The 521,119-nt window shown below is 36.8% G+C and overlaps 3 protein-coding genes and 1 pseudogene across 6 annotated transcripts; 2 read left to right on the top strand and 2 right to left on the bottom strand.

The window, feature by feature from the left end:
• The first annotated feature begins 176,458 nt into the window (after positions 1 to 176,458).
• On the top strand, positions 176,459 to 176,630 carry LOC111760098 (small nucleolar RNA U3; annotated as a pseudogene).
• A 21,605-nt stretch (positions 176,631 to 198,235) lies between these two features.
• ITGA4 (integrin subunit alpha 4) lies at positions 198,236 to 287,686 on the top strand. The gene is made up of 28 exons (XM_058300551.1): positions 198,236 to 198,854; positions 199,224 to 199,345; positions 214,878 to 214,984; positions 215,078 to 215,207; positions 216,869 to 216,936; positions 218,076 to 218,205; positions 219,578 to 219,663; positions 220,936 to 220,998; positions 221,707 to 221,844; positions 225,110 to 225,221; positions 231,955 to 232,049; positions 233,253 to 233,343; positions 233,931 to 233,976; positions 234,293 to 234,447; positions 238,717 to 238,871; positions 255,311 to 255,460; positions 257,438 to 257,514; positions 274,569 to 274,719; positions 276,070 to 276,165; positions 276,824 to 276,903; positions 277,272 to 277,361; positions 279,090 to 279,180; positions 281,690 to 281,797; positions 282,621 to 282,746; positions 283,390 to 283,509; positions 285,301 to 285,399; positions 285,761 to 285,880; positions 286,355 to 287,686. The coding sequence occupies exons 1-28, from the start codon at positions 198,658 to 198,660 to the stop codon at positions 286,448 to 286,450; spliced, it is 3,099 nt and encodes a 1,032-aa protein (XP_058156534.1). The 5' UTR covers positions 198,236 to 198,657; the 3' UTR covers positions 286,451 to 287,686.
• On the bottom strand, positions 287,111 to 485,558 carry CERKL (CERK like autophagy regulator). Of its 4 annotated transcripts, none has more exons than XM_004476869.5 (13): positions 485,248 to 485,558; positions 421,070 to 421,312; positions 358,675 to 358,806; positions 351,169 to 351,232; positions 346,444 to 346,586; positions 329,302 to 329,376; positions 328,371 to 328,548; positions 328,232 to 328,291; positions 327,442 to 327,467; positions 327,239 to 327,347; positions 324,477 to 324,573; positions 304,932 to 305,110; positions 287,111 to 288,905 (listed from the first exon to the last, which is right to left on the bottom strand). In XM_004476869.5, exons 1-13 carry the CDS (start codon positions 485,471 to 485,473, stop codon positions 288,824 to 288,826), a joined length of 1,614 nt encoding a protein of 537 aa, XP_004476926.2. In that variant the 5' UTR covers positions 485,474 to 485,558; the 3' UTR covers positions 287,111 to 288,823. The 4 variants fall into 4 exon arrangements, with proteins under 4 accessions (XP_004476926.2, XP_004476927.2, XP_004476930.2 ...); XM_004476870.5 differs by having other exon boundaries at positions 346,444 to 346,526; XM_004476873.5 differs by lacking the exon at positions 421,070 to 421,312.
• Positions 485,559 to 512,104: 26,546 nt separating this feature from the next.
• On the bottom strand, positions 512,105 to 516,412 carry NEUROD1 (neuronal differentiation 1). Its single transcript, XM_004476876.5, has 2 exons — positions 516,204 to 516,412; positions 512,105 to 514,616 (listed from the first exon to the last, which is right to left on the bottom strand). The coding sequence occupies exon 2, from the start codon at positions 514,603 to 514,605 to the stop codon at positions 513,535 to 513,537; it is 1,071 nt and encodes a 356-aa protein (XP_004476933.1). The 5' UTR covers positions 514,606 to 514,616; positions 516,204 to 516,412; the 3' UTR covers positions 512,105 to 513,534.
• Between the last annotated feature and the right edge of the window lie 4,707 nt (positions 516,413 to 521,119).

Below are 521,119 nucleotides of genomic sequence, written 5' to 3'. Positions count from 1 at the left end.
TTAGAGACATTCTGGATGCCTTTCCATTGGTCAAGTCTCCTGGCTCATTTGTAAACTTAAATTTTATCCAGGGAAAGCCTTTCATGTCTATTTATATCACATTCTGCTTTCATTTGGTTTATTTAATGATTTATTAAATGCATTAAGCACAGTGCAATTTCCTGTGAGAGCTGGAACATATGAATAAAATTATTTTAAAATTATGTTTATGTTGTGATTTATAGAATTGCAAATTGTCAAAGACATGAGGGATCACGGCAAAGTAGCACAGAGTTGCTTGGGGCCCACACATTACTCCAAGATCTCACTTGAAAGCTGGTAATTTACCTGAAATAGCCCATAGGGAAAGCTTATACAAGACAACTCACAGCACATGGTTTGAATAGATGTGCCTGTACAGTGAAATTCCAAATCTGTGAAAGGTATCAATAGAGAATTTGAATACAGGAGCAACTTCTTAACTCAATTCAGAGCCTGTCCCTATTTTACCCAGTTTTATAATCTAGCTTATTGAAGGGAGGAAGAAATTTTACTCAGGACCAAATTCTTGCCTTTTTAAAGTGTGAGTTAATGGATGAATTATGTCATGAGCAATGTAATTTGCATGACTCTCATTAGTTAATGAATTTAGAAAGTAGTGAAAATTTTTTAGTAACAAAAACAACTTGTATTGATAGTGAAGAAGTCACTTAGCTTTTCTGGGTGTCAGCATCTTAAAACAATTCAATCATTAATTCAACAAATAGTGATTGTCTAGTAAGTACTAAGCATTGTGCTATCCCTTGGGTGGAGGAGTGGAAGCGAGTGATGGGAGAAGAGTCTGAAAAGATATGGAGATGCCAGACTTAAAAGGTTTTTGTGACATACTAAGCAATTAGGTTTTATTGTTTTTTGGCTGTTAGGAATCATGAATGGATTCTAGACAAGGGAGGGGCTTAATTAGGCCTGCCTTTTAGAAATAACACTCTGGTAATAACTTGGAGGATGAATCGAAAGATAGGCCTGGACCGGGTCAGGAAACAATAGTATTTACCCAGACCAGTGATGATGAGAGCCTGAACCAAGGCTGTGTCACTGGTGATGGAGACAAAAGGATGAGATTGAGAAATTGCCAGAAAGTACAATCAATTGCATTTGTAATTGATTAGATGTGGAGGCTGAAAAAGCAGCATGACTTGACAGGGATTGATAGAATGATCAACAGTGATTTCTAGCTTGTACAAATTTTGTATATGTGGAACGTGCATAAACTAGGTTTATTTTATAACAAAAGTAATTGTTAAAGAAGATCATTAAGGTAGTATATCAAGTTATACATGTGAAAAATAAGTAGATTTTCAGGTTAAATATGTAATGCAAGCAAAGTTTAAAAACTAGTTTCTAGACTTTTGATTTTGTTAATAAATCTTGAGAAGACTGATCTAAATTGACAGTCTTTCTAGGTTATATTTACAAGAATGGCCTTCACTTCCCTTTAGAAATGAGGAAATGGCTTTACCGAAAATCCCATGTAAAGCTTTGAGGTCTAACATGCCATGACTTGATAGACTAGGGCATCTGAAAATCTAATTCCTAACTCCAGAGAACAAATGTTAGAGATACGATTGATGAATACTTGACTTAAACTAATTCCTTGAATTTCTAGCCATGCACTTTATGTAATCTATCATTGTGGTTTCTCAGCACTTAGAAATATGACCCTTGAATAAAAATGTGGAGAACCACCTGTCTGCATGGCAGTATTCCAAGAATCCATGGCCTAATTTATGCTTACTACTAGCAGGAAATGAAGGCAACTACTTTCTACTTGACATTATCAGATGCAATCATTTTGATAAACAAGGTATTGCAAAGAAACTAACTTTATCATAAGGATGAAATAATGAAGTAGACTTCTTATAGGTGGCAGTTTAGAATTAGATATTGGGATTTCAGAAGGTACTTGGGGAATTAGATAGTTTAGACTCACAATATGTAACTTCTAATATGTTTTTCAGACATTTGATTTTGGAGTCTAATGCATTTGGAGTCTAATGAGTTTCTTGGTAAGTCTAATGACTTTCTTGGTGATGAGGTAACCCAATAGTAGAGGGGCCAAGAGTATTAAGTTTCAATCTTGAATAATTAAGTAATATGAGAATAATTTTTTGTGTGTATTCTTTTTTCATATAATAAACTTTAAAGAAGTTTTAGATCATAGAAAAGTTACATCAAAACTATAGGGGATTCCCATATACCCCACCCCACCCCCTCTCACATTGTCCTCTTTAATAACATCTTGCATTAGTGTGGTACATTTGTTACAATTAATGAACAACTATTGAAGTATTGCCTTTTTCTAAATGCACTGCTGGCTGGTGCTTGGTATTAATCCCTTGGTGCCAGGCAGGCTCATCCCCAGGAGTCAGTCACCGGGATGAAGGTTGTGAGCTTATTTGCTGAGTTTGGTTTAGAGAGAGGTACATTTGAGTAACAAGGAGGTTTTGAGGAAGTAACTCAAACAATAGATATTATGAGGCTAATAATTTTATAAGAAAAACATTCATAAATACAAGCATTAATATTGAGGGTTCGGTGTATTGGTCTGTTTGCTTTTGTTAGGCACTGCCTATGAACTCTAGAGATTCTGGCCACTCTATTTAAGAATGCAGCAAGACTCCCCAAGATGAGAATTTAATATTTGTTCATTATTGTGTGGGTCACCACCCACGGAAATAACACCCTACGGCCACATATACACATGCATATTCCATAGAGACATGCCCTAGGTGTACACTTCCCCACACATTCCCCCAGTAATTTCTTTTTGCTTAATGGGTATTTTTTTTTAAGTTGACGATTTTTGGAAATTTCCTCAACTGTGAACTGAGCCCTTGAATTGTTATTTTAAGAAGTAAAAAGATAGAAGGCACAACCTCTAAATTAATGGAGTGATTAATAAGTTGTGGTTGTAAGGCAGAAATATCACTGACCAAGAATGGAAAATAAATACTGATATATAACAATTGTTTGTAATTTTAAATAGCTATCCTGTTAAAATTGATAGAATTTGCCATTTTCTTTAATATTACAATGTTCAATATTTACTACATACTGTAGTGGTTAAGTGTACGGGCTTAAATTAGGACCTAAAACCTGGCTTCAACACCTTCATTTGATACTTATACTAGTGATGGCATCATGGATTAGTTACTTATTCCTTCTAAACTTCAATTTCCTCACATGTAATATAGGAATAATCATAACTATCTCAAGGTGTTGAGCTCAAAGTAAATGCTCAGCAAATAGTTGCTAGCGAGTAGGAGAAGTAACAATAGTAGAAGTAGAAAATCCTTCTTTGTCCCACAAGAGATTCAAGATGTATTTTTTAAGTGTTTTGCTTCTCTTTTATTATTATTTTTTATATTTATTTCTATTTATCTCTCTCCTCTTCCCCCACATTGTCTGCTCTGTGTCCATTTGCTGTGTGTTCTTCTGCATCTGCTTGCATTGTCAGGTGACACTGGGAAACTGCGTCTCTTTTTGTTGCAGCATCTTGCTGTGTCAGCTCTCTGTGTGTACAGCACCACTCCTAGGCACTCTGTGCTTTTTTTTCATGCAGGGTGACTCTCCTTGCAGGGCGCACTCCTTACATGTGGGGTACCCCTATGTGTGGGTACCCCTGTGTGGCACAGCACTCCTTGCGCATGGCAGCACTGCATGTGGGTCAGCTCACCACTGTTCAGGAGGCCCTGGGTATCAAACCCTGGGCCTTCCATATAGTAGGTGGACACTCTATCAGTTGAGCCACATCCGCTTCCCAAGATGTATTGTTTTTAAAACTTTAAAATAGATGTAATAGAAGAAAACAATCAGGATTATTTTCAGTATATGAGTCTGAAAGAGAAAGAGCAGGGTAAATATGGATGTGTTTTTGTGTGTATATGGGATTATGACTTTGTATACATTAAGACTAAATCAATTATTGCATTTGAGTGTCAAGTTGGAGCTTCAAGTTTGGCTTTGAAATTTATGACAGCAATTATAAAGAGGAATATGTTCAATTATATAATTTTTCATTATATGAAAAAACATACCAATCACTCCTACAAAGCAAAGTTTTCCTTAATAATAGTTTCTTAAAGAAATTTCTTTCAAAAGGCTTTATATAGAGGGCATTTCATGTTAAAGATATGTCATGTTTCAATAATATATTCCTGAAGCAAAATAGTACTTTCTTGTTTCTTGTTTGATCCTTCGACAAAAAACCAAAGTCTTATCATTAATGGACAACTAAATGAAGCCAACTTCTTGAAGGATGATGTTCATGTGGTTCAATTATAAGCCTTTTGGTGACTGTAGTGGGTTGAATTATATACCCCAAATTATACATGATCTTTATCTTAACCCACATCTCTGTGAGAGTGAGCCCATTGTAAATAGGATCTCTTGAAGATGTTATCTTTAGTTAAGGTGTAGCCCAAAGAATTAGAAGTGGAAATTATAAAGAGAAAGAAATCTTGAAGTCAGTGTCAGAGAAAGCCTTGGGGAGGATCTGGAAGCCAGAAATAAATGGAACCTGGGAGAAAAAGGAGAGGACATCCCATATGATATAAGTCAGGGATAAAAACCAAGGAACCCGAAGGATCACTGGCCAATCAGAATGACTGACACCAGGAGGAAGCAAACTTTCTAGCCATTGAAATTATGAAACAAAATATATTTTGCTAACAACTCCTGTGATCTAGACTTCACGTTGAAGAGCCCTAGACTTACCTTTAAGGAAATATAGAAGGTTAAAATCTGGCTAATTCTGGGATATATCCCTATTTTCTTCCCCTTAAGTAAAGGGATGTAGGATATAAGATAATCAAATAATGCCCAAACTATCTTCTTTACTTTACCGTGTCAGGTACAACTGGATGCCAATCAAGTATTTCTTGGTTTCTCGCTCATATTTGAACTATATATCCATTGTTGCACATTCTAACTTTTTAAAAGTTATGATGATGTTTTAATATAACATTTTTAGCATTTACTATGAGACCTTTCCTTTAGACCTACTGTCTGCTCAACTATGACCTTTCGTAGTTTGCAGGAAGTGCTGTGGAAATGATAAACTCATCATAAGGAGACTTACATGAACTAAAGTATTTTCTTCTTCCCAATACTTTTCTTGTTAATGATCTACCTTTAACTAATCTTAACTAATGTTTGGCTATGCAAAGATCAAGAGTTTAATTTTTATAAAATGCTTATACAGTGTCTTGCAAACTAGTGTCAGGAAAATAAGATCTATCTGACATTTCTATCTCATAACATTGTTTAATGTAGATATGCTAGGTTCTTGTTTTTTTCCTGCTGCCTATTCATAATGAAGATTGTTTCAGTTCACCAAAGGGCTGCTGATGCAAAGTACCAGAAATCTGTTGGCTTTTATAATGAGGATTTATTTGGGGTAAAGCTTACAATTCCAATTTCAGCTGCAAGCTGGCATTGGGCATTGTCTCCTTCCCGTCAACCAGTAACAGTCCCGGCTCTACCATTCTCGTCCAAAGTTCACCTGTAAGCTATCAGGCATATAGCAGGGCTGGCCTCTTCTTGAGCTGCTCTGTGGGCGCAGCCTCTTGGGGACTTTGTACTTATACTCTCTCTCACATTGCAAACTCAAATATACTGGCTCCCTTTTCCTCCTCTGTCTGTGTGAGTCCATTATATCAGACCATACAAGGGTGGGGACTGAACCTGAGTCAAGCCTCACTGACATAGCTCAATCAAAAGCCCTACAGCAATCTTAACGGGTAACCAAATCAATGGCCCCACAGCTGAATTTGATGCAATCAAAGGATGTCACACCCAGAGGAAGAGATTAGGTTATAAACATGATCATTTTCTTTTTGGGATTCATAAAATAATCTCAAACTGCCACAAGGATCAAACTCATTCTCTTTTGTTTAACATTGTATTAAGAGGGAAAGTAGTTCAATAGTCATTTAGTGACTCAACATCTTACCTGGGAATAAGCAGTTTTCTTGATGAAGGATCATGTTTTATGTAATTTTTCCAATTAACCAAATACATGAATTGGGAATCAAGATGGCAGATTTTAAGGACTCATTGAGAAGTCAAGATATGACTTGCAGCATATAAGTAAAATATGCTTTTGTAAAAGATAGCCCTGCTTTGAGCCAGACTCCACATACACTTACATACTCATTCAAAAAAAAATTTAGTAGCATATTCCTTGAGGAATTTCCAAAGAAAATGTTACTATTTACTGGGTAACACAAATTTACACAGAAAAGGCATGATTTTCAAGAGGGTGAATTGGTGTAAAATATTGAACCTTTCCAGCTGCTATACTTAAGATTTTCAAGTCCATGTATGTTACCGTAGTGCAATAACATTTGACTTTTGGTACTTCTTTTTTTCTCTTTTTCTATACATGGCTTTCAAAAATTATTTGTAAAGAAGCTTTAGAGTATATAAATGTTACATCAAAAATATAGGGGACTCCCATATACCCTACCTCCTCCCCCTCACACACTTTTCCCCATTAACAACATCTTTCATTAGTGTGGTATACTTGTTAAAATTGATGAACACATATTGAAGCATTGCTACTAACCATGGTCTATAGTTCACATTATAGTTTACACTTTACACTGTATAATTTTATATGTTTTGGTAAAATGTATAATGACCTGTATCCTTCATTGCAATGTCATGCAGGGCAATTCCAGTGTCTCCAAAATGCCCCATGTTACAGCTATACTTCCCTCTCCCTCCCCTCAGAACCTCTGGTGGCCACTGCCTTTATAACAATGATACAAGTTCTTCCACTGCTAGAATAATAATACGTATACTTTAGTCCACAGTTGCATTTTCTCCCCTTATGTTCATTCCTCAATCTTGAGGATTTGGGGATGATGATGTCCACTCTGCTTCTGATTGAGAGGGAGCTCAGATACCATGGAGCAGATGGGTGGAACTGTCTTGCTTGCAGTTGTAGATACTCTTTGCTTTTTGGAATGGGCATTGTCCATCATCATCCTTTTGTTAGTTGTCCTGGGTGAATCCAGTGAACTGGAGAATAGGTGTTGCAACTCTGCTGAGATTCAGGGCTCAACCAGAATATGAACAGACCAAAGATTTAAGTCTCTGGAACATATATTTAATGACTATAGTACTAATCATAAGTTCATATAAAAGAGGCTGAAGAGCCATGTGTAGGGAAATTATAATGAGTCTAACTCTGTTACATTAGGGAGCATATATTCAAAAGTAAAGCCCTTTGACAGGGTGCCCAATTCCCGTGATTATCTGCTCTGCCTATAGTATCTAGATGTCTCTAGAGCCCTCAGAAGCCCCACTATTTGAGGTGCTATTTACTGTGAAAGTCAATGAGATCCTGCTGAGATATGCATAAGTGTAACCTCTGGAATGACACCCTGTCTCACTTTGAAATCTATTAGACATAACAACTTATTCATATATAATACTTCCCCCTTTGGATCAAGGTCTTTTTCCAAATGCATCGCTAGTTGGCTCTTCATAATAATCCCTTGGTGCCAGGGAGGTTCATCCCCAGGAGTCATGTCCCATGCCAGGGAGTAGGTACTGTATTTATATGCTGAGTTTGACTTAGAGAGGCTACTTTTGAGCAACAAGGCTTTCAGGAGGTAACTCTTAGGCAATATAAAATACTAGGCTAAGATTCAATTTCATAAGAACAAGGTGCATAAGTACAACCATCAATATCAAGGGCCTGGCATAATGTTCTGTCTTCCTTTGATCAACACTGTCTACATACTCAGGGGATTCTTGCTGCTCCATTAGAAAATATAGCAGGACTTCCCAGGAGGGGGATTCAATATTCCTTCAGGTAGTTCATGGATATGCACCCACCAAGAAAATAGCTCTAATCACTTGGACATATTCATATGCCATAGATGCATGCCCTGGTTGCACCCTTCCCTACACAACCCCCCATCACCAACTCCCCACACCATTGATCCTCTCCTGCCACATTTGGGACCCTTCTGTGATCCAAAACCTCCCCCAAAACAGAGACAAAAAATAAATAAAAATCTTTTTAAAAAGGCACTAAGGACCTTAATAAGAGGATTCTTGAAACGTGGCCACCTGACAGAGGACAACTCTCCATCTCAGGAGGTAAGAAATTTTCATGCTATTTGATTTTGGTTGATTGAATGGGATGATCTTCCCTTTAGTGTTGATGTGGTCATATTTCATAACGTAACTGGCAGAAAAACATGAAACATAGCAATATAGAAAAGCAGAAAGTCAAGCATTTGGTTTATACATGTTACTTCTGGCAGTAAAATAATTTTAAAATTGACTTTAAGCCCCTTTCCTGTTAATCTCCTTATTTCAATCTCAGGGAAAATAGGTCTGCCCCTAATGTCAAGGTGTTTTATTATCTGACAAAGCATTTTAAACTATGTGCTTTGTGAGCCCAAGTGTATCCTAACAGAATGGTAGGAGCAATGGCTTAGATACCACTTGCTGAAAGCATTCTTGTAAAACAAGTGATTTTTTAAATATGATTTTAGAACACATCCATTTCACAATATGTGTTAAAGATAGTCAAAATATATGTATGCATACATGTTTGTGTATAATATGTAGTTTATAAATTTAGTGACCTTTTCTCTACCAAAGGTAACAGGCTAAAACTTATGTTTATGTTTAAAAATATAAAATGCCAAAAGAGGTACATTATTCACTTTAAAAATTAAAACTGTCCTGTGGTTTATTATTGAAAATAAATATTTTATGGAGACATACTTTTCCTATTGCACACTCTTATAACCTTAATTTCTTAATGTGTTTTGAACTATATCTAACTTACAAAGTATCCTCAGCCTTAAGAGTTTCCAATTAAAGTAACTGATTATTCAGTTGAGCATTCATTTATTAAGTATTGCTTATGTGAAGAAACTATATGGAATGCAAAGATGAACAGTTTACCATCTTTGGGGGGAGAATAGCACAGTTATAGTTAAATTTGTGAAAATGAATATTTTCCAAAAATAGATGAAATATATATCTGTCTCAGAATGCAAATGTTTTACAGATTTTCTTCAATAGAGAAGTGTTCATGATTTAAAAATCAAGCAATATTGCTGTATATAGTAGTAGATAAACCTCTTCTCTTCTTGAACCACACTATCTACTCTCTCTCTCCACCTCACTCTTTGCTCCAGTATTCCTACTTCACAATGGCAAAAGGTTGGTGACTGTGTACAAATGTATGTGTGAGTATGTGATTTCACATGCAGGCACTTGGCATGTCATTCAGTGCCTTTCATGTGTTAAGTGCCCAGTAGATGTGAGTTAAATTATAAATGGTATGTGACTCAACTGCATATTTGTTCTTATAACTTTTTTTTGTAATTTATATGCTTTTATCAATAATATGGCAAGGAGTCCATTTCACATAAGATCTCCCATATGCATTTTAATAGAGAGTTATCATTCACTTTGTTGTTATATCCTAATTTGTTAACCTAGTCCCTCTTGATGGACATTTCAATGGTTTAACAATATATTTGTTATAATAAGTTTCCATATGAATTGAATTATTATATTTTATATAGCATTCTGATTATATTTCTATTGAAAATGTATATAAGGAATTCCGATCAAAATGCATATTTCAAATTTTTATTGATCTGACCCTCCAAAAATATTGATGTAATTTACACTACCACCAATATGTGAGAATGCTTATTTCTGTATACTCATCAGTACTAGGTATTTCCACTACTTTTTTTTTAATCTTTGCTGCTCTGATAGATGAAAGATGATATCAGATGGTTGAATTAATTAACATTTTTGATGATCATCTTTTATGTGATTATTAGTCTTTGGTTTTCTTCAGGGATTGCTTTTCAATGTCATAATTTCTTCCTAATTAATTGTATGCTTTTGGAATGTGGTATTTCTTTACATATTATAAATATTAAATCCGTGTCTCTCAGTTAGGTTGCAAATATTTTTTCCTCAGTGTATCCTTTGTCTTTTGACTTTTATATGGTATATTTTTCCATACAGATATGTAGTCAGCTCACTTTATTTTTCTTTATAGTTTATGGCATAAAGAAACCTGAGAAGTTTCCCCACCTTAAGATTTAAATAAGATTTCCTCTTATATCTTAATACTTTTATAGCTTTATTTTATACACTTAGATCTGATCTGTTTCAGTTGTATTATTCTGATGCATTTATTCTTTTTTTTAAGATTTATTTCGCCCCGCCCCACCCCGGTTGTCTGTTCTCTGTGTCTATTCGCTGCGTCGTCTTCTTTGTCTGCTTCTGTTGTTGTCAGCAGCACGGGAATCTGTGTTTCTTTTTGTCAGCTCTCTGTGTGTGCAGCACCATTCCTGGGCAGGCTGCACTTTCCTTCGCGCTGGGAGGCTTTCCTTACGGGGCGCACTCTTCACGTGTGGGGCTCCCCTATGCAGGGAGCACCCCTATGTGGCACAGCACTCCTTGCACGCATCAGCACTGCGCATGGGCCAGCTCCACATGGGTAAAGGAGGCCCGGGATTTTAACCACGGACCTCCCATGTGGTAGACGGCCGCCCTAACCACTGGGCCAAGTCCACTTCCCTGATGCATTTATTCTTTCAGACAAACTAAACGTTATGGCTATTTTGAGGGGACAGAAGTCAAAATGAGTGTTACTGTGGATATAGTTGGGATAAAGTCCTAAAAGAAGAGAGGCTAGGTAAACAAAGTCAAGTTCTCAAAAGCCAAAGAATAACTATTACATTTTTATTTATAAATTCATTCAGACATTGAATTATTAACTCAAGCTCTCTAGCTTTGTAGATAGTCTCATCATAGATAACAGGCCTAGAGAGGCCTATAGACTTTTTTCGTGTTTTCTGCTTCTTTAAGACCATACTGAAATACATATATGGATGCTATGGGACCAAAAAGTAAGAGCAGAATTTGATTTCTACCAAATTTTTCTTTCTTTCCTTAAACAATGATTAATCTAAAACACTAGGTCTTCCACACCTATGCATTTGAAAACAAGCTGCCCTCCATCCTCTCTCTATTTTGGTCATCACTTCTGCCTCCAGGGTCTCATCAAAAGTTAGTAAATTGGAATGAAGAAACCTAAGTTGTCACAACAGATCAACATCCTCACAAGTTTGACACCAAGCTGATATTATTTTAGAGAATGCTTCTTTCTCTGTATTTTACCACTATTTTATTTAATATTAATTTTTGCTTTATGTTTTTTTTACTTTACTTGGCTTGAGGAAACACAATAGAAAGAAAAAATCTTAGGGAAATTTCTTGGGGCTACATTTTACTTATAGAATTTAATTCCAGCATCATTTGGAGTTGTGAATATGTCCACAGACTTAGGATAAAAGGTAAAAATTAAATCAATATTTTCATTTCCATTTTGGATCAGATATCATATTGAAGAGAACAAATGATCTAATGGCTATGATTCCAAACCAGATTACTATTAATGGTTAATAACTTCTCCAAGGGAATAATAATGATGAGTACTAAACTAAAAATTGATTTCTACAGACCTGCAATGATATCTTGATTCTTCTGAATCATTTCTGAGATATTTTGCTTGTGCTTAACAATAAAATAGGAACTTAAGGCAAGTAGCAGTTTAGAGGAAAACCATTAAGTAATATAGGTTGATTTATAAGGCTGTTTGTATACTTTGGGGGACTACAGACTGATGAAAATTTCATCTCTAGAACATTTTATATAATCTATAAAATAATATAACAGCCATTTATGTTTAGAGGTATGCTATCTCAAAGCACAAAAGAGAATCCAAACATGTTCTACCCTAAGAGAAAAGGGGATGTTGTGAAACATTTAGAAATCAGTGAAGATACTTTCTCAGAAACCAATTTATTATAAGATATTATATTTGGAAGTACTGCCCTTTATATAAGTATATGAGAAAAGATTGACTCTTTAACAATGTTAAAATAGCAAATAATAGTGTATATGGATAAACTAGGACTTTTGTGTTCAGTTTTTCAAGTAAATAACATAGTTGAAGTTATAGGCCTTATATACTTTAATTGAATACAAGAAAATACTGGTTTATTCTTGGAAAACTATTAAATGATCAGTTGTTGATAAGTATCTTCTATTTTAAGGATGTTGAAAGTGCTTTGTAAAAGACCACTAAATGTGTAGCAGTCAGAGATTTCCAGATTTCAGAATTTCTTTGCCATGCTCAGAACATTTTTTATAATTAAAAAAATATGTTTTTAAAAGTATAAAAAGTAAGGAGTTCCTTATTTAGTATAGCCAAATACCTCCTAGCGGATCGCCCCTCTCCCACACCGATAATAGATATAAACCCTTGACAAAATATAAAAACAATTATTTGAAGATGCTGAAGGGTGAATACAAGTAGGCTGACATTAGAGGTGAGTAGACACTTAGCAGAAAGAAGAGGACTGGGTGAGGTCAGATCCCATCTGTACTATGTGTGGTTGCTGCTAACACTCTAGTGGAAAAACTTGGGCATGAAGAATCAGATAATAGGGTTTGGGGATAACCCTAACAACTGAAGGTGAGGAGGAAAATTCCAGAAAAGAGAAAGCCAAAGAGAGGGAAAATTCCTAAATTCTGTATATGAACTCAGGGGTCTCTGGCTGACCTCTGAATCATGAATTCATGGGAAAATCTTCAAAAGGCCAGGCAAGTCTAAAATACCTCAACCGAAATATAAGCCTGGCCTCGATAGGGGAAACAGAATTTTGTAGTTTGTACCTGCTTAAAAATAAATAAATTATTTTAGGAGAAACATACAGTATCCAGAGACTCTACAGCATATCAATTACCAAGTCCAGGATAGAATTAAAGCAAAATTATTTCAAGAAAAAGTTAATTAATGGAGAGCAACCTCAAGGACACCTAAGTGAATTTGCAAACAAGACTTTGAAGCAGCTATTTTAAGGATGCACATTGAGGTAAAGTAAAGTATTCCTGTAATGAATTAAAAGATAGGAAACCTCAGCAGATAAATAGAGAATATGGAAAAGAACCTAATAGAAAGTCTAAAACTGCAAAAAGCAGTAAATGTAAAGTAATTGTCTCACTTCTCACAATCCCACCCCATCTCAAATCACATTTCCATTCCAGTCCCATTTTTATCAAAATAACTACTTTTAAACATTTCAGATTTTTTCCCCTGATACTTATTACAATAATTATACTCTAATATAACCAAACCTCTGTTTCTTAATTATCAACTTTAAAAAATGTGTCTTCTTTGTGTTATTAATTTTAATTATTCTTGTAATCTTAACGAACCACAAATTTATTCTTAACCACATCCATTCTGTTACTTAGCTCTTTTATGATTTTTTCTTAATTTTAGAAGTCCTATTTCAGATTTTGAGATACAAAACCTATTGAATAGATTTGCATCTCAAATATAATTATGTATAGTTATGTTTCAAATTATCTTCTGCTTTTTATATAGTCTCTGACACCTCAAGGTCACTTATTTTGTTTGTTGATCTTAATCTTTCCTATTGTTGGGTTTTTCTCAACTATTTAGTGAGATGTTTTATCACTATTAATGATGGATAAAAGTTACAATGATCAATTTATATAATCTGCGTGAATTTTCTTTGCATTTGGATAGTTCTTTGTACTCAAAAAGCTTCTTCCCCTGAAATATGGGCTGGATGCAGGTGCTTATCAGAGGAGAGGTCTTGTCTCTAATCAGGTTTGCTTCCTTTTGGGGTATGTGGCCCAGCAACTAGCCAGAAGATGTGAAACTCACCACTTGCTAAAGTAGGAAGATTTTATTTAGAAAATGGAGGGCTTTAGTGTTTTTCAGTAATTGGTAGAGCTGATGTTTTCTTTTCCCCTAACAGTTAAATCAAGAACAAGGAGCTTACTCAGTGTGAACTTGAATTATGAGTTTTCAGGCTGGATTGCGATCTCCTTCTTTCTTCATCTTTACTGTCATAGCCGTGCTATGATGAATTCTTTGAAAATGGAGCCAGAATGATTTCTGGATCAAAAGGGAGTCCCTGTCCATACTTATTAAGAGATACTTTTACCAAAGGTGGTTGTTTAGACCAAAATGGCAATTATTTATAAACCATATAAGTGTGATATATTTTTCTGTGCTAGATGGAAAAGCTTGACTCTGTGTTCCTGAATCACCTCAGAGATTCCCAGGGACACTGCCTTTTCCATGCCTTACTGGCAATAAAGTATGTTGTTCCACAGCTTAAAAAAAAAAAAAAAAGGCAAATCCAGGATCTGCCTTCTTTCTTCTCAGCCACAGCAATAACATAATGGTTTACCCAGGGAAAATTTCTACTGTTTAGAGGGCAGTTGTCTGACTCTTAACAACTGGGGAGAAATGTTGCAGCAATAGGAAGAAAAGAGAAGTGATGCCCTGCCTATTTGTTTCAAGGACAATCCTCTACTAGTCACCCTGATCATTACACTTGTCAACTCCATCCCTGGAGTCCCTGGAGCTCCAAGGGTCAGCATTACTCACAACTTCATGGTAGCCAGCTCATGTACATGTTCCAGGCTGAAGTTTCTATGTGGCTCATACATCAGTATGAAGCCATTTGCTTTCTTCCTGATAGATGATTGGAGGTTTAGTCTGTTGATGTCACGCTCATACTTGTTTTCAGTCCCGTCACAGATTTATTCATTTTGGTATTTATTTACTGTCCATGGAGTGGTGAGATAAACATGAGTGTTCAAGCTACTATTTTGAACCAAAAGTCCAGTTCCTTTTCAACTACAAGGACTAAGAATGAGCCATATCCCTTTTGGAAATATTTGTTTGGATAAGTTCATTTTGGTTTTGCTGTCATTTATTGAGAGCTCTTCTCTGAGCCACACTCAGAGATAAATGCTTTATATACATACTCTTATTTAATCTTCATGTCATCAAAGGTAGTCATCACTAGACTGAGAAGGAAACTGAAATTCAGTCTAGTTAAATAATTTAGCCAATCATACAGATAGTAAATGATGCAGTACAGAGGTAAACCTATAGTTAATTGTTGCCAGAAGCTATAGTCTAATCACTCTATATACTGTTTCTCTCTTCTCTTTCTAATGTAATATCATCATTATCTACTTTATCTGGATAGCTAGTACATTTATCTGCAAACTCTTATTATTGCCCGTCACAGACTAGGTACTTTTTCAGATGTTGATCTTATAAAAAATAAATAAGATGTGGCTCCTGCATAATACATATTCTTCTGATTCAAAGGAAGGTATATATGTAAAATTTAAATTATAGAACAAAAAATGCAATACAAATGATTCTCTGGGAACCCAGAGATTGGATATTTATGAAGAATAGACTATCAATATTCAAGATTAAAGTAAATAGGAAATAAAATATTTAAATATTAATATTAGAATTATTTTATTATCTTATGTATAAGATAGAGAAGATATTGCCTTTAATTTGGACTGAATAAAATGTAAGGAAATACTGAACCACCAGTTCAGTTTGAGAATCCTAGACTAGCAGACCCAGTCCCAGTCATCATCATTGTTCATCCAACCATATATAATGCCACTGCAGAAAAGTGAGGTAAAGGAAAGACCCTTAGGGCATACGGGGGATAGTTAATTTTTCTCTTGTTTTTTTTTTTCTAGAAAAAATAGTTCTCTTGATCATGAAGAACTGACTCTTTTTAGGATCAGAGAAAAAAATTAGTTTCCTTACCATTTTTCTGTGTTTGAATATTATTATTATTTTTTAAAATGACAACTCCCAAAACTTTCTCCCTGGCTTCACGTTTTATTAGAAATACTGCCAGGAAAACACTTCAAAAATACCAAACCTTACATGGTTTCTTAACTCTACAGTAGCCTAAGTCATTCAGAGGCAGTTCCTATCTTAAATGTCCTGAGAGTACATGTCATTTTGGTTTCTTTTTAGACCATGGAAAGGCAAATCTTAAAACAAAGAAGAGCACAGACATCTGTGAATCTTAGTCCCACTTTATATGGTCTTCCTTTAGAAAAATCAGTCTGTGTTTATAATAGGCACATATTAAATCACCAAACTTATTGATATTGTAGCTGATATGTAAGACCCAATGGTTTTCCATCAGAGAACTTTAAAACATAGGAAAATATTTATAAATAAAGATTAATTCTATTTGTGTGAAGCTGAAAGGAGGTTAGGTATTTTTGAAAGTCCACCAGTGTTGAGAGGTAACCCGTAATTTTTTTAAGTTAGAATACTGGCTTCAATGACCAGGGAAAAGATTAGATGATAAACTAGGTATTGTGAGACAAATAGGATTTTTTTTTTTAGGTGCCAGGGAATCAACCTGGGACCTTGTATGTGGGAAGCCAGTGCTCAATCACTGAGTCACATCGGCTTCCCTGAGTTGTTGGTTTTTTTCCCTCGTTAATTTTGCTTGTCGTTTGCTTTTAAAGGAGGCACCAGGAACTCAACTGGAACCTCCCCTATAGGAGGTAGGCATTCAATCATTTGAGCCACATCTGTTCCTGTTGAACTTTCTTTTTATTTTTCTAAAAGAAAACAGACCAGTCTCTTAATACTATATGGCAAATATTGCAATGCCAATGGTCTCAGGAAATAGTTTAAGAATTGTGTGTAATAACATGTGTGACCAGAGGTTATTTCATTTGCGGCATCTAGGGTTTAACTTTGTCTTTAATTTACAAGACATGCAAGAAATCCTGCTTCTTTGGTAAAGTTCAACTTAGACTTTAAAGGTAGCAGGATGTCCTTTGTCACTGAAAGGAACCAGAAAAAGAACAGAGAAAATAAGTGAGGTCTTAAACCCTCTTAGAGATCTTGATCACCAAAGGTTTAGAAATGAGCAAAAACTCAAGTAAGCTATTTCTTTTCTTATTGGCTGGTATGGAAAAATATATATTTGAAAAGGAAGCTAGAAAATGGACAATAGTAAAAATGTATATAATATTAATCATTTCCATGGGTCATTTTTATTTGAGAAACAAGATTTTCATAATTCCACTTGAATGACTTAATTATAATAGCTATGTTGTCTAAAACATGAGTGAGTAAATAATGGGATGTGTGGTTAGGAGGATTTAACCTCATGCCACATGTTTGTTTGTGTGGTATGAAGTGAAACCAACTAGCCTCAACCACCCAAAGAGTTACCCAAAGGTAACAAAGGGATTTGGGAAGGGATTAGAAAGCAAAATATATTTACAGTCTTGCCCCCTTAACACTGTTGTTAAAAAAACATACTATCATTGTACTTAATACTATCATAGCAGATATCCTCTAATTGTAGGACTGTGACTATAGTTTTTTCATGATAAAAATACATTTATTTTATTGAGTGAAAGAAGTCACTTAGAGGTGAACTGGTAACAAACAAAGGGAAGGACCATGTTAGAAGTCAGGTCTGAAAAACAACAACAACAAAGTCAGGTCTGTTAGTAGGAGAGAGAGATTCTATAACTACTGAAGACACCACCCAACAAGTATTCAGATTCCAGGGTCCCCATATTATTCCATGGTTCAAAAATCAGTCATGCTTTCTAGTCAAAGGATCATGGAAACCTAGTAGGATTCTTTCAGCTAGCAACCAAGATTCTTTAGGCCTTCTCTCAGCCAAAGCAGTCAGTGAAAATATAATTTATTTTTCAGATTCTTCTAGAGGATTAAAAGGAATCTTTTGCATTGCCATGCTCCCTACTCTTGGCTCTTTTTGCCACAGACTCATTCTTTTTTGTTTGTTTGTTTTATTTTTGTTGTTTGTGCTTTGCTTAATATGCTTTTTAATTTTTTAAAGATATTTAGATTTCATAAATGTGACATAAAAAATGTAGGAATTCCCATATGCCCCATTCCTTACCCCTCCCACACTCTCCCACTTAAACAGCATCATTCATTAGCATAGCACATTTGTTACAATTGATGAACACACATTGGAGCACTGCCACTAAATGTGGAATATAGTTTACATTACAGTTTATATTCTGTCCCACAATTTTGTAAGTTATGGCAAGATATATAATGGCCTATATCTGTCATTGCAACGTCATTCAGGGAAAGTCCAATGTCCCAAAAATGCCCCATATTATACTTATTTTTCCCTCTCCCATCCATCAGAACCTCTGGTGGTCACTGCCTCTACATCAGTTCTTTAAGCCTTTTGTCATCTCCTGACCAAGATCGTTGCAATAACCAAAACACTTCAGAATGCTGTGCCCATGACCCAGTCATTTGATTACCAAGAGAAATGAAAAATTGTCCATACAAAGTCTTGCGCATGAATGTTCATAACAGCTATATTCAAAATTGCAAACATTTTTGTTATGTTCCTTTAGCAAGTTAATCAAGATGTTTCATTCTACAGTGTAAAAGTGTGGCAATAAGCCAGGATGCATCTTTAGAAGAAGGTGATGAATAACAGTAGAACGACCCAACCTCCAGCCACACTGGACAGGTTGAAGCACTACACACTCACGAAGACTTCCAATCCCAACGCCAGCTGACTGGAGAACCCAGAACTGGGCCTTCTAAGGCAGCTCCTCTAGTGACCAGTTTAGTGACATAGAGAGCATTTTCCTACACTTTCCCTCTTTTTACTCTGTCTACCTGAGTGATCTTATACACACCACAGACTTAAGTGATTACCCTGTGCTATAATACTTCCAAATCTATATTCTCAGTCTGACTCCTTATCATATCAATGATACCTTGCTTACTAGATCTCCTCATTTGGATGTCCCAAGCACACCTCAAACACATCCCCTATTGCACTCATTGTCACAATCATCTTTTTCCTTCTAAGTTTCAAATCTGCTGTTCCAGTGCTCCTTATCCCAGTAAATAACATCTCTATTTACTGGTGCTGTCAAACTTGAAACCCAATCACCATCCTTGATTCATGTTCTTTCCCACAATTGATGGACCACCAAGTCCTATCAGTGCCATCTCCTGTGTTTTAAATATCTCTACTTTTTGCCAATTTTAATACCATTACAATAGTTTAGGCCCTTATCCAATTTCTCCTGGATTACTGCAACCATTTTCTAAATGTTGAAAATACCCTTTATATAATTTTTGAAAGAGGTCCTAAAAATGAGGCAGTTATTTTTATGTTTATATCTTGAAATTGATCACACTTCAAAGGAAAACCCTATATATTAGCATGTTAAATAAAATAGATAATAAATAGTATATAGTGTTTATGATTTATATATTAACATATTTTATTTAAATATTATTATGTATGTGTTTAGATATTTAATACTTTCATTAAAATAAGTAAAATAATATTTTAATCATTAAAAAACTTGATTATCTGATTTATTGCCCTGTTGAAGACCAGGATTTTGGCATATATCTGAGATAATTGTTCTGAATATCGTGGTGCTAAAAGTGTGGGGTGTACCATTTTTACTGCAGAAAGTATGAAAGTTCCTCCGATGGACCAGGCAGTATTCTAAGTACTTTACAGCTATTAACTCTATTAACCATTGTGACAACACTGTAAGGTGGATACTAGTATACTGCCCACTTTATAAATTAGGAAGTTAAGCAGTTTACCCAAGGTCAGGCAGCTAAGTGGCAGAACCGCAATTCAAAATAAGTCCATGTGCCAGTTTGGAAAGGACTGACCACCTATGGGAGCAGGTTTTATTTTTTAATTGGAAGTCAAGGGAATGGAAGAAATTACCCAATCAATTGTTGCTTGGTTGTAGGACACTCAGGGTCTTGGAATCTCAGCTTCCACTTGTCACACTCTATGAGTTATGCAAGAACTGGAGATCCATCTTAGCTGACCTCCTCTTGGGGCCATGTCTGCAGAGCACCAAAACAGCAGGCAGTAAAGGGAAAGTTAGAACCAAGGAGCAGCTCTTCTCATACGTGACACAGAAATGACCCTTTTGTTATTTTCAACCGACTCCACAACTGCTGTAGAATTGGGCGAGCCATGGTTACAGACTGGTTTTTGTGGTAAGCATGTACTTTTGCAATTCGTGGAAACCTCCGATAGGCCTAGAGAATTGAATCTTGTATTCATTTGTCCCCATTAACAATTAATTTAGGAGTATATCCTTCTGCAGAGCCTCACAGAGTCTAAGCTTGCTTCCATGGCAAGCGACTGGAAACAGCTCTGCATTACTTCAAGATACTTTCCACTATCTTCTAAAACCGAAGTAAAAAAAAAAAAAATCTAGTTTCTGTTTGGGTAGTAATGATGAATTTTAGTTATGTCTTCACAAGTTTGGAGAAAACACATTCAGAGTTTTCTGACTATAAATGAAGGCTCATCATGTTACAAGGGAAACAGAGTTTTAAAGCACAATAACTATACTTAACATGTAACTTCATTTTTTCATTTTGCCACTGAGCCTTAAATAGTAGAATTTAAGCAGTTTGGATTTCAATTATTCTTGTTCCTGACTCTTGGATTACTGTTTAAACACCTTGAGATTACCACCTGTGTTATTTCAGAAAATAAAGAGACTTAAAATTTACCATTAAAAATTTTGTTTCCTTATATTGTAATTTAAATTTGATAATATCCTCCATAATAATAGACAAGTTATTCAAAAATAAAGTTTTTTTTCTACAATAGGTGCAGGAACTAACATTTATTGAGTGTCCACAGACACAGACTGCCAGACATTTTACTTCACCTAAAGCCCATATCCAAGATGAGATATACATTATTCCCCACATTTTATTGATGAAGAAATTGAAAGTCAGAGAGATTAGGCAAATTGTTCAAGATCACACAGGTCCCAAGTGGGATCCAAACCCAGGGTTATACTGACTTCAAAAATTGTGCTCTGTTCATCACAATACTGTGGGGTTCTTATATCTTGGTCAATTCAGGCTTTAAATTAATCGTTGGCATCAGCAATACACTTTAAAAGGGGAAGCATTTTAGAGAGCATATATAAATCATGCTGATTGTTAAGTTTGATTTTCTGTTGGCAAGTGCCATGGTTTAAACTGAAACATACTAATGTGCTTAGTGAAATACCTCTTTTGAATCAAGTAGAACGCAGATTAAAGTTCAAGTGTGAAATGTGCGCCTTTGTATCCTGAACCCAGGAAGGTCATCCAGTGTAGCCAGTGCACAAAACGTAGTTGCATGTATCATGGGGCCTTCTTATGGAGGCTGGGAGAGAGTTCATAGGAATCAGCAGGTGAGAGGCGTCAAGGCTACAGCTCACAGTGCCCTTGACCTGAAGTCTGAGGCAGAGAGCTGTCAACAGAAAAGAAACTATTGTAAAAGAGAATTGCTTAAAACACTTCAGTTGCTTTCCCTGTATAGTAGAGGTGCCGTTTGCGGTTTGGGGAGCTACAGTGACAGTTTGAAGCTGTTGTGCCAATTTTGAATATATATACACATACACACACACATATATCTTCATAATTTGGTGTGCTTTCTTATCTTCAAAAGCATGCGTTAAGACAGTTGAAGTATGTTGACAAAATGAGACCTGTAAGGAAAGCATAGTCTTTGACATTTCCTCATTTCATTGTTTGTGCTCGGTTGACAATATTAGTGTTGATAAACGATAATGTTAATGTCTGTTTGTGATGTGAAACTACCAATTAAATGATAATCAATTATGACTTATTTCTAGTTTTCTCCATCTCTTGAGAGCTGAGCAATGCTGTTCTAAATTAGATTATATTAATAGAAAATAGAACATTTATTACTTCCCTGGACAAATAAAATATAATACATCCTGTGGATCCCAGGGTCCACAGGATGGAGGAATAAAATATGAATTAGAGTGGACTTACTGATATTCTACTATGGAACTACTGTGACTAATAATGGAAGAAATTGTAGCATTGATGTGGAGAAAGTGGCCAGGTGGTTGCTGAGGGCAAGGAGAGGGAAGAAGAGATGTGATGTGGGGGCATTTTTGGAACTTTGAGTTGTCCTAAATGATATTGCAGGGACAGATGCTGGACATTGTATGTCCTGCCATAACCCACTGAATGTACTGGGGGAGAGTGTAAATTACAATGTAAACTATTATCCATGTGGTGCAGCAGTGCTCCAAAATGTGTCCACCAAATGCAATGAGTGTGCCTCAATGATGAAAGAGGTTGTTGATGTGGGCGGAGTGGGGTGGGGGTGGGTGGGGGGTATATGGGAACCTCTTATATTTTTTGAATGTAACATTTAAAATAAATAAATAATGAGATCGTAGAACCAAAACAAACAAAAAATACAAATACAACTTTACCCTGCAAAGATATTATTAAGATCTTGTTGCAAAAGAATTATTAATTCTTAGTATAGTTATTTTTAGTACTTAAAAGGGAATCTCAAGACAACTTGATTTTTTAGAATCAAAGAGTGTCTTACAAATCACAAGTAAATGTCCAGTAAATATTTGTTAAAGAAATATACAAGAATATCGTTTTAGTTGAGAGTTCTCATTTCTCAGTTGTGCTTCTATTTTTGTGTGTGAGATGGAAATATTTACTTTTGACAGTTTCAGGCTTATCTTTCAAAGATCCTTGAGTACTTTAGACAAAAATAACAATACTATTCAGAACACTGATGACATACACACACATGAACACAGCAGCGGCACTGACCATGAACTCCTTGCATATTTGGGGAGGTGTGAATACTTGCTTTGCCTATGGCTTAGTAATCAACAATTTCTGTTTTTAACCACAACTGCCCTACTTATTACTTGCCGTGGACCTTTCCTTTTTTTAGGTCTGGTGTCCAAAAGTGTTGGTAGGGTTTTTGGATAGGACAAGTTTCTACAAGAGAGCCACATTTAGGTAGGGTTATCGTAAACAGACAGGTCACAGGGTTAGAGAAGACTCCACCTTAATTTATCTTTTGCTGATATTAATCATTTTGGTATTTTGTGGTCAGGAATGATTAGACCTGGAAGGGCCCTGGTGATTACTTAATCCCTTAACCAGACAATTTAATTAAAATGTTCACACCCGTTGGACACACGAGTTGGTAGACACAGCTGAGGATTTTCACATTTATTGTCTTCTTCCCTGTCTCTGTTGATTCAGTTCTCAATTCTGCTAAAGATCAGACTTCAAAAGCTACCTTTTTAATTTGTGCCTTAAATCTGCCTTGTAAGAAGTTTGATAAACACTTTTAAGTAAATGCTGGACTTTAAACAGTATTAGCATCTCACCAAGGAAGAAGTAGCAAAGGACACACCTAAAAGAGAATTGCTTTTTATTACAAGTAGATGCCTTATAATTTCATATATGTGAAGACTGAGAGACAGAGGCTTTTTACTTTAAGAGAATTTTCTTCACTGAAAAGAGATTAAAAAATGAGACGGATAAGAAAGAAAAACAGAAAAGATAATGAGTTACAGAAAAGAGGAAAAAAATAGAAGGGTTTTGGTTACATATTCTCTGCTTCTTTAGACAGGATGTACATTTATAGACTGTTTACTTAGTAACTGAAAGCTTTGTTCTTTTTCCCTTCTAACAAATCATGAAACGTGAAGTTACAAGGGAGAAGTTTCTTCCCCACTGTTAAAAATGCAAACCTTGTCTGAGCACAGTTGTAGAGACTCACAATATTTTTTAAAATAACCTAAAATGACAGAACTTTAGAGCAGTTTGGCTATTTCTATTGGCTATTAAAATTTCTTAGAACTCAGTCTGCAAAATATTTTAGTGATCTCTGTGACATTTGAGTGACAACCACTTTTAGTTCTAGTAACTGCTATTTTTGGCTTTAGAATTACTTTAGAATTCTTCCAATGTCAGTGAGCACATATAACTCAATAGACTCAAAGAAAACAGGAATATGTTTCCTGAGTCGGAGAAACATTCTCTCTACAGAAAACTTTCTCTGTAGCAGCAGCGTGGCACGTAGGAAGAGGGGTGGCTCTGAGGCCGGGCTCTTTGGCCAAGGTCCCAGTTTTGCTCTTCACTGTATAGGTAACCTTAGGCAAGGTCATTTCTCCTCTCAGAAGGTACTCTGTGTGGAGGTGCTTTCTCATTGGGTTGGGCTACTGAATGAGTTTACAAATGCAAGGAACTCAGAAGAATGTCTGACATATAAGAAGTGTTTAGTAAATACACGTTATTACATTTTCCAATATAGAAAAGAGTAAAAAGTCCCCCCAAAACTTAAAAACAGAAAGCCATAAAAGAAGCAAATAAGTATATTTGTAGTCAAAGGTGATGATTATTATTAAAGCAAATCAAATTAAATATTAAACTTACCAAGGTATCTTTCACAAAATAACAATTCAATAAATATTTTCTGAAAATCTAAAGGCTTAGAAGAATAAAATATAAAACTAGAGCTATTCGTCAAAAAGTTTTTATTGAGATTTAGTATGAGGTTATGACAGTATTGATTGTGTTTTGCTTAAAGAAGAATTATCATATCTAACCCATGTCCTTGAGGTTGTTTCAGTTAGTTGAAGAGAGGAGACCACACATATCACAGACATGCTATTCAGGTTTTGCACGTAATAGGTACTCAGTAAGTACACACATACTTTTTAAATGAATGAATGAAAAAACCTGAAATAATTATAAATGATACTATTAATATAAGGCACTATTAGGTAGGCATTCAGGGGATAAGAGCCAAATGAGTTGATCAAGTTCAGAAACTGGGACTCAGACTGATATTTAAAGAATGTGTAGATAAAATTGGTGAAAAGAAGAGCTGAGTTAATGATGACTGGGAAAACGGAGAGGTCACGACAGAGGCGAAAAAATGGACAGACCCAAAAGGGAACAAAGCAAGTCACACGCTGCATGAGTTTGTAAGACTGTATTCCTAGGAAATAGATCAATCATTCAAAAATCCCTAAATAAAATAGATTGTGGATCAATAAATTGCTATTTTATGAAGACACAAATCCCTTCCCCCTACCTAACTGTAATTTCCTACTCAGAACAGAATCTACCATCTCAAAGATGAAACTAGATATGTGTAAACCAATTTGGGAAAAAAATAAGAAATGACCCTTTTGAAAGTTTGCTTAGTGTTTGCAAATGTTAATATTAGAAGCAGAAGTGTGTTTGTCCCGTGAGAACAAGCTAAATGAAAATAGGAAGTACTGAAAATGAAAGCCACATGCATTTTGTAAGAATTTGTACTGCCAAATTATCATACTAGCCATTTAATTTAAATAGACCTGATGAGGATTATCTACATGACTAGAAGTGCTATTTTTAAATCAAATACTGTTACTGAGAGAACTATTAAATGGACATTTACACACCTTTTTTGATTTGGTGTAAAATAAGAACAAAAAATGAGGAAGATTAATCTAGAGAGGAAATGACTTATGATTAAACTGTCTTTTTTATCTGAAGCTCTCTATTAATTTGCTAGGTCAGCTATTGAAAGAGTCTTTAGATATAATTGACCTACCTATTTCTATTTTCACCATGCATTATTATGCACTTTCCTTCATTTTATTGCCTCAAGAAGTCTGAGAGAAGAATAGAGTAGATACAGTAGTCCATTTCACAGCAGGAGAAAGTGAGCTAGAGAGAGAGATTGACTGCCCCAAGGGAATATGGCTGGTTAGGCAATAACAATGTCCAGGCTGGAACCCAACTCTCTTGAATTTCAGTCTGATATTATTTTATTTTAGACTTATAATGTTCATTCCAGTTGTTACTGGCCCTTTTTAACCACATTCAACAAACATAATTCCTGTATATTTCCATTGCCTATTCTGACAATAGTGAAACCAAATGCATTCACTTTATGGAATCATGTATGACGTGATAAATAAATATTACATTTTTAAGTAAGCAGTATTTCATATTTTCAATATGCGTGGCTTTGATTTTAGATAGACCCAGTTTAAATCTCCTCGGTAAATTGTATAATGTCTTTATGCCTCAGAATTCTCATCTATAAAATAGATAGTAATTTTTATTTTATATTTTGTGAAGATTTTGAGGGCATGTAACATTCTTAACACATAATAGTCTCAGTAAAAGCTATTTACCTAGCTACAGTGTTGAAAATAACTATTTCATAATAGCATAGGAGTTGGGTTTATTACAAAAGTATTTTTCAAAGAAAATAAGATAATGTAATTGTATTATGACTGAAGATGCATAGAAAGCATTCAGGTTAAAATATGACATAATATTTTAAAATGAAAGTACATAAAAATATGAAAGCAATAATAAAATATCAATAAAAATTTTTATGAAAGTAGAAAAGTTGATATGTAAATTTACATAGAAAAATAAATAAGAAAGTGAGGCAGTTTGAGAGTATTTTATGACAAAAATTATGTTTATAAAATAATCTATTCCTCTGGGTGTGAAACCCTTTTTTAAAAGATTTATTTATTTACTTTATTTTTCTTTTATTTATCCCCCACCTCCCCATCCTCCCAATGGTTCTCTTGTCTGTCTGCTTATTTTTTGCTTGCCTTCTCCAGAAGACACCAGGAACTGAACCTGAGACTGCACACATGAGAGGCAAGTGCCCAGCTGTCTGAGCCACATCCGCTCCCTGCAAGCTGCAGCATCTGCATGTTGCAGCAGGGGCAGCATCTAGCTTATTTGTGGTGGAGCGGCGTATGCTTGTCTTCTTTTAGGAGGCACTGGGATTCAAACCCAGGATCTCCCATGTGTCAGGCAGGCACCCAACTGGTTGAGCCACATGTGCTTCTCAATTTAGAGCTTTTGATTTGACTATGTCAGTAAGGCGTGACTCAGGTTGAGTCCCTGCCCCTTGCTGGGTCTCATATAAATGGACACTCACTCAGACAGACACAGGAAGGACATTTTTGATCCTGCCATGTGAAAGAAAGGAAAAGGCTCAAACAGCTAAGGGAAGAGAGCAGAACAGCCAATATAGAAGGTCTGGAAAGAAACAAGCTCTATACCAGAGGAGAAAGGACTACAGGATTGCTTAAGCGTGAAGCCTCAAGAGGATGGGCTCATGGAACTCAAGAGGAAGAGGAAGAGGAAGCCCAGAGGGGAAGGAGAGACCAGGCAAAGATTGCCCACCATCTTGCTTCAACACATGGCAGCTGACTTTGGTGAGAAAGCACCTCTTATGGTGCCTTGAGTTGAACTGTCCACAGCCTTCAGACTGTAAGCTTTGACCCCAAACAGTATAAAATACTATTTATAAAAGCCAACAGATTTCTGGTATTTTGCATCAGTACCCCTTTGGCAAGCTAATAAAGCGGGATAGTCATGAAAACACTAAAAAAGAAAAGCTATAAAATGAATTATCTCTAAGATTTAAAAACATACTATAGTCTTCTGTAATTGAAACAGTGTGACTCTGCACATGATAAAAAGAGTGGACAGTGAAAGTGAACAGAAATTCTAGAAATAGACCCATATACAAATAGAACTTTAATTGATATATGCACAGCTATCCAAGCCTCCTGCCATTTCTCTGACTCTTCTCCCACACTGACTTGGTATTACTGGCCTGGCAGTTGGATCTTGACTTCATTCCTAGCATCTTGATATTGATTTCACTCTATACCAGCTCTATTCAGTACAACTTACTGAGATAATGGAAATGTTCTAAAATCTGGGTTGTCCAATAAGGTAACCACTAGCAACATGTAGCTAATGAGCTCTTGAAAGGTAGCTGGTGGGAATGAGGAACTGATTTTGCAATTTCATCTAATTTTTTTTTTTTTTTTTTTTTGAGGTACCGGACTAGGGATTGAACCTGGGACCTCATGTACAGGAAGCCAGCACTCAATCACTGAGCCACATCAGCTCCCCTGAGCTGTTTTTTTCATTTGTTTGTTTGTTGTTTTTGTTTCTAAGAGGCACCAGGGACCAAACCCAGGACCTCCCATGTGGGAAGCAGGCACTCAATTGCTTGAGCTACATCCGCTCCTGTTTTTCATGAAATTTTAATCCCTTTACTTTTCAATTTAAGTAGGCTCATTAGGCTAATAGAGACAGTACAGTTCTATACTCTAAGCTCTCTGAGGACAGGGCCAAATCTGTTTAGTTCACACCAGCATCTAGCATAGTGTCTGATGTACAATAAATTTCTGTCTGACTGGTTTTTACTTTTCAAATCCATATTGATTCTACTACAGAAGTGTGGTGACAGAAAGGCTGTTTGCTCCGGATGTTCGGCCCCCAATTAGAAGACAGGGCCCTAGTTCTGCACATGAGTGCGTAGAAGTGGCAAAAACCCCCGCTCTGTGGGTGCACAGCCAGGGAGAAGAACTGCTTTCCCTACAATAGGCATAAGCTAGCTTGGCCCAGGTAATCCAGGCTTCCAAAAATTCACTCTAACTTGCAAGAGCCTCAGAATGTTGTTTTTATATAATAATGAATATAAAACAAAAACAGGCATAAACATATTTATTGACCATTTTAAGGAAGCTACAGCTGTCCTAAAGTATTACTTTCAGCTTTTCTCACAGAAAACTATGTTTTTGAGAAAATATATGCAATAAATGGTTTAAATAAACACCAGTTTCAGAACATCAGATGGAGAGCTCAATAGCAATAAAGAGAGAAAATTAGAGTTTTAAAAAGGGTTTCTGGTACTATGAAGATTGTTCAGATCAGATTTTCACAGATAATTGGGGCAAATTCAAATAATCCATGGGGCCATGAATTGCCAGTTTGACTTCTAGCTCTCCATTTCTCCTCTATTGTGAGAGGAAGCTACTCAATTTCTCTGAGCAGCATCATCTTTATCTGCCAAAAAAAAAAAAAAAGCATGTGTAAGTGTGGTGTGGGATCATTTGCTAATATATGTAAGTAAATGATCAACAAAATTGGATTTTCCTCTATCCCTAACCCATCCCACGCCATCACTGCCCCAAAGAGGGTTTTGTAGTTTCAGAAAAACTAGAGAAGCTAGAAAAGATTCTAGAAACCATCTAATCAAATACCCTTCCTTTATAAATGAGGAAATAGGGTATGGAAGGTACAAAGACAAAAGTGATACCAGCAGTAGAACTCTAAAAAAGGGAACAGCAAATGTTAATGGCATTGCACCTTCTCCATGGCTATGTCATTACCTTTGAAATCAGTACTCACTGATGGAAATTCGGAGATGCAACAACCAACTGCATGTTTTGGTTCACTTTTCTCATGCTGTAATTTCCAATATTTCTTTTCATTAGTTTATTAAAAGAATTATTAGAGTGCTCAAGTTTCTCTGAGCCCAAGCCAATGATTACAATGATTTTCAATTAAAGAAAAAACCTACCCTAACATTTCTTTTATCCAGTAGGAGCACAAATTCTTTGCTATCAGTGTTCAGAATCTTCTATACTTTTCTCCCCTCTAATGTGATGCTTGACTTGTCCTGAACTTTAATGCACATAAACAGCTTGCTTTCTCTCTCTCCCTCTCCCCTCTCTCCCTCCCTCTGTCCCCTTTCTCCCTCCCCTCAATCCCTCCCTCCCCAACCCCCCCCCCCCCCCCCCCCCCGTCTCTCTTTCTTTCTTTCTGTAAAGAGGTTACCCAACATCACTCCCTTTTTCTTTGGGATCATGAGGTACAGCATGAAGGTGTCTAATTGTGATAAAGGACCTATGAAATCATATGTGCACTTTTAGATACAAAGAACACTTGAGCTGAGCCATGTCAGCTATGAGAAGTAGTATTTTATATAACAATGCCTTATTGATACATAAACCTTTGCTTATTAGAAAATTCCCATAAGTGGTTCAGTTTGGGGATTTTATTGTTCATGTGTAAGTATACTTTCAATTTATTGCAGCTTTAAAACTCATTTCCTTTTCCCTCCCTATTTCCTGATTCAGGTGCTTCATTTTCTATAGCTAAACACATACAAAACTTTTTGTGTCAGGTTAATTTTCTCAAACAAAATTTTTGCAGCTTAGCTACAACTTTCCTTAATAGAAAATCATATATAAGCAGAATTAGGATATAATAGAACCTAAGAGAAAGACTAATTAAAAAATCAGAATTCTTCTCTTTGTTACAATGGCCAATAAATTCTAACTCATGTATATATACTATGATAAAGAAAATAGTAAATAAGAGTTTACCAAATTTTGGAGTATAGCAAAAGTATTTATTTTCCCCATTTTTTACTCCTTACAGGAACTAATATAGAATAAGAGAATACGGATACAATTGAAACTAAAATGTAAAATATAAAAATATCTGATATAATATATTTAAGTTCTATTAAATGAGGATTGCTATCATAAATATTCTCAGTCATATGTACCTCTTTTGCAATTAATTGGTTTGACTAAGATTTCCCCAATTTATTTCAAGGTAAATTATGAGAAACTTTTTTTAAAAGTTGTAAAATTGCTCAGTGTTGTCACTCTGGAGATTAACACACAGGCTTTCCCTTGGAGGTATATGGAGGTATATAAGTAGTCTTGGTCTTACTCATTATCAGAAACTCTAGACCTATATATATATGTGTGTGTGTGTATATAACTAGCATACTTTTTTTTTCCCTTCAGTGAGTCATCTAGTCTCCCTAACTGTTCCCTTCAGCTGTTATTTCCTCAGTAGTTCCTTTTACTTTTTTTTTTTTTTCAACTTTTAGGCCCTCTTTCCCTTTTGTATCAGTTCTTACATGTCATATATATTTTATTTATTTATTTTTCCTATTCAGGAAAAATTCATTAGATGATAAGACTAATATTAATTATAAAAGAAGGGAGATTCCCAAAGAAGACTTTCATTCCCAGTGCTGAATTTTTGCCTTTTTATTTTTCCTTTAAAGGAGATATTTGGAAGAATTCCAGGATGAAAACTCCCCTGAATAATAACTCCTTAAGTGAAGCTATTTTATAGTTGATTTTCTCCCTTTACAATTTCATGCCTTGGTGCAATATTTCTGGACACGTAACCTCTCACTCCTCAATAGGAATCTTTTTCTTTATTGAGAGTAACAATGTAGGAGAGGAAGCAGGTGTTCAAAGCTTCAGTGGCCACAACTGGAAAAAAATAAAGAAAAAAAGAAATCTGTCTAGAGAAAATAATATTTTAACATATGTCTTCCTAGGTATTATATTAGCGGGTTTATTCTATTTGTTTAACTATGAGTTCATGCTATGGCCTTGTCATTTAATTTCTAGAACATCCTATTTTTCCTTTTTCTTGTTAATGAGGGGGACACTCTAGATAGCACTCACCTTTGGCACAGCTTATGCCCTGACCCAGGAGCAATGGTCTAACTAAAATAAGGGCAAGTGGCCTCATCATTAGTCCTTTATAATCAAAGCATGTAGAAATTCATGGATCAGTAATAAAATATTCCAAATTTGAGACAAGTTATTTTAATAACATGAGCTATTTATGAACCATAAATGTTGTAGAAATTAAATTAATACCATATGTTCACTACTTTTATTTACTAATTGAGTATAAAGTGATCCAAAATGATCTATAGAAATAATTAAATGTTTTAAAGTGATAAATTAATGAATTTAACCTGTTAATCATTGTGAGACATTGAAATATTAGTAATCTCCATTCAGGTAGAAAAAACATTGAGGAAATTAAGTTTCAACATCTAGTCTTATTTTTCACCTCTCTTAAATCTCTAACAGATCTAATAACTACATTTTAAAAATCTAAACTAAAGTATTTGATGATTTGCTTTCATTCAAAATTCAATATGCTCTCTCCACATAAACACAGAAATGTTTCTCAATTCAGGTTTCATTTCAGATGTCATTTTAAAAAAAATTTAAATTGTTAAAACCTATGAAAGGAGAAATAGATGTTCTTATATATTTTTGGTGATGGTGGTGATGGGGTTAAAATTGGCACAGTTTGTGAAGAGCAATTTGGCAACACACATTAAAATTTTAAAAGGATATAGCAGTTGACCCAATAGTTTCACTTCTAGATAATTATCCTCTACATATACAGGTTCATGTATAAAATGATGCATGTGTGATGATATTCATTGGAACATTTTTACAATACCAAAGATTAAAAACAATTCAAATGTCAATAATAGAAACCTGGTAGAATGTTTTGTTATATCTATAGATTAAGATAAATTAAAAAATATTAATGTATTAGTCAGGCAAAGGGAAGCTGATATAAAGTACCAAAAGTTTGTTGGCTTTTATACAGGGTATTTATTTGGGATAAAAGCTTACAGTTATAAGGCCTTAAAGAGTTGAACTCAAGGTACCATAAGAGGTACATTCTCTCCCAAGTTAGTTGCCATGTGTTGAAGCAAGATAGCAGGTGGTCTCTGTGAGGGTTCAGCCTTCTTTCCCCTCAGCTACAGGCTGGCATAGGGCTTATTTCTTTCCGGGCTCAGCTGCAAACTGTCAAGTGAATGGCTCATCTCTCTTCCCGGGGCCACAGGATCAAAGTTCTCTCCTCTGCCATGTCTATGGCATGCTCACTCTCTTTCTGTGTATATTCTGTATCTTCATGAGTGAGTGCCCTTTTATATCAGCCCACCAAGGACGGTGAGGGGACTTAGCCTGAATTACAACCTACTGATGTGGTTGAATCAAAGCCCTAACATTAACATAATTAATCAAAGACATTTCAGCTGAATCTAATATAATCAAAGGGTATCATACCCAGAGAAACAGACCAGTTACAAATATAATCCTTGTCTTTCTTGGGGTTCATAAATAATCTCAAACTGCCACAATGAATAAAATGATGCAACTGTTAAAATGATGATAATATTAATACCTAATATTATTAAGTACTTTACTTGTATTCATTTAATCATCATAATATTATGATGAATATACTATTATTAATTCACTTTTACAGATAAGAAAACTGAAGTCTAGAAGGTTAAGTGACTTTCCCATAGTCACCAAGATAGATGTGATGAAGACATAATACAAATCCAGCTAGTCTTTTATTATGTTATGTGTATAAATAATTATAGATATATATAGGCAGTGTATCCACTCACAAGAAAAAATAAATATATATTTGTGTTTGATTAGCAGCATAGGCACATGTCCCTATTGAGAACTTGAAATGCAGTTAATCCAAATTTAGATGTAGTGTAAGTGTAAAATACCAGATTTAAAAGATTTTGTCCTTCAAAATGCAAAATAACTTATCAACAATTTTACTTTGATTACAGGTTGAAATAATATTTTGATTATATTGAGTTAAAGATGTATTAAAATAAATTTCACCTATTATTATTTTTTTAATGTGGCTACTAGGAAGTTTTAGATTATATGCATGGCTCACATATTATATTTCTATTGGACAGAAATGCTCTAATACAATCAAGTTTTCATGGTATTTCACTTCATTCCTCCAGCATTATTTCTCTAGCCTGGTGTTTTAGTTTGCCAAAGGGCTGCCGATACAAAGTCTGAAATTGGTTGGCTTTTATAAAAGTAAAAGTTTACAGTTCTAAAGCCATGAAAAGTCTAAATTGGGTAACATAAGATGTGCTTTCTCACCAAAGTCAGCTACTGTTGATCCTGTTGTCCAGGCAAGTGGCAAAGCAAGATGGCCACCAATCACTGCTAAGGTCTTGGCCCTTCTGCAGCTGTAGGCAAACCTGGCATAGGACTTGTCTCCTACCAGGACTCCTCTCTCTCTCTGGGCCTCAGCTCTTTAAGCCTCTCTGGGGCTTCTCTCTTTGCAACTCAGATGTGGGTGAAAACTCTCTCACATGCCTGGATCAAATATGGTGGTTTCCTTTTTCATGTGTGTCTCTATGTCTCCATGTACCTACTTATATTAGACCCAGCAAGGGGGTGGAGACTCAATCTGAGTCATGTCTCACTGATGTAGTCCAATCAAAATCCTAAAGTGATCTCATCGAATAATCAAAGGACCCTCAACTGAATTTAGTGCGATTAAAGGATATCACACCCACAGGCATAGATCAGAGAACAATGCCAAGTAATTTGAAAAGTATGGGAAGTTATCAATTAAAATATTTTAAGTTATTTTGAGTTTTGGGTAAAATTTGTTTATTCACTCTTAAAGGAAAAAAAATGTTATCCTTATTGCCATTTGTTCTCCAAACGTGGCCCAAAAAGAAGCATTCAAAGCACTTCAAATAGAGCAAATAAAAGTTGCAAATATATTTATATTGTGACTAATAGCTTTAGATGTGACCAACAGTACTGGTTCAAAGCATATGTCTTCACAAGCCACACAAATAGATATTTCTGGGCCCCCAATATTCCTAGTGTCATATAAATGAATTACAGTAAATATACAAATCAATTTTGTTCCTTTCAGCAAAAGCCTTAGTTTTATAAACTGCCACAAAAATGATTATTTCCAATCATATTTTTCCATGGGGCCAAAATCCAGCCATCAATTTTTCTACCATTTTTCATAATTTATTCCTTCATCTGTCATAATGATATGCTTTATATTTTGATTCCCACTGCTGCTTGGATTGAGGTGATAAAATACTACTGATTTAGGAAAGAAACTAGGGGAAAGTAAAATTGTGATTAAAAAAAAGTAACTACCCATTTTCAGGGAAGAAAAATATATTAATAAAATCTGGGATTTTTTTTTTACCTCAGGTATTTGCTATCACAGTATCAGATGAAAATATGATTTTTGATCAAATTATCAGCATGCGAAGATTTAAAGTTTTACTAGGAAACTTTGTGATTTTTTTGCAAAGGAAACTTCTACCAGAGTACAAAATGCTCAGCAAAATAATCCTAATGATTTCTGGGGATTATTCAAGTCTCTCTGTTATCTATAATTAATATATTTTCAAACATATATGTAGTAGTCTGCCAAAAGGGTGTCAATGCAAAGTACCAGAAATCTATTCACTTTATAAAAGGTATTTATTTGGGGTAAAAGCTAACAGTCCCAAGGCCATGGAAAATCCAACTCAAGATACTATAAGAGGTACTTTCTCACTAAAGAGAGCTGCAAACATTTTGAAGCAAGATGGTAGGTGATACCTGCCAGGTTTCAGTCTTCCCTCCTGAGCTTCTTCCCTCTCAGAGCTCTAAGGCTTCTTGGGCCCAGCTTCTTACAGATCTCAGCTGCAAGCTGGCATAGGGCTTGTCTCTCAGTTTCCCTCTCCCCTGCTATAGGGCTTATTTCTTTCCAGGCCTTCTATATCAGTCTCAACTGTTCTGTTCTCTTCCCAAGTTAGGCTGCAAACTATCAGGTGAATGTCTCATTTCTCCCTGGGCCTCAGGACCCAAAACGACAGAGCTCTCTCTCTTTCTCTCTTCCTGTGTGTCTTCTTGAGTGAATGTCTGCTTTATATCAGACCCTGTAAGGGGCGTGGACTCAACCTGAGTCAACACCCTCTGATGTAGTCAAGCCTAAAAGCCTGATCTTACAGGAAATCTAATTAAAGACATTGCAGCGAATTTATAATACAATCAAAGGGTATCACACCAGAGAAATAAATTACTTTACAAACATTATCTTTTTGGGATTCATAAAATAATCACAAACTGTCACAATATACTTAAAACTAATAAAACTTCCAGCAAAGAGAAATCCATGCATACCTTACCTTTAAAACATGTAATCTAAAATTAGTATTTAGTGATAATGAAATAAAAATATTTGTAAACCCCAATATTTTAGATGTGATTCTCCTAAATAAATGTTATACAATTTCCTAGAATAAATGTTCTTCTCCTAAATAAATGTTATACAATTTCCTAGAAAATGTTATACAATTGAATTCCAAACTTCTTTTATAAATATAATAGCTACAAACTCATTTCCTCAAAGTGAAAATGCACTAGGTTTAAATCCTGGTTCTGTCACGAATTCTTTGGCTATAGAAGGTACATAAATTCTCTACACCTTACATTAATCGTCTTTAAAATAGGAAAAGTAATAATGTACACTCAATGTCATAGAGATGTCGTCAAAATTAATTTAGGTAATAGCTGTAAAGCAGCAAATAAAGCCTCTGTTCAATAAATGTGAACTATCAATATTTTTGGTTGCATGACTGTCAAAAATTATATAACCATTTATATAAATGATACTATGCAAAACCTTGAGAGTAAAAAAATCAGCTTTAGCTGTTAACTCCTCTGGCTAGAAGCTGCTTTAATGCAGCTAGAATAGTTTGTCTTTTGTTCTCCTCTGACCTGCTATGCTGCCTAATTGCCTGGTAGAATTGACACAGACTGATATGCAAATTCAAAACAATATCCTTAACAAAAACAATATCTACACAAATCCAGTGCTTATTTCATTCTACAGTCAAGATTTCTTAAGGTATTATCTTCTAGTATTATATATGGATAATTTCATTTATTCTTCACTATAATCCTATGATAGAAGTACTATTATTATATCTTTTGTGAGTAAATTGAAAATTTGAGAAGTTATGTAACTTGCTTTTCCTGCAGTTAATAAATATTCAAGATGAAAATTAGTCGCAGAAAATTTGTTTCTAGCACCTACTCTTCGAAACATAATACAGTGTTTCCAAATGTATGATAGAATTTTGTGTGTGTGTATGTATGGGTAATATTTAATTTTTGTAAATAGCAAATCCTATACTTGAATATCATATATTTATTCTTTCCTTTAAAGATGTATAAGTCACACAAAATGTTACAATAAAAAATATAATATGTTCCCATATACCCCACTCCCCACACCCCCCACTCCTCCCACATCGACAACTTCTTTCATTAGTGTGGTACATTCATTGCATTTGATGAGTACATTTTGGAGCATTGCTGCATAGCATGGATCACAGTTTATGCTGTAGTTTACACTCTCTCCCAGTCCAATCAGTGGCTTATGGCAGGATATATTATGTCCTGCATCTGTCCCTGCAATATCATTCAGGACAACACCAAGTCCCAAAAATGCCCCAACATCACACCTTTTTCCCCTTTCCCTGCCTTCAGCAATGCTCATGGCCACCATCTCCACATCAATGACATAATTTCTTCCTTTGCTAGAGTCACAGTAGTTCTATATTAGAATACCATTAGGTCTACTTTAATCCATATCTTATTCCTCCATCCTGAGGACCCTGGGATGGCGATGTCCACTCTACCTCTAAATAGAGAAGGGGCTTAGATTCCACATGGCTGATGGATGGAATTCTCCTGCTTATAGCTGTTGACTCTCTCAGTTCCCTGGTGTGGTGGCTGACCATCACCACCTCCCTGTTAGCTGACCTGGGCAAGTCCAAGGAACCGGAGAGTGTATGATAGAATTTCAGATAATTTATGTGGTAGATAACCTTTTTCTGTAGTTAGTTATTTATTCAAATGCATATTTTTAAAACTTTAACTTGTAATCAAATCCATGATTTCAAAATATTTTTACTTGGGATAAGGCGAAAGTTGTTAGTACAGGAAGCAATCAACCCTATATGGGCCACATGAATTTCACAAAGGGGCTCAGAGTATGTTACAGTTTCAAGCCTTTAGCAGTCGAACTCTTAGGATATAAGTATAATATGAACTGCTTGGTCCATTTATGATTTCTCACATATCTGAATTTGTGAGTCATTACAGTGTTATTTTCAGTGACACATTAACATATCACTTTAATACGTGAAGGAACAATGGAACTTCATGTGACTATACATATTTTTATTTCCTTTTATCTTGAGCCTATCACAGATCAGTGCTTTATTAAATAAGTATTTTATAGCATAATTCTGATGCAGGTAATATGGTAATGTGATATCAGTCATGTGCCTTCAAAATAGTATGAAGACCAAATTAATGAATCTCCTGAAACCATCTGTTACTGTTTTAAAAGGACCAGCTGCCAAGATAACGAAAATATCAAGCAAATATGGTGAAAATTATTTTAGACGTGGATTTTAGTGAAGTGGACTGGCAATGAGTGTGCCCTTCTTCCATTATGTGTAGCATGTTTGGGAATGCTCAAAGTTCTGGTAACACAGCACTCTATCTCAAACATCAGTTTTGAAATATACGATGACTACTTTGGGAAGTATCAAATTTTTTAAAGCAAAGCAGGAAGATATCCAAGTATCTGAGAAACACCAGCACAGCAAGGCAGTAGATAAAATTGCAAAAGTTGCAGAAGCCTTATTTATAGTGTCAGATTTAATTGCCAAAGTTAGAGCTGCTGAAATAATTGGTGAGATACTTACCAAGCCAGCTGCCAAAGTACAAGTGTTCTTTTAGAATAAAACAAGGGGACCAAATCTGATGGATGACTCTGTCAAATACAACAATTTATCAGTTAATTACAGGTATGGCCCAAATGTAGAGTACAATAAAGACCATAATATCCACTGGAATCCCTGAAGTTAAAAGCTTAACTGATCTTTTGGTGTTTGTCCAAAGTAACCTGAATAAAGGAGCCCAAGATGAAAGAGTTTGGCCAATCTTTAATAACTCCTACAACTAGAGAAGAGATTTTAAGTTTATTGATAACTTCACAATAAACAAGAACATGCAAGGATGCATTGGTTTTTATGCACCAAAGGTATGCAATAAAAATGATGTATTCCATTTATTCAAGCTGGTGTACTGGAAACACAGTCTACGCACTATTTCATACATGGGGAAACTTTCACCACCAGACATGTTTTCCAAGACTGACTTAGTTATTTACATCTTTGTCGCTGCAAAGATAGTCACTCATGTTAAAGATAAATACATTTAATTCCCTATTTTTTTCTCAGCTGGGAAAATGCATCACAATGTTTACAAACAATTACTGTTTAAGACCTTCAAGTCTAGGAATATAAAACCTTCAGTGTGCAAGAATATATGCATTTTTTGTATTGGCTTTGCAAATCGGCATATATTGAAGATATATTTTCTTCTCGGACAACATGTGCTTATCCTCTGATAGGAACCTAGTTTCCATTATTCTACATGAACTAGAAAATGAAGGTAATGATCGCAGCTCTGATATTGTAGGGCATATACCCTCATTGAGATGAGCTAGCTTATTTTGTTTGAATGAGCTTGTAAAAAATTCATTGAAAGAAATAATGGAAAATATTTGGACATTTATGAATATTCCCTTGATAAACACCTCCATAAACACTTGGCCAAGGAAAATTATTGGTGAGGGGGTAGACCCCACATTTCCTATGACTTGGCTGACATTTCAAACATCCTTGATATATTTTTCTTAAAATAGATACTGCAAATGGGTTCTTCTAAACTGTGTGAAGCTACAGTTACTTATGACATTTAATTGCACCATGATTGATAAAAATGGTTGTTTTGCAGTTATTACAAATGATCGATTTTTTGTAAATTTTCCATAGATGCTTTAAAAATGGTGAATCTTCTCTTTTATAGTATGGAGTTCATGATAAAGTTATTAAGTAATCTCATTAATTATATTATCCCTGTCCTTTGTAAACTTACTCATTTTTATTGGCAAAAAAACACACCTCCTTTTGTCTTTAACAATTTTACTTTGTGAACACTTTGAGGTTAAATTATTCATCCTATTAAGATTATAACAATTACGCTTTCATCATAGCCTATAACAGCTTTTAAAACGAGCGAAATATTTGGGATATGTTTGTCCAACATTCTCTTTTCATTCACTCTGAGTTGATTTTGTTTATTTTGTATGTCTCTTATAGATCATAGCATATAGGAGATTTTCCTTTTTTTACCAAATTTGGTTATATCTTCATTTCAGTAATGAATTTATCCTATTTTCTTTAATGTTTTACTAGAGCAATTGTAGGTTCACAGCAGAATCATGCAGAAAATAGTTTTCACATACCACCCTTTCACACACACAATTATCCCTATTATTAACATTTTTCATTATTGTAGTACTTTTTTTTACAATTGGAACCATTATTTTAATTATCCTATTAACTTTAGCCCAGTGTCTACATTTGGGTTCACTATGTGTAAAATTATACGGGTGTGGGTGTGTGTGTGGTAACTTATATACAACCTAATATTTCTGTTATCATTTTTCAAATACATAGTTCATTGGTGTTAATTATATTCACCAAGTTGTGCCTCCATCACCATCCATTGCCAAAATTTTCCAACACCCCAAACAGAAACTCCATACCAACTAAACATTAACTCCCCATTCTCCCTCCCCAGCCAGATCCTGGTAACCTGAATTCTAGTTTCTGGTTATATGAATTTGTATATTATGCTTATTTCATAAAAGTGAGATCATACCGTATTTGTCTTTCTGTGTTTGGCTTATTTCATTCAGTCTGACTTCAAGGTTCATCCACATTGCAGCAAGCTTCAGATATTAATTGATTGGAAAATAATATTCCAATTGTATGTATATTCACGATTTGTTTATACTTTGATGGACACTTAGGTTGTTTTCACCATTTGACTATTGTAAATAATGCTTCTAAGGACATTGGTGTACAAGTATCCATTATGGGAGTATGAGTTGTAGGTGTTATTTATATATTTTGGATACTAAACCCTTATTAGATATATTTTCAAATATCTTCCTTTGATATGCAAAAGTTTTAAATTTGGATTAAGTTACATTTATCTATTTTTTTTTCTCCTGATGATCGTGCTTTTGATGTAAAGTCTAAGAAACCACTGCTAACACAAGGTCTTGAAGATATTTCCCAATGTTTTCTTCTAGGGCTTTTATAGTTTTAGTTCTTATATTTCACTTTTTGATCCATTTTGAGTTAATTTTTATACAGGGTGTGAGGTAGGTGCACACTTTCATTCTTTTGCATATGGATGCCCAGTTTTCCAAGCATAAATTATTTAAGAGACTATTCTTTCCCCACTGAGCGAACATGGTACCCTAGTCAAAGATAAATTGGCCAAAGGTATGAGAACTCTTTATTTCAAACTCTTAATTCAATTCCATTGGTCTATATGCTCATCTTGACACCACTACCACATTGTTATGATTACTGTCACTTTATAATAAGTTTTAAAATCAGGATGTATGAGTCCTTCAACACTGTTCTTTCGCAAAATTATTCTGACTATTTTGGGCCACTTGCCCTTTCATATGAATTTGGTGATTGGATTTTCCATTTCTGTAAAACAATCTGTTGGAATTTTGATTGGTATTGTGTTGAATCTGTAAATCACTTTCAGTAGACTTGGCATTCCAACAACATTTCATCTTCCATTCCAAATAATTTCAAATTATTTTAATTTCTTTCAGCAATGTATGATTTTCCATGTGCAAGACCCTGTATATCTTTGGTTAAGTTTGTTCCTAGATATTTGGTTGTTTTAATTGTTTTAGTATATGGAATTTTCCTCTTGATTTCCTCTTCAGATTATTCATTACTAGTATATAAGCATACCACTGATTTTTGCATGTTGATTTTGTACCCCACCACTTTGCAGATTTTGTTTATTAGTTCTAGTAGCTTTGTTAAGGATTTTTCAGGATTCTTTATGTATACAATCACGTCCTCTGCAAACAGGGAGAATTTTACTTCTTCCTTTCCTATTAAGATGTCTTTTATTTCTTTTTCTTGCCCAATTGCTCTGACTAAAATTTCCAGTATAATGTTGAGGTTGGTGATAGGAGGCATCCTTGTCTTATTCCTGAGCTTAGAGGAAAGTTTTTAGTCTTTCACCATTCAGTGTGATGTTTTTCTTATATACCTTTTTTCATATTAAGGATGTTTCTTTCTACTCCTAGTTTTCTGAGCATTTTTATCAGGAAGGGATGCTGAATATTGCCAAATGCCTTCTCTATATACGTTAATATGATCATGTGGGGTTTCCTTCCTTCTACTAATGTGATGTCGCATCTTAATTGATTTTCTTATGTTAGGCCACCTTTGTATAATGGGATAAATTCCACTTGGTCACACTGTACCATTTTTTTTTAATATCCTTTTGGATTTGGTTTGCTGGTAATTTGTTGAGAGTTTTTGTATCTATATTCATAAGGCCTGCGATTCTCTTTTCTTGTGATACCTTTATCTGGTTTTGGTATTTGGGTGATGCTAGAAAGTATTCCCTCCTTTTTATTTTTGGAAGAGTTTGAGTAGCAGTGGTGTTAAGTCTTCTTTGAATGTTTGGTAGAATTTTCCAGTGAAATCTTCTAGTCCTGGCTTTTCTTTTTTGGGAGTTTTTTTGATTACTGATTCAATGTATCTACTTGTTATTTGATCTGCTGTTTCTTCCTGTGTCAGTGTAGGTAGATTGTGTGCTTCTAGGAATTCATCCCTTTCATCTAGGTTATCTAATTTCTTGGCATACTGTTGTAAACAACTGTATCCTCTTAAAGTTCTTTTTATTTATCTGGGATCAGTAGTAATACCCCCTCCCGCCCCCCCCAATTAATACTGATTTTAGTTATTTGTATCTTCTCTCCCTTTTTTCTTTGACAGTCTAGATAAAGTTTTGTTGGTTTGATTGATCTTTTCAAAGAACCAACTTTTGGTTTTGTTGATTCTTTCTACTGCGTTTTTACTCTGTTTTGTTTATCTCTGCTCTAATCTTTAGTATGTCCTTCCTTCTTTGGGTTTAATTTGTTCTTTTTTGAGTTCCTTCAGGTGTGTGTGGGTAGGTCTGTGACTTGAGTGCTTTCTCCTTTTTTAATGTAAATATTTATTTACATATAATTTCCCCCTGAGCACTGCTTTTATTAGGTTCATAAGTTTTGATATGTTGTATTTTCATTTACATTTATCTCAAGATATTTCCTGATTTCCCTTGTTATTTTTCCTTTGATTCATTGATGTTTAGGAGTATATCATCTATATATTTGTGGATTTTCCCCGTTCTCTGTTATTGATTTCTAGCTACATTCCATTGTGGTCAGAAAAGATGCTTTGTACAATTTCAATCTTTTAAAATTTATTAGGACTTGTTTTATGACATAACATGTGGTCTATTCCAGAGTAGAGTCCTTGTGCTCTTTGGAAGACTGTATATTCTGCTGTTCTGGAGTTGTTTTGCTAAGGAAGGTTAACAATAATGGAAGCTTAATATCTAATGAATCCTGCCAACTATGCCAAAATGTTCTGCTAAGGAAGAGGCAGCAACTCTAACTGCTATGCAAAGGCAGCTTTATTCAATCAAGTGAGTTGCAGGTTATATCAAATGGCTATAACCGTTGAGCAATCACAAAAGAAAGTATTCAATTAAAGACATAGGAAAGAATGAAAGTATATACAATTACTCACCAAATCAGGGGAAAACTCAACATCTGACCTCTCACATGGCTGGGGAATCCCTGTGCAGCCAATCAGAGTCCTGATTGGAAAAATAGTCCCAGGCAGAGCATCCCTTCCTGGTGAGGCTTCAACTGGCAGCTTGGGAGCCATACCTTCTAAGGGGTTGTGAACTTCAGAAGTCCAGTGAGTCTTGCAACTTGTGAGAAGTAACTGAATCCATCCAGTGGGGGGGGGGGGAAGGGTTGGCCAGCCCTCCACAGGAGAAACACAGTGTCTCAAGGTGTCTTTGTTCTATTCTATTCTTGGTACACTAAACAGGAACATGAAGGTTTTCAGCTTTTAGCTTTACAGGGTGTGCAAATGCCATGTCTGGTAACTTGTTCCTTTTAAACTTTTTTTTTGGGGGGGGTGTTACTAGGGGAGGGGTTGCCTGCATAGGAGCGTTACAAGATTCCAAAGGACAATGGACAAGTTAATCATTCACAATTCTAGGCCAAAACAGCAGACACTATTGATTAGAAAGCTTATGAATTCACAATTCTTAATAATTTTCTTATAGTACATCAGAGGTGCAGTGTTCTGTTTATATCTGTTATAGACTTTTCAAGGTTTTTATTTCCTTATTGATCTTCTGTCAAAATGTTCTATCCATTGATCAAAGTGTTGTTTTGAATTCTACAACTGTTATTGTAGAGGTGTCTATTTCTCCCATTCATTTTAGCAATGTTTGCCTTGTATATTTTGGAGCACTGTGTTTAGGTACATGAATATTTATGATTATTATTTCTTCTTGGTGGATTGATACTCTTATTAATATTTAGTGTTCTTTATATTTTGTAACAGTTTTTGACTTAAAGTCTGTTTTATTCATTATTAGCATAGTTACCCAAGCTCTAATTTGGGTATGATTTGCATGGAATATTTCTTTCCATCATTTGGCTTACACTCTATTTATATCTTTGGGTCTAAGGTGAGTCCTTTCTAAAAACATAATTTTGGGTCATACTCTTTTATCCTTTCTGTTTTAGTTTTGGAGTTTAATCCATCTATATTTACTAATTATTGATTAGGCAGTACTTACGTCAGCCATTTTGTCCTTTGTTTATAATGTGTCATGCCTTTTTTATCCCTTTTTTCCTTTCTTGCATCCTCTGTTGTGTATTGTTGATCTTTTGTGATGTAACTGATTGATCCCTTTCTCATTTCCATTTCTGAATATATTTTAAATACTTTTTGTGATAACCCTGGGTTTTGTACCTACAATCTACTAGTTTGAAAAAATATGAACTTCAATGGCAATAGTGTTCTATATGTGTCTGTTAGGTCTAGTTAGTTTAGATCAGGAGTTCTTAATAAGGGATCAATGAGTTGAATTGAAATTTTAAAAAACATTATTCTTGTAGGGACATGTTGATGTGGGTGTGGTATATTTATTAAAAAATACACAGTATAGTGTAGACTTAGTAAGGGGTCTGTGGGTTTCACCTGACTGGCAAAGGGGTCTGTGGAACAAGAAAAGGTTAAGAACCCCTTCTTTATAGAGTATCATTCAAGTCAGATCTTCTAACTAGATGTTCTATCCATTACTGAGAATGGTATATTAAATCTCTACTATTAATATAGAACCATCAATTACTTCATTCAAATCTGTCAGTATTTGCTTCATATATTTTAGGACTCCACTGTTAGGTGCGTATATATATTTACAAATATTATAGCTTCTTGATAAAATGACCTCTTTATCAGTAATTAATGATTGTCTTTGTCCCTCATAAGTATTTGTGACTTAAAGTCTATTTTTGTCTGAACTTAGTATAGCTACACCAGCTATTTTTTGTTACTATTTGCATGGTACATTTTTTTTTTCCATCCTTTCACTTTCAACCTAATGGTCTTTGAATTTAAGGTAGGTCTAGCACATACTATATATCATTTGGCCATGCTTTTTTATCCATTCTGCCAATCTCTCCCTGTTGACTAGAGAGTTCAGTCCTTTTAATTTCAAATCATTATTGATAATGCAGGACTACTGCCATTTTGCTATTCAATCTTTGTAAGTCTTATATGATTTTTGTCCCTCAGTAATTCTGTTAATGCCTACTTTCATATTTATTTGATTTTTTATGTATGTACTATATGAAGTCCCTTCTCATTTCTATCTGCTTATGATTTTTCATATATTTTTTATGTGGTTACCATGGGGTTAAAATTTCACATCCTAAATATGTAATGATTATATCTAGTTTGATACCAACTTGACTTCAATAATGTACACACACAATTTTCCTATACCTCTCAAACCCCCCACCTTCTTTTACTTGTCACAAATTACATCTTTGTTCATTGAATGTCCAAAACCACAGAATTATCATTACTTTTTATGCATTTTCATTTTAACATCTATAGGGAATAGAATTGGAATTACATACCAAAAAATACAATACAATAGTACTGGCATCCATAATTACCCAAACGTTTACTTTTACCAGAGATCTTTATTTCTTTACGTTGCTTTGAACCACTGTTTAGTGTCCTTTCCTTTCAGTGAGAAGAATCCCCTTTAGGATTGCTTGTAAGATCAGGTCTAGTGGTGATGAACTCCTTCAGCTTTTGTTTATCTGAGACTGTCTTAACCTCGCCATCATTTTTGGAACAAAGTCTTGCCAGATATAGAATTCTTGGTTGGTAATTGCTTTCTTTCAGCACTTCAAGTATTTCAATCCATGACCTCCTCATCTCCATGGTTTCTTATGCAAAACGAGCACTTAATCTAATCAGGACTCCATCATACTTAATGCATGACTTTCCTCTTGCAGCTTTGACAAATTGCTCCTTATCCTTTGCATTTGACAGTTTGATAAGTATGTGATGGGACGTATTTTTCTTCATGTTTATCCTGTTTTGGTTCTCTCTGTATCTTGGATGTGCATATTCATATCTTTTGCTAAGTTTGGGAAGTTCTCTGTCATTATTTCTTTGACTACTCCTTCTGCCCCTTTTTCTCTTTCTGGGACTCCCATAATGCATATATTGGCACATTTGATGGTGTCTCCCAGAGGCTTTGTAGGCCAACTTCACTCTTTCTAAATCTTTATTTTTTCTGCTCCTTGCCTTGACTCATCTCAGTGTCTTGTCTTTGAGATCACTGATTCTTCTTTCAACTTCAACTGCTTTTGAAACCCTCCTGGGAATTTTTCATTTCAGTTATTGTGGTCTTCTAAAATTTCTATTCTTCATTGAGATTCTCATAATGTTTTCCTGATATCCTTTAGTACTTTCTCTGTATTTTCCTTCATCTCTTGGAGCATATTGAAGATTATTTTTTAAAAGTCTTTATGTGGTATGTCCATAGTTGGTATTCTTCATTGATATTTTCTGGATTTTTAACCTCTTTCTTTCAATAGACCACCATTTCCTGTTTCTTTGTTTTGTAATCTTTTGTTGCACACCGTAAATTTTAATATTTCAAAATTTTTAACTCTGGAATTTTTTTCCTAGGATTTCTGCTTCTTGAGTTTGTAACCAGCTGGTGATATGATGCAGATTTCTTGAGTGTCAGGAGCTAACAAAACCAGGCAAACCAATCCAAAAAATTCCTTTAACCATCTTTGCAAATTGGCTTTGCATTGGCTGGTGCTCTCCATCAGAGAGTTTAGCCCTCCTATCAAGAAGATCAGTCCAAGGTGAATGCAAAGTGCAGGGTTTTCTGGGCCTGTGCCCTATAGGGGGCTTGTTCTTGCAATTGGCCTTAGAAGTTCCCCTATTTACAGGAGTTTCAATGCCCCCTCTTCTTCTAGAGTACAGACCTTCTCCCTCTCCCTCTCCCACCATACCATGCTGGCTTAAAGCAAGTAAACCTTTGCCCCAGACCTTCTGCCCCAGTTGTTTCTTACAAGGATTTTGTTGTCTCAAGCCTATTTTGCCTGGAGGGCTAATTCTGGGAGGGGGGAAACATGCCAAAGAGGAGTTTCCCAAGTCAGTCTTTCCCAGCTGGAATAAGCCCAAGGACCCACAATGGGATACCTGCCAGCTTAAAATTGCCTTGGGAAACAGATGAGAGAGGGACCAGGAAGGGTACCAGGAGCTTCTTCCATGGCTCCCAAAGGTACATTTTCTTGACTCAGTCCCAGTCCAGCCGATGCAGCCTTTCAACTGTCCTCTGTAGCTCTGAGGAGGTATACCATCTTTAAGTCTCCTCTACCACCTTTGTCAGAGGTAGGTTGAAACAAAATGGTCACCCTCAGAAATGAGTTCTCAGCATTCTTAAGCACATGATCATATGCTGTGATCAGTGATCAGCCCATGACCACCCCAGATCATGGGGGTGTGAACTTTTATATCCCTCTCTAGCACCAGCAAGGACCACATTGCTGCCTGCTGCAAGAGTGGGGAATGAATACCAGTAACCATCACAGAGAGAGAGCAATTTACAGGTATTTATTGTAATTTACCAGCTTCTTCCTCCTGCTCTTCCCTGGATGCTATACAGTGTTCTGTTGAACTCTAGAGTTTTGAATTGTTGATTTCGACAGATTCTGCCAGTTTAGTACTTGTTCTGGTGGAGCGATTAGCTCCTGTAGCTCTCTATTCTGCCATCTTGCTACAATTCCTTCCCAGTTAAAGAATTTGAGGATGGCTATTTTTCACTTTTAATATCTCAAATAAGTTTTACCACTGCCTTTTTGTTTCCATGGTTTCTGATGAGTAATCAGCACTTAGTCATATTGAAGATCCCTTATATTTGATGGATCTCTTTTCTCTTGCTGATTTCAGAGTTCTGTCTTTATTCTTGGCATTCAAAAGTTTGATTAGTATGTGTCTTGGAAGAGGTCTTTTAGGGCTTATCCTATTTGGAGTTCCTTTTACTTCTAGGACTTGTATATTTATATCTTTCATAAGACTTTGGAAAATTTCAGCCATTATTTCCTCAAATATTCTTTCTGATCTTATTCCTTGTCCTCTCCTTCTGGGACTCCCATGAGTATGTTGATATACTTTGTTGTCCTACAGATTTTTTCAGCTCCACTCCCTTTTTTGTTGGCATACAGGTGGATCTTTTTTCTTCAATTCAGAATTTATAGAGTCTTTCTCCAGTCTCTATCATTCTCCAGAGTTCCAAGTGAGTTGAATCTGCCCTTTTATTTAACTGTTTCTAAGGGGAAATATTCCTGGGGATGTCTTATACTACCATCTTGATGATGCCACTCTATCCTACTTACTTTCACTGTCATTTTTAATAGAATGTTTCTCTTTATATATATGTGTATGTGTATACACACACACTCACAATTTTGACTTTTTATTTTATTGGATACTCACTGTTCCTTAATTTTATTTTCCTTTAACTATATTATCTGATATTTCTTTTATTTATTTCCTTTTTTAATAATTTTAAGTTATAAAGTTTGTATTAGGCATGCCAACTCTTAAATCTACATTTTTAAACCCATAAATGTTTATTTTCTAAGTTTTTTTTAACTTCAAAATTAATTGCTGAGCTTGTGATCTTACCCATCTCAGGATAGTGATGCTATTTATTCCTTCACTCCTCTTTTTTCTGCTTATTGTCAATCTCCCTTCAAATGTGTAATTCTTATCAGTTTTTAAATACGTTCAAATCTCACCCATAAAAATAACCTTCTTCTCTTGACCATGCATCTCCCTCCTACAACTGCTTTTCTCCTCCTCACTGCCAAACTTCTCAAAAGATTTGTCAATACCAGCTGTCCCCATTTCTCATCTCCTAGGGCTTCTGCCAAAATTCTCTTCTGATTTTACTCCTACCTCTTGGGGGTTGATTCTCAGTCTCTTTTAAAGTGTTATTTTCCTCCACAAGGCCTTTATATGTATGGTTCCTAAAGGCATGATCCTAGGTCCCTTGACATCCACACCAAGAGTTGCAAATGGCACTTGTAAATATATATCCTTAACCTAGATCTCCCACCTGAGTCTCTAGCTCCATATTTGTAACTTTCTTCTTGATATTTCGAGGCTATGTCAAAAGTATCTTAAAATGAATTTGTATATAACTGAACTCTACATTGTCCTCTCTAAGCTACCTTATTCTTATCATCCCCTGAACAAAGAGAGAAAGAGAGTCTATGCATGCCAAGAGTATGAAAGAGTAGTGGGGAATTAGAATGAAGAGATGGCTGGGGTCTGATCATATATAGCATTGCATGTCTTGGCAAGGGCTTTGGATTTTACTTTAATTGAGATGCAAAGCCATGTAAGATTTTTAATAGGGAAGAAATAAGATTATTACTTTAAATTATAATTTAAAGGAGTCCTCTGGCAATAGAGAGGAGGGTAATTGTGGAACATGACCACTTAGGAGCAATTGGAGAGCTCTCCATGAAAGATAACAGAAGCTTATAGTAAGGTAACAGCAGTGGAGGAGAGGTTAGGTGTGGTCAGATTATAATACTTTTTCAAGGTAATGTAAACGGTATTTGTTGATGGAGTAGATGTAAATTATAAGATAATAAGAAGAGTCCAGGATAACTCCTAGGTTTTTGGTCCAAGGTTTTCTGCCTAAGTAGAGGTATTCCCTGATGAGAGGAATGTAAGGGGAAGGGCAGATATTGGGAGGAACTGGAATCAAGAGTTGCATTTAAAACATGATGATATTAAACATCCATATTAATGTGCTAAGCAGACAGTGCATTTCAAAAGTCAAGTTCAGAGTAGAGATCAGAGCAGAAGATATAAATTAGGGCATCATCAGTATATAGATGGACTTTAAAACCACTTAGAGGGACAATATCCACTGGAAAAGAGAAAAGGTTCAATTACTGAACAAAAGCAATTTATTTTAAAAATTGGGCTTCCTCTTTTTTTGGGCAGCTACTTTGATTAATATTGATTTGTGACAGAGAAAACATACCATCAAATAGGGGGTTGGTTAATATTTCTTTCATAGATTATCTTTCTCTTTAATCCTTAGTTCTCCAGAGTGGAGACTTACCTTCTGATTCAGTAAGACATTCCTAATATTATTGACTGGGCCTCTCAGAGTACTGAGAATCCAACTCAAGGAAAGCCATGATATCCCAGGTTCTGAGTTTGTTGAGGTAAGGTATTTCCTTTCTTTGAGCTCCAGAAGGGAAATTAAGAATTCTGTTGATCCATTTCAGAAAGAAAAGTCCTTCCAGGTCATTGATTTCTATCTTTCTCATGGCCACTCTTTCCTATCTCCATGCCTTTGTTCTTATTTTCCTCTCTTCTTGAAATGCCTTTTGCCCCTTTGTTACCCATGCAACAAACTCTACTCATCTTTCAAGGCTTAGTTCAAGCATCATCTGTTTATTGAGTGTCTCCAGCTACAATTGCTCCCATGCAGAAAGAATTAACACTTCCCCTTGTACCCTATAAATGTCTCAATTGAAATAATCATCACATATTATTGCACTCATTTTTTTTATCTTTCTCCTCCACTAGACTTTGAGCTAGTTGAGGGCTAGGATACTATATCTGATAAATATTGGTGCTCCTACACAGTTTTTGGTACATAAAAGATGCTTAATAATATTTTTGTATTCAGGGGTGATATTGATATTAAAATGTTTAACAGCCATGTTGAATAAGCAATGATGAAACTAAACATCTGTGTAGATGTTCAACTGATCACAATAGACACCATTCTGGTACATATCAACCTTACTTAAAGTTTGGTTTATTTCCGTTCCATGCCTTCCTTCTTTATTATTTTGATCTTTGTAGATCCCATGAAATCACATATAACCAAATGATTCTACTGCTAAATATATAGTTTTTTCAAAATCCATTTCTTAAAACATCTCTCCTTTACACTCTTACCTCTGCTTTGTACATGCCAAGGTCCATTACAAGATCCTACCAGATCTTCATATCAACACATCTTCTAAATTATTTAAAAGAGAATTACTTTTAACCTTCTACAGTGATGGTTTTGAGTCTCTTTATGTAGTTCTCGATCACATGAAGTATTTTATTCTTCCCTCTGACATACTAGCTGCATCACTGAGAACAGCAAAATTATAAACCTTCCATTGATGGATCATTTACACAGCAGCCAGGACTACCTTAACTTTTGGTAAATGGTAAATAAAAATCCACTGACAATTTATGTCCCAGATTCTGCAAGGTGAGAAACCAACCTTATGAGACCAAAGCAAGCAGGAATGCTGATAGGAAAATGCTCAAAATGAGGTGCTTCTCTTTGCTTCCTGGATTTAGTGATGCTCTTCTTCTGAAGATGCTTAACTAAACAAGCGTTATATTGGCACTAAGTGGGGAAATGTATGATATTTTCTGTAATCTGCAAAGAAAGGTATATAGACATACATTTTAGCCATCATGTTATGAGATAGTGCCTTTTAGAATTTTAGCACTCAGGACTACAAACCATCTCCAGTGCTGTTAATCTTTAGAAAGTATTTACAACAAGCCAATGCCCTGTAGAATAAAGGAGAGCATTTAGTGTGGCAGACCATGATGGAGGGGAGGCAATAAAGGAGAAAGCACAGCTTGAAGTGCAGTGTAACTGGGTGACTTACACCTCCCTGCTGAAGGCAGCAGACTTGCAGTTACAGAACTGCTAATCTGTTCTACTGTTTTTTAATCAGATGTTGGCATTATCTGCCACTAATTGCTTTTTCATTTCCACTTGTAATTATTCCATTGCATGTTTGTAGTGAGAAGCTGAAAATGAGGCAGATCACTGAGAAAGAATTAATTGTTAATGAATAATCATCAGTAGGAAGCCAATTTCATTATCTTCAAAGAGGTAGCCAGAGATTAACCACTAGCTGTTGTTCTTCTACTTTCTGTGCATGACTGTAAAGTAATCACAAATAATCACGCCCTCCAACTTCATCAATTATTTTCTATTATGTGGATTGATACCCATTTTTGTCTTTGTTGTTTAATGATAATGGCAGTATTCATGCTGGGGAGTGCTAATTGGAAGGTGTTACATTCAGTGGGCTCTAGGCCTAATTATTAGAGCATCTTCTTCATTAGCACACGATCCTATAAGGGTTGCATGGTGGGAGTTACTAATTTTCTAGGCTACAAGAATACCATATTAGAAACTTTTGCACATCCTTATGCCAAGTAACATACAGAAAATAATATGTCTGATTAAAGTTGTGTAGTTACCAGCAGATATTTTCTGTGTAAATAAACAAAATAAAATGTTTTAATCTAATATGAGTCTTTAAACACAAAGCCTGTGTCTGCCCTAGAAGCTGGATCTGCCTAGGACTGCTGATGAGCTTTCATTTCTGCTTTGTTTCTGCCACTTACCAATGCTTGTTCTTCAGAATGGCTCTCATAGCCCCCTGGGATTATTACACTTCTCAGTGGAATTTTACCGGCTATCAATGAAAATGCAGTGAGATGAGTTTGAAAGTCAGGATGGATGGGACCCAGTCTTTGTTGCTTCAGTGGTCAGATGATGACACTCCATACAGACCTAGGGAGAAAATAAATCTATAGTCCTACTTCATATGTACATAAGGCCATATAAGTGTCTCAAAGCACCTTCATGTATCTTATTGGCTCACTGGGTCCTTTCACAGATCAGTAAGTTTCATTGTTGATAGACCTCCTATGGCACCAAAAGCTACCATTGTCTCAAACATTGTGTTCAGCAGAATACAGGTATGTTAACCTACCTTCCCTTTCCATATTGCTCCATAGTTCATTAATAAGCATGGCTAAATAGGCTTTCCCTGTAATTTGAAAGAGCTTTCTCTGTGCTTATCATCACTTCCCAGGCTTCCAAAGCACTGTTTCTACAGTAAAGGAAAGCATAGCATACAGTGTTATCAACATTATTGGGACACAGAGCATTTTGGGAAGCATATCCAGGAAGGCTAGCATGCAGAAGAGATTTTAAAAGATTCAGGTATAGTTGAGAGATCATGAGTTTTGGTGTTAGTCCTAGCCGTTTGTTGACTTGTGTGAGTGAAAATTGTTTAACCTCTCTGAGTCTCCATTTCATTAGCTAAAATGGATTTAATGGTAATTTCTCATTAGGTTGTTATAAAGATGAATGACATAGTATATGTAAAGTGCAAAATGTAGAGCCTGGCTCCTAAGCAGTGATTGTCTTGGTTGAGAGAAGATCACCAGGAAGCTGAATGGCTGATTGTTTTCTGGAAATGAATTGCAAGTTTCTGAGACTATTAAGGTAAATAACTTAAATTACTGCAATGGACAGACACTGAAATAGCATTGACTTTGTATAAGAGTTTATTTCTCGCTCACAAAATCTGCGATGGGGCGTTGCTCAGGTCTTTTTTCTCTCCAGTGAGTTGGAGATCTAGGCTCCCTCCACCTGATGAGCCACTATTTCAATACCTCACTTCAAAGTCATCAAGGAAGGGAGAGAGAGAGGCATACTGACTCTTATGTGCCTTGGACCAGAAGTGATACATTATGTCACCTCATATTCCCATATGTCAGATCACAGTCACATGACTCCAACCTAGTAACTGGGAAATGTGGTCTTTCTGTGTAACCAGAAAGAGAACATGGTATGGTCAACACAGCATTGTGCCTATTATAGTGTGGAAAGAGTGAAATGATCCAGAGATTCATTTTAGATGGATTATACTGAGTGTATAGAGATGGTTGGGAGAATAGAAAAGACTAGAATCTGGGGTGCCCTTTAGAAGAACATTATGATAACAGAAGGAAAGAGATAATGAAAGTCAATATTAGTTTAGACACTGTGATTAGAATGTCAAAAAAGAAAAAAAAGAGTCAAAAAATAAAATTTCAAGCCTAAGTGGTGGTTCTATGGAGATGTATTAGCAATGTATGAGGAAGATTAGATTTGGAGGATAAGAATGGGGAAAGTACATCAAATGGTATACAAAATAGACTATGTATGGCTGGTACCTGCTGTTATAATCAGGAAAGTAACAATTATAGAGAGGAGACTACTCCTTTGAAAGACCCCAATATTTGAATGTACAGAAGAGAGAACCACTAAGATTTATTGGTAGAGTCATTGATGAGAGGTCCAAAGCCACCAGAAAGATAAAGAGGGTCTCTTAATTGTTGCTTGGTGAAAATCCTACTAGAACTTTTCTCTTGGATACAGTAATAAACTTATTTTGTTACATGATGACCTTTACCTGGGCACAAAATTACTTTACCTATCAAGGACAATAACACAGAAGTTCTTGGTTCATCTATTGTTAAATGAGTAGTTAGGGAAGGAGATGGTAAGAAGTAGGGTACACATATATGTGCTACATTTTCACAGTATTCAGAATTTTACAAGTGAAGAAAATGATTACTATGGGATAAACCTACTAGATCCTCTAATTTATTAATAGGTAACATTGCCTTAGCACTTGGGCATTGGATTTTTCCTAGATGGCCACCTGAAAACTGATACTATGGTATGAGATGCTTTCTTTGTATAAGTCACAGTATCACAACTCCTTGAATATGTGCCTTGTTTGTCTGACTTGTCACTTGAATAATGAGACATTTCACAGGACACTAAATGTGCTCTTAAGATCTCAACTATACTGTTATTAGGTGTTAGGGCTGGTTTACTGATACTTTCTCTGCAGTTCCCAAAAGTTTTGTTTCTACTTCTCACACCCTTCTCAACTACTTAGCTAAAGCTTTTTTTTTTTTTCAGGAGGTCTGCAAGTAGAGACTCCTCAGACAACTTTATTGTTTACAAGGGGCTCTCTATATACCCCAGTCTACATGACAACAAGCAGCAACACATAGCCTACATGACAACAAACAGCAACATATAGCCTACGTGACAACAAGCAGCAACATATAGCCTACGTGACAACAAGCAGCAACATGCAGTTAACTATCAGCATTACTCATAGTCTAAGGAATTTTAAAAAATCTTATCTCAAGGTACAAAGTCTAAGTGTTCTATTTACTACAAAAGGTATGTGCTCATCTTTTCTTTCAGTCTTCAACAGGTTCATCCTGTTTGCTGGGAACTCTTAATTACCACATTCCTTAGGGTGCAAGCATAGCCATGGAAACAGCATATCTCTCCTTGTGAGACCATTGTGCCTCAGTTTTCAACATTTCCCCCTTTTTGTTTTAGTCGAGGGGACCGTGCCTGTCTTAGGTTGCCCTCTTTTTGAGAGTCTTACCTGTCATTGAGTACCGGCCAAGCTCTTCGACTAGGGGAAGTTATTGAAGTGCTTTTGCTAGCAACAGATAATTCTCCTCTCCTGATAATTTTAATAGTAACTCTGGGTCATACAGGTGAAAATCATACTTATTGGGCATATATTCCTAACCCACCTCTAGTACATGCTCTAACATGGAGAGACCCATCATTTCCTATATTTTTGAATAAAACACATGTGTTTCCTGGGCCTATAGATGACAGACTACCCTTAAAACCTGATGAAGAAAGGAAGGAAATATATAATCTTATTCTTCCTTTTGATCATAGACCATTATGTATGAGAAAAAATCCCCCTTGCATGCAAACAAAAAATCAGACTATGGTTATCATGATAAGTAATGGTACAAAATTATTAATAACTTTGTTTCCCTCAGGTAACTAAAAAGCAAAATTATAATTGTCCACCCAGAGAACCTGAAGAGAAAGGGGGATGGCAGGAATGCCATATAGGAAGAGGATCTGATGTTTTTAATGATTCCTATGGAATAGTGTGGGAAAATGCTCCTATGGGAACCCCCAAAGAATGTAACAGCAGATTTATATGGTATGGACTTAACAACAAGGGTCAACAAGTTAGTAATATGCAATATCCTTTTTCAGAATCTCTATTCTTGGGTGAACAAGTGGTATATACTAACAATTTTACTATTTGGAAATGTAAAAGAAAATGGTTACCAACCCCTTGGATTAATGACACCTATAATCTTAATATACATAAAAACTTGTGGAAAGTATTTCTTGGAATTGCCCCTACTTAGCTAAAGCTTTTTATGAGAGAAGCACTCTTCCTTCTGTTCTCCAATCCCAGCCCCATCAATGCTGTCAGAATTGCAAAGTTAGAAGCTACAGATTTTATTTTTATCTATTATTTCTTTTGTATGGAACAAAGTGATCTTGGAGCTGGAGCTGGTACACCAGAGACAGTTACCAGCCTATGGTAGTAACCCTATTTTTCAGACAAGAGAAGTCCTTGAGGGTGACACATTGTCCCTTAGGGTAAAAAGGCATCCTGGAATTAGGGCATGGGTAACTTACCAGCCCTAAATGGCCTTCTCTTCACAACCTAGAAGTAGGAATCAAATCCAATGTTTTTTTTTTATTAATTGGCATTAATATTTATAAATAGTAATAACTAATAAAAATAATAATGACTATACATTTTAACACTTGTGAAACTTTATTAACTAATTCATGCCACTCATGTTCTGCTATAGTTATAAAAATGAAGATACAATCCTTGTCCTCCAAAGCTTAAATTCATATAAAGTATTTCTTAGTAGCTGCTCTATTTCATTGTGCTTCATGGGTGAGGAAGAGAAATCCAAAATAGAGGTTTTAGAGTTTCTGGATATTTTCAGAGATGAAAGAAGATAGCTCAAAGGTAAATGATATGGTCTTAAATAATATGAAATTTTCTGAGATTATAGTCTCAACTTTGGAGTGAAAATCACTGTATTGCTTTTTAAAATATATTGGTGATAGAAGTAGTTGGGACTATAATATGTGAAAATAAATCTTGATATAATTAGAGAAACTATTAAACCTTTTTTGGAAGCATTCATTCTGCCAATTTATCTCAGCCATGATGCATTCTTATAAACAAGATCTGTCCAACACTTAATAAACTTAAAGTACTATATGGAACATATCAGAGCTATTTCATAACACCAGACTCACATCTGTACATTTTCAAGAGGAAAAAAAACAGCTTATGAAGCAGACAAAAAGTTTAGCACAGTCTCAGGAATGAAGCCATAACAGAGACTGTCCACGACAAGAGAGAGACAATGCCCCTACAATGTTATTCTCCCATTTTGTCATCTCATATCAATTTTAATACCTTATGTCTCATCAGAGAGCAGTCATAGTCTGACATGTTCCCTCCTGGTGCAAGATGGCAGCTACTAAAATATAAATCACTGCAGAGAATTGCTGGATTTAGAGCCAATTCTTCTAATCGAAAGCAACAGCAATGTTCATTTCAGCTTGAGAATGATGGCTTTTGTATGGTGATATAATGGTACAGACTATAATGGTGTCAACTACCGCAATAAAATATGCTTCAAATGGGCTACCTTTTTTACATTTAGACTAGGATGACTTCTGTCACATTTCTTTTTTTGGCATGGAAACTGACAATCTATTAAATAAATATTAATCCCTAGCAGCCTTCAAAGCAGGCTCAACCATATCAGGATTTTAAATAACTTCATTAATTGCTTAACTACCTTTCCTCTAAATTCCTAAGGGATCCTTTGATGCTAGTCACTCTAATGAGTTACCAAGTGATTCATGACTTCAACCTGTTATCATGCAAAATGCATTTCCAGTTGGAAATCTTTGCAGATGTTTTTGCCAGAAAGTAAGTAACCTTTCTAGACTTAAAGAGGGCAAATTCCATTTATGCAGTATAAGAAGAAAAATGACTTGGCTTCCTTTTTTACATTAGTACTTTAAAATGGAGTAATGTGTCCAAAAATTCTATTTAGTCAATGCATGGTCAAATGAAGATTCTATTTGAATAGTAAAAGACAATTCTGGATTATGTATGGGTGAATTATCCATGACAAATTTTTTATTACACATTGGCTAGTCCATGCTTTCCTGCAAGCTTTTATAACATGTTTCTCCTACAAAACAAAGTATTCATGAAAAATGCAGTATGGTTTTTATATTAAGCTAGACAGGTCATAATGGAGAAGCTAAATAATTTTTTAAAGGACAAGAAAAAATTATTTTTTAGAAATATACTTTTCTTCAAAAGCCATGTTTCTGTTCCTCTCTATCTGCATGGCAATCAAGCATTGAATATACATTATTTTAATGAATGTTACTTTTATCATGCTAACAAATATACATAATTTTTTTAACATGCTATACAACCAATAACAATAAGGAGCTCTCCTGAAGGAGTCCTTCTAGAAGCCCTCATTCTCTACTGCAATCTGGACTGGCTACTTGCTAGCTATAACAATAATATGACTGTGCCTTTTTTTTTTTAGAATTTATTTTTATTTATTTCTCTCCCCTCCCCCTCACACTCCACCCCAGTTGTCCGATCTGTGTCCATTTACTGTGTGTTCTGTGTCCGCTTCTATTCTTGTCAGCAGCACCAGGAATCCATGTCTCTTTTTGTTGCATCATCTTGTTGTGTCATTTCTCCGTGTGTGCGGCACCACTCCTGGGCAGGCTGCACTTTCTTTCGTGCTGGATGGCTCTCCTTATGGGGCGCACTCCTTGCACATGGTACTCTGCTACATGGGGGACGCTCCCGCATGGCACATCACTCCTTGCACACATCAGCACTGCGCATGGGCCAGCTCCACATGGGTCAGGAAGGCCCTGGGTTTGAACTGTGGACCTCCCATGTAGTAGGCAGATGCTCTAACCACTGAGCCAAGTCCGCTTCCCTGACTATGCATTTTTAACTCTTGTGAAACTTTATTAACTAATTCATGCCTCTAGTATTTTGCCTGTTATAAAAATGCAGAATCCCCATTTTAGGATTTCCTTCTGCCTCTGTCCTGTGTAAAGTCTCTCATTTCCAATATTCTGGAAGCTAAATAGAGAAAAGGGGCTAGAAGAAAGTATATGGACCTTCTTTTAATTTTCTTTTTTAAGAAGACATCTTTAAGTCTGAGACCTCTTTAAAATTTGTCTTCTCTCTCCTGAAAGGATATGGGAGGGGTGGTGGCTTAACTCAAACAATCCTCTTGTTTTTAGTTCCACTCTTTTCTCCTACCTTTAATGACTGGTGCCTCCAATTCCTGAATTTTTCTGGGCTCTGATATTATTCAGTTCACTTCCTGGTACCTACCGATTTCAAATTTCCATCTTCCTAATATTTGTGGACATTGTTCATTTGCTATCAGTTACTCTTATTCTTCTACTTGTCCTTGTGGATGATGAGAGTGATGACATCGATGAGGCTGATGAAGATTTTACTATCATCTTAGTAGTGGTAAGGAATTGAACATGATAAACAGATGTGTTCAGTCTGCCATGTTTAATTAGATGTTAACTATTTTCAAGATTTGTCTTTTTGTCAGGGATTTGGAGAGTCAAAAAGAGTAGGTCTACTATGAATGGAAAATAATTCTAATCTATATAATGTAGACTCCTAAATTGTTAATGCTTCAGTCATTTTGAGCTCCTGCTCCAAGGGATTCCACAGAACTTCCCTGGGGAGTAGCCACATAGGGAAGGAAGAAAAACAGTAGCTAATGGGTGGCATTTGGGACCCCCAATCCCCCTATTCATAACTAAAACTCCTTTTTTACCTGTTTCAGATATATGTTTGTATAAGATTTCACCTTAACAAAGAATTTCAAAGACACAAAATTCTCAAACCATGTTTAAGTCAAAATACATTGAAATGTAGGCTATTCAGATCTTGTGAGAATGAGTAGCTGCGTTTTTATGAGAGCTGATGCTTTATGACCATTTCTATGCTGAAAGAGTCATTTTAACTGTGTTTTCTTTGCTACCACTTACACATAGGCCTAGGGTAGTCTCCTGTGTGAGCACATATATTCACATTCACAGTAGATGCTTTTTATATCCTCAAGGGATTTTGAGTTGGGACACAAAGTGGTGGCAAAGTTCCTCAGATGACTGCACTGCTCTTCTTTTGTAAGTTTTGGGTTTTTAAAAAATTCTGGTCTGATACACAAAACATAAAAATCATTTTAACCATTAAGTGTACAATCCTGTGACATTAAGTATCTTGAGAATGTTGTGTAAGTTTCAACACTATATGCTTCCAGAACATTTTCATCATCCCAATCAGAATTTTATACCCATTAAACAATAAATTCCCAGTTCCTTCTTTCCCTCCAGGCTCTGGTAATCACTATTCTCCTGTCACAACGAATTTGTTTATTCTAGGTATTTCATATAAAAGAAATCATACAATATTTTTTCTTTTGCATTTGGCTTATTTTACTCAACATGATGTCTTCAAGGTCCATCCATATTGCAGCATATAATTAGAAATTCATTCCTTTATATAACTGAATAATATTCCATTGTAAGTATTTCCATATTTTCTTTATCCATTCATCCGTTGATGGACACTTGAGTTTCTCCCACCTTTAGGCTAGTATGAAAAATGCTGCTATGAAATATCTGTTCAAGTCCCTGTTTTCAGTTCTTTGGGATATATACCTAGAATTGGAATTGACCTTTCTGAGGAGCCATCAAAATGTTTTTCACAGTAGTTGTAGCATTTAGCAATGCATGTACCAACAACCATCAACAATATCTGAGGGTCCCTAGTTCTCTGAATTCTTGTTAATACTCGTTATTTTCAGTTTTTTAAATAATAGCCATCCTAGTGGGTATGACGTGCTATCTCACTTTACTTTTTTTTTCTCTCTCCCTTCCCACCCCCCCAGTTGTCTGCTCTCTGTGTCCATTTGCTGTGTGTTCTTCTGTGACTGCTTCTATCCTTATCAGCGGCACTAGAAATCTGTGTTTCTTTTTGTTGCATCATCTTGTTGTGCCAGCTCTCTGTGTGTGCAGCACCATTCTTGGGCAGGCTGCCCTTTCTTTCGTGCCAGGTGGCTCTCCTTGTGGGGTGCACTCCTTGCATGTGGGCTCCCCTACACGGGGCACACCCCTGCATAGCAGGGCACTCCTTGCGCGCATCAGCACAGCACATGGGCCAACTCCACACGGGTCAAGGAGGCCCGGGGTTTGAACTGCGGACTTCCCATATGGTAGGCAGATGCCTTATCCATTGGGCCAAGTCTGCTTCCCTCGTACTTTTGATACACTTTTCTCTAACGGTTAATGATGTTGGGGTCTTTATTAGTCATTTGTACATTTTCTTTAAAGCAATATCTGTGAGAGTCTTTTGCCAGTTTTTTAGATTGGGTTGTTTGCCTTTTTGTTGTCAAGTTGTAGGAGTTCTTTATGTATATATATTAGATATTATAACTTTTTCAAACATATGAATTCCAAAAATTTTCTCCCATACTGTAGGTTCTCTTTTTGCTTTCTTGATAAAGTCTTTTGATGCACAAAATTTTTTAAAGTTTTCGTGATGTTCAATTTATCTATCTTTTCTTTCATTGTTTATGCTTTTGTTGTAAAATCTAAGAATCCATTGCTTAACGCAAGGTCCTAAAGATATTTTCTTATGTTTTCTTTCAATAATTTTGTAGTATTAGCTCTTATATTAAGTCATTGATCCAATTCGAATTAATATTTGTATATGGTGAGAAATAAAAGTCCAAATTCATTCTTTTGCATGTGGATATCCAATTTTCTCAGAACTATTTGTTGAAGAAACTATTCTTTCCCCAATAAAAGAACTGGATGCCCTACTGAAAATCAACTGACTGTAGATGTGTGGACTTATTTCTGGACTCTCAGTACTATTCCACTGGTCCATATGTCTATCTTTATGCCCATAGTACACTGTTTTATTTAATATAGCTTTGCAGTAAGTTTTGAAATCAGGAAGTGTGAGTCCTCCAACTCTCTTCTTTTTCATGGTTGTTTTGACTATTGGTGATCCAGTGGCAGTTTGAGATTATTTTATGAATCCCAAAAAGAAAACTATTATGTTTGTAAACTAATCTAAGGGTGTCATACCCTTTGATTCTATTAAATTCAGTCCAGGGCCTTTATTAGACTACTTGATAAGATGGCCTTAGAACTTTGGATTGGACTACATCAGTGAGGCATGGCTCAGATTGAGTCCCCATCCCCTTGCTGGGTCTGACATAAATGGACTCAAATGAACAGACAGAAGAAAAAGGGAACCGATGTATTTGATTTTGCAATGTGAGAGAGAGGAATGCTTAAGCACAAAGCGCCAAGAGGCTAGGCAACAGAGCAGCTCAGAAGAAGGCCAGCCCTGCTATATGCCTGAAAGCTTACAGCTGAACTTGGGAAAAGAGTAGAACAGCTCAGACTGAGAGAGAAAGCCTGGAGAGGAAGGAGAGACCAGGTAGAGATCACCCACCATCTCATTTCAACATGTCCAGCTGACTTTGGTGAGAAAGCACCTCTTATAGGAGTTGGGCTTTTCATGGGCTTGGAGCTGTAAGCTTTTACCCCCCAAAATTCCCTATTATAAAAAGCAACAGTCTTCTCTACTTTGCATTGGCAGCCCTATGGCAAACTAAAACAGGGTCCCTTGCAATTCCTTATGAATTTGAGGATTGTATTTTCCATTTCTGCAAAAAGACTGCTGGAATTTTGATAAGGATTGCATTGAATTTTTAGATTGCTTTAGGTAAAACTGACATGTTAATAACATTAAATCTTCCAATCCATGAACACAGAGTGTTTTCCACTTAATTAAGTCTTCAGCAATATTTTGTAGTTTTTAGTGTATATGTCTTCCACTATCTTGGCTAAATTTATTCCTAGGTGTTTTGTTCTTTTCTATGCTATTTTATTTTATTTTTTAAAAGATTTATTTATTTCTTTATTTCTCTCCCCTCCCCCCACCCCCCGTTGTCTGTTCTCTGTGTCTATTTGCTGCATCTTCTTTGTCCACTTCTGTTGTTGTCAGTGGCATGGGAATCTGTGTTTCTTTTTGTTGTGTCATCTTGCTGTGTCAGCTCTCCGTGTGGGCAGTGCCATTCTTAGGCAGGCTGCACTTCCTTCGCGCTGGGCAGCTCTCCTTACGAGGTGCACTCCTTGCGCATGGGGCTCCCCTATGCAGGGGACACCCCTGTGTGGCAGGGTACTCCTTGTGCGCATCAGCACTGTGCATGGGCCAGCTCCACATGGGTCAAGGAGGCCCAGGGTTTGAACTGCGGACCTCCCATGTGGTAGATGGACACCCTAACCACTGGGCCAAGTCCACTTCCCTCTATGCTATTTTAAATGGAGTTGTTTTCTTAATATCATTTTTAGATTGTTCATTACTGGTATATAGACATTACTGATTTTTGTGTGTTGGCTGATCTATTTTGTGGCTTTCATTTTTTTTCTTCTTTTGTCTTTCCATTCTGTTTTCTTCACTTTTATAACTTATCCAAAACTTCATTATTTTTGCATTTAACTGTCCATAATAAGCAGGTATCATAATAAAAAATATTTTATTCCATATGGTGAACTGTCAGTTCGCACATATCTCCCAGAATAATCAGGTAATTCTTTTTCTATATTTTCTGTGCTTACTTAAATACTGAACAACTTAGTTTTCCTGGACATAGAGACATTTAGAAACTATACTTTCAAAGACTTGGATTTTTATTTTATCAGAGAATAATTCATGTATGGAAAATAATGTTTTATATTTCAGATACAAAGTTAGGTAAAAAACTAATTCATTTCATAGAAAGAGCAAATCCTCCATGTCTTTCTTATTCTTGTTCGTGGTGTTGCCGATGAGGAAAACATAAGTAGTTTCTACTCATAGGCCAGCTCTTTATCCCTTTCAGGCTGGCAAACCTTCAGGGTCCTACTGCATCTGTGAAATCTAGAAGGAAAGGAAATTATTTCTGACTTAATTGTTGGTCGGTTTTTAAAAATCACATGTTCATATTATATAATCACTCAAATATAGAAAATATATTAGTGTATTAGTGGACACATGGTGATACTTTTATAAAAATCCCAGAAATATGAAATGTTTGGAGGCCACTTAAATTTCACAAAAGAAAATCTGTAAACCTTGGAATACAACCAAATTTTAAATTATTAGAGATCCAGAGCATGGATCCAGAGCTTTCCCCCAGGTTCTCTTTCTCTGTGCATGTATGTGCTCTGTTACTCTAGGGTCCTCTTTCTAGGGGAGTAATTGACTATGTACATCTATTGATGTCTGATATTTTCCTATTCATGGGCATGCAAATGATAGGATAATAGGAGAAAATTGTCTGATATCAAAATGAGATTATTCCAAGTAAACAGGATGTTCATTGACATTTTGCAACCAGATCTGCTCCTTGGTTCTTATTTCTAGACCACCTTATCCTTCTAAACAAGTACTCATAGAGGTTCTAGAAAGTATTTTCCATTTTTTCCCCAATACCATAATGAATTCCTTCATAAGTCAAGAACTAAGATTTGCTCAGAAAACAATATTCTTGCCACTACTGCAAATATTCCCAGTGCTGTATCAGATTTAGTAGTACCTCAAAGTGAACACTTGGTTTCAGTGCCCTCTTTTTGGTTTTTTATATGTTCCATTTGAGACAGAGGTATAGGTGTTTTTTTCAGACAACGTGTATATTAATAGACTACGTCTTTTATTAGAACACAAATCACAAAACACGGTTTTCTTAATTAGTTGGAATAATAAGTAATGAGGACCATTCAGGTACCATGCAGGCATTGAAGTGGAGTGAATCTGAAATGTATTAGATTGAACTAAATACAATCCACATTGATAGCTGATGTCAAAACACAATTCAGACTGGTTGCAACATTCTATTCCAGTTCTGGTAACATCACACTATGGTTTCACTTTAGCACATTAACTGTTTACAACTGATGTGTGACGGTTGGTTTTCATGATTTATGTGTTTCGTTGGTGTCTTTTGCAATAGGGAAAATACATTGTGGTCTCACCACTCAAAAGGGACACCCATTCATTCACATACTAGCCAACTATAACTTAAGTTTTCTAACATATAGGTGACTAAGCATTCTGAAGGATAAATTGTCTTTTCTCATTAACTGTATTTCTTTTAAAAGACAAAGTTTAAATGGGTAGAGAGAGAAAGAAGGGAGTAAAAGGAGGCAGATGATATAAAGATTGATTTTCAGAATAGGATTTCATCATCTGTTTCCATAATGTGGCTTAGGCATTAAAAGATTTGATGAAGAGTATAAAGAAAGTGGAATGTATTTTGAAGCCAAATTCTTAGATAAGCCAGTCCAACATAAGAACTATTTAGTCATTTAACAACTATTGATTAAGTACACAAATAATTCATAGGATATTTGTAAGGTATTTGGGTACTTTGAAATAACTAAGCATTATCCCTGACCTCAAGATACAAGGACACAGTACTAGATTACAGAAAACAATTAATCTGATATAAGCAGATAATTATAATATTTGCAAATCTAGGTAGAAAGGAACCAAAGTCATAGGTATTGCTGTATAGAGAAGAGAGGGGGCAATTTATGAGAAGAGAAAGTTTGGTTCTACTATATGGCTCTTTATTTCATGAGCACAAAGAGCAAGATTTAAAAATAAACCACCATTTTTTGAGAAGCAGTTTTTACTTCTAATTTCTTTTGTATCCATTGTTGAGAATAAAAATGTACCAGTAGAATGAGAAAGGAAATAATGGGTAAAATAAAAGTTTAAAAGTTATAAAAATTACATTTCAGGGTATCAAAAATGTTTCCTTAAAAGTGAAAAAGGGTTAGATAGAAATATATTGTAGGTCTGGATTTGTACAGTATGACCATAAAATATAGTCATCATTTTCCCTTCCAACCTGCTCTTTCTTATATTTCCTAGATGTAATGGGCATAGATCTTCCAGGTTGCCCAAATCAGAAATGTAGGCATCATCCTTTTATTCCCTTTATTAGAGAGGTTGTGGGTTTACAGAACAATCATGCATAAAATACATAGCTATCAGTCTTGATTCTTAATACTCTTTAAGCTTTGATACCCAGTCGGTCCCTGGATGATGCACTTTTACAATAGTTACATCCTTGCACTCTTCTTCATTCCTTCTGCACTGCCCGTATTGTTCCTTCCATCAATTTGGTGCCCACCTTCTCCAATCATCCATACTGAAGCCAAAGTACTTTTCTTGAAGTACAAATCAAAATGGATCATCCCTTGCTTAAAACCGTTAAGTGGCTCCCCATCATTCTAAGGATGAAGTCTGAAGCCCTTTGGGTGGTTTACCAGCCCACCTGGACCTGGACCCTGCTTGCCTCTCCAACTTTACTTCTTATACAACATTCTCCAGGTGTCTTCCATCCTCAATCATATTAATACTGGAAATGCACCATGGCCCCCTTTGTTTCTGGGCTTTCACACAAACTCTGCCCTCTGCATAGAATATTCCTCCCTCCCTTTTTCTAACACCTACCACCTCATATTTCCCATTTACCCATCAGTTCCTCCAGGTCCCTCAATTTGTTTGGAACTTCTGTAGTGAAACCTTTCTTGACTCCTGTCCTCAAGTCTCGGGGAGGGGGAGTTCAGTTACTTGGGTGGTATCCCTTCTATTGTCATTCCATGTTGACCTGTAAGTCTCACCTACTATGTTACAAGCTTATTGAGACTAGAGATGGCATCTTGTTTACCATTAAAGCACATCCCCAACATCAAGCGTGATAACTGGTACTCAATGAATATCTTTTGGATAAATGGATTAATTGAATAGACATTTTATATGTTCTTTTTCAAAATTTTATAATAAAGGAAGTAGAATTGTACTTATCAAACTAATTTTAAGATGCACACCAGCCATGCCAAACCTTCCTAATATGGGGCTCACTTTACTAAACATACCTCAACCCAGGCTAATAAAAATAATGATGATAGTTAACATTTATTGAATACATGTGGTCTGTAAGGCACTGTTAAATTCTTTCCAATTTCTTATTTAATCTGTTTCTTATTCTAAAAACAAAGTAATCACCCTTGATTCTTTTCTTCCCTCAACACACTCTAGCATGCCCTGTCATCTCTCCTCCAAAACATATGATCCATCCACTCCTTGACACGTTTCCATTTTCTCACCTGTAACCCAGTATTGGCCATCATTGTTTGTTGGTTTGTTGTTCTCTCCCAGCCTCCCTCCCTGCCTCCCTGACTGCCTCCCTCCCTCCCTCCCTTCCTTCCTTGGTTAGGTTTGTTGAGGGATAATGTAAATATAGAAAATTTCCAATTTTAAGTATAGTTTGATGAGTTTTGATAAATGTAAACAGTTGTGTAACTACCACCACAATTGAAATACAGAACATTTCCATCACCCCAAAATTTCTTTCATGCTCCTTTGTAGTTTCTCCACGCACCTCATCCTAACCAGTGGCAACCTCTGATATGTTCTTTGTCCCTATAATTTTACCTTTTCCAGAATCTCACATAAATGGAATCATATAGTGCATTGTCTTTTGGGACTGGCTTCTGTCACTGAGAACAGTGATTGTGAAATTAATCTATGCTGGTGCATTTATCAGTAGTTTTTCCTGATATAGCTGAATAATGATATTATTTTATGGCTATACCACAATTTATCTATTAACCAATTGATGGTTATTTGGGTTATTTCCAGGCCTACCATGAAAAAAAACTACTATAAGCATTTGCATACAGTTATTTGGGTGGATATATGCTTTCTTTGCTCTTTGGCAAATATATAGAAGTGGGATTGCTAAATCATAAAGTAAGTGTGTATGTAACTTTATAAGAAGTGATAAGCCATTTTCCAAAGTTGCTGTACCATTTGTGTTCCTACCAATAGTGTATGAATGTTTTAGTTGCTCTGCCTCCTTGCTGACACTTGCCATTTTAACTTTTTAAAATGTTAACGACTAGAGTAGATGTGTACAGCTATCTCTAGTTTTAACTTGCCGAAATTTTTCATATGCTTATTTGACCCTGTATCTCTCTTTTAGTGAAGAGTCTGTTCAAATCTTTTGTCATTTTTAAAAATTATGTTGTTGCTGTTCTTTTGATTGAGTTGTAAGAGTTATATTTTCTGGATCAATTCCTTTATCAGGTATGTATTTTGCTAACAATCAATGGCCCTTCCCTTTTCCTAAGAGTATCTTCTGAGGGCAGTTTTGAATTTTGATGAAGCCTTTTTAAACACTTTTGGTTTTTCTCCTAGATAAGAAGTATTTTATTTATTTATTTACTTTTAATGTTACATTCAAAAAATATGAGGCCCCCATGTAGCCCCCATCCCCCTCACCCAACTCCTCCCAAATCAACAACCTCTTTCATCATTGTGGCACATTCATTGCATTTGGTGAATATGTTTTGGAGTACTGCTGCTCCCCATGGATAGTGGTTTGCATTGTAGTTTTCCCTCTTACCCATCCACCCAGTGGGCCATGGCAGGACCTACAATGTCCAGCAACTGTCCCTGCAGTACCACCCAGGACAACTCCAAGTCCTGAAAATGCCCCCACATCATATCTCTTCTTCCCTCTCCCTACCTTCAGCAGCTACCATGGTCACTTTCTCCACATTAATGCTACATTTTCTTCCATTACTAATCACAATAGTTCCAGAATAGAATATCAATAAGTCCACTGTAATCCATACACTATTCCTCCATCCTGTGGACCCTAGGATGGTTATGTCCACTCCGCCTTTATATCAAGAGGGGGCTTAGATTCCACATGGATGATGGATGCAATTCTCCTGCCTGCAGTTGTAGGCACTCTTGGCTCCCTGGTGTGGTGGTTGACCTTCTTCACCTCCCTGTTAGCTGGCTGGAGTAAGTTCATTAAACCAGAGGGTAGGAGTTGCAGATCTGTTGAGGCTCAGGGCCTGGCTATCACATGGATAGTCCAGAGATTCAGGATATTTTTGATTAGCTAAGGTCACAAACACTTTCTCTTATATTTCCTCCTAGCGGTTTTATAGTTTTACGTATTTTACATATGGCATGAGGTAATGCTAGAGATTTCCTTCCTCCCGCCCTCTCTCCTTCCCTCTCTCTTTCTCTGTCTCTCTCTCTCTCTTTCTCTCTTCCTCTCTTTCTTTTGTATATGAATGTGGTTCCAGGCCAGTTCTTCCCACTACACCAGAATCTTCTCTGTTGTGTAGAAGCTGATATGTTTTTATACTCATATTTATCTATATTATCTTATACCCATATTTATCTATATTATCCTGAGTCCATGATTATTTGTTTCTATGGGTAGCCAGGGCTGCCATGTTCAATTCCTCCTAGTCACTATAGCTAACTGATTTTGGATGTCTTCAGAATAGTCCTCACAATAGATGCAATGTGGCTGTGTGTGGCTGATGCCAAGTCACTGTTATATGATCAACAGACACTGAGGTAAGATGACACTGTTAGTATGGTATTTTCGTTTTCTAGGCTGCTCAAGAAAATACCATGAAATAAGCTGGTTTTTAAAAAATGAGAGTTTATTACCTTAGGGTTTTGAGGCTAAAAGAAAAGTCAAAATCAAGGCATTGTCAAAGCGGTGCTTTCTCCCTGAAGACTGTGGCATTCTGGGCTGGCTGCTGGCAATCCTTGGTCCTTGGTTTGTCACATGGCAAGGCACACCACGGTGTCTCCTGGCTTCTCCATTCTCTTCCGGGTTTTGTTGATTTCAGCTTCTTTCTTCCAAGGCCTTTTCTCTCTCTCTTTCTCGAATTTCATTCCAATTACAAAGGATACCAGTAATAAGGTTAAGACCCATCCTGACTGATGTAGGCGACACCTTCTCACCGGGAGTAACCTCACCAAAAGCCCTACTTACAATGGGTTCACACCCATAGGAAAGGATTAAATTTAAGAACATGTTTTTCTGGAGTACATACAGCTACAAACCACCACAAGTAGCAAAAAATTATACCCTGGAAACTTGATATATTAGGTCCAGGGGATGTGACCTAGCCCTTCTCTTGAATACTCTGGAAATGCTTTCACAGACTTCGCTATTGAAGGCAGCACCCATAGTCCTAGCAATATAAGGGTATATGAAGAAGCTACTCTTTCCATTTTTTAGCATCCACCCTTACCAGAGCTAATAAGCTAGAAAAAATAAATAATGGTTTATTTTGCATATATTTGCTCTTTTACTTTTTAAGATGCCAATGCAAATTTCATGATGCTATACAGAATTTAGATTGACTTTTAAAGTTTTCATAAAACTAGAAGTGAACTGCCCTTCTATCAGGAAGTCTGTTTGGGTTTTCTCCTCCCAACTCCCTTCTCATTTGTTTAGCCTCTTTTTCCACATGGATTCTATAGATTTTATTTAAATTGGGCAAACTTGCATAGGCACATCTACACTAGAGAAGTTCGACTCTTTTAACATTCTGCTCACCACTAATGTTCCTTTTTCATTTGGGCTTTTAATTTGGATGAATTCCAAGTTACCATTTATTCTGATTGAAACACTATTAATTACACTAAGTTTCTTTTTACTCTCTATTTTTTTTAAATGTTCAAAAAATTCATTCAAATTCATTCAAAAAATGTAAGAGGTCCCTATATACCCCCCACACAAAGCTTCTTAATAAAGAATGGAAGCAACATCCAGAGCATACTCCTTGTGGTATTCTAATACCTTGTAGCTTTAAAATAGCACTAAGGCCCTTTTCTTCCATAGCTCTTACCTAGTTAAACTTTTAGCTATGGCAACTTTTGCGCTTTGCTGATTTTCCAATGCTGTATAAACTTGGAGGTTAGATTCAGGAACTTTATGGATAGTTCTTCATTCTTCAGATAGAGCTAAAATTTGACCAAGTAGGAAAGTTTAAGCAATCATAGTGATTTCCCACTGAAGCTTAAAATAAGTCACTAGAGTTGAGCTAAAGATAGAAGATGAAAATAAATGAGCTTGATTTTCTTGATTTTGATGCCCCTCAGGGTTTATTGAGTTGGATCATCTTTTATTTCCTTGTTTATATTACTATAACAGATTGTACTGATGCCCCTAATTCTTTTCTCCTCCTCTTATCCACAGCCTTTACTATGTGATTTTTCAGTTTTCCTGTCAAGATATAAAGTATTTTCCTTGCCTCTTAAGTCTGAAGTCAGACATTTGACTTGCTTTGGCCAATGGGATATCAGTTGACATGACACAAACAGAGATGTTAAAAAACAGTTCTGTGGTTGGGCTTATTCTCTGGCACTTCAGCCATTATCATGAAAATGACAGCTATCCTGCTGCCCCTGGATGAGGATGAGAGTCACGTGAAGCAGAGCCAAGTCAATCCATCCAAGGCCAGTCTTGATTAACTTACCTTCAGATGACCTTCAGACACACGAGTGTGTAGACATTCAGAGACATATGAGAAATAAATGTTTATAGTGGTATGCCACTGAGGTTTGTGGTTGGTTGTTATGCAGGTTTTTTTAGAGTAAACCTAACTGATACCATCACCAAACAGATTAAAAGTTTTTTGTGGGGAAAGCGCCTTTGTTTTATTCTTTTTTTTTTTTTAATCCTTGGTGCCTAGCACTCAGTACATGTTTATTTAATGCTTATTTACTTTATGGGTAAAGGAGTTACTTAAAGTATTTTTTCTCAATTCATTTTTGCTATCCTGAAAGCTCATGATAATACCCAAAATCGAGTGTCTCAACATATAATGGCAAAGCCCTATTCAGTGAACTAACCTGTAATTAAGTATCTTAGTAAAGCTGGCTCTGTTTTTTTTCCCCAAGCCCTCCAGGGATAATTTCATGAACTACCTCCTGATTTGGTTGGTGTTTAATTACTAGTAACAGTAAGAACTTCAGCTAAGGATAAATAACATCAGTGAATGACCTATAGATGGATAAATGAGCACTGAATGGCAAGTTTTTTTTATATCCCAGCTAAACATAGGCAGTAGTGTTTTATCTCAGGCCAGTTCTAGAGTAAATTGAGGAATGAGCAGTTTGTGTTGCCTGTTGATCTCACCTCCTACTTTTTGTCTCCCAAAACAAATGTCCTCCTCCTATAAAACCGTATATTAAAAAATGGGTCTAAGAGTCACCTAAACAAGGAATTATATGCAGTATTGTCCCTCATGAGGAGATTTGCCTATTAGCATTCTTTCATTTATTCACTCATTTAATAATCCTGTGTGGTTCCTCTGTCCAGCACTGTGAGAAGTATAGGGGATTAAGTGGTGACTAAAGTTAACATGGTTTCTTCAGCATGGAGCTTATGACTTGGAAATGGTATGTGTGTGAGGGGTGAGGGGGCGATGGGATGATAGAGACACTGTGTAAAAGTTGTACCTGTTTGAAAAGGAGAAGTAAAGGGTACAATCGGGTATATGGGAAGAGTTGCTAATGTAGTCTACAGAGTCAAGAATTTCCCCTGGGTAAATGACGTTTAAACTTGAAGAAGTCTGTGTTGATCCAAAAAGTTGGGGAAAATCATTCCTGGAAGAGGAGCTGTGTATGTAAATGTCCTAAGGAGAGGAAGACCATAATTTGCTGTGGGAACCAAAGGGAAGTCCAGGTTGGCTGGAATGAAAAGAAAGTGGGTGGGGGTGATCCTTGATGATGATACTTTGAGTGGTGCTTAAAGTTTTAGTGTTTGTCAAGTTAATGCTTGGAGGGGTGTTTGGATCACAGAGATGCTTGTTAAAGAAGCAGATTCCTCCTCCCCACCTCTAGTACTACACAATCAGAATCTCCAAACAGTACCTCTGATCTGAATTTTTAACAGATTTAGCAGGCAATTCATATGTACCCTAAATTTGAGCACCACTGTCTAAATAAATAAGCTCCCAAGGTAGAAGAACAGTATGTGTTAATAGCAGGTAAGGAATATATGTGGGTGGAATGCACAGTAATCTTGAAGCTCTTACAAGAATGCTGGGGTTTGTGGGTGTATATCCAGGAGACTTGACTCTCTGGGCTGTCCATATGCCAGTTGGGCCCTGAGCTTCTGTGCAGTTGCAACAACTACTCTCCAGTTCGTTGGACTTACCCAATATACAGCTAACAAGGTGAGGATGAACAACCACCACACCAAGGAACCAAGAGAGTCTACAGCTGCAAGCAGGAGAGTCCCATCTGGCAGCCATGTAGGATTGAAGCCCCCCTCTCAATTAAGAGATGGAATGGGCATCACCACCCCAGAGTCCTCAGGATTGGGGAATAAAATATGGACTAGAGTGGACTTAATGGTATTCTACTATAGAATTATTGTGATTCCAGCAATGGAAGAAATTATATCATTGATGTGGAGACAGTGGCCACTGGAGTTGCTGAAGGCAGGAAGAGGGAAAATGAGGTGTAATAGGGTGCATTTTCTGGACTTGGAGTTGTCCTGAATGGTGTTGCAGGGACAGAAGCAGGACATTATATATCCTGCCATAACCTATCAAATGGACTGGGAAAAGGTGTAAACTACAATGCAAACTATAATCCATGCTGTGTAGCAGTGCTCTAAAATGCAATTGCAATGAATGAATGTACCACACTAATGAAAGAAGTTGCTGATGTGGGAAAAGTGTGGGATGTGGGGAGTGGGGCATATGGGAATCCCCAATATTTTTTAATGTAACATTTTGTGTGATCTATATATCTTTTAAAGATAAATAAAAAATATATTTTAAAAAATAATAATCCACATAGGCCAGAGTCCATTTCCTTGTAGTCAGAGGAGTTGCTGATTCTCTTTGAATGAATGAAAGCACTAGATAATGCTGAATAGGTCTACTATCCCTGAGAAGTTCTATTTTGAAAATAATATACTCAATGTGGAAATATAAAATAATTTTAAAACAAAATTTAGCACAAATAAACAAACAAATTCAGCTTTAATTTATATGCTGCAGTAACTCTTGGGAAGATTTCTGAAATATAACTACCATGAATATTCTCTTAATAGACCTTCTCTTGACCACCTTGCTAGATTTGCAGACTCTCTCTAGGCTCTTTCCTTATGTATCCAGATGCTTGTGTGACCATGATATTCTTCAGGAGAAGCATGTATCTGTGCTGCTACATACTGAGTTTTATTCTTATATGAATCAATTGTGTTTATTCTCAAACCTGTACATGCTACTTGCACATTTTGTGATTATAAAAGTTAATTGAATTTAAACAAACAAAACATGATTGTAAAAGAATTATTGTTTCTATTAAAACTAAGTAATGATTTAGAGTTTTGAAAATTGCTTTTAAATTTGTTTTTCTTTCAAGGTGAAGAAACAAAAGGGACTAGAAAAATCAGAAAAATATAGATAGATTTTGTTTTGAATGGCTTTGCCCATGTCTTTAACTTCTTATTGTATATATACAAAACAAAATTAAATAACTGGAGGATATATAATGGGTTTGTGCAAAAGGTCAATTCAGATGTCCAGTCAGTGACTCTGTACCAAAGAAATGACTTTGGCCTTACATCTGAAGTTTGGTAAAAGAATGCATGAATTTGTTAAGTAAATTAAAATTTTAAGATATGTGGGTGTCCATTTTTAAAATTAAATAAGTTGTTATGAGTCCAGATATCATCAGATAATAAGGCTTTTACTCTACAAAAAAATATGGAGATTAGTGTTCTAATATCATGCAAGGTCACAAATGTAGGATCATTATATGACCACCTCTAGCTCTCTCAGAATAGAAGTGAGATAATACATGGTAATAATCCTTAAATTTTTGGAGACAATAGAAAGAATGTTATAAAACCAAAAACTTTCTCTTTTTCTGATGATGTATTATTTGTCCCTTTGTTTTATTTACACTACAAAACAAAGAGAGCAGTACACTTATTTCCATCTGGAGAAACCCAGGGATTATGGATGTTTTTGAGAAAGGGTTTTCTTGTCTTGTTTTTGTTGTTGTTGTTGTTGTTGTTGTTATTTCTGGTAGTAACAGTAGGTATAACAAGAACAGGAGACTTCAAAAACTTCTGTGACCTCTATATTCATCATCCTGGAGTTTCTGGTCCATGGCTGGAGGCTAACACATCAGATGCTGACATCATCCTGCAAAAAATAATAGATCTAGATTTCCCTTTTTCAGAGAATGCAACTGAATAACCTTGACTAAGATAGTTGTGAAATTAGCCTTTGCTCCCAAGAAGTAACTGAGAGGGGTTCCCAGAACCTGGGTTTTATTTTCTAGGATTAAGTTACTTCCAATGGTGTACATTTACTAACTCCCCCCTTTATCATTCATTTGGAAGGAACTTATACAATAAAAATTACCTCCAGAATCCTTGGAAATGGAACATATGAACAAATAATCAAGGGTTGCTGTAGCCATTTTATATTTTGTGGTTGGTCTGGTAGTCATCTTTGGGTGGTTCTGTGATAATTTATATGATTATTTTAGTTTGCTAGGCTGTTGGAAGGGAATTCACTAGCTTACAAGCTTGTGGTTTGAGGCTGACAAAAATGTACAAATCAAGACATCGTTGGTCAATGTTGGCCAGCTGCCAGCGATTCTGGACTCCTCTGTCACATGGCAAGGCATGTGCGGTGTCTGCTGATTTCTCCCTTTTCTTCCAGTTTGCCTTGCTTTCAGCTTCTTGCTTCCACAGCTTTCTCGCTCTCTTTTTTTTTAGATTTATTTTATTTATTTCTCTCCCCTTCCCTCCCCCCCGACCCCCATTTTCTGTTCTCTGTGTCCATTCGCTGCGTGTTCTTTATGTCCACTTCTGTTGTTGTTAGCAGCACAGGAATCTGTGTTTCTTTTTGTTGTGTCATCTTTTTGTGTCAGCTCTCCCTGTGTGCAGCGCCATTCCTGGGCAGGCTGAACTTCTTTCACACTGGGCGGCTCCCCTTATGGGGTGCACTCTCTGTGCATGGGGTTTCCCTATGCAGGGACACCCCTGCATGGCAGGGCACTCCTTGCGCACATCAGCACTGCATGTGGGCCAGCTCCACACGAGTCAAAGAGGCCTGGGGTTTGAACCGCAGACCTCCCATGTCGTAGATGGATGCCCTAACCACTGGGCCAAGTCCGCTTCCCAGCTTTCTCTGTCTGCATTTCATTCTTTTATAAGGGATTCCAGTAAGAGGATTAAGACCTACCCTGGGCCATGCCTTAACTCAGGGAACCTAATCAAAAGGTTTATATCCACAGATGTAAGTATTAACTTTAAAAACATGATTTTCTGGGGTTACATACAGTTTCAAACCACCACAATGGTGTACTCCAGATTCTCTTATTATCAGAGTTTCTATTCTTAACCACTACTATTTATTGGCAATTCTAGATGATGGATGGATATGTGCTAAGATGATGTATGTGTGTGTCTGTGTATGCATCTGATTTTTCTAAATGCCCACAATAAGCAAATCAATGGACATTAAGTGAATATCTACAGTGCTACCTTTAAGATTGCTGTGCACATTTTGTTTGGCATTACAAAGTGACTGACAAAATTAGGTAGAGAAAATATTTATCAGATACATGATGCCTTGTAAATAATTGACTAGCCAGGCAGGTGCATAAGATTTCAGTTGATATTTCCTACATTTTAGGAGATGTGAGTTATTGGAAGATTATGGGAGAAAAATCTCAGGGATTCATTGTCAAACTTAAAAGAAATTTTTGTGCATAACTTATCATGTAGCAAAAAGGTTCTTTAATTCCATGCTGTTTTTGTAATATATTTACCACTGTTGTCCTGCGATGTCAGATGTCCTGCCACTATGGACATAGACAGATGGGGGCATACTTATTCTGAGACTGGCAAAGGTTAGCACAAGGACAAAAACAAACAAACAATAATGACAAAACCACTTCCTCATACCACTATTCATGCACTACACCCAGAACCCTTAGGAGAGAAAATATATTGTGGCAAACTATTTTTTTGCAAGTGCTTTCTTAACCTTTTGAAGTTGATCTCAGAGAGAAGAATTGGGTACTCTCCAATAATTGTCTGTAGTGCCACTGCCAGAGACAGAGCATGGGTTGGCTGGAATGCAATTCTAACAGAATTTTATGTTTAAGCATTGTGTTATTCTGATTATATTAACAAATAATTCACTATACCTAGTACACCTACAAAATAAATCATTATATTAGTATCATTATACTAAGCCTTATGTTTGGGGGAAGTAGAGTGGGGTGTTGGGGATGTAAGACAATAGAGACTTCAGCAAAGAAGTTGAAAATAGATAAAAATAAGCATGACCACTATCTAAGGAAATTTATGTAAAAAGTCATCATCATCATCATTATAAGTAATAATAATAAACATGAGTGAACACAATTAAATCTGATGATAGAATGTGAACTCGAAAGTTCGGATGATTCAAAAAAGCAAAGCAAGAAAACGCCAAGTAGGATGTAAGCACTAAATTTTAAAATATTAAAAAACTTCCATGCTGTATTATGATTTGGTGACTCAAACATTATAACAAAATAAAGAATAGTAGATATAGAAGAACAAGAAAATAGGTGTGGTCAATTCTAATTTTAATATCTGGGTCCGTATGGTCTCCTATTAGACTATTGCAATAAACTCTTGAAGTGACTTTCCCACTTTTTGTTTCTCCTACTAGTCCTTCAGGCTCCTTTCCTGCTCTGCCTCTAAGTTACTCTCTCCTTTTCACAAATTCCTATCTTGGAAGGTTCAGCTTGAAGGCCAACTGTCTTCTGCGAGGTGTTGTCTGATAACTTAACTATAAGAAATGCCTCTCTCCTCTAAACTGCCATAGAACTTTATCAGCACCTCTCTTTTGATGCTTAGAACTTTCTACCTTTTACTTTAGTAACAAATGAACCTCTTTAAGATGCCCCTACTAGTCCATAAGAATAAAATTTCTTTTTGACTTTGCTCTGTTCACACCATAGAGCTTATTAAAATTTCCAGGCGGTAGACTTGGCCCAGTGGTTAGGGTGTCCGTCTACCACATGGGAGGTCCGCGGTTCAAACCCCGGGCCTCCTTGACCTGTGTGGAGCTGGCCCATGCACAGTGCTGATGCGCGCAAGGAGTGCCCTGCCACACAGGGGTGTGCCCCGCGTAGGGGAGCCCCACGCGCATGGAGTGCACCCCGTAAGGAGAGCTGCCCAGCATGAAAGAAAGTGCAGCCTGCCCAGGAATGGTGCCGCACACATGGAGAGCTGACGCAGCAAGATGACGCAACAAAAAGAAACACAGATTCCCGTGTTGCTGACAACAACAGAAGCGGACAAAAAAAAAAGACGACACAGCAAATAGACATAGAGAACAGACAACAGGGGCAGGAAGGAGAGAGAAATAAATAAATAAATAAATCTTTAAAAAAATAAAATAAAATATCCAGCACATAGCAGGTGCTCAACTGATAATTACAATTTTCAAGGAAAGTTTTGTGTATGAGATTCCAGAAACAATCTTTTTTTTTCTTTCTATTTCCTCCCTCCCTTTCTTCCTTCCTTTCTTCCTTCCATCCCTTTTCCCCATATTAGTATCTATTGAACCTCCCATCCCCCACACATACTTGCAAGACATGGTATTAGTTGCTGAAGACACACGGGGAACAAGTCAGAAATGCTTCCTGTCCTAATGGAAATTATATTTTTAGAGGAGATTCAGACATTAAGCAACTGATTTTCACTATTTTAATTATAAGTATTGTAAAAACACAGCAAAGAAGAAGTACAGAATACTATCAGAGCTTGAATAAAATAATCTCTCCTCGTTTGGTGAGGAAGGACAATGGGGTTTGATAGTCCAGAAAGGATTATCTGAGAAATGGTGTTAAATCTGAGTTGTGAGGAACTAGTAGTACTAGTAGGGAGCAGGGAATTAGGGGAGGAGAAGAGAATAAGGAGAGTATTCCAGGCAGGAAAAAAAAAAGTATATGGCCTTGAGTATTCAATTTTCTTCTCCCTCACTTATATGTCCTCCAGTTAATGGAAAGAAAAATTCTTTTTTACCAAATTATTAGGTTCACTTAAAGAGACATTTTAAATATCTTTTAATTCCTCCATAAAAAAGTGTATTAATTTTAAAAATGTATACATTTTTAGAGAAGCTTGCATTTTCTTCTGTGAATTAAAATAAAGTACTGTATGTTGAACCCTGGCCATGTGAATAAATTGGAAATGTTGTTTTCATTACTCACACACTAATGGGGGTAGGGTGGAGAGGTATCTGATTGTTTGTGGTTTTTTGTTTTATTTATATATAACTGCAAATATTCCAAGTGAAAAATATCCTTTAGACAAAGGGAATGAGAAATTTACTTAACTGTTATACATGTATTCTTTTTGCCCACGAAACTAAGTAAATCTAATAGATTACTTTTTTCCCCCTCCCCCCTCGTGGGTTGCTTGTTTTCTGCTCTGTCTATTCACTGCTCACTCTTCTGTGTTTTTTTGCTTGTCTCCCTTTTTTGTTGTGTCACCTTGCTGAGTCAGCTCTCCATGGTGCTTGTGGACCCAGTGGCTCTCTGTGGCATGCGGGCGAAACTGTCTTCACAAGGAGGCCCCAGAACACAAACCCAGGACCTCCCATATGGTAGACGGGAGCCCAACTGATTGAGCCACAGCTGCTTCCCCTAATAGATTAGTTTTGATAAGATTACAAAGGATATCTTTTATCTCTTAATTTAGCAGTCTGATTAAAGCTCCCTAATATGAGGCTGCATTGCTCTCTAATCCTGTCACTTTTAGTAGCATTTTTTACATGAATTTAAAAAGTTTTTTTTTTCTATTAAACTTTGTTTTCCTTTATCAGCATAGTTTGGGTATAGAGAAAAATTTTGCATAAAATATAGGATTCCCATTTACTGCCCTACCACTAACACTTTACTTTGGTGTGGAACATTTGTTACAATTGATGATAGCACATTTTTATAATTTACCATTAATTAAAGTCCATGGTTTAACTTAGGGTTCCCTGTTTATATAGTGTATTTCCATGGATTTTTTTTAGGTTTTATTCTGTTACCATCCATAACATATAGTATACAGCAAAAGAATTTTAATTGATTTGGAGAAGTCACTTTAACTTGAAGAGCAGAAAAGGAATTTCTTAACATTTATTTTTAAATTCATTCTCTGTACAAGAAGGAACATAGGTTATGTGACTTTGTAGGTACAGGAGGTCAATGAGAAAGCTTGGGTCTTCCTTCATTCATAAGAGAGAACTATCAGACTTAACCCCATAATTTCCCATTTAGGTATTGTTAAGGATAAACTGAGTCCTCCAAAAAGAAATGTTGAAATTATAACCCCCAGAATGTGAATTTATTTGCACACAGGGCCAATACTGGAGTAGACTGGGTCCTTAATCCAATATGACTGGTGTCCTAATAAAAAAAGGAAATTTGGACACAGAGAGACAAAGGGGAGATTCCATGTCAGGCAGCATACACCAATGTATTCATTCTGTTTGTAGGATTAAGACCCATCCTGATTGACTCTCAGCAGAGAAGCCATGGAAAATTCTTAAAATTCCAAGAATTAGACCTCTCTCAGAAGGGAACTTGAAATGGCCTGATAGGGATCCAATCACCATTTAACTTCTTTAAGTGCTTTCAATTTTCTTCACTAAAAACACAGCACAAAGTGGTATCCCTAACAGGCAGCAGAGGTCTGTAATCCAAATGGAAGTCCCAAGCTCAACTCCTCAATTTTCAAGCCCTGGAGAAAATAACCCTTTATCCATTTTTTGTTGGTAACAGGAGCCAAACCATTAAGGCCTTTCAATCCTTTCCCTGTCAGTTGTAGTCATTGTGAATTCCCTCCAATAGATCACAAAGGGGGTTATTAGAGACAGACCTTTTCTGTCCTTCAAGTTAAAATGACTTCTCCAAATTAATTAAAATTCTGTTGCTGTATACCTCTCCCAGTTCCCTCCTCTTCCAAATACATTATACACACAAACTCAAATAGATTAATATTTTATTTCTAATTAAAAATAACTGCAAAAGAGTGTCATATCATGTCACAGTGGACATACATCAACAATGTGTTTCAACTTGAACTCTAGGGAAGAAAGACCTCAAATTATATGCATGAATATTCAATATGTCTACAAATCTTTCAATCACAAGCTAAGGTTCAGAAAGGAAGACAAGTACTCACACATTTCAGAAAATAAACACCTAAAATGGAATTCCAGGCACAGAATGCCTATTATACTTTCTGGCTCTGTGTCTATACAACTGAACCATCTAACTGAGTGAAAAATACAACTCAATTATTTTAACCACAGAATATTGAGCAATTTTTAAATTTCCCTCCTTCAAAGAGAGAGAAATATCTAGTCACTTAAATATATTCAATATTTTTTAATTGTCCAGCAGGGAAGAATTATTTCTATTTTTAGAAATAAGATACTTTTCAAAAGTATTTCTGAAGAACGTCATCTATTTATGCTCAATGACAATACAAAAACATGGTTTTTAGCACTTATTTGTGGAGAAATGGAAGCTCTTCCAACTTTAGCTTGAAATATATATTCAACATTTACATTTGGAACAGCATAAATTTAATGCCTAGAAACACCACCAGAAAAGGGATAAGAAAGAAAGAAATTTTAGATACATAGAACAGAAATCAATGGAAACTAACATTTCAAAGAATGTAGCTTCAAGGATAGATGAGCTTACAAAGTACTATTGGATCTCTTTCTCCTGGGTTAGTTCTTGGGAAAAAATAGTAGGTGGATTTGAGTTTACTGACCTTAGATCCAGGTAACAAAGCTGCTTGATGAAGGCTCCAGAAAAAACAAGAGTCCCTTTATGAAAGACCTAAAAAGGCCTCCAAAAGAATTTCAAAGGAAAACCCCACTTTCGTCTTTAAATCCAATACATACAGCATCCTGTGTAAATTGACATCAAAACTGAGGTAGGAAGCCATGACTTTAATACAGAAAATTTAGATTATAATCTATTTCATAAAATGTCTATCCTATCTATAGTTTCTGGACTTTTTATTATGAAATATGGAAACGAATGCAGTCTGAAATGAAAGCAGCTGCAAAGATTGAATCAATAGTAGAAGAGCAACTCTTAGGAGATTTCATAAATGGTTGACATTTAATGGACAAGAATTGTGGCTTTGATCACTTTTTTTCACTTCAATGTGAAATTTTTCCAGACCAAAATGTCTGCAATTGTTTTACAATCTGTAGTTCACTGAAGAATACAAACTGTGGATCAAATTCTCTCATGCAAATCACTTCTGTTTTAATTCAGAGTAAGGGATATTCATAATGAGAGATCAAAATTAATACAAATTAATTTATGCTTTCAGTAGTGAGGTTATTGGTCAACTGAAACTTTAGTCATAAGACAGTTTTTCTATTTTGGATGTTTATTACTCTGTACTTATAAGCTTAATAATATCTAATTCCATAGAATGATGTTGAGCTGAAGCATCCTGTAGCAGTTTGATATGGTTATGAATTCCAAAATAGATATTGGATTATGTTTGTAATCTGATCTGTACCTGGGCATGATTAAATTAGGATTAGGACTGTGATTGGGCCATGTCATTAGGGAACAGATAAAAGGCATGGCAAAGGACAGAGTTGAGGCTTTTTGATGATGGAGTTTTGATGTTGTAGTTTGATGCTGAGCCTTAAGCTGGAGCCCTGGGAAGTAAGCTCACAGAGGAAACAGAAGCAAGCCCCAGGAAGAGAGGAACTCTGAGCACAGGAAGAAGCAAGACCCTGGAAGGGAAGAACCCAGGAAGCCGGAACCCTTGTAGAAATCAGCAGCCATCTTCCTCTAACACATAAAAATAGACTTTGGTGAGGGAAGTAAATTATGTTTTATGGCCTGGTATCTATAAGGTCCTATCCCAAATAAATACCCTTTATAAAAGCCAGCAGATTTCTGGTATTTTACATTACCCCTTTGGCTAATACACATCCCAAGGTATTTAAACAAAGGAACATGTGCGGGGTAGATCATAGCTTAGACAATAGGAGCTATATTTTATTTTATTACCAAAAAAATCTGTGCCAGAAGTGAAATAGGAAATGGCAAAAGGTCAAACCTATGTATCTGCATGAGCATCTTGGGTTCTTATTTTACTCACCAGGTATGTAGTGGAAGAAATATTATCACTTCAAAAAGGGCTTCCATGTTCATCAATTTATAAAAAGAGCAACATGGAATAGCTCAAAGGGTTAGGAAGGCAGCTGTATACGAATATAAAACAGAAGTCAAATGGTTTATCAGTTACTTAAGAATTGTTTTTCCATTTTGGATGATGGGTCTCAATTTGCATAGTTGCAATCATGTTAAACAAAGGCCATCCCCCCACAGATTTACATTCCATGGTCAAAATTTTAAAAATGGAATATAAATCGCAGGTATTTGTTTAGGTTTGTAGATTCGGCAGGGGAAGAAAAGAGCAAAGAGGGGATACAATTGTTAAAAATAAATGGAACTTCTATTTTTAAGTGTATTGCCTTCTCACTGTTAGATATTCTCATACTACTAGGCCGAAGTTGTTATTTTTTAGTGTTTTGCAAACATTTTGGGTGGGCAGCCTTAAATTCCTGAAAATTCCTTAACCGATCTATTATTTAAAAGTCATTTTGGCCAAATCATTTTGTTAGGTATGGTAATGTTTCTCACCTGCTTTCTGGTTGAATGGGTTCTCTGTAGACTGGGAAGTGCAGGACTAGAGAGAAGCTATGACTTTTGTGAAAGGATAGAGAATTTCCATAGAGTGAAAAAGTAGTTTGCTGTGCCAAAGAAAGGAAATATACTGCTATATTAGTCAAAGTAGGCAAAAAGACATTCAAGCTAAATGCATTTACCCATTTTAACAGACAGCAGTGAAAACTTCAATAAAATAAACCTTAAGAATACTGTTTATACAACAAATGTAAGTGACCTTGAATGTTTTTTAAACACCAATTTATTATGAACAAACTCATACTGGGTTCATATGTAATACATTAATCATCAACCGTATGAACTAAGCTACATAATAAAATTAAATTAAATCTCAATTTACCAAAACATTAACATGCTAACAACTACCAACTTTGTGAAGTCACAGTGTAAAAACAAGATGAATAAAACACAATCATTATACCAAACAATGTAATTGAAGCTAAAATGCTATTTTCTGTGGTTCTTTTTTAGAGAAAATAACAAGTTGTTTACTTTAATGCAGTGACATTTTATTTTGTGATTAATTTTAAAATAACATTGTAAAAACTACAAACTCATTTTAATTTGACAAGCATTTGGTAATTAATTTTCAAACAATGCTGTGGGAACCCAGAAAGCACTCTTCCTTTGACATGTATTTTATAATTTATTTTAAAACAATGCTGCACAAATCTGCAAAGACATAATTCATTTGGGAGTTCATTAATTATGCAAATGACTTACAATTAACAAATCTGTTCCAAGGATGGCATTTGCATAATAATGAACTTCATGTTTGTGACATTATTTAATAAGATACCTTTGTGCATTTTTAAACAAAATGCTCCTGTGAATACTATGCCATGAGATGGGATTGAAAATGGACATTTAGTCAATGAGATTCAGAATGACACCTCAAAAAATGCTGTTGAAATAAACAGAAGTCCATGTAATTCAAATAATAAATATGGAAATTCTTCTTAAAACACAGGACTTTAGATTAATCTCACTTTCCCTATAGCAAAAGATTTTAATTTATGTTTAGAATCACCAATATACATGTTAGTCTAAAGTCAGATGAACAAGCAAAAATATAAAACGGAAGTCAGGTCATACACTATGCCCATTAATCTCAAAACAGCAATAAAACTTTCAATAGAACGGGAGATAAAACATTGAGTCCAAAGGCCTCTCCTTTCTTGGAGATTATGACAATATGGCCAGAAAACTAGGTTGACATTCAATTATTCAGTCAACAATATTCCATTGAATATATAAAACAGGTCAGAACTATACTCAAGGTAGGGCAAATAAAAAGAAGATGATGATTTCTACTTTCAAGTGGCATGAAGTCTAATAAGGACAGAAACATATAAACACTAATTAAAATTCCATGAATTTTAAGAGAGAGAAATGCAATATGTTTTGGGAGTGGGAGTGGATGTGGCTCAAGTGGTTGAGCACCTGCTTCCCATATGGGAGGTCCTGGTTCAATTCAGGTACCTCATAACTAAAACAAGCAAAACAAACAAAAAAACAATTCAGGAGAGCTGATGTGGCTCAGGGGTTGAATGCTGGGCTTCCCACACATGAGGTCCTGAGTTCAGACCCCAGTACCTAAAAAAAAAAAAAAAGTGATGGGAGTACAGAGGGCAAGAATAACAAACTTGCTATGGTGGAAATCAAGAATATATCAAAGAAAGGAACTAAATATTTTGAAGGATGGAAAGAAAGAAGTTCATTAGTGGGTAAGAAATTGAGAATTTGAGAAAAAAGGAAACTACATATACAAAGTCATGAATAAGTAAATGATTGAGATGTATTTGAGGAAATGGTAAAGTCACTATGACTTGAAGCAGAAGGTATGAGTTTGGGGATAAATATGTTTGGAGCAAGAATGTCAGGAGTATTACAGACTCAGTTTGAGATTTTAGAAAGATATTGAGAACAGTGTTAAGGCCAATGGCTTGGAAAGGACAGGGCAGTGGATTATTTTCTTTACAGTTCATCAGTAGCAAAGAATGACTTGATTGGTCCATGATATATGCTTGATATAGGATGAGAACAGGTGAGCTGATGAGCCAATTATTTGCCATCCAAAAAAATGATTTAACTTTGTGATGATCATTAGATCTTATGATTTTCTTATATAATTTTCCTATGTTCTCTTTAGTTGTGCTTCTAGCCTCTCTAGTGCCACTGAGTTTGAAACCAAGAATCTCTTAGAAATTACTCCATGCCCCAACTGTACCCCCTTTCTGTAGCTGGGGGTGGGGATCCATACCCAGGCTTTTCCCCTGCCAGCTTTGCTACCCTCTGCTTGTCTATTCTCCTCTGCTACCCTCCTTTATTTGAAGAGCATAGCCTTCAAAGCTATATCCTTGTGATTGGAAAATAGAAGTACCCCCTCTCAATCAGAAACAGTGGCCATCCCCATCCTCAAATCCTTGAGATTGAGGAATGCGCAAACAAAAGGTGGGAATGCAACCATGGACTAATGTGGACAAAATTTTTCTAGCAATGTAAGAATTTGTAGCACTGGTACAAAAACAGTGGTCACCAGAAGTTCTGAAAGGAGGGAGAGGGAAGAATAGGTGTAACATGGGGCATTTTGGGGACATTGGAATTGTTCTGAATGACATTGCAATGACTGATACAGGTCATTATACATTTTGTCAAAACCTATAAAATGCAGTGCAAAGTGTAAACTATGATGTAAGCTATTGCCCATGGTTAGTAGCAATGTTTCAATATTTCTCATCAGTGGTAACAAATGTACCATACTAATGAAAGATATAATAAATGTGGAAAATTGTGGGGGGGTGCAGGAGGAGTATATGGGAATCCCCATATATTTTCACAGTATCATTTATACAATTTAAACCTTCTTTTAAAAAAATACTAAAGTGCAGCTGTGGAGAAAAAGACATATAGTATATATAGCCTCAAAAAAAAAAAAAAGAGAGAAAGAAAATAGTAAATAAGTAATAGTGAATGATACTGCAAAGAATATTAGCCCAACTGGCCAAGCAAACTGGTAATACCTTCAGAGTCATTCCTTATCAAGTCCTGTTTTAGAATTTCATAGAAGAATGGTTGAAAGAAACAAAAGAAAATGTTTGTTAAAGTAAAATTTTGCAGCCCTACTCCAACTCAAGGGAAGGTTTGTTTCTTCATTGTTTTCTTTGGTTTTGTTAGCATAAAGATACTCACTTCCTTCAGCTTCAATGATTTTTCCTTTTTAATATGCTCAGTTTTTCATCAGTGGTATGCTCCTGCTGAACTCAAGTCTTGTAATCTATCCCACAAAAGCACAAATATGAAGGTGGACATTTATTACTCCTTGCACTTCCAGCATCTGTTCTCCATTCTTAGCTACACCCTATAGCTTTCGGGGAATTATCTTTTCCTCACTTGTGCAGTCTTTGTGGGATGATATAGCCAGGTACTCTACCCTCCCCTTCTTTTCACTAGGTTCCATTTAGCCCAGGACTAAATACAATCAATTAAACAGTCTCTCCTGGGCTTTGAATCTTGGTCAGAGTGTTGCAAAGGCAGAAGAAGTGGTGAAGTTTCATTTTTTTTTGTGGCTGCCCAACAAGTGACCTGTTTGTTCCAAACCTTTTTCACAAACTACCCCTCGAATCCTGTGAGTTCCTGTGTGGGTTGAATGGTGGCCCCTCCAAAACATATGCACCTGTCCTAGTCCCCAGCAGAAACTGTGAATGTGACCTGACTTGGAAAAAGGGCTTTGCAAATATAATTAAGTTAAGGATGTCAAGATAAGATTATACTGAATTATCTAGGTGAGCTCCAACTCCAACAAGTGTCTTTATAAGAGACAGAAGAGGAGAGACAAGCATGGAGGAGATGATCGCAAGAGGAGGAGGCTGTGCAGTGACACAGCCACAAGCCAGGGAAGTCCTGGAGCACCAGGAGCTGTAAAAGGCAAGGGCCGGTCTTCCCTAAAGCCTTTGGAGAGAGAGCAGCCCTGACAACACCACACATTCAATCTCCTCACATCCAAAGCTATAAGAAATTTCTGTTGTTTTAAGCCACCAAATTTGTGGTAGTTTGTTACAGCAGCCACAGGAAAGAAATAAGCTCATCCATATCCTTGCAAAATTCCCTTTTTCAGTCATTACTAAAGAACTCTGAGGCAATACAGAACCACAAAATGCTCATGTTAAACACTAAAAAACAAATTTTCTTTTGGGACAGAAAAGACCAAAATTTCTAAAATGATGTAATGAAACAATCTAAGGAAAATGTTACTTTGAATAAATGATGGACAAAGGACTACAGGAAAGTCTGTATGCCATCAATAGTAATTTTTAATAATGGTGTTGATCCCTGTTTACTGGAAGCAAAGATTGATATCTCTTTAGATATTTACAGAGATAAAGAGAATTTAACTCTGTGCCCTCCACATTCATGCCATTTTCCTAGCTTTGCCCTACACCCTGCCTTCAAGAGAACTAGACAAAGAAGGCTATATTGTGGCATATTAAGGAGCAGAATGGGAAACTTGGACAGAGAGTAAAGATCCTAATGCTGAAGGTAGATGTGCCTCCATATCAGCTACAAGACCTTGAACCACAGAATCATTATATCTGCCCAGGACAACTAGTGGGCTGAATATGGCTTGCAGGTTTCTCTGAAATGCACCAAAGTTAAAAGTGCAAAGAGAAAAAAAAATTGTTTTTTAATTGTAACTGTATAGCAATTCCATTAGCTATAGCCATTAAAGTAGCTATTTATTTATATTTGATCCTGGCTGGAATTACATGACATTATATTGAAAAGGCTGCGAAATTAAAACTTTGGTCAAGCACTTGGATGTTTTGAAATAATTGGATACTTTGCATTGTGATAAAATATCATACAGAGAATTGTTGAGAGAGTAAAACAGAAAATAATATTCAGCAAAGAAGATATTTATCAGGGAAAATATTGCTCCAATGGAGTTTATAATAAATAGTGTGCATGGAAGTGGAAAAGAAACACCTTACATCCTATATGTTTGTCAGAGGATGCCATTTCAACCTTTAGTCAAAGCTTTGAAATTCTTTCCTCACTATTTCTGCTTCCCAAATCCTCATAAATACGCAGGATGTTGTCAAAGCTGTTCTCTCTACATGACCACAGACAATGAGGCGGTGACCTTCCCCTTCCGGGGCTAGGATATCAGCCATAATCTATTCTGAGGGCTTCCTCCTCATGGTCCTTCTCTCTTATTAATTCCAGTTGCCAGAAATGGATAGTCTCTTGGAGTTAAACCAGACTCATGTCAGCAGAGAGCTTTAAGTTGGTATTTGAGAGATTCAAGGAACATAAGCATCTTCTCTGGTTTGACTTTGTTTGCCTATGGGACTGAATGAGGTTTAAACCTGTTCCGAGAGTTCCTTAGGAGGAAAACAAAAAGGACTAATATGCAGTATCTGACTGTTTACATCAGCAAGTCTTAACCATAGCTAAATATTTTTTAAAAATTTTAAATTACCATTACCCCAGCCCCATCCCAGGGAAGAGTTTTGGCATTCATGTTTTTTAAAAGCTTACCAGATGATTTTGATGTGGAATTAGGGCACAGAAACCCTGATTTAAGCTAAAGAGTTCCAAAAATGCTGCTGATAGCACAGACTCTCGTATCACATCAAGACTTTTTTTTCTAGCTATCTCTTTAGAAGTTGAGAAGCATTCTGCCTGGAATGATCTCAGGATTTTTATCTTCCTTCCTTTTTACCCTTTGTCAGATAGGACTAAGTCAACTGAAGTCTCAACTGGTTTGAACATCCAAGATGGCTCACTTAAAGAGTTTTAGCAGTCTTTACTTTTCTACATATTTCCTTACTAAATAACAGCAATTGACTACAGGAAGCTGCCTCAATAGTGTAAATTTTGTTAAATTGGCAACCTGCTATGTGACAGAATTTATGTTAAATGACCTGGATATACTCTTTGCCTTCAACCAATCTACCTTTTAGTGGGGAAGCATTTTTTGTAGAGCAGTAAGAGCTTGGTGAGACTGGGAATTATGAAAATCTTCAGGAAGGGCATAGGTTTAGAGGAGTCAAGCAATGCTTCCAAGATGAAGTAACATCTAGTCTGATGCACGGAAGTTGAGCAAGGACTAGTTTTCTGAAGAGGCAGAGCAGAAGAGCTTCTAGGCAGAGGAAACAGCATGTATTAAACTCAAAAAGTGAAAGAGCACTTGGTCAACAGGAGAAACTAAGTATACCTCAGTACAGTTGAAGTAATCTAGCTCTTTTACTTTCTAAAACTGTGGTAAATGATTATATTTGTTATAAAATATTCCTTGCCCTTGCTTTGCAGTGAGCCTCCGATGGAAGCACGTTTCCCCACCCTATTGACGTTCATTATGGCCATGTGACTTGCTTTGGCTAATAAGAGGTAAGCCAAAGTAGCATGTATCCGTTCGGAGCAGAAATGTTAAAAGTCCTAGGTATTTCAACATTATTTCCTTTCCTCTGCCGTGAGGATAGCAGTGTTTCAGAGAGGATGCCCTTCATCAAGCAGGGCTCTAAAGTGAAGATGACATGTTTTTGAGCCCCCAGTTGACCCATGGTGGACGTGAACAAGAGTGAAAAATCAACCTTTGATTTTGTGTCTCTGAAATTTAGAGATCTTTTTTCCTGCACATTGCACATCCTGACTGATAGAAAGTCCTTATCCAATTTCAGTGGTTGACTAGTCTGGGTATATTTGGCAGTGTACTAATGTAAAATAAACAGCTGCAAAAAAACAAAAATTAAAAACAGCAATGAGGGATAAACCGTTGCTTTCCATAGCATTATTCATTCTGTTCTCTTAAGCAAAATGATGAGAATGCCCTCCTCAGGCTTTATGACTGGAAGACAAAATATTTCTGAAGAGATTTTAATTTTCAGTTATAGTCATACAGCCCACCAGCATTGCTTTAGTGTCAGTACATATTGTTGCTACCTTATTTGAATAGACCCTGAACAGAATTCTGGGAGATAAATGCAGATTTTCCATAGTGATATGCCCTTTTATTAGTTACTGAGAACCGCCCATTTAGGCTATAATGTTCCCTGTACAGCTTGCCATTAAGGTGGTGAGCAGTATTGAGTATGAGGAGCCATTAATGCTAATGTGATTAAATCTGCTAGGTATAGGACTAAGAGTCAATACCTACCATTCTAGTCTGTGGAGTTTCTATCTGATACCAAAGGGGTCTCAGTGGGACAGGAATAAATGATGAAAATATACTATTGTCAGGAGAGAAAATGCTCAAGAGATGAGGAGCTCCTTCCCTGGGGGCAGTATTGCATAGGGTTAAGTTCATGGCTTCAGCCAGGGTTCCATTCTGCTCCTATCTCTGTCACTTAAAAATGGCTTCCTGGCCTCCGTTTCCTTACTCATAAAAAGGGGATAATATACCAACTTACCAGAGTTGTTTAGTGTAGTATAGGTAGTCTAATTAAATAAAATAAACCCTATATAAAGAATTTTTAACAGTACCTGGCACAAAGTTTTTATTAAATGGCAATAAAATTGTTATCATTATGTCCTGTCATGTAATGAAGAATCACCAAGGTCCACGACTCATACAGTTTATAAAGAGAAGCACTGAAGGTCATACAGCTCTCCAAGTAACTACAGAACTGGAAAAAAGAAAAAAAAATCCTCCTATCACCTTGGATTTAATTTATGCAGTAGAAAACCCATAGTAGCAGTGGCTTTAAAAAGATAGAAGTTCCTTTCTCATAAAAGAAATCTGGAGTTAGGCAGTTCCGGCTCTATGGCAGCAGCACAGTCACTGGGGATCCAGGATCCTTTTCTCTTTTTTGTCCCCATTCAATCCTCAAGGTGACTTCATAATTCTAGACGACATTCATCACATCTGGTATCCAAGCCATGAGAAGAAAGAATAAGTTGAATATGCCCACTGAATCGGCTCCCTTTAAGCAGCGCATTCAGGAGTCTGTTTCATCTCATATGACTTAGTCATATGGTTTCACCTTACTGCAAGGGAGGAGGAAAAATAGAATCTTTAGGCTGGGTACATTTCTATACCAAATAGAATTCTATTCCTACAGAAAAAGGGGGAAATGGATATTGAATGGTGTCTAGTAGGCTTTGACCTTGCCTCACTTCTGGTGGGGAGGGAAAGAGTTAAATCTGAGCATAGGCACATAACTTGAGCTGCCAAAGTACTGATCCTGGGCCCACATGCCAACCATTTTTACTGGTTAAATCAAACCAGAAATAAAAGGGTTATAGAGGAAGAGCTATAACATAAGGCAGGAAAACAGAACATTGTACACTTTATAAATCAATGTCCGCTTTGTAACCTCCAGTCATTTCATGATGGTCCTTTCTCTACATTGCTTGGAGCATTTGCCCTTGTTGACCCTTGACAAATTATAAATTAGCCCATTCATACTAAAGACAAAAATGATACCCATTCTAATGTAATGCATTTTATATACTTTTTATTTGATATTTAATATTTTTAAAGAAATATATATATATGCACACAATTATTTAGTCAGTGTACTGAAAGTATCCATAGGCTTAAGAATACATATTAACAGATTCATTTTCAAAATAATGATTTTTTCCCCTAAATATCCTTGAGTACTAAAAACTGAGTCAAATTCTTCTTGACCAAATAAACAGAACTAAAATGTTGCTTCATTTAGTTTCAAACACATGATCTAAAACACATGATCTAAAAGCTACAATTCAATTCTAGCTTTTCCCTAATAGATATTTAATATCAGAAAGAATTTAGTATTTTCCCTTAAAACTGTCAAGGAAGACTTTTAACTTTTTGTTATTTTTATTGGGCTTGCTTTTTGTTATTTTTATTGGGCTTTTATAAATATCTACAAACTGTATTTTGAGAAAGAATCAATTCCATTTCTTAAATTTTGTTACTTCTGATTATCTCAAATTAATAGTTATTCAAGGATTAAGAGTTGAAAAAGGAGGTATGTTGTGAAAGTAGTTTGTAAAATGCAGTAAAATCTAAACATTCTTAGTCAATTCTTGCTACAATATTATTGGAAAATACTGCATCTATTTTATATCAAAAACAATTAGAACTGAAACTGTAAAATGAAAAAAACACAGCAGCTTATCAGGTTATTTCCACAAAGAACTGGGGGAATCATCATGACTATTTTGATCTGAAGCTCCAAAGACAGGAGGAAAGAAAAAAATATCATCCTACAATGGAAATCAGGTTAGCAGGCAAACATGAACAAAGGAGCAATTGACACTGAACAAAACCTCATGAGGAATGAAGAGATTATCAGTCCGAAAGTCAAAGGTCTTCACTGAAGACAGGGCCCCTTTGCTTCTACCGGCCTCCCCCTGCCCTACATTTATCTAATAAAGGGCTGTTCTTACACTTGCTCACTACTTTGGCTTCTCTTGCCCCACTTCCTTCCCCTGAACCTTAGTCTGACCACCCTTTTAAAGGGGAAAACATTTAGCTCCCCAGAATTGCTCTCAACCTGTAAACTGTAAACTAGAAATTCTCTGGGAACTTCTCCTTTGGCTTAGACATTTCACATATTCTGGAAAATCTCACTGTATGCTGAGAAAACCATTTGAAGTCTCAAAATTCAACAAATGGTGATATTACCAGAAACTTGGAGATAGGTGGAATATTTTCTGGATTCTTTAACACCAAACATTCTACCCTTTATAAATCCCATGTAGGCAATAAAATTCAATTGAAACTGAAAAAAGTGGAATTTAATATGTTGAATAATGCTAACCCAGGACCCTTTAGATGCTGACTGTGCCAAAATGAAACTATTTCCTGATGAGAAAAGTCCTATCTTTCCAGTAACAAAAACTGTTATCTAAAGCTAGAGGACAAGCACTATGAAACCGACCATCGAGGACAGCTGTACAATTTAACAGTGAAATAATTAGATATTCCACACAGCTGCCATTTGATATGAGGTGCCCAGACAAGATCTCAGAGGCAGTAGAACAAGGGTTGATAACAGAAGACACAATGAGAGAGAAAAAAAGTGTGAATAGAATGAGTAATGCTGAATGGAATTAAGATTCTACATTTGCTTCACGAAAGATTTATACCCCTCCGAAAAAAACCAAACCTAAATAAAGTAAGGCCTGGAATGCTGAAAAGCTTTCAGAGATGGGAACATGTGTGAGGCTGCCAAATGGGTCATTGTTTCTATAAATGATGTGTCGCAAGATGACAGCAAACTTTTTTTCAGACAACTGGCATTCATTTATATGATTGCTCCAACACTTCCCTATTTCTTGACTTGTCCAGAATATGTTCTGTTCTGACAAGGCTGGAGAGGAATCGACGTGTATTGCCAAATTGAAGACTCTTTCTGTTTGGGGGGTTTCCTATTTTATGAGTATCATTTTCATTTGGTAAATATTACTATAAATATGTAGGGACGGAAGAAGAAATAGGTCAGGTCAAGATTTCCTTTAGTGTTCAGTTCAGAAACCTCAGCACTCAGGTTGTAAATAGCTGCCTAGTAATGAACTGCTTCAATTTAAACTTGCATGACTAATTTACTATTTGTATATTTTAGTTATTGTTCCTCATGATTATTCCTAAAAGGAAGGTTCTCCAATTGCCTTTGCCTTTGATAAACATTTGTCAGATTTTGTTTTGTTCTGGTTTGATTTCTGTTTGCCTTATCAGTGATTGTTGGAAATGCTTTAGTGTAGAGTTACTCATGATTTTCCAAAGACTGAGCTCTGGAAAATGTACACGTTGTCTTCTCCTCTGTCCTCGCAGGCCCCTCCCACTCATCCCAGCCAGCTGCCTTTCTCTGTCCCTGTCTTAAATAAAGGCTTCACCACTGACACAGAGCTAGGAGTCACAACCTATCCTCTCTATTTTACCCCCACATGCAGTCACCAAATCTTGACAGCACTTTGAGATGTCTTCAAAGTCCAGTGCTTCTTCTTCTCACTGTGTCTTCTAGGCTATTGAAATACTTTCTCACTGGTCTTCCTACCATGATTCTGCCCTGCCTTGTCCTCTCCACCACCATGCCCCTCCCCCTTTATGTTCCATCCTAGGCAATACCAGCGGAGATATGCCTTTCTCGCTTAGAAGCTTCCACGGGTCCCCAGTTGCCAGCAGGATAAACTCCAGACTTGCTAGACTAGCCCCAAGGTCAGTTCTTATCTGTTTCCAGCCTCGTCTCCTGCCACATCCTCCCATGCCCTCTGCTTCTATCCACTAATCATCTCACTATTCTCTATAACTCTATGCCTTTTATTACTCTACATCTCTCCGCACACAGACCCTGAGCCTTAAAAGCCTTTCCTCTCTTTCTCTGCCAGTCTGCTTTTAACCATGACTCATTCAAAATGTCTTTTTACCATCTCACCTTTCCCTGCAATACCAGGTAGAGTGTGTTGCTCCCCTAAGGTCTGTTGAAACTTATTGCATAGTCATGTTGTATTAGAATCCAGTTCTACATGGCTGTTTCACTTAGAATTCTTTGAGCTCTGTGACAGCAAAAAGTTTGTTTTATTCATCTTCTAACCTCACATCTAGGAAGAACTGGCCCAAGCAGGTGCTCAGAAAGAATCTGTACCAAATTATTTTGCAAGGCCAGCATTTGATCCCTGGCCTCTTACAGCCTTCCCTAAGAAAACCCTACACACAGCCAATGATTTTTAACAGCAAGGAAGTTCTGCATAAAGTCAACAAATGGACCAAGACCATAAATAGGAGTATGCTCTGCTAAAATCCATATATTCATCCATCCATCTATTCATTAAACAAATATATATTGAATATCCACTCGGTGCCAGGCACTCTGCTAGGTGCATGTGCTACGAAAGCTATGGATAAAGATTGACTAGCCTTTTTATACATACCCCTAAACTCTGATAATTCAACCTGCAATATTCTCTAGGGAAAGGAGCATATACATATATTCAAAGAGGTATTCAAAATGTTTTGCAGTCATCAGGCACAGGCACTGACTAATCAGATGGATAAATTTCTTTCACCCTGATATCCTTCTTCACAACAAAAAAAGTATACTGTGCTGATGTGGAAAAAGATAATCTAACCGGAAAGTCTGGAACCTAGATTGCGACTTTAAAGAGAAATTTTAAGTCTCTACATCTTTATTTCTTCAAAACCTCAGAGAGAGAAAAATCAGAAAAAAACTAGAGACTGAAGCATCTTACTTTTTATTGTTTGAGTATCCAACACAATTGGTACCCATTTTCTAGAGACTGTCAATCTCCATGCCCAGAAACATGGCACTACTTCAGAAAAAGTTGCTTTTTGTGAAAAGCGGGGCAATGGTCAACCAAGGAGATGATAAACCCAACCCTCAGTAGAAGAGCTGATAATGATCAGTCAGTTGCATGCCATTTCACAGCTGATACCTCTTCCAACAAAAAAAAAAAAAAGGAAAAAATGATATTAATTGCAAAAGTTTCACAGATGTCTGCAGCAGTTGACCAGAGCTCCTGGGTTATTGCTTGTCAGATTATTAATGGGTTTGGCTAACCATGACAGTCATTACTTTCCCCCTCCTGTGAGCTACTTTCTGTGTAATTTATGCATAGGTTTTGCCAAGATTTGACAACTTTCAGGATATTAACATAAAATTAGACTGCAGAGCTGAACAATGGGTGGTTTTAAAATTAGCCCTGGTGAAAACCAATCAAACAGAATGGCTTTTCCTTTGCATAGCTCCTAAATTTGTTATTGTAATCTTTCTTTCTGAATATAAGAGTTCATGTGGTCAATTCTGCACAGATTAGAAGAAGGAAGATTTGGGAGAGGCATGATATCTTATGACCTTGGAGAAAGGGCTCTTTGTAACCCAGGCAAACTCTAGTCAGATAAAATGCTATGGTTTAAAAAACCTGTGCAGCAACCGTTACTGAAATTTACCAAAGCACACCCACATTTTGAAACTCATCTGAGAGAACTTTTCCTCTGCCATCTTCCCGTTCCACAAGGCTTGCTCAGTGAATGCCATTACAGAATGCGATGTGTGTGTTAATCAGCCAGGACATCTGGTAACCAGCTTTTTTCTGATTCATTAAACTGACTCTGCTTCTGTGGCCAGAGGGGATGAGATAAGAAACTGGAAGGTTTTGCTCTTAGCAATTGGACCCAACCTATGCCTTGCTTTTTTGGTCTTGCATCAACTTTTAAACTTTACTCCAAGGTTAGTGTTTAAATGCAAGTAGCCCTAGTTAAGCAGGGTCTTGTCCTGTATAGTCTGAGAATGCAGAAAAAGAGCAGATTCTTAGAAGCCCTATAACCTAGACTCTATTTTAAAGAGATACAAAGGACTTGCCTAGGATCACAGAGGTGTATGAAGGAGCAAAGCAGGGGCCAGAGTCCAGGTGCCTTGACTCTCTGTCCAGTCCTCTTTCCACTTTGGCACATTGCTTTAACTATTTTCCTTATCCTACTATTATTAGGTCACCAAATATTGCCTGCTTGATTTTCTCTTCTACCTCCTGTTCATATGCCTTTTGAACATTTGTGCTGACATTAGTCCTCCTTTCTCCCCTAATAAGTAGGATTAGGCACCCACTCAGCCATTTATATAAGGTATGTAGGGATGGTTCATTTAAACTATTCAAGAATGGACAATTTCAATCCAGGTTATAAACCAACCTAGGGAATAGAGTCAGCTAACTAGAATACAATGGTAAAAATCAAATGGAAAATAGAGAAGGTTACGAAACCCTACCAACAATTCTGACATTTGAATTTTTTAAAAAATACTATTATCCTATGTAAAAATGTGTATTCTTTTTAACCTTCTTATTGAAGTAAATCAGGTCCAAATGCTCAAGAGAGTGATTGAGTAAAAGAAGTCTGACTTGATGGTACATGTTGAGGGATGAAATGGACAATGAAGTTTCCATATGTTGTTTTTATGCAGTAATTAGAAACTGTCACACACCGTTTCATTTTTTCATTTCCTTGGGCTTATTTGCATGTTGGAACTTCTTTTGGTGCAGAATAGAGAGTGTCAAACTGGATCCAGTTGAAATCTGGAGCAATGACTCGTGGGCAGGAAGGAAGCCAGAGGCAGGTACTGTCAAGGCACAGAGTGCAGAGCTGAGCGGCCGAGCTGTGCAGCTGCCCTGGACCCGATTCCACTGACCAAGCCCTCAAATTGGTCATAATGGAGCACTTTGGCTATGCTAAGCTGATCTCTCTAAAAGCTCTTTCATTCTATTCCAAGTATCTTTCTTTTTCAGTTTTCGTGACTGGGGACTTGAAATCAAGTAGCCTGAATCCTTATTGCCCAGGTAACACTGTCATTTTGTGAAACCTAAATGTGAAACCTAAATGACCGTTTGATGTTTAGACCCTTATGTAAGATTTTTCTCTCTATTTCTAGAAAGCACTGCATTGTAAAATATTAATTATAGTAACAATACTACTACTACTAATAGACCAAGCAGTTTTCATTTACTATTGTGACAAGGAGATGAAAACTCCAAAAGTCTTTTTAAAGTTACTTGTGTTCTAAAAATCAACTACTTTCTCTACTGAGCTGTTTACTAATGAACTGAGAAATTTCAGAAAGCTGTAAGTTGAAAGAAACTTCATTTGTCTAAGATGGATTATCTATCTTGATAGTCATTCAACTGAATACTTAAATGACCTGGAACCAAAAGAAGAAATGAATTACCAGGGCATGATATGACTTACAATACAGTAATAGAATTTCCAAAAGCCATATTTTTTTGCCAGAAGTAAGTTTCTTGAGAAGTTTTAAATGTCATCTTAATAAAATTTTTTAAATAACTTATTCTTTTAAAATATAGATGAGCAGAAAGAAAAAATAAAATAATTCTAATCAATTCCACTCTCAACAGAAGGCATTATTACTATTTTGAGTTTTGCCCTTTGACCTTTTAAATACGATGATATAAAAATATGTTTTGTATATAAATCTTTCATAAAAATTGAATCATGAATTAGTATAATCTTGTTTCCATTTAGATCACAAACACTTTTTTATTGATAAACATTTGTACTGTATCATTTTAATAGCTGTACAGTGTTCTAGCAAAACAGTACTCACTAATGTATTTGGTCAATCTCTTGTTTTTGGACATCTAAATGGTTTTGAAATTTTTCCTGTTACAATCAATGTGATGAGCATGGTTGAATGTTCATCTTTGGCATGTCTTTTTTTCCTTGGGATGTATTTTCAGAAGTGCTTGCTTAATAAAAGGCTTTGCCCAGTTTCAAGGCTTTTGATATACATTGCCAATTGCCTTCCAGAAAAGTCATATTAATTTAGAATCCCACCAGCAGCTCATGAGGCGCTTGTTTCGCCTGTACCCCTGCCAACACCCAGCATTATGGTTCTTTTTAACCTTTGCTAATCTAAGGAGTGAAAAATGGTGTCTCTTTGTTGTTCTAATTAATTCATTCTTAAAATCAACATTTCTGAAGATAGAATAGCACCCACTTGCTCCTTAGAACGATTGCCTATATCAGTAGTTTCACCTAGAATTCACCATTGCTTATATTTTATAGCACTGTCTTGGTTTTACAGCAGATAAAATTAATCTGTTTAGACTATAAGGCTGGTTGCTCTCTGAGGAAAATACAGAATTATGTAACTGAAGAGTAGAGACTGTCTTGTTCCTTGTATCCGAGAAAATGTGAAAAACAAATGAAATTTTAAAACCACATTTTGGTAGGCATTGAGGGAGACTCAGGTGAAATGACTGGAAGAAAACAAAGCCCTGGGTCAGCTCAGTGGAAAGCACTGGCTGTGGCATAACTGCTGGAGGTGACAGTATTGGTATCTGTAACATGTTGATGTGTGAAGTGAAAAAATGAATCCTATTCCTCAGGAGAGTCCTGCATATGTCAAGTATATTGTCTCATTAAGCCAATCCATTTATCAACCCACTGAATGCCAATTAAATTGCACAGGATGGTGCAGGTATATGGTGGGCTGTCGGTGCCAAACTTTATTACAGCTGAGCTTTTCTGGCGCAGTGTATTCCACCCAGCAAAATGGCAGGCATATCAAAGCCAAATTAAATGTTCTTGAAATAATGCCTTTAAAGAGGAGGAAATGCCACAGCCTGGCAGAAGAGAATGTGAAACGTAATGTCAGTTCTTAGTGTACTTTTAATTTCAATGAAGATGTCAAGGCTCGGATCCAGCCAGTGCCAAATGTCTTCACAGCGTGCAAATTAGATCAGTGTAATTTCATCAGGAGGATGATCAGACTCTGCTGTAGTTATGGCTGAATTCACTGCTTCTGCCTAGGGCTGGGCTGAGGACTGTGGGGCCCAGCTGAGCTCTTGATGCCATCCTCGGAAAGAGAGAATCTGATTTAATGTATTGCTCTCTTAATGCCACTGTCGAAAGTGAGTCCCACCTCTCAGAGATACTGCTAAATGAGCATCTAACTTAGATTACGGTGCATTTGTTCAGAATTTTAAAAATCTGGCTAGTGAAAATTAACCCCCAAGTTAGTAAATGAGATTCTAACCCAGGTGCCTAGGGGAATAACACAAGCAGAGGAGCTTTATATTTGTGACTAAACGTGAAATTTGTATGCAAACATAGATATGGATATCAAATACTTAAAGTATTCAACTTCCAGATATGTGTGAAAATAGCTATAACCTAATAGATTAACATAATGATGAATATTAAGAGACAATGAAGGAAATAAACCGCTAATACAAGATAAAGAATCCTGGAAATTTCTAAGTAAACAACATAAGCCCAATAAGAATGTTGTGATTTTTAGTGTTACAAATAGAAAGTAAAAATTAGACTCAATGGCAAAAGGAAAAGCATGAAGAAATAGGACAAGATAAACATTTTGGGAAGGAAACAATATGTGATCTAACTTTTGGGCAAACATTTGGAATAAATTAGAATAAACCAATTTTATATGAGAGGTTGTTGCCCGTTTTGAAATTATTCCTTAATGCAGCATTGATATAGACACTCCTTAAACATTATTTTCATTTAAAAACCAATTATCTTTTCCTTTTCCCACATAGTTTTCTACCAGACCAATAGTATCAGGATTCCTCTTTAAATTTGCTGCTGGATTTGTTAAAGACAAAGCAGAATTCCCAAGACTTAGGTAAATTCCCAAGACAAGCTAGAGAATTCTCAAAGTATTTCATATTTGAAGAAGTTGTGGTTTAATTCCAACCTTTTCAAACCATATGCATTCTGCTAATGCTGTAAGGGTTCGGTTTTAAATCTTATTTGCATAATTTTAAAAATGTTTATTATATCACCTTTATAAAATATATTTAAAATTCTAATATCTGTAGCAAAAAATAAAAATTTCTAATATTTTCTCACATTTTTCTAGTATTGAGTGGGTATAAATGTGGTTTTCTTTTTTCAAACTGGGATTCTATTGTTTATATAGTTTTGTCTCCAGCCTTTGATATATCATAAGCATTTTTCTAAATCATTAAACAGTTTTAAAAATGATCTCTATGCTAGAGAATACTCTACTGTGTGTAATTTCCCTGGTTACTAGATATTTGTGTATTTAGCTATTTAATTACTTTCACAATGAATATCGTTACAAATAAACCCTTTGTCCATATTTGATTAATTTCTTTGGACAGATTCCTAAGAAATGAAATTACTGAATCAAATATATACATTTTCAAGGTTCTCATTACCATAATGCTACTTTTCCAAAACTACCTATAAATTTATAACATTAGCCCCAGGAAAAAAGCAATACAAAATCAATTTACAAAACCAGATACAAAAAAACGCTTCATCTTTATATTCTCAGAACCATATTATGATTTCTATATTTCAAATCTTAAATTTCATAGAAATAGGATGAAGAATAATTCAAAATACTCTAAAACTATGTGAAATCTGAGAGGAATACTACAGCTGCTTTCCTTCTATTATTATTCACTACTAAAGAATGTACACTCTCAGTTACCGGAAAATAATTCAATAGATTGATACAGTTAGCTTAGAGAATGCTTATAGTCAATGAAAAATTGTTACCCCAAGCCTTGAAATGATTTGACATTCTCCCAGGGTATTTAATTGGTGTAGACAAACCAATAATTTACTAAAAGCTAGTTTTTCCTTGAATTACTATTCACCCCTGTATATATCTTAGAACCATTTCAACCTTCTGCTATGGAACTTTCTCCTATTTCCTATTTTAGCAAAAGGTACAGGACACAAGGCTATCTCTGGGTCTTGCCAGGACCCAGATGCCAAGCCTTGGAACATCCTATTTGCAACATCTGGCCTTTCGGTGAGCTCCACAGGCAGTTGTTCATTTAGTTTGGAATTGCCTCTGGGGAAGTCACATGGTCAAATGATCTACTGATATTTAGGCTGGCACCCTCTGAGGAAATATTTGTCTTTCTGTTTACTCTGAATTTGTAGCAGATAAAATTAGAGCTATTAATTATGTGGAAAAATAATGTCTCTCACGCAAAATAATTTGTTTTAAAATCTAAAACTAATTGATAGAGTTTGTTTCAGCCTAGTCTCCAGCTGTTTCTTCCAAAACTCAGGAGAGACACTGACTAGTTCACTTCTGGATACATTTTGTACAATTGTACCAATTTCATAAAAAGTGGCCTGGTTTGCACTCAGTAGTGGCTTAAATTACAGGTCATAGTTGAAAAAAATCTATTAAGACTTTCGAGATACTTCCTCGAAAATAATTTTCCGAGTTCATTGTGTTAAGAACATTTCCAAAGCATATGCAATGCTAATCCCAATAAAAGGTTTTCTAAGTCATTCAATTGCTAAAGGTCTGTTTTAAAGTACCTTTTAATTGAACGATTACAATCCATGTTCAAATAATGTCAGTGGTTTATTTAAGGTTATTATTGAGTTAACATAAAAAGTAATCCCAAATGTTTTCCATATTTAGTATGCAAGATTAATTAAACACAAGGAAAAACAATGAAATTAATATATTGCCTCCAATAAGATTTTTCTACTTTTCAAGGGAAAGGAAAAAATGCACTTCTGATTATTTTGCCTAGTATATGGAAAATAGGATCCAATGACATGTCAGAATAGATGAACATTTTTTAGATAAATGTTTTCACTGTCATGTTTACAAATTGCTGACTTTTGGCTCTTCTATAAACTCTATATCATGACATTACTAGTATTCTTTTTCATTAATAATGACGTATTCAAATCTTCCTACTTCTTTAAAAGTACATGTTACCATTAAAGTAGAAATGTGTTTCCATTTATTTTTAGTGTTTAACTCTTCTTAGTATTTGTTTTTTAAAGAAAACATTTTTATATATTCTTTGAGCTAAAGTACTGGAATCATTGGGTAGTTAATATTTTCTGTGTATAATTAAATTGTGTACATTTAAAAAATTTATTTCCCTAATGAAATCAGAGGAACTTTTTATTACATATTAACTGAATCCCTGCTACCGGTACCATTTAGTACAACATGGTTACCCTACACTATGTAAATGATTAAGACTGAGGATCAGTATGATCAGTGCAGTCAACTGGTTCCCAAATAAAACCAATGCAAGAAAAACATTGATTGCATAATGAAATTATAGCAAATGATCAGTTAAAGACATTCAGATTTTGGTCTACTTTGTTACAAAGGAGGGGGGTGTGTATGTATATGTGTGAGTGTGTTTATTTATATATACATATATAAACACAGGAATTTGAAAACAACCAAATTAGCCAAAATGATATGGATTAATATATCCTGTTTTGCAAAACAGTCAACTGGAACAAAACCATACTAATTGTTGCATGAATGAGACAACTGAAAAAAAAGGAGGTTTTCTGGTTTGCACTTAGTATCAGGCTCAGATTTATCATTAGTATAGAAATCGCTGAACCACACTTAACTTTGCCCCCTTTCTCCTCAAATCTGTCCTTTCAATTCTTAATATGCACTTTCTCATTGGCCTCTCATCCTAACAGACAGGGTCTTAAAACTTCCAGCCAAGACACTCTCCCCTTAATTAGAGGACCCAAGGCACAGTGACATCACTGGATACATGTCTTCTCACAGGCCTCACTGATCAGTGTGGTATCAGAGCTAGTTTAACCTTCCAATGCTTGTCCTTTCTGACTTTTGTTTCTAATGGCCCCCCTGTTCTCTATGAACAAACTGGGAAAAACTTTTTATCCTTTCCTTATAAGAAAAGCAAAACAAAACAAAATCTCTTGGCAGGAAATCACCAACCCAAATGGGTATAGAACAATAATCTATCTCTGCTCTGTCTTTTCACAGATGATCCCTCAGGCCATCCCCTCCTCCTACTCGACAGTGGTGGTGGTACCAGCTAGCAGACTCCGTCCAGTGCCTTAGACTGAGGTGAAAGGCTGTAGTTTGAGTATAGAATGGGAAGCAGTGGCAGAGAGGTAGAGGCATGGGTGGAAGACTTACCTAAATAAATGGGTGACTATACTCCAAGAAAATGAGAACAGTAAAACTGCAGACTTAAGATAGGATCGTGTTATTCAGGCCTTTACATTCTGGGCTTAAGAAGCTACTGTAGCTTTTTGTGCAGAGAACTGACATTCATACAGCTACAAGCTGCCTTGAGGTCCCAGTTTTCTCTTCCTTTTATTTTTTCTTCCCATACCCTTTTTATCCCTTATCCCTTTTTGCTCTTCTCTTAAAAGTCTCTCTTTAGGTGACATCAGAAAATATGGTGGAATGAGAAATCTGAAAATTCTTTCCTCTATAAAAGCAACGAGACAGCTGGCACAAAAAAAAAAATAATTGTTAGAATCAAAACTGATTCTGATTGGTCAAAACTCTAAGAATCAACCAAGGTGCCCAAGAATGAGGGGAGTATTTATTCAAGGAAATCAGCTGAAGCCTGATAACAACAGCAAGCTTTGTGTCATGTTAACTTGACCCATTTCCCTTCCCACTCCCCAGCTCCATAGTAGTCCTGAAAACCGATAGCCTATAATCACAGTGAATACTGGTAGCCACTGAAGGCTGCATAAAAGGGTCGGATTATCTTCAAAGTCCTGTTCCCATAAAAGTGCCATTCTTTAACCTGTCCGAGGGTCTCTGGAAGATCTCCTTTGAAAGATTGTCTCTATTTGCTCTGACTCAGAGATTGGCCAGTGAATAGCATTTTCTCTGGGGGTATTTGTTGAAATCAATTAGAGGTGATTGTTTAAAGTTGTGGCTGCCTGAAACAGTAGATAACAGTTAGGGTAAACAACAGGCTAACCAAAATGCCTAAAAGGAAAAATTGGGAAATTACATGTTCCTAGGGGTTTTGATAAACTGCAACATATCCTTAGCAAACTGGAAATCTCTGCAATTGTCCAGTGCTGTGTGAATTCTCAGGAAAAAACCTGACTGACCCTGGGATTCTGTACAAGCAGGAAGTGAAAGCTAAGGAAGAATTGTAAACTGAATGACTGAGAGTTGAAAAGGGTCTGAAGCATGCAAACAGAGCCCTGTTGATAAAGAATAGGAGACTTACTGGTTCTAGGCATTGAAGAAAATCATTAGGTGATCACTAAGCTAACCAAGCAGACATTTCAGTGGCCACACATGAAAAGAACACAGACTTCACAGAGTAAGATCAGAAAATTCACTAAACTAACAAACAGTAACAAATGGCAACATCAACAAACCCTGGTGAGAGGAGAGATTTGGGTTTCCAGAGTTGCTTCATATATTATTTTATATGTCACATTTTCAACAACAACAATAAAAATTGCAACATATGCATAGAAATAAAGCATGAACCCTACATATGAAAAAAAGCAAACAATAGAAAATATCCCTTAAGGAGCCCAAATAATTGGGATATGCCTCCCAGCATGGGCCTACCTGGCAATGAAGTGTTATTACCAGGTAACAACTGGTGATGCTTTTGGAGGAAGACCTTGACCAAAAGGGGGAAATACTTATTGGTGAGTTTTTGTAGCTAAGAGATTTAGGGGTGAGTCAGGAGATCACTCCAGAGGTTGCATTTATGCACATCTCAGGAAGCTCTTGCTGACTGCCACCGTGGATAGTGTCCAGGGCAGGGGTGCTCTTGAGAGTTTTGGAGACATCTGGACACTGTCTGGACACTATGGACAGGGCAGACAACCCTGGGAGTTCAGCACCCCTTTGGTGGACCTTGCCTTGGAATGTGTGTTGACCTGTCTCCCCAATGTAGCAAAGTTGAACTCATTTGTAGTTTTCCTACACGTGAGCCTTCTACACATTTTATTTGAACCTATGATTAGCACTGTACCCATTGAATATGTATTCCAGAGTCTTCAGTCTCTTCATATGTCGGTTGAACCCTGTACCCACTGAATATGAATCCTTGAGTCTTCCGTCTGTTCATATGTCAGTTGAGCCTTGAGTCTCAGTGGAGTTGCAGCCAGTGCCTACTCTCCAATTTGTCAGACCCACCCAGGACAACCAAGAAAATGATGATGATGGACAGCATCCATCCCAGAAAACAGAGTGTCTGTGACTGCAGGTGGGATGGTTACGTTCATTTGCCTTATGGAATCTGGGCCCTCTCTTGGTTGAGAGCAAAGTGGGCATCATCATCCCAGGGTCCTCAGGATTGGGAAGTGAACAGACATGGGGGGAGTGCAACTGTGGATCAGGGTAGACTCATTGTCATTCTAATAATGGAGGAACTTGTAACATTGACATAGAGACAGTGGTCCTAGGAGATTCTGGGGTGGGGGGAGGAGTGGGTGTGGCATGGGGCATTTTTGGGACATTGGAATTGTTCTGCATGATGTTGCAGTAACAGATGCAGGCCACTCTGCATTTTGTCAGGGTCCTGGGGTTATGTGTTGCAGAGTGTGAACCATAGTGTGGATTGTAGACTATGGTTAGTGGCAGTATTGGTTCACCAGTTGTGGCAGGTGTGCCATACTAATGAAAGGTGTTGTTAGTGTGGGGGGGTGTGAGGGGAGAGGGTGGAGTGTGTGAGAGTCTTTTATATTTTCAATATAGCTTTCATATAGTCTAAAATTTCTTTAAAAATAAAAGAAAGAAAAAGAATCCCACATTTTGGATCAACTAAACAAAGACTTTAAATTAGCAGTTTTAATTATGTTCAGAGAAATAAAGTAAATCATATCTCATGAATTGAAGGAAAATAGGAAAACAATGCTCATTTTGAAAGATGGTTTTACTGAATATGGAGAGTCTTTTTCTTTCAGCACTTTGAATATGTTATCCCATATTCTGGCCTCCATGATTTCTGATGAGCTTTTTTCCCCCCACCCTGCTGTTTTTGCTGTTTGTGTCCATTCACTGTATGATCTTCTGTATCTTTTTCTCTTTTTGTCTTCTCTTCTCATTTTTCTCCTCTAGGATTCACCAGATTTGATCCTGGGGACCTCTGATGTGGAGACAGGTTCCTTGTCACCCATGCCACCTCAATTCTTGGTTTCTGCTGAGCTTCACCTTGACTCTCCCCTTCATTTCTCTTTTGTTGTATCATCATCTTGTTGCAGGACTTACTTGCAAAGGCACTGGCTCACCATGCGGGCACTCAGCTCACCACACAGGTTCTCATGAGGGCACTCAGCTCACCACATGGGCACTTGGCTCACCACATGGGCACTCAGCTCACTATGTGGGCACTCACATGAGCATTAGACTTGTCACACAGACCCTCAGCTTATTGCACAGGCACTCACATGGGCACTCAGCTTGTCTCACAGGCACTCAGCTCATCACACAGGCACTGACTTGCTGCACAGGCACACTTTCTCTTTTTCTTTTACCAGGAGGCACCAGGGATCGAACCCAAGTCCTCCCATGTGGTCGATGGAAGCCCTATCACTGGAGCCACATCCACTTCCCATCTGATGAGCTTTTAATCTTATCAATGATTGCTTGTATAAGATGTGTCACTTCTCTCTTGCTGATTAGAAGAATCCTTTATGTTTGACTTTCAGTAGTTTTAATTCTGTTGTGTTTAGGTGTAAATCTCTTTGAGTTTATCCTAGTTGGCCATTTGTTGAGTTTCTTGAATATATAGATTAATCTTTTTTGTCAAAGATGGGAGTGCCCCAGTCACTGTTTCTTCAAATCTTCTTTCCTTCCCTTTCTTTCCCTACTCTACTTCTGGACCTCCTGTTAACTGAATGTTGGTATGCTTGATGATATCCTGCAGGTCTCAGAATTTATGTTCAATTTTCTTCATTCTTTTTGTATAATCCCAATTGACCTAATTAAACTTTGCTGATTATTTCTTCTATCTGATCACCTCTGCTGTTGAGATCCTCTAGTGAATTTTTCATTTCATCTATTGTGCTTTTCATCTCCAGAATTTCTATTTTATTATTTTTATAATTTTATGTCTATCTCTTTATCAATAGTATCTATTATGTGGGAAGAAATAGACCTATAACAAGTAAAGAGATTGAATTAGTAGTCAAAAAACTTACCATAAAGAAAGCACAGGACCATATCATTTCATGGGTGAAATCTACCAAACCATTAAAAAGTATTAAACACTAATCCTTTGAAAAATCTTCCAAAAAATAAAGAGGCGGAAACACATCTGTTTTAGTTCACTAAAAGCTGCTGGAACCAGAAATGAGTTGGCTTTAACAATGGAAATTTATTAGGTTAAAATTTACAGTTCTGATGCCAAGAAAGTGTCCAAATCAAGGAATCATCGGGAGATCCTTTCCCTATGAGCTACAGCTGTGAGTGGTAAGACACATGATGGCATTTGTTTGTCTCTCTCTTTACCTCCAGGCCTCATTGCTTTCAACTTCTGGCTAAAGTGGCTTCCTCTCAGCTTGTTTGTTCCATTGATTGCAGCTTCTGGTGCCTGGGGCCTTCTCCCTCAGTTTCTAGGTTCCCCTGTGTCTCTGCAGATTTTTTCTACATCTGCAGCTTTTTATTTCTTCATGTTTAAAGGATACCAATAAGAAGATTAAGACCCACCCTGGATTGTGCAATCTCATCAAAAGTCCTTAACTCCAGTCATTTAATAAAAAAAATAAATCCCACTCACAATAGACAAACACACAGAAATGGATTTGCTTTAAGAATAGGATTTTCTAGGCTTCATATTGGCACACTCTACCCTCTGAATCCCCAAAATGCCTGTTCTTTCCATGTACAAAATACATTCATTCCATTACAATATTTAAAAAACATTTCAGTAACAGTATTAAGTACAAAATCTCATCAAAATCAGTTATAGGCATGTAGTCTGTCCTGGGGTAAAAACCAATTCCTTTGACTGTCGACATGTGAAACTTAGAAAATGAATTATCTGCTTCCAATATGCCAAGGAAGGAAAGTCAGAATTAGCATTCCCATTGTCATAGGGAGAAAACAGGGCTCAGAGGTCTCAAACAGATCCAAAACCTGCAAGGCATACTCAGACAGGGGCCCTAGAGTACAAGGCCATTATTGCCTTGATATCAAAACCAGATAAGGACATTACAAAAAATAAAACTACAATTCAATATTCATTATGAATAGAGCTGAAAAATATTTGATAAAATACTACCAAACCAAACCCAGCATCATATAAAAAGAATTATACACCATAACCAAGTGGGATTTATCCTGGAAATGAAAGGTTGTTTCAACATCTGAAAATCAATTAATATAATAAACCAAACTAATAGAATAATGGACCAAAACCACATGATCATTTTAATAGATGCAAAAAAGTTTTTGGCAAAATCCAAGATCCTTTTCTGATAAAAACACCCAACAAATTAGATACAGAAAATAACTTTTTCAAACTGATAAAGCACATCCACACACACAAAAACCCCACATATCTAGCATCTTACTTAATCGAGAAAGTATGTGTTCTCCCTAACATCAGAAACAAGACAAGAGTATCTGTTCATACCACTTTTGACATTGCCTTGGAGATTCTAGCCAAGGAAATTAGGCAAACAAAAAATAAAAGATATTCAGAGTGGAATGGAAAAAGCAAAACTATCTTATTTGCTAAGAAATCAAATAAAATCCACTTTAAAAAACTTTTGGAGCTAATAAATGAGTTCAGCAAGATTGCAGGATACAAGATCAGTATATAATCACCAATTCTATTTCTACACACTAGTAGTAAACAGTTCAAAAATAAAATTCTATAAACAATTCTACTTAAAGTAGCATAAAAGTTCTTAAGAATAAATTTAACAAAAGAAGTGCAAGACTCAGACACTGAGAACAAAACATCTTTGAAAGAAATGAAAGGAGACTTAAAGAAACAGAAAGATACCCATGTTCATGGTTTGGAAAACTGGTGGTGATAGTACTTCCCAAAATGACCTACAGCTATAGTGTAATTCCTACTGAAGTTATGGCTACTTTTTTTTTTTTTTCAGAAATGGACAAGCTAATACTAAAATTCATATGAAAATGCAAGGAACTCAGAATAGCCAAAACAAAATGAAAAAGAACAAAGTTGAAGGGCTCACTTATCTGATTTCAAATCTTATTACAAAACTACATTAATCAAAATTGCATGGATTTCCAGGAAGTTAGCATCAAAGAAAGTAGGCAGTGCTCAACTCTCTCACAAAAACAGTGGAGGAAGGGCACAAAGCTATCTAAGGGAGCTGCTTTGAGGATCTGCAGATCAGGAGAATGCTGTGCATCGTCCAGGAGGGAGAGGGATAGAGAGACAAAGAAGTCAAATGAAAACCATGAGTTACTCACCCCTGTGATTGGGAACTAAACATATATCCTACCCCCAAGTTAAATAGCCTCAGTAAAACCCCCGGCTAACTGCAGTTGACTGAGTGGGAAAGAACTTTCCCTGGGAGGAAGAGGGGTCTGGCGGAGGGTGGAGAGCAGTTTCTTTTCAGTGAGTTTGGCCAGCTTAGCCCCCTTTGAACCTAAAAAAAGACTCTAGTCAGCATTGAATCAGTCCTAGGGAGAGGGGAGGGGGGATCTGATCAGGCAGGTTGTCACACCCAGGGGCCCTGGGAGAAAGAACTAGATTAGTGAGGTGGTAGGCAGAGACAGGCACATAACCAGCCTGGGAGAAAAGGAAGCCAGGAGAGATAGCCAGCAAACAGAAGCCCAAATCACCTTAAGGAAAAGGGGCAGGGAGAGCCAGATAAGTTTTAGGAAGACCACTTAACCTGTATAGTGGGTGTAGCTCAGTGTAAGAATGTCTGCCTTGCATATATGAAGTCCCTGGTAAAATTCCTGGTACCTCCTGAGAGAAGGAATCCAGAGACTGATCCAGAGAGTGTCAGCCACCCAGCTGGCACTTTATGACAGAAATGCATAGAATGAGATTTTGTTGTTGTTGTTTTAGATTCTTTAATCTGTTATTTTTATCTTTTTTTAATTCTTTATTTTATTAACTAAATCTGGGTACCTCACTTGTGGATGGCAAGCTGCAAAGTGATTGATTGATGAGTACCAGCAGACTGAAATGAGTCCTAGGGTTTTAAGAGGGAAGCCTGTTTTTCCTGGGTTGTTTTGTTTGTTTGTTTTTTTGCTTGTTTTATGTTTCTTGTGTTTTGTTTCCTTTTTTCTTTTCCTTATATTTTCTACTTAGTTTCTTTATTTCTTTCATTATTCCCTCTTCCATTGCTTTTCTTTCATTCTACCCTTTCTTGTTTGGTCTTTATGTTTTCTTTCTTTTATTTTCTTCTTTTTTCATCTTTCTAGCCTTTTTTATTTCTATTTTTTCTATTTTTTTCTTGTTTCATTTTTTATTCTTATACCTTTGTACTTCTTATAATTTTTAGCTCAATATTTATTTTCTTGGCCCTTGTATGGTTCCTTTTCTATTTTATTATTTGCTATTATTATTATTATACATTTTCTCTTCTTATCTCTTTCTTTTTCTATGGTATTAATAGTTTTTCAAGGGAACACAGACAAGTACAAGGATACAGAATAAGAGAAATCAAGTGTCAAAAAGGGACCTTAGCACATACACGCACACACACACACATGCGCATGCCCTAGAGAAGAAACAGAAGCTAACCATCTGGATAAGCCCATCAGAATAAACACATGACTAGACACCAACAAAAATTACAAGCCATACTAAGAAACAGAAAGACATGGCATGGTTTAATGAACAAACTAAAAAATAGGAAAAATGCAGAATGTAGAACAACTAATCAAGGATGTCCAAACAAATATCGTGAATCAATTTACTGACATGAAGGAATAGATAAAGGATGTTAAACACTGGGTGAACATACTGAAGAAATTGTAAACATATATAAAATATAACAAATCTGATGGTGATGAATGGCACAATGCAAGAAATTTTTTAAAATATGCTGGAAGTACATAACAGCAAATTTGAATAGGCAGAGGAAAGAATTAGTGATGTTGATGATAGCATATCTGAAATCAGACAGATATGAAGAGATAGATAAAAATATAGAAAAAAATCCAGCCGGGAACCAGGGAATTGAATGACAATGTGAAATGCACAACCTATGCATTATAGGCATCCCAGAGGGAGAAGAGAAGGGAAAGGGAGCAGAAGGAGTGTTGGAGGAAATAATAGCTGAAAATTTCCCAACTCTTTTGAGGGACATGGATGTAGATATCCTGGAAGAACAGCACACCCCAAACAGTATAAATCCTCACAGTCCTACCCCAAGACATATACTTACAAAATTTTCCAATGCTTAAGACAAAAAGAGAGAATACTGAATGCAGCAAGAGAAGAGATCCATCATATGCGAGGGAAGCTCAAGATTAAGCACTGATTTCTCATCTGAATCCATGGAGGCAAGAGGCAGTGATAAGACATAGTTAAGGTGCTAAAAGAAAAAAAAAGCTGTCAGCCAAGAATTCTGTATCAGCAAGCTGGCATTCAGAAATGAGGGAGAGTTCAAAATATTCTCAGATAAACAGAAATTGAAAGAGTTTTTCAATAAGAAATCTGCCCTTCAAGAAATACTAAAGGGAGTGCTGCAGGTTGAAAGAAAAAAACAGAAGAGAGAGGTTTGGAGGAGAGTGTAAAAAGGAAGATTATTAGTAAGAATAACCAAAAAGATAAAAGAGAAATAAAAACAAAATATATATAAACCTAAAGAAAATATGTCTAATGTTAGTAATGTCTTGATAGTAAAAACATTGAATATTAGTGGATTAAAATATCCAATCCAGAGACAAAGATTGGCAGAATGGATAAGGAAATATGAGCCAACTATATGCTGTCTACAAGAAACTCACCTTAGACCCAGGGATACAAGGAGGTTGCAAGTGAATGGTTGGAAAACAATTTTACAGGCAAACAATAACCTAAAAAGGGTGAGAGAAGCTATACTAATATCAGACAAAATAGGCTTTAAATATGAAACTATTATAAGAAACAAAGAAGGGCATTATATATTAATAAAAGAGAAAATCTATCAAGAAGAAAGAACAATCATAAGTATTTATGCACCCAACCAAGATGCCCCAAAATACATGAGACAAACATTGAAAAAAACTAAATGGAGAATTAGATGCCTCTACAATTATAGTGGGCAACTTTAATACACCGTTTATCACCATAGAACATTTAGACAGAGGGTCAATAAAGAAACAGAGCCCTTGAGTAATATGTTAGAGGATCTAGACCTAATAGATATATACAGAACATTAAACCCAAATAGAATGGGATATACATACTTCTCAAGCACACATAGATCATTCTCCAGACAGACCACATGCTAGGTCACAGAACAATTCTGAATGGATTCAGAATGATTGAAATTATACAAAAGTAATTTCTCTGACCACAGTGGAATGAAGTTGGGAATCAATAAGGGGCAGAGAAACAGATTAGGCACAAAGATATGGAAGTTAACAGCACACTCTTAGACAATCAGTCAAGAGGAAATTGCAAAAGAAATCAGTAACTACCTTGAAACAAATAAAAATGAGAACAGAACATATCAAAACCTGTGGGAGGAAGAGAAAGCAGTGCCAAGAGGGAAATTTATAGCCATAAATGCTTGTGTTAAAAAAGAAGGGGAGCAGATGTGGCTTAAGCAGATGAGTGCTCAACTCCCACATGGGTGGTCCCAGATTTGGTTCCTGGTGCCTCCTACTGAAGAAAAACAAACAATGAGCAGACAATAAGCAGATATTGAGCAAAAGCAGCAAGCAGACAATGAGCAAAAATGAACAGACAATGGGCATAAAACAAGCTAAAACCTCCCACATGGGAGGTCCCAGGATCAGTTCCCAGTGCCTCCTAAAGAAAAAACAAACAGACAATCAGCAAAAACAACAAACAAAAAAAAAAAATAGCAAACAGATGAGGGAACCATCTGGAGGGAACTGAGAAGAAGATAAAATCAAAAACCCACCTGCACACCTGGAAGAATTAGAAAAAGAGCAACAAACTAATCCCAAAGCTAGCAGAAGAAGGTGTTAGAAGTACTCACTCAAGCACTTAGGCAAGAAAAGGATATAAAGGCATCCAAACTGCAAAGGAAGAAATAAAAATTTCACTATATGCAAATGACATGATCCTATTCATAGAGAGACCTGAGAAATCTAAAGCAAAGCTTCTAGAGCTGATAAACAAGTTCAATAAAGTGGCAGGATATAAGATCCACATGCAAAAACAGTAAATGAGCAATCTGTAAAACAGTAATGAGCAATCTGAGGAAATCAAGAAAAAATTCCATTTACAATAGCAATGAAAAAAATCAAATACCTAGGAGTAAACTTATCTAAAGATGTAAAAGACTTCTACACAGAAAACTACACAACACTGTTAAGGGAAATCAAAGAACACCCAAGTAGATAGAAAAATATTCCATGTTCATGGATTTGAAGACTAAACATCATTAAGATGTCTGTCCTACTCAAAATGACTTAAAGATTTAATATAATACCAATAAAAATTACAAAAGTTTTTTTACTGAATTGAAGAAACTAATCATGAAATTTATTTGGAAGGGTAAGGGACCCCTAATAGCCAAAAACATATTGAAAAAGAAAAACAAAATTGGAGGACTCACACTACCTGACTTTAAAGCATACTACAAAGCTAGAGTGGTCAAAACAGCATGGTATTGGCACAAGGATAGACATTGGAACAGACTTGAGAGTTCTGATTCAGATTTTCGCATAAACACTCAACTGATGTTCTACTAGACCACCAAGCCCACTCAGCTGGGGACAAGATGGCCTCTTCAACAAATGATGCTTGGAGAACTGGATATCCATATCCAAAAGAATGAGAGCAAATCATCATCTTACGACCTTTACAAAAATTAACTCAAGATGGATAAAGATCTAAATATAAGAGCCAAGACTGCGAAGCTCCTGGAAGATAATGTAGGGAAACATCTATGAGATCTTGTAGTTGGAAATGGTTTCATAAGCTTTATACCCAAAACACAAGCAATGAAATAAAAAATAGATAAATGGGACCTGCTCAAAATTTAACACTTTTGCACTTCAAAGGAGTTTGTCAGAAAGCAAAAAGACAACTTATTCAATGAGAAAATATTTGGTAACCACATATCCAATAAGGGCCTAATATCCAGCATATGCAAAGAAATCCTACATCTCAAAAATAAAAAGACGAACAGCCCATTTTTTAAATGGGCAAGAGATTTGAATAGACGCTTCTCCAAAGAAGAAATACAAATGGCTAAAAAGCATATGAAAAGATGCTCACCATCATCATTAGCTATTAGGAAAATGCAAATCAAAATGAAATGATATATCATCTACACCTTTTAGACTGGTGACTATTAAAAAAAAAAAAAAAACGAGAACTACAAATGTTGGAGAGGATGTGGAAGAAGGGGAAAACTTATCCACTGCTGGTGGGAATATAGACTGGTATAGCCATTGTGGAGGACAGTTTGGGATCCAACAAGCCCAGTGCTGGGTATGTACCCAGAACAGTTGAAAGCAGGAACATGAACAGATACTTGCACACTAATATTCATAGCATCATTTTTCACTGTTACCAAAAGTTGGAAGTAAACCAAGTGTCCATCAACAGATTAATGGATAAGCAAATTGTGGTATATTCAAACAATGAAATATTACCCGGCTGTAAGAAGCAATTCAGTATTAACACACAGGACATGGATGAATCTTGAAGACCTTCTATTGAGTGAAGTAAGCTAGTAACTGAAGAACAAATATTACATGATCTCACTGATATGACTTAAGCAAATTGAGCAGACCCAGAGAGCTAGAATCTGGAAGATAAATTAACAAGTGACAGAAAGGGAGTAGAGTGTGGTGAACCAATGCTCAATATGGGCAAAATATATGATAAGGTGGAACACTGTGGCTGGGCAGTGGATAGGGGTGATAGCAGTGCAGTGATATGATTGGGTTCTGTGGTGCAGAAATGTGAGGGGAATCAAGGTGGAGGGTTTGGGTTGTACTGTCCATGGAACTGGGGAAAGGGTTGGAAGAAAGAGTGAACTCTGGGGATTTTCAGGTCTGTGCTTAAAACTATAATGTTAGGAATGTTCTTTTGGCAAATATGGCAGAAGAGGGTTGCTGGTGCAGGGCTTTGAGAGTGGGGGGATATGCAGGATAGAGTGCACCTGGTGCATACCTCTTTGGAATATAAAAGTGTTTCATCTTAGTGTGTTATCTCATAGTGTGTTATCTCAGTGGATGGAGAGCCACACAATAAACAAGAAGATATTAAACTCTCATTCTGGGGAGTCCTGCTATATTCTCAATTAGAAGGGCAAGAATCTCGAGAACATAGGCAGTGCCTAATAAAAGAAAACAGACCAATATGTTAATCCTTCAATATTTTGCATGTAACTATGAATCTTATTTTTCAAAAATTGAAACTTAGTGGTTACCATAGGTTCCGAAGGGAAGGGGATGGAAGAATACAAGAGATGGAACATATGGCATTTTTAGGGCATGGGAATTGTTCTACATGATCTAGATGATCAGTGACACAGGCTATTTTAAATTTTGTCAAAACCTGTAAAAGCGTGCAGTGTAAAATGTAAACTATAATGTAAATCATTGACAGTGATTAGTAGCAATGCTTCAATATTTGTATATCGTCAGTTGTAACAAATGTACCATCCACATGTAAAATGTTATTAATAGGGGAGAATGGGAGAGTGGGAGGGCATTGGTATATGGGAACCCCCTATATTTTCTGTATGAATATTTTGTAACCTAGAGCTTCTTTTAAGATAAAGCAAAAAAAAATTAAACATTGAGGGAACATATGGAAGAAATTGTCACTGTACCTGAGATAACAGATCTTACAGTGAAGACACAATGAATAATTTTAAAAAAATTTTTATTTGTTATTTTTGAATTTTATTTTGTATTTTATTTGTTATTTTTATTATTTTATTTTATTAATTTTATTTAGTTTTTTTTTTACTTTGTTTTGGGGAGGTTTTGAATTGCAGAAGGCACACAACTGTAGTTGGGGAGGATCTCTGGTACAAAGTATCAGTGATGGGGGATATGTATAGAGGCGTGTGCACCTGGGACCTGCCTCTAAGGCATATGAATATGTTCAAGTGGTCATGGGGTGTTGTCTCAGTGGGTGGAGACCCACACAGTAATGGAAAGTATATTGAATTCCCATCCTGGGAAGTCCTGCTACATTCTCTAAAAGAGTGGCAAGAATCACCCAAGTACATGGGCAGTGCCTAGTGAAGGAAGACAGACCATTATACCAGGTCCTTGATATTGATGATTGTACTCATGAATCTTTTCTTGTGAAATTGAAATGTAGCCTGGTATTATATATTGCATTAGAGTTGCCTCCTGAAAGCCTCCTTGTTGCTCAAATGTGGCCTCTCTCTAAGCCAAACTCAGCATATAAATGCACTACCTTCCCCCCTGTCCCAGTGTGGGACATGACCTCTGGGGATGAGCCTCCCTGGCACTGAGGGATTATTACCAAGCTGCAACTAGCAATGCATTTGGTAAAAGACCTTGACCAAAAGGGGGAAATATTAAATACAAATTAGATTTTTTGGCTAAGAGATTTCAAAGTGAGTTGGGAGGTCATTCCAGAGGCTACAGGTTACATTTATACACATCTCAGCAGTATCTCACTGACTGCCACGGTAAACAGTGTATCAAACAGCAGGGCTCCTTAGGGCTCTAGAGACATCTAACACTATAAGCAGGGCAATCTCAGGAATTCAGCACCCTATCAGTGGGCCTTACTTTGGAATATATGCTCCCCAATGTAACAGATATAGATTAATTTATAATTTCTCTACACATGACTCTTCTGCTCCTTTTATTTGAGACTAAAATTAGCACTATACTCCTTAATTTTATGTTCCAGAGACTTAAATCTTTGGTCTGTTCATATACAGATTGAGTTTTGAATCTCAGCAAAGTTGCAATACCTACTCTTCAGTTCATTGGATTTGCCCGGGACAACTAACAGAAGGATAATGATGGACAATGCCCACTCCAAAAACATCCACAACTGCAAGCAAGACAGTTCTATCCATCTGCCTCATGGGCCTAAGCCCCCTCTCAATCAGAAACAGAGTGGACATCACCATCCCCAAATCATCAGTATCAGGGAATGAACAGTGGATTAAAGTAGAGTTATTATTATTAAACTATAGATTTATTATTATTCTAGCAATGGGAGAACTTGAATCACTGATATAAAGGTAGTGGCCATCAGAGGTTCGGAGGAAAGGGAGAAGGAAGAATAGTTGTAACATGGGGACATTAGAATGGTCTTGCATGACATTGCAATGATAGATACAGGCCATTATATATTTTGTCAAAACCTATAAAATTGTGTGTGGCAAAGTGTAAACTATAATGTAAACTATAGTCCAGGGTTAGCAATGTTTCAATGTGTTCAATTGTAACAAATGTATCACATTAATGAAAGATGTTAATGTGGGAAATTGTGGCAGCATGAGGGGGCTGGATTATATGGGAAGCCCCTATATTTTTTTATGTAACATTTCTTTAATCTAAAATGTCTTTAAAAATAAAAATATAATAAAAAATGACATGGAAAAAATTGCACAGTACTGGCACATATATTTATGGTCAATTGATTTTGGTAAAGATGGCAGGACTATTCACAGGGGTAAATAGTCATTCAACAAATGCTCCTGGATTAAAGGTGGACCTCCTTCTTCACTCCATATACAAAAATTAACTCAAAATGCATCCTAAACCTATACATAAGCTTAAAAATATAAATCTATTAGAAGAAAACATATGTATATAAGGCAATATTTTCTTAGCTATGACACCAAAAGCATAAGCAATAAAATAATGAATTGATATATTAGACTTCATCTATATTGAAAACTTTTTGTACTTTAAATGACACTATCAAAAAGGGAAAAGACAGCACACGGAATTGAAGAAAATATTTGCAAATCATACAGCTACTAAAGGTCAAATATCCAGAATATATATAGGCCTCTTAAAATTCAATAATTTTTGAAATAATGCAGTTAATAAAAGGTAAAAGGATTTGAACAGAAATTTATTCAAAGACAATATACAAGTGGTTGCCAAGCACATGAAAAGATGCTAATCAATAGCCATCAGAGAAATTCAAATCAAAACTACAATGAGATACCACATCATACCCACTAGAACGGCTAGAATAAAAAAGATGTGCAATAACAAGTTTTGACAAGGATACTGAGAAATTGGAACCCTCATACACTGTTGCTGGGAAAGTAAAATGGTGCAGCTACTTTAGAAAACAGTTGGAAGTCAAGTTGAACATAGAGTTACCATTTGACCCACCTGATCCACTTCTAGATGTATATTCAAGAGAACTAAAAACATTGTCCACCCAAAAACTTGTACAGAAATAATCATGGCAGCTTTATTCATAACAGCCTAAAATTGGAAACAATTCTAATGTCATTTAGCTGATGAGTGGATAAAGAAAATGTGATATATCCAGACCATGGAATATTATTCAGCCATAAAAATAAATTAAGTACTGATACATGCTACAACATCGATGGACCTTTAAAACATTACATTAAGTGAAAGAGGCCACATATTGTGTAATTCCATGTATGACAAATGTTCAGAACAGGCAAATCTATAGATACAAATAACATTTGTATATATAAATATAATCTATATGTATAGATATATATAATCAATAGATATGTAAATATAGATACATGTACAGGTATTTATATATAGGTATATAAGTATGGAAATATACTTAATCTCTATGCGTAGATACAAATAGATATGTATAGATACATAAAATCAATTAGTGGTTGTGAGGACCTGGAGGCAGGGAGAAATGGAGAGTGACTGCTAATTGGTTCAGGATTTCTTTTAGGACCATGGCAATATCTTGGAATTAGTGGTGATGAGTGCAAAACTTCGTGAACATACTAAAACCCACTGAATTATACACTTTAAAGGGGTAAATTTTATCAAATGTGAATTCCATCTCAAATTAAAAAAAGCCTCTTCCCCTCTCCACTACCACCCCATGCTAACGGTCATGGTCATGGCTACAGGTGAGAAATGATGTTCACATTGATAGGGAAAGACAATTTTTAACTTCCTTTTCACACATATCAAGCCTTTAGTTAGCCCATGTGCAGAGACAAATCCTATCACATAATGCCCTGCATCCTCTCCCAGTTCCCAACACCTCAAGATTTTATACACCTAAACACTAAAATCAGGTTATTAAACATCATAGAGAGAGGAAGTGAAGAGAAAATAAATTTTAAAAGGGCAGGAAAATGTGTTATGTATTATTAAAAGAACTTAACAAAATCTTTCTGAAAACTGGACTGATGATGTCATATCTGCTTGGAAAACCTCCATTGGCTCTCTATTAACTTCAGGAAAGAGTCCACTTTCCTTATTATGACCTGCAAGGTCTCTACAATGCTAGCTTAATTTCCTAGAATCATATATGCACTCTTTATACTCTAGTCACAAATCTCTCAGTTTTCTGAACACACATCTTTCATAAACCTTTTATCTCAAGTTGGTAACTGGGATATCTCCACTTGATTTGCCTTAATTTTTTTATATCTTTCTCTTCTTCAAAAGCTCAAATTGCTCAGTGTTACTGTAAATGTAACCCAACTTATGAAAAGTAAGCCTGTTTCCCTTTGTATAATCTTTACAGACCTTGCCAGACAATGAATGTCACCATTCTATACAGTAATTTGTGTTAAGAATAATTATCCAAAGCTTAGGTAAAGGGCAAAAGAAGGACTGTTTTCAAAGTCACACTGAAGCATTTTCTACAGTATCACTTAAGGATTGCTTCATTACCTAAGGAAAATGGACTTTTGTTTGTTTGACTTCATTACCGATGAAGACCCAGATTCTTTAAAGTGTCATATTAAGACAGATTTTTATTTGGTAAAGATGCAAATGAATTCTTGTTAGAAAAGTTAATCAAAATTGCTATGGTTCTATTGACTATAGAATATTAAGCTGTTTTATATAATCCAGTAACCTTTATACAACTTTCTCTCTTCATTACTTATAAACTCTCAGGTTCTCAAATAATCTTTGAACCAATTTTATCATCTCATTGGTTCCCTCATTAGTGAGTTCAACAAATCTTTGACATGTTCTTTCTGTTTGTATGAGAGATATTATTCCAGTTTTCAGTTTAACATTAAGTATTAAACTAAATTGTCCAGTTTTCAGAAATCGTTTCAAGACTTGCCTCACAATTTTTCTCAACTCCAAAAGATTTTTTTCAGGGAGAAAAAACCACCAATCTACATTTGAAGAAAATAATGAGACTTTTATATTTGAAAACAACCTACTTTCTCCTGGCCTAACGCATTGAGTGATAAGCAGAGAGCCTTCTAGGCGTGTGCCCCTCTCTGCATCTGTTTCTTCAGAGTAATATAAATGCGATATCCTATTTTCACCCACGGGCAGATCCGTGAAGAGATATTATTTATTAAGGACTGAAATAAAGGACTCCAATTCAATTGAGGTAATAGCAAATCGGATTAATGGAATCCATGTGAAAATCTTGACTTATTCATTTGCCTTAATTGAATGCCTAATCACGACACACAGATGTTAGATGTTAAGATTGTTTTCGTAAATGTGGACATGCAGTATGTAAACTTCTTATCTATTTCTTCTTTCTTTGGAGATTTAAATCATTAGCAGCCATTTTGGAATCCACTTAACTTGTGCTGTAATCTAAAACCACTTCTTATCCATCAAATGTTAACAAAAATGCTTTTTGAATAAAATTTACCCACGAATACAGAAAAATGCTGAAATGGTAGAATAACCAAAAATAAAATCCAGCTTAAAGTTTTAGTATATCCATTAATAATGATTATCCAGGAAAAAGTATTTTTAAAAAATCAATTTAATATTTGGCAAAAAAGAAAAAAATGCTTCAAATAATGACTCTGTGCACAAAATAAAAGATGATAGACACAATGTACATGGGTTTTAAGCAAAATAAAAGAAAGGAAGGGAAGCAGTCATCGGATTTACTAAAGCCATGAAGCATGTAGGGTTACTATAGAGCCAGGTAGACTTAAATTCAAGATATTCTAGTCCTTGGCTTATTTCCTTTGGTGCAGTAACAATGTACTTATTCCTGCTCTCCTGTTTAGTTTTAAAATTCTTCTGTTTTTTTGAATTACTTGTATTTTCACCTTTTGTATTATATGTCTCTAAAACACAACTAATAACCTACCTCCTAAATTTCTCTGAATTTTAGGGATTTATTTTTGTACTTTATGCATAAAAGTCTGAATTAAATAAATACGTATCAAGTGGAAACTTTAAATTCTTCATGGAAAGTGATTACTATTTTTATTCCACAGTGTAGATAATAGGTCAAAAAATAATTCTCTTTTAAGTTAATTTGCTTGTTCTGATAACTTTTTGTGAAATGAATCTTTGATTTTTTTCATTCAGATAAAAAGCAAAAGATTATGCGTGTGTAACATTTTTCACTATGGTTATTTGTTGCAATTGGAGTTTCTTGTGTTTCCCTAATGAATTACTTCCCTATTATGAAGAAATGTACTCTCTCAAAGGACAATCATTTGTTACACCTGAGCCTTCCTGGTCCCAATTGTACCACTTGCTGCTTAATAATTTGCAATGATTTAGGAAGATTGCCATAACCACTCAATTACTTAAACAGCTTTGGGTGCAACCTATATCATGAAGCACATCCTTAGTACACATTTAGAACTGTCTTGTTAATTAAATAGAATTCCAGCAACTTCTGTGTTCTGAGCATCCAGCAAACAACAGCACAATCTAATGTGGAGAACTAAAAGTAGTCACTCATTTTCCTTGGCCAACGAACCAAGTGCACTATAGCCTCACAGTGAAAACAGAGAAGTAGGGAGAAAGAAACAGACTAGTATTTAGGAAATCCAGTTTCTAATTCTGGCTCTGTCACTCTAATATTTTATCCACGGGAAATGGTATTCTCTGATCTTCAGGTTCCTCCTGTAAAGAATGTGATCTATAGCTAATAATTTTTTAAGTTATTTTCTTATTCAGAGACACAACTCTCTGTAATCTATTTTAAAGGTAGGACTATTTTTATAAAATGTTATTTGATCATGTTTGAAAATTCTCAGTAGTTTATTTCCAAACAGCATTCTAAAGAAACAAGATGAAAAATCATTCAAATGCTATCATACAAGATGACTAATTTAAAATTGTAATTGTCAAAAAATTTAATTACTTCTGGGCCAATGATATAGAATTGCCAGGCAATGTACTTTAACTAACAGCAGCTCTTTTTGCCAGAATCAACCTTCCTGAGGGGAAAATAGACACATGGCCATATGTCTAGGTAATGAAATTTGAAGGACAAAGCGAATGTGGGTGAGTTCTGAAAACAAATTTTACTGAATTCACAATTATGCCTTGAACCAGCCCTATATTATTAAGGTTTTACATGAGCATATTCTGGTTAAATTTTTAAACTGTTAAAAATAAGTAGGAAAAAAAAAAGCTAAACACACACACATAAAAGTAAGTAGAGTGTATTAAACAGCATTAATATATAGTCATTCTAAATAAATTGCTTCTCTTGGTACATAACTAAATATCCCAATTTAAAGTGACCATTTTAACTTTTATCCTTATTTCTTTAGTCTCATGTCAATATAATCTACTTGTAAATGTAGTGTGCTATATTCATTGTTCTTTCAGCCCTACATAGGTCTATAAAAATGAAGTAAATGAATATTAACTTACTTAGATTATAAAGTCCAGATGGATATGACTATATAATTATCTTTGCATAGTACCTAGTACAGTCTAATAGAAATTTGAAATGCTTTATGACACTCCTTCTAGAGTGTAAATCTTAAGTTTTGGAGTTGGTCTATCAAGGTTTGTTCTCTGATACTGGCCAAGCAAATTGGAGTGTCTGAGACATTATTCCGCATCTGTAAAAAATAGTCATATAACCATATCCAGAGACTTTTTTATATATAATACTATAAAGATAAATTTTTAGGGTAATAACTATGCACATTCATTAAAATAAATTATTATTCCCACCTTTATAGACATTCCTTAAGAATAGGCAGAGCACTTGTTAGTTTGATCAGGAATAGAAAAGGGGATGCAGGGAGAATAGAAGGACAAGAGCAGAAATTTGCAGTTTTTCAAAATACGACAAGGCACCTCATCTCTTTAAAAACAAATGCAGTGGGAGTGAATGTGGCTCAAGCGGTTGAATGCCTGCTTCTCACATGGGAGTCCCAGGTTCAGTCCCCAGTGCCTCCTAAAAACAAACAAGCAAAACAAACAGAAATCCAACACAGGGGAGTTGATGTGACTCAGTGGTTGAGTGCCGGCTTCCCACATAAAAGGTGCTGGGTTCAATCCCAAACCCCAGTACTTTAAAAGTCAGCACTAATAATATACTATACCTCATAGCGTGTGTGAGTCTTAAATGAGAATGCCATAGTGCTTTGAGATTTTTCCTTATAATTTCAAAAATAAAGATTAGCGTTCTATATGTAAAATATATTTAAGTATGAGTTTTTAACCTAACAATATAAATGGAAGAAATCCCCATTTCCAGTGCAGATATACTTCAAATTTTGAGTGATTGAATAGTATTTCCATTGTATAGATGTACTACCATTTATTTAAGCAGTTCCAGTTGTTTGACATTATCTTGTTTATAAGAGTGAAACATTAGTTGTCAAGAACTTCCCCATACATAAATACTGTGTACTTGTCTGATTGCTTTTTAAAAATAAGTTAGTCAACAAACATGCCTGGTATTAAGGTTTTTGATAGATGGGGCTGAAAGCCAGTGTATTAGTTACCTTTGAGGTGTAAATAACAACAATCATTTATTATCTCCAATGGTTTCTGTAAGAAATTCAGACACATCAGGGATGGCATGTCTCGGCTCCACAATGTCTGGATCTCAGCTGAAAGGCTGGAAATCAAAGGCTCAGTCCCTTGCTCATATGTCTGGTGCTGATGGTGGCTACCAGCTGAGGGCCTACATCCTCACAAGATGGGGCTGAGTTTCTAGAATAAGCATCCCAAAAGACAGTGTGATAGGTGAAACCATATTGCATTTTATGACCTAGACTTGGAAGTTGCACAGCATCACTATTGGTTGTAGCAGTTACGAAGACTACCCAAGTTTAAGGGGAGTGCATATAGATCTACCGCTTATGGAGGAATATCAGTGTCACCTTGCAGAATGGATTATGTATTGGTGCGTCCATCTTTGGGAAACATAGTTTGCCATAGCCAGTATTGGGGATTCTGATATCTACCACCAAAGAGACCTCAAGAAAGGACAATTTACTCTGTATCATTTGTATAAGATTTGTTATATTTTTGCCTGATAATATGAAAAATGGTATTTCACTATTTTTACTTGGTTTTTATAATTAAATATACCAAACATTGTTACGCAAGTTATTTGCCATTTACATCTTTTTCATGATTTTTCATTTAACTTAGCCTTTATATTTCCATGGATATATTCATCTGTTTAATAGTAATTTATAAAACATCTTTCTATATTATATTAAGAATATAACCTTTTGTCAGGTTTGGTGAAACTATTTTTCCCAATGTATCATTTTTACTCTGTTTTATTGTGCTATTCGTTTTTTATAAACTTTTAAATATAGTTTCTAATTTATATGCCATGCTTAGAAATTCCTTCCTTACTCCCAGATTACCAAAAAAAAATTTTTTTTGACCTCTATTCTAATTTATTTCTTTACAACTTACATCAAAATCAATTCCATATAGATTACAGACAGGATCTAACATTTTTTGCTGTGGTTTTATCTATTGAACATTATTTGTTGAAATAGTCAAAATTGCAAGAAGTTGCATAATTAGTAATGTGTACAGAAAACAGTGAAGGAATCCAGTGCTGATTATGCTTTGTTGAATAACCTACATTTGCTCTGTAGATTAGAAATGCTACATTTATCACATGAATTCCCACATATACTTAGGTATTTTTCTGAACTCATCAATTTCTATTGTAATTCAATATTATATTACATTAATTTTTACAGTTTAAAAATACATTTTAATATGTGGAGCACTCTCTTTTCGTGAATGTGCTTTGTAGTTTGTAAAGAGCTTTTCAATATTCAGTCCCTAATGTTACTTCCTCTGTAATGAGGTTGTTCAGGCTCAAGGGATTAAATACCTTCCTTTGGGATAGTGCCTCTATATCTCTATAATGTAATTTATTCACCAAAATTTAAACAGGCCTCTTTGTTTCAAAAGGTCAGAATTGAACCCTTGATTTTTTTTTCCCTATAAAACTGCTTCTCCTTCAGTCTTCCCCATCCCAATCAATGACATTTTACCAGCTACTCAGGTAGTATAATAGAAGGCTATTTTTACATCATGTGAGCCAATCGTTGATTCATTGTAGAAAGAATTGGACTCTTCTAACTTAACAACTATGGTGGGAAATGTGACTTATTTTGAGCAAATAAGGTGTCAAAATGCATTCATGGTTACACATGTGAAAAAGCAGTGCTAAAAAAGATGAGTCAAGGAACCTTGGTGCTGAGAAGCATTTCAAAAGAGTTTGTTTTTCTATTTTATATCAAGAAGGTTATCCTTTAGCCTCTTTTGCAAGATTATTGTATTTTCCTGCTGGTCTCTGGGAGCTTAACAGTGTTAATAATTTTTCCCATGAGCAATGAGTACACTATCAAGGTTGCGCATTACACATAAAGAGTTTTTTTCTTGAAAGCATTTGATGCATCTTTCTATATGTTTAAATAATTTAAGTAGATATGTAATTTTGGTTTGAAAAAATGAAGATCAAAATAGTCTTGAAGAAGAACAAGGCAACGGGTTGAAGCAAAAGTTAATAATAATACATTAAAATAAGAGTAAGTTTTATTTTTCATTTTTGTTAGATTAATCATTTTAAACATAACAACTCTATTAAATTGTAAAATCAGTGGAACAATATTAGATGATTTTGAGAAAGACTCAAAAAAGGTGACATGTAAAACAAATTATATCATTGCATACATTTTTATTTTTGATAGATAATAAAAAAATTATTTTTTATCTGGTGATCATCCTTATATTTTTTGGCAACACATTTTACAAATAGCAATAGCCAAAGAATATAAGAAGGAGTTTTGTGCTTACTGTTTTCCATTTGTCCTTACAGAACCATTTTCTGCTATTCTCCATGATGTTTTATGTTGAGACCAGTTCTACATAAGGAATGCTCAAATAAAAGGCATTACAGAACTTAAGAATGAGACACAAGAAAGTAGGAAAAGATGGGAACAGGGGACTAAAAGTCTCAAGGACTCAGAACCTTGACCCAAGATTCCACATCGTATGTATTGAATATCTCAAGGACGGGAATATGTGGGTTTTTTTTTCATTCTTTAGTTTACATTTTGCCAGAGTAATCATGTCCACATTTTTTTCATGTATACCATGCAAGGTTTAAATGTTTCCTTCTGGAATCAGTCACAGGTTGTCCAGGACAGTGTTTCGTCTTGATAGGACCTGATGTTCTCAGGTCTGTACCCTCATTTGCATCATGGAATATTTTAACCTCCAGTCATTTCTCCACATTTCCCCCTTTTTGTTTTTGCAAAGTAACGAATGCAACTCAGGCAGTTTTATCTGTATTAATCCCCAGAGTGTCTGTTGCATGCATCTGAGGACTAAACACTTACAAAACAGACAGGAGCAAATAATTAATATACCTCCTAGAAAACCCCCTCCCCAACTCTTAATCCATATCATAGGGGTCAGGGATCTTAATCCATCCACAATTCCTGTCATAGTTTGTGAGGCAGGAAGCAATTGCAGATGAGATTGGTGAATGTTTGTCACTTGAGCTTGTAATTGAGAAATATCTAAGCTTAAATTGTCTCTATGGCCACGCAAATGATGTTTCACTGATTCCCATGGAATATCACTGCTATTATATACATAGGGGGTCACACAAAAACTAGATATATTCCAATCACATTTTAGGAGTAAGCACATATTTACAGTTTGCAATATTTCTCCCAAGCTCAAAACCACATTTTCTAAGTCTACTGGATGAGTATTTATCTTCTTGTCAATTTGAGATTGACTTCCTCAAGCCAAACTGGCATTCTATGCCATTCTTGAATAAATTCGGTAGTCTTAATACCTTGATGTAATGCCACTCCTGAAACAACTGCCACAGTAATGAGGGCTATTACGCCCATTAGAGCATCTATCAACAGTCCTGTCATTCTTTTTGTACATTTGAGCACTTGTTGTTAAGACCACTAATACGTCCTGCATATCAGGGGAGGATTCCCATGGTCAGTTTTGGGATACTGGAATTCAAATGTCCAACCGCCTTTGTAGAATCATGTAACTATAATTGATAGAAAACAATGTTTCATTAATACAAATATAGAGTTTGCAGAAATCATTCAAGCACTGAATTTCTCAAGAAGTTTCATTCAAATAAAATTCTCCTACCAAGAATACATATCGATTGTTAAACAAGCTTGAATGTGAAAAGAAAAATTTTTTGAAGTATTGAATGATAATGAATAATTACTAGAATGCTGATAACTTCCATCCCAAATCTGCATTGGTTTCAAACTAAAAGGTATTTTCCACAAAGTTGTTTGTTCTGGACCACCCTTTAATGAGGAAAAAGGGAACCATTCCTATACCATGCCAAATAATGAGATGGTCTGTATGTGTTGTGATTGTGGTATGATTATATTTAAACACACTCTATCTTAAAGCATCATGAGAAGAACAGGTCTCATTTGTATTACTACAGTTCTGAACTGCATACCCCTTAGGGGCCCAGGCAGTTACAATTCCATAGGAACCATTAAGTAGCAACACACTACTATACCCTTGACAGTTTTCCCAATGAATATGATCACTCTCAGGAGTCATTAAGGAATGGTATACACATATTGGTTTATCTGGGGGATTTAAATCAGTGCTATTATATGGTATATATTTAAAACTCACTCTGGAGATGAGATGTAATTGAGCTTTTGAACTATTGTCATGTTTAGGAGTGACAGACAGCCAAGCCTGCTGCGTCATATTTAAGCATCCTTCCACAGGCCCCACACATAGTGGAATTCAGTAAATCCTAGAGTTAAATTGAGATTAGAACCCTCTTCATAAAGATGTAATGGTAGCCAGGGATCTCCCAGTCCTGGTACCCAAGAGGAATCATTAACATAAATCAGAGGAGGAGTCTCCATCCAAGAGACAGTGCGCAGCAGGGGAGGATTAGGAACGTATGCCCAAGAAGTGTAATTATTCTTGGCTGCTACCTTGGGGAGTATACTTATGGATGCTGCTATAATGGTTAACATGGAGACCAACAGATTTGAGGCAGTTACTTGTGACTCATTCCTTTCTAACTGTTGTTCAGCTTCTTGACCCAGATGTTTAATCTGTCCCCACGTGGGGGATGGGGCAGCTTGAGTCTTCGGAGTGGGACCTAGCCCGGTTATCTTCAGTATTAGACCTTCCATTCGCATGACTGGGGGTTCCAGATCCCTCAGCAACTTCCATCATCATTTGCATTCAAGATATGGCTTTATTTTACAAACAGGTATCCACACAGGACGTTCACCGTCTCCTGGGGAAACACAAGCAAACCCTCATCCCCAGGTTAACAGCTTTCCTGTTGACCGTTCATTGGCCAACAGATCATTCCACCAGATTAATGGTAATTCAGAAAAGGAACTGTTTTGTTTCCTTTTATGATGTTGAAACTGTCCTTCAGCTGCTGTTTCCTGTTAAGTCGTCTCATAATTAAGAAAATTGAGAGTAAATAGTTCTTTATGTAGCTGGGTATGTGGTGTCTCCTTATCTCTCCCTTTTTGTTTTTTGTAACATTCTTTTAAGAGTGATTAGTATGTTCCACAATAGCTTGTCCTTGTGAGTTATAGGGGAGATCTGTAACATGTGAAATACCCCAAAGGTAAAAAAAGTGTTTTAGGGTGTTACTAACATAAGTGGGAGCATTGTCTGCTTTGATGGACTTAGGAAGCCCTATTGTTGCGAAACGGGCTTGGATGTGTTGTTGAACATGACAAGCAGTTTCACCAGTTTGAGTTGTGGCCCAAATATATCCAGAGTACGTACCTACAGAAACATGAACATAACACATCTTGACAAATGATGCTACATGGGTGACATCCATTTGCGACAACTGGTTGGCCTGAAGCCCACAGGATTCACACCAGGCTCCGACTGTCTAGGATTATTAAGAATTTGGGAAGAAGGACAAGTTCAAATAATTTCCTTAGCTTGAGTACAGGTTAAAGGATACTGAGCTCATAAACATGGTGCATTCACATGGGTTAATTCATGTTTCCTTTAAAACAGGAGTGACCAATTTATCAGCGGCAGCGTTACCTTGGACTAATAGTCCAGGGAGATTAGACTATGACCAAATATGGGCAATATAGAATGGATTAGTTCTATGTTGAATAGCCTGCTGAAGTTTATCAATCAATGCATAATGAAAATATTCCAAAGTAGGTTTCATTAGAGCTCTCAATAGAATGAGTAACTTGAACAACATAAACTGAGTTGGATAAAATATTTATAGATTCCGGCATATCTTGCAAAGCAGTAAGTAACCACTATCAGTTCAGATTGTTGCACAGAAAAACCAGGAGTTAGAATTTGCTTTGTCTTATATCCCATGTATCCAGCCAGCCCTTGTCTGGACCCATCAGTAAAAATGGTAGGGGCATCAGGAGTTGGTTGAAACTTTGTCGTTGTAGGCAAAATCCATAGAGTGTGTTTAATAAATTGTAACTTGGGACATTTAGGATAATGATTGTCTATTTTTCCTATGTAGTCAGCGAAAGCTATTTACTAAAGCAAATGATTTTGAAAGCAAAAATCAACTTCCCTGCACAAGAGAGGAAAAATAACATGTGAGGGGTCTTGTCCATGCATTGCATGAGTACATTCCCTTCCTTTAAGCACAAGTTATGCTAAAAAGTCAACATAAGGAGACAAAGATTTCACTATGCTGTTAAGTAAAAATAGCCATTCTACAATACTTTCCTGTTGCATAATAATCCTGGAAGGAGAATGTAATGATGGAATAATCAATTGCAGAGATTTTTCAGGGTCAACCCGTTCTATCTGAGCATCCTGAATTTTTTCAATTAATCCTTAATTCTTGTGCAACCTTTTTGTTAAGTGTTGGTGACTATTCAATTGAGGATTACCCCAAAGCATTGAAAGTAAATTAGATAACTCATACGTCAAATCACTCACCTTGGGCCTTACCCAGTTTATATCTCCTAACAGTTTTTGTAAGTCATTTAAGTTCTGGATAGAATCTTTATGAATTTGAACCTTTTGGGGTTTGATTTTAATTTTATCAACTATGAATTCTAAATAAGTAGCAGGAGTAGTTTTTTGTATTTTTTCCGGGGTTATTTTTAAACCTGCTGCAGTCAAGTTCTCTTCTAAAGTGTGATACATTTTAACTAATTCCTCTGGGGAAGGAGCAGAGCACAGTATATCATCCACGTAATGAATAATGTAACAAGAATACCTTGATCTAACTGGCTCTATGGCCTTAGCTACAAAATTTTGGCGTATTGTGGGACTCCCCATTCCATGTGGGAGGTATTTCCATTGGAACCTTTTCAGAGGCTCTTTATTATTAAATGAGGGCACTGAAAATACATATTTTTTCTGATCTTTCAGGGCCAAAGGTATGGGAAATAAGCAATCTTTTAAATCAATTACTATAAGCGGCCAATTCTTAGGGATCGTATATAGTGTGGGCAAACCAGGCTGCAAGGCACCTATAGGTTGAATTACTGCATTAACAGCTCACAGATCAGTCAACAATCTCCACTTCCTAGATTTTTTCTTAATTGGAAATACTGGCGAATTCCAAGGACTAAAAGATTCCACAATATGACCTTTATATAACTGTTCCCTGACTAATTCATGAAGTGTCTCCAACTTCTCTTTGGGTAGACACCACTGCTCAACCCATACTGGGGTGGAAGTAATCCATTTAAGTGGGGTGGGTTTAGGTGGTCCAAGGAGATTAGACTGAGCAGTGGCCACTATCAAAAAGGTGGCCTTTTTGACTTTCACTGGCTACAGGTGAAGTGGGGTCAATTATTCCCCGATGGTATTTATCCAGTAGTCCCAATCAGGGAAAAGGTCTTTGCCTCTTCATTAGTCACTGACCCTGTTTACTATATTGTCCAAATTTGGGCATGTAGATTTTAGCCTGCCATTGTTCTAACAAATCTCGACCCCATAGATGGATTAATGGGTAGGTCAGCAACATAAGGCTATAAAGTAGCAGGCTGACCATCAGGTCCTTGACAGGAAAAAATTTGAACATTTTGCATTAATCCTCTGGGAGCACCAAGTTGCACACAGAAATGGAAGCTTTTTGTAAGGGCCACAAAGGCCAATGACTAGTACTAATAAAAGAAATATCAGCCCAAGTTTCAATAAGTCCCTTAAAGGATTTATTTTGGATAATTACTTCACATATGGGGTGGGACTCGAGAATCTTTTCACTGAGAAAAACTCCAGCAGTGCCTGTACCTCCAAAATCTCTGTCACCATGAGTTCTTAGGCTAGTGACTATGGAACACAGGGAAGCAAAAGCAATTGAGCTACACGATCTCCTGAATTAGCCATCCATGGGATAGATGTGGACATAACAACTTGAATTTCCCCTTGATAATCACAATCAATCACTCCAGTAGGCACTCTTGACTCCTTGTGAAGGCTCCTTCCTAGGAGGCCAGCAGTGCCAGCAGGCAGTGGTCCTATAAGTGCAATTCTTACCTAGACTGGCCGATCCCCAGGAAGTAGAATAACAGATTCTGCAGCAGGGATATCTACAGCTGCACTTCCTGTTGTTGCAGGGGATAATTCCAAGACACTGCGGAGTACTGTTGATTGTTGGGATTGTTCTGCTGAACAAGGAATGCCCCCTTTTGGTAAGGGGCTGGGAGCTGGCCCCACTGGAAGGTTCCTGACAAAGGGGTCCCATCTTTATGATATACAGAATGGCATTGATTAGACAAATGTTTTCCTTTACCACAACTGGGACATAGACCTGGCTGTTTTTGAGGTGCCTCATTCTGTTTTAAATTTGACATTGGTTTCTCTTTAAATCTTTTCCAACATTCTCCTTGTATGGCCAGGTTTTCCACAGTTAAAACATTTGCCAGAGAATCTATTGTTAATTTTTAAATCTGCCATAGCATGAGCCATCATTTGGGCCTGATAATTTTCTTTTCCTACTCCTTGACACATTTTAATATATCCTATCAGATCCACCTTCCTCTTCATTGGTCCAATAGCTTTTTGACAATCCTGATTGGCATTCTCATAAGCCATTAACTGTAAAAGAGTATCAGCTGCCTCCAAATTACTGACCTGTTTTTAATAGCTTCTTGAAAGCTGGCAATAATTCTGGGTAAGGTTCTTGAGGTCCCTATTCTATTTTTTGAAAAGATACCGGAGGCTGTCCTTTTGTTTCAATTTTCTCCCAGGTCCCCAGGCAAAAACGTTGCATTTGAGCAAAAGCCTGGTCAGTCATAACTAATTGATCTTCAACTCCGGCCCAATTCCCATTCCCAGCCATTTGATTTAATGAAATTAGAATGTTATGGGCTCTATTATGAGCAGCTTGAGTTTCAGCATGATCTACCTACCAGGTTTTAAATTGTAAAAATTCTCCAGACCCAAGCGCGGTATGGGCCATAGTAGACCAATCCATGGAATTAGTCTGGAGCCTTCAGCAAGTCCTTGTACTATGCCGTAAGTAAAACGAGAATTAGGACCATATTGCTGTACAGGTACCTTCAATTCTTTTAAAATTTTAAAGGGAAAAGATTCATGAGAAAACTTATCAACTCTATTTGGATTTTAGCATCTATGCCTAGAGCCACCTGTTCAAGTACTGTAACAGGAAATGCCATTAGAAGAGCATCAATGTCTCCCTCCCTTCTGGCCTGCAAGATTCCCTTCTGTAAAGAGGATAATTTGGGCTGGATAGTTTCAGGCACAGGTGTAGGGGTGGAGGAAGAGGAGATATATCCTCAAAATTAATTAATGGAGGGGCCGTAGGCAAAGAAAGTTTAGAATCAAAACCTTCAGAAATTTTTATAGTGGGAAGGGTCATCATGGACCTTTTCTTCATCTTCTTCTTCATCCTCTGCTTGTAAAGGTTCTAGAACGGACTTAATAATAGTCCACATAGGCCAGATAGTAACAGGGATAGAAGGCCCTTGAACATGTAATTTTTTAAATTCCTTACTGACTCGTTCCCAGTCTGCTATTTCTAAACTGCCCAATGTCGGAAACCATGTTCAGTGTGTTTCAACAACTTGCAAAAATAATATGGGACTCATTAGCTGTAGCTCCCTCTGCTTTGAGGAGCTGTTTCAAGAGACAGACATAAGGATGATACTTGGTTGTACTATCTCCATTTCCCATTGTAAGCCTGTTAAAAATACCCGAGTGTCCTTACCAACTGAAGTTCTTCAAGGCAGTTACAGCCACTTGAGGCTCTACCACGATACACCAATTTCAGTTTCACTCCGGCGATCCTTCTCCTATTCGAGCCCCACATTGGTTGCCAAATGTTGAGACCAGCTCTACATAAGGAATGCTCAAATAAAAGGCATTGCAGAACTTAGGAATGAGACACAAGGAAGTAGGGAAAGATGGGAATGGGGGACTCAAAGTCTCAAGGACTCAGAGCCTCGACCCAAGTTTCCATATCATATTTATTGAATATCTCAAGGACAGAGAATGCTTTTTTTTCATTCTTTAGTTAACATTCTGCCAGAGTAATCATATCCATGTCTTTCCCATGTATGCCTTGCAAAGTTTAAATGTTTCCTTCTGCAATAAGTCATGGGTTGTCCAGGACAGTGTTCTGTCTTGACAGGACCTGATGTTCTAAGGTCTGTACCCTCATTTGTGTCATGGAAACATCTTTTTTTGTCTTTATTTTTTAACGTTACATTAAAAAAAAATATGAGGTCCCTATATACCCCCATGCCCCTCATCCCACTCCTCCCCCCATAACAACAAACTCCTCCATCATCATGAGACATTCATCGCATTTGGTGAATACATCTCTGAGCACCGCTGCACCTCATGGTCAATGGTCCACATAATAGCCCACACTCTCCCACAGTCCACACAGTGGGCCATGGGAGGACATACAATGTCCTGTAACTGTCCCTGCAGCACCACCCAGGACAACTCCAAGTCCCAAAAATGCCCGCACATCACATCTCTTCCTCCCACTCCCTACCCCCAGCAGCCACCATGGCCACTTTCTCCACACCAATGCCACATTTTCTTCAATTACTAATCACAATAGTTCATGAATAGAATATCAGTAAGTCCACTCTAATCCATATTCTATTCCTCCATCCTGTGGACCTTAGAATGGTTGTGTCCACTCCACATCTCTATCAAGAGGGGGCTTAGATTCCACATAGATGCTGGATGCAATTCTCCTGCTTTCAGTTGTAGGCACTCTTGGCTCCCTGGTGTGATGGTTGACCTTCTTCACCTCCATGTTAGCTGAATGGGGTAAGTCCAATAAACCAGAGTATAGGAGTTGCAAGTCTCTTGAGGCTCAGGGCCTGGCTATCACATGGTCATTCCAGAGATTCAGGTCCCCTGGGTATACATTAAACCCCAGCACCAACTACAGATCTAGTAAAAGTAACAGGAGAGACTTGTGGACAAAGATCACATCTGAGTCCAGCTCCATTACAGAGAAACACAAACTCCAAAGTAGGGCCAACTGACATGGCACTGAACTCAATCTGCCATGACCATAGAATGTGTGGGTCTCTGCAGCCCTCAGAAGAACCAATACCTGGGGTTGTATTTACTTTATCTGTCTCTGGGACTCTGCTCAGATGTGCATAAGGGCAACCCCTTTGATAACCTACCAGCTCTTTTTGGAGACTCATAGCCATATAAACTCATTTGTCCTTTCCATTTCCCCCTTGATTCAGGTCAAAAAGCATTTTTAACTCCTGGTATTATATATAGACTGAGATATTCTGCTGGTCCAAGTTGGCTCTTTCATTCAAGGTCGTTTTCTAGTTACATCATCAGCTGGTACTTGGTGTAATCCCTTGGTGCCAAGGAGGCTCATCCCTAGGAGTCATGTCCCATGCTGGGGGGAAGGCAACACATTTACATGCTGAGTTTGGCTTCGAGACTGGTCACATTTGAGCAACATGAAGGCTCTCAGGAGGTAACTCTTAGGCACCCTGCAGCTCTAGGCCTTGTTCTTATTTCAGGTGCACAGGCTCACAAGCATAGTTATTAGTATGAAGGGCTTATTGTTGGACATTCCTTCTTTTTTGGTCTTTGCCGTTGCACTTGGGGGATTGTTGCTATTCCTTTAGGGACTGTGATAGAGCTTCCCTGACTAGAACTCAGCACTCCCTCAGTTGTTGTTTTTAATTGCAACCACTATGAAAATATCCAAACATTTTTTATGTACCCTGGATATATGCCCTGTAGAACTCCCTGCCAACCATGTGTCCCCTGTCAATAACATCCCACACCAGTATTGCTCCCCTGCCATTGTTGAACCTCTCTGTGATCCAAAACTTCTTCAAAAGTAAATCCCAATATATTGCCAGGTTCCATTAATAGTAAAATGGAATATAGTGATGAGTTTAAAAGTTAGGTATAGAATACATATTAATTTAGAAAAATTAAGGTAAAAATAAATTGGGGGATCAAAAAATTTAAAAATGCAAAGGCTTTGTTTTTGATGTTTTGCCTCCCATCACTGCAATAAGTGTTGCCCTGTATATAAATTGGCAAGGCAACTACTTCTGCCTTTTTCTCAGTGTCTACGTCCTTTCTTTTTCTTTTTTTTTTCCTAATTATTAAGCTTATCTTCACAAAAGTTTTATTTTTAAGATTTATTTATTTATTTATTTCTCACCCCTTCCCCCACCCGGCCCCGGTTGTCTGTTCTCTGTGTCTATTTGCTGCGTGTTCTTTATCCGCTTCTTGTTGTCAGCAGCACGGGAATCTGTGTTTCTTTTTGTTGTGTCATCTTGTTGTGTCAGCTCTCTGTGTGGGCAGCGCCAATCTTAGGCAGGCTGTGCTTTCTTTCGTGCTGGGCGGCTCTCCTTACCGGTGCATTCCTTGCGCATGGGGCTCCCCTATGCAGGGGGCACCCCTGCGTGGCAGGGCACTCCTTGCACACATCAGCACTGTGCATGGGCCAGCTCCACACGGATCAAGGAGGCCTGGGGTTTGAACCGCGGACCTCCCACGTAGTAGACGGATGCCCTAACCACTGGGCCAAGTCCACCGCCCTACAAAAGTTTTAGATCACAGTAATTCATATATACAATATACAGTACTCCCACATATCCAACATAAAACCCTTTTCAATTCCACAGCAATAATCTTTTTACATATTCATACTATATTTACTGAAACTGATGTACAGATATTGAGACAATAGCTTTCAAACAAGGTAACATTTGGGTTTACATTGTGGTTAATATTTTAGACTATACAATTTTCTAAATTTTTAGTCATCTTATGTTTTACATTATGATTTACATTTTAGCCTATCAGCCCCTATACATTTTTGGTGTAATTTAACATGTCCTATATCCATCCTTGCATAATCTTGTGCAACACTTCTATTGCCCACACAGTTACATTGGTTCCATCTATTCAATACCTCTTTCTCCCTCCCCTTAGGGCCCACAGTGACAGTCAATCTTCATTGCTTAAAGGGCCATGTTCAGAGATACTTGCAACAGTGTTGAGGGCTTGACATGCTCAACTGCCCTAACGCATTGGGAGCCACCATTTCTCTCGAGAGATACAATTCCCTCTATTTGAGAACATCAGTCCTCCCCAGGATGTGGGTATACCTTCACTCTCATTATATGGGTCTCTATTCAATGATATAACCCACTATGGCAAAATGAGCACTCACATACTCCCTAGGAGCCTGTCCTGTGTCAGATTATCCCCTTTAAGCATCTTAAACAGGTAACTTTCCTTCTTATATTTTTCAAAAAGTTCTCAGCATTATAGTCTCAACCAAATACCTGACAATCTCCTATGTTCATATGTTGCCCCACTCTTCCCCCAATTTCTTGGGCACTATTACCCATCCTCCCATCCCTAACCCCCCTCAAGCCCACAAAGCCCCACCCAAAGGTAACCCTATTCCCCCATTTTATCCCTTCCTTGTACAAATACTTACCTCCAGCTTATCATAGATTTCACCCATGTAGGTGTCAGCTTACATCCTTCCTCTACCCTTTAAGCCTATTATGCAGTCTCTAGCTCTCTGAGGCAGCTTGGTTTACTTATTTCATATCATTGAGGTCATGTAGTATTTGTCCTTCAATGCCTGGGTTGCTTCACTCAACATAAGGTTCTCAATATTCATCCATGTTATCACATGTGTTTGTAGTGTATTCGTTCTTAAAGCTGAGTAGTATTCCACTGTATGTATATACCACATTTTATTTATCCATTCATCTGTTGATGGGCATTTGGGTTGATTCCAAGTTTTGGCAATAGTGAACAATGCTGCTATGAACATTGTTGTGCATATATCGGTTTGTGTCCTTGTTTTCAGTTCTACTGGGTATATACCCAGCAGTGGAATTGCTGGATCATATGGCATATCTATAGCTAGCTTTTTGAGAAATCACCAAACTGTCCTCCAGAATGACTGGATCCTTCTGCATTCCCACCAGCTGTGGATGAGTGATCACATTCCTCCACATCCTCTCCAGCATTTGTAGTCTTCTGTTTTTTTTTCATAGTTGCCAATGTTATGGGAGTAAGATGGTATCTCATTGTAGTTTTGATTGGCATTTCCCTAATAGCTAGAGATGTGGAGCATTTTTTCATGTGCTTTTTAGTCATTTGTATTTCTTCTTTGGAGAAGTGTCTGTTTAAATCTTTTTCCCATTTTTTAAATGGGTTGTCTTTTTATTTTAGAGATATAGGAGTTCTTTATATATGCAGGTTATAAGTTTCCTATCAGATACATGGTTACCAAATATTTTCTCCCATTGTGTAGGCTCTCTTTACACTTTCTTGACAAACTCCTTTGAGGTGCAGAAGGCTTTAATTTTGAGGAAGTCCCATTTATCTATTTGTTCTTTTGCTGCTTGTGCTTTGGGTGTGAAGTTCATGAAGCCATTTCCTATTACAAGGTCCTGTAGATGCTTCCCTACACTGCTTTCCAAAGTCTTTATGGTCTTGGCTCTTATATTTAGGTCTTTGATCCACCTTGATTTGATTTTGGTATAAGGTGTGAGATGGTGATCCTCTTTCATTCTTTTACATATGGATAGCCAGTTCTCCAGGCACCATTTGTTGCATAGGCCATTCTCTCCCAGTTGAGAGGGTTTAGTGGCTTTATCGAATATTCTATGACTATATATATGAGGATCTATATCAGAACTCTCAATTTGGTTCTCATGGAAACAGTTTAACCTCCGGTCATTTCTCGACAGTTCTATGGTCTAACAGGCTAACTTTTATGGAATGCATCACGTGAGCTCCCTTGACCTCTTACTTATGGTTGGGTTCATCCAATGGAAGGGACAGGTAGATATCAGAAAGCAGGTGGGGAAAGTGAAAAGATAAATAGAGATTGACAGAGAGAGAAAGAGAGAATAGGATGTTTATCTCTAACATCCTCGACCCCAGAGTTTTGGTAATGAATGCATTCCTCTACCCTACAACTACAGTTCCATTAGTTGGTCTTTTCCTACTGCTTAACTCTCATCAGAATCAGTAACAGTGTCATGCTTTGGCCCCTTTGGGCCTCATGGTTATAATGCCTTTCCACATTTCTTACCCTTGGGGCACCTCACCATTCCTTGTTGGTTTTCTTAGCATTGCCACATCTCTGTAATAGTCCTCTTGTTTTCGTTTCCTAGGCTGCCCAGAACAAATACCATGAAATGGTTTGGGTTAAACAATAGGAACTTATTTGCTCACTGTTTTGAAGCCAGCAATATGTCCAAATCAAAGAATCATTAAGGTAGTTTTCTTCCTGAAGACTGCTGCTGGTGATCCTTGGCTCCTCTGTCACATAGCAAGGTACATTGCAGCTTCTGCTAGTCTTTCCCTTCTCTTCCTTGATTTCAGCTTTTTGCTTCCATCATTTTCTCTTTCTGTGCCTGAATTTCATTCTCTTATAAAGGAGTCCACTAATCAGGTAAAGACCATCCTGATCAAGGTGGGCCATAACTTAACTGTAGTAACCTTATCAAAAGGTCTTCCTTACAATGGACTCACACCTACAGGAATGGATAAGAACATGTTTCTCTGAAGTACATAGAGTTTCAAACCCCCACACTACTCTTCATTATTATCTCTCCAGTCATTCCTCTGAGACAGCCTTCTCTTTCCTGCCAGGACTTTGATTGATCAAAGGTTCAACTTTGGCTCTTCAATTGCATTCATAAAAGTAAAATGTGTAACTTGAGATCATCCTTATAATGCTACTTGTGATGATTTACTACTCTTATTCTATCACTTCAGGTTAATTTAAACTTCTGTAATCCAAGCATCAAGCAAATAGTAGGAAAATTTAAAAAAAGAAAAACAAAATAGAGTACCCATCCCTCAAGAAGTCTGGCTTACTTAGCAGGAAATTCATAAACATTTGAAAATATTAAACAAAATAATGTATGATAGAACGTATAAGAGAGACACTAACCAACAGCAAGTATAATTTGAAAACACAGAAGAAAAAATGATGATGTGGACCAGCATCCTCAATGAGGATGAAAGACTTTAACTAGATCTTTTTTTTTTAAAGATTTATTTATTTATTTATTTCTCTCCTCTTCCCGCCCCCCACCCCAGTTGTCTGTTCTCTGTGTCTATTTGCTGCGTCTTCTTTGTCCACTTCTGTTGTTGTCAGTGGCTCAGGAATCTGTGTTTCTTTTTGTTGCATCATCTTGTTGTGTCAGCTCTCCGTGTGTGCGGCACCATTTCTAGGCAGGCTGCACTTTCTTTCGCACTGGGCGGCTCTCCTTACAGGGCGCACTCCTTGCACATGGGGCTCCCCTATGCAGGGGACACCCCTGCGTGGCAGGGCACTCCTTGTGCACATCAGCACTGAGCATGGGCCAGCTCCACATGGGTCAAGGAAGCCCCGGGTTTGAACCACGGACCTCCCATATGGTAGACGGACGCCCTAACCACTGGGCCAAGTCTGCTGCCTTTAACTAGATCTTGGAGTATATAAATACTGTCCTCTATGACTCCCCCACCAAATGTTTCCTATCGCTTTAGTCACAGTTATTTTTTTCCTCTTTGATTCTTCTTTCAATGTCCTAGTATCTTTTATGGGATATCTGAAATAGTATGTACATATGACCACAAATTGATTTTCTTGACTGGCCTATATTGTTCAGGGGCTTAGAGTGGCACAAAGATTCCTTTGCTTCTATTTGATACATATTTTGCTAATTCTGTGTCAAGCACTCAGGGAAGACAGCAAAATTATATTTACAGATGTATACACTCTAATCAAAGTCTTAAAAAATATATTGCCCACATACCCATCACAGAAAAACTGCTAGAAGATATATTTCAGCCAAGCTAGAGATTGCTCAAAATTAATACCTCAAGAATTGAGAGCTTCTGGTACATTAGCACTTGCAAGTCTTTCTATACAGTTTCTACTCCAAAGTCTGGGGTGAGTCAGGGTGGAGTTGAGTGTTATAAGGGGGAGTCATAATATTTTCAACCTTTTAGCCCATGCTGCCTTTCCTTTCCCAGTAAAAGAAAATGCATTTCAGAGTCATGCTCTTTATCCCATAGTGCAAATAGAACATCTTGACATCCATAATGGTTATAAATGATTTTTCTATTCCAGCACTAGCTAATAATGCCTAAAGTATGCATACAATAAGAACAAAGTAAAATTAATTTTAGTGAAAATTTTCCTCTCCACAAAAAGTTTCAAATATCAGCAATTAATATAATAGTTATTTAATCTTGGAATAGACAATGTGTAGATATGGCTCAAAACTAAATTAAAAGTCTAAGTAAAAAAATCTTTCTCCCACTTTGTTCATTAGGACCTACTGTCCTCTCACCCAGCATCTTCATGAGTAACCCCCTTTTTTAAAATTTCTTGTTCGTCTTTCCTGAATTTGTTATGCAAGCATAAGCAAAATTTTTATTCAGATTGTTGTTTTTACCTTTTAACAGAAATGGCTGCATTCTAAACACATTGCTCTACAATTTGTTTTTATTTACTTAAAATTTATCCTGAGAAATTTTTCTTCACTGTACACAGTTTGTAATAGTTATACAGTATTCCATTTTACATATGCATCTTGAGTTATTAAACCAGTCTGCAACTGTTGGATCGATCTTTTGATATTTCAGAGAAGACTGAAGAGAATCTTGGACATACATTTCTTTCTTACATATGCCAGTATATCCACAGGATAAAACCTAGAAGTGAGATTAATGGGAAAATGGATATAAGTTTTGTAATTTTGATATGCATTATCAAATTGTATTCTTAGGAGGTTTCTTTTTTTCTTTTTTTTTTGCTCCTACTAGCAATACATGAGATTGCCTATTTCTCCACAGCTTTAGTATATTTGGATTTTTAAAAATTTTTTGTGACTCTTCTAGGTGAAAAGTAACTCAGTGCTGTCTTATTTTAAGTGAATTTAAGAATCATTTCAGTTACAAGAACCATTTCTATTAACTCGTCTGAGGACTGACTGTTCTCATCTTAAGAACTCTTACATTTCTTATTAATTTCTAGCAACTGCATATATTAGAGACATTGGACCGTTGTCTATGATGTGAGTTTCAAATATTGTTCCTGGTTTGCCATTTTTCTTAAGTTTTCAGGTGTTTAAGTGACTGTTTATTTTGTCATGCTGATGCTTATATTTTTTCTAGTCAAATTTATCAATTTTTTAAAAGTTTATATATCCTGGATTTTGAGTCATAATAAAGACAGTCTTCCCTTTCCCAAGTTTGTAAAGGAATTCTCCCATGTTTCCTCCTAGTACATTTCTTTTATTTTAATCTTTGATTCAATTGACATTTATGTTGGTGTACATAGTGAGGTATGCACAGCACTTATTTTTTCTGGTTTATTAAATCGTCCTTTTCTCTACTGATTGCATTACCACTTTTATCAGTGATTAAATGCCAATATGATGTATTTGGGTCTAACATGTATTCTCTGGTTAATGAGAGTCTGAATAATTTTATTTTCTCCTTTTCTTTCTTTTAATGCTTCAAATTTACAACAACATCTGACTTTTATAATTAGAAAAATTAAATGATACTTTTCCCTCAAATCCAGTATATGAAAGTACATATATACTATAGGATCTTAACTATGTTAAAAGTTACATAGTAACAAGACAAATAAAATACTCTAAAATATTAGCAGTGATTATCTCTGCATGATTTTACTATGGGTAACTTTTTTCTTCCTTTTACTTTTCTGCATTTTTAGAATTTTATAAAAGTATAAATAATTTTCTTTTAAAAAACTAAGTTTTATGGTAAACAATCTTTGTCTTGTATCATATAGGGTTATTTTCTGGATTTATGTACTATATGGAATTTAAATTTGTTACTATGTCTGTCACTGGCTTTGATTAACATTACTTAGCTTTTCAGACCACATTTATTCAATACCAGATTTCCTTTACTTTCACCATAAACTCATGTTGACTTATCTATTACATTCAAATAAATTCCTATGTAACCTTTCAATAATTTTTTGAAAAAGACATTACACAGTATTTCTAAACTTCTGCTTGCAATGACTGCAAAAACAAACTTTATAGAAAGAAACATTAACCCAAATTAATTTAATTAAAATATAGTGTCACTGTACTAATACTAATGTCAGGGGCAGGTGTGGCTCAAGTAGTTGAGTGCCTGCCTCCCACATGGGAAGGCCCAGGTCTGGTGCCCAGTGCCGCCTGAAAGAAAAAAAATACAACAACAAGCAAAATAAATGATAAAACCAATTCAGGGAAGCTGATGTGACTCACTGCTTGAGTGCTGCTTCCCACATATGAGGTCCCAGGTTTAATCCCTGGCCCCTAGTACCTCAAAAAAGTATATATATGCATATAGTAATGTCATAATTTGTGACATATTTGCAGATCATCAACTAGAAAGCCTCAAAACAACTTCACTTTGAGTGCTGATTTTCTAAATTAAGTACTTTAAGAAAACTTTATTTTTTAAAATAGGATACCAAAACTTTGTTGAAATGCAATCTTTCAATGAGAAATACCCTTAAATTTTCAGATTATGTATAAGGAGTACAAATAATTCTTTTGCATAATGGCCTGAAAGGACTTTTTATTTAATAAATAAGCAATGTAACTTCAAAACACCTAGTTGAATAAAGAGATATAATTCATCACTGAAGTTAAAAAGAGTCTATTCTTTCCTTTAAACCAAATTGCAAAGTAGAACTAGCACTTAAATCAGGTATTTTTTAAAACTTCATTCCTATCTACTCCCTTTCATTTGCTATTTTCTTTCAGAAACAGTGCCTACTTAATATAGAAAATCAGTGTGTTAGATATGTAAAGCCTATATTTGTAGAACTCAAATTGTTAAGGAATTTCTATAACCTAGGATGGCATGGTCATTAATAATAAGCCCCTAAAATTTTAGCTTGTGTCTGTCCACAATGTTAAGTACAGTTATAGCCAGAAGAATGCTCCAACTCGAATGTGCTTGTTAAAATTTTGTTTATCCAGTTGTACCACATGCCACACACAGCTGTAGACTATTTAGAGAAAGTGTACTAGACACTCCTGTCTAGGAATTTTTTCTTTCTTTCTGATTTTCTGCCTCATGTCACACTGGAGACAATTTAACATGACTACCTTAAGAATATTCTGAACTGTCACTATTTCTAAATAATTTCACAGACTTTGGGGCATTATTTCCTCAAAAGCCAGATTTCCTTCAAAGAGACTTTTGTTGAATTAGTTAATTTAGCATGTGGAACACATAAATTGATACAAACTAGAGTTCAATTATAACTGTCCAACAAATATTTATTGGATTCCTACTATGCATCAGGCAAAGAAGCTGCAACAGGGAACAAAGTGTACAAGGTGCCTGCTTCCATGGAGGGTACATTTCGATGAGGGGGAACCAAAATTAATTATTAACCAAGTAATTAAACAAGAACATTCCAAAAAGTAATAAAAAATATGCAAATGGAGTGATTGGGTGACTACTTTTCTGGAAGACTTCTTTCAGGTCTTTTTCTAGCAAAGCTAGAAGAGCATAATTTACATCAATAGGTAGCAAACCTCTATCTTGCCTCTTTTCCTTTATAGAGATTTTAGAAGGAGAAAGAAAGAGAAAGGAGCAGAGGTCCCTGCTTGAAATAGGAGAGACAAAAGTAAAGGAACCATGACTGGTGACAATAAAAAAAAAATAGCTAGTAAACAGGAAAGCAGAACTGAAATAGTCTGGAAGAAGATGCACCCATAGTAACATGTTTGTGTCTTGAGATGCCATGGCTGTTAGAGATTCTAGATCTATAGCACTGGGAATGACCTTTGGTCATTTACTCCAATACTCCTGCTTTACCAATACCTGGAGAGTAATGAAACTCAGCCAAGTGGTGTTTAGAGACTTAGAACCAGAGCTATAAGTTAGATTGTACCAAGAATTGTCTTCTGGGTTACTTGTGGTTTGGCCACTAATAAATGTGATCCCCAAGCTAGAATCAAGAAGTGTCAGTGTGGGGGTTGAATATCTGCTAAATTAGGTATCCACTGAATTTACGATGTGGCAAATACCGGAGAGTCCAAACATTGGCGAATTATTGGAGAGACTGGCTCACGGAGACTCTTTGGAGGTTATGGAGATAACAATGGAATACTACTCGGCTGTAAGAACAAATACACTACAAACACATGTGATAACATGGATGAATCTTGAGAACCTTATGTTGAGTGAAGCAACCCAGGCATTGAAGGAAAAACACTACATGACCTCAATGATATGAAATAAGAAAGATGCCTCAGAGAGCTAGACACTGAACGATAGGCTTACAGGAAACTGGGGGGTGGAGGAAGGATGTGAGCCGACGTCTGCAGGGGTGGAATTTATGATGAGCTGACGGTAAGTATGAGCACAAAGGAGAGATAAAATGGGGGCAAGGGGTTGTCTTTGGGTGGGGGGCTTTGTGGGTTTGAGGGGGGCTGGGGACAGGTGGATGGGTAATCTTGCCCAAAAAGTGGGGGGAGGGAGGGGTAGCATACGAACATAGGAGAGTGTCAGGTGTTGGTTGAGAGTAAAATGCTGAGATAATAGTATCAAAATATAATTAGGAGGGTTACCTGTTTAGGATGCTCGGAGGGGATGGTCTGATGCGGGACGGGCTCCTGGGGAATGTCTGAATGCTTATTTTGCCAGAGTGGGTGGTACCATTGGATAGAGACCCAAGTAGTGAGAGTGGGGGTGGACCCACATCCTGGGGAGGACTAATGCCATCAAATAGAGGGAACTATATCTCTCGAGAGAAAGGGTGGCTCCCAGGGCATTGGGGCAGTTGAGCAAGTTAGGCCCTGAACACTGTTGCAAGTATCTCTGGACGTGGCTCCTCAGGAAACGGAGGTTGGCTGTCACTGTGGGCACCAAGGGGATGGGAAAATGGATGTTAAATGTGTGGAACCAAAGTGAATGTAGGATAAGAGAGGACTTTCACGAGAGTACACAAGGATGGATATAAAACATGTACTATTACACCATAAACATATAGGGGACAACAGACTAATAATGTAAACCATAATGTAAAACATAGGATAACTAAAAATTTAGAAAACTGTGTATCCTAAAGTATGGTCCACAATGTAAGCACAGATGTCACCTTGTTTGAAAGCTATTGTCACAGAGTCTCTACATCACTGTAAGTAAATATGATATGAATAAGGTATAAGAATATCGCTGTGGAAGGGAAAAGGTTTTACGGTGGATGTGTGGGAGTACTGCATATTGTATATATGAATTACTGTGGTCTATGGCTCTTGTGAAGAGAAATTCAATAATTAGGGGAAAAAAAAGAAAAAGATAGGATGTAGAATTTTCCCAAGTCAACACGTATTCTATATCTAACCTTTAAACCCATCGCTATATGCCATCTTACTAGTAAGGGAACCTGACAATATATTGGGCTTCAATTTTCAGGAAGTTTTGGATCACAGAGTGGTTCAACAATGGCAGCGGAGGAATACTGGTATAGGATACTATTGACAGGTGATATATGGCTGACAGGGAGCTATACAGGGCATATGTCCAGGGTGCATGGTAATGTTTTGATATACTCATAGTGGCAACAATTAAAAACTACAGCTGGGGGGGTACTGGGTTCCTGGCCGGGGGTGCTCTGTCGTGGTCACTAGGGGAGCAGCGGCAGTCCCCCAGGTGCAACGGTAAGGACCAGGAAGGAATGAGGGTCTAACAGTGAGAGCATGACACTAATGACTATGCTTGTGAGCCTATATGCCTGAAATAAGAACAAGGCCTAGAGCAGCACTGTGCCTGGGAATTTCCTCCTGACAGCCTTTATGTTACTCAAATGTGGCCAATCTCGAAGCCAAACTCAGCATGTAAATGCAATGCCTTCCCCCCAGCGTGGGACATGACACCCAGGGATGAGCCTCCCTGGCACCGAGGGATCACTATCAAGTACCAACTGATGATGCAACTGGAAAATTACCTTGAATTGAAGGTTCAATGCAGATCTAGCAGAATATCCCTGTCTACATATAATAACATGACTTTAAAATGCTGTTTGACCTAATGTAAGGGGGAAATGGAAAGGAGAAATGAGTTTATATGGCTATGAGTCTCTAAAAAAGAGTCTGGAGGCTGTCAGAAGGATTGTCCTTATGCACAACTGAGCAGAATCTAAGAGACAGATGAAGTAGATACAACCCCAGGTATTGGTTCCTTTGAGGGCTAAAGAGACCCACGGGCTCTATGGTCATGGCAGATGGGGTTCACTACCATGTCAGATGGCCCTTCTTTGGAGCTGGTGTTTCTGCCTGATGAAACTGGATTCAGATGGAATCTCTTTTCATTAGATTTTCATGCTACTTTACTGGAATTGTAGTTGGTGTTGGGGTTTAAGATATATTTAGGGGATTTGAATCTCTGGACTGACAATATGATAGCCAGGCCCTAGCCTCAACAGACTTCAGCTCCTACAATCTGATTTACTGGACTCACCTCACTCAGCTAAGATGAAGTTGAAGAAGGACAACCACCACACCATGGAGCCTAGAGTGCCTACAACTGAAAGCAGGAGGATTGCATCCAGTATCCATGTGGAATCTGAGCCTCCTCTTGACATAGAGATGCCACGGACATAACCAATCCAAGGTCCACAGAGAAAAGGTGGCATTGGAGTGGAGTGGGAAAAGTGGACATGGTGGCTGATATGGGTATGGGGAATGGCAGGAAGAGATGAGATGTGGAGGCGCCTTTGGGACTTAGAGTTGCCCTGGATGGTGCTGCAGGGGCAATCACCGGACATTGTAAATCCTCCCAGGGCCCACTGGATGGAATGGGGGAGAGTATGGGCCATGATGTGGACCATTGACCATGAGGTGCAGAGATGCCCAGAGATGTACTTACCAAATGCAATGGATGTATCATGATGATGGGAGTGAGTGTTGCTGGGGAGGGAGTGGTGGGGTGCGGGTGGTAGGGTTGAATGGGACCTCATATTGTTTTCTTAATGTAATATTTTTACAAAATCAATTAAAAAAATAAATAAATAAAATAAAATAAAATAAAATAAATTCATTTATAATTTCACTACAAAAAAAAAAAAAAAGGACATTAAAGGAATATCAGTCTGCAAACACCAAAAAAATTACCTTAGTCTCAATGGATAGATTTAAATATTGGAAAAAGTTTTCTCAGAACTTCTTATCTAAATGCTCCCTTGAAATCCCCATGCAGTCCTTTATATACCACACATATCTATCTCTGCAGATGTGGTGATAATAATGAAAACGAGCAATGGATGACTCATTTCCAGAAAAAAAAAGAACTTTCAAACTTTTTTCTGGAAGTTTACTTAAAGACACTAATGATAAGTGGAACAGGAACTAGAAATATGGCTTACAGACTTTTCCTACCTAAAGGTATTCTCTAATGATCACTAGGATAGGGAAGTATATCATACCTTATTTAATCCCAGATGCTAGATTATGCAGAATATACTCTTACAATAATCTCCAATAATATATTTAGAGTTTAAATACCACAAAATATAATTTAAAATTTTATGATGTCTACTACATATAGGTGAGATATCTTTTTGAAAATGACCTAGTAATCACATTAAAATTTTTTATTTTGGGTGAAATTCAAATTAAAAAATTAACCAGTTTGAAGTGAACAATTCAGCAGCATTTACTACATTCACAAGGTTGTATACCTGCCACCTTTATTTTCTCCAAAATATTTTCCATCACCGCAGAGGGAAAGTCCACTGCCTTTATGCAATTACTCCCTATCCACTCTCTGCAAATAAAAGCATTTAAAGGTGCTGTAGTTGTATCTGTTCTATTCAGAGGTCTTTAAAAGCATGATTGATTGGAGAATATAATTGCCTTTTTCTAGTAATCTAGAATCTTACCTTCTACTAATAATTTGGAAACTTGGTGAAGCAAGAGAGGAGAAGGTAGTCTAATAAGCAGGTAGAAGTTAGGGACATATATAAACTTCTTTTTGATCTATAATGAACATCATTTCAACATGGTCAGTTGTTAGTTAACAATTCAAATTCAGACACTTACCTGTTTTTAAGAAATTAAATTTATTTGTGCAATTTCTCATTTCAATATAATTTGTAAAACTGTCACTGTCGAGTTTTTGTGTTGTTTTTTTTAAGATTTATTTCTTATTTCTCCCCCTTCCTCCATTGGCTGCTCTTTGTGTCCATTTGCTGTGTGTTCTTCTGTGCCTGCTTTTATTCTTATTAGGTGTCTCTGGGAACCAATCGTGTGACCTTCCTGAGTGGGAAAGAGGCAATCATTCTCTTGTGCCACATCAGCTCCCTGATCTGCTGCATCTCTTATTCTGTCTCCTCTGTGTCCCTTTTTGTTGCATCATCTTACTGTGCCAGCTCTCTGCGTGGGCCAGCACTCCTGTGAGGGATAGCATTCCTGCGTGGGGCAGTTCTCCTGCGCAAGGCAGTACTCTGTGCAGGGCAGTACTTTGCGCAGGCTAGCACTCCACTCAGGCCAGCACTCCACATGGGCTAGCTCACCACACAGGCCAGCTTGCCTTCACCAGGAGGCTCTGGGCATCGAACCCTGGACCTCCTATATAGTAGATGGGAGCCCAATTTGCTTGAGCTATATCTACTTCCCTCACTGTCAGATTTATTATCTTAATAGATTTTAATTTTTGTCCATGCTCAGAGTCATCACTTTGTACTTAAATGTTTTGACACCTTCTTTGATTGTTAAATTCTCCTCAGAACATTTTGTAGGATGAGTTGTGCCAACTTGGGAAGTGGACTTGGCCTAATGGATAGGGCATCCGCTTACCACATGGGAGGTCCAAGGTTCAAACTCCAGGCCTCCTTGACTTGTATGGAGCTGGCCCATGCACAGTGCTGATGCGCACAAGGAGTGCCCTGCCACACAGGAGTAATACCCATGTAGGGGAGCCGCAGGTGCAAGGAGTGCACCCTGTAAGGAGAGCCGTCCAGCGCAAAAGAAAGTGCAGTCTGCCCAGGAATGGCTCCACACACACGGAGAGCTAACACAGCAAGATGACGCAATGAAAAGAAACACAGATTCCCGGTGCCACTGACAAGGATAGAAGCGGTCACAGAAGAACATGCAGCAAATGGACACAGAGAGCAGACAACTAGGGTGGGGGGGGGAGGGGAGAGAAATTTTTAAAAAGTATGAAACAAAGAGGAAAAGAGATTGAAGAAAACTTGCAAAGGAGTTGGCACAGCTCTAACTCAAGACTTACTCTGCCTATTATTATTTCCACAGTTTCTACAGAATGGTTGTTGACTGGTCTGTTTTCTTCCCAGATTGTGTTTTCCCACTTTTCTCTTTCCCCAACAAAACAGAGAAGATACCAGAAATTTTCGAGGGACCTAAATTATTAACCGAGAAAATTTGTTTCTTCCTATCCTGTTGGAAACCAGAGCCTTAAAAATTACTATAACTCACTGAAGAGTTGTAGATGAATATAAATATATATGTATATACTTTAAAAGATAAATGATACACTGTGTCAGTTTTGTTTTACAAACTATCCCAAGAATATGTGGTTTAAACTGACAAATGTTTACTTTGCTCTTTATTCTGAGGTCAAGATTTTGGGCTGCACTTGGCTAAACATTTTTTCTGATACCAACCGGCATCACTCATATGTCTGTGGTCAGTGCTGGGTCAGCTGCGAGGCTTGTCTAGAGGGGCCTCAGTAGGCACAGCTCATGCCTGGACCAGCAGGCTAGCCTGGGTGTGTTCACATAGCAATAGCAGGGGGCAAAGAGAATGAGCAGATGTGGGCAAATACTCTTGAGACTCTTGTTTAGAACTCACATGTTACTTCTGCCGTATTTTATTGGTCAAAGCAAGTCAGAAGAGCTGCTAAAATCCCAAAGATTGATAAATAGACTTTGCCTCTTGAAAATGAAGCGATACAAAGAATTAATGGCCATTTTTGCCATATTAAGATAAGCAGAATCCTAAAAATGGCCCCCAAGAGTCTATGCTCTAATCACCAGAACCTGTGAATGGGATGATACATCACTCCTATGATTATGTTATATTGTATGACACAGTTGATGTTAAAAATGGGAAATTAACCAACAGAGTTAATCTAATCACACCAGCCCCTTTAAAAGCAAAGAGTTTTCTCCAGGTGGTAGCAGAAGAGGAAGTCAGAGAGATTCAAAGCATGGGTAGGACTCAATGCACCCTTGCTCATTTGAAAATGGAGGGGGCCATGAGAAAAGGAGGAGAGAGCAGACTCCTGGCTGACAGGCAACAAAGAAATAGGGATTTCAGACCTAGAACCATATGTAACTTGATTTTGCTACAACCTAAATGAGCCTGAAAGCAGGTTCTTCTCCAGAGCCTCAGAAAGGAGCCTAGCCTCACAATACCTTGATTTCAGCCTATAAGAACCTACCAGATAACTCAGCCAGGCCTGCTTGGACTTCAGACCTACGGAACAGTGAAATAAAAATGGGTGTTGTTCTAAACTGCTAAATCTGTGGTAATTTGTTACAGTAGCAATAGAATACTAATACATACACAGTCAGTCGAAACTCCCTTTCAGCACAGAGTTTGTCATAACTGGGTTCCTAGATCAGCAATCATTGCTACTGGACAGTTTCCTCAACCTCTAAAGCAAAATTCATTGGAATAACTGGAGGACTTTTCTTTTTCACTTCTGATCTAGTTCTCTAGGTCTAGTTTGGAGAAAGGGAATCTATATTTTTAAAATGCTACCCAGGTAAACAGGACCCTCACCAAATTTGAGATTCCCTGTTGTAGGAGAGAAAACAAAGCACAAACTCAATTTCTGCTCACAACACAGCTTACCTAGCAAAGCCAGTCATTGCCTTCCTGCTCATACCTCAAGTCTCATACTGTGCTGAACCAATCAGATTCTCTCTCTCTCTCTCTCTCTCTCTCTCTCTCTCTCATTTGAACTGAGACACACAGACATATTTGCTAGGTGATGGTCAGAGTTGAAATAGTCATGCGCTGGCAGGTTGGAGTATTAGGAACAACCAGAGGAAGCCATTTGAGTGTGAAGAAGCAAAGAAACAAGGAGTGACAGAAACTATATGGCATTTGAGAGCATGAAAAACATCCCCTAAACCTGACTTTCAGATCACTTTTAGTTCTAGCTTTACTTAGACTCTTTTACTTGGATGCCTGCAAGTAAAAGATGGCTCTTTATATGCTTACAATATATCTCTTTTTATTTAATTTAGATTTAATGAGTTTTTGACCATGAAGACACACTGTATTTCCTTTCTGGTGGTAAAAGAAGAAGGAAATAGTAACTATTATAAATCATTTTCAAATAGGTCCAAGATACAAATAGTGTAACAGAGACTGGCTATTAACAGTTACAGAATAACCCAGCCTGATGCCTCTTTCCTTAGTGTTAATGAATCAGAGATTGGGCAAATATAGTTTTAAGTTTCAAAACAATTATTTTTGAAAGTTAAATTTCCTAATAAAAGCAAACTGATGAAGGAAGAGAAATTACTCTGGAAAATAATGGTGTTCACCTGGTAGATATACATACTGCTTTGCAGCTTCCCAACCCCCTTCCCCCTCAACTTCTCCTAAATAGAATTGTAAAGAAAACCTACTTAGCTGTAATAGCTGTGTTCTTATAGTTAAATTAATTCTGACATGAACTGAGAATTAAAATAAAAGAGGTGATTTTCTTCTCAAATGAAGTTTAAAAAGTAAAGCTGGCAGGTATAAGGTGAAATCACTGAATGTGATCCTGCAAATGACTACAGGGTCTGCAGGCTGAAGTATGGGAAGTTATCTGAGTATTCAGAATAGAAATTCCTTCTGCCAGCCACACTCTTGCATTTTCTGTGTTGTCACCTCTGGTCATGAAGGACGTCCATAAATTCAGCACCCTTGGGGAACCAGAGTGTGGTCTCATGGACATACCGCCAAGAGAAGAGATAAAGTCACCAGCGTAGGACATAACAGGCACTAAGTTTTGGAACACTGAATTTTATGATTATAAAGGGCTGGTTGCTAATAAAATTCAGTGATTATGACATGATTTCCCCAACCATACTTAAAGTAACATCAAGGTTACCCAAACCAAATAGTCTAATGAGTTCACAAAGACCAGAAGTCATTTCTAGATTTCCCAGCAGTAAGAGTTCTGAAACATAACTATTTCATTCTGCTCAAAAGAACAGTAAAACAAAAACCCTTATTGCTGGTAGCATCCTAGGGAACAGTTAAAATTGCTTTATAGCCTTTGGTAATGAGAGTGGACAGAAGTGTAACAATATATAATAAGGTGAGTTTAGTTTTATATCCCGAGAACAATCTGCTTTACTCTCATGGTTCAATTCTTTAAACTGTTTCTGTTTAAAGTAATTACCAATGATAGCTGGCAAGTGACCATTATAACCACCACAGCCAATGGCTTCTAGGTGACAATACTGTAGTCTACCCCAAACACTTTACCTTGGACTTGTAGGAAATTTAGTGTGAGGATGTCACATGAAACAAATGCCTCCTGTCTTGCCATGAACTATAACAATCTCCTTCAAGCAAGACCAGAGGCTTCAAACTTGTGGCTAATGTTGATTTCTAAAGAGTAATTAATCCACATAACACTGGTGATGCTTGAGCTGATTTTAGGAGATGAAAGGAACAAATGTATTTATTTCAAAATTGTTATATTTTTATTTGGAAATCATTTATCAAAATGAAGAGAAATACCACATTAAATCCATGATTTCATGGATATTATAGTTTAAGATGGGTTAAAAAATTCATATAAAGAAAAATGTTAAGTCAATAATAGTGTAAGTGGTATGTGTGGAAAAGGCAAAAATTGTGATGGTGTATGTAAATGTGACTGTGGTTGCCAGCCTCAAAGATGGCTCAGTGGCCCCTGACTCCTGGTATTCATGACCCTGGATAGTTGCCTCCCCCAATGCAGAGCGTGGATTTATGTAACCAATAGGAGGTTGTAGAAATGACAGAGTGTGAGTTCCAAGGCTAGGTCAAAGTCTTTGAGGTTTCCATTTTGCTCTCTTTGATCACTGCTACCAATGATCACTGCTACTCTATGAAAGGCAGCCCTATGGAGAGGGGCATGTAACAAGGAACTGAGGCCATCTGCCAGTGGCTAGAGAGGAAGTGAATCTTTTTGTTTGCAGTCATGTCAGTGAGCCAACATCTTGATGCAGTGTCCTCAGGACCCTGAGCTGGAACCACTCAGCTAAGCTTCTCTCAAATTTTGGACCCATAGAAACTATGTGAGGTAACACTTAATATGTTAAGCTGCTAAATTCGGGGATAATTTGTTATGCAGTAAAAGATAACAATAGACAGCTATCATAATACAGCGACCAAGGTTGGGAAACAATACCAGAGAACCCCATTTACCATTGCTTGTATGTAGCTTTGTCTATTCTCCTTCCCTAGACATAGTCTTCCTGTCTGGCAAAGTGTTTAATCTCATTTATTTCTCTGACAATTAGAGGGTAGTAGGTTTTTGATGAAGGCAAAGACTCAGTAGTCAAGAGAAATTTTTAGGTATGTTCCAATAGCAGGTTGGTCTGAGAGATGTGGCCTGCGGTTCTGAATTCCAATTGCTGAATAACTTATTTCCCCTGTTCCCTTTCTGTCTTTAAAAGAATCTCAGAGCAGTTGCTGACTCTCATTTCTACCTTCATGTGTGACTCAATAGTTTTACTGGGTCCCTGATGGGGTCTACAGTAAATTCAGAGTGATTGTTATAGTTGTTAACACCTTTCTCCTAACAATTTCAAAAGAGTTTAAGTAATTTTTTTATTGATTAGCTTTATCCTCATGATATCAGACATAGTTTGCTTTAAAAAGTACTTTTGGTAATATTAGTCCAGCTTCTTGCCTTCACTCAGAAAACCTGTTAGGATGAGTCCCATGATGTTGTTGGTCCCTAAGATTAGGGAGGAAAGAACTAATAGAAGAGCAAAGAGTGACAGAGTAAAGAGAATTTGGTTCACATTCTATATTTACTCATGTACTCTCCTTCACTTTTTTCTTATTTCCCAATTATTTTCTCATCATCAGTGGAAGTTTCCTATTAGGTCCTGGTTATGCTTTTTGCAAATTAATTTGACCTACACAGTGTTTAGCTGTGTCAGCATTTCATAATTACATCTCAGCATTGGTTGTCTCCCAGATCATTGCTAAAATTATATACCACAGGATTTAACTACAGACCACTGAAGAACTAATCATCCTAGTTCATTTTATTTCATTATCAGAATTAGAAAGTTCTCTCTAGTTTCAGCCCTTTTCAAGTACTTTTCTTTAAACAGAACAAAAGCCCCTTTACCTTTAAATTTGCAGGCTGCCTTAGCTCATGGGGGAAAGGAATGGAGCTTGTAGATGTTTCCCTACACTACCTTCCAAGGTTTTTATGGTCTTTTAATGTCCTTTATGTCATACAATAGAAATTCTCAAGGGAATTGTATCACACATTAAATAGAATTTAGGAAAAAAGAATGGATGATCTGAAAAAGTATTTATACTTTCTGCAACTAGATTCTAAGGAAGATGGTCTTCAGGATAGTTCCTTGTTTGTTGAATGTGATGGGAAAACATGAACTAAAAGATTATACAAGAAGAGAGATTTAAATTGCTCTGTGGAGAAGAAAATGTTGAGACAGAGATGAATTGTCTCAGTAGCCAGTAAAGAGGTAGATGAGTAGTTGGAAAAGACCCAAATGGCTAGTCAGATTTTTAAGTTTTCTTATGTGTCATGTGACATCTTCTCATCTTTGTCTCCCTATCAAGTCTTCTGTAAAGTCTATTATTGATACTTTATAGGGTCAAGGTTGCCTTCTGGGAACTGCGATTAAGTGTTAATTCCAAGTGAGTATGAGTTGAGAGCAAAGATCCTCCACTCAGCAATGTAGTCCTACCTGTGGAATAGAAAAAGAACCAGATTCCTTTGCCTCCCAGGGAGGTCTTTCCACCATTTAGCCCAAATCTACTTTTCCAACTTTATATCCAAGAAGTCATTCTCACATGCCCAAAACCTGGTAAGGATAAACTGGTTTCCAAATTCCCCTTGTTTTTACATACTTTTATAACTTTGCTCCTATTATTCTGCCCCTTCATCAAAAATCCTTTTAGCAATTCCAAAAGCTATTCTACCTCAAGACGTAGCCTAAAAACTACCTTTCCCAGTCAAAATTAACCTCTCCTCCTATATTCTTATAGCACTTGATTGGGCATTCATGAAATGTTTCTATTGCATTGTGCTTTGCGCTAAACTTAATGATTGTATGCTTTATCTACCCTATCAGAATATAAATAACATCTTATTCACTTCTTAGTTTCCCCATAGAGGCCAAGCACAGGGAATAGACATGAATACTCAATAAATGTTTCTTGAATTGAACGAAAGGTCAGTAACTCAGTCCCCCTGCAATTTGCACAGGTTGTATTTTATCTAGGTCTTTATAGTATAGTGTTAGAAAATAGTAGGCTAAATAATGTACTCTTTAAAAAATGCATTTTCATGATGAAGATATGGTGGCTTCTTGCTGGTAAAATAAGCTTTCATCTACCTGCCACATAGCCTATTCTAAAGATAAATGGGAAAATGAACATGCAAACATTTTGGGAAGTAAAAACTGCTACATAAATAAAAGATGCCATTTATTCTCTATATATTATATGGCTTAAGATCCCTAAAACCCAGTGGCTTTCTGTACTCTGGGTAATCATGATAGTCAAGGCTAATCTGAACTCTCCAAATCAACACTGTTCGAATTGTGAACCATGGACCAGTGCCAACTCTTACTACTCTGTAATGAGATACAAAGAAATATTGCGAGTAAGCATTTAGAAAATGTTATAGCAATTTGCAGAGTAGGATTATGTCTATTGAACTTAATAATAAAATATGTGGCTAATGTTTAGTTGCCATCATTTTATTAATTCATTTCTCCAGGAATTCATTTTCATTTTATTGTATAATAGAACTGATCCATAACGGATTTCAGATGAAAACAAAACTTACTATGGATTAGAGTGGACTTACTGATAATCTATTCGTGAACTATTGTGATTAGTAATCAAAGAAAATGTGGCATTGGTGTGGAGAAAGTGGCCATGGTGGCTGCTGGGGTTAGGAAATGGGAGGAAGAGATGAGATGTGGAGGCGTTTTCGGGACTTGGAGTTGTCCTGGGTGATGCTGTAAGGACAGTTACCAGACATTGTATGTCCTCCCATGGCCCACTGGGTGGAATGTGATAGAGTGTGGATGATGATGTGGACCATTGACCATGAGGTGCAGCAGTGCTCTGAGATGTATTCGCCAAATGCAATGAATGTCTCATGATGATGGAGGAGATTGTTGTTATGGGGGAAGGGGTGGGTTGAGGAGGGTGGGGAGTATATGGGGACCTCATATTTTTTTAATATACTATTAAAAAAATAAAGACAAAAAAAAAACTGACTCCAACAACAATCAGCAACAAAGCTGATCCTTCACCATAGGTAGTTTGGGAAGCATTGCTTTAAATAATTTTCTCAGGGGAAGAGATCCATATTGTATGTATGTGGGGGTGTTGGGAGGAAGGGGGAACCTAAACTTGCAGATACTGTGGATTATAAAATACTAATATTAAAAAACGTTGGTAAAAAAGAATAACATAGTAAATAGTATTGAGAATAAAGGATCTGAAATGTGACAATTTTGATTCATTTTGATCAGTTTCTCTGAAACCTTTTGTGTCTCATTAACAGACTCCTCTTTCTAGTAAGAGAGCCTGCATTCTGCAACTTTAAAGTAAACAGCATTCTTTCCTACTGTCTAGTGGGTTTTGGGGAGAGGGGGAAGATTGCTTGTTTGCTTAAGGAAAGCATTTATGCACTCATTTAATTAACATTAACAATAAATAATTCCCAGTCATCTGCAAATTTTCTCTGTGTAAGAGTTCCTTCAGAAACTCAGTAAGTCAAGTCTTTGACATATAACTGAGCTATGGTAAACCTTTGCTTTTTCCCTCAATTAGCACTGACTTTTTATGCAAAGTGTTCTTGATATGGGTCAGGATAACATTTATAGCAATATGTGATAGTCTTATTGTTAGATCTACGTGACTTTCCAGGGTACCAAGATATTACTTTTCACAGGGGGTTCGAAAATGTTCTATAAATTTTGCCAGTGTTCAAAATTTAGTATTCATGAATCATTTGCTGATACTGGTTTGAAAAATCTTAGACTCATTATTTAAGTCACAAGATGAGAGGTCAGTGACTGGATCTGATGTCAGGTTTTGTGCTGTGCCTAACCGGTAGGAGTGCTTAGAAGGGTTTCTTAGTACTTAAGGGACAGAGTCCCCAACACTGTAGCTAGCAATCTAGGCAAAGCAGGAGAGTTTTTTTTATCCATTTATACTGTAATTTTAACTTGGTTATATTTCATTTCTCCTGCTAAGCAAATTTAGCCCCATGCTGCTCAGCTCCTACGTAAACTGATTGGGAACCTTGACAAGTTCCATGTTATGGTACCCTGGGGTCCACATTCCACATATACTTCCTCCTCCTGCTTTTCTGACTCAGATTATCTTCATTTTTTTCAAAAATTAGCCTATAATTCTTCAAGGCTTTTTAAATAAAGGAATTGGAATGCTTTAAAAAACTAACTGATAATGCTCCAATAAAGAAAAAATCAGTTTCCTGCTAAAATTGCTTCTTACAATATAGTACAAATACGTTACAAATGGTGTGTATTTGAAATGACCTCTTGTACAACTGTTGGGGGTGGCATTTAGAGATAGTCTTAAGTTACAGGTACTAGAAGATCTGGAAGTTTTGTCAACTTTTGAAATGGTTTAGTATAGTGAACATAGGTTTAAATCCAGGGATCCAGTTATTGTGAAAAAGACAACTTTGGCTCTTGACTTTGCTCCACCTTTGCCTCTAGACCTTGCTGACTTAGAAATCCTTAATGACCCTTTTCTGAATGTCTTTTCAGCCTGATTTTGTCGAAAACTCTGACCTTAAACCATGCTGTACACTTAACCCACTTTCTTCAGTTGTAACGTCAGCAGCACCTACTCCAGAACTCTCTCCACCTTCATACCCTTGACCCTAAGGATGTTTCCAGGCTCCCCCAACCCCCAGACCATCCTTCAACAGCTCTCTCACTCTCTTCACATCACACTCCTTCCCAATGGCAAATGCTTTTGTTATGGCCTACATTTTTCTCTCAATCTACTGCTTTGGTAAGGTGTTTTGATTTTCCCTTGTCTTCCTCTCTCTCTCTAAATACAGAGGATTCAGGCTCCCTAAACAGAGAGTGACTAATTCTATCTCCACTATCACGCAGTTACCCTTTTCCTTTTAAATTCATCTCCTTTCTAAAACCCAGTGCTGGCTGCAAGTGCCTGGGAAGAAAAGCCAGACATCCTGAAATATGATCAGCCATTCTGGTAAGGAAACAGTCTGAGGCTTGAGTTCAACAGTGGCCAAATTTCTCCAGATCCTTCCAATATTTCTTCTTGTTTTAATTCTGAGTCCCATTTTCCTGAAAGTAACTTTTTAATGTCATTGCTTGACTTATACCTGGCCACTTACTAGAAATTGAATAGCCCCGGCAACTCATGCCCCAATGGAAAAAGAAGAGTTAGGCAAGCCTACAGTGTCTTCTTGCTCGTTGCCACAGTGCTTGACAGTACAGGTCCATCATTTATGCTTATTTACTCCTGATTTTAAAAAGAGGTAGCAATGCAGAAATTGAAAATACCATTTTCTACTACTACGTCCACCGTATGAGTTTGATGCCTGTACCCTGCCCTGAATTATACTCCGCCTGTTGGCATCCTATGAGAGTATTTCACTTGACACCAGCAGCAGCTGCTCTCAATGGCAAAGCAGCTGTGAAAGTGGATCAGCCAGGATTTTTCACTTGAATCAGTTTAAACTGAGCGCACAAAGATGTGGCAGACATAACTAGACACGTTTTCTTTCAAATTTACCACCCTAGCCTTATGCTTGTTGGAGCATGTTTGGTCTGTGCCTCCTGAAGAAGGAAGGATACCAAAAGCCTCTTGTCATTGATAATACCCTTTTCTATATTAACTCTTTGAATCTCATTTTTAAGAACAGATAGAACTGACTTTGCCAGAGTCTGGCTTCTTTCTTGGTGGGTTATATTATAACACATTTCATCTTTTTGAAGTAAGAAAACTGTTTTAATTTGTCTTTTCCCTGTTCCTTCTATATTTACAACTGTAGCCAAAATTGATTCTTCTAACTTTTCTAGCAGCTCTCAAAAGAATTTGGTCTTTTTTTTTTTTTTTTTTTTTTTAATATATAACCACTACTTCAGTCTTTGGTCATCTGTTTTATGAATGATTTCATATCCTTCCTCTTCTACTAACCCTGAACCTGTTCATTCGACTCTTCTTTCTTTCACCTTTATAGCTCCTCTCCCACTTGCTTTTACCAGGCTATCCAAGATAGACTTGTTTTGCAGTTCCCTCCCTTTCCTGTCATTCCTTGCATTCCTAAGTGAGCATACTCTTATTTGACCTTTTTGGTTTATTATCACACTATCATGGGCAAGGCTTATTTCTGATTGAATGCCATCTCTTAAAAGCTAGTTTTGTGCAAATCACTACTATGAAAGAAAATGGAACCTGGATTCTGTCCACCATTCTCATCCTGGCAGGTGTATTTGGAGAAGCCACTTAAGATGACCCCAAGAGTCCCTGACATCTATATTTACATTGTACTTACAGGCACCAGACCATGTTCTCATGTTCTCTATGGATGCACTGATTGAATCTTCACAACAACCCTAGGAGGCATGGGACCTTATTGTTTCCAGTCACAGGTAAGGAACAGAGTCACAGGATGATAAGTGATTTGCCAGGTCACATAACCAATGAGTGAGGAACCAGGTTTGACTTAGCAGTTTGGCTCCAAAGTCTGTCCTTGTAACCACCATGCTCCAAATAGTGTTTCACTTTTTAATATTTCTGCTTTCTGTCCCTTCTCTGTTTCCTGCAAGTTGCTTCTGCAGTCTTAGGTTCCTCAGTCAGACAAACCAGGAGAAGGATAAAGATTCATTTTTGAGAAGGGAAGCAGACTTGGCCCAGTGGTTAGGACGTCCGTCTACCACATGGGAGGTCTGTGGTTCATACCCCGGGCCTCCTGGACCATGTGGAGCTGGTCCATGTGCAGTGCTGATGCGCGCAAGGAGTGCCCTGCCACGCAGGGGTGTCCCCCACGTAGGGGAGCCCCATGCGCAAGGAGTGCACCCCATAAGGAGAGCCGCCCAGCATGAAAGAAAGTGCAGCCTGCCCAGGAATGGTGCCGCACACATGGAGAGCTGACACAGCAAGATGATGCAACAAAAAGAAACACAGATTCCCCTGCCACTGACAACAACAGAAGCACACAAAGAAGAACACACAGCAAAAAGACACAGAGAACAGACAACTGGGGCGGGAGCGGGGAAAGGGAGAGAAATAAATAAAATAAAAAGAAATCTAAAAAAAAAAAAAGATTCATTTTTGAGCCCATGACTTATCATGACTTCCTTTTTACTGACCACTCTTTCACTTCTTTTTGCAAATTGAACTCAATTCCTTTATCACCAAGGCTTGTCTCCAGAGCCTTGCCTATGACTCATTGTACCATGGATAGGTAGACATTAGTAATCCTCTTACTGGCATTTCATTTCATGAGTTGCAGCTTCAGAAAGAGGCCAGGCTCCTGCGAGAATGCTCACAGCCCTCATCTGAGCATCTAAGTCTTGAGAGTCTAGAGACAAATTCTTCATTTTCTTCTGAATCAGTTGATGACTATTACAAAATTGAAGTCATTTTGAAGCACTGAGGACTATGCATGATCCTTTACCTTCTCCATCAGGGCTGAAAATCAAACACATAATGTGGCAGACTCTGAATCAAAACAACCGGCAAAAGAAGGAGCATGGGAAATGGTATGAATTTAAATATGTTAAATGATCAAATACAATGTTTGTCAAAAAAGTGAACAATTAGCAACATGATTACCCAGTAGCATCACTTTCTCCTAAATTATTTTTTGTTTTTGCTTTTCTAAATGAAGCTTCTTATGACAGTTTTGTTATCAATATAGCCTTTGTCTTGGGGTCTTTCAACTTTTAACCTATTTACATGTCTCAAATGATGGATAGTCAATAACATTCTTATATATATGTTTATATAGACATGTGTTTACACATATATTTTAGCATTTGTTAGTGATTACAAATATTTTTCCTCAGATCAAAGGAAATGCTGTAAAATACATTAATCTGTAAAATTGTGAAGAAAATATTAATAATTGAACTAAATTAAAAGAGTCTGGGTCACAAAAAGGTCAAAATACAAAGACTGCTTTTCATAAAGTAAATAGAAGTGATATGTGAGAATCAGTGTAAATTATAACTGAAAACTCTTGAGGCTTTTGAAAAGTCTTAGAAAAAGTATAGATTGGTTTATAAAAAATATTTCCAGCATGTCTTACCATGTAGCATGCCTGTAGCCCATGTTTCAGGTTGTATACTTACCTCATTTCTAGTTTTCTTGTTTTTTAATGAACTCTTTACTCCTTGCCTACCCTAAAAATGTATTTCCAGTATGAATATATATTATCATCTCAGACAATATGCAGAACATGAAATGTAATGCAATCAGTTACAAATCCATCCATATTGGGCAAAATCCATGCCTTAGTCACTTCATCTTCAGTGATTAGCACATAGTGAACTTTCAATAAATGTTTTATGATTTACTGAATGGTCACCTCATTCAGTTGACTTATAGTATGAAGTTAGTGAGGACAAGTTCATGTTCATTCAGCTGATTTTAACTGTTTTCTTGGCTCCAAAATATACCGTTTCTTTATTTCTAGCCAGAAACACCATGTATCCTATTTCTGTCACCCAAGTTACTCATTGGTCACACACCACACACACACACATGCACACATACCTGAGCAATTCAGTATAATCCATCACAACCATTACACAAATATTAATAGTGTCATCTCTATGTACCAAGACCAGGATGCATGAAACACACACATACACACATATATAATCCCATAAGCACATGTGTATATGACTATAATTTAAAAGATGTGACTCAATATTATCATTATTTGTATAATAGTTATGTTTTCAGTGGGAGGGGGGAAGTTAGGGTATATTATCATAGCCTGATACGTATTACTGGATTTTGAGTGAGTGTTCCAAAGAGATCCTGCTAAACAGTTAAATGTATTTAAAACTAATAAATATAAAAGAGTTTTTAAAAAATTAATTTGAAACTCATTATACAATCACATTTATTCTACTTTCTGTCAAAGCTTATGTGCTTCCAAGTGAGAACAGTAATTTCTTCCTTTTCTATTTTTAAATCATTCATTGTTCTAGCTAAATATTATGAGTGTATGCCAATTCCTAAAAGTCATGTAGAGATAGTAGGTGCAATTGTGTTGTACTCAAAATCAATTCATAGTTAAAGCAAATATTTAACAACTGTCAAATACTAGAGTGCATGTAGAAAAACGAATTCTGTATAACTCTGGTAAATTAAACTTTCAAACCAAACCTTCCTTCTGTGCGTTATAATTAGAAAACCAAATGAGGAACTTTTCTGGGCAGCCTGGTTTATTTAAGATTCCCACCTGTTTTCTCTTTTTAAATATATTTTTTTGAGGTTAATCATTTAAGTAAAGGATTTAAATGATACCCAGAAATGGAATTGAGTTGTAGATTAAAGAACAACACTCTCACATTTAAATATTACTATGTAAATTTGTTGATAGACTGTAATCTGATAATTGGCTTTGGAGGCATCAATATAAATAATATGAACTATAAAAGAGTTGGACTCAGGCTATGCAAAGAAGATATCACCAAGGAATGGCAACTACCCCCATGGGTCATCCATCAGACACTTTAGTTCCAGATGCAATGTCCTTTACATTTTCTCCATACCCACCATCTGCCATCATGTTTCCATCCTGAATCTTGTTAGTATTCAGAATAGTTACACAGAAATATTACATTCAGTCATTCCACTCTCTGATCACCATTTCCCACTCTATTTTCCCCACCACATCAGTCTTCAACCTTTCAGGAGCATTTAGTCCCTTGACTCCTTCTTCTCTCTCTATCATTACCTCTCTATCCAAATTAGACCCCACTGTACATCATTTCAAATATTTCATTTCTAATTCTTCAACCTTTTTATCCTATTGCTGCCTGGAAACAAACCCAGCCTTGGATCAATTTAACCATTGTTCTTTCTGAACTAATACCCAAGCTGCTCAAGGCCTGTGGAGAAATTTCATACACACTTGCAGATTGGTACCGGCCATCCTGAATGACTATCACACTCAACTGTGTTCTCAAAGAGTTCTCACAACAACCCTATATTTTCTAAATATTTCCAAATCTCTCTATTCTTAAAACACCATCACTATCTTTTATCAAGAGAGGTTGTTTTTAGCTTCACAAGGAAAAGAGAAGCCTTCAAAATAGAACATTTTCAGTTTTCCATTGATGTTTACAGGATTCCCTTCATGCCAACCACATTTTCCTTCTCTCCTGTGACTACATAGCAGGGTCTTGAAAGACTAACCCTGTATTTTGGGGATCCCATTTCCTCTCACCTTTCCAGTTTCTAGCCCTAATTTTAAATGTGATATGTCCTCAATCTATCTTTCTCTACTACCTTATTCTCATAAATAATTAAATAATCAAGTCTTTGAACTTAAAGAAGAAAAAAAAGCCTCTCAGTACATTTCTCTTAGACCCTATCCCTTCCCTCTCTCTTTAATAGCTAATCCTTTTAAAAGAATAATCTACTTGCCATCTCCTTTTCCTTAAGTCCCATTTACTCCTTTATTCATCTGAAACCTGACTTCAGCCCACAACACTGACATGACTCTCATCAAAGTCACTAATTACTATTGTGATTCTAGCTAGAAAGAGATGAGATAATTTGAGGAAAACGTAATAAAGGGACTATTTATAAAAGACATAGATAGACTACAGGGAATCTCAACGGATAGTTCAGTACTCCAGAACTAACAACAGTAGGAATGTGTTTCCAACCCTGGTCCAAAAGGGGTTTGCAGAGAGAGCTTCCAGACAGGAACTGTGACCTGAGGTCAAGGAAAGCAGTTGGCCTGCAGCAAACCCATGGGGAAGGTGCTGGAGGAAAAGTATCCTCCCTCCCTCCTGCTAGTGCTCACTATAGGCCAAACTCAAACAGAAGATTTGCGATAGAGTTCACTGATGTCATCATACTAGTCAAACTCCTGTTGTCATGGAACAAAATGAAGCTAGAGCGCAATTCTGGAGGGGCAAACAGAAGGTATCCAGCACAACATTATTGCAACATCTACTGTACATCTCTAGTTCTTTACCTTATTTGAGCTCTTGGCAGAAATTGACCGCATTGGCCACCACCTCAATCTCTCCTGTTGTAACTTTGCTGTGATACTGCAGTCAACTTATCTTTAATCTTTCATCAGTCTCCTTGGCAGTTTTACATCTTATGCATTTATCTTAAATGCTGATGCACTTCTGGAATGTGCCTCTTCAAAGGCTGCTTCTCCTCTCACTGTCTCTCAGTGGTCTCATCTGCACCTAATGTTTCATTTATAGCTTCATGATTCCCTAGACCATAGCTTTCTGAGCCCAGTTCTTTCTTCTGAGCTTCAGACCCACTTCTTCACCTATGGATGGCCCATCTTCACTTAGAAGCCTCATACACATCTCAAGATCAATACATTGAAAATGGAACCCATCATATCTGACCTCAAATCCATTTCATTTGTGCTTCCTATTTTAGTAAGTGATGACATCATTTTAAAAATTTTCCAAAACAGAAATTTGGAAATCATCTGCAATTTACCAAATACACAATTAATTAGAACCCCTACCATTCTTATCTCAAGGAACTCTCCATTATATTGATTTATACCCATCCTCACTGCTGCTACTCTAGACTAGGCCACCATAAACTCACACCTGAGTTCCTGAAGCAACTGCCTACCCGGTCCTCTGCCTTTCTTCCTGACCCATTCTGCACACTTCAGCTACAGTGTATTTTCTGTGACACATCTGCTCAGTTCAAATTCCTTCTTTAAAAACTTCCAATAGCTCTATGTTCTTCTTAGAAAAGTTCAAATTCTTTATTTGTCTTGCAGGATATCTTTTCTTTTCTCAGATACCACTGTGGTTTATTCCAACAGAGCAAAATTTTCAGTTACTTAAACAAGCTGTGCTCAAGCTTACCTCAGGGACTTCACAGATCCTTTTCCTTCTTTCTACTTGGTACTCTTCTTGCCCATTCTTCATCTGGATAATTCTCACTTTGCCTTCAGGCCTCAGTGTAAATATCACTACCTTGGGCTGATAATCCAAGCCTGGATATTATGTGCCTCAACTATACCAGACATTCTGTACTTTACAACATGACACTTCTCTGAATTGTCAGTGTACCCTTCTAGAAGTGAATATATGTTCAAGGACTGTGTCTTCCATTTTCATCACTGTATTCCCAGCATCTTGTATATTTGCCAGCATGGAAGAAACACCCATTTTTTTAAGTAAATGAATGAAATTGCCTGTGAGCACATGAAGGCATTTTACAGATTAGGAATATAAGATATAATTGGAGAGGTCCAAAGAGACTGGGTTATGAAGCTTTATATTTATTCTGAGGGCACTGGTATGCCATAGAATGTTCTTAAGCAACAGAGTGATAGGGCAGAAGTTATGATTTAGGAAGAATAGTTTTGCTGCCATGTGGAGCATAAACCAAAAGAGAGAAGCATCTGGAAGTAGGGAAAATAATTCCAAAGTTTCAGTAACTTCAGGTAGCAAGTAATGCTTTATAAGGCTACAAAAGAAGATTCGGCCACAGGAGCTGTTTGGAAATTCTGAAGAGTAGGGCTTGGGCATTAAAGGGCAGAGTGGAAAGAGAAGTGAAAAAAATGGCTATGATTCTAATCCCTAGTAACTAGGAAAACAGTGCTATCATTTACCAGAATAGGGAAGTTGGAAAGGGGAATTTATTTGAGGGAGAAATATAAAGAGGATTATAGGCTGTGATGAGGTCATAACTACAAAGTGGAAATATTCTTTTAAAAGATGAGGATTTAGGACTAGACAGAAATGTCTCTGTGGGCCTCCAGGGGAAACATCTTTACCTGCCCCCAAAACAAGCACTCTGGGACCTAAGTTCTTCTTGTTAGTTGCTGCCACAATTTGGAGACATAGAAAAGATTACTAATGATACTTATTAATTAATAGAGAATGCTTAATATGTACACAACAATTTTCTTTGGTATTTAAATGTTAGGTGTGTGTTCATATATGTGATACATATAACAGCAATTTGTAAATGATCTCCATGGCTCTCTCTACATTGATGAGAATTCCAGTATTACCTGACAAAAGAATGCCCCACTAACATAAGGATATTTGGGGCATTTTAAAAACAAAGTGCAATTTACACTGAATAATTAGAAGACAACTTTATTCTTTTTCCTCATATTCATTCAGAGCGGTTCTGTGGAGCTAGTTCTTTCCCTCCTCTTAAATGACATCTAGGCAGGCCCATGACTTTTCAGTTCTCTAGGTTTGACCCATGTTTAAAGTGGCCCTTTCTCCTGTGGACATTTTCTTGGATTCTTCAGAGATCCCACTTCATGAGGGAGGTCTTACCTGCCATTCTCAGCTTCTCCAGCTGGTCACCATAATTCCTCCTCAGTCCTGTTTATCTGGCAAGTCACCTCCAGACTCTTTCTGTTGAGGCCTCCCTGACCCTCCAGCATCCTTCTTGCACAGCATCCAAGAAAACCCCAGATGACTCTCTTCCATGGCCCCCATTAGGGCCCCTATCTATATATAGTGCATGCTGTTACTTCTCAAGTGCAGTTCTTTCTCTGCTGCCATGGGCTACTTGAGGCAGCCCCTGTCCACATGAGACTCTCGGCCATGACTCTGCAGTCCACGATGCCCCCAAAGTTCCAGGAGATGCATGTGAAGCTCTCTGGGTGGCTCCCTGAAGCCCCTCACACTTGACTGGGGGTAACAAGGATACACCTTTTAACAGCCCACACACACCAGAAAGAAGCATGACCAGCATTCTAACACCTTTCTAAAGACTCTTCCCCACAATCTCCTTTTCCCATCTTGAGTTTCCAAACTTCTGTATAAGCTGGTGTTGAATGGTTAACTAAGGGGAGCAAAAGGCCCTCCTTTACCAATGCAGCTTAAGTTGTTTTTTACCTTACTTTGGAGGAAGGAGTGTGATTGACACCTCTAATTTGAGCCTCAGCTGAAACCTAAAGAGGAAGAGCCCTATTTAATATCATGTTAGCATAAAAACATAGATATATGTTAGGCATTTATTAAAACTATGAAATTAGTGTTGTAATATAACCCAATCTGGGAAGGGGAAGCCCAGAAAAGGCTAACTAGGAAAACTAGGACCAGTGGATGGCGCAAGTAAAACTCATCTAACCTACTACTCTATGGTGCTTGTTCCACAGAAACTGTACTTTCAAACAAAGGTAGAACTTCAAAGAAGGAAATAAACTTCTCTCTACACCTATGAAGCGTAATTACAAGAGAAGGAAATAGGAGTCATATGATTTCATTTCAGAATATTTGCATGTGTGTTTTGTATGTAAAACAAGAGAACAAGTGAGGGATGTTTCTTCCCCATAAACACTATCTTCCAAGAATTTACTCAGATACTGCAAAAACAGAAGATGACAAAGTTTTATTTTAGTTCTCTTTTAGTTTTTTTATATGCAGGAGGATCTACATGATCTGAGAAAAGATCTGACCTTTTAAAACCTGGGCAAATCACCTTGGAGAGTCCCATTGCTTTCTGGAAAATCTTTAAGCTTTATGACAAAGGCATATGCATGTAATTGATGATTCTTGCAGAGCCACATAAAAGAAAATTTCACTTGCAAATACAGAAACTGAATGAGAATTTTCTCTTGAGATCCAGGCTTCCATTAAGTAACACCCTGATTTGAGAAAGTTTTTTGGATTGATGGCCTTTCTCTTGAAGAGTGGCATTCCCATTTTTGGTGCTGGTATATAGACTTCCATTGGAAATAGTTGTTTCAGGTGAGCAACTGGCTTTGTCCCTTCTGACCTTTCTCACTTGAGTATTGATCTAAACAGATTGCAGGCCCCATAGTTCTTTAGCAGCTATAACAGGAAACAATTTCATTTCTCAAAATTATTAAATATAACCTTGTAAAATTATTTGCACAGATATGAATTTTAAAATATTTACCTTTTCCTATTGTAGGAATAACATTCATCAGCTTAAGCAAATTCTGGTGCAACATGTAAAAGTACTTCAGTTAAAATTTCCACCACCTCTTTGGTTTAACAATATACTCATAATAACAGCATTTTACTCAAAAAGTTTGTCAACTCAGTGATAACCAAGATTTTTGGGGTAATACGCTGACTACAAAAATCCACATATTAAACAATAGCTGTTCACATTAGAATATTTGAATTCATATTTTTACATTGAATTCTTAAACAGAAGGCATTAGTGGTGGTGGTAGTGGTGGTGTTTTCACAAATGTAAAAAGCGAATATTCTTTCTTTGGAGGAGATGGAAATATTCTCAAACTGAATTATGTTGAGGTTGTACAACTGTGTAAACCTACTAAAAATCATTGAAATGGACCCTTAAAATGGATGAATTGTATAGTATGCAAAGTACACCTCAACTAAAACCAATTTCTAAAAGTAGAAGTATAGTACTCTCCTATCAAGAAGTATCAAGTCTTCAGAACTCCCTGAGAGAGTTAGGGTTTAGTTATTGATAACTGGGGATGGTGTTTACATTGCTCTAGTAATAATCCAAGCCAAACAAGTGTGCATTGGGTATGTTGTAATCTTGCCTTGCCCAAAGATGAACCTAGATAAACCATGGCCCTGCTGGATGAAAGAAAATTCCAGAGACAATGGCCCTCCACAGGATAAATAAGTATTTCTACCACTGTAGCTCTAGAGCCTGGGATGAATCTTTTGAAGGTCTTTCAAGTCATTATCTGTATAATAACTCATAGAGAGGAAACATCCCTGATATGGGTGTTTATATCAAATATACCAACCTATACGATACTCAATTTCAAAGAAATTACAAATTCACCAAGAGAATACAAGAGAACTTCACTCAAATGATAGATAGTATTTAAGAATAATTTTCTACTATCTAATGGAAATATGAAAGTGAGCATTAGCCAGAATGCAGAAGTTTTTACTATCTTGGCTCAGAAAAAGCATGCTAATACTTTTGGATTACTTAGCCAAAGTTAGAAAACAGTCCTTAAAATGACAAATCCTATGAATTAGTAAGAAGCAGCAGAAATCATCTTGTATAGGGAGTCAGCACAAAGAAGTATTTCCTTTATTATTAAATTTATTATTAAATATATCTTCCTATTCTCATAGTAAGAAAGTAAAATGGACTTTAAAAAATAGAACTGGAATACTGACTTACCTTAATGATGTTTTTTTGGTTTTAAACCTTCAGAAGTTTAGTGCTATGTGAAGTACTATATGCCTAAGAGTGGTAATTCAGATTTTATTTCATATCACATTTAATTTTGATTGCCTGGTTAAGCTCTCATTTGCTGTCCTTATTGCTTTTCCTAACATTTGTATCTGCAGAAACAATTCTTCACAATAATAGTTCAAATTATTTTAATATTTTTATGTAAAACGAACACCATCCTATAGTAAATCATTTATGTTAAGCCAATGTTTTGTCTTTATTAAACAAATAATCTAAAATATAATTTAACTAACAGCTTTTTAAATATATTATTTGCTTCTAGTGACTAATAACCATTGTAATTTGAAATATGCTTGCAGAACAGCTTTGCCTTATATTTTGTTAGTGAATATTTAAATGAATTTCCACCAGGAAAAAAAAGTCACTAGCAAGTAATTGGATATTGATTATTCTTTAATGTTGATAGGCAATAATTGTGGCATTGATTTAAAACATATATTTTCATCCACTTTTTTTTTAAGCCACATTATTTTAAACAGTGTTCAATTCATTCTTAACATTAAATATGCTTGATTTGTTAGATATTCATAGGAACTTCTACTAGCCAAAAATTGGAGATCTCAGTGACAAAAACATAATGTCACAATAGGAAGTAACTACAGTATATGCTCTATCCATCTTGTAGCAATAGACTTAACACTTTATTTAGACTTAGAAAGTCTGAGTTAAATCTGGCTATATGTTAGTTATATGAGTTTTAGGGTATAATTAAACACTATTGGACTCATTTTCTTCATTTGTAAAACCGGTGTAATTAAAATCCACCTCACAAGATAATTATGAGTATCAAATGAGAAGTTGTATGCAAATGGTAGAGCACTCTAGAAATAATTACTGCAAGACCTATTATCAAGGATGATGGTACTTTACTAACATGTGAATTCATTTTTTCAGTAATTAAAGATGATGTTGCCTCAGCAAAACATGGGATAGTAATCCCTTCCTTGCACTACACCCAACTACATGTGTGCATGCACAGTGGTCACATGACAAGGGTTTGGTCAAGTAAATGATTCAATCTATGATTTGGAACCAATGAAACACATAATAATATATTATTATATTATATTATATTATATTATATCATATTATATCATATTATATTATATACACACAAAGGATTCAAACCTATGACCCTGACTGCTAACCAATTATCCTTTTACATGACAAATCAGTTCATCAATGTTATGATACACTGAGTGGATGGGTGGGGAAGAAGGAGGGAATGGGAGAGAAGATTTTCAGGAATTAAGACACACCATATATTAAAGATGGAGGTGCCCTGCCTTCTTTCTTCAAGAAGTTGTACTGATCAGCAAACTGCAAAGAAACTTACAAATTCCCTCTCAGACACATTGACATGGCTCTCAGAATACTTTTACTCAGCGACTTATCTTGTGCAAATAGCTCTCAAGCTCAAACTTTAGGAAATCTGAGTATATTGGATCGTCTTGCCCATCCAGACCCATTTTATATGCATTTCCATTCTGCTCTGCGCCCCAGGACACCAAATGTACACTAAACACATCTCTCGTCCTCTGGCGTCAGGTTGGCCTTAGTCAGTGGAGGTCTTGGCCCGAGACTGGAGAGTAGCAGGAGAAAGAAGTTAGGGAATTTTAATCCATGAGCTGACAGCATAGCTCCTGTAGTGTAGCTCCTCCTCAGCTTCATGTTAAGCTTTCCTTGAGTTCCAGTAGCTGCTTCCTCGCCTTGACCTTCAAGTCTAGTGGTGATAATGCTGCCCACTGCTCATTCTTTCTAGCCCTGGGTTCTTCACTATCCCCCTCTAGCTTCCCTTAACCCTGACCTTATACTTTTAAATAGTCCCTTGATTAAATTCTCTGCAGTTGTTCCTTTTAAGGGTGTCATCCCTTCCCTGACAACACCTTTATTGATACAATGTGGTTGTTCTCTCCATAGAAAATTTGTGTTTGCCAAATTCCTCCTCAGGTTGGCCATTAATATTTCTTGATCTGAGAATGTTTGGGACTCAGTCTACATGCCAAATCATTGAAAATAATATTTTTGAAGGGGGAAATTGACTTTATGGGTATCTATTTAAGAGACGACAAAATTATTACCTACAACCAAACTTACAATTCATGGATAATGCACTGCCACTCTTCTCTGCCCTCATCTTGCAAATAGCAAGAAAGTGCTAGACAAAAATTATCTTTCAAAGTTCAAGTCAAGACAAGATTAAGAGATTTTTTTTCCTTTTTTTAAGGGACAAAATAATATCTGCAGTTGTAGAAATCCCTCCACCCAATGTTTTTGATGATTTGCCAGGTTGGGAGGCCAACACACTACACTGCCTGGGTGCATTGCAAAGTTTTCACAAGAAACTAACAACTTTCCAAGGAACTAACAACCACCTGTCATCCAAATTTATTAGGAGTAAATTGTGATCAGAAAAAGTAAAAGTTTATTTACTCCGTCAACCATTAGGACCCAAGAGTTGCTATTTGGAGGTGTTGCTTTATTTAAAAACGCAGAGAAGCAGATGTGACTCAACTGATAGAGCATCCATCTACCATACAGAAGGTCTGGGGTTTGATCCCCAGGGCCTCCTAACCCATGTGGTAAACTGGCCCACTTGCAGGGCCACTGTGCACAAGGAGTGCCGTGCCACGCAGGGGCACCCCTGCATAGGGATGCCCCACGTGTAAGGAGTGTGCTCTGCAAGGAGAGCCACCCCACATGAAAAAAGCGCAGCCCACCCAGGAGTGGCACTGCACACATGGAGAGCTGATGCAGCAAAATGACACAACAAAAAAAGAGATGCAGTTCCCCAGTGCTGCCAGATAATGCAAGCGGACACAGAAAAACACACAGCGAATGGACACAGAGAGCAGACAAGGGAGGGGAGGAAGGGGAGAGAAATAAATAAAATAAATCTTTAAAAAAATAAGACAATTTGTAGTTTCCATATCAAAGGATGAGCTGAACTGACTGGCCTTTCTTCATTATGTCATTTACAATGTTTACACACATTTCAAGTGCTTGAAAGCATTGAAAGCATTGCTAAACAATTGCTAAGCACATTACTATTCATTTGCTTAACAGGCTCTTCTCCTTCCTCCTCTCCTGATTAAAGTGAATGTCTTTAATCAGCTCCAGAATTCCCATATAACTTCTTTTTTTTTTAAATCTTTTCCTCCTTTCCCCTCTTTATCTCCCCTCACCCTGCTGTTTTTGCTGTCTTTGTTCATTTGTTGTGTGATCTTCTATATCTATTTCTCTTTTTGTCTTCTCTTCTCATTTTGTCTCCTCTAGGAATCTCCTCTAGGATTCACCAGGATTTGATCCTGGGGACCTCTGATGTGGAGAGAGGTTCCCTGTCACCTGTGACACCTCAGTTTCTGGTTTCTACTGTGCTTCACCTTGACTCTCCCCTTCCTCTCTCTTTTTTGGTGCATCATCATCTTGCTGCATGATTCACTTGTGTGGGCACTGGCTCACTGCATGGGCACTGGCTCACTATGCAGGCATGCTTTCTCTTTTTCTTTTTTACCAGGAGACCCCAGGAATGGAACCTGGGTCCTCCCATATGGCAGGCGGAAGCTCTGTCACTTGAGACACATATGCTTTCCCCATATAACTTCTTATATGAATCTTGGTACTCAGATTTAATATATAGTGAAGATAAGATATTACAGTAAGAAATAAGCTTTAAAAATATTGGTTTAAACAGAAATCTGGCTAAATGATAAGTTCCTACTACATCACTTGTACTCCTTAAAATGTTCTTGAATATAAGGAAATTTAACTTGAGCTTTTTGTAGGTAAGACAATGAAAATTACGGACAAAATTGATAAATTTATGAATAATCTAGACTTGAATTTAATGTCTTAGAAGACATTTTCTAAGAAAGACTCCTTTAAATAGAATTTAAATGCAAGGGAAGGATTGCTTTGTGGTTAGGCAGAAAGCTGGAATTCAAAACCCTATAGTTGGGGGAGTGGATGTGGCTCTAGCAGTTGAACGCCCACCTCCCATGTACGAGGTCCCAGATTCAATCCCTGGTCCCAGGTACCTAAAAAAAGACTTATAGTCGGAAGACATCTTAGATTCTATTCAATTCAGGGGTATTTATCAGTCCATTTCAATCTGTGGCATGCTCTAAGAAATGTTCTCCCATTCCTAAATCTTTATAAGAAGCTCAAGGAAAAAGTCTCTCATTTTAGTAGCTAATATTATAGTGTTTAAGATGCAATTATATCAGCAGAGGACTCAGACAGAGTCCCAAAGGGAACAGGAGTCACAGCCCCTCAGAATCGAGCTTCACCAATGCATCTTTCTAGCTCTGCTGATATGTAGTGATTTCATCCTCATTCATTGGTTTTAAGGAGATCAAAGATGTCAACAAGCTCTTAGCTAGTCAGAGTTTTCATTATTAAAATCTCCAATTAATTTTGACTACAACATAATTATCTTTACAAACAACCCATCACTTTCTTTTAATTGGCTGTGCCAGTTTTCTCTTAACCTTATGGATTTCATTCATTCTTTCCACAAGCATTTGCAGCCTACCATGTGAAGACTCTGTTCCAAACGCTAGGCATACAGGGATGAATGTGATCAACTCTTGTTTTAATATTCTAGTGTGGACAGCAGAAAATGGTAATGTTGAAAAGTATGCAACAAAAAGGTATATAAGAAAAATAAAACAGATGCTTATCATTTATAAAAGATAATAGCAAAACTTTACAAATGCAACTAATAGAAAATTAGTTATAACATAATTCTAATTTTTAAATTACAGCTCTAGTGGACATAATCTTTAAGAATGAAATAAATTATTGGTTCATTTATTTAAAACAAAACAAAACACATGCTTTAGAAAGCCTGATCATAGACATTCTCCTTGAAAAGGTGATAAAGGAGCATGAAAAAACAGAGCAAGACAGGAAAAAACGAAGAAGGAAACTTCTAAGCAGAAGATGGAAAGTGCCAAGGTAACAAGATAAAATAGTAACCTGGCATTTTGGAGAAACAGCAAAAAAGGCCAGGACTAGAATGAACTGAACAAAGCAGGAGTGATAGGAGATGAAGTTGAAGAAATTCACAGGACTTTTAGTCATGATCTAGCAGCGGGAGTTCATGCTAAATGCGATGGGAATCCATTAGAAGATTTTGAGCAAGGAAGTAGCAGGACATGGTTTATGTTTTCTAAATGATACCCTGACAGCTATATGGGGAATTGTTATTAACAGGACAAGAATCAAAACACAAGTTTAAAAAAAAAGGCGGCACAGCGTTCTCTCCTGAGCATGAAGCCGGCCCTAGGTGTTGCTTAATGGCAACTGCCTTTTGCTATTGATGTTCGTTCTTCTCTTCCTTTGGAAGAGTAAGAGCGAGCGAACGCAGTCTGAGTGGTTTCCGTTTTAATCTGGTGAATAAGGAATAGATTTTAAAAATAAAAAAAAGGCTTTTACAGAAATGAGAAAACATAGTGACTTGAACCAGTAGGAAAGCAGTGGAGGTGGTAAACACTTTTCCTTGAAAACTCCTATCACACTGTGAGTTGCCCTCCCAGAAGTCAGTCCCACTTTCCTTGCTAGCAGAACTTCGATATTACCCAGTAAGCCAGCCCCAGATTTTGGGTCATGATTGGTCTAAGCATGCCCTGACAGTCCCCACCCCTCTTTGTTAGACCTTCACTTGCCAGAATCCTACACAGCATGGGATGTTTGGGTCATCCAAAAAAGACTTAAGAGAAAGCCATCTGGGGACACTTCTGTGAAGGCTTTTTCCTTACTAATGATTTTTAAAAAGGCATTCCATCTATGTACCCCCAAACAAAAACTTGATATATATGGGAAAAGGTAGAAAAAAAGGGGGGAGGGGAAGTGAAACATTTTCTGAAGTATGCTCTGTGGCCAAATAAAATCGAGAAGCACTGGTATAAAAAGAGTGCTACAGGCTTATTCTCAGAATTTTTCAAATATCAATGTGTTTCTTGATCTCTAAGAGAAAACTACACTACCTAGACTTTTCCAAATTTATGTGACCATAAAACTCCCATTTGGGTAATAATAATCTTGCTCACAGAACTGGTCTTCTTCAGAACACTGTTATGGTAATACTGGACAAAGGAGTGATTTATGTAGCATCAGTAAAAATTCTTCAGAACCATCGCACGTTAATGATATCCTCACAGTCCACAGCAGGCTGCAAACACTTAAAGATTTAAGTGTTGAAATCTTCTGAGATGAAAATTAATCAACTGATTGGGAGAATCTACAGAAGTATAACTTTAGTGGTCATATTTAGATTCTCAGAAATCTTATGTATTCTAAAAAATGAAGACTTTCAAATCAAAGTTTCAGCATAGATATCACTTGAAAAAATGTGTCCAGGACCTTTTTCTCTTTTAACAATTAATTCATTATGAACTTGAGTTAGAATGGAAGCTGCTCCCTGGGTGAGGTGCAGACCCTCCTGCAGCTGCCTGACAACAGCAGGCGGTCGGGCCCCTGGGGCCAGGGTGCTGCTGGACTTCCACCCCCAGAACCCTAAGGAGGCTGCGACGCACAGCTGACCCATTACTTGCAGCCTGAAAAAAAAATCACATTTTTTCACTTCAAAAAAAAAAAGAAGTTACTGACATTTACGGTGAGTCTGGAGAAAAATAGAAAATATAAATGGTTTTCCTGATCCTTGCAGCAATGGGACACCACATTTCATAACTGTTGTTAATGGTTAAAAAAATGAAAAAATTAAAAAAGGAAAAAAACCAAGAAGAACAAAAAGGAAGGAAGAAAGGAGGGGAGAATGGGAGGGAGGGAGGAGGGAAAAAAGAAGGAGAGGAAGGAAAGGAGAGGGCAGGAAAGGAGAGGAGAGGAGAGAAGAAAATGTAGGAAGGAAAAAAGCAAGCAGATAAGTCTTCTTTATAAACTTAAGTTTGGGGGTATTCAAAGAGCATTTAACGAAAAAAAAAGAATCTGGAACTACACTGGAAATTTTACCACTAACAATATACAACTACAGAGAGAGACAGTGTTTCTAACTGCAATTCGCTTACTCTGGTAGTAAAAGATAGCATGCTGTGAAATTTTATTTCATCATAAGAAAGGATTAATATGGCTTATAACTAAATGTCAAAACAGATTTGCATTATGGAGTTGAATTTAATTTCTCAACCACATGATGTTGGCAGAAAAAAGTGATTTACATTTAGCTGCTAGGTTCAGATTTTCTTCACTGGCATCTCTGACACTAGATTTTACACTTTATTGGTGTAACTGTGTGATGGCATCAACTAAGAATATTCTCTTAAAACCTTTCTACTCAACATCTTGTTCGTAGATCACCTGGGCATCACTTGGGAGCTTGTTAGAAATGCAGAATCTCAGGCCCCATCCCAAATCTATGAATCAGAATCTGCATTTTAACAAGTTCTCCAAGGGACACATATGCACATTAAAATTTGAGAAACACTGTCTTAAAAGACATTCTCTGGGTGTTTTGCTATCCTTGAGGCTTATTCTGCCACCTAGGGTAATCAGGTTTTCCTAAGAACCTGACACTGGAATTACTGCTCAGCTCCTTCCTTCACTGTGCACCCACTTAAAATTTATGATTTACAATAGCTTGAAAATATTGCTTAGAGTGAAAAATATACTCTACCTCAGATGCAAAGATCTTAGGTACCAATGTTGCATAGATAACTAATTTCATGCCTTGTATTGTTTGGTCTAATATCACTTTTGCAGGGTCCAGTTTACAAAGCACAAAGCACATTCTGTGTGTGTGTGTGTGTTTAACCATTTACATCCCTAGTCCATATCAGAGTTACCTGGGTTCCAGTTCACCGGGTAGCAAAGCTGAGCCTCTGGCCACTGAACAAGAACTCCACTTCATCAGAATTATCTGAACTCTGAGATCCATCTGTTCTCAATTCTGAACAAAGTTTATGAATCAGATTTCTCTAAAATCCCCAAATTTATTCAAAACTCAACTCAATCTCAAAAGTATCACCAGACTACGTGCATGGTATATAGCTCACTCAAAATTTCAAGATCTTCTAGTATTCTCAGAGCCTGACCTTTTCTATCCACCTACCTAAAATACAATATAATGTGCTGATAGTTCAGCGCAGCATTATGACATAGGGACAAGGATACTGGCAAGACCTGGAGTCCAAGAATAGAGACTAGTATCATGGTGAAGTATGACTATGACCTGGCTTTTTTGGTGTATACCATCTTCCTTCTTCTTCTTTTCCAGTACTCTTTATTTCAGTTATGCCTTCTGCCTGAGATTTGTATACAACCAAGATTCTCAGGCCCACCACCTCCTTCAAAGAGCCAACTCCTTCTAAATTTGAAGAATCTAAGGGGGAAACGGAAAGGAGAAATGAGTTTATATGGCTACGAGTCTCTAAAAAAGAGTCTGGAGGCTGTCAGAAGGATTGCCCTTATGCACAACTGAGCAGAGTCTAAGAGACAGATAAAGTAGATACAACCCCCAGGTATTGGTTCCTTTGAGGGCTATGGTTGCTATGGTCATGGCAGATGGGGTTCACTGCCATGTCAGATGGCCCTTCTTTGGAGCTGGTGTTTATGCGTGATGAATCTGGACTCAGATGGGATCTCTCTTCATAAGACTTTCATGCTACTGTGCTGAAGTTGTAGTTGGTGTCAGGGTTTAAGATATATTTAGGGGATCTGAACCTCTGGACTGACAATATGATAGCCAGGCCCTGAGCCTCAACAGACTTCAGCTCCTACACTCTGATTTATTGGACTTACCACACTCAGCTAACATGGAGTTGAAGAAGGTCAACCACCACACCATGGAGCCTAGAGTGCCTACAACTGAAAGCAGGAGGATTGCATCCAGTATCCATGAGGAATCTGAGCCTCCTCTTGACATAGAGGTGCAATGGACACAACCAATCCAATGTCCACAGAGAAAAGGTGGCATTAGAGTGGGAAAAGTGGACATAGTGGCTAATGGTTATGGGGAATGGCAGGAAGAGACGAGATGTGGAGGCGTCTTAGGGACTTGGAGCTGCCCTGGATGGTGCTTCAGGGGCAATCACCGGACATTGTAAATCCTCACAGGGCCCACTGGATGGAATGGGGGAGAGTATGGGCCATGATGTGGACCATTGACCATGAGGTGCAGAGGTGCCCAGAGACGTACTTACCAAATGCAATGGATGTGTCATGATGATGGGAATGAGTGTTGCTGGGCGGGGGGAGTGGTGGGGTGGGGGTGGTGGGGTTGAAGGGGTCCTCATATATATTTTTTTAATGTAATATTTTTACAAAATCAATTAAAAAAATAAAATAAATAAATTTGAAGAATCTGAAGTAACTGGAATTTAGGGCAGTGAATCCATGCATTGGGCAGGTTTAGGAGGTAGGTAAAAATTGTCATCCTTAGAAGGGCCAAGAGGGAATTAAAAGCCCCTAACTAAAAAGTTAGGACCAAAGGTGTTACAATAGAGGTTTGTGAGAGAGGTTGGCCCCTGGCAATAAGAGGGAAAATGAGAGAAGATGAGGCATACAGAAAAGCTCATGTTCAGGGGAAGCAACTTCCTTTTCCAGCACTGATTTTTGACCTATAAGCTGTTCCTTAGAGCATACACTGAGCATAAGCCCCTGGGTTAACCCCAAGAACTATGTTTCCCCACCCATCTTCACTCCAGAGACCCTATGTGTACTAAAGTATTCTATGTCCCCAAAGAGGCCCTCATTGCTAAATACCCAGTGTACATGGCCTCTGAGTCACATTTCACATTGTACGCCACTTTTTATTTTTCTACTCTTGGTCTTCTGAGGTATAACATTTCACTGGTTCACTCATCTTTCTGGTGACTACTTCTTAGACTTATTTGTGGTTGCTTTTCTTCTTCCTGACCCCAAACTTTGGTATTCTCCAGGATTCTCTCCACCACTCTCTTTTATTCTCCTTCCACATGCTTTCCATCACTGACCTATGTGATACCAAAATAATATCTTTAGCATAGTTGTCACTCCTGAGTTCCAAAACTGTATATTTAATTGTCTCTTTAGCAAATCCACTTGCATGTTTCTCAGCAAATTCAAATGCAGTACAACCAACCCTGTCCTAATTATCTTCCCATTCAAAACTGCTCCCCTCCTTTATACCTTAACACAGTGAATGGCACTACCCAATCCCTCAAGAACTGTGGAACCCATCCTCAATTCCTCCCTTGCCCTTATTCCACCCCTTATTCTTTTGCCCTTTAAGAATTAATTTAATTCAGGCTCTTGGCCTTTCTCTCCTGAACTAACATATCAATCATTTAACTAATACATCTACTTCTATCACTCCAAACTATTTAGGCATATTATTCTACTGCATAAAATCTTTTTCCTGACTGAAATAAAATCCACACTTCTTAGTGTGGCATATAACGTTTCCATGATCTAAATACTGCCTGGCTGTTTCTGTCCTACCTCTCCTTGACCTATGCCAAATGCCTCAAGTGCCCTAAATGCACCATGTTATTTCCCCTAGGTCTACACTCATAACACCTACTGACATTGAAAGAGGCAACTTAAGGTATCCCCATTTCAGTGAAGTTTATTTCCTTCAGATCAGATAGAGCTGATCATGAACATGGAATATTGCACTTTAAACAGTATAGTACTTGATTTGTTTTATGTCAATCTCATGTATACATATGCTGGAATTTCCTTAAGTGTGTGATCCTGTCATTTTTATGTTTATATTTGTAGCACCAAAAATAGTAACTGAAGGTAAGAATGAATATATAGGCATGGAATGAATTCAAGGAAAATAGGGACATGTCAATAGTTTACCTGCTGGTGCCTGAAATCTGTTTATCAGAACCAATTCTGATTTAAAATGAAATGTCCATAGATACTGAACAACATTCATAGTGAAGGCAAAATCAGTGTTATTCTTGGGTTTTGGGTTTTTTTCCCTCTTTTTTTTAATTAAAATTTTTTTTTTATTTTAAAGGAGTTTTACATCACATAAATGTTACATCAAAAATAATAATGGAGGGAAGCAGATGTAGTTTAAGTAGTTGTGTGCCTACTTCCATGTACAAGGTCCTGTGTTCAATCCCTGGTACTTCCTAAAAACAAACAAACAAACAAAAACCAACAACAATAACAAAAAAAATAAAAACAACTCTCATTGAGGAACAGATGTAGCTAGTGGATGAGCCCGTGCTTCCCATGTATGAGGTCCTGGGTTCAATCCCCAGTGCCTCCTAAAAAAAAAAAAAAAACCCTAAAAAAACACATGTGTAGTTTACACTTTGCCCCACACAATTTTATAGGTTTTAACAAAATGTATAATGGCCTATATCTGTCATTGCAATGCCATGCAGAACTATTCCAATGTCCCCCAAATGCCCCCTGTTATACCTGTTCTTCCCTCTCCATCCTCTCAGAACTTCTGGTGGCCACTTGCCTTTATGTCAATGACACGAGTTCTTCTATTACTAGAATAATAGTCTACTTTAGTCCATAGGTGCTTTTCCCACTTATGTTTGTTCATTCCTCAGTCTTGAGGATTCGGGGACAGTGATGCCCACTCTGTTTCTGACAGAGGGGGCTTAAATCCCATGGGGCAGATGGATGGAACCATCTTGTTTTTAGTTGTAAGTACTCTCTTTTGGGGAGGGATGGGCATTGTCCATCATCATCATTTTGTTAGTTGTCCTGGATGGGTTATTCTTGTTTTGATGGGGGAACCTACAAGGAATATAGAGTCTTAAAGAGATGTACATTGGCAAGTGGTAAGAAAGGTTCCAAAAAATGAGGCAGATTTTATCCAACATATAACCGAGTTATAAACACAGAGAGTCCTAAAAGAACAAGAAGGCTTACACTCTGACAAATGTTTCTCTTGGGTTCAATTTCCTATACAGGACATCTTTTGATGTTGTTTAACAAGTCAGACTATCATCTCACTTCAAACAGTATTATGGCCCTGTGTACACCTCCTGTCTCTTTTAGCTGAATTTGTAATTAAAATTTTAATTAAAAAATAAGGAGTTCTCCTAAAATGGACTCAAACCATTTGAAAGTCCTGTCTGTGAAAGATTATCAGATGAGGTTATGAAATCTTGGAGAGTTTTTTAAAAAGATAGTTATCTGGCTTAAAAGACAGTCCAGCTATGATAGTCTGGTTTAGAACGAGAGTCTGCTGTGAGGGCAGTGGGAAGGGTTTACTCTTGCCCCCACCCCTGCTCTGCTTTATGGTTTTTATTTTATAAACAACCTAAGGGACTCAAAATTATAAAACCCCCAGTGGCAGGAACTACTGTCAGTACAGACATTGATCCCTTAACACGGATTGATTTCAGTGAAGCCTCTAAAATTTCATGTGATTAAATGAAAATTTTTGAGATATTTTCAACAGAGCTATGAAAGAGTCTTTGCCCATTTCCTAAACTATTATTGGTTGGTAACGGAATTAGATTTCATAAAGATTTATGGGCATTTCCTGAACCACTTAACAGTTGAAAGTCTTGTAGTAACTTTTTCCCCGTGTCTGAATAACTGAAGAGACTTGTAGAAGTGACAGCTCTAAAAGCACAGTGAGATTAGATTTGGATCATTTCCATAGAGAACTTGTTCTGTCTGCCTCACTGCTCATGACTGCTCTCCTAAGAATTGTGCAACACTGCTGAGGCCTTGGACATTCAGACTTTATAGTATCAACCTAACAGTGTTCAATTACATTTTAGTATAATCCACCTATACTTACTGGCAGAAATGTAGAAGCGGCAATTATGTCTCAAGAGGGAACAACCTGATAATTATTTTGAATAAGGTTTGAAATAAGATTTATTTTTATATTTATACCTGAATATGGGTAGGTCAAATGGTACAGGAATTATTTTAAATAAAATTTTCATTAAAAATACCTTATTTAATGATATTTATTCTGTTTAATTTCAATAAGTCAGCTTGGTTTTCAAATTTTAACTTATGCACATGAAAAACACTACACTAGGTAGAGGGGCTTCTCAATACTGCCTTGATAAAGAGCATTGTTAAGAGTTTAAATTTCCAAGATATCTTAAATTTACAAGTAAAACAAGAAAGAAAAATGTGAATATGAAACCAGCCAAGCTAGAAATCAAACAAAAAGGTGCTGTTAATTAACTCTCAATACATTTGAAGGCAAGATTTCTTGGTGTAATCATGGGTGATTTTTCTGATGTCTTCAGAGCCCTTGCTTCTCTTCTGTAAATACACAAAGCCTTAGTAGCATCCTGCAATGCACTGGAAAGAATAGTAATTTTGAAATAAGCAGACCAGGACTTCGATCCTGTTACCCACTTACTAACTCTATAACTTCCTTCCCAGGCAGTCTCCGTATCTTTGAGGCACCCAGGTTAGTCAAGAACAGCCATAGATGCTATCGCTCAGTTTCCAGCAATTGCCCAGGAACATTTGGACATTTTGTCAGTTTCCACCTGCTTCCTGAACCTCAGTTTTGTCTCCTCTTTCCCCACTTCTGCTTTTTTGGTTTCTCTAATTCAAGCATGAGGGAAGTCTTGGGCTTTTCCTAGTTTTGTACCATGTGTGTTCCCAGAAATGTATATCCAAAACCCACTCATCTGACTGTGCTTTTATAGAAGCCAATCTAGTCCCCTTGTAAGAGCAGGTGAGAGGATCAGGACTGTAGGCAATGTCCTTGGGCAAGCCACTTAGCATTTGGGAAGCATTGCCTCATCTCTAAAATGAAAGATATAATTTTACCAAATTCAATACTTTCTTCTAACAGTCAATGGAGTTAGTGTATATAAACCTGTAATCTAAAATTTACCTAGCTAGGGATAAGCTTTGGTATGACAGCATTACCTGCTACTTAACTGGTATAAGTATTCTGTATAGCAAAGCATCCACTGCAATTTTTAATTGAGATGTTCCTAGGCCAGAACTCTACATATAACTTAAAACGGTGCCTTAGCACTTCCTGCTGGTAACGGAAGCATCAGCTAGGACTGACAAAACTCACAGAGGAAGGTAAATCACATGTAACTTACAATATGAGTAACTTAAAAGTATAAACAAAGCTGCAGAATTCTGGTAACGGTTTCCAGCCTCTCCTCCCAGAAGAATCAGTGATAATCTTCACTCAGTTGTGTCCAAGAAAATTGTTGCTAGCATGGTCAGTGCTTTATCATCTATTTTCTTGATCTGGTTTCTGTACATCATCTACCTGCATGCCCCATTTTGTACTTAGATCCCATGACTGTGACTGAAGTGGTACTTCTTTTTTTTTTTTGGACAATTAATACTAAATACAGAGGTCTCACAATCTTTTCACTTACAAGTACGCAAAGCACAAATTTCATTAATAGAGGTTTCAGAGTTCTGTTTTCCAATTATATTACAAGTTGATCTTTATTCAGGCCCATGTTACACCAAGAATGTCCTCTGACTTGGCAGTTCTCCTCCTTGCTGAGGTCTAACTCTATGCTTCTCAGTCTAGGTGTCTCTGACATGTCTGTCTCTGAATTGTGCAGCACTGACCTCACTTGCTCACTTATTTAACAGAAGAATAACTTCCAGTTTGAGCCAAAACTGAAAATCATGTACCCATGGGTCTTAGTTTGCCAGGGCTGTAACAAAGTACCACAGACTAGTTGGCTTAAACAACAGGAATGTATTATCTCATGGCTATAAATCTAAACTCGATATTTCAAATGGGCTGTATTTCCTCTAAATGGGAGAATCCTTTCCGTGCCTCGCCCGGCTTCTGGTGGTAGCCGGAAGGATATTTCTTTACTTGTGGCATAATTCAATCTCTGCATCCATGATATGGTCATCTCTCTCTCTCTCTCTCACTTTGTGTGTGTGTGTGTGTGTGTGTGTGTGTGTGTCTGCCTCTTGTTTTACTGTGTCACAATTTCCTCTGCTTATAAGAAGTCCATTCATATTGGATGCAGGGCCTATCCTAATCCAGTTTAGCCCCATCTTAACTAATAATATTATAAGCATGTTCACATTCACAGGACTGGAGGTTAGGACATGAACATGTCTTTTTTCTGGGATGCAATTCAATCCATATTCCCATAGTTAAAAAAAAATAAAAAACAGACCAAAAAAACCACCATAATCTTGGCTACCATGGTACATTTTGTACCATTTCCTTTTGCAACATACAATGCCCCTTGGATCTCAAAACTATAACTAGTAATTGTTTTACATCTATTTTTGCGCAGCTTGGAAAATACACAAATTGTGAAAACTCACACAAATGCAATTTATTGTTTGGTCATTTATGAGAAGGCAGCATATGCAAGAGTACCAAGGAGAATAAGCCATGGAGAAGGAAATTGTGAAACACTAGAAAAAAATGTTATCCAGGAGTTCTGGAAAGAAAAGTTAAACTTTTCTATTCGGCATGTATTTAACTGAGCCTGTAAATAGTAAGATAGATAGACAGATGATTATATAGACACATAGATTTATATTTATTCAAGATTCATATTTTTCTCCTTGCAATTGCATCATCTTATCTTCTGGAAAAGAGTTAGTTGAGTTGAATTGTCCTCCATCTGCCTATATGTCTGTGAAGTTTCTTGATTCCTATTGCAGGCTCTGAAAAAAGCAGGGTTATTCTGCTGGATATGGAAACTCAAAACAGTAACATTTTTTAACTGAAAATAATCTTAGGGACATTCTAAATGAATATCACTTTCATTTTAATGAGACAGATGCTGTAAAAATATAAGGAAGTTTCCATGATCAGGCTTCAGATCTCCTAAATCCCTATTTTATTTTTTAAAAATATATTTATTTATTTTAAAAAGATACTTAGATTACATAAAATATTATATAAAAATACATAAGGGATTCCCATATGCCCCACTCCTTGCACCTCCTGCTTTTCCCCACATTAGTAACTTCTTCCATTAGTGTGGTACATTCATTGCAATTGATGAATACATTTTGGAGCATTTCCACTAAGCATGGATTAGAGTTTACGTTGTGGTTTACACTCTCTCCCACTCAGTTCTGTAGGTTATGGTAGGATATATATAATGGCCTGCATCTGTCATTGCAATATCGTTCAGTTCAATTCCAAGTCCTGAAAATGTCCCCATATTACCCCTCTTTTTCCCTGTCCCTGACTTCAGGGAGTCCACCTTCAGTGGCCACTGTCTCCACATCAGTAATTTCTTCCATTGCTAGAATCACAATAATTCTATAGTAGAATACTGGTAAGTCCACTCTAGTCCATATTTTATTCTCCAATCCTGAGGATTCTGGGATGGTGATGCCCACTCTATCTCTAATTGAGAAGGGGCTTCAATCACATTTTGCTGATGGATAGGACTCTTACTTGTAGTTGTAGGCTCTCTCAGTTGCTTGGTCTGGTGGTTGTCCATCCTCACCTTCTTGTTGGTTGTTCTGGGTGAGTCCAGTGAATTGGAGAGTAGGTGCTGCAAGTCAGCTGAGGCTCAAGGCCCAGCTGGTACATAGACAGCCCAGAGATTCAAGTCTCTTGGATATATACCTACCAACTCCAGCACCAATTATAAGTTCAAATGAAAGGGACAGAAGAAGCCTGTGTAGGAAAGTCACATCTGAGTCCAACTCTGTCACACTTGGGTGCACAAACTCCAAAGTAGGGCCCACTGGCAAGGCACCAAACTCCAGAGCTATCATCTATGACCTTAGGAACTGGGTGTCTCCAGAGCTCTCAGGAGCTCCACTATTTGGGGGTAATATCTACTTTGGCTGTCTATGAGATCCTGCTGAGACGTGCATAAGTGTTACCTCTCTGATGACCTCCCGACTCAACTTTGAAGTCTCTAATACATATAAATGCATTTGTCTTTACCTTTCCCCCTTTTATTCAAGGTCTTTTTCCAGTTGCATCACCAGCTGGTGCTTTGTAGTAATCCCTAGGTGCCTGGGAGGCTCATCCCCAGTAGTCATGCCCCACACAGGGGGGAATGTAATGCATTTATATGCTGAGTTTTGCTTCGAAGGAAGCTCTCAGCACCCTATAATACTAGGCTAAGTTTCTATTTCAAAAGTGAATGTTCATAAGTACAGTTATTGCTATTAAGGGCCTGTCAATGGTCCATGTTCCTTCATCAGTCTCTGCCTCTGTACTCAAGAGAGTCTTGCTGTCCCATTAGAGAAGGAGACAGAGCTCCCCAAGTTGAGAATTCAATAGTCTTTTGGTTATTTTCTGAATCTCTGCCCACTGTGACAATGCCCCATGAACACTTGAACACATTCATATGCCTTATAGGTATGCCCCAGGTGAACCTCTTCCCTGCATCCACCATCTCTGACACCCCGCCCAAATGATGATCCTTCCCTGGTGCAGTTGTAACCCTTCTGTGATCCAAAACATCTTCAAAAATGAAGCCAAGAATATTGCCAAATTTGATTAATAGGAAAATAAAACAATAACAAGTTTAAATATAGGAAATAAAAATACATAGTAATTTAGAAAAACTAAAACTAAAATAAAGTAAAAATATTAGAGTATTAAAAATTAAAAATATTATTTTTTTTTATATTTTGCCTTTCATCACCATAACATCTGTTGTCCTATATGTACAGTGGTGTTTTCTTCCATTTCTTTACCAGTGTCTTACTTTTTTCCATTTTTAAAACTGGTTTTACAAAAGCCTGCAGATTTTCCTATGAGCATTAAGAGTAAGACATAGCTGTACAATCCACAAAGAACATTTTTATATTATTGCTGTGTTGAATTAATAATACTATCCTTTTGAACAGTAGCAAAAAGATGGGTCTAAATTAGATTTTCTTTTCCATTTTCCACTACAATTCTAATTAGTTCCTTGTGAACAATGCACCGTTTTTAAATCAAAATAGTTTTTTCTAATGTCTATAAACAGAGGAAATTTATATTACTGGGTCAATATCCATGCAACTGTTATAAACAAAGCTAATTTTAAATGTGCACCAAAAGTAGCATATCCAAGCTGTCTGCTGGTCCTCCAATGCATGGGCACGACATGGAGCTATTATTTTTATATTTGTAGTAATATTCTCTATGTTTTATTATGCCAACTTATAATTATTTTCCCAAAGTTTCTGCTAGATGCTACCAGCCAGGAAATTTTAGCATATTAAATCTTTCTCTTATTTCCCACTACTGTCCATACAAAGTGGGATAGCCTCATCGCAGTGTTTACATTCTTCCTATTACTGATGATATTTTAGTCTCTTATGTTTACTTATCTCTTTTATCTGATCTTCATGGACTAACCTCTCTGTCCTTCTAATTTAGTCTGGTTTAAAAAAAAAAGAAAGAAGCTTAGATAAATGTCATAGTAAACTAAATATATTTCCTTTTGTCCTCCCACAAAACCTTTTTCTCCTCTGGAAGCACCCTAAATGTATTATGTAATTGGTGCTATATTCACAAAATATTTTATAAATTTCTTTGAAATTGTTTTCTTGTGTCACAGTCTATGTGTTTTCTCTCTAATTAGTCCGCCAGCTATTAAACATGTCTTTAACTTCTTTTTGTCCTCCTAACGCTTTGGAACATATGGTCATAAATGCTTGTTGTGTGACATCACATTATCCACAAACAATTAATCCCTTTTACACAGTTTTTCCCCCATATGCCTTTACATGATGCCCAGGAACTCTGTCTTTTTGAGATAGGTCATGTCTATGGGAGGCCTGAGATAAGATGTCACTGCACAGCACTTTTTTGGGCTCTGACCTCTGATAATAGGAGAGAGAGATGTTGTAAACTATCTGTGTGTCTTGTGGACCTTTGAGTTCATGCATAAAAAAATCCTTCCGGTACTCAAATCTAATCTTCCAAGTTAGATTACTTACTATATAAAATGTTGTCACATTTTATGTGCTCTGAGGGTAGAATGATTTTATGCCAGCCCCTTTATATACTGTAACAATAGGAGCACTTGATCCTTTTTCTGAACTAAAGGATGAAATAAACTTGTTTTAGGAAGTTATAAAGTATCAGTAGTATCAGGAGTTTTGAAAAAATTGGTATGAGTAGATTGGTCAGAATTGCCCCACTGCTGAACTAACTGCCCTGCACACTCCTGGCAGATAAACTAACTGCCTTGCACACTCCTGGCAGAAGAAACCTCTCCTGTCGAACTTATCTGGTTCGCACTGTCTCATATGGCATTTGATACATACCGGATTGGATAGTGGTTACTTCTTGATCTGTTCATTTCCAGACTAAAGGGAACATATTCAGAGGGCAGGAAGATTAGGCCATGTTTGGGGTGGGTGGAAATAAAGTTAATTTCAGGTCAGGTATGGAGGATGTTAAGCCCCAGGCAAGAAATTCTGTTTTAATTGGTGTGGTGGCTTGGAGTTATATACCCCAGAAAAACTTGTTCTTAAACTTGATCCACTCCTGTGGGTGTGAACCCATTTTAAATAGGACCATTAGATGAAGTTACTTCAGATAAGGTGTGGCCCAAATGAATCAGGATGGGTGGTAATCCTATTACTGGAAGCCTTATAGAAAAGGCCACATAAAGAGAAGCTCTGGAGAGCAGCAATTTGGTGAAAGCTAGTGGAACCTGGAAGAGAAAGGGGAGGATGCCTCCATGCGCATTGCCATGTAAGGGAAAAACCAAGGAATCCCAAATATGTTAGTCAGAAGATACTGACCCTGGGAACAAGCAAGCCTTCTAGGCTCTGAAACTACTGTTAAGTCAACCCATTGTATGGATTTATTTTAGCAGTTGGGAAACTTAAAAAAATTGTTGGGAGAGGGGAGGGAAGCAGGGAGACGTTAGGAGTTTTGGGGAAGGGAAATGACGTATTCAAAGATGTGTTATAGAAAAAAATCACTGGCCTGTATACATCAATGTATCGAAAAGTGGCAAGAATAACAAAATGAACCATTTATTACTCTATTATTTATTTCCTGGTTTGTCTATTGGAAAGTACATCTAATGAGGACAAGGATCCCAGTTTTCTTTTTTAGCATGTAATGTATAGCATCTCTCAGTAACATTTAATAGGTTCAATAAATATGTTTTGAATGAGTGAATAAATAAATATAAGTAAACAGAAACAAAAATGCCTCTTATTAATTAGGAAAACCTTCCATACGTGGTTCTTTGGCCCTGATCAGTTGACCATGCAGTTTATTTCTGCAGGTAGTTTATTTCTATATAAAATATATCATTAATGATGATGATGATAAGAGAAGGAAAGAAAATTGAAGGGGAAAGGGCTATTATTTATCCAGTGTTTATTATGTTCTAAGCACTGAGTTAAGTGCTTTATACAAACTCACTCATTTTTTTCCCATCAAACCACAGAAAATTATGAAAATACAAACCAAATTTGAGCAATATTAATAAATTGCTCGGTTTGTTTTCCCTTCATTTTTAAAGAAGCATTAGATTACATACATATTACATTGAAAATACAGGGGATTCCCATATGCCCAACCCCTCCCCTTCCACACTTTTCCCCATTAACAAAAACTTTCATTTGTGTGGTACATTTATTACAATTGATGAAAACACATTAAAGCATTGCTACTAACCATGGTTTATAGTTTACATTATGTTTACACTTTGTCCCACGCAATTTTATAGGTTTCACAAAATACATAATGGCCTGTATCTGTCACTGCAAAGTCATGCAGAATAATTCCAATGTCCCCAAAATGCCCCATGTTATGCCTATACTTCCCCTCTTCCTCCTCTCAGAACCTCTGGTGACTATTGTCTTTATATCAAAGTTACAAGTTCTTCCATTGCTAGAATAGATTGTCTACTTTGGTCAATAGTTACACTCCCTCCTTACATTTGTTCATTCCCCAATCTTGAGGATTTTGGGATGGTGATGCCCACTGTGCTTCTAGTTGAGAGGGGGCTTAGAGTCCATTGAGCAGATGGATGGAACTGTCTTACTTACAGATTTAGATACTCTTGTTTTTTGGGATGGGCATGTCCATCATCATACTTTTGTTAGCTGTCTTGGGTGAACTACTAAAAGTTTTGATTGGTGGTTGTAGCAGACCACTGGAGCTCATCTGCAGCTGGATAGGCAGTTTCTGCACATTAGCAGCTCAAGTGCCTATGTCTCTCATCTTTGCCTGAACACTCTCCAGGGCCTGGGAGCTTGCTTGCCTGCAAATGGGTGCAACCGTACTTGTAGGGAGGTTTACCCTCCATTAGTGGGGGTAAAATAAATGCCACAGCCACTACCTTGGAACTGAGCCCCAGTTGCCGTCAGTGGCAAACCTGCTCATTAACACTCTGGATTGGCTTTTCTCTTCCTTGTCTCACTTTCCTACTTCCCCACTTGTGTTTCTTAAGTGTACCCCCCCCCTTCCTCCAATAAACTGCCTGCACCTGAGTGCTTTTTCTAGTTCTGCTCTTGGGAGACCCAAATGAAGACAAAAGGAGATTTTCTTTACAGTAACGCAGTAATCAAGTTCCCACAAGAAAAAGAAGCTCCAGGGTTTTTTTTTTCTCCTAATAAATATACTATTAGACCAAATTTCCTTGTGCTTGAATATAAACAATAATGACAATCTTGGTTTAAAAGAAACATGAAACAAAGTCTTCTTAATTATAAGACTTCTGTGATTCTAAATAAAAGGCCAAAGAACCACCTTCTGGAGGGTCAAGATTCTGAATTGAAAGAATAAAGAATTTAGGTCCAATCTCCACTCTTTCTAATGTGGTCTTAGAAAATTACCAGTCATGAATCTTATGTAAGAGGCCATTTCCTCCTCCAAAAATTGGGAGTGGGTAGAAAAAAACATGTGCTTCATTTCTCAGTGAAGTTAATGCAACAGCAATATCATCATCATCATCATCATCATCATCATCACCACCACTGACAGGTAACTGTATTCCTAGTTATCTGTCAACCACTTTACTTGAATTTTTATTTAATACTTACAACCTCACAAGGTAATTTTCAAACTTGGTTTACATGATACAGATACAAAAACTGAAGATTAAGAAAAGTTAAACAACTGGTCCAAAGTTACATCTCTTTTAAACCATGGAGCCAGAACTCAAAGCAAGGCAGCTGGAATCTAGCATTTGGTGCTCTTAACCATCATGTTGACATTCTAAAAACACACAGAGGTGCACAAAAATATTAGTTTGTTTCTCTCCTTGCCCTCTAGCATAGTCCCCTTGTCCAGCACCAGAATCATAGCTTCCTTTTTTAATTCTGTCAGCCTTTATCTTAAGATCTTTCCAATACTCTGGACACCCAGAGTCCAACTCCATATCCTCCATGACCAATTTATTTCCACATCCTCCTATATTAGAGCTGCTTTCCTTCTAAAATGTTGCTCTCTGAATTCCTGATCTATTCCCAGAACTCACTGTTCTCCCCCTTCCCACTTTCTTCTTTCCCCGAATATATTTTTCCTTCATGTAAACCTTTAGTACTTCAATCATTTCTTATCTTCATTTCATTAACCCTCCCCCCTATATGATTTGGTTTCCATTGTCAGTCATTTCTACATTTCTTTCCTCACCCCTTGAATTGCTCTTGGCAAATCCCAATGTAATTTATACTCTTGGCTTTCTATAGCCTAAGTTCTCCAAATGTTCTTGTACAGAGACAAGACACCATAATAAATGCATTTAAATCTATGCTATTCATTCTCACTAGAATACCTTTCCAACATTGCTTCATATCAATTTTTTATCTCCTTTGGAATTCCTAAAATATCCCCACTGTATTCATCCCAAACCTCTTACTTCATTTTTTTAGTGACCTTGTTATATATCATTGCATCTGCCAAAGGACATAGCATACTGTTTTGCATGCAATAATGAATGAACACAATTCTATAAATATCCAGACTGCTTTCAGTTTATGACATAATGATGCAGAAAGTCCAAATCATGCAAGTGCCATTCAAAATACTTATTGAGCACCTACTATTTTCCAGGCAGCATGCCAGGTGCTGGAGATATCGTTGTGAACAACTCCAGTAACAAAAAAAGGATGCTTCTCTTTTCAGACTCTCGGGGAGGGGGGGGGGGGGGAGAAATAATGAAAAAGAAAATACACATGTGAGTACAGATTAAGACCTCTGAAGAAAATGAAAAGAATTGTCTGTGAGAGAATATGGTGACCCATTTTAAATTGTATAATCAGGAAAATCTGTGAGGATGAGACCTTTAAGCTGAGACAAGGAAGAGAAAGAATCATCATGTGAAAAGTTAGAGGTGATGTATCTGGGTAGAGGGAACAGTATGGTCCAGGGCCCTGAGGGTGAAGAAACCACGGTGCGGTGCGTTTAAAGAAATTCAGTGAGGCAGATGTGGCGAAAGCAAAGTGATCCAAAGGGGAAGTGGCCAATAGTGAGGCTGGTGAAGTGGTCAGAGGCCAGATCACACGGGACGTTGCAGGCCATGGTAAGTGCGGTTTGCACTTTAAAATCAATGGGGGCCTGTTTAAAAGATTAAAGCAAAAGAATGGTGTGCATGATTTGATTCAACATTTTAAGAGCTCACCTTCCTTACCTTCTATTTAGAAAATTGATAGGGATGAGGGAGGGGCGAGTAGGGAGACTATGCTACAGAGCAGATTTTTTAATAACCCAGATGAGACTACTGCAGTTTGGGAATAGATAGTAGCAGTGCAGAAGAAGAGAAACAGAAGGAATTAGGATATATCCTAAAGATCAAACAGACAGGACTTAGTGATGGATTAGATGTGGGAGACAGGCAGAGGGAGAAATCAAACAGCATATTCCAAATTTCTGGTTTGAACAAGTATGCAGATGGAATACTTTTTTTCTAAAAAGGAAGAAACTGGGTGGAGGAATCATTTCGACGAGGGGTGGGGGAAAGAGAACTAAGATTTTGACATGTTATATGCACAGTGCCCACTAGACGTCCAAGTAGAGATGTCAGGTGGGCAATAGAACATACGCACTTGGAACACACAAGAAAGATTCTGGCTGATACAAGAATTGGGGACTCATGATATATGGATGTTATTTAAAGCCATAGGAAATGGACAATATCTCCTAAAGAGGGAGGGTGGGAAGAAAGGGACAAGGGCCTAGAATGGAGCCCTGGGACTTTCCTACACTTACAGTAGAGGAGAAGGATCCAAGAAGGGAGACTCTGAGTGACCAGATAGGGAGGAGAAAAAAAAAAAGGCTAAAAAATGGTGGTGATCATGAGGAAAGTGTCTTTCAAGAAGGAGAAATTGAGTTTGTTTTTAGGATTAAAGATGTACCTGGACAGGAGTCTTTTAAACTAATGCTTCCATAATCTGTTAAGCTGCCTTTTGTCTGTTATTTTATGTTTTGAAGTTGAAATAAAGTTTTAAAAAAAGAAGGAGAAATGGTCACTTTTGATAACAGCTGAGAATTTGGATAAGATAACCAACTGCAAAGGCCATATTAGAATCCTCTGGGGAGGATTTCTTTCAAAAGGATAGAGACTACTTGTATTTAGTCTACTATTCTTACTTGAGACCTTAAAGCAGCCCCAGGCACACACTGGACATTCAATATTTATTCATTGAATGACTGAATATTTAAGTCCAGTTGGGGGTGAGGGGACAGACAAAAGTAGTTTTAAAAATTCCTCCCCTACTCCAGCTCCCAAGTTTGCACACTTGCCCACAAAAGCATTGACCAAAGAGACTGCAATATTTTGAGAGTAAGTCAAAACAACATGAAACTTTTTTTATTCCTTCCAACATTCGGAAAAGTGAGCTTTTCTCTAAGTTTTGGGGGAGGAAAACTCAATGAATACAGTGTGTAAGGCTGCACAGGGTGGCTGTTTCTGGAAAGGTCATGGAATCATAATCACAATGACAGAAATAAAGTGTTATTCCATCAAAATCTCTACTGGCCACAACTTATCTTAATTATAGTATGAAAAGAACTGTGCTGAAGGAATTTCACAGTACAAGATTTTGGCCAAGGGAAGAAAAGAAAAAAGGGTGAAGTTCCTGTCAGTGGCTCTGATATTGTGGAGTCTGAGGGTGTGAAGGGCCTGCGACGCAGGCTTCTCCTGGAAGTAATGGCTAACAGCTAGAGCAGCTGTTTACCACAGAATAATGACCCTGTGAGCTAGCTGTAGAACCGGGTTGAAATTAGCATGTTGCAATACTAAGGAAGAAACTCTGAGGGAGTGAGGAATTAAAGAAGGACCATTTATCCTGGGCTATGGTAGCCACCCTCCTGGAAGCCATTTCATTTCATTTTTACAATAGATTTAATATACATCATCTTTAGTCTTTTACTCTGCTGCAAATCACAGAGAGGATTAATATTCCTATTGTTTTGTCTATTCACAAGAGAATAAAAATAATTGGGTTGAGTTTTGCAGGAACCTGACATCCATAAACATCTCAAATTCCATCTGTCTAAAGCTTAATTCTTCAGGGCCTCCCATCTATATGCATGTGTGCACAAACTCATTTCTCCCATTTGTTTTTTGTCCATGAATTTTAGCACCATTCACCCAGTGCACCTTTTACCCAGAAACTTTGGTGCCATCTTGACTCCTTCAGCTCAATGCCACATTCATATCTATTGACAAGTTCTGTTGGGAACTCTCTCCCAGATATTAGTATTTTTTGCCTTGATCCTTGAGCTACTTGCTAATTCAGGTCACCATCATCTCTACTCATAACTGCACAAGTTTCCAAAATGGGTTTTTTGTATTCAGACATATATCTATATTGCAGACAAAATGTCCCATCTAAAGTTTACAGCATGCCAAGGTAAATCCTTCAACAGCTTCCTCTCAGCCCCAGCAGAGTCAAAACCTCCTAATCTGGCTTACAAGACTCTTCATGACCTAGGCCCTGCTGCTCTATTCAGCCCTCCTCTCTCACCAGCCTGTGGACAACCAATGCTTTAGCCAAGGGCATCTCTTCCAGGTCCTCTACTTGCTGGAACCCTTTCAAATTGCTTAGTCTGACTCACCCCTTCTTGTCCTTCAACTCATGGCTATGGCCAGTCCTTTTTAAGTGCTCTAATGCATCCAGAACTTTCTCTAGTTAGTAAAAGTTTACCTATCTACCGTTTTGCTGAAAATTTTCCTGAAGGCTTGTATCAAATTCTGCCTGTTTGCCATTGAATCCTGTGGGGTTAGCAATGAAAAGGCTGAATTAATGAACAAATATTTTAATTTAATGATGTCGGCCATCACCTCCTAAGATATACTATTTTAGCATGGTTTTAAATCACATACAAACACCCATTGGTGAGGTCTTTTTCTTTCTTCTTTTTTTTTTTTTTTTTTTTTTTTTGTATAGCAACAATAAATAACTGTACCTGCATCTTCTGGCAAATATCAGACTCATCATCTGTGGCTGTTTCTCTGGTTGCCCAAGAAATCACCTTGAGGCACATCTGGATAACTTGAAGATGAGAATCGTCACCCAGTTAAGCTGTGCTTCACTGTGGGTCTCCAGGACACTTCCAGAGGCTCATTACTCACTTCAGTATAAAGAAACCCAGCTTCACCATTGGGGTCAGCATCACCACAAAACCACCTGCCATTCAGCCTGAGCCATAGCTCCTCTGCCTTCTCCTGTACAGGCCTGGTCTGAAGAGGAAGTGTGGGGAGGAAGGAAGTGGGCTTATAAGGGCGCAGGGCTCTGAGCCTTGAAATGAATAGCCCTAACGTCTTTGACACCAAAATATTCCCCAGGCTTCAAGGAGTTAGTGCTGTGTGTGTGTTTAATTTGTGGCCTTCTGACTAATTTCTCTAGTGGTTACTTACACTAGAAGAATCAGATATCGCCCTTAACTATCAAAGACCCGCGTGGTCTCTCCCCACAGTCCCCACACTGGGGTTTGTGGCGGGGCTGTAGGCATCGCCCGGCAGGCTGCGGAGGCTCTACGCGCACAGAGGAACGAGGCTGGGGTCAATGGGCTTCGCCACCTGGCCCGAAGCCCCATAACGATTAAAACATTAAAACGAGAAGTCCTGTCTCTTCTCCAGCTCCACTCTCGCAAAGCCCTGGGAGCCCAGGCGTATCCCGCACTCTGCAGACTGGAGGCTCGGGCCGGGCCGCGCGCCTTGTGCAGCCGAGGACCCCCAGCGCCCCCTACAGCCGCGCGTCGGGGGACACAGTGCCCAGCCCTGCGCCTCAGCATCACGTCCGGGACCCCACCCGGCCACCCGCTCCCCGGGCCCGCGCGAGCGCCCGCATCTCCCGGCCGCAGAAACAGGGCGTGGGGCCCGGCGGGCACGCAGTTTCCCAGGCGGCGCCGGATCGCTCCGCCCGCGGTGGGCAGACTTCCCCTCCCTCCCTCTGTCCCTCCCTTCCTCCCTCCCTCCTTCGCTCCCGCCCGCCCGCGCCGGACACGCTGCGTCTCTTCTCTCGGGGCGTTCTTCCCTTCGGCCTTCCGTCGCATCCCGCGCAACTTCGGGGCAGTGGCCGCTGGGTGTTGAATGTTCCCCTCCGGGAGTGCATGGCGCGGGAAGCGAGGCGCTGGGCCAGCCCGGGAGCGGCTGCCGTCCGGGAGGCGGTGATGCTGCTGCTGTGTCTGGGGGTCCCGACCGGGCGCCCCTACAACGTGGACACGGAGAGCGCGCTGCTCTACATGGGACCCCCTAAAACCCTGTTCGGCTACTCGGTTGTGCTGCACAGCCACGGGCCAAATCGCTGGTGAGTGGAGTGGGACTGGGGCGCAGTCGGCTTCTCGGAGCGGCGTGTGAACGGCGTGTCTAGGGACTGCCCGCCCGGCTTAAAACTTTCCTCCCGCCGGAGGAGGCAGGCGGGCAACGCTGCGCGTCGTCACCGGCATCAGCGACGGCCAGCTCGCTGGAGATTTGCCCGGGAAACTACTATCTTGGGGTGGCAGCGCCCAGGGCGCGTTCTGGAGCGAGCTGGGGGTGGCCCGCTGAGTTCGCGGGGTGGTGGGTGGAAGAGGAGAGGGAGGGAAGCGGCCCCGCTGCCAGCTGCACGGCTGCGGAGACCGCGAGTCCGCGGCAGCCCCGCTCACGTCTGTGCGCACGTGCGCGTCTCTCGCCTTAGGATCGTGGTGGGGGCGCCCACTGCCAACTGGCTCGCCAATGCCTCGGTAGTCAATCCCGGGGCGATATACAGATGCAGGATCGGGAAGAACCCAGGCCGGACCTGTGAACAGCTCCAGCTGGGTGAGTTGGGTCTGGAACCAGGAGTGAGATTCCCCCCCGGGAGACCCCATCATAACGCAAGTTCTGGAAAAACTTTCATCGCCAGTTCCAACTCGTTTGGTTTTCACTCTGAGCTATGCACCATCTACCTTCTTAAATATAGACGTGGTGTCTTCTTTCTGTCGATATTTGTCTCCCTTTTGCATAAGACAGTGATATCAGTACTCTGACAAAACTATGTAGAGGGAAGTTTCCTATGATGCCTTTTCTTCACCTCTCCTCTCCCTCCGTGTGTAAAGCACATTTTAAAATCTCTTGGAATATTACAGGCAGGATCCAGCTAAACCAAGACTTTAGACTTTTTTCATCTTTGACCTATCAGCCTTCTTGAAGAACAGGCTAAGGGGCAAATCAGAAATAGCAGTCCGAATTGACCCCATTTACTGTCATGTAGCTTAGGGGCTTTTTAGACAAGAAAGTGGAATATGAAATGTATAAGGAGCATACAAAGAAAATTGTCATCTCCATCATCATCATAATTAAAATGAAGATTATTATATAGTGATTAATTTTCTTTTCTGAAACCTCTTGTGTTAAATATCTCCGTCTATTTGCAGTCGTTTTTTAAATTTTTAAATTTTTTATTTTTAAAGCAGCTTTAGATTATATAAATGTTACGTCAGAAATATAGGGGATTCCCATATGCTCCATCCTCTCCCCCTCCCACAATTTCCCCCATTAACAAAATCTCTCATTAGTGTGCTACATTTATCACAATTGATGAAAACATATTGAAACATTGCTACTAATCATGGACTGTAGTTTACCTTATGATTTATACTTGGCCCTGCACATTTTTTGGTTTTGACAAAATGTATAGTGGCCTGTATCTGTCATTGCAGTGTCGTGCAGGTCAATTCCAATGCCCCAGAAATGTCCCCATGTTACACCTATTCTTCCCTCTCCCTCCCGTCAGAACATCTGGTGGCCACCTTTATAACAATGATACAAGTTCTTCCATTGCTAGCATAATAAGTCTACTTTAGTTCATAGTTGCCCTTAGGTTTGTTCATTCCTTAGTCTTGAGGATTCACCCCTTATGTTTGTTCATTACTCAATCTCGAGGATTTGGGGATGGTGAGGCACTCATTTTAAATGTCTCTTCTTAGATTTGGGATGACTTGAAAAAAAAATATGTTCTGAGGTGGGGAGAATTCACACTTCAAAGTCAAAAGCAGATTTGTTTCACACAGAGACACTGGTAAAGGAAAGGGAGCTAATATTAATCTGGACCTATTTTGTTCCAAACGCTGTTAGGCTCTGCTACATATATATTGCTTTAGTTTTTTTCCTCAGTGTGATCCTGGGTCATGGTTTGTATTGGTCAGCCAAAGGGGTACTGTGCAAAATACCAGGAATCTGTTGGCTTTTATAAAGGGGATTTATTTGGAGTAGAAGCTTAAAGTTACCAGGCCATAAAGCATAAGTTACTTTCCTCACCAAAATCTCTTACCTTGTGTTGGAGCAACACAAGGCTGTTGATGTTTAACCTTCATCTTCCTCTTAAGGCTCTGTGGCCCTAGCTTCTTCCAATATCAGCTGTAGGCTGAGATAAGTCTGTCTTTTCCCTGGGGCTTGATTCTCTCCATGCTCAGCTGCTCTGCTCTCTCCTATGTTTTTACTTCCTAGGCTCCAGCTCAAAATTCCAACTAACTCCTGTGCCTTGTCTTTTCTCTGTGAGTCCTGCCCATCAAGGGGGTAGGGACTGAAAGTCCTACTGACATGGCCCAATCAAAGCCTTAGTGAAGTAAAAGTGAAACCTCTGAATCTAATACAATCTAGTATGCCCAGACCAGTTCACAAACATAATCAGTATGTCTTTTTCAAATTCGTCAATAATATCGGACTGTCACATGGTTTGTCCTTGTTCCTAATTTATACACAAGGATTCTGTGCCTCAAGGGTTGTAAGGAACTATTCTAAAGCACCCAGGGTACATTCTGGAGCAAGTTGGGGGTGGCCTGCTGGTTGGTGAGTGGTGGGTGGGATTCAAAGTCAAAATCAGGTCTGCTTGGGTACACAGTCCATGCTCTTTCCTTTCAAATATGGATCTTTTCAATGCAAATAAAATTATACTGAGAGTCCAATATGTGTGGTGAGCTGAAATGATTATCTGTGAATGGGGAAGAAAAGATCATAACTGTTATTCATATTTTTCTTTGTTGTGAATGGGCTTTGAGATTAATTATATTATCTGTGGCCCTTGTTCTTTTTATAAGTAATCTTTGCTTTTTCTCAAACTGAGAAGCTGGCTTCTTTCATTAGAATGAATTCAAATCAGTATGTACATAATATAACTTTTATTTTTATCCCAGAGAGTACCCGTAAGCATCTAGAAGTTGTCTGTGGTATGTAGCTTAATCCTCAGACTTTCATTAATTATCTTCTACCCCAAAAGGCAGATTTAGTACATAACACATTCACAAACCTATGCATTGGAAATAATTTTGCAAAGCATAATTTTCACTGGATGAGAGAATAGTGTAATAAAAAGTTAGGGAGGAGAGTAGAGAATCTTGATCTGCCAGAGGATCTTGACAAGGTCTCAGGAGGGAAATAGTTCATTTCTGTTGTTCCGTCATAGCTTCCTGATCTGTAACATAACTACTGGTATCTAGTATGCACTTCCTGTTGGAGAGGGCATTGAATCTATTTCTAGATGTCTGTGTTTAACTGAAGACGATCATGTCTTAATATTATACCAAATTTAAGGTATTAATACCTACCAATTGAAAAAAAACCTATATTCTTCTAGCAAGTGGAGCGTAGTGTTTACCTCAGAAATAGTCCCGGAAAAATGTGCCTTGGTAGATGGAAAATAACATAAATAAATGAAGATTTATTTACTGGATGAATGGGTAAAAGTAAAAAGAAAGCTTGATTGACATCAAATTGACTGGTACAATGACTAAGTTTCAAGTAAGAGAAAATTAGAAATTATAAGCCAAATTAATATTTTAACCAATATTTTTGTACAATAAAAATGGTTATGGGGATGAAAGGAAAATAGGAAACAAGATTTCTAGTTATTCAATGGTTAAAAAATAAAAACTGGTAATCTCTTCAAATATTTGCAAGAGTTGACTGAAGCTATTTCTCATGTAATATTTTAAACAATAAATCTTCTCTTTCCTATATTTTTATTTAGAACAAATCCAGAAGAAATAAGTTAAAGCTATAAACTAAGGCACTGAGGCTAGAGTCTAGAAAGCGAATGCTGAAAACAATAATATAGGTAACCAAAGACATTTAAGGATTCTTCTCCAAGTTTGTGGAGTATTATGTAGTATTATTTATGAAAAAGTTTCAAGGAAAAAGAAAACACACACACACACATGCATACATACAATCTTCTACATCAGATGGCTTCAATTGTCCTGCTTCAAATGTGGGTAATTATAATTACGGAATTTTTGTAGCTCAGTACTTGAAATATACAATTAAAAAATTAGCTTATTTCTTCTTATCTCTATTTTCTACTCAAGTCTATATTTGTGTATGATTATAGTAAGTAGGATGAAGGTCCATAAAGAGGAGCAATTGATAAACTAAACCAAATTTAAATTTTAACAGTTGAAAGGCAAATGAAAATTATTTTCTTGGGCCAACAGAAATTGTTATAATAACTAAAGATTGAGCTATGATTGCTGTTAGTAAGATGTCCTCTTTGTTTGGAATAGGTTACCTTGCTATCAAGGATTTGAAGGTACAGCATTTCTTAAAACAGTGCCCATCTCCTGTGCAATTCAAAATGCCATCCACATAGACTAGCCTTTAAGTCTCAGTGTTAACTTTCAGATCAAAGGTTGATTCAGACAGACTCCTTCCCTCAAAAGAGGAGGTCCATGCCCCATCCCCCTATGGATAATGGTTGCCACATACCATAGTATATTTACTATAGCTACAATCAGAAGTAAGCAGTAAATGCCTGTTTATCTAGAATGCTAAGGACACAGGATGTTGCAAGTAAGGTACCCCTTTTAGTAAAGTGAATTGAATGCAGAAGCAGCAGGGAAAAGGTACCTGGCTGGTACCACAAGGGGCTTTTTTCATCCTCCATACAAACAGGCTTCCTTTACCTCCCTGCCTGCTTGGGAGGTACCCTTCTCTTGCTTGCTTGCCTATCTCTAATTTCTTGTGGTACTTCCCTCTATGAACCAAAAGAAGGAAGCCTTCCCATGATACAGTTCATCATTGTCTGTGCATTCTTTACCAATACTCAAAATACTAGAATGTAATAAAATATATAAGTAATTTTAAGATTATACTAAACATATTGTCATTATTTGGTTATTCAGAAGACATTTCCAGACCTTTCAAAACTTTGGTGTTATCCCTAATAGTATCACACACATACACGCACTCACAGACATACAAAAACATACCTCCTAGTTAATAGAATCTGAAGTAACTCTGTCCAGTCCAGCAGCCATTTGTCACATATGGCTATTGAACATATGAAATTTGGCTACTTCTCAATGAGATCTGCTGTAATATAAATTACACACTGGATTTCGAAGACTTAGTACCAAAGAAATGTAAAATATCTCTAATTTTTAAAATATTGATTCCATGTTGAAATTAATATTTTAAAAATTAATGTTGATTATTTATTGAATGGTAGCATTTTAATTGAGATAAAATATATTATTGAAATTAAGTAGACTTGTTTCTTTTTACTTTTTTAAATGTATCTACTCAAAAAGTAAACATTTCATAGGTAGTTTGCATTATATTTCTATTGGATATCACTGCTCTGAAGGAACAAATTCCCACAGTAAAATAAATCAAACTTTTTAGCAGGTGTTTTCCAGTATCTATGCATAAATAAATAGGACTTCCACTTTTCTTTTCCAGACCAAGTGTTCTATAGTTACTATGCCTTTAGGCTCTCTGCTTGTAACTCTTTAGTTCTCATTGGAAAGAACAGTGGTCCAACACAAGTTAGTCATCATTATTTCCCATCAAGTTTCTTTCTGGAGATTGTATTACTTTAGCCAGCCTCCTGGTTTATATTACATAACCTATTTGGAAGAGGTAAGTTAATTAGCATTGCATCATTAAATTAGTGATGTCCTCACCGTCAGTCCTGCCTCATTCATAGGAGTTATTAGCTTAACTTTAAAAAGGCCACACCTCCCTGTTGACACTTCAAAAAACTTCTTCTTGAAAACTTTCTGATTCTTTTACATTTGGAATAAGTTCTAAAGTGTAGCTTATGAAGCTAAGAGTGAAGCAGATTTGTCATTTTGGGGCGGAAATCCCTAAACATGGGTTGTTAGGCAAAACCTTAAGACAGAGAACTTCATTAATAAACTATCATGATAATAGAATAAAATTCCCTGATTTCCAGTAATTTCCCAAAGTGGAACTCTGAAAGCATGACATTTCCAATTTGAAAGATGAAGTTTTCAAACTGCGTTTTATTTTTACTTTTAGTTTGCTTTAGCACTGAGTTCTTAATGACTAAGAAATACCTAGCTTTGCAAACTGTGCTGGGGCCAGATGGGTAGTCTATTGCAGGATGCCTAAAGGCCAGAACCTGCACAGACAAGGGACTTGGTCCAAGCCCCCAAGGGATTTACAGCCTATAGGTTAGTAGTTATGAGAAAGTGTGGTGAGAAGATCTAATCTAGTTAGGAGGAAAGAGTCATGTCCTCCTAAGGAAGGGATATTTAAATGGGGGGCTAAATAACAAGCAGGAGTTAGCCAGAGGGAAAGTGTCTGGGACCCAGCAAGTAGTATGCATGAACACCCTGAGATGTTTTGTTTTTTTTTTTAAGAATATGGCACCTTTGCAGAACTGAAAGATAAACAAATAAAGGTGGCCTGTGAAGTGTGAAAAGGCCCATGATAGGAGGTAGGTTACAGAAGTAGGGCAAAGATTATTTTAGATTCAGCTTTGTGGACTCTCTTTAGGAGTGTGAATTTATCCTCACATGTTTTAAAGCTGAGCAACATGATCAGATTTGAGTTTTAGACAGATTCTTCTGGCTGCAGATAATGAATGCAGGGGAGTGAGTGGGACAAATTGAAGCTAATGGAACAGTTGAGGAGGATTTTGCTATAATTTAGGCTGTAGATGCCAGATGCCTGTACTAGCACAGTGGCAGTAGGAATGGAGAAAAACAGAGGTTCTACAAATGTTTAAATACAAATTTAATAGGATGCAGTAATTGTAGAGTGAGGGAGATAAAGGAGACAAAGATTTCAAAGATGTTACCCAAAGTTATGGCTTGGGCTGCTGGGTGGGTAATGTTACTGTGTACAGAGAAATGAAAGAGCAGCAGGTTTTCTGGAAAAATGATGAATTTCATTGGCTTGGGGTTTCTGTCAAACATAGAAGTAAAACTCTGGTAATCGATTGGATGTGGGCAGGAGAGAACCCTGTACTGGAAATTCAGAGTTGAGAATAATTAACATAGAGATGGTAATTGAAGCCATGAATGTGAATGGGTTCAACTTGGGGACTCTCCAGGGTGAATAGATCAGAGGGCCAAGGATAGATCCCCAAGGATTCCTTCAGTTTGTAAAGTGGCTGGAAAGGTGCTGCCCAACCCTGACTGCAAATTAGATTCTCTTACAGAGCTTTAAGAACATCAGTGTGGTGGCCCCATCCCAAAGTAAATAAAATCTCTGGAAGTGGGTGTAGGTTGGCATCAAGAGTTTCTGAAGTTCTCCAGGTGGTTCTGGTATTCAACCATGATTGAAGACCTTGAGGGAAGAGAAAGAGGATCCTGAAAAGAAAAGGCTGAGGAAAAACCAGAGATGTAGCAAGGAAATTAGGCCAATGTGGCATTGTGGAAGTCAAAGGATAAGAGTGTTTTGAGGTGAGTGCTTAGCAGTAACAAAAGTTGCCAAGAGGTCAAGTGAGAGAAGAACTTAGAAGGGCTCATTGGATTTAGAGAGAAACAGTTCATTAGTTAATGCTGTTAAAAGCAGTATCAATGGTGAAGCCAAGTGCAAAGGGTTGAGGAATGAGGAAATGTTGCTAGTAAGCATCAAACAACTCTTTAAACTGGTTTCTTCCTTCATTTAATCAATAAATTTTACAATTACTTATACTAGATACTAGGAATAGAGAGTTGAATAAGATATGGTTGTAGCCCTCAATTCAGTCTAGAAGAGAAGAGAGACAGGTAACAGATAATTGATTTTGAAACAATGTAAAAAGTGTGAAAAAACAGAAAAACAGTGGGGAGAAGAAATTTTGTTTAGACGATGAAAGAAGGCTTTGGAGAGGAACTGACTACTAGAGGAATTCAGCCAGTCCTGACTAGTTTTGATGAGCACATAGTAAAAGTTCAAAAATTTGTGGAATGAATGGATACATTTCTTATATTTGTTAGGTATTTCAGCATCATTTTAAGAGTAGAGCCTAGGCCAGCCTTGAGTTCCAAAATCTCCTATTCATACCAGATAATCCAAACAGTACCACTCACTTCTGAGATGGGAAGCTTGGAACTGACCATGTTTAAAAGAAGAAGGTGTATTTATTTTAAGAGAAGCTGGAAGAAGACTTAGAAGTGACAGGGCTGTGCTCAATAATGCAGTGTGTTGTTCTGATACCCTCAGTTTAACCCCAAGAAGTAAAAACTGAGAAATCTTTTTCATATGAATTATATGAAGTACTACAATTCACTCAATAAATATGTTCAGCATAGCAAGATTGTAGACGTTTTTTTGTCAAATCCCTTTTATGGAACTCCTTGTGAGAGATGGATTAGACATGCTGTTTAAAAATTGCACCCTCTGTAGAAGACCCTAGTAAATGTATACTCTGTGAAAACCTTTCTAGGGCTACCTCACCTCTAATCTGCTGTTTGTCTTCTTGCAAGAGGTCTCTGGCATACATTAAAATGCCATCATTTTGTCTGCAAATCAGTCTCTGCAGTATCTCCCCAGCCCTTTAAACTTCAGGTAGAGAAGTGTCCACTAACATCCATTTTTCCTGCTTCTGGTCTGACCCTCCTTTGGTACAAGGAAATGTGATGAGCTTTCTGACCAATGCCGAAGAATAGTTCTCTTTCCTTCACATATTCTTAAAAATATGCTATTTTCCTAACCTACTCCCAATTTTTTTTTTTTGCATTGATCCCACCGTGTAAATTTCTAAGATAAGCACAGAACTTCAACCTGGTCACCTAAGCATTAAGAATGAGGTTTTTGTTTACATTTTGCCTTGGTCTTGTTTCAAAAATATATAAAAATGTTATCATATATTAATGATGGGTTTTTGAATACAGCTTTAAATCCAAGAAATTAATTGAAAACTGTAGAAGTAGAGAAATTGCTTCCTTTATTTTCTACTTTTGGGAGTTAATGTTACAATATTATAGCAGTAGGATTATTATAGAAATAGAATTAGGATATATAGGATAGGATTATTAATAATATCAAGATTTTGATTCTTTTTCTTCTGAACAGGGAAAACTACTAACAGCAAATCATTGAAGGCAGCATAGAATGGCAGTTTGAATACTTCCTCCCCATACTTCCTAGCAGCGTGACCATAATCTCCTTTTGTTTCTGTTTCCTTGCTTGTAAAATGGTTATGATAATAATAATAATAATAGCTACTTCATAGGGATGTTATGAAAATTAAATGAGGTAATATACGTGCTTACATGTATTTGAACTGCCTGGCATATAATAAGCATATAATAAATATTATTATTTTAAAGACCACTCGCCGTTTTTAAGTTATGCTCACCAGAGAGATCATTTGGGATACATTTTTCTGCCCATGCTTATTTAAAAGACGTGTGTAGGTTTTCTGCAGAAAATTGAAGAAGTTTGGGCCTCAGGTTGGTGGAGGAGAGTCTGAACCTAGAATCAAGCTGATACATAACTTGGTTTTCCAGATTTCTATGGCTTAGACATGACCTGGGGTCAAGCCAGTTTTATAAACTTGTAACCTGAAAGCGTCTCTGTTTTGTGGGGACATTTACCCTCCTGTATTGTACTTTGTTTCTTAAAAAATTTAAAAAAATAAAGCCGACTTAGCTGGTTGGCTTTTTCAGGACTATGATTGAATAAACTGTTTCTCCCATAAATTGAGCATGATTACTACCATTATCAGATTTTGAGATGGCAGTCTGAGAATATGACATTTAAATGCATGTTTTTTTTTCCAAAAAGAAAATACTTTGGGAATGTTTTCTAATTGATTTTTTTTAACCATTTTTTTTTTAATTTAAGAGGTTTTAGTTTTACAAAAAACTCATGCATAAAATGCTGCCTATTATTTACACTTTGCATTAGTGTGGTACATTTGTTACAATCCATGAAAGAATGTTTTTGTAATTGTATTATTAACAGAAGTCCATGGTTTCCATTAGGCTTCACTTTGGGTTATACTATTTTTTTAGTAACATATATACAACCTAAAATTTCCTCTTTAACCACATTCAAATATATAATTCAGTGTCGTTAATTACATTCACAATCCTGTGCTACCATCACCGCTGTCCATTACCAAAATTTCTACATCAACTCAAGTAGAAACTCTTTACAGCGTAAGCATTAACTTTCCATTCCCTAGCCTGTCCCTGCCCCTTGGTGACCCAGTGAATTTTGTCTCTTGGTTGTCACCAGACTAGCCGGATGAAAAGACCTTCCTGAAGCTTACTATTTCATGTCCTGTATCATTTCTAAATCTTGGGTATTTTCCTTGTCCTTGCCCAAAATTATTTTAATTGCTGCTGAATTCACAGACATCACTCTATCTTTTAGAAATGTCACCATCATGTTTTACTAGAAAAGTACACCAATTCATATGGTAAATACAATATAATGTATTTAAAGGTAGTTAGGATTTGATAGCAGAAACTAACAAAAGAGGCCAATTGGATTCTAGAGTTAAAGGCTGTTGATTTGGCTCCCAGCACCTTGGGCTCCCTCTGCTGGTTTAGTCCAAACAGCCTGATGATATGAGGGCCCTGGGGAGCAGAAGAATTTACCGCTTATTGAACACGTACTAGGTGCCAAACAATCTTCTATAAACAGGCATACATTTTTTTCTAATTTTCACAGCCTTGCAAGGCTAGGTAGTATAATTTTTGTGGTCTTGGAATTTGATTTTTTTCCACTTTTAACCCAAATGTATATCTTCTTAATACTCTGAATTTTGGTGGGTGAAGAAATTGTATAATTGCTTTCAACTGATAATTATGGCTTCTACAAACAAAGATAACTTGAATTAAGGACTCATTATAAAACATAGAACAAGGGTCATTTATGTTTCAGGATTATTTTATTTAAGAAAATTTGGAGTGTAACAGCTTGGAATATATACCCAACGGTCTAATCTATCAGTGGAATAGAACTTCAACTTTTTAAAAAATTACCTAATTAGCATAAGTGAGGACTTTGACTGTTTTTCTGAACACTGAAATCATGTCAAAAGTTTTGAAAGGTCAGGTGACTGTATATGGTGTTTCAGTGGCCAGATTGAGAGTCCTGGTCAAATGTCTGTATCGAAGAGGAAGTCACAGCACAGTAACACAGGCAAATGAACCAAATGTAAAGTTGTATCCAAAAGTCATGGGCTTTCCCATCCACAAAGTTTTTCACTGAAACTGTCAACACTTTATAGAAAGAAGAACTTTGAGTCTGACCTTTTCCTTTAGCCCTTGCTGTTTCTTCAGGGGAAATGTCAAAGTACTGAGAAATGATTTAAACAACAGGAAGGGGCAGGACAAGATAGGGACCAAGAAAGTGGCATTTTTCTTGAATAGTAGAAAATTGGGTATACAATGTGTGGGCAGGTTTGTGATGTTTTACACATTTTCAGCTGAAAAAAGGTTTAGAGAGTATAATTGATTTCAGTTCATTCATGTGTCTGAGTTTCATATACTAAAGTGTAGTGGGAAGTTACTTAGAGATTGAAGCCATTGTTTTTTAGTCTAATCTGTTCCATTTCCCAGCACCATGGATTTGGATAAGTCACTTGACTTCTTTAAGACTCAGTGTTCTCATCTGTAAAATAGGATTGATGATACAGTCCTCCTCTATCGCTGGGAGAATTAAATGAGTTAATTGTGGCAAGAAAGCTTCACTGACTGATGCCTCATTTATTTTATGGAGGAGTATGTATACTGTGAAACATGCAACTTAATATGTTTAGCTTACTCTTGTAATGATGATGATGACGACAACAATGATGATGATGGAGGGCTTTCTCTTCTGGGTTCAAGCCCTTCACATATAATCATTTACTCCCACAATCCTTGCAGAAACCCTCTGAGATAGGTGCCTTCTGTGGGTCCCAGCTGATTCTCAGCCTTAACCCTGTCCTGCTCACAAATCGCACTTTGTAATAATCTTCAAGTCTGCAAATTTTATGGCCCTTCAGATCTTCTGTTGCTATCTTAAGACTTATAGGAATAATATTTTGGAACAGAAGTAGGGAGAACAGTTGTGAAGGAAGAAAACCTCTTCGAAGCTTAGATCCCTGAGCGTTTGATGAAAATTTCTCAGTAGTAGCTTTAGTAAAGAATTTTTTTAGTGGTATATGCATTTCAAAATTCCTTCCCTCAGCACATACTACTGACTTCCTGCCTAGTGCATGTAAGGGCACTCTGCTGCAGGGACGTAGAGTCTCTCTGCCCTCAGGGAGGTGACATATACGATAGACCATCTAGTCCTCCATAGACCTTGTCAAGTTTTTGGCACTGGGAACAATGACACTAAAACCAGTGTTGTGAATAACAAAACCAAAGAGTTAAAGAATGTGTCTATCTTTATGGCTTTACAATAACATCCTTTGTATTCATCTGTCAAAAGTACTGTTTATTCATGTTTTTATATAGCACTCAAATGTATATACTGATACAAATCAATAGGTGGAAACAAAAAACTGAAGTAGTGAGCACACATTGTTATATTTTCTTTTCCAAATGGGAAAAGGGGAAAGAGAAAGATGGGCTTAATTGTTGGAATAAGGGAGGATGTTTTTATATGTGGCTTTTTAAAAAAAATGTCTACTGGGAAAATGCATTCAACTGTGCTAAGAATTTGTCATTCTGGTTGTATAAAAGCATGGAAAATTACCACATGTTAATTTTTGCTGACCTCTTTTATGTTAAACCATGTAAAGTACTTTTTCAATTATAAAGCTGATTTGATTTACTAAGAGTTTAGATTAGTAATGTATGAGCAGAATTGAAAACCACATTATAAATCACTTCAGCATGACATTTGGATAAAATATGATGATTGTCTGAGTTTATGGTGTTCTGTCAGGGAAATTCATGAGAATTAGCCTTCTCATGACAGTTCTCATAATCATCATTTCTGACCAAATTATACTTACTCTATTTTCACGTGAAGTAAATTCGTAATGTCTAGTTAAAATCAAGGGGGGAGGGCAAAAAGATATAACTATTATTTGAAAGTGGAGTAGTTCCTTTTCAAATGTAATGCTTTCCAGGAAAAGCCATAACCACGGTCTCTATCCTGTTGAGCACTTGCTCACAAGACCAACTGCGCAGTGACTACCTGAGGATTCTTTGAAAAACTTCTGATGTCTGGGTCAAATCTGAACCACTAGGAGTAGGGCCCAGGTGCTGGTACTTTTTGAAAGCTTCCCCCAGGTGATTCCAATGTTCAGGCCAGGTGGCCAACCATGTGGAACCATGTGGTAGTGGAGTGGCCTCAAGAAAAGAGAAGGCTCAGAGGAAAAAGTCAGAGTATAGGTGTGAAGGTCTAGCATCTTTGGCCAAGGTTATGCAAGCAACATAAAAGAAAAAGGTAAAAAGTTCCCAGGAATTAAGGAAAACCCAGAACTTCCTGGAGTAGGGACTTGTGGGTTGTTCTTTGAACTGACTCTGCCTTGTAATCAGTGCTGAAAGTGCCTCGGTATCATCCCTGGTGCTGCCTGCTCCCCTTTGGTATGGGCAGTGTTAGGAAGTAGAAAGGAGAAACATATCTAAATATGGGGGGGGTGTGTTCATTTATTAGAATTCATTTCTATTTCTTATGTGGAGGAATAATTGTTTCGTGACTTTGTTCTTTTTGTATGTGCATTCATCCTTATATAAAAATATTTCACATTAAGATATACAAGTAGGAGATGCTTAGTCATTCTGCAGTTGGAACTTGGGATTATTTTTCACTTATCGCACCTTCCACTTTGAGCACACATTTCTGGGCTCTGTGCGTGTGGTTGGTTAGCTATGAGCTACATGCAGTCCTGGCCAAGATGAATTAGGGCCCTGTGTACTAAGCCTTGGAAGAAGATAGGATAGTTGTGAATGCATCAATGTCATCAACCCTAACAAAGATGAAAATCCTTCTTTCTAGGTACTGTTAATCAATTGCACCATCATTTTCTCTGGTGATCCCACCCTGTGTGTCTAGAGGTCCTTGTCTGCTGATGTTTAGAGTCATGTCTCAATTATCCAAGGGTGGATAACAAGTAATGGATCTATAATATATTTGAAAATTAATTCCATGAATCAGAATCTTATCTATATATTCTAAGGTATCTATTACTTTAAATATATTCTAACTAATAGATGCCACAGTATGGCTGGTGACATTTAACCCTGCCCACCCACGTAAACACCACCCAGAAGGCTGAGAGAGACTATATGTGTGGAGAGAAAGATAACAGTACACCAGTCCTGCACTTAACTTTTTGGCCCTTTTCACCAAGCAGTTTATATGCCAATTTGTGGTTCTAAACCTTCGTATATTTATTACTTTTAAACTTTAAGGTGGCATCTCTAAAATGGCAAATGTGTTTTTAAATATTGGGTGTAATTTTATGAATGTGTACGTTAAGTGTACTACATTGTAATGGAAACAATGTATTGTGACCTCTGTCCTCTCCTGTCCTTAATTTTCTTCCTGTTTAGTTGCCTTTGTTGAGTATTGACTTTAATTTTAGAAACAATTTGGAAAGCTATTTTATTGAAGTATCTATTGTGCTAAGTAACATGAACTTTAACATAGACAGAATCTACCATTTATCATCTATTTTTTAACATTAGTATAAAAATAACTGGCTATATTGGTGAAAAGTCAAATTGAAATTTCATCATCATGAAAATAAAAATGTCTTGTCATTTTCTTTCACTTTCTCTCAATTATGTTAAATCATGTAGCCACAATAATAGCTTCCTATGTTAGACCTTACACCATACACACACAAAAAATACATTTCTCCTTCCCTTGCCCCCTCCCTCCCAGTTCAGCTGTGTTTAAGGGTTTTATTGTTTTTCCTGAACATTTTGGAGAAATGACTTTATACACAAACATCTTTCCACACCCCTAAAACAACATCTTTCTTCCCCAGGATTTTCAGTGCAAATAATTTCACTTCCATGTGGACATTCTGAGTTTGTTCAGGAAGCTTCATCTAGAAGCCAAGGTTATTGAGGAAACTTGATGCATTATAATTCAGAGAATGGTCACTTTAAATGTATAAAGACTTGCTAGCCAGTGACCAGTGTTAAACTAAGGAACATGACACAGTTTTCTTAACCTTATCCAAACAAATTGCTGCTAATGTATTTGCCTGCCATTGGAATAAGGCAGAGGCAGAATATTGGCAAGTGTCAATTGAGAGGGTGAAAATAAAGATAGCAAAGGAATCTTGTGATAGCTGCATCTTATTCTTTCTAAATTTCTAAATTTCTTAATTGAAAAAACTTTAATATAGGATCCCAGCTATAAAGCAAAGAAGTCATGCTAACTAAGGAAAAAAAATCACTGTGAAGATCATTTTTTGTTTTATGATTTAGATATACTATATTACACTATTACACATGATTAATATTTTATTTAATGTTTGGTTTTCTGACTGTTCACGTACTTGCCAAAGTTCCTGTTGAAGAAATTATTTAATTTTGAAATAGTCTGGTTTTTCTTTTTTTTCCTTCTTTGAAAATACGAGTCATAATCCATTAAATATAAACTATATGAGGCAGTTCATTTTAAACACTTGGCATTATTATGCTAATTACACAATGAAGTTTTTGCATGCTTATCCATCACCTTACAACCCCAGTAAACTGACCATATAGTAGTCTTTCTGTTCTAAATGACTTAGTACAAGAAACTTTTGAACAAGTGCTCTGGCAGTGTTGCTTACATTGCTAAAAAGAGCTCAGTCTTTTCCAAGATAAGACCTTGCAGTTGTTACTTGGACGGCCTATATTGATTTGAAAGTGTTTTCCCCTCCTAATCAAATTTGCTAGCTATCTCCTGTGACACTGAGGTCCTCTTTTCATGGCGTAACCACTTGGAGGTCATTTCTATAAACAAAATTCACCTTGTATGAGTGAATCATGGTGGCACAAATAAATCACAATTAGCCCCACACTACACTACATATAAGATGACAGAGGAGCAGGGGATGTGGGCTTTATACACACATTTAAGGGAAAAACCTTGGGAGTGAGCACATGAATTTACTTTCTCTGCTCTTGCAGAATAGCATTGTTTTCCAGACAACTGAGGGTAAAGTTATTTCCAAATGCTGCAGGCAGCCCTAAAGGAGAGCCCTGTGGAAGGACTTGTGTGGAAGAGAGAGACAATCAGTGGTTGGGAGTCACACTTTCCAGACAGCCAGGAGAAAATGGATCTATCGTGGTAGGTATTGGCTTTGCTTCACTGATAACTTTGTGAAATCAGACATCTTGGCTGTGAGCATCACATCATTTGGTTTTTTTATGTTTTATTCAGACTTGTGGGCATAGATGGAAAAATATATTTTACATAAAACATGAAAATAAGCTCCCCACTGGTGTTTGCTATGGAATGCCATCTGATTTGCGAACAGAATTGAGTAAAAGAATAGCTCCGTGTTATCAAGGTAAGATTTAATTTTTGATGTTAATTGGATCAAGAGAAACAAGTTCTTTAAAAATTTTTATTTCCGATTTTGAATATTTAGAGACAAAGAGGGATATATCTATGTTCTTTTAACTATTCAAAGTATTCCTTTCCTTTACCTAAGTGCAGCAGTATTAGTTTTCATAAACATACTTTGTGTTTTTAGAAATAGAAATTCTTCTCATTTCATTTGAGTGATTCCCTGGAATCGAGTTGATAATTACCCATTTTTGTATTAACATTTGCTTTCAATTCGGTATAAGTGAATCTAATGCCAAGCAAATGTAAAACAAGTGAAATTACATTGAGAAGTCTGATCAGAGAAAAAAAATTTGTTTAGGTGTCTTGCTTTACCTTTAGCTTCCAGGAATATTAAAAAAGATTCAAAGTGTAAGAATAAGCAGATCTTTCCCATTCATTTTTTTTTTTTTTAATTCACATGTTTTCCTTGAAACAGCAAGGAAAGATTGGTGTCTTAAGTTTGAAAAGGTGTTTCCTATGAAAATTCTGGTTAAAGGTTGGATAAGAGGGAACAGAACTAGGACATAAACAACTGAAGTGAGCAAAGCTAGGGGTCAGTGTCCACAGAGCATTAAAAATTATATCTGCAACAGAACTTTACAGATCAGAGTTTTAAATTTACAAGAATTAAATATATATGTGACAATTTCCAATTTTTTCCAGCAAATGATTACCTTAGAGTCCAGAAAAATTTCTATTAGCTGTCAAAATTTTGACCAACTATGCCAATTCAGTTATTGATTCTGTTAATATTGGGGTCTCCTCCCCCTGGAATTTGGTGTCATGGAGAATCTTGTATCACATATAATCCTATTTTGCCTTTGATGCCAAGAAGATAAAGGATTAATTTTTAATTCTCATTTGCAGCAAATCTGCGGCAGGTATTATTACCTTCTTTTCCCTAATTGTTTATGGTTTACAATTTAAAACATTTTTACAGCAGAGTTTTAATTTTTTTCTCATATATACCTAGTCACATTCTACAAAATATTACAGATGGCATAAAGGTAAGATAAATAATTATGCTGAAATTTATCAAAATAAAAAATAAATTTGGGGAAGATCTAAAAAGGAGCAAAAAACATGGCAGAGAATAATAATTATAAATGAGTTAGCCATTTTTTGAGTTTCTTATTAGCAATGTCAAAAGGAAGATTTGGTCCATGATATAATTCTTATTCATAGAGATTTAATTATGTTAGATTTTCAGGGAACTTGCATTAAGTTCCAAAAGCTCATTCATGGGAACTTTGTCATAAGAGACCCTCCATCTTCAGGTGGAACCTCATTTAGAGTATTATATTCAACTGGGAAAATCTAGGAAGCCTGTCTTAAATGGAGACCTTGACCTCTGTTTTGGGCACCTACTGACAAATTTTCAATATACATTGCATGTTCTTCCTATGAAAAGTAGGCAGGTACAGATACTTTCATTGCCATTTTGTAGGGCTATTTTGAAGATTAATGTTAAAGAAATTTATGAGCTTAAAGTTTCAGTCACTTCTATTTTAAAAAATAGGGTAAAATACAGACCTTAAGGGGTATATTTGCTAGAAACAAAATTATGGCGATTAAATATTTTAAAATGAAAACCTGAATTGTTTTTATATTTCATTTTAGATTATGTGAGAAAGTTTGGAGAAAATTTTGCAGCATGTCAAGTTGGAATATCTAGTTTTTATACAGAGGTAATCACCCAAAAATAACTATAAAAATATTTACCTATGGAACCTTATTAACTCTTCTGAAGGTTTAGAATATGATATTTTGAGGTAAAAATTGTGTCACATCTAACATATTATACCTTATAAATTTAAGATTATGACAACTTAATTTTCACCATCCAACATTCCATATATTTTGAGAAAATATTAATATTTGGATGGCTTAGTATAGAACTAAATGTCTTTACTAAATATTAATTTCATTAAAAATTAATGGAAATCAAAAGTAGCTAAAAGATTTTGTTTTGCTAACTTAGGCTCTGAAAACTTCTATCCAAGCATGTTGTTATTTCTAATTACTAGTTGAGGGGAGAAGGAGGCATATGTATCTGTATTTTCCATTAAAATTCTGAGAATTCTTAAGTTAGATACTGTCCCAAACTCTATGGTTCTCTTTTTAACATTCCAGGATGTATTGTGAAAAGTCACAATTGTATTCAACCCTCAAATATTCCAATTTCTCTTAAGGATTATGAATTCATAAATCTTTTTTGAATTCGTGAATCTTTTCTGGGTTCATGAAGCTGGGCTGTATCAAATCTTGGGTTAACAACTTCCATTCATATTTTATCTGCCATGTAAAAAAATACTTACAATAATACTTCTTTCTTTTATTTTTAAATTGACTTTAAAAAATAAACAATTCAGCATTGTTTAGGAAACTTAGAAATATGTTAAATAGGGTTGATTTTGAAAGGTTTCATACTTCAGAGGAGTGCCTGCTCATTCCAAACTTCCCTCTGGTTCCTTTTCCTAAATTCCTATTTACAATCAAATATATCCCAAATTCCGATGGATTTTAAGCTAACATTGTTAAAACTAGTCAGTGATTTTTTTTTTCAACTTGAAATGAAGATCACTTCTTACTCTTTGGCAACATGTTATTATCTCCTGAATGAGTACTAATGAATTTTTCAGATAAGATTTAATGTAATAAGATTAACTTTTGCTGATACATTTTAAAATTCATAAAATGCTCAGATTTCAGAAATTTATTATAAAAAGTATATTCTCTTTACTACTAGTTAAAAGTTGGTATATCTGGAGGAGGTTTTGTGTGGTGAGATTGAACTTTTAAATGGTGTACTTTTTTTTTCTTGCAGGATTTAATTGTGATGGGAGCCCCAGGATCATCGTATTGGACTGGCTCTATTTTTGTCTACAATATTACTACAAATAAATACAGGGCTTTTTTAGACAAACAAAATCTAGTAAAATTTGGAAGTTATTTAGGTACTATGAAAAATTTTCTGTCCATAAAAAGAAAATTGATCTGTAAAGATACTAGTAATTATAAATAAGGGAAATTGAATTTCAAAATATCAAAATGGCTGGTAGCAATTTTAGGGTTCAGAAGCTGTCTCTTAAGGATAAAATATATGAAACTTAATTTAATATTTTATTTACATTTACATATGTGGCTAAAATCTTTAATATATAATTTTTAGACTAGACCCCTTAGTTTAGTTTATTCTTTGAAATACACTTTATAAAACACTTGTAAGCTTTAAGCTTTTGTCTTAACATAATCAACCTATTATATAGGTAGCATATCTTGAGGGCTTAATATATACTTTTGTAAGTACTTCATGTGAATTAACTCATTTACTCACCCATGAGTGAGTAAGTAAATATAGTTTCTTAAAGGACTGACTGAAAGCCAGTGGGATGACTGACAGTATTTTAGACAAGGAGTAACATTATGAAGCCTGCAGGTCTAAAAACAGCTCATTGATATTTGCCTTCTAAATTCTTAGACTATTTCCCAGAGCTTAACTATTTTTAGCCTCCTCCTTCTTTACTTCCTCCTCTTCCTTATTGTTTCATAAATGAGCAGTAGGACACTTTATAGTCTACATTTCTACAGAAACCCAATATTTTCTGGCACTAACTCCTCTGATATAATAAAAAGAATGCTTTTTCCTATAATTTCTTAGAAAACATAGATTTGTTTAAGCCATATGTGCTTCAAATGTGAACATCTATGCTCAGAAACCATTATTATAAGAAAAAGTATTATTTTTCCCATTGAAACAAGGAATTCATTTTCAAGCAGAAGGAATTCCTTTATAATTTAAATATTTTCTTGGTGGTTAAAGGATATTTGGAAATATTTTGTGACATGTAACTTGGCATTGTACCTTTTATCACATAATAAAATAGAAATATTTGTGTGTCCTCATAAGGTTATCACAACTGGAAGATCTTCATGGCCAAATATTTTGAAACTTAGGAAATTTTTAAAAAATTTTGTGTTATGTTTTATATACTCTAAAATATTTCTGTTGTAATCCTAGATGTTAGTGTGGCCTGATACTACACATGGAAACTAACAAACCGAATGTAAAGAAACTATTTTCAGTTTCTAGGTCTTGGAAATATAAATCACATAACTGTGGTTTCATAACAGGCATATCCGTAATTGCTTAAAACAGAATAAACATCCAGTTTTGAGTATTCCCATGCTAAATATACTTAAGACTGTTTAATGTGATCATTTTGAATTTTCTCCTTTACCTCTGAGTGGATTTATAAAATATCTCACCCATTGTAAATGATGATTCTCACACTGATGATTCTTGTCCTTTTCTCCCTTTTCTGGAAGGATACTCAGTTGGAGCTGGTCATTTTCGGAGTGGGCACACTACAGAAGTAGTTGGAGGAGCCCCTCAACATGAACAGATAGGCAAAGTAAGAATTACATTTTTATATTTATTTCTTCATGAAAGTTCAAATAAAATCCTCACGAGAATAAGATATTAAAAAAGGATCTGCAAAAAATTTAAGAATAAAATACTAGAAATGATGAACCAATTTAGGAGAATTGGTGAAAGATGACTTTTAGAAGAAATGTAGTAGAAAACTTTAAGGAAAATTATGTAAGAGTAAAATGAGGCTTTTCTTTCTTATGACCAAATTGTTTTTATGATAAAATTACTTAAAGAATACCCACGTCATGTGTTTATAGGTTAATAAGTTTATAGCTAAAAGGAAATCAAGACAGTTACGTGTTTTTTAGAAAGGTTAACATGTTACATCTAGTTCTAGTATTTAACACACAGTGTGAATATTAGTCACTCGGTATTTCTGAGCCTTACTTTGAAGCAATACTTTCTGTGCCCTTTCTATGGGATCAATATGGGATAGTTTCTAGAAGATTGTTTTAACAACTTACAGGGTATGATGATGGACAACAACCATCCCAAGGAACAGAGTCTGTACTGCAAGATAGTCCCATCCATCTGCCCCATGGGATCTAAGGCCCCTTTCAATTAGAGAGGGAGTGGGCATCACCATCCCAAATACCTCAGGACTGGGGAATGACAGTGGACTAGAGTACACTTACTGGTTTTCTACTATAGACTAATTGTGATTCTAGCAATGGAAGAACTTTTTTCATTGATGTGGAGGCAGTGGCCACTGGAGGTTCTGAGGGGAGGAAGAGGGAAAAACAGGTGTATTATGGGAGCATTTTTGGGACTTGGGAATTGTCCTGATTGACATTGCAATGACAGATACAGACCATTATATATCTTGTCGTAACTTACAAAATTGTGCGGGAGAGAGTATAAACTGCAGTGTAAACTATAATCCACGCTTAGTGGCAATGCTCCAAACGTGTTCATCAGTTGTAACAAACGTACCACACCAATGAAAGATGTTGTTAATGTGGGAAAATGTGGGATGGGTAGGGAGTGGGGCATATGGAAATCCCCTGTATTTTTAATGTAACATTTATATAATCTAAGTATCTTTTTAAAAAATACAAAAGCTTATTAAAAAATAAAAGTAAATCATTTTAATGTCAAAACAGACCCCTAAACCTTTTGCATCATGCTCAAAAAGAATTTTTTTGATAATTTAGCAATTAAAAGTTAGAAAAATTGATGTTTGGATCAAGTGAAAATAGTAGTTTAATGTGAAAGAAGTCTTAACTTTTTCTAATTCCTTTCCAAATTGCAGGCATACATATTCAGCATTGATGAAAAAGAACTAAATATCATACATGAAATGAAAGGTAAAAAGGTAATATGTCCGATTGTATGTGACCCTTGCCTAAATCTGTAAGACTAATGGTACCTATTCTTGAAATTACTGTAGCAACAATATTATAATACCTTCTAAATAACAAACATTTAAACTAAGATATACATTAAGACAACCTTTGTAAAATATTTAATTTGTCCCCCTCATTTACTTGAGCAAAAATACCAAACACATTTAATAGTCACTAAAGAGAATGAAATTATGAAACATGATACTTTATAACAAGTGTGAATTACTAAATCTAATGATGAAAAACAGAGATTATGAGAAGCAATGAATTAAAAAAACATATTCAAGTGTGATTAAAAGAAAAAAACTAAAGCAACATTCAATGTTTACACTTTCCCAGTGTGCTTATTCACAGAACGATCTGATGCTTTACTGCATTTGTACAAATGACAGCTCTCAATGGACTGGAAAATTTTAAGTAGCAGAACTCTAGTATCACCTTTAAGATTTTCTGTAATAAATTAAGTTTATGTTCATGCTCATTAACTTTCATAAGGCTGTAAGATTTACCAATTTTTAAATAATATTAAATTACTTTTGATAAAAAGTAAGTAAAAAATTATTCTCAAACTTAAAAATTAAAAAGGGTAATATGATTCCTTTTTTGTTATCCCTGAGGGCTTTTGCGAGTAGCCCTTCTTTTTTCTCAATTACTGGCTCTGATTTGTTCTTGGGTAGCTTGGCTCATATTTTGGAGCTTCCATCTGTGCTGTGGACCTCAATGCAGACGGCCTTTCGGATTTACTTGTGGGAGCACCCATGCAGAGCTCCATCAGGGAGGAAGGAAGAGTGTTTGTGTACATCAACTCTGGCTCGGTATGTCCTCTCTGCATGCAAACTTGAAGCCATTTGTGGAAGAATTATTAAAACTGAAGTGCTTCTTACTCTAGGGTTATACAACTATAAACTCTGATTTATTTGTACTGACAAAAGTACAGATTCAAGTATTGCATTGATGCTTTAAAAATGGAATGGAACATGATGATGAATGGGCAGCTGTCCCATATTTATATTCTAAAAGTATGGGATAAATTTTTCTGGAGTTTCTCTACTCATAGCTGTGCATATTCACTCTAGTAGTTGAAACTTCTTCCAGTTTTATGACACAAATCTGACTTAAAAGAATGATTTTTATGCAGCCTTCAGAATGTGGTTGTCTTATTGGTTTTATAGTAAATGTCCTTTATATAATTTAATAAATTATAAAATATCAATAGAAGTAGAAGATAAAGAATTAAATGCTTTCAGTTTTCTGACTTGAAAACATTGGAAAGACAATGTTTTGATAAACCTCTTAATTTGCACAATTCATATAGATTGTATTCTTGAGAAGAAAATAATAAAATTGTCTTGGTTTATTTCAAAGTGGATATGTTGGTATGGAAATAGGTTTCTGGTGGGGTTTCAAGTTATGAGGGTTAATTTGGAATTGACAGAAGCTGACCATTTGATGATTCAATTAATAATTCTGCTAGCCTTATCTTGTCAGCCTGGCTCCTTGACATCAAAACAATGAATTGATAGGATTTTAATAGGATCTTCTTGAGCTTTCCTTTGTTTTACAAACAAGAACTCACTTGTGAGAAAATTGGTTCATCACTTATGGCACAGCATTTTTCAATCAGGTTTTAACAAAGCAAAATGTGTTTTAGTAATGGATTTTTAACCTTATCAGTGGTTTCAGAGCATTTACTGAATTCCTGTACTAAGCATCAGACTAAATTCTTTGCAATTTAAGAGAAGAAACAGTCTAGTCTGATAAAACTAAGAGGTTCTTAAAGTACTAAATATAGAGCAAGAGAGTTATTTCAACATTGGGATATCCTAGGCTACATTTAGACCTAGATATAATAGTAAAGGCATATCATCAACATGATCATCACAGTCTCATTGATAGTGCTATCCTGCAATAATTTCTCTTCCCTAGAGGTGCCATGTCTTCTCTGCATAAATGGTCATCCTTATACTTGCTCCCTCATCCTGAAAACTTCTTTCCCTTGCCTTTACAAATTAAGCCTTTTGAGAACAATTCAAACAATAGTCTATGCTCCTAAAGAAGGCAATATGGGACCATTTTTTTTCTCCATTGAACTTTTAGGTAACCCCAACATGAAAAAGAGATAAAAGGGGCACTCTTCTGCTTAAAGGGCAAAGTAAGAGCCCTGACCACTTGACCAAACTCTTGTCTTTTCCTCAATTCTTTCCTGAGGCATAGCTGTTAATTTCCTAATTGATTTTAGCTTTTAAAACATCTGGTATAGGTTATTCTTCCTTTGTTCCCTTCCAGTCTCCTACTTCTCCACTCCCTGAAATGCACTAACCAATACCTGGCGTTATGTTGTGTATTTGTTTGGTCTGTTCTCCTACTGGAGTGTAGTAGCCATATAAAGAGAAACCGACCTGGCTTATTTATTGCTGTTTCCTAAGGACTTGGATGAGTCCTGGGCAAGTCAGTGCTCAGTAATTGTTTTTGAATGAAGTCAAGAATGAATGATACTTGAATGAATCTGGCTTCCACATACTTCCACTAAAATAGCTCTCAGGGGTCCCTAGTGAACTCTTGGCCACCATTCATTGTAAGTAGAAGATACCTGAACAAGAGTGATCGCTGCTCCTTCATAAAACTCTCTTCCTGGAACTTCAGTGCCATTGCATTGTCTTAAGTCTGTACCATGTTTCTCCTTTCTGGGGTCTCTTCTCATTTCTCTTTAAATTAGGCATTTCCCCAGGAGATAAGTTCTTTCATTCCCTGGTCCCTTGTTCCTTCAATAAAATCCTCCCCTGCTTTGGGGTCAGTGGTCCCATCTATAGAGATGATTTCCAAACTTAGTTCATTCATTAGAAAAAGAATTAAGTACTTGAAATGTAATAAGGACTGTGACAGGAGCTGAGAATAATCTTAGTAGGACCTCATGCTCTTCTAAGGGGGCAAATGTGTGAGGAAACAGTTGAATACAACTTGACAAATGTCACCTTATAAATATATAATATATTTCAAGTGGAAGAATTGGTTCACTCTGGGTCAAAAAAGTTTCACGGTGTTGGTAGTATTTGAGCAAAACATGAATAGGAATTTTTCAGTTGGGAAATAAAAGATGGAGGATATGCCACAAGAGGAAGTACACATGTGGTCTTAGGAAATGAGGAAAAGCTCTGAGAAGAGGGCAGCACCTCTGAGGAGTAGTGCACTGGAAAAAAATTTAATACAAGAGTGTAACATGATAAGAGTTTGAAAAAAGGTCTAGTAATTATTGCAATAGCTTATTATTGTAACATTATTGAATGTCTTATTGCAATAACTAATCTTCCAACTTCTGAGGTAGCAATGCTCCATTGCTGCTGGATGAAGGTTCTAAAAGCCAGTTCAAGCCATGTCATTCCTCACCTCAGAAATCTCCAATGATTCCTTAGTACCCCTAAATTAAGAGTACACTTTCCCCAGCATTCAAAGTCTCAGTTCATAAGACTCTGGTCTGACTTTTTTTTTTGTCTCATCCATTATACCATTATACCTACTCTTCATTATTGCCAAATTCTTTGGCATCAGTGTTTTGCTAATATAGTTTTCTCTGTATATCAAAATGTTACCCATCCTTCAATAGTTACCTTAAATGCCATTTTCTTTATGAAATATTTTCTGGTTCTCACAATCAGACATGATTTTTGCTTCTTACCTAGTGTTAAACAGCTTACACATTTCCTAAATCATTTACATGGTTGTACTAAGCCCTCCCTGTAACTGGGCTTTTTACTTGTTCACTCTTCCTACAGTGCTTTGCCTTTAGTAGAAGCTTGATAAATATTTGCTAAATTGAATTATCAAAATGATTTATTGGGTTTTCAAATCTAGGGATCATGAGTTTGATCATGTCCTTTGAGCTCTAGTTATACTATTATGTGTTGACATACTCAAATATTTATTGAATTGAATGGAGATGTGTGTACTAAAGCTCAGTCAGTAGTTTGTCCAACTTGATTGAAGTATTAGAAAAAAAATCCATATCCAATTACAACAGTAAATTGTATATAAAGTTGTCAGGGATTGTTATATTAACACCTTTTCTCCCCCCTTTCTATTTAGGAAACAGTAATGAATGAAATGGAAACAGAGCTCATTGGAAGTGACAAATACGCTGCAAGATTTGGGGAATCTATAGTTAACCTTGGTGACATTGACAATGATGGCTTTGAAGGTAATTAAAAGTATCTAATTTGATACTTGATCTCAGCTTTTCAACTGGTGTGTGGAAGAGAATATGATTGGAGTCTTGTGTTCCCTCTAGAAAATGGAGCCAGAATAGTATACATTAGTATTAAGTTTGGTTTTCCCTTTTAGTATTATTTTGGATTTCTTAGTTTTCAGCTGTTGATTCTTACTGTGATAGTAAAGGATGAAAATTTAAAATGCCTTATTTAATTGATTTTCGAGACACCATTGATTATAAGTTGCATTATTTTATGTGCCTCTAAAAATCATTGTCTATTAATTTGTGACACACCACTTATTTTAAGAATCTTGATCTCAGGAAAAAAAAAGTATAACTCAAACTGATTGGAATGTAATATTTAACAATCAGTACAGTAGAAACATGGACCAAACCCACCAGAGGCTGACTGCAGAGCTGGAGCAGGGTTCTAGAGAGTCCCCTGCTATGCTAAGCATTACCTATTCAGCTGCTGCATTGTGGGAAGATTTAGAAGATCCCAGGAGAGGGTGACCCTTGGGAGCTCAGGGATAGCAGCTATTTATCAACTGATGTAATTAATAGATGGTACCATTATAGTTGCATATTGTTTGGATAGTGGCCCTCCTGTTACTTGCCTGTCTTTTATCAGCATTCCCTCCCAAAATGTCTTTTTTCCCCCTCAATCTAATACTGAGTAGTAAACAAGTCTGCTAAAGGTGTGCATAAAATAATGAATGGGTTTGAAAGGAGAGTGCATGGTTTTCTAGAGTATTTGATATTTTATTTTAGGGCTCAAAAATGTGTCTTTTTTCTTGAGATGGCCATTGGCAGTTGGTATATTGTAATTGATGATTACATAAAATAGGTATTAAGTTAAAACTTACTCGGAAACTGGGAATAAGCAAGGGGGTGCTATAAACTCTCACCTCCTTAAATTCTGCTTAAAATGCTCCAATAAACTCCAGATGTTTGAAATGCATTCTTTTACAAGACAGTTTGTTATTGAATAATTGTTTGAATTTTATGCTTCTGTTGAAGCCTATTAAATGTAAAATACTGAAATTTAGTATACAAATGTCATTTCTAGATTTTTTACTATTTTAAAAATGAAAATAGAAAATATTATGTAGATAGTTTTATGGCTATGATTGCCCATAGCATTTTACATTAGAACACCTATAAAATTTAATTATAACTGTTTTACCAAGAATTATGTCAGCTGTATCATACCAGGTATAGATTATGTGTTATAACAAATTTAAATGAAGAAATAGTGGCACTTTTTCTAGTTTCACAATAAAAAACTATTTACATCTAATGTAACTTATGGACAATAGTTAACATTAATATTGTAATATTTTGCAACAATGGCAAGAAGATATTTTTTTCAATACTAAGGGACAACAATAGGGAAGTATATGGAGGTATAGGATTTTTCCTTTCAGAGTAATAAAACATTCTAAAATTGACTGAGGTGATGACAGCACAGCTGTGATGAAAATGAGAGCCACCAAGTGGATTGTACAAAACCTGGGACTGTATAACACAGGGAATCCAGTGGTGGAAGAGGCACTGTGGTTAACAGGAAAAATATGAGAATGTTCTTTCCTGAATGATAAATAAATAATACTAATATAGAATGTTAATAATTGGGTGTGTTGGGGGAAAAATATACCAAGTGTAAGATGCGGCCTATAGTTAATAGTAATATTTTGACAATGTTCTTGCATAGTTTGTACAAATGTTTCACAATAATGCAAGTTATTGGTGGTAGGGAGATGTATGGGAGCCCTGCAGGATGATATTCTTGTTTGTTTTGTAAATTCACAAATTTCACTATACATTTATTCTTTATGTTCATGTAAGAATGATATACTTCAATAAAATTTTATTAAAAATGTGAAAATGTGGAAAAAACCTTATTTAATGGTTAGTTTAAGTACATAGAGACCCCTTACTTAACAAATATCTATAATATGAAACCATGTTTATAAACCTTGGTATATATACAAGAAAATATAATTCTTTTAAAAACACAATCATCATTTAATAAGAGACTTACTTTTTTACTTATGTTTCCTTTGGCATTTCAGTTTAATTGACATGCTTAAGACCATTTGCTATTTTGAATACACTGAAATCTATTTGTGTTGTGCACATGCATGAGAAATGACTTTTGTGACCTCAGAATGTCAACAACAAACCTAAATTATTTCTATAATAAGAGAGAGTTGTAAAAATGTCTTGGACAGTAGACAAGTCCCCTTAGTGGAGTCACTCCAGTACCTTGGAAAATCCAGGCATTTTCCAGTGGTTTGAGGGACAGAAAGTGCCTTGTCTATGAAACTTAGGAAGAAGAATGTAGATGGGTCTTTCCAAGGACAACCTGCTGTGCATATGAAAACCTGGGTTTCGCACAGCACTTCTTTGAGGGCTCTTAAGCACTCAGTTCCTAAAAGTTTTATCTTTATTTCTGGAAGATTATTATTCAAATAATTGTTTTCAATTTTTATTTCAGCCTATTTTGTGCCATTTATAATGTCATCTATGATTCCATTTATAACACAACGTATTTACTTCTAGTGGTTACATTAATTCTGGTTTATCTCAGTGAATATTTTCTAATATGATATATTTCCTTCTACTTGGTCCATTGTTAATTTTATTTTATATTTTGCCCATGCCTAGGCTTTTTCTACATTTTAGCTATGTTAGCAAGACCCTGCTGATTTGGAAGTAGGGTCATTGTGTTCTAGTACTTTGTTGAGGTCTTTAATTCCATTCCACCCTGTTTGTCTGGGGAGATACTAGGGCATTTCTATGTTTTAGTTTTCTTTATGTGCTTCCCTGTTCCTTTTTCCCAACATTCGCCATGTTTTATTTTTCTGGGCTAGACAGATAAAGTTTGTGTTCGTGGCGGGGAGTGTGGGATTGTTTGATGAGGGGATGAAAACTATACTGCTCCTTTTTTCTTCCTCCACCTCCAATCTTAGATGCAAATCAGACTTACTGTCCTTTTAGCATGCAAAATTTTATGTTGTTTTTGCACAGCAGGCCCAAGATATTCAGGGAGAAGAATTTGTCATATTTTCTTTAAAATAACTACTTTTTTTCTTCACAAGGCAAACAGAAATATAAGCAAACCATTTCATAAGGAGATAACCAAGCAATTCGGCAAGAGTCCATTGTAAAGTCTCAGCAAAAGTCTGAGAAAGTTGTTTGATTGATGGATGGATAGACTTGATAGCATTTTGGATTTCAAATATAAAATAAATTTGGGAAGACCACATTGTTAGTTTAGATTTCTTTTTACCTTGAGCCTTTTTTCTGACTTTTAGACCATATGCTTGAATATCTTAGAGCAGAACCATAATAAGGCTTTTAAAATTATGAATTACAGACTGTACTATGTGTCCCTGAAATAAGTATGATATATTATCAATATTACTAATTGAGCACTTCTTTGACACAGAACAGTAATCGTTTCTATGAGGGGAAAAGGCTGCATCTTAGTTTCCCAGATGCTGTGACAAATACCACACAATGGGTTGGCTAAATAGAAATTTGTCTCATGGTTTTACAGGTTGGAAAGTTTGTTTCCTCTCATAGTCAGTTGTGTTTCAGCTGACTGGCAGTCCTTTGGTTCCTTGCCTTTCCTGTCACATGGTGATGTCCTTTCTTTTTTCTCTTGGGTTCTTGCTGACTTCCAGCTTATAGCTGCATACAAAGACTTCTAGTGATCAGGATTAAGACCCTACCTCATTCAGTTGGGTCATACCTTAGTTAAAAATAATGTCTTCAAGAGGTGCTGTTTACAATGGGTATATACCCACAAGAATGTGGATTAAGACAAGGGCATGTCTCCATTAAGGGTACATGATTCAATCCACCATAGTTGGGTAACCTCTGTTGTTAATGATTTTATAGAGCATGGTGATGGAGAGCACAGACTCTGGAGCTAAACTGTCAATGTTTAAATCTCAGCACTATCACATCCTGGGTATGTGACCTTGAGCAAGCTATACTCTATACTTTCCTCATCTGTAAAGTATGGATCAAAAAGTACTTATTTCATATGGTGGTTGTGAGGGTCATACTAATTAATATCTATAAAACCCCTAGCACAGTGCCTACATTGTAAGCACTATATACATTAACTGGTGTTAAGATTATTATGATTACACTAATGATTGTTATGACTTATACTAACAAAGTGAAATAAAAATATCCAGATGAAAAGTTGCCAAATATCTTGAGGTTTGTTATGTATATTGTGTACCAAATTGACAGATTTGAGTTGTGTAGGCACAGAAAAGCATTTTAGTATTTATGTATAATTTTAAAGTATTTTCCCTACTTTCTAGAATGATAACCAGAAGTTTGGATTATCCATAAGATAGTTAAAGTTTGAATACCCAAATGTCTTCTGTAGGAAGAAAAATTGACCTGGGCTTTAAAAAATTCTTTTTTCCTCAGCTGAAAAGGCTCATCTGTATTGTTTCAAGATGTTTGCCTTAATTTAGATCACTAGAGCTAATAACTGAGACTGAGAGAATTTCTGTATATCAACAATTTCATAACCCAGACTTGTAATTTTTAGGTATTATCATCAAGATTCAAGGTACAGAATTCTGGTTACTAGGTCATTAGCCACCATGGTGGAGGTATAAACCCAACCTTGACTAATGAAATTGCCAGTTTTTCTTGTCTTCAGTGGCTACGAGATATCTCCCCCTTCCCTTCTATTCACCTCTCTCTCCTCCCTTTCCTGCCATTATCTGCCTTCCTCTTCCTCACCTTTATGTTCCCATATATATTTAGTCTGCTCATATCTGCCCCCAGCTATGCCAAATTGATTGCCATTCTTCAAGTGTACGATGCTGTCTCTTGCTCCCTAGCCTTTGCACAGGCATTTTCTAGGTGTGGACTGCTTTTTCTTCTTTACATGGCAATGACCTATCAGTACTTAATCTCAGCTTGGGCATCATCTTCTTTAAATTCTACCAACTCCCTGTCTGTGCCATTACTTTTATACTTTTATTTGCTCTTCTTCCCTACTAGACTGTGAGTTCCCTCTAGGGGCTGTGTCCTGTATCTCCAGTTCCTGGCAAATGTCTAGAATACAGTAGGTGCTTAGTAGACATCCAGTGAATATATAAATGATGGGAAATCTTTGTATATGAAAACTTAAAAATAATTTGCTCTAGTCAGAAGAGGCTAGCCTTAAATCTAAACAAATAAGAATTCTAGGATGGAGTCTCTCTTCTAGGTAAACACAGAAAAGTTTGCATTTTTAAAATTGTACATTTGGCATATAGCTATAACAAAGGTGTTTTTACTTCCCAATGAAATAACAGTCAAAAATTGCTATCATAATTGCTTAAAAGGTTTTAGATTTGATAGACAGTGATAATAAATAACAGGAGAACAGACTTTCTGTACTTTAAGTTTTTATGAAAGTAATAAAAATATTGTGTGTAAATAAATATATCTATATACATCTACACATATATATTAACAAATAGAAATACTAGGTAAAGAATAATGAAATGCATTTGGAATATTCTTTTTCTCCTATATGTTGTATATTTATAGCACTTAAGCAACCATGCCATTTGTAATTTCTATTTTTCTCTTAGTTTTCTTATCAGTCGATCAAATATTCTTTTTTTAAAATATATATACTTTTTTAAAGGATACTTAGAATATATAAATGTTACTTAAAAAATATAGGAGATTACCATATGCCCCATTCCCTACTCATCCCACATTTTCCCACATTAACAACAAACATCCTTCATTAGTGTGGTACATTTGTTACAATTAATGAACACATTTTGGAGCATTGCCACTAAGCATGGATTATAGTTTACAGTGTGTTTTACTCTCTCTCATGCACAGTTTTCTAAGTTATGACAAGATATATAATGGCCTGCAGCTATCATTGCAGTGTCATTCAGGACAATTCCCAAGTCCCAGAAATGCCTCTTTGTTGCTCAGATGTTCTTTTATTCCCCTTGTGGTGTCATAATCTAATGTGAATTCCAGTAAGGTCATAAAGGTGAGGCAGCCGTTAATTTTGCAGAACAAAACCATGTTCTGAAGTCCAGTGTGCAAAAGCACATTTGTCCAGATATCCTTAACAATTACCTTAATCACTTTCTTTGAAATAAGGAATTTGCTTAGAAGTCATTTTTCAAATAAGGTAGAGCCCAAAGCTAAAATTTCCTTGTGGCTATAATTTTCATGTAGTAACATAGTAAGTGGCAGGCACTGCCCTAAGCACTTCGCACAAGTACCTTTATGCTAAGGTGGGTTCTGTCATGATCCCATTCCATAGGAGGGAAATGAGATTTCAGATTAAGAAATAGGCCCATGTAAGCTGGGCGCAGCGGCAGAGCTGGGTCAGGCCTGGACAGACTGGCCTTGGAGCCCTTATCCCTAACGCACAGCACTGTCAGACACCTCTCAGAGCTCATTCAGTCTGCTTTCTTAACTCCATTCATTCAGGGTCTTCCATGCACGGTATTCTACATTGTTAGGATAACTACTCTGTTATTTTGTCTGTCTAGTGAGAAAAGTGTTGTGTTTTTTCTTTTTTTTAAAATGAGAGAGTCTTTTTATAATATGCAATATGAATTAAACATCATGAAGGGTAGTTTTCAGATTTGCGTTCAGCCTGATGAAGAGTTTTGTGTCAAAAATCTGTTACTTTTCTACCACTTAAATCCTTGAATAGATGTTGCTATTGGAGCGCCACAAGAAGATGAACTGCGAGGTGCTATTTATATTTACAATGGCCGTGTAGATGGGATCTCCCCGACCTTCTCACAGGTATGATGCTACTGTATTTGCAAAAGAGGAAATGCTAATAAAACCTTCCTTGAAGCTACCAGTGTTAATTTAGGCTGACTTTTTCTTAACTTGTACTTTCAAATATTTAATATTATTTCACCATATTCTTGTAATGGCATATGAACTCATTTTTAAGGTTATCAGTCATTCTTTGAAACCACTTTCTTTCATAAATGTGAGTTCAGATTCACTTCCTAGTTTCTGTAGACTATTAAATATTTATTTCTCCATTTCACCAAATTTCTTAATAGTACTGTTCTGAGGTAGTATCCATACTATTCCACATACTCCCATTTGGATTTGGTTAACTATATATTGGCTTGTGGCTAAAACCCAATATTTAATGGCAATTGCAGAGGGACAGCAAAAGCAAATATGATATTCTGTGTTTCTGCCAATCCAGAATAGTAAGACTAGTATTTTAATAAAGTTCCATGTTTTAACTCAGACTTCACTTTGATATTTTGAAAATCAGGGAATTTTAGTACATAGGAAAAAATATGTTCACATTTAGAGAAGAAAAAATGTTCCAAAGATACTTCTAAGGAAACTTTTGCTAACAGTATTATTTTTGATTAGGCAACAGTGGACAAATGCGTCTCCAAACTTAAAATGAAAGGTATGTTCTTGTCCTGTAAAAAAAACAACCAAACACTGATTTTAGTATGGCTAGCAACTTGACATTCATGAATCAGTACCTGAATATGAAATTAGACACATGGACTAAGAAGCACATACCTGGCTTGGGTTGCCCTTGTTAAGTGCTCAGAAACAATCTGGCTAAAGAGGGTTACTTTCATCTTAAATCTGAATAGCAGGCTCTACTAAGTTGTTATATATGTCTTATTTTCCACATTATTTGTTTAGTTAACCATATTGGCCAGGGAAATAAATACAGAGCTTGAAAGAAGAGTTGAGGGAGCCAGGACTGTTTTAGAAGATCTATACTCCATAATTTTCCTAAAGGAGATCATTTTTTCTAATCATAAAACTGATGTCAACTGCCTGCTCTGAGCTGGAAGCTTTTGTTTCTCTTGGACAGAAGTATCTGACTTAACTAAAATGTCTTTTGTTAATAAATGTGCCAAGACATGGAAAGTCTCATTATTCATCTAAATCATTGCTTCTCTGGGGTATTAGATGTTCAAAAACTCCTTCCCATTCAATTTAACTATTTTTCAGAGAATTGAAGGGCTTCAAATCAGTGAATCATTAAGTATGTTTGGACAGTCTATATCTGGACAAATTGATGCAGATAATAATGGATATGTAGGTGAGTATAAAACTATATTTTAAAATTTGTAGAAAGCTTTATTGTAGATACTGCTTTATTGTAAAGTATATAAAGCTGGTAAAGAAGACTTCTAATTTACTGATTTTTTTCCCTCAATTTTTAAAGCTGTACTGAATTCGAGAATGGGCCAGATATGATCGAGTAATCCCTGAGCTTTACATTGTTATTTAATATTAAATTCTTTTTCTCAAAAAAATGAAAAACACCCATGAACTATATCTATGATAGGGTGATGAAAAGAATGAAAATTTTTAAAAAATTGGAAGGTAGATTCTGGGTAAAGTTTTCTAGTATAAAAATTGATTGTGGCTTTTACTTTAGTAAATCTATTTTTATATACTAACGCTTATATTTATATTATAAACAAATGAAGGTCATTGTAAATGAGTGGATTCAGACAAAAGTTGGATGAAATTTAAGATGTTAGCATATCTTTCCTAATTAATTTTCTATAAATTGTGTTTTGATATAGTCAAAAGGTGGTATGTAGTTAAGTATGTATGGCTAAAAAGTAATTCTCTTTGACTAATGATGATCATTAATCTGTGTTGTTTTTTTTCCTCCAGATGTAGCAGTTGGTGCTTTTCGGTCTAATTCTGCTGTGTTGCTAAGGTAAGGTTGATACATTTCACTGCTTAATGACAATGGGCTTAATTGTAAATAATGGGAGGCAATTTTAAAAATCCACAGTGCTAGTGACCTCATGATGCTCTTTTTGTTATTCTGAAGTTTGATTATTGAACTTTAGATTTTTCCCTACCTTACATAAATATGATTAAATAAATCACTGGAAGAAGTCAATATTTTTTAATAAAACAGATTCATGAAGTTCCTTGGTCAGTGTAACCTGGCAAAACAAGTGGAATTGTTAGCCTTCTTCAGGAAAACTATTTCTGCAATAATAGTGCTAATTTTATTTCCTTCTTAGGACAAGACCTGTAGTGATTGTTGAAGCATCTTTAAACCACCCTGAGTCAGTAAATAGAACAAAATTTGACTGTGTTGAGAATGGATTACCGTCTGTGTGCATGGACCTAAAACTCTGTTTTTCATATAAAGGCAAAGAGGTTCCAGGTTATATTGGTAGGTTTGGCCTTATGTTATTAGTCCCTGATTGATTGTGTATGTCATTCATGTTACAACCATCTTTTGAGTCCTCACTGATATTCACCATGAAGGCCTTTTGCGGAAGAGCAGCTGACTTACCCCTTTCTGTGCCATCTTCCAGATGCTTATATTGTTCTAATCCAGGGGTTCTTAACCAGGGCTCCGTGGAGAAAGATTTCACGGGCTCCATGAGCTTGAACTGAAAATTCAAAAAAACATTCATTATTCTTGTGGGGGCTTGTTGGTGTGATTGTTCTATATTTATTAAATAATACACAGTATAGTGTGGACTTAGTAAGGGGTCTGTGGTTTTACCTGACTGGCAAAAGGATCTGTGGAACAAAAAATGTTAAGAAACCCTGTCATCTGATCAATAACTGGGACACATTAGGATCATTCTGAGGTGATGGCAACAAACAAAACAGGAGTATCCCTTGCTTTATTAGTTTAAGGTGAACCAACTGAGCTTAATCTGTACACACTTCTTAGAGTAGAAAGAACACAACTGCAGCTCCTCCTCTACTTTTCTGAACTTCTTTTAGCCCAGAGCTGGCTTATGGTAGGCAGCCTGAGAGGAAAAAAGTTCCTTTCGTTCATGTTCTAGCCAGTTGCAATAATTGAAGTTTTTCTGAAGTCTAAACCATGATTCTAATTTCCATAAATAACACACATCTCTTAATGACTTCCTGTGACTCTTAGTTTCTAAGAGTCTCCCCATTTCTCCATAAATATGTAACTCCCAGTTATCTGCACCGGAGAAAGTAGTATTGATATGCATCATCAAGAATTGTGGTTAACCCCAAGTAAATAACTTTGTAATTATTGTGTTTTGCTAGCAGTTTGATGTTTGTAATTATGTTCTATTTAAGCTAAGATTTGAATAACTGCTAGTGAAACTAGCTTATGGTAGGAGAAAAGCATCCTGGATTTATCATTCAAACATTAAAGACTTGTGAAGTTCGTAATCCCCACAAGAGCTATCAAGAGTTGACTGTGCCAGTGACCCTGCAGGCTGCTGTCCTCTAAACATCAGGAAGGCAGCAAATATTTCTGACCTAATCTGTGGATTTGTAACAGAGGTCTCAATCTGAATTAGCTTGTGATGAGATGGAAAGAATGAGCCTAGTATCTCTACTTTATATCATAGTTATTTTTAACAGTGCTCTGGAAAAGCCCTGGCTAGAGATGCTGTTGTGAGTAGGCAAGTCCTCATCCAGTTATGGATTGGAGAAGTGGCAGCGTGAGAGTGTGACCCCGGAGTGAAGTACATAGTAAAGCACAGGTGAAGGTGATTATCTGAAAGATAGCTGTTGACTAAATGACTGTTTTCCTCTATGTGAGGTCAGGGTTTCCTGTATCCCTAATTCCAATGTGACCAGATATTTTTTTAAATGGTTAAAAACAAATATGTGACACTCATAAATAATCAGAACATTGTTACAAAAATGTACTTTATAATTGCCATAAAATGAATACTTGGGAAGAATAATTCACACTGTATGCATGTTTAATAAAAGCAAGGCATTTACCTCTTACTGTGAATAGATTTGTATTCAATCCTTTTGGTTGTCTGAACTTGATTAGGGTGATGGATTTGTAGATGAGTATTTCAATTGCAGCTTTTCTCTGAGATATTGAATCTCAGTTTCTTCAAAATTTTTTAAGAGTCTTTTCTGGGAATTTAATTTTATTTGTTAATCTTGTGTTAAGTAACATGCAGCTGACCACCAACTTTATGACACATATAGTAACTTTTTTTTTAAAGATTTATTTTCTTTATTTCTCCCCACCCCCTCATTGTTTGTTTTCACTGTGTCTGTTTGTTGTGTGCTTGTCCTCCTTTTTGTAGGACGCACTGGAAACCAAACCCAAGGCCTCTCATGTGGGAGGAAGGTGCCCAGTCGCTTGAGTCACCTCCGCTCCCTGCTTTATTGTCTCTCATTATATTTTCCTCCTTGTGTCTCTTGCTGTGTCATCTTGTTGTGTCAGCTTGCCATGCAGCTTGTCACATCAGCTCGCTGTCTTGCTCATCTTCTTTAGGAGGCACTGGGAACTGAACCTGGGACCTTCAATATGATAGGTGGGAGCTCAATTGCTTGAGCCACATCTGCCTCCCCTCAGGTATTGCAGTTTTGAAAGCAATTGATTTGGACTCTATTTTTTATTTTCTAAATGAAAGGAAGGCTGAAAGATTTGTTTGAAGTTTGTGGGAGTAATGGAAGTTTTATAGTTGTTTCCTTGATCCTTCCAGAAGAGTAACTCCTAAAATGTAGATTAGCACTTCAGGAATTATATAGATTCTTGAAAGTATCAGTTATGAATGATTACTCCTGTATAATGAATGACATCTCAGCAGAATATTGACTTTATCTTGTTTTGCAAAGAGTCCATTAGATTCAGGAGATAGCTTTAATTTCTTGGGAAAATCTACCTTGGAATTTTTGGTTTCCTTTTTTTAAATTTTTTTATTTTTTATTTTTATTTTTAAAGAAGCATTAAATTACATAAATGTATATAAAAAAGATAAGGGATTCCCATATGCCCCACTCCCTCTCTTCCCACACTTTCCTACCTTAATAACATCTTTCTTTAGTGTGGTACATTGTTACAATTGATGAACCTATATTGAAGCATCACTACTAACCATGGACTGCAGTTTACATTATAGTTTATAGTCTGTCCTGCACAATTTTGTAAGTTAAAACAAAATATACAATGGCCTATAGCCATAACTGCAATGTCATACAGGACAAATCCAATGTCCCAAAAATGCCCCCATGTTAAACCTATTTTTCCCTCTCCCATCCCTCAGAACCTCTGGTGGCCACTGCCTCCATATCAATGATAAGAGTTCTTCCATTACTAGGATAACAGTAAGTCTGTAGTAGAATAATAATAAGTCTACTTTAGTCCATTGTTCATTCCCCAATCTTGAGGATTTGGGGATGGTGATGCCCACTTTTCTTTTAATTGAGAGGAGACTTAGATCCCATAGGGCAGATAGATGGAGCTATCTTGGTTGCAGTTACTGACATTCTTTGGTCCTTGGGATGTGCGTTGTCCTTCATCATCTCCTTGTTAGTTGTCCTGGATCAGTCCAATGAACTGAAGAGTAGGTGTTGCAACTGCTGAAATTCAGGGCCCAACTGGCACATGGACGGACCAAAGATTTAAGTCTCTGGGTCATATATTTATCAAGTATAGTGCTAATTATAGGTTCAAATAAGACGGGCGGAGGAGCCATGTGTAGAGAATCTATAAATGAATTTAACTGTGTTATACTGGGAAGCATAAATTCCAAAATAAGGCACACTGATAGATCAGGAGCTGAATTCCTGAGCTATCGGTCCAGCTTATAGTTTCTGGATATCTCTAGAGTTCTGAGGAACGCTGCTCTTTGAGACACTGTTCGCTGTGGCAGTCAGTGAGATCTTGCTGAGACTTGCAGAAACATAACCTTTGGTTACTTTTTAATTCAAAAAACTTTTTGTTGCTTATTGAAGATCTTTAGCAGGTGAGTCTTTACTATGTCAGATTTGAAGTAAGTTCTCAAAGTACCAAAATATTTATTGAATGAATGTATATCTAATTTGTTTCCTCTTTTCACAAATCAACATTAAAAAGTCAAACTAGACACCAATAAAAACATAGAGAGCACAAGTAACTGGAAAATGCTGGAAAGGACACGTTTGAGTAAACCTTTTATATAGGTTTGACTTTTGAACTGTGTATTAATATTTTATAAGTAAAATTAGCCAAAAAGAAAAATAGCAAGCCTTCAAATTAGAAATGAACTGGAATAAATGAATGTACTCATATATGAAATTAGTCATATAACCATACAAAATAGTATTTCAAAAGACATTTGAGCACAGTACTCTGTTCTTCCTTAAGGTGTTCTAATGACAGAATTTCAATGAAATCTTACACTTAGCACTTTTATTAGTAACAATTTTGATATTGTAGTTTCAAAACTATTTTCTTTTTAGAAGAATTATGCAAAATAACCATAGCTGTTAATATTGTTAATATAAACCTAGGGGAAAGTTTATAAATCTTTTTTCAATTTATAAAAATAATTTTTAAATTTGCATATTTAAATTGTTCTCTTCCTATTTCAAGTTATTTTTTTAAATAATGAAAAAATTATATAGTATTCTATATAACTGATTTTCATTTAAAAAATAATAAAATGTTCTTAGATAATTATTTATATTCCTTGTGATTCTCTCTACTTATTTGCAGTTTTGTTTTATAACATGAGTCTGGATGTGAACAGAAAGGCAGAGACTCCATCGAGATTTTACTTTTCATCTAATGGAACTTCCGACGTGATTACAGGAAGCATACAAGTATTAAGCACAGTGGTTAACTGTAGAACACATCAAGCCTTTATGCGGGTAAACAGTCCTTTGTTAATATATGTAAACCTCAGATATTATTGATATAGCAACCTTATTGCATTTATATCTTTTTATAAAATGTGGTAAAAAGCAAGGGCTAACTCTTTCTAACTAGATGATCTATTATCCCAGAGTGAAAATGTTAGACCCCAGCCTGCCTAATTCAAACTCCACTTTTGCATCTACTTCATTTCCAATTGATCAGATTTTACCCAATCACGATTTTGTTTAGAGATTTATCTTCTTTCTAAAATTGATGTTTTCCTATTCCTGATTTTACACTTATTTATTTGCCTAAAAATGTATTATTCCTCACTCTACTGGAGCCTCAAATCTGCTCCATGGTAGTTTTTGTTTTTATTTTGTTGTGGAGGTGTTGGTTTGTTTTTCATGAGACTAACAAGGCTGAATCCAACATAAGTACCTTTTGGATTATGTCTCTGTCTCTGTGCCAACATTGTCAGTGATGTCATGGGAACCTGAATAGTTGTAGCATGGTGGGTATCGTCTGTGGGGCCAGGATGACACCTCACATGGTGGTTTGAAGTATATCCTGCCAAAGCATAGCCAATTCCATATTTCTTTTATTAAAACACTCATTCCCAAACTGATTATCTTGTTGTATGCATTGGTCAAATTTTATCATGTAAAGCACTGCCAGGTCTTTCTATTAGGGAATGGTGTGCTTCATCAGAAAATCTATTGTCACAAAATGCCAAACTATTCCCAGGAGCTTTTTCTGGGATTTCAAATAGTAGCCTCAGCTTAGAACTTAATTTTCCCCTAGGTACTCATTCCAAGCAAATGCAAACAAGCATCAAGGCTCCAATACACCAGAAACAGCTGAGAGTTATAATCCCCATGCCAGTTCATTTCCCTTAACAGTTTTTACTGTTGAACTAGAATAACACTATTAGATGTTTGAGAGCCAAAAGCAAAGAGTATTAATGTAACCACTGTTTATATAGAAGGGATTAAAATGGTTCTTTTAAAAATCCTTAATAGATGCTGTTTGACTTAGGTGAGTCAATTTTAGAGACAAATATTAAAATTATTTTTAAAAGGCACCCAACATCAGACATTCACAAAGAAACACATTGCTTTGAATTTGTAAAAATTGCAACAAATCATCCTGGTTTATTTAGACTTTGGCATTATTCTTATGAGTAAGGGTTCATGAAAATTATACATTTACTTCAGAATAATTCTATAGTATAAATTACAATTTAGACAAGGTTTCTGTATTTCATTGCACATAAACCTGCATTTTGACCAGGGTGCTGATGGCAGCAGGTTCTAGCCATTGACTTTAGGCTATTTAACGAGCAGGCATATTGTGAAGTTTAAACAAAAGAACTTGGTGTTAGAATTTGCATAGTAGGGACTTAAAAATGTGATTCTCTCCTCTAGTATCTTTTCTCCATTCCTAATTTATATTACTTTGGGGACACTTTTCAAGCTCATATAAAGAAAGGTAAAAGACCTACCCCAACCCTCTCACTTGCAGCAAACCTGAGAGCGGTGTAAGAAAGACAGAAGCAATGCCCTATCTATGAGCTATGTCAAGGAGCTCCAGTTGCTAGTTAGGAGTATGTGTGAGTGTAATGGGGGCACTTTCCAAGCCCACCAGAGTGGTGTCCCATGGCATTAGGAAACTGCACTATCATGCTTCTATAACCTGAAGTAACTATAGTACAGCAACCTGAATTCTCCTATCTTCATAAGAGTAGTAGTGGAAAAGAAGGTGGACATTGGCCAAGATGCCTCATTGTTCTTGGGTTCTATAAAACATAGCCAGATTCAGGAGTGTTAAAAATACATAGGCATTCTACCCCAACACCCCTTATCATGAAATGAAATGACACTGGCTAATAATGTACTTAGGTCCCCAACCCCACCAAGTGAGAGGACCCCCCCACTTGCTAGTTGGGTATGCATTACTTGTATTGTCTCCATTGGCCATACCTGTTAAATCCATTTATCCATTCACTCAGTTAATTCAATAGATATTTACTGAATGCCTATATTGTGCCAGGTTCTGTATGAGACACTTCCTCTGCCCCAAGATGGCTCCCTCATTTAAGACACTTTTTATATGTCAGTGAATGAAATAGAGAAAGAAAGATCCCTACCCTAATAGTTTATAATCTAGTGGGGGAAAGAGGAGCATAAAATTGAAAATTCAATGATATTTTAGAAGAAAAGGAAAATTGGGAAAGGAAAAAGGGGGACAGAACAGAAAATTGTGGAGTATTACTAGAGGAGCGAAGGGTACAGTTTTAAATAGGGTGGTCAGAGTAGTCTTACGTGATATTTGGAACACAGACTTGAATTAAATAAGGAAGTTATCCATGCAGATGTTTAGTGCAGAGGTTCTCACCTTTGGCATGCATCAGAATCCTCTTGAGGGCTTGTTAAAATACAGGTTTCTGGGCCCTGCCCAGAGTCCCTGATTGAATAATTCTGGGAGAGGAGGCCTGAAAATTAGCTGATGCTGATACTGGCCTGTAACCAGACTTTGTGAACCACCGATCTAGGAAAACAAGCCTGTGCTTGGCAATTTTAAGAAAGAAGGAAGGCAAGGATGACTGGAAAAAGTGAACAGGAGGGAAATGCCAGGTCACATAGGGGGAATTTTGAGGAGAGGAGTGATCTGACCTGACTTGATCTGACTTAGGTGTAAAGAGGATTACTGTAGTTGCTGTGCTGAGAATAGACAGTAGGGAGGCAAGGTTTGACACTGGGAGAAGAGGCTATTACAATATCTCAGGTAAGAGATGATAGTAGCTCCATCCAAGGTATAGCAGTTATATTGTGAGAAGGAGTTGAAGGCAGATGCTATTGCTAATGGTTGTCTGATGTTTGAGAAAGAGAAGCTCCAAAATGATTTCAAGATATGTAGCCCAAACAACTAGAAAAATGTCATTTTCATTGTTTGAGACAGGGAAAATTCCAAGACAAGCAGTTCTGTAGTAGAAAGTTTAAGAGTGCAGTTGTGTCTGCTGAGTGGAAAGACCTGTTTTACTCAAGTGGAAATACTAGTTAAGCATTTATATGTACTCATCCAGAGCTGTGGAGAGACATAGAACTGGATATATCAATGTATCTTTGGCATATGGGTAGTCTTTAAAGTCAGGTAAAATGGCCAAGGTTACCACTGGAAGAGAAAAGGACCAAGTGCTGCACCGAGTGGGTTTGAAGAGGTTGAAGAGGAGACCCAGCAAAGGAGATGAGGAACAGTCAATGAGGAAGGAAGATAACCAAGAGGGTGTGATATCCTGCAAGTGAAGTTAATAAAGTTCAGCAAAAAGGGTGTAACTATTAATTATTTTTCCAGGGCTGTTGCTAGGTCAGATAAAATGAGGGTTGAGAACTGACATTGGAATTAGCAATGTGGAGGCTGTTGGTGATCTGGACAAAAGCAATTTCATAGTAGTAGTTGGGTAAAAAGGAGAATTGGAGATACGAATTTTAGGTTAGTCTTTCACAAAGTTTTACTCCAAAGGGAACCAAGGAAAGTGCAGTGGGAGTTGGTAGCTGACTAGGAAAGTGACTGTGTTGTTTTTTAAATATCAGCATGTTTTTATGCTGATAGATATGATCCAAGAGTAAAAAATTGATGGTATAGGTGAGAGGGAGACTAGGTGTAACAATCTTGTGAAGGCAAGAAGGATGGAGTCAATTGTGCATGTGAAGGAACTGGGTCTAGATAAGAGCAGGGGTAGTTCATTGGTGTATGTTTACGCAGGTCCTGCATAGATGTCGTGGTGGGGATTGTGGAAGTTCTCTATTGATTGCTTTAATAGTCTCAATGAACTAAAAAGCAATGTCATCAGTTTTAGTAGGGATGGGGAAGGTGGTGTGTAGGGTATGGGAAGATGTGTCAGTCTTCTAGGAGAGTGGAAGAACAAAGAAAAATACTGTGGTTGCCAGGTGACATTAACTGCCCATTTGCACTTATTGTCATAAAATGAGATTAGTCAGTATGGTGGTGCCTTTTTTCACATTCAGCCCTACTGGTGGGAGTAGATGAAGAGTTACAATTAACCCAGATTTAGGGTTTACTAAGAGAAAGATTGAAGCAAGAGAGTTGAGGGAGTCTGCAAAGAGTGCTTATATTGTTGCCTATGAAGTTTGATTAGGCAAGGAGGGGAGGGAGAGAAGACATCAAGAGGGTGAGAGACAGGAAGAGCTGAGCTGGAGGTCCAGTGGGGTCAATGAATTCTTAACGTTGGGTATTAAGGGAAAGAGAGCTGGAAAGATCTCATCAATAGCACAACATGTAAAGGGCATTAGGGACCTGAAGGTGAGGAAAAGATTGAATTTTGTTGTTGTTTCCTGATTATCTCATGTAAATTAAAATCTTAAAACTTGCTTATATTTGCCAAAATCATCAGTCTTTCACAGTGGAGAATTTGTAAAAAAAAAAAAAAAAAAAAAAGCAGATCTCAGCATAAAACTTGAGCTTTGGTTAAATTCTTCTATTCACACACTCTCTAGTTTCAGGCATTAGATCTTAGTGGAATACAGGAGACACTTTTAATAAATCAAATAAGTATTTTCCAATGCAACTACATTTCTGAGAAACAGTTTTTATATAAATGTAAAATAAAATCAAGGGAAAACTCATATTATGAGCTTAATCTATAAAGACAGAAAACAAGTCTTTTATAAATCCTGAAATATTCAGATGGTTACATGTGTCAGTACTAATTTTCTGAGACTTACTTGGTTAGTAAGGAACATCAGTTTTCTCAAAATTAGTCTTCTCCTCATAAATACAACATCACATGAGATTATTTTACTTAAATGGTCAATTTGTTCTTCATGAAAGAGAAAGAATTTTTTTTTGCTTTGAAAACTCTACTTTACTTTCTTATAATTGTTTCAAGCCTTACTTTTTGCTAGTGGACCCATTGAAGAATCTTTAATATAGAGTTGAGAATTCATAAACAGTATCTATGATATAAGGGAGATGGTTAATTTTTTATACCTTATAATGTTTTATCTTGTAATCGTTTTACTAGACATCACTTTTCCTTCTATGAAAATCTGTTTCCCCATCCATATAACTAAATGCAAATGAATCTTTGCTTGTTTCTTTTCAAATATACAGCTTTATTGGGTTTTAGACTTCTTAATATAAGATCTCAGAAAAAGGGAAACTTTTGAGGCTATTTTGATTTAGGTGAACTGAATCAATTTGCTGCAGTGTTTAAAAACGTTGGAGCAGCCTTGTTTGTAAGACTTTGCTTGGAAAAGTCTTGATGGAATCCCTGCATCAAAATAGCTATCTCTGTTTGAGAAAAGGGGTGCAGCCTGGGATAACAAATGAAGTAACAAGATTTCTTGTCTGCCTTTAGCATTTCTAATAAAAACTAGAAATACCTAACCTTGTTGCAGGAATGACTGTCCCATTGATATCTGATCTAGTGAGTTCAGTAAGCCTGACATGTTGCATAATCATCATGAAATTAGTCTGCTTACTTATATAGAATTTTAGTTCATTCTTTTCTTTCCCTTGATTTCCCAGTTTTCTGCAGTTTAGATTTCTGAAATTAAATAATTTTATTTTGTTTTATAAGTCTTTAGGTGACTTTTAAAACCCATCTTCTTCAGTATAATTTTAAGAAACTGAATGCATATTTGATTAGTAGTTATACTGATTTACAATTTTAAAAAACCTGCTAAACCGTGCAAGCACATAGCTTAATGAAGTGCCATTTTCTCTGACTTGTGTTTTTTAAACCAGAAATGCAGTGGATTGACCTTCATATGCTTATATTTCTGCTGAAAATCTAACTGCAAGCAAATTATATAACTATGCTGATTTTGCAGGTTTCTAGGAAGTAGATTGATTATTCTAGTACATGTTAATTCTTTGTTAGATTGCAAGGTCTTTCAAGACAGGATGTTATCTTTTACATGTCTGCATTCTTCTCAGCACTAACATAACTCCTTGCATAAGGCAGAGACTCAAACATTCAGTAAATTTAGTAAACTTGTGTGTTTTCTATGCTCTTTAAATGTTCAGAGAAAATCTGAGAATATTCCGTTGGTATAATGATGGGGCATCTCTCGTTGTCTCTTCTCAAGAAGTTGCAGGGCCAGATGGTTGACAATTCTCTGCCACCTAAACCAAGCTTACTAGATAACATGACCATAATCAAACATGACGGTATTTTAATTTCTAACTTGTGCCTCATGCCTTACCTTCTTTCTCCAATCCATTCCCCACATATTTTGAAAACACAAAACAAACTCATATTCCTGCTTAAGATCATCCTTAAGATCAGAACCTTTCTGATCCTCATTATAAGTCTAGATTAGGTAACTTTCTTCCCTTTGTATTTGTGCATACATATATCAGAGCACCCATTGGCCACACTGTATGTGTGGATTGGGTTATAGACTATGACCTAGCTACTGATGTGCAGTTTTGTTTCCACAGTGCCTTCCCTGGACACAGTAGACCCAGGAATAGCTATCTTCAATATGTTTATACTCCAACATCATTTTTATATAATACTATTTTATAAATACTATTTTATAAATGATGTCCCCACCCTTAAAATAAATTCCTTTACTATATGAATACAATAGGACAACATTGGCCTACAGCTGAGCTCTAAAGTTGGCCTTAAATACAAATTTCCATAAAAGTTGAACAAGAAGACAGACTTTGTGCAATTCCAGGCATGTGCTGATTTTCATGCTTGAGAGCATTCTATTTTATGTAATTGTCTATAAAAATATAGCATAGAATCTTCATTATTTTTAATATCACTAGCATATGCATATTCAAATTAAAAATTTTAAGGAAATCTCCTTTTTTCCATCCCAAATATTTAGTCATTTAAAGACATTTTTAATATAGCTTATGTTCTTAGGTAGAGCTGTTAAAGTTAAGTAATTGTGAATATCTGCCAAATACAGTTCTTGTAAGAGTGCATGTACATCTTATATATTGTGGGAAAAGCATAATTAATAGCTAATTAGAATAATGAGAGTAATATTCACCAGATGTAGAGAAGAGCTTGTGGAAAATTAGTTTGAATTAGATAACACTTGATTTGGTCAAGCAAGCTTGTTGAGAAGAATTGAAACAGTGGACATGTGGAGGGACAATCAGTTGTTGTCTAGCTCCTACACCTAGGGAATGATTTAATCAAGTTTGCTATTGTAATACTCGAGGCCTCAAGCTGTTCCATTTTCACAAGTTGATAACTTGGGATTTGGGCCTTGATTTGCAGCATTCCTGTATGGTCAATGTTTCATGTTGAGATGATCATTTAAGTAATTTAATAGAAGTATTGATGTATAAAAATGGAAAATAATCAGAGATCTCAAGACTATAAGCCTGAATCATGCCTGAGTCTTCATGCATAAATCTTCCAGATACCATTTAATAGAAGTCTAATACTTGCTGTGTAACTCATTTTCTGTTTAATGTTCATTGTTTGTCAGTAAACTAGTACTCTTTTCCTTTTTTCTTATTTTCCAGTTGCTTTTCACTAATTCCTTGATTGACTTCTGTAGCTACATTTCTACACCCATTTTTGTTTTATTAGAGAAGTTGTAGATTTACAGAGGAATCATGCAGAAAAAAGTTCCCATATACCCATCTCCATTATTAACATTTTGCATGAATATGGTACCTTTATTGGGTACCATTGTGTAAATTGATGGGAAAATATTCTTATAATTGTGCTACTAACTATAGGTCATAGTTTACATTAAAGTTCACTGCTTGTGTTATACAGTTCTATATTTTTTTACTTGTATTATAGTAATATATATATATATATATATACACACACACTATCTAAAATTTCCTGTTATACCACATTCAGATATATAATTCAATGGTGGTAGTTACATTCTTAGCCTTATGCTACCAATACCATGGAACCACCAATTAAACATTAACTCCCCAGTCCCTTGAGACCTGTATTCTAGTTTCTGACTCTATGCATTTACTTACTCTAATTATTTCTTATCAGTGAGATCATACAAAATTTGTCCTTTTGTGTTTGGCTTATGTTACTCAACATGATGTCTTCAAGGTTCATCCATGATGTCACATTCCTTTTAAATACTTAAATAACAGTCCATTGTAGGTACATACCACATTTTGTCTATTCATTCATCTATTGATGGACACTTGGGGTGCTTCCATCTTTTGGTAATTGTGAGTAATGCCAATCTGAGCATCAGTTTGCAAACATTTGTTTGAATCACTGCTTTAAATTCTTTGGGGTATATACCAAGAAGTGGAATTTCCAGGTCATTTAGTAATTCTGTACTTTCCAAAAAACTGACAAACTGTTTTCCACAGTGGCTGCACCATTTTATATTCCCACCAACAATGAACAACAGTTTCTATTTCTCCACACTCCACACACTCTCCAACACTTGGAATTTTCCTCTTTTTTTTTTTTTTGATTGTGGACATTCAAGTGGATGTGAAATGAAATCTAATAGAGGTTTTGATTTGCATTTCCCTAATGGTTAGTAATGTTGAGCATCTTCATGTGTTTTTTGGCCATTTGTATACCTTCTTTGAAGAAATGTCTATAAATATTTTGCCCATTTTTAAAAATGATTTTATTTATTTATTTCATCATTTGCACCCACTATCTGCTCACTGTGTCTCTTCGTTGTGTGCGTGTCTTCTTTTTAGAAGACACCAGGAACCAAACCCAGAACCTCCCATGTGGGAAGGAGGCATTTAATCACTTGAGCCACCTCTGCCCCCTATTGGTTGTGTCTTTCATTGTGTTTCCTTAGTGTGTCTCTTCGTTGCATCATATTGTTGTGTCAGCTTGCTGTCTTGCTCGCCTTCTTTAGGAGGCACTGGGAACCGAACCCAGTCCCTCCCATGTGGTAGGCAGATGCCCAACTGCTTGAGACACATTTGCTTCCCATTTTGCCCATTTTTAATTGGGTTGTTTGTCTTTGTTGTTGCATTGTTGAGTTCTAGGAATTCTTTATTAATTCTGCATAATCAACATTTATCAGGTTTGCAGTTTCTAAATATTATCTCCCACTCTGTAGGTTGACTTTTACTTCCATGATGAAGTCCTTTGCACAGTTTTTTATTTTGATGAGGTCTCAGTTAACTATTTTTTTCTTTTTTTGCTCATGGTTTGGTTGTAAAGTCTGAGAAACCATTGCCTAACACAAGGTCTTGTAGATGCTTCCCTACATTTCTTCTAGGAGTTTTATGATCCTGGTTTTATATTTAGATATTTGATTCGTTTAGAGTTAATTTTGTATATAGTATGAGATGGGGGCAAACTTCATGCTTTTGCATGTGAATATCCAGTTTTCCAGTAACAATTTGTTAAAGATATTGTTCTTTCCCAATTCAGTGGACTTGGCACTCTTTTCAAAAATCAATTAGCCATAGATGTGAGGGTCTATTTCTGAACTCTAAATTTGATTCCATTGATTTAAGTCTGTCCTTGTGCCACTACCACTGCTGTACTGACCATTGTAGCTTTGTCATAAGTCTCAAATTAAGGAAGTATGAGTTTTCTAACTTAGTTTCTTTTTTTAAAGATGTTTAGCTATTCAGAGCCCCTTATATTTCCAAATAAATTTGATGATTGGCTTTTTTCATTTCTGCAAAGAAGGCGTTTGAATTTTGATTGCAATTGTGTTGAATCTGTAAATCATATTGGTAGAATTGATATCTTCACAATATTGAGTTTTCCAGTCCATGAATATGGACTGTCCTTCCATTTATTTAGGCTGCCTTTGATTTCTTTTAGCAATGTTTTATAGTTTGCCATATACAAATCCTTTACATCCTTAATTAAATTTATTCCTAGATATTAGATTCTTTTAGATGCTATTGTAAATGGATTTTTTCCCTTGATCTCCTTTTCACATTGTTCATTATTTAGTGTATAGGAACTACCAATTTTTGCAGGTTAATGTTATACCCTGCCACTTTGCTGAATTCATTTAATAATTCCAGTAGTTTTGCTGTGGATTTTTCAGGATTTTCTATATATAGCATCTGTTATATGCATATAGGGAACTGTTTAGTTCTTACTTTAATATTTGGATGCCTTTTATTTCTTTTTCTTGCCTAATTCCTCTGGCTAGAACCTCTAGTACAGTGTTCAATAATAGTGGTGTCAGTGGTCATTCTTGTATTCTTCCTGATCTTAGAGGGAAAGCTATCAGTCTTTCACCACTGAATGAGATGTTCCCTGTGGAATTCCATATATGCTCTTTATAGTGTTTAGAGAGTTTCCTTCTCTTCCTAGTTTTTTTTTTTTTTAATCAAGGTGGGGTGCTGGATTTTGTCAAATACCTTTTCTGCATCAATTGAGATGATCACATGTTTTATGGAGTATCACATTAATTTATTTTCTTATATTGAAACATACCTGCATACTTTGATAAATCCCACTTGATCATATAGTATAATTCTTTTAATGAGATCTTGGATTCTGTTAGCTAGTATTTTCTTGAGGTTTTGCATCATATTTATAAGGGATATTAGTGTGTAATTTTCTTTTCTTGTCATATCTTTATTTGGTATGATGGTGAGGCTGACCTCATAGAACAAGTATTTCCTCCTTACCAATTTTTTGGAAGTGTTTGAGCAGGATTGGGGTTAATTCTTCTTGGAACGTTTGGTAAAATTCACCTGTGAAGCCATCTGGTCCTGGACTTTTTGTTGTTGGGAGGTTTTTGATTACTGATTCAATCTCTTTACTAGTTATTGATCTGTTGAGGTCTTTTATTTCTTCTTTTTTTTTTTTCTTCCATTCCCCCTCCCCTGCCCTTTGCTGTTTTAGCTATGTGTCCATTCACTGTGTGATCTTCCGTATCTACCTCTCTTTTTGTCTTCACATCTTTCGCCTCTAGGATTCACTGGGATTTGATCCTGGGGACCTCTCATATGGAGAGAGGCTCCCTGTCAATTGCACCACCTCAGTTCCTGGTCTCTGTTGCACGTCACCTTGACTGTCCCCTTTGTCCCTCTTTTTTGTTGCGTCATCATCTTGCTGCATGACTCATTTGTGCAGGCACTTGGCTTACCATGCAGGCACTGGGTCACCACACGGACATTCACACAGGCACTCGGATTGCCGCATGGGCACTTGGCTTGCCATGTGGCAGTCGCACATGCACTCGGCTAGCCATGCAGGCACTTGTGTGAGCGCTCAGCTCGCCATGTGGGCACTCAGCTTGCCATGCAGGGACCCACCTGGGCCTTTGGCTTGCTGCACGGGCACTAGACTCACCACATGGGCACTTGGCTCGCCATGTGGGCATTGGCTTACCACACAGGCAGGCTTTCTCTTCTTTTTTACCAGCAGACCCCAGGGATCAAACACGGGTCCTTCCATATGGTAGGCGGAGGCCTTATCACTTGAGCCACATCGGCTCCTTTATTTCTTCTTAAGTCAATGTATAATAGATAGTTTGTCTTTCTAGAAATTCATCCATTACATCTAGTTTATCTAACTCGTTGGTGTACAGTTGTTCATAGTAACTTTTTATAATCTTTTTTATTTCTGTGGGATGGTAGTAATGCCCCCTTTTTTACTTCTGATTTTAATTATTTGCATTCTCTTTTTTTTCTTTATCAGTCTAGCTAAGGGTTTGTCAATTTTATTGATCTTTTCAAAGAATTAACTTTTGGTTTTGTTGATTCTATTTTTTAATTCTCTTTTTAACTTAGCTCTAGTATTTGTTATTTCCTTCTCACTTTTGGTTTAGTTTGCTCTTTTACTAGATCCTCCAGGTGTAGGGTTAGATCTCTGATTTAAGATCTATCTTTTTTAATGAATGTATAATTTTCCATTTATTTCAGTAATAATCTAAGGGTCTCGAAGGCTGATATCAGCTTTGAGCTTGCATTTATGCTTGGCCTCATTCATTTCTAGGAGGAAAAGAATTAATATGCACCAAATTTTCTGCAGATTGAGATATGGTCTTAATACTTTGTAAGCATCTTTCTAGCTCTGACATCTCATTTGTCAATGTTCATGAATTTTGGAAAAGTTGATTTAGCTTGAAAGTTAAAGGTCATTATTTTCTTGTTTTTCTAGTCAAATACAATGATCATTATCTTGTGTGGAGTAGTGGTAGATGTTGGCTGTTAGCAACTCATCTTTAGAAGAAAGATGTGATTCTTTTTTGTTTCAATAAATTAATTCATTCTATCTCTTCTTAATATAAGCATTTAGAGTAAAATTCCTTCTCTGTACTGCTCTTACTGCATCCCATAAATTTTGAAATGCTGTGTTTTCATTTTCATTTGCCTATGAGAATTCCTAATTTTCCTTGTGATTTCTTCTTTGCCTTATTAGTTGTTTAAGTGTACATTGCTTAATGTCCACATATTGTGAATTTTCCACTTCTCCCTCTGTTATTCATTATTTCATTCCATTGAGGTTGGAAAAAATACTTTGTATTATTTCAATATTTTGCATTTATTGAGACTTGTTTTGTGGCCTGATAATATTGCCTGTCTTGGAGAATGATCCAGGTACATTACAGAAGAATATGTAATTTACTTCTGTTGGTTCAAGTGTTCTATATATGTCTGTTATGTCTAGTTGGCTTATGATGTCACTCGAGTCTTCTATTTCTTTACTGATCTTCTGTCTAGATGTTCTACCTATTAGTGAAAGTGGTGAATTGAAGTTTCCTACTATTAATGTAGAATCGTCTATTTCTCCCTTCATATATTTTGGAGTTTTCCTTTTATATGCATATATATTCATGTTTTTAATTCACCCTTTTATCAAATATATGGTGTCTTTTATGTCCCTCATAACAGTTTTTTACTTAAAGTCTAGTTTATCTTAGTATAGCTGACCCAAACTCTATTTTGGTTACTATTTGCATGGTATATTTTCCCCTATCCTTTCTCTTTCTGCCTACTTATCTTTGAATTTAAGATATATCTCTAGTAAGCACTATATATTGGGTCATACTTTTTTTTGTCCATTCTGCCAATCTCTGCCTTTTGACTGAAGAGTTTAATCTGTTTACATGTAAAGTCACTACTGATGATGCAAATTTTCTGCTCCATTTGGCTATGTGTTCTGTGTAAATCTCACACAGTTCTTGGCTGTAATTCTTCCATTAATACCTCCTTTTATGTTTCTGTGATATTTTATATTATACCACTTTTTTCATATATTTTCCTTATGATTACCATAGGGCTAAAATTTAATATCCTAAACCTATAACAATCATGTTTGACTTGATACTAACTTGACTTCAATAGCATATACATACATTGTTCCTATACCCATCCCTCCCACCTTTTTATTGAATTTGTTACAAATTATATTCTTTATACGTTTTATTGCCCAAACCATAGATTTATCATTACTTTTCATGCATTTGCATTTTGAAACTGTAAGAATTAAAAAGTGGAATTGTATACCAAAATATACAATGCTTTACTACTGGCATTTATAATTATCCATATAGTTAGCTTTACCAGAATTATTTATTTTTGTCACTTCGATCCACAGTCTAGGGCCTTTTCTTCAGTCTCAACAACTCTCTTTAGTGTTGACTGAATGGTAAGTCTGGTGGTGACAAACCAGCCCTATCACCCGCTTTTGTTTATCTGGGCATGTTTTAATCTTGCCCTTATTTTTGGAAAAAATTCTTGCCAATATGAAATACTTGGTTGGTAATTATTTTCTTTCAATGCTTTATTTCCTATCACTGCCTTCTTGCCCCTGTAGTTTTTGAGAAGAAATTAGCACTTTGTCTTACTGGAATTCCTTTGTACATAATATGTTCCTTGTCTCTGGTGCTTTCAGAACTCTCTCCTTGTCCCTTGTATTTCTGAGATTGACTACTATGTGTCTGTGCATTTTTCTCTTTGATTTCATCCTGTTTGGAGGTCATAGGTCTTCTTGAATGTGCATATTAATGTCTTTCATTAAATTGGGGTAGTCTTTAGCCATTATTTCTTCAGATATTCCTTCTGCCCATTTCTTTTCTTTCTTATCCTTGCAGGACTCCTATAATATGCAGATTGGTATGCTTAATGGTGTCCCACAGGTCTCTTAAGGCTACTTCACTTTTTAAATTATTTTTTCTTTCTGCCCCTCAGCCTGACTTATTTCAATAATTTTGTCTTTGAGTTCACTGATTCTTTTCTCTGGCAGCTCCAACTTGCTTTTGAAACCCTCTAGGGAATTTTTATTTCAGTTATTGTGTCAAATTCCAGTATTTCTGGGTTGTTTCCTTTTTAAAATTTCTGTCTCTTTAGACTGTCATATTATTCATTCAGTAATTTCCTGAAATCCTTTAGCTCTTTCCTTTATTCATTTTCCCTTGAGCATATTAAGGATCATTACTTAAGGTTTTGTTCGGTATGATCTGGTCCTCTTTATTGATGATTTCTGAATTTTTATCCTGTTCTTTTGGATAGGCCATCATTTCTTCTTTCTTTGGTTGTCTTGTAATCATTTTCTGTACACTGTACATTTTAATATTTTGAAATGTTAACTCTGGGATTGAGTGCCTGAGCTACCTGCTCTTTAAGTTTGTATCTAGCTAGTGACAAGACAATGATTTCCTTGAGTGCCAGGAGCTAACAAAATCAAAGAGCCAAAGCAAAAAAACACTTTCATAATCTTTAGACACTGGCTCTTCCTTGACCTGTGCTATCCTTCAGAGTTCAGCTGTCCTTTCAAGAAGATCAGACTGAGTTGAATGCAAAGTGATGGGTCCTCCTTGTCTTTTTTGAGCCTGTCTTGTGCTTGCTAGTGGCCTTAGGAATTCTCCCATGTGCAGGAATTTGAATGCCCCCTTTTCTGCATATGAAATAGACTTTTCCCCTCTCCTGGGTGCTCTACTTTATGGCTTAAAGCAGGTAAGTCTTTGCCCCAGGCTGTTTTTGACTTGGTTGTTTCTTATAGTGTGTTAGCTGTCCGAAGCTGCTTCCCTCTGTAGGGAAAATTCTGAGAGGGGAGCCCAAGAGGAGTTTCCTGGGTCAGTCTTTCAGGCTGCCTCCTGATTGATTGGCACCAATATATAGGCATCGCAGTGTGCATTCTGGGGATTCTGCTCCCGCTGGAACAGGCCTGAGAATCACAATGGGAGCGCAGGCTGACTCCCCAGGGAATCGGGGAAGGATGGAGGAGGGACCAGAAGGGATCCAGGAGCTTCTCCTACCATATAGAGCTATATTTTGAAGCAACATGTACAGAGTAATTATAAACTTTTTTCTTCTTTTCACCTTCTCCTCCCCTGCTGTTTTTGCTGTCTGTGTCCATTTGCTGTGTGATCTTCCATGTCTATTTCTCTTTTTGTCTTCTCTTCTCATTTCTCCTCTAGGTTTCATTGGGATTCGATCCTGGGGACCTCTGATGTGGAGAGAGGTTCCCTGTCACTTGTGCCACCTCAGTTCTGGTCTCTGCTGTGCTTCACCTTGACTCTACCTTTCATCTTTCTTATGTTGCATCATCATCTTGCTGCATGACTCCATTGCACGGGGACTGGCTCACCACACTAGCACTCGGCTTGCTGCTCGGGCACTCAGCTCACCACATGGGCACTGGCTCACCACGCAGGCAGTTGTGAGGGCACTTGGCTCTCTGTGTGGGTACTGGCTTGCCTCGTGGGTGCTGGCACAACACATGGGCACTCACACAGGCACTCAGCTTGCCACGCGGGCACTCGCCTCACCATGTGGGCACTTGGCTCACCGCATGGGCACCCACATGGGCACTCAGCTCACCACGCAGGCCCTGGCTCACCATGCAGGCACACTTTCTCTTCTTTTTCACCAAGAGGCCCCAGGGATTGAACCCAGGTCCTCCCATATGGTAGGTGGAGGCCTTATCATTTGAGCCACATCTGCTTTCCAGGAATTACAAATTTTTGATAAATATTGAGACCTTAATATATCTCAGGCATTGACAAGGTGTTTTACATATATTGTGCTCTTTAATCCTCAGTACAGTGAGGTATAAGTAGCATCGCCTTCATCATTATTGTCATTCCCATTTTTAGATGAGGTAACTGAAACATAAACAGGTGAACTAACTTGCCCAAAGGGTACATAAATAGTAAGTGACGGAACTGAGATTTCATGTATTCTGACTCCATACCGCTTGCTCTTAACCACCACAAATGTGTGCGTATATGGGTGTATACATATATATATGTATATATGTTGATAATATTGAAAATGACTGTTTATAATTGTATAAAGACATAGGAATAGATGTGGTCTTTTTTGTTAGATGTGTCATCTGTGCTAATTTTCTTCACTGATTTTTACTGAAATGTGCTATATAGATAAGTAGCACAGCAAGAGGTTTTAGGCATTTGGCTTCCATATTTTAGGCCGGATTCATTAAAGGAGGAAGTTTATATTTTATGTTTTTATATATGCTTATTTTTATTAATACATTTGTAAATTTCCTTAGAAAGATGTGCGGGACATCCTCACTCCAGTTGAGATTGAAGCTGCTTACCACCTTGGACATCACGTCATCAGTAAACGAAGTACAGAGGAATTCCCACCACTTCAGCCAATTCTTCAGCAGAAGAAAGAAAAAGACATGATTAAAAAAACGGTTGGATTATTTTCCATTGATTGACATATAACTAAAGAATTTTTTTGAAATGTGGCATAATTCTGATTTATTTTCATTTTTAAAATACATAGTATATCATGTTTGCCATTTTCCCTTATTTTTAAATTCCCTTTAGGATACTGCACTGCATATTTTTAAATATAGTAGTACTTTCCCATATATAGAAAATGTTAATTTTCTCTCCTCAATGCCTTGCCAGTGAGGAAAATTTATTACTAGAGAGAAATCATAATGGAGTTAGTTACTCAGTGTCATCGTGTGTGGTCTGTTTCTCTTTCTCGTTTTCTGCCCATTTCTCTCGCATTTAGTCTCCTTCTCCAACTTTTCCTACCCATGGATTCCCTCATGTCTTGTCAGTCGCATTTCCCTTGTTGGGTTTTTACACATTCATAAACATGTATTGATGCTATAAAATAACTTCTCCTTTTTAATTTCATTATATTCTTTTCATCTAGATTCCATGATAAATTGCATTTTAAAATGCACCCTGCATTCTAACCAGTGAACTGCTTTTTCTAAATTATTCCAAATTATTTCATTTTCACTGATGGTGTCTTCATTCCCAGGAGTGCTGTTGTTCAGACCTTTATTGCCCAACAATGCAAAGACCTGGTCGGTAGATGAGTGTGGGAGTGATAAAAGCACTCAGTAAGATGCTTGCTAATGACACTCAAAATATACAAGGTGAAAGGACATCCAGAGATCTAGTTTATACCCTGCCCAGATATATCACCTTCGATACTTTCAGATATTTGAATTTATATTTGAATTTATAATCCCCACTGTCTAGAATATTACATCAAAGTTAGTAACAGGAGCAGATTTTCTCTATATCTTTATATGAAAATATTCATTTTTTTCATTCTTCTGCTGAACTTCAGTTTCCAATACCAACTATTTTCAAACCTATTATAATGAAAATCTCAATTCTACAAGAACACAGACTAAAACCGTAGTGGTTTAGAGTTATATTACACTGATTAAATTTTGATTCTCAGAATAACCTGCTTGTCAAATAAGAGTAGCAGAGAAATTCATATTTATTTAAACATTTAAAAAAATATTTATTCTTTCCCCCTCTGCAATTCCAGATATAGGCAGTCTGTGGTCTGACCGGCTGTTGACAAAACTCTAGTCACTCCCCACTGTTGTGACCTACTAGATCTTTTTGTTCTGTATCTTTCCCTCTTTTACCTATTGCTCTCCTTTTCCTTTCCTTTTTTCCTCTCCATTTTTCCTTTGTCCAGCTTATATCTCAGGCCTTCCCATGTACCTTGTGGTATCTTTGGGTCCTCTTGAAATGCTCAGAACTAAATAAATTCCCTAACCCTTATGATAGACTATCATTTAATTTTGTTCAGTGATTGCTGAAATTAACATTTCTACAATTCAATGAATATAAAATCACTATTCTGCCATCTGCCAAAATTTAGTGAGCTGTGCTTTTTGTATAATAAATGGGATCAAACTTCAGCACCAGAAAACTGAAATGAACTTGACAAACATATTGACATTCCAAGTTTTTAAACTATTACACAGGTTACTATTAAAGTTTGAATAAACTGTATTTCCACAACTATTATGAAAGGGAAAAAAACTATTTGGTTGGGACGAGAGGAAATGAGTATCTATGAAAAATTGAGAACATACTCATATTCTACCATCATCTATTTAGTGCTTTTGATTTAACTCCTTTGTCAAACTTTATTTCCCATAACAAATTTAGACTCTAAATTTTATTATTGGAGGAACTGAGTTCCTTTGCCCTGAAATTACTTGTCATTTGAACTTACTAATTCTAAATTGGACTTTTCAAAGGGGAGAGTCTGAGTTATCAGTTTGATAAATTAATATCATTTTCCTTATGCACTACAGATATCCTGTCCTTTAAAAATGTATGGAAATGTACTTACTGACTGAACCAAAATAAAAAATACTGTCATATTTTATTTTCAGATAAATTTTGCGAGATTTTGTTCTCATGAAAATTGTTCTGCTGATTTACATGTTTCTGCAAAGATCGGATTTTCGAAGTAAGTGTAATATATTCTCTGTTACGCATTAAGATAGAGGGAATGAATGCATGTGTTGGTTCCAATGAGAATTGGGACTATAAGAGTATACCTTTGGGGTTATCAGCATTTAAAGAACTGAAAAAGAATAATGTTCTACCCAGAGAGATCAAAAAGTCTCAATACACTCTCATATATGTATATGTTTAAGGAATACCAATTTTTTGAAGAGTATGTGAGCACCAAGGCTAAATGAAGCATGTTTTAATCTTTCTTTGAAACTCAGAAGATATTTCAAGATTTTATTTGCCTTGGGTTATCACATCATAATTGCAGTTGTGTTTTAGACATTTAAGTGACTCTTAAAAGAATCTTAATGGCAAATGAGCTAACTTTTACTATACAATACTTAGTTTTGTATCACTAGAAAATTGGTTGTATAATTAAGACTGGTATAATGAAACAAAAAAAATCCCTAAAAAATGTATACCAAATTTTAATGAGGAATAAACATTCTTGCTCTTCTAAATTCACAGAAGAGGAAGCAGAGTAAAAAGAAAAGGTATTTAACATTCTTAGAATAGTGCTCAGCAGATTGAAAGAACTAGATATATGTTGGTTGCTGTTATTATTTTATGATGAGAAATAAACCCATTGTAATTTTGTATCATGTGTAGATATTTCATATTCAAATTGTTTCTCATAATCAGAGAGCAGATGGAAGAAAACGAGGACCAGAGAGATAGAATCCATACCTTAGGTTGAGGGCTGATGTATATGGGAAGTGAAAGTGGTGAAGGAAGCATTTTCTCCACTCCAAGGAAAATGGGAGAAATTGTTTTGAAGGAAGCAAGTTTAATTAGGGCCATGTTGAATTTGGTGGGTCTTCTCTATATAGCTCTCTCCTTAAAAGTCTAGTTCATGGTTACATTTGGAGGTCCTCTACACATTAGTGGCTTTTGAGAATGCCTGAGGGTTGGTAATGTTGGTTCCACAGAGAAAAGGACTAAAGATCAAATCTTGGGAGATGATTGTATTTAAAGAGTTTAAAGAGACTAGGGAGTCACTGTGGGAGACTGAAAAGGTATGCTCCGATAACTAAGAGGACAGCCAAGTTCACACTGAAATAGCCAATGGAGAATATAAAATTTTGCAGAGAGATCAAATAACACAGTGACTGAAGAAAGGTCATTGGAGTCAACATTTAAAATGTTACTGGTTGGGAAAAAAGGATATCACTGGCAGATTTCAAAACTGAAATTCTATACAGTAGTAGTTAAATGACAAGTGTTTAAAGACTAGAGATGAAGTAGAGGTAGCAAAAGATTATGGCAATAAAAGGATGGAGAGTATACGGGGACAAGTAGTTTCAATTGAAGGACTTTTTTTTTATTAATACTTAGGAGATGTGGTTAATTTTTATGTTTTTATCAAATGTTATTTATTTGATCATGGGGAAACACAAGCAAGTGTGAGAGTCAAAGGCAGAGAAAAAATGAATTAGAGAAGCCTGCTTAAATCCGGGAAACATTCTTCAGTCTCTGCTTGAACTCTCCTCTGAAGCCTTTGACAGCTGTTTACTTCCTCTTTCAAACATCTTTTTCTTTAATTTCTCTCTCTTCTTCTCTATCCCCTCCTTCTCAATCTCCTTTGGAGCGTCTTTGATATTTACCCTGTTAACTCGCTAAATGGTCCTCCCTTAGCCCTTTCTCACAGTATCTTTGAGTTTCCCACTTCATATCCACTTGCCTAGATCACACTTCACGGATGCTACACAGATTCCACCTGTCCGGTCACTATCCACAAATTACAACAATTTGATTGCCAAAGCTAGGGATCGACCTAGCTACTTCTCCCTTTCTGCCTCTTTCACCTTGACATCCAGTAAATTCCTAAATCTTACAATCTACCACCTAAATATATTTTTATCTACCATACTTCTCTACTTTTCTATCTCTGCCACTCTTGTCCCAAATCAGGCATACCGTATCCTTCCTGGATCACTGAGCTCTCCTACTTTCTGGGCTGCTGGCCCTTAATGGTGTATTATTCCAATTCCTCTACCACAGTGTTTCCAGAGTGAGCTTTTAAATATCTAATAACAGTGCTTCAGTGGTTCCTCATAAAATTAAAATATAAATTCCTCAGTCCTGATTCTCACTAATTCCCCAGGGTTTGTTTTCATCAGTGGCATAGTATTTATAGTTGCCTGGCCATGCTATGCTCTTCAGTGCCTCTCTATCTTTTCACTTCTCCCACTTCTACTGATAAACTTTATTCATCCTTTAAATTTCAGTTACCTCCTAGGTGAAGCCCTCTTGTCTCCAGCTATGTAAACTTGAGTCTCTTTGTACCCCAGTCCAGTTGCACCTCTGATCACCGCCGTTATCCTGTAAGCATAATCCTTCAAGGCATCTGAGTATTCCAAATGCCTAACCCAATGCCTAGACTGCTGTAGGCTACTAGCAGATGTTTACTGAGAAAGGGATGACACCCTGAAGCTGATAGACTATAATGGTTCCAGGTGGAGGAGTTAGCCTTAGAAAGAAGTTACAGTTCTCCTTATCTTGAGATAAAATGCTCTGGAGTGATGCTTGGCAATATTAAGAAATTTCAATATGGAAAGAAGGGAAATGTAGGGAATTCATGGATGATCAGGATATAAAACGTATACATAGATGGAAAGTGAGGGCTTAGAGGATGGTTTGGGAACTTTAATGGAATGGGAAAAGATTGAAAATAGCTGTTATGATAAATGGGACAGAGAATCAACTAGGAATGAGTAAAAATGTTGGCGAACAGTGCTGAGCACCCTGCTGAGGTGAGATCACATATGGCAGAGAATAAATTAATTCTTTTCACTTAAGCAAGGCCAGTATAGCCTTGAGCATCCCGTTAGGGCCAAGAAGCCCTAACCTATTTGATTGATAATTGGACTTTATACCTACATTACCCAGATTGGCTGCTTAGATAGTCCAGAAACAGTGAATACTTTGTATTGTGTGGCACCTTTGTTAATTTATTGGTCGAATAATTTATTAGCCTTCCCATTTATATGTATTTTTAATAAATTATTTAGTCTTATTCATGGTTTTGCCTTCATGAACCTTTAATGAGAAGGAAAATTGTGTATGGTAAAGCTTTTTTAAGCTTCAATTAAGTAGCATTTTCATTTTCTTGAATCAGACACTCCTGCTATGTTCTTTGTCATCTTTTTCTTTTTTCAATCCCTCTGCCTATGAGAAAATGGGATATGAAAATGTATCTGAAAATATTACTAAGAAAATTTCTTTCCTACAGAATGAAAATTTATCATATCAAAGTATTAGTTGAATTATTGGTTTTTATCCATTACATATTTTCTCACAATAAAAAATTACATTTTCTCCCCTGCATCATCAGTTTGTAGTGATAATACTTCTTTTTGTCTAAATGTCAAGCTCATTATGATTTCAAATGGCAGCTGTCAGAGTATGAAACAGTGTTTCTCAAAGTGTGGTCTTTAGGGTCACCTGCACGAGAGTCACCTGGAAGGTGTAATAGAAATGCAGGTTCCTAGCCCCAGAGCATCCAAATCAGAATCTTTGGGGACCACTCCAGAAATCTTCACTATGAGAAGGGCTCTCAGTGATTTTTTTATCACACTAAAATCCAAGAACCAATGTTGTAATGATTAAGAGCTTCAGATTTGAAGTCAAACCAATCTTGGTTCCAGTCCAATATCTGCCATTGACTAGCTGAATGACCTTTTTAGAGAAGCCTTGAACACTCTCTATAAATATTTTTCCTATTTGGTAAGTAGGTAAAATAATTCTATAGGATTGTTTTGAAGATAAAAAACAATAATGCAGATATAGTGCATAACACAAAGCTTGGTACATGTGAAGATTCAATAGAAGTTATTATTTTTGATACATTATGACTGAACTATTTAGAGATCACAAGGCAATATTTTAATTTGGCCATGAAAGAAAATAGAGCCAATGAATTCTAAATAGAGATGTACTGATTATTTGTCCTGAGTTTGTTTCATTATATCCTGAGAATGCTGATGACAGGATATATAGTTTTCACCTTTATAAAGAAAGTTACAGCTGTTTTTATGAGGTACTGGAAACTCTTCTAATTGATTTTCAGACTCATAAACAAATTACTTTGTATTTTTAGTGAATTATACTCCACCACATAAAAATATGCCCCTCTCACTTAGGTGTCTTCTCTCCCTTCTCAGTCACAGTAGGCAAATTGTGACCATATGTTCTCTGCATTCTCACAACTATAAATCCCCTGGCAATAATGTTATTTATGTGCCCCAGAGCTATGGTCCTATTTTAGGTAAATGTATTTATTCAGTACAGAAGATGAGCTTCTGAAGTCCACAATAATAGACTGTGCACAGCACACTAAACAGTGCTTATGTACTGTCTCGTGTTTGCATTAAGTTGAGGCTTCCTCCTTTATGTCTAAATTCTCAGCACAATCAGCTACATTTAATTGGACTTCCACTGCAAAAGAAATATTAATGAATAAGACATTATGAAGATAGAAAGGTACTAGCTGGTGTCGGCCATTAGATAAGCCATTTAAAATCAAGTTTTTCCTATAGATTCCTGATATAAATGACACTACTGCTTATCTGTACCTCAGTTGTGCTTCCAGGGTAAGTGACGAGATTTGTAAGAGCTAATAATTTCCTTCTCAAAAACTGTATGTCATTCCCACTTATTGATGTAGCCACGGTTGTGTGATAATGCCATTAATTTATTGGTTATTTAAATAAGTGAATTGCCACTACATTGTGTGCTTCATATCAGTCAGGAATGCTTTTAGTTGCAAGTGACAGAATACCTGGCTGCTGGCTGCTAGTGACATACACAATCAAGGCATTTTGTTAGTTTGCATAATGAGCAGTCTGGGGAGGTGGTTGCAGGTTTGGTGCAGTGGCTCACCCAAGTCTGGATATTGATAGTTGACTTGGCCCTTCTTTTGGCCTTTCCCCCATGGTCACAAGATGGCTGTAGTAGCACGAAAGAGTCAAGGAAGAAAAAGAATAAAAAGGTAAGAGCAAAATGCTTTGTCCTCTTGGGGCTATCTTTCCAGGAAAGGAAGTGCCTTAGCAGATTTTTTATATCTCATTAACTGTATCACATGCTCAGCCATGAATCTGTCATGGCTGAAGGGAGCTGGAGTCATCGTGATTATATTAGATTGATCGTGATACATTCCCAGAAGCTGAGTCCAGGACATGTCTTCTTCATGTTAAGGGAATGCTGCCTACTACCTGAGTAATCCACAGTTGTGTTCGCAGCTAAGAAAGGAAATCATTGTTGGGAAAACAATGAGCAACATCTGCCACTATGGCTTTGACCTCCAAAAGAGCAAGCCTAATGAAATTGTCCATTTTAAAAATGAAGATAATAGTAATATTTGCTTCACTGATCTCGGAAAATTTCAGAATGATGAAGCATAGTCTTTGTAAAACTGAAACATACTAATTTCTTATTCAGTGTTTTAATTCATGTTCTGCCATTCTCCTCTTTTTTTTTTTAAATGCTTTTAAATTTATTTATCTCCCCTTCCCCCCAGTTGTCTGCTCTCTCTGTCCATTCGCTGCATGTTCTGTGACCACTTCTATCCTTATCAGCAGCACGCGGAATCTGTGTTTCTTTTTGTCGCGTCATCTTGTTGCGTCAGCGCTCCGTGTGTGCGGCACCATTCCTGGGCAGGCTGCGCTTTCTTTCCCGCTGGGTGCCTCTCCTTATGGGGTGCACTCCTTGCGTGTGGGGCTCCCCTATGCGGGGGACACCCCTGCGTGGCAGGGCACTCCTTGCGCGCATCAGCACTGCGCATGGGCCAGTTCCACACGGGTCAAGGAGGCCCGGGGTTTGAACCGCGGACCTCCCATGTGGTAGTTGGACTCCCTATCCATTGGGCCTAGTCCGCTTCCCTGCCATTCTCCTCTTGACCTCAGTGAGTTTGCCATTATGTTCTTAACATGTTAGGTAACGTATTTATTCCAGTAGGCAAGAATTTTTCAGTACTGTATCCTGAGATCAGTAGGAAAAAAGAAGATAGAATTTTGCTTGGACCTATAGGTCATTTGCTGCAAGCTATTTTTGGTCAAAGAAATGAGTTATATACCTTGATACAGTAAAGTATGATATCAGTTTACTTGATATTTTGTTCTAGTGTCTTGATTTTAAAAAAAGAGTTAGCTATGAAGCACTAATTCTTTTTATCAATGAAAAGGACATTAAATTATACAAAGATCTGGGGGAACAATTTCTTGCAAAATGAAATTCCACTCAGGAAGATCATAGAACATGGTCCTCAAATACACCATGCTTTTATTTTCCTTCCTTCACTTAAGTTATGATTTTGCATTACATAGTACCTTGATTTGTTGAAATTATGTGGATTCTGAACTGTTATGTAAATTTCAAGTCTGCATGTGCATGTTTTAATGAAGAACAAACTATGATTCCCGAGAAAGCTTTGGTTCAGCCTTGTCATTCTTCCAGATGTGCACCTGGTCCTTTACTATGTCTCACAGAGAATGCTGGTGGGCATCTTTCCGAGGGCATCTGCCTAATGAATCAAAATGTAGTAAGATGTATATCAAAAAAGGGAAGAATTGTAATCATAGTAATGTGGCAAAATAGCTTAAAAATGGAAAATAAACCAGGAGTCTAGCTGCTGAAATGTGAACATTGTGCTTCTCTTTAATTTGCTGTTGTCTTGGAACCTAGCTGTTTATGCAGTGCTTTCACCTTCTGTTGCTTGTCTAAGTGCCAACTTCTTTCCCAAAGGTGTTCAGTGACTAATGCTTTGGTTACAAGCCAGAATATTTTATAAATGTCTATTTCTAGGCAGCTCTTCTACAAGTCTTAATTAAACTTTAATGTCAAGCTGAAGTTTACTTTTAGAATCTCTCCGGTTCCTTTAGTTGTAACATGATTACAAAGCAGTAGGAAGAATGTAGGGCAGCCATTTTCCTGCACATTTCCTCTCTCCTGTTTAACACAGTGCTACCAAGCAGATGCATACCTGTGTAACCCAAAGGTTTGCAATACAGGAAGGAGGAAATCAGCCATTTCCTAAAATGTTGGGAGATATAACACACTATCCCTTAGTCAACTTCCTCCACCCTAAATTAATAGCTGTGTTTTAGAATTACTGCTTTGCTAGCTATTACAGATTCCAATAGCAATATCCAAACTCTCAAATGAAGGATCAGAAACTAGACGTGCTACATGTGGAAGTATTCTTCATTCCATTCTCCTATATATTAACCACCAAGGAGTTAATTGGACTAGTGGATAATTTTCTCTAATGCTCGAGGCTTCTGAGGTTGAATGGCTGTGCCTTATGTTGTCTGAATTAATGAAGTGTCTATTATAGGCAGAATAATGCAGAATAGAGTTTAAGTAGCTATAGTAATATGTTATATGTTTGTTTTGAAATTAATTATACTCATCAATTAGACTGCTCTGTGTCAGGAGTCAGCAAACTTTTTATATGAAAGGACAGATAATAAATATTTTAGGTTTTGCAGGCCAAAGTATCTCTGTCACTTATTCAACATTTCCACTGTAGTAAGAAATCAGCCACGGGAAGCAGACTTGGTCCAATGGATAGGGCATCCGCCTACCACATGGGAGGTCCAAGGTTCAAACCCAGCGCCTCCTTGACCCATGTGGAGCTGGCCCATATGCAGTGCTGATGCATGCAAGGAGTGCCGTGCCATGCAGGGGTGTCCCCCGCGTAGGGGAGCCCCACGGGCAAGGAGTGCGCCCCGTAAGGAGAGCCGCCCAGCGTGAAAGAAAGTGCAGCCTGCCCAGGAATGGCACCGCACACATGGAGAGCTGACACAACAAGATGACGCAACAAAAAGAAACACAGATTCCCTGTGCCACTGATAAGGATAGAAGCGGTCACAGAAGAACACACAGTGAATGAACACAGACAGTTGGGGAACAGGGGAGAGAAATAAATAAGTAATCTTTGAAAAAAAAAGAAATCAGCCATAGACAATGCATAGACAGAGTGTGACTGTGTTCCGATAAAGATTTATTTACAAAAGCTGGCAGCAGTCTAAATTTGGCCTGTAGACAGTAGTTTGCCTACTTTACCTCTATGGTATGTTTGCTCTCTCATAGCAATTCTGCAGTACATCTTTATTTCTGTTATTTAAGTATAGTTCCCTATGGTATATTTTGTTATTTAAATATAGTTTATTAGTATAACTTAAGTGGGTCACTAAAATCAGCCAAGTTTCAGAGCTTTTATGGAATTAATCCTGGGTTAAAAATCCATAAGCATCTTCATATGTATTATAGAAGTAGTTATGTACATTTACCAAAAGACAGTTTATGATGACCCCAAACTAGGAGCTGCTCAGATTCCCATCAATAGTTGAATGGATAAATAAAATGTGGTATATTCACAAAATGAAATAAATATACAAATGAGAATAAACAGTTTACAGCTACATGCACAAATACAAGTAAGTATCACAAACAAAATATTTTAGTAAAAAAATTTTGTGTGTGTGTTAACGAAAGCACATGTACAGGGAAGCAGATGTGGCTTAAGTAGTTGAGCACCCGCTTCCCACATGGGAGGTCCCAGGTTAGGTCCCCGGGCTTCTTAAAAAAAAAAAAAAAACAAGCAAAGGAAAAAAACCAACTCAGGCGAGCCAAAATGACTTGGTGGTTGAGCATCAGCTTACAACACACACACACCACACGCTTTCAAAAATTATATGCTCTATGATTACATTTATATAAAATTCAAAACTGGGCAAAACCAATCTAAGCTGTTGAAAGTCCAGATAGCGAGGACAGCAATTGGAAGGAAGGGGGCACAAAGGATATTTCTATGGTGCTAATAATATTCTTGTTTTGGGTGCTGGTTTCACACGTGTATTTTATAAAAATTCTTCAAGCTTTACACTTATATCTTCATTTTACTGTACATATGTTATACTTTGATAATTAGGTTTAAAATAGAAAAAAATCATAAGGGAAGATTTTTCAGTATCAAGTATATCATCCACTTTCTTAGAGCTAGATTATTAGAGTTACAGGTGTCCAAAATTCATTTGTTTGCACTTTCTGAGGTTTGTAAGAACTAATAATTTCTGTGTTCTTCCTGGTATTCATGTAGCCATGGTCATGTGGTAATGCCATTGATTTATGGGTTATTTAAATAAGTGAATTGCTCTACAATGTTAAGTTGTGTGAGTCGGGTAGAGATCACTTAAATGTGAAGAGGTATATGTTTCCTTTCTTAATGAAACATTTGGAATTCTTATGCCATCACAGAACAGAGAAACCATGCCTATAATTTAATAGAATTTGTATTGATGATGCCCTGAGTTTTTAATAGTTAATAACTTATCCAGTAAGTTTCCCAATTTTTCTGACATATTTCTAGTATTTCCCAGCCTTTGTTTATGTATGACACATGCACACATTTTTAAATGCCAGCTGTGTGAAAACAGTGATAATCGATGACCCAACCACTGCCCTTCAGGAAACTTAGTGTTCAGGTGAGAAAAGAGACATTAATTTTCACAGTGTGAAATATGGCATTATGGGGATGTCCAGAGTGCTTTACTCTTTTTAGAAGGAATCTGATAAAGGATGAAGAGGGTTAGTAATGAATATTGAGTGGAAGTACTTCAGAGAATTGTTAACACGTTAGCTGAATCTTGAAGAACATGTAGAAGTTAGCAAGAAACATGAAGAAGGAAAGACATTAATTGCAGAGGGATAGCTTAAAGCAGGGGTTCCTAACAAGGGGACTGTGAGCTTGAACTGGAATTCAAAACATTCTTGTGGAGACATGTTGGTGTGGGTGTGATATATTTATTAAATAATGCACAGGATAGTGTGGACTTAGTAAAGGGTTCATGGTTTTCACCTGGCTGGCAAAGAGGTCCATGGCACAAAAAAGTTTAGGAACCCTTGGCTTAAAGTAAGACACAAAACAGTGGTGGGTGTAGACACCTGCTTGAAGGCAAATGTGGCTAAAGCAAGGGAATAAGTTACACAATGCAAAGTGAAGCAGGGGTGAGCTCTTGAATGCCATTTACACCATGCAGAGAAGTTGGAACTCTATCGGCAGTCACTGGAGAACATTAAGTAGGCACATGACATTATCAGGTTTGTTTTTTGGAAAATTACCTTCTAGCAGTGCGGAAATTGGATTGGAGGAGAAGGACTTGAGACAGAGAAAACAATTATGGAGTATAATAAAAGTTAACTCAGATGCAGTCATAAAATTTTCAGATATTTATTTTTAAAAATCTTCATTGGAACAGCTCAAGCTAAATAATAATATTATAAAAACGAAGAGAAATGTGCCTTTCTTACTCCCAGGCAAAAGTGGTTCCCTTATCTGGTCCCCAGAGTCCTTCATTCCTAACTCTTCCCATGTATTCACAATGTTTGTTTACAACTCTACCTTTTGCTACATAAGGCGTACAAGGGTGGGAAGTGTGTTTTTAATTGTTTTTGCTTTGGGAGCAATGAACATGGTGCCCAATTTATAATATAGGAGCTGTTAAATTATAGTCCATCAAACATTCATGCATTTTCAAGTAATGCTCAAAAATCACTACACCTCTCCCTTTTCCCTCCATCTCCTGATAACTGTTAATCTACTTTCTAGCTCTGCTAATTTGGTATTTCTAATCATTAAGTGATATCATACAATGCACGTCCTTTTGTGCCTTGCTTATTTCACTGAGCATAATAGCTTCAAGTTTCTTCCATGTTGCAGCATGCTTCATAACTTCTTTTTTTTTTTATGGCCAGATACTATTCTATTGTGTGCATATATAACATTTTGTTTATTCATTCAGTTGTTGATGGACACTTGGGTGGTTTCCATCTTTTGGCTAATATGAATGATGCTACTATAAATATTGGTGTGCAAGTATCCATTTGAGCCCCTGTTTTAGCTTTCTTTGGGTATATACCTAGAAGTGGAATTGCCAGGTCATGTGGTCTATACTTAATTTTCTGAGGTACTGCCAAACTATCTTCCACAGGCATGTACCAACTTTACATTCCTAATAGCAATGCATTAGAGACCCAATTTCTCCATGTTCTTTCTTACACATATTTTTTAAAGTTTTAAAAATAATAACCATCCTTATGGGTGTGAAGTGGTATCTCATTGTGGTTCTGATTTGCATTTTTGTAATGGCTAATGATGTCAAGTATCGTTTCATGTGCTTTTGGCCATTTGTATATCTTTGCTGAAGAAATGCTTTTTTAGGTCCTTGGCCTATTTTTCAATTGGGTTGTCTTTTTGTTGCATTGTAAAAGTTCTTTATAAATTCTGTATATTAAACCCTTTCCACTATATCATTTGCCACCGTTTACTCCAGCTCTCTGTCTTTTCACTTTCTTGATAATTTCCTTTAAGGCACAAACGTTTTAAATTTTTATAAAGTAAAATTTACCTGTTGTTTCTTTTGTTGCTCATGTTTTTGATGTCATATCTAAGAATCCATGGCTGAGTCCCAGGTCGTGAAAATTTGCCCCTATGTTATCTCATAAGAATTTTATGGTTTTCAATCTTACATTTAGGTCTGATCTATTTTGAGTTGGTTTTGTGTATGGAATGAGGGAGGGGCCCAAATTCATTCTTTTGCATGTGGATATCCAGTTTTCCCAGCACAATTTATTGAAGAGACTACTCATTACATGTACTCTGTACCCTTGTTGAAAAATCAATTGGCCATAGATGTTTTGGTCAAATTTATTCTTTTTCAAAATTGTTTTGGCTATTTGATGTCCCTTTTAATTCCGTATGAATTTAAGGATCAGCTTTTCCATTTCTGCAAATAGACTGCTGGAATTTTTAGAGGGATTGCCATGAATCTGTAGATCACTTTAGGTATACTGATACCTGTTTCAGTTTGCTAAAAGCTGCCAGGAACACTATATAAGAAATGGGTTGTCTTTTACAATAGGGAATAAATTAAGTTAAAAGCTTACAGTTCTGAGGCTGTAAAAATGTCCAATTCAAGGCATCTTTAGAGATGCTGTCTCACCAAAGGTTGGCTGCTGGCAATCCTGGACTCATGTTACAAGGCAAGGCACAATGGCAACTCTGCCAGACTCTGCCTTTCTCTCTAGGCTCACTGTCTCCCTGAGCTCAACCTGTGGGTAATCAAGCTCATAGCTCATCTCTTCCTGGGCCTCTTCTCTTGCCTCCACTGTTCAGCTGCTCTGCTGATTGCAGCCTCTGGGACTTCTCTCCCTGTCTTTTAGAGTTTCTTTCTGTCACTCCAGCTTTTTTCTGTGTCTGCAGCTTTTTAGTTCTCCATTTATAAAGGACCCCAGTAAGCAGATTAAGACGTACTTGGATCCCGCAATCTAACCAAAGACCCTTAACTGAAGCAATCTAATCAAAAGTGATCTAATCAAAAGGTCCCTTAACTGAATCTATCAAAAGATCCCATCTATATCAGGTTTACAGACACAAGAATGAGTATCACTTTAAGAACAGGATTTCCTGGGGTCCACAAAAGATTCAAATAGGACAATATCTTAACAATACCAACTCTTCCTAACAGTGAACATGGGGTATCTTGCCATTATTTAGGCCTTCTTTCAGCAGTGCTTTGTAGTTTACAATGTGAAGTCTTTTATACCCTTACATTTATTTCTTGATATTTTTTCTTTTAGATGCTATTGTAAATGGAATTTTCTAAATTTCCCTTTCAGATTGTTCACAATTGATATATATAGAATCACAATTGATGTTCATGTGTTGCATCTTGTACCCTGCATTTTGCTGAACTTCTTTATTAGGCTGTAATAGTTTCTTTATTGATTCCTTTAGATTTTCCATGTATAAGATCATGTCATTTTCAAATAGAGAGAGCTTTATTTCTCCCTTTCCAATTCAGATAATTTTTCTTTATTTTTATTGCCTAATTACTTTGGCTAGAAATTCCAGAACAATAATGAATTGCAGTAATGAAAGCAGACTCCTTGCTCAATCCAGATTGTAGAAGGATTCAAGTCTTTCACCATTGAGTATAGTCTTAGTTGTATGTTTTTTTCATGTGGAGAAAATTCCCCTCTATTCCTAGTTTTCTGAGTGATTTTATCAAGAAAGAGTGCCATATTTTGCCACTGTTTGCCTTTTCTATGTATATTGATAATGTGTCTATCCCTTCATTCTATTTATGTAGTGTATTGCATTGATTTTCATATGTTGAAAAAATCCTTGCATAAATCCCATTTGGCCATGGTGTATAATACTATTGGATTCTGTTTGCTAGTATTTTATTAAGGATTGTGGCATCTATATTCATAATGGAAATTGGTCTGAAATTTTCATGTCTTGTGATGTCTTTACCATTTTTGGTATCAGAATAATGCTGTTAATGCTCATAGCATAAATTAGAAAATGTTCCCTCCTCTTGCCTGTTTTGGGAGAGTTTTAGGAAGGACTAATGTTAAATCTTCTTTAAACATCTGTTAGAATTCACCAGTTACCCCATCTAGTTCTGGACTTTTCCTTGGTGGAAGGTTTTTGATTATTGATTCAATCTCAGTACTTGTTACAGGTTTGTTGAGGTTTTCTATTTCTTCTTGAGTCAATTTAGGTAATTTGTAAATTTTTAAGAATTTTTCCATTTTGTCTAGGTTATCTAATTTGTTGACATACAATTTTTCGCAGAATCTCTTATCATTTATATTTCTTGAAGGTCAGTAGTGATAGCATAATTTTGATTTCTGATTTTAATTGTCATTTTTTCCCTTTGGCTAAAGATATATGTCAGTTTTATTGATTTTTTTTTTTTTCAAAGAACCAATTTTCCTTTGTTTTGTTTATTCTCTCAAATAGTTCCCTACTCTCTATTTCACTTACTCCACTCTAGTTTTAATGATTTCCTTACTCCTATTAATTTGGGTTTAGTTTGCTCTTCTTAGTCTAGTTCCTCAAGATATGAAGTTAGATTATTAATTTGAAATAACTCTTCTTTTTGAATATAGACTTTCTTTGGTATTAATTTCACTCTGAGGACTACCTTCACTGATTTCATAAGTATCGGTACGTTGTGTCTTCATTTACACTTGTCTCTATTTTCTAATTTCCCTTGTGATTTCTTTTTTAACCCATTGATTTTTTGAGAACATGTTGTTAATTTGCTCATATTTGTGATTTTTTCCAGTTTTCCTTCTGTTATTGATTTCTAGCTTCATTCAACTGTGGTCAGATAAGTTACTTAGTATGATTTTAATATTTTTAAATTTGTTGGGACTGATTCTGTGCCCTAACATATGGTCTATCCTGGAGAATGATCTATATGTATTAGAAAAGAATGTTTTTACTGCTTTTGTTAGACCAAGTGTTCTATAATATGTCTGTTAGATATTATTGGTTTATGGTGTTGTTCATTTCCTGTATATCCTTATTGATCTATTGTCTAGATTTTCTGTCTAGTTTTGGGAGTGATATATTGAAATCTCCAACTACTATTATAGAACTATTTCTCCCTTCAATTTTGTCAATGTCTGTTTCATATATTTTGGGTCCCTATTGTTAGATACATATATACTTATCATTGTTAAATCTTCTTGTTTAAACAGACCTTTATCTATATATAAAATCCTTTCCCTCTTGAAACAGTTTTTGTCTTAAAGTCTATTCTGTCTGATATCAGTATAGCCACCCAGTTCTCTTTTGGTTACTATTTGCATGAAATTTTTTCCATCCTTTCACTTTCAGCCTGTTTGTATCTTTGGATTTAAGATGAACCTTTTATAAACAGCATGTAGTTGGTCATGTTTCTTTATCTGCTTTACCAACCTCTGTCTTTTGATTGGAGAGTTTAATCCATTTACATTTAATGTAAGTATGAAGACAGCAAGACTTTCTTCTGCTATTTTGCCAACTTTTTTGTAGGTCTTGTAACATTTTTGTCCCTCCATTTCTCTATTACTGCCTTCATTATGTTTAGATGATCTTATATAATGAGCCATTTTGAACTACTTCCCAGTTTCTTCTGTGTAGATTTTTTAGATATTTTCTTTATGGTTACTACAGTGACTAAATTAGCATCCTAAATCTATTATAATTTAGGTTGTGTTGATACCAACTTAACTTCACCAACCTACACGTATTCTGTTTCTGTATTCCTCTATTCCTCCACTTTATTATTCCTGTCACAAATTACATCTTTATGTATTGTGTGCCTCATAAAGGTTTATGCTCATTCTATGCTTTTGAATATTAAGGCAAATAAAAAGTAAAAAGAAATGAAAAATGCAATAATACTGCCATTTACATTTACACATATATTTACTTACACCTGAGGTCTTTGTTTCTTCTTCCAACTTTGAATTACTCTCTAGTGTCCTTTTGTTTCAACAGAGACTCCCTTTAGCATTTCCTATAAGATAGGTCTAGTGGTAATGAACTCCCTAATTTTTGAAGGACAGCTTTGCCAGTTTTTTATTCTTGGATAACACTTTTTTTTTCTTACAGCACTTTAAATATGCCCTCTGTCTATCTTCTGGCCTTCATGGTTTCTGTGGAGAAATCAAATGTTAACCTTCTTAAGGATCCCTTATATGTGATGTCACTTCTCTCTTGCCATTTTTAATATTCTGTCTTCATCCTTAGCACTTAACAGCTTGATTATAATTGGTTTCACTGCAGATATCTTTGGGTTCATCCTGGTTGGTGTCTGTTGAACATCTTGGACTCAATTATATTTGTATCTTTCATCAGACTTGGAAAGTTTTCAACCATTATTTTATCATATATCTCTTCTGCACCTTTCTCTCTCTACTCCCTTTGGGACTACTATGATGTGTATATTGATTAATATTTTGGTGTCCACAGGTTCCTCAGTCTCTGTTCACTCGTTTTCTTTCTTCAGACCAGACTATTTCAAATGTCTTATCTTCAAGTTCACTGATTCTTTCTTCTACCTCCTCCAGTCTGCTGTTGAGTCACTATATTGTATACTTTATTTCAGTTATTACACTTTTGAGTTCCAGAATTTCAATTTGGTTTTTCTTTATAATTTCTACTTCATTATTTATATTCTTATTTTATTCATATATTGTTTTCCTGATTTCCTTTAGTTTTTTTCCATGTTTCCCTTAACTTCATTGATCCTATGTAAGAGAGACCATCTAAAATCTTTGATTAGTAATTCTAGAGACTGTGCTTTCTTCCAGATAGTTTTCTTCATGTGTAAATGTGTTTCTCTGAGAATCTCGTGGAATAGCAATGACACAAGTCTTCACTGAGTAGTAACATTATTGTTGTTGTTATTGTTATTATTATTATTATTATTAAATATGGGGTAAGTGAGGCTTAGAATTTCTAAATGACCCACCCATAGGAGAACTAGTGGAATAGGGGCCAGGACTTGAACTCACCTACGTGTATGGATTTACAGAAATCTGCTCTTTATGCTTTGCAGGATAGTGAAGCATTTTGCAGTTCTGTTCTTAATTGGGCCTAGTTATTGGTAGAGGTGACCAGTCTGTGCCAGAAAAAAATTCTAATGCAACCAATTCCAGTGCCACCAACTTGCTGAGTGTAGCAGTCCTTCCCCATACTTTGTTTACTTTCACCAAAATATTCCCTCTATTCTCTTATTCTCCTTTTCTCCCAATTTCCTCCATTTCCCCCCTTCAGATTAGGCAGCAGCTAGTTCAGTGTCTATTCAAGGAGTCAAAAGAAAGAAAAGAAACAATTGCTTTTCCTAGGAAAACATTGCAAAATAATGAGTAAAATGTGTTAAAATTGCAGAGGCAAGAAGTTAAATAGAAAACAAGTAAAACAGAGAAGAGACTAAATATAACTAATTAAAAACAAACTTTTGGGGGGTGATAGCTGAATGAATTTATCTGGAAGAAGGGAAATTAAGATTTCTTTTAAACATGAATTTGCATCTTCTTGCATGGGGTCAGCCTATGGATTTTTAAAAAATTTAATACTTTATTTCTGGGGTAAATACTGTATATATGAGAAGATCAGATTTTTATTTCTCAAACCTGTATTAAATAATATTTAACCTTTAGGCCACATGAAAATAAAACCTATCTTGCTGTTGGGAATATGAAGACATTAATGCTGAATGTGTCCTTGTTTAATGCTGGAGATGATGCATATGGAACAACTCTTCATGTCAGATTACCTACAGGTTTTTACTTCATTAAGATTTTAGACCTGGTAAGTATTGAAAACCACAACTACATGGTACTACATAATGTTTTGCTTAGTTTTTTAATATAAACAGCATAATCCATTTAATCAATTTGAGTTGTATATATTTGGAGTATTGGTCTTAATAATTAATTGGTCATAATTAATATGCAGTCTTTTCACATAGAGTTCAGTAATTTTGAGATGTCCTCCATGCCTGTGCTCAGTCAGAATGTCAAGTTCCTTGGGCTTAGACTAAGAATAAGACACAGCTTCCTGCTTCCCAGTGCAAGCAGGAGAAAGAAACAATTGGCCAATTATCCAAGCAGGCTGCTTGGGTACCGTTGCATTTCTCACTGTCACATCCTCATCCAGTGCTGTGATGATGCTCCTGTTTGTTGGAATCCTTGCACAGTTGTCCTCCATGCTGGGTCTCCCAGAATTACTGCTCTTATTTTAAGTTCATACACCAAGCCTTGATCTCAAAGTCTCTTCAGCATGCCAGAACCAGAAATCCCAAGATTATGAAATCCTGATGTCAAGCCAGGTTGCCAGCAAGTTTCTCTTTTCTCACAAAAGTTTGGAAACTTGTAAACCTTTTCATACCATCATACTTCAGCCATGAGCACTTAAATTCATCAGAGAGATAATAACAAGGTTGAATTTCAAAGAGAAGAGCCTCAATCCTTTTCTTCCAGGATGCATCTCTCTCTTAGCAAATTTACCTGTCATCCAGAGACCACCACTTCATGCCAAGGGCATTTGAAAGAAGCTTTTGATCACTGACATGTATCTATTATATTATACCCTTTCTTTAGAAAACTTGGAGCTTATTTTCAATAATAAGAGGGGAAACTCAACCATTCAGAGAATTCTTAAAAAGAAATTCCCTCATAGTTGACTTGCTAACCCACCCAGCAAATTGCCAATATTTTTTAAACAAAGGCATTTCTTTTCTCCCATTACAACTATCATGATTACAGTTATTGTGAATAAATGCCTTAAGCACATTCTCATATCTAAAACACAGGAGGGCCAGTGAGTACTGACCTTATGGATTCCTTGCTTCATGATTTTCCCAGTAATTGGACTTTGGATAAAACAGGGAACACACAAACAGTGATAAAACCTACAAGTCCAGGAATTATTTTGTGGAGAATTTATGCGAATATTAGTATAGGCACACACACATACACACAGATATATGTATATATATGTCATTTCTTTATATTTATCCCAAAAGTAAACAGAAAATAGTTTTCTAGGAAAATAAACACTTTGGGGATGATTTTCCTTTCAAAAAACTATCCTTAAACATATGCTACAACTTTCTTGTTCCCTTCCTATCCAAACAAGTTTTTTCATTTTTCCATTTAGGAAGAGAAACAAATAAACTGTGAAGTAACAGATAATTCTGGCATCATAAAACTTGACTGCGGTATTGGTTACATATATGTAGATCATCTTTCAAGGGTAAGCATTTAGCACTTCATAGTTGTGTTTACTAACATAAATATGTTTTTATATATTTATATTAGATATATGATAGTTATATATTAAATATATATATTTAATTGGGGTCAGTAGCTAAGCAACTAAATAAAACCTAAACTTAAAACCAGCTGGACTTGAAATCTTTGAGATTGTGTTTATGTTCTTGACAACATTCACTGTAAAAAAAAGGGTGTGCATGTTTATGGCAAGATGGAAATGTGAATGTGTCACGGAATTCTGTTGCCCCTGCTCCCCCTTACCCAACACACACCCCAGGTGGTCCTATCTGCCAGGCATGTTACCTCTGTTATACAAAAAGGTGTTTTTGGCAAGAGTCCTCACTCAAGTTGTTAAAGCATTTCTAATTTTGTCAGTCTGGACCTGCTTGCCTTTACAGGCAGAGAAGGCTTTGTCTCTGAATTTTACTTATGGAAATGCTTGTACATAAAACTTTTGCCACAAACTCAACAGTTTCCCTGTACCTTACTTTCAAGGAAGATGTGCAGATGCCTCAAGAACACAACTTAAATTCTACATTTCACAGAACATAAACTGTTAAGACATAAAATAATAAGATTATTAAAAAAATATTTTTGATTTTGGAAAAACATGTTTTTTTCCCCTCTGCATTTTACAGATAGATATTAGCTTTCTCCTGGATGCAAGCTCAATCAGCAGAGCAGAAGAGGACCTCAACATCACTGTGCACGCCACCTGGTATCTTTCACTATGGAAAAAATAATTGTACTAGAAGTAAAGTACCCCCTATCTTTGGTGTAGGGCATTAGGGAAACCATGTTCCATTAAATGTCTATAGGAGAAAACTTCTATTGCATGATATGTTGAAAAACAAACAACTATACAGCAGAGAAGTAAATGACAGTAAAATAATGAAAGCAAAGTTTTGCTAATCCCATCATAGAAGATTTCTTATTATCACATCTGCTTTTATCCCCATGCACGTCTCTAAAAAGTGTTATTTGAAAAAACCCCTAGTAGGTATATGTGGTTTGCAATAATTTCTGTCTGAAGATGATTTGTTGTGCTTAATGAATTCCAACAGTGTTTTCTATTTGTTTCTGTAGTGAAAATGAAGGGGAAATGAACAATGTACAGCATAACAAAGTGACATTAGCAATACCTCTAAAGTATGAGGTTATGCTAGCTGTTCATGGGTAAGTAGGTGTTGAGACTTCTTGTAAAATTGGCTTTATAAAGGGATGATTTTAGTTCCATTGATTTTTACATGATCAGTACAGCATTAAAAAGTTAAGCAAAGATGCTGTACTGTTTGTCTCTTAACAGTTACCCCCAGTATTACAATCCCTTGCTTAGTTGTTCATTATTCTAACCTACTTTTTTCACTGAAATGACATCGAACTACATCAAACATCTCCTGCCCAGACAGAGGAGATTTTGTACTGGAGGAGCCCCAGGAAGACTCTACAGCTACCTACAGCCTCCCAGTTGTACACTTCACTGTTCCAGGGGCACTGAAGTTAGGCAGTGCTTACTCAGTTGGCATGATCAGATTCAATAGTCATGACAAGTGTGAAGAACAATGAACTGTAAGCTTGGCAAAATCACCACTCTCCAGAACCTTTGTCTACCTATGTGGCACATGAATTGAGATAGAAAACTGTTGGCTGCAAGGTGCCCCTTGCCCATGGCTTTGTACCTGTGACAATATAGAGTTTCTCAACCAAGGCCCAGGAGTGAGCATTCAATGATTCCTCATGATTTTAGTAATGAAGTGGAAGTTCTGAATCAAGAAGGAGATATATGGAGAAGGTGAAAGGGAGTTTAAGAAAGCCTTCAATCATATCAATGGAAATTACTCAGGCTGTTAGTACTTGTTTAAAACCACATTTTTAAAACAATGTAATATAGGAAATACAGAAAAAAATAGATAGATGAGCTTTTTGTTGTTGTTGCTCTAAATATAAATTATTCCTAATAATTTTTAACTACTCATCAAGATGGCACATAATTATATAGAATAAAATATTAGTATCTGAAAATGATGAAATTGAGCATGAAATTCATGACAGAATACAAACAGTGGGAAAAGGGGTAGGGAAAAGGGACTTAGAGTTTTAGTGAATAAGCAAATAAAAGTTGATTGCTTTGTTCCTGGTTCTCTCTCCTCCCTTCAGTGGGTTTCTTATGAAGAGTGCCCTCTTACTTTTCTTTTATTCACATCTCATACTATTTTGGGCAAGGAATGATCTGCCAGTTATTAAGCTGCCTAAATCTACAGTATTTGACTCTTTCCATTTCCTCTGCTGTTTAGTGGGTCCCTACTTTGGTATTACTAGTTATTAACTGCCAAATATGAACAGCCTGTAGAGTAGGAATTTCCCTCAAAAAATATTTAACATTCATTACTGACCAGACATGTGCCTAATCACAATAAAAATTTAACCATACATATCAGTGTTTGAATTGTTCCTCCAGACTTGGAGTTAATTACAAATAGCTGGCAGGAGTTGCAGAATGTGAAATAGTCAAAAATGATCAAGCTAGACAGAGGTATAGGAGGATATAAGAGCCCAGGGAAAAGCTAAAAATTGATCTCATATTCATCAGATCATTTAAGGGATGAAAGAGAAGGCACAGTCAGTGTAAACCAGGCAGTGTTAGGGAAGGCAAGAAAAGGATATTGGTGAGGACAGACACTGTCAGAGAATATGGCCCCCAATCTCCTTTCCTTTACAGTAAAATTCTCACCAGACCAAGAAACTGCAAAGTAGTCCATGGTTCCTCTTAAATATGCTATAACACAGACTATAGAGAGGTTCTTTATAATAGTTCATCAAATAAAATCATTTTTATCATTTTCAGTTAATAAAATTATCAATTCATAAAATAATCAAATTACATCTGATTTTTTTTCCTATTAGGTTTGTAAACCCAACTTCATTTGTTTATGGATCAAATGAGGAAAATGAACCTGAAACCTGCATGGCAGAGAAAATTAACTTCACTTTCCATGTGAGAAAAGTTGATTGTGTTGACACTTGTGCACATTGAATGTTACTGATGCATTGCCCCCCGGGGAAATCTGCCGGCTCCCAGTGTGATGTGGACAGGGCTGGCTGAGGGTGGAAAGGCAGCCACAGCACGTGTTCCTCTTGCCCTGTCTGCTTATATGCCCCCTTCTCTTTTTCCTTCCACTTGTCTGGACCCTGGTTCCCAAGCCCAAGTGACCTTACAGGACAATTGGGAAAGAGCAAGTAGAAACCGAAGAAATGGAGGTAACGCAAAACAGGCAAAGTGAATGGATGAGCTACATCTACTAAAGAGGCACACAGAAGGCTGGACAGGCCAAGGAAAGTCTTTAGATGCATATCAGTGAAAATCTGTTCATGGTTAAAACTTTATAAAAGCCCTACCATTACCATGTAAAGAAGGGTCAGACCTCCAAACTCTCCATTTAAGGCTGCTTGGTCAACCTTTCAAGCCATAGATATATGACTTGTGACAAGTGATTCTCATGTATCAATCTTTTAAAAAGTTAAATAGTATTACCATTGTTCAGAAATATTAAGGTACTGATATATGACTGAACATTTTTTTATGAAACATTTTTACTATTAAATAAAGATTTTCAAGTAGAATAAGATAGCATACACAGAAATGTTTTTTGAAGCCAAAACACTGCCTAAACAGTCTTAGTTATATAACAGTCTATAGCGGGATGCGGTTGTGGCTCAACTGACAAGAGTGTCCACCTACCATATGGAGGGCTCAGGGCTCGATACCCAGGGCGTCCTGACCCATGTTGTGAGCTGGCCCACGTGCAGTGCTGCCGCACTCAAGGAGTGCCATGCCACGCAGGGGTGTCCCCCGCATAGGGGAGCCCCACATGCAAGGAGTGCACCCCGCAAGGAGAGTCACCCCGCGCGAACAAAGTGCAGCCCACCCAGGAGTGGTGCCGCACACACAGAGAGCTGATGCAGCAAGATGACGCAACGAAAAAAGCGACACAGTTTCCTGGTGCCACATGACAAGAATGCAAGTGGACACAGGAGAACACACAGCGAATGGACACAGAGAGTAGACAACGGGGCAGGGAAGAAGAGAGAAATGAATAAAATAAATCTTTAAAAAAAAACAAAAAAACAGTCTCTAGGATCTGAGTCTAGATTATGTATGATATTTTGTAAGGCAATACTTTTCAAAATGTATATTAGAATCACTTGGGCTGCATATCCATAATGCAAATTGCTGGGCCTTGCTCAGAGTGACAGAAGAAGAGTGATCTTGGAATCCTATCGATTCTGTATATATTCAAGTTGTTACACTGGTGGTGTACACAGTCTTGAAATAACTAAGCCCTCTACTCGAAGACCCAAATAGGTGCTCTTCTCACAACCCAGTGGGAGTTTGTGTTCTGACAAATGGAAATGGAACTGGACTCCAGAAGGAATTACTTATGAATTTACAATTAATAGTTAACTAATATTTTTAAATTAATTTGCAATGGCGAGACTGGGACTGGAGGTATTTGCAGTCTCTTGACATGATAAATCTGTGGAAGCATGAAGATTTTCACAGCGGCTTAAATGTTAATAGCTAAACACAGATGCCTGATGACTACTGACATCAGGGAGAAAGAGCTTGTCCATAAGAAGAAGCACTGTTGGGTACCCACTACTGACCCTTTTTCAACTGCCTCTTGCTTCCATGGTTTTACACCTACTACCTGCCCTTAAACTCAGGGACCCTTTCTTTCTCCAACTATGCCATATACATTCAAAAGGTCAGTAAGCCATCCATTTCATTTGGGTATTAGACCACATCTGTTTTGACTTAGCTTTATAATTAAGCTCTCGGGTGAGAATATTTTAGTCAAAGAGAAGTTCTGTGCAACCCTGAAATATCACAATAATGAAATATTTTTCTTATGAGAAATGTTGTATTTTCAAAACTATTGTATTTTCTTTAAATCCCTATAACCTGCCTCTTTCTGATTTTTTTAGTGCATTATCTAATTTAAAAACATGTTTTTATTCACTTACTGCTCCTAACTATTCCTCTTAGCACATAGTGGTGTTTTAAAAGATTGCAGAATTTAGAATTAGAGTATGTGGGGTTTTATCCTAACACTTGTCACTTTTTAACTTTAATCTTGGACACACAATTAACACCTGTTAGAATTTTCCTTAGCTGGAGAAATGTAAAACGTTGGCCCTCCACATAGGATAGTTACAAAGATCAGTTGCATGGTTTTAAAATGTATATTGTTGATGTCTCTTCCTTAAGACTCTTTCTACAATAAAGTCATCATCCTGGACATTATGACCTAATCAGTACAAAAAAAACAGAGGAATAATGACTAGAGATTGAAATTATCAACAGACTCGAAGTTCTGATTGTCAATACTGTCTCTCTTTGTTGTGAAGTTTCCATCTACAAACCTCTTTCACCTAAAAGCTCACTGCTATCTGTACTTAGATTTATGGAAAACACTTGAAAATAATTTGTTTTTCGTTTCCAGGTTATGAATGCCGGCCATAGCATTGCTCCAAATGTTAGTGCAGAAATAATGGTACCAAATTCTTTTACACCCAGAACCAATAAGCTGTTCAACATTTTGGATGTCCAGGTATAAGTGTGTTCCTTCCACCCTGACCTTTGCTTTATATATATATATTTATAAATACTAAATAAATGTAAACCAATCACTTAGTAATATTACTAAAATGGAGCTTTCTATCAATTTATTTCAGTTAAACTTACCTAAGCTATGACTCCACCATACGTTTTAGTATATTTTGAATATTATACATTAGAATGGTAGAATTACAGTGAATCTCTACCTTTGATTTATGCAGTAACAGAATTGTGCTCCATGATCTTTGCTGAATAATTATTATAGGATACATTTATTTTGTGATGGGAACGCCTGGAAGTAATCTGAATACAACAGAGTTTGCCATAAAGCTTGAGGACACTGTTGAAAGATCAGGACTAAAGCCATTTTTGAGAAAGCATTATTCAAGTTACTACTTAAGATGGTATATGTTTTACCTTCCTAGATTCAAGACAAGCAATCAAAAATCAAACCTACTAAGTAGATTTGAGATCTGATTTCAAAAACTTTACTTGAATTCCAAATCTAGATTGTAGGACCTGCTGTTATAAAACATTATTGCTTTGTTTTGTGCCTAATACACAAGAAAGGTTTATATTTTCACATTGCCTTGATTCCTAAAAAGTTAAGGCTATTTTATCGGTTTAGGATTTATATCCAATCCTCTGTAATTTTGCTGTTGTTTGCTTGCTTATTTGTGGTTTCTCCACAAAGGTTTAATCTCTTCCAAATAAATCTGTGAACAAATATTTTCACAATTTTTTAAAACCATGTAGATTTTGTTCTTCTTTCCAATACTGAAAGATTAGATTTGTCTTACTTTCTGTTTTCATAGACTACTGCTGGGGAATGCCATTTTGAAAATTATCAGAGAGAGTGCACATTGCAGCAGCAAAAGGGTACAATCGAGACCCTAAAAGACTTATTCACATTCTTGTCAAAGACTGATAAGAGGCTATTGGTAAGTTTCGAGTCTTTGGTTTTAGTTTTTGCTTTCCAAAATAGACTAGAAAAACACTTAAAACCAAGAGTCAGTGTGTTTGAGTTACCTTGGTTTAGTGGTTAAAGAGAGATCATATTTAGGTAATATTTTTGTGTTCAAGGAAAAGGATGATTGGAAGCTTGAAATAGACTAATGGTTAAATATATATTATACAGTCCTATTATATACCAACCATAATATAACTCAGATAATTCAGGACACAAAGATGTTCTCTCTACCTAAGCAACCTTTGTAATATGAAAATTACTTTTCATTCATTTCGTCTCTTTGAATTTATGAAAATAAACTGGGTAAGCAATCTCATCTCTTAAATAATTCAGAATTTACAACAAACATAAAACATGTAATTTAGGAAGACTCAAATTAGGAGTCTTTTCATTCTGTCTCAGAAGATTAAGTTCATAAGAAAAATGAGAATATATGCTCTAGTTCAAAAACTTCCTGTGTTATGATTAATAAAACAAACATTTGTGTTTTGTAATAGCAAGGTAACTTTTAAATGCCACCAAGGGAAGCCGATCTTTAATTCCATATAAAATATTTTGCCCATCTTTCAAAAAAATGTTAGGTTTTAATGTGGCACTTTTGTATTCTTTTCAAGTATTGCATAAAAGCTGATCCACATTGTTTAAATTTCTTATGCAATTTTGGAAAAATGGAAAGTGGTAAAGAAGCCAGTGTTCACATTCAGTTGGAAGGCCGGCCAACTCTCTTAGAAATGGTAAGTCTAAAATATATTGATGACTTTGTGGATAAGTTTATAGAATCTAAAACTCACCAATTTTACATAGCCAGGTTGGTATGGAAGCATTCAAAAAATTAAACAAAGGTAAAACTTGGAGTAAAAAGCTAAAATTATATTTCCATTTATCACTTCAGGCATCTACATTGAGTGACATAGTTTTAGTAACTCAACAGATAATTCAGATTATAGAATAGACTACGGAATAATTAGGAGGTTTATTTTAGAAAGCATGCCTAACTGACTTAAGGTTCATAAGCAAAGAAATTGGCCACCTTAACATTTCATATAACCTTAACGATTACTCCAAACTGGTTTAAATTTTCCTTAAAAATCTGATATTGTTTAAGAAAGCTAAGAAGTAAAATTAAAACTTCAATAAAATCAAACTAAAACATTTAATTTCATCAGAAATACTATATGATACTATATACCAGTAGCACCATCTCCAAAGATCTGACAGTTAAAATGTCTCCAAATATTGCTGAATGTTCTCTAAGGGACAAAACTTTCCCTATTTGAAGACCGCTGCTTTAGATCTAGGTGAACTTGTAATTTATCTTTTACCTCTAAAATATTCTTTAAAGTATCTGCCTGGAAAGCGGACTTGGCCCAGTGGATAGGGCATCCGTCTACCACAGGGGAAATCCGCAGTTCAAACCCCGGGCCTCCTTGACCCGTGTGGAGCTGGCCCACGCGCGGTGCTGATGTGCGCAAGGAGTGCCCTGCCATGCAGGGGTGTCCCCGCGTAGGGGAGCCCCACGCGCAAGGAGTGCACCCCATAAGGAGAGCCGCCCAGCACAAAAGAAAGTGCAGCCTGCCCAGGAATGGCGCCGCACACACGGAGAGCTGACGCAGCAAGATGACGCAACAACAACAACAAAAGAAACACAGATTCCCATGCCGCTGACAACAACAGAAGCAGACAAAAAGAAGAACACGCAGCAAATGGACACAGAGAACAGACAACTGGGGCCAGGGGAAGGGGAAGGGGAGAGAAATAAATAATCTAAAAAAAAATAAGTATCTGACTGAAGAATATGTTTTTATCTCTCCCAATAATTGCACATATAAAAAAATCTCAATTTTACATATACTTTGAAAAGGTCCTCAGAGCCTGTGGAGTGCAAACACGTACTCCCAAGCTTCATGGTTTCTGGGTTATAAGCCCATTGATCTCATCCACTGATCTTATATTTTAAATCCAGAACAATTTGCACCAGAATTTTCCATTAAGGTATTAGGTAGACTGTATGTATTTGAGCAAAATAGAAACACTATTTAGAAAGAAACAGAAAAAGGCCCAAACAATTTGGATTAGGGGAAATGTTTATAAGGCAAAGAATGTTTTTATCTTGTCTGGGGATAAAATTTCAACATCCATGGAAAAATGCAATGGAAAACTAACAACTTACCACTTACTGAAGTCTAACAAATAATATTTAAATCAAAAGGTATATGCACAGTAGCCTTGTTTACTTCCTTTAGGCCCAAAGGAGCATTGTACAGCAGTTAATTACAAAGGGGGAAATATTTTTAAAAACCTCTAGACAATAAAGATCTTGAGGAATCATCCCCCCTCTCCCCAAAGATGGCTCCCTCGTGTTTGCTTGTTGTTGGTTTTTTCCTTAGGAGGCATCAGGAACTGAACTCAGGACCTCCCGTGTGGGAGGTGGGTGCTCAACCACTCCCAAGAGATTATTTTTAATATATGTTTTCATGAAATAAAATTATGCATCAGGCTATAGTGATCTCTCTTTTATTACACAGGATGAGACTTCAGCACTCAAGTTTGAAATAAGAACAACAGCCTTTCCAGAGCCAAATCCAAAAGTTATTGTATTAAACAAGGATGAGAATGTTGCACATGTAAGATTACCTTTTTTAGCTGGTACATTAAGATTGTAGGGAAACAGTCTTGCTGGGATGTTTATAATTACCTTCTATTGGGTGTGTGAGTCAGGAAATTGGATTGCAGCCAGATTATGAAGACCCTTGAATACTTCATAAGGGAAGTGAATTTGGTAACAGTAAGAACAGAATGTACTGGAGGAAGAATCAGACTTTCTGTTCACTGTTTCTAAATAGTTACCAGTGTTACTTATGGTGCTGCTAGAGACAGCAAGAGAATGAGGCAGATTGTTCTAAATATATTACTGGGGATTGTGGAGGGAATTCAAAGTAAATATGAAATTTCTAAACTGGTGGTTCTTTATCTTAAATTCTGTAGGTTCTACTAGAAGGCTTACATCATCAAAAACCCAAACGTCATTTCACTATACTGATTATTTCAGGTAGCTTGCTACTTGGACTCATTGTACTTTTACTGATTTCTTATGTTATGTGGAAGGTAAGCCTTTAATTACTACAATTAAGCCACTCAATGTCATTTTCTCAAAGCCAGTTTTTGGCTCCCAAGTTATTAGATGTATTTAAGTATTTGTAATGTTAAGATTCCTTAGTGAATATATTGATCTCACATTTCTCCTAATTTTGATACCAAAATCTTCATGCCTTCTCAATTTTTCAACAAATACTCAAACCATAACACTAGTTTTAAAAGAAGTTCTTTTTAAAAAGCATTTGGAAACTATTGTACATCATATAAAATCTCAATTTTAAAGAATGTGAGTATAAAATATTCATCTCATATGTATATACGTATTTATGCAATCACTTAAGCACTGAACAAAAAAATCTTTATATCAATTATAGCAAACTCTGTCCCATGTAACACTAAGTATAAGAAATACTGATGTTGACTAGATATTGAGTTCAGTATATTCATAACTATACACTAATGATTATGCAATATTATTTTCAGGCTGGCTTCTTTAAAAGACAATACAAATCTATCTTGCAAGAAAATAAAAGAGACAGTTGGAGTTATATGAACAGTAAGGACAATGATGCTGATTAAAGACTTCTTTCAAATTGAGAGAATAGGAAACTCAGGTTCTGCCAAGAAAACTTGACACTGTTTACAAGAAAACATGAACTTTGCTTAGACTTCTTCCATGTACTACTTTTATTCTTGACCTTGTGACATATTATAATGTGAGTGAAAAATCCAAGCAATGATTACTGTAAATAAATGCAAAGGTAATCTTTCAAAGAAACTTGAAATAACTGTGTATCTGAAATGAATCCTATTGAGAAAGTAAACTTTATTGGAGAAGTCTTGGACTTGAAATCTCTTTCCTTATAAGAAATACTTAACATATGTTGTAAAATAACACTGAAATTTCGAATATATCCTTAAGACTTCTTTAAAATATTTCTTGGAATTTTTCAGATGCCTGTTTACAGGTTTTCTAATGAATAAGATGACCATTATATTTCCTTTGATTTGACAACCATTTATTTGTCAGTCTATGAATATTATGGACCCAATGAGGAAACTTCAGACCTAACTTGTACACTGGTTTGAGTGGAGTGAATGACTTCTGGATAATTGTTTATATGATTATGAATTTTTTTCTCTTTCTGTATATATGTTTGTGTGATATAGATATAAATACATTAACCTTCCTATAACATGACTTTATCAAGGCTACAAAGTAAATTCAGAGACACCATAATTAGTCAATTTTTTTGTTTATAAAAACGAGTACAAACAGTACTTTATATTCTGAAACAAGATTATGAATGTTGCACTTTAGTATTTGAAATAGAAATACACCGATGTATGCAATGAAGTACAGAAAACTATACTTCACTAATTTAAAAAGTCGAAGCAAGCAAATACACAAGTATTTGTTTAGAGGTACCTTTTCCTCTTCAATATAAGCCTTAAATATGTATTTATCAGGACTATAAAAATACTGTTTTGCATTAGAAATGGGGAAACAAAATTAATTATAAGCTAAAGAATACAATTTGGCTTGTGTACAATGATGCAGCATCAATTTCAACATGATATGTTTGTGATAGCTGAAATATTTTTTAAAGTTTTTTGTTGATATTGTTACATAAGATGCTATTTTATAATGAACTGGATTTTAAATAATATTTATCTTTAAATGCCTTTTCATTCCATCACTTTTGTAAAATTTATTTCATGAATATGAGCTAAAATGCTGTTAATTGTAGTCTGTAATTTCATCTGGATTGTCCTACATAAATCTTTAATAAAGTTGTGGCAACATCTGTAAAAGGGAATGGTCAAACTGTTGATAAATTAGAGATCAGTCTTTACCATTATAGAAAATTCCTCTGCCAGCAACTACCCTCTTTCTCAGACTTCCTAATTCATTTGAGGTATTCATTTAGAAGTCTGTGATCCATGAGTGGGGTGATCCATGAGTGAAAAATACAAGAGATTTGCAGAACATTTTGAGCAGTGAAACCCAATCAGAATGAACAGGAAACCTGAACACAACCAGGTTTCAGTGTACCACTTACAAATACAAATATCACTAGATGTATTTCTATTTTAAAAGAATACTTCTTTTAACCAAAAGATCTATTTTATGCTTATTATTAAGTGTCAAGTAGTTCTTTCAGGCCAAGTTCTGGAAACCTTGATGAATAAATCAAGCCTAAATTTAGAATTGTCTTTTCAAGGATGACACTGAAGAAATTTAACTTTGGTTCTTTTCTACTCAGAAATGATAGGGCTGCAGGTATTTAGTACACTGAAAACAAAGTGGTATGTATGCCCTATGTCTTCCTCTCAGGTGCAGAAGGAACACTGCTACCTATTAGACCAGATTCTTCACAAAGATATGTTTTTGCCTAGTTTGAAATAAAATTAGATTTTAATTGTAAATAAAAACACTTTAAAAAAACCCGAATTTTCAATTTTCATAGAATATTTACAAAATATTGATTAACAAAATCAACTCCATAATCACTTTTTAAAAGATAATGGTTATTCTTTTTTGGCAAATAGTTAAGTATTGGACATATTTTGAAAAATGCTTCTATTTCTAGTTACTACCTCACCAGTAAAATTGGAGCACTCTCATGGAATCTGTGGTCTCTTCCTACCAATTTATAAGAAAGCTTAATATCAGAATTGATGATGCAAGCCTGAAAATGAAAGAAACCAAATTGTTTCACATTGGAATTAAAAATCATCATGATGCTTATGTTTATTATATTTATTTTTGGGTCCAAAAAAATACCTTCTGAAAGGCAGAATTCATTTTCATCTTCATTTTTAAGACCTAGAAGTTAATTTGTAGTAATAGCAAAAATAATTTTATTTTCAAAAAAAAGATATTTTTATTAGGATATCTGTTTACTGTGACCATGTTCTTTCATATTAAAATTCTCATTTTGCACACACTTATAAACAATTACACGTTGCTTTAGAATCATTCATTTCTTCCATGCTTCCTCCATAAAGACTGATAAGTCCTGGATGCAATCTGTAAAGAAGAAAATATGTATATTTTATTTCATCAGTTCATCATTCCATTTTTTACACACAGTATACATATACATATATACCTAATACTGAGTATACCAAATATAAATTCAATGATACCTAGAATAAATACATTTATGGGAGAGTTGAACTCTAGAAAAACTTGGGGGACCTGAAATTACCATAAAACCTTCTTAAATGACTTCCCTGACTAACAGACGCTGTCCATTGCCTCTGTACAACACTGTCACTGATGCCTACCAAATGAATCATATCATTAGCTACCCCTGCACACTATGTCTTCCAATTTAGTGATAATGCTTACCAAGAATGAGTTCTTATATTCCTAAACTTATTTATGGCAGTTGTTCTTGTTAACTAACACATATTAATAAAATTGTTCCTATAATATACTAGGTTGAATGCTTTGGAAAGACATAAAAAGCAAACTGCTAAACTCAAAATGTAATAGTTATTAGTTATGGGTGAGAGGAAAATGGAAAAGACTGGGAAATTAAATTGTAACATCTAGAAGGATTCAGCACTGAGATGGTTTCATCAGGCTTTTAAGATGTTTATCCATTTTTAAAAATCCAAAATAGGAAATTATAGACATGCATTATTTGTGTAGTTTATGAACCATAATTCAGAATGCCAATGTAGAGATTCATAACCAAAGAAAAATGCTTGGCTTTATATAACAATTAGTGAATAAATGCAAAGTTAGCCTTTTTTATTTATTGAAGATTACACATGTATCTTCTTACGCTTTCCTAATTTTATGACTTAAAAATTATTATCCAGAGAGGTAACAGCAAGATGGCAAAGATATGCAGGTGAATGTTCCCCCTTAGAAACAGCAAAAAATGGGCCAAATCAACCTCCTCAAATGCGGGAAGATGATTGCAACTGGAAAACAATTTGAATGCTGAATCAGGGGAAAAAAATCACAGGAGAGGAATAGGACAAATTTACTGGTCTGAGCTCCTCTCCCATGTTTGGATTCACATGGCAGTTTGTGCAACCCACTGCAGCAGGTAGGTGGCCATGTGCATACAAGTGTGGGACCCTGGGGCCTGAATGAACCATGGTGGTGGCTTGATGGCCCACATGCACTTGAGTGTTGTTCCTTGAGTTCTGATTACTGAAGCACCTAAATGAAAATATTGGGTGTGCTGTCATACATTGGCCAAACTGGCTTTGAGGAAGACTGACTCAAGGCATGGGTCAGAGTCCCTGTAACAGTTTGATATGGTTATGAATTCCAAAAATAGATATTGGATTATGTTTGTAATCTGGTCTGTACCTGGGCATGATTAAGTTATTATTAGGGCTTTGATTGGGCCACGTCATTAGGGCATTGAGTCTCCACCCCTTAGTGGGTGGGAACTTACAGATAAAGGCATGGCAAAAGACAGAGTTGGAGGGTTTTTGATGTTGGAGTTTGATGTTGAAGTCTTAAGTGGAGCCCTGGGAAGTAAGCACACAGAGGAAAGAGAAAAAAGCCCCAGAAAGAAAGGAAGCCCAGGCAGAAGCAAACCCTGGAAAGAGAGGAGCCCTGGGAAGGGAGGAACCCTGAGCCCAGAGAGAAGCAAGACGTGGGGAGAAAGGAACCCAGGAAGCCTGAACCCTTGCAGACGTCAACAGCCATCTTGCTCCAACATGTGAAAACAGACTTTGGTAAGGGAAGTAACTTATGCTTTATGGTCTGGCATCTGTAAGCTCCTACCCCAAATAAATACCCTTTATAATGGCCAGCAGATTTCTGGTATTTTGCATAAGCACCCCTTTGGCTGACTAATACAGTCCCCTAACCTAGAAGTTACTTAAGGCAGAAAAGAAACACAGAAAAGGTAGCAGAAATGTGGGGAAAACCCAGTGCTGAAAACTAGAGTGAAAAGGCAGATGAGTGCAGGAGTACAGCTGAGCTGATCCCAGCTTCTGGAGAGGGAAAACTAGCAAAGAAAAAGAGTACAGCCCAGATCACTGGGAGAGATAGCTGGGGAGAAAAACTCCATTCTTGGAGGGAAATCATACATTCTGGGGAATTCTTAAAAGCTACTACATAGCCCAGGCCAAGGTGCAGGCTCAGAGAAACTGAAGAAGAACCTTACTGCTCACCATGGCTAGTCTATGGGTCCACTAGAAACTGGACTAAGCACTGAAGAAGAGATGCAACACGGAGCCAATCTACACTAAAACCCTGGGTAAGAGAGAGAATTTGATTTCCAGAGTTAGCACAGGAAAATAACCAGTTGCCCAGATTTCAAAAAAAGATCACAAAACATACAAAGAAATAGGAAGAGATTGCCCATTCAAATGAACAAAATAAAGTAGAGGAATCACAGACACTGGAATTACTAATCAAAGGAAAACCAGGTTTTCCTTTATTTCATTGAACTTAGGAGTATTGACTCCTTAAGTGTTGGAGAGGATGTGGAGAGATAGGAACACTTATTCACTGTTGGTGGGGATGTAAAATGGTAAAGCTACTGTGGAAGACTATTTGGCAGTTCCTAAGGAAGTTGAATACAGACTTGCCATGTGACCTGGTAATTCCATTACTAGGTAAATACCCAGAAGAACTGAGAGCAGAGACACAAATAGATATCTGAACACCAGTGTTCAAAGCAGCATTATACCAAAAGTTGAAAACAACCCAGGTTTCCACCAACTGATGAATGGATAAACAAATTGTGGTGTATACACATAATGGAATATTATGCAGTGGTAAAAAGAAATGGAGTCATAAAGCATATGACAACATAGATGAACCTGAAGAACATTAATGTTGCATGAAGCAAGTCAGACACAAAAGGACAAATACTCTATGATTGTGCTATTATGAGCTAAATGTTGTGTAAGCTCATGGAGTTAATAATTAGAATATAGGTCACCAGAAAATAGAATGAGGGTAGAGAATGGAAAGCTGAGGGTTAATCCATGGAAGAATTGGTAAAAAGGCTGTTTGTAAATCTTTGAAAATGAATAGAAATGGTGAAATCATATCATGGTGTTTGTAACTAGCAGAGCTAGAATATGGGTATGACAGTACTTAAAAGGAAAGTCTAAGGTCATATATATTACTAGAAGGAAAGCTAAAAACTAACATGGGGCTGTATAAGATAGGAAAACCTCATGTAAAATGTAAATATGGATGATATTGCATACATATGACCATTTTTACAAAATATAAATCCAAATATACTAGAAAGAATGAAAAAGAATAGCAGCTATATACATCAGGGGAAGAATAGAGAGATTGAGAGGTGATGAGTTTTGGCTGTTTGGTTTTTGTTTATTATTATATTGGAATAATGAAAGTGTTCTAAGAATGATTAAAGTGCTGAATGCACAATATGTGATTGCACTGAATACACTGATTGTACACTTTGGATGGATTTATGCTTTATTAATATGTATAAATAAAATTTATTTGTTAAAAAATACACTAGAAAAGTTCAAATGCAGGTTTGGACAGGCAGAAGAAAGAATTAGCGAGCTAGAAGACAGGATAATTGATTCTGATGAGCAGAGAGCAAAAAGAATGAAAAAGGGGATTAGAGCACATAGCATGCTAATATATGCATTATAGGGGTACAGGAAGAAAAGAGACAGAAAGGGGAAAAAAGAATATTTAAAGAAATAATGGCTGAAAACCTCCCCAAATTGACAAAAGAAGTGATTATACATATCAAAAAAAAAAAAAAAAAAAAAAAAAAAACCTCCAAACAGGTAAACCCAAACTGTTATTTTCTGAGACATATCATAATCAAAATGTCAAATGCCAAAGATGTAGAATTATGAAAATGGCAAGAGAGAAGTAAATGGTCTCACACAAGGGATCCTCAATAAGACTTAGTGATTTCTCATCAGAAATTATAGACGTAAAAAGGCAATAAGATGATATAATTAAAGAGCTGATAGAGAATATATGCCAGTCAAAATTCTATGTCTGCCAAAACTGTCCTTTGAAAATGATCATTTAAGGCATTCTCAGATAAAGGTTGAGGGACTTCATCACCACTAGAGCTGGCCTATAAGAAATGCTAATGGGATTTCTTTAGGTTGAAAGGAAAGGAAATAGCTTGGAGCAATATTTAGAGATAAAGATCTTCAGTAAAGGTAACTATATGGGTAAATACAATTACCAATATTATTATATTATTAGTATCTATGTTTTATTTCTTAGAAGATATAGAGTACAGTTGCATACTAAATAAGTATATTTCTATGTTATTAGGCATGCAAAATAAAAAGATATACTTTGTAAAAAGAACAACATAAGAAAAGACAGAGGTATAGGAGAAGAGATTGTGTATGCTACTGAAATGAAGTTGGTAATATTTCAAATGCTAGCTTGTTACAGATTTAGGATGTTAAATATAAACCACTTGGTAACCATAAAGAAAATATCTAAAATATATGAGAAGAGGATCCATCTGTTTCATTACAAGATCACCTATACACAATAGAAGAAATGAGAGGAGAGGAAATGTATAATCCAGTCAAGACCCAAAGAACAAAATGTCTGAAGTAAGTCATACTATGACGGTTAGGCACATGTGTCAACTTGGCAAAGTGATGGTACTATTGTTTGGTTAAGCAAGCACTGGCATAATTGTACTGTGAGGACATTTTACGGACTTAAATCATCAGTGAGTTAATTGTATCTATAGGTGATTACATCTACTATCAATTGAGAAGACTGCCTTCAGCAATGAGAGATGTCTCATCCAACCAGTTAAAGGTCTTACAAGGAGCAGTGATTTCAGTAGTCAGAGAATTCCTATCTATACTTCAGATAGCTAGACTTTCCTGGGAAACCTAATGAGGACCTTCATTGGTGTTCCTAGCTTGCAGCCTGCTTACAGAATTCAAACTCATGCATCCCCATGGTCATGTGAGACAATTTTATAAAACTCTTAATATTTACACATATCTCCTGTAGGTTCTGATTCCCCAGAGAAACTTGACTAATATACCTATTTCATCAGTAATTTCTTTGAATGTAAATGTATTAAACTCTCCAGTAAAAAGCAACAGTTTGGCAGAATGGATAAAAAAGCATAATCCAACTGTATGTTGTATACAAAAAACTCACCATAGACACAAAGATACAACTAGGTTGAACAGAAAGATTTGAACCATGCAAATAGGTTCCAAAAAAAGAGCTAGGGTAGCTATATAATACCAGGCAAAATAGGCTGTAAGTCAAAATCTGTTAAGAGAGATAAAGACAGACACTATATATTAATGAAAGGATCAGTCCATTTAGAAGATACACAATTATAAGCATATATACACCTAATTACAGAGCTCCAAAATGCATGAAGCAAATATTGATAAAATAGAAGGGAAAAATACAGTTACACAATAATAGATGGAGGCTTCAATACACCTCTCAATAATAGAATATCTAGACAGAAGATCAATAAGGAAATAGAGAACTTGAATAATACTATAAATGAATTTGACCTAACAGACCATAGAGAACACTGTATCCAACAAGAAAAAAATGCACATTCTTTCAAAGTGCACTTGGATTATTCTCAAGATAGACCACATGTTAAGCCACAAATCTCAATAAATTAAAAGAGATTGAAATTATTCACAGCATCTTCTCTGCCCACAATGTAAAGAAGCAAGAAATCAGAAATCAATAGAAGGGAAATTGGAAAAATTCACAAATCTGTGGAATAAGCACACTCAACCAGTAAGTCATAGAAGATATCACAAAGGAATTTAGAAAATATCTTTATATGAATGAATAAAAAAACTAAAACTGTAGGGATAAAATGAAGGCAGTGTTCAGAGAGAAATTTTAGTTATAAATGCCAATGTTAAAAAGGAAGAAAAATCTCAAATCTAAAACCTAACTTTGCATCTGGAGGAACTAGAAAAAGAAGAGCAAACTAAACCTAAAGTTAATAGGAGGAAATAAATAATAAAGATTAGAGTGGAGATATATGAACTAGAGAATAGAAAAATAAGAGTATAGATGAAAGCATCATTGGGCTCTTCGAAAATATCAATAAACTGTACATACCTTTAGCAGACTAAAAGAAAAAAAAAGCTGCAGATAACTAAAATAAAAAAGAGATTACTACTGATCTTGTAGAAATTAATATATACTATTAAGAGAATATCATAAATAATTGTACACAAATTAGATAATCTAGGGGAAATATACAAATTCCTGGAAACATGCAATTTATGTAAACTGACACAAAAAGATATAAATCTCAGCAGACTTATAATGAGTAAAGACATGGAAATAGTAATCAGAGACCTCCCAAGAAAGAAAATCCAAGGACCAGATGATTTTAAGAGGGAATTTTATAAACATTCCAAGAAGATTAATATCAATCCTTTTCAAAATACTAAAAGGAGGGAACACAACTTAACTCCTATGAGGTCAACATCACCCTAATAACAATGCCAGATAAAGATATTTTAAGAAAAGAAACTAAAGAACAATGTCCTCTCATAAATACAGATGCAAAAATTCTCAATAAAATATTATCGAATTGAATCCAATGGCATATTAAAAGGTTTATACATCATGACCAAGTGGGATTTATCACAGGAATACAAAGGTGGCTCAATGTAAGAAAATCACTGTAATATATCACATTAACAGGATGAAGGAAAAAATCACATGTTCATCTCAATTGATGCAGAAAAGACAACTGACAAAATCCACCACACTTTCATGATAAAAACACTCAGAAAAATAGGAATAGAAGAGATCTTCAACATGGTAAAGTGTAATTATGAAAAACCCACAGCTAATATTATACTCAGTCATAAAAGACTGAAAATCATCCCCTTTAGGTTAGGAACAAGACAATGATTCCAACCCTCACCACTGCTATTCAACATCAACATGAGGTTACCAGCACAATCAGAAAAAGGAAAAAAGCATCCAAATGGAAAGGAAGAAATAAAACTATTTCTATTCACAGATGACATGATCTATTATGTAAAACAAACAAACAAATGAAACAGAAAATCCACAGGATAACTAATAGAGTTAATAAACTCAACAAAGTTGCAGGTTCAAGGATTAACATGCACACACACACACATACACACACACACAAATTGTGTTGGAGTTCCAGGAAGGTGGCATCAGTGTAGGCAGGCAGGGTTCAACTCTCTCTCTCTCTTTCTCTCTCTCTCTCTCTCTCTCTCTCTGTCTCTCTCACACACACATACACACACACACACACACACCAGCTGTTGAGGGAACTGCTTTTGAGGGCCAGCAGACCAGAACAGTGCTACACAACCCCCAAGAAGGCAAGGAACAGAGAGATGAAGAACCCAAAACAACAACCATGAGTTACTAAACCCCTGTGGCAGCTAGGAAGGACACCTGTCCCCCACTCTCAAGGCATTCAGCCTGAATAAAACCCTTGACCCTACAGCTGACTAAGAGGGGAACATACATCTTCCTCCCAGAGAAAAGGAGGTATGGCAGAGAGCAGAGAGTGGTTTCTCTTCAGTGATTTTGGCCAGCAGAGCTCACTTTGAATCTTGGCTCTGGTCAGACCAGAAACAAATATGGGCAAGTGGAGGCTGAGAGAAATACTTCAGTGGAAAGATTTGCCAATGAACTCCATCTATTGGCTGGTTGGGAAACTGCAAAAGAAAAAACTGTTTTTAGATCTCTTTAGCCCAAAGCCCAAAACTGGGAGAAAATATGTGCTCCATTAGGGAGTTTCCTGACCAATTTTGATAACTTAGGTTGGATTATTTTGAAGACTCAGAATAAGTTGAACCAAAAATCAAAGAAGAGTCATGAAAACACTAGGTAAGAAAGAGAAATTGGCCATTAGAGTAAATTCACCAACATACTCAGATGCCTAGACATCAGCAAAAAATTACAAGCCATACTAGGAAGCAGGAACAAATGACCAGTCAAAGGAACAAACCAAATATCCTGAAAAGATACAGGATTTAAGACAACTAATCAATGATAATCACACAAATCTCCTAAATCAAAGAATTGAAGGAAAATATGACTAAAGAGATAAAGGATATTAAGACAACACTGGGTGAGCATAAAAAACAACTTGAAAGCCTAAACAAGAGTAACAGAGCTTATGGGAAGAGAAGATACAATGGATGAGATTACAAATACATTAGATGGATTTATGAATATCTCACCAAAAGCACGAGCAGCAAAAGAACTAATAGATAAATGGGACTTCCTCAAAATTAAAGCCTTCTGCACCTCAAAGGAGTTTGTCAAGAAAGTAAAAAGGGAGCCCACACAGTGGGAGAAAATATTTGGCAATCATATATCTGATAAGAAACTTATAACTTGCTTATATAAAGAACTCCTATATCTTGAAAATAAAAAGATAAACAACCCATTTAAAAAATGGGAAAAAGACTTAAACAGACACTTCTCCGAATATGGCAAGAAAGCACATGAAAAAATGTTCCAAATCTCTAGCTATCAGGGAAATGCAAATCAAAACTACAATGAGATACCATCTTACACCCATAAGATTGGCAGCTATGAAAAAAACAGAAGAATACAAGTGCTGGAGAGGATGTGAAGGAAGGGGAACACTCATCCACTGCTGGTGGGAATGCGGAAGGATCCAACCATTCTGGAGGACAGTATGGCGGTTTCTCAAAAAACTAGCCATAGATTTGCCATATGACCCAGCAATACCACTGCTGGGTATATACCCAGCAGAACTGAAAACAAGGACACAAACCGATATATGTACACCAATGTTCATAGCAGCATTGTTCACTATTGCCAAAAGTTGGAATCAACCCAAATGCCCATCAACAGATGAGTGGATCAATAAAATGTGGCATATACACACAATGGAATACTACTCGGCTGTAAGAACAAACACACTACAAACACATGTGATAACATGGATGAATCTTGAGAACCTTATGTTGAGTGAAGCAACCCAGACAATGAAGGACAAATACTACATGACCTCAATGATATGAAATAAACAAGCTGCCCTAGATAGCAAGAGACTGAACGATAGGCTTACAGGAAATCGGAGGGTGGAGGAAGGATATGAGCTGATGTCTGCAGGGGGGGAATTTAAGACGAGATGGTGGTAAGTATGAACACAAAGAAGAGATAAAATGGGGGCAAGGGGTTGCCTTTGGTTGGGGCTTTACGGGTTTGAGGGTGGCCGGGGAGGGATGGTTGGGTAACGTTGCCCAAAAGTGGGGGGAGGAGGGGGAGCATACGAACACAGGAGAGGGTCAGGAGGTGGTGGAGAGTAAAATGCCGAGAAAATCATATCAAAATATAATAAAGAGGGTTACCTGTTTAGAATGCTCGGAGGGGAGGGTCTGATGCAGGACGGGCTCCTGGGGAATGCCTAAATGCTCATTCTGCCAGAGTGGGTGACACCATGGGGTAAAATCCCAAGTAGTGAGAGTGGGGGTGGACCCACATCCTGGGGAGGACTAATGCCACCAAATAGAGGGAACTGTATCCCTCGAGAGAAAGGGTGGCTCCCAGGGCATTGGGGCAGTTGAGCAAGTTAGGCCCTGAACACTATTCCATCTATCTCTGGAAGTAGCTCCTCAGGAAACGGAGGTTGGCTGTCACTGTGGGCACCAAGGTGGAAGGGAAAATGGACATTAAATGTGTGGAACCAAAGTAAATGGGGGGTAAGAGAGGAGTTTCTTGAGAGTACACAAGGATGGATAGAAAACATGTAATATTACACCATAACATATAGGAGATGACAGACTGATAATGTAAACCATAATGTAAAACATAGGATAACTAAAAATGTAAAGAACTGTGTATCCTAAAGTATGCACCATAATGTAAGCACAGATGTCACCTTGTTAGAAAGCTAATGTCTCAGACTCTGTACATCACTTTAAGTAAATATGATATGAATAGGGTGTAAGAGTATCACTGTGGAAGGGAAAAGGTTTTCTGGTGGATGTGTGGGAGTGCTGTATATTATATATATGCATTGCTGTGGTCTAGGACTCCTGTGAAGAAAAGCTGAATAATTAGGGGGGAAAAAAAAAAAGAAAAAGATAGGATGTGGAATTTTTTCAAGTCAATATTCTTTATCTAAGTTCTTTATCTAACTTTATCCAAGTTCTTTATCTATCCTTTAAACCCATTGCTATATGCCATTCCCTAGTAAGGGACCATGACATTATATTGAGCTTCAAATTTCGGGGAGTCCTGGATCACAGAGTGTTTCAACAATGGCAATGGAGGGATACTGGTATGGGATACCAATGACAGGTGATATATGGCTGACAGGGAGCTGTACAGAACATATGTCCAGGGTGCATGGTAATGTTTGGACATACTCATAGTGGCAACAATTAAAAACCACAGCAGAGGGGGTTACTGGGTTCCTGGCCAGTGGTGCTCTGTCGTGGTCCCTAGGGGAGCAGCGACAGTCTCCCAGGTACAGCGGCGGGGACCAGGAGGGAGTGAGGGTTCAACAGTGAGCCCCTGATGCTAATGACTATGCTTGTGAGCTGATAAACCTAAAATAAGAACAAGGCCTAGAGCAACATTGTGCCTGGGAATTTCCTCCTGTCAGCCTTCATGTTACTCAAATGTGGCCAGTCTCGAAGCCAAACTCAGCATGTAAATGCAATGTCTTCCCCCCAGCGTGGGACATGACACCCGGGGATGAGCCTCCCTGGCAACGAGGGACCACTATCAACTACCAACTGATGATGCAACTGGAAAATGACCTTATATGAAAGGCTCAATGCGGATCAGCAGAATATCCATGTCTACATAAAATAACATGACTTTAAAATGCTGTTTGACCTAAAGTAAGGGGGAAATGGAAAGGAGAAATGAGTTTATATGGCTACGAGTTTCTAAAAAAGAGTCTGGAGGCTGGCAGAAGGATTGCCCTCATGCACAACTGAGCAGAGTCAGAAAGACAGATAAAGCAGATACAACCCCCAGATATTGGTTCCTTTGAGGGCTAAAGAGACCCATGGGAGTTATGGTCATGGCCGATGGGGTTAACTACCAGGTCAGATGGCCCCTCTTTGGAAATGGTGTTTATGTGTGATGAATCTGGACTCAGATGGGATCTCCCTTCATAAGACTTTCATGCTAATGTGCTGGAGGTGCAGTTAATGTTGGGGTTTAAGATATATTTAGGGGATTTGAATCTCTGGACTGACAATGTGATAGCCAGGTCCTGAGCCTCAACAGACTCCAGCACCTACAATCTGATTTATTGGACTTACCACACTCAGCTAAGATGGAGTTGAAGAAGGACAACCACCACACCATGGAGCCTAGAGTGATTACAACTGAAAATGGGAGGACTGCATCCAGCATCCATGTGGAATCTGAGCCTCCTCTTGACATAGAGGTGCAATGGACACAACCAATCCAATGTCCACATAGAAGAGGTGGCACTGGATTGGGAAAAGTGGACATGGTGGACAATGGGTATGGGGATAGGCAGGAAGAGATGAGAGGTGGAGGCATCTTTGGGACATGGAGCTGCCCTGGATGGTGCTTCAGAGGTAATCACCGGACATTATAAATCCTCACAGGGCCCACTGGATGGAATGGAGGAGAGTATGGGCCATGATGTGGACCATTGTCTATAAGGTGCAGAGGTGCCCAAAGATGTACTTACCAAATCCAATGGATGTGTCATGATGATGGGAACGAATGTTGTTGGGGGGGGGGAGAGGGGGGGGGGGTTGAATGGGACTTCACATATATATTTTTAATGTAATATTATTACAAAGTCAATAAAATAATAATAATAATAAAAAACAAACAAAAAAAAAAAAACAAATACATTAGAGGCACATAACAGCAGATTTGACTGTGAAGACATAATTAGTGATATCAAGGACAGAACAACTGAACTTGAAAAGCCAGGAGAACAGAAAGAGAAAAGAATAGGAAAAAAAATGGAATAGGGGCTCAGGGAATTGAATGACAATGAGAAACACATAGATATACACATTATCAGTGACCCTGAAGAAGAGGATGGAAAAGTGGCAGAAAAAATATTTGAGGAAATAATATCAAAAACTTCCAAATCCTTATGAAATAAATATCAATATCCAAAAAGGACAGCACACCCCAGACAGAATAAATCCTAATAGACCTACCCTAAGACACCTACTATTCAGAATGACAAATATCGGAGATCGAGAGGATTCTGAAAGCAGCAAGAGAAAAGCAAAGCATCACATACAAGGGAACCTCAATAAGTTTAGGTGCTGACCTCTCATTGGAAATCATGGATGAAAGTGGTATGATATATTTAAGGTACTGAAAGAGAAAATCTGCCTGCCAAGAATTCTGTATCTGGCAAAACTGTCCTTCAAAGATGAGGGTGATATTTTTTGTCTTCACAGACAAAGAAAAATAGAGTATATTACAAAAAGACCAAAATTACAAGAGATACTAAAGGGAGTGCTGCAGCCTGAAAAGGAAAAAAACAAGGACAAGAGACTTGAAGAAGAATGTAGAAATGAAGTTTATTAGGAAGGATAAATTAAAGGGCAAAAAAACAGACAATAGTAAGATATGACAACAGAAAGTCAGAGGTCAAAATGGATGAAGTAAATAATGCCTGTACAGTAATAGCATTGAATGTTAATGACTTGAACTCCCCAGTCAAAGACAGACACTGGTAGAATGGATTAAAAAATATGAGCCATCTATATGCTTCCAAAAGATACTCACCTCAGACATAAGGACACAACCAGGTTGAAAGGTTGGAAAAAGATATACTCAAATAGTAACCAAAAAAGACTGAAGAAGCAATCCTAATATTGGACAAAATATATTTTAAATGCAAAACTGTTATGAGGAATGAAAAATGTCATTATATATTAATAAAAGGGATGATTCACCAAAAAGAAATAACTATAATAAATATTTATGGACCTAACCTGGGTGCCACATGAAAAATGAAGTACAGACTGGCAAAACTGAAGGGAGAAATAGATGTCTCTACAATAATAGTTGGAGACTTCAAAACACCACTCTCAGCATTGGATAGACTATCTACAGAGGGTAAATAAACAGTGAGCTTGAATAAAATGATAAATGAACTAGATCTAACAGACATTTATAAAGCATTACACTCCAGAACAGTAGGATATATATTCTTTTCAAGCACTCATGGATCCTTCTCCAAGACAGACAATATGTTGGGTCACAATACAGATTGAAATCATACACATCACTTTTTCTGATCATAATATAATGAAGCTGGAAGTCAATAATGGACATAAAAAGGGAAAAATTCATAAATATGTGGTGATTAAACAAAACAAATAATCAGTGAGTCAAAGAAGAAATTACAAGAGAACTCAGTAACAACACCTATGGGATTCTGGGAAGGCAATGCTGAGAAAATAATAATCTAAGGAATGTATAACAGTGATTTCAATGGTAGATAAAGATTGTGGTTAATAGTATAAGAATGCTTTTCTTTTAAAAAGTCCTAAGAATATGGTAATACCAGGGAAAATTACAACGAATATAACTTATATATGATGGCTAACTAATACTGTAATATTTTGCAGCAATGGCAAGAAGATATTTTTTCAATACTAAGGGATAATAATAGGGGGTATAAGAGGGTTTGGGAATTTTACTTCTGGAGTGATGAAAACGTTCTAAAATTGATGTGATGACAGCACAACTCTATAGGGAAAATGAGAGCCATTTAGTGTACACTTTGAAAGGACTGTACAAAGCATGGGATCAGTGGTAGATGATGGACTGTGTTAAACATGATAAATAGGAAAATGTTCTTTCCTGAATAGCAAATATGTAATACTAATATAGGTTGTTAATAATTGCATGAGAATACAACAAATGTAAGATATAGGCTTAGTAGTAATATTTTGATGATGCTGTTTCTTATTCGTAACAAATGTTTCACAGCAATGCAAAGTGTTGGTGGTGAAGAGATATACAGGAGCATTTCATGATATGTATGTTTGTTTTGTAAATTCAGAAATTTTAATTCATTTATTATTTATCCATGTATAAATGATATACTTCAGAAATTTTATTTAAAAATAAGTTGTTTTCTATTCATAAGCATAGAATATTCCAAAAAGGAATTTTTTAAAAAGCCATTCACAATAACTCCTCAAAGAATAAAATGCCTAGGAGTAAATTTTAAAAGGAGAAGAAAGACTTGTACAGTGAAAACTACAAATGTTGCTAAAAGAAATTAAATGAGACCTAAATAAATGTCAAGACACCCCATATTCATAGAAAGGAAGACATGATATTCTTAATATAACAGTACTACCCAAAGCAATCCCCAGATTCACTGCAATACCTATAAGAATTCCAAAAGCCTCTTTCGCAGATATTGAAAAGCTCAAATTTACATGGAATTGCAAGAGGACCCAAACAGTCAAATAAATATTGCCCAAGAAGAACAAACCTGGAGGTCAAAATTTACTCTAAACATGCTGTAATCAAAACAGTGTGTTATGAACATACAAAAATATAGACCAATGTAATAGAATTGAGAACAGGAAATAAACCCATATATCTATGGCCAACTGATTTTTTACAAGCGTGCCAAAAACATTAATTGGGGAAAAAACAGTCTCTTTTACAAATGGTGCTGGTATAACTGAATATCCTCTCCTCTTGCTGGGATAACTGGATATTCTCTCCTCTTGCAAAAGATTAATGGTAGACCTATACCTCACACTATATGCAAAAATTAACCCTAAATGGGTCAAGGACCTAACCATAAGAGCTAAAACCATAAAGGTATTAGAAGAAAACATATGGGTAAACCTTTCTAACCTTGGATTGGTGGTGAGTTCCTAAATAAGACACCAAAAGCAACAAAAGGAAAATGGAAAAATGTATTACTCCTAACTTAAAAACTTTTATACAGCAAAGGACACTATCAAGAAAATGAAAATACACAACCTGCAGAATGGGACAGAATAAGTGTTACCCATTATCTAGTAAAGATTTAATATGCAAAATAAATAAAGCACTGCTACAACTCAGCAACAAAAAGGCCAACAAGCCAATTTAATATGGTCAAAGGACTTGGATAGACATTTCTCCAAAGAAGATATACATATGGCCAATAAGCAAAGATAAGGATGCTCAACATCATTGGTCATCAGGGAAAGTGCAAATCAAAACCACAAGTTACCACTTCACATCAGGGGGATGATTATTTAAAAATGAACACAGAAAATAGTAAGTGTTGGTGAAGATTCAGAGACACTGGAACACTTTTACATTATTGGTGGTTTTGTAAAATGGTACAGCCACAATGTAAGTTTGGCAGCCCCATTGAAAGTTAAAAATAGAATTATATATGACACAGCAAGCTCATTCTAGGTATATGAAAGAAATGAAAGCAGGGACTTGAATGGATACATGCATGCTAATGTTTATAGCAGTATTACTTACCATAGCCAAAAGGCAGAAGTAAGCCACAATCATCAACAGATGAATGGATAAACAAAATGTAGTGTGTGTATAAAACGAAATATCATTCAGTCATTGAAAAGTAAGGAAGTTCTTATATATGCAACGACATGGATGAACCTTGAGACATCAAGTTTAGTGAAATAAGCCAGACATAAACAGATAAATATTGTATGATCTTGCATACATGAAATACCTAGAATAAACAAATTCCCTAGAGACAAAGAATAGTTGACAGGATAACATGGACTGGGGGATAGTTACTTAATGGGAGAAGAATTTTTGTTTGAAGTGATGAAAAAGTTGGAGCAATAGATATTAGTGATGGTAGCACAATTCTGTGAATGTAATTAATACCACTGAATTATACTCTTGAAAGAGGTTAAAATGGGAAATGTTGAGCTGTACATGTATCACTACAATAAAAATGTTTAAAAACTCAAATAAAACTTTAAAAATTTCCAACTGAATGCCTACCTTGATAGTTTGAGTAAATAGAGCATTCATTATACTATTAGTTTTGTTTCTAGTGGTGGGTGTATAAGGTTGTAAAATAATTATACTTACCTAACATGGACCTCTGATGGCACTTCCATTAAATCACCATCTATGTTCCAAGGAAAGCTATTTTCTGTAAAAGGTTCATGAGGTTCATCCTCTTTCTCTGGATTATGTTCATTAGTATTATTCCTTGGATGAAGTTTGACTTCTTCAACAGTATAAGTCTCAACAAATGGAAAATTGAACTAAAAACAAATGCAAATAATCAGTGTACTTCCTTCTTCCATAACTGGTAATACAAACCAATAAATTTCTCTTTTCCCTCTCTTTTATTTTTTATTAGAGAATCTGTGGGTTTACAGACAATTGTGCACAAAATATAGGATTCCCATATTCCAACCCTATTATTAACACCTTGTATTGGTGTGGTATGTTTGGTACAATTGATGAAAGCACATTTTTATAACTGCTATTGACATGATTCATCATTTAACTTAGGGTTCATTGTTTGTGTTTGCAGTTCCATGGATTAAAAAAATTTTTTTTAAGTTGTATATATATACAACTTAAAATTCCCCCTTTTAACCATATTCAAAATATATAATTAATTACATTTACAGTGCTGTGCTACCATTACCACCATCCATTACCAAAACTTTTCCATCATCTCAAATAGAAACTCTGTACATTAAGCCTTAACTTCCTATTCTCTACCCCCCAACTTATCCCCTGGTAACCTGACTCTATGACTTTACTTATTCTATTTTATGTCAGTGAGATCATACAGTATTTATCCTTTACTGTGTAGCTTATTTCACTCAATGAGATGTCTTCAAGGTACATCCATGTTGTCACATGTATTAGAATTTCATTCCTTTTTATGGCTGAATAATGCTCCATTGTGTGTATATATCAAATCTGTTTATCCATTCATCAGTTGATGGACACTTGATTTGCTTCCATCTTTTGGAAATTACAAATAATGCTGCTATGAACATCAGTGTACACATATCTATCCAAGTTCTTGCTTTCAATTCTGCTGGTTATATACCTAGAAGTGGGATTGTTAAACCATATGGGAACTTTATACTTAACTTTCAGAAGAACTGCCAAATCGTCTTCATAACAGATACAACATTTTACATTCCCAACAGTAATGTATGACTGTTCCTACTTCTCCACATCCTGTCCAACACCTGTAATTTTCCATTTTTTAAAAAAACAGTAGCCATTCTAGGGGGTGTGAAATGTTATTGAAGTTTTGATTTGCATTTCCATAATGGCTAATGATGTTAAGCATCTTTTCATGGACTTCTTGGCCATGTATAGATCTTTTTTGGAGAGATGTCAACTGAAGACTTTTGCTCAGTTTTTACTTGGGTTGTTTGTTCTTTGGTTAGAGTGAAGGATTTCTTTATATATTCTGGATATTAAAACCTTACATGGGCTGACTTCTGGGAAGGAGGATAAGAGATACGGGACTCACTTATCTCAGAAAAAATAACTAGAGGACAGGCAGAAAGTGTCTGGAAAACAATTCTAGGGCTTAAGACACTGTGGGAAGGCTGGATTCCACCAGAAGAGAGAGAGGTGAAAAAAAAGGAGATTCAGTGGAAAAGGTCTATGAGTAAAAACTACAGTAACAGGTGTCTATCATCCCCTACCCTCAGAGCAAATTGAGTTCTCCAGTCTCTGGTCCGTGGCTATGGACAGAGAGGATCACAGAGGTCTACAGGAAAGAGGAGAGAGAGAGATATAGCCTAAAGCTGATTCTGCTTTTGACTGAAGAATTTGGTCTGCTATGTCCCATGTACCCTTCCAGGCTTAGTGAGGCCCTGCCATTGTTTGCCTTTGAGCCTGCAGGGGACTAAAGATAACATGTCCTAACAAACACCTTCCATCCTGACCTGTACTGGTTGTTGATGATAGAGAGAGGAACAGAATTTATTACCTCCCTAAGAAAAGGGAGAGGGTGGCAAGCCAAGGGAGGACAACAGTTTCTGAACAAGTTTGATTTGTGAAGTTTGGCTATCAATAGTCTGCCCTGAGGTAGAATTCCCCATCATATTATATCTATACTGCCCACCTGGTCAGGGATCCAGTAAACACATTCTACCAGGGTTTGATCTGAAAGATCTGCTAAAGAGCTTAATCTGCTAGGAGACCAAGAAAATACATGCAAGGAAGATAAAAGTAAATAAAAAAGGTCTTTTCAGGCATTTACAACTGCCTTCTCCAAGGCCCTAGGAATCTGGTCTGCAACCCATTACTGGGAAATCCTAAAGATCTAGAACAATTTGAACCAAGAATCAAAGAACAGCAGTAACATACAGACACCCACCACTAAATGTCTATAGAAGAGAGAGAAACCAAGCATCATTGTAAATTCACCATCATAATCAAATGTCTAGACATCAGCAAAAAATTACAAGCCATACTAAAAAATAAAGCAAGACATGACTCAGACAAAGGAACAAATCAAATTTCCAGGATTTGAAACAACTAAACAGTGATGTTCATACAAGTCTCCTCAATCAAAAAACTGAAAGAAAATATGTCTAAAGAGATAAAGGACATCAAGATGACACTGGATGAGACTAAGAAGAATTCAAAAGGAATAGAAGAATATAAATATAATAGACTTTATGGGAATGAAAGACACAATAGGTAAGATGAAAAAACACAGAGGCCTACAATAGCAGATTTGAATTCAGAAGAAAGAATCAATGATGTACAAGATGAGCAGTGGAAATTGAAGAGGGAGAATAACAGAAAGAAAAGAATGAAAAAAATAGAGTGGGGGCTCAGGGAGTTGAGCAATAGAATGAAGCACAACAACATTGTGTCATGGGAGTTTCAGAAAGAGAAGAGAAGGGAAAGGAGGCAGAGAGAGAATTTGAGGAAATAATGGCTGAAAATTTCCCAACTCTCATGAAAGATGTAAGTTTACATGTCCAAGAAGCACAGTATTCACCAATCAGAATTAATCCAAATGACCTACTCCAAGATACATACCACTCAATGTCAAACACCAAAGATAAAAATTTTGACTAGTAAAGGAGAAGTAAATTATCACATAAAAGATGTCCGGTAAGATTTAGTGTGGATTTCTCATCAGAAACCATATAGGCAAGAAGACAGTGGTATGACATAATTAAGATAATGAAAGAGAAAAACTGCCAACTGAGAATTCTTATCTGGAAAAAAATTGTCCTTCAAATATGGTGAGTTTAAAATATTCACAAATAACAGAAATTAAGAGAATTCAGCCCTGAAGAAAGCACTAAAGGGAGTTCTGCAACTCTGAAGGAAAAGACAGGACAGAGGGGGTTGGAGGAGAGTATGGAAGTAAAGACTATCAGAAAGAATAATCAAAAGGATAAAAGTACTGACAAAAATAAGATATGACATATGAAAGCTGAAAGATAAAATGGTGAAAGTAAATAATGCATTTTGTATAATATTGAATATGAATGGATTAAACTCCCCAATCAAAAGATATAGGCTGACAGACTGGAGGAAAGAAATATTAGTCATACATATGCTGTCTACAAGAGACTCCCTTAGATACAGGGATACAAATAGACTGAAAGTGAAAGGTTCAAAAAAGATATTGCATGCAAAGAGTAACTAAAAAAAAAAAGCAAGGTAGCTATACTAATATTGGACAAAATGGACTTTAAATGCAAAAAGGTTTAAAGATACAGAAGGCCATTGTATATTCATAAAAAGGACTATGAACCAGGAAGGAGTAACAGTAATAAATATCTCTGCACCTAACCAGGGTGCCCCAAAATATATGAGGCAAACTCTGACAAAACTGAAAGGAGTAATAGTCATCTCTATAATAATAGTTAGAGACTTCAACATGCCACTCACATCAATAGATAGAACTAGAGAGAAGATCGACAAAGGAACAGACACCTTGAACAATATGATAATTGAGCTAGACATGACATATAAAGAAACATTGCACTGAAAATCAGCAGATTATTCATTCCTTTCAAATGCTCATGGGATCTTTTTCCAGGGGAGAGCACATGTTGGGTCAAAAAGCAGATCTCCATAAATACAAAAAATGTTAAATAATACAAAGCACCTTTGGATAATAAGGGAATGAAGCTGAAAAATAATAACAGGTGGAAAAGGGAGAAATTCACAAATGTTTGGAGGCTAAACAATTAGGGGTCAAAAAAGACACTTTAAGAGAAATTAGTAAATATCTTGAGCAAATGAAAACAAGAACACAACTTATCAAAACTAATGAGGCATGGTGAAGGTAATGCTGACAGGAAATTTTATAGCCTTTAATACCTATAGTAAAAAATAAGAACTAAAATCAAAGACCTAACTGAACATCTGGTGGAACAAGGAGGAGTACAGCAAACCAAATCTAAACCAAGCAGAAAGAAATAAAGATGAGAGCAGAAATAAATGAAATTGAAAATAACAGCAACAACAACAATAAAAAAAAATAGAGAAAATCCACAAAACCAAAAGCTGGTTCTTTGAGAAGATCAATAAAATAAACTCTTAGCTAGACTAGGAAAAAAAGAATGATGATACAAATAAATAAAATCAGAAATGAAAGGGGAGAAGTTACGACTGACCCCACAGAACTAAAGGGATATTATAAGAAACTGCATGCCAACAAATTAGACAACCTAGATGAAATGGACAAATTCCTAGAAATGCATAACTTATTAAAACATTGACTCAACAACAAATACAAGAACATAACAAACTAATCACATTAAATAGATTGAATCAGTCTTCTAAAATCTTCCAACAAAGAAAAGCCAAGGAACAAATGGCTTTACCTTCCAAATGGCTTGGAATTCTACCAAGCATATTGAGAAGAATTAATACCAATATTGTTTACACTTTTCAAAAAAATTGAAGAGGAGCTAAAATTACCCAAAACATTTTATGAAGCCAACATCACCCTAATACCAAAGCCAGATAAAGATAGTATGAGAAAAGAAAATTATAGGTCAATCTCTCTAATGAATATGGATATAAACATTCTCAAAATATTCTTGCAAATAGAATCCAACAGCATATTAAAAGAATTATAGACCACAATAAATGTGTTTTATTCCTAGTATGCAACAGTGGTTCAACACAAGAAATCAATTAACATAATACACCACATTAACAAATTAAAGGAAAGAAAACACATGATCATTTTGACTGATATAGAAAAGGCATTTGACAAAATCCAGCATACTTTCTTGATTAAAAAAAAAACTTCAAAATATAGGAATAGTCTCATCCCATTTAAAGATTAGTGGTTTACCCCAATATATGATGTAGTAGATTTACAAGATGCTTAATAGGAATGTGGAAAACCATTTTCTTAGCCAAGTAACTAATTTTTTCTTTAAAAACTCCATTCTTAGTACTGGTCATTATTGGTAATTTAGTATTAACTAAGCTTATTTTAAATTTTAATTAATATTGCATAACACATTTAAATTTTATCTGCCCATATCAACCCAAAGGGAAAAAATATATTGCCCAAGAGTTACCTTCTGAAAACCTCCTTATTGTTGTAATGTGGCCTCTCTCTAAACCAACTCAGCATATAAACTCACTATCTTCCCTTGAGCATTGAACATGACTCTCAGGCATGAGCTTCCCTGGCACTGAGGGAATATTACCAAGTGATAACTAGCAATGTATTTGGAAAAAGACCTTGACCAAAAGGGCAAAATATTAACTACAAATGAGGTTTTATGGCCAAGAAATTTCAGAGTGAGTTAGAAGGTCATTCCAGATATTACGCTTATGTATCTTAGTAGTATCTCAATGATTGCCACAGTAAACAGTGCCTCTAGTGGGGGTGGAGGGGGGGCTTCTAAGGGCTCTAGAGACATCTGGACACTATAGGCATGACAGACAATCCCAGGAAATTGTCATCCTGCCAGTGGTCCTTACCTTGGAACATATGATAACTTTTCTCCCCAATGTACCAAAGTTGGACTCATTTATTAAATAATTTTCCTACACATGGTTCTTATGCCCCTGTTATTTGAACCTATAATTAGCACTATACCCATTAAATATGTGTTCCAGAGACTGAAATCTTGTAGCTGTTCATAAGCTGTTTGAGCTCTGAATCTCAGCAGAGCTGCAGCCAACATTTACTTTCCAATTCACTGGACTCACCTAGGACAACTAACAAAAGGATGATGATGGATAATACCCATCCACAAAACAGATTATCTACAACTGTAAGCAAGACTGTACCACCCATCTGCCCCATGGGATCTAAGACCTCTTGATTGAAAGCAGATTGTGCATCACTATTCCAAAACCCGCAAGACTGAGGAAAGAACAAACATAAGGGGATGGGGAAATGCTACTATGACCTAAAGTAGTAGACTTATTATTCTAGTAATGGAAAAACCTGTAATATTGATATCAAGGCAGTGGTCACCAGAGGTTCTGAGGAGGGGAAAGAGAAGAATAGGTATAAATGGGACATTTTTGGGACACTGGACTTTTTCTGTATGATATTGCAATGATGGATACAGGCCATTGTACTCTTTGTCAAAACCTATAAAATTATGTGGTTCAAAGTATAAACTGTAAACTATAGACTATGGTTAGTAGCAATGCTTTAATATGTGGTCCTCAATTGTAACAAGTGTGTCACACAAATGAAAGATGTTGTTAATGGGGGAAATGTAAGAGGAGGAAGGGTCAGGTACATGGGAAACCCCTACATTTTCTATGTAACGCATGTAATCTATAGCTTTAAAAATAATAATAAATCAGTGAAAAGAGCAAAGTAGGAGGACTCACACTTCCTGAACTTTAAAGCTACAGTGGTCATTTATTGGTGTAAATATAGACAAATTGATTAATAGAATTAAGAGTTCAGAAATAGACTGTCATCTCTATTGTCAACTCATTTTTTAAAAACGAATGAAGTCTACTTTACTGGGACAAAACAGTCTCTTCAACAAATGTTGCTGGGAGAACTGGATATCCATAACCAAAAAAATGAAAGCAGACCTCCATCTCATTCTCTATGCAAGAATCAACTCAAAATGGATCAAATACCTAAATATAAAAGCCAGGATCATAAAACTCTCAGAAGAAAATGCAGGGAAACAACTTCAAGATCTTGTGGTAGGTAGGGTTGTCTTAAACCTTACACAATGCATGAGCAATGAAAGATAAATTAGATAAATGGAATCTCCTCAAAATTAAACAATTTTGCACCTCAAGGGACTTTGTAAAGAGGGTGAAAAGGCAACCAACTCAATGGGAGAAAAATATTTGGAAATCACATATCTGATAAGGATTTAATATCCATGATATATAAAGAGATCCTACAACTCAACAATAAAATGACAAATGACCCAAGTAAAAAATAGGCAAGAGACATGAATAGACTTTTTCCCAAAGAAAAATACAAAATGGTGAAAAAACACATGAAAAAATATTCAACATCACTAGCTATTGGGTAAATGCAAAACAAAGCTAAAATGAGCTATTAAAAAGACAGAAAACTACTAGTGTTGGAGAAGATGTGGAGAGATGGAAAGAGTTATTCACTGTTGGTAGGAATATAGAATGGTATAGCCACTGTTTAAGACTGGTGGTTCCTAAGTAAGTTAAATATAGATCTACTATGTGATAACAAAACCATTACTAGGTAGATTACCAAGAAGAACTGAGAGCAGTGACACAGAGAGACATCTACACACCAATGTTTATAGAAGCATTATTCACAATTGCCAAAGATGGAAACAATCCAGGTGTCCATCAACTGATGAATGGATAAACAAATTGTGGTATATACATAGAATGGAATATTATTCAGCTGTAGGAAGAAATGATGTCATAAAGCATATGACAAAATGAATGAGGCTGGAGGATATTATGTCGAGTGAAGCAAGCCAGACACAAAAGAGCAAACATGATTTTTTTGAACTGTTATGAACTAAATAAAATGAGCATACTCATGGAGTTAATAACTAGAATATAGGTCACCATAAAATAGAATGAGGTTAGGGAAAAACTGAAGTCTAGTCTGTACAGAATTGGTAAATAAGTTGTTTGTAAATCTTTGGAAATGAATAGAAATGGTGAAAGTTCATCACAGTGTTTGTAATTAGCAGTGCTAATATGTAAGTGTGAGAGTGGTTGAAAGGGACCTGTATATCACTAGAAGGAAAGTTAAAAATGAAACAGGGGACTGTATAGCATAGTGAACCCTCATGTGAAAAATGAATATCATTAATAGTACATATACAAGAATGTTTTTCTCTGAAACACAACACATGTACCTTAATGTTACAACATGTTAGTTATCAGGGTGATATTTGGGCAAAAATACAACCAAAGAAACTATGCAGTCATGTATGGCAGGGGGAAGGATAGAAAGATTGAGAGGTGACTCTTTAGATGTAGAATTTTGTTGTTTGTTTTTTGTTGTTTATTATTATTGGAGTAATGAAAATGCTAGTTTGAAGTAATGAATGCATAACTCTGGTTATACCAAATGTCATTGATTGCACACTCTGGACTGATTGTATGGTTTATGAATATGTTTCAATAAAATTAATTTTTTTAAAAACCAAAAAACCTTATCTGTGATTTCCAAATATTTCCTCCAATTGTGTAAGTCATTTTACTTTCATGAAAAATTCCTTTGAGGCACAAAAGTTTTTCATTTTGATTGAAGTCCTATTTATCTATTGTTTCTTTTGCTCCTTGTGCTTTGGGTGTAAAGTCTAGGAAGCCATTACCTAACCGAAGTCCTGAAAATACTTCCCTAGATTTTCTTCTAGGAGTTTTATAGTTAGGGCTCTTCAATTTAGGTATTTGATCCATTTTGAGTTGATTTTTGCTTATGGTGTGAAGTATGAGTCCACATTCACTCTTTTGCAAATGGAGATCCAGGTTCCCCAGAACAATTTGTTGAAAAGAATACTCTTTTCCAGTTCAGTGGCTTTTGCTCCCTTGTTAAAATCAGTTGACCAATGTAAGGGTTGATTTCTGAGCTCTCAATCTGATCCCATTGGCATATTTGTCTGTTCTTATGCCAGTACCATGCTGTTTTGATTACTGTGGTTGGTTTGAATAAGTTTCAAGATCAGGAATTGTGAACCCTCAAACTTCAATTTTCTTTTTCAAGCTGGCCTTGGTATTCAGTGCCACTCACCCTTCCATATAAATTTGATAATTTACTTTTCCATTTCTGAAAAGAAGATTGTTAGAATTTCTGTTGGGATTGCATTGAATCTGTATGTTTCTTTGGGTAGAACTGACATCCTAACAATATTTAATCTTCTAATCCATGACCTCAAAATATCTTTCCATTTATTTAGATCTATTTTCTTTTAGAAATGTTTTGTAGTCTTCTGTAAACAAGCCCTTTATAGCCTTGGTTAGATTTATTCCTAGATAATTGATTCTTTTAGTTTCTATTGAAAAATAAAAACTTGTGTTCTTCTTCTGCTGTTCATCTAAGTATACAGAAACACTCCTGATTTGGGCGTGTTGATCTTGTACCCTGCCACTTTGCTGAATTAATTTATCAGTGCTAGATTTGTTGTAGATTTTGGGGGGATTTTCTGTGTATAGGATTTTATTAGTCAGCCAAAGGGGTGCTGATGCAAAATACCAGAAATTGGTTTTTATAAAGGGTATTTATTTGGGGTAGGAGCTTACAGATACCAGGCCTAAAGCGTAAACTACTTCCCTCACCAAAGTCTATTTGAAGCAAGACGACTGCTGATGTCTGTGAGGGTTCAGGCTTCCTGGGTTCCTGCATTCCTGGGGCTTGCTTTTCTCTGAGTTCAAGGTTTCTTTCTTTCTTGGGCTGGCTTCTCTTTCCACTGTGAGCTTACTTCCCAGAGCACCAGCATCAAACTCCAACATCAAAACTTCAATATCAGAAACCCTCAACTCTGTTCTTTGCCATGTCTTTATCTGTGATTTATTTATGCCCTAATCATAACTCAATCATGCCTAGGTACAGATCAGATTACAAGCACAATCCAATATTTCTTTTTGGAATTCATCAATTATATCAAACTGCTACAAGGATCATGTCATCTACAAATAGGGAAATTTTACTTCTTCCTTTCCAATTTGGATGCCTTTTTTTTTTCTTTTTCTTGCCTAATTGCTCAGGCTAGAACCTCCAGTATAATGCTGAATTACAGTTGTGACAGTGGGCATACTAGTCTTGCTCTTGATAATAGGATAAAAACTTTCAGTATTTCACCATTGATTATGAGGTTAGCTATGGGTTTTCATATATGCCCTTTATCACACTGAGGAAGTTTCCTTCTCTTTCTAGTTTTCAAAGTATTTTTATCAAGAACAGGTGATGAATTTTGTCAAATGTGCTTTTTTTTAACAATTGAGATGATCATGTGAGTTTTCACATTATATTAAAGTAGTGTATTATATATTTTCTCATATTGAAACACCTTTGCATAACTTGGATAAAACCCACTTGATCTTGGTGCACAATTCTTTTAATGTGGTATGGGATTCAATTTGCTAGTATTTTATTGAGAGTTCTACACCTATATTCAGGAGATATTGGACTGTAATTTTCCTTTCTTATGGTATCTTTACTTTGGTATTCTGGTGATCTTGACATAGAATGAATTAAGGTGTATTCCCTGCTCTTCAATTTTTTGGACCTCTTTGAGCAGTATTGTAGTTAACTCTTCTTGGAATGGTAAAGTTCCCCTATGAAGCCATCTGGTCCTGGACTTCTTTGCTGGGAGTTTGATGATTGATTCAGTCTCTTTATTGTTATTGGTTTGTTGAACTTTTATATTTCTTCTTGAGTCAGTGTAGGTAGTGTTTTCCTAGGAATTTGTCCAATTTTCTAGGTCATCTAATTTTTTGTACAGTTGTTCATAGCATCCTCTTATAATCCTTGTTGGAAACTGAAGCACAGTGGCCTCACAAGGAGAGACGTGCTGTCTCCATGGCTACGCTTGCAACCTAAGGAATGCAATAATTAAGAGTTCCCAGCAAATGGGATGAAGTTGTTAAAGGCTGAAAGAAAAGATGAGCACATACCTTTTGTAGTAAATAGAGCACTTAGACTTTGTACCTTGAGATAAGATTTTTTTGAATTCCTTAGACTTTGAGTAATGCTGATAGTTAACTGCATGTTGCTGCTTGTTGTCACATAGGCTACATGTTGCTGCTTGTTGTCATGTAGACTGCCCCTTGTAAACAATAAAGTTATCTGATGAGTCTCTACTCACAGACCCCCTGATCCCAGCTCTCTCATTCTTTTTCTCTCATTCATTCTTTCTTTCTTTCTATCTCTCTGTCTTTCTTTCTCTTTCTTTCATTCCCGATACCCTTCGGGTCCAAATCTCCAACAAATCCTTTTTATTCCAGTGTGTTCAGTAGTAAAGTCCCCCTTTTCATTTCTGATTTTAGTCATTTTTTCACTTTGCCAGTCTAGCTAAAAGTTTGTCAATTTCATTGATCCTTTCAAAGAACCAAGTTTTTGTTTTATTGATTCTACTGTTTTTTAATCATCTATTTCATTTATCTCCACTCTAATCTTTATTTCCTTCTTTCTTCTTGCTTTTGGTTTAGTTTGCTCTTTTTCTAGTTCTTCTAGTTTTGAGGTGACATTTCTGATTTGAAATCTTTCTTCTTTCTTGATGTAAGCATTTAGAGCTATACATTTCCCTCTTAGCACTGCCTTTACCCTAAGTTTTGGTATGTTGTATTTTGATTTTCATTAGCCCCAAGATATTTATTTACTAATATCCCTTGTAATTTGACCTTTAATCCATTGGTTGTTTGAGTATATTTTAAAATGTCCATATATTATGAATTTTCCATTTCTCCCTCTGTTATTGATTCCTAGCTTCATTCCATTATGGTCAGAGGACATATACTGTATGATTTCAATTTTTTAAATTTACTGAGACTCATTTTGTGACCTAAGATATCATCTATCCTAGAATATGATTGATGTGCACTTAAGAATGTGTATTCTGTTGTTGTTGGGTGAAGTGTTCTTTATGTCTTAGGTCTAGCTGGTTCAGATATCATTCAACACTTCTATTTCCTTATTGATCTTCTGTCTAGGTATTCTATTCATTATTGAAAGTGGTGTTTTAAATTCTACTACTACTTATTTAGAACCATCAGTTTCTCTCTGTCAGCATTTGCTTCATATATTTTGGGGCTCTGCTGTTAGGTACATATATATTTATAATTTTTACATCTTCTTGCTGCATTGACCCATTTATCAGTATATAATAACTGTCTTTGTCCCTTGTTACTGGTTTTTACTCAGTCTATTTTATCTGTTTTAGCATAGCTAGTATCTTGTAGACAGCATATAATGGGATCATATTCGTTTATCCATTCTGCCAATCTCTGCCTTTTGACTGGAGAATTGAATCCATTTATATTTAAAGTCACTACTGATTATGCAGGACTTCTGCAATTTGTTATTTAGTCTTTGTAAGTCTTATACATTTTTGACTCTCAATTCTTCTGTTATTGTGTAATTTCAGAATTTGATTTTTCATATGTACTATATGATTCCCATTCATTTCTATCAATATATTTTTCATAAATTTCCTTGTTGTTACCTTGGGGTCAGAACTTAACATCCTAAATATATAGCAATCCTGTTTGGTTTGATACCAACTTGAATTCAGTAGTACATACATATACTTTTCCTATATTACTATACCCCTCTGACCCACCCACCCTTTTTGTATTTGTTACAAATTATATCTTTGTATATTGTATGTCCAAAACCACAGACTTAACATTAATTTCATGTATTGCATTTTGGCATCTGTAGAAAGATGTGGAGTTACATACCAAACAATAAAATTCAATAGTACTGGCATTTTTAATTACCCAGATTGTTACCTTTACTGCAGGTCTTTACTTCTTTATCTTGCTTTGAAACACTGTTAGTGTCCTTTCCTTTAAGTCCCTTTAGTATTGCTTGTAGCACAGGTCTAGTCATGACAAACTCCCTCAGCTTTTTTTTTTTTTTTTTTTTAACCTGGGAAGATCTTAATCTCTCCCTCAATTTTGAAAGAAAGTCCCACCAAATAAAAATTTCTTGATTGGTAGTTGTTTTCTTTCAGCACTTTAAGTCAACCCACTGCTATCTTGGCTTGATGGTTTCTGATGCTTTCTCCCTTGTACATAACACATTGCTTGCCTCTTGAAGCTTTCATAATTCTCTCCTTGTCCTTTGCATTCAACAATTTGATCAGTGTATTGGTTTCAAGGCTGCTCTAAGAAGATACCATGAAACAGGTTAGCTTTAAACAATGGTAATTTATTAGTTTACAGTTTTGAAGCTGTGAGAATGTCCAAATTAAAACATCAAGGTTAAACTTTCTTCCCAAAGACGAGCTGCTGGCAATCCATGACTCCTCTGCCCCATGGCAAGGTACATGGTGGCATCTGCTGGTCTCTCCCTTCTCTTTCAGGTTTCATTGCATTTAGCTTCTTGCTTCCATTGCTTTCTCTTTCTCTTTCTGTATTCAATCCATTTATAAAGGACTCCAGTAAGAGGATTAAGTCCCATCCTTAGTGAGGTGGGTCATGCCTTACCTGAAGTAGCCTCAAGATCCTTCTTACAATGGGTTCACATCCACAGGAATGGGTTAGCTTTAAGAACATGATTTCCTGGGGGGTATGTATGGTTCCGAATTACCACAATCAGTATGTGATGGGGCATAAGTTTCTTCACATTTATCCTGTTTGGTGTTCTCTGGGCTTCTTGGATGTACATATTCATGTTTTTTGCTAAGTTTGGGGGGTCCTTTGTAATTATTTCTTTGAATATTCCTCCTGCCCCTTCTCTTTCTTGAACTCCCCTAATGTACATATTGGTACATTGGATGGTGTCTCCCACTTCTCTCTCAGGCTATTTTCGCTTTTTACAATTTTTTCTTTCTGTTCCTCATCCTGACTCCTTTCAATTGTCTTGACTTTGAGTTTGCTGATTCTTTCTTCTTCCAGCTTCATCTGCTACTGAAACCCTCTTGAGATTTTTTCATCTCAATTATTGTGGTCTTCAATTCTAGTAGTTCTTTTTTGTTCCTTTGTAACTTTATGTCTTTTTTTAGAACTTCAGATTGTTCATTGTTTTCCTGCTATCATATCTCATTCTTTCTCTTTATTTTCCTTATGCTCTTGAGGATATTGAATATCATTTTCTTTTCCATTCTTTGTCTAGTAAATCCACAATCTGATAATCTTCGTTGATGTTTTCTGGATATTTATCCTCTTCCTTTGAGTGGGCCATCGTTACCTGTTTCTTTGTCTTGTAATCACTTGTTGCATACTGTACATTCTAATATTTTAAAATATTAGATTAATTAGATTTATTCCCTGAGAGTCTGTTTCTTGAGTTTGTAACCACCAGTGATATGACAAAGATTTTCTTGAGTGTCCACCCTCCTATCAGTAAGATCCACCCAAGGCAAAGTGAAGGGACTTTCCTGTTTTTTTTTTTCTGGGCTTGTGTCTTGTCCTGATCCTGTGCTTGCTAATAGCGTTAGGAGTTTCCCTATTTACAATTTGAATGTCTCGTCTATTTCCCAGGAGACAGACTATCTCCTTCTCCCAGTTGTTCCACTGCTGGGCTTAAAGCTCTTGCCCTCCCTTGCAAGTAAATTTGAATATGTATGCTAACATATTATTATATCTTTGAAACTCTAATTATAACCAGGGATTACAAATCTTTAGGAAAAGAAGCCTTTTTCTGCAGCTTTCCTGGCTTATTTCTGTCTAGCAATTAGAAATTTTGTCATGATAAATAGCATATATTTATGAAGTTTCATAAATTAATGATAGTATAACTTTTCCACTTAAAGAATGAATCTTTAATACTGGTCTATCGATACAGTAGATTTCTTGTACTCCAGTGACTTGATTATTCACTTGTCAATTAGTGTAGCAGAAAAAAGCAAACTCTAATGCAAGTTTCATAACTTGGAATTTAATTGGGAAGAATCTAGGTTTAAATTTATAAAAATGAAATGGGAAGTGTATCATCTCTTGAAATAAAAGAGAAAGTCAATCAAATATGAGTTTCATGGGTATTTTCTTGCCTCATACCCACTTTAAGGATGTATACAAATTGCAAGATAATTGCACTTGCTTACTGACCATTCTAAAATGGTGCAAACTAGCTTTACAATTTTCATTTTTTTCTTTGCCTAAAAAACTATAGTGTAAAAATACTATTAAATAAAACAACTGAGAAAGGATAGGTAAATAAGTTTTTATTAGACATGAGTAATATTCATTTATTTCAGTTTTAAGATAATGGCATGACATTTATTGCTAATTTAATATATTATCTGTTTTTTCTTCTTCTACATATAAACTTCAATGAAGCACATAATTTAAAATCCGATAGAAAATTAATATTTTTCCCAATATCTCTATTTTACATATGTATAAACCAAGGTCCAGCAGTATGATGAACTAGGTTATACAGTGTATTATGCTGGGGCTATATAGTTTCACAGCAAAGACTGGAAATCCACTCCTCTGACTTCTCCAGCTGGGCTCTTTCCACCAGAATGAAATACTGAAACATTATTTTAGTTGCAGAAATTCTTGTTCCAATCACTTACTAGGTGACAGGCTATTACCTTAACAGATAAAAGTGGGACTCTACTGATTGAGATACAGAATTAGAAAGCTCTTCATGGAACCAGTTGGGTCTTTGTGAAACTGCTGGAAGAGGCACAGCATTGAAACTCACACTTGCAAACCTTGGGTGCATTCCTCATAATGTGCACTTGTAACAATTCCTACATAATCATTATTTTCAAAAGTAATGTGATTTAAATCAGTCATCAATAACTGTCTCCCACCTTGTGTGTTTAAATCTTAATTATTAGCATTTAATCATATTTCTAACTTGATTGTAGAGCCTACTCTGAGAAGTATTATATATAGTTATGTAGGAAGTTGTTTGTTTATAATTTCAGAGTATATTTTTATTTATTTGGCACACTGCCATTCCATATGCATGTATGATTAATATACATATGAAAAAAATGACAAAGATGACAAGTTTTATTCTATATTGCCAAATTCCTACCTTTTTATTACATTATCGAGTTCGATATATGTTTTTTAAAGCAAAAATGGAACTGCAAATGTAATAAATTTAGAGTCTCCAAGTTTGAGTAACTATAGCCTTTATCTAAAACGCTAAAACTCTAGATGAAAAATACTCTTTTGGTTTCCCTACAGCAACAACCGAACATCATTAACCTCTTTTTTTTTTTGTATCAGCTACACAGAACTCTGCTATCATTTAAGCATGCTGTGAACTAAGACTTTATATTATAATCTATTTTTACCTATTCTTGAAATATTTCTTAAAGTAAGACTCAGTTTTCATGTACATACTTCATGATGAGGCTCCATCCATCCACTATGAACTATGAAGTCAAAGACAGTGCTAGATGGGACTCAGAGAGTGCAAACAGAGTAGAATGAGAGAAATGAGAAGAGGCAAACAGGATATTGAGAAAGTGTCTCATTTGAGCTGAGCCTTAAAGAATGCAAGGAAGTTAGTTTGATGAAAAAGGGAAAGACTATGGGGAGGGGAAACACCATTTGCAAAAATACAGCAGTAAGGAAGAATAAGGTCATGGTCAAGAAACTAAAATAAAAATCAGCATGACCAAATACAGGAATCTGGTAAAAGGTAGCAAAGGTGAAGCTAAGACATAGGCAGGGTCAGAAAAATGAAGTGTCATATATCCATGCTGAGGAACTTAGATTTTATCCTGAAGACAACAGGGAAGGTATTGGAGAATGAAGCGAGAGAGAAATCAGATGTGTGTCTTTCTAAAGATTTTTAGAAAGATCCTTCTGAAAGGAAGTATGGAAGACAAGATCAGAGAATATGGCAGAGGGGGGCTATTGTAAGCCAGAAGTGATTATGGTTTGAATTAAGATGAGGGAGAAATTTCAGAAACACTGGGGAGGTAAACCAAAAGAACTGGTTGGTAGATTGGTTATGAGGAATACCAGGGAACAAATCCAGAGTAACTCACGTGTGGTTCCATTGACCTGTGAAGGCAAACATGAAGGGGCCCCTTTGGGTGAGAAGAGGATAAAGTCATCTATGGACATGTTGGATTCCAGATGCCTATGAGTTTTATAACCTTCAAGGCATACAGGATACCAACGGGTTCCACAGATCAGGAGAGGAAAGTAGAAGACTTGGCAATGTGTGAATGTTCAGATAGTAGTTAGAACTATAGAGACAATGAAATGTCCAAGGAGAGAGTATTATGAGAAGAAAAGAGGGCTACAAACATATCCTGGGGAAGCACTAGCATTTAAGAGGTGACTTAGTTTTAAATAGCCTACCACAAATGGTCCAAGTGAAAGGAGAAATGTATAGACAGTAAAATGGAGGGGAGTGGGGGATGGGCAGCAATAGAATGGAATTGAAAGGACTTGAAAAGTAATTTTTACACTTCATCTCTTTTACTTAGAGAGAGAATATAAGCCATTCCACAAATGGTAATTTACAATTGTTAATATACATTAATATTCACTTGTTCAACCTGGTAACCATGATTCAGAGAAGCAGATGCTGCTCTTCCTAGGTTGAAAAGCCACATTTTCCTACCTGGATACCAGCACTGCTAATTATGCAAATTATATGACCTTACATTTATCTGGTCATTACAATCTTAGTTTACATAAAATTACATTTATTAAAATGCCACTATGAAAGAGACTACATACATATGTATACATATATATATGAGTGTGTATAATTTTAACAAATGTATCAGAATACTGCTTGAAAGCTGTCACTTTGGGGATAAATATAATTTTTCTTTATATACCATTATGCAAAATATTTTAGAATTTCTTTATAAACAATTACAAGTGAGGAATATCACAGAGTTTAATTTTTGGAAATAGCTATGTCAATCAGAGTTAAGTCTAATGAAACACGCACACAGAGGCCATGATTTCTCACATCAAAAACAAGATATGACTGGTAAGAAGATATGGGAAAAATAGGTTATACCTTGCATAGTATGATGTCATTTTTAAAACAAATATTTTTCTACAGATATAGAATGATTTTCATTGTATTCTCTATGTTTTTGTCTTTGTTACAGTAACCATCTATTACTTTTTAAAAATCAGAAAGAATGCTATTTTTATATTGGGGGAAAAAAGGATGTATACAAAAATTATCTTAGAGACTTGCCACTCAGGTAATTCTAAAAGAGAACTTCCATAAATAATTTTTTTTTTTTTTTGCAAAAGATGCCCTCTAAAGTAAATATAGATCTTTACAGGGTAAGTACCTTAAGGTCACTATCCATTTAAGTTCTCACATACTTGTTTAATAGAAAAGGATTAGGAAAAATGTATACAAAGGTAGTGACACTATCTCTGGGAACATTAAATAGGTGCTTTTTATATAGTTTTCTTGTTTCTATTTTCTGATTTTAAAAATTGAACAGGCACTGTTTTGGATTATGAAAAATAAATTTGGTTTTAATATTTTAAAATGTAGTAATATTGGAAAGGAATACTTTCCTCTGAAAATCAATATATCTTACTATTTTATAAAAACACATACATAGTTATTACATCAGCTCACAACTTATAAGATATATCTACTTTTGTCTATTCTGTGCCCTTAGAGATTTATATTTAAGTAAAATGAGGACAATATCTAATTATTATGATTTAATTTCTAAATGCTCCAGTTGGTTGCTCAATGATGATCAAATACTTTAGTCAACAGATGACACAGTCTGCATGAAGGCTTCCAAGGAAGTGTGTAATTATAAGGAGGCCAAACTGGGAGGCATGTAATGGTCAACCTAGGTAAGCAAGGTTCAGCTGGTCGTCATTGGATGGATTTACTCTCCTCCTCCTCCTATTTGTTCTCTCCCAACTACGTCTAAGCACAATTGTATACCTTTAAGAATTGTGAGACCATAGGGATTTACATTGATACTTATGTACTTTAAGACTCAATTTCAGAGTCACATTTTTCCAGAATCAGTTTCCTAATACCTGGGTCGAAATGTCTAGTTATTGTTTCCTTTTAAAGCAAATGACTTAAATGAAAATATAAATATATACCTGCAATGACCATGACAAATTCAAGTTTTGAAAATAAAAAAATGTCTGTATAAAGGTGGTATATTTTTAAATATATACCTGCAAATCTATTTAATCAACAGGCAGCCCTGCAAACAAATGTCAAGAAAATCTAAAGATCATAACTTCAGTGATCTGCTGCCACATAAATCAAGAAGACTAAAAATCTCAGATTTCACTTTTTATTCTCAAAATAAACATTGCATTTTCTATTTTCTCTGAGAACAAAAAAATGTATTTAACCACGCACCATAGTTTTAAAAAAACTAATCTATTTCAATACTAGATGTTTTTAAATTTTTGGATAAAATACAGATTAAAAAAGATTAATAAATTCAGAAGAAAATAAACTTTTCTTATGAGGAAGGACTTGATGTCAACTTTTACAGCATATCTGCCTCTATAATTAACAGCTTGGCAAAGAGTACCAAAAAGAATTTACCATACCTGATTCTTTACACTGGCATATCTTTTCAGGTGCTTTATAAATTCTGGTCGAGAAGTGTTTCGTGCAATTATAAGAGCCATACTTCCATTATTTAATCTGGAATTAAACATTGTATATATTGTTAAGTTTATAATAGACTGTATAAAATTAACTGTCATTCCTTTTAACAAATATAATGTTTACGAGAAGTTTTGGGCAAGATAGAGATATCATTGCCACATTAAATTTACCTGAAATTCTTAAACTATATTGCTCTGTTCTTTTATAAATGATGTAGCCTTTCAAATCAGTTTTATTAAACAATTGTCTTCCTCCTCAACAACTCTTATATTAAGGGACTTTTTAAGAATGAACTACCATGCATCCTACTCATTTCAAGCCACAATTGATACTCCAATGTAATTAGTTGGGAATTCTAAGTGTGAAATCATGATGTTTTTTAAACATGTATTAAAAATAGTTGATAAATGTAAATGGTATAAGGAAGAATGCAACACTTTCTAAAATCTACATTGTGATTTAAATATTTATTTTTAGACAGGAATTCTAAGTGGTATAGGAAACTAAATAAATCAAATTGGCCCTTGGATGAATGAAATAGAAGGAATAAATGTCACCATAACATGTTCAAGTTAAATAACAGAGCATTTTAATCTTTCACAACTCTTCTGTTCAATATAAGAGACCAAAAAATTCAGGGGTGTGATTTAGCATCAAAGAAGTCACTCAGAAATGCAGAGAGCTTTAGAAGGCAATTTGCAGAAATACATGCAAATGACTTCTTGCTCTATTTCAGTGCAAATCTGAAGTTGTTTCAAGAAAAACAACAATGACATAAAAAGAGCTCTTTATATTTTATAGAAGCTCAGGTTAGAGCTGTAAGGGACCTTGGAGATTCTTTCTAGTCATAAATTCATTTTATATAAAATGAAAAGAAGACTCTAGTTTAAGTGATTCATTCAAGGGCACACAGAGAAAAACAGAATGATCACAGGAACCATAACTCTTAATTCCCAGTATCCAGTGCTCCTTCTACCCATCATACTGCCTCTTCCCAATCCTTTATTTTTCTTTAAATTGCTTAATTTTTATTCATAAACATGAAAAACATTTCAATGTGTACTTTTCAATGCTTACTAATAATTGAAATATACCCTATGTGATTGTCACTGCTCTAAATGCTTTACATATATTAACACATTTAATCTTAGGATTCTTAGAATACAAGAATAAATACATTCATTCCCATCAGCAATTTGCACTGAGGCACTTTGTAGTAAATTATACTTTACTGTGAAAACAAAAGTCTGAAAGTTGAACCTCCTGTATAATTATCCTGAATGATTCAGAAGCTACATCTCTGAAAATCTGTGGCTAACTGAGGTCCAGTATAAAGAGCTTTGCAAAAATGCCCACATTTGATTATAATTCACGAAAGAAATCTGTAACTAGTAATCCTTCTCTGAGATATCCATCAATACAGATTACACCTGGAACATCATCAGTTGAATTTTAGCCAAGGTGAAAATTTAAGGAGCAGCTTGGAAGGAGGTAAGAATCAACTGCTCCAATATGCTCAGAGGATAACATGGAGCAGGGTTAGATAAGCATTGTCTCAAGTACTGCAGAATGTACCTCCTTCAATGCTAGCCATATCCTCATGTTTGTGTGTTGAGGGGAAACTGGGGTGGGTGGGGTAGGTGCAGGGACTAAATTATTAGACATTAGGCATTAGAGATGCACATAACTACTTAAGATTTCTAAAGGTGTGGTGAGAGAACAATCAGGCTAAATTTCCACATCACACAAGGCGGTTTCAGCACTGGAAGCAAATACTGAGAACTTTGACAACAAAGTTTTTAACATGAAAGTCCATGATTTCTCTTTTTCCTTTCCTAACTTTGGATGTTTTCCTGTTCACTATCTTCATATTTATCATAATTGCCAAGGAATAAGTTTAAAATCAATCCCTTTTCCTGGCTGCTAACCCTTCTGGTTAAGTATTTTAAAGGAAAGTTGAAACTAATCATTAACATATTATAAGTTGCCAAAGTACATAAATCATTCTTTTATTCCATTTCCAGGGGAAAATATAAAGTGGACTGTACTACTCAACATTCATGATCCTTTCTTCAATCATCTGTAGGGTTGGATTTGAAATATTTTCAGAGCAATAATGGACCACTGCTTGATAAGAATGTGCAGGAAGAAGAATATCTATCATGTGATAAAATGATATATAAAATATTTCATGATTTATTCATTGCCAGTATGGGCAGTAGATTCATATGCACCATTATTCACACTAAATAAACTGAAAGGCTTCCTTTGAGTGAAGATACAGTATATAGAGACCCACATGCTTTTTATGCTAAGGAAATTTATGTTTACACTAAAATTGGAAAGCGGAGACAGTAATATGGAATGCCAGAAATGAATATAATGTTCTCAACAATAGATAGAGAGCTAGCTAGGTAGATCTGACATCAAATAACAATGAAATTATTTCAACAAAACCCAAGTTATATTACTTAGCCTCAATGATATTAAAATCTCAAAGTGATTATCTGCTAATTTTTCCAGTTTAACAGTGTTTCTCAAACTACTCTCTAGACAAATTCCTTAGAATCTCTAATATCAGACAGTCAAAGAAAGCCCGTTTCTTGATAAGATTCTAGATAGTCAAAAGTTAGGGAGGTGTTATGGAAAAAAATTGATATTATACAAAAGTATCAATGATTCAATAAAAATGCTTACTAACCTGGTATTAGGTGCCAAGCCTCTCGGTGCCACTGAACATAGGCAAGGAATTGCCATAATGCTGACATTCAAGAACTGACCCTGGATTACGTGCCATTGATCATTATAGCCTAAAGGTAATGGACATGATTCATTACTCTCCTTACCAGAGCAAAATGTCAATAGAGCCTGATATAGTTTCTAAGAAGATAGTTTTGGACTTACCAGATTTGGTAGATCCTTGTACCCTCCTAAAAGTAAGGAAACAGAAGAAAGAAGAAGACATCACACAAAAAATATCATCTATGAGGAAATACAGAATCTAATATAGCACATTTTAAATATTTTCTTGGATTAATTAAATTAGACAATAAGAAAAACATATGAACATTTCTGTTGCAAAGTGTTGGCTCATTTAAAGGTAGAATAGTAATAATCAGGAGCAATGATTTTCAGTTTTTTGAAATACCAGAGCTCTTCATTCAAAGACATCTTATGCGATTAATTTCTACTGTTCTTTCAAATCCAGCCTGTCAGTTTCTATGTGAAGCCTTCTGTACCTCTCTTTCTAGGATGAATCTCCTTGTAAAGGCTTTTCTAGCATCATGTATACCTGCATATTATACCACAATTTCAGTTTTTTAGATTTGTATGACTGATTAATATTTCTATTCCATATTAGATAGAGTCTCATATTAGATAGATTCCCATGAAAGCAAAATCTGTGGGGTCTCTATCCTTGGTTCATTATTGTATCCAAAGTGCCTGGTACATAGCAGGCATTCAGTAAACTGCTGGTGAATGAATGAGTGGTTATCTCTGAAGACAGAAGCCAAACTACATGGCTTCTCAAAGCTGAAGGGCTCCACAATTCTATATGCTTCACTACCAGCATATTTGGTTAGAAAAATAACCAAATATCATAAAGCATAAGCCTGATAAATTATTCATGCCAAAATGTTTTATGCTTTAAGGAAAGATACAGATAGCTATATTACTTTGAGTTTTGGCCTACCTTTCTTGTAAATCCTGTGAGTTGTTAAATGGTAAAAATGATATTTCACAGTCCTCTGGTCTAAAATATAATGAAATTTATTATTAACAATCACTGACAATGGAATATGGAGTTTTTTAAATTTAATAAAAAGACTTACCTAAGTTTTGCCAATGCTGTAAGTACAGCAAAATCTCTCCGTTGGCTAGGAGACATCCATCGATATTTTTCTGCCAGAGCCAAGGTTCTTCCCCCAAAGCCAAACATTGCTGAGAATCCAAAGCGAAGAAGCTTGCCAGTGGTGCTGAAGGTACAGACATCCACTGGTTGTACTTGCCCTTGGATATTATCAGACAGTCAGTGAATGAGTGCAGTAAGGCCCGTTGTCAAAACAGCAAACATAAGAGAGCATATTTATTTACTTATAGAATACCTTGAGCTGCTATGTACCATGATGAATATCCTTGCTTTCTTTTCATCTCTCATTACCTCGACTACTGCAGTTGCTGTTAGTAACTGTTTTCAATTATTAAGTGAAGAAATCAAAGCAATACATTTTGTAGCATATTGCTATTTCATATTGAGAGAGTGAAGTTGAAATAGATTGGGCAAGTAAATTTAGATTTAACAGTATGTTTGCATTGCATTTATGAGTACTTACAGGTTTTCTAACAACTACAATAATAAAAGGTCTGGGAAGTCTATACAGGTTGAAATTTTTTATCTTGTGCTTTAAAAATAAATAAATAAATCTTAATCTTAGAGCCTGGATACAGGTCAACAACAGTATCGTATATACTTAAATAGCTTTCATGGATTTTCTTGACCTGGTCATTAAATTATGATTTTGAACATCCTCACAGTAATTTTTTATATCAAGACTATACTTAAACTTCATTTACTGTTTGAAAAGATAGGCAATCCAAACAGTAAGGCTTTGACTATTTGCCTTTTGATTGTTAGTCTATTATTTCTCTGGTTTTAGTGTCAAAGAACCTGTTTTTCCTTAGATTACTATAACAAAAATAAAACATTTTTTCTTTTCAATAAAACTTTCTAATAAAAATGAGCTTCCTTGGAAGAATTCTTACCCATTATAATGTGCAAAGTTGCTGTTACCACATGAGGGATCCCATGAAGAGAATGTGCCAATACATTAGTAGAGCCTGCCAAATCAATTTTAAGAGATGTACAGTAAGCCTAAAAAATGTCTTAAATTAGCATTTATTCTTATATAGATATGTCACAATGTAATGTTCACATGAGAAATTAATGGATGTTTTCAAGGGACAGGTAGGAGAGGGGATTGCTGTTTTCATTATATATATTGTAATATTGAACTTGTTAAACCTTACATATGTATTATATATGTAAACTTAGAAACAGACATGATGGCCTAGTAAGGACCATGCATTATTTAAGTTTGAAGAACCCTGAGGAATCATGAGCACAGAACCTTGCACACAATGTACTAACTGTTAGGAAACTGTAAGAAAGTCATAACCATTATTATTAATCAATCTGCTATAGTTACTCAAAAACCAAAAAATGCCCTGACCTTAAGAGTCTTGTTATCTATTTGGAGAGGAAGACAGGACAAATGCTTTCAAATGCCCAGTAATCCCATCCCTTGAATCTGATGATCTACAGCTACCCAAGGGATTCCAAGTGAGGTTTCACATGTATCTCCTTCTCTGCCCTGACCTGTGGTCCTAAAGCAACTTACTGGTATGTAGGAGTGCTTACAATGACATCAAAGACATTAGCCTCTCTTCTTCTAAGGCCTCCTTCAGAATGGTCCTCTGTACACAGTCTTACATAAATTCTATTGAAATTTTCTGATATTTAAATGTCACCATTTCTCAGTTTACAGAGGTAATACATGTTCTCCCATTTTTATATTTCTTAGGTCATTGGGGGGAGAGGCCATATGAATAGGACCTTTGTCAACTGGTATAATTCTTAAACCTGAAGATTGATTAGTAAACCTTCAAATAAGTTTCTCTGATTTAAAGTTTGTCCCTGGTTACCTTAAATTTGAATCATCTGGGATGGCTACAAAAACATAAGATTCCAGGGCCTTGTCCTAAACCCCTAATGAGTTAGAAATAGTATGGGGTAGGAATCTACATGATTCTCCAGGAGATTTAGTTCAAAAACTCTTTAAATCATTCATTTAATGAAATAAGTTATTCATACACATCAAACTTTAGAAAAAAATAAAAGATGGAAAAATAGACCATTCTGTTACCTCAGTATTGAAAACTGTGTACATATGCATGTTTTCTCCACAATCATTCCAAAGATAGCCAACTAAACTAGGTTTGGAAGGTAGATTCATGAAAATGCATTATTATATGTGAGTGAAATGGCATGATATATTTCTCTTCTTTTTCACATTCTCTAACAATGAAATTGAAGCATGGTTTTAGGATTTTTTTCATTAAAAGTGCTTATTAGGCATCTAACATGTGCTAGTCATTTGGATAGAACTAAGAACCATACATAAATATCATCTTTTTCTTCAATTAGTTTGAAGTTTACTCTGGAGTTTTTGAACATACATAAAAGGAGAATATTAGAATAAACTTCCAGTGATGTCATCAGTGTGGCTATGTAAGACATTCCCTGAAAAAGCTTCCCCTCAGATTTAACTAATAAAAGGACAAACACGACTTGCTTGAAACTCTGGAGAATGATAGAGACTGCATAAGGACTCCACAAATGCTAAATCAAAGAAAAAGAAAAATAAACTCCAAGATCAAGTAGGAGATTTCTGTCTTGAACCTGTCAGTGTATAACACTCCCCCCCTCCCCCCCTTGGATTTGAACAGCTTGGGAGCTGTGCAGAGGCAGAACTCCCCTAGGTCCCTTCTGCCATTGGTAGAGAACCATTCACAGCAGTGAGTTAGAACCTCATGCATATCCAGGCACAGAGGCCCAAGTCTGCAGAGACCCAGAGCAGAACACAAGCAGCTGAGGAGTGTCATAAACAAAAGAGCCCCCAGGGAAAAAAAAAAGAGTGAGACCATGACAAACTGTTAACAAGAGGCTCACACATTCAATTCAGTCTCTGTTTGCTGTAACACTTAGACACAAAATGGACCTTTCTGGATTGACCACATCTGAGTCAACAGGGCAAGATATCCTAAGTAGGCATAAAAAGCACAGAAAGAAAAGGGATGGGGAGTATGAACTGCTGTAAGGCAGGATGGAACCTATACCTGAAAAGTAGAAAGAAAAGGAAGCAATGAATGAGAAAGAGAATTAAAACAAATCATAGGAGCTAGGGAGAAAATTCTGCACAAAAACAAATGGAATAGATCAAGATTCCTGGAAAAGGAATAGAGGAAAAGAAGCTTTCTCATGAAGTTGAAACAATTGCACAAAAAGTACAGTCTTTAATATTGTACTGCATATCCTGGGCAAGAAACTGGTGAAGAAGAGCTCAGAACATCTGAACAGTTAAACATGGATTACTCTAAAGTCTAGAATAAAGTGGACAAATCATCAAAGAAGAACCTTAACTCAAAGCCAATCAAAAATAAAATCCTAGGCAAGAGGGAAAAATGGACCATCAGGGTGAAGATATCAAAATAATCAGATGCCTAGACATCAGCAAAAATTAAAATTACAAAACTCATACTAGAAACAGGAAGACATGTCTCAGTCTAGGGAAACAATTAAAAATTCATTAGAGACACAGAATTTTCAACAACTAATCAATAAATTCCAACAAATCTCCTAAATAAACTCAAGGGCAAGAAGGAAAATGTGGACACAGATGTAAAGGATATTAAGATTTAATGTGTGGGCATAGGGAAGAGTTGAAAGTATAAACAGAAACATAACAGAAATTATGAGGATCAAAGATAATAATAGATATTAAAAACAACTAGAGGCTCACAACAGCAGGTTTGAAAAGGCAGAAGAAAGAATCAGCAAATTAGAAGGTAGGACAATAAAACTTATACAGTCAGAAAAACAGAGAAAAGAATAGAAAAAAAATGATCAGCACCTCAGGGATTTGAGTGACAACATGAAACACACAACCATATGCATCATGTGTGTCCCAGGAGAAGAAAAGGTAAAAGCAGTAGAAAGTATATTTGAAGAAATGATGGCTGAATATTTCCCAACTCTTAAGAAAGACATAAATAAATATACAGGTATAGAAGAGCAACGTGCTCTAAACAGAATAAAGCATACAGACGTACCCCAGGACATGCTAATCAGAAGGTCAAATGCCAATGATATAAAGAGAGAATTCTGAGTGTAGCAAGAGAAAAATAGTTCATCTCATACAAGGGACTCCAATGAGACTATCAGCCTATTTCTCATTAGAAATCATGGATGTTAGAAGGCAGTGGTATGATATATGTAAGGTACTGAAAGAGGGAAATAGACAGCCAAAATTCTTTATCTAGCAAAAATGTATTTCAAAAATAAGGGAGAGTTTAAAGTATTCACAGATAAACAGAAATTGAGAGCATTCACCAACAAAAAAATCTTCCCTACAAGAATTACTAAAGGAAGTTCTGCAGGTTTAAAGGAAAAGGCAGGAGAGAGTAAACTGGTGTAGTATGAAGAAATGAAGATCTTCAGCAAGGCTAACTACAAGGGTTAATGCAAAACCCAATAATACTGTATTCTCAATACACAACCCTACTCTTTAATTCCTGTAACATTCATAATACAGTTAAACAAGAAAATGTTGATAAGGACTTGTAAAATATAAACAGGTAAAGTAGGACAAAAACAACATAAATAGGGAAAATAGAGAGATATGGGAGCAGAGAACATGAATGCTATTAAACCTTTGTTGGTATCTTTCAAATTAGTATGTTTTAGACATACTGTGTTACCTGTGGTTTGTGAAATGCAAACCACAGGTATAAGGAAAGTATTAAAATTTATATACAGAAATAGAAATGAGAAGAGTACCTGTCAGATACATCATAAAAGATCAACTATATAAAAAAGGATGTTGCAATAAAGAAAAAAAAAAAACAGACCAAAAAAAGTATGACATGTAAAGTTAAAGGACAAAATGGCTGAAATAAGTAATGGCTTTACAGTAATAACACTGAATATTAAAGGATTAAACTCCCCAAACAAAAGATACAGACTGATGAAATGGATTTTAAAAAGCATGATCCAACTGTATGTTGTTTAAAAGAGACTCACCTTGGATCCAAAGACACAAATTGGTTGAAAGTGAAAGGATGAAAAAGATAGCCTACGCAAACTATAGCAAAAAAGAGTTGAGGTAGCTATACTAACAACAAAGAAAAGAGACTTCAAGTCAAAATGTTACAAGAGACACAGAAGGACACTAGATAATAATAAAAAGGTCAATTCACCAGAAGAAATAAAATGCAAATATTTATGCGACTAACCACAGGGCCTCCAAATTCATGAGGTAAACACTGGCAAAACTGAAGGAAGAAATAGACACCTCTACAATAACTGTTGGAAACTTCAGTAATCACACATCAAGACAAGGAAACAAAGAATATGCATGACATGATAAATGAACTATATCTAACAGACATATACAGAACCTTCCACTTTGTACCCCCTAAACAGAAAGATATACATTCCTCTCAAGTGCACATGTATTGTTCTCCAGGACAGACCACATGGTGGTCATAAACAAGTCTCAATAAATTTTAAAAGATGTAAATTATTAAAAGCATTCTTACTGACCATCATGGAATGTAGCTAGAAATTAAAAATAGGCAGAGAACTGGAGAAGGCACAAAATATGGAAATTAAATTACATACTCAAACTATCAATGGGTCAACGAAGAAATTATAAGAGTAATCAGTAAATATTTTGAGACAAATAAAAACAAGAACACAACATATCAAACTTGTGGAATGCAGTGATGGCAATGGTGAGAAGGAAATTTATACCACTAAATGCTTACTTTAAAAAGGAAGAGAAGGCCAAAATAAAAAACCTAACTGCATATCTAGAGGAATTAGAAAAAGAACAGTAAATTAAACCAAAAGCAAACAGAAAGAAAGAGAGAAAGAAGATTCTAGCAGAAATAATTGAAATTGAGAAAAAAAATGATAGAGCATTAACAAAACCAAAAATTAGTGCTTTAAAAAAAAATTGGCAAACCTTTAGCTAGAATGACAAAGAATGAAAGAGAGAAGGCATAAATTTTAAAAAAAATTCAGATCAGAGGGAGGCATTACTACTGACCTCACCCAACTAAAGACTCATAAGAGGGTACTACGGACAACTGTATTCCAATAAATTAGACAATCTAGGGGAAATGAACAAACTCCAAGAAACACAAAAACAACCTACACTAATTCTAAAAGAAATAGATCTCATCAAACCTATTATAAGTAAAGACACTGAATCAGTCATCAAAAACCTCCAGATGAAGTGCCCAAAACCAGATGGCTTCAAAAGTGAATTCTACCTATCATTTTAAGAAGAATTAATACCAATCCTGCTCAAATGCTTCCAGAAAAAAATTGAACAGGAGAGGAAACTTCCTAATTCATTCTGTGAAGCCAACATTACCCTAATACCAAAGTCAGATAAAGATTCTACAAGAAAAGAAAACAGACCAATTTCTCTTATGAATATGGAAACCTAAACCCTCAAGAAAATACTTGCAAATAGAATTCAACAGCACATTAAAAGAATTATACCCCATAATCAGGTGGGTTTTATCCCAGATAAGCCAGAGTGGTTCAACTTAAGAAAAGCAATTAATGTAAATAACACATTAACAAAACAAAGGAGAAAAAAGCACAGGATCATCTCAATTGAGACAGAAAAGGAATCTGAAAACTCCAGCATCCTTTATTGATAAAAAAAAAAAAAAAACACTTAGAAAACAGGAATAGAAGGGAACCTCCTCAACATGATAAAGGTCACATACAAAAAACCACAGCTAGCACCATACTCAACTGTCCAATTGTAAAAGACTGAAAACTTTCCCTATAAGATATGGAATAAGACAAGGATGTTCATTGTTACCACTGTTATTCAACTTGGTACTGGAATTCCATGCCAGACCAGTTAGCCAAGAAAAAGAAATAAAAGGCTTTCACACTGAAGAGCAAGAGGTACAACTTTCACTATTTGTAGATGCTATGATCCTATATACAGAAAGTCCCTAAAAATTTACAACAAAGTTAGTAGAACTGAAAAGTGAGTTTAGCAAAGTGGCAGATACAAGATCAACATAGGAAACTCATTAGGGTTTCTATACACTAGTAATGAAAAAAATCTGAGGAAACCAAGAAAAACTCTATTTACAATAGCAACTAAAGGAATCAAACATCTAGGAAAAAATTTAAACAAGGATTTATACTGGGATATCTATAAAACTTTGCAAAAATAAATCAAAGAAGAAATAAATACATGGGACGATGGTCTATGCTCAAGGATTAGAAGGCTAAATATTGTTAAAATGTCAATACCCAAAATGACCTACAGATTCAATGCAATCCCAATCAATATTACAACAGCCTATTTGCTGAAAGAGAAAAGCCAATTATCAAATTTATTTGGAAAGGCAAGCGGCCTCGAATAGCCAAAAACATCTTGCAAAAGAAGAACAAAGGTGGAGGACTTTAAAGCTTATTACAAAGGTACAGTGGTCAAAACAGCATTGTACTGGCACAAGGATAGATATATAGACCAATAGAATTGAACTGAGAGTTCAGAAATAGGCCTTTTCATCTATGGCCAATTGATTTTTGACAAGGCTACCAAGTCCACTGAACTGGGAAGAACAGTCTAACAATTGGATATCCATATGCAAAAGAATGAAAGAGTACGCCTATCTCACAGCATTTTAAAGTTAAATTAAAAATTAACTAAAAATGGATCAAAGACCTAAATATAAGGACCATAACTATAAACTCCATGAAGAAAATGTAGGGAAGCATCTTCAACGATCTTATGATATGCAAGTGTCTTAGACGACATCCAAAGCATAAGCAATAAAAGTAAAAAATATATAAATAGAATCTCGTCAAAATGAAAACTTTTGTTATCACAAAAGTGAAAAGTAAAAAGAGAATCTGTTCAATGAGAGAAAATATTTGGAAATTACATATCTGATAAGGGTTTAGTATCCAGCATATATAAAGAAATCCTGCAACTCAACAATAAAAAGACAAACAACCCAATACAAAAATGGGGAAAAGACTTGAGTAGTCATTTCACCAAGGAGGATATACAAATGGTTTAAGAACATATGAAAAGTTGCTCAACATCATAGTCATCCAGGAAATGCAAATCAAAATCATTCTGAGATACATTTCATACCCACTGGAATGACTGCTATTAATTCAAAAAAAAAAGAAAAGAAAATTACAAATGTTGACGAGGATGTGAAGAACAAGAACATGCATTCAAAGCTGGTGCGGATGTAAAGTGAGGTAGCCACTGTGGAAGGCAGTTTGGCAGTTTCTCAGAAAGCTAAGTATGAAATTACCATATTATGCAGCAATCCTACTACTAGGCAGATAACTCCAAAGTACTGAAAGCAGGGAGCCGAACAGATATATTCATGCACCAATGTTCATAGTGGCATTATTATTCACAACTGCCAAAAGATAAAAGCAACCCAAGTGTCCACAAACTGGTGAACAGATAAACAAAATGTGGTGTGTACATACAATGGGATATTATTCAGCATTGAAAAGGAATGAAGTTCTGATTATGTGACAATAGGATGAACCTTCAAGACATTATGTTGAGTGAAATAAGCCAGACACACAAGGCAAATATTGTATGATCTCACTGATATGAGATAATTAGAATAAGTAAACTCAGACTTAGAATTTAGAATACAGGTTATCAGGAACTGGGTTGGGGATAGGGAATGAGATATTAATGCTTAACTTGTACAAAATTTCTATGTGGGTTGACTATAAAGGTTTGGAAATGAATGGTGGTGATGATAGTACAACATTTTCAGTGCAATGGACAGCACTAAATTATATATGTGAATGTATTTTAAAGGGGTAATTTTAGGTCATGTGTGTGTTACTAGAATAAAGCTTAAAAAAATAAAATATAGGACTGTACAATAGAGGGAACCCTATTATAAATGATGGACTATAGTTAATAGTACAATTATAAAAATGTTCTTTCATGAATTCTAACATGTACTACACTAATGCAAGGTGTTAAGAATAGGTGGCATATGGGGAAAAATATACTCTAGTGTAAACTATGGACTATAGTTAATAGTACAATTATAATATTCTTTCATCAATTGTAACAAAGGTATCACACTAATGCAAAGTGCTAATGATATGGGGTATATGGGAATGCTGTATCTTCCACAGGAATTTTATATAAACCAACTTCTCTAATTTAAAAAAAATTAATTCAAATTAATATTTAAATAGAAAATTAGGTTAAAAAATAATAAAGTCCCATGTACTTGTTACCCTGCTTTAACAATTACCAACTTTCTGCCTTTCTTACCTCTTCCATGAACCTTTATTTCCTGAAGTATTAATGTATTAAAACAAGTATGAGGTATCAGTTTTCTAAATATTTCTGTATATCCCTAACAGATAAGGATTTCTTAGGTATGCCAAAATACTATTATCACACCCCACCAAACACTTAATATCTTAACAATACCCTAAAGAAGCACTTACATATAGTTGACATTCAGTTTTTCCTGATTGTCTCAAAAAGTCTTTTTTTCCCAGTTCATTTGTTTGAATTAGGATCCAAACAAGGCCCAAACATTATATTTGGTTAACATCTATCTTAAAGCTCTCAATCCATTGCAATTTCCCTTCCTTTCTCTCGCCTTCCTTTTTCTCCTTCTCCTTCTTTAATGTTTTTAGTGCATCAAAGAAACTGGATCAATTGCCCTGTGAGATGTCTCATCTGTTGAATTTGACTGATTCTATCCTCATGATGATATTTAACACAATGCTCTCTCCTTCCTGCTTTCTGTAAACTGGTTGTTGATCTAGAGTCTTAAGTAGATGCAGGTTTAAATGGGAATGAGGGGAAAGAATACTTCATAGATTATGTTACATGCTTTCTATTATATGAGGAGATATGATGTCAGATTTTCCTATTATTAATGCTATTAAAGATTGAAAGATTTTTATTTTATTTTTATTTTAAAGTTTCTGATAATTGCCCTTTTAAGGTCATAATTCAATTTATAAAGTTGCACTCCAAACATGCAAATTTTTGCTCAATTCTTGTTCATGGAATGTAATTAGGAACAATACAGTTTTCAACCACCTATATCAGAATTCAGGGCATTTTCAAATCATTTTTAAATATTTTTGCATGTATGTATATATGTTGGTGAGTATTCGTGTGCATGTGTATATATGTGTACATGTATGTCTATACATACATTTGTGTTTTGTGGGTATATATTTTTCCATTGGCAAAAATATTCTCTTCATTCTCTCAGTAAAGGAGTCCTTGTTCCATGGAATTTTAGGAACTTTAGACATCATAGTTTGAAAAAAAATCAAAATGATAAATAACTAATAAGAGGAGAATAAACCACAATGTAGGCTTCAAACATGGACAATAAGGCATATTATAAATCATGTGACTAAAACTTTTTAAATGTTACTCCTTTATAGCTTTTCTTTATGCTGTCAGGCATAATTAATTGCTTCCTCTTTTGTGTATCCATAGCACATATCACATTGTATTTTTACTTGATATTTGATTTGCATGTTGGTTTCCCTTCTTGAATTTCTTGACAGTAGAGGATGTCCTTTTCATTTACAGCTTAGATATATATTAAATGTTTGGTGAATTCTTTGTTGAATCTTCAAATAATTTAAGTATTAGAAAAGAGTTTATATTATCTACTTACAGCTTTTCCAACACAAAATGTCTATTTTCTACAAAAAAAAAAAAATGCTAGCTACATCTAAGCCTACTCCATCTAACTTTAATAAATGGGCTTTTAGCTTCTATACCAAAATGAGCACCAAAGTGGAAGGGTGACTCTGAAGAACAAAGACAAATGCATAAATAAGAAAATTTTAAAAAGACAAATAAGAAAAAGAAAAAAATCACAGCTGCTAAAATAAGCATCTTTTAAAGCATGCCCTAAAGATATTTAATGAATCTTAGAGATAAGCTCCCATCCAAATGGGAGCCCCTCTATTATCTGACAGACAAAAGGTCTTCTAGATGAAGAAAACATTTAATTCCATGGTATTCTCTAGTACAAAAATTTGTATTGAGACATTATAGGTTGATTTCTGATTTTTATAATTATTAGGATAATTTAAAATTTTCCCCACCAGCTTGCAGAAGGTAAAAGCTCTCCCAAGTCTGGCTCCTATGATATTTATATGTGTTTAAGATTCTGGATTAAAAGGCCATCTTCAGAAGATAACAACAAGCTCCTCTCATTCCCAAGAGGTAAAAAGAGTATAAAATGATTAACGAGAATTAGGCTACAATAATCCTTGAATTAAGGAAGAAATATGGGAAAGAAGTACAACAACAACCAAGAGCTGTGAAAGCATGCATGTGGTAGGTATTAGAGCTATCAAGCAAAAAGCTCCTCCTCTGGATTTGTCAATCAGGAGCTGTCCTGGGTAGCCACAGGTAATCTCTCCAGTTTGTGGCCCTTTGATCTAGTAAGTTTCAGGTGCTCAGTTGGCGAACCTGAGGCAGCTCAGCCACTATCAATCAAGACTGTAATTAAAATCATCATTATCAGCGAGTACCCATCTAAACATTAATGATCACCAGGCTGCTAATAATGCCAAAGGAAAAAAAAAAAAAAAGCAAAGTCCACCTCAACCAATTGGTTTCAATCAGTTCACCAAAAGGCAAGTTATATTCCCACATTTCTTACTCAGAACCCAGCAGCAATCACTTGGGCACTTATTAAAAGGTTGACTCTCAGGCCCACTCCCCACCTACTGAACCAGAATCTGCATTTTAAAAGATCCCCACGTGATTTTTATGTACATTAAAATTTGGAAAGCACTCCTCTAAAACTATGGTCCATGGATCAGCAGCATCAACAATATCTGGGGGCTTGCTAAAAATGCAAATTCATGGGTTCCAATGCCAACCCACAGAAACAAACTGTATGAACGGAGCCCAGGTATCTCCGTTTTAGAAAATTTTCAGTGATCCTTATACAAGCCTAAAGTTTGAGAATAACTGCCTTAGAAACCAGTTACTTCAGTGGATCTTTATCCAGGTGTTGGCTACGGAGGCCTTTTTGTTACCCATTGGCCCTCTACAGCCTGCCTTTTTGTCACCTAATTGCTAACTAATTTGAATGGGTGGGGGCAAAGGAAGCATACCAATCTATTTTCTTTCAATGTGGTTTATGGTAAAGGTTTTGGAGAAGGCCACATAATTAGACTGAGGTATTTGGAGTTATCAAAGGATTACTGTACTCCATGAAACACATTCCCTCCATTACCAAGGCTAATTAGAAACAGACCATGAAAATATTCTTCTAGAAAGGCTATTTAAAAACATAATGTAATGTTGTCATGTACAACAGAGAATGACACTATCATAACTCAAGAAAAAAAAAGACAGCGTTTTCCCCGTGAACTCAAAGTATGCTGAATATGATGACATTCTTTTAGAATTCTAGAGAAGCCATCTACAACTTTTACTTAATTCTGTAGAACTTTGCAGTAATAATAAGCATGACTAGAAGTCAGCAAATTTCAGTCATCTACTTTGATTAATCTGTACCATAGTTCTTAAACACAGTTTTCTTACGTTGTGAGGAGAAAAGGAATGTTCCTGAAAAAAGTATATGTAAAATAATAAACTATAGATTGTCCTATATTTTTGTTTGGATAATCTGAAAGATGAATTACACTTTGTTTCAGGAAATTGTACTCTATAGGAAAAGAGGTCTATATGATAAAAAGTACATGCTGTTAATGCCTTAAACATTGATCAGTTTATTGGAGGACTTGCTTGAGCTTAGCCCTTTAAGAACATCTCCCCTAATCCCATTAAGAACATATTCCTCCTGTGGTGGAAGATGGATATGATTAACAGAACAAGTATGAGAACGTTCTCTCATAAACTATAACAAACATATAATACTAATACAAGTTGTTCATTGGGTAGGTTGGAGGAAAAATACACCAAATGCCGTAGATAGTAGTAATGTTTTGAGGATGCTCTTTCATAGTTTGTGACAAATGTTTCACAATGAAGGGTGTTGGTGGTGGGGTGATATATGGGAGTTCTATATGATGATAAACACGTTTGTTTTGTAAGTTCATAACTTTTGCTATACACTTTCTGTTATGTATGTTCATGTATGAATGATATACTCGTATATAAAATTGCAGTGTGAAAAAATACATGCTGCTCACATAATTAACAATGATGTTATTTTAATGTTCTCACAAAAGCTACAAATGTTCTACCTCAAGGAAAACATTTTAATTAGCCTGAAAAGTTATTCTTCTTAACACTACCAACTCCTTTACCCACCACCCACTCCCAAGACCTGCTAAAATGTGCCAAATACAAAGTGTAAGAACAGAAGTAGCAGAGTAGCAGTTCATGTAAAGCATGATGGATGATGGTACCGGGCAGAAACTATGGAGGAAAAAAAAAATTGTCCTTGGAAGTGCAAGCACTTCTGCAGAACAATTAACTTAATTAACCAGACATCATGAATATTCATAAGGCTGTTAATGTCTCCCACATCCAAACAGATAAATGTGATGTAATGACTTCCTAGTCAAGCATATCTAAAATTCTCATGAAAACTGCACCTACACTTTGGTTCTCTGCCTGAAATATCATAGAAATTAACAGTCCCTCGGTAATATTTTATTTTCTTCAAATTAATTGGAAAGCATGAATTTATTTATGCTAACTCTATAGAAATATGTGGCTCACAGCCATCAGTATATGGATTGAGACTTGTTTTACAACAACTGGATTGCTTTTTTGTTTTTATGTCCTCTCAGGCTTTTTCCCTCCCCCCCCACCCCGCCCTTTTTAATCGGAATCTCTGTATAGTTCCTTAGCACCAGTTCCCATAGCAACAAACACCATCACTAATGGCCGGCAGTTCAAATACAGGTTTCCCCACATCTGATCCATTTGAATCTGACCATAATTCAGCAGCTTAGTCTGTTGGCTCAGTGGAGTAATTTACTAAACACTCTCCCTCTGGGTCTTTCTCTCTCCAGGAGGCAAATGGCTTCAAAAGCAGATTGTCTCCTCATGTTCAGAAGCTTGGAAACTTCCTGCCTAGCTCTTGTTCCCATTTTCTGCCTATCAAAACCCTGACTAGGCATAGAGTTCTCATATTAAATACATTCCATACATGACTTCCTCCTCCTATTAGATGGAATCATTAAGCTAGAACTCCTATACAGCCCTCAGAGTTTTGGCAACATGCAGTACCTTCTAAACAAAAAGCCTTCTAGTGGCATTTCTACAAATACCCACTGTTTATATAGGATGCTTTAAAAATCAGAAATATGCTTTAAATATATAATAGTCATAGATTGCAATGGTATTCCTTTATAAAATATGAGTTACATATTAAAAAGGCAAGCATAACTACCAAGTTGGTAGCCTATCCACATGAAGTCAAATGCAACCCTTGGGTGGCGGGGTGGGCAGCAATCGTTCCACTTCTGATACACAACAGTTAGTGAAAGAACCTCAGGAGCCTAAGTCCTAATGAAGGGAAACAGTGACCTACATGCGTCCAATTTACATGGAAGGAAACGTTGGAAAGATTCCACCCTAACAGTCAGAGTAACTAAAATGATGTGAAAAGGTCAAAGTGCTGGCCCAAATGAATCTTTTTGTTGTTACTGCTGTCAGTTGAGGTAAGGTTATTTTGGTGTCTTGCACTAGAAATATATAAAACATTCTTCTCTCTATATTTTTAAATTATCAGAATACATCTTAATATCTCTCTCCTCAATTCTCGTTTTTATGGAAGACTATAATCTAAAAGGATATTTGGATATCTTTTGTTCATTGTCAATTTAAAAATACTAAGTATAATGAATATCATCAAATGGATAGAATACTATGTTTTTTAACCATGTGTATTATTTTCTATTTTCATAGGGAAAATTATTTTTCTGCATTTCTTTAAGAGATAATGCGCAGGGGTGGAGGTGGCTGCTGGCCAATGTAGATTAGTTGTTATCATGGATTTATCTGGTTTTGGTGGAAGAATTCGTAACATTGATATAAAAGTAGAGGTTGCTTTTGACACACTCTTCCCCTAGGATTTCTTTTTTTTCTTCTTCATTTTCACATTTTAATATTATTATCTTTTTAAAAAAAAAATGGATGGATCACACAAAATGTTACATTAAAAAAATAAGAGGTTCCCACATACCCCAATCTCCACACCCCCCATTCCTCCTACATTGACAATTTCTTTCATTAGTGTGGTACATTCATTGCATTTGATGAGTACATTTTGGAGCATTGCTGCATAGCATGGATCACAGTTTATGTTGTAGTTTACACACTTTCCCAGTCCATTCATGGGTTATGGCAGGATATATAATGTCCTGCATCTGTCCCTGCAATATCCTTGAGGACAACTCCAAGTCCCGAAAATGCCTCCATATCACACCTCTTTTTCCCTCTCCCTGCCTTCAGCAATTCCCATGGCCACTGTCTCAAGAAAACCAGGACAGGAGGGCATCACACTGGATTAGAGGAACTGCTGTATGGAAATTCCAAAGCTCAAGGGTTTGTGTTTGTGTTTGTTTGTATGTTTGATTTTTCCTTTAAAATGAAAAGTTTATTTTGCCTTTTGTCTAGAAGGAAAACTGGTGAAAATTAAAGTATAAAAATAAATAACAATTTATATTTAAAAATGTGATATAACCACTCAATATATTATTCAGCCATAAAACATGAGGTATTGATATCCGTTACAGCACTGGTGACATTTGAAAACATTATGCTCTATAAAAGGAGCCAGTGAAAAAACAACATGTACTGTATAATTCTATTTATATGAAAGGCCCACAAGAAGCAAATCTACAGGGACAGAAAGTAGATTATTAGTGGCTTGGGATCGAGGGTCATGGAGAATGGGGAAATTAATGCTAATGAGTATAGAGTGTTATTGGGTGGCAATGAAAAATCTGGAATTATTGATAATGTTGCAAAATGTTGTGTACTGGTGAAAAACATTAAAACTCTTTATAATGGTAAAAAAAAAAAAAAAAAAAAAAAAGGTTGCCAGGGGTTCCAGAAGGGAGTGGGTGAATGAATGGGTGGAACAGGTTACATTTGGGACAGTGAGAGTCTTCTGTATAGTACTACAATGATGGACGTATGACATTATACATTTGTCAAGGACTATGGAACTGTGTAACACGAAGTGTAAACTATAATATGAACTATAGACTTTGGTTAATAGCAATGCTTCAATACTGGTTCATCAATTTTAACAAACATACCACACTAATATGAGATGTCAATTATAGGGGTAACTGTGTGTGAGGGGGGCAGGGGGTTATATGGGAATTCCCTATACTTTCTGTATAATTTTTCTGTAAGGGTAAACCAAAAACTTTTCTTAAAGTTTTTAAAAAAGATAATCTGCAATGACTTGAAAATGGGGGGAAATAATAAATTTTCATCACTATTTTTCATTCAAATAATAATTTCAGAAGAATGAGTTATATGAAACAATAACCAGACTACTCCCTTGTTCTAAAATTTTCCATTGTTCCTTATTTCTTATTAAATTCAGTTCAGACCCTTTACTAAGGCATCCAGGAATCTGCAATGTTTGGGCCCATTTTGAAATCATTTTCCTTACAAATTGCCTATTTTCTTTCTCTCCTCTTGTGCCCCCCCCCCCACAATTGTCTGCTCTCTGTGTCCATTCGCTGTGTGTTCTTCTGTGACTGCTTCTATCCTTATTAGCAGCACTGGGAATCTGTGTTTCTTTTAGTGGCATCATCTTGTGTCAGCTCTCTGTGAGTGTGGCGCCATTCTTGGGCAGGCTGCACTTTCTTTCACGCTGGGCGGCTGTCCTTACAAGGCGCACTCCTTGCACATGGGGCTCCCCTACGCGGGGGGCACCCCTGCGTGGCACAGCACTCCTTGCGCACATCAGCACTGTGCATAGGCCAGCTCCACATGGGTCAAGGAGGCCTGGGATTTGAACTGTGGACCTCCCATGTGGTAGAAGGACGCCCTATCCATTGGGCCAAGTCCACTTCCCAAATTGGCTATTTTCTATTCTTCAAACATTGCTCAATTTTCTCACCTTTGCATTTATTATTTTTGCAACCAAGAAAGAAACTTATTCTCTGTTCTTCAGCCCAGATCCTACCCATTTTTAGGGCCTAATTCAAATGTTATTGGTTCTATAAAATTTTCATTAAATTCATTTACCTAGTGAACGTTGAGTGCTCACTATATGTCATGTTCTATTCTAGTTGCTAAAGATATAGCCACAAATAAAAAGATTAAAAGCTTTGCCCTGGGAGTGGGTATGGCTTAAACAGTTGAACAGTTAAACTCCTGCCTCACACATGGGAGGTCCTGGATTCAATTTCCAGAACCTCCTGAAAAAACAAAAACAAACAACAAGCAAAACAAATGAAAAAACCAACTCAGGGAAGCTGACGTGGCTCCCTGGTTCAGCACTAGCTTCCCACACATGAGGTCCCAAGTTCGAACCCTGGTCCTGGGTACCTCAGGAAAAAAAAAAAAAGCTTTGCCCTTAGGGTTAGGGAGCTCATCTCTTTGTGCGCTGATCCTCCTTCTAGTAAGAATTAATCCTTTTCTTATTTAAACTGCAAATGTGAGAGTTACTACATTTTACTCTTATAAAATTGTAAGCAACTAGACTGCCATGGCCTTTTATTGAAATTTCATATCTGAAACTGTCTGCCATTACCCCCCATTACGGGCAGGTAGAATAATAATGTCTCATTTACATGTTAAACCCTTCACATGTATCCTCTAATTTAATAGAACAACGACCTTGTAATGAAGTGAATATTATTAGTATTCATATTTTACAGATTAAAAAAATTCGACTCAAGGAGATTAAGCAATTTGCCCAAGGCTTTATATTTGTTGGTGGAGAAACTAGAAGTCAATCCTGAATTTTTCAGAGAAAAAGTCTATACTTTTAACTCTATGTTCCCCTGTCTAGGTTTGGAAGTAAACAAGGGAGAGATGGAAGGGAAGGTTTAGTTTCACAAATCCATGGCCATTTCCTTGCCTGCTGGTATCACACCAAGAGGAAGCTGTGCTCTGGCCGGGGTCAGGAGGCAGTCTGTTTCCATCCCAGCATTCTTCTGGGCCCTAAGAAGCAAAGCATGGGCTACTTCACTGGCAAATCCATCTCCCCCAACACAGACCACCCTAGGAGGAGAAAAGAAATTAAGTAAAATGGAAAATTTGAAAACAATTGGTAATCATTTATGAAATCTAAGCTTCAAAGTATTTTGTTAATCTTATATATTGTGCAAGCCTGATTACTCATACATACCTTCAAACATTTTAGTGTGGGTCAATGGATACAAAGATGCTAGCACTACACAGGGAAATTTTATTTCAGAACTACAATACCCACATGCCTCCATATAGTCAAAATATGTTTAAATAGGTTAAGCTGCACAAAGAATTTGAACAAATTAATTCATACCTGACCTATAATTTTGCTCTAATGTCCAAGAGTACCTCATTCTCATTTAGCTTATGTTAAGATACTGTCATCAGTAATTCATTTGACTAACAGACCAAAGTCATAAAATCTTGCTAATATCTCAATATAGGTTTGAACAGACAGCAATAAAAATCACATAAAATATGAAGCTTTAATTTAAGGTACTGGTAATTATCATTAGAATATGAAATAGTCATTGCAAACCTTAACTGGTTTTCATCTCCCTCACACGACTGTTATATGTCTCTTTCATAATTAGTGTCACATCACCCCTTTGACCCAAGTTAGTACTGCTCATAATTTTTAAGACCTTATGGCAAGTAGACCTATAGAAAGAAAATAATACATGAAAGTAAAACATAAGATATTAGTAATTTGTTTCCTAACCATTTGAATTTAAAAGATGCAAAATAATCTTAACTATAAAATGGTCATCAATTTACCCAAAAGGAGGGAGATTTTGTATTACTGAAAACAGGTGTCACAAAGCCAAGGTCTACAAGGGCCCAGCAGGAATGGAAGTGTATGCTCCAGACTTCAGGGGCAGCAGCTTCTCAGACCCAGATCTGATTTTTCTACAGAAACTAGATTCTGGATTTTGAATTGAGTCACCTAAGTTTTAAATATTAGCAACTAGCATTCAATATACTGAAAAACTCTATGTGCCAAACAAAATAGTCATGGGTCATAATCAGCAGGGGGTTGCTAGTTCCCTAAGGATAGGAAGGCACAGAAGGTGTTACATACAGAGGCACTGATTCCTTCTTCCTTCCTCTGAAAGTCTCCCAAGACCTTCAATCAGGTAAGGTTCAGTACTACAGCAGAACATAGACCAAACAACCCAGGACAACCCTTGTTGGAAGAGACTCAGGTTATCAGTCTCTGTCATTTTGGTCAGAGACATTATTTACTTTACGGATGAACTGATTCCAAGGGTTCACAACATGGCCACCAAGTCAGAGGAAAGGAATTCTATCCACAGAAAGCCAACTATATGTCAGATATTATGTTGGCTCTTTTTCATTAAATCCTCAGAATTCTGAGAAGCATTAACCCTATCTTTATAAATGGGAACCAGGGCTTGATTTGACATTATCTGTCTGATTTCAAAGATCTCTGTGTGCAAATTTCCAAACATTTTATGAACTTAATTTTAACTCCTGGATTCACTCCTGTCTACCTTCCAAAATGTGTGTGGCTTAAAAAACCTATTTAAAGTTATCCAACAAAACATCTAACTTGGCACCAAAAATTTGACTTTTATGTATAGATTGGCAGCACTTGATCCCTGGAATTCTACATCTTGGTACAGCCTCATGTATGTCAACTCATTGCTGGATTTAGTAGAGATGGTCTTTCTATGAACATGCTCTACTAGAAAAACCTTTGAACTTTTTCATGACCCATTCTGTGTTAAATCTTGCAAAACTAATTCAAATGGTAATAATCACAATACAGTAATATTTAGTGATTAATGACTGAACGTCAGCACTGTTCTCAGCAGTCTCCATGTATTAACTCATTCAATTTGAACAGAAACTCTGTGAAATAGAAATAGATACAATTATCCTCAATTCAGATTAGGAAAGTAAGGGATAGAAAGATCAAAGTCATACTGATAGTGAAATGATAGAACGGGGATTTGAAACAAGAAAATTTGTTCTAGAGACTGTGATTCTTTTTAATATATTATACTCCTTTCTCTATATGAAATCCACTGAAAATGGGCATTTTATTATTTTGCAAATCAGTTTACAACAGAACCCATGTGAAGCTGAATGAGCTAGGAAAGAATATATGTATTTATGTTGACAACTACAGGATCATTAAGCTTGTCTCCATGTTAGTTATTCAGTCTAGGAAATATCCTTAATTTTTAAAAATTCAGGAGTCTGGATACTATAAGAATAGGTGTGTGGTATGTATGTGTGTGTATAACTTTTATAATGAGTCAATTTAACCACACTTGAGAGTTAATCTAAAACGTGAACCTTAAAGTAAATAATTCTTTGCAGGTAGGTAATCATTGTTGTTTTTAGAATAAGTAAACTTCTGGCATAGCTCTACACAGAATGAGTCTGTCCAGGAAATACAACCGGGGCTAATTTCTCATTTCCTTTTTTAAAGGACCATAAGAAATAATCTTTTTAAATAGATGTTTACATATTTGTCTATCAACCAATATCATCCTTAAAATGTTGAGTATATTATGGCATTTTTGGTTTAGACTTTCTTCTCTATTAATTATAGAAAAGAGAAATTTTTTACCTTAGTAACAAATATAGATACCATGGTCCATGTTACAGAACATCAATATTAGCTAAGCAACGTTTAACTTTTCATGGATATTCACTAAGTGACTGGTGAAATGAACAAATGAAGAAAAAGTAGTGTAATTCAACAAATTACCCCCATAGAAACAAACAACAAAGTGGCAGAATATTATATTTGCAGAAAAGCTATAGATTAAACTTAACTACATTCATGCTTAAAAATTCAACTATTACTGCTTCGGGTATATCTACCTAATATTATTCTTTATTTGCCTATACAAAATTTCCTATTCATGGCCAGTAAAATGAAGCTCCTGCAAGTTTCAGCAGTGGATCTGAGAGTGTTTGCTAGAACACACTTGGGTTGTGCACCAGCTGTCATGAGTTACACTGTTCCTCTTTGCTGGAAACATGAAACATTGTATCTTTATAAAAACATATATAACTCAAAAAAAAAAAAGCCTGCAAGATCTTAGGAAACAGCACTTTTTAAACATTATTTGCCAAATCATTTCCCTTACTAAATAATATATAGAGATTCTTTCTTTGATCTAACCGCACTAGCTCTGTACTTAGAAACCTTTAGGTGTTTTGCTGATCTCTTCCTATCAATAGCTAATCCAGAGTCTGGCAGAGAAACTCCAGGCTGAAGTACTTATAAAAATATGAGCCACTCATATGCAGTCTATTAAAGTAGGTGGCTTGTGGACATGATTTCTCTAATTACTTTTCTTAAACTTTATAAGAAATAATTTTTATTAAAAATTATTCTTTATAAGAATAATTTCCTATACATAGGAAATTATTTCAGGATAATTTCCTAAATGTAGCATATTAATCCTTCTGTCCACCTCTAAGTAATAAGCACTGAGGTAATCTCTTATCCCATACTCTTCATCCTCAATATTTATCTAATATTGCCTTCCAGATTTATCCCTCTCAATTAAATTCCTTTTCAAAATTCAGATTTTAATTACTAAACTTTAATCTTCACCAGGTCCCATGTTTCCTCATGTTTTCCTCATGAGAAAACATTAAGCATTTCTCAAAAACGACCCCAGCAATTCTCCACTTTGATTGTGTCACTTCCCTCACTTAAAAATCTAATAATTTGTTTGGAAGATCAAAGCCTTTCACTTTAGTTGAAAGACCCAATTGTCCTTCCTAATGGAATGGGCCTTGCACTGCCATTCTGCTCACCACCAGGTGACAGGGATACCACCTTCACATACCACCTTTTAAAACCTGCAAAAGTCTCTCCCTGCCGAAAATCTTCCCTGAAGGAATCTAAGTTTTCTCCTCACACATCAATTAAGCACCTTAACAAATCAATTCAGCTATTTTTTCTAAACAGCTATTCAAGTTTATGTAGCTTGCCTGGTTTCTAATGTTTCACACGATTGAGTAATCTCTGTATACTTCTACAATGCACTGCAAACAGCAGTTTCCAATGCCTACCATGAATAAAACTCCTCTTTGGTAGTCATTAAGTTATGAGATTAAATTTAGCACTTTTTATTCATTCTAAGAATAACATATTTGTTTCTTATAAAACATTTACCTCTAGATTAATCACAGCCAAAATAACCAGCAGGTAGCCACTAAAATTATTAATAAATTTGAAAATGAAGATCATAATATAGTTATGCCATATGACCAAAATAATATTTCCCGAATGCTTTTCTAGAAACTCAGTTGGTTAAATCCAAGAATTAAGAATTATAGATGCAAATGTAGGCACATAAGGTAAGTATAGGGAGGTATATTATTATTTTCCACTGTATATAATATAATTAGCTCTCCTTTTGTTTTTCCATGCCAGATCCTGTGAGGTAGATGACCATGCCATAACATGTTAATTATTATATAGATATGAATGAAAGAAAGCCTAATTAACGTTATAAATATTTAAAATTCTAGGTCCAAATATATAAATACTTACTAAGATAAGCTAATATAAACTATTTAACATATCTACAGATTAAGTGTTGGTGATAAAACCTACCCATCAAATCCCTGGAGTTCACATTCCTTAAGCAGTGAGACAGCATGCCCTTCATATTCCGTTACTATTAAATAAAAAGACACCAACACAAAATTAAAGTTTTAAACTATGATCTATACTTTTTAACTTGGTTTGGCAAAATAATAAGATAAACATATGGTAAGATCATAAAAACAACATTTATTCTTGAATATTTATATTTTAATCATGAGAAAGAGGATTAAGTATTAGCTGTCTGATGTGTTTTATAGCTTTATGTAAAAGAGGGTCATAGATTTGTTCCAACTACATAACTCATTTGGGGATAACCTACACATAGCAGTTAGATAATTTATCTCAGGGCCTGTCTGTTTAGTGTTCCCTAAATAAGACACATTTCCTTTAAATCAGAAGCCTAGGATCAGCAGTATTTTGAAAATAAGGCATATTAGCTGGCATCGAATAGTCAATGTTAAATCGTTTTTGGCAACCTTAAATGAATAAATCAGTTGAAAGGTTAGTGTAGAATTTACATACCAGAAGAATGTGTGTCTGGAACTGCTAGACTGAAAAGAGGAGTTGGATGTAAAAATACAAACTAAAGCCAACACCAATGACAACAGAACCAAACCCAAGGAGGAGGGTGGCACAAGGGCCCACCAGAGCTCAGATCCTCAGAGGAAACGAATCTGTCGGCCTGCATTGCTGTCTGCACAGGCACTGATGCCCACTGCAATACTGTATATGCCAGTGAAGGCAGGATAAACTGGCAGACTGCAGATGGCACCAAGCATTGCAACCACATTTAGCGTTTTCTAGGGCAGCTCTGCCAGAAGAGACAGCCCAGCTGTATCCACCCATCAAAGAATTCTGCTGACTGACATGACATTGCAGATGGATTTTTTGTGTAAGAATGTACATCATTATATGCAAGATTGCATTAATCTTTCATGCCTGTTTGTCCCTGGTGCCAGCATAGTTCAAGTTTCTTTTGCAATGTTTTTAGATATTGTTAAGAATTATTAGCCTTGGTGTCTAAAAGAATCCTTCTGCATCCAATAGTGTTATACTGTAATTCTCCCATGACTTACTCAAATGTTGCAAACACTCACATGAGTAAAACCTCTATATATTAAGTTCTAATCAAAAGAAAACTATAAAACTGTAATATAAAATGTTATTATTAAAGTTGAAAGGCTAAGTTCACAAAAAAGATTGTCTACTGATCCTTCATTTACAACCACAGCAAGTAGTTGCATTCTGAAAATGCAAAATAAAGTCTTACACACAAACATTAAAATAATTAAGGAAATTGTGAAAAAATATCTATGCCAACTTTTGCTCTTATACCAAAGCTTATTTTGGTCTAGCTTTTCAAATCAAATGCAAATTTGGCTTTAAAATTATGTTACTGGCTGAATGCTATTTATATTTAGGAAAAAATTGCAATAATGGTCTATTTTTACTTTGACCTTATAGATGGAATTTGAAATACACTAAGGAAAATTGTCTGAAGACAGTAATTTTTACAGTAACATTTTACAAATTAAATAAAATCACTGATCTGGAACAGTGTGACAGAAAAGATGAAAGAAACTTGATTATCCACCTCTACAAAATATATTAGCACAATGAACAAAATTAAGTCCTTAACCTCAGGGAATTCTATTCTAGAGAGAGAAAGACAATGTAGATGAATGAAGAAATGAATATACAACATAAATCAGTAATATGAGTATAAATGAAAATGTAGGGCTAAAGGATAGAGAGTGGGTTACTTTTATGTAGGTATGATAGAAAGAATCAAAACACATATTTAGATAGGATAATATGGTCTGTGGAACAAGAAAGATCCAGATTCAAATCATCCCACTCCAAATAAACATGTTAAACAGTGGGCTGGCTAGGCCAGTGCATTTCCAAAACAAGTAGCCTAGTCTCTTCTCTCATCTATTTCCCTTCCCAAATGAGATTGCCACCATCTGCCCCTTCTGCACAGGAAATTTAGAATTTCCACTATTTACAGGGATTTGAATACAGAGTTCTACACTGCTAGGATTTTTCCATCTCTCCCCAAACTTCAGTTTAAATACTACTATTACTCCAGTAATGCTCCAGATATTATCTGCAGGTTGATACTGAATGTTGAGGAAATAAGCTGAAATAAAATCAGACGAGATTTGATTTAGATATAAGGAAACATTCCTTGATCTGGTGATAAAATTCGATAATGAGAGAAGATAATGAAATGTCATTTTCTTTCCTGTTCTCTAGGTACTTCAAGTTTATAAGCTCAAAACTGAATCTACGGAAGCGGATGTGGCTTAAGTGATAAGGCCTCCACCTACCATATGGGAGGACACAGGTTCAATCCCTGGGGCCTCCTGGTGAAAAAGAAGAAGAGAAAGGGTGCCTGTGTGGCGAGCCAGTGCCCATGTGGCAAGCTGAGTGCCCATGTTGTTGCCCGCATGGCAAGCTGAGTGCCCGCATGGTGAGTGCCTGCATGGTGAGCCAGTGCCTGTGTGGTAAGCCAAGTTCTTGCATGAAAGCCCATGCAGTGAGCCAGTGCCTGCACAAGTGAGTCACACAGCAAGATGATGATGCAACAAAAGAGAGATGAAGGAGAGAGTCAAGGTGAAGTGCAGCAGAGACCAGGAACTGAGGTGGTGCAATTGACAGGGAACCTCTTGCCACATCAGAGGTCCCCAGGATCGAATCCCAGTGAATCCTAGGGGAGAAAGATGAGGAAGATCATGCAGCAAATGGACACAGACAGCAAAAACAGCAGGGTGAGGAAGGAAGAAAAAATAAATAAGTAAATGTTTAAAAAAAAAGAGTATATGTTCTTTTCTTATTAAAAAAAAAACTGAATCTATCATGTCCACCTTTAAATGTTTAAATGTACTATCACTCAAATATTATTGCTCCTCTATTTTCCATTGTCTACTCCATACTGCCCAAGCTAAGTGAATGAACTTCATCTGAGATTATCCCTCTCCTCACTCTCTACAACCAACCTTTAGCAAATGCCAGTCCTTTCTGCCTTTTAATTATGCTGCAGAGTCCCTCAATTCCTCACCACCCAATGCCTTAAATCTGGTCACCACCATCTTTAATGTGAATACTACAATAGCCTCTTCCCCAGCACCCCTCCAACCCTCAAGGCCAGGAGGACCTTTCTCAAACACATGTTGAATCCTATCACTTCCCCATGTAAAACCTTTTGATGGCTCATCATTGTCCTCAGGCACAAAGCTCCAACTCCTTAACTCACAGCTCAGTATCAGATATACGATTGGACTTATACACCCACAACTAATTAGAGGGGTAATAGATAAAGCCCTTTGCCCAGAATTCTCCCTCTTTCTAACAAGATACAATACATGAAAACTTGCTAACCAGATTTTCGTTAAAATGCAGGTAAAATTGGAAGGAGTAATACCTTAGGCTACTAACATCTTTTGTGACTGGTTTTATCAAATTGTCTAGATCTCTAGCAGGGAGGAAGAAGAATGACAATAGGCTTTTCCAAGGGAGGGAAGGCTTTAAGTAGAGCCAAAAAGAACCAAAGGGAAACAATACAAGGAGGAGACTTGGTATAAATGCAAAAGTTAGATGCATAATCCTACAGTGTGGAGCAAGTAGAGGAAGCAGACAATAAACCCCACTTTCTGACAATTCTTCCCAGAGCTAGCAAGGAGGTAAGAATCTCCTCTGGTGACAGGGCTCTCCTATGGGCCCTGAGCTGGCAGAAATCAAGGCTGCACTTAAAGAAGCATCTTTGATGCTGCTGATGAAAAAGGTCTAGCAGCTCTATTGACAGGAAGAATGACTGAAAGAGATGGGTAAGCCTACCAGGAACAAGCAACTACCTACATTGAAAAATCTCAGTACTCTTATACATGAGAAGAGACATATATAGTAGATAAAAATTACAAGGAGGCAGTCGTCCACTTCACAGGGCCTCTATGGGTAGTCATGCAGTTTATACTTAGCACAAAGGTACTTGCTCCAAGAGGCAAGTGGGTTTTGCAAGCCAGGCAATGCTCCTGCTCAACATGCTGGATAACCTTGTGCTGAACCAGCCCAGAAGAAGGGGCAACTTTTTGAAAGCACAGAGGAGGCATCGTTTTCTAACATGCATGAAGGCATGGTGACTCTGAATTCAAAGTAAGAATGTTTCACAGTATCATCCAGTAATGGCACACAATGCCTCTAGTGTAGGTGCCCAAGCTGAGGCTAAGTGTGTGTGTGTATGGGGAAGGAGGTGGGGGGGTGAGTTGAACATGATGATCTCTAAAGTTCTTATCAGTCTCATTTCTGTCCTGACTGGGCTTTTTAACTTTATTGTTCTCCATGTTTTCCTATAAATCTAGCATCCTTCAAAATTCTTCTCACACTTTTATGGGTATAATCCCTAAAGTCTGCTTTATTTTGGGAGCAAGAGAAAGAAATATCATATGTTCCAGCATAGGCTTGCCACTCCTCCTCTTCTTTGATTCATATAATAATAGGCTAGGAAAAATAACTCAGTTCTGTCTAGGTTCTTCCAGAAATTCATATGAGAGAAAAGAAGATAAAATATTATTAGATAAAATATTGCATTATTAGACAAAATATTGCATTGGGGTAGGATGTCAAAGTAGGGATTCAATTTTAATTCAAATATTTCAAAAGATTCTTATCTACATTAGGAAGTAGTTTTAGCAGAAGCCAAAATGAAACTATTTTTATTAATGGAGTAAGATCCATTTTAAAAAGAAACATGGAAAAATTGCTTCAAAATTGTTGAATGTTAATGCTATTAAATTTTTGATGCTGAAACTAAAGGCATTATGATCATATTTCTATATGAGATGTTTTCAAATATGTTATTTTATTTGAACCACAGAACCACGCTGTGAGGTAGGTAGAAAGACTCCAACAAGTGTCCACATGTATACTCAATCTTTCACACAAAATAGGAAACATTTTAAATAAATATTTAATTAATATGCATTCAAAAATCACTTTAAAAGGATGTAATTTTATAATTTTACCTGTAGGAGGAGTGTTAGGCAGCTAATAATTTGCCATTTTGCACAAATATATAAGCGAATTCTAAATATACTTTACGTAATAATCTAATTTTATTTTGTTAAGTAAAATATCTAATACTACTTTAGAAAAAGACTTAGAACATAATATTTTTCTCTCCAATTCAGTTGTTTTAAGAAGGAAGACATATTCCTATCATATTTTCTCCCTTAGTTCAATTTTCAAGTACCGTGTTTCCTTTCCTCCAACTCCCTTTTCCTTTCTCATCTTCGTTCACCTGATAGAGTTAGTCAAATTGGATTATAACACAAAGATAAAAATGTATACCAATTCTGGATCAATGCTTGATGAATAAACCCCTAAGCATAGCAGAAAGACCAATCCATAATCTGGACTCCTACTTCCCTTACTGTGTATTGTTGGGAACATACCCAGAAGCAATTTGATTTGGTTGTTTCTTCTCCCTCATAGAACCTAGATTGAGTTCAGGCATCTGTGATCTTCAGAAAAAGGGGGCCCCACCCTTTTTCTTACGGGCTAAAACAGTAATTGCTCCAGGTTGGGCACGAGGTTGGGCACAGATATTATATTGGCACAGTCAAACTGAAAGAAATAATTTTTAATTCATGTTTGGACTAAAACATGTCAGATCTCTCTCTCATGCATACACCTCTCCCCATCCCACAACACATGAATAAGGAAACATTCAATGGGAGTCATGTTATTGCAACTAGAAGAGTTAGATTTAGGATGAAGCCAACACCAAGGAAGTCAGAACAAAATTATGGAAAGAACTCCTAAGGTGTTATATGTGTTACATACATACACACACACACAAACCTGACTTGTATGTGCCTATTAGCCTACCTTCCTTCCCTCACTTTTTTCTTCTTCTTAAGCACTGAAAACTTTTTTTCTCCTTTTCTGTCTCTCAAAAAACTGGCCCAAACTTCAATGTTCACTTTAGCTTCAAATGCTTTTCTTGAGACTGCTGATAAAAATTACTATCACCCTGAGATATCACAGTTCTTTTAGGTAAACCGCAATTATAATGATTGGTTTTACGTATCTATTTAAATCCCTATTAAAATAAATAACGTCCTTTAAAGGCAGGTAGTATACCTTACTCATCTTGCATCCTGCACAGTGTTTAACACAAATAATTCAATAAGAGTTTTTTGAATTGAATGATGCATAGTAATATCCACAAACTGCTCTATAGAATTTGTAAAGTAAATCAATGAAACAAGATAATTTTGCTAATAAGTTCATTCAACATTTGTCAACATTACCCAAGTCGACCTATTAAACTACTACAGCGCATTTATGTACAAATGCCAAGTCTCAACCTAACATGTTTTTCAAACTTTTCATTCAGCCAATTCTTGAAAATCTTTTGTAGAGAGAAATGACAGATCTGAATTTTCTCTTTTACTTATAAATCACCTCTAACTAGGCCACAAATCACAAATATGAAAGGGTAACTTTTTCACTACAACCTCATTTCAATTCAGAAATTCCTCGAGTTTTTCACGGGAGTTTCTTTTGAACCCCTATTGTAGTAGGTGAATTTTGGGGTGGCCGTTCTTCCCACAAAGACTGTCCTGTAACTTTATTTACATTATGAGACCTATCTCTCTTACTCCTTGATAAGAAAAACCAAACCACTCTGAATCCCTTTCTAGCAATTTAGCATTGGGACTAAGAGATTCTAATTGAACTCTGGGCTTATCTCCTGAATAGTCACAATTTTCTGCATATTTATATCGTTTGTTAATGGAGTCATATAGAAATAAAGCCAGAAAAGGTGAGGGTGTGATTCTCAACAGCGTCAACCTCTCTTCTCCCAGCCCCCATCATGGGAAAAATAAGTCTCAAGGAAACAAAGGAAGATTTGGCCACAAAATTTTAAAAGTCAGAAAGGATTATACTAATCTTTCCATTAATTTCAGCACTAGCAAATTTAAATTTTCCCTGCCACAAACCTTATACCTTTCTTACTTTAGATAATGAATTTAAGCTTCTGATCCCTTTAAGTTCATCTAAAAACAGAAGTTAAGTGCTTAGTTTTGACCTAACCAGTAGGGGTCAGAGTCAGAGCAAAAACAACCTAATGAAATGAAGGATTCCATGGAAAGACATCAAACCTGTAAGTGAGCAAAAATCAATTGCTTAAACTGCAGAAATAATGTGTAAGTGACAAAAATATAAATGAAGATACTAAAAAGTGTATCACTCCCTCTAAAATATCTAGTAATTTTAAAGTCTAAACAATTGTCTAAAGAGAAAACACTTATATTCTAATAAAAATATAATAAAAGAAACAAAATAATTGTGTTGTAATCCTGGAGCTGGCTACAGTAAGCTATGCAGGCACATAAAACTCATTAGATATTACAAGTAGTATCCTATATTTGGATTAGGAAAAAAAGTGGGTTACTCTGCTTATTTTTTTTTTTATGGTAAAATTACATTCTGAAAATTACTTACTTGTGACATCTGTCTTAATTCCTGCAAGCTTCAACAGAGGTTCAACCTTCTTACAGTAGAGCTGGGTAGCTTCTTTTTTATGACTTTGGGGGTTAAGGAGTACTTTTAATGACTTTGGTCTGTTTGAGAAACCTAAGAAGAAAACACAAAGTTTTAAAATCTCTGCCAGAATTTTTTCTTTCTTCTTAAAGTCACATACTTAACGATTAGTTAAAATGCTATATATATATTTAAATAGAATTCGCTATTTTTATTTGAAATCCCCTGCAACGGTTTTCCTGAATATGGCATTATTTTAAAATATTTACATTTCTCCAAACAGTATATTAGTCATGTCCCTCCTACAATAAACTATTACTTATAATGAAGCATTTAATTTATGAAGGAAGATATGGATGAAAGCAGCTTTGTGAGTATCAGGAAATATTTGTTTCTTGACCAAATCACACTGAATAGATCAAACTATCTTGTAGCATTTGTTTCTGTTAAAACCAAAACCAAACCAGCCAACCAACAAACAAAAACAACAGATTGTAACAAAGAGAAGGGTCCATACCCTCTCCTTAAGCATTGCGTTATTGGAATGAGGCACTTGAATGGCCCCAGGGCTGCCGACACCTATCCTACGCATAAGTCCACGGCTGAGTGGGAGTGAGTTGGGATGAGTCAGTGCCTGCACCCAGAGCAATGCATGCTGGTAGCTAAAAGGAGGGTTTCTGCCAGGGTTCAAGCCTGAAGAGGCACCAAAGGGGAAAGAACTATTCTCCTGGGAACTGGGAAAGACGCCTCTCAGCGGGGATTCGATGATAGTGCTGCCTCACAGTTGGGGCTGAGATTTGATACTACAATTTTCTGGGCTTGCAAGATACTTATCACTTAGAACCGAGTTGGAGCAGGTGCAAAGCAAATTTTATGTTGTTAAGAAGGGGCAGGCAGGACGGAAGAACCAAAAGAAAGCTGACGACCGTTTCTTTTATAGCAAGCTGCTCTAAGAGGGCTATATTTCAAGGTTCAAAAAGAATACATCCATTTTCTAGTAAAACCATTACTAAAGACAAATGAAAATTGTCCATTACACCAACACCTGTTGTGCACCCTGAAATAGAGAAAACATATCATTTCTCATCATATTTAATGCAATAAAATCTTTCAACAGCACATATATATTTTTTTTTAATTCAGCATGTGTCAGGTGAGGAAGAGAGAGGGCCACCCTGAACTCTTTCAACATTTTGCTGTCATGCTATGCCTTCCTGTTTTCTGGGGCCTCTGCACCCTTGTGCCTTCTACTGCATCCTCCAGCATCACAGCTCTGATTCATGAGCCACTGCTTAAAAATTTTCAGGGCTCATCCCATCCTGCAGAGCAAGCCTGAGCCCCATAAAACTATATTCAGAATCCTCCCTCTCCATACCCTACCCTGTCTTCTCTCCTCCTTTCTCATTCACACATATTCAACAAGTATTTATTGAGCATCAGTGCTGAATATTGGAAAGAGGCAAAATAAGTAAGATGTGGCTCACACTTGAAAGGCGAAGACGTATCCATGGAAGCAAACAGTACAAGACAGTATAGATTTGGTATTGGAGAATCACAAAGTGCAATGGAGTGTACAAGAGAAGAATGGTTCATTCTTAATAGGGGTCTGGAAAATGCTCCCTGGAGAAGGGAGTATTTTAGCGGGGCTTTTGGCTCATGCAGTATTCATTACCTAGAATTTTTTCGTCTCATCCCACCCCTTATCAAAATAGCAGGGGTGGGACAAAGGGAATTTTAAGCAGTGAGGCCAACATGAGCAAATGCATTAAGCTAAGTAAGTGCTGAGGATTTTTATGTTCCATTTTAGCTCTACCATCGTGCTCTGGATGTACCAACTATTTGCCAAATTCCAGATAGGCCAGACCTTCCTTTGTTGAGGCTGATTCACCTTCCCACTCCACCCCAGACCCATTTCCATCAAAATTCCACATCTCTTTTGAAGTTCATTTTAACCACCACTCTCTCACTGAAGCCCTAACAAATCACCAATGGAATATACTACCCTAGCTTATTGGCTCCCACTTTATTCTTTGTACCTCTATTATGAAATGTAAATCATCTCCACAAAAAAAAAAATCTCTGAAGGCCTAAAACCTTAGGGCGGCCTGTGGCCAAACCTGGAACAATAAAAAGGAAATAATGACAGTAATGTATTATAATACACCGAATTAAAACAAACAAGCAAACCTCCCGTGACTCATACTGACACTAAACAAACAAAGAAGGAGGAAGGAAAATGCTTTCTTACAGTAATAATATACATTATAGAAAAATTATATAGAGTTCAAAAATCATTATTTCCAACCATCATAATAATTGATTCAGGTAAGAATCAGCAAAGAATGGTAAAGCCATCAGGTGAAAATTGGTTAGGGAACAAAATATATACATTCTTAAATTCTATCCCTACACCTTACACTAATTACAAAGGTTAAAAAGTCACCCTTACAGAGGAAAAATCTGGCAGACACTACTTAACCAAGTGATCAAAGTTAACACTCTTAATGGTACAAAATGACAACTGCCTCATGATGTAATACACTGAGAACATGCCATTTCTATGGTATTACTGCCCAAAATGTACAATGTAAATCTACCAGGATAAAATGCTCAGACTACCCAAATTGGATGACATTACATAAAACCTTATCTATAATAAATAGCCTTATATACTACAAAAATGCCAAAGCCATGAGGGACCAAAAAAATGACTAATGTGGTATTTCAGAGGAAAGAAGACTAAAGAGCTATGACAAAATGCAATGCATGATCCTAGATCAGGTAATAAATTAAAAAGAAAGCTGCTTCAAAGAATGGTATTGTCATCCTTTAACTAATTTAACTATCTATTGCCCTCCTTTAACTAGGAATGACTATACAGCCTCACTTTTATTAAAACACCACATGGACTTGCCTTACCTGGTGTGTATCTTTTTGGGAATACCCTGCTTCAATCTCTCAAACAGAGGCAGTGCCAGTAAGGATGGTATATAAGCACCAAATGGCAGCTCCCAAATGTCATCCTAAAATCCAACTTTTATTCCCCCTTCTTCCTATATATTTATAGTGGATGAATGGTAGAAATTTGTAGAAATGAGGAATAGTCATTTGGAGTTGGCAAGGATAATGACACTGTAGTTTAAGAATTTTAACCTTTTAACATATATGTATGAGAGTATATGCTAGGTGTCCCAACTCAATTTTTGTGGCATAATCAATCCCATTAGATAAGGCAGGAAAGGGCCTAACATCATTTTTTAAAACATTTTCAAACTAAGATTAAAACAATACGTTTTATTTTTAATTCTCCTAACAAAAACAATAAAAACTAAAGAAATTAACAAGAATATCCCATTCCTTAGACATTTTGATAGTACAAGATCTTATTAAACAGAAATCAACAAAGTAAATTTGTCACTCAAAATGTATGTTTTAATTTCTCTTTTCTCTTTAAGGTGCATATAATGTGGTAATAATGAAGCTGAGTCTAAATATACAGGCGCACACAAACTAGGCAGTAATCTGATACCAATTAAACATTCAGGAGAGGGATTTATATTGAGTAAAACAAGATTTTAAAAACTATTCTTAATTAGGTTGAATAGAGAGATATGATTTTTTTAAATTAGTCTCCAACCATCTCTCCTTCCACGCTTCTTTCTCAAGCCTTTCCCTATTCCATTTGGTTCCTTGAACTTTCCAGGCTCTTTCTACCACAGTGCTGTTGTACCAGTTTGCTCCTCTTCCTACTCACCCATACCCTCCTCCACCATAGCCCTTTTGCCCAATTAACCTTTACTCTTCGTTCTCATCTCACTTTTTGAAGTTATCACTTCATTGACAAAGCCTGTCATGGCATGGTTGGCTATAAGATTTCCTCCTAAATCTCAGCTAGATGATCATTTCTCCCTAGTTTCACAGGTCCCTGAACCTCTCACTTGTGAAGAGCACAGTCATAATTGTATATGTATTCATGATTATTTTCCCCTACTGGATTGGAAACTGTAGGATTTTGCTACATACTTTATTCCCTTAGTCCAATATGGTACAGAGCACATTGAGGAATGAGTTGAAGGGTAGCCCAAGCCCTGGGCCATATAGCTAGCAATGGCATTCATTCATTCATTCATTCATTCATTCATTCATTCATTCACAAAGAACTGCAAGCATGCTATGTGCCAGGCAAGGTAAACTTAGGCTCTCTTAGTAAACAGGAAAAGCCTCTGCCCTCATGAAGCTTCCATTCTAGTTGTAGGAGACAGAAACAAACAAGAGAATTTAGAGTATGGCAGGTGGTATAAGTGCTAAGGATAAAATTGAAGCTTGGAGTGGGAAAGAGGGAAGGCAAAAGGGGCAGTGACTTGCTTGTCAGGAAAGAACAGATCACCCACAGCCTTGTAAGCATTTGTTCTAAGTGAGAGAAGTATGGTGAATATGAACAAGGGGGTGACATAAATTCAGATATTAAAAGAATACTCTAGCTGTTATGGGGAAAGTAGTTATAGTTGGGGCAAGGACTGACAAGCTATAAAACAGTTCCAATACACCAGGAAATGACTGTTCTTGGAATAGAGTGGTTGCAATGGTGGTTATAAAGACAAATTAGGTTCTAGATACAGTTTGATGGTAGTGGTGACAGGATACATTAACTCTTTGGATATGGTAGGTGAGACAGTAGTCAAGGAGTAGTCGAATGTGTAGCTAAATAAGGGGGAAGTGAGGACATAGAGGGGAAATTGGTGGAATTGGTGGATTTTTTGGAGCTGGGCAAGTAAAATACGTGAGCTAGGAAAATGAAAGGGGATAGGTACAGGGTAATATGATTGAAATTCATATTGAACATTATTGGTAATGGCAAGGGTGAAAGCAGTGGTCCTTATGCTTACATTTTCATCAGAATTGCCTAGAGGAATTCTTACAAGATTTGTGGGCCCAGCCACAGAGTCCTGGGCTCTGTAACCTGGGGTGGGACCTGAGGATCCACATTTCTTAGAAGTTCCTCGGCGATAGTGATGGTGTTGCTTTGAGAACCACTCTTCTAGAAGTAGGAGTACGGTAGATAAAGTAAAGTGCAGGTCAAGATCTCTGAAGGAGTGAAGATCAAAAACTGAGATAACATCTATGAAAACATATAGAAGTGGAGGTGGTGGAAGATGGCATTGGAGTAGGAAGGCAGAGATCAATTCTCTCGCAAACACAATGAAGGTCCAAAAGGTGCCTGAGAGACTTGTTTGGGGGTTCAGCAAACCAGGACAGTGCTACACATCTCCCAGAAGGGCAAGGGACACAGAGATGAAAAATCTGAAACAATAAAACTGAGTTACCAAACTCCAAGGTAGCTGGGAAGGGCTCCCTTACCCCACTCCCAAGACAGTAAGCCAGGATAAAACCCTTAGGCTCACTGCAGCTGACTGAGAGAGGAACAGGCTTATTCCTCCTAGTCAGCTGTTACAAGGGAAAAGGGAGGGGGAGTTAAAGTGGTTTCTTTTCAGTGAATTTGGCCAGCAGAGCCTGCTTTTGCCACTGGTCAGACCAAAACACAGGAAAGGTGAGATTGGAAGAGACATCTCCATGAAAAGATGCGCCAAAGAGTGTTATCTGCTGGCCTTTCTGGAAATTGCATGGAGAAAAACTACTTTCAGGTCTCTCTTAACTCCAACTCCTGAGAGAAAAATCTGTGCCCAATTACAGAGTCCCTGGCCTAATTTTGATAACTTAAGCCGGGAGAGGCGGGGCAAGATGGCATCTGAGTGAGTGCACCTTATGGTCTCTCTTGCAAAGAGGAGGTCAAGTAGGGTTGGAGTCTTGCCAGAGCAGGCTGTCTTGGGGGCTTGCAGGGTGGAGGGACATCAATTTGAAGAGAGAGTGGCAGAGGTGCTGCTTGCTAAAGGTAGAATTGCAGCTTACAGGTACAGAGGTCGGAAGCTGTGGACTGGTGAGACCTTCCCTCTGGGGCTGGCGGCCGCGGTGTTTCCTGAGAACTGTTGGTTGTGGGGTGGTGTTCCTGGGTTCCGTGGTCCCTGGATGTGTAGTCTCCAGGTCAGTGTCCCCTGAGTCCCCATAGCCTGTGTTCCATGGACCTATGTGCCCTGGGTCTGCAGAGCCCCGGACTTCCCTTTCCCAAGTCCACCACTTCCGGAGTTCCAGGATTGCCTTAGCCATCTGGTTTCGGACTGACTCTGTGAATGGGAGGGATTTGGTAGGGGGTGCAGAAGGGGGGGCCCGACTAGTGTGGGTTTGATTTTATGGTGTTTCCCCCCTCCCCCCTGCCTTTTTCTTTTCTTTTCTTTTTTTGCACTTGGAGGAGCATATGGGCAGGCTTGGGGAGAGTCTGGGAAGCGAGGAGTGGCAAATCTGGTGAGAAAGCCTGACTCACCTAAATACCCTGCAAAAGGAAACTTGGCCCGGGAGAAGGTGGAGTCAGAAAATCAAGAAGCCCTCTCATAGCACACCTAAAGGAGAGGGACTGTGGGAGGTGCTTTCCAAGCCTCCAATAGCATACTTGGGCTTCCTGGTGAGGTGTGGGTACTCTCTCTCTGGAAATTAAGAGTCATTGTTTTCTGTGCGGAGCTGATTCATCAAGGACCCACTTGAATCTCCTACTGGACCTCTCAGGCAGCTTTCTTGCTGCCTGGGAGAGAGGGAAGTAGGAAAGGGAGAAAAGGGGAATGTCAGATCCCTAAGTGTTTTATTTAACTACAAACAGGATTCCTTGCTCGAAACTTTCCCTAGTATTTGGTTGGTTTTTCCTTGTTTTTCCTTCCTCTTTATCCTCCCTCCAAGTCCTTTTTTCTTTCTTTTTCTTTCTTTCTCTTTTCCTTCTTCCTGCTTACTTCCCCACTCTCTTTTGTCCCTTTTTTCCCCCTCTTTCTTTCTCTGCTTTCTTATTATTCTTACATTAGGTGCTACAGGGAGAGCTTCACATTTGCTGTATTTCCTCATCCTCCAGTTGCTCTTTCTGTGTGTACTGATTTTGGCCACCAACACTACTCCCTTTCCTCTACATCTTTCTATCCTCCATCATTGATTGTTTCTCTTACATTACACCTCTCTTTGTTTGCCCTTCTATTTTTTTTACTTTTTATTACTAATACCTTTGTTCTGTTTTTGGCATTATATTCACTCTTTATATTATTGTCCTCTCTTTTCTTTTTCCCTCTCTCCTGAACACACAGGTTTTTAAATTCACACTGTATTCCTCCCCATATTCAGATTTTTATGTACTCTCCTTAGCTTATAACTTTACATACCTTACATGAGTATAATATCCATTCTCCCATATCTCACGTGGTTCCTCTGTTAATATTTACTATTAGTACTACTATTATTCATTTTCTTTTCTTACTCCTTTTGCTTTCTCTGGCCCTAATATTTTCCTTCAAGTGAACTTAGCCAAGAACAAGGAAATAGAATAAGAAGAACAAAGTGACAAAGAGAAGACTTAACGTGCATGCAAAAACAACAACTAATTAAACTCCAAACGAGACAAAGAAGCTAAGCAACAGACTAAAACCATCAAGATAAAATGATGATGAGACAGCAACAAAAAACCACACACCAAACCAATAATCAGAGAAACATGCCCCGATCCAATGAACAAACTAAAAACCAGGAAGAACAGCAGAACACCAAAAAAGTACTTAAAGATCTTCAAAACATATATTAGGGACCAATTTGATGAGGTGAAGGAAGAGATTAAGAATATGAAGAAAACAATTGGAAAGAATACAGAAGAAATTGCAATCGTCCACAAAATATACTGGATATGATGGTGATGAACAACACAAGAAATCAAAAATACACTCTCAGCAAATAACAGCAGACTCGAAGAGGCAGAGGAGAGAATTAGTGATGTGGAAGACAGTACATCTGAAATCAAACAGATAGTAGAACTGGTCAATAAAAAGACAGAAAAAATCCAGCAGGGGCTTAGTGACCTGAATGACAATGCAAAATGTGCAAACATACATATTATTGGCATCCCAGAAGGAGAAGAGAAGGGAAAGGGGACAGTAGGGGTGTTGGAGGAAATAATGCCTGAAAACTTCCCAAACCTATTGAGGGAGATGGATGTACATGTCCAGGAAGCATAATGCACCCAAACAGCATAAATCACAACAGGCCTACCCTAAGACATATACTTGTCAAGTTATCCAATGCTCAAGACAAAGAGAAAATACTAAAAGCAGCAAGAGAAAAGAGAACCATCACATACAAAGGAGGCTCCATAAGATTAAGTGCTGATTTCTCATCTGAAACCATGGAGGCAAGAAGACAGTGGTATGACATAGTCAAGGTATTAAAAGAAAAAAATTTCCAACTGAGAAAACTCTACCCAGCAAAGTTAGCATTCAAAAATGATGGAGAGTTCAAAATATTCACAAATAAACAGAAACTAAGATAGTATGCCAACAAGAACCCTACACTTCAAAAAATACTAAAGCAAGTTCTGCAGGAAGAAAGAAAAAAACAAGAGAGACAGAGTTGGAGGAGAGGGTAAGAGCAATTAAAAAGACAAAACAGAAAAAGAATTTCAAACAGAATATGACAAACACAAATCCAAAGAAAATTTACTTGAAAGTAATAACACTGAAGTCAATGGCTTAAACTCACCTGTCAAGAGACTCAGGGAGGAAGATTGGGTAAGGAAATATGACCCATCTATATGCCTTCTGCAAGAAACACATCTTAGACCCAGGGATTCAAGGAGGTTGAAAGTGAATGGCTGGAAAACAATCTTACAAGCAAACAATAACCAAAAAAGGGCAGGAGTAGCTATATAAATATCAGACAAAATAGACTTTAAATGCAGAACAACTGTGAGAGACAAAGATGGTCACTACATATTAGTGAAAGGGATAATCTTTCAAGAAGAAAGAACAATCATAAACATTTATGCTCCTACCAAGGGTGCCTCCAAATACTTGAGGCAAACACTGGAGAAACTAAGTGAAGGAATAGATGCCTCTACCATTATAGTGGGGAACTTTAATACATCACTATCAACTTTGGACAGAACATCTCAAAAGAGAATCAATAAAGAAACAAAGACTTTGAACACTATATTAGAGGAGCTGGACCTAATAGACATATACAGAACATTACACTCAAATACAGCAGGACATACATTCTTCTCAAGGGCACATGGGTCATTCTCCAAGACAGACCACATGCTAGGCCACAGAAAAAGTCTAAATGAATTAAAAAAGATAGAAATCATACAAAATAATTTCTCTGACCACTGTGGAATATAGCTGGAAATCTGCAAGGGCCAGAGATCCAGATTTGGAATTAAGATTTGGAAGTTAAACAATACACTCTTAGAAAAACAGTGTCTCAAGGAGGAAATCTCAAAAGAAATGAATAACTACCTTGAAACTAAAGAAAAAGATAACAACATATCCAAACACATGGAATGCAGCAAAAGCAGTACTGAGAGGGAAATTTATAGCCATAAATCCATACATCAAAAAAGAAAAAAGAGCTAAAATTGAAGAATTAAATGTAAACTTGGAGGAATTAGTTAAAAAACAACAAAGTAACTCCACAGGAAGAAGAAAGAAAGAAAGAACAAAGATCAGAGCAGAACTAAATGAAATAGAAAATAAGAAAGCACTTGAAAAAATAAACAAAACCAAGAGCTGGTTCTTTGAGAAAATCAATAAAATTGACAAACCCTTAGCTAGATTAACAAAGAGAAAAAGAGAGAAGATGCAAATACACAAACTAAGAAATGAGAAAAGAGGTATCACCACTGATCCCACAGAAATAAGACTATCATAATAGGATACTATGAAAAACTATATTCCAACAAAAATGACAATTTAGAGGAAATAAACAAATTCTTAGAAACACATGAACAGCCTATGTTGACAAAAGAACAAGTTGATGATCTCAACAAACCAATCACAAGTAAAGAGATAGAATCAGTCATTAAGAACCTCTGAACAAAGAAGATCCTTGGGCAAGACGGCTTCACAGCTGAATTCTACAAAACATTCTGGAAAGAACCAACACCAATCTTGCTTAAACTCTTCCAAAAAATCAAAACAGAAGGAACATTCCCTAACTCATTCTATGATGTAAACATTATTCTAGTACCAAAGCCAAACAAAGACACCACAAGAAAGGAAAATTACACACCAATCTCCCTAATGAACCTAGATGCAAAAATCCTTAATAAAATACTTGCTAATCATATTCAACAACGCATTAAACAAATTATACACCATGACCAAGTGGGATTCATTCCTGGTATGCAAGGATGTTTCTACATAAGAAAATCAATTAATGTAATACACTACATAAACAGATTGAAGAAAAAAATCACATAATCATATCTATAGATGTAGAAAAAGCATTTGACAAAATACAGCACCATTTCTTGATAAATGCACTGCAATAGATCAGAATAGAAGGAAACTTTCTGAATATGATAAAGAGTATATATGAAAAACCCACAGCTAACATCATTTAGGATAGTGAAATCCTAAAATCTTTCCCTCTAAGATCAGGAACAAGAAAGAAAAGGATGCCCACTATCCTATTTAACATAGTCTTAGAAGTACTTGCTTGAGCACTGAGGCAAGAACCAGACATAAAAGGCATCCAGATTGGAAGGGAAGAAGTCAAAATTTCAGTATTTGCAGATGATATGATCCTATACATAGAAAACCCTGAGAAGTGTACAAGAAAGTTTCTAGAACTTATTAATGAGTTCAGTAAAGTCGCAGGTTACAAGATCAATGCTCAAAAATCAGTAGCATTTCTGTACACCGATAATGAGCAATCTGAGGAGGAAATCAGGAATCAAATACCATTCACAATAGTAAATTAAAAAATCAAATACCTAGGAATATTTAACTAAAGAGGTAAAAGACCTATACACAGAAAACTACATAACACTGCTAAGGCAAATCAAAGAAGATCTAAGTAAAAATAAGAATATTCCCTGTTCATGGACAGGAAGACTAAATATTATTAAGATGTCTATTCTACCAAAACTGATCTACATATTCAATGCAATCCCAATAAAAATCAAAACATCATTCTTTAATGAACTAGAGAAACTAACTATGAAATTTATTTGGAAAGGAAAGAGGCCCGAATAGCCAAAGACATATTGAAAAAGAAAAATGAAATTGGAGGAATCACACTACCTGACTTCAAAACATACTGCAAAGCTACAATAGTGAAAACTGCATGGTATTGGCACAAAGATAGACCAATGGAACCTAAATGAGAGTTCTGATATAGATCCTCACATACACAGCCATATGGTATTTGACAAGGCCACCAAACCCTCTCAACTGGGAGAGAATGGCCTCTTCAACAAATGGTGCCTGGAGAACTGGATATCCGTATGTAAAAGAATGAAAGAGGATTACCAACTCACACCTTATACAAAAATCAACTCAAGATGGATCAAAGACCTAAATATAAGAGCCAAGACCATAAAGACCTTGGAAAGCAAAGTAGGGAAGGATCTACAGGACCCTGTAATAGGAAACGGCTTCATGATTTTCACACCAAAAGCACGAGCAGCAAAAGAACAAATAGATAAATGGGACTTCCTCAAAATTAAAGCCTTCTGCACCTCTAAGGAGTCTGTCAGGAAAGTGAAAAGAGAGCCTACACAATGGGAGAAAATACTTGGTAACCACATATCTGATAGGAGACTTATATCTTTCAAATAAAAAGACAAACAGCCCATTTTAAAAATGGGGAAAAGATCTGAACAGACACTTCTCCAAAGATGATATACAAATGGCTAAAAAACAGATGAAAAAATGCTCAAAATCCCTAGCTATTAGGGAAATGCAAATTGAAACAACAATGAGATACCATCTTACTCCCATAAGACTGGCAGCTATCAAAAAATCAGAAGACTATAATTTTTGGAGAGATTGTGAAGGAATAGGAACACTCACCCACTGCTGGTGGGAATGCAGAAGGATCCAGCCATTCTGGAGGACAGTTTGGCAGTTTCTCAAAAAACTAGATATAGATTTGCCATATGACATGGCAATTCCACTGCTGGATATATACCCAGAAGATCTGAGAACAAGGACACAAACTGATATATGTACACCAGTGTTCCTAGCAGCACTATTCACTACTGCCAAAAGGTGGAATCAACCCAAAAGCCCATCAACAGATGAATGGATAAATAAAATGTGGTATATACATACAATGGAATACTACTCAGCTATAAGAACAAATACAGTACAAACACATGTGATAACATGGGTGAATCTTGAGAACCTTATGTTGAGTGAAGCAACCCAGGCATTGAAGGACAAATACTACATGATCTCTCTGATATGAAATAAGTAAACCAAGCTGTCTCAGAGAGCTAGAGACTGGATGATAAACTTAAAGGAAGTTGGGGGTAGAGGAGGGTTTCGAGTTGACACCTACTTGGGTGAAATCCATGATAAGCTGGAGATAAGTATTTGTATAGGGAAGGGATAAAATGGGGGCATAGGGATAACTTTGGGTGAGGTTGAATGTGATTGAGGGGGGCTAAGGAGGGGAGGATGGGTCAGATTTCCCAAGAAATTGGGGGAAGTGTTAGGGGAACATTTGAACATAGGAGATTGTCAGGTATGTGGTTGAAATTATAATGCAGAGAAAACTCTTTAGAAAATATAATACAGAAGGTTACCTGTTTAAGATGCTTAAGGGGGGGCATATGACACAGGGTAAGCTTCTAGGGAGTGTGTGAGTGCTCATTTTGTCATAGTAGGTTATATCATTGGGTGGAGACCCATACAATGTGAGTGAAGGTATACCCATATCCTGGGGAGGACTGATGATCTCAAACAGGGAATAGTATCTCTTGAGAGAATCAGTAGCTCCCAATTGGTTAGGGCAGTCAAGTATGTCAAGCCCTTAACATTTTTGCAAGTATCTCTGAATATGGTCTCTCAAGTAATGAAGACTGATTGTCATGGTGGGCCCTGAGGGGAGGGGGAAAGAGGTATTGAATACACGGAATCAGGTAACTGTGGGGCAATGGAAGTGTTCCACAAGAACATGCCATGATGGATATAGGTCATGATAAATTACACCAAAAGTGTATAAAAGTATATAGGCTAAAATGTAAAACATAAGATAACTAAAAATTTAGAAAATTGTATAGTCTAAAATATAAACCATAATGTAAACCCAAATGGAACCATGTTTGAAAGCTATCATTTCAATATCTATAAATTAGCTGCAGCAAATATAATATGAACATGTAAAATGAACATGTTGGGGAAGGAACAAAGGGTTTGATGTTGGATATGTGGAGGTACCATATATTGTATATGTGTATAACTGTGACCTAAAACTTACGTCAAGAGAAACTTAATAATCAGGAAAAAAAAAAAAGAAAGGAGGTAGATAATGAGGAAGAAATGGAAGAAATTGCCTTGCCACTGTACATACAGGGCAACACCTGTAGCAGTGATGAAAGGCAAAATGTCAAAAACAAAGCTTTTTCATTATTTTATTTCTTTGATACCCCAATTTATTTTCCCTTTATTTAATTTTCCTAAATTTCTATGTATTCTATATCTAACTTTTAACCCATCACTATATTCCATTTTTCTATTAATGGAAACTGGCAATATATTTGGCTTCCTTTTTGAAGACGTTTTGGACTACAGAGAGGTTCAACTATGACAGGGGAGGAGCACTTGTGTCAGGTGTCATTGGTGGGGGGCACATGGTTGGGAGGGATTTCTCCAGGGCATGATTACAGGGTACATAAAAATGTTTGGATATTTTCATAGTGGTTTCAGTTGGAAACAACAGCTGAGAAAGTACTGAATTCCTGACCAGGGGAGCTCTATCACACTCCCCAATGGAACAACAACAATCCCCCAAGTGCAATGGCAAAGGCCAGTAAAGATGGATGGTCCAATGATGAGCCCTTGATACTCATGGCTCTGATTATGAGCCTGTGTGCCTGAAATATGAACTAGGCCTATAGCTGTGGGGTGCCTAAGAGTTACCTCCTGAGAGCCTCCATGTTGCTCCATGTTGCTCAAATGTGGCCACTCTCTAAGCCAAACTCAGCATGTTGATGCATTCCCTTCCCCCCAGAGTGGGACATGACTCCTGGGGCCTCCCTGGCACCAAGGGATTACTACCAAGCACCAGCTGATGATGTAACTACAAAAAGACAATGAACAAAGAGGTCAGCTCAGACTTGCAGAATATCTCAGCCTACATGTAATATCAGGTGTTAAAAACTGCTTTTTGACTTTGGATAAAAAGGGGGAAATGGAAAGGACAAGTGAGTTTATATGGCTAAGAGTATACAAAAAAGAGTCAGGAGGTCATCAGGGGGTGATGCTTATGCATGCCTCACAGGGTACCAAAGACAGCTAAGGCAGATGGAAAGCTAGATGCTGGTTCTCCTGAGGGCTGCAGAGACCCACAGGTTCTATGGTCAAGGCAGATGGTTCTGGAATTCAGGGCCATGTCAGTTGGCCCTACTTTGGAGTTCGGGTTCCTGAGTGTGACAGATTTGGACTCAGATACAACCTTTCTACACATGCCTCTTCTGTTACTTTTACCAGACCTGTGGTTGGTGTTTGGGTTGGTGTATACTCAGGAGACCTGAATCTCTGAACTGTCCATGTGACAGCCAGGTCCTGGGCCTCAGCAGACTTGCAGCTCCTACCCTCTGGTTTCTTGGACTTACCCTGGCCAGCTGACAGGGAGGTGAAGAGGGTCAACCACCACACCAAGGAGCCAAGAGTGCCTACAGCTGCAAGCAGGAAAATTGGATCCATCATCCATGTGGAATATAAACCCCCTCTTGATGTAGATGGGGACTGGACATAGCCATTCCAGGTCCACAAGATGGAGGAATAGAGTATGGATTAGAATGGACTTACTGGTGTTCTGCTGGGGAACTACTGTGATTAATAAGGGAAGAAATTGTAGTAGTGATGTGGAGAGGGTGGCCCTAGTGGCTGCTGATGGTCGGGCATTTTCATGATTTGGAGTTGTCCTAGGTGGTGCTACAGGAATGGATGCTGGACATTGTGTGTCCTGTTGTGGCCTACTGGGTGGACTGGGGGAGAGTGTAGACTACAATATGGACCACTGTCCATGTGCTGCAGCAGTTCTCCAGAATGTATTCGCTGGGTGCAGTGGATGTGCCACAATGATGGAAGAGTTTGTTGATGTAGGAGGGGTGGTGTGGGGGGGTATATAAGGACCTCATATTTTTTTAATGTAACATTTAAAAGAAAATAAAGAAGAAGAAAAAAGAATGTACAAAAAATTCATGAACTATTGTGATTAGTAATGAAAGAAAATGTGGCATTGGTGTGGAGAAAGTGGCCATGGTGGCTGCTGGGGGTAGGGAACAGGAGGAAGAGATGAGATGTGGAGGCGTTTTCAGGACTTGGAGTTGTCCTGGGTGATGCTGCAGGAACAGTTAACGGACATTGTATGTCCTCCCATGGTCCACTGGGTGGAACGTGGGAGAGTGTGGGCTATGATGTGGACCATTGACCATGAGGTGCAGCGGTGCTCAGAGATGTATTCACTAAATGCAATGAATGTCTCATGATGATGGAGGAGATTGTTGTTATGGGGGGAGGAGTGGAATGAGGGGGGTGGGGGGTATATGGGTACCTCATATTTTTTTAATGTAATATTAAAAAAATAAAGACAAAATAAATAAATAAATAAAAAGAAAATATGTTAAAAGTTCATTGTAAAATCTGGGTGATGGGAATATAGTTGTGATTATAATATTATTTATATATTTGATATTTTTAATTCTATTATGAAAAATTTAAACCTATCGTGGTAACACCCTTGACTTTTCCTATTCCTCATATTCACTATGTGAGTAAATCCAGTCAGCTCTACCTCAAAAGCAAATTAAAATCTAATTCTCACTACTTTTCTGGCTGTTATCCAGGTTCAACTCATCGTCTCCCACCTGGATTATTCCAATTTCCACACTTGAATCTTATCATCCTCTCACATAGTCTATTCTCCACCTAAATGCCAGAATAATCCATTTTTTTTTAAAATTATATCATGTCACTGTTCTGCTTAAAACCCTCAAATCACTCACCATTTTTCCTGGAATAAAAGTCAAAAATCATACACATTGATGTCCTTAACATGGTGACATCCCCTAGAAAATTTTTTCCTCAGAATCAACTAATAAAAGGAAAAATTCCACTTGCTTGGATCTCTGGAGTATGATAGACTTTGGAGAAATACTCTACTAGTGCTGAATTGGGCAAGGGGATTTCTTTCCTGTACCTACTAGTCTGGACCCCTCCTCCCTAGACCAGGATTCTACCTGCCATGGATGCAGACCATAAAACCACTCACAGCTGTGAGTCAGAACCCCTGCATATCTACACAGATAGACACAACTATCCAAAGACCAGGGCAGAACACAAGCAGCTGAGAAGTGCCACATATAAAAGACCCCCAGGGGAAAAAGACTGCAGTAGAACCATTAGCAAGAGGTGTACATATTCAATCCAGTCTCTGCTTTCTGGACCATCTAAACACAGAACAGACCTTTCCGGACTGACCCACCTTTCTGAATTAATACCTCTGGGTCCTCAGTGCAGGTTAGGCTAACAGGGAAGAAACCAGAGGCAGAAAAGCCTTACGAAACAAAAAGGGTGTGTGTGAAACTAAACTGTTATAAGACAGGATGGGTCCAAGAACTGTAATATACAAACAAATCACAAGAGCTGAGGAGAAAATTTTGAAAACAACAATGAACAGATCAAGATTCCCAGAGAAGGAATAGAGAAAAGAAAGCATTCTCCTGGAAGTGGAACAACTGCACAAAGAGTGCAATCTTTAAAATTATGCTGCATATTATCCAGGGCAAGAAAGAGGTAAAAAGCAGAGAAAATCAGAAGAGCTAAACACAGACTACTAAATGTCCAGAAAAAAGTGGATTAAGCATCAAAGAGGAGCCTCAACACAAAATCAATCAATAATGAAGCCCAAGGCAGAGGGAGAAACTGACCTTCAGTGTCAAGACATCAAAATAATAAGATGCCAAGACATCAGCAAAATTATAAGTCATACTAAGAAACAAGAAAATATGGTTCAGTAAAAGGAGCAAATTAAAATTTCAATGGAGACACAGAACTTGCAACAATTAATGAAAGAAGTTCAAATAAACTTTCTAAATTAATTCAAGGAGAATGAAAATATGGACACTGAACTAAATGATATTAACATGAATATATGTGAGCATAAAGAATTTGAAAGCTGAAAAATAAACATGACAAATTATAGGGATGAAAGGCAAAATAATAGGGATTGAAAATGTGCTAGAAGCCAGCTGGACCCTGAGCCTCAGCAGAGTTGCAACTCCTACTGTCTGGTTCATTGGACTTACCCAGGTGAAGATGGTCAACCACCACACCAGGGAATCAACAGTGCCTACAACTGCAAGCAGGAGAATTGCATCCATCATCCAGGTGAAATCTAAGCTCCCCCTTGATCTAGAGGTGGAGTGGACATCACCATCCCAGAGTCCACAGAATGGAGGAATAAAATATGAATTAGAATGGATTTACTGATATTCTAGTATAAAACTAGACTAGTAATAGAAGAAAGTGTATCATTGAGGTGGAGAAAGTGGCCAAAGTAGTTGCTGTGGGAAGAGGAAGAAGAGATGTGATGTGGGGGCATTTTGGGGACTTTGAGTTGTCCTAAATGATATTCCAGGGTCAGATGCTGGACTTTATATATCCTGCCATAACCCACTGAATGTACTGGGGGAGAGCGTGAACTATAGGGTAAACTATTAGTCATGTGGTATAGCAGTGCTCCAAAATGTGTTCACCGAGTGCAATGAGAGTGCCACAATGATGGGGGAGGTTGATGGTGTGGGAGGAGTGGGGTGGGGGGGGTGGAGGGTATACAGGAACCTCTTATATTTTTTAAGGTAACATTTTTGGTGATGTATATATTTTCAAAAATACAATTTACAAAAATGGTGAGGGGGTGGGGAGTGGGAAACCTCTTATGTTTTTTTAATGTAACATTCTTTGTGATCTATTTACTTCAATTTTAAAAAGTGTGAAAAATAACTAAAATTTTAAAAAAAGAAAATGTGCTAGAGGTATGCAACAGTAGAACTGAACAGGCAGAAGAAAGAATAAGCAAGCTAGAACAAAGGACAATCAAAGTTATATAGTCAGAAAAACAGAAAAGAATAGAAAAAAAATGAGTAGTGTCTCAGAGATTTGAGTGAAAACATGAAGCATACAAACATACACATCATGGGTATCACAGAAGGAGAGATGGGAACGGGTGAAGAATATTTGAGGAAATAATGGCTGAAAATTTCCCAAATCTTATGAAAGACATAAGCATACATGTCCAAAAAGCCCAACATAGACTAAACAGAATAAACACTAAAAGACCTACCCCAAAGAAACAAACTAATCAGAATGTCAAATGTCAAAAATAGAATTGTCAAAATAGCAAGAGAAAAACGATCCATCTCATAAAAGGGATATACAATAAGACTAAGTGCCAATTTCTCATCAGACATCATGGAAGCAAGAAGGCTGTAGTATGATATATTTAAGGTATGGAAAGAGGAAAATCTGCTAGCCAAAAAATTCTTTAATGAACAAATTGTCCTTCAAAAATGAGGAAGAGTTTACAATGTTTATGTAAACAGTAACTGAGAACATTTGTCGATAAAAGATCTTGATCTTCTCTACAAGAATTACTAAAGGGAGTTCTGCAGATTTAAAGGAAAAGACAAGAGAGTAGCTTGGAATAATGTGAGGAAATGAAGATCTTCAGCAAAGGTAAAAGAAAGGGCAAATGCAAAATCAAATAGTACTGAATCCTCAATATACAACTCCACTCTTTCATTCCTCTAAGAGTCAGAATACAATTGAACAATAAAAAGGCATACTTCCTGATAACAGATATGCAAAATATAAAGAGGTAATGTGGGACTTATCAACAGAAAGAGGAGAAACAGGGGGATATGGGAGCGGAGAACATGAATGCTATTAAATTAAGTTGCTATCATTACAAATTAGTAGGTTAATAGACATAGGCTGGGAAAACAAACCACAGGGTAATCCCAAAGAAAGTATTAAAATATATATACAGAAATGAGAAAAAGATTATTCAGATACATCACAAAATGTCAACTATACAGAAGGAGATGTTTCAATAAAGGAAAAGAGACCAAAAAAAGATCTGGTGTAGAGTGGCCAGTAGCCAGTCTTTCAGAAAGGCTCTTGGTGTGCGGCAGCCCATAGCCCTACCAAGATGGCTGAGAGGAAGCTCAGTTGGCTGAAGCAGTGGGGAAGTAGAAGCCCAAGAAGAAGTCAGCGGGGCCAAAGCTGCTCCTGAGAAAGTGGAAATGAAGCCAAAAAAGGCAGTGGGATACGATAAACTTTCAGACAGAAAGTGCACTCAAAAGGGAAAACAAGCTGAAGTGCCTGACCAAAGAAATCAAACATTTACCTGCAGAAAATGTAGAAACTAAAATTGAGGAAAGTCCACTCTCTGATGAAGCAAGAGAGAAAGAAGCCACGTCTAATATAGTATGCCATGTCTTATATGTGGTCCCTGTTTCTCCCTTCTTCTACAATCCAGAATATTTTTATCAGCTCTTTTGTAAATACAAGTTTTTTAGTATTTCTAGCAGAAACATTTTGAGGAGATTGGAATCCCACCTCATCCTATTTTTTTTAAGTGTAATTTTTTTGTTAAGGGTGGGGAATAATTTACTGGTGTTTTATTTTATGGTTCAACCAGAAAATAGTCGGATATTGCATTATGGGAGGCTTTGACTGCCTTGGATGTCAACTTAATATTCCATAGGATTGGGGGGAGGGGTTTATACCCTATAATACAATGCATACCAAATGGTGATTTGTAGTCAGTCATGCACTTAATATGTATTGAACCTTTTTAATTATTTCTATTCCCATGTTTTTTAGTAGAACTGTTTCTTAAAACCACTCTCCGATCTTGACTCTCCCTGTCAGTACTTTGTGCATTCTGTAACAACCTTGGTCGTGGTCATTCAGTTTTTCAAATAACTTTGTTAAATGCTGTAGAAGATTAGAAATGTGAGTATGTAGTGTGTAAAATACTAAATTGTGAATTAGTGAGAATGATGTAACAGCTTAACAACTTTGAGGATACTGGTACTTGATATCCTCTTAAGGAAAATTTGCCCCCAAATTTTAATCTTGTAGGAAAAACAAACACATGGCATTTTAGGTTTTCAGTATGTATATTAAGAATTGTGTATAAATTGTTCATAATTTCTGTGTGCTGACCTTTGAAACACCAATAAAATCTCAATTATGTAAAAAAAAAAGATACGCCATAAAATCCAAAGGAAAAATGGCTGAACTGCCTTTACAAAATACCACTGAGTGTTAATGAATTAAACTCCCCAATCAAAGACACAGACTTGGGAAGTGGATGTGGCTCAAGTTGTTGGGAACCCTATATGGGAGGTCTCAGGTTTGGTTCCCAGTGCCTCCTAAAGAAGATGAGCAAGACAGCAAGCTGATACAACAAGATGATGCAATGAAGAGACACAAGGAGGAAAATACAATGAGAGACACAACAAAGCAGGAAGCAGAGGTGGCTCAAGTGATTATGCATCACCTCCCTCTCACATGGGAGGTCCTGGGTTTGGTTCTTGGTGCCTTCTAAAAAGATATGAGCACACAATGAACAGATACAGAGAGCAGAGGGGTGGTGAGCACAAACAATATGTATGTGTGGGGGGGAATAAATAAAATAAATCTTAAAAAGAAAAAAAGACACAGACTGGCAGAATGGATAAAATCAGGATCCAACTATAAGTTCTTTAATAGAAACTAACCTTAGACCCAAAGACGCAACACATAGGTTGAACGTGAAAGGATGAAAAAGATATTCTATGCAAATAGCAAAAAAAAAAAGACTGGGGTAGTTATACCAATATCAGAAAAAAAAAGAGACTTTAAATCAAAAGCTGCATTTTAATTAAATATATATTTATATAAAATATAAATATATAAATAAATATATATAATATATAAATAAAACTATATTTTAATTTAATTAAAGGGTCAGTCCACCAAGAAGAGATAACAATCATAAGTATTTATGCAACTGACCACAGGATCTCAAAATAAATGAGGCAAAAATTGGCAGAACTGAAGGAGAAAAACACCTATACAATAACAGCTGGAGACTTCAATACACCATGTTCATCAATAGACAGAACCTCTAGACAGAAAATCAATAAGGAAACAGAGAACCTGAAAAAGATGATAAATGAACTAGGTCTAAGAGACATACAGAACATTGTACCCCAAAACAGTTTCTCAAGTGTACATGGATAGTTCTCCAGGAGAGATCATATGTTGGGACAAAAACAAGTCTCAACAGGGACAACAAAGAAGATGGCAGTGGAGTAAGGTGCTCCTAGAATCAGTTCATGCTACAGGGCAGTTAGTAAATACCCAGATCCTGCTACATCCTTGAAAGAATGGAAGGAGGAGACTGCCCATCTGTTCATAAGTAGAGTGCTCCATGCCCTGGAGGCCGGTGTCCATTTTCCACTAGAGGCACAAGTTGCCTCAGGAGCTATTCTGCAGCTGGAATTGGAAGCTCCATTTCCAAAAAATGGGGGAGGAAGAAATGGTTGGGCAACAACTCCTGCTACTCATTAGTAAATTCACCAGGCTAAAGTATAATCCTAAGAAAAGGTAAAATTTGAGCCTGTCCAAGTCTGAAAGAGGCCGGTAGCTTCCATCTTAACTCTGCACCTAGCCCAAGGGGAAGTAGGGCAGACTGAAAACCACAGTGTTGGTAGGGACTGGCTTCTTTCCATCCAGGTCACACTGCAGGTTTAGTCTAAGTCCCAGCCTCACCTTCAGCAGGGAGTAAGCTGGGAGGGACCTGCACCAGCCTCTCTGGCCATGCTGTGGAGGCCAGTGATCATCCTACTCTCATGCGAACTGCCCTAGAAGCTATCCTGTGGCTGGAATTGGAAGCTCCATTTCCCAAACACAGGGGAGGAAGAGACAGTTGGCCACCGACTTCAGCTACTGATTAGTATACTTGGCTGGCTAAAGTATAACTCTAAGAACAGCTAATGTTTGAAAATAAGTTGGAAAGAGGTTGGTAGCTGTCATTTTTACTTCACCCCCAGCAGGAAGGGAAGCCAGAATGACTGAAAATCATAGTGCTTGTAGGGACGGCTTCTTTCACCCAGATGAGCCTGCAGCCCTAGTCTCGGCTTCAGCCCCACCTTTAGCAAGGAGGAAGCTGGCAGGTCCTGCACCAGCTTCTCCAGGTAAGTGCAGGTATATTTGGCTGGTACAGACTGAATAGTCAGAAGTCTACTGGGGCAACCATGCTCATTTTGCACCTGCACAGCATAGGCCTGCATGACTTGGATTATTCCACACAGCTATGACTCTGTCCTTACCCCTGGCAAATAAGAAAGTTGGGAGAAGCTTCATCGGTCCCTAGGGCAATGAGGGCAGCTTGAGCCTCCATAGCTTATAGCACCAACTACATCCTTGGCTCCTACTGCACAACCAGCAAGGGAGAAAGTGCAGGAAGCTCTAAACTAGAGAGAAAAACTGTACCCAGAATAAATACTCTAGTAAACCAGATGCCAAGACACCAACAAAAAAATTACAATCCACACCAGGAAACAGCAAGACATGGTCCAGTTAATGGAACAAGATAAGGCTCCAGATGACAAAGAAGTTGGGACAACTAATCATAGATGTTCAAGCAAATCTCCTTAATAAATTCAATGAGATAGCTAAAGAGATTAAGGATATTAAGAAGACATTGGAGGGAAGCAGATTTGGCTCAACTGATAGAGCATCCGCCTACCACATAGGAGGTCCAGGGTTCAAACTCAGGGCCTCCTAACCCATGCAGTGAGCTAGCCCACATGCAGTGCTAATGTGTGCAAGGACTGCCCTGCTACAGAGGGGTGTCCCCTGCAGAGGGAAACCCCATGCACAAGGAGTGTGCCCCCGCAAGAAGAGTCACCCTGTGCGAAAAAAGTGCAGCCTGCCCAGGAGTGGCACTGCACACACGGAGAGCTGACACAACAAGATGATGCAACAAAAAGAGACACAGATTTCCGCTGCCGCTGACAAGAATACAAGCGGACACAGAAGAACATATAGTGAATGTACACAGACAGCAGAAAACTGAGGGGGAGGAGGGGAGAAAAATAAATAAATCTTAAAAAAAAAAGAAGACATTGGATGAGCACAAAGAAGAATTTGAAAGCATATGCAGAAAAAAAAAGCAGATCTTATGGTAATGAAAGGTACAATAAATGAAATTAAAAAAACATTGTAATCATATAATAGCAGATTTGAGGAGGCAGAAGAAAGGAATAGTGAGCTTGAAGAAATGGCCTCTGAAAGCAGACATACGAAAGAACAGATGAAGAAAGGAATGGAAAATATTTAACAAGGTCTCGGGGAACTTAATGAGAGCAAGAGGTGTGCGAACATACATGTCATGGGGGTCCCAGAAGGAGAAGAGAAGGGAAAAGGGGTAGAAGGAATATTGGAAGAAATCATGATAGAAAATTTCCCAACCCTATTGAAGGACATAGATATCCTTGTCCAAGAAGCACAACATACTCCCATCCAAAAAAAATCCAAATAGAACAATTCTGAGACACATACTCATCAGAATGTCAAATGTCAAATGAAGACAAAGAGAGAATTCTGAGAACAGCAAGAGAAAACCAATGGAAAATATATAAGGGAGACCCAATAAGATTAAGTGCTGATTTCAATCCAGAAACCATGGAAGCAAGAAGACAGTGGTATGATATATTTAAGTTACTACAAGAGAAAACGTTCAGCCAAGAATTTTATATCTGGCAAGATTGTCTTTCAAAAATGAGGGTGAGTTTAGGATATTCACAGATAAACAGAAATAGAGAATTTCTAACCAAGAGACCAGATTTTCAGGAAATACTAAAGGTTGTACTAGAGCCTTAAAATAAAAGACAGGAGAGAGGCCTAGAAGAGAGCCTGGAAATGAAGATTATATCAATAAAAGTAATAAAGTGTCAAAATAGTGGTAAAAATAAAATGACAGATAAAACTCAAATAGTCAGGAATAAACTTAACCAATGATATAAAGCACTTGTATTCAGAAAACCAAAACTCAATGATTAAAAAAAAATTTAAAAAGGCCTAAATAACTGAAAGAACATTCCATGCTCACAAATTGGAAGACTAAACATCATTAAGATGTCAATTCTACTCAAATTGATAGATTCAATGCAATCCTAATAAAAATTCCACCAGCATATATTTTTTTAAATTAAAAATGTGATTATCAAATTTATTTGGAAAGGTAAGGGGTCCTGAATAGCCAGGAACATTTAAAAAGGAAAAGTGAACTCTCATCTCCAGACTTTAAATCATATAACTATAGTGATGAAAAAAACATCTTAAAAAGGAGAAGCAAAGTTGAAAGATTCTCATCTTCAGACTTTTACCTAGCTATAGTGGTAAAAACAGCATGTTACTGGCATAAAGACAGACACATAGACCAATGAAATCAAACTGATACTTCAGGCACACCACTCACATGTATGGCAAAGTGATTTTTGACAAGCCTATCAAAACTACCCAGCTTGGTGCTAAGAGAACTGGATATCCATAGCCAAAAGAAGGAAAAAGGACCCCAATCTCATACCTTATCCAAAAATTAACTCAAAATGGACTTAAAAAACATAAATATAAAAGCAAGAACCATAAAACTTCTGGAAGAAAATATAGGAAAATATCTTTCAGACTTTGTGGTACATGGTAGCTTCTTAAAGGAGATAAAAGGAAAACATGGACTACTGATATTTAATGTGTTTAGAAGTTTTAATTAGCTTTACTGTGTGGAAATGTATAGAATAGATGGCAACACATAGTGAGTAACAGCTGTTTATAAGTGGGGATGTGGCTGAAAATGGTAGTCTAGGTATGTAAATGCCAATTGACAAACTGCTAGAGAATAATCTAGGAACTAAATAGCACAGGAAACCCAGAGGTGGATGAGAATTGTGGATGATGGTACTGATGCAAGAGTGTTCTTTGTTAGCCAGAGCAAATGTACATCACTATTTTAGGGCGGTGGGAATGAGAAGCATGAGAAAAATACACCTGGAGGGACCTATGTGCTGTGGTTAGCAGTAACAACGTAATATTTTTGCATCTATGCCAAAGATGTACTGTGTTGATAATGGGGCATTATGGAAAATGAATGCCAAATGTACACTATGGACATGGTAACAACTGGATGATATTATCCTATAATCTGTAACAAATATTCCACCACAGTATGGTGTGTTGCTACAGGGATGCTGTTTGGGAATTCTACACATGTGCATGATTGTTTTGTAAGTTTACAACTTCTGACATAAAAATATATTTAAAAAATAATAATAGGGTGGGTTGGGGGAAAAATATACCAAATGTAAGATAAGGGCTATAATTAGCAAAAAGATTTTGACAATATTCTTTCATAATTTGTAACTAACGTCTCATGGCAATGCAAGGTGTTGGTGGAAGGTTGATGTATGGGACCCCTGTATGATGTTATATATGTCTGCTTTTTAAGTTCACAACTTTTACTATACACTTTTTGTTTATGTATGTTCATATATAAATAATATAAAGATAATAATAATAGGGTGAGTTGGGGGGAAATTCTTTGGTTAGTAGTAATATTTTGATGATGCTCTTTAATTATTAGTTTAAAATGTTTAACAACAATGCAAGGTATTGGTGAGTTATGAGAGTCCTGTATGATGTTATATATGTTTGTTTTATAAGTTCACAACTATTACTATACACTTATTGTTTATATATTTTTATGTATGAGTGATATGCTTCAATAAAATTTTAAAAATCTCAATAAATTTAAAAAGACTGAAATTATTCAAAGCATCTTCTCATACCAAAATAGAAGCTAGAAATCAATAAAGAGGCAGAGAATTGGAAAATCTACGAATATATGGAAGTTAAATAATACACTCAAACATTCAGTGGGTAAAAGAAAAAATTACAAGGGAAATCACTAAATATCTTAAAACAATGAAAACAAAAACACAACATATCAAAACTTATGGGATAGAATGAAGGCAGTATGGTAGGGAAAATTTATAGTACTGAATGCTAACATTAAAAAAGAATGAGGTAAAGTGAAAAACTATACTGCATACTTGGTGAAACTACATAAACAATAGAAAACTAAACCCAAAGCAATCAACAGTAGAGAAATAGGATTAGAGCAGAAATAAAGGAAATAGAGAATAAAACTAAAAGAAAAGTTATTCCCTTGAAAAGATCCATAAAATTGACAAGCCCTTAGATAGACGAGCAAAGAAAGAGAGAAAATGAAATTAAACAAAGTCAGAAAAGAGAGGGGAACATTACCACTGATCACACAAAAATAAAAGGATCATAAGAAGATACCATCAACAACTGTACATTAACAAATCAAAAAGCGTAGATGAAATGGACAAATCCCTAAAAAAAATATAAACAACCTACACTGACTCTACAAGAAATAGAAGGTCTCAACAAACTGATTACAAGGAAATAGATTGAATCAGTCATCAAAACCTCCCAAAAAAGAAAATCCCAGGACCTGATGGCTTGACAGGTGAATTCTACCAAACATTCCAAGAACAATGAATGCCTGCTCAAACTCTTCCAAGAAATTGAAAAGGAGAGAACCCTAACTCATTCTGTGAAGCCAACATCACCCTAATACCAAAGCTTTATAAAGATCCTACAAGAAAAGTAAAAGCAATATCTTTTTTGAAATAGACACAAATGTCCTGGACTAAATACTAGCAATTCAAGTCCAATGACACCTTAAAAGAATTTTGTAGCATTGTCAAGTGAGATTTATCCCAGGTGTGCAAGGGTGACTCACCATACAAACTTCATTTAATATAACACAATAACAAAATGAGGTGAAAAAAAACACACAATCATCTAATTAATGCAGAAAAGGCATTTGAAAAAACCCAGCATCCTTTCTTGATAAAAACACTTAGAAATATAGGAATAGAAGGAATCTTCCTCCACATGATAGAGGTATATATGAAAAAACCACTGTAACATCATACTCAGTGGTGAAAGACTGAAAGCTTTTCCTCTAGGATCTCGAACAGGGCAAGGATGCCCACTGTCACCACTGTTATTCATTATTGTACTGGAATTCCTAGGGAGAGTGATTAGGCAAAAAAAAGAAATAAAAGGCAAACAGAATGGAAAGAAGGAAACAAAACTTTCACTTTTTGCGATGACATGATCCTACATATAGAAAGTCCCCAAAAATCTACAACAAAGTTACTGGAGCTAAGAAACATATTCAGCAAAGTAGAGCATACAAGATCAAATGCAAAAATCAGTAGTGTTACTATACACTAGTAATGAGCAAACTAGGGAGGAAATCAAGAAAAAAAATTCCAGTTACAATAGCAACTAAAAGAATAAAATATCTAGGAATAAATTTAACCAAGAATGTAAAGAACCTATATACACAGAAAACTACAAAACATTGCTAAAAGAAGACCTAAATAAATGGAAGGTAATTCAGTGTTCATGGATTGGAAGACGATATCATTAAGACATCAGTTCTACCCAAAATGCTTTATAGTCAATACAATCTCAATCAAAAGTCCAGCAGCCTTCTTTGCAGAAATGAAAACGTCAAATACCAACATTTTTAGAAGTATATGGGACTTTAAATAAGCAAAAACATCTAGAAAAGGAAGAACAAAGTTGGGGGATTCACAATTTCTGGCTTTAAAGCATATTACAAAGCTACATTGTTCAAAATAGTGTGGTATTGGCACAAGGATAGACATATTAACCAATGGAATCAAATGGAGAGGTCAGAAACAGACCCTTACATCTATGGGAAGTTGATTTTTTCTTTAGGAGGTACCAGAATTGAATACAGGACCTCATACATGGAAAGCAGGAGCTTAAACCACTGAGCTACACCCACTCCCCTATGGTCAATTTTTTAAAATTTTCTTTTTTCTGGTCAATTAATTTTTGGCAAGGCTGCCAAGTCCACTCAATCAACAAATGGTCACAGGAAAAATGGATGGCCATATGTGAAAGAATTAAAGAGGTTCCTTATATCATACCATACAAAAAATTAACTAAAAATGGATTAAGTACCTAAATATAAGCACCAGGATCATAAAACTCCTAGAAGAAAATGTAGGGACGCCTCCTTGGGATCTCGTGTTAGGCAGTGGTTTCTTGGACTTTACACTCAGAGCACAACGAAATAATTTAAAAAAATAGGATGATAGGGTCATCCTATCTATCTATCTATCCATCCATCCATATATGTATCTACCTATCTGTGGCAGTTTTATATTATTTATGAATTCCAAAAAGAGATAATGATTATGTTTATAAACTGATCTGTTCCTCTGGGTGTGATACCCCTTTGATGGTATTAATATTAAATTCAGAGTTTTCACTTTTACTTTATTAAATCAAGATTAGGGCTTTGCAACTACCACATTAGAGTGTGACTCAGGATTGAGTCTCAGCCCCCTTGATGGGTGGATAAAACAGACTCTCACATGGAAGTAGACACAAAGACAAGTAGATACACAGAGAAGATACACAGAGGATCTTGTGGCCCCAGGAAGAAAGATGAGTATGATAGTTTACAGGTAACCTTGTGAACAGAACAGAATAGCTGAGCCTGATACCAGAATTGAGCCCTGAAAAGAGAAATGAGTCCTATGTCAGCCTACAGCTGAGATCAGAAGTCGAGACCATGGAATCTTAAGAGGGAAGAGGAACACTGATTCTTCACAGACATTACCTGCCATCTTGCTTCAACACATGGCAACAGACTTTGGGTGAGAAAGTACCTCTTACGGTACCTTGAGTTGGACTCTTTAGAGCCTTGTAACTGTAAGCTTCTACCCCAAATAGATACCTTTTATAAAAGCCAAAAATAAATAAATAAATAGGACCTCTTCAAAAACCTTTCGTGCATCAAAAGACTGTCAGGAAAGAGAAAAGCATCTACTCAATGGGAGAAAATATTTGGAAACCACATATCTGATAAGGATCTAGTATCAGGAATATAAAAAGAAATCCTGCAACTCAACTATTGAAAGAAAATCAACTAAAATGAGCAAAAGACTTGAATAGACATTTCTCCAAAGAGGATATACAAATGACTGAAAAGCACATGAAAAGATGCTCAAGACCAGTAGCTATCAGGAAAATGTAAATTAAAGCCACACTGAGATATCATTTCATACTCACTCAATGGCTACTATTAAAAAAACAAGCTTACAAGTGTGAAGAGGATGTGAAGAATAAGGAACACTCATTCACTGCTGATGGGAATACAAAATGGCACAGCCACTGTGAAGTACAGTTTGGCAGTTCCTCAGAAAGCTAGATACAGAATTACCATATGACCCAGCAATCCCACTACTAGGCATAAACCCAAAAGAATTGAAAGTAGGTAACTGGACAGATATTAGTACTCCGATATTCAAAATGGCATTATTTTTCACAATTGCCAAAAGATAGAAACACCCCAAGTGTCCATTAGCAAATGAATGATGTCATGGTTAGGCTCAGGTGCCAATTTGGCCAGGCAATAGTGTCCAGTTGTTTGGTCAAGGAAGCACCAGCCACATTGTACTGTGAGGACATTTCATGGACTTATATCATCAGTGAATTGATGGCATCTATGTCTGACTATATCTACAATCAACTAAGGAAACTGCCTGCCACAATGAGAGACCTTTCATTCAGTCAGTTAAAGGCCTTAAAAGGAGAAGCGATTTCAGTAGTCAGAAGAGAATTCCCATCTTTACTTCAGACAGACAGCTTCTCCTGGGGAACTCATCAAGTACCTTCATCAGAGCCACTGACTTGCAACCTGCCCTACAGAATTTGAATTAATGCATTTCCACAGTTGTGTGAAACAATTTTATAAAACTCTTAATATCTACAATATTACTCTTGTAGGTTCTGTTTCCCTAGAGAACTTGTGGAATATGGGGAGAATGGGAAGTTACTGATTAATGGATACAGAGTTTCTCTTTGGGGTGAAAAAGTTTTGGTAATGGGTAGTGTGATGATGGCACAGTATTGTCAATGTAAGTGATACCACTGAATTTTACCTATATAGGTGCTTAAAACAGGAAATTTTGTGGTACATATGTATGTTTCCACAAGAAAACAATTTTTTAAATCATATGTACCTTGCAAGGCTTTTCATGAATTCCTCCCTGACCACTTCCATGACCTCATCTCCCACTACTCTGCCCCCTGCTGACCCCACTCTGCACATGACCTTCTTGCACAAACCTTTGTCTTACTGTTACCTTTTCTTGAAATATTTCCCTATTTCTTTCAGGTCTTTCCTTGAAATATTTCCCTATTTCTTTCAGGTCTTTCCTAAAACATCATAGTCAATGAAGCCTTTCTTGGCCACCCTATATACAACAGCAAATAGCTTCATCCCATTGCTTGGTAGTTCTTATCACCCTTTGACAAACTATATTTCTCTGATAATTTTCAATCCTCCCTCTGCCACTAGAATATAAGCTTCATGAGATCAAGGTCTTTGTGCTTCTCCTCTCTGCTATATTGGTAGTTCCTAGAAATAGTATCTGGAACATAGTAGATGCCCAATAAGTACATATACTGAGTTAATATTCTTTTAAAAATAAAACAAATATTAAAGAAAACAGGAATTATAAAACTGCAACTATAATATTAAAGACAACAAAATGTCAAGACTGCAAAATACTCACGTAAGCAAAAGCTTTTCTTTTTAACATTCTGTGAAATAAACGTAAAAAAGCAACTTTTACTGATTCTTAAAATTAAACAAAAAGACAAATACTTAATAAACAGCCAGAGATTTAACAAAAGTGGGTTTTTCAATAGTCATCTAAATCCTTTGAAAGAAGTATTTAACATAGAAAAACTAACAATTTCTTCTTGCTGCCAAGTTAAGCTTTTAAAAAATAATTCAATTTCTATCTCACACCCACCTCACACCCACTCCCTATATCTACAAACTTAAGGCCAGTAGAAGAATCACATATGAGCTAGTGAAATCTTTTCTAAATTAAATCGTGCAGCAGCAATGAAAATAAATACTAATCCTTTTGCTCAGAACTTAAAATAAATCAGTTTGCCTTCCAGAAACAGAGCAATAGTTAAAATAAAAACCTGGCAATGGACTTGAAAGAAACATCCTTTAGTGTACATGATACAAGTTTGTTTTAAAAGGCAACCTCAATTACCTTATCCTGGGCATGGATTTGGGGTGCTGCCCTCTAGTCCTGCCAGGACACTTGGGACATCTCACAAAAGAAAGGAAAATGCAAAGAAGCAGATAGCCAAGGAAATAGCACCGATAGGTAAAGATGAAGCCAAAACAAAATTCACAAGTTACAACTGCCAAATGATTTTGTAAACCTAGCTTCCAAGACAAGAACTATAACAATAAGAAAAGCATTTTTTAGGTTTGAAAACTAGGTTAGGAAGATAAGGAAGAGGAGAAAGTAATTTAAGTTTTAAGAAAATAAATAGAAAAGGCACCATTTAACTTTGTTGTTGAGAAAATAGTCATGTGTTTCTTAGCCCTCTTGACTAAACATTAAACATTTCCATGTAATATAAAAATAGATTGCTCTGCAAGGATTTATGTAAAATCCTACAAAGAACTGTATAAAAAGCTTTTTTGCATGTGGCAACACAAAGCATCAGGCAGTCACAACCTTGTTCTTCTCTCATTCAATTACAACAAACTGTTTAATATAAAAGCTATATTGAGACATATAAATTCCCTGAACTCCTTGAAAAAATGAATCTCAAAGTAGTAATTATCATTTATTCATGACTTCACAATCATGTCATCATCCCCCATATATATCACCCAGCATTAAAATATAGGTATGATTCAATATTAATATGCAACTGACTTGGTTCTCAGGCTTTGGTAACCCTCAATTCATACTTTTTAGCACGCCAGTCTGAAATGAACCAGCAATGTAAAACAGAATGGCCAACTGTTCCTCTTTTAGTAACAAATGTGCTAATATGTACGAGTTTAAACTTGATCTATCAGTGAGTCAATGAACCGTGAAGGGTGGGGGTTAATCAGGGTGTTCTCCAAACAAAGGCTCTTGAGTGCTGCAGGGACGCCACTCTCAGACTCACATCTGTGCTGTTTTCAGCACAACATGATGGAAATGGCATGGCGTTCAAAGTTAAGAACCCAGAACCTTGTCATATTCTTGTGTGTATTTGCAACTGTTTTACAGAGAAAAACAGCCAAATCATCATAAATATAAACCCCAAAGAGAGAAACTTTAAAAATTCAGTTAACCACAATTCTCAGGAGCTATTAATATCAAACCATGCCCAGTTAATGTGTAACGGTGATGATAAAACCTTTCCTATGATTTGACAACCTCCCATTAGATTTCAGAGGAGATACTTAATATTAAGCAACTTATATTAAAATTTCATTATTTTCATTTTATTCACTTTGTCACTTAAAGCTTTTTGATGTTCATGTTTTTCATACAGATGGAAATAATTTTAATGTTATAGTCTACTTAAAATTACAAAGTCCAATAACTTCTAAATTCACATGCAACGCTCCAATGTAAACATATCTCTAACAGCTGAAACTGACTGAACAACAATTAGTAGAAAGAATCATTTGCTGCCAGGAATAATCACCTCAATATTTTAAGATTTAAATAATAAAGGATCTCCCCCTGCTCTGGGTATAAGCGGGGGTGGGGGGGTGACTGGAAAAAAGGGTATTTTCCCCTTAATGGACAGGGAGGGGATACAGCAACTCCATCCTATCTTGGTGATACAGGACATACACCACTGGTTCTGGAATTCTCATCATCTAACCTAGAGAAATAGGTGCTATAAACAGGGAATTAAGCAAAATGCTGGATGCCATAGATCTTTTAATGGTTTTAATTTTTTTCTATTATTAAACTACAGGCTGTAGACTTCTTAGTTTTCACAGAACTTCTATCATTTTAAACTGACTTGTATATTAAGGTAAAAAAAGATCTTAGGTAGGATGTTTTGTAATATTGCCTGACCCTCTTCTGTGGTGGGTATTGTGTTTGATTGTTTGGGGTTTTCTGTTTTTAAAAATGTAACACTTGATTTTTTGCCAAGGGAAAAAAATAAATATTCCAGTGCAAAATAACAACAACAATAATAGAAAGAGCCAATACTATTTAGACAGAGAAAGTGAGAGAGAAATTCCATTCAAAATATACCATCCATTTATTTATTATAAAATTTTTGTAACAATACTGACAAAATGTATTTTTTACTCATTTTGGAAGGTGGTTTAGAATAGACCTATCTCACTATATCACTTTCCTCAAAATTGAAAATCCAGACTGAAAAATAATGTAGATTACTCGCTTTGGGAATTTTTTCCCTGTTCTACTCAACTACAGAATAAGTTAAAATAAATAGGTTTAAAATTATTAAATATATTAAAAATCCAATTGGATGAAATAAGCATTAATCCTGAAATTATTTTAATGATTTCATTAGTTAGCAGGCTTTTTAAAAGTATCTTCTCTGTGTCATATATAAATACTTAGGTGTGACTTTTAAGAGAAGTTTTTAATTATCTGCAAGGCCTTAAAAAAATCACTTTTCTTTTAGTATACAGAGGCACATATGTTCCATTATAGAAATGGGAATTCTTGAAAAGGTCTGTGTACTGTAATATGTGCTAAAGGCCAATTACAGAAAAATTTTAATTGATTTGTTAATTAAAGATTTGTACATTTTCATGACAAGTTACCCTTGAGTGGCAGTTAATATATTTTAATGTCACATATATCAACATCTATGTTTTCATACTTTCTATGCTGGAAATTACATCAATAATAAAAATGCCTAAAACCACATAAAACACATTTATAATATTTTGCTATTAATACATTTCTAAAATATTTATTTTGTAATATATTGTTTTTCTTGTTGAATATTTTTAAATAGTCCATATAAAATATAGATTAATAGATAACACATTGTCATATTTTTAAGTTTCAAGAAGATAAAAGTTTAATATATTTTGATTCTAAACCAAAAATGTACAAAAATTTCAAATATGCATACATAAAACTACTATTATGCAAGTGATTTCTTAGGAAAAAAAGAATCACCTATTCCTAGATAATATAAATAACTCTGCTAATTGAATATTTCCTATGTATCCAATACACTTAAATATATTACCTTATTTAATTCTCACAATCATCCTTTTAAGGTAGATCCTATATATCCCCATTATATGTAAAATGTACACATAGATGTTAAATAACTTACGCAAGGTCACACTGACTGGTGAAGCCAGAATTTGAGACTAGACACTCTAACTAACCCATGATCTTGAACGTTACATGATAGATAAGTGAGATACTGAGATCCTAATATCCATAATAAGGAAAGTGCTTCAGAGTTGTTAACTGATTGGCACAAGAGCACATAACATTAAATACTAAATTTCAAAGCTAGTACTATAATTTTCAGTCTTAATCCAAAGTCCACAACACTGGACCATATCGCTTTTGGCACATGTTACTGTGGGAGCTAATTAACCAATACTTTAAAAAAAGTAGTCTGTATTACACATGATAATGATAATATGTGTTTATAAAAGTCTAACAATTTTATATAAGAAAACAGAAGAAATTCTAAGGAATACGTGATTAAATGGTACTGGTTTGGGATTTCCATTTTGGAAGACTATGGCAGCTGCATGAATGCAAATCTCTCCTCACATCTTCACAAAAACCACAAGACCAATCAGGAACACAAATAAAATCATACCTGACCCACATTATTAGCATTACTTGAAGACAGAATACTACAAACTTCAAATTACCAGTAAATAAAGTAATGAATGCTAATAGACGTACCACTAGAACTCTACATGTGGCTGCAAATCTGTGGGTTCATAGAACAGGGGAAGGTCATCTTAAGAAACTCTGAGATAAACAAGAGAGAGGACCAGATGACTGAGGTAAAACACAGAGAAAACCTCTAGAAAGAATGTTCAGCACTGAGCATAGGTCTGAGACTTGGAAGTTCATAGCACTAGCTATATGGAAAAATCTTGAAAGTGATTGGGACCAAAAGTGGCAGTCTTGGAGAATCACTGCTTCCTAGAAAGGAAATAAATAGAGAAGACATGATGCTCTTGGAGATGTTGCTGTGAAAGGAAAGAGGGGTAAGAAGGGAAAATAAAGGACCCTGCAGAAATGAAATTTAAATAAATACTGCAAATCCTCCTACTCATTGCCACAACTATTATCATCAATTAAAGATGATTTCACTATACTGAGAGAAGGTGATCTTGAACTAAGAACACAACCCACAAAATGTCTAGAAATTTTTTTAAAAATTAAACTGATTCTATTCAAAGCATCTTTAGGGAAAAAAACAAACAGAAAGTATACATCAAAACATTTCAGTTGATGAAAATCCCCAAACCCCAACAACAACAAAAACACTGAAGAAAGAAATGTAGCACAATAACCCAAAATAAGTCATATATCTTCAATCAAGAGATGGTTTTATATATCAGAAATGAAGAATGTATTATAACATGCTCAAGAGAGAACAGACTTGAATATGTAATAAGAGACATTCAAGGAAGACAGGAAAACAATCAAGAGGATATCAATGAGCTAAAGGGGAAGAGTTAAAGAGGAAGTGGTGAAAATCAAGAGAAACAAGGAAGTAACATAAACAGAATTGATATCCCTGAAGAAGTAAAACAAAAAGATAGAAGAGAATTAATAAAGAATATACCTTCCTCTCATGCACTCATGGGGTATTCACAGAAACAGTGAACTTCTATTTAGTCACAATGACCACCGAGCAAAAAATTCAGTAATTAAAAACAAATTTCTTTAAAGTCTTCCACCTGGAAATTTTTTTAAAAAATCCTATTTCTTGGCAAATTGGGAAACACAAACAACAAATATAGAATTTCTAAAAAACTATCCCCATGAAAATACTTCATATTGGAATCTATGAGATACATTTAAAACAGCAATTAGAATAAAATTTATAGCCTTAATAATCTAATATCAACAAAAAGAGTGAAAATAAATCTGATTCTTAACTCAAAAGCTGGACTAAAAGTAAATAAAAATAATGTACAAGAAAGGACATAAAGAAAAAAGCAGGAAATACACAGAAAACAAAATGAGATCAAATTAATAAATAAAAATCTTAGTTCTGTGGAGTAAAAAAATAGACAAATTATTAGCTTATGTAACAAAAAATGGAAAAAGCATAAATATACAACATAAGGACTGATAAGGTGGGCTCTTGATACAAAGAAAAAATTTTCTAAATCTTAGTAAACTACCAAACCTTTATGCAAATGAATTTGAAAACTTGATGAAATAGGCAATTTCTTCAGAAAACATAGCTTACACAAATTGACTTACACATAAACTTGAAAAGCATTAAAAAAAATAAAAAATTACAGACCAATAATCATTACAAATATTGATGCAAAAATCTCAAATAAAATAGTAGTCAATAGACTATACATTAATACTGCATTTATTTATTTTTTTATTTCTCTCCCCTTCCCCTGCCTCTCCCCCAGTTGTCTGTTCTCTGTGTCCATTCACTGTGTGTTCTTCTGTGTCTGCTTATATTCTTGTCAGCGGCGCCAAAATCTGTCTCGCTTTTTTGTTGCGTCATCTTGCTGTGTCACCTCTCCATGTTTGTGGCAATTCCTGGGCAGGCTGTACTTTTCTTGTGCTGGGCAGCTCTCCTTATGGGATGCACTCCTTGCGTGTGGGGCTCCTCTATGCAGGGGACACCCCTGCGTGGCATGACACTCCTTGTGCGCATCAACACTGCGCATGGGCCAGCTCATCACATGGGTCAGGAGGCCCTGGGTTTGAACTTTGGGCCTCCTATGTGGTAGGTGGATGCCCTATCCATTGGGTCAAATCCACTTCCCTAATACTGCATTTAAAAATACTGCCTGATAAAAGTGGGGTCTATACCAGGAATGTAAGAATAATTCAATATCAGAATATATGATGTAATTTACAATATTAATAAAATCTGAGGAGAAAATATATTACCTCTATAGACACTTAAAAAGCATTTGACAAAGTTCAATGCCCATTCTTAGGAGGAAAATCTCAAGATAATAGGAGTGAGTGGATTCTTCCTTAACATGGATGGAGAGAAATATATCCATCCTACAGCCAACAACTTAATGTGAAAACACTAAAATTATCTCTACTTATTCTTAGGAAGAAGCCGAGGATATCAACTATCTCCATTTTACTACAGGTTTGGGATTATGTGATTAGTCAAGAGAAAACAATTAGAGAGATGAGAATTAGAAAAGATTCCATCAGCTATAATTTGTATATTATACAACATTAATATCAATTTCTATTGAGAGAATTTTATTGCACTGAGCTGGTCTCTTGTAAAATTATCCTGATTATCTTTAAACTTGTCTTTTTTTTTTTAATCCAGGTAAACAAGTCTCAACAGAATTTAGTCTGAGTTGTACAGAGGATTATTTGGATTATTATTGTCCATCAACAGACTCAAAAACAATCATTTTAAAGTACCTTTGGATTCTGTAGAATGTAACTGTTCTATAATAGTTTTATGATCCAGATGAAGTTTATTGAAAGTAATAAAGTTGGATCTTCCATGTTACAATCACAAAATTAAAAAGGGAAAAGTATTAAAGTATAATGGGCAAAGCAAACAAAAAAAAAAGAAATAAGCTATCAATGATAATACTTGTTTTAGTTTCCCAGCTGCTAAAACAAATACCATGCAATCGGTTGGCCTGAAAATTAGGAATTTGTAGGCTCATGGTTTTGAGGTGAGAAGTCCAAAATCTAGGCATTAGCAGGTCGATGCTTTCTCCCAGAAAACTGGGGCTTGCTGCCAACCATTCTTGGTCTTTGGCTTTTCTATCACATGGCATTGAACAAGGGAGCATCATCTTTTTCCTCTTGCAGGTTCCCTTGACTTTCAGCTTCTGGCTGCTTCCTGTGCCTTCTCTCTCCATCTAAATTTTTCTCTGCTTATAAAAGACCAGTAGGCCATATTAAAGTCCAACCTGATTCAGATGGATCACATCTTAACCAAAGTAACAACTTCAAGCATTCCTATTAGCAATGGGCCCACACCCACAGGACCAGTGGTTGGACCTGAATATGCCTTTTGTAGGGGGTGGGGCAAGATTCAATCCCAATAGTAAATAATAAAATAATTTAGCAAAGTTACAGATACAAAATTCAAAACTCAACTGGATTCATAATCATAATAACTGTCAGAAAATATAATGGAAGAAACCCCTCCTACATTTGCAAGAGCAAAATTACAAAAAATGTTTTAAACAGTAAAATATTTAGGGATAAACAAGAAATATTCAAAATACTAATGAAGAAAACTCTAAAACACCCCCAAAGGACACAGAGGTATATTTGTACAAATGAAAAGACATCCTTTATCCGAGGTCAAGATGTCTCAACATCACCAAGATGTGAGCTCTTCCTAAGTTTATTTATATGACTTGTAGTAAAACTACCAAGCTAAAAAAAAATGATCCTAAAGTTTATATTGAAAACTTAACACACTAAAATAATTAGAAAAACACTGAAAATAAAGAGCCATGAAAGGAACTAACTCTACCAAATAATGAAACTTACTACAAAAAGCCTCTCTGAATAAAACACTGGCACATGAATAAACTGATCCATAGAATAGAATGAAGAGCCCATTAATAGACTCAAGAACATAGGGAAATTTAGTATATGATAAAGGTGTTATCTCAAATTTCTTGTACAAAGACAGACTTTTTCATAAATGGCATTGGGACAACTGGGTAACTACTGTTTTTAAAAAAAGATAAAATTAAGTCCATACATTACAGCACACACAAAATAATCTAAAAATTAAACTATGCAAGTACCAGAAGAAAACAAGGGTGAATTACCCTGTAGAGGGTGAAGAAAGGCTTTTATACTTTGACTCAAAAACCAAGTGCAATAAAGTAAAGAGTGGTAAATTTAAAATTAAAACCTTCATAAGGCAAAAATGACTGTAAAAAAGTTCAGAGAAAATTTATATATTGGGAAAAAAACATTTGCAACATCACAGGTAAGACTTAATATTCCCCTTGAGGGGGGGAAAAGACCAAAAATATGGAAAAATGGGCAAATGATATGAAGACAATTCACAAGAAAAGATAAAAATGGGCCTTATATGAAAATACGTTCAACTTTACTCAATTATTTAAAACGCAAGTTAAATCTAAACTGATGTACCATTTCTCACCTATCACACTGGAAAAAATTCTAAAGCATGAAGGTATGATCTTCATGAGGATGTGAGGAAACACATTTTCAGACATTGCTGAAAAATATGAAAAATGGTATAAATCCTGTGGAGGGGAATTTGTCAATGTCTAATGAACTACACATGCACTTACCATTTAACCTAGAAATCCACCTCTAGAAATTTACCCTTAAGATATATGCACAAAATTGTTTGTTGCAGCATTTTTTATATTGTAAGATATTATAAATTATGAAAATGCCCAAACATGGGAGATTGATTGAATAATATGATACATGATAATAATTTACTCAGCTGTAAGAAAACAATGAAGCTGGCTACAAAATGATATGGATATATGTTTGTGCTGGTTTGAAGATATACGTATCACCAGAAAAACAAGTTCTTAAGTCGAATCCATTCCTTGGGTTAAGCCCATTGTCAGATCTTTTGAACCAGGCTTAAAGTTAAAGTGTGACCCACTTCTTTCAAGATGGGATTTAATCCTATTACAGACTCCTTTATAAACAGAATGGAGGGAGAAGCAGAGGGAGAGGGAGATTTTTTCTTCAGGAAGAAAGTATCACCTTGATGTCATGATTTGGACATTTTCTCAGTCTCAAACTGTAAGTTAATAAATTCCCATTGTTCAAGCTGAACCATTTCATGGTATTTGCTTTAAGCAGCCCAGGAAACTAAAACAATGCTGTTAAGTGAAAAAAGCAAAAAGTACAACAGTTAGTGCTATATATTCCTCTTGTCTAAGAAATAAGGGGAAATTTAAAAAACATATATATGTCTGCTTATTTTACAAAAAAAAAAAAGAGAGAGAGAGAGAGAAGGAGGATAAACCAGAAACCAATTGAACTGGTTTCCTATAAGGGGCAAGTGACAGGGATGAGGTGGATAGGATACAAATTTCCTTTTGAAAACAAGTTCCCATTCTACATATTTAAAATAGTGTTAAATCGGTGAAAATAATGAAGAGGAAAAGATGACTAAAATTGAATACAAAGAGAAACAAATAAAGCCAAACATATTTGAAATGACTATTATAACTATTCACAAGGCAGGGGGAGCTCACCCTAATAACTTTTGAAAACAATATTTGAACTATATACCTTCAGTCTAGGGGGCCAAAGAATCACCAACAAATCTTGAAGTTGTTTTAATAGGTTTGTGTTCTGTAGTGGTATGATCACAGTGGCTCTGAGTTTATTTTGTATATATCATATAATTGAATGGGCACACTGTTATTGTTAGGAGCCAAATTTCTTACTGTGATAGAAGGGAAATGTGAATATAGAAAGGAGAGAAATAAGGAAGAACCCTGTAAGGTTGGACTGGAAGTGAAAATATCCATATAAACTCATGATTTTTAATAAATATTTCCTAGCTCTTTCTGCTGCAAGAGCTGAGAAGTTATGACATCCTACAAGTAGTGAACACACATGTTTCCTAGATCTTGTTTTGTCAATACCATTCCCTACTTAAAGGAATCAGGATCCTCAGCGAAATGACTGATTCCAGGGCTCCATGTAAGAAAGTATGAGATAAGCCTGCAATATCTTGTTATGCCAGAAACAAATCAATGCTCCCCAAAATGATGAAAGCACACTGAAAGAATGCAGAAGCCAGTTCAAAGGAGCTCCTCAAAATAGGTTCATCTTTACACTTCACAGGAAACTCAAACTCTATTTTTGTAAAATGAAACTCCTTACCTTTCTCCCTACACCTGCCTCTTTATTTCAGTTCCAGGCTTGCACATCCATCAATAAAGAAAAATCTAAGCCAATGTCTATTTTAGTTTGCTAAATGCTGCCAAAGCATATACCAGAAATGTGTTGCCTTCTATAATGGGAAATTATCAACTCGCAAGTTTACAGTTCTGAGGCTGGGGAAATGTCCAAATCGAGGCATCAGGTGAAGTTCTTTCCCGGAAGGTTGGCTGCTGTTGATCCTGGACTCCATCCACATAGCAGGGCACAATGTCGGCTCTGCCTGTCCCTGTTCTCCTCCAGGCCACAATGCTTTCAATCTTGCTTGCATGGTGTTCTCTCCTGGGTTCCTCTCTGAGTTCCTGGGTTCCATCTCTCCATCTCTTCAGCTTTCTTTCTGTGTGTCTCTGGGTGTTTTTCCTAATTATAAAGCACTCCAATGAAAGAATTATGAACCTGGGCTATGCCCTACTAGAGCAATCTAATCAAATTGCACTTAACTAGTTTAATCCAATCAAAGGTTCACAATAGGCTCAATTTAAGAACATAATTTCCTGTGGTCCTCATAAAAAAATTCAAATCAATAGTCCAATAGTCTCTCTCTCTTGATCCAACATATTTCTTGACATAAAAATCTCAATTTTTTTTCTCATCTCTTGGGTTCTGACAGCCTTAAAATTGCTGGATCCATTTCAGTCATAACTTAAGGGCAAACTAATCAACTACACAAAAATGCTACCTATTGCATAACATTACTGTGAGAACATCTTGTAATTACTTTTTTAACTAAAAGTCACATTAGATTGATATTTTAGAACCACCTACTCCTTAAGTCCAAATACTACATATGTATGAACTATTGACAGCTATGTTATTGGCACTTTTTGAATGAATATATATCTGATGCTAAATTACATATGAAGGCAAGGAAAGGAGTCAAAATAGCAGGATCTCATCAATATACCTAAAAGAGTTATTAGACTTTACCAGGCTACAATTAGATTCTCTTGGCAGCACTATTACAGATCATGGAATATGCTCATTAACTTTTAGAGTGTCAAGATAGCATGTGGGGTTAAGAACATGGTTGGGAAACAGATGTGGTGCAAGTGGTTGAGCACCTTCTTCCCACATGGGTGGTCCTGGGTTCAGTCCCTGGTACCTCCTAAAAATAAAAACAGAAAATAACACGCAAGCAAACTAGAAAACCAACTCAGGGGAACTGATGTAGCTCAGTGGGTGATGCCAGCTTCCTGCATACCAGGTCCCAGATTCAATCCCCAGGCCTGGTAACCAAAAAAAAAAAAAAGAACATGGTCACTGGAACCAAATTCCTTGGGTTTGAATCCCAGTCCCCAGTCCTATCATTTTTTAGTTGTACAGCCTTGTGCAAGTTGTTTACACCTGAGCCTCATTTCATATCTGTAAAATGGGAATAACATTTTACTTGTCACAGGGATGTTATGAAAATTAACATCAGTTGGTAATGTGAAACACTTGGAACACCTGGCATAAAGGATTCATCATGTTGATGGAGATAACAAAGAATTCTACTAGTATATTTACAGTCCCTCCCACCTATCTTCCCTCTGCCAAGATGATGTTTAATGTAAGTCTTGAAGGGCTAAAATGTTGGTGCTGTGGATTCTATAAGTTCAGCAAATTCTAGGAGAGCTATGCACTAATAAGAATTACCCTTTATTAGGTGCCCAGTGTTTTACATATATTACATATTCGAGGTTCACAGTAACCTAGCAAGAGTGGCATTATCAACTTCATTTTACAGATAAAAGGCGAAAGGATCAAAGAAGATATGCGTGATGATAAGCATACAACTAATTAAATGGCAAAGCTAGGAACCAAACCCAGGTTATCTAATAAAAATCCCTTCCTCTTCTATGTCATAATGCAATAATTATGAAATATAGTAACTGAGTCATAAACTCAGCAATGATGGATTTTCCATTACTTAAAAGGAAGATCATCCTTCCCACCCATCTGATGAGTTAGGGCTGTATTGGTTTGATAAAGACTGCCAATGCAAAATATCAGAACTAGGTTGGCTTTTATAATGGGAATTTGTTAGGTTAAAAGCTTACAGTTCTGATGCTATGAAAATGTTAAAAATCAAGCATTACCAGAGATGCTGCCTCACAAAGGTCAACTCTGGTGATCCTGGACTCCTGCCATGTGGCAAGGCACAGTGGTAACAGGTCTCTGCCTAGGTCTCTAGGCACTTTCTCCCCAAGTTCAGCTGTGGGTGATCAGGCACAGTGCTCATCTCTCTCTCTTCCAGGCTTTGTCTTTTCAGCTTCAAGCTGCTCCATGGGCATACCCTCTTGGGGGACCTCTTTCCATGCCCTGTGCCCCACTGATTCCAGCCTTTGTCCTCCAGGACCTCTCCTTCTGTCTTTGAGGCTTTTTAGTCCTCCATTTATAAAGGACTCCAGTAAGATGATTAAGACCCACCCTGAATGAGGTGGGTCACATCTTAAGAAGATCCTACATACCAAAAGATTCAACTTACAATGGGTCCATACCCAGAGGAATGGATTAACTTTAAGAACATACTTTTCTGGGTTCCATACAGCTTCAAACCATCACAGAGGTAATAAAATGACCCCATTCCTCACAGATTTACTAATATCTGGCGGTGAGTATTTAGTCTCTAAACAACAATTTGTGGAGTTTGGGCTTGAAAGCTTTTGATTCTTTATGTAGTGCAAAATGGAAATCTTTATTTTGTCTGAATGTCCTTTGTCTGAAAGGATATTCAGACAATTCAGAAGTGTCTGATGATTGAAGTAAACTCCCTCTCCCTTCAGAAAAGAAAAACACTGGTAAAATTTGGTAGGAATCCAATAAGAATGTTTTGTGCATATCAGTCCTATAATCCAAACCTAGGGAATAAGGAAGCTCCATCCTCTTAGATTTTAAGAAGGCGGGAAGGGCTTTCATTTGCCAATATGAAGTGTTCATCATTTGTTGGATTTTCTGACTAACCAATTCCATCAACTTCTCTTCTTCCATAAATTTTCAATATGCATGACCCATTGATGGTAAACCTTTCTAGAGCTGTCAGACTTTATATACTTGACAAAAATGGAGACCCCAATACAGGACATAATCAGTTGTACACTGCCTTTCAAGAAACTAATTCTACTCATTTTAGAAAGAATTTTATCTTTCTTTTGAAAGACAGTATAGCATAGTGGAAAAAGGGTAGATTCCAGAGTTTAAAAAGCCTGGGTTCAAATCTTATTCCACCACTTAGAAGGATGTCCATGCTATCCTGATGCCACTACAAATATCCACAAACTAGTAACTCTGTGACACAGGGCAAGACAATCTCTCACAGTTCTACTTCCTTATCCACTAGCAAGGATTTTTTTAAAAATCTTGACATCAAACTATTACAATAAAGATTAATGAGGGGAAACGGACTTTGGCCCAGTGGTTAGGGTGTCCGTCTACCACATGGGAGGTCCGCGGTTCAAACCCCGGGCCTCCTTGACCCGTGTGGAGCTGGCCCACGCGCAGTGCTGATGCGCGCAAGGAGTGCCGTGCCACGCAGGGTTGTCCCCCGCGTAGGGGAGCCCCACGCGCAAGGAGTGCACCTCTAAAGGAGAGCCGCCCAGCACAAGAGAAAGTGCAGCCTGCCCAGGAATGGCGCCACCCACACTTCCCGTGCTGCTGACGACAACAGAAGCGGACAAAGAAACAAGACGCAGCAAAAAGACACAGAAAACAGACAACCGGGGGAGGGGAGGGGAATTAAATAAATAAAAATAAATCTTTTTAAAAAAAAAAAGATTAATGAGTTGATATATGTTAAAAACAGCTAGGACAAAGCCTAACACATGATGGGTAAACAATATATTCAACTCACTACACCAATACTTATTGACCTAGGCGGTGTGCCAAGTGTCATTAAAAAAAAGTACTAACAAGAAATTATTAATATTATTTAATTGAGCACTTATTAGTGCTTACAACTCTCTGTCCTCCAAAAAGTTTAAAGGACTTTCAGATGACCAGGATGGCAGAGTGAGCTGCTCTAGGTACTGGTCCCCCATAGATCTTTGAATAACTAGAAAAAACATGACAGAGCTATCTTTCTCAGAGCCCTGGAAAATGGTTAAGGGTTGCAGTAACTGGGTGAGTGCCAAATCAAGAAAAAGGAAAACTAAAAACAGTAGAAAAAGCTCACTACACCCTTACTGGTTCTCCTATCCTCTCTCCAACTCAGTGTGGAGCCAGCTTGTGCTTTTAGTACAGATCTCTAATCTTGATTTCAGAGAGAGCAAAGTAAGCCCTACGTGCATCCTGCAGTGCAAGTATGGTAGTGCCAATGTCTCTGCTGGAAATGTGAAGGACTTATCCGGAATACTTGTGTCTGGTTTGCCATCCTAGAACTTGCCCTGCATGCAGAAGCAGCTTGTGGACAGCTAAATCATTGGTAGAAACAATCAAATTGCAGCGGTCTGGGGCAAATGATTACCAGCTTTAAGGCTTTCAACAGAATGCCCAGACCAGAAAGAAATATTTCACAGGGAGAAGAGAAGGCATTTGGATCCCTATCAACAGGCAATTCCTAAATCCAAGAACATAAACCCGGCATAAGACTTATGTTCAGAAAAAAAACAGAGAATCCTACATTTTGGCCTCAGATTATTCTTCAGGCTCATTTATGGGAGAGCTAAATTCTAAAGGAGGGGACCACTCAATAGAGTCAATTTGTGAAGCCCATGAAAAGTGCTTTATATTTCTTTATGTTGACTCCTGGTATTCAAGGAAATCTCTGTCATAACACTAGCTAGATAACATCTTGTAGAATAGATATCTCAGGGACTAAACTCCAGAGTTGGCATACTAAAATATTACAAGGTACAGTGTGCAACAGAAGATTACATGGTATACAAAGAAACAGGAAACTACAGTCCATCCAAAGGAATAAGATAAAATATCAGAAACTATCAACAAAGAAGACCAGAGCTTGGTGTAAGAGACAAAAATCTACAAAAATAGTTTTAAATAAAACTAAGAGCTAAAGGAAAACATAAAAATTAAAGATATTAGAAAAATTATGTATGAATAAAATAAAAAATTCAATAAAGAGATAGAAATTATGAAGGAACCAAAGAAATTCTGAAGTTGAACACCACATTAAATGAAATAAAATTCCCCAGAGGGGTTCGATAGCAGATTGGAGGTGGCAGGAAGAACAATCAGTGAAATCAAAGAAAAGACTATTGGAATTATTCAGTTTGAAGAGTCAGAAGAGAATAGCATGAAGAAAAGTAAACCCTAAGAGACCTGTGAGGCACCAAACATACCAATACATGCATTTTTGTAGTCCCAGAATAGGAGAGAGCAAAAGGGGAATGAGGAATATTCAAGAAATAAATGGCTGAACACGTCCCAAATTTAATTAAAGACATTAATATAAAACCTGGGAAGCCCAGCAAATCCCAAACAAGTTAAATTTAAAGAGGTCCATGCACAGACATATTATAATCAAGCTGTCAAATGCCAAAGATATCTGAGACTATTGAAACCTGAAAGAGAAAAGCAATGCATCAATACAAGAGAGCCTCAATAAGAATAAGTACTGATTTCTTACCAGAAACCATGGAAGCAAGAAAACAGTAGGACTTTAATATACCACTCTCAATAAGTGATAGACCATCTAGTCAGAAGGTCAATACAGAAGTACAAGGCTTGAATGATACTCTAAAGCAACTAGACCTAAAAGACATATGGAGCACTTCACTCCACAGCAGCAGAATACACGTTCTTCTCTAGTATTCCCAGATCAAAATCCAGGATAGAAAATATATCAGGCCACAAAACAAGTTTCATTAATTAATCAAAATATTGAAATAATATAATGTATTTTCTCCAACTACATGGAATGAAGCTAAAAATCAATAACAGGAGAAAAGAAAAAATACAAATATGTAGAAATTAAATAATGCACTCTTAAACAACCAATAGGTTAAAGAAGAAATCACAAGGTAAATTAGAAAATAGCTGGAGCTAAATGAAGATGAAATAATGACATTCCAAAATTTAAGGGAGGTAGCAAAGGTAGTATAGAAAGAGAAACTTATAGTACCAAGTGCTTACTTTCAAAAATAAGTAATAGCTAAAATCAATTATCTAACCTCATTCCTGGTCAAATTAGACAAAGAAGAGTAAATTAAACACAAAGTAAACAGAAGGAAGGAAATTAAGATTAGAGTGGAAATGAAATAGGGAATTAAAAACAATAGAGAGACTCAATGAAACCCAAAGCCTTTTTAGAAAAAAAGTTGGTAAGATTAAGGAATCTTGGGACAGATTGACAAGAAAAGAGGTCATAAATGACCAAAACCAGAAATGAAAGAGCGACATTACTACCAACCCCATAGAAATAAAAGGCATTATAAGAGAATACTATAACAATTTGTATGGCAAAAATTAGAAAAAATTAGATGAAGTGGACAAATTCCTAGAAAGATATAAATTATTAGACTAAATCAAGAAGAAATAGAAGACCTCAACAGAAAAATTACAATTAGAGAGATTGAATCAGTAATTAAAAACCTACAAAAAAATAAAAGTTCTAGGCCAGATGGCTTCACAGGGGTATATTATCAGACATTCAAAATGAATTAATATTACCAATCCAGCTCAAATTCATCCAAAAAACCCCGGAGGAGAAAACCCTCCCTAAATCATTCTATGAGATCAGTATCACGTTAATACCAAAACCAGGTAAGATATCACAAGAAAAGAAAATTACGTGAATATCCTTTATGAATATAAATGTGAAAATCCTTAACAAAACACTTACAAATGAAATCCAACAGCACATTAAAAAAAGTTATACACCATGATCAGGTGGTATTTATTCCAGGTACGCAAGGGTGGGCCAACATAAAGTCAATTAATATAGTAAACCATATTAACAGAATGAAGGAAAAACATAGTATATGATCATCTCAATTGATGCAGAAAAGGCATTTGACAAAATCTAGCACTGCTTCTTGATAAAAACACTCAGAAAACTAGGAGTAGAAGGAAACTGACTCAACATGACCAAGGGCATAAATGAAAAACCCACAGTTAACATCATACTCAATGGTGAAAGAGTCAATGTTTTCCCTGAAAATCAGGAAAAAGATAAGGATGCCTGTCATCACTGGAAGTTCTGGTCCAAGCAATTAGGGGGGAAATAAATAAATAAATATTTATTAAATAAATATTTATTTATTTATTATATATAAATGCCATCCAAATTAGAAAGGAAAAAGTAAAACCTTTCCCTATGTGTAGATGACATGATTCTATATATAGAAAATCCTGAAAAATCCACAAAAGAAATATTAAACAATTTTAGCAAAGTGGTGAGGTACAAGATAAACATGCAAATATCCACAGTATTTCTGAACTTGTAAAGAACAAACTGAAGAGGAAATTAAGAGAAAAAAATTCCATTTACAATAGCAACTAAAAGAATCAAATGCCAGAAATAAATTTAACCAAAGATATAAAGGACATGTACACAGTAAACGACAAGATATTGCGAAAAGAAGTCAAAGATGTCCTAAATGAGTGGAAGGATATTCTATGTTAATGAATTGGAAGGCTAAATATTGCTATGATGTCAAATCTAACAAGCAATTTATAGATTCAACACAATCCCAATCAAAATTCCAACAGCCTCCTTTGCAGAAATGGCAAAGCTTATTTCAAATTTACATGGAAGATTAAGTGGCCCTGAATAGCCAAAGCCATACTGAGAAAGAATAAAATTCCAATTCCATATTTTAAAGCTTATTACAATGCTACAGTAATCAAAACACCATGGTACTGACATAAGAAAAGATATACAGATCAATGGAATCAAATTGAGAGTTCAGAAATAAGCCCTTCATTTATTCTAAATTATGACTGACTGATTGCTAAGGGTATGAAATCCACTCTGAGGAAAGAATAGTCTTTTCAACAAATAAGCTGGGAAAACTAAATATCCATATGCAAAAGAATGAAAGTGGACCCCTACCTTATACCATATACAAAAATTAACTCAAATTTGATCAAAGACCTAAATATAAGAACTAAAACTATACAACTCCTAGAAGAAAATAGGAAAACATTTTCAGGACCTTGCATTAGGAAATGAACTCTTAGATTTTACATCAAAAACACAAGCATCAAAAGAAAAAGTAAACTGGACTTCATCAAAATTAAAAAGCCTTGTGTAAAGATATCAAGAAAGTGAAAAGACAACCTACAAAATAAGAGAAAATATTAATATTTGGAAATCAGACATCTGAAAAGGGTTTAGTATACAGAATACATAAAGAGCTCCTATAATTGACAACAAAAGTTCAAACAACTCAATTAAAAAATGGGTAAAGGACATAAATAGACATTTTTCCAAAGAAGATATACAAATGGATAATGAGCAGATGAACAGATACTCAACATTACTGGTTATCAGAGAAATGCAAAGTAAACCACAGTAAGATACCACTCACAGCCACTAGAATGGCTTACTATTAAAAAACGTAACACTCAGAAAATAAGCGTCAGGAAAGAATGTAGAGAAATAGGAATTCTCATGCAATGTTGGTGGGAATGCAAAATTGTGCAACCACTTGGAAAACAATTAGGAACTCCTTAAAGTTAAGTAGAGGATTATCAAATGATCCAGCAATCCTACTTGTAAATATATACCCAAAATAATTGAAAACAGGTACTCCAATAGATATGTGTACACCAATGTTTAGAATGACATTCACAAATGCCAAGATGGAAGCAACCCAAAAGCCTATATATCAATAGATGAATGGATAAACAAAATGTGGTATGCACATACAATGGAATATTTTTTAGCTATAAAAAGGAATGAAGTTCTGATACATGCTACAACATGGGTGAACCCTGAAGACATCATGATGAGCAAAAAAAGTCAGATACAAAAGGACAAATATTGTCCTTTCATTTATATAAAATAATGAGATTATACAAATCCATAGGCTCAGAATTTAGAAAACAAGGTGGCAAGGATGGGTACAGAATGTGGAATTAATGTACAGATTTTCTGTTTGGGACAATGGAAAAGTTTTTATAGTAGATGATATTGATGGTAGCACAAATTGATTGTAATTACCACTGAATTTTATATTTGAAAGTAGTTAGAATGGGAAATTTTATGTAGCATATATGTTACAATAAATTTTTAAAAAATCTGTGCATAGTCTAGTAAGGCATTACTTATTAAGCAAACAATCTGAATATAACTGGTTATGTGTTCTATCATAAGTATAGGAAATGCTATGAAAATCTAAGTGCAAGTGAATTGTTTTGCTCTGTGGTTCACTCAGATTTGCAGAGCATTTATTGGCTGGCACCAGAATGTGAACAGTAAACTGGACTTCACTGGGCATACAAGAGATACAGGGCACTCTAGGCAGAGGGAATAGTATTTGGGAAAGTACTGAGGTAAAAGAAAACACAGCTGGCTTGAAACTTTGGCCGGACAGATGCTAAAAAGGGAGGCAGCAACCCAATCATGTCAATAGGCCTTGCGTTTGCCCATCTATTCTATTTTCATTGGAAAAAAGAATTAAGGTTTTGTATCAGTTTCCTAGGACAGTCAAAAAGTACCACAAACTGTGTGGCATCAAACAACAGAAATTTATTTTCACAGTTCTGGAGGCTAAATGTCCAAAATCAAGGTGTCAGCAGGGCTGTGCTCCCCACTGTAAGTGATAGGGAAGATTCCTTTCCTGCCTCTTCTGGCTCGGGGACCCTGCGTTCCTTGGCTTGTGGCAGCAAAACCCATTGCCTGCCTCTGTCTTCACATGATAATCATCCCTCTGTGTGCCTGTCTCCACGTCACCTCTTATTATAAGGACCCCAGTCACATCTGATTTAGGTCTAAACTGATCTAGTGTGACCTCCTCTTAACTTGATTACATCTGCAAAGACCCTATTTCCAAACAAGGCCACATTCACCGGCACTGGGGATTAGGACTTGAATATATGTTTGGGGACACAATTCAACCCCCAACAGATATAAATAGTAGCCAAGAAAATGAACTTTTAAAAATTGTAACATTTTCTACTTATTGGTACTTTTTCAAAGAATAAATAACAACAAAGATGTTTTTTCTAATGATAAATAAGGAGAAAAGAAATTGCTGATTTGAAAAACTTTTGTCATCACAACGCTTCAGCATGTAGTCATTTTAAATATCCTCCTACCTGCCTCAAACAGCGACAAATATATTCATACAAGATTATAATAAAATTCCTGGAGTTATATATAATATCTATATAAATGCCATACAATTTCATTACCATTAGTGCTAGTCTAATGAATACCAGGGGGCTTAATAATAATTTGTCAATATGAAATATTATGTATTTCCTACTTATGCATACTGTGATAATGCTGCTTTATTACTTTTTACTTCATTTCTTTTGAGTGAAAAAGTTTTTAAATGACAATCCATTATACTCTCATCTAAGGATTAATTCAACTTTTAATTTTCTCCTGCAGGCTTACAGTATTTGTATTTTGCTTACAAAATTTGATACTATCCACAAAGCCCAGTAATCAGTTATGAACGAGTATGGGTATCTGTATGTTTTCTTTTTTCTTTTTTTTTCTCTATTTTTAAAAAAATGTTACACTCAAAAAATATAAGAAGTCCCCATATACCGCCCACTCTCACCCCACTCCTCCCACATCAATGACCTCTTTCATCATCATGGGACATTCATTGCATTTGGTGAATACATTTTGGAGCACTGCTGCATCACACGGATAATGGTTTACATTGTAGTTTACACTTTCCCCCATTCCACCCAGTGGACCATGGCAGGACATACAATATCCAGCATCTGTCCTGCAGTACCACCCAGGAAAACTCCAAGTCCTGAAAATGCCCCCACATCATATCTCTTCTTTCCTCTCCCTACCCTCAGCAGCTACCATGGCCATTTTCTCCATATCAATGCTACAAATTTCTTCCATTACTAATCACAATAGTTCCATAGTAGAATATCAGTAAGTCCACTCTAATCCATACTCTATTTCTCCATCCTGTGGACCCTGGGATCCTGTTATGTCCACTCCATCTCTATATCAAGAGGGGGCTTAGATTCCACATAGATGATGGATGCAATTCTCCTACTTGCAGTTGTAGGCACTTTTGGCTCTCTGGTGTGGTGGTTGACATTTTTCACCTCCCTGTTCTCTGGCCAGAGTAAGTTTGATAAAACAGAGGGTAGGCGTTGCAAGTCTGCTGAGGCTCAGGATCTGGCTGTCACATGGACAGTCCAGAGATTCAGGTCTCCTGAGTATACACCAATCCCAGCACCAACCACAGGTCCAGTAAAAGTGACAGAAGAGGCACATGTTTTCTAAATTCCTTTAGGACCACAAAAAGTGCCATCTCTTTTCATAATGCACACGCAAGTCACCCCAAGTCACTCGAGAAATCTCAATAATGGTGACAGTCATGCGAATGTTGAAGAGTTGGAAGATGCATTAAAATATTACTGTCCACTGGTAATCTTAGCTGCTCCAAGAGTCTTGATTTCTGAACCATGATTTGGGGGAAAAAAGGGAAAACTACAGAGGGATAACCTTCTAACAAGATGATGTAGTTTCTTCCTAAAAAGTAAAGCATTTGAGGTCCTTTCTTCAGGGTAAAGTCTAAACTTAGGAATAGTATAATATATTTGAGAAGTATAATATATACTGACTTATTGGGCAATAGCACGTAGGTTAAGTGTTCCTATGGCACATTCAAGAGATATGAATTTGTTCCCAGCTCTTCCACCACCTACTAGCATTTTAACCTCAGATTAACAACTTTTTAAAAAAATTATTTTAGCCTTACTTTTCCCATGTATAAACTAAAAGATGATTATGAGACTAATAATAATAATTACTCAATTCTATCATATGCTGGCATGCATTATTTTCATTTTTCAAACCTCAAAATTTATATTAATATTATTCCACCTTTTATGTAACATATTTAGTTCTTGATATCATTATTATGAGGATTATAACTGCTTGCCTAGAAAAGTGTTTGTCATATAGTAAATGCATAATGTAAGTTCACTACTATATTAGGATTTAATTTTTTAAAATAAGGACATCATATATCAGTAAAGAATGTTTAGCTAAGTTAGTTAACAATATGAAAACTTAATATAACATTTTGCTAAAAATATTTGGGGGAATTTTCATTTGGCATTTCAAATTTAATCACATAAGACCCAACAAAGCATATCTAAATTATTTTTTTGGAGAAGAAATTGTTACACAGCAGGTTGTGCTTCTTCCTAGCAAGAGGATTTGAAAAAATTCAGAAATAACTTGGGAATGAGTACAACTGTTAATTTTTATTCTCAAGATAGGCTAACAATGACTTAAACAGGAACACAATTTTCTACTATAGAACACCAATTATTTGCTGTTAAATATAATTATAATCATATACATGCAAAAAATATTCTTCCCTTAGGATAACATTGCTACAGAGACCAGTCAGAAGCCCTTTGGAAGATTGCTTTCTGTCACTCATGTCAAGTATAAAATGGCATTAATAGTGTCTAAAGAGCTCATTCTTTCTTACTGTCAAAGAGGTGCTGATGCAAAATATCAGAAATTGGTTGGTTTTTATAAAGGATATTTATCTGGGATAGGAGCTTACAGATACCAGGCCATAAAACATGTTACTTCCCTCACCAATGTCTATTTTCATGAGTTGGAGCAAAATGGCTGCTGATGTCAGCAAGGGTTCAGGTTTCCTGGGTTCCTCCCTTCTGGGGTTTGCTTCTCTTTCCTCTGTGTGCTTACTTCCTGGGGCTCCAGCTTAAGGCTTCAGCATCAAACTCCAACATCAAAACGCCAACATCAAAAACCTGCAACTCTGTCCTTTGTCTTGCCTTTTATCTGTGGGTCCCACCCACCAAGGATTGGGGACGCAACACCCTAATGACGTGGCCCAATCAAAGCCCTAATCATACCTTAATCATGCCCAGGTACAGACCAGAATACAAACATAATCCAATATCTATTTTTGGAATTCATAACCATATTAAACTGCTACACACACCAAGACATGTTTCATCAGAACTTATGAATTCTCAGACCAGGACATCAGGTCCTAAGGATAAATTTTTTAAATGAAATTCATCACAGAAAAAATGCTATCCTTTTTACTCCATACAAAAGCAAATTTTACTTCCTTCCAGTAAGTTATTAGGTAAATCAAAATTTTTATCTACCTTAAAAAAATTTTTTTATTAAAGAACTTGTGGGTTTACAGAAAAAAAATCATGCATAAAACACAGGATTCCAATTTACCACCCCATCAATACCTTATATTGGTGTGGAACACTTGTTACAATTCATGAAAGCACAGTTTTATAGCTGTACTATTAATTATAGTTTAACTTCCAGCACCTACAATCTGATCTATTGGACTTACCACACTCAGCTAAGATGGAGTTGAAGAAGGACAACCACCACACCATGGAGCCTAGAGTGATTACAACTGAAAATGGGAGGATTGCATCCAGCATCCAGGTGGAATCTGACCCTCCTCTTGACATAGAGGTGCAATGGACACAACCAATCCAATGTCCACATAGAAGAGGTGGCATTGGATTGGGAAAAGTGGACATAATGGACAAAGGGTATGGGGAAAGGCAGGAAGAGATGAGAGGTGGAGGCGTCTTCGGGACATGGAGCTGCCCTGGATGGTGCTTCAGAGGTAATCACCGGACATTGTAAATCCTCACAGGGCCCACTTGATGGAATAGAGGAGAGTATGGGCCATAATGTGAACCAATGTATATGAGGTGCAGAGGTGCCCAAAGATGTACTTACCAAATCCAATGGATGTGTCATGATGATGGGAACGAGTGTTGTTGGGGGGGGGGAGAGGGGGGGTGGGGGGGTGGGGTTGAATGGGACCTCACATATATATTTTTAATGTAATATTATTACAAAGTCAATAAAAAATAAAAAAATTAAAAAAAAAATTATAGTTTAACTTAAGGTTTGTGGTTTGTGTAGTGCAGTTTCATGGCATTTTTAAAGTTTTTTATTTTATTACCATATATACAACCTAAAGTTTCCCCTTTTAACCATGCTCAGATATATATTTCAGTGCTGTTAATTACATTCACAATGTTGTGCTATCATCATACCAAAACATTAAAATCGATTACCAAACAATACCAAAACATTAAAAATGCTATCCTTTTGGATAGCATCGTATTCTTATGCTTTCAATTTCTCTTTTGATCATTTAAAATGCATTTATTTCATATTCTCCGCTTGTTCTATTATGTCAAGTTCTTAGGGGTATAATGCTCAGTTTGTTGTGTTTACAGACTCGCTAGGTGAATTTTTCACACTGTTAATTGCTGGGATAGAAATGGCTTACAATGTCAAAGTGGTACTTTCTAGATACATAATATTTATTCCTTTATTAAACAAATTTAATATGGCAATCATGTGTCCATACATTTATATTTTCAATAACAACTTTGATGACATTAGAGGTTTGGTTTCAAAAGATCTATTAATAGATTGGTATTCTTTAAGGAGTTTAACAGGGTTGCCAGTCACTTCGAATTTAATAGAAGTTAGCTTAATTTCACTGTTTTCTGCTCAATGGCTAGTTCAGAAAGCAATGGAAACTTCAAGGGAGAAGGGAAAAAAAGACATAACTTTAAAGTAAACTTATTTTTTAACTCCATTCCAATCCTTGATTTGATAAAATATACTGTTTCTTATTATAAGTGATCTCTTTTTAAGGTATAGAAAGTAAAAATAAATTTAGTTATATATTTAGTAAATAACTTTAATTGAAAAGAATAAAGTTACGTGAATAGTCCCTGTGAGTTCAGAATGTGTAGTTGCCGTAATGAGCTTACGTTTAGATAGTTAAAAGGCAGTATGAGGTCTCAAAAACTGGAAGTCATAAAGAACACATAGCAGATTATAGTATGCTAATTGGTTATCAAATTTAGAGATGACTAAATCAGTGATCTTCAAATGTTTTAGCTTTAGAACTTTTTTTTCAAACGTAGCCTTCCTCAGAACCATTTAATATAAAACATATCAATAAGGAGCTACATTAGCCCACCCAGTGAGGCAGGTCCTGGGGGATATGGTGGTGACACTCCACAGAGTCCAGTTTGAAATCGCTACAGGAGGCTGACATTACATGAGCTTTGTTGGACACAGTAGCTCCAGTGGGACTGGACTTTGATATTAACATGCAAATGAGGTAATGCATATTTAATCAGTTTCTACATTATTTTTAATATATTTTGTAGTAAAAATATATTTTTAATATATTTTGTAGTAAAAATATGATATGCATGATTTTTATCCTCCAACTCCACTCGTGATTTAAGTCTTTGTTTTTATGACAAAGACTTAAATCACTTTATCAGTGCTTCAAAAAAGAAGTTACCCATATTTCAGGCACAAAATAACTTATTCCTAAGGAGACAAGAGTTGCCAATTCAAACACACAATCAAAAATCTGAAGCTTTCATACTTTTGACATGTAACTGCTCATTTTAAAAATAATCATTACAATACTTATTTCCAGTTTAATTTTTCTTAAATGCATCATTTGGCAGCATATTTAAAAGCTTCACATAATTCTGTTCTCCTGCTAAGAAAATTCTGATGGGTTCATGGTAATAGCATTGATGATATAGCTTGGAAAAACAACAATAACATTTTATTATGATTTTCTTATACAAGATGACAAATGTTAAACAAAATTAATGTTTTAAAAAGCTCTGGTTTTTGCTATTAAGGAGCACATCCTATATAGACCAACACTGTAATTGTGTGGGGTACAGATTTGATACTTAGTTCAAACTAGGGAAGACCATTCTTAAAAATAAAAAAGCACAATATTGAAGGATGTTTTTAATGAAGGAAAGTGTGGGAGGGATAGGGAGTGGGGCATATGGGGATTCCCTACATTTTTTATGTAACATTTATGTAAAAAAGAATAAAAAACAGGTATGTAAAAAAAATAAAAAGCAGGTATTTCTTTTTTTCATTTCATTTTTCATACCTGAAAAATGAGTGAGGCAGTTGAAATAGATAAGAACATTACAAGGACAAAATATATTAAGTCTGACTCATTTATTTGTGTGTACTTTATGAAATTAGCATTTAGAAATGAAGCAAAAAAAAACATGACAGTAGAAGTAACTCAACCAAATGCATGCTAAAAATATCCTTGTTAATTGTCTCTGGTTAGCTATCAAACATTACAAATAAGTTTGCAAATTCTAAACATAACAAAAGTCAATAGTCCTATAACATAAAGGCTATTCTATTTTTTTAACCATCTCTTCCATATATTTTTTTCTTCTGTCTTCTCCCCCTGTTTAAATATATGAGCATCCCCCACCTGTAGATTCTATAGTTTTGTCCTCTGCTTTTTAAATTCTATAATATTCCTCTCCAACCTCTCAGCTACTCCCATCCTTTCAAATCTCCTTCACCTCTTTATATATTCCTCTCAAAATGGCAACCTGATAAACATCTCCAACTGGATCTTGTAACATATCCCAAAAGGTTCTACAATGTAATGTGTTTCCTTCAAATCAACCAGTATTCTGATTTCACCATATCTGTTTATGACATCACCATTCTCTGAGGTTCTTGGGCCTAGGGCTTTAGAGTTTCATATTTTTCTTTGCTTCCATAGCCCTCTGTCAAGTCTGTCACTGGAGATCGATTAGTTCCTTCACATCCTTCAGTTCTCAGAGGTCCTAAATATCACCTGAGTGATACTTACTTTGGTCCTCCTGTGTGGATGCCTATCTGAAGCCTATGAATTATGTTTTACAATGTAGTTAAGAGTTTCTAGAGAAAAGGTTGGTTGGAGGTGATAATTCAATATTTCCAGGAAATCTAACTATGCAGAAACTGGATCACCATAATAACTAAAAAGTTATTGTTTTAGTTTCTTGATTGCTCAAGTAAATACCTTGCAATGGGTTGACTTCATCAGGAATGTATAGGCTCACAGTTTTGAGGGTAGGAGAAATCCAAACCAAGGTGTCATCAAGGAGATGCTTTCTTCCCAAAAACTGGTGTTCTGCGGCTGGCTGCCAATGATTCTTGGTCCTGGACTCCTCTGTCGTATTGTCATATGGCAATGCACGTGGCAGCCTCTCCTGGCCTCCCCTTCTCTTCTGAGTTCCATTGATGTTCAACTTCTGGTCACTCCCTCTGTGGATTTCCAGCTGGCTGAATTTCATTCTGCTTATAAAGGTCTCCACTAATAGGACTAAGATCCAACCTGATTGAGTTGAGCCACACCTTAACCAAAGAAACCTCTTCAAAAGGTTCACATCCACAGGAATGAATTAAGTGTAAGAACATGTTTTTCTGGGATACATAGCTCCAAATCACCACAGTTATGCATATTAATTTTTGTATCACTGGTATGGAAAAGCAGAAATGACTATGCTGAAGTATGTACAGCCATTACTAACCACCAGCCCTAACCATTTTCTGAATCAATGATCAATATATTCATATCTTCATTGTGGACCTCAATACATTTGTAATACATTGAGTTTTCTTGTCTGTCCCCCAAGGCAAGAATGTTCTGAGGAGAGATTATATCTCATTGATTTCTGTATCTCAACACTTACCACAGTGACTGACAAAAATGGCTGATGGATGAACCAAACTATACTGCCTTCTAGTCAATAGAAGTATGGTGACTTTTCCATAACTAAGAAAATAACAAGAGACTGTGCTCAAAAAATTCGAATGTAAAGAGATTTTGCTCATTTTCAAATAAAAATAGAAACAGTTTAAGGCTCTTTTTTTATACCTGTAAACCCACTTTCATCCAGCCATTCTTTTGGCAATTAGTTTTAAAAATCTCATGTATTTAGTAGTTACCTTCTTCCCTCTTCTAGTGTTACTAATTTGTTCTTCTCTTAAGAATTAGTCACATTTTAATTATTACTGTACTTTAAAACACAAATCTGTATATTTGAAAGTAACCCTTAATATCCAAACTATACTCAAGTTATCATTGTTGGACTAATTAGACTAAAAGACCAACCACTTAAACCTTTTTTCTTTTTTTAAAGGATGAACCAGGGATTGATCCTGAGACCTTGTACAAGGGAAGCAGACACTCAACCACTGAGCTATATGTCCACTCCCCCTTTTAATATCTTTTTGTTGATCTTATTTATAGAAGAAAAAAGGGAGAAAGGATGTAAAAGACTGGCAGGAAAAAAAATTCCATTTGCTGTACGAAGGCAAAATTCAAAAATAAATCAGTGACAAATTTCCTTTTAAATCTGTTGGTTCTGCCAGCAAAACCAGCTAAATACAAGGTCTTTGGACGTAGACTAGGGAAATCTAGTATTTGATTGTTAAGTCGTGTGGATTTTTATAATGTAAACTGTTAACCATCACCTCCAAACTTAAGTCTGCTTCAGCTACAAATTCCTTGGGTTAGGAATTTTTTTTTTTAATCAATGAACAATCACCATCTGCCACACTGGTACAGTATATAGCACAGAATAGGGACATTGCATGTGGGACAGAAAGATAATTCAGAAATAGACCCAAATCAGTGGAAATCAGAGCCAGTGAAGACCAAGAAAAGAAAACAGTTGCTCTCATCCCACGAAGACTGGGAAGGATACAGGGCTCCATCAACTTGTAGAATGAGGTTTGAACAACTTTATTTGACTCTCAGAAGATAGAGACTTTATTAAAGTTCTGGATTGCATGGATTTAAAAGTGAAAGAAACATCAAGAAAAAGGTTCTGAGAATGGAAGCTTAAAATAGAAATGCTGATACAGTACAGCACTTGAGAGAGAGCTCTGGAGCCTAGACTATTTACTCCTAGATAATGAAGTTGAGCCAGAGGAGGAGTTGGCTCCTCCGCTAGGACTTCCTGAGTTCACCTGGGTGCAGAGGAGTAGCAGTTTGGTTATTCAGACTACCTTGGTTAGGTTCTTTCATTTTCATTAGGGGATTTTTACCCTGATTTGTTTGTTTTCATCAATTTTAAACCAAAGCAATCTATTTTCTTTTAATCAGCAAAATCACTCTATACTCCAGGACCCTGTCAGAGAATATGACTCCAAACATTCTATTTCTTCCAACTCTTATCAAAACCACGGGTACAAAAAATAATCCTCCCCTAGGATAGTAGTCTATAAGATATGGAATTTATTCATCTTTCAGTTTGCCTAGATTTTAACTCTAGATCAAAATAGAACATCATTCACTGAGCTGAATAAATAGCTGGATTATTTTGACAAGTCCCTCAGAGTAGTCCCTCTGCTCCTATAAAATTGCTTTTACTACATTGATCTATGTTGTTACATCCTCTACTTCCTTGCTATTGGTTTTATGGGTGATATATATTATAGAATTTGCCCCACACATCACTCTGCAAACTCTTCATAAGCCCCAGGGGAGGGAGATTTCCTCAGACCTCCAGTACAAGGAAGAACATTGCCCCTCCTAGTCATATGATATTGTCTTATTTTATAGACCAAATATGCCTCGTGAGTACCTGGTCATGTTAGGAAATATAATTCAACTGAAATTATTAATTCTTTATTTTTAACTTTATCTTCTGAAGTGAGTTTAAAACAATACTATAACAGATTGACTGATAAAGTGTAATGCTTTTTGCTAAATACAGATGGTCTCTGCTTTCAAAGAGATAAACTAAACTATGGCCTCTGTGGGTTCCTGCCTCTTTGAAAGCATCAGATCTCCTTGATGTAAAAGGACTGTGATCGAGTGAAATATGTACCCCAATGAAAAGACATGTTTTTAATCTTCATCTGCATTCCTGTGACCCTGGACCCTTTGAAGATGTATCATCAGTTAAGGTGTGGATTCATTTGAGAATAAGATATCTATGATCCCATTTAGGTGTGGCCAAACTGAATGAAGACATCCCTACGAGTTATTCAGAAAGGAAATTCAGAGGCAGCCAGTGGCTCCAGAAGCTAGAAGTCAGTGGAAACCATCAGAGAAAAGCCATAAGAGGAGATCAAGGACATTGTCCTGTGGCAGGAGGCAGAGATGTAAGTTAAGGAATTCTGAGGATTGCAGCAAGCCAGCACCAGAACACTACAAATTTAAAGGAGAAAGCATGGTCTAACCAGCACTTTGATTTTGGACCTTTAGCCTTTAAAACAAGGCTTGTTGTTTAGGTCAACATACTGTGTGATATTTGTCATGGCAGCCTGGCAAACTACAATAATGGCTAAATGGCTAACAAGACAGGAAGGAGCCACTTAGTTACAGGGTCTCCCAGCTTTAATGGAGTGTCACTTCAGCTCTTTTGCGGCTGTCCTTGCAAAGGATAGATCCTCACAGGCCAGGTACCAATGGTGCCAGACCCTGATGTCATCATGTGCCTATTCCTTCCTCACACCTACCTCACCCAAACTGAGCCATCAGCAGCTATACCAGCTACCTCCATCCACCCTGATCGCAGTCTGGCAAAAATGAAGAAATGGGCTAAAAGGAAAGCAAGCAAGATTGGAAAATCTGAGGGGAGGGCGAATCAATCCTAAGATTCAGTTGGATTTATTTTAACTAGCAGATAATTTCTAGGAACCCAAATGGCATTATATTTGTATCCATGCATTCTACTTAAATATATTTATATTTATAAAATATACATGCCATCAGGATGTTCTAGATACACTAAATTCATTAGGAGATATATTCTAGTAAAAATATTCTCATCTTTGGGTATTAACTTTCAGAAAAAAATTAACTTGAAATAGGTAACTCTCAATTGGCAGGATATAAATCATGGCCCCTTAAAGATAATCTTCAGAAAACTGTTATTCTCAGGCTATCCAGTATATATTTGCATTTACCGTCAATGTGTGGGTGGAAGAAACATTTTAATGTAAGCTCAAGAGAGAGACAGTAATAGAAAAAATAAACTCAAATTATCCAAATTACTTAAGAATTGTATTTTCAGATTACCCAAGATGAAAGCAGACATTCATGGGTTGCTTATACTCATAAATATAATATCATGTTTACACTAATATTCTACATCAATGAAACTAGATTTAAAGCCCCATAATGGAGTACTTACCTGCCAAAATTTTCTTGAACTCTCTAAACCATAAGTCACAGTGATCTTCACTTAAATTAATAAGATCGATTGTAGAATCCTTTAATTTATTTTGTTCCTTTTTCAAACAGATGAAGAGTGTGATTCCTAGTAAAGTACCAATTCTCTGTTGTTCAGCAAAACAACGCCGTTTTAGTTTCACAGAGATTATGTCTTTGAGTTCAATAAATTCTTCTTTACATAGCAAATCAAGCTTGGAATCACCTGAAAAGAAATTAATGTTATCAAAATCATTGTGTCCATATCCTAAACGTAGAATAATGACCACCCAGAAAAATACTTTATCCTTTCTAATTTTGATTGACCTTAAGCCTATCCTTCTATAAGATAGGAAGAGAAGAAAATAAAAATTGTTTCTATTTTCCCAAGAACTAGGGGGAAAAAGAATATATATAGAGTCCCTGCCACATACTTAGGACACTTAGAATCTGAGATATTCAACGTATGAAGAATTCCAAGAACATAAGCAACATGTCAATAAAAATAAATTAGAATCATGCAATAGACTACTTTGGTATTTATATGGATAAAGAAATAGAAATAACAGTAAACTACACTAACAAAATTGAGTTTATGACAGGTTGTTGAGTCAATATGTAAAGGAAAGGATCTATACATTCCAGGTAATGCGCAAAATAGAAGATGGGCTCATTAAGCTAAAATATTCCACATGCCATTGTGAACTGCATGGTTCACTGCAATCTTTTCTTTAAATACTAATTGATTAACCTAAGGAAGTAAGACAAATTTCTCTAGTATGGTGGTTTTCAAACTCTTTGGTCTCAGAATCCCAAAGTAAACTTTGTTTATGTAGGTTATATATATACTGATATTCATTGAATTAGAGATGAAAACCAATACAGTTTCTAAAACACAGGAATATAAAGCACTCACTCCACTATCATCAGGGCAGGGCTGTCATCAGGTGTCACAAAGATTTTGGAAAACTCCACTGTATCCTTGGGAGAAAGTGAGTTAAAACAGCAAATAACTCTTGCTAATAATACAAAAATTGTTTTTACTTCACTGACTCCCTGATAGAGTCCCTGGACCATATTCTTTTAGTATATTTTATATTGTTTGTTCCCTTTGATCATATTAAGTTATGACCCTTTAAAGATACAACATTCCAATTAAATAAAATTCTTATTTCCAATTAATACCCAAAGCTGTCATAAACTGACCAGTGAGAATCCCTCCAATTTGGCTCCTTTGCTCAAAACTCCAGACCCCTTTAAAAATAAACTTTCTTTTTTATAGCAGTATAATATTCAAGTTTATCCCGAGTTCCTCAAGAGGTCTTGGTTTCTTTTGGGAAAACGGAATTAGAAACTAAAAGCTGGACAGTATGGTAATATTCACAAGGAAAACCTCTTCTATAGTAAGTCTTCAGACATATATTTGTATTTAGCTTATTATCAGTTATTTTCATCTGGTGAGCTGGTAGGCATATGGCTTTAGAACACTTGGGAAGAACCAGGGAAATTTTTTACCCTTCCCCTACCATCAAGAATGGAAGGAACTACTCTTGGCTCTTATTTTCTGCCCCTTATTTTTGAACTTAAATTAGTACTAGAGTTGAAAGGTTTATGTCTGAGAGACTTAAATTTGGGCTTTCCAGTTGGGCCCTGAATCTCAACCAAGTTGCAGCACCTACTCTCCAGTTCACTGGACTCATCCAGGACAACTAACAAGGAGATGATGGACAACAACCATCCCAAGGAAAAGAGAGAGTCTACAGCTGCAAGTAAGATAGTACCATCCATCTGCCCCATGAGATCTAAGCCCCTTCTCAGTTAGAGGTGGAGTGGGCGTCACCATCCCAGAATGCTCATGATTGGGGAATAAACAATGGACTAGAGAAGACTTACTGTTGTTCTGCTATAGACTTATAGTTATTCTAGCAATGGAAGAACTTTTATCATTGATGTGGAGGCATTGGCCACCAGAGATTCTGAGGGAGGGGAGAAGGGAAAAATAGGTGTAATATGGGGGCATTTCTAGGATATTGGAATTGTCCTGAATGGTGCTGCAATGACAGATACAGGCCATAATATATCTTGTCATAACTTAGAAAACTGTGCAGGAGAGAGTTTAAACTATAATGTAAACTATAATCCACACTTAGTAGCAATGCTCCAATACAAGTTCACTGATTGTAACAAATGTACCACACTAATGAAGGATGTTGTTAATGTGGGAGAGTGTGGAAGGGGTAGGAGTGGAGCATATGAGAATTTTCTACATTTTTTAATGGAAGAGTTAAGTAATCTAAGTATCTTTTTAAAAAATTTAAAAATATTTCTTTTTAAAAAATGGAAGGAAGCAGTCTTGTCAAAAGTCTTGACAAATCCTCCTTCTATGATATGTAATGGGCAGTATGGTAAATGGTGTCTCAGTTACTTTAAGGAAGCTTGCTGCTGGGTGTGTCTGCCTCATATAGCTGAATATGTACAGATAAGTTCAATCATTTATCCTACCTTAAAGGAACTTACAAGCTTGGTTATAAATGTGAGTAGGTTTCCAAAAATCAGTCAATCACACCATTAGTAGAGATGGATATCCTTTCATTTATTTTTCATTTGTATTTCTTAAAAGAAATGCCTCTCTATACATGCTTTTCCTTATTTCTATTTGGTTGCTTATTTCTTACTAATTTATAAGAATCTCTCAAATATTATTGGAATTAGTTTGTTACTATATTATGTTACAAATAATTTCTAGACTGATTTCAGAATATGGTAATGATATGTCACATATAAATAATTTTTTATGTTATCAAATATATAACCAATAGGAGCTCCAAGAAACACAGACAGACTGACTGAGAGACAGAATAGCTATTGAGGGGAAGAAAAAGTTTTAAGGATGAAATAAAGTCCTCCTTTTCTTTTGAAGTCCTTGTAGTAGAGTCTGATTTCTTTACCACCTGTGTACTTTTCTTTGCGTTAACAACTCAATGACTATTCCAATTTAAACCTCTTGTAAATTGGGAATTTAAAGTTACTAAACCAATAGCCACCATCAAAGTTAATAGTGAAAACCAGAAGATTTGCCAGGAACTGGACAAGTATACCTATTATCATCCTTATTATAGCTGATTACTCTGTACATCCTAACCAATACAATACATAAAGAAAAGAAAAGAAAAGAGGATAATTAGTGGCAGGAAAAGGAGAGTGGTAGCAGAAACTATTACTGTTTATAAATAATATATTTGTAAAATCAAAAGAATTAACTTAAAATCATTAGAACTAAAAAGAGTATCAGTAAGGAAACTGGCTAGCAATATGTCAATACTCAGAAAATAAGCAGAATGAGGACAAAAAGATCCTACAATAGTTAATTATCAACAAAGAAAAATATTTTATCTAGCAATAAACTTAGCAAAATGGTACTGGATTGCATGGGGAAAAAATAAACCTATATTATTTAGAAATTTACTTAGAGACAAAGAATTGAATAAATGAAGACATAACAATTACAGGATTACATATTTTCCATGTCAGTATTCTCATAACTAACTACTGATAATATACAACTCTAATCAAAATCTCAATGGCATTTTCTCTGATGGAAGGAGCAAGGAACCTGATAAAATATTTGCAAATTCTCTTGGAATTCCTATACTATATTAAACAAGAAAATGTTTTAACAGTAAAGTAGGGAAATGGACTTTGGCCCAGTGGTTAGGGCGTCCGTCTACCATATGGGAGGTCCGCGGTTCAAACCCCGGGCCTCCTTGACCCGTGTGGAGCTGGCCATGCGCAGTGCTGATGCGCGCAAGGAGTGCCCTGCCATGCAGGGGTGTCCCCCGCGTGGGGGAGCCCCACGCGCAAGGAGTGCGCCCGTGAGGAAAAGCCGCCCAGCGTGAAAAGAAAGAGCAGCCTGCCCAGGAATGGCGCCGCCCACACTTCCCGTGCCGCTGACGACAACAGAAGCGGACAAAGAAACAAGACGCAGCAAATAGACACCAAGAACAGACAACCAGGGGAGGGGGGAAATTAAATAAATAAATAAATCTTTAAAATTAAAAAAAAAAACAACAGTAAAGTATTAGGGGCAAACACGTTTAGCAGATATATTTTAAATCTATAATAACTGAAACATCTAGGACTTGATAAATGAATGGACCTGAGAAACACTTTTATACATTTAAAAATTCACTATAGTAATAATGGTGACATCTCAACTCAATGGGAAATGTTCTGTAAATGGCGACTTAGAGCTGGTTACTCTTTTCAAAGAGAAAATATAGAACCTTATCTTATAGCATATACCAAAATATTTCCAGATTAGAAAGATAGTTAGGGCAGCAGACTTGGCCCAATGGTTAGGGCATCTGTCTACCTCATAGGAGGTCTGCGGTTCAAACCCTGGGCCTCCTTGACTCGCGTGCAGCTGGCCCATGCGCAGTGCTGATGCACACAAAGAGTGCCCTGACACTCAGGGGTGTCCCCCGCGTAGGGGAGCCCCATGCACAAGGAGTACGCCCTGTAAGGAGAGCTGCCCAGGACGAAAGAAAGTGCAGCCTGCCCAGGAATGGCACTGCACACATGGAGAGGTGACACAACAAGATGACGCAACAAAAAGAAACACAGATTCCCATGCCGCTGACAACAACAGAAGCGGACGAAGAAGACAACAGACACAGAAAACAGACAACTGGGGTGGAGGGAGAAGGGGAGATAAATAAATAAATAAATCTTTAAAAAAAAAAAAGAAAGTTAGAAAAGTCCTCTTTAAGCCTGACCACATAGAAAACATAGGGATTGTGACACTGAACATAAAACAAAATTTAATGCCTATAAAGTCCTAAAGACCCATAAAGGGAAGTCAGAGGCAAAGGCCAAATGGACAGAAATATTTGCAACATATGACAGTTAAGTAATCTATTTAATCAAGAACAGAAACATTCTAAGGGGAAAGTACATAAAAGACCCTAGCCAGCATTTCACAAAAGAAGAAATGCAAATTGGTTGATGAACATATGAAAAAGTTCAATCTAATTAGTAATCAAAGACATGCAAATTAAAACAACAAGACACCATTTTTTGTCTTTTAGATTGGCACAAGATCAAAAATAATGCCCAATGTCGGTGAGGATTAAGGGAAGCAGTTCCAGTGCTGGTGGGAATTCAGTAATGGTAACTACTGGAGAACAAGTTGGGAATATGTATCAAAAGATTTCAAAATGTTAATTGCAGCAGTATTTATAATGGCAAAAACATTTGAAGTAATATTCATGTTCTTCAACAAGAAAACGGTTGAATAAATTAAATGTTTTTTCTGCAGCACTTAAATGAGCAAATTAGATCTGTGTTCTGATCAGAAAAGACATCCATGCTAAGCAGTATGAATAAGTGGAATAAAAGCAAGTTGTAATTTGAGAGATTTGATCATTTCATTGAAAGAAGAAATAAAATAAACTCACATAGAAAATGTACAACAAACTTAACATTAGTTATCTATTAAAAGAGAGGTATGAAGAAGGGAAGAAGCTATTATATTTCATATAAACCTCCATACTTTTCCTTTCTATGATCAACTTTACATTTGATAAGATTTTTAAAATGCAGAAAAGGGAAAACCTTTAAAATGTGCATATTTTTTGACCCAGCAATTCATTTGCAGGAATTTATACTTAGAAAACAAATAATATGCACAATTTAGCTAAAAGACTGCTTACTAAAGCATTACTTGAGTGAAAACTTGGAAACAACCTAATTGAACTATTGGTTCAATAAAATAAAGTGCATTCATAAAATACAATGCTATCCAGCTATTAAAATGCAGAAATCTGGCTGGATAGAAGCCCAAAATACCACAACATATTTCCATTACTATTTTGCATGTATATATTGAATACATAATGTTTATGTAATATATTTTCACATGCATATATATTAAGTATGCATGCAAAAGCTTAACAATAGTGGGATTGCCCTTTACTCTGCTTTTTTGTATTTTCAGTTTTTCTACCATGAAAATATTTCTATAATTGAAAAGATTCTTTCCTATATTCATCCTATAATCGTTTCTGATCAGATTATTTATTTAATTTTAAAAAATTCCATTTTCTAAAAATTAATGATAGTTAACATTTAGTGAGCCTGTACTGTATATGCCAGGTATTTCCCTGAGCACTTTGCATGTATTATCTCATTCAATCCTAACAATCCTAGGTAGTAAATGCTTTTTCTTAGAAGAAACTTGGGATGGAGAGTTTAAGGAACTTGCCCATGGTCATACATCTGGGAGAGGCAGATCCAACTTCGAATTCTGGTACTTTGGCTACTCTTAACCACAACTCCTTAACAACGTTAGCCTGATGTAAGGACCTTCAAAGTGAACAACTTCCATCCACAAGTTTTATCCATTTTTAAATCCAGTCCAAGTTAGTGAGTTAGAGTCAGAACAATGATTTGCCTACTGTTTTTAGTAGTCCTTAGGAAATGAGCAAAAAAAGGAAAAGTTTAAAATAACTGGCCAGTTGCTCAGAGACCGGGGTGGCCTTCAAGAAGGAAATGAGAGATTAGCTTGTAGTAACCGGAACCCGCAGTTTACATTCTAAAAAATGCTGTAACTACTCTAGTAGTATTTCCTGCTTTTCCTGCTCAGGCTTCCAATCCCCTCTCCCTGCATGTGCCCGGATATTAACATCTGAGATGTTCACATGAATGGTCTCTGCCAATGTGACAAAAGACTAAAAGGGAAAACTATAGCTTTAGAATAAATATTTAGTTTTAATATGAAAGGAAAATAAGCATAACTGAGTTGGGAATCAAATAATTTATAAATATCTAACAATATCCGGAGTTCAGTACTCTCTTTACCCTAGCAGTTATTTAAATTTCACAGGTGATAACTCCCCGTGTAGAAATTCCAAACCATCACTCATTTTGACATTATTAACTATTTGCAATACGATTAAATCTGTCCAGTGCTCTCTAATCACATCCTTCACTGGATTGTAAAAATAACTGTTTCCATATAACATGAATTTTCAGATAAAAAAATGTTGTCATTCTGAATATGATCTTCCTAATAAAACTTGTTAGAATTCCGTGAACTAGAGTTTAAAATGTTTTTATAGAGCAGCTTGGTACCGTCTGAATATCGCTTATTAGTCATCAGCTTAGGTGGGACTTTACTATGTCTTTGTGGGTTTTTTTTTGAAGTTAAGATATGAGCAGCAGATCAGCTAGCTCCAGGTGGCAGCAGAACACTTGCTTTCTAGACACCAAAGGGAACTAAGATCCAAGGTGCCTCAGGTTACTCTTCAGAAAGCCCTCAGGGTGACCGCCAGTTAAGGTTGAAGGTTCTAGAGATCTTGGGATAGGATAAGCTAAAAATCTAAGGTCTCCGTTTCTCCTGACCACCACCCCCAGTCCAAAACATTTAATCTCAGGACAATATTAGAATACAGCAATATTTGTGAGAAATATGATCAAAGGGTATATTAATATTGACCACTTACCTATACCTTTTTGTAAGATTACTTACCTCTGCTTAAATTTTCACAGGACAGTTGCTCTGATTACCATGCTAGCCACCTCTGTTATAGTACAACCATTTCTGCTACGAATAGAAATAAAAGTTTTCATAACTGCATGCAAAAGCTGCTTGTCCAAGAGCAACCTAACACATATACAGACACATATTTTAAATAACTTTAATTTTACCTCAATTTTTAGGTAAAAACATCTCTACTGGTAAAAAAAATATGAAGAAAAATTTTATTTATAAATCGGGAGTTGATGTGACAATAGATAAAAATATGGAAATCATGTATAGAAACTTTTTTGCAGGTTATGTGCATTAAATCCTTCCAGATGATTTATAATTTTGCTTTGTGGCATGTGGTTTATTATTTGAAATCTATTGGTTCTTTAGTATCATATTGGTTATAGCAAGTCATTTCAGAGCATTAACTGTCCTCTCACATTACGTACAGAGATCCTGGGGACCATCTGTTCTTGCAAGGGATTTAAGTATACATCTATTGGATATCATGCTATTTATTTAATTCAGCACACACTTCCTATTGTTGTATTTTCTTAGGGGAAAAAGTCAATTTAATTATGGGGAATAAAGATAACCTCTCCTGGCAGGCTACTCTGTCACCAAGAGAGCAAAGCAGGACCTGCTTAAAGTAGGTTACAGTGGTTAACAAGAAGAGTAAAACCAACAATACTTAAGAATATTTAGCAAAGGTTTAACAAAAATAGAACAGTGAATGGCATTTTAAAAATATTACTGTAAGCCGAGGGCTTGTCTAAGTCAATCTTGGCACATCTGTCTGATGCAGACCGTAAACAGGATTAGAGCTGGATTTATCTGCTTGGCACTAATTGTGCTCACAGTTTCTGCACATGTCCACTTTTGAAAATACTGCCTGAAAAACAAACTGCCTGATAGATGGCTCATACAACACAGGGTATGCACACACTGATGGTATATTAGATGGTTAAGCAATGTGATTTCTAACAATTGTTTTGGCTCTTCAGAATTACTTATCTAATCCCCTAATTAAAAATACAAAATTCTGTTTGAATATACCACATACTGAGATAAATCTGTGAAGCAAGGGACCAACAAATTTGAATACACTTTAATTGTAAGAAGAAAATATAATTTAATTGTTAATAATCAGGTTAAACCAATATTTAAACAAATAGGACTGCTCCTGTGGTTGACTGAAAATTCATCATAATACATTACTAGCCTCAAGAATTATGACTCAACACTTGTTAGGAGAAAAGCCTAAGTTTCTGAACACATTCAGATACTAATGATGACAAAGAAGAAATAATCTTTTCTAGTAAAAGAATTAGAGGAAATTTTCAGGAAATTTTTAACTCATCATTTTGAGAGAGAAACAATTTGCCAATCCAGTGCCCTAAAGACCCATTTTTAGCATACAAAAGAAAAAAAATTAATGACCTTCCATTTGTAATTTTGTCCATGTAGTTATTTCAATCATGGTTAGACAGCTTAGACAATTCTCTTAAAGAATTTAAAAAACATTTGAGGAATACAGGTATTTTTGCATGAAGTCTGAAATGAACTAATCAGTCAAGAAAATTTAAATATTACTCTGGTTTGGAGATTTTAAATTTAGAAAATAAACATTCCAATTCATTATCCAGATCTATACCTAATGCCTATGATATTCAAAGTTATACTAGCATTTTAAAATTACATTTAATTAATCAAATACCACAAAAAATGACATTAAAAAAAGAACAGTATACTAGAAAGATCAGGCCACTTCCACTTCCTTTCATAGACAATCTTCTGCTCTATAGATTTTTCTTTTTTTTTCTTTTTTTCTTAAGATTTATTTATTTATTTATCTCCCCATCTCCCACCCCCACCCCAGTTGTCTGTTCTCTGTGTCTATTTGCTGCGTCTTCTTCTTTGTCCACTTCTGACTTCTGCTGTTGTCAGCAGCACGGGACTCTGTGTTTCTTTTTGTTGCATCATCTTGTTATGTCAGCTCTCCATGTGTGTGGCACCATTCCTGGGCAGGCTGCACTTTCTTTCACGCTGGGCGGCTCTCCTTACAGGGCGCACTCCTTGCGCGTGGGGCTCCCTACGCGGGGGACACCCCTGCATGGCCCAGCACTCCTTGCGCACATCAGCACTGCGCATGGGCCAGCTCCACATGGGTCAAGGAAGCCCGGGATTTGAACCACAGACCTCCCATGTGATAGATGGATGCCCTAACCACTGGGCCAAGTTCACCGCCTATGGCTTTTTCTTGATATATAATTTGCCCATGTTCCACAAATCAGTTTTTTTCCCCTAAATCTTTACTATTAATATTAATATACTTACTTTGTACTGTCAAATATTAAGAGCAACTTCTAAAATAAGATGATCATTTAATATTTAAGATAAACTTAAATGCCTTCACCAGCAATTGTATAGTCTCAGAAAGTCTATGAGGTCAAAAGGATGTTTATAATACTAATATAATACTGAAGATGGCATCTGCACTGATAGTACAAAAGCAATAGTAGCAAGACTCCTGGCAAATTAGCAAGAATCAAGGCAGCAACACCAAATTTTACTAGTAGTCACTATATTCGTCACTACCTCACACTCATAGCTAAAATATACAGAGGACCAGTTTTGTTGAAGAATGCCCTTGATGAAGCAGTAACACATTTTTTTAAAAATCTCAACCCCTAAGTACATTTCTTTTTAATATTATGTGTGATGAAATGGGAAGTTTACATAAAATATTTCTGCTGCTACAAATGGAACTCAATGGTCTTCTCCAGGAAAAGCACTTGTACTGCTGAAATGCATCTGCACTGGTTTTGGTGGAACACCATTTTTCCTTCAAGATTGACTATGGTGTTCAGACTTGAATATGTGGCAAACATTTTCTGGGAAATGAGCAACAAAATGAGTCACTCGCTTCAAAGAAAACAACTGAGAACCTTTGTTATCAATGATAAAATTCAAGCTTTCAAGCAAAAAATGGAATTTTGTAAAACTTGTATCCACTACCATAAGCATGACAGCTTTCCAATACTTCAAAGAATTTTCTGATGAGATTGGTAGTGGTCTTAATGAATCTTTTTCTTATATTGTATAATGAAATGTGTCAACATTTGAAGTTCTGTATGACTAATTGTACAGTTATTTCTACATAACCAAATTCTCCAAATTGCTAATGCAGGATGTTTACAAAATCATGCAAGGGCAAGAGATCCAAAGTGAAAGATAATTCTCAGATAAATAACAATTTGATAATAAAATGTTTACTGATCAATTTTCAGATCCACATTTTAACTGATCTTTAAGAAATTACTATTTCTCAATTTTTCAAACTACTTTTCTTTTCAAACTACTCATCTTTGTGAAACCAGATTTTCCTTATATATTTCAACCAATGCAACATACAACCGATTGAAGAATCAAGATGAGAGTCCAGCTGTCTTCTGTTAAGCCAGATAGTAAAGAGATTTTCAAAAATGCAAATTATGAGAAGAGTGGATTTTTGTTTTGGAATAGTTCTTTCTAATAAAATTTAATTTGTTAGCTTGTAATGGTCTTTTACTATCATTTTTAATGAATCGATATTTAAAATAATTTCTAATATAGGAAGTATGAATAGATATAACTCACAAAAGCTCTTTGACTTCTTAATATGTGTGGAAAGGAGTCCTAAGACCAGAAAACTTGAGGAGCCCTAATATAGTGTCATGAAGAGAGCCATATTCTTTAGAAAATATAGCCTAAAGATGAAATGATGCATGCGCTTTATTTTTCACCAACTTGCATCAGATAACTAAGATTTTATTATCACATTATTTTCAGACTCTGTAACAAATATCTATTACATCTGAAATATGAAATAGAAGTACAATTCTAAATATTTCATATTGGAAACAACTGAAACATGATTATCATGCAATGTGATTGGGTTTTATCATTTTCACTTAAGGAAGGGAACTATTGTGCTACTACTTTTGGGAAACCACTTACTCCTTGACTTTACTGTATACTTATATATTTGCCTACATCTGTTTTTGTTTTGTTTTGTTTTTTGTCTCTTTCCATCTCACTTCCTTAGGAAAATCATTCATCAACAGGGATTTTCTGATAATGGCACCAACAGAAAATATGGCCTTAAATGATGCATCTTACTCTTATGATCTAGTCGTTTCTTTGGCATTATCAGTTCATATTACTCCAGATAATCTTTGTACAGATTCCTCATAAACCTTAGAAATGTGGTAATTGGTCTTTCTTTCTCTGGTTTCTTAGCAATTCACTAGAACAACATCTTCATCATCCTTATTGCCTCCAATTTCTGTATCTCATCACCTAGCTCAATGCTTCAAATACAGGCTAGGCTCCCAATAAAAAGCTGTTACTGGCTATATTTACTTTCAATCAGAATAATATCTTAATCATCCAATACACATTTGTACCTTTGACTCTTTGTTCTTCCATTTTTCAGTAAACAGAATGCCTTTCTGATGCCAGTCTTTTTAAACATTAACCATTTGTCAAAGCACATCTCCAAGAAACATCCATTTTCCAACCCCTCTGAACTCCTATGGCTTACAATTACTTAGTTAAAATTTAGTCACATAAGAAATTTAACTTAACAGAGAGTGGGAGGCAAAGGTTTTCAAAAGCCTTTTAAGAAAAAAAAGTTGTATTTTTCTCTCATCTTAATTATATGGTGACATGAAGAAATGGTTGGGGGTTTGGTTAGAGAAAGAATGAGACAAGGAAACAATTTAGGTTATGCCCAAAAGGTTACTTTTGTTTAACATATTTGAACACCTATAACATTCCAAGTACTTTTCTGCATATATTAGAACGCTAATATTAATTTAACTTAGCCTCTAGGGCCAACTGTTTCTATGAGAACAACGACTAAGGGGATCTTAAATTTTTCAGCCTGGAACCTGCTGAACTATGGGAACAGAACTAGATCTGAACCACCATGATGGCTTCTACTGCCTCGGGCTAAGGATGATGTCTAAGCACTTGCTTCCTGCTTGGTAAAGGCCATTACATCTATTTCACCATCCAATCCCACTGACACTTTTCTTCTAACAACTTCAAAGGGAATCATACCTACTTTGCTTTTCCCTCCATCATTACTGTCAACCAGTGCACGATCTGTGCAGGTCAAATCTCCTCGTCACTCACAGTAATCACAGTGAAGATATCATGCAGCGCTCTAGATTATCCAAAGGATTTTGAAACTTTGAGAAATGTAAAAGGCTCTCTTTTATAGCACTCCAATCAGTTTTTCCCTCAAACTCTGTCATTACTTGCTCCTCAAAAGCAAGACAGTATTCAGAATAACTATTCAAAAATGCAAGATGTTTGAATTCAGCACAGGCAGATCTGTGTTGTTAGAAGAGAGTAGAAACGCTTACTTCAAAGACTAAGGAAGTAGCAATTTTTCCTTGATGAAGACTAGCCCCAGCACCAGAAAGAAAAGTTCATCTGAGGAGCCAAGATAGTAGGGACAGAATGCCACAAACCTGACCATCTGGAAATGAACCTGGAAGAGATTCACATAATCAGCCTATGGGACACCTGAATTCATCATTAGCATTCCCTCCCAAAGTCAGAGAGAGCACACCGGTGGTCCAAGGATTTTTCTGGGAAAATGGGAGAATGGAAGATAAAGAAAAATTGCCCAAAGCTACATGCACTGAACATCTAAAATCAATCTTAAGACAATTACACAAAATTCAGTATCTTCTAAAAAAAAAATTTGTAAACCATTATTTATTCATTTGATGAGTATTGGCAGGCTTAGACAGTGGAGAAAAAAGAAAATGAAATTATTTTAATATAGCATATATTTTATCTAAAAATCCAACTTAATATTTGAGACAAAGTTCATGTTTATTTTTAATATGTTAGGTGTATGTGAGAAATGGGCATTTATTTCACTTCCACTATTAAAAGCATATATTTGACAAACATGTTTGGCTTTGTAAGTCTAAAGAGAATTGATTCACTAAGAAAGAGAAATTACAAGGAAATTACTTATAAAATGTAGTCAAATTTCCTAATTCTCTGAAGTATTTATTATTGATTTAGGCAAGAATTAAAGAAACATTTTTAAGTCTTAATAAACATATAGACTTACACAAACACGCTTCACAAATTATGCTAGTCAGTTAATAAAATTTAGGTTCCAAGTCACACAAAATATGATCCTTTACCTACACATTTGAAATAAAACAAAATTTTAAAAGCAGTTAAGGAGTCAAAATTTGAGGAAGTTAAGTCTTTTCTGAAAAAGTCTTAAATAGGCTCAAAGGGTCTAATATTTTAAAATAAGCTCAATATCTTCACTTTAGTGCTCTACTTCTATGATATTTATACAAGTATGTTCCCAATTTAAAAATGTTTAAAATAATAGTTTTTCCTCCATGCTTCTCACTGTAACCTAATTTCTGACACAGAAGTAGTGCTATAAGAGGCCAAAATTAAAAGGTAAGAAAGTCTTACCTGAAGATGTGATAATTTTAGGGGAAAACATTCTAGGTTAAATATTATATATATTTAGCTACACTATATAGCATGTAATCAAAGCAAAGTACCTTATAGGATTACAGCAAGCCATCCTCTCCTCTATGCTGTAATATGGTTAGGTTTTTTTTAGAAAGATAAATTTGATATCAATACGATGTGACACAACTGCATCAAACCTTAATTTCACTCACAGTAAGAAGTCACAGGATTAAATAACACTGTGCAGTCTTTTAGAAAAGTTTATTGCTTCCAGATGGATTCAAGTTTCCTTTCAGCCCTGATTACATCTAATATGCACAGGGTGCCAACATTATAAAGGGCAGAGTCAAAAAATATTTATATAGATAGCAAGGGACAGAGAAGAAGAAGTTTGGTTTCTAAATAGGTTGCATTATTTGGGTCTTGACTATTTTTAAGAAGTTGTAATAGAGAGCATTTAGTTTAAAATAAACACCGTACTAAGTAAATGTCTTGAATAATGCCTTTTCCACAGAAAAACACAAATCTACAGCAAAGTAACCATAAAATGACTCTTAGCTCAAGCTGCATGCTCTTTGCCCCCATGTTGGGTTGTGCCATGTGTCACACCACATGGGGCTTGCTACCAAGATGTCCACCTGTGCTTCTGTGGCAGAAGAAGTATCCATGTTTATTTTGTCTAGTAGGAACAGTGTTGAATACAAGCCATTGCGGTCAGATACAAAGACTCAAAAACACTACTTAAGGCATGTTTGCTAACTTTAAGGGTGAAAGCAAATCACCACTTGTATTTAAAATAGTTCTAATGAAACTAAAAAAAAATCTATCATAGTAAATAAATCCTTTTTAGAAAAGAAAGTTAGTTCTCTCCATATATGAGTTAAAAAATAAAAATCATATCTGCTTTGTCTAGTTCATGAGAGAAAAGCAATAAAAATTCATACTGAGGAAGGGTTATAGTCAATAGTTAACATGTCAACTTTTAAAAATACCATTAAGACTATAATTCTCCCATTAAGACTATAATTCTTCCGACAACAACAGAAGCAGACAAAGAAACAAGACGCAGCAAAAAGACACAGAAAACAGACAACCGGGAGAGGGGAGGGGAATTAAATAAATAAAAATAAATCTTAAAAAAAAAAAAAAGACTATAATTCTTCCATTTCTCCTTTTACCTTTATTTTTTCAAATGTTCTCCTGAAAAAAATATGCAAATCACAAGTGTGATTGAAAAGGAATGTTAAATAATTTACTGTATCTCCTTCAAAACAGATCATCAATTTAAACACAATTATGGTTCTGAAGTTAATAAAGAAGAGTAAGAAATTAAAATAATTATCTTCTGGAAGTACACAAAGTCTTTTTAGCTGGAGAACCACTGGAGAAAGTGGTGCTAGAATAATGGCTACTCATGTGTAACTTTCTTCTACAGATACTCAACCAAACCTAAGACATATGTCAGGAAAGCACTTTATGCCTCACATTTTCCTTAGAGAGAAGTTCCTTCATATAAGGGATATAAATAGATATCAACATTTGCATATTTTTTATAAAAATTTTTCACTACACTTTATTTTCAATTAATTCTATAAATGATACTTAAAATGAATAAATACTAAGTTTCAATTTAAGTGTATTGAAATAGTGAGAATATCCTTGATTAACCTTTTGAAAATGTTTGAAGACAAAGTGCATTCAGAACGGCATCAAATTACACTAAAACGTAACCTAAAGTTACATGCCAAATCAATAGCAAATCAATGAAACAGAGTCCTACCAGTTATGCTACCACACACTAAAGTGGGTAATGGGCATTGTGTCAGCAGATGACTCATGCACTAAGTGTTTCTGATATTACAAACACTAATAAGTGTTTTAGTTAACTAGCACTAATCAAACATTATCAGAAACAAAGTACTATTTAACTATGCTTAAACTGGTCACCGTGTCTTCTAAATGGCACATATTTGAGTGAAAAATAACAAAGATATGATCTGAGCTTCATTCTTTCTTTCAATAATTGTTAATTTACCACATGCCAGACTCTGTTCTACAGAGGAAAGCATTTTAGGTGGAGATTTTCCCTGATACCCAACAAGGTCAAGGTGTTTTTCTTCAGTGAATTCTCCCAGTAGAGCTCACTTTGAATCTCAGATCTGGAGAGTCAGCACAGGAACACAGGAACACAGGAAAGACAAGTCTGATGTCCATCCTTGGAAAGTGTGCTGATTAGTGCCATCTGCTGGTCCGTCTGGAAATTGCTTGGACAAAAACAACTCTGTGCTCTCTGTATCCAACCCCTGGGAGAAAATCTGTACCCCACTTGTGAGTCCTGGCCTGCTTTTGAAAACTTAAGCCGGGAAACTTTAAAGAATCAGAATAACTTGAACCAAATATCAAAGAAGATCTGTGGAAAAAAAACAATAGGCAAGAGAGATAAATTGGCCAAAAGAGTAAATTCACCAACATATTCAGATGCCTAGCAAAAAATTACAAACTATACTAGGAAACAGGGAGAGATGGCCCAGCCAAAAGAACAAGCCAAGTATTTTTAAGAGATATAGGATTGAAGACAATTAATTACTGATAATTACACAATTTGATAATTACACAATTCTCCTAATCACTTCAAAGAATTTAAAGAAAATATGACTAAAGAAATAAAGGATATTCAGAAGACACTAGGAGAGCATAAACAACAATATGAAAGACTGCAAAGAAAAGTAACAGACCTTATGGGAATGAAAGATATCATGGACATCGAAAAACCATTAGAGGCACAAAGAGCAGATTTGAATTGCTTGAGGACAGAATTAGTGATTTCAAAGACAGAACATCTGAACTGGAAAAGACAGGAGAACAGAAAGAGAATGGAAAAAAATGGAACAGCATCAGGAAACTGAATGACGATTGTGAAACATATAAACATATGTATTATAGGAGTCCCAGAAGAAGAAGAGATTGGAAGGGGGCAGAAAGAATATTGAGGAAATAATGACCAAAAACTTCCCAACCATTATAAAAGACATAAATATCAATATTCAGGAAGAACAGCACACCATAGACAGAATAAATCCTAAAAGACCTGCCCCAAGACATCTATTAATACTATTCAGAATGATAAATACCAGAGATAAAGAGAGGATTCTGAAAACAGTAAGAGAAAAGCAAAGCATCACATACAAGGGAAACTCAGTAAGATTAAGTGCCGACCTCTCATCAGAGACCACGGAGGTAAGAAGAAAGTGGTATGATGTATTTAAGGTACTGAAAGGGAAAAACTGCCAGCCAAGAATTCTATATCCAGCAAAACTGTCCTTCAAAAGTGAGGGTAAATTCAAAGTCTTCTCAGATAAACAAAAATTGATAGAATATGTTGCCAAAGACCAGATTTGCAAGAGATACTAAAAGGGGTGCTGCAGCTTGAAAAGAAAGAACAGCATGAGAGATTTGGAGAAGAGTTTAGAAATGAAGACTATTAGGAAGGGTAAACTAATGGGTGAGAAGACAGACAATAGAATAATATGACAACAGAGAGACTTAACAGTATTAACACTGAATGCTAAACAGATTGAACTCCCCAGTCAAAAGACACAGACTGATAGAATGGATTTTTGAAAATGAGCCATCTATATGTTGTCTATTAGAGACTCACCTCACATGTAAGGACACAATCAGGTTAAAAGTGAAAGGTTGGAAAAGGTAATCCCTGCAAAAGTAACCAAAAAATAACTGGAGTAGACCAGATAAATGTAAATAACAACATTATTGTATATGAACAATAATTAGTGCAACTGGAAAATTGTTCCTGTAACCACTATTCTATAATCTTTTTCATATAAAATAAACACTTGCTTTTAATTGGGGGAAAAATTATACACTAGTTTGATAAAAATAATAAGATTACCAGTCCATAAACATCCATAAAAGTCTTCTTTTAAAAGACTAGTTAACTAATTTTGCATATTCTCTTAATTTTTATTTGTCTAAAGGTTTTCAATTTTGTTCATTTTTTCAAATAGCTTGTGTTTTGGTAATTCTCTCAGTTTTTCTATTATCTATTTTATCTCTCCATTTTATTATTAACAATAAGCAAACTTCATTATTTTCTTCCTTCTGCTGGCTTTGGGCACGGTTTGTTCTTTTCTAATTGCTAAACGTATATAATCAGGCTGTTGGCTCGAGCTATTTCTTCTTTTTTAATGTAGCTGCTTACACCCATAAATTTCACTCTAACATTTTTTCTGTGTAGACTTTCCTATACTTTGGTATGCTGTGTGTGTGTGTATGTTTAACTCATCTCAAAGTATTTCCTAATTTCTCTAGTGATTTCTTCTTTGCTCATTGGTTGTTTAAGAATTTGCTATTTAGTTTCCATATCTTTGTTAATATTCCAGTTTCCATTCTGTTATTGATTTCTAGTTTCATTACCTTGTGGTCAGATAAGATAATTTTGTGATTTCAATCTTTTTAAATTTATTGAGAGTTTTTCTATGGCATAATATATGGTCTATCTTGGAGGATATTCCATGTGCTCTTGAAAAGAATGAGGACCTTGCTGATGTTGGGTAGGGTGTTCTATATAGGTATATTAGTTCTAAGTGTTTTATATTGTTGTTCAAGTCCTCTGTTTTCTTACTGACCTCCTGCCTACATGAGCTATCCATTATTGAAAGTCAAGTACTGAATTCTCCAACTGTTATTGTAGAACTATTTTCTCCCTTCAATTCTGTCATCAGGTATTTTGGAGCTCTATAGTTTAGGGTGTATATGTTTATAATTCTTATATCTGATTGATGATTTGACACATCATATATAAGTTCTTCTGCCTCTCATAACAATGTTTTGCTTAAAATATTTTGTCTAATATTGATATAGCCACTTCACCTTTCTTGGTTACTATTTACATGGAATATCTTTTTTAACTATATACCTTCAAAGTACTGTGTTTACATGAATGAAACTGGAGGACATTATACTAAGTGAAGCAAGCAAGACACAAAAGGACAAATACTGTATGATTGCACTATTATGAACTACATATATTATGTATACTCAGAGTTAATAATTAGAATTTAGGTCCCCAGAAAATAGGAGGGCAGAAAATGGAAAGCTGAGGGTTAATCAGTGCAGAGTTGGTAAAAAAGATTGTGTAAATTTTTGGAAATGAATAAAAATGGTTAAAGCACACCATGGCATTTATAACTAGCAGTGCTATTGTATGGGTATGACAGTGGTTGAAAGGGAAAGTCTAAGGTCATGCATATTACTAGAATAAAAGCCAAAAACTGTAATATGGGACTCCATAAGATAGTAAAACCTCACATAAAACATGAATATGGGTGATATTGTATATATAAGACTGTTTTTACAAATTATAAATCCAAATAACCTAGAAAGAAGGGGGAAAAAATAGCAGCTATATACAACAGGGGAAGCATAGAGATACTGAGAGGTGATGAGTTTTGGTTATTTGGTTTTTTTGTTTATTATTAGAATAATGAAAGTGCTCTAAGAATGATTGAAGTGATAAATGCACAAATATGTGATTGTATCAAATATCACTGATTATATACTTTGGATGGATTTGTGCTTTATTAATATGTATCAATAAAATTGATTTGTTAAAACAAACAAACCTTGAACTGACTTCATTTGGTGGCAAATTTGGACCTTTTTTAATTATCTCACTTAGCATGGATATTATGTTTCATTAAGAAGTATTAATGTTTGATTATGGAATGCTACCACAGGCCAGTTATGGGTATTAAAAATATATATGCCCCATATTAGCTTTCTTAAATCAGTAACTAATTTTTTTTAAAGATTTATTTGTTTGTTTATTTTCCCCCCTTCCCCTCATTCTGCCCTGCTGTTTTTGCTGTCTCTGTTGTCTTCTCATTTTCTCTCCTCTAGGATTCACGAGAATTTAGTCCTGGAGACCGCTGATGTGAGAGAAGTTCCCTCTAAATTGTGGTTTCTACTGCACTTCACCTTCACTCTCCCCTTGTCTCTCTTTGATGAGTCATCATCTTGCTGCATGACTCACTTGTGCAAACACTGGTTCACCACAAGGGCACTCAGGTGGGCACTGGCTAACCACACAGGCATAATTTCTCTTCTTTTTCACCAGGAGGTCCCAGGGAACGAACCTGGATCCTCCTATATGGTAAGGGAAAGCTCTATCTTGAGCCTTATCTGCTTCCTAACTATCTGATTTTAATACACAGCTAGTTGCAGGAGTTTCTCAGCAGAGGGCAGAGTACGTATAAAGGCCCTGCAGCATGAGTATACTTAATGTATTCAAGGAACAGCAAGGATAAGAAAGTGGGAGTGAATATAAAGGTCAGGAGAGAGTAGACTGAGGAGGAATTTATTGACATATAGTAAGGACTTTGGATTTCACCCTGAAAGAGAGGTGAAATCACAGGAAGTTTTTGAGCAAAACAATGACGTGATCTGACATGCATTTTTAAAGTAACATTCTAGCAGCTGTGTGTAGAATAGACTGATAATAGACTGATGGGGGATATTGTCAGAGAAAGATCAGCAAGGAGGCTAATATGGTACTCCAGATGAGAAGTGATGGTGTCTAGTACCAAAATGGTAGCAGTGACATTGCTCAAGTTTGACTGTCTTTCAAAGGAAAAGCCAAAAGGAATTGTTGATGGACAGGACATAGAGAGAGGAAGAGTGGAATCTAGTAGGTATTCATGCATTTTTTTTAAAGGTATGGGGGCCAGGGATTGAACCTGGACCCGCATATATGGAGAGCAGGTGCTCACTCACTGAGCCACATTGGTTTTCCTGCATTGGTTTTTTCATTTGCTTTGTTTGTTGTTTGTTTTGATTTTTCAGAGAGCACTGGGAACTGATCCTAGAACCTCCCATGTGGAAGGTAGGAGCTCAAATGTTTGAGCTACATCCGCTCCCTCTTTGTTCATTTTTGATCTGAGCAAACCCATTTTCTGAGATAGGAAAATCCATAGGGATATTGAAAAATCTGTAGGATTATCATTTGGAGGCTGTGGAGAGAATCTGGAATTTGTTTTCAGACATGGTAAGTTTGAGGTATCTACTAGACCTCTTAGTGATATTTAAGTAGGCATATTTATAAATCTAGAATTCAGGTGAGCAGTATGGATTAGGGATACAAATTTGAAAGTCTTAAGCACTTAAATGGAAAGCAGTAACTAGAGGAGGTTAAACCAGAGAGGGAATAAAAACAGAACACAAGAGGCCAGAGGACAAATATGGGAAAATGAGGATGAACCAACAAAGAATGAGAAAGGAAACCAAAAGATGGACATCCTAGAAGCTATGTGAAGAAAGTTGTGTCAAGAAGCATAGCATGATTGTGTCAACCTCTGCTCAAAGGCCAAGTTAGATGAAGGCTAACCTTGATAGGTGAACTTTAAAGAAGTGGTAGTCAAAGGTCTGATCATGGAAGAAGAAAGGAGAAAATAAGTGGAGACTGTGAATACAAAATAAGTCTAGCTGGAAAGTAGGGGACAGGAAGGAAGCAGATATAGAAATGGGAACAAGTACTCTACATGGATTATCTCTGTTAATCTTCATAATAGTTCTTAGGTAGAAATTATCTCCCTTCACATGAGGACATCCTCATGGAAATGCAGTTAAGTGGTATGCCGATGATTTTTTACAAAGAGAATGGTAGAATGTGATTCCAAGCATATCTGATTATTGAAGCTTGTCCTCTTATGCTATACTACACAACTCCAAATTAGTTTGCCACCTAAAATAAATACTGAAAGAACAACATAGTATTCCAGGAAAGGACCCTGGTATGAGAGTTAAGATGGCTTAGTTTTACCTCTAGCTCTATCCTTAAATATTTCAGAAGGGAATACTAGGTGTTTTCTCATGTTTTGGTACAAACATTAGAAAGGAAAGCAGTTATTGACGCTGGGTACTGGAGAAGGAAGTGGAACACTTAGCAAATTCAGAGGAAGCGAAAAAAGGCAGAGACGAGTCACCTCGTCTTACTACCACTGAGGTAACCCACTAGCTTCTGGTAGAAGACCAGTACCTGGCTCTTCCCTTTTCACCAGGGATCTCCAACCAAGCCTGGGCATACATGGACCCTCATCAGCTGAGAGCCCATCTATCTTTCCTAGTTTTCAGAGAAAGGTGCTGTTAGAGTAACTAAATTTTTCATTTTGAAGAATTATTCTAATAGCTAGCATTTCCCCCTATCATTCTGCAGATTTGGGATCATATTCCTTTACAAATTTTTGGAGGCAGGAAATACTTATTCCCTCAATAATCTATTAGGTTTCAATATTTGAGTGCCTACTGCATGCCAGGGGTTCTCTAACCCTAGTATTTAGGATTAAAGGATGATTGCATGTGATACTTTCCCTATATCAGTTCAATACATTGGAGAATAGAAACATGCTGAGTAGCTAGCCATCACGTGGGAACTTGGCCAGATTGTCATTTCCAAATTCCTTCTTTGCAAAGGACACTGGAACTCCCTGGAAATTTTAAGAAGTGATCACCCACTCTTTCTCTATCACTCTAGTTTTTGCCCAGAGTGTTTTTTTAATACAGAGACAGATTCGTTCTTCTTTTTAAAAAGAAGCCAGTATTAAAACGTCAAATCAGAACTAAATTTCCCTCTTAGGAATGTGTTTTTATATTTTCTTTTACATACTCTTCTGTATTAGCTAAATTTCTACATTGAGCACAATTTACATATTTAATCCTGGAAAAAAACAACCTATTTCAAACCTGTAGTTTTAACTTTGCCTGAAATTAGTCCTCTATTTCAACTGTTTCCTTCACTCATTAATTTCTATTAAACAGCTGAGAATAACTGACTAGGTAAGGAAATATTTTATTGAGAAGCTCAGCTATTTTCCAAGAACTCACAAGGGGCAAAGTTAATAACAAGTAATAAAAAATCTTTCCATATTTGTCAAATTACCTTATATATGTATTTATTCCATTAATATGCCACCCACCAAGACAGAAGTCAGTCTTTACTATAAATAACATACTATAGAAACAGCAGGAACGGAGGCCAGGATGCTGTCTCTGCCAAGATTTAGGCACTGAATCAGATACTTTGTAGCTGAATGAGATAAAGTACCTTCAGGTAATGGTGAAAATTAAAGCAGATAAGCAAGGCAGAACTTAAATTGTCACCTAAGACTACTGGACTCTAAAGGGCATACTTTCTTCTGTTCTATGGGCTAGAAGGACTTAGAACTAATTCTGTAAGTTCAATGGTATTAGTATATGCTTTATAATTAGGCTTTGAGAGCATACACTTCATTCCACAGAATGGGTTCACATTTCAACATACTTTTTGTCTTTCTGAAACTTTGAGTTAAAAGGAACACTTGAAATTCTGTTCAGAAAAAGGTACCAAATAGAGGCAGCAGAGAAGAGTCGTGAAAAGCCTGGCCTCCTACCAATGAAGGCTATCAGGGTTGGAATCTAGCTCTGCCACATACCAGCTGTGTGACTTTGAAGACATTACTTAAGTCTTCCCTTCATTTTCTCACCTATAAAATGGGAATGATAATAATAGCCCCTACTGCCAAGAATTATTATGAAGATTATGAATTAATATGTAAGACCTTCTGGAAGCAAACTTGGCCCAGTGGATAGGGCGTCTGTCTACCACATGGGAGGTCCACGGTTCAAACCCCCGGCCTCCTTGACCCGTGTGGAGCTGGGCCATGCGCAGTGCTGATGCGCACAAGGAATGCCGTGCCACTCAGGGTGTCCCCCGCCTAGGGGAGCCCCACACACAAGGAGTGCACCCCGTAAGGAGAGCCGCCCAGCGCGAAAGAAAGTGCAGCCTGCCCAGGAAAGCTGAAACAACAAGATGACACAAAAAAAGAAACACAGATTCCTGTGCCGCTGACAACAACAGAAGCAGACAAGAACACACAGCAAATGGACAGAGAAAACAGACAACGGGGGTGGGTGGGGAAGGGGAGAAAAATAAATAAAATAAATCTTTAAAAAAAAAAAAAGGAAAACCTTTAGCATCCATTCTGAACCTGTGTGGGGGCTCCCAATATACAAATGACCTCTTACACCAGCTTAAAATAGCCTCTTGTCCTAGCTGCCCTGTAGTAGCCACTAAATTGAGTGATGTTTCAGTAGTGCCTCCTTTAAAAACAAAAAAAAAGTCTTCATGAAAAAGGGTGAACCTCCCTGGTTCAAGTGTTAGAATGTAGAGCTCAAGTTTACTCAAAATAGGTGCTGTTATTGTGTCTCCTCTCCAGCACTACCCCAATTTTGTTGCCCATTGCCACGTGTATGGACCCTATCCAGACAGTGTTTATAACAGTGCCTAGCACATAGAACATGCTATCTAATAATAATGAATAATACTATTACGTAAACTAATTCCAACCAACCATTTGCAGTCACCACATTAGTGCCAGAACTAGACTACCTAGGAAAGCAGCATGTCGCAGAAAGGTAACAGACAGGAATGGTTTGAGTAGGCTACCACCTTACACCTAGAGTATAAAAATGCTCTGGCCTCATTTCAAATCTATGTATGTAGCTCCTGTTAGTAGGGGGCATCCTCAGTGGCCCCCTAAAGCATACTAGGAAATCCCCCTTGGTGCATAGACTCTGTTAAGAAATTTAAGGAATAGGTTAGAAAGAAAAAGTGGGAATTGAGAGCTTATAAAAAATAATGGGAAGATAAGTTAGAAATAAAAATGGGAGAGAAAAAGTTACCAGAAGTTGACTCGTATGTATAGTCTTATGCATCTTGGGCACAAATCCTTTCCCAAACATTTTGGGAAATGTGTTAAATTACTTTGTAGTCATCCTAAAGGGATTGGTGTCCACCCCAATCCCCACCTCCAAGAGTTCTCCATTAATTCCACCCCAGGATTGAATGACTTTTTTTTTTTCCCAAACACTAATGATCATGTAGTGTGGAACAGAAATTTGATCACAATCACCTGGCTTCATCATCGTGTGGTTTTTCTTTGATCCTGGGTTTTGTTATGGAAATACATAGACTGCTTAGGAGGAAAGTGTTCTCACCCTCAATGACTGGAAAACACTGCATATATCACTGTCCTGCATGTTGAAATTCTAGATGTTATGATAGCATGCTAGCCTTGAAATGTGTCATTCTCCTTATTCACCATTTCAGCTTCTCAACAGATGTGAAAACTATGCCATAGTGACAGTTTACAGGTAAAAGAGGTGCTATGATTTTGAAACTAGATGATGGCATATCTACAAGATCATCATCAACTACAACAAAAAACCAGGGGTCCATGAGCTTGAATTGAAATTCAAAAAAAAAAAACCATTATTCTTGTGGGGACATGTTAGTACAGGTGTGATTTATTTATTAAATAATACACAGTACAGTGTGGACTTAGTAAGGGGTCCATGGTTTTCACCTGACTGGCAAAGGGGTCCCTGATCTAAGGTATACAAAATAAATTCTATGGTACAATTATTTCAGAATATTCTCAAAATAGAAATAATGCCTTGTCCTGAAAGTTGCATTTATGCTCAAAATCATTGTGAAAAAAATTCCAACACCTACATTTAAATGATCTTAGTGCTGACTGGCTATTTAGACCTTGATCACTGACAAACTTATTCACACTTAGACTCAAAAATCACCACCACCACCTTCAAATTTTTTGCAAAGACTTCCACAATTTTGTCACCACCACCACCTTCAAATTTTTTGCAAAGACTTCCACAATTTTGTAGCTACCAGTTTAATAAATGGTTTACTCAGAGGTCCTCAACTGACCTCCTGAGAATTTTAGGCTACATGACATAGACCTAAGCAGCTCTACTTTACCCACTGGGGGAGGAGGAATGGGTGCCTGGAATGAAGAGATCAAAATTACAGAAACCACCACTTTAGTATAGTTGTTGTTACAAATAATATGGATCTGAAACATCCTATTTGTTTCAGAGGGAAATTTGAATACTTGAAGGACAAGGGATAATTAAGTGATCAGTTCATTCACTTAAAACATTCTATTTTAGGTGGGCATAATAATAAAACAAAAGCAGTGACTTACAGAAGACAGTCAAAGCCTTAGTTGTCAATATATTAGAATTTGAAATCCTGGCAACCTCTTTCCAAAAACCTGTTGAAAGAATTTTCTCACACACAAAAAAAGAAAAAGAAAGGCAAGAAAATGAGGGCTTTTTCTGATCACTAAATGGGTTAAAGTTTATACAAGCTCATTTTCCTTTTAAAGCATTTCAGAATTGTATTATTTTTCCAGTACATGCATGCAGTTACTATCTACACAAGAGTATTATAATCTATTCTATGTAATTACTGCTGAGATCAGCAATTTAATGCCCTTTGTTTGCCAAATTTTTGTTTTCCCAAGAACCAATGCCACTCTATAAAGATGTGTTTCCAGGATACATATAATTATGCTAGGTATAACATCTGTTGCTTTGCATTTTCAGAGCTTTACCAAACCAAGATAAGAACAGGCTTCCATGACTACTTCAGGGGAATGGCTGAAGTCCTAAGAGCTTAAATAATAAGATTTTTAAAAAATATTCATGAAAAGTAGATGCTAACTCTAATTTAAATGTTTCCAAGTAGAACTAACTTATTTTGGTTCTTATTTAGATCAAATTTGACATGGTTACCATTTTTAATACCATTAGCTGATAATCCTGAAAGCCATTTTTACATAATTTCATAAAGGAATCTTAGTGAATTTTCTACTACAGTTACCTTTCAGAGATCACTTAACAACAAAAAGGCACCTATAGTCAAGGACAACAGAAAATAATATTGGTGACCTCTTTTCTGTATTTCACCCTTCAAAAGCATAGTGAATTTAGATAACAAATAAGACAGTGTTGTATTTTTAAATATAGGTCAATATTCTGATGCTTAGCAAAAGTGAATTCTCAGACTTAAGTGAAACAGAACAATCTTGGTCCAAGTCACTTCTTTGCATGGCATTTTAAGGCTGCCTCAACAACCTAATAGTTCTAAGAACCTTCCAATATGCAAGGTAACTTACTTTGCAAGATTTTCCAAGAAAATACAGAGTTAGATGGACATAGATTTCGGTACCAAAATCTCAAATAATTCCTAATAAATGAGGAAGGAAAATCAGACAAGGTAATCTCTCCCCAAACATTAGTACTCATAGACCAAAAAAAATGTTGAAGTTAAGTTTATCAAATTTCCAGAAAACTTTAGAAGTACAAGCAAAGTCATGATGGTGTTAGTGATGCTCAAATATATTTCACTATATTTAAGAGCTGCTATAACTGCTTTCTCACACCTGTGTAATCAAATGATTGTTTAAACTGCATTCTGAGGATACAGATTGCCCAAGTTCCACAGAGATTTAGAATTGAGGAAACATACTTAAAATGTAAAAAAATTACCCCATCTTTCAAAATAATTTTAATACATTTTAGCTAACTTCACTCTCCCAACAATTCTTATTTCTTAGATTTCTTAATTTCAAATTAAGAAATTTTTATTTCTTAATTTGAAAGTAAGTAATGATACAGGAAATATTCTAACAACAAAAAAAGAAGCAAACAAAATAGCCTTAACTCAACATTCACAGAAATTTAGAGGAAGAGATAAAACATACATTCAGGTTTGAAAAAGATTCAGCACAAGAAAGGAGTTCTGTAGCAAATCTACCACTTCCTCAACTTGTCTTAAAGTTTAATGTCTTCTTTAGCATCTGACTTTTCTTCCCTACCTGACTGTATCACCCTATCAAACAAAACATGGCAGAGAAACTGACCTTTTTTCTAGGTTCCAATATTTTCAAACATGAACAGTGAAGAATATTTAATACCAAAGGAAAGTCTTTAATTGCTTTAATGTATTATCATTTAGAATGCTAGAGTTATATGGGGAGGCCACTAAATTATTTTAGGTTGGAATTAATGGCAATAGCAAGAGATGCAATATGGCCTAGGAACAGATGAAGGTAACTGAGTTTGTGTAAGTTGGAAAGTGCTATTTATAGTATTTCCCACTTTGCCTGCCTGCCAAGTAGGGCCTCTCTCAAAAATCCTTAGTACTTTTGCTCCCAGATTTCCACTGGTACTTTAAAAGTCTTCTACTGGAACTTGGACTAGGGCCTATTGAGCTTCCAGAAGAAATGAGCCTAGCCACACCTGAAAAGTTAAAGGATCAAGTCTGGGACTAAGTGGAGAACCAGGCCAGTTTGAAGAGGTTTTACCCGGATTTACCTCAAAGCCCAGAAGGGTCCATCTAGAAGGATGGCCTTCATCTACCAGCACATCTCACTCTCCCTTTCCCCTCCACACCCATCTCACTGTAATGCTGCTCCAGATACGGGCTTCTCCCAGAGGGGGATCATGCTCTAATTTAAGGAGCTGAAGGAAGGATTTTAAGAAGGCCCCATGTGGAGGACAACTCTGCCTCAAGCAAAACACTCACTCACCCTTTTACCACCCATCCTGATGCCGGACCTCATCCTGCTTCATTCTCTCCAGGGTTCACACATGATGTAAGAGTCTCAGAAAAGGGAACTGGTATAGAGAGAAAGAAGAAAAGTGATGAAAGGGAGAACCAAGCTAGTTCTGAGAGTTTTTCTAAAAGTAAGTGTTCGAATTTACATGTTGCATTTCCCTTATATTATTTTAACCCTAATCATTTATAAGCTAAATCATCTTCAAACATTGAAATACCATTTTGGGAAAGTGTTTATCTGAAATAAGAAATATACAGTAATAAATTTAGTATTTTGAGAACCAGGGTTAAAGAAAGTAGACAAAAGAATTTTCTGTTATTGTGAAAATACACTATCTTTTAAAAAGTGTGCCCACAGTTTTTGCTAGTCTTAACCAGTTTCCATATCTCTGCCTTTCCCAAGGATAAAATAAGTCCCTGATCTTAGGTTATTTTCTACCTTATCCATAGACTTTGAGAGGCATTATTAAAGTTCAGCAGTTAAGAGAAATTTCCAACCTAGAAATACTTATTATCCTAAGACACCATTATATATATAGGGATCAAAGAAACAAAGGAAAGAAATCCAATTATTTAAAACAGTAATCCCTTAACACTGGGATTTTATTTTAATTATGAAGAGTGTCTTATCAAAAACAAAATAAAGCCTAGTTCTTTAAGGGAGAAAGCTGATGTTTCTCTAGTGAATGGGCATGCAAGATTTCCTAAAGAATACTTAAATTAATTTTGCCATTCTTCAATTTCCTGTGGTAGAACTGACTTCTTAAAAAGAGCATCAAGTAAACAATTATGGACCAACCTGTTCACTGTACCCATACCAGGCACCACACAAATATATTGCTTTCTGCTCACCCCACTCATGATACTACAGACAAAATTCAGTTTACTAAAAACAGTGAAAAATATAGGCAGTATTAAGTATCAAATTAAAATTGCTAAATATGCCTTTATACATAAAATATTAACCCAGTATACCTAGTATCTGAAGACTCTTTTCATGGACTGTAACCCCATTTCCTATCCCCCAGCACCTTAGACAGTATGATGGGTCTGAAGGGTGGGAGCCTATGTCTGAAAGTAAGTGACCTGCTATATGAGAGGAGCAAAAAACCATTGTGGACTTATATTTGGTCCTACTTCCATTTGCTCCTATCCCAGGAAGGAAATAAACCACAGTTTGGGGGAATTACATTCCCCTTTGGGTCCAGTCACTGGACCATTTTAATAGTTGAGTGTTTGGCCCAGAGGATTGAGGGAAATCCCTCTTCCACAAGGGACCTTGAGGCCCCTAGCTCTATTTCAGACAAAATAAAAAAGCTACCTAAGTACTCAACAGCCCACTTCACTTTCATCATTGACACTAAAGCATCTTTCCCACCCCTCACAGAATTGAGTTTTGGACTGAAATGCACGCAGACATCACAGACGCCAAATTTGAGTCACAAGAGGTTCAGCACCTAAGGTAACTGGCAAGGACCTCAGCTCAGTTTCAGCCAAGTGGTGCAAGCAGGAAGACAGAAGGTTATCCTAATGACATAAGTCACCCAAGGGACAGAGGTGATCTAAAAGCAGCAAGGGCAATTGAATGAGCATGGAGACGTAAATGATAACATGCTTAGAGTCTGAGGGAGTCCAACAACTAATACACAGAAAAAAAAAATGAATAGAAAAAACAAGGAAACTTTCTACTTATCTTGAAAACATAGAAATACACTTTTAAGAACTATGTGACATACATATTTACTTTATTAGGTTTGTTTAGGATTGGTATCAAGTGTAGGTAATACAAAATTTTAAGGATAACATTCTCTAGTAAAATAAAGTTGGAAAGAATTTATACTTTCCATTGGAAAACATGGACAAATATTTCATGCAAAGAAAGCTGAGTTTTTTGGTTAATAGTCCAAGTTATTTTGTTTATCTATTTAAGTACCATAAAGTCATACTTTTCTTTGACTATGTCTTTTTAAAAATTAGGAGAATCAGAGAAGAAAGCAGAAGAGAAAAGTAAATGCCAGGCAATAGAAATTCTTGATCATGGCTTCTCAGTCAGGGTCATGCCAAAGGGAGTAAAAGAAGGGATCCCAACTTTAATACAGTCACTTATTTCTGTTCTCTACAATTAACCCCAGACTCCATGAAGCAGACTTCACAACTTCATAGAAACTATCCTTTCTCCTTCTTTTACTTGCCCTTCTACACCTATCCAAGATAGTAAGAAGGATTAGCACGTAGCACCAGGCATGAGCAGATTAGTGATATACCACAACTACTACCCTCCTACTAAACCAAGGAGTTGAATTCATTTCAAAAAATAATTTCACGATCACCAGAAAGCAATTCCAAACCTAAAATTTTGGATCCTAAAGGATGTATTAAAAAGGAACATTTTTTTAATTTAAAATATCAATGAAAAAAATATTAAAAGTACCTTTCCACGGTATTTTAAAATAGCTTCAATTTCTCTCCAAATTATGTCAAAAAACTACTAACTCAATTTTGTCAGTTATTATTAATAGCATAAAAACCTAAAAGGGAGCCTACTCTATTGAAATATTATAAATTCACATTAAAAAGTGAATAGCAGGGCCAAATTCTTTTTAAAAAAAGAAGAAAAGAAAGAAAAGAAACAGTAGATACCACCACAAAACTGGCAGATGTTTCTAAGGGTCATTTGTACAAAAACATAAGCATATGTTAAAGAAATCTGACACTATCATAGAATCAGTTGGTGCCTAAAATAATAGCAGCTCCTTATGGCAATATGGTAATATCCATATCAAATGCACAACACATTTTGTTGCAACAGTAAGTGCAGGGAAAAGAGCATCAGTGGCAGCAGTAATGACCAGTGCTTTCATTAACACCAAATAAATAAATAAAATGAGGTTGTATCCAGGACATAGTATTACTTAACAGCAAATTGAACATAATACACAGTAGGTTGAATTTTCAGTTTATGCATTTAACTGAGGGTCTTATAAAGGCAGAACACTAACTCAGTAAGAATACTGAAGTTTTTATATGGGCTTCTGACATGAATTTTCTGATTTCTATAGTCTACCCCAAAAACAATGGTGAAGATAGTTATTATTATCAAAGCTAATGGTAATACTTGGATCTAACTAAGAATTCTCCACTTCAGAAATCAGTGCATTCAACCCCATGTACTCTATCCAGTAGGTTAAGCAATAGGTAACTGCTGAATGATTATTTAAATGTAATGCAGCACATAGTTTAGCAAGTGCATTACTGGCTTCAACCTCAGAAGACTGAGTTTCTTTGGAACTAATCCCAATGCTCATTAAATGTTATTGACTGAAGGTCTTAGAAAAGTAAAAAGAAAAGGTATTCCATAGCTTTCCATATTAATTGTTAGGACTCACACTACATTCTAGGAAAATTAAATTGGGGGAGGGGGCAACCAACTTAGAACGGCAATGCACATATTTTCCATGTGGTAGAATTGAATGCAAGATGGGTCTAGCTTGCACCCCACAAAGTGCACAGTTGTTCAAGTACCAATAATATTTTAGTAAAATGAGGTTCACCTAAAAGACATTTTCACTGTGGCATGAAACCCAATAGGTTTGGTCCCATATAAAATGTTACAACAACCTGTAAAATGATAGAGCTGTCTTTAGTTCAAAAGGTAGTGTACCAAGATATGTTTCCCCCAACAAAAAACACTGAATTTAAGAAAAGGAATGGCTTTAAATAATTTATTTCTACTTTAAAAATAAGAAATTATAAATCAAATCCCATAGCAAAAGGATATCCACATTATTTAGTTTAAGTATTTAAATGAGACATCTAAGATAAGTGTGCCATGAATGGGACTTTTAAAGTGCATATTAATCAACAGCATTTTAGAAGTAATAAGTTTTTATCTATCATCCCTTTATATTTTCAATACATTAAAACATACTTAAAATATAAGGGAACCAATATACACCAACAGCTGCTCAATTTTATTGATCTTATTCCTCCTGCACAGATGGACACTTGAAAGTGCTTTGAATTATGTGTTGGTATCATTTAGTAAACTTAAAAGCTTGGTTTAGGGTAAATAATTATTTCTATTAGTGAAAAACAACAACCACACACACAAGAAAGAAACATAACAACACTGTGGAGGAAAAGTAAGAAATAAAATGAAAAACACTTTAAATTGGTGTGAATTATTTTTATAGTAGGAAATGACACGTATTTACCAAATGATTTCACAGATTTTTCATATTTCAATACTTAATTACAAATGTACAGAGATCATAAATTTATCAACATTTAATGAATTAAATTGCCTGAAAACAGAAAGTTTGAACCCTGCATATTTTCAAGTAGCCTCCAGTCTACCTAATAAGAACTAAGACAGTGAAGAAGAAAGCCTGAGGTGCAGAGATAACACAGATCTTAGGCTTCATAGGGTCCAATTGTGATTCCTCAGGAGCTATTTCCAGTTTATGGATTTGCCCATCTTTATATTCCTTTTGCTTAGACATTTTGTTAGTCATTGCTTGAACATTTGATGCTAAATCTTCATAGAATAAGTTTCAAATAAGGTATTTTTATTTTGCTGATATGGTAATTTTAATAGTGCCCCCTATCTGTTCCATTGTCCAAGCTAGAATTTTCAGCATCACCCTTGCTTCTTCCCTTTCCCTAAAGTCCCACATCCTACAAATTTGACATGTCTTACATCTAGCCTCTCCTCTATTTCCATTCCTCATACACAATGACTCATAGATCTTGTAGTATGACTATAGATCTTGTAGTGATATTCTTCAATAAATTGAATATTCAATAAATTCAATAATACATAAACATAAACAATAAGTGCATAGGAATATTTGTGAATTTACAAAACAAACATATATAACAACATAGAGGAATCTCGCATCTCACCCTATCACCAATACCTTGCACTGTTGCTAAATATTTTTAACTAATGATTAAAGAGCACTGTCAAAATATTACTACTAACAAAAGTATTTCCCCCAACCCACCCTATTATTATTATCTTTATATCATTTATATGTGAACATAAACAATTAAGTGTATAGTAAAAGTTGTGAACTTACAAAGCAAACATGCATAACATCATACAGGGGTCCCACATATCAACCCTCCACCAACACCTTGCATTGTCGTGAGATGTTTGTTACAAATTATGACAGAATATTGTCAAAATATTACTACTTATTATAGTCCTTCTCTTACATTTGGCATATTTTCCCCCAACCCACCCTATTATTTTTAAATGTATTTTTTATCACAGAAGTTGTGTTGTAAACTTATAAAACAATCATGTACATGTGCATAATTCCCAAACAACATCCCTCTAGCAACACACCACACTGTGGTGGAACATTCATTATAGATATGATAATATGATCTGATTGTTACCATGTCCATAGTGTATATTTGGCACACATTTCCATACTACCCCATTATCAATGCAGGACATCTTTGGCAGAGATGCAAGATTATAATATTATTACTGTTAACCACAGTTCATAGGTCACTCCAGTTGTATTTTTCCCCATGCTTCTCCATGTTCCCATCACCCTGCAATAGTGATGTACATTTGCTCTAGCTAACAAAGGACACTCTTGCACCTGTACCATCAACCACAATTCTTATCCACCTCTTGATTTATTGTGCCATTCGGTTTCTAGATTATTCTCTAGCACTCTGTCAACTGGCATTTACATACCTAGACTATCATTTTCAGCCACATACCCATTTATAAACTAGCTATTACTCACTATGTGGTATCATCCAGTCTATACATTTCTACACTTTCACACTGAAGCTAATTAAAACTTGTGCATACATTAAACGCCAGTAGTCCATCTCAGTCCTCCTCTTATCTCCTTTAAGAGTCCACCACCACCAGGTCTTGAAGATATTTTCCTACAATTTGTTCTAGAAGCTTTATGGTTCTTGCTTTTATACTTAAGTTTTTCATCCATTTTGAGTTAATTTTTTTATAAGGTGTGAGATAGGAGTCCTCTTTCCTTCTTTTGGGTATAGATATCCAGTTCTTCCAGAACCATTTGAAGGGGGACTGTTCTGCCTGAGCTGTGTGGGTTTGACAGGCTAGTCAAAAAAATCACTTGACCATACATGTGAGGGTCTGTTTCTAAACCACCAGTTTGGTTCCATTGGTCTATGTGTTTGTCTTTACACCAGTATCATGCTGTTTTTACCACTACAGCTAAGTAATATGATTTAAAGTCTGGAGATCAGACTTCACTTTTCCATTTTAAGATGTTTTTGTCTATTCAGAACCCATTACCCTTCCAAATAAATTTGATAGTCATGTTTTCAATTTAAAAAAATGCTGGTGGAATTATTATCAGGATTGCATTGAGTCTGTATATCAATTTGAGTAGAATTCACATCTTAATGATATTTAGTTTCCAATCCGTGAGCATGGAATGTTCTTCCAGTTATTTAGGCCTTTTTTGATTTAACATTGAGTTGCAGTTTTTAAATACTTGTGCTTTACATTGTTGGTTAAGTTTACTCCTATTTGAGATTTATCTGTCATATTGTATTTTCACCACCCATTTGATACTTTATTACTTTTATTGATATAATCTTCATTTCTAGAATCTCTTCCAGGCCTCTCTCCTGTCTTTTCTTTTCAGGCTCTAGCACACCCATTAGTGTTTCCTGAAAATCTGGTCTCTTGGCTAGAAATTCTCTCAGTTTCTGTTGACCTGTGAATATTCTAAACTCACCCTCAATTTTGAAAGACAATCTTGCCAAATATAAGATTCTTGACTGGAAGTTTTTCTCTTGTAGTGTCTTAAATATATCAGACCACTCTTCTTGCCTCCATGGTTTCTGGAGAGAAATCAGCACTTAATCTTACTGGGTATCCCTTATATGTTTTACATTGCTTTTCTCTTGCTGTTCTCAGAATTCTCTCTTTGTCTTTGGTATTTGACATTTTTATTAGTATGTGTCTCAGAGTTGATCTATTCAGATTTTTTTCAGATGGGAGTACGTTGTGCTTATTGGACATGGATACCTATATCCTTCAATAGGGTTGGGAAATTTTCTACCATGATTTTTCAGATATTCTTTCTGCCCCTTTTCCCTCCTCTTCTCCTTCTGGGACACCCATGACCCATATGTTTGCATGCCTTTTGCTCTCATTTAGTTCCCTGAGACCTTGTTCAATTTTTTCCATTCTTTTCTTCATCTGTTCTTTTGTATGTCTGCTTTCAGCGGCCATTTCTTCAAGGTCACCAATCTATTCTTCTGCCTCCTCAAATCTATTATATGATTCCAATGTTTTTTAAATTTCATTTGTTGTGTCTTTAATTCCCATGAGAGCTCCTATTTTTCTGTGTATGCTTTCAAATTCTTCTTTGTGCTCATCCATTATCTTCTTAATATCTTAATCTCTTTAGCCATCCCATTGAATTTATTAAGGAGATTTGTTTGAACATCTATGATTAGTTGTATCTGGAGGCTTATCTTTTTCCTTTAACTGGGCCATATCTTACTGTTTCTTGGTGTGGATTGTAATTTTTTGTTAGTGTCTTGGCATCTGACTTACTAGAGTATTTATTCTGGGTGCAGTTTTTCTCTTTAGTTTAGGGCTTCCTGCTCTTTCTCTCTTGCTGGTGATGCAATAGGAGCCAGTGATGTAGTTGGTGGTATAAGCTATGGAGGTTCAAGCTGCCCTCATTGTCTCAGGGACCAATGAAGCTTCTCACAACTTTCTCCTTTGCCAGAGGTAGGGACATTCACAGCTGTGTAGAATAATACAAGTCATGAAGGTCTAGGCTGTAGTTGCCCAGAGAGACTGATGAAGATTCATGCCCCTTTCTCCCCTGCCTGGGGTAGGGATGGAGCTACAGATGTGGGCAGCAATCTATGCAGTGGGGGTCCAAGATAATTGCAGTTGCTCCAGTAGACTTCTGATCATTCAATCTGTACCAGCCAAATGTACCTGCAGTTACCTGGATAGGCTTGTGCAGGCCCACCAGCCTCCTCCCTGCCAGAGGTGGGGCTAAAGCATAGACTAGGGCTTCAGGCTGATCTGAGTGAAAGAACCAGTTTCTACCATCACTGTGATTTACAGTCTGTAGGGCTTCCCCTCAGGCTGGGGGTGGAGTTAAAATGGTGGCCAACAGCCTCTTTCCAACTTGGGTTGTTTCAAACTTTAACTGTTCTTAGGGTTACACTTTAGCCAGCCAAATTTATTAATCAGTAGCTAAAATTTTTGGCCCACCATCTCTTTCTCCCATTTTCGGGAAATGGAACTTCAAATTCCAGCCACAGAATAGCTCCTGGGGTGGCTTGCACTGCCAAAGTAGCCAGATCACCAGCCTCGAAGACTTGGCTGGTAATTTCCCAGAGTAATTTCTCACCTTCCTCCCTGCTGGAGGTGGCACTGGGTCTTATGCTAGAGCTGTAATCTGACCTGGATGGAAAGAAGCCGGCCCCCACCAGCACTACGATGTTCAGTCTGCCCTGCTTCCCCTCAAGCCAGGTGTGGAGTTAAGATGGCGGCTCCCAGCCTTTTTCTGACTTGGACAGGCTCAAACTTTAGCTGTTCTTAGGATTATACTGTATCTTGCCAAATTTACTCATCAGTAGCTGAAGTTGGTGCCCAACCAGCTCTTCCTCTCCCATTTTTGGGAAGTGGAGCTTCCAATTTCAGCCACAGAACAGTTTCCAAGGTGGTTTATGCCTCCAGTGGAAAATGGGCACTGGCCTATGGAACACTCTACTTACGAATCTTCTCTGCAGATGGGCAGTCTCATCCTTCCATTCAGGGATGTTGCAGGATGCCCTTCTGGCCTCCTGGAGTCCCCAAACAGGTGTTTCAACTAGCTCTAGATAGCTCTGGGTGTTTACTAACTGCCCTGGAGCAGAAGCTGACTCTAGGAGTTCCTTACTGTGCCACTATCTTGCTGCTTGTCTCCCCACTAATTTTTTTACAATTTCATCAATTTTATTTCTGTTGAACTAAGGAATTTTTTAACTATTTTAAAAGAAATTTTAGATTAAAGAAAAGCCATATCAAAAATATAGGGAGTTTCCATACACACACATCTTCACATTTTCCCCCATTAACTACATCTTACATTGGTATGCTACATTAGTTACAATTGATGAACAAATATTGAAGCAATGCTACTAACCATGGTCTATAGTTTACATTGTGGTTTACACTTATGCCATACAATTTTATAGGTTTTGACAAATATATTAGGGCCTGTATATGTCATTGCAATATCATGCAGAAAAATACCAATGCCCTAAAAATGCCCTATGTCCCACCTATTTTTCCCTTCTGCATCCCACTCAAAACTTCTGGTAACCACTATCATTATATCAATGTTAGAAGTTCTTCAGTTTCTACAATAATAAAGTCTGCTTTGGTGCATGTTTGCATTCCCCCCTTATGTTTGTTCATTCCTCAATCTTGAGGATTTGGGGATGGTGATGTCTGCTCTTCTTCAGACTGAGAAAGTGCTTATTTCTTATGGGTCAGTTGGAAGGAATAGTTTTGCTTGCAGTTTAGATACTCTTTGCTTTTTGGAATAGAGTTTGTCCATCATCATCATTTTGTTAGTTATGCTGGACAAATCCAATGAACTGGAGAGTAGGTGTTGGCTGGAACCCTGCTGAGAGTCAGGGCTCAACCAGCACATCAACAGACTGAAGATTTTAAGTCTCTGGGACATATATTTAACAGGTATAGTTCTAATTATAAGTTCAAATAAAAAGGGGTAGAAGATTCATGTGTAGGGAAATTATAAATGAGTATAACTCTGATACACTGGGGAAATAGGTTATCATGTATTCCAAGGTAGGGCCCACAAATGGGGTGCTGATTTCATGGAGTTGTCTTTCCTGCCTATGATGTCTGGAGATATCTACAACCCTTGGGAGAACCCATCTGAGACTTTTTTTACTGTGGCTGTTAGTAATATCCATCTGAGACATATGTAAGCATAGCCTCCAAAATGACCTCCAGAGTCACTCTGAAGTCATCTCCTAGTCATAGAAACTCTTTCATATTTAATGTTTACTCCTTTTGGTCAAGGTCTTTTTCCAAATGTATCACTAGCTGGTACTTGGTAGTAATCCCTTGGTGCTAGGGAGACTCATCCCCAGGAGTCATGTCCCACACTGAGGGAAGGTAGTGAGTTTATTTGCTGAGTTTGACTTAGAGAGGGGCCACATTTGAGTAACAAGGAGATTATCAGGAGGTAACTCTTAGGCAATAGGTTTATTAGGCTAAGTTTCAATTTTACAAGAATACGGTTAATAAGTACAAGCATTAATCTTGAGGGCTTGGTGTATTGGTCTGTTTTCGTTTATTAGGCACTGTCTATAGAAATTCTTGCCTCTCTATTAGGGATCATGGAAGAACCTCCCAGGATGGAAATTCAATATTTTGTTGGTTATGGTGTGGATCTCCACCCATTAAGATAACACTGTTTGACAACATGAACACATCCATATCCCATATAGTCATGCCCCAGGTGTACCTTTCCCCATACATCCTCCCACCCCAACACCACATACCAGTGACCCTCCCCTGCCATAGTTGCCAAAAGAATACTCCCATAATTTTATTCTCAACCATAGTCCTCCAGCTCCCCAGTGTTTACCTGTTCCCTCCTCTAGCCCTCCCCCCAGCTCTATGGATAGCCCAACCCACCCCCCAAACCCTGCTCACACTCACACTCCAGCATTGTTACGGAACTCACATCACTGCACCATAATCATCCCCATCTACTGCCAAACTTCCCCCATCCCATCCACCTTATCATAAATTCTGCTCAAATTGAGCATATTGAATTTATTCTGCCACCATGGTTGCCTTCCTAAAAAGAAAAACTCACTCAAAACAGAAAACAAAAGACTTACCATCTGCTGATATCAGGCCTTTGCCATCCTGTATAGGAGGTTCCCAAGACTACCCTCAGGCTCAATGATTCACTAAAAGGACTCACATGACTCAGAAAAGTTGTTATACTCATGGATAGGATTTATTACAAACAAGAGATGAAGATTAAAAACAATGAACAGGCATAAAATCCAGGAGAAATCAGGTACAAGCTTCCAGGTGTCCCCTCCCAGTGGAATTGCATAGGAAAATGCTTAATTCTCTCAGCAAGATGTGTAATGATAGAACTAAAGTTTTGCCAACCAGGGAAGCTCACCTGAGCCTTGGTATCCAGGACTTTTTAGATTCAGTCATCATAACCATGCAGCACCCATGTGACTGGCATTAGTTCCTCATCTCTAGCCCCCCAGATATCAAATTCAGAAGGTAGTGAAGACCTCAAGCATTCAAAAAAAGGTATGCACCATAAGTCATATTGGGAGCACAAACTGTCTGGTCAAACTGATACAGTATGGGCCAAAGCCTTAGGCACATAAAATACTTGACAGGTAAGCTATTCCAAGGGCTCAAAGGTTACCACCCAGGAGCTAGTCAAGGGTCAATCCTGAAGATAGACCTTACTTTGGAATGTGCAGGATTTGAGCAACCAGGGCCTATTGAGTCAACCCTTTACTGTACACAAGACTTACTCATTGCTCAGGCTGAGACAACTTCATGGTATGCTACTTATATCAGTGTCAGTAAACACTGTCATTTCTCCCTCATAAATGGCCCTGTTCTTATTTTCCAAAGCATTTTCTCCTCTAGGAATTTTTTCCCAAAATATTCTTTTCCAAGATTATCTGCTGGATAAATTAATTGAAAACGAAATCAAGGTAAATCAAGAATGTATAGTAAATGCGTTACCATAGATGCTTAAATGCATGTAAGAAAGGGGAACAGTGGTAAGGAAAAGAATATTTGTACTTGTTTGCTTATGTTTTAAAAATAGAGTAAACCCAAAAGTTGAAAGAAAAAAAAACTTACCTATAACAGGAAGGCAGGATAAGCATAGAGGCATGGATAAAAGCTGTACTTCCCAGAATATAGCTGGTTTAGTAATTTGACTTTGGAAACACATGAATATTTTATATGAATAAACAAAACTGATTCAAAAATAAAAAGCAATGCCTAAAAAAATCAAAATGAAAAAAATTAATCCTAATTATATATCTGATTTGGGGCATAACTTCACAAGTAGGAATTATTCTAAGGGTCTTTAAAACACAGTAATTTGAGTGCATATCCCTAGTGGTACACGTCTTAAGTCCAACAAAAATTTCAACATGATGTTGAAAGACTTTCTCAGTGATTGTTGTTGTTGTTCTATGTTATATAAGTACTATGGGATAAAGAAAATGAATGATTATGTTTTTGTTTAGAATCAGGATTTTAAGGGTAGGAGGGAGAAGATTAAAAAACAAAACAAAACAAAAACAACCTTTAGCCCTGAACCTGAATTGGAGAGATCAATATAATCCTATATTTTCTCTGTAGGAAAAATAAAGCACTTCCTTGCTCTATTCATTGAAAAGCCTAAAAACAAAGAACCATATAGAAGTATGGCAATCTGTGTAAATCCAGTTCTTAAAATATCACTACCCTATAGAAAGAACCAAGCCTCCTTGATGATAGGGATGATGTTAATGTTCAATATGAACTATTCAAGAAAGCAAGAAAGGTAACCGAGAGAACTGAGGTAATGTCAAAGGAGTCAGAATTCAACTTAGAGAAGCTCCCTATAGCCCAACAAATCCAAAACGGGGCAATTCGAGAGTCAGTAAGAATAATCATTGCTTTGAACTAAACTACATTTACTAAGTTTCATTCACAAATCCATTGTAATGATAAAAATTGGTGGTCACTGTGGCTACTTGAACCTCCCTTTGGAAAAGAACTTGTCTTTCAATTGTGAGCTGTGCAGGTAGCTTTGGTACTCAGGCTCTCCCTCAGCTTGGGAAGCGAGCTCACACCCTTCCAGGCAATCTCCAGTACAGCAGAGGTCTTGCCACTTCTGCCCAGTGACTCCTAGGAGGCATTCTTTTCTCCAGAGGTCTCACCATAAGACAAGCAAAGATGGTCATGTCTCCATCATGGACAGGGGTTCTCTCTGCTCCTACCTAATTTATTCCTCAAATCAGGTGCCCAACTGGTGTCTGAAGACTTTCCCTGCCCCAAATGCTTCCTCCCCTTATAATCTTTCACAGGCACTTCCCAATAACCTTTCATAGTCCTAACTATTCCTCAGAATCTGCTTCATGAATGACCCTATCAACAATCACCTTTAGGGGATATTAGGGAACCAACAGATTCTCTTTAAAAAACAGTGAATTAAGGAAGATAAATAAGCCTTAATCTGCCTTAAAGAGCTGGTCATCAGGATAACTATGGTTTACAAGAGGAACTGTCTTTTTATGAAAATGTTCTAATTTATAAACAAAGAGGAAATAAAATTAGAAAATGACTTTTACAGACCGTAATAAAATAATGCATCTAGACAATGATCAATGATTATATAGCCTTAAGAAGTCAGATGATATTGTTGTTTTAAAGGTTTTTACTTAGGTTTGGACCATGTTGTTTTACTGGCATTAACCGGAATAGCAGACAGACTCTTAAAGGCACTAGGGGGAATTCTTGCTTGCTTGCTTGAGGAAAGCAGCATAACCTAATCAGTACAATATGGGCTCTGAAGTCAGACCACCTGGCTTTGGCTTCCAGCAACTTCATCTACTAGTATGACCTTGGGCAAGTTATTTAATGCCTTTAGGTTCTAATAATAAAAATCCTATTTATTTCCAAGTCTTAGTGGGAAGATTAAGCAAGATAAGATACTTAGCACAGACCCTGGCAGAATATATACCAATTGATGTCTGCTAATTTCAGCCAAGTGCTGGGTACTGTTTGTAGCAACAGTGGTAGTTTCCAGTACATTATTTCTGATGAAAATCTTGGAATGTACATAAGAATTCCCTCATGCCAGCTGGTATTTGATATTGGACTTATCTTCAAGCTTACCATAAGTCTCCAACACTACACCAATAAGTCAAAGATAGGTTTATTAACTTTGTTTTGGGCCTGCATGCTTGCATCTGGATTCAGTCATCTGTTACACTGAAGGTCCTCAACTTCTGTCTGTTCTGCCAAAAGTAGTTGGCAAAAGGGTTGATTTCCTTTAACTCCATTCCTCTCCCCTCTTTTGCTTTTACCTCCACCAGGACACACTGATTTTGGAAAATACAAGAGCATATAGAAAGCCTTGGCTACTAAGAATTCCTTCTCTTGGTCACACCACACATACACACAAGGCCAGAACTCACTTGCTCAGTATATACAGTGATTGAGAATCACTGGCACAATACCTCTAAAACTGGGGTGAGGTGACATAGTCATATAGAAGGTCTCAGAGAGCCCTGTGTTTAAAATGCTTGTAGACGGTTAATGTCTGAAATGTAATTTATTAAACTAACCAAGTAATAGGCTAAGTGGGGTAACAAGTAATAAGGATCAGAATGGGTGCCCTGGTACTGAGATCACACAAATGCAATGAGTTTTGTCTACTGAATCCTTGACCCTTTAAATAAGGATGTTCCACTTTGCCAAGTTACAGAGAGTGTAAAAACGTCCAGGCTAAGCAAGAGTATCTTTCTGTGCATCCAACTGATCTCCTGTTCCCTACATTCACTGGCCTGACTTCTATATTTTTCAGTTTCATCATGTTCAGACTTCTGAAATCCACTTTGGGTCCTTGTGCTTTGGACACCACCACCTAGACCTTCCTTTCTAGTATACTGCCCCTGGTCCAGCCCACCTGACTCAATTCACATGTCCTTTGGCATCAAGAAAAGCACTGTTTCCCCTCCTAGATTGCTGTGCCAGTTCCAGTCCCACAGGGAGGTAGGATGGCGCAAAAGGTGATGTGACATAGAGGTAGATCAGTTTTAAGAAGCACTTGCCTTCAGATGGGTGCCACATGATTGTGGTCTATTTAGGAATATTTACCATGCAGACCTTTATGGGGTGAAAGGGCACACAGGCAAGGACAGTTGCTACTTCAAATATACTATTCCCGTAGTAAAAAAAAAAAAAAAAATCCAAATGTGCCAATTCACACAATAAATCACAATGACCATGAGGAATAATATAGTAACTCTTATAGACAAGGCTTCAACCTTACTCCCTGTCTATTAATTTATAATAATAAATAAAGCATTTTTATCCACACAATGTTAAAGGGCTTTACCACTTCGGCATCTCTGGACTCAGTGGCTTTATCTTTAAATTGTCAGGTCAAATTGTATGGCCATATCAGTTCTACACTGGGGAAAATTTTTTTAAAACTATACATTCTGAAAGAAACAAATATTGAAAACAACACCTAGGAATAAATACCTTAGACTCTCCATGCATTAGAGCTGCACTGTCCAATGTGTCAACCCTTAGACACATGTGGCTAATTAAATTTAAATAGAATAAAAAATTCAGTTCCTTGGTCATCTTAGCCACATTTTGAGTGCTCAATAGCCGCGTGTAGAGTGTATTAGACATCTCATTTCCATTATTGAGGAAACTTTAACTGGGCAGCTCTGCTTTAGAGGATTTACTTTATATTTGTTTTCCTGTGTGAGCTAATTCACTTTAATAAAAAGCTAAAACCACTGAGCATATTTATATAATAGGTTAATAGACTTGTCAAAGCATCTAAGAACGTCATAGATAATGACTGCAATTAATTGGTAAGCTTGATTCTTCACACCCATGTTTTCAAAATTCCTTAAAATTTGGAGAATTAGGAAAACAGTGAATTTTTTAAAGAGGCACTTTCTCAATATGCAGACTGAGGAATCAAAGCATCACATTTTATTGAGTAATTAGTCTTTCAATAATTCACATGAGTAATAGGTCATTTTGGGGGTTAACCCCTGCTTCCATTATTTCTGACCACACGGTCGACCGACAGATGTCTCACTTGGAAGCACACAACAGAAGACGGGTATCCGTTTCATGTACATCTGTTCCCAAACAGCTTAGGCAGATTAATACTTAGAATGCACCTTGCTCTGCTAAGTCCCACATAATCACTAACTCTTGTTTTAAAATTGTTTTTCCCCTCATTTTCATGTTTTTCCACATTACCTTTCATGTTGCTAAGCTTCTAAAAATAAGTTTATATACACTTAAAGCCCAATAAGATCAGTTTAACTCTTCTTAACACTTTCAAGACCTATTTTGAAACCAGCTTTCTCAGATTTTTTGTTTGCGGCTGTAATTCAGCTGAGCCCAGAGTTGTGTGGGAATACCCCTTTAAAAAATACATAAAGTGAAATGTAACAGAAAAATTGGAAATTGTAAACAATTTTAAATTGGAACCCTAATTTTAATTCTTAAATATTTAAAACATAATAGTCTAATGCTAATCAACTATGTTATAAACTCTTTGCAGAGATGTTTTATAAGAGGATTCTGAAAATGAAATAAAAGATATAGTCATCTTGTCGATCATGAAAAATCTGCTTAAGGCTAGCGTTGAACAGCTCCTTGCTTCCAGAAATGGCTTTTTCCTCTCCAAAAGCAGGGCCTATGCAGAAGAGATTGCCTACCTCTTATCACTGTGCCCTGCAGCCAGGGAAAGGGAGCAAGGAACTTTGCCCCATATTTCCTTTGTGTTTTTTCCAATTAGAAATGCAAGGGCTAGGAAATGCCTGCTGTAAAACTCAACACCCCTCACACACATCAGACAGCTGATCCCACTGATCATGCAAACCTTACTCAGATTTATTTAACTTGACAAAATGGCCTAACACCTATGCCTAAAGAAATAGGTATTTTCTTTAAAATGAAACTCCACAGATGGTCAGAGCTGACAGTACTTAGAACTAATAAAAACCCTACATTTTGCAGGTGAATAGTTTGTAACTCAGAGGGCTTAAATGATTTTCCCCAAAGTCAGTTACACACCTACTTAGCTTCAGAGACAAGATCCCAAGGGTGTCACGGTGCCCACCTCTGAAACCTTTCCTAAGCCACAGATGGGAGCGGATTACAGACAACTTTTTATGCTGAAGTAGGGAGGCTATAAAAGACCCTGTAGTGCTTTTCATACTTCAGACTTTTACCCACCAGTAAATTATAAAGTTAATGTAGTGAATCATAACTAGCACTTGTTTAAAATGAAAGCAGATCATAGAGTGTCTCTCACACAGCAAGGATAAATATTGTTTTAAGAAACTTTTTCTCTTGGAAAAAAATCATGTATTAGCAAAGATATGTGCACAATATTTGTCATTCTCTACAGGGCCCATCATTTCAGAAGATTGCTGAATAGTCAAGCGGGCAGATGCTCCTATCGTGAGATAGCAGAGATAGAGGACCCTCTTTAATCACGGAGATCCCTAAATGGATTGTTCCTCAGATATACCAAAAATAAGAGTTTAAAAGCATCTAATTCTAGCTATTACTAACTCTCCCCATCAGTAGCTTTTCCTATTTGAGAAATAGATTTTTTAAAATTATGCCTCATCACACAGGACAGTAAACAGATCCTGCTTTGGGGGCATACAAAAATACTTGTATCTTCTGCTTAATATAACATTTCAAATAGAAGTTTACCTCTTGTAAGCACATGTTCCCAGAAGTTTTTCCCTGATTGAGATTTAAAACAATGCCAATAATTAGTGATTTTGAAAATATTGAACTCTGAAAATACCTGATCCAGTAACAGCACAAGCTATAGACTAATTTATGAAATATGCAAATTAGCTGGTGGCATCTGTCCATGTCCCCTTTGAGAGCTTTCATCTCTGCTCTTGGCATCTTACCCTCAGTCCCTGGCACCAAGGGGCTTCTGGCTGTCCTTACTGTAGCACTGGACTTGACCTGCCTTTCCTTGGCAAGTTCCCATATCCCTGACTTGTCTGACCTGATTTGGCCTCGAAAAGACACGCTTGATTGCTCTCCCATTGCTTATTTTTGCTCCTCCTAGGTAAAAAAAAAATCTAACTAGATAAAGGACCTTATATTAATATGAATAAATTTATGTATGACTCCACAAGTAAAATCAACAGTGGTATAATTCAAGATTCTAGTAGAAAGACCATGGAACACCATTACAAACAATAAAGATGATATTTTCTGAATAGATGCTGCTTCATGCAATACGCAGTTTAAATTACAGTGGTGGCAACCTGGTCTATCTATGCCCTGTTCAGTGTTTCCTACCCTGCAGGTGAGCAAGGTAGAACTTCCTGCCAAGACCCAGGAGCTTACAAACTAACTGAAGAAACAGTTATATTCAATATACTCAGTCTATGAGATCCAATATGGCTAAAGAGAAAAAGAATAACAACTAATGAATTATTATTTATATGTTTACATTCACTGAAACATCTAATAAAAAAAAGCACAAAGGAAGCAAGTAGCAAGTAGATGGAATAGCAAGGAAAAGGTTATATGGAAAACTACTTCTGTAATTCTTCCTATACAAAGTGGTAAAATACAAGAAAAGTACTGGGGAATGAGGATGAAGAAATAGGCATGTGCTGAGCATGGAAGTAACCTCCATGCCCTGATAAGAAGGGTCTCTAATCCCATTCTACCTCAGTGAGTCAGCAATAGGGCAGTCATATTTCCACTATGCAAAAGAAGAAGCCAAGCAGACAGACTCAGGGTTTTTCACCCACTAACCCATTCAAGGCACTTCCACCTTCATCTTTCATATATTGGGATCCACTCAAGGGTATTTTAAAAAAAAGTTCCAATGTTTTTTTAAAGGGGGGGGGATACCACTCTTCCAGGTGATGAATAAATCATACTAAGCAGTAATCAAATTATAATGCAAATGGAAAAACTAAAGTTCATGAGACCAGTAAACCAGTAACAAATTCATTTACTCAACAAATATTTATTGCTTATGTGCCAGGCATTCTTCAAGGTGTAGCAGGGCACAAAACAGATCGTCCATTTTCCCTGTCTAGATCCAATCTCCATTCCTCTCTAACTGCTGTCACCTGGGAGACCACACTATCTAGACTACACCAAGTGGTTCCCTGGCCCTCCAGCTTCTAGTTGGCTTGGACTATGGTGAAGGTCAGAAAGGAGGGAACTTGGGCACTTATTCCCCACCTCCCTCCCTGTGGGATTGAAGAAGTCAGCCAAACCAAGGCAAAGACCACAGCCCCTCAGGTGACCTCCAGTTCCAGGCAGTTGCTCTTTCCCCTTCCCCTTTTGAGCCTAAGAATGGTATCACCTGCCTATCTATTACTAGTCCCAGGAGTCCCTCACTGTCCCTGCATCTTACCTACCTCTCTATTCATTTTTACCTTTTTTTATTCTTTATTTTCTTTTAAATATTACATTAAAAAAATATGAGGTCCCAATATACCCCCCACCCCACGCACCCCACCTCTCCCACATCAACAACATCTTCCATCATTGCGGCACATCCACTGCACCCAGCGAATACATTCTGGAGCACTGCTGCACCACATGGACAGTGGTCTACATTGTAGTCCACACTCTCCCCCAGTCGACCCAGTGGGCCATGACAGGACACACAACATCCAGCACCCGTCCCTGCAGCATCACCTAGGTCAACTCCAAATCCTGAAAAAGCCCCCACACCATATCTCTTCTTCCATCTCCCTACCATCAGCAGCCACCGTGGCCGCTCTCCACTTCACTACTACAATTTCTTCATTTGCCAATCACAGTAGTTCCCCAGCAGAACACCAGTAGGTCCACTCTAATCCATACTCTATTCCTCCATCTGTGGACCCTGGGATGGTTATGTCCAGTCATCCTCTACATCAAGAGGGGGTTTAGATTCCACATGGATGATGGTTGCAATTTTCCTGCTTGCAGCTGTAGGCACTCTTGGCTCCCTGGTGTGGTGGTTGACCCTCTTCACCTCCCTGTCAGCTGGCAAGTGTAAGTCCAAGAAACCAGAGGGTAGAAGCTGCAAGTCTGCTGGCCATCACATGGACAGTTCAAAGATTCAGATCTCCTGAGTATACACCAACCCAAATGCCAACCACAGGTGCAGTAAAAGTAACAGAAGAGGCATGTGTAAAAAGGTCATATCTGAGTCTAACTCCATCACACTCAGGAACACAAACTCCAAAGTAGGGCCAACTATCATGGCCCTGAACTCCAGAGGCATCTGCCATGACCATAGAACCTGTGGGTCTCTACAGCCCTCAGGAGAACCAGCACATGGGTTTCTATCTACCTTGGCTGCCTCTGGTACCCTCGTGAGACGTGCATAAGCATCACCCCTTTGATGACCTCCCAACTCTTTTTTGGAGACTCATAGCCATATAACCTCACTTCTCCTTTCCATCTCCCCCTTTTATCCAAAGTCAAAAAGCAGTTTTCAATACCTGATATTACATGTAGCCTGAGATATTCTGCTGTTCTGAATTGACCTATTTATTCAAGGTCTTTTTCTAGTTACATCTTCATCTGGTGCTTGGTAGTAATCCTCGGTGCCAGGGAGGCTCATCCCTGGGAGTCATGTCCCATGCTGGAGGGAAGGCAATGCATCTACATGCTGAGCTTGGCTTAGAGAGTGGCCACATTTGAGCAATGTGGAGGCTGTCAGGAGGTAACTCTTAGGCACCCTGCAGCTTTAGGCCTACTTCATATTTCAGGCCAAGGTTCATAATCAGAGCCATCAGTATCAAGGACTTATCGTTGGACCACCCATCTTTGTTGGTCTTTGCCATTGCACTTGGGGGATTGTTGCTGTTCCCATTGGGGAATGTGACAGAGCTCCCCTGGTCAGCAACTCAGCACTCTGTCAGCTGTTGTTTCCAACTGAAACCACTATGAAAATATCCAAACCTTTCTATATACCCTGTATACATGCCCTAGGGAAATCCCTCCCAATTGTGTGCCCCCCACCAATAACACCCCACACAAGTGCTCCTCCCCTGCCTTAGTTGAACCTCTCTTTAGTCCAAAACTTCTTTAAAAAGGAAGCCCAATATATTGCCAGGTTCCACTAATAGTAAAATGGAATATAGTGATGGGTTTGAAGGTTAGATATAGAATACATACTAATTTAGAAATATCAAATAAAGAAAAAATAGATTGGGGTATCAAAAAATGAAAAAATGAAAAGGCTTTGTTTTTGACATTTTACCTTTCATCACTGCTATAGGTGTTGCTCTGTATGTACAGTGGCAAGGCAATTTCTTCCATTTCTTCCTCAGTGTCTACCTCCTTCCTTTTTTCCCTAATTATTAAGTTTGTCTTCACATAAGTTTTAGATCACAGTAATTCACATATACAATATATGGTACTCCCACATATCGAGCATCAAACCCTTTGTCCCTTCCCCAACAATGATCTTTTTACATGTTCATATTATATTTGCTGCAGCTAATGTACAGATATCAAAACAATCACTTTCAAACATGGTTCCATTTGGGTTTACATTGTGGTTTATATTTTAGATTATACAATTTTCTAAATTTTTAGTTATCTTATGTTTTACATTATGGTTTACATTTTAGCCTATAGACTTTTATACATTTTTGGTGTAATTTAATGCATCCTATATCCATCATTGCATGATCTTTTGGAACACTTCCATTGTCCCACAGTTACACTGATTCCATGTATTCAACACCTCTTTCCCCCTCCCCCAGAGCCCACCATGACAATCAATCTTCATTACTTGAAGGACCATTTTCAGAGATACTTGCAAAAATGTTGAGTGCTTGACATACTTGACTGCCCTAACCCATTGGGAGCCACCAATTCTCTCGAGAGATACAATTCCCTCTGTTTGAGAACATCAGTCTTCCCCAGGATGTGGGTATACCTTCACTCTCATTGTATGAGTCTCCATCCAATGATATAACCCACTATGACAATATGAGCACTCACACACTCCCTAGAAGCTTACCCTATGTCATATGCCCACCCCCTTAAGCACCTTAAACAGGTAGCCTTCCGTATTATATTTTCTAAAGAGTTTTCTCTGCATTATAATTTCAACCACATACCTGACAATCTCCTATGTTCAAATGTTCCCCCAACCCTCCCCCCAATTTCTTGGGAAATCTGACCTATCCTCTCCTCCCTACCCCCCCCCTCAAGCCCATTCAGCCCACAAAAGTTATCCCTATGCCCCCATTTTATCCCTTCCCTGTACAAATACTTACCTCCAGCTTTAATGGATTTCACCCAAGTAGGTGTCAACTTGAAACCTTCCTCTACCCCCAACTTTCTTTAAGTTTATCATCCAGTCTCTAGCTCTCTGAGACAGCTTGGTTTACTTATTTCATATCAGAGAGATCATGTAGTATTTGTCCTTCAATGCCTGGGTTGCTTCACTCAACATAAGGTCCTCAAGATTCATCCATGTTATCACATGTGTTTATACTGTATTTGTTCTTATAGCTGAGTAGTATTCCATTGTATGTATATACTAGATTTTATTTGTCCACTCATCTGTTGATGGGCTTTTGGCAATAGTGAATAGTGCTGCTATGAACATTGTGTGCATATATCTGTGTCCTTCTTCTCAGATCTTCTGGGTATATACCCAGCCATGGAATTGTGTCAACAGTCTGTGTCCTTCTTCTCAGATCTTCTGGGTATATACCCAGCCGTGGAATTGCTGGGTCATATGACAAATCTATAGCTAGTTTTTTGAGAAACCGCCAAACTGTCCTCCAGAATGACTGGATCCTTCTGCATTCCCACCAGCAGTGGATGAGTGTTCCCATTCCTCCACAATCTCTCCAACAATTGTAGTCTTCTGATTTTTTGATAGCTGCCAGTCTTATGGGATAAGATGGTATCTCATTGTAGTTTTGATTTGCATTTCCCTAATAGCTAGGGATTTTGAGCATTTTTTCATGTGTTTTTTAGCCATTTGTATATCTTCTTTGGAGAAGTGTCTGCTCAAATCTTTCTCCCATTTTTTTAAATGGGCTGTTTGTCTTTTTATTTTCAAGATATAGGAGTTCTTTATATTTGCAAGATATAATTCTCCTATCAGATATATGGTTACCAAATATTTTCTCCCATTGTGTAGGCTCTCTTTTCACTTTCTTTTTTTTTAAAGATTTCTTTATTTAATTCTCCCCCTCCCCCGGTTGTGTGTTCTCCGTGTCTATTTGCTGTGTCTTGTTTCTTTGTCCGCTTCTGTTGTCATCAGCAGCACGGGAAGTGAGGGCGGTGCCATTCCTGGGCAGGCTGCACTTTCTTTCGCGCCGGGCGGCTCTCCTTATGGGGCGCACTCCTTGCCCGTGGGGCTCCCCTACGTGGGGGACACCCCTGCATGGGGGACACCCTTGCGTGGCAGGGCACTGCTTGCAGCACATTAGCACTGCGCATGGGCCAGCTCCACACGGGTAAAGGAGGCCCAGGGTTTGAACCGCGGACCTCCCATGTGGTAGACGGACGCCCTAACCACTGGGCCAAGTCCGTTTCCCTCTTTTCACTTTCTTGACAAACTCCTTTGAGGTGCAGAAGGCTTTATTTTGAGAAAGTCCCATTTATCTATTTGTTCTTTTGCTACTCGTGCTTTTGGTGTGAAGTTCATGAAGCCATTTCCTAATACAAGGTCCTGTAGATGCTTCCCTACATTGCTTTCCAAGGTCTTTACGGTTTTGGTTCTTATATTTAGGTCTTTGATCCATCTTGAGTGGATTTTTGTATAAGGTGTGAGTTGGTAATCCTCTTTCATTCTTTTACATATGGATATCCAGTTCTCCAGGCACTATTGGTTGAAGAGGCCATTCTCTCCCAGTTGAGAGGGTTTGGTGGCCTTGACAAATATTATATGACTGTATATATGAGGATCTGTATCAGAACTCTCAATTCAGTTCCATTGGTCAGTGTGTCTATCCTTGTGCTAATACCATGCAGTTTTCACTACTGTAGCTTTGTAGTATGTTTTGAAGTTAGGTAGTGTGATTCCTCCAATTTCATTTTTCTTTTTCAATATGTTTTTGGCTATTCAGGGCCTCTTTCCTTTCTAAATAAATTTCATAGTTAGTTTCTCTAGTTCATTAAAGAATGATGTGTTGATTTTTATTGGGATTGCATTGAATGTGTAGATCAGTTTTGGTAGAATAGACATCTTAGTAATATTTAGTCTTCCTATCCATGAACAGGGAATATTCTTCCATTTATTTAGGTCTTCTTTGATTTCCTTGGACAGTGTTGTGTAGTTTTCTTTGTATAAGTCTTTTTCTCTTTAGTTAAATTTATTCCTAGGCTTTTGATTTCTTAATTTACTATTGTGAATGGTATTTCATTCCTGATTTTCCCCTAGATTGCTCATTATTGGTGGACAGAAATTCTACTGATTTTTGAGCATTGATCTTGTAACCTGCGACTTTACTGAACTCATTAATAAGTTCTAGAAACTTTGTTGTACACTTCTCAGGGTTTTCTGTGTATAGGATCATATCATCTGCAAATACTGAAATTCTGACTTCTTCCTTTCCAATTTGGATGCCTTTTATGTCTGGTTCTTGCCTCAGTGCTCAAGGAAGTACTTCTAAGACTCTGTTAAATAGGAGGGGTGATAGTGGGCATCCTTTCTTGTTCCTGATCTTAGAGGGAAAGATTTTAGGATTTCACCATCGTAAATGATGTTAGCTGTGGGTTTTTCATATATACTCTTTATCATGTTCAGAAACTTTCCTTCTATTCCGATCTATTGCAGTGTTTTCATCAAGAAAGGGTGCTATATTTTGTCAAATGCTTTTTCTGCATCTATAGATATGATCATGTGATTTTTTTTTCTTCAATCTGTTTATGTCGTGTATTACATTATTGATTTTCTTATGTTGAAACATCCTTGCATACCAGGAATGAATTCCATTTGGTCATGGTGTATAATTTGTTTAATGTGTTGTTGAATATGATTAGCAAGTATTTTGTTGAGGATTTTTGCATCTAGGTTCATTAGAGAGATTGGTGTGTAATTTTCCTTTCTTGTGGTGTCTTTGTTTGGCTTTGGTACTAGAGTAATGTTTGCATCATGGAATGAGTTAGGCAATGTTCCTTCTGTTTTGATTTTTTGGAAGAGTTTAAGCAAGATTTGTGTTGGTTCTTTCCAGCATGTTTTGTAGAATTCAGCTGTGAAGCCATCTCACCCAGGGCTCTTCTTAGTTGTGAGGTTTTTAATGACTGATTCTATCTCTTTACTTGTGATTGGTTTGTTGAGATCATCAACTTGTTCTTTTGTCAACATAGGCTGTTCATGTGTTTCTAAGAATTTGTTTATTTCCTCTAAATTGTCATTTTTGTTGGAATATAGTTTTTCATAGTATCCTATTATGATAGTCTTTATTTCTGTGGGATCAGTGGTGATATCTCCTTTCTCATTTCTTATTTTGTGTATTTGCATCTTCTCTTTTTCTTTGTTAATCTAGCTAAGGGTTTGTCAATTTTATTGATCTTCTCAAAGAACCAGCTCTTGGTTTTGTTTATTTTTCAAGTGCTTTCTTATTTTCTATTTCATTTAGTTCTGCTCTGAACTTTGTTATTTCTTTCTTTCTTCTTTCTTTGGGGTTAGTTTGTAGTTTCTTACTAATTCCTCCAAGTGTGCAGTTAGTTCTTCAATTTTAGCTCCTTCTTCTTTTTTGATATATTAATTTATGGCTATAAATTTCCCTCTCAGGACTGCTTTTGCTGCATCCCATAAGTTTGGATATGTTGTGTTATCATTTTCATTAGTTTCAAGGTAGTTATTAATTTCTTTTGAGATTTCCTCCTTGACCCACTGTATTGTTTAACTTCCAAATCTTGGTGCTGAATCTGGGTCTCTGGCCCTTGCAGATTTCCAGCTTCACTCCACTGCGGTCAGAGAAATTATTTTATCTATTTCAATCTTTTGGAATTCACTGAGACTTTCTTTGTGGCCTAGCATGTGGTCTATCTTGGAGAATGATCCATGTGCACTTGAGAAGAATGTATATCCTGCTATATTTGGGTGTAATGTTCTGTATATGTCTATTAGGTCCAGCTCCTCTAATTTAGTGTTCAAAGTCTTCGTTTCTTTATTGATTCTCTTTTGAGATGTTCTATCCAAAGTTGACAGTGGTGTATTAAAGTCCTCCATATAATTGTACAGACATCTATGCCTTCGCTTAGTTTTTCCAGTGTTTCCCTCAGTATTTGGAGGCACCCTTGTTAGGAGCATAAATATTTATGATTGTTCATTCTTGTAATATTATCCCTTTCACTAATATGTAGTGACCATCTTTGTCTCTCACAATTGTTTTGCATTTAAAGTCTATTTTGTCTGATATTAATATAGCTACTCCTGCCCTTTTTTGGTTATTGTTTGCTTGTAAGATTGTTTTCCAGCCATTCACTTTCAACCTCCTTGAATCCCTGGGTCTAAGTTGTGTTTCTTGCAGACAGCGTATAGATAGGTCATATTTCCTTATCCAATCTTCCAGCCTGAGTCTCTCGACAGGTGAGTTTAATCCATTGACATTCAGTGTTATTACTTTCAAGGAATTAATTATTTTAGCCATATTTTCTTTGGATTTGTGTTTGTCATATTCTGTTTGATTTTCTTTTTCTGTTTTTGTCTTTTTAGTTGCTCTTACATTCTTCTCCAACTCTTTCTCTCTCGTTTTTTTCTTTCTTCCTGCAGAACTCCCTTTAGTATTTCTTGAAGGACAGGATTCTCGTTGGCATACTCTCTTAGTTCTGTTTATTTGTAAATATTTTGAACACTCCATCATTTTTGAATGCTAACTTTGCTGGGTAGAGTATTCTCAGATGGAAATTTTTTTCTTTTAGTACCTTGACTATGTCATACCTCTGTCTTCTTGCCTCCATGGTTTCAGATGAGAAATCAGCACTTAATCTTATGGAGCCTCCTTTGTATGTGATGGTTCTCTTTTCTCTTGCTGCTTTTAGTATTTTCTCTTTGTCTTGAGCATTGGATAACTTGACAAGTATATGTCTTAGGATAGGCCTGTTGGGATTTATGCTGTTTGGGGTGTGTTATGTTTCCGGCCTGTACATCCATCTCCCTCAATAGGTTTGGGAAGTTTTCAGCCATTACTTCCTCCAACATCCTCTCTGTCCCCTTTCCCTTCTCCTCTCATTCTGGGATGCCTATAATATGTATGTTTGTGCATTTTACATTGTCATTCAGGTCCCTAAGTCCCTGCTGGATTTTTTCTATCTTTTTATCGACCAGTTCTACTATCTGTTTGATTTCAGATATACTGTCTTCCACATCACTTAATCTCTCCTCTGCCTCTTTAAGTCTGCTGTTATTTGCTGAGACTGTGTTTTTGGTTTCTTGAATTGTGCTGCTCATCACCATCATATCTGTTATATTTTTGTGTATAATTGCAATTTCTTCTGTATTCTCTCCAATTGTTTTCTTCATATTCTTAATCTCTTCCTTCACCTCATCAAATTGGTCCCTAATATATATTTTGAGATCTTTAATTACTTGTTCGATGTTCTGCTCTTCTTCCTGGTTTTTAGTTTGTTCATTGGATTGGGGCATGTTTTCCTGATTATTGCTTTGGTTTATAGTTTTTTGTTGCTGTCTGGTCATCATTTTATCTTGATGAGTTTATTCAGTTGCTTAGCTTCTTGGTCTAGCTTGGAGTTTAATTAGTTGTTGTTTTTACATGTGTGTTAAGTCTTCTCTTTGTCACTTTGTTCTTCTTATTCTATTACCTTGTTGTTAGCTAAGTTCACTTAAAGGAAAATATTAGGGCCAGAGAAACCAAAAGGAGTAGGAAAAGAAAATGTAGTATTGATAGTAAATATTAACAGAGGAACCATTTGAGATCTAAAAGAATGGATATTAGACTCATATAAGGTATGTAGAGTTATAACAGTAAGAAAAGTAGAGTACATATAATGAGACAATAAGCTGAATATAGAGAGGAATATAGTGTGAATTAAAAGGCCAGTGTGTTCAGGAGAGAGGGAAAGAGAAAAGAAAGGACAATAGTATAAAGAGTGAACAGAAGACAGAAAACAGTACAAAGGTGTTAGAAGTAAAAAGTCAGAAAAATAGGGGATCAAACAAAGAGAGGTGCAATATAAGAGAAACAATAAATGATGGAGGATGGAAAAATGTAGAGGAAAGGGCATAGTATTGGTGGCCAAAATCAACACACACAGAAGAGAGTAAATGTAGGATGAGGAAATACAGCAAATGTGAAGTGCTCCCTGCAGCACCTAATGTTAAAAGAATAAAAAGGAAGAGGAAGAAACAAAGAGAGAGGTAAAAAAGGGACAAAAGGGAGTGGGGACAGAAGCAAGAAAAAGAAAAACAGAAAAAAAGAAAGAAAGAAAGAAAAAAGGGCCTTGGGGGAATAAAGAGGAAGGAAAAACAAGATAAACCAACCAAGTATTAGGGAAAGTTTCAAGCAAGGAATCCTCTTTGTAGCTAAAAAAATGTTTAGGGATCTGACATTCCCCTTTTCCCTTCCTCACTTCCCTCTCTCCCAGGCAGCAGAAAAGCTGCCTGGGAGGTCCGGTAGGAGATTCAAGTGGGTCCTTGTTGAACCAGCTCCACACAGAAAACAATGACTCTTAATTTCCAGAGGGCATGCACCCACACCTTACCAGGAACCCCAAGTATGCTATTGGAAGTTTGGAAAGCACCTCCCTCAGTCTCTCTCCTTTAGGTGTGCTATGAGAGGGCTTGTTGATTTTCTGACTCCACCTTTTCCCAGGACCAGTTTCCTATCCCAGGGTATTTAGGTGAATTGGGCTTTCTCAGCAGATTCACCACTCCTCTCTTTTCAGACTATCCCTAAGCCAGCCGGTATGCTTCTCCAAGCACAAACAACAACACACACACACAAAACAAACAAAAAAACAAAAGGGGGGGGGAAACACCAGAAAATCTAACCCATATTAGCCAGGCTCCTGTACTGCACCTCCCACCAAATCCCTCCCACCCACAGAATCAGTCCAAAACCAGAGGGCTAGGACAATCCTTGACCTCTGGGAGCACTGAACTGAGGAAAGGGAGGTATGGGACACTGCAGACCCAGGGTATGTAGGTCCATGGAAAATGGGCTACAGGGGCTCAGGGGACACGGACCTGGGGACCATGCATCCAGGGACCACGGGGCCCAGAAATGCCACTGCACAATCGACAGTTCTCAAGGAACACCGCAGCAGCCAGCCCCAAGGAGAAGCGTCCTGCCAGCCCACAGCTTCCAACCTCTGCACTTGTAAGGTGCAATTCTACCTTTAGCAAGTACCACCTCTGTCACTGTCTCTCCAAATCAACGTCCATACACCCTCTTCCCTGCAATCCCCCAAGACCGCCCACTCCATCAGACTCCAACCCCACTCTGCCACCTCTTTGCAGGAGAGACCTTAAGGTACACTCACTCAGATGCCATCTTGCCCCACCTCCCTGTCTATTCTTATTGCCTTTTAAGAACTCTTCAAGTTTACCTTAATATGAACACAATATCTATTTCCTATTTGGGCTCTCAATAACACAAGTTTATATTCAAGTGGGGTGGAGGTGGGTAGGGGAAGGACAGAGAAAAAAATAAAGAACATTAGAAGATACATCATTGAGGAATTATTACAAGCAGTAAAGGGAGGTAAAGAAAATAAAGGAGAAAATAATTTTAAATAGGTTATCAAAGAAAACCTAAGAAGATAACATTTAAGCAAGACTCAAAGGAACTGACAAGGGAAGTGAACGTGGCTCAAGTGATAAGGCCTCCACCTACCATATGGGAGGTCCCAGGTTCAATCCCTGGGGCCTCCTGGTGAAAAAGAAGAGGAGAAACCATGCCCACATGGTGAGCCGAGTGTCTGCACATGAGCCAAGTGCCCATGTGGGTGCTTGAGCAGCAAGCCGAGGTCCTGTGCAGTGAGCCAAGTGCCAACATGAGTGCCCATATGGTGAGCTGAGTGCCTGTGCAAGTGAGTCATGCAGCAAGATGATGATGCAACAGAAAAGAGACAAAAGGGAGAGTCAAGGTGAAGTACAGCAGAGACCAGGAACTGAGGTGGTGCAATGGACAGGGAACCCTTCTCCACATCAGAGGTCCCCAGGATCAAATCCCAGTGAAACCTAGAGGAGAGAGAGGAGAAGACAAAAAGAGAAATAGATACAGAAGATCACACAGAAAATGGACACAGTAGCAAAAAAACAGCAGGGCAGGGCAGGGGGAGGAGAAAATAAATAAATAAATAAATAGATAAATAAATAAATAGGAATTGAAGAGTAGTACAAATAAGAGTACATAAAGGTTTTGGGGGGATTTTGCTTTGTTTTTGGGGAGGTTTTGGACCACAGAAGGGTCACAACTCTGGAAGGGGAGGATCACTTGTGCAGGGTATCAGTGATGGGGGATGTGCACCTGGGCATGCCTTTGGCATATGAATATGTTCAAGTGTTCATGAGGCACTGTCTTGATGAGTGGAGACCCACACAATAACCAAAAGAATAATGAATTCCCATCCTGGAAAGTCCTGCTACATTCTCTAATAGAGCTGCAAGAATTCCCCAAGTACATGGGCAGTACTTAATGAAGGAAGACAGACCATTTTGTCAGGCTGTTGATATTGATGGTTGTACTTATGAGCATTGTTCTTGTGAAACTGAAACTTAACCTCATGTTATATATTGCCTAAAAGTTACCTCCTGAAAGCCTCCTTGTTGCTCAAATGTGTCCTTTAAGCCAAACTCAGTGTATAAATGCACTAGCTTCCCCCTGCTGTGGGACATGACTCCCAGGGATAAGCCTCCCTGGCACCAAAGGATTATTACCAAGCTACAACTAGCAATGCATTTGGAAAAAGACCTTGACCAAAAGGGGCAAATATTAAATACAGATTACTTGTTATGGCTAAGAGATTTAAAAGTGAGTTGGGAGGTCATTCCAGAGGTTATGTTTATGCATGTCTCAGGAGGATCTCACTGATTGCCACAGTAAATACTGCCTAAAACAAAGGAGGCTCCTGAGGGCTCTAGAGACATCTAGACACTATAGGCAGTGCAGACAATTTCAGGAATTCAGCACCCTGTCAGTGGGACTTACTTTGGAATATATGCTCCCCAATTAACAGAGTTAGACTCATAATTCCCCTACACATGGCTCTTCTGCCCCTTTTATTTGAACTTATAATTAGCACTATACTTGTTAACTATATATCCAGAGACTTAAATCATCATATCTATTCAAATGCCAGTTGAGCCCTAAATCTCAATACCTACTCTCCAGTTATTGGATTCACCCAGGACAACTAACAAAATGATGATGATGGACAACCCCCATCCCAAAAAGCCAGAGTATCCACAACTGCAAGCAAGACAGTTTCATCCATCTGCCCCATGGGATCTAAGCCCTCTGTCAATCAGAAACAGAGTGGGCTTTACCATCCCAAATTCCTTAGTATTAAGGAATAAGCAAACATTAAGGGGAAAATGGAACTATCAACTAAAGTAGACTTATTATTCTAGCAATGGAAGAGTTTGTATCATTGATATAAAGGCAGTGACCACCAGAGGTTTTGAGAGAAGGGAGAGGGATGAATAGGTGTAACATGGGGCATTTGTGGGACATTGGAATTGTTCTGCATTTCATTACAATGATGGTTAAAGGCCATTATACCTTTTGTCAAAACCTATAAAATTGTGCAGTACAAAATATAAACTATAAAGTAAACTATAGACCATGATTAGTAGCAGTGCTTCAATATGTGTTCATCAGTTATAACAAAGGTATCACACTAATGAAAGATGTTGCTAATGGGGAGAAATAGGGGAGGGGGAAGAGGTAGGGTATATGTTAATCCTCTTTCTTTTTGCTGTAACATTTTTGTCATCTAAAGTTTCTTTCAAAATAAAAAAAATTTTAAGGAGTAAATAAAGGCCTGAGTGAGGGCAGTGATTGGTTGGACAAAGAAGGGAGGTAGATTTAGAAATGCATAGCAAAGACTGGGTAAGATCAGTGGTCAATTAGTAGTGAATGAAGGAAAGAAGGGTTACTGGGTTACATAACATTAGAGAAAACTCTAAACACCCTTCCACATATTAAGCCGGAATACCATTTTCTATTTGCATATATAATCACATGATCTATCCAGTGTAAACTACAAGGAATTCTAGCCCTCATCCTAATCACAGGACCATAACTTACACACCTCTAAAAGAACAAAGTATCTTGATGACTGAATATTTAGTGACTGCCATAAAAGTGATAGGGAAAACAAAACCAGGACCTATTCTAAGAAGCAAAAAAAAGTACTGTTGCAAAAAACATAAATAATTTGTGTGACTCCCAAGTTGACATGTCCAGGAAATACTTGAGGTCAGGACTGGAGACAGAGTTTTGGATGTTTAAGCCTGAGGACAGATGACTACAGCAATGGATGATACTGCCCAGAGATCACTGTGACCAAACACAGTCCATACCAGACTATTTTGGGAACACGAAAATTTGCCAAGCCCATGGAATAAAGGTCCCATGAGAGACATTGACAAACCAGGTACTGGTGGTATCATAGAAGCCAAGGGAGCAGAGTAGAGTCAAAGCCAAGTAAGGAGAAATCCAAGAAGGTTAGAACTGAATTTTTTTTTCCATTTGATTAGACAATTAGAAAGCCTCTGCTGACCTTTCCTGGAAGAGTTTTCAGTAGAGAGTAAGGACAAAGCCGGTCTCAGATGGTTGAGAAATAATTAAGAGGTTAATAAATGTAGGCCATGAGAGCTTATCAGGTAACATAAGGAAAGAGGTTGGACAGTATCTAAGGAGAAGTTCACAGGATCAGGCAGGGACCGTGCTTAAATGAGAGCTGGTAGAGAACTGACTGAATCTGAGGAAGAGGTTATGACAGGTTAGGCAAATTCCAGGGTAATATAGAAGAAAGGGGATAGTTGGCTTTGAAGAGATGACAAACATCTGTGATGTGGCCATGGGCAGCAGCAAAAAAAAATGGAATGAAAGTAAAACTCACCAAAATGGAAGGGGTCTAGAAAGTCTAAAGCTTCACTATTGAATGTGTTATCACCATTACAGTTGCAGGACTGAGGATAGAGGGAGACTGCGAGCTAAATGACAACACTTTAAATAAATTTGGGAGAGAAGCTGGAAAAATCTTCATGCTTTCTATTAAATAAAATCTGAACTCCTAAACTTGGTTGTAGGCCTCTCCTCACTCTGGCATCTACTAATATTTGTTAAGTGTTCTCCCCCTGCTACATTTTAACAGAAATGAAAGTCTCCTTGAAGGCAGAGATTAGGTCATTTTGTATTTTCATAGCCTCTAACAAGGTGTCTTTGTACTAAGTCAGTATCAATAAGCAAATTTATTTAGGGAATAACTGCTAATCAGGTATCTTTTTTTTTAAAGATTTTATTAATTTATCCCCCCCATTCCCCGTTGTTTGCACTTGCTGTCTGCTTTGTGTCCATTTGTTGTGTGCTCATCTTCTTTTTAGGAGGCATCAGAATCCAAACCCAGGACCTCCCATGTGGGAGGGAGGCACCCAATCACTTGAGTCACATCTGCTTCCCATCAGGTTAATATCTTGATCATTAGATCTAATACACTAAACTTCTCTTGTCAAAAGAAAAAAAAATGTTGATTTATAGGTTTTCCTCACTTCTGTTGGAGAGAGGCTAACCACCATTATTCCAGTCACAATTGAACCTAATAAAGAGAACTACAATCACTATGGTAATGCTAAATTACCCTGCTGTCAAGACCATCAGTTGAAATATCACCAGTAACAACCCTCAAAATATCTGTTTTTGCTCATTACTTAAGATGGGAAATTAGGGAAAAGTTCACATGGTATTTTATTTCATCACTGAAAACAACCAAGGCACTGTGAGATTTGAAAACTGGATGGGCATGTAGACATCTCATATCAATAATGCCCCGAGGCTCCCCCACCCTACACTATCCTGGGATAGAGCAGTCACCCACCAACTAACAGCAATCATGCTCTCTCTCCCTACCACATCCTCTGAGGCACAGTAAACTTCCTCCATTTTCTGGCGCAATTTCATATTTTACCATTCATATCAAAGTTAATTCCACAACAAGGAGTACTGGTCACATTTAAACATACCACCTCTTAATATGTCCACTTTTCATTTCTTTTCCCATTATCACATTACCTAAGTAAAACATCTCTTGGTTTCTTCTTTAAACAGATTTACTTATTAAATCTGGTGCCTAAAGTGGTCTGAATGCTAAATGTTTATTTCAAAGAAGTGGAACACCTGTATCAAGGAAAAGAAAACCAAGGAGTTTGAGGGCAAAATTAAATATAAAAAATGAGCACTTATAAATGAGCACTTGACAGTTATGAAACTGTCAAGACGTCTTTAAATTCTTCCACCAATAGAGCTAATCAAACCTAATTTTCCTCAATCACTCCCACTCAATATAAAACAGCATTTTCTCACGTCATTTACTTTCTCTAGAAACAGCATTACACTGATTTGTAGACCCTCTCACTGCACAAGGTTTCATTATAGTTCTATAGTATTTCAGCTTCTTTGTAGGTTAAACTGGCTTCTGTGGGATATCTAAACTCTAAAGCTCCATATGTAAGTTTCTATATTCCAAACTCCAAACTGACTTAAAAGATATAAAAAATAATTCTATTTCGATATCCCAAGCTTTGCCTTCAAAGGTTCAACAAAATATTCCTCCCTCATTATAAGAACACTTGAAAATATTCTAGTTAGCATCAAAGATACTTTTAGATGTGAGAGTGCATGGCATGTGCAGTACCAGCAGAATTCACACTACTAAGCAGGGATTAGTCCCATAACTAGTCCCTGACTAGTCGATTTCATTTCATCAGGTTTCTGTAGAAGAGACTTTAAAACAGTGCCTTGTTTTCTAATTTTGTAACATTAATAGCCTATTATAATAGTAGCACTTAATAGTCTTGTTTTCCAACTAGGGAATGAAATATTTTTATTTTGTTGATTATTTACTTTCATAAATTTGTATTTAGTGAGATGAGGCTATATACCACATCTCAATTTTTTGCCCTAAATTATCTCTAGACTAAGACTTGGAAATATTTCTATTGCAAACAACAGCATGTTAACAGTGTCTAAATAAAATTTTAAGTCAATAAAAGGTAAACGCAAGGAAATAGCATGAATGCTTTTTGCACAAAACGTAACCATCCCAAAATTGTGATCCAATTTAACGTCAACATTCAAAAATCAAGGGTTGAGACTGAGCCTGAAGAAGCCTTGATTCTAACCACTGCCAAAGAATATGAGAGTTGGAAAACCCGTGAGGGACCTACTCCTTAGCACTAGGTTAAACTATCACAAGTCAGCAAAATGAGAGTAGGATTTAGTCAGAACCTATCTGTAGATACATTCTGGAAATGGCTTATACTTTCAGCACAACGCCAAAGTGGTGGACTAAAACCTCAATTTGGGGTGGGAGGGGGCGGTAGGCGACTTTCCCGCGTTTTGTTAACACCGCCCCTTTGGGCCTCAATTCTTTCTTTGGCGACGCAGAGCCAAAGCAGAACGTGACGTTGGTCCTGTGAAAGAATCCAGAGGCGCGAAGCCTGGAGGGAGGGAGCAGGTGGCGGGAGGACCCTGGGGCTTGCTCAGTTTTCCCGCGTAGGGAGGCGAGGCGGTGGCTAGGAGACGCCGAGGCCCCGCGGCGCAGAGGAGGGGCGGGCGCGAGGAGTCCGGGTGTGCGTGGGGAGGGGAGGGGGGGCGCCGGCGCCCCAGCACTCACCTGCAGGGCGCTCCGGTAGGATAGGTCTCCACCTCAGGGCCCGCTTGCTGAGCACCACGTCGCAGCTGCCCCTCCCGATCTCGAAAATGCCGCGCAGCAGGATCTGCTCCGCCGCCGCCCCCGGCTGCTGCCGGGACTGTACCGGCGCCCCCGCCGCCGGGCGCGCGTCTTCCTCCCCGCCGCCCTCTAGGGCGCTCACCCGGCCCCGGCGCCTCCCCCGGGACATAGCAGAGCCGCAGGCCGGGCCCCAACCAGGGGTCCGCTGGAGGCCCGGGACCAGGAGAAGGTGGAAGCCGCGGCAGCCACCGCTCCAGCTGCGTCCCGCGCTGCCACAGCAACCGCGCTCAGGGCTGAAACCCAGGAGTGAGGCGGGGCGGGCAGGCGGGGCCGGCCCTGAGCTAGTCAGCACCTCGGCCCGCCAGCCTCTCCTCTCAGCTACTCGCTACAAAACGACCCCGCTCTGGAGAAAGAACAGGTGGTTCCCTCGGCAATGTCTCTACTGACCAAACCGGGACTTAACACAGTGCGTTACTGGTAGTTGTAGAAACCAACGCTTCTCAAACTTTTAACTTCCATTCACATCACCGGGTGATCTTACTAAACTGAAGATTCCTCTTTAATAGGTCTGGGCTGGGTCATTTTTAAAAAGTTACACAGTGCTACTGATGCCTCAATTTGAGTTGCAATAAAAGCCTCTCTTTCTTGCCTTCTTTCCAGTGTGAGCTCTCTGAGAGTAAAGTGGTGCTTTCCAATCTTGTTTGCATGCCTTCAAGAGTTGATTGTAAAAGACCTTGACCAAAAGAGGAAAAGGGTAAAGACGAATGAGTTTATATAGCTAAAAGACTTCACAGTGAGCGGGAGATCATTCCAGAGGTTATGCTTATGCACTTCTCAGCGGATCTCATTGATTGCCACAGTAAATATTACCTCAAATAGAGGCGCTCCTGAGGGCTACTGGAGACATCCAGACACTACAGCCAGGGCTGACAGCTCAGGAGTTTGGCACCCTGCCAGTAGGCCTTACCTTGGAATTTATATTTCCCAGTGTGACAGTTCGACTCAGTTGTGGTTTTCCTGCACATGGCTCTTCTGCCCCTTATATTTGAGCCTACAGTTAATACTAGAGTTAGTATTTTTATGTCCAAGAGACGTAAATCTTTAGGCTCTCCATCTGCCAGTCAGGTCCTCAATCTCAACAGAGTTGCAAGACCAACTCTCTAGGTCATTCGACTCACCCCGGATACCTAACAAGGAAATGATGGTGGACAATGACCATCCCAAGAAACAGAGTCTACAACTGCAAGCAAGATAGTCCCATCCATCTGCCCCATGGGATCTAAGCCCTCTCAATTAGAGGCAGAGTGGGCATCCATTCCAGAATCCTCAGGATTGGGAAATGAATAATGGACTGGAGTTAGACTTACTGGTATTCTACTGTAGACTTACAGTTATTCTAGCAATGGAAGAGCTTTTATCCTTGATGTGGAGGCTATGGCCACTAGAGATTCTGAGAGGAGGGAGAGGGGAAAAACAGTTGTAATATGGGGTCGTTTTTCCGACATTGGAATTGTCCTGAATGATGTTGCAATGATAGACATAGGCCACTATATATCTTGTCATAACTTTAAAAATTGTGTGGGAGAGAGTTTAAACTATTACATAAACTATTATCCACATTTAGTGGCAATGCTCCAATACATGTTCATCAGTTGTAACAAATGTACCATACTAATGAAGGATCTTGTTAATGTGGGAAAGTGTGGCAGATGTAGGAAGTGGGGCATATAGGAATCCCCTACATTTTTTATGTATCATTTATGTAATCTAAGTATCTTTTAAAAAATATATAAAAAGAGTTGCTTGACCTTGAGGTAGCTGCAGTAGAGGTGGAAGCCAGAGGTAAGCCCTTGGTTTATGTAGACCTAATAAATGTAGTCGTTGTTGCCCTCCTATTGTTTATATTTGGGTCCTATCTTCCCCCAAGATACCCTTACTACAGGTGTGTCTTTGCCTGGATCTTGCACTAGCCTGAAAGATATTACAAGCAGCAGGCTACTGCTGTAATGCGATATTACTTAGAAACGAGGAGGTCCCTAGGTAGTTCACTCATCACCCTCTCCTGCTAGCTGGGATTCCCGAAATTAGATATTTGTTGATTTGGAGAGCACAGGGAGTCTCCAGACCAGTGGTTCTCGACCATGGCTGCACATTAAAGTTACCTGAGGAGCTTTTAAAAAATCCAGATGCCTCGGCCACACTCAAAGACAATTAAATCAGTCTGGGGTAGGGCCCCAGACTTCAGGATTTTTTAAATGCTCCCAAGGTGATTTAAATATTCAGCCAAGGCTGAGAGGCACTGCTCTGAACAGTGTAGAACACAGAAAGCTCATTATTTGTGGTGGGAAAGAAGCAGTCAGTGAGTCCCCTGAAAGAGGAGTGGGATGGGAGATAAAAATAGAGACTGTAGGATCATTATGCTAAGCAAAAGTTATGGGGAGGGGAGCTTAAAAAAAATACATAATTTGTGACTCTATTTCCAATATGTTGGTACCAAACCAGTCACATCAGGTGGGCAGCCACTTTTCTTTCTGTTCTTAACTCTGCAAGCTCAAGCAGAATAGCCAATAGTAGCAGGAGTGTTTCAAGGTGTTCTACTCAGGCTTGGATTTTGAAAAACCAGGGAGTGAGACTGTTTTCCCGAGGCCTAGTTGAATCCCTTTCAAACATCAAATGCCTGTGTGCCTGTTAGGCTGTGTCTCTTACTCTGTAATGCTCTGAAAACAAATGCCCAAGCTTCCAGGCAAGGAAGGGGAAGAATCTTAGTTTGATCCGATTGCAGTGAGTTCTTTCTTGGAGTAGAAAGACAGCTGCTGCTAAACCCCATGCAGGCTTCAGGTGGCTTGGATCAGCTCAGCAGTCATTAGCAGGAAAGAGCTGGTGCCCTAGCAGAATGAGTTAAAGTTCTGGAGTCAGCATCTTGTATTCACAGCTGTCAGGCAATCAACACAATTAGAGCTCACTGGCATTTTAAGAGCTTTCTGAGAGCCAGGGCAAATAGGCTAAGGCAATGGCTACTTCCTAAGACCTTTGCAAAGAGGCGAGCTGCCATTTTTCAAGCTTCAGTCAGGTCAGGCAGTCAAAAACTTTTGCTTTGCTTTGTCTTTGAAGGCTTGGCCATTGCTGAGAATGGAAGAAATAAGGGCGGTACTCCATTCTTTACATTTGTTGAGCTGTACTCTTCATAGGCTGTGGAGGTTGCAGTACTTAGTACTTTGTTATCAGGGTCTGAATATACACACATATGAGTCCCATGGATTTAAATACTATCCAGGACTCACAAATATATGTTTCCATCCCCAAACATTTCCCTGAACTTTAGACTTGTATGTCCAACTGCCTACTTGGACTGCCTACTAACATTTTTACTTAGCTGTCTGATAAGCATCTCAAATACACACATTAAATTTGTGATTTTTCCATCACAAACCTGTTCACCTTAGAGTGTTCCAAATCTCAGGAAATAGTCTCATTGAAATCCTTGATGTCATCCTTGTCTTCTTACATTGTCTCATACCTCACATCCAAGCCACCAGCAAATCCTGTCAATTCCATCTACAAAGTATACTCTGAGTCTAACCTTTTCTTGCTTTCAGCCTGCTGTTATCCTAGACTTGTCCTTGTACCTCTCACCTGGAGTAATAGTCTCCCAACCAATCTTGCTTCCCTCTTTCCCTAAAATGTCTCCTTCAGCCCATAGTCTATTCTCTACCTAGCAGTTATATTGCTCCCTTAAAAAGTAACAAGATCATATCATTCACTGCTGAAACTTTCCAATGACTCCCCATTATTCTTGGAATGAAGGCAAAATCCTTAGCAATATCTACAACAAGGTTATTAGAGCTAATAAATGAATTCAGTAAATACACAAAAACAGTAATAAGCAAGCTGAAAAGGAAATCAAGAAATATATTCCATTTACAATAATAACTAATAAAGTATCCAGGAATAAATTTAGCCAAATATTGAGAAATAACTTTAATCTGGGAATCAAATATCTAAGAATCACTTGTACAGAGAAAACTATATAACATTGCTAAAAGAAATTTTAAAAGACCTAGGTAAATGGAAGGATGTTCTGTGTTCACAGATGGAAGGAGTAAATATTGTTAAGATATCGATTCTACTCAAAGTGATTTACAGATTCAGTGCAATCGCAATCAAAATTCTGACAGCCTTCCTTACAGAAATAGAAAAGCCAACCATCAAATTCATATGGAAGGGTACGGGGACCTGAATAACAAGGCATCCTGAAAAGGAACAAAGTTGGAGAACTCATACTCCCAATTTTAAAACTTATTACAAAGCTACAGTAATCAAAAAAGCATGACTAATGTGGCTTGCCTCTAAGCCAAACTCAGCATATAAACTCACTACCTTCACCTCCCCCATTCCTGGCATGGGACATGGCTCCCAGGGATGAGCTGTCCCTGGTACCAAGGGATTATTATCAAGTGACTAGTGATGCATTTGGAAAAAGATCGTGACCAAAAGGGGGAAATATTAAATTCAAATTAGCTTTTATAGCTAAGAGATTTCAAAGTGAGTCAGGAGGTCATTCCAGAGGTTCTGCTTATGCATGTCTCAGGAGGCTTTCACGGACTGCTGCCGTAAACAGTGCCTCAAGCAGGGGGTACTCCTGAGAGCTCTATAGACATCTGGACACTATTGTTTATCCAACAATTCTGGAAATTTGGGATCCTGTCCATGGGTCTTACCTTGGAATATTTAATATCTGGTCCCCCCAGTGTATAGGATTTGGACTCTTTGAACCTATATTTAGCACTATACCCATTAAATATGTGTCCCAGAAACTTAAATTTTCTGGCAGTTCATATACTAGTTGAGTCCTGAATCTCGGCAAAGTTGCAAACAACACCTACCTTCCAATTAATTGGATTCACCCAGGACAACTAACAAAAGGATGGTGATGGACAATGCCCATCTCCTAAAACAGAGAGTATCTACTACTGCAAACAAGACAGTTCCACCAATCTGCTCTGTGAGATCTAAGTCCCCTCTCAGCTGGCAGCAGAGTGAGCATTACCATCCAAAAATCCTCAAGATTGGGGAATGAGCAAGCATAGGGAGGAAATGGAACTATCTACTCAACTAGACTTATTCTAGTAATGGAAGAATTTGTAACATTGATACTAAGGCAGTGGTCACCGGAGTTTCTAAGGGGAGGGAAAGGGAAGAATAGGTGTAGCATGGGGCATTTTTGGAACATTAGAATTGTTCTGTGTGACATTGCAATGATGGATACAGGCCATTGCACATTTTGTCAAAACCTATAAAATTGTGAGGTACAAAGTGCTAACCATAATGTAAACTATAGACCATAGTAGAAATGCTTCAATATGTATTCACCAATTGTAAAAAAACATACCTCATTAATGAAAGATCTTGTTAATGGGGGAAAGTATGGGAGGGGAGGGGTGAGCTATATGGGAATCCCTTGTATTTTCAATGTAACATTTATGAAATCTAGAGCTTCTTTAAATATAATAACAATAATAAAATAAATAGGGAAAAGAGCATGGTACCAGCACGAGGGTGGATATCTAAACCAATGGCATAGAATTGGGAGTTTAGAAATAAACCCTGACATGTAAGGCAAACTGGTTTTTGACAAGGGTGCCAAATCCAGTTAATGGAGGAAAGAATAATCTCTTCAACAAATGGTACTGGGGAAATTGGATATCCATATGCAAAAGAATGAAAGTGGATCCCTCTCTCACACTATATAAAAAATGGATCAAAGATCTAAATATAAGAAGTAAAACAATAAAACTCCTAGAAGAAAACCTAGGGAAGCATCTTCAGGACCTTGTATTAGGCAATGGTTTCTTTGGCTTTACATCAAAAGCATGGGCAACCAATGAAAAAATAGATAAATGGGACTTCATCAGAATTTAAAACTTTTGTGTGTCAAAGGTCATTATCAAGAAATTGAAAAGACAACCTACAGAAAGGGAGAAAATATTTGGAAACCATATATCTGATAAGAGTCTAGGATCTAGAATATATCAGTAACTCTTGTAACAACAAAAGGATAAAGAACTCAATTACAAAATAGGAAAAGAACTTGAATAGACATTTCTCCAAAGAAGATATACAAATGGCCAATAAGCACATGACAAGATGTTCAACTTCATTGGCCATTAGGGAAACGCAAATCAAAACCAAAATGAGATACCATTACACACCCACTTGAATGCCTACTATTTTAAAAAATGAAAAATAACAAGCACTGTAGACATATAGAGAAATAGAAATACATTGCTGATGGGAAAGTAGAATGGTGTAACCTCTGTCCTCTGATACACTGACAGTTTGGTGATTTAACCAGAAGTTTAAGTACAGAATTACCAGATGATCTGGCAACACCCTTCTAGGCACACACCCTCAAATAATTGAAAGCAGGGACTCTAACAGATATTTGTACACAGATGTTCAATAGTAGCATTATTCACAATTGCCAAAAGGTAAAAGAAACCCAAGTGCACAACAATGGAAGAATGAATAAACAAAATGCAGCATATATATATATATATATATACATTGGAACACTCTTCTGCCATTAAAGGAATGAAATTCTGTAGCATGCTTAAACATGGATGGAGTGAAATAAGCTAGAAACAAAAGAACATATGTTTTATGATCTCCCTTATATTAAATAATTAGAATATACTCATTCATAGTCAGAAATTAGAATAACGTTTACCAGGGATGGGGGTGGGGAATGGGCAGTTAATCTTAATTGGTACAGAATTTCCAATTGGTGATAGAGAAATTTGGTAATGGATGGTGGTGTTAGTAACACATTGTAATTGTAATTAACACCACAGAAATGTACATTTTAAAGTGGTTACAATGGTTATCTTGTATATAGGTTACCAGAATAAAAAATGAAAAATAAAACCATAGAACTGTACAACACAAAGGATGAACCCTAAGGCAATGTTTTATCATTTGTAACGAAGGAACCATTCTAATGCAAAAATGTTGATAATAGGGAAAATTTTGAAGGGAGTGGTTATATGGGAACTCTGCACTTTCTGCATGATTTACTAAATTTACAACCACTCTAATTTTTTTTTTTTAATTAATCTTTAGAAAGGCTATAAGGTCCTTCGTAATCTGGTCCCTGGCTATCTCTCCAAGGTCACCTACTAACACTTTTCCCCTTGCTCACTCATACGAGTCAATTTACTATTCCTCAAACACCCTGAGAATATTCTCCTCTCAGAGCATTTACCTTCAGTGTTTCCTGGTCCTGAAACGTCTTTCTCCCAGCCAGCTACATGGCTCACTCCTTTGCATCACTGAATTTTCTGCTAAAAGCTTACCTCTTTGTAAGGCCATTCCTGAGCATTCCCTGTAATTCACCATTTTGCAACTCTGTGTTAGTTCCTATTACTGCTGTAACTTACTCCCACAGACTTAATGGCTTAAAACAACTCAAATTTATCTTACAATTCTGGAGGTCAGAAGGCCAGAATCAGTTTCACTGAGTTAAAATCAAGAGTCAGCAGCCCTGCCTTTCTTCTGGAGGCTCCAGGAGAGAGTCGATTTCTCTACCTTTTCCAGTTTTTAGAGTCGATTTCCTTATCTTTTCCAATTTTTAGAGCCATTTCTTGGCCCATGGCTCCTTCTTGCATCTTCAGAGACAGCAGTGAAATGTCTTCTCTCTGTCCTGTGTTTCAGTCCTCACATCTCTCTTCCTGATTTTGACTTTCTCACCTTCTCATATAAGAATGCTTGTGATTACACTGGGCCCACTTGGATAATCACTAATGTCAAGTCCTTTTTACCGTGTAAGGTAATATATTCAATGTTCTAGAATTGTAATATGGGCATCTTTAGGGGAACATTAATCTGTCTACCACAGTCTGCTTTATTTTTTACAGCACTTATCATTAATTTTTATTACATATTTACCTATTTTTACTAATTTTATTTAAAACTTTGCAAAATTTACATTCCCTACTCTACAAGCAACAAGTCCTCCTTTTTTACTCCAGCCCTGATAACCTCTAAGCTACTTTCTGTATCTATGAATTTACTGTTTCTAGATATTTCATGTAAGTGTAATTATACAGTATTTGTCCTGAGGTGCCTTGTTTATTTCACTTATCATGTTTTCAAGGTTCATTCATGTTGCAGCATGTATCAGAATTTCATTTCTTCTTACAGCCAAATAATATTCCACAGTGTGTATTATCACATTTTGTTTACATATTCATCTATTGATGGATATTTGGGTTGTTTCCACATCTTGGCTATTGTGAATAATGCTGCTGTGAACACTGGTGCACAAGTATTCTGGTCCCTGCTTTCAGTTTCTTTGTGTATATATGTAAGAGTGGAATTGCCAGATCATATGGTAATTTCACATTTAACTTTTTAAGGTACTATTATACTGCTTTCCACAGGAGCTGCACCATTTTATATTCCCACCAACAATGCAACACTTGTTATTTTCTGTTGTTTTTATAAATGCCATCATAGTGAGTGTGAAGTGGTATCTCATTATGATTTTGATTTGCATTTCCCTAATAAGTAATGATGTTGCAATCTTTTCATGAGCTTATTGGCCATTTGTATATACTCTTTAGAAAAATATTCAAGTTACTTTATACAATTATGGACTTCTTACTGCTAGTGGATTAAAACCCAAACTCACACCATGACCTTGACATCCCACGTGATCCGATTCCTTTTCACCTTCTCCACCACCATCTCCTATCACTTTTCTTCCTCTCTTACTACACCGTGACCAACTACAGTGGTCTTCTTTCTCTTGCTCAAATAAATTTAGTTCATTCCTGCCTCAGGTTCTCTGCTGTTGTTTTTACATGGCCTGGAACACTTTTCACCCAGGTCTCTGCCAGGCTCTGCCTGGCATCCAGTTCAACTTGGTGTCACCTTCTCAGAGGGCCTTCTCCAGTCAGCCGATCAAAAGGTGACCCACTTACTCAAGGTTATTTTCTTCATTGTGATCTCCACTGTCTAAAAACAAGTTGATAATTTTACTTATTTCTTGCCTGTCTTCTTTCTCCCATCAGTTTGTTACCTCAATGAGTGCAGTGACCTATTCTGGTTATTTATGACAGTGCCTTTCATGTAGAAAATACTCAATAATTGTTTGAATGAATGAGGGAATAAATTAAGTTTTTTTAAAAAATTGAGCTCCTGAATTAATTTCTGATATTATGGAACATATTATGTATGTCTTGGGTAAGAAAAAGAAAAATTTCTGACAGCAAGACATTTTTAGGTAAGCATTTGGGTAAGTTTTGGGTAAGCATTTGTTTTGGGTGAAGTGAGTTTTAGTTGTGCCCATCTCTGTCATTTCTGATGTTAAGTGGGCATGTTATCAAGGTGTCAAGGGGACTGCTTCCCTCTAATGGTGAGTGGAGATTTCACCAGGACCTTCCTGCTACTCTGGCTCCTGCTGCCTAAAAGGTAGTAGACTATAGGTCCCTACAACAATTACAATGAAAATGGAAAAATTTGAGAATCCTACCAAGTCAGAATATCAAATATTCTGCATGTACCAGTTTTTTTCTGCTAAGATTGAAACTCTGTTTAAAATGAATTGCTCAGCTGTGTTCTGGGTCACATCTCACCCAACATGATCTCTGGCATCTCAATAAGCAGTAACAGTAAGGAATATATAGGAAGGGAGAGTAGACTACCTCTTCCTTTCCCTCAGGTTTTTAACTTTTTTTAGGTAGGCTTTGATATTCATAAACTTGTAGCAAAAACTTTGAAATATATTCCCACCAAAGAGAGATCTTGAACCATTCTCATGGTACCTGCTAGCAATGCTGTCATATGGAAACTTAAATTAGGTTTGCACCTAATAGCTAATTAGGTACACAGATAAAACAAGTAGCTTAAATTAGAAATCTATCCTCATTTTCTATATACATTAGATAGAGAAAGAGGGTGAGAGAAAAATAGAGAGATAGATAAATAGTTTAAGAGAGAAATTATGGCAATGAATGAAGCAATGAACAAAATGATATAATAGCAATGAACAAAGACATTATACAGAGGAAAGCAATGTCCTTTCTCACTATTGAAAACCGCCTGTCACTTTCAGATTGTTGGCAACAAGGAGTTTTGTACTAGACTCACTGTCTATCTTTTATGGTATTATCTGTCACCATTTGGGGGAAATGGCAGTGTCTATGTAGACAACCTGTACAACACCCTAAACCCAAATTTTCATTATAGCCCTATTCTAACAACCTTAAAGAGCCCTCCACTGCAAGCACACATTTTCCAGACCTGGGAGACTTCTTGAAATCCTAAACTCTAAAAGCACTTTTTCTGAACACTTCCTTGTGCTCTTTCCAATCTTTCGTGTATTTAATAATCATCACTTCATTTCAAATGAATCCACCCCCCCCCCGCCCACACACACACACAGATGCCCTGAGAGGCTGATTCTTACCTGTAAATATTGCTTGAAAAATGCATTTTAAGCAAGCACACCAAGTGATTCTGTGTAAGGTTACGCATAGACAACACTTTTACAATCAGTGCATGTAGGATTTCCTCTTTTTCCTGCCAATTACCCTTGCATTTTTATGTAAAAAAAGAAAAAAAAATGCAGTTTCTCAATTCTTGTTTATTGATTGAAAGTAACAGAATACCCAACAAAAAGTGGTTTTAAAATAAGGATTTTATTTCTTATATTAAAAGAGGCCCAAAATCAAACTATTCCTTGGATTGGTTCATCCTACACGATTTCATTGAGAAACCAGGCTCTTTCCTAGTTTCTACTTCACTGCCCCCCAGGTATCAACAAGGAGTCCACTAGTGACTCCAAGATGCTGCAGGGGCCCCAAGCATCATATCCTCTTCCCAACATGTTCAAAATTTCTTTTGGGGCATTCATTTCTTACCAGGGAAGAAAATGTTTTCCAAAATCCTCCCAGCAGATTTCCTCTCAGGTCCCATTGACCAGAACTGGGCAGACTGCCTGTGCTCTAGCTTCTAGGGAGTCTGGGAAGCTTCTATATGGTGGATGAGACCTACTAGCATGGAAGAAGGAGTTGGGGATTAATGTTGATTAGGCAACTAACAGTGCCATATCTTATTATTCTTTCAGGCTATATCAATTATCTGAAGCTGCATATCAGGCAAGACTTAAACTTATTGGCTTAAAGCAATGATGATTTATTATTTAATATTCTTTGAGTTGGCTGGACTAGCTGGGTAGTTCTCATGCTCATGAGCCTTCAATTGGATGCACCTACTTCAGTCAGAAGCTCAGCTGGGGTCGAATTATCCAAGATTACTTCAATGACATGTCTAATATCTCAGATGAGGTGGCTGGAATGACAGAAGTTGAGCTGAGAGCATATCTTTCTATATATGGTCCCTCATCATACAGTAGTCTAATCTAAGCTTTTCTAAATAATGAGGCTGAAGTCCAAGAGAAAAAGCAGAACCTGCCAGACATATGAAGGCCTAGGCCTAGAACTGACATGACGTCACTTTTGCCTCTTACTACTAGTCAAAATAAGTCAGGAGGACAGCCCATATTCAAAGACAAAGGGAAATAGAGTCTACCACTTAATGGGAGCAGCCATCACGTTACAAATGGACTTAGATATAGAGATAGAAGGAATTGCTGACAACCATATTTGTAGATAGTTTACCACAATCCACTCTCTGGCCACGTTGGTTAATATCTTACCCATATGCAAAATACACTCACTCCTTTTCAAGACCTGCCAAAGTCTCATCTGGTTATAGTATCAGGTACTTAGTCCAGTATCTCATGGATAAGCCCCTTTGGGTGTGCTCCTCTGTAATGGTTAGCTTCATGTGTCAACTTGACTAGACCATAGTATTGACTTATTCAATCAAAAACCAATCCAGGAGAACCAGCAAGATAGTGCCAGAGTAAAGAGCTTGTAGAGTCAACTCCTGCTACAGGACAGTTAGCAAACACCCAGAGCACTCCAGAGCTAGCTGAAGCACCTGTTTGGGGGCTCCAGGAGACTAGAAGAGCATCCTACAATGTCCTTGAAGGAGTGGAAGGAGAAGATTGCCCATCTGCAGAGAAGACTCGTAAGTAGAGCACTCCACACCATGGAGGCCGGAGCCCATCCTCCATTGAGCCACCTCGGGAGCTGTTCCACAGCTGGAATTGAAAGCTCCACTTGCCAAAAACAGGGAAGGAAGAGATAGTTAGCCACCAATTTCAGCTACTGATGAGTTAATTCAGTGGGCTACAGTATAATCCTGAAAACAGCTAAAGTTTGAGCCTGTCCAAGTCAGAAAGAGGCCAGGGGCTGCCATCTTAACTCCACGCCTGGCACGAGGGGAAGCGGGACGGACTGAAATCCCAGTGCTGGTGGGGACTGACTTCCTTCCATCCAGATCACATTGCAGCTCTAGCCTAGGCCCCAGTGCCCACTCCAGCAGGGAGGAAGCTGTGGGAACCTGTGTCAGGCTCTCCAGGAAATTACCAGCCAAGCCACAGAGGCCGGTGATTATCCTACTCTGGCAGCACAAGTTGTACCAGGAGCTATTCTGTGGCTGGAATTGGAAGCTCCATTTCCCAGAAACAGGAGAGGAGGAGATGGTTGGCTGCTGATTTTGGCTACTGATTGGTAGACTCAGCTGGCTAAGATATAACCCTGGTAACAGCTGGGGTGGGAACCAGCCCAAGTCAGAAAGAGGCCAGTAGCCGCCATTTTGACTCCACCCCCAGACTGAGGGTAAGCCAGGCTGACTGAAACTCTCAGTGTCAGCAGGAACCAGTTTCTTTCACACAGATCAGCCTGCAGCCCTAGCCTAGACTTTAACCCCGCCTCTGGTGGGGAGGAGGCTGAGGAACCCTGCACCAGGCTATACAGGTAACTGCACGTAACTTTGGCTGGAACAGACTGAAAATCAGAAGTCTACCAGGGCAACTGAGGTCATCTTGGCCCTGCACTACATAGATTGCTGCTCACACCTGCAGCTCCATCACCGCCCCAGGCAGGGGAGAAAGGGTTGTGAAGCTTCATCAATCTCTCTCGGCAACTACACTCTAGGCCTGAACTTGGATTATTCCACATAGATGTGATTCTGTCCCTAAGCCTGGCAAAGGAGAAAGTTAGAAGAAGCTTCATTGGTCCCTGGTGCAATGAGAGCAGCTTGAGCCTCCACAGCTAACAGCACCAATTATATGCTTGGCTCCTACTGTACAACCAGCAAGGGAGAAGGATAGGAACCACTAAACTAAAGAGAAAAACTGCACCCAGAATAAATACTCTAGTAAACCAGATTCCAAGACACCAACAAAAAATTACAATCCACACCAAGAAACAGGAAGCTATGGCCCAGTTAAAGGAACAAGATAAGCCTCCAGATGACATAAAGGAGTTGAGACAACTAATTATAGATGTTCAAACAAATTTCCTTAATAAATTCAATGAGATGGCTAAAGAGATTAAGGATATTAAGAAGACATTGGATGAGCACAAAGAAGAATTTGAAAGCATACATAGAAAAATAGCAGATCTTATGGGAATGAAAGATGCAATCAATGAAATTTTAAGAACATTGGAATCTTGTAATAGTAGATTTGAGGAGGCAGAAGAAAGGATTGGTGAGCTTGAAGAAATGGCCTCTGAAAGTGAACATACAAAAGAACAGATGAAGAAAAGAATGGAAAAAATTGAACAAGGTCTCAGGGAACTAAATGATGGCAAAAGGCATGCAAACATACATGTCACGGGTGCTCTGGAATGAGAAGAGAAGGGAAAAGGGGCAGAAGGAATATTTGAAGAAATAATGGTAGAAAATTTCCCAGCCCTATTGAAGGACATAAATATCCTTGTCCAAGAAGCACAACATGATCCCTTCTGAAAAAAATCCAAATAGACCAACTCCAACACATTTCATCAGAATGTCAAATGCCAAAGACAAAGAGAGAATTCTGAAAGCAGCAAGAGAAAAGCAATGCATAACATATAAGGGATATCCAATAACATTTAAGTGTTGATTTCTCACCAGAAACCACGGAAGAAAGAAGACAATGATATATTTAAGAAACTACAAGGGAAAAACTTCCAACCAAGAATCTTATGTCTAGCAAGACTGTCTTTCAAAACTGAGGGTGAAATTAGGGTATTCACAGATAAACAGAAACTGAGAAAATTTCTAAGCAAGAGACCAGATTTTTAGGAAATACTAAAGGGTATGCTAGAGCCTGAAAAGAAAAGACAGGAGAGAGGGGCCTGGAAGAGAGTCTAGAAATGAAGATTATATCAATAAAAGTAACTAAAAGTGTCAAGAGCATGACAGATAAAACTCAGATAGTCAGGATTAAACTTAACCAATGATGTAAAGTACTTGTATTTAGAAAACTGCAGCTCAATGTTAAAACAAATCAAAAAAGCCCTAAATAACTGGAAGAACATTCCATGCTCATGGATTGGAGGACTAAATATCATCAAGATATCAATTCTACTCAAATTGATAAACAGATTTAATGCAATCCTAATAAAATTCCACCAGCATTAAAGAAAAAATTGAAAACATGATCATTTAATTTATTTGGAAGTGTAAGGAGTCTTAAATAGCCAGAAACATCAAAAAAGCAAAAATGAACCCTCACCTCCAGACTTCAAATCATAATACCTACCTATAGTGGTAAAAACAACATGATACTAGCCTAAAGATAGACACAATAGACCAATGGAACCAAATTTATGGTTCAGAAACAGACCCTCACAGGTATGGGCAAGTGATTTTTGACTAGCCTGTCAAACTTACACAGCTCTGGCAGAACAATCCATTCAACAAAAGGTGCTGAAAGAAGAAAAGAGGACCCCTATCTCACACCTTATCCAAAAATTAACTCAAAATTGCTCAAAAACTAAAAATAAAAGCAAGAACCATAAAACTTCTAGAAGAAATTGTAGAAAAATACCTTCAAGACCTGGTGGTAGGTGGTGGATTCTTAAAGAAGATAAGAGAAGGACTGAGTGGACTACTGATGTTTAATGTATGTAGAAATTTTAATTAACTTTACTGTAAAGGTATGGAAATGTATAGAGTGGATGGTAATACATAGTGAGTAATAGCTAGTTTCTAAATGGGGATATGACTGAAAATGGTATGGTAGTCTAGTTATGTAAATGCCAATTGACAGAATGCTAGAGAATAATATAGGAAGTGGATAGCACAGTAAACCAAGAGGTGGATGAGAATTGTGGTTGATAATACAGATGCAAAATACCCTTTGTTAGCTAGAACAAATGTATATCACTACTGCAGGGTATCGGAAATGTGGAAAAGCATGGGAAAAATACAACTGGATTGACGTATGAACTGTGTTTAGCAGTAATAATATAATATTCTTGCATCTACACAAAAGATGTACTATGCTGATACTGAGGCAGTATGGAAAATGTGAGCCAAATGTACACTATGGACATGGTAACAATTAGATGATATTATTTTATCTGTAGCAAATGAAACACCACATTGTGGCATGTTGATGGAGGGGTGTTGATTGGGAATTCTGCACGTGTGTATGATTGTTTTATAAGTTTACAACTTCTATCATAAAAAATATATTTAAAAAATAATAGGGTGGGTGGGAAAAACACACCAAATGTAAGATAGGGAGTATGATTAGTAGTAGTATTTTGACAATATTCTTTCATAATTTGTAACAAATTTCTCATGACAATGCAAGGTGTTGGTGGAGGGTTGATATATGGGACCCCTGTATGATGTTATGCATGTTTGCTTTATAAGTTCACAACTTCTACTATACACTTAATTGTTTATGTATGTTCATATATAAATGATATAAAGATAATAATAGGATTGGTTAGGGGAAAATACTTTGTTTAGTTGTAATATTTTGACAATGCTCTTTATTAGTTAAAAAGGTTTAAAAACAATACAAGTTATTGGTGGTAGGGTGAGATGTTATATGTTTGTTTGATGCTACATATGTTTTGTAAGTTCACAACTATTATACACTTATTGTTCATGTATGTTTATGTATAGTGACATATTTCAATAAATTTAAAAAAAAACAATCCAGGTGTTTCTGTGGAGCAGGGGTTCTTAACAGTTTTTGTTCCACAGACACATTTGTCAGTCAAGTAAAAACCACTGACCCCTTACTAAGTCCACACCATGCTGTGTAGTATTTAATAAATATATTATGCCTGCACCAACATGTCCTCACAAGAATAATCTATTTTTTAATTTCAATTCAAGTTCATGGACCCCTGGTTAAGAACCCCTGCTATGCAGTTATTTTGTAGTGTTTGGTTTGTGTGTATGTGTGTGTGTTTAATAATGGTACAAAATATGGCTGGTGCATGGCCATGAATGAAGAAAGTGGGCTGGCCTGTGGAGTTCACCTTGGAAAGCTAGTCAGGTGGTGGAGGTGGCAGTGAAGGGGAGGGCATGGGCCCTTTGTGGTCTGATCTCGCCCTCCTCAGGGCAGTTTGGGAACTCATAAATCAGGGGTGAGAGGCTAATGGTTTTGGTGGGACAGGCACAATGCCTCACAGATTGGGGGACATGTGGCCCCAAACACAGATGCCCTGGTCCTGGACCCTGGGAGGTACTGGGGGAGACAGGAGCCTGGTACCAACCTAGAAAAAAGAGCTTGAACTGGTTGGTGGTGGACTGACAGGACAGGACAACATCAGAGTGGGAGGAGTATGGGTGGATTCCCTCTGTGTCCAGCTGCCAATGCAGGATCAGGCCCAGCAGGCCAGGTAGGCTGGGGATGGGGGTAGAAGACACCCTGCCCAGAAACAGCCCTATGTCCTGGAGGCAGAGCACAAAAGACCTTGGCCAAGACTTGCCCATCACTTCACAAGGCAGCAAAATAAGTGAGAAAAAGATAAGTAAACTTTAAGTAAGGAAATTATCCTACATAATCTGGGTGGTCTGATCCAGTAGTTGAAAGTCCTTAAGAATAGAACTGAAGTTTTATGTACAAACACACATACACGTCCTATGGGTCCTGTTTCTCTGGAGAACCATGACAGATATATCGTCTTATTTTGGGAATCTGCAAACTAAAAGATAAGCTATCTACCCACATACACCCAATATATAATGATATGACAGGGAAAGGATAACCTCAAGAGATGATCCCATTCAAAATGGTGGGGAAATGCAAAATACCTAGAACCACTGGTCCATAGCAATTCTGAAATTCAAGTAGGCAGGGGTTGCCAGTTCCCTAGATTCTGGGAAAGAGAATGTTCTTTATCTAAAACCCAGTTCTGCTCCTTGGGAGTGGTTCTCTATTATTTTATTAGCAGTTTTTGTTTCCAGACTCTGAGCTTTTGGTCCTGCCCTCTATGTCATTCTTTTTTTCAACAAGTAATGGCCCCTAGATGTAGCTTCGTAGCTTTTTCAGCCTTTTTTCAACCCATAAAAATTGAGGGTCCAGAAGTCACTTAATTTAGAATAGTTTCTGGCTCTTTTAGTCTAAACAGACAAGGAGAAACGGACTTTGGCCCAGTAGTTAGGGCGTCCGTCTACCACATGGGAGGCCCGCGGTTCAAGCCCCGGGCCTCCTTGACCCATATGGAGCTGGCCCAAGTGCAGTGCTGATGCGCGCAAGGAGTGCCCTGCCATACAGGGGTGTCCCCCGCGTAGGGGAGCCCCACGCGCAAGGAGTGCACCCATAAGGAGAGCCGCCCAGCGCGAAGGAGGGAGCAGCCTGCCGAGGAATGGCGCCGCCCACACTTCCCGTGCCGCTGATGACAACAGAAGCGGACAAAGAAACAAGACGCAGCAAAAAGACACAGAAGACAGACAACCGGGGGAGGGGAGGGGAATTAAATAAATAAAAATAAATCTTTAAAAAATAAAAAAATAAAAAAAATAAACAGACAAGACTACTTTAGAAGCTTTGTGAACTTCTTTGTGTAGTCCACATATAAACACTGGGCTTCAAATCAGGGTACTGTGGTATAATACTCCAAAGATTCTTAGAAGCCCTTTTATCTTGTAAACAACAAAATCCTTGTTTGGTGCTGGACAATGAGAGCATGTATAACAGGCAGCACCCTGCATTTCACTTTTGAGTTGGGGCCATCTTTTACTTTTAGAGTATTTTGTTAGCCAAAGAATCTGGCCTATACCCTCTATTGCTCCACCAAATTGTGCTTGCTGATCTCTGTCTTGTAAAATCTTATCTTATGTGGCTAAAATAAGCTAATCAGAAGATTCAAATTCTGCCTGAAAACCTTAGCAAGATCCACAGGTTAATTAGGTACTATTCCTATCTTCCAAGTTACTTCCAAATTGTTGCAGGTCATCTTTGAAGATAAACTACACAAGGCCTCATCCTCTGCTTGCACAGACATAACTTCAACTGCTCTCTTACTAGCACCTTCATCCCTCTTGCCCAAATGTAAGGAAAACCTGCAACTATCTACTGTTCCCTCTCTGAAGTGTGGACCATTGAAAGATTACTGCAGGTATTGTTGGAAACTGAGGCACAGTGGCCTCTCAAGGAGAGACGTGCTGTCTCCATGGCTACACTTGCAACCTAAGGAATACGGTAATTAAGAGTTCCCAGCAAATGGGAGAAAGCTATTAAAGGCTGAAAGAAAAGATGAGCACATAACTTTTGTAGTGAATAGAACACTTAGACTTTGTACCTTGAGATAAGATTTTTTTTTAATTCCTTAGACTATGGGTAATGCTGATAGTTAATACGTGTTGCTGCTTGATGACACATAGGCTATGTGTTTATGCTTATTGGCATGTAGGCTACATATGCCTGCTTCTTGGCACGTACGCTGGGGTATATAAAGAGCCCCTTGTAAATAATAAAGTTGTCTGAGGAGTCATTACTCACAGACCCCCTGATCCCAGCTCTCTCGTTCTTTTTCTCTTGCTCTTTCTTTCTCTTTGTTTCCTTCTCTCTTTTCTCTTTCTTTCATTCCTGATATCCTTTGGGTCCAAATCTCCAAAAAGGTATGTATGAACTGAGACTACTACAAACTACTTCAATGTATCATCTCCAGAATTTGCTTAGCTTTCAGCCCTGTTATGCTAGCTGTAGCAGTTTGGTATTGTTTATGAATTCCAAAAATAGATATTGGATTGTGTTTGTAAACTGGTCTGTTCATCTGATGTACTAGATTGTATTAACTTCAGAGGTTTCAGTTTTACCTAACTAAATTATGATTAGAATTTTGATTTAGCCACATCAGTAGGAGGTAGAGTCCCCACACACCAAGGGGGTGGGGACTCACAGAGAAAACAACAGGGCAAAGAAGAGAGTTTGAGTTTTGAGCTGGAGCCCTGGGAAGTGAACACAGAGGAATATAAATGGCTCCATAGACATGGCAGAGGCCCTGGAAGAGAAGAGCCTAATAGTCTACAGCTGACCTTGTGGAGACTAGAACAGAGCAGCTGAGCCCTGAAAGAATCAGGCCCCAGGGAGAGAGACAAAGCCTTTTGCAAGCCTACAGCTGAAATTGGAAGGAGCTGGGACCACAGAGCCCTAGGAGGAAGAGGAAGGCTGAACCCTCACAGAGATCAGCAGCCATCTTACTCCAACATGTGGCAACAGACTTTGGTGAGGGAAGTAACTTATACTTTTTGGCCCTGTGACTGTAAGCTTCTATCCCAAATAAATACCCTTTATAAAAGCCAACAGATTCCTGGTATTTTGCATCAGCACCCCTTTGGCTAATACACTAGTATAGCCTCTCCTTATACCCAAAGAGGCTGTTCTAAACCTTCAGTTCTCTCTTTCAAATCCCTCTTTCTTAAAGGATCAACATGACTCTATTTTACATAAAATATCCAGATAAAAATAATTCCCACTATTATTTTACCCTTTTCCCTAAAATTCTCTTTCCCTATTCTGCCTCCTGTTTCTGGAAAGAAGCATCCTTTCTGTCCAGAATAATACCTTTACCTATGTTCTAGATCATCTACCTTCCTCTCCCAACACCTTCCCCTTCCTATCATACATTCTACTCAATTTCATTTTCATTACATCCAAGGTTTTTCCAGCTTAAAAAATGCTCAAGCAACAACAAAAACCTCTCTTGTTTCAGGTAACACTGCCTGAGCTGAGGCAAAAAATAATAATAAAAACCCACATCAAACTGACATTTAAAAAATAAAACCTAAGTAGAGAGGTAGTGATGGCTTCTGAAGAGACTTGATCCAGCAGCTCAAATGCTCATCTGCCTTACTTCACTCTGCCTTCTATAGTGTAAGCTTCACCCTCAGTTCCATGCATGTCCCTGTATCCAACTCTAATTCTCTCCTTCAATTAGCCAAATTACTGCCACATTCTAGACTAATCCTCATACCACGTTTGTCGGAAGAGTGCACGTTTCTGTTGGTAATACTCACATTTAAAAAGAGCAAGTTTATTTTTTCCAGAAGTCCCAGTAAACTTTCCTTGAATATCATTTATTCTTAATAAGTTAACAGTTATCAGTCAACAGAAGACTTACGATGTGTTTTTTTAATTCATTGGTTTAAAACAATAAAGGTTTATTATTATTTTTTATGTCCCTCTGAGTCTTTACTCAGATCAGCAAGCATAAACAATGAGGGGGGAGGAAGAAACAAATAAATAAAATCTTTAGAAAAATATATAGGTATTAATTGTCACCTTGGTCAAATATTGAAATTGATACTAAAATATGGTATAAGTTATATGTTGTATCATCAAAAGTTCATGGTGATGTTTTCAGAAGACTTTAAATGAACTCACATATTTATGTATATTTAACATGCTAATTTATCATAGACTTTAGAATATTTATAAATTATTCACGATATTTTTCCTTTACAATATAAGTAAATTCACCATTAATTAGACAAAAATAAAACTTTGGTAAGTAAAATTTCTCTTTGCTTAACATTTCTAATATGCTAGTCATAGTCAAAGAAATATTAAAAGAGCTTCTTTATTGGGAAGCAGATGTGGCTCAACTGATAGAGCATCCCCATACTTTATGGAAGGTCCAGGGTTCAAACCCAGGGTCTCCTGACCTGTGTGGTGAGCTGGCCCACGCACACTGCTGATGCGTGCAAGAAGTGCCCTGTCGTGCCAGGCGGGGTGTCCCCTGCATAGGGGAGTCCCACACACAAGGAGTGCACCCTGCATGGAGAGCTGCCCTGTGTGAAAAAAAGTGTAGCCTGCTCAGGAGTGGCACCACACCCAAGGAGAGCTGACGCAGGAAGATGATGCAACTAGAAGAGACACAGATTCCCGGTGCTGCTGACAAGAATGCAGGCGGACACAGAAGAACACACAGAAAGCAGGCAGGGGGGTTGGGGGAAGGGGAGAAAACTAAATAAAAAATAAATCTTAAAAAAAAGGTTTTTATCCAAGAATATTGTCTTCAGATTATATCTATTAACTAAGAAATTCACACAGTAAAGAAGCATTGCAATAAACATCCCTACTTAGATTCTGGTTGTAACAGTTATTACTGTTATCTCAAAGGTGTATTTAGTCATTGGCTGGAATAAAGATTATTCAGTTACCTGAATAACAATGATAAGTGATGTCACCCCAAGGCTTCTTTTTAGAATTACTCTCTATTCATTTCTATCCTTTCATGTGGACATTATATAGTCATTTACCTGCAAACTACCACAGATTATAAATTTATAATTCCCTGCTATGAGTAGACAAGGCTTCCAGTTATTAGCAGCATCAGCTCTAAGGAATTAACAGTTCTCCTGAGCAGCACAACACCCCTTCATTGACGTCACAGAAAGTAACGATCTCTTAACTGACATCATTGAGAGAGAACACTAGAGAAATATTATTGACATGCCAAGTTTATAGAGAGGACATTTTAAAGTAGAAATTAGAGGTTAGGGCAATTCAGCATTTATCTCAACCAATAGCACATAGAATGTATAAATAAGATTATTATAAAGTATCTTTGTTATTCCTCAGTTTTCTGTGATTTTGCGCTAGATCACCCTCCATGAATACTGATGCTGCTAAAATTTCTATTCCATCGACACTTCTCATAATAATTTGTGGATAGTGCTGAAGTGAATACCTGGTATGTTGAAAGTGGTAACTCTATGTTCTTCTTTAAATTCTGCTGAACTGATGCAGAGGATCACATTCCTCATAAACTTACCCCTTTTCTATTCTAAAGGACACTTTTAAGGAAGACAAATTTAACAAATAACTAATTTATTAACCGTATACATGTGACTATAAAGTAACATCTTTGAAATTCTGGTTTTCTATTTCTGTGCTTTCATTTCCTAAAGGTGGCCTAACTTTTTTTGTTGTTGTTGTTGTTGAATGCTATTTAACTTCATTACTGGAATACAAAGTGGTTGTAGGTAGATTCTGTTGGAATCTATCTCTGATCTACTGTAATCCAAAATCTTCATTTATGATAAGAAAGTTTGGGACTATTTGGGTAATGCTAAAAATAGAAAAATAGAATAGGAACAATTGCTGAAACAATGATGAATAGAAAGGAAATAGTAGAATATATTCAAGAGTTCTGCCTGAAGGTAAAAAATATATATGTGTATAAATACATGGCATGGTCTGGAAAGCCTGTAATATTCTTCTTTTAGTCCAATTCCAGTTCATATTTAACCAAATGATAACAATTAAAAGGAAAGATGATTGATATTTCAAATTTACTCATCCTTGAAAGAGAGGTAAAATTTGTTGCCATGCAGTAACAAAAGGAAATAGTTTTATTTGTTTCTTTTTTATAAGATTAATACTTTTAACTTTCATAATGCTGAAAACCAGTGGAGGTCCTCTCCATTCTCAACTGAACTGATTTTCAGTATAGTGATTAAGACAATGGACTTTAGCATCAAATTGGTGAGGTCTGAGTCTCTTGGAGAGTTAAATATTTATTGAGGGTCTCCTAGGTCTTTTAAACACTGGAGAAATAGCAGCAAACAAGGTTCTTATTCTTAAAAAGCCCCCATTCTACTCTAGGAGAGAGACGATTTTTAAAAACTGAACAAGAAGCAAGATAAAAATTAGATAGCAATAACTGCTCTGACAAAAGGGAGGGGCAATATAATAGCGATTTGGTGGGGTTGAAGAATGTTGATACTTTAGATGGGGGTTGGGAAAGACATTAGAGAAAGTAACATTTGACCTAGAATGTGAATCAGGAAAGGAAGCCAGCAGTGCAAATATCTAGGTATCCCAGCTTCCTGCAGTTTCCCCATCTGTAAAATAAGGCAGAAAGTGGATTTGATGGCGAAAGATGTGAATGAATGAAAAGAACTTGGCGCTGACAGTAAGGCAGTCTTATTTGCTCTCTCCTTAAGACATCAAAGGCTGAAGCAGGCCTGGCTGCTAATCTTGTTAAAATAAGATACCAAGTTATCTCATATGCTAGTTATCTCTTATCTCTCATATATGCTGGGTTCAACATATTCTGGACATGTCATTTCACAATCAGATTCATGCCTTTGTATTGTTTCATGCCTGCACATCTGTGAAGATGGTTCCTGCCACTATCCCATCCACATCTGAATTAGCTGGACAAATAGCACAATGATGTTTAGATGACAAAATCCACATTTAATGTAACTGAAGATCTAGTCCAGCATTAACATAATACTCTCCATTTAAAGGTATTTTTTTAATTAACAAATTAAACAGAAGTCCCCAGAGCCTATATGGCCTTGTTAATACCACTAGTTTGGCTACATGGTTAATTCCATCAGAGCCACTGAACCAAGTGTTAGTGTGTGTAAAGAGAGTCTGTGAGTCAATTGCCAGTACAGAATTCTTCCTGACATAGGAAGGCAGATGATCTCAACTTTTGAGTGCATACAGTGCAGATTTCCAGTTGAATGGCTCTTGACAATAGTGTCCTCTGAAACATAATGCTTGGCCAGGAGCCAGTGATTATGCCACCATACAAATCCCTGCATCTGACGCCAGAACGCCTCTTTGCAATGGTAACAACAAGAGTTCTCAGTCCTGGTGTTCCACAAGATGTTGCATTGGCTCTTTTATTCCTTAGCAGACATTGGAATTAAAGATTTTATTTAGATAGTTTTCAGGAAAGAAGTGGTGATTGAGGGAGAAGGAAAGGGGGGTTTCATGTAATATAAGAAATAGTTTTATTTCATTATTCCGATTAGGACAAAACCAGCCTTTGTTTCAAACCCTAGTTTTATTAATTGTTTAATAGGTATTTTCATTTTAAATCTCTTGTTTAATTATAGAACTAAAGCAGCTTGGTTCAAACTGTTAGCTAATGATCCATATATCATTTTCCTAATTGCAAGCTTCTTTGAGAATTGCATTAATTTTGTAAGAATATGTAGACTTTCAAATGTAAAATATAGAAAAGTTTTTAAGATTAGTAAATGAGAACACATAATTTCTTTCAATGTTATCTTACTGTATCATATTGTAAACCTAAAATTAGTAGAATATTCTCATGACATTATAATCTTCCATTTTAATTTGCATTTAATGATCTTTCCAAGGATTAAAGGTAGATAGATCATGGTGTATACATGCAATTGATGAAATAAATGAAATCTAAATTATATAGAGTGTTCTTATATAGAAGAAATGATGCACTAGGCAAATAATTTAGCCAAATTTAAGCTGTGACTATGAAATTGTCTGCTGCTTTTTCAACTACCACCTTTTCCAGAAAATAACTGTATAGAGTATTTTGCATTAAGTTGTTCTACAGCATCTTATTTGATAAAGAAGAGTTATTGCTCAAGAAGAAGGAAGCACACAGAACATTAATATTTTTCCTAGCAAGCCCTGTGCAAGAAAACTCTAACTTTTCCCAATGCAATGCAACCAAAGTTACCAGTTTTTCTTCTTTTTGATTGGCTTTCGTTTTTTCTTTACTTATCATCTAGATAGAGGTATTAGTCAATTGTAATAATTGTAAGAGTTTCTTTTAACTATGTGTAGCAATTCATAACAGAAAAGAAGATAATTGAAAAGGTTTCTTGTGGTTTGAAAATGCCTTCCAAATATTCATTAAACATTTAAGTGAGTAAATTTGTAGAATATGTTTCTGACATTGGCACTGATTCTGTGGTATTTCTCTGATCAGATGGAAGTACTGCGTGTTATGCAGAGTGCATTCAGTTCATTCATGCATAAACAATATCATTTTCATAAATTAAAACCTCCCCTGCAGAAGGAACATCTGTGCCTGCCTTTGAATAAAAGATGGTGGCATGTGAGTTACTCCTTGACGGACTGAAAGAATCCTTATGCTTTAGAATGAAGCCACATAGGCAAAATGGGGGGGGGGGGGAGGGGGGAATAGAAACTTAATTTTACAGTCTTCATTTCTACCTTATGAAAATGTCCACAGTATATATTTCCCTGCATACTGTTTTAAAATATGGGATTCTTGAAGTGTTATTCTGTTTTTATTTCTTCAGTTCACTACAGCAACAGTTTTAAGTTTATATAAAGATGTCTATTTTTAACTACAGTGATATTGAGCTACTGAATGGATGAGATCAGATCAAATCTGAATGTTCACTTCATAGTCTCTTAGGCTGTAAGACTGGCAGTGTTCAAATATTATATCATTATTATGTCTCTTACAGTACGAACAGTGAGAGCAATTCCAGATATAGGAAGCAACAGCTTGATTCCCAAATAACAACTCTGATTCAATTGGAATGTGATTGCTGCATTTTGGATAAAGTTGGACTAATTTAAAAGTATTTCTCTCATGTGATGAAGGCTGATGGAAAACATGTTAAAATGATATATTTTAAATTGCACTCAAACATTTTTTATGTTAAAATATTCCTAACTGCTACTCTCACAGCTTGACGCAGCCCCTTTGGCAATGCTATTAGTATGGCTAATTGTTCCCGTCCATTAGATTACTCACATTTTTCTGGAGCAGCTTGCTAAATGAGGTCAGCTTTCTGGAACCCCTAAATCACCAATGAGAAGGAGATTAAAGGAACAAGCTTGGGAAGGGGGATAGTCATCCAATGTGGCATCCGAATCAGAGGATGGAGTTACTAATGACAGTAATCAGAGCACCACTGTAAAGCCAGAGCACAAGTGCCAAAATGTTATTCCCCAGGAATCACTCCTGTCAGTCAATACATCCAGAGGAAAGGGAAGTGCCAAAATACTTTTTTATTGGACTTGAAAACGACAGAATCATCTGTCAGTTTTTTCCAGTGGGCTTGAATTTATGAAGAAACAAAATAGTGTCCCAAAGGGGGAGAGGAAGCAATTATATCTTACTAAAATAAATTATAGCACAAATAATTTGTTCTTGAATCAAATAACTCATTCCCTTCTTTTTTCCTGGAAAAATGATTTAAATCATCACAAGAGGTGATTAGAACAATTAAAATATGCCACTTCTTCTTGGGTTCTTTAAACTAGTTAAGCCATTTGCCCTTGGTATTTTCTAAAAGTACTGATTTTCTCTTTAGGACAGTACTGATTTGCTATAGACATCTGTTCAGTTCAGGAAAAATGTACAGGTAAGTGAGCACTAAGAAAACAATAAAGTTGTTATATGTTTTAAAATGTGTTGACAAACTAAGCTAGGACACTTGTTTGTGTCTTGCATGTTAATCAATAACTAAATCCCCTTTTAAAAGATATAGAAGAAAACAGGCAACATAAACCACTTATTACTAAGAAAAACAGAAACACAACTGCTTTTCTCTCTAACCATATATTTCAAATCATGAAATAACAGTTAGGTGCTTTTATTATCTACACAAAGCTGGTTAGTCCCTGAGCAAGATAAACAGATGAGAGAGTCTGCCAAAGTAAACTCTTTTTAAAATTTTATTCTTCAAATAGTGTTAAGAATTTTATGAACTAAGCAAATAAAGCAACTATTCCCCAAGAATTATTTACACTTTAAAAATCACTTTCAGAACAAATGCAACAATTGCACAGATTTTCAACACTATTTTATTGCAACTGAATGAGTGTTTTCTAAATTGTGCATTACACCATAATATACAGGATTACCAACAAGATTACAGTACAGATCAATTCCAGTGGTACCAGCATCACATTTCAAACAGCACTTATTCTGGACTGCATTTTACATGCAATAGCTATTGTTCTAATTATGAATTAAATGATTTGAATTTATTTAAGCTACTGTACTAATTGACTACGATAGGTATAAATCCCAACATTAACAACCTGATTAGATTTAGGCTCAGATTCATTACATGAATATATGACAAACCACCGTTTGTGTGACTATGTATAAAATCATGCATTTATATTTTCTGGAAACATCAATAGCTTCAGATTTTCAGTAAAATTATGGAATGCAAAGGAGCAAACGACTAGAAATAAACAGTGCAAATTGTATGTGATAGTCAAGCAGCTTTTGATTTAAAGAAGGGTATGTTGGCATTTGTTTATAATATGTATATACAAGCTTGTGCAAGTAGTGTGTTGAATTGATATGTTTTGATAAAGAAAAATCTCTTGATTTTTTTCATCCTCTAATGAATCTGGTTTTTATTTTAAGGAGAGAAAGATTTTAAAGTGAAATGGATTGCTCAAATTGTGCAATTTATTTTTTACAATTAGAGAGGAAAGAAGTGCTAAGGCAACACAATAACTTTCTAAGCACTTTTCTGCTGGTTTAAATTAGTTAAATTATTTTGTATAAATTAGATATAATTCTACTTTTCTGATATGTATAAAAATTGATGAAGCTGCATGGTTTTAAAATAGGAAATCCACGTTATAAAAAGTCATTAAAAATTCTGTACAAAATCACAACAAAATAATTCAGCATGGGAAAGGTAACAAGTAGTAAAATGCTGGTTGAAAAATATATATTTATATATATTTAATTGGCCCATTTCTAGTTTAAAAATTGCATAGATCCTAATTATTGCTTGTGATTTTGTTATCCCGATCAGGTAATTAATACGATCTGAATACAGCCACACCAAATTTGTGGTGCAGTTTTTTTTTCACTGTAGTATTATTATTTTTAAAATAGAAGAGCTATAGAAAATAATACACAAGGTGAACAGGAACTTTGATCCCCTGTTTCTTCCAAAGGCAGTAACGACAATAAATACATATATCACTCGAAGCTTGGAGTATTTGCGCTTTGCAGCAGTAGTACCCAAAGGGCTGCCTTTTGTAAACACGACAGTCATTGTAAGCACAGTGGGTTCGTTTCCCAGGGATGGTGAAACTGACGTGCGTCTGCCGAGGAGTTAATCGTGAAAGATGGCATTGAGCTGGGCACTCATGACTCGCTCATGATGTGAATGGCTATCGAAGGACATAATATTGTCTATAGGGATCTCGCAGCGAGGGGCAGGGGCGCCGGAGAAGATTGATCCGTGGCTTTGGGACCCTGCCAGGGTCGCTGCAGGATAGTGCATGGTAAAAGCATAATTTTTCTCAAATTCGGCAGCCGGTTCATGTTTGAAAGAGAAGTTGCCATTGATGCTGAGCGGTGGGCTGAGGGGTCCGTCAAAGGAAGGGCTGGTGCAATCAGTCAGGGGGCTTTCGAAGAAAGGCTCCAGCGCGGCGCTGTAGGCGTGCGGCGGAGGCTTGACATGGAAGACGTGGGAGCTGTCCATGGTGCCGTAAGGCGGGCTGGGCAACCCCGGCGACTGGTAAGCGTAGGGGTGCACGGGGAAGGAAGCGCTGGCCGTCGGCAGGTGCGGGGGCATGTCCTGGTTCTGCTCCGGCAGAAAAGTCCGAGGGTTGAGCTGCAGGCAGCCCGCAACAAGGTTAGTAGTGGGCTGGGATAAGCCCTTGCAGAGCGTCTGAACGAAGGAGACCAGATCCGGGCTTTTGCCGGAACGCAGAATCTCAGACAGAGCCCAGATGTAGTTCTTGGCCAAGCGCAGCGTCTCGATTTTGGACAGCTTCTGAGTCTTGGAGTAGCAGGGTACCACCTTGCGCAGGTTGTCCAAAGCAGCGTTCAGTCCATGCATGCGGTTCCGCTCCCGGGCGTTGGCTTTCATGCGCCTGAGTTTAAAACGCTCCAGGCGCGCCTTGGTCATTTTTTTCTTTTTGGGGCCGCGTCTCTTGGGCTTTTGATCATCGTCTTCCTCTTCCTCTTCTTCCTCCTCTTCTAGGTCCTCGTCTTCGTCCTCCTCCTCTCCCCCGTTCCTCAGTGAGTCCTCCTCCGCATTCATGGCTTCTAGGTCGTCCTCCTTCTTGTCTGCTTCATGTTCCTCGTCCTGAGAACTGAGACACTCGTCTGTCCAACTTGGAGGGCCCTGCGGCTGAGGCTCACCCATCAGCCCACGCTCGCTGTACGATTTTGTCATGTTTCCGTTTCCTACATGCAGGGGCGAGAGGGAAACAGAAAGAAAAGGAAACACACACACACACAAACCACTGCATTCAAAAGCAAAATATGCCTTCACTCTCGAACTCCGCACAAATGCATGTGGGACAGAAGGACTGTTTCATTACAAAATTGATACCCTCTTTTTAAAAGTTTAATGCAGGGTTTTATACTGTCGTGTGTGTGCCCGGTTGGTACGTAGGAGAGAGGACCCGTCTCGGAGGGCGGGGGGGCCTAGGGGGAGCCGGGCGGGATTGGTGAATAACATATGTATGTGTACACTCACGCATGTGTATATGTTTCCTAGTGATTAACTTAAATGTGTTTATGGTGATTACCCAGCAGAATGATGTGTGTGAAAATGAGTGCACATTTCAGCGACTTGATGTTTAATCTGCACGGGTCCAAAGTCACACACAACTCCATAAAAATGAGGAGTTTGAAAATAGCACATTCTATTCCCATCTCTGTCCAGGCTCCTCGGTACTGAGCGATTTAAGCTGAAGAGCCAATACGTAGTTTACTAACCCTGGCAGTGATTTTTAAGAAGATTATACCAACCGAAGATTGAAGAGTAAATGCTTGGAGGAGGAAAGGTAGTTTCCACTAAATTGTTTCGCTACTGATGGAACATTTGTCAACAAAATGGGCAGGGCTCTTCCATCCTTCCCTTGCCTTTCTTTTCTCGCCTCCTACCCCTCGCCCTCAGCTGAATTTTCACCTTGTACAAAAGCGCTCGGTTCATGGGCTGGGGGCGGGGTGCACGGCATAGAGCGCTCTCCCACGCGCCGGGGATCAGGTGCCGACCGCTCCTCTCTAATAAACAGCCCATTGAAAGGGCTGCCCGCTCTTTATTGGGGCTTTTCAAAGTTCGCCACAAATCTGCCTTTAAAAGATTGAATAATTATAACGGTCAGCGGTTAGCAATGGCCAAGTTGCTGCTTCTAATAGGGAAAGTAAAAAGCCTTTTAGTGAAACAACTGAATTTCTGGCTCCAGTCGCGGCTGCCGTGGACTTGACTGCCTGTGGAGCTGTAACAGGTAGTAGGCGTGGGTCATCCTTTCCTTACTCCGCTTTTCCCCCCTCTCAATTAAACTTTCTCAGAACCAGGTTTATTCCTCCAGGATGTGTGTACTCCAGGTATCCACGTCCCTTTCATTTTCTGTAAACTAACCTGGCACTCTCAATGTGCATAAAATATGTACACAAAATAAGGTTGGTAACAGGAGCTCCCCCACCCCCACCCCCCCACACACTGGAAGAAGTGAGGAACTGAAGTACTTATTTGCCTTTAGGACTTTAAAATCACCCCCAAACAATCATAGTTACTGTGCATTTTAAAAATCCAATACGCTCCTTTACTTAAAAAAGAAAAAGAAAAAGAAATTAGAAAACCTGCTGTGGGGCACGAGTGCTGCGAGCCAATATGTGTACTAGGTTGTGTGTGATTATAGGGAGGGATAAGTATGCCAACGAGCGCGCATGCACACACACACACACACACACACAATATGTAGATACATTGGGTCTTCAATTATTGCTTTCATTCTCGAGCAAAAATGAAAGGATCGTAATTACCTGTGGTTGTTAGTGTGTCCTGAGCAGTGATGGTCTCATAACCCTGGGCCTCCGGACGTCGAGCCTTAAGCGTGGGGAGAGTTCGTGGTGTCCTAGTTGCGCGGGCGCTCAGGTTATATAGTGGAGTTGGTGATGCTGAGCACAGGCGGGGCAGATTGAAGAGCTGAGAACTGGTCCCTGCACCAAGCCTCTGCGCACGCGTCCAAAGCTGAGCGCTCCCTCTCCGCCCTCCCAGTCAGCCAGCGCCTCTCCCGCCCTCCTCCGGCTCCCGCTCCCTTCCACCCCCCACCCTTACCCCCGCCCCTTCTCCTTCCTCCCCGGCATGCGCCATATGGTCTTCCTAGTCCAGCCAAGAGCCGGGAGCCACGTGACCTGCCCATTTGTATGCCGCGGAGCGCTCCATTCCGGCCCCTTTGTGGCCAGAAGAAAGTGGCCCATCTGTCGCCAGTTAGAGACTCTGCGGACCTGTTTTTACCCGCAGGAGATATTAACCCTTTCAAGCGGCAGAAGGGAGGGGAGTAGTGGGGGAGGGGAGATTCGAGGGAAGGGAGCGGGGAGCTGACGACTCTAGTTAGATCAGAGTTAGGGGCCCGCCGTTGGGGAGGGAAGTAGGGCAAAAGTGAAAAGGGCAGAACCGGGGAAACTGAGGCTCGCAGTGACGCACGGGCCCCTCCGACCCCTCGCCCTGGCACTGGCCTCCCTGGTATTATGACTCTCTGCCCTCTCTGAGTTGCCCATCTCTTGGCTTCTTCCCCTTGGCAGATGCTTTGCTCGCTAATGTCAAAGGGTGGCTTCTCCTAATCTCCACCGGCGCCCTCCAAGCAGCATGTACGCCATGTAAAAGCGGTTTCATCTCCAAACGTAGCTTTGAAACTAGTCCCCTACCTTCCTGAACCGGATCACCAACCCTAGGCCTCTCTAACATAGAAGTTTTATACCTGTCGCTCTCCGCAATCATACATACAACCTCTTGGGCGCTGACCCTCAGGTATCCCTGTCCCTGGAAACCCCTCACAAAGTTGATCCTCTCTCTATACCCGCAGAAGCTCTTCTCCCAGAGCTATCCAGTATGTGTGCGCAGGCCTTGGCTTCATCAGCCTCCACTCTCTTCCGTGGGACTTAGGGGCCTCTCTGATCCTTGGATTCTGCCTTTTTAACCAAAGCTACTGGATAGCTGCGAAGAAGAGTGTGCTCACCCAGCGAGTCCCAGGAGACGTCTCTGACTCCCTGACTGGTGTGCCCCAGCCGCTACGGTGTTTGATCCCAAATCTGGACCCTAGCAATGGGCCCGTGACGAACAGGTCTTTTCTATCTTATTTCTAGAAAAGTCATGAGCACAATCCCGGAAGGACTGACGCCGCAACTTTTCCAAATTCCAAAGCCTCCGGGTTGACGCAGCCATCACCTTGAGGATTATGCAACCACCACAGAGCTTCCGAACCAGTGCTGATTGAGCCATATTTGTGCTAAATAGCAATTCTTTAGTCACTCTTTCCCACCGACATGTTCCTGAATGTTACTTTTTTTTTTTTAAGTTGACCTTATCTCCTCTGTGTCCACTTTTTCTCTAATTCTCCGTTAACGGACCCTTTAACCCTCCCAGACCGGTAGCCCTTTGCATTGAATTCGTCGTACTTGAATGTCTTGCAAACACTTCTCGAGTTTTGGGAGCAGTGTAGGATTGAGCGGGATGCATATGGGAGCGGAGGAGTTGGGGTCGGAGAGGTGCCCCAACGAGGTCGCAGGTGCATCGGCAAGGACCGCGATCGCAGCTTTCGCGGTTCCGAGTAAATCCGAAAAGGGAAGAAAGAGATCATACGATTAGACTCATGGCCCAAAGTGTGGCGTGAGTAGGGCTGCAGAGATGAGTTCGCCTTCCTAGGTTTCTCGTCAGCGGACAAAGAGCACAGAGGAAGGTAAAATTAATTCACCCAGGAATTTGGTCTCAGTATTTAACCCCGTTCCTCCTGCATGTTTAGTGCTGCGTTAAAACTGGAGAGGCGTCGGAGAAACGGCCAGCTGAGACCTGGCCACTACTCGGAAGTCTGAGCACACTTGCGGAAGGACCCAGCCAGGTGCGACTCTCCCTGCAGCACCCCAGACGGCCTGGCCCACCGTGCCACGGGGTTTGAACCTCGTGCCTTGACTCATTCCTGGATCTCTGGAGAGCTCCAGAGGACAAGTTAGGGGCGGGGGTGGGGGGATGGGGGTGGGAGGGAGCTCCAGGTGTCCCGATGCCCGGGGCAGGCCTAGAAGTCCTTCTGCTATAGCCAACCCCTCGTCTCATCCCCACACCTGCCGGGAAGTGAAAATTTCCCGTTTATGACATCCTGTGGAACACAGGAGATTCTTGGAGGAACCAGATGTTCTTGGAAGGGAAGGAAGCCGGGTTGTTTCACCAGCTCAGGCTCAAATGCATAAAGTGCGGGAATGAGCCGCACCTCCCCGCCACTTCCCGAGATAAATTTATCCCCAATCCTCCTATCTGCCCTTTATCCAGGCCTGGGGTTTATATAATGGAAAAGCCATTCCAGAATATTCCAGAGACCTGCTAAGTAAGGTTCGGTCTCAACGTGGGACCCATTGAACTTTCTGACCCGCGTTGCTCTGGTGTCAATTGGATTCTGGGCTGGGAATCCTGACCCAGGGCGCTGACATGATCGCGCCCAGAGAGGGTCCTTGGGGCCCCAGGAGGCCGCAGCCAGGTAGTCAGTCCCTGCAGGGAGGAGCTCAGGCACAGCTTGGATTGAGGTGCTTTTTGCTCGGTAGAGGTACCAAGAAGTGGGGCTAGCAGACTGAGGCGGCGGGAGAGTTGGGCACCAGGAGACGCGGCGGGACTCAGCCGCGAAGCGCGGTCGCCACCGCCACATTTTGCCTCCTTATTTCTTTCCGTCTCTTTGGGCTTTGTTTACACATTTATACACTTTCCTCCTTCTGATTCCCTGAGTTATCTTTCTCTTCCTCTGTCCCGGCTGCCGTTAGCGATACTCCTCTCCGCCCCCTTCCTGCCCCCCGCCCGGCGCTGCAGGCTGCCGAGCGGCACGCGAACTGCACGCGCGGGCAACAAAAGCCGCTTTCATGACTCACTGCCCGCGAGCAATGCCCCAAATCTGCTGCCTCCCGGCTCCGAGCGCTCGGCGCGGTTGGGGCTGTCCCGGCCGTTACAGCGGCAGCCGGAGCGCCGGCGGGAAGGGGGGCGGGAGAAGGCGTGCGGCGGGGTGGATTGGGAGGTGGGAGAAGGGAGTGTGGCTAGGGGGGAGGCTGTGGCGGGGGTGCTGGGGAGAGAAGCGTGTGGCGGTGGTGGTGGGGGGCGAGTGGCTGGCGGAGTTGAGGGGGAGGTGCATCCACCCGGCGGAGATACTGAGCGGGGCCGGGGCCGGCGTCCCCGGCGGTGACCTGTTTCTTGGAGAAGCAGATGCTCGCTCTTGCAAAGGGAGGTTTGCGTTCAATGAAAGGATCGGGGTCGACCGGGGGGACCACGAGCGGCGCCCGCGTCCCCTCCCAGCCCTGTCTAGGAGCGGGTACTGGCCTGGACATGTTCCCGGGGCGGGATCAGGGAGAGGGGGTCCTGAGCGGACGGTGAAACTGTAGAGCACCTGGGTCAAGTGCAAGTGCGGGGAGGGCCGAGGGCCGCAAGTCCTTCACAGGTCCCTCAGTTCAGAAGCCCTTGGGAGGCCGGAGCCGAGCGGGACGATATCGGTTCCACCGAGGCCGCGGGCGCGGCTTGGGGCTTGCGCTTCCGCTTCCAGGGAGGTCGCTGGGCTCCCAGGTGCTGGCCAGAGGCTGGAGCTACCCGGGGCCGACAGGCGGGAGGCTGGGGAAAGCCTGGAGCGAGAGAGACGCTATTAAAATGCTTCGCCGCCGCCCCGAGCGCAAAACCCGTCCTTCCCAAATCTCCTGGGCATGCGGCATAATCTTAATTAAGATAATTGATTCATATTGCACCTGCGAGAGCGGGGGAAAAAATTGATTCCAGCCCCCAACCACACAAATCGCTTAGAGCTATTGGATGGAGTACCGCGCGGCTGTGATTTGGGGAGTGATTTAGTACCGGGCTTCTCCAGTTTGGCCTGCCTGCTCTCTTTTATTTATTATTTACGTCTTCCCTGCCCCTCTGGGGTCTTCCTGGAAGGACTTTGTCTCTGGTTCCTGGTCAGAAAAGAGGGCTTTCCTTTAACCATCCAACACACAAAATCAACAAAGTAATATCAACGCCCCTCCGAGCGTCTTGACAGGAGTGGGTCATTGGTGCGAATAACCGAGGCCTCGTGCATCAGATGGGCCTTATGTGCGAGTATGTGAGTGTGTCTGAGTGTGAGGTTGTGTGAGTGTGTATGTGAATGTATAAGTGTGTGGATGTGTGAATGATCATGAGTTAGCGGTGTGGGTGTGAATGTGTATATGTAATTGAGTGTGTGAGAGTATATGTGTGTGGGTGTGAGTGTTCGTGTGTTCGTGGGTGCACCTGCTCCCGGGTGAGGAGCGTGCTCAGAGGGCACACACCTGTTTCGCGTGGTTAGAAGAACAGCTTGCTGTCCAAAGGGGACCGCAGAGCCCGGTAACTGACAAGCACCGGGTGTTTGCCAACCTTTGCTTTAACAGACAGAGACAAGCAAACAAAAATCCCTGGTAGCTGGGGTAGCTGAAGGAGTGGGGAGTGGCGACACATCGACGATATCTGGGCCTCCGCCGAACAATGGATCGTGAGGTAGTTTGAGGGAGGAGAGTTCCTAGAGGCCCCGGCAGAGCGCGGGGAAGTGGGGTTTAGAGCCCTAGGCACTTCGTAGGAGAAATGGCTTCCTCAAGGGATCAGCACCGTGGACAATTCCCATTTCGCCGGCCCTGAAATTCGCGGTATTAAGATTCACCAAAAAACTCTGCCCTTCCAGTAGTCTTTCGCTTTTTCCTGTTTGCTT

The sequence above is a fragment of the Dasypus novemcinctus genome, chromosome 7 (assembly GCF_030445035.2).
Source record: "Dasypus novemcinctus isolate mDasNov1 chromosome 7, mDasNov1.1.hap2, whole genome shotgun sequence".
NCBI classification, from domain to species: Eukaryota; Metazoa; Chordata; class Mammalia; order Cingulata; family Dasypodidae; genus Dasypus; species Dasypus novemcinctus.
This window is presented reverse-complemented; position numbering and strand designations above follow the sequence as displayed.

Bases quoted from the DNA above. Each gene is read 5' to 3' on its own strand.
- ITGA4 (XM_058300551.1), top strand. From the start codon at position 198,658: ATGGCGCGGGAAGCGAGGCGCTGGGCCAGCCCGGGAGCGGCTGCCGTC. The intron at 233,344-233,930 runs GTGAGTATAAAA...TTTTTCCTCCAG, and splicing joins AGATAATAATGGATATGTAG to ATGTAGCAGTTGGTGCTTTT. The intron at 279,181-281,689 runs GTGAGAAAAGTT...TTTCGTTTCCAG, and splicing joins AAATTAACTTCACTTTCCAT to GTTATGAATGCCGGCCATAG.
- CERKL (XM_004476869.5), bottom strand. From the start codon at position 485,473: ATGTCCCGGGGGAGGCGCCGGGGCCGGGTGAGCGCCCTAGAGGGCGGC. The intron at 346,587-351,168 runs GTAGGTTTTATC...TTCTCCTCCTAG, and splicing joins GAACTCCAGGGATTTGATGG to GGTGGTCTGTGTTGGGGGAG. The intron at 305,111-324,476 runs GTATGGTAAATT...ATTTGTTTTTAG, and splicing joins ATGCCAGTGTAAAGAATCAG to TTCAATTTTCCATTTGTTGA.
- NEUROD1 (XM_004476876.5), bottom strand. From the start codon at position 514,605: ATGACAAAATCGTACAGCGAGCGTGGGCTGATGGGTGAGCCTCAGCCG.